The sequence below is a fragment of the Atheta coriaria genome, unplaced genomic scaffold, assembly GCF_025399875.1.
Source record: "Atheta coriaria isolate IRGN ID8LTWV9N9 unplaced genomic scaffold, Caltech_Dcor_3.1 hic_scaffold_10_pilon, whole genome shotgun sequence".
NCBI classification, from domain to species: domain Eukaryota; kingdom Metazoa; phylum Arthropoda; class Insecta; order Coleoptera; family Staphylinidae; genus Dalotia; species Dalotia coriaria.
Genome location: NW_027045452.1, coordinates 7,140,638 through 7,556,312, shown reverse-complemented (window position 1 = coordinate 7,556,312; position 415,675 = coordinate 7,140,638). Strand labels below are relative to the sequence as shown.

The 415,675-nt window shown below is 35.8% G+C and overlaps 37 protein-coding genes, 10 long non-coding RNA genes and 3 other non-coding genes across 68 annotated transcripts; 24 read left to right on the top strand and 26 right to left on the bottom strand.

Annotated features, from left to right (window-relative positions):
• The first annotated feature begins 7,378 nt into the window (after positions 1-7,378).
• Positions 7,379-57,572, top strand: LOC135800180 (monocarboxylate transporter 12-like). 4 transcript variants are annotated; one of them, XM_065313333.1, is made up of 9 exons: positions 7,379-7,562; positions 8,442-8,754; positions 9,024-9,322; positions 9,472-9,637; positions 54,029-54,197; positions 55,042-55,206; positions 55,266-55,786; positions 55,843-55,980; positions 56,035-57,572. In XM_065313333.1, exons 1-9 carry the CDS (start codon positions 7,416-7,418, stop codon positions 56,691-56,693), a joined length of 2,577 nt encoding a protein of 858 aa, XP_065169405.1. In that variant the 5' UTR covers positions 7,379-7,415; the 3' UTR covers positions 56,694-57,572. The 4 variants fall into 4 exon arrangements, with proteins under 4 accessions (XP_065169405.1, XP_065169408.1, XP_065169409.1 ...); XM_065313336.1 differs by lacking the exons at positions 7,379-7,562; positions 8,442-8,754; positions 9,024-9,322; positions 9,472-9,637 and adding exons at positions 44,809-45,112; positions 52,489-52,773; positions 52,850-53,078; XM_065313337.1 differs by lacking the exons at positions 7,379-7,562; positions 8,442-8,754; positions 9,024-9,322; positions 9,472-9,637 and adding exons at positions 44,809-45,112; positions 52,468-52,773; positions 52,850-53,078.
• On the top strand, positions 11,720-12,897 carry LOC135800512 (rho-related protein racB-like). The gene is made up of 4 exons (XM_065313769.1): positions 11,720-12,110; positions 12,209-12,323; positions 12,377-12,494; positions 12,606-12,897. The coding sequence occupies exons 1-4, from the start codon at positions 11,890-11,892 to the stop codon at positions 12,809-12,811; spliced, it is 660 nt and encodes a 219-aa protein (XP_065169841.1). The 5' UTR covers positions 11,720-11,889; the 3' UTR covers positions 12,812-12,897.
• LOC135801033 (uncharacterized) lies at positions 15,278-15,824 on the bottom strand. Its single transcript, XR_010550276.1, has 3 exons — positions 15,756-15,824; positions 15,568-15,685; positions 15,278-15,513 (listed from the first exon to the last, which is right to left on the bottom strand). It is a non-coding gene; the product is annotated as an uncharacterized lncRNA (long non-coding RNA).
• LOC135800195 (uncharacterized) lies at positions 33,192-34,239 on the bottom strand. Of its 3 annotated transcripts, none has more exons than XR_010550120.1 (3): positions 34,121-34,239; positions 33,633-33,838; positions 33,192-33,573 (listed from the first exon to the last, which is right to left on the bottom strand). It is a non-coding gene; the product is annotated as an uncharacterized lncRNA (long non-coding RNA). The 3 variants fall into 3 exon arrangements; XR_010550119.1 differs by having other exon boundaries at positions 33,648-33,838; XR_010550121.1 differs by having other exon boundaries at positions 33,652-33,838.
• Positions 51,227-51,345, bottom strand: TRNAL-CAA (transfer RNA leucine (anticodon CAA)). The gene is made up of 2 exons: positions 51,308-51,345; positions 51,227-51,271 (listed from the first exon to the last, which is right to left on the bottom strand). It is a non-coding gene; the product is annotated as a tRNA-Leu (tRNA).
• A 10,356-nt stretch (positions 57,573-67,928) lies between the features above and the next one.
• LOC135800193 (mitochondrial import inner membrane translocase subunit Tim17-B-like) lies at positions 67,929-69,265 on the bottom strand. The gene is made up of 3 exons (XM_065313355.1): positions 69,110-69,265; positions 68,828-69,042; positions 67,929-68,739 (listed from the first exon to the last, which is right to left on the bottom strand). Exons 2-3 carry the CDS (start codon positions 68,969-68,971, stop codon positions 68,368-68,370), a joined length of 516 nt encoding a protein of 171 aa, XP_065169427.1. The 5' UTR covers positions 68,972-69,042; positions 69,110-69,265; the 3' UTR covers positions 67,929-68,367.
• Positions 69,266-69,511: 246 nt separating this feature from the next.
• Positions 69,512-70,702, top strand: LOC135800191 (uncharacterized). The gene is made up of 3 exons (XM_065313353.1): positions 69,512-69,697; positions 69,753-69,797; positions 69,858-70,702. Exons 1-3 carry the CDS (start codon positions 69,671-69,673, stop codon positions 70,512-70,514), a joined length of 729 nt encoding a protein of 242 aa, XP_065169425.1. The 5' UTR covers positions 69,512-69,670; the 3' UTR covers positions 70,515-70,702.
• Positions 70,703-70,994: 292 nt separating this feature from the next.
• LOC135800177 (unconventional myosin-Ia) lies at positions 70,995-76,851 on the bottom strand. 2 transcript variants are annotated; one of them, XM_065313330.1, is made up of 15 exons: positions 76,021-76,851; positions 75,714-75,960; positions 75,596-75,659; positions 75,506-75,519; positions 75,352-75,436; positions 75,027-75,284; positions 74,557-74,962; positions 74,329-74,493; positions 73,950-74,262; positions 73,504-73,884; positions 72,882-73,213; positions 72,690-72,825; positions 72,440-72,592; positions 72,098-72,288; positions 70,995-72,038 (listed from the first exon to the last, which is right to left on the bottom strand). In XM_065313330.1, exons 1-15 carry the CDS (start codon positions 76,611-76,613, stop codon positions 71,915-71,917), a joined length of 3,462 nt encoding a protein of 1,153 aa, XP_065169402.1. In that variant the 5' UTR covers positions 76,614-76,851; the 3' UTR covers positions 70,995-71,914. The 2 variants fall into 2 exon arrangements, with proteins under 2 accessions (XP_065169402.1, XP_065169403.1); XM_065313331.1 differs by having other exon boundaries at positions 72,098-72,225.
• A 48-nt stretch (positions 76,852-76,899) lies between these two features.
• Positions 76,900-77,889, top strand: LOC135800192 (MIT domain-containing protein 1-like). The gene is made up of 2 exons (XM_065313354.1): positions 76,900-77,162; positions 77,216-77,889. The coding sequence occupies exons 1-2, from the start codon at positions 77,042-77,044 to the stop codon at positions 77,806-77,808; spliced, it is 714 nt and encodes a 237-aa protein (XP_065169426.1). The 5' UTR covers positions 76,900-77,041; the 3' UTR covers positions 77,809-77,889.
• A 36-nt stretch (positions 77,890-77,925) lies between these two features.
• On the bottom strand, positions 77,926-92,090 carry insc (spindle orientation adaptor protein inscuteable). Of its 2 annotated transcripts, none has more exons than XM_065313339.1 (5): positions 91,756-92,090; positions 79,941-80,863; positions 79,649-79,879; positions 78,497-79,580; positions 77,926-78,437 (listed from the first exon to the last, which is right to left on the bottom strand). In XM_065313339.1, exons 2-5 carry the CDS (start codon positions 80,840-80,842, stop codon positions 78,306-78,308), a joined length of 2,349 nt encoding a protein of 782 aa, XP_065169411.1. In that variant the 5' UTR covers positions 80,843-80,863; positions 91,756-92,090; the 3' UTR covers positions 77,926-78,305. The 2 variants fall into 2 exon arrangements, with proteins under 2 accessions (XP_065169411.1, XP_065169410.1); XM_065313338.1 differs by lacking the exon at positions 91,756-92,090 and adding an exon at positions 81,044-81,196.
• A 473-nt stretch (positions 92,091-92,563) lies between these two features.
• Positions 92,564-93,500, top strand: RpS16 (ribosomal protein S16). The gene is made up of 4 exons (XM_065313357.1): positions 92,564-92,645; positions 92,720-92,764; positions 92,868-92,999; positions 93,184-93,500. The coding sequence occupies exons 1-4, from the start codon at positions 92,637-92,639 to the stop codon at positions 93,442-93,444; spliced, it is 447 nt and encodes a 148-aa protein (XP_065169429.1). The 5' UTR covers positions 92,564-92,636; the 3' UTR covers positions 93,445-93,500.
• Positions 93,501-93,605: 105 nt separating this feature from the next.
• CCT2 (chaperonin containing TCP1 subunit 2) lies at positions 93,606-96,047 on the bottom strand. The gene is made up of 2 exons (XM_065313346.1): positions 95,935-96,047; positions 93,606-95,474 (listed from the first exon to the last, which is right to left on the bottom strand). The coding sequence occupies exons 1-2, from the start codon at positions 95,935-95,937 to the stop codon at positions 93,870-93,872; spliced, it is 1,608 nt and encodes a 535-aa protein (XP_065169418.1). The 5' UTR covers positions 95,938-96,047; the 3' UTR covers positions 93,606-93,869.
• Positions 96,048-96,796: 749 nt separating this feature from the next.
• LOC135800182 (myosin light chain kinase, smooth muscle-like) lies at positions 96,797-102,856 on the top strand. Its single transcript, XM_065313340.1, has 7 exons — positions 96,797-97,071; positions 97,355-97,447; positions 99,163-99,457; positions 99,578-99,719; positions 99,778-99,977; positions 101,122-101,274; positions 101,689-102,856. Exons 2-7 carry the CDS (start codon positions 97,414-97,416, stop codon positions 102,695-102,697), a joined length of 1,833 nt encoding a protein of 610 aa, XP_065169412.1. The 5' UTR covers positions 96,797-97,071; positions 97,355-97,413; the 3' UTR covers positions 102,698-102,856.
• Positions 102,857-103,570: 714 nt separating this feature from the next.
• TRNAH-GUG (transfer RNA histidin (anticodon GUG)) lies at positions 103,571-103,642 on the top strand. Its single transcript has one exon. It is a non-coding gene; the product is annotated as a tRNA-His (tRNA).
• Positions 103,643-104,005: 363 nt separating this feature from the next.
• On the top strand, positions 104,006-104,788 carry LOC135800455 (uncharacterized). Its single transcript, XR_010550155.1, has 2 exons — positions 104,006-104,271; positions 104,328-104,788. It is a non-coding gene; the product is annotated as an uncharacterized lncRNA (long non-coding RNA).
• Positions 104,789-105,032: 244 nt separating this feature from the next.
• Positions 105,033-106,817, top strand: LOC135800187 (phenoloxidase-activating factor 2-like). 2 transcript variants are annotated; one of them, XM_065313349.1, is made up of 3 exons: positions 105,033-105,253; positions 105,377-105,682; positions 105,753-106,817. In XM_065313349.1, exons 2-3 carry the CDS (start codon positions 105,450-105,452, stop codon positions 106,690-106,692), a joined length of 1,173 nt encoding a protein of 390 aa, XP_065169421.1. In that variant the 5' UTR covers positions 105,033-105,253; positions 105,377-105,449; the 3' UTR covers positions 106,693-106,817. The 2 variants fall into 2 exon arrangements, with proteins under 2 accessions (XP_065169421.1, XP_065169422.1); XM_065313350.1 differs by having other exon boundaries at positions 105,033-105,682.
• A 483-nt stretch (positions 106,818-107,300) lies between these two features.
• On the top strand, positions 107,301-115,272 carry LOC135800832 (uncharacterized). The gene is made up of 11 exons (XM_065314162.1): positions 107,301-107,483; positions 108,410-108,970; positions 109,027-109,377; positions 109,437-109,869; positions 109,933-110,126; positions 110,835-111,065; positions 111,119-111,439; positions 111,506-111,935; positions 111,992-112,188; positions 114,661-115,003; positions 115,060-115,272. The coding sequence occupies exons 2-11, from the start codon at positions 108,654-108,656 to the stop codon at positions 115,255-115,257; spliced, it is 3,015 nt and encodes a 1,004-aa protein (XP_065170234.1). The 5' UTR covers positions 107,301-107,483; positions 108,410-108,653; the 3' UTR covers positions 115,258-115,272.
• Positions 115,273-115,838: 566 nt separating this feature from the next.
• Positions 115,839-172,627, top strand: LOC135800179 (AT-rich interactive domain-containing protein 5B-like). Its single transcript, XM_065313332.1, has 7 exons — positions 115,839-116,274; positions 122,454-122,708; positions 165,686-165,902; positions 168,767-169,113; positions 169,176-169,356; positions 169,544-169,694; positions 169,757-172,627. Exons 1-7 carry the CDS (start codon positions 116,254-116,256, stop codon positions 171,711-171,713), a joined length of 3,129 nt encoding a protein of 1,042 aa, XP_065169404.1. The 5' UTR covers positions 115,839-116,253; the 3' UTR covers positions 171,714-172,627.
• Positions 172,628-175,699: 3,072 nt separating this feature from the next.
• On the top strand, positions 175,700-178,720 carry LOC135800831 (uncharacterized). Its single transcript, XM_065314161.1, has 8 exons — positions 175,700-175,854; positions 175,909-176,001; positions 176,069-176,335; positions 176,395-176,715; positions 176,917-177,114; positions 177,170-177,262; positions 177,793-178,059; positions 178,125-178,720. The coding sequence occupies exons 1-8, from the start codon at positions 175,770-175,772 to the stop codon at positions 178,442-178,444; spliced, it is 1,644 nt and encodes a 547-aa protein (XP_065170233.1). The 5' UTR covers positions 175,700-175,769; the 3' UTR covers positions 178,445-178,720.
• Positions 178,721-179,262: 542 nt separating this feature from the next.
• LOC135800189 (protein takeout-like) lies at positions 179,263-180,397 on the top strand. Its single transcript, XM_065313352.1, has 3 exons — positions 179,263-179,420; positions 179,471-179,827; positions 179,880-180,397. The coding sequence occupies exons 1-3, from the start codon at positions 179,366-179,368 to the stop codon at positions 180,194-180,196; spliced, it is 729 nt and encodes a 242-aa protein (XP_065169424.1). The 5' UTR covers positions 179,263-179,365; the 3' UTR covers positions 180,197-180,397.
• On the bottom strand, positions 180,384-187,800 carry Notum (palmitoleoyl-protein carboxylesterase notum). The gene is made up of 5 exons (XM_065313341.1): positions 187,538-187,800; positions 182,751-182,962; positions 182,538-182,686; positions 181,424-182,404; positions 180,384-181,359 (listed from the first exon to the last, which is right to left on the bottom strand). Exons 1-5 carry the CDS (start codon positions 187,562-187,564, stop codon positions 180,998-181,000), a joined length of 1,731 nt encoding a protein of 576 aa, XP_065169413.1. The 5' UTR covers positions 187,565-187,800; the 3' UTR covers positions 180,384-180,997.
• A 697-nt stretch (positions 187,801-188,497) lies between these two features.
• LOC135801248 (uncharacterized) lies at positions 188,498-190,043 on the top strand. The gene is made up of 2 exons (XR_010550339.1): positions 188,498-188,829; positions 189,679-190,043. It is a non-coding gene; the product is annotated as an uncharacterized lncRNA (long non-coding RNA).
• Positions 190,044-190,809: 766 nt separating this feature from the next.
• On the bottom strand, positions 190,810-201,524 carry LOC135801239 (glutamate receptor ionotropic, kainate 2-like). Its single transcript, XM_065314648.1, has 16 exons — positions 201,173-201,524; positions 199,469-199,668; positions 198,753-198,910; positions 197,745-197,886; positions 196,938-197,120; positions 196,350-196,502; positions 196,054-196,292; positions 195,786-196,002; positions 195,244-195,328; positions 195,047-195,185; positions 194,853-194,990; positions 193,577-193,774; positions 193,274-193,506; positions 192,219-192,334; positions 191,444-191,599; positions 190,810-191,385 (listed from the first exon to the last, which is right to left on the bottom strand). The coding sequence occupies exons 1-16, from the start codon at positions 201,474-201,476 to the stop codon at positions 191,242-191,244; spliced, it is 2,805 nt and encodes a 934-aa protein (XP_065170720.1). The 5' UTR covers positions 201,477-201,524; the 3' UTR covers positions 190,810-191,241.
• On the top strand, positions 196,161-230,109 carry KaiR1D (Kainate-type ionotropic glutamate receptor subunit 1D). 5 transcript variants are annotated; one of them, XM_065314653.1, is made up of 17 exons: positions 196,161-196,303; positions 211,575-211,666; positions 215,109-215,264; positions 218,997-219,181; positions 219,990-220,147; positions 224,404-224,545; positions 224,858-225,007; positions 225,725-225,745; positions 226,124-226,276; positions 226,336-226,554; positions 226,623-226,793; positions 227,255-227,514; positions 227,664-227,801; positions 228,228-228,426; positions 228,482-228,713; positions 228,768-228,883; positions 229,150-230,109. In XM_065314653.1, the coding sequence occupies exons 2-17, from the start codon at positions 211,585-211,587 to the stop codon at positions 229,330-229,332; spliced, it is 2,565 nt and encodes an 854-aa protein (XP_065170725.1). In that variant the 5' UTR covers positions 196,161-196,303; positions 211,575-211,584; the 3' UTR covers positions 229,333-230,109. The 5 variants fall into 5 exon arrangements, with proteins under 5 accessions (XP_065170725.1, XP_065170724.1, XP_065170723.1 ...); XM_065314652.1 differs by lacking the exons at positions 196,161-196,303; positions 227,664-227,801 and adding exons at positions 205,321-205,567; positions 227,840-227,977; XM_065314651.1 differs by lacking the exon at positions 196,161-196,303 and adding an exon at positions 205,321-205,567.
• An 839-nt stretch (positions 230,110-230,948) lies between these two features.
• On the bottom strand, positions 230,949-234,862 carry LOC135801240 (glutamate receptor ionotropic, kainate 2-like). The gene is made up of 10 exons (XM_065314649.1): positions 234,377-234,862; positions 233,619-234,322; positions 233,288-233,563; positions 232,967-233,194; positions 232,707-232,913; positions 232,283-232,644; positions 232,030-232,228; positions 231,634-231,972; positions 231,201-231,562; positions 230,949-231,134 (listed from the first exon to the last, which is right to left on the bottom strand). Exons 1-10 carry the CDS (start codon positions 234,459-234,461, stop codon positions 231,131-231,133), a joined length of 2,766 nt encoding a protein of 921 aa, XP_065170721.1. The 5' UTR covers positions 234,462-234,862; the 3' UTR covers positions 230,949-231,130.
• On the top strand, positions 231,468-243,044 carry LOC135801247 (uncharacterized). Its single transcript, XR_010550338.1, has 10 exons — positions 231,468-231,589; positions 240,081-240,132; positions 240,246-240,301; positions 241,408-241,459; positions 241,574-241,625; positions 241,740-241,791; positions 241,906-241,957; positions 242,101-242,152; positions 242,267-242,322; positions 242,433-243,044. It is a non-coding gene; the product is annotated as an uncharacterized lncRNA (long non-coding RNA).
• Positions 235,005-236,019, bottom strand: LOC135801245 (circadian clock-controlled protein daywake-like). The gene is made up of 3 exons (XM_065314659.1): positions 235,860-236,019; positions 235,571-235,802; positions 235,005-235,518 (listed from the first exon to the last, which is right to left on the bottom strand). The coding sequence occupies exons 1-3, from the start codon at positions 235,915-235,917 to the stop codon at positions 235,092-235,094; spliced, it is 717 nt and encodes a 238-aa protein (XP_065170731.1). The 5' UTR covers positions 235,918-236,019; the 3' UTR covers positions 235,005-235,091.
• On the bottom strand, positions 236,127-237,175 carry LOC135801244 (protein takeout-like). Its single transcript, XM_065314658.1, has 4 exons — positions 237,042-237,175; positions 236,896-236,988; positions 236,689-236,827; positions 236,127-236,617 (listed from the first exon to the last, which is right to left on the bottom strand). Exons 1-4 carry the CDS (start codon positions 237,100-237,102, stop codon positions 236,182-236,184), a joined length of 729 nt encoding a protein of 242 aa, XP_065170730.1. The 5' UTR covers positions 237,103-237,175; the 3' UTR covers positions 236,127-236,181.
• Positions 237,120-239,713, bottom strand: LOC135801243 (protein takeout-like). The gene is made up of 6 exons (XM_065314657.1): positions 239,601-239,713; positions 239,451-239,546; positions 239,129-239,395; positions 238,301-239,064; positions 237,855-238,086; positions 237,120-237,729 (listed from the first exon to the last, which is right to left on the bottom strand). Exons 4-6 carry the CDS (start codon positions 238,359-238,361, stop codon positions 237,291-237,293), a joined length of 732 nt encoding a protein of 243 aa, XP_065170729.1. The 5' UTR covers positions 238,362-239,064; positions 239,129-239,395; positions 239,451-239,546; positions 239,601-239,713; the 3' UTR covers positions 237,120-237,290.
• A 5,490-nt stretch (positions 243,045-248,534) lies between the features above and the next one.
• Positions 248,535-249,869, top strand: LOC135800675 (uncharacterized). The gene is given in 2 exon segments (XM_065313981.1): positions 248,535-249,523; positions 249,526-249,869. Coding segments are annotated over 2 exon segments (1,227 nt in total). The 5' UTR covers positions 248,535-248,604; the 3' UTR covers positions 249,834-249,869.
• A 353-nt stretch (positions 249,870-250,222) lies between these two features.
• Positions 250,223-253,042, top strand: LOC135800673 (uncharacterized). The gene is made up of 5 exons (XM_065313978.1): positions 250,223-250,558; positions 251,253-251,401; positions 251,729-251,964; positions 252,059-252,247; positions 252,308-253,042. The coding sequence occupies exons 1-5, from the start codon at positions 250,471-250,473 to the stop codon at positions 252,933-252,935; spliced, it is 1,290 nt and encodes a 429-aa protein (XP_065170050.1). The 5' UTR covers positions 250,223-250,470; the 3' UTR covers positions 252,936-253,042.
• On the bottom strand, positions 252,970-277,557 carry bdg (sodium-dependent transporter bedraggled). Of its 4 annotated transcripts, none has more exons than XM_065313974.1 (10): positions 277,422-277,557; positions 264,041-265,303; positions 256,522-256,958; positions 256,121-256,458; positions 255,841-256,063; positions 255,398-255,555; positions 254,854-255,336; positions 254,599-254,799; positions 254,376-254,396; positions 252,970-253,877 (listed from the first exon to the last, which is right to left on the bottom strand). In XM_065313974.1, the coding sequence occupies exons 2-10, from the start codon at positions 265,288-265,290 to the stop codon at positions 253,248-253,250; spliced, it is 3,741 nt and encodes a 1,246-aa protein (XP_065170046.1). In that variant the 5' UTR covers positions 265,291-265,303; positions 277,422-277,557; the 3' UTR covers positions 252,970-253,247. The 4 variants fall into 4 exon arrangements, with proteins under 4 accessions (XP_065170046.1, XP_065170045.1, XP_065170047.1 ...); XM_065313973.1 differs by lacking the exon at positions 277,422-277,557 and adding an exon at positions 273,591-274,108; XM_065313975.1 differs by lacking the exon at positions 277,422-277,557 and adding an exon at positions 271,549-271,696.
• Positions 261,918-263,495, bottom strand: LOC135800677 (basic proline-rich protein-like). Its single transcript, XM_065313982.1, has 2 exons — positions 262,276-263,495; positions 261,918-262,081 (listed from the first exon to the last, which is right to left on the bottom strand). The coding sequence occupies exons 1-2, from the start codon at positions 263,371-263,373 to the stop codon at positions 261,968-261,970; spliced, it is 1,212 nt and encodes a 403-aa protein (XP_065170054.1). The 5' UTR covers positions 263,374-263,495; the 3' UTR covers positions 261,918-261,967.
• A 1,539-nt stretch (positions 277,558-279,096) lies between the features above and the next one.
• On the bottom strand, positions 279,097-281,215 carry Acat1 (Acetyl-CoA acetyltransferase 1). 2 transcript variants are annotated; one of them, XM_065313980.1, is made up of 2 exons: positions 281,062-281,215; positions 279,097-280,550 (listed from the first exon to the last, which is right to left on the bottom strand). In XM_065313980.1, the coding sequence occupies exon 2, from the start codon at positions 280,539-280,541 to the stop codon at positions 279,336-279,338; it is 1,206 nt and encodes a 401-aa protein (XP_065170052.1). In that variant the 5' UTR covers positions 280,542-280,550; positions 281,062-281,215; the 3' UTR covers positions 279,097-279,335. The 2 variants fall into 2 exon arrangements, with proteins under 2 accessions (XP_065170052.1, XP_065170051.1); XM_065313979.1 differs by lacking the exon at positions 281,062-281,215 and adding an exon at positions 280,702-280,929.
• Positions 281,216-281,466: 251 nt separating this feature from the next.
• Positions 281,467-283,132, top strand: LOC135800571 (uncharacterized). Its single transcript, XM_065313834.1, has 4 exons — positions 281,467-281,711; positions 282,056-282,266; positions 282,325-282,801; positions 282,855-283,132. The coding sequence occupies exons 1-4, from the start codon at positions 281,551-281,553 to the stop codon at positions 282,975-282,977; spliced, it is 972 nt and encodes a 323-aa protein (XP_065169906.1). The 5' UTR covers positions 281,467-281,550; the 3' UTR covers positions 282,978-283,132.
• On the bottom strand, positions 283,108-284,159 carry LOC135800572 (protein takeout-like). The gene is made up of 3 exons (XM_065313836.1): positions 284,023-284,159; positions 283,609-283,968; positions 283,108-283,548 (listed from the first exon to the last, which is right to left on the bottom strand). Exons 1-3 carry the CDS (start codon positions 284,111-284,113, stop codon positions 283,232-283,234), a joined length of 768 nt encoding a protein of 255 aa, XP_065169908.1. The 5' UTR covers positions 284,114-284,159; the 3' UTR covers positions 283,108-283,231.
• Positions 284,160-284,770: 611 nt separating this feature from the next.
• LOC135800573 (protein takeout-like) lies at positions 284,771-285,861 on the bottom strand. Its single transcript, XM_065313837.1, has 4 exons — positions 285,759-285,861; positions 285,602-285,694; positions 285,264-285,533; positions 284,771-285,206 (listed from the first exon to the last, which is right to left on the bottom strand). Exons 1-4 carry the CDS (start codon positions 285,817-285,819, stop codon positions 284,896-284,898), a joined length of 735 nt encoding a protein of 244 aa, XP_065169909.1. The 5' UTR covers positions 285,820-285,861; the 3' UTR covers positions 284,771-284,895.
• Positions 285,862-286,261: 400 nt separating this feature from the next.
• Positions 286,262-289,194, top strand: LOC135800967 (toll-like receptor 6). 2 transcript variants are annotated; one of them, XR_010550260.1, is made up of 3 exons: positions 286,262-286,399; positions 286,771-288,593; positions 288,693-289,194. XR_010550260.1 is itself a non-coding variant. In XM_065314320.1 (2 exons), exons 1-2 carry the CDS (start codon positions 286,389-286,391, stop codon positions 288,413-288,415), a joined length of 1,656 nt encoding a protein of 551 aa, XP_065170392.1. In that variant the 5' UTR covers positions 286,262-286,388; the 3' UTR covers positions 288,416-288,670. The 2 variants fall into 2 exon arrangements, 1 of the variants encoding a protein (XP_065170392.1); XM_065314320.1 differs by lacking the exon at positions 288,693-289,194 and having other exon boundaries at positions 286,771-288,670.
• Positions 289,195-290,272: 1,078 nt separating this feature from the next.
• LOC135800968 (uncharacterized) lies at positions 290,273-292,279 on the bottom strand. The gene is made up of 3 exons (XR_010550261.1): positions 292,120-292,279; positions 291,090-292,065; positions 290,273-291,026 (listed from the first exon to the last, which is right to left on the bottom strand). It is a non-coding gene; the product is annotated as an uncharacterized lncRNA (long non-coding RNA).
• Positions 292,280-292,412: 133 nt separating this feature from the next.
• LOC135801007 (uncharacterized) lies at positions 292,413-293,058 on the bottom strand. Its single transcript, XR_010550270.1, has 2 exons — positions 292,863-293,058; positions 292,413-292,809 (listed from the first exon to the last, which is right to left on the bottom strand). It is a non-coding gene; the product is annotated as an uncharacterized lncRNA (long non-coding RNA).
• Positions 293,059-293,219: 161 nt separating this feature from the next.
• Positions 293,220-294,057, bottom strand: LOC135800681 (uncharacterized). The gene is made up of 2 exons (XR_010550211.1): positions 293,707-294,057; positions 293,220-293,647 (listed from the first exon to the last, which is right to left on the bottom strand). It is a non-coding gene; the product is annotated as an uncharacterized lncRNA (long non-coding RNA).
• A 285-nt stretch (positions 294,058-294,342) lies between these two features.
• Positions 294,343-294,985, bottom strand: LOC135800679 (uncharacterized). Its single transcript, XM_065313984.1, has 2 exons — positions 294,818-294,985; positions 294,343-294,760 (listed from the first exon to the last, which is right to left on the bottom strand). Exons 1-2 carry the CDS (start codon positions 294,876-294,878, stop codon positions 294,447-294,449), a joined length of 375 nt encoding a protein of 124 aa, XP_065170056.1. The 5' UTR covers positions 294,879-294,985; the 3' UTR covers positions 294,343-294,446.
• A 264-nt stretch (positions 294,986-295,249) lies between these two features.
• On the top strand, positions 295,250-297,436 carry LOC135800680 (acid-sensing ion channel 5-like). The gene is made up of 8 exons (XM_065313986.1): positions 295,250-295,374; positions 295,434-295,634; positions 295,689-295,976; positions 296,160-296,289; positions 296,354-296,633; positions 296,696-296,843; positions 296,909-297,012; positions 297,064-297,436. The coding sequence occupies exons 1-8, from the start codon at positions 295,256-295,258 to the stop codon at positions 297,345-297,347; spliced, it is 1,554 nt and encodes a 517-aa protein (XP_065170058.1). The 5' UTR covers positions 295,250-295,255; the 3' UTR covers positions 297,348-297,436.
• Positions 297,437-298,249: 813 nt separating this feature from the next.
• On the bottom strand, positions 298,250-298,788 carry LOC135800642 (uncharacterized). Its single transcript, XR_010550204.1, has 2 exons — positions 298,548-298,788; positions 298,250-298,432 (listed from the first exon to the last, which is right to left on the bottom strand). It is a non-coding gene; the product is annotated as an uncharacterized lncRNA (long non-coding RNA).
• A 965-nt stretch (positions 298,789-299,753) lies between these two features.
• Dad (Daughters against dpp) lies at positions 299,754-319,092 on the bottom strand. Its single transcript, XM_065313983.1, has 5 exons — positions 317,914-319,092; positions 313,523-313,576; positions 309,529-309,600; positions 301,970-302,176; positions 299,754-301,720 (listed from the first exon to the last, which is right to left on the bottom strand). The coding sequence occupies exons 1-5, from the start codon at positions 318,368-318,370 to the stop codon at positions 301,380-301,382; spliced, it is 1,131 nt and encodes a 376-aa protein (XP_065170055.1). The 5' UTR covers positions 318,371-319,092; the 3' UTR covers positions 299,754-301,379.
• Positions 319,093-320,299: 1,207 nt separating this feature from the next.
• LOC135800682 (uncharacterized) lies at positions 320,300-322,852 on the top strand. The gene is made up of 3 exons (XR_010550212.1): positions 320,300-320,452; positions 321,809-321,918; positions 321,988-322,852. It is a non-coding gene; the product is annotated as an uncharacterized lncRNA (long non-coding RNA).
• Positions 320,609-320,681, bottom strand: TRNAV-AAC (transfer RNA valine (anticodon AAC)). The gene has a single exon. It is a non-coding gene; the product is annotated as a tRNA-Val (tRNA).
• Positions 322,853-325,665: 2,813 nt separating the features above from the next.
• Positions 325,666-328,422, top strand: LOC135800672 (xylulose kinase). The gene is made up of 7 exons (XM_065313977.1): positions 325,666-326,003; positions 326,448-326,530; positions 326,588-326,741; positions 326,797-327,078; positions 327,134-327,567; positions 327,627-328,014; positions 328,081-328,422. The coding sequence occupies exons 1-7, from the start codon at positions 325,935-325,937 to the stop codon at positions 328,300-328,302; spliced, it is 1,632 nt and encodes a 543-aa protein (XP_065170049.1). The 5' UTR covers positions 325,666-325,934; the 3' UTR covers positions 328,303-328,422.
• A 7,068-nt stretch (positions 328,423-335,490) lies between these two features.
• Positions 335,491-344,083, top strand: LOC135801246 (uncharacterized). Of its 2 annotated transcripts, none has more exons than XM_065314660.1 (3): positions 335,491-335,762; positions 339,751-339,982; positions 343,968-344,083. In XM_065314660.1, the coding sequence occupies exons 1-3, from the start codon at positions 335,754-335,756 to the stop codon at positions 343,991-343,993; spliced, it is 267 nt and encodes an 88-aa protein (XP_065170732.1). In that variant the 5' UTR covers positions 335,491-335,753; the 3' UTR covers positions 343,994-344,083. The 2 variants fall into 2 exon arrangements, with proteins under 2 accessions (XP_065170732.1, XP_065170733.1); XM_065314661.1 differs by lacking the exon at positions 343,968-344,083 and adding an exon at positions 340,129-340,408 and having other exon boundaries at positions 335,494-335,762.
• A 26,341-nt stretch (positions 344,084-370,424) lies between these two features.
• heca (hdc homolog, cell cycle regulator) lies at positions 370,425-415,372 on the bottom strand. Its single transcript, XM_065313583.1, has 5 exons — positions 414,273-415,372; positions 398,059-398,155; positions 371,796-371,984; positions 371,543-371,728; positions 370,425-371,426 (listed from the first exon to the last, which is right to left on the bottom strand). Exons 1-5 carry the CDS (start codon positions 415,034-415,036, stop codon positions 371,253-371,255), a joined length of 1,410 nt encoding a protein of 469 aa, XP_065169655.1. The 5' UTR covers positions 415,037-415,372; the 3' UTR covers positions 370,425-371,252.
• Positions 415,373-415,675: the final 303 nt, after the last annotated feature.

Here is a 415,675-nt window from a genome sequence, read left to right as displayed (position 1 = left end):
AACTGTTGTGATTTTAGTCTATGACTTATTCATATTATAAAAAAACTCGAAAGAAAACTTTGCTACTATACAAGAATTGAATTAAAAACTTTTCCCCTCTGATCTCGGAAACAAAAAACCTACAAACCCAATTTTCAACCTCCTCCAGGAACTTGTGTTTCTGTAGTTTTAGCTGTAGCTTTAGATGAAAGAAGAATAAAGAGAGAATTTGCTCATTCTGCATTCCTTGTTATCCTTGTCTGCCTGTGCGATCTCGATAGTCAATAAGATGAAAACTGATGTAAGTTGAGATTGAGCAAAATGCGAAGTTACCAAGTTAGGTTGAGAAGTTAACTTTCGTGCCAATTATCGTTTAATCTGCTGTCATTAGTCGCAGTTCTTCTATCACCAACTCTGGGGAATTTCATCTTTAATTTAAGTTTAGTTTAACCACAATAAAAACTTTTACAATAACAATTTTATTAATGAAAATAATGATGAAAGCAATACCGGTATTTTTTTAAAAACCAAATAATTTAGTATATGGCTATTAATTTATTTAAAGTAATAGCAATATTTTATTAGCAATTATCAATTTTTGAAAAAATATCGGTAATACCGGTTTTTTAGAAAAAAATATTAAAAAATACCGGTATACCAAAATACCGGTTTGTATAAAATCAATTAAATATTTTGTCAGTAATTTAACTAAATAATTTATTTTTAAATTTAAAAAAATACCGGTATTTGAAACTAAAAATACCGGTATACCGAAATACCGGTTTTTAAAAAAATATTTTTTTATTTTGTCAGTAAGTAAAATTTTTTTTATTTAATTTAAGAAAACTGAAAAATACCGGTATTTAAACAAAAAAAATACCGGTACACCAAAAAAAATACCGGTATTTCCCACACCTAGTATAAATTTTGAATACATCCGTATATGTAAAAATGGTGATATTTTTCACTTCACTTCAAGTGGAATTTATTGCCTCGGCATTAAATTTTGATACATAAAATGCACAACATGCACTCCATTCCTTATTCTTCTCTATTCCTCTATTTTCTTTGCTTTTTATTTTTTTACTTGACCTCTCTCCAGTTTTACTATTTGTAGTAACATTGCAAATGTCGACACGAAAACACTCTTTTCACCTTTCCACCTCCGCCGCACCCAAAAATTCGCCGCGTATTTTTTGCGCGCCCGCATTGTTTCCACGCTCTTCGGGCCTCTCCCACTACGACAACACGTCGTAAAATGTTTTATGTACGTCCGCGACGCTTTTCTCCGTTTGTTTTTGCGATTTCCTTAGTTACACCTTGCGCTGGACCGCTGCGTATGAAAAATAAACGCCGCGCGTAAAGTGATAAAGTACATTTTTGGTCGGACGTATAATTTTATTGCGCCGCGAATTTATGCACGCGAATGGGATAAACGGCCGCGTCGGGGTGGTTTTGTGTCCGGTACTTACTTAAACGTTTTTCTAGAGGGCGCTTAAACTTTTACGTTGTTTACAAGAAAAAAAAATTATATTTTTTGAAGTTGCTCAATATTTAAATACGCAATTTTTATCAAATTTTTTAATGTAATATTTTATTAACTAAAAAGATTTTTTTGTGTAATTGTATGTTTGTTCCTCTTTCACGCAAAAACTGTTGAAGCAATTTTGATAAAACTTTTCAGTTTTATAGATTATTAAGTAAAATAAGATATAGGCTACTTTTTATCGCAAAAAAATGATTAAAAGGATTAAAAATAGGGGATGAAAGTTAATATAATGATTTTGTCAATAAAAATAGAAAAAATTTTGAGTTTTAAAGTTAAATTAAGTATTTAAAAAAAAAGGTAAGGTAAAAAAACAAAAAAAAACTGATATATTTAACAAAATTGAAAAATACCGGTATTTAAACAAAAAAATACCGGTAGGGTGACTGCACCAGTAACAAACCAATTAAGCGACATTTTGAAAGTAATTTTGATATTGTGACTCAATTATTACAACAATCATTACAAAAAAAGAATTACATACTCCTTGTCTACCATAGAATCATGTAGCTTATTCAAATTTTCTTAATAGCTGTTACGTTTTTGGTTATTTAACAATAAATGTGGAAAATCGCAATGTGCCTAAGGTTGACCAGACTGTACCAGCAGTAGACCAGACGTTGAGCCAATAGTGAACCACTCCTTTTTATGTAATAATCATTACAACTTTTAATCAGTCTACAAGTTTCAAGTAATATTTAAATGCTTCAAGGCTCATAATGTTGTTAACTAATTTAAAAACTAGATAATTAACAAAAAGTTGTATCACTTACACAAGTGTCATAGTTATAACACAATATTTATGAATTAACATGAACCAAAAAATATAAAATAAATCAAAATAAATAGAAAACCATGAAAGTACTTCGGAAAAAAATATTATTTATTATTGTATTAACTTTATTTTATTTATGACCGTAGTGTGGGGTATGTTGTATTTTTGACATATTTCTCTAATTTTCGCACCTTTATTTAATTCATTTATCGCTTCTAACACATTTTTCTCCTTATAGTTAAAAAATGTTCTTTTTGGTGGCATTGTGTATAAAAAAATGTAGGTGGTCAGTTATTGGAATAAATCCGTGGTACAGATACTATCAGTAGTAAACCACTGGTCTACAACTGGAACATTGTGAATAATGGTATTCTTTTTGTTATAATATTTTATTGCAACATAAAGTAAACCTACATGTAAGAGAAAAAAGAAAAAAAATATCAAAAAGCTAAATCACCAGTTGTAGACCAAATGGTATATTACTGGAAAATCATTCAATTCGTGTTCCAGTAGTTTACCAATGGCGATTATTGATTTAAATTAGCATTTTCAGATTAAATAAAACGTAATATTAATACTTTACAGTGCATAGTACGCAATTGATTAGAAAAGCGGTTACAGAAATTGATATAAACAAAGATTTAAACAGATTTAAGAAAACTTTCCGTCGACGTGTCGCTTATTAGAATGGCCGCTCGAAACGAAGTGCACGATTGTTGTTACGAATTTTGCTTTAAAAACTGATGTGGATGGCGAATTTGTCGGTTTTTTTAACAACTATATGATTCGTAGAAGTACGGACGTTCTATCAAATATAAAAAAAGTGGCGGAAAATTCGACAGAACGTTAATATTTTAATGTGAAAGTGGAAATGGTGCACTACTGGTACCTGGTGCGGCACTGGTGCACCCACCCTATACCGAAAAAAATACCGGTATTTCCTACACCTAGTACTATATATTTTGAATACCTCCGTATATGTAAAAATGGTGATATTTTTCACTTCACTTCAAGTGGAATTTATTGCCTCGGCATTAAATTTTGATACATAAAATGCACAACATGCACTCCATTCCTTATTCTTCTCTGTTCTTCTATTTTCTTTGCTTTTTATTTTTTTACTTGACCTCTCTCCAGTTTTACTATTTGTAGTAACATTGCAAATGTCGACACGAAAACACTCTTTTCACCTTTCCACCTCCGGCGCGCCCAAAAATTCGCCGCGTATTTTTTGCGCGCCCGCATTGTTTCCACGCTCTTCGAGCCTCTCCCACTACGACAACACGTCGTAAAATGTTTTATGTACGTCCGCGACGTTTTTCTCCGTTTGTTTTTGCGATTTCCTTAGTTACACCTTGCGCTGGACCACTGCGTATGAAAAATAAACGCCGCGCGTAAAGTGATAAAGTACATTTTTGGTCGGACGTATAATTTTATTGCGCCGCGAATTTATGCACGCGAATGGGATAAACGGCCGCGTCGGGGTGGTTTTGTGTCCGGTACTTACTTAAACGTTTTTCTAGAGGGCGCTTAAACTTTTATCGTTGTTTACAAGAAAAAAAATTATATTTTTTGAAGTTGCTCAATATTTAAATAAAAAAATTTTTAAATTTTTTAATTATATATTTTATTTGTTCCTCTTTCACGCAAAAACTATTGATGCAATTTTGATAAAACTTTTCAGTTTTATATATTATTAAGTAAAATAAGATATAGGCTACTTTTTGTCGCAAAAATTTGATTTAAAGGGTTAAAAATAGGGGATGAAAGTTGATATAATGATTTTGTCAATAAAAATAGAAAAATTTGGAGTTTTAAGGTTGAATTATTTTAAAAAATAATAATATTTACAAAAATAAACAAGTTTTCACTAATATTACAATTCAAATGTCATTTTTTAAATTTAATTGTATGTTTGTTCATCTTTTACGCAAAAACTGCTGAAGAAATTTTGATAAAACTTTTCAGTTTTATAGATTATTAAGTAAAATAAGATATAGGCTACTTTTGTCGCAAAAATTTGATATAAAGGGTTAAAAATAGGGGATGAAAATTAATGTAATGATTTTGTCAATAAAAATAGAAAAATTTGGAGTTTTAAGGTTGAATTATTTTAAAAAATAATAATATTTACAAAAATAAACAAGTTTTAACTAATATTACAATTCAAATGTCATTTTTTTAGTTTAATTGTATGTTTGTTCATCTTTTACGCAAAAACGACTTAAGCAATTTTGATAAAACTTTTCAATATTATAGTTTATTAATCAATATAAGATATAGACTGCTTTTTGTTGCAAAACCTAACCTCAAAAGGTGTTAAATTAAGGATTAAAGTTAGTTTAATCATGTTCGACACATAAATTATCTAAAAAACAAGAAAAAAACAAATTTTTATTAAAACCTATTTACTTCATGCAAATACTTAATAAAACTAAATAAAACGCATAAACGCAATGTTTATGAATGTTGTGAATACCCATTCAAGCAAGTGCTTTGTAGAATATTGAATTTATTAGCATGCCTTCACGCCAATGTTCGGAATTACCGCTTACATCCCTTATAACACGGATATCCTCGTCGCAACGATCTCAAGTAGCCAAAGCGCGCAGCATCGCGTTACAAAGCATACAAGCACACTGCTGCTGCGCTCATACACTGGTTTTCCGGCTGCCGGAGAAAAGCAATAGACCTCTCCGCCAAGAATGCATTACGCTGCATCAATTTCGGCCGGCGCCCTTTCGTTTTACGAGCGCGCTGCAGTTTCGGAGTCGAAGATCGTAAACCACGCTATCGCTCTACTCGTACAAGCTTCTTCTCGTGGCGGCGTCGATTCGTTTAGGCCGCGAATCGAAAAGCGTAAAAACTTGCAAGCACTGCACCAGAAACGCAACTAACCTCAAAATCTTGGGAAATAAAATTACTGACAGTGGATAAGTAAAGATCATGCTTGAAAATTGCAGGAAATAAGAAACCGGAAAACCGGAAAACATAAGACGCAAAGATAATTTTAAGAAAATAAAGTTACCAAGAGTGGATAAGTAAAAATCTAAACCAAAAAATGACAAAAATTGCAAACCGGAAAACCGGAAATCAATAGATGTAAAGCATTTATTCTCAAAATTTATTAAAATAAAGTAAAAAATTAAAAATCATACCTAAAAATGATAAAAAATAGCAAACAGGAAAACAGGAAAACGGTTAGAAATTTTTTTATCAGCATTATTTTTATGAGGTCACAAACGTGCGCAATCTACAAGTTGTAGATTTTTAATTCCGCTTTGTGTGCACAGGAAAAATGCGCCGCGTCTAAACACTAAAATTTACATTTTAAACTCTGACGCAAATCTTCGAGTCCTTTGAGGCTTCAAAGTCAACGCGGAAATTATGCATTCACAAGTTAATTCCGTGCATTAAACACCGGAAACATCAAAAACGTAATATTTTACCAATACAAAGTGTTTTAAACCACCAAACCACTAAAAACACTTTTAATTTCAAAACACTTTGTATATACAAATCCTAGATAATAAAGAGAACAAGTTTCGGTGGTTTTCGCCCAAACTCTGCAGAATTCATATGTTTGCCGCCGTTTTCCGGCGTTGGTCTTTTCCGTTTTCCGCTTTTCCGTTTGGTGCGCTTTGTGCACTTTATGCAGTTAGCTCTGTTGCGGTGAGCGGGTGCGCGGGCGAGCATTAGTTGGCGAGTCTTGTAACACGCCGGAACCGGAAGTGCAAGACTGATGAATATGCAAAAACGAGGGTATCTTCGCGGCGAGTTGTAAAACGTATGAAACGTATGATTGTACGACGTGTACGACATGCAGCCAGTTGAGCTTTAAAGCTGCAAACAAGAGTCTCGTTTGTAAGTTGCACTGGTTGCATAATCTCAACAACTTTAAGTTTTAAATTTAATTCTATTTTAAGTTTACTTATTAAATGCAATTTTTTCTTTTTTTTAGAGAACCGGAAGTGAAAATATAAAACCGGATGTGAACTGATTTTTGTTAAAAAAATATTTTTAATTATTTTGTTATGAAAATATATTTTTTTAAAATGATAAAACCGGAATTTCGAAACCGGAAGTGACCGGAAGTGAGAATATTTTGTGTGAAAATTAATTTAAAACACTCAATATAATATCAAAGTTGGATTTGTTTGCAATTTTATCCCAATTTCCACCCAATTTTCTTGTCGATTGTTAAACTTTATGTTTTCGGCGCGTCGTTTGACGACAATTTGCGGTTTAGCCTAAATATAACGTTCATTGAAGGGTTTCCGACCTTTTCCGCACCTAAATTGCCGAAATTCCAAAACCGCCGACGCAAACTTCTAATAACAATAACGAATAACCGTTTGGCAAACACCTCGACGCCACTTCTAACGCGTCTTCATTCTTGTTTACGATGAAAACTTACTCCTTGATTCTTATTCATTGAAGCAGTCAAAGTCAGGGACGTTTCATGAATAACATTAATTTTGTTTTCATTCAAAAAAACAACAAAAAATCAAAAAATTAAATTAAATTCGAAGAAATAATAAATTAATATTATTTCTTTTTGTTACAGGTTAATCAACTAAATCAATTTCTAATGGTGTTAATCACGTGGTTGGATTTCTCTACGCAGCGTAAAAGTTTAAGTTTTGGCGTTTCTTTTACGGTTTACAATGCCGTCCAAGTTGCGCCGGCACGGGGCGAACGTGACGCGCGTACGCAATCGATTTCGCGAAATTGATCGCCGCGGGAATGCGAAATAATTACGCCAACTATTTGAACGCCCGCAAGAAACTTTGATTCAGTTTTGTTTCCACCGTAAACCAACAACAAACAATTGTAAAGAAGCTAAAAATAAATAAAAACAAAAATAAAATTAAAAAATCGAAAAAAGTTAAAATTTCATGAAAAAAATTGAATTTAAAAAAAAAAAGTGCGTGTTTAGCAATATTGTGATGCCGGAAATAAATTGGAGTGATTAATTCAAGTGCAATTGATTGGAATACAGAAATAATCTAAGATAAAAATAAGAAATAATAAAAGAAAGTGTGTCAGAAGGTAAAAAAGTAAAAAAGATCAAACTTGGCGGAAAAGTTGGGCGTAAAACTCGACAAGGTTGAAATGACGTTAAATCACAGTAAAACTTGGCCGGTCAGTACGCTGGCGGTCGTTCAATTACGCGTCGATCCGAATGGCCGGACGTACAGTACGCAATTCGACGCTGATCTTGTCACGGACTTCCAGATTCCTCAACAGGGTGAAAATGAGGTATGAACGAAATAAATATTGTCTATAATCAACAAAAAATGTTATTTATATATTATTACATGTTATTTTTCAAATTTTCTAAAACCGGAAGTGAAATAACAAAACCGGAAGTGGACAAATTTTACAATAATTTTATTAGTTTTGAATTTATTTTCGATGAAAAACAAAAAATAATAATTTAAAAACCGGAAATGTTCATTAAAATCATTCATAAATGATTTATTAATGTTTTTTGTGTTTTCATTTTGTTTATTGCTTTTTTCAACAAAAATTTGTTGCTGGCGATTGTTGAAATCTCCGAAATGAAAAAGTCTGCTGACAGCATAAAAAGTAACAAAAAAAAAATCAACATTAAATCGTGCGGAGATTTATGGCCAATTTTAAGTAAGGGGAATATTTTCCGCTTCCGGCGAATGTCAAACGTCAGCCGGCGTCAATCGACAACGGGCACAAAGCGCACTGCAACGCTCACGAAAGCAAATCGTCCGGAAACTTTTCCATCATGACATATCTAAAATTAAAACGTAGTTTCTATCATCGCATTATCAACAAAATTATTGTAATTTTAGTTATTATAATCAAGTAGTGTTTTGTCTGTAAATACTCCCAGTATAAATGGTCGCATGCCGGAAAACGCCAGTAACATAATTTCATAATTACACTCGCACGCTCGCTGCGACATTAATTTTAACGAGTTTTCGACTATTAATTCGAAACATCGCAACGAATCTTGAGCGCTTAACTACTCTAATTGCCTCGCAACTCGAAAATAACATTAATTTGTTTACAACTCAAAGAGACTCAAATTAAAGTGTTTCATTTCTAACGTAAAAACACTGAAATTCTAAAAAATGTAAATGTATTATTTATGTTTAACAGTTGAAAAATGACGAAGCAGGAAAACCGGAAGATGTCGGAACAACGAGCCACGAGAGACTGCCAAACGGCACAAGCAATGGCTGTGTGTCGGCGGCGGCGATCGGCGGCAAAAACGGCGGCGTTCTTACGCTGCCGCTCTCCCAGCGGCACGTCGAACTTTTTACCGTCCAGGAGCAAACGACGCGTGACCGCCCCGGCATCGTCTTGCGCCACCCGTACAAGAATACCGTGCGCACTGATACTGTATCCACGATTCTCGAACAGGATAATGATAACAACGATGTGGAATCTATTACGTCCGTTCCACAAGAAGGTAAAACAAAACAAACAAAAAAACAGAAAAAAATTAAAATTTCAAAATCAAAAAAATAGTTCAGATATTTAGTCATAGATGGCGTTGCAACTAAAAATGATTTTTTAATTTTTTATTTGTACTTTTAATGCGGTTTTTAAAGACAAAAAATTATACTTTAAACACGACCGTGAGTAAAGTACTTTACTCGTGACTAAAATGTCATTTAACGCACTTGATACATAATATATTATTTTATGAAGTTTTCTTCAATGTAATGTGTGTTGCAGATGTTAAAACCGATCAAAAATCAAAATATGAGAAATTTCATGTGTTGGCACTGGCAAAAATCGAAGAAACGAATGAAAGTGTCACCGTGAAGACTCCTACTGTAAAAGTAGAAAACTGGGATTTAATTTACAACGATCCTGTACTAAATGGCGGGCGGAAGTTGTGTCCGGCTTGCACGGCGGCAGCGGCTGCAAATGGTCAAGCTGCCACGTCCCCAATGGAACCCTACAAAGGGAGGAATTCTCCCGGTGATTACAATGACAGATTATTGGTGGATTTGCCACTGGACGCCCGCAAGGTCAGTAATCCTAACTATTTGACTCACAGAGAGTTTAATTAGGAAAGTTTTTGGAACTAAAATTTGTGTCGTTTGATATTATTGATCGTTTTTATAGGTTATGTAGTGTTGAATTTTAGATTAATATGTGATTTTGTTATATTTTGAAGGCGACTACATTGCGAAGACATTACTACCCCGAAGGCGGCTGGGGGTGGGTGATAATCACGTGCACGGTGTTGGTGCACGTGTTGAACGTGGGGCTGCAGTTGTCGTGCTCGCAGTTGGCGCCAGCAGGGGCGGAGAAGTTCAAGACGACGCAAGTGCACATTGCAGGTTAGTGGTTCATATTATTTTCCGGTTTTCCGGTGTGTAAAATGGTTTCGTGTATTTGTTAAAACACAAAAAGTAAATAATTTGTTCTGAACAAAAGAACAATTCACAAATTGCTTTGTTTTACAAACGTTTTGTACAAACGAACAAAACCGGAAAAAGCCTCAGGCTTTTGTTTTTTCTGTGGAAATCAGTGGAAAATAGGTGTTTTTTTTTTAAATTTTAATATAAAAATGTGTTAAAATTGTTTTTTTGATGTTTTAACCTCAAAATATTTAATTTAAATGGAAATATTTGAAAGAATTTGACTTTTCGAGATTGTAGTTATTGAAATTTCTTTGTAACCACCGCCAACAATAGATTCGGCTCAAAGTGAGCATGAGCATGGGAATATAAACGCAAAACGCAAAACGAAAAGGATGAAAAGCCGTAAAACTAGTTCAATAGAATGCAACCATTGTGAAGCTGGTTGCCTCTACAATCGAATCAAATTCGTGCGCATATCGCACCTAATAACGAACTCCAAACCTAACCTAATTCCACAGAATCCCAATGCAAATCCAAAAACCAAATTTTACACTTTCACATTCCCAATACAATCAAATCTAACCTAAAAATTACAATACATTAAAATTTAATTAATTAATAATCCATTAAAACGTTACACAAAACCAGAAAAAAAAAAAAAATAAAACAAAAGTCGCACACGAATGATGAAAAAGCACAAAAAAATAAACAAAGGTTAAATATAGGTAGCGTCCGGTTTTCGGAATTAGCTTGCATGCGACCGACCACAGCGGGTGCTATCATTGAACCATAATAACAATAAAAGTTCGACCCAGATACACGCCGCACGCTAAAAAACTCCACGAAACACAAAACGGAAACAAACTCATATATATTTTAAAACATCCAACAGCTCTCACTGTAGTATTAGTTGCCTATATTGATTTTCAAAACTTTAGCTTTCCCAAACACACTGTGTTGAATTAAAACGCGTAAATCGGGCACTTTTGTTGTGCATATTCCGTTATTGTATAAACTATAGCGTTTCCATTGTGTTGCGTTTTATTATTCAACCAATTGGCCTTCGTTCGTTTTCGTGTGTTTTGTATTTTCATGGCGGCCATGTGCATCTGCATGCCGCGGCCATTTTTATCCCGTAACTTGTCAGTCTACTTTACTACTATTTTACTACCGGTTATTACTTTTACGACTATTACACATATCTGGATGGATTTATAACAATGTAAAACATTTTAGTGAATTTTTTAATCGCTGGAAAAGATCATGAATCATTTTGATGAAGTTTTTATTTAATTTTTTATTTTTTGTGATTGTGGATAGGTATATTAGACTAGCATTCATCTGTGAATTGCATAGATGAATGGTCCAGCGGGTGCGGGTTTGGCAGGATATTCCTGATGTCGATTTATGACCGAAACATTTTCTCGCTCGCCGGATTTATTTCCTTTTTGCGCGTCGCATGACAACGGATATCAAGCGTAATGCAATCAGATTTTACCGTCACAATTGACAGAATTATTCTTTAGGACTTATTACATTACAATGAAGAACATTTTGTTAAAAACTTGAATCACAGATGGCGCTACTTACAAATTTAGTATGTTTTATATAAAAAAATAAAATATTATGTAAAATTGAAATTAGAGATAAAGACATTTTTGAGTTGAATATGTGTATATAAAAATACCGGTTTTAAAAAAAAAATACCGGTATTTCGGTATACCGGTTTTTTATGTTTCAAATACCGGTACAAATTTTTTTAATCCATATTTTGATACACCGGTAAAATTTGAATGCAAAACCGGTATTTGACCAAAAAATATTTGAAATAATATATATAATAATAATATATTAAAAAATTTACCGGTATTAATACCGGTATTTTCACCCCAAATTTAAAAATCTCATAAACAGATGGCCTTATTTACAAATCCAACAATTTTATCAAAAAAAAAATCCAATCCCGCTGTTTTTTAAAATCTTAGTCCCTCTTATGATTGTAATTGCGCACAAAGTACCCACTGTTGATAAGATAACACCGAAACCCATTTGAGCTAAACGTGTCACTCGCCAAACAGAATTATCACAATGCGAGATACTACAATCGTGGGAAAGTCCACAGCCTCTAGATAATCACGAGCATCGCTCTAATGAGGTGTGACTTTTGAGGTTATTTCACATCTATCCCACTAGTCAAAGTGTTAATTAAATTAAATCAGTGCACACAAATGAGTCGAAGACCATCAACAGGTAACAAATGGCCACATCGGTTCAGTAAGCGGAAATCATCACGTACAGGTGATGTGAATATGCAACCGAACGGCCATGAAAAGACCGAAGAAGAGCAAACCATACGTATCACTGTTGTGGGTGATGGTCACACCGGGAAGACGTGTTTACTCATCGGGTACAAAGATAAAGTGTATAATGATGTTTATATTCCTACTGTGTAAGTATTAAGAGAGAAAATTTGTTTTATTTGTGATTACGTCACATAATGTGGAGTATCAGATGTAATACTGTGTTTTATACACTGAAATGTTGTAGATTTGATTCGTATTCTATGAATATCCCTATAAACAACAAGAACTACAGATTAATCCTGCAGGACACAGCTGGGCAGGAAGATTATGATAACTTAAGACCGTTAGGTTATCCACAGGTATGTTGTTAATATAAAAACTTAAATTTTTGTTTATTGAGGTTATGTTGTAGACTGATGTGTTTATAATTTGCTACGCCATTGACAGAAAGGATTCTTATCAAAATGTTGAGTTTAAATGGGCTAAAGAAGTGCGTCATTACTTAAAAAAGTGTAAAATTATTTTAGTTGGTAAGTGTAGTCGGAAACACAACTAACGCCATCTATCAATCAATCACTAAAGTTTTATTTTTATTTTTATTTTGATTCATAACCTTTATTAATATAATAAATATATTTTAGGTACAAAATGTGACATGAGAGATTCAATCGCAAATTCTTTAAATTTCCAAGATGGATTAAACATGGCTGAAAAAATCCGCGCTGATGATTTCATAGAATGTTCCGCTAAGGAGATGTACAATGTGGATCAGGTGTTTAGCATGGCGATGATGGCGTGCGTACAGAAACCTGCAATGCGGAAACAGAGCAAATGCGTTTTATTTTAAGTTTTATTATTTTATTATTTTATTATTATATTTATAGTAATAGTAAAAGTAATGGATGTGTGTACGATTAAATATTATCAGTTGAACGTTGTTTTAATTGCGTTCCGTGGTGATTGTCATCTGTTTTCGAATGCTTTGGACGTCGCCTTGCCTAAATCCGGACCGGGGGACATTTAATGGCATTAAAAGAAACGATCGCGCGCGCGGAAATTAGATTTGCGATCTTTGCTCGAAGGAAAACTACCAACTACGCCAAGAAATCACTGATTTCGCCCTTCGATTCGCCTCCCACGCGGCCTGGAGGAAGATTACTCTATTCGTCTACTTCTAATCGAATTCAAATTAAATTAACTGCAAAACAAAGCTGAAAAAACAAAAATAAATAAATAATTTATTTAGTAAAAGTAAAAATAAAATATTTATGTTTTAGAGTGATTAAAAGTGTTATTACTTAATTGCAAGACATGAAAACATTAAATAAAATTTTTAAAGAGGTTAACTTCAATGGTAAATAAAATAAAATAAAATAAAATAAAATAAAACTAAGAGACATGACAGAGTGTAATAATAATAACGGCGGCGTCCTCGTTTGCTGTGTTTGCCGAGCGCTTGCCACACGCGAATGTGACAAATAACGATGACGCGCGTCGGCGGCAGCGGAGGCGGCTGGCGTGTACGTAAATCGTAATGCAAGTAATGCGTCGCATGGACGCACGGTAAAGTAGATCCCTATTAAGCGATGCATTCGCCTTGGTGTTGCCCTTTCCACTGCATCGCCCAGTCGCCCTCTTGCAGCATAGCATAACGAAGCAGAAGCAAAAGCGTGGTTAGGGTCGGGTGATGCGCAAGACGACCTTCTGGGAGCCATATTAGGGTCATCAACGAATGCTCGTTTGGGTTAACGCACTCTGGGAGATCTTTTTATTTTATATATTTTTTATTTTATTTTTTACATTTCAAGGAATCAAGATTTAAATCACTGAAGAAAATATAATAAAAATATGAGGATAAATATTGTAATATTGTAATATAATTTTATTACATTTTTTTTATTAATGAAAAAATGGTTTTTATTGAAAAATATTAACATATAGACAGTTTATGAGGTTATAGTGAGGTGTTTTATATCAAGAAACAAAAAATAATCAAATGTTTGAATTTTACGTGGATTGATATTAGATTAATTTTTTGTTGCGCTGGTTATAAACTCAATTACTCTTGTATAAATGCCGGTAAATATTTCCTGAAGTCTAAATATGAATTCCGCGTCGCTCAGTTGTATTCACTTGTGTTATGTTTAAATGATTTTGTTGTAACGTAACGTGCACCCCAACAAATTAGCTGAAAAATCGTGCTTAAGTTATAGAAATTTGCATTGCAATTTGTAGGGATGTTGGGATCATAATTACAACAATATTTCAAATGTTACCATCGATGTCATGTCTTTGAAAAAATATTCTAGCTCATAATTGCTTGAAATTAAAATATTTTTCGTCGTTACACAGAGAAACTGTAACACTATAACGAGGAAATTAATATAAACCAGTCAAATTGTACAAATTTCGTTGTTATACAAGTTTATCGTTAAATCAATACTATAATGTATTAAATTTTGTAGTCCTATGTTGGACTTGCGGTATACATACCGAACATAGGACTAACAATGTAATTTTTCAAGTTTTTGTTTATTTTTCGTTATAATAAGGAAATTAATTTATAATACATATAAACTACTAACTTTAACCCTTGGCTTCGCTCGCAAATATCTAAAATAATGAAGTAGAATGGCGGGAAGTTTAAAATGGCTGAAAGTATAGTCTATGGAAGTATAGTGTACAGTCTCCATAGTGTAGTCAATTGGATTTGATGTTGACGTAGCTGTCGGTAATACAGTGTGATGGTACTATAATACTTAGGTTTGAGCTTCATTGCTGGAATGATAGATGGCGTTAAAGTAGTCAAATAGCCAGATGCAGAGGTATTATTGGCTAAAGAATTTCATTATTTTATTTAAAAAATAATTTTTTTTATTAAATAAAAAGTAGCCTATAACCATTTGGGGACCACTAAGAATATGTGTACAAATTTTCATGATGATCGGTTAAGTAGTTTTTGCGTGAAAGTGTAACAAACATCAGGACTTTCGCATTTATAATATTAGTAGGGATAGTATTATGTTCATTTTTGTTAATATTGAAATTGATAATACATTATCTTGATGTCTTGCTAAGCCTTGCTTGCTTAGTTTGTCGACACACATTTATTAGGCAGCCACCGCCCAAAACCAAGAGTATGATTAATCGCAACGTGCGAAATGCGGAAACTCGGATAACACGAGACCCAGAAACAACTGAAGCAACAGTATGTACAATGTACATGCAAATTACGCCTTAGTCTAGTCCTATAAATAGAACCACTGAGCAATTACTCTGTTCTTTTCAAAAGTAAACATTCAATAGACTTAGATTAATCACTCAATACTTTTATTATTAATAATTTATTTTGATATTAAAGTTTCTTGATGCTTTTCCTTACAGAGAGTCGATTGTTTAAATAAACTGCATTTAAAGCAGTTGCAATTACAGCATCAATGTTTTCATTGGTTTTTGCTGAACATCTCACGTATTTACTGATTTTTAGATGTTCTTGCATTTTTATGATGAAGCTTTCGTTGATTATTGAGTCCAAATCATTTTTACAACCTGAAATTTATTGAATTTTAATGTTTATCTTAAAAATTATGAGTAAATAATTACCAACTAAAATACGTATTGCATTACCGCAGTGTTCTTTGACTTCCGGCAGCCATTTGCTTTTCAAACTATCTAATGTACCAATTGTAGCCAAATTAAAACAAAACAGTATTATATCAACCTAAAAAACATTAAATTCTTTCATTAACCTTTCTTTCTGTTTTAAATCATTAATAATTATTGATTAATACCTCAGCGTATTGTAAGAATCTCAGTGATTTAAATTCTGGTAATGCTGAACAATCTCGAATGTGTAATTCGTGATACTTTGAATATTTAACATATTCATTGATTCTGTAAACAAAAAAGTTTAAATATTATCAATTTACTTTTAATTTTTTATAAAATTACTTACACTGTAGGTGAATGGTTCATCAAAAACGTCTCTTTGACATATCGTTCAATTAGGGAGGTTTTCCCTACGGCTTCATCACCGATAACCAAAATTCGTACTTGTTTCATGGTTATTTCAGTGTTTTTGTTACATTTTACAATGAATCACAAAGAATACTGAGTAGATTTAGGTGTAAAACATACAAACTGCACTAGATTTATAAGATAAGATAAGAGAGATAATTATTAGTAATTGAGAATGATTGTAATAATGATATAATTGATAAGAATGCTTGAAATGTGTGAAATTCTGTTTTGAATTGTGAAGGACATTACAGAGTTTTGTTTGGTAGAATAGTATGAGACTTGAGCGGCAGAGGGCGCTGCATGTATCAGCTGTGAGTTTATTCGGTGAGTTTATTCCGTGGCGTGATGTCGAGTTTTATCTAACGTGCAATCTATCAAAACAAAGATAACAGTGAAAACAAAACACAACGAATTGAGATATATAACAAACATAAACGTGCAGTGTTTAGTTTTTAAGACGTAGTGTAGACGTGAGTAAGACATTTCGTTTTAATTATTTCTTTTACAAAACTTAAAATTGCTAGAATTTAAGCAAAAATATGACAATAAAATTGTGCGCGTGTGTGTGGTTCAATGACAAATTATCGGGTTCAATTAGAGGCACTCATCACCATTAAATGTATGTATTTCAATTTATTTCTATTTATCTCTTGAGTGAATTCTTTTTACATTGCGGCCGTATCGTATATTGACTATTATTTCGTCTGAAATGTTTCAGTCTTCATGTAGTAGTAAATGGTGTATAATTAGTTGCATATCACTATGAGTCTAATAAGTCTGCAGAATTTAAAAAAATATGTCAACAATGATAATTTATATGATATTTATAATGACTTTTAGCAATATATTTAAAAGTAATGCGATATTTTGTGATATTATCCTGTGAAACACTAAAAATGTTTTGTTATCAAACAAAACAAGAGATAATATCAATAATTAATAATTTAAAATTGAATTATTCTTAATTATTGATATTAATAGTAATTTTCATCACTTTTTCAATTTTTAACTCACAATTGATACCAAAATGACAAATTCTATAAATTTTCGTAAATAATTACTAAAAATAATTTTAACAAGCAGAAAATTTAATATATTAACCACAATTTTTCCCAAATCAATTTTTTTCTCTGTTAATACGCCAGGATAATGATCGTCTGACCGAAAAGCGCATTTATTTTCTTCGCTCCCTCGACGTCTAGCTGTTTCTAAACGATAGACGTCTTCACTCACTGCTAAGCACCGCTTTCCTTTTCGTTATCATCATTATTATTAGGTTTACGTAGTGCACATTCGCGTGGCCGTCGCCAAATCCCTCAGATCGTTGCATTGCAAGCGAAATCTTCCTTCTTTTCTCTATCTCTGGGGAATCTTAGAGTCTAAGAGTATAGAGTTTCATTCACGTGAATGAATGAAGACTTAGTACTTACTTCATGGGCATCTTTGGGAAAGTTTTTCTTGTCAAATGCGAATCAATCGATTAAGACAAGACAAGATTAAGAAAACAATAGAACTATAACAATTTAAGAATGATTAGAACAAACAAGATTATATAAAGCGTAAAAAGCAAAAAAAGTAAAGGAAAGAGACGAAATTTGTATCAGAAATAAAATTTGAACAAAAAATAACAAAAAATTACGTTTGTAGTCCTATGTTCGGCTTGTATACCGCAAGTCCAATATTGGAATACAAAATTTAATATAGCGTAGTCTTGATTTAATGAAACACTCTGTATAACGATGAAATATGTATTATTTGATTGGTTTTTATTAATTTCCTCGTTATAGCGTTACAGTTTCTCTGTGTAACGATGAATAATATTTTCATTTCTACCAATTATGAGCTAAAATATTTTTTCTGAAGACATGACATCGATGGTAACATTTAAAATGTTGTTGTAATTATGATCCCAACATCCCTACAAATTGCAATGCAAATTTCTATAACTTAATCACGATTTTTCAGCTAATTTGTTGGGGTGCACGTTACGTTACAACAAAATCATTTAAACATAACACAAGTGAATACAACTGAGCGACGCGGAATTCATATTTAGACATCAGGAAATGTTTACCGGCATTTTTACAAGAGTAATTGAGTTTATAACCTGCGCAAAAAAGATTAAACAAATTCCAACCCACGCAAAATAACAAAATTTATTTTTTATTTTTATTAAATATTTTGCATATTTTTAAAAAACAATTGGCAAAGAACAAAGGATTGTATCTTGTATAAATTTTTATATAACGTGATGCAAGCATAATAAATTTCCATGTTGTTGCCTTGCCAAGAATAATCAAGGCATAACATAGCGATGTTCCGAAGTAATATTAATGTGCAGCGCCATTCAATCCATGGATTATGGATTAAAGTGGAATCAAAATGCAAACGAGCGTTTATCAATCCTTTCCGGTTCATCGCAAGCAACCATCGACCGCAAATAATAAATGATGAATTATCACGAAACGACGTTGTGCATTAAATATATATTTTCGTACTTAATATTAATATTATAATAAAAAAAATAATTTTGAGGTTATTTCTTAATCTACTCGTAGAAATTAAATTATATCTTATTAAATGATTGATTGTTTGACTGTTTCATGCGCTATTAGTTATAAATATGATTATGGGATTATGGAATTATAGGATTTCGAATATCTGTTTTTATTGCGCTTGAGGCGCATCCACCAAATGTGTCGATGCGGAAAAAATGAAAGACGCGCGTAAGAAAGTGAAATAAAAATAGAAGTGGTAGAAGAAGCGGAAGCGGCGTTTTTACCGCCAGCGCCGCAATTTGATGGGGGGCTTTAAATAAAAAATAAAAATAATAAGAAAGATTGACAGCGGCGCGTAGATTAATCATCGTCGTTTACGTTTTTTTTTATGCTGCGAGCGTTTTCGACGTTCGGCGCCTCGCAAGCGGCCGTAAATGGAAGTTTTCGTATTAGTTGCGAACGCTGTGTGAGGCGTTAGATGTCAATGCAGACACGTACTTAATTTTATAAACAAATATTAACAAAATTGACTCAAAAAGATAATAATTTAATCAAAATTTTAATAAAAAAATATCAAGTTGCTAAAAGGGAGTTTTAGTCACGGGATTGATTAAGGGCGAGTTTGGCGAGTGTTTAATAACGTTTAGTCACGGAATGCTTATCATATTCTTTCTACTACCACTCAAGTTCCAAGTAAAAGGTTTTATATTTCAACTTTTGCATTTTAAATCATCGAAATTCGACAAATGCGCATGCGCAAGCTCCGTCCCGTAGATAATGTCCGTAGATAATGAATATTACTCACGACTTGATGGTTCGTATATAAAGTACGAATTTTTGTGTCGTAAAACAAGTAGAAATAGAAAAAAAAAGATTTAAATTTTATTAATACTACTCTGCATTATTCTAGTGCTCTAGAAACTATTAAGATATGATTAATATGATAAAATTTAATAAAACATTTTAAATGATTAAAAATTAATTTGCGCGCACACCGGGTGTGAAGTCTAGAAGTGTGAAACAGTGAACTGTGAAGACTTTATAATATCCAAGTTGTCGACGATCGTGCATCAAAAGTGTATCAAGATAAGTTTCGGGAAACTTTATCCGATGCGCGGCGATAAATCACTCGGAAACGTCGGCGTCCGTGCAACCAAATATTAACATAGTTATAGTACACTCGCCAAAACAGGATTTTTTCGTAAAATGTGAAAAATATTTCGTTACGCTGCATGAATTCACGTTTTTGGAAACACGTAGTGTTTCTGGGGTGTAAGTGTGGTTGCGGACGTGCATGTCACATCAAAGCGACATAACCAAAGACGAGCGCAATAAAAATAGCACACATTTGAATAAATGCGAGAATGCAAATGGTGGCAACCACTAAAATATTCCATTTTTAGAGGAAACTCGTGATACGTCGCGAAAAAATGTCTGTTTGGTGTTGAATGTCGAAAAAAGTATCAAAATGCACACCTGAGATATGATCTTTTGGTTTAAACATGAGTATGGGTACAGGGAAAGGACGTGTCATGTAAAAAATATCAAAAAATGTAAAATTTCATTTTAGGTTCAACTTTCAAGTGCAAAAATGTCAAATTTTATATAATTTATTAAAAACACGTGACTTTTAGTATAAAAAATAATTTACCTTTTTTTGGTAAAGAGAAATACTAATAATGAAGTTTAACTCCATCTGGGGTTCTAGTATTCAACTAGAACTATAATTGAATCTCCGTATTAACTTTTTTCCTTATTTAACACTCTTACAGGAACAATTTTTGATATTTTAATAATTATTCTGCTATAATGCACCAAGACAAATCCAAAAAGTCGTAGATCATCAAAATCTGTTGACCCGCTCTTGAGTTATAAAAGGTGTAACTAACACAACTCTGTTTTATATACTAACTAGCTTTAACCCGCGGCTTCGCTCGCAAATATCTAAAATAATGAAGTTGCTTCCGTACGCGTCTGTAGTCACAGAAGAAGTAACAATGAAGTAGAATGGCGGGAAGTTTAAAATGGCTGAAAGTATAGTCTATGGAAGTATAGTGTACAGTCTCCATAGTGTAGTCAATTGGATTTGATGTTGACGTAGCTGTCGGTAATACAGTGTGATAATACAGTGTGATGGTACTATAGTACTTAGGTTTGAGCTTCATTGCTGGAATGCTAGATGGCGTTAAAGTAGTCAAATAGCTTGATGCAGAGATATTATTGACTAAACAATTTCTTTATTTTATTTAAAAAATAATTTTTTTTATTAAATAAAAAGTAGCCTATAACCATTCGGGGACCACTAAGAATATGTGTACAAATTTTCATGATGATCGGTTAAGTAGTTTTTGCGTGAAAGTGTAACAAACATCAGGACTTTCGCATTTATAATATTAGTAGGGATATACAAGTATATTGATTAATACATTTTGAAACCTTTAATAATTCGATAATTTAATTGCTTGTCGCAATTTTTATAATGAGCACATAATTTAAAATTTATGACTCAATTATCACTAGATTTATGGACTCGTTAAAAAATGTAAAGTATTTAAAACTAAAACAAATATGTCACCAGTTATTTTTTATTCGCTTTATTTTAACAGTCGGCTTTCGAGTCACGCAACACACAACGCACGTCAGCCGAAAATAAAATTTATATTTTATTATCGCGAATTTACGAATTTATGATCTCACCAATGCGTGCACATGAATATTATGATGCATGCGCCATACTCGAATAAATAAATTACATTTAATTGGCTATTGCTTTCAAGCTTTCAATTTCACATCGATAATATAATAAATTACAAGGATACAAAACGTTTAAACATCATATAAGTGCTGCCACCTATCGGAAAACAAATAAAATTGAATTTAAATTAATTTGAAACACTTTATATATTGTTGTAGGAAGTTTACAAGAACAAAGAGAGTAATTAAAGCGTTTTGTCTGTTTTTCGTCGATTAAATAATAAAATACAAAGAAAAAAAACATTAAAACATTATGAAAGTGCTGCCACCTATCGGAAAATAATTAAATTAGAGTTTTAATCGATTTTAATCACTTTGTATATACTTGCAGAAGATGTACATCGACATAAAGAGCAATTAAAGCGTTAATTGTGTTATATATCGATAAAATAATAAATTATTTCCATACATAACCTTAAAACCCAATTAAAGTGCTGCCATCTATAGGGAAATATCAAAAATTGAATTTTTAATCGATTTAAATCACTTTGTATAAACTTGTAGGGGATTTATGTGTTTATATGGACACAAAGAGCAATTAAAGCGTTAACTCTGCTCGAAGCGAACAAATTTGCATGTTACGTGCGCTAATTGCAGTCAACAACGTCTGCGCAGGCTTGCAGATGCATCTTTGCAGCTTCCAGTGTTACTTACAACACTACACAACATGTGGGCACTTTCAACGCGAGCTTTAATTAAACTACGGCTGGTTTATGCGCGCCTGATATTCTCGAAGCAGTTCACACACGAAGTGCAATAAAAATAAAAAACACTTTAAGGTTAGGTTAGTTGAGATTAAGTTAAGTTTTAGTATGATTTTTAGTGAGTGAGTGAGTAGTATTTTTGGCTACACTTAAAGTGAGAATATGAAAGCAGCATTAATTACGAGTGTCTGTCAAACGTCAGCGTCGATGACGAACCGCGAACATCTTCATTCTTTATGAGTATGAGTTATTCGGCATTTTTCGTCTCTACGGCTGATACAATACATATTCATGATCGGAAGACAATGGAGTAATGATTAAAGAAAGCTATTGTTTGGTTTATGAGTGGGATATTATCAAGGAAGCTTTTATAAGCGTAATTTTTAAAGATATTGATGTAGAAATTTATTTGAGGTTATTTTAGGTTATGTTTGAGGTTATAAGTAAAGTTTTGTGACTAATAAGTTAGTAAAAATGAGTCTTTTGATGTTCATTAATTTATAGGTGTCAATAATTTAGTTTTTTGAGTTTATTTTGAGTCAAATCTAGTAATAAAATAGAAAAACATCAATAAACATGTCAATAACCTAAAATTTTTATTTAAAATTCTAATTTTATGATTTTTCGAAACGAAAATCAAAGAAAAATGTTGTAAAACATGAATGAAAGATATTTTGCAACTTTTTATTCAGAAATATTTAGAATTTTATTTATTTTTTAATGCTTTTAATTTTAAGTGGAGGTTATGTTAGGTTATGTCTTAAATTATAAGAGTTTAGTCATTAAAAACTCAGTAAAATCAGTTTTTTAATTTTTATAAATTTATTGATGTCAATATTTTAGTTTCTTTCAGTTTATTTTGAGTCAAATATATTAATAAAATAGGAAAAACATCAATAAACATGTCAATAACGTAAAATTTTTCTTTAAATTTTCAATTTTATGATTTTTCCCAACGAAAATCAAAGAAAAAGGTTGTAAAACATGCATTAAAGACATTATGCAACTTTTTATTCAGAAATATTTTGAATTTAATGGTTTTTTAAATGTCTTTACTTTTAATTTGAGGTAATGTTAGGTTATGTCTTATATTATAAGAGTTTAGTCATCAAAAACTCTGTAAAATTAATCTTTTAATCTTTATAAATTTATTGATGTCAATATTTTAGTTTCTTTCAGCTTATTTTGAGTCACATCTATTAATAAAATAGGAAAAACATCAATAAACATGTCAATAACTTAAAATTTTTCTTTAAATTTTCAATTTTATGATTTTTTTTTATAGAAAAATCAAAGAAAAATGTTGTAAAACATTAATGAAAGGCATTTTGCAACTTTTTATTTACTAATATTCAGAATTACAATTTTTTAAAACGTTTTTTCTTTTAGCTTTTAATTTGAGGTTATTTTAGGTTATGTTTTAACTTATAAAAGAGTTCACTCATCAAAAACTCTGTAAAATGAATTTTTTAAGCTTTATAAATTTATAGATGTCAATATTTTAGTTCCTTTCCCGTTATTTTGAGTCAAATCTATTAATAAAATAGGAAAAACATCAATTAACACGTCAATAACCAAATTGTTTTTTCAAAATTTTGAATTTTATGACTTTTCTCTATGAAAATCAATGAAATTAACTCTAAAACATGAATGAAAAATACTTTACAACTTTTTACTTTGCAATAATTCCTTGCATGTTTGAAATTCCACCCGTGCACCTTCCACATAATTAATTAGCATTTAATTGGAAGTGCAACCAATGTATGAATGACGACCCGCCGCGAAATATTCTCAATGCAACTTTTTTAATCTTTTTAACCCGTCGCGATGCGCGCATTTCCATATAAACGACGCAAAAATATCCGACGCGTTCGAACCATCTTCATTTGTGTCTTTTTTCTGCTTTCGTTTGCTTTGTGCTGCGTTTCTTCTTAATTTCCTCCTCAGGTATGCGGTCGTCTGATGCAACTGTTTGTTATGGATGTTACGTTTGACTCGTCCTTCAGGTACGGCATTCAATGCCATCGCGCCGCATCTTTAATTAATTAAAAAACAAAAGAAAGAAAATTTTTTACGCTTGAAAAACAAATAATTCATGCGCATTATTAATTAATTGCGCATTCACCATACACAAAAATGATTTATTATTTAAAACGAATTAAATAATTAATTTATTACTTAATTTATAAAAGAAAAAAAGAAAAAATGCTTAGATTTAAAAGTTGTTGTTAAATATATATTAAGTGAATGAAAAGTGAACAATTGAATGTTTTTAACTTGTTCTTTCAATGTTTTTCTTGAGTATAAATACGGAAAATAGAGATTTGTGTTGGTTGATACTCGATAGCGCGGCTTTTGTGCGAGTTACGAGTTACTTAAACTTTCGTCCGAGCGTTTTCTTTCGTCCGCGCACATCTGATATGAAACAGATTGTCATAATCTCATGCTGCGGCAAAAAGCTTGCGTTAGAAGCTCTTAAATTAAAATTACGACACGCGCGATAAGTGGAAAATATGTGCGCACACAATAAAAAACTTGTTTAAAGTTACGAGTACATACATCTTGATTAGTCATAAAGTGAAAATTATGGAGTTGCAACAATTTAAAGTAAAAATTGAATTTTATTGAAATAAAAATGTAAAATTTAAAAAAAAACCGGTTTATAGGTATTTAAAAAAATTATTATTCAACCATAATTACTCAAATTAATCAAATTAATCTAAAAAAATATTTTTTTTTTTAGTAAAAATACCGGTTTTTACAATACTTACCACTCAAAACATGACATAACCTCACATATAACCTCAAAAAACACAAATACTAATTTACCTACAAAAAAATTCTTATGAAAGAACTCGTTACGATTGTTGTCAGTCCGCGCAAGATTAAACTGACAGGATATCAATAATAATCACAGCAATCATCTGCTTTAATACCTCCTTAATGAGCAAGCAATATGGCGCCGTGTGAATATTTTATCGCGTCGACTACATCTAGCAATATTAATTAAGCGACGCACAAATAAGGACTACTTAAATATTTTACTTTTAAGCGTTTCACAAAAATAAACTCAATAAACTGACTTAACTTAAGTCAAAATGAGAAAAAAAGTTTTTGTTGTTTTTGTTTCTTACTCATTAAACAAATAATTCACTCTGGAAAATAGTGGTTTGACGCATCTGTGACTTGTATTATTTGGTTTTATCGTCTGGACGTGCAAACGCTCGCACATTCTTCACGAATGTGACATTTTATTCCTAGGAAGTATCAGCATTGTCTATTTTAAGTCCCTTTTATACTCACATTGCCTTATTTACGTACGATCTTCAATTCCCACAATTTTCCATACAATAGATCATTTAATACCATTTATAGCAACAGATTCAAAATGGCGGATAGAAGATTACATTACTCAAGCTCACATTCTCAATTTTTTTTAGGTTAAAACTCGAGATTTAAAGCTTTTCTGCTAAATAAATTACCTTAAATTTAATTTCGTTGAGATTAGTTAATCTTTATCTTGAGTTTAGGCACGAAATTGTAGCAAGAAGCACGAAATAAGGAAGTAGGTGCACGTAGGCATACTTGAGGTTATGTTAGTGGTGTTAGTAGTGTCGTGGAGCCGGTGGAGTCATTCAGGAGTCGCCCTGCCGTTATAATGAGAGCTCAACGTTCGCCGCGCGCCGAGGTTGATCGTTTTAATCGCGGCGTTACAGCCCGAGAGCTTGATGAGCTTCATACTGCGAGATATTTACCTAATTCGTAAGAGAATTTCGTTTGGGAATATGCTAATGAACGTTTGGGGTTATACGAGTATTAGAGGTCACTACTTCATAGGTATAAAAACTAGGGTTATAGTTTAATTAAAAGTTTCGTGAATTTAAAAGTAGATGGCGGCACATGAAGATATTTAAGAAAATTAAACTGAAATATTGAAATATTTTTTGTATTCAAGCAAAAAGCAGAGTTTAACTGAGAAATTAATTAATTATTTAAATTTTTGTGGTGAAATTAAAGTTAAAATAACGATTTGATGTCAAATTTTTAGTAAAATCATGAAAATTCTACGTTTGATGATTGTGAACATGGAAAAACACTAAAAATAGTGTTACAGTTTACTTATAACTTCGTAACCTTAAAAGTAGAGGGAGCCACATAAAAATATTCCAGAAATTTACTAAAAAATTAAAGAAATTGTTAATTCATGATAAAAAACATAGTTTTTATACAAAATTATTAAAATATTTTGATTTTTTCATTAAATTTATTGTTAAAACCACAATTTAATGTAAAATTACATCGAAAATCATAAAAATTCATCGTTTATCCTTGGTTTTTGACGTTTGTGATTATGTAGATGGCGCTGGCAAGCGTAGATGTGTGGCTGATGAGGTTTTCGGCTAGGTCCAGCGCTGGAACGCCAATCTGCGTCCGCAATCGTTCCGCACGGCGGCCGCACTCTTCGCGCGGCGTTCGCGACGCGTCGCACGACGCTTGTTCGCGGTATTCGCGAGCGCACGCCACCCGTTCCGCGTTTCGCTCGTAATCGTCGAGCAGGCAGCACGCGAGCAGGAAGATGTGCGCGTGTCATTAATTTTTCGGCCCCGCACGCGCCTTACAATCAAAACGTACCGAGTGCAAAATTAATATAATCTTAAAAAATCACAGTGGTAAAAATAAATTATTAGTGAAGTGAAAAATAAATAAAAATTTAAATTAAAATAAAAAATAAAATAAATAAAAGTGTGAGTTACAATTCGTAAGTTTTAAATTATTTATTTAAATATTGATTGATTGATTGATTGATTGATTAAAGTTGCGAAATTAAATAAATATTAGCAGAAGTTGAAAAAAATAAAATAAATTCACTTGATAGTTTCTTTTACGCATGGTTACGTCTGTCGACATTGCGTTTGTAGCAGCGATAAATAACTGAAAACTCGTAAATCTATCACATCCTTCAGCAGATCAACAAGCGTCTGGGTGTATGCGTGCGTGTGTGCACGTCGCAATGTTTTCAATGATGCTGGCGTCTTTTGCACGCCCGCGCTTCGTGTACACTTATTTTCCTGCGAGTTCTGCGGTTTCCTTCCGGCTGCAACATCCGCGTGCTCGATTTTGTATTCCTTGTCGATTTTCCGGGGCGAAAAAAGTCGTTAAAAACACATGCGCTGGTCACAGTGTCACAAAATGCCACAGATTGGCACCAAAAAAAGAAAGAAAACGAAAAATGAGGTTTTATATTGAAAATTAGTATTCTGAGCATGTGGGGAGGAAAAAATAGGAAAAACAAGAGTTTAGGAGTAAACAGAATGAAAAAATATGTGGATAAAAATAAAAGTTGAAGAAAAAGGCTTAATTAAATTGTGTTATGTTCGATATTGATACCGCAAGTCAAAGTATAGGACTTAATAGAAAATATTTTGTTAAAACTTTCTTTTTTGTGGTTTTTTGTTGTAAAAATTAATATTTTGGATAAAAACGAAGAAAAAAAACAAGAAAAATAAATGTTTAATCGTAAAAACTCTAAAAAAAAATTCAAAAACAAAGAAAATACGTTAACTAAACACTTTATTAAATAGTGATATGTTCGATATGTATACCGTAACTCAAAATATAGGACAATATAGAACATATTTTGTTAAAACTTTGCTTTTTGTGGTTTTTTTTGTTTTAAATATTAATATTTTGAGCAAAAACGATGAAAATAATACGAAAAATAAATGTTTATAAGTAAAACACTAAAAATGCACTTTATAAATTAGTGCTATGTTCGATATATAAACCGCAACTCAAAATACCTTATCAAAACCTGTTTTTTTTTTCTATTTTTTGTACTAAAAACTACTATTTTAGACGTAAAACTCAGAAAAAATAAGAAATACAAGAGTTTTACAAGAAAATAATTCTAAAAATGTAGAAAAAAAAACTTAAAAACTAAAAACTGCATTAAATATTGCTATGTTCGATACTTACATCGTAACTCAAAGCGTTGTCCAAACATTTTTTTCTATTTTTTCTTTTTTTTTGTTCAATATTGCAACTCTCAAACTGTCAAACAAACCGATATCATCCCCCACATGCACTTAGCCGCCCCGTTGTCCTGTTGACATTTAATATGTTATTACATTATCTACACAATTTGCTCCCATAATAAGCGCCGCCATTGATACGCGCAAACTTTGCGACATTATCCCATTGTGACATTGTGCGCTGAGAATAAATTCCATCGTACACAAAACAGGCACATCCCCGACGTCCGCGGATAATTGACAGAATTGCATCGTAAATCGATACTACTCGTACATCTTCACATATATTGCACATCACATCACTTTTTATGATCTGTCATATTTTCAATAAATCGTTACGGTGATTTATCGTCTCACGTTGCACAAAGTAATAAAAATACTGTAATACGGTTAATAAGTATATATAATCTAATATAGATGGCGGCAGTGACTACTTAATACATAACCTGAATTTTAAAATGATTAAAATCTTTTATCTACTTCTACCTTTGATGAGGAAGTGCTTTTTACGGTTTTTTGACAAAAAAAAATGGTACTTTACACACGGACGTTCAAAGTCGTGACTAAAGTACTTTAGTCACCGGCTTTAGTCACGGGATGGATTTTGCGTTCCATTGATGTGTAATAAATACGAGTATATCTAATGTTATTTAGATGGCGGTAGTGACTACTGGTTACATAACCTAAATTTTAAAAAAATATTTTTGTACATTCACCTTTAAACCACTAATTTTTCTTCGATTTTGAGACACAAAAAGTGCTACTTTAAACACAGACGACCAAAACCGTGACTAAAGTACATTAGTCATGAGCTTTAGTCACGGGATGGTTTATTTGCGTAATAAATATATCTATTATAATATAGATGGCGTTGGTGACACAACATAACCTAAATTTTCATTTTTTAAATTTTAAAAATGATTGCACACGACAGATTTTATGATTTTTATTTTTGGCAGTTGAAAGACACTCATTTGTTCAAATCAATTTGCACGTCATTGTGCTTGATGTGTATTAATACGCCTCCGGCGACGGCGAGTCATTCATACTGAGGACAAATGTCCTCTATACGTTTTTGTTAACGTTCCCTTTCATTCGCACGTTTCACGCGCACATGTATGCAAAAACCCCTTTTAACGCACACGCCAACATTTCGGCGAGCGGTTGTGTGTGCGTTGTGTGTAATGAACGCCGGCGCTTTTCGGTAATAGATAGCCAATATATCCACATCAATTCCAGGACTGACTGAGGCGTAGTGTGAACGCCGACGGGTGGTAAAACATGATGGGGATGATGCTCGTTTACCCGCCTCAGAGTAGAGATTTTTTTTCTTCCGCAAAAGTAAAAAAAGCGAGAAAAGTAAAAAAATTACAAATTAAATATTTTTTATTCTTATTTTGTTAAACTGGGTTAAATATAAACATAAACAACGAAAATTATTAGTCTATTGACGTCGGTTGCATAATTTATGTGTCGCATAAAAAATATTCGCCATTTTCTTACATTTAATACACGTTTGCTTGCGTTTACTTAAAAGGCAGCACACATACAAAAAGCAAAACATAAGCGAGTCGCACGAAAGAATTTTTTCATTATTTTCGTCGGTTTTTGCAAAGCGCGCGCGTTTCGCTGCTGATGCGGGAAGTTTTTTTAATTAAATAAGCATATAAAGTGCATAAAGTGCATAAAATAAGAGCAGCACGTATGGTTGCCTATGTGTGCGTATAAAAAGCCGTCATGCATCCAGTCAACGCAAAAGGACTCAACAATACATGCGCACGAGTCACACAACAACAAAAAACACATCTAGAGACATTTAGTGCTTTTAAAATGGCGAAAAACATAAGAAAATAGTGTTTTAGGTAAAATAAAGTGTTTTACGCATGCGCAGTACATAAAAAATCATTTTGTTGAATTTAGAGCTTTTAAAATGTTGAAAAACATAAGAAAATCGTGTTTTAGACAAAATAAAGTGTTCTGCGCATGCGCAGTACATGAAAAACTACAACTAAAGTTATTTAAAGTCTTTAAAATGTCAAAAAACATACAAAAATAATGTTTTTATGAAATTAAGTGTTTAGCGCATGCGCAGTATATGAAAAATTACATCTACAGTCATTTAAAGTTTTTAAAATGTCGAAAAACATAATAAAATAATATTTTATGAAATAAAGTGTTTTCCGCATGCGCAGTATATGAAAAACAACAACTAGAGTCATTTAAAGTTATTCAAATGTCAAAAAACCTAAGAAAATAATGTTTTTATGAAATAAAGTGTTTTGCGCATGCGCAGTATATGATAAACTACAACTAAAGTCATTTAAAGTTTTTAAAATGCCTAAAAACCTAAGAAAATAATGTTTTTCAGAGATAAAGTGTTCTGCGCATGCGCAGTATATAAAAAACTACAACTAAAGTCATTTAAAGTTTTTAAAAAGTCGAAAAACACAAGAAAATAATGTTTTTATGAAATAAAGTGTTTTGCGCATGCGCAGTATATGAAAAACCATAACTAGAGTCATTTAAACTTTTTAAAAAGTCGAAAAACACAAGAAAAAAAATATTTTATGAATTAAAGTGTTTTGCGCATGCGCAGTATTTCCCAATGCGTTAAAATGAATTTAGCGGTTATGCTAACGAGTTGCTGGACCCACGGTGAGAACAGTGACCACACTGATTCAAGATTGGCGCATGACAACCACAAGAATCCTTAACGCAATGTTAATACTCGCGCATCGAACGCGCGTGCGCCCTTAGCTTAAAGCGCACCTAAGCGATAACGAGGTAATACATCAGCGCCGCATTGGCGAGGAATCAAAGCGGCATCAAGCGATTTACAGACGGCTTAAAGTTAATGCAATTGAGTTCTATGCACGCGCCATGACAGACAGCATCGCAAGCCGCCTCTCCACTTACAATTCAAGCTCTCTTCGCGAAAGAGCTTTGTGTGTGGCTTCAACACAACAATATATTTATTCAACGCGCACTTCGACGTCTTGAATTACAATCGCTGAGCTTGAATAATGGAAAAAAAATTCACGGAAATGCAGAAATTTTGTGGTTTTATTGTGGAAATTTTAATGAAAACAATAAAAATAAACGTTTATTAGTTTTAGAAAGAAAGTTTTTTTAAGTTTTCGCAATAAAAAAAATGTAAATACGCGAAATGAAATAAAAACGCGAGGCGCGGGCTCGAAAAAGATTAAGAGGACAGATTGGGAATGGAATCGAATTGGGAGAGAATCGCCGGACGCAAAAAACAAGAATTCTTGAAATTTTTCGCTCGATTTCACTTAATATGAAGACATTTACAAGATTACCACCGCTAATTTATTACTAACTTTTCGGACAAAGGCTATTAAGAAAATCACTAACAAAAAAATACAAAAAATAAAAATAAATTTCATTATTTTTGAAAATTTGAGAATAATAATATGAAAAATAAACTTTATCTGATAATAGGATTACAGAGGGATATTTACGCGATAACTTTATTGGATTAAATTAAATCCGGCGTGATGAATTTTCGGATATCAACATTATCAACGCATTTGGACAGGTTGCGAAATTAATGGACGGGCACGCAGAAGTTGTAGAAGATTACAAACGCAAACCTGTCATTATTCAATTTTAATATTAATATTAATTCGGATTAAAATGATTTATTTTGGTTTTTAAGTTTTTTTTTTGCTTTTTTGTGTTTTTTTTTTGCGTTTTTTTGCTTGGTGCCGGAACAAATTTTATAAAAAACGTAAAATATGCAATGAGATAAAGATTTTGCACGGGTGGTCTTGTGCTCAAAGTCGTCGACGAGTCGAAATCGAGGAATGACTGCAAGATGTAGGAATTCACTGGCGCGACTGTTTTATATTGTCTGATTCGACTTCGAAATTTTTGGCAAGGTTAAAATTAAATTCATTGTCAATTTTTTAGTTTTTTGTTAATTACTCAAAAACTATTAGAGATTCTACTATGATTCTTTAAGGAATTAATTTAGTATTAAATTCTTTATTTAGTTATTAGAAGATTTTATTAGTGTGTTTATGATTTAAAGAGTTATAAACAATTAAAATTGAATTTTGTCAAAAATTATTGTCAATATTTTGGTTTTTTGTTAATTACTCAAAAGCTTTAAGAGATATTACAATGATTCTTTCAGGAATTCATTAAGTTTTAAATTCTTTATTTAATTTCTTCAAAATGCTATTGGTATCTTTATTGTTTAAAAAGTTATAAACAGGTAAAATTGAATTTTTTCAAAAAATAATTGTCAAGACTTTAGTTTTTTGTTTATTACTCAAAAACTATTATCGATAAATCCAAAATTCTTTTGGAAATACATTTAGTATTAAATTCTTTATCTAATTTCATCAAAATATTAATAATATCTTTATTATCTAAAAAGTTATAAACAATTAAAATCAAATTTTGTAAAAAAAAATTGACCTAAAATAGCCTGTACCTATTTATTAAATCTTGTTACCAATAAATAACAAGAGTAATATAATAGAAATTGAGTATATAAAGTGATAAATATTGCTTTTGGTCACATTTTGGCGTTTAAAACGCTTTAAAAACGCAACAAATTTGCATACAACATTGTTGAATGCATCCGGTTCGCGCACCTCCCGTTTACACGACACACAAACACACAAACGCGTCTCTTCCTTGTTGCCAAAGAAGTTCTTCAAGTTTTTTCGCCGCACTGGACGCTGGGCACTTGATTGTGAGTTATGCACTGGGCCACGACTATCAAAAGCGACGCGCTCGGAAAGTCGTAAAAATCGCCATCGAAATTATTACCCTGCACACTTGCACACACACTGCGCGCGCGCGTCTCTGCGGATGATCAACCAACAGCCGAAAAAGTTAAAAATACCTTTTATAAAATGCACACACAGTCCGGAAACAAGCGTGGAATTCCAAAACAACAACATAAACAACAACAAAACGAAGCACATGCAACAAATTTATGTCGCTAGTTGTTTTTTTCGGGTACTTAAGTCGTGTTACTTTGAGTTAAAACGCGCCCCGCTATGTAATTTTCGGCGTTTTGCATGCGTAAGAGATTTTATTAAACGCGCGCGGTAATAAAACGTGTTTTGGCAGCTTCAAAAAATTAATATCGTCACAGGAAAATGATAGCATCAAGACCAAAAGTGCAATTAATCCGAACTTCAGCGGAAGACAATAAAAAGTACATAAAATAGTTTGTTGTTATGTCAGGAACTTTATCGAGGAGTTATTAATTCGCATTAAACAACGGTATTTATCCGTATTTCTCCTGATCTAGCGTTTTAATTAAACTAAAACTAATATTTATTAGGTTTGCTTATAGAAATAGTTTTGTTTCGAAGCATTCAGAGTAGATTCACGTAGAGGGCGCTGGGGTGCACAACACTAACATGTAGATGAGCACTCAATGTGTGAAGTTAGCTTTAGACTAGTTCACTGGCTTCAAACTAGATTCATGTAGAGGGCGCTGTGGTGCCCAAAACTGGCCAAAAAAACCAAGCTTGAATAAACGTGAGGTTAGCTTTATTCTTGTTCTGCATTATCGATACGGTGTTTCCACTTGTGTTTGGGTTCACAAAGCAAAATCTACAAAAGAAAACAGGTTAGAATCTTATTTCTTTGATAAATCTGGCTGTTAACTGTACATTTTTACGATTTACCTACGTGATTAAGCTTGTTGTAGGCTGTTAGTACACTGGCTTCAAATTATATTCATGTAGGGGGCGCTGTGGTGCACAAAACTGACGTCAAGAAGAAAAACCAAGCTTGAATAAACGTGAGGTTAGCTTTATTCTTGTTCCGCGTTAACGTTGCGGTGTTTCCACTTCTGTGTGAGTTCACAATACAAAATCTACAAAAGAAAACAGGTTAGAATCTTATTTCTTTGATAAATCTCTTTGTACACTCTGAATTTTTGCGATTTACGTGAACTGCGAACACGCTTGACGGCTAATGATGGCTATCATTTTCTAACTTGCCGTTGTCGTTTTTATGGGCGTATCGCTCGCTTTTTTTGCATGTGCCGCGGGTTAGTTACACGTTTTTGCTTTTACTTGAAAGCGCACCGCACATAAAGCACCAACGGCTGCCGCGGCTCGCGGCGCGTCGCGTTAATGAGCGGAATGAACCTTACCCGACCATAAACACTGCGAAAACGGACACGGCGAACAGATTAACGCGAAAACTATAAACGGCGAAAAGGGCACGATGAAAAAAAGGTGACAAACCGGCACAAATAAAACAAACAAACGCAGCCGACGCGATATAACCTTAAAAAAAAGATGACGACGTGTTGATGACGAAATGATAAAATACTACCACAAAGCAGAAAAAATCAACTAAAACTAAAGCTGCAAATGTTATCTGAAAGAAATAACTTTGTTTTAAGGGTGTTGATGGTAATAAAACACTATATATACATTGAAATGTAATAAAAGCGAGAAAAAAATCACGTCGAGTCAGCATAACACGCGAACAGATGGCGCTGATGAGATATTGGTGCACATGCAACGAATTAAGACGAAAACAATAAAAAAACGCGAAGAAAGTGCAAAAAATCAACGCCAAGTAAAGAAGTAAAGTTTTAATTGTTGTGCTGCCAACCGCTCGTTTGTTTTTACGACTATTGCGAGCGTTATTATCACACGCCAACGAACATAACCATGTTTATACACTACATTACTACAAAACGCATGTATATACATACAAAAACTAAAAAATAAACTCAACTCATCTCAAGAGAATACAAATAAACTAAAAACTTGTTTTTGTAGGTTTTTAAGGTTATATCGTGCTTTTGTTTTGATGAAAATGGATGTACTTACTTATACTTAAGTCGCAGCTTAAGTAAGTTTAAAGTAATGGCCGAAAGCAATAACACTTACGTGTTGCACGCGGTCGCAATCTCCGTTCGAAATTGTATAAATTGCATAATGGCTACGTGACGCGGCGCTCGAATCACTGCATTAATTAATTAATTAACGGCGACTGCGCGCCGACAAAAGACGTGATTAACACAAAAATTCAGTTCAGCGTAATCTCTAAGAATAAATCTAAATATAGTAAAAAGTAGTCATTCAGCGCCACCTAGTGGTTTTATTAGTAAATAAAAGTTATGCAACCAATCAATCAATCAATCAAAATGTTTTTAATTTGAAAATAAGTCAATTATAATTGATTTATGCCAACTTTCAGCTCTAATACTCTAAAATGTCACGAATGAAAGTACGTTTAACCTAACTTTTTGTCTGTCTGTGCACCGCGTGTAAATCAAGTGAAACATTTTATAAAATGTCGTCGTTATCTCGTGCGCAAAGTTGGCCACTCCTGTCAGGCACTGCGCCTGCCGACGAAGTGCGCCCTACTACACCGACAAAACACCAGCAACAACTACAAGCGCGACGTTTTCTCTGTCGCCACTACTACCCGGAAGGTGGCTGGGGTTGGGTGATAATGATATGCGCTGTATTAGTGCACATTCTCAACCATGGTCTGCAGCTTGGATGTTCGCAACTTGTGCAGCCGGCTGCGTTCAAGTTTCACGTGCAACCGATGTATCCATCAGGTAATATAATATATGCAACCAGTTATACGATTAATACTTTACTGTAAGTATATTATGGACGATGTTTGAACAAATGAATGAAATTTATGCGACAGCGACGAAATTAATGACGCAAAGTGGATCATCACTTATTCTCGGGCGGGTTCTATGTCAAATTTAGAATTTAATGCGTTTGCGACAGGCGGGAATTTATTACGCGTGAATTTCACGCACTTTTTGCGTGAGTTATGTGCGTCTACTTGATCGTCGCATCATCAAACAATTAAGTTAACGTTTAGCGCACGTGGAGAGATATAAATGTATGAGTTTTCAAGAAAAAACTGAAATATGAGTTGGGAAGTCTATAAATACGAATGAAAAATTGAATTTTTGATTCGGGCGGTATGCGCAGTCGACTCAAGCGGAAGCGAATGTTTTAAAGTTGGAAGAAACAGTGTCACGGTTATTTTTCCTGGTGAAATTCATTGCTTACTTAAAAATCCATTAATTTTTTTCATAACTTGCCAAAATTTTAAAGTATTAAATTTTTATTTTTATATTTAACAAGAAATTAATGCTTACAAATGTAAAACTGTGTTAATTTTATGTTAAGTAAGAGTAATGGTTGATTACTTAAGTAAATTCTTCATTACTTGATTAATTATCCACTGCGATTAATCAAGCAACACCTTAGATAAATTAAATTGTGTCTAATTGTGTAATTGGAACATGTACAACGATTTAAAAATAATTTTTACTTAAATTTTTACTTTTTGAACATTGACACTTGTTTCTCATAAACTTTTAACGCCTTCGACATTTTTTCCTCGCCTACGCCGCGCGCAAAAAGCATTTTTATTGAAATGTGGTGAAAGAATCGAAAATTCCAAAATTTTAACTCGTGTACAATCCAGCACCACTTAAGTAAATGTCAATATTTTTGTTTAATAATATATAAAAAGTATAAAAACACGAATGTCTTGATAAACTTTGTGTATGTTATGGCCGATAAAATGATAATCGAATGCCACCTACAATGAAACAACCTGGACAAGCCATGATTTCACTTAGAAGCCTATTACAATGACCATAATACACTGTTTAGCATTCGATTTAAATTCGATGAATATAAAATGAGATTGTGCGGAGATATGATAAGTGTGTGCTAAGAGTATGGAATAAGCACGTTATAAAATCAATAAATTCTGCTTTTACGTTCGATATTTGATTTAACGTGTTCAACCTTTCTAAATAGCTAAATCGATGGTAAATCACATGTTGTAGGTATATTATTATGCGCATAAAAGGACATGGATAATGTTCAACTTAAAAGGAAGTATAAATATTAAAGTGGATATAAAAGAATGTTAAATTAATTTTTTTAAATATTTTTTGTGTTCAAACTTAAAAACATGTTTTTATTTATGAATTTTTAGAACACTCAGTATAAATTCTTTAGAATTAATTTGAAATTGTACACGTCCCGTCATCTGGCGGTTAAGTTTGGAAGTAGAGTCAACAAGTTGAGAGTTGACTTCACAGATGGCAGCCTGTGTTCTACAACTCGAAGAATTTCGAGTTGTTTACATTTACTAGCACGAAGTAATACTTGTCGCATACAATTCTTTGTTTACCTTTTTATCTTTACCACATTCAACAAAGAATAATAAAAATAATATAAATATAACTGGTAACTTTTAATCTAATTTCAAAGTTATGTTTTGTTTAATATTTTAATATTGATACAAGTTACAACTTAGTAAATTAGGGAAAGCAAAAGTTTTCTTCCTTACATGCGAATTATCCGAAGTTTCCGATGCAAGATTCGTATCGGAATTAAATCCAAACATTTCTTATACCTATACACAGCGTCGCAGTATGTGAAATGAAAGAAAAATAAGAGTAAACCAAACAAAATCGAAATGAAATGGAATGAAATCAATCGAAACGATAGAAAAAAGTTCTGAAAATGCGAAACATTCGATTAGTCTAGTCTGAATAATATTTATTCAACCAAACATATTGATTGAATCAAATATTAAGTTATAGGAATTAATACTGGATGTTACAAATAAATTAATTTCAAACTGTTTAAATATTATATTTTAAATTTATTTGGAACACTTTGTATAACACTGTTAAGATATGATAAGTTACGGAAAGTTTTCACGCAGACAATCGTCATTTCCAGTGTGGTAAGTAATCGCAAAATGTGTTCGAAACTAATTCCAAGCATAATCAAATTTGTTTTCGACAAATCGCAATTTTGCGAAACGTAAAATGAACAAAAACTAAAATAGACATACAACAAAAGCATATTACGTTTCATCTTGCTTTAGAAACTCACAAAGATTGGAAAACGTTGAAAGGCCACTTTAGGAAATGAGAAAAATAAATATTTTAGATTTTAGGTTTTAGGTTTTTGCAATTTGCTTTTTGAACGGCCGGAAACGAAATTGGAAACCGAATCCCCATCCGAGGGTAAACACATCGAAGGGAGTCAAAGTCAAACGGTCACGTATATCAAACTTATATCATTGGCAAGCGATTGCGACACCCGCAAAAACATCCAATACGAAACACGAGAAAATCAGATGTTTTGCTAGCTATAAAAATATAATTTACCAATGTGATCAAATACCTCAACAAATTGAGAAATACGCGAATCGGCGATGTATCAATGTATCGCTTTTTATTTTTACGAGCGCGCATAAAAATCCACTCCGGCGTAAACAAGTAAATTGACCAATTAACTAGTCAACAATAAACTTTTCATTTTCTTTTGCGCACGCAATGAAGCAATTGAGATCTTTTCGCGTGGGCAATTTATGCCCAATATGTTAACTTTTTGGAGTTAAATTTAAGTGAAACTATAATGTTGCTTGTGTTTATGTTTATGTGTGTGTGCATGTGGTGTGTCTTGCTAATAACTCACTGAAAGCGAGTTAAAAGTTGAACGCGTTTTATTTTTTACGCTGCCGGTGAAGTGAAACTACAATGAGGAAGCTTGGCGAGCAACTTTTCGGCGTGGACTCGATTATTGTTATTAATGCGGCGTTAACAACGCGCCTTTCGCGCTGACACACTCGACGACAACCCGAGCGATATTTATTATCACGTTGAAAACTTGAAATCTACTTACCACAACGAGAAAAACAAAAAAATTTAAAATTTCATCATAAAAACACTAAAAATTATGTTTTTAGACTTTTTATTTGTATTTTTCTTTATTTTTATTAATAAAGGGTTAAAATTTTATGTTATGCAACCAAAATACACAAAATAACATTATACAGTAACTGTTTGTATATTTGGTTGCATATACATCAAGAAACAAAAAATAAAAAATAAACGCAAGTGAGGAAAGCAAAGGTGATGATAATGACGATAAAGATGAAATGAATGCCCCAGACCAGACGCGCTCATAACTCATTACCGATTCGAAAATAAATTACGCACGTTGCACATACGTATACATTGCACATCGCGGGCGCAATTCGATGCGCATGTTGTTTTTTCCGCTGCAGACCTTCGACAAAGCTGGCCAAAGACAGCCGGACAGGCGAAATATATTATTTTACGTTCTTGTTCTGCGCATATGGCATATAATCATTTTATTATGCATCATATCCACCGAGTGTTGCACAAAACAACCACAAAAAGTGGAACAGGAAGTGTTGGTGTTCTGAAAACTCGCTTACAAGACGTGGCAGGCAGAAAAAATAAAAGTAACACTTCCGAAAATGGAGCGACGCACAAATTAATCAGCCGATCATTTCGTGCTCTCGATCAGGTTCAATCAACGTGTTTTTATGTTGATGGTGTCGCAAACAAAATTTATTTCCTCACTGTCTTCACACTTATTCTGCCCTTTTTGGGTTTTGGAATTGTGACTCATGTTTTTCTTCGAATTTATTTATTTTTTGCACCAAAAAAAAATCAGATGCGTATGGTGTGAGTAAACTTTAATCCGTTTACAAATAGAAAATAGAAAATCGAAAATCCAGTAGATGCAAATGCTATTTGAGGATGCTCTCGAAGCCAAAAATGTTATTTGTGCTTGCGGAACGCAGAAACATGTGCGAAAATCTACTGCATGCACAAAATAAAATCATTTTATCTTTATACACAGTTTTAATGCATTTTCTGCAACACCCTGTATATTATAATAGTGTACATCGTAGACAAAATGTATAAATAAATTGCAAACATGATGGGGTATAGTAAAAGAGGACAAATTGAATGTAATTTATAAAATTACCAAGCCAGGGAGAACACTAGACTCATTTATTATAGACAACCCAACGTACACCTCACATTTAACCTAAAAATAAGCCTATTTGATTATATAATTAATCAATGACTAATTGTACCAAGTTAACACATAAGTAACATGAGCAGATTTAGTAAGTTGAAAGCGTGTTAAAATGTTTTTCGTGTTTTTTTTTTTCGTCTCAAGATGTTTATTAATACATTTAAAACAACGGTTTTCGGATGTTCGGACGCTGATATAAGTTATTTGGCTGAGTTGAGAGATGTGTGCGTGTTCATCTCAAATAAAGGTTAACATATTCCGAACACAAATTTAATGCGTGATAGTGTCGCGTCATAAATCAACGAAACGAAGCGACGCGAACATAATTTAAATTCGCGCACGCAACCAGCATTCTTCTAACCTATAAATTTACATATCATCTATTATACAAACGGTTTGGATACAAAGTTGCAAACACATCACATCAAAACACAAATAAGTTTATTAAACAGAAAAAAAAAATAAAGAAGTAATATTGAGGTAGGCAACACAAATAACATAAAATATATACTTTTGTATTTAATTATCTTGTCTGTCAATGAAAGTGACATAAAAAACTGCCGAGCGCATGATAATTGCAGACTTTTGTGGTTTTCGCCGTCATTAATTTCACTTGTAGCCGCTTTACGTATTTTATGTGCAGTTTTGTCTTGTTTCGTTGTGTTCGGTTTATCTGTGCTTTTTTTTGCGACCAGCTTTTGTTTTATTTCGACGTTTTTATGGTCCCGTTGTCGATGTACGCGTACATAATAGCTTAAGACCCTGAAGACGCTTAAACGATAGCATTGTATTGCATTGAATCTTGTTGCGGATTTAACGTTTTTGCCGCGCGCCGTGCGCTCATAAATCCATTCGAAGGGCCGAAGAGAAACGCAACAGGAGACGCGAATTAACTTCACGGAATAAAGATGCAGGCGATAAGAAATACGTGACGCGTGATGCCAGTACAAAGGGTTCACTACGCTGGAATTAATTTGACAGAGTACAGTCAACTATAGGCAACCCAATCAACATTATACTCGTTGTTGAATTTTACTTTACAATTCAATACAATATTCGTGGTTTGTGTGGGTTGTGACTTCGGCTATTAACAGAATAATCCGACACGAGACCGTGGCGAACGCGCGCAGACGATTATTATCTGTTTGTTGGTTGGTTTAAGCTGCGGCGGTTTCGCCTTCTTGCTTCTTATCCACGGATCGTGTCGTTTACGGATCCAAACGGGCGTAAAATGGGCAGTTAACTTAATATTATATCATAGTAAATTAATTACAGCTTCTGGTTGTATTCGTAACGCCTTATATAAATTAATCCTATTAATTATATTTGCATTTAAATTTAAATAGTATTTTATAAAGAAAAAAACATTTTTTTTTAAATATAGGCAACCCAAATGACAATATGTTTAAGTATAACCTTAAAATTTATGTTTTTTGTGATATTTTATGTCTTATCTTTGTTTATCTGCCATTACAACCCCTAATATCCGTTTTGAATCAATTTTAGTGCTATTAAACCTTTGCTTTTTGCGTTTTATGCTTCTGATTCATAAAAATAATGTTGTGTCTCATGAATTCACGTAATGATGGTAATGATATCAATACATACGATTCTGATGATCGTGTTTTCATGTTTGCTGGCATCGCATGGCAATAACATAACTGCACAACGACCACGATTACAAACGTTACGAATTCCACGCCGGTTGCAAATAAACTTTGAATAAAAATCCAATAAAACGGACTTGTATTATATTTTTTCATCATTATTTGCATGTGATTAACTTTTATATTTTTCTCTCGATGCAAAGAAAGCGAAAGTGTGCGATGTGTTCGGCTGTCGCAATCGCAGTGACATTATTCGTGTGGATATTGTTCAAATTGCTCGAATAGCATAAATAAATATGTTAATATTTAAATATCATATGGAAAATGTAATAAGACACAGAACAGCGTGTGACATATGAGATTTGCATAAAGTGATAAATTTGATTGAAATTTTGCGAAATTTCAATATTTTGGCGTTTGATATGCAATTAATTAAGCTGCAACACTCTGTATGTTGATGTGAGTGTGTGTTTTTAATGTTTTAACTAAAACGTTGCTTGTTTCTCTCGTTTGCAGGTGAGTGAATTCAGCAGAAATGAAAGTATACGAAGCCTTCAGAATGAAAAAGATCGCATATATCGATTGGGCCATCTTCGACGCCCGAAGAATTTTTATTTGTGCACGAGCGTCATTAACAAGTAATAAACCGCAATCAGTTTTTATGGCGTATAAGGTAAGGTAATTTCAGCGGAGTAAATTAAGCTGTTTATAGGTTATATTGGCGCAAATTAAGTATAACTATAGGCAACTAAAATTACATGCGCGCATGTTTTCATTAATTTAAAATTTAATGAATATTTTTATGCGTTTATTAAGAAATACTTTTAATTATTACTTGATAAATGACAAATTGCAATTTTTTTTTTATTATCATAATGAAAAACATTGATTGACAGATAATTACACAAGATATAAACGTCTTCAAAAGAATTTCGTGTCTTTTTTTATTTATACTACAAAGTGATGGAGTTCAAATATTTTTGTTTACTCAAAACTGGGTTTAATACCAAGCAGCAAGGCATAAATATCGTTTTACGACACGAATGATGTTTCATCTCAGAAACTTTGAGCGTATAGTGACACATTTGTCACATAATCTCCGCATTTAATTACTCATCTGAAGTTTTTACGATTTTCAACGTTTTTTAGCGCATTTTTCTTTGGTTTATGATTTAAAAGAAAGTAAAAATATTGCGTACGCCTAAATATAAATTCAAACTTTTTCGGGTGTAAAGAGGCGAAGTGAAGAAGAAAATTATAAATACGCCGGGCGCAAACGCAAAGTTTTGTTGGTTTGTACGCAAAGATGTGAACTGTGAAGGAACGTGTCATCAAGTTTTAGCTGAAGCGCAACGTAGCCACTCGACGATGGAGATGGCGTGAGAAGAAGCAATCGACTTAATGGCTCTTTCATTTGTCATTCGGAATCGTTTCTTATAAGATTTATTACTGACTTTTGAGCGAAATTTAAGACAACTGGTTGAATTCTGATTTTTTTCAAAGCGTTATAGGCAAATTTGTTTCAATTTTTAGAAGTTTTAAACTTTAATTGTTTATAACTTTTGATCAACAAAATTTTTACACTTTCGGATGTGGAATTTTCTAAAGAATTTAACTATGAAAAAAAATTGCTTGGAATTTGTTTACTTTGTGAATAATTCACAATTTTATGAAAAATAATAAAAAATAAAATAATTCCGCGCAAATAAAACTCAAAACCCGTCGAAGAATAAAAAATCCGCAAACATGACATAAAACGGTAAACAACAATAAGTAGGAAACAAACAAGCGTTGCAAAAAAATAAATAAAGTGACAAGAATGTGTCCGCCATACAAATTTTATTATGCGCGCACGCAAAACACGCGCGGAAAATGCGAAGAACGCGCCCGCGGAAAGTTATAAAAACACTTTGCGCGCAAAAAGTTCCGATATGAAATGAATTATTGCCCGAAAATATGTAAATGTCACAGCCATGTATGGGCAGTCGCAGCCGCCATGCCTACGCGCCTCCAGACGGCAAAAAATCCCAGCGGCTCCTTGTCACTGCTGGCGCGCGCGTTTTTTTTTGCACGCAGCAGCGAGTCCTCGATCTCTCGGTTTGCTTATCGCGCGCGCATCTCGGAGAATACGTGATGGTTGATGTATTGCAAGCGCGCCGAGGGGATTCGAGATCAATCGTCAATGTCACGAAATCACGAGAGCGTCATCATTCATATCAGCCTGATACGTGCGAAGCCAGCGCGCAGGTGAACAGGTGAACGCACGAATGCGTCCAGTCGGCGATTCATCATCGTGCATTGCGAGTTATTTAAGAACATTAATTCGTGCGGAAGTTAAGATTAACTTCATGAAGGAAAGAAAAAACTTTGTTTTTATAAAACCGCACAGATGGTGTGGTAGTAGTAGTTTTTTTTTATTAGTTGGAAATTTGCTTAATATGCATAAAAAATCGTGATTTGTTTGGATCTCCTCCTTTTGCATGTTGGTTTTTTATTGGATTATAGAAATTTTTGCTAATATATTACATCATAATTTTATTTGGTTGGCGCCTACTGCAAAATTTCACACGACGCTAGGATATATCATAAAATGCAAACGAGGAGACAAAGCTATTTCTTTTTATGCTTGTATCGTTATCATCATATCAATTTTTGGCCGGAAAATATTTGATTTACATCATCCCATTTTGTAAAAATATTATTTTTTTAAATCTAAAAAATCAAAATCTTAGTTTTTTTGTGGAAAAAATTACTTTTTTACCTTAAGAATGCATAAAATTTCATTTTTAATCTATGTTTTTACATTTTTTGTTCCAAATGATAGTATTTTTGATATAATTCTTTAATTTCTGAACAATTACAATTTTATGTAAAAAAATATTTGATTAACAAACATAAAAGCAGAAAAAACCTACGAATTTTGATAAATAAATTTTTAGACTTTTTGTCATTTTTTCGCATAAAATCTGACATTTTTTCATTCTTTTTGCTTTTTGCTAATTTTTTTTATGTAATTACTTAACAAATTCATTTTTATGACGGAAAATATTTTATTTTTACGTTCTAGAGCACAAAAATAAAATTTCTTCAAAATGTTGTTCATTTTTAGACTTCTTGTGCAAAAAAAACACTTTTTGGTATTTAGAAGGCATAAAATGTAAGTTTTGCGCATTATTTTCACTGTTTTTCATTTCTAAAAGCGATATTTTTGATATAATTTTGTTTTTACGGCTTCTGAAAACGGTAGTGCTTGCGTTCGCTGATTTTTTTCAACTCTCCGATGTGCGTCTTGTGCGTGTGCCGGTGTCTCGTTGCGAGTTGCGGTGTCTGGTTGGCTGGTCCGCGCTTTCCATCCCGATATCCCATTGTCAGTTCACCGCCGACCGCGAACTCGTCCGACACGCGGCAGTCCGCTCTGCGGATGCTACGAAACTCTCGCGCATTTCATCTCGCTAAACATACTCAACTTAAACTAAACCACCAATAATAAATATCACACAAATTTAGTGAATTACAAACAGATAAAAATTTATTATCACAATTTAGTGTCCAGTGGTTAATTAGTGTTTAAAAAATGTGAAAATTTGTTTATTTTTGGTTTAACAAGACGTGTTTAGGCTTAATATTTATAATTACCTATTTTTGAGTCAAAAACAACAGGTAACTTTTTGATTGGCGCAAGTTTTCAACTTTTCTAGCATAAATTTCAACGAAAGGTAATTAAGGAAGTTGTAATATAAAATAAACCGAATAAAGCAAACGAAGCAAACGTTAAACTAAAAAGAAGCACACATTAAAATCAATCATGTTGTCAACTAATCAGAAATAATCACGATGCGAGAAAATTAATTACTTTTTAAATTACACTTTTACACCACTCTGTATATTCAATTAGTTGTGTGGATATTTCCATTGAAAACAATCAATGCTCGGTCGGCTTTTGATTGACTTTGAAGAATAGCTAATGCCTTAGAAATACATAAATAAAATGGTTCTATGACTGGCAGAAACTGCGAAGTGAACGAAAAAACAATTTGCACTTTTACACCATACACTATATCTTCTATCAGAGCTTGTATCTTGTATATTGTATCCATTTTATGAGCTTAAATAGAATCGAATTCGTTGATGGCCGATGGTCGCCTTTCGATTCTATTTTTTTCTTCGGCGCGCCGCGTCACATCTTTGCACTCCGAATTTTTATTTTATCTTTATCTAGAGGCTTTGCATTTACATTTACAGTTCGGCGTCGCATTTACATTTCGTAATATCATATGCAGAGCGATGCAGAGTCTTCGTCGCACGTTTTTTTTTCTCTACGGCGCGTCGATTTCGATTCCGGTTCCAGAACGATAGACACAGATATTTGATATTTGAGTTATCACATTTTGATTTAACACTGATTTAACAAATTTAAACGAAAAAAACAACCAGATTTATATTTAAATGTATATTGTGTTGTCTACATTTAGGAGTAAAAGTAAAATAAGTAAAGTTTATTTTCACCACAAGAAAATTTAATCAAATATATTCTGTGTTTACTTCTATCAAGAAATTTCATTATTTAGCTTTGATTGGATTGTTTTAAAAGAAGCAAAAGTTTTGTTTACTTTGTGTTTACAAGTCGCATGAAACTGAAAGTGAAAATAAAACTGAAATTGAAAGTGAAACTTCATTCATATTTTTATTAATCCAAGATATCGATTGTTGGGCAAAGTTTTTTCGAAGTTCAACGTCTGCAAACGCCAACTTTTTGGATTTTGTACACGCAGCGCGGCGTGATGAAGACATAAAAATAGAAAATAAAATAAACTGTGCATGGATTGAGCGATAAATTATCGGAATTTCGATCGTAAAAAAATAATTGACCGCCAACGCACATTTTGTTGGATGTAAAACACGCTAGACAACACACTGTACACATCGCATGCTTTTAATTTGATTAGTGTGTTGCCTAGATTAAATTAAATTAAATTCAATGATATATTGGCTTATTTTTATTAGTTGTCGAGTTAATTGGCGAGTGAAGAAACATCCTCGCTAATTGTGAACTTTCTTGTCTCGCATGTGTTCTCATGTTCGCTCGATTAGTTAAAAAAAACAAACGAGTTTTAACATTTGTTGCTGCGGATTGATTTTATTTTAGGACGAATTCCAAGCTCAACATACACACCAACACCGACGCAAGTCAACGCGAACTGTAATCTCTTCTCAACGTTTTTTTTTATTTTATTTTATTTCGCAAAAGTCTTTAGTTATTTTTATTTTTATTTTTGCGCAGAGCACATTCTCTTCGCGTTCTCATGATCGCAAGTTAAAGAGTTTGCTACTGTTGCAACTGCTGAAGAATGCGCGACGTTTCGATTCCAGGAAGCGACACTATACGAACGAAAAAATTGCACATTGCACACTCAGTACGCGCACATGTTGTACTCGTACGCGATTCGCGCAAGAGATTGATAGAAACCAATTCGAATCGCGAAGAACCAGTCAAACCACACGCAACACAGACAAGCACCGATCGCGAACTGTACGTTAATTGTTTAATTATTAACAATTCCAACGAAAACCGTTTTCTAACGTTGCAAGAGTTAAAAACAAGTTGTATTACCAAAGAAAATTTATATTTGGGTTTAGTTTATGTGTAGTATAACAAAAAAACTAAAATTGTATCAAAACTTGATCAATTTAAATTATATTAACTTGAATTTGAATTGTTAACGAACCATGACGCCTTCTCTATAAATTCTAAAGCGTCGTAAATTTAATATGCATCGAATAAGGTGTCTTGTTGTAGGTGTCGGATGACAAATGAGTTTATTGCAGCGCGCATTAAACTCGGCTCGTAAAACTATAGTTGACTATACAAGAGTGCAAACACTCGTAAATTTGTGATAGTTATTGAGGAATTACATGCAACTTTGCATAACCACAGAGTACACACCGTATTATTTATGTCTTACGCGTAACTACACTCAGTAAACAACTAGTAAAGTGTGTATTAGTACAATAAAGTTGTTTATGAATGAAATATTCTTCTTTTGTTTCAAGTTTTGTCTTGAAATTATGAAGATTTATGTGTTTACACATTGTTTTAAATTTTTTCTTGTTGGAAATGTGTTATAATTGCAATAAATGCAATAAAAATTATTATGACCATGTTCGGAATCATCGGTAATAAAAATTGCCATTAATTTTACGATTTCGACGCATTCCAAGCGCGAAACATGATTTGTAGGTTATAAAATTAATAGATTAACAAATTGCGAGTGTAGTATTAAATATTTAATCAAATTAAAAAGATAAATACAGTAGTTTTATTGTAGGCAACCAAAAATACATTTTTTTACAAATTGTTTGTTTTGAATGTGTTTAATGTGTTGCCTATATTGTAATATTTTAAAAGTTCTACTTTATAGAAAAGTTTAGAATCCGGATTGAATGGAAATCGAGCATATTAGGTCATAACAGCACGGTGATAAATTTACACTTTTTTACGAGTTTGCTTGCGCGTGGTTGCGTGCGAGATGGCGAAGACGACGAACAATAAGCAAACTGTTGGGGACGGTGTCGCTTATTGCGGGCGATTTATATTCGTACTTGGCGCGCAAAGGACGCGAGATAAATAATCCGGCGAGCGGCGCGCCGAAAAAGGACATGGCGCTTTTTTTTCTAACTTTGACTTCAAATATGCGTTCGCACTTTTCTTCGTATTTGTCTTGCCGGGCTTAATGGTTTACGTAAACGCCAAACGCCAAAACAAGACAGAAAAAAATTAAAAGGAAAAAATTCAGGAAAAGGAAAAAGGGTAATAATTTTACTGTGACTTCTAACAGGGTAAATAGATTAGTGAAAATTACGATATTTTATAAATAATTAGTTTAGATATAATTAAGGTATGAGTAATTTATGAGCGAGCTTTATGCGTTACGACATGAACATATTTAGGATTAGGATCAGGATGAAGAGCAGGTTTTCCGGTATCAAAAGCTTTAGAAGGTAGTGACATTAGAATGACCGAATGTCCTTTATACAATTTGGCCTTTAGTATGTCTAGGCGTACAAATTTTCAACCCTTGGCCAGGCCGGATGGACGATATCAGGATCAGGATCACGTCAAAGCGGCATAACATCTAAATTTCGCATCTAAATCTTCTCGGGTTTCGAGTGGACTACAAAAGTGACCTTGTGAGCCTATAGATTACGATTTATGAGATAGGAGATAATATAGGCAACCAAATTAACAAGTTAGTTTATTTCACCTATCATACGCCTTGTTTTTCCATAAGTTAGCCGAAATATATGAATGAAACAAATGAATGAACGAACAAATGTTACGAAAGAAACGCTACGACGGCAAAAGTGAAATAAGACACAAGTTGGAATCGCTTGTTGTTGTGCGAGACTTATTTATATACAAGATGTTTGAATTAAAAATAAATATTTTTTTATTTTTTTTATTTAAAATTTAAAAAATTATTTTTAAACATTTTTTTAATTTTTTGCGTTTAAAATAATTATTTTTTAGATTATTTAATGAAAACACTCGGTATATACACAAATAACATCCTAGGACTACAAGAATGCAATGACACGAGACGAAAATCAATGCGAAGCGCCGAAACGAACACAAATGTGAAACAGGATGAGGATAATTTTTGTCAACGATATCCGTTGACATCCGTCGGTCACGACACATCCCCCAAACGCCCCCCTCGTGTAATATGTAATGTGATGTCGTCTGTTGACTTCTGACTTGTGACTTCTGTGACAAACACACTCGCCATACATTACGCAGGCAATATTTTTAATTAAAATTGCATCTCGTCCTTCGCGTTCAATTTAAAAAATAAAAATTTTAAGTGAATTGAATTCTGAGGCAATATAAAAAGTTGACTAATGATTCAGTCTTATCTTCAGCATGCGATGCTGTTTTTCTTCACCTTGCTGTCACTTGTAATTCACTTCTTTTGCATCGCTGCATGTAATTTAGCTTCTTAGCCGACGCAATTTACGTCGTTTTAATTCGGCCGGAGAAGCGTCTTGATGATGGATTACGGACAAGTTTCGGTTTAATTCTTGACGCATGCAAATTAGCACACTTTTTATACCTTTCACTCATTAATTAAACCTGCAAAAAGTTTACGGTTTTAATATTAAAGTGTATAAAGTATATCTAGAAGATATTGAATGACATAAATTTCCTATCATAAACTTTGTAAGGCGAATTTAATGATGGAACTTTGTAATGAGTTTTCTTTTAGTGTTCCAATTTTCCGATGGATTAATTTTGCTTAAAGGATATAAAAAATCATATTTTACGCGGTTTCAGTATTTTTTAGTATAAAAAAATTGTTTCTGCATAGATGGCGACTCATTTACCATTCTTTTCTGCATATATAATAAACGTACGTTAGTTACAACATTTATAACTCAATAACGACTGTGTCGATTTTGATAATCTATGATTTTCGGGTTCGTCTTAGTCTAAAATAGTAGAATAGCTATTAAAATATTAAAAATTATAATTAAAAAGCGTATAAAAATAGGTATAAAGATTCAATTATAGTTATAGTGGAATAATTTAATTGGAAATGGCGCTACAAAACGTTATTAGCATTTTTAATTTATGTAAAATTTAATTAAAAATCTTATTACTGCAATTGACACATTCTACAAGATCTAAGAAGGTAAAAATTAATTACATTTTTAATAAAAACTAAAATGACAAAGTCACGACAAAAACTTATATTAAATGAATTCGTTTGAAGTGAACTGAATGCAAATAGAAATAAAATTCAACAGTAAAACATTCTGCAACGTCAAAACGACAGAATGAATAAGTCTTGAAACATTGTTGGAATGTTGTTGAAGTTGAAGTAGTCTAATAAGCCGGCTTGTACTACTCGTATTTCTCCGAACCACCCCTTCAATCTGTCGCGAAGCTTTCCGCCGCGTTCTTCATCTATTCATTTTTATGTTGCTCATTCCGCATAGTCTGCGAGTCTACTTCACTGTCTAGTTTCAGTCACAAATTGACAAACTGGGGACAAAGGGCGATATTTCACCAGGCGAGATGAGGACGCGTATGCGGATGATAGAGTAGTTGACGAAATTTCTCAGATGCAAGTGCAGCAAATAGTGTAGGTATGCAAATTTTACGCATATTACATTGTAAAAGAAGTTGAAGTAGAAGTAGAAGTAAAAATATATTGAAGTTTATTTTTTAGTGTTTTTTTTTTTAATTTTTATGTTTTGATGTTGTTTTTGGGATAAATACAAACTATAAATTATTAAACTGGTGAGCTGTCATCTGTTTTGTTTCACGAATGGGTAAATCCAGTGTTTACGGTCGGGAAAACATGGGAATTGGGGTTTGTTGCACGCCAGAATTCGCCTAAATTGAAAGATTTGCTCGGTGCTAAATGTTCTTGCACTCTAGTTGCATGGTACGAGTTCAGTTGCAGTCGCTGTAGGAATATCACGAGTCCGTACGTTATCGTGGTTATTATCTGGCGCCACTGGAACTGCATTCTCTGACACATTTCTAAACTGCTAAAGTGTTCAACATAAGAGTAAAATACGTATTTATTAAAGTAAATCGTTGATTTTTAGCCTGGCATTTTACTAAATTAAATAGAAATAAATATTTTAAATTTTGCATTTATTTATATTAAAAATTTAGGAACAAGTTTTGATATACAGCAAAATGGGAAGTTTCAATTGGCGAATTTCATTTTATCTACTTTGTTGTATGAAAAAATAAAAAAGGAATGTCAGAAGTGGGATTCGAACCCACGCCCTCAGAGAGGACCAGAATTCTCAACCTGTGTTCGAATCACAGGCAAGTTTACACTTGAGTCTGGCGCCTTAGACCGCTCGGCCATCCTGACATGTCTAAATCCGCTCAGTGCTACCGTTTTCCCGAATATATTTCATATGTGACATCATTTTTTCTAAAAATAATAGTTATTTATGTACCAAAACATCGCAGTAACATCCAGAAAAAAATATACAATTGACATATAACAAACAAATTGTACACAACCTTTGTTTATTCAAATTTAAAATTTTGTCATTATGCTTTTCCAAAGCACTTTCATTAATCATGATGATTTTAATACATTTGACTCCATTAAAATTCACCCTCATAAAGAGTAAACGCATAAAAATATACGAACACCCACATCGAATGGAAATTCGCGCGTAAAGTGTATTTGGTATTTTGGACGCGAACATGAAACATTGTATCACATCCAGACCGACCGACCGGAGGCATATCACATGTTTACGACGTGTAGTCATGTACGAAAATGTAAATTTTCACTCCCCCACACACAAAACCCACCCCGGACTTCCACATCACAACTTATCTTATTTGTTAAAGTTAGATTTTTGGGTTAAACTCAATATTATCTATAACAACTTGTAAAACTTAGCTTTACTCTAGTAAAGTCATCCAACACGATAATAACAATAATAATTACCATGCACATTGTAACATGTTGACATTGTTGACCCAGACCACATTATGTGCAAACACGTCGTTAAGACTTGCGCTCATTATCGTTTGCATAAATTAGCCTCAATTGGCTCGGTTATAATACTAATTGCTTCATGCACTGGTCGTGGGTGCAATGTATGCTAATTTAAGATTATGCATCCACCTACTTGTGTCGATGCGCACATAACATAACCTCTCCGGTTAAAATACGTTTAACAAAATGGCCGTCGAATCAACCTGCTTCACAGCCAGCAGCTATTAGTAATGTAATAACGCTTGGTCGTTTAGCTGCGTGAGTGGAATTTCTGGAATGAAATTACCAGCAGGCTAACCAGGCAAGTTGGCAAATGGCGTCGAGTTAATTTGATGATGTCGGGGTGCGCTGATAATGAGCTTGTCGCCGCAAACAGGTCGTAATATGATAACAGGATTTGATATGCGCTAATTTGGATCTCAACGTTTGCTTTATTTGTCTTATATCGGTTTATATATTTAATTAAGTTTTTGAAAGAAATCGTTTGTTTGCTATTAGATATCAATCAAAATGTGAATAAAAACCAAGTGAATTAAACAAAAATCAATCGCGATGGGGACGGATGAAGATTACTCCAGCGACGGCCGCGGCTTGAGTTGTTCAGGATGCGGAGCCGAAGCTGATCTGGACGAAAATAGTAGTAGTGTGATGAGTAATAGTGGCATTGGAGGCGGTGGTGGCGGTCGTACGCGTTCCAGCGATAAGAAACGCAACGGCATGTCACGCTCACGATCGCTGCCACAGCTCTCGCATCATGATTCTGGTTTGGGCAGCTTCTACGGGGTAAATATTTTGATATACCTACCCGCACCTAGATATTGGCCGTCGTTGCTGGAGCTATAACGTCGGAGTTTTATAGGGTTCAGGCGTGGAAGAGGTGCCTGTGAGCAGAGCGGCGCGTCTTGTTGCTGATTTGCGGCAATTGCTTACGCTTAAACAGCATTATTACCCCGAAGGTGGCTGGGGGTGGATTGTACTCATCGCCTGCGTGCTGGTGCACATCCTTGGCAACGGCATTATGCTCTCTTATGGATTGTTTAGTCTGGAGATTAGTCGCAAGTTTGGCAAAGACGTCGAACAGCCAACAGGTATAATATATACGAAATTGATACATAACCAAGTTTTATAACTAGGGATATTAAAGTGTTATGGGAATATACATTTCTAAACTGGTTTAGAATTTGTTGAAACTTGATATTCGGCGTTGGGATTAAGATTATTGCAATTTGTCATTTATCAATGTCTCATTTTTGCCCATTTTTTTTTAAACTTTCCTTTTTCATTTCTTATTCTTATTTTCTTTGATTTCTTATTTCTGATTTTTATTTATCTTCTAGAGAATTTCCCGTATATTACTAATTTTCAATCCGTTCCTCTCTATCGCTTTTAGTTTACGAAATAATCGCAATTAAAAATCGAGTAAAATGAATGCACAGGTGACTCTGATTCAGAGCACCGTACGAGGGCAAAGGTACAGGTGACTCTCGTTCTGTGCACCGTACATGTTCTTTGCTATTATTTTTGCCAATTAATTATAAATTATTTTCGACTCATCTTAATACTTTTAGTTTATCCAGTTTATAATGTTTTTTTTTTTAAATCAATGTTATACATTTATAAAACAACCTGTAACTAAATGTATATTATTTATTTAGTAGTATGTATTTTAGTAGATACAGGAATCCGACTTGGTCTTGTTTAAAGTCGGAATGATTTTTATCTTTTGCCGCCGTGAACGCGTTGGAATGCCATCACATAACTTACTACTAATGACTAGTAAATGATTAATGATTTCAAATTTTAGAAATATTTCGAATGTCTACTCACGCTTGCTTGGGCGTGTTGTGTTCGGTTATTATTGAAATGTTAGGTGTAAACTTATCAGATTGTTCCAAATTAGATTTTCACTTCTGACTTAAGCACATGACACTACAAGCCGGAAATAACAGATGAAATAATCATTCACGATAAATATGCGACTTTTTCACATCAGGCATTTGTACACTGACAAAGTAAATAGAAATAATTAATGTTTCAGGATGGTTGGGAGCTATGTCCACCGGCGTTGCGTTGCTCATCTCACCAGTGACGATTGCATTCTGTCGTCGAAAATCAACAAGAGTGACAGCTGTCATGGGAGGATTAATTACTGCATTAGGATGTTTATTCACATCCTTCGCGACGCAATTTCATCAATTATTTTTTAGGTAAGTATTAATACAAATTACGACTTCGTTATTTTTATTAAACTTGTTTTGACGTAACTTACAACTGTTTTATTATGATAATATCGTAAAACAGAGACGATAAATTAGTGTGAATGGTCTTCGTGACTGTCCGAAAAAAATAAACAAAGCAGTCATTTTCTTACAACCTTACGCAATTTCGCAGGCCTCTACGTATCTTATTATAAGACAGTCACATTTATCTTCCAATAAATAGGTGCTTCTTGTTATATTCTAATTTTATGATGACAACGGAACAAAAACAGATATATAACAATAAAATCAACGACGGTATCTTACCCTCGACTTATATCCTTCATTAGCCTTATTATTTCTTATTATTCGGACCAATATACCTGATTAGTCCTTAGTAGGATTTTGTTTTTTTTTTGTTAGGGGGTCTAAGAATAATCAAGACAAACAGAAGGAAATTCAATAGATAGTTTACGCAAATAAATTCGATGTCATGTGAATGATCTCAAAGTACCTTGTTTGTGCTCTTCTTGATTCTTCTGCGGTCGGTCGAGTGTAGAAACAAGACAGTTTCCAAAGTAAGCAGAAACCGGAAACTATAACTAGTCTCCTCTGCCCCCTCTGAAGCCCTAAAAGTTCGTCAAACCGACTAGCGTCTAACTAGCGACCGAACAATAACTCACCCGATGGTCATTCGATGTCGAATTGCGACTCTAGGAGAAAAAAAACTGAAGCGGAAACTAGAAGTAGGTTACTTGTTATTGAGAGAATGAAGATGTGAAGCGATGAAACTGAAATCGAATTAACTTTTGAAAAACAAAGAAATTATTTCGCCTTTTCCTTCTGTCTGCAGTTATGGAACGGTGGTAGGTATTGGAGTGGGTATCACCCGCGATTGCTCAACGCTAATGGTTGCTCAATACTTCAAACGACGTCGTGAGTTCGTCGAGATTTTCATCGTCAGCGGAAGTGGGTTGGGGATTTCTATCATGTCTACCATCATACGTGGTACAATTGGGTATGACTAGTTTGAGAACTCATAAAAATAATAACCTAATTATTGTTTTTATCTTTAAGAGCTTTGGGATGGCGTCTAGGTCTCCAGGTTGTCACAGGTGCAGTGACAGCCACGTTTATTCTTGGTACTTTTTACCGCTCAGCAAGTTTATACCATCCGCAACGTCGCGCTATTCTGCACATCAAGAATCAAAAGCGCAAGATCAAAGATAAGAACAAAATCGAGGACAAGGTGCCCTTTTTTGACTTCAGTACCCTCAAGAGCAAAACCGTCCGGATTCTGCTAGTCTCCACGGGAATATCAGCGTTTGGGATAAATACCCCGTTGTTTTATTTAGCGTATCAAGCAGAGGTTGAAGGTTTGGGAGATTCCACTGTGTTCCTACAGGTTTATTTAGGGCTGGCATGGACTGTGGGATGTGTTGTGTTTAGTACGCTGGTATTGCACAATTCTACTGAATGCCGGATTGCGAGGCAGTATCTTACACAAACTGCTGTTTTTATGTGTGGGTTGTCAATTCTGGCGTTTACAGTGGTCAGTGGGAATTATCATGCGTATGTGATGTTTGCTTGGATTTATGGTAAGTCAGGAACTATATTTTTTAACAAAAAAATAAATATTGCGGTATATTTATAGGTATATTTTGTGGGGGTTATCACTACTCCCTTAAGATGTATACCTACGAAAGGGTCAGAGCTAGAAACTTTGCAAGGACATGGGGCTTCGTGCAATGCTCTCAAGCCATACCCATTGTCATTGGTGTACCATTTTCAGGTTCGTACTTCTATTCCAATCCAGTGACCTTGTAATATGTTTTGTTGTGTTTAGGGTACATGAATGAACGCTGCGGAGATCGTGCCGGTTACTACTTTAGCTCAACCTGTGTGATTGTGGGTAGTCTTACCCTCTTCCTCATTGACCTTCATCGCCGTAACATTTCCCGACATAAACATACCCGCGAGAATGGTACGCGTCACCTCTGCGTGTCCGATTCGTGCCCAAAACGCAGGAAATTATCATTCTCCCAAGAACCTGATAATGATCCAGGTGGTGTTGCAGCGGGTGCAGCCGCGGCTGCTATAGTCTTAGGAGCAGACATCTCCCCTAATCAACCGATTATTGAAAACATGGTGGGCACGGTGGATCAAAAGGAATTAACTTGTATTTCAGAGGAAGGTATCGCTGATATGGACCTTCCCGATAACCTTCTTGATGATCTAGATTACATTGGAGATTGTATTACGTCATGTAACAAAGTGGAGAATTACTTGATGCTCAGCGAGTTTGAGAATAATTTAATTGCGGAGATGCCGGTTATTCTAGATCGCAAAGGGAGAAGGTGGTCACTTGCTAGGTCAAAGATAAATGAAGAGGCGTTGAATGGCCATGGGACGGCGGATGAAGAAAACGGACTGGGCAGGAACAATTCCAAATGGAAGGTCTTCCCAAACAGGGTGATCACTGTTATCGATGAGTCTTCGGTGTAAATTGTATTATATAAATATTGGGAAACGATTTGTAAGGGTTTGAAGGAATTCTAAGAGAACGAATATTTTGAGGAGGTGTTTTTGAAAACGAGTCAGGATTTTGGATGCGACATTTTTACTAGGAATTTTAAACTATAGAAATATCGTAGAAACTATTACCATTTAAAGTGGAAACAAACCGTAAGACTTACTGATGATAATAACTGCCATCAAAAAAGCTGCCATATTGTCGTAGTACTTAAGCACTTTTACTGATACTGTTGATGATGTAACTATGATTTTTGTTTGTGGAAGTATGTACTACCTCATATTATTTTCAAAAAAGCAAACGTAAACTCAAGTCAAACATTACGAAAGTAATTTTAATTAACTTCAATGTTATTTTTAATCAAAATGATGTCAACTTGAGTCAACTATCACATAAATATGTAAAATACGTTTCATGTATACCTAGCTGTAATTTTGAAGCAAATTTTACCCTTACTACATAAGCATCTTAGCAGGAAATAAATAAAAATGAAGAAATTGTGTCACATAGACAGGAATGAAATGGGATGAAATGGTTGGGAATGCAGCTGATGTTTCTATACAATTTTTCGCTCTCTTGCGCTGTTACACTCTCTTAGTCCTAAATTTACTTAAAGTTATATACTTATGTGACAAATGTATGTAAATGTACTTTACTCTATGCTGTGTCATTATTTATTATTTATGTGTAATGCGTTATACTTGGTATTGTGTGCATGCAAATACTGATTTTCTCTGTGAGTTCTGAAGATTACGGGCACGTAAACAACGTGTATACTATGTATTATTATGATTTGAACAAAACATTTTAAAAGTGAAATATATGATATATTTAAATACGTGATAAATAAATTTCACTTGTTTTATTCGCGGTATTTAAAATATAAGATTTTCAAGTGTAGCTATACAATTATATATTATTATTCATTTGACATGTATTTACTTGAACTGGTATTGTATTCTGCACTTCACGCACGTGTTATCAGTGTTTGTTTGGGTATAAACCGTTCTTTTTTATCGGATTGTGTCGTCACTAAATCGCCCGACACGCTGTAGGCTGCAGACAATCCAGTCTGTTTGTGTCGTCGGTTCGTTCGGACGTGTTTCTCGCGACAAGCCACGTTTCAATTTTAATTTAACAAATGTGTAAATATTCCATGAGCAATCGACGGTATTAGCTCTTAATTAGCGTGTATGGAGTTGTAGCAATAAGTTGTTGTGCGAGGAACAAAACACCACGAATCTCTGTGCAAAATCAATCATCATCAATCAATGGGCGATGTCGGTTTGATTGTTTTGAAACGCAATTGGAATTACACATGTTGACCTTATTTATATGGACATATTGATCTATATTTTGGATACTCATTCTCAACGCGGGAGCTACTATGTAAGTAACATCAATTAATAATAATTATCACACCGGTCTTTCTCGGGTAATATTTCGGGAACTCTTTATGGTATTTTAACTTTTTCATCGGATTCTGTTAGTGGAAGAGCCGTTCTTCAAACCGCAATTCAGCATAATCGCACCTAACTGCCTCAAAATGGCCGCCAAAATTTGTCGTTTTTCCGACAAACCCTTCGTGATATTTTAATTTTTTTTTTTCGGTTTCTGTTAGCTCAAGTAATTTTTACCGACACCCTTGTAACGCCATTGAAAATTACAAAACTTTTTATTGAACAAAATCATAATATAAATTAACTACGTAAAATAAAAGAATAGTCGTTATCGAAACAAATTATTAGTACTTTTAGTCGCGATTTTTGAAATTTTACTATTGGATATATTATTATTTTATATTTTTATCTGATGGAGAATTTTCTAATCTTTCATAATCAGAAATTTGTTGGTTGCGATCGCTTTTAGTTTAAGAGATATTAATTATCGAAAATCGTCGAAAAAAAGTATCAAGCCCCTCCCCCTTGGCAATTTTTTCTTAAGAATTAAAAATTTTTTCTCTCTGATTTCCGCTTTAACTAGCCTATCTTATAGAGAATAGTCCGTAGATTAAGACGCTGCGATCAGATCCTATTTATTTCTTTTAGTTTACGAGATATTCGCATTTGAATAAAATGAGCAAAAATTGCAAAATGTCACTTTTTAGCACTTTTAGTCGCGCTTTTCAGCCTTTTACTGTAAGAAATATAATTATTTTTTGTTTTGATCTGATAGAGAATCATTCAGTCTTTTATAATCAGCAATGCGTTGGTTGCCATCGCTTTTAGTTTAAGAGATATTAATTATCGAAAATCGTCGAAAAAAAGTATCAAGCACCCCCCCTTGGCAATTTTTTCTTAAGAATTAAAATTTTTTTTCTCTCTGATTTCCGCTTTACCTAGCCTATCTTATAGAGAATAGTCCGTAGATTAAGACGCTGCGATCAGATTCTAAATATCTCTTTTAGTTTGCGAGATATTCGCATTTGAATAAAATGAGCAAAAATTGCAAAATGTCACTTTTTAGCACATTTAGTCGCGCTTTTCAGCCTTTTACTGTAAGAAATATAATTATTTTTTGTTTTGATCTGATAGAGAATCATTCAGTCTTTTATAATCAGCAATGCGTTGGTTGCTATCGCTTTTAGTTTAAGAGATATTAATTATCGAAAATCGTCGAAAAAAAGTATCAAGCACCCCCCCTTGGCAATTTTTTCTTAAGAATTAAAATTTTTTCTCTCTGATTTCCGCTTTACCTAGCCTATCTTATAGAGAATAGTCCGTAGATTAAGACGCTGCGATCAGATTCTAAATATCTCTTTTAGTTTGCGAGATATTCGCATTTGAATAAAATGAGCAAAAATTGCAAAATGTCACTTTTTAGCACTTTTAGTCGCGCTTTTCAGCCTTTTACTGTAAGAAATATAATTATTTTTTGTTTTGATCTGATAGAGAATCATTCAGTCTTTTATAATCAGCAATGCGTTGGTTGCTATCGCTTTTAGTTTAAGAGATATTAATTATCGAAAATCGTCGAAAAAAAGTATCAAGCACCCCCCCTTGGCAATTTTTTCTTAAGAATTAAAATTTTTTCTCTCTGATTTCCGCTTTACCTAGCCTATCTTATAGAGAATAGTCCGTAGATTAAGACGCTGCGATCAGATTCTAAATATCTCTTTTAGTTTGCGAGATATTCGCATTTGAATAAAATGAGCAAAAATTGCAAAATGTCACTTTTTAGCACTTTTAGTCGCGCTTTTCAACCTTTTACTGTAAGAAATATAATCATTTTATGTTTTGATCTGATAGAGAATCATTCAGTCTTTTATAATCAGCAATGCGTTGGTTGCTATCGCTTTTAGTTTAAGAGATATTAATTATCGAAAATCGTCGAAAAAAAGTATCAAGCACCCCCCCTTGGCAATTTTTTCTTAAGAATTAAAATTTTTTCTCTCTGATTTCCGCTTTACCTAGCCTATCTTATAGAGAATAGTCCGTAGATTAAGACGCTGCGATCAGATTCTAAATATCTCTTTTAGTTTGCGAGATATTCGCATTTGAATAAAATGAGCAAAAATTGCAAAATGTCACTTTTTAGCACTTTTAGTCGCGCTTTTCAACCTTTTACTGTAAGAAATATAATCATTTTATGTTTTTATCTGATAGAGAATCATTCAGTCTTTCATAATCAGCAATCCGTTGGTTGCTATCGCTTTTAGTTTAAGAGATATTAATTATCGATAATCGTCGTTGTAGGAAGTATAATATAGAATAAAGTATAATTGTAACATTCAACTAAAGTTGTTTTAGTTTCGCAGCCTCAAACAAAAAAAATTTATGTAATACATACTTTGATTTTACGTGGATTGATATCTGTTTAATTTTTTCGTTGCGCTGGTTATAAACTCAATTAATCTTGTAAAAATGTCGGTAAATATTAATTCCGCATCGGGATGTTTGATTAGATACATTGGTAAATTTGTATGTATGTCGATGAATCAATTAAGTTTTCTTTTTCTTTTTTTGTTTGTTTTCGTTTCGTTTTGGTGTATAATGATTGCATTTACGTTAAACTGCGTGTATTATTTTTAATTTATTGAGTATGAGTAGCACATTTAAATATAGGTCAATAATTCGGGCTGAGATGGCACTAGGATGCATTTATTTGCATTAAATATGATTTGTTTGTGGTAGTGTGTGCACATCGTGTCGGTGTGAGATCACGCGATTTCGCGCAAGAGATAAACTTGTTTACATACAAAAATCAAATCTTCGTTTTACGCTACGAGTTCTTACTAAGAATTATAGATAAACTGTTGCAGTTTAAAATTCTAATGTAAGTTTATTCATGAATAGAATATTCAAATAAAACTAAGAATAGGGTTGCTTCATTGCGTTTTTTTTTTCATTAAAAGCAAAACAGGATTATTAAAATTATAAAATTGCGATTCATTCAATTCTAGTACATTTTGTGACACTAGTGAATCTATAATTTAATTTAGGTACATTTAATTGTGTCATTTATTCTTTTACAATATTGAACTCGGTAGATTTGTTTGTTATCTTCTGCTAGCATAGTGCAGTCGTCCGACGGATTGTGTTGTTGTTGCTATTCTACGCCGCTCGCAGTGTTTATATTACGCGCATTTCAGTCTTATCGCCGGTCGACTGTCGTGCGGTTCATTCTCTTGATTCGCATAATTTCTGGAGATTTTTAATTCCGTGTTATATTCGGTGTTCAGTGCTAATTTCTCTATTTTTAATGTTTCGTGTGTGTTTTGTGTTTACAAAAGACGTGAAAATCATATTGGTCATCCGCAGAAGATCCAACCGCTTGAATAATTTTACTAATCGGAATATTATCACAGGTAATCCAAATTTTAATATATTATTTCCGCTGGATTCGTATTTAATCGTATATTCGCCGGGATGTGACTACGGAATACTTGCCGACGGACCGCAGATTGTTCCTTTTTTATTCACGAGTTGCTTCCTTATAATGTTTGTGTGTTACGTTGAAATTAAATATGTTGCATTCTCAAATACTGTTTATTATTCCTGATTATGAAATAATCAATTATTATTTATTAAATTCGAATTAATTTTCGGTCGCAGTCAAATTTATTCACCTACAAGCTGTATATTTTTATTTAGAATAATATTTAATTAAATAGAGTGCAATGTAATGACGAATATTAAGCGCGAAAAGTAAATTGGCTTGGTTTTATTCAAATTATTCCAAAAATCAAATGTTATTGTAGATATAAAACAAGTGCCGGCATGAGACCTCGCACAGCACCCATATTATCTAAAACTCTCCGAATAGAGCATAGATTGCGCTAGGATGCACAAAACTGAATAATATTAAGTCAGGTGATTTCTCAGCTCATGTTTGCATGTGTCTGTTAGTGGCACTCGTGTACGTGTGAGCTCGCGCCGCATGGACATTATCCGTATTCTTTTTATCAGCGATTTGCTTGTTTACTTTACTTGCAGCGTTCAAGTTAAATCTTTTCTATTCAATAAAATAATCCTACACAAATCGCAGATAACCAATTTTCACTTAAAATTTCATGTGACTTGTTACACTTCTTCGTCTTCATGCGTTATAGTTGGGTCACCCCCTGAAATTATGCAGGAAATGACTCAAAATGGCTCTGCAAATCTTGTAATTCTTTACCGTAAAGACTGTAAAAGTGACTCATTTTCAGGTACCTTACGAGGCTAGCGGTAAAAGTGACTCGTGTAGGGAACCGTACAAGGGCAGCGGTAGAAGTGACTCGTGTTCAGGGCACCGTATGAGGGTAGCGGTAGAAGTGACTCGTGTTCAGGGCACCGTATGAGGGTAGCGGTAGAGTGACTCGTGTTCAGGGCACCGTATGAGGGTACCGGTAGAAGTCACCAACTTCAGCGCGGCATCAAAAGATGCGGAATTAAATTCTTCGTCAGGTGGTAATAGTTTGTTGCAGAAACTCCCCCTGTAACCCGCGAAAATTTGCATAAAACTGTAATTTTTCATGGTTTTTTCGGGTTTGTGCGCGATCTAGGCGTCTCACCAACTTCAGCGCGGCGTCAAAAGATGGGGAATTAAATTCTTCGTCGGGTGGTAGTAGTTTGTTGCAGATACTCCCCCCGTAACCCGCAAAAATTTGCATAAAACTGTAATTTTTCATTGTTTTTTCGGGTTTGCGCGCGATCTAGTCGTCTCACCAATTTCAGCGCGACGTCAAAGGATGCGGAATTAAATTCTCCGTCGGGTGGTAGTAGTTTGTTGCAGATACTCCCCCTGTAACCCGCGAAAATTTGCATAAAACTGTAATTTTTCATTGTTTTTTCGGGTTTGCGCGCGATCTAGGCGTCTCACCAACTTCAGCGCGGCGTCAAAAGATGCGGAATTAAATTCTTCGTCGGGTGGTAGTAGTTTGTTGCAGATACTCCCCCCGTAACCCGCGAAAATTTGCATAAAACTGTAATTTTTCATTGTTTTTTCGGGTTTGCGCGCGATCTAGGCGTCTCACCAACTTCAGCGCGGCGTCAAAAGATGCGGAATTAAATTCTTCGTCGGGTGGTAGTAGTTTGTTGCAGATACTCCCGGTGTAACCCGCGAAAATTTGCATAAAACTGTAATTTTTCATTGTTTTTTCGGGTTTGCGCGCGATCTAGGCATCTCACCAACTTCAGCGCGGCGTCAAAAGATGCGGAATTAAATTCTTCGTCGGGTGGTAGTAGTTTGTTGCAGATACTTCCCCCGTAACCCGCGAAAATTTGCATAAAACTGTAATTTTTCATTGTTTTTTCGGGTTTGCGCGCGATCTAGGCGTCTCACCAACTTCAGCGCGGCGTCAAAAGATGCGGAATTAAATTCTTCGTCGGGTGGTAGTAGTTTGTTGCAGATACTCTCCCCGTAACCCGCGAAAATTTGCATAAAACTGTAATTTTTTGTTGTTTTTCGGGTTTGCTTGCGATCTAGGCGTCTCACCAATTTCAGCGCGACGTCAAAGGATGCGGAATTAAATTCTCCGTCGGGTGGTAGTAGTTTGTTGCAGATATTGTGAGTTGTGTGTATACGCACTGGTACTCGTTGCGCTAAGAATTGTAGTTTTTATGTTATAATACGCGAACGCGGTGTCACAATTAGGTTGAAATAATTTTCCCAGGTGCAGAAATTAATTCTATATCTCCCTGTATTGAAATTTATGGCAAGAAAATTCCGTGACGCAAGTTATATTGAAAGTTGTGTGTGTGTACCGTAGTACTCGTTGCGCTAGGAGTTGTAGTTTTTTTAGTATACCATATAATTCTGGATTTTAGGATATATTGTTAATGTGAATAAGAGAGTACGTTCAGAAAATAAAATCTTTCTATTGTATCTGTATCCACAACATGAATTATTTATACTCCTTTTTCTTAATGCTCTGTGAAAAATGAGCATAATTATATTGTTTTGGGGCGATTTTCTTTTTCAAGTGAAGATTTTCTTTTGACAACACCCAGTATATAAATTTTACTTTATGCGCAGCCAAAAATTGACAATCTTTATTATTTGGGGTGATTTTCTTTTTGAATTGAAAATTTTCTTTTGGTATCACCCTGTATATAATTTTCCACTGATGTCACGCGAAAACAGGGCGCAATTTGCTTTTTTCCAGTGTTATCTTTGGTAATTTTGCAACCGTTAGCATAGCAAGTTTTAAAATGACGTCACGTGTTTTGTAGGTATAGAAATTGCAAATTCTAAAGTTATATTGTTTTTAGTTTGTTAATAAAGAAATGTTAAAGGCAATGGCTGTGTCTTATGACTTGTGCATCCCTCCTTTCTATCATTTCAGGAACAGGTCTCTACGAGAGTTCCCTCTCTCAGGGGATGATCCCCACTATAAAAATTGTTAAGGTATCCTGTGTGATTTGTGTGTTCCTTCTTTCATTTCAGGTACAGGCAAGAACTTGTAAGAATATTTTTAAGTGTCCCCTCTCGTGAGGCGACTTAAAAATGAGAAATATTTTTACAAATTCTTAAAAGGATGTCCTTATAAGGAGTTCCCTCTCTCTGGGGATGATCCCCCACCATAAAAATTGTTGATATGCCTGATAATTCCGGGGATGAAGCGCAGAGACATCGTAGCTGTAGGATGGGCCGGGAGCAATGGACGCATCGAACCAGTGGGCGATCGACCAGAGCGCCGGAGGCGCTCTGGGAGATCGACCTGTGACTGTCTTATAACGACACGTGCCAAAGAATTTAAAAATTCTGTCACCCCTATTCTCTTTTCTTCCTGTACTCTCTCTTCTTTTCTTCTCTTCTTACTTCTCCTGCTGCTGCTCTCTACATGCTCCTCCACCATCTTCTACTTATTCTTATTGTTGCTTCGCCGTACTCTGCTTTTCAAGTTATTTCTAACATTTGAATCTTGAATTTTTGTGGTATGCAACCCACATTTCGTAAATTTCTTATTATTTAATAAAATTGCCTTCTACAACTGAGATTCGATCCTCGAACCTCCAGCATGCTAGCATATGCACATGCCACCTGAGCCATAACGCTCACTTATCAAGACATATTCGGTCAAAGTATAAATGTTATTGTATTTCTCACCTTTTTAAAAACAACAACACTGTATAGCCTTCATACAAACACCATCATACAAAAATAACTTTTATATATATTTCTGGAAACGATAAAGAGAATACAAAAATAAATATTCTTGATAGTATTATGTCAACTATTATTTTATTTCAATAAAAATGCAAATCAAAATATAATAAATTTGAAAAGTATTAAGTGAAATTAAATTATGATTTCAACGTATTACCTTATTTCACTTTATTTATTTATAGACCAAGAGCCAGTGACGGCCAGACTTTCGTCATTTTAGGAAAGATGAAATTTTGTCCATGTGTTTCTCCAGCACAGGTAAGAACGATCCCCAATTATGAAACCTGGATCGTGGTTCCTTTGGCAGTTAACAGCCAACAAAGATGTACACATGATGACCTATGTTTCGTTATTTTAGCAAACTCCATTTTTGCATATTTTGTTTGTCACATTATTATAACATGCGCTGCTCAATGCCAGTCACCTGGTATGGTTCCAACCTTAGCCAGACACCCCTAAAGTATATTATATTTTAACTTTTTTTACTTTCTAACAAATCATGACGTAATAAATCCAATGGAAATTCAATATCACCGGAAGATATCCGACAGAAAACACGCGCGCACCAAAATCTTAATCCTGAGTTTTACGCGCAATAATTATCACATTATCCCGTAATTACCACACGCCGTCGACGATCGACCGAATGTAAAGCAAGCACCGAATGTCGGCACCGAATGCCACGAATGTCGACTGACGAATAAAACACGTGCGCATCGCGCAACAACGCACGACCCACTAAGTAGGGAAGAGAGTTGAGACTGTTGAGAGACAAGATGAACAAAGCAAATAGTAAACAAACAAAAAGTTCAGTATCGCGGCTGCCTAGAACTACTCACAAAAATTATTTTGCAACCTAAGAAAATTTTAACATAAATTTAATAAATTATTTGAAACAAAAGGAACACACTGACAAGATTATTGTCAGTCTGGAATAAGTACTTACAATATTCAGCTGCTAGATGCCTAAAACAAACAAAAATCAGCACCAGCAAAACACTAAAATGGCGTTTTTGTGGCTTTCCCGTAAGTTTCTCGGAAAAGTTGTAAATGAAAATTGTAAAGAATTTTAATACCTACAATATGACGTCAAAATTAAGATGCTGTGACAACGGGTTCAGCTGCTAGACACCTAAAACCAACAAAAATCAGCATCAGCAAACCACTAAAATGGCGTTTTTGTGGCCTTCCCGTGAGTTTTTCGGAAAAGTTGTATATGAAAATTGTAAAGAATTTTAATACCTACAATATGACCTCAAAATGAATTCGCTGTGATAACGGGTTCAGCTGCTAGACGCCTAAAACAAACAAAAATCAGCACCAGCAAACCACTAAAATGGCGTTTTTGTGGCTTTCCCGTGAGTTTTTCGGAAAAGTTGTATATGAAAATTATAAAGAATTTTAATACCTACAATATGACCTCAAAATGAATGCGCTGTGACAACGGGTTCAGCTGCTAGACGCCTAAAACAAACAAAAATCAGCACCAGCAAACCACTAAAATGGCATTTTTGTGGCTTTCCCATGAGTTTTTCGGAAAAGTTGTATATGAAAATTGTAAAGAATTTTAATACCTACAATATGACTTCAAAATTAGTAGAATAAACTTTACTCACTGTATTTCCATTGTACCAGTTACCCTCATGCCACAGGAAGAACAAGCCTAGCTTATTTTCATATCTGAGCAATTAAATAAATGAATTAATAAGTCTAACAGGAATTCTTAGCCACAAGAAGATATCCGACGGAAGTCTACCCAGGGAATGTTTGGGCGCACCGAATAAAGTCACTCAATTCTTGGTTTCACGCGCGATAAATCTTTGGTTCTACGTTGCACTCGTTTATTATTAGAAAATACCGTCTGCGGTCGACCGATCATATTGTAACTAAAAAATTAAAATTGAAATAACCACGAAATGATGCAAACACGTGCACCCCGCACGAAATCGCGCGACAGACTAAACAAAATAAGATTTGCCAGCCAATGTAAACAAACCAAATAAAATAAAACCTTGAATATGCATCGATATGAATGATAAAGACTTTCAACACTTACAATTTGAGGTATCCCAAGACTGCAAGGAGCGCACGTTCAATTGTTAGAAACTAAAATCTGTGAAGATCACAGTAAAATTATATTTTTGTCGGATCGTGCTGAATAATTCGAAAACAAAAACGTATCGAAAATCATAAAAAAATTAAATATTCCTAAATCTTAGTTAAATTCGCCAGTTATTACTAAATTTAAACAAATAAAATCTTTAATTTTGCTATCGATTTAAAATTTCTATCGCCTGGCGCCATCTACTTGTGAGCGCGCCAACTAGTAATTTGTTCGAACAAAATTACAGTTTTCTACACTTTGCAGTGCCGATCAAACAGCTGACTGACTTCTATTTACATCACACAATTATTTGTTTCAAAAAACTGAACAAGTTTCAGCGAAAAATCGACAAAATACAAAGAAAATAGCAACTCTTCTGTTATGAAAATTAGGTCACACAAGTCGGAAATATGGATAAAGTTCAATTTCCGCAATTGTTATAAAAAAGTGAACAGAAATTGATCAACTGTAGCAAGCTAAATCAAGTAAATTTGCTTTAACAATTGCGTGATTACTAGTTTGTACTTTTATATTTTCACATTCTCAATGAAATATACTAATTAACAGTTTCATATGATAAAATTGCTATCATAATTAGTAGATATTTCATTCATTCGTAATAGTTCGTTATTATCTCGTTCGTGGAGCTAATAATTACAACTATGTATGAAAAATGGGTTGGTTCCGGCAACAGATATAAATTAAGTCAGAAAACCTTTGCGAAACTCACCACTTTTTTGAGAAGAGCGGCAATAAAAGATAGATCACAGCGTGAAACGTCCACTCCCAGCGTATCCCGACGTCGTATAAAAAGTGAATAACGAAAAATATACATGCACACGTCAAAAATCGGAAGTAATCTTACATTACAACATTCTTGAATGCTTTGCTGTTGTGTTTATCATTTGCGTGAGGGGCGCGTCAAAACCTTACTATGCGATTGTTCATCTTTATTGGTAACTAAAGCCCGCACCGCTACCGCCGGTGGAACTGTTTTGCGTATTGCCGAGCGGGCCGTCCTCGAATATGGGCGGCTGTGGTTGGAACTGTTCGGCCGAAAGACGTGTGAATAGGATGCCGACACCTTCAATAAGTGCCAAAAGCACACCGCCGATAAAAGCGCTGCCTGCCATCGCAGATACACCATTACGCGCTGCTAGAATACCGCCGGTTGCTGCCCCGCTGATAATTGAGTTCCACGGATCCTCCTTCTTGCGAATGTGAATAAGTGCGCAGTCGATTGTCGAAAACATGCCTCCCCATACAGCAAAATTTCCTGCTATTATAGGTGATCTTTGTTTTATTGCTGTGATGGAGCCAATCTAAAAACAAACATGTATTAATAAATAAAACATCACCTTATAATCTACTAAACATGTAAATATAGTGAAATAATTGAAGTATACTTACAAATCTTCTGTTAAAACCTGATGGAGCATTCCGGAAGCCTCTGACACTTTGAAAAACACCACCGCCAATCAGCCCCATTGTAAACGCGCCGCCACAATCATCAACAATTCGCCATGGACACGGCTCTCTCGTATATTCCTCCATCGCAAACTCCTGACTTGTGAATTTCTTAAATTTGGATCTTGAATGTGTGCCGAGCGAAGTGCACACCTAACCTACAAACGAACGCAACGATTACATAAAACGTAATTCAAAATGCAGGACAGTTATAATCCAACTTACAATTTAAAGTCGTTCCCTGATGCGTTGTTGTATTGCAATGCTGCTCGTAAACAATTTAAAGCACCAAAATTTGCATCAGTTTTCAGGTTTCGTTTCGGGACCAGGATGACACACGGTCATGTCAACGACGGGAAAGAACGAGGCGATAGCAGAGCGTCACAGTGACATTGAAAATTTACATTTACTAGATACCGAACGAAATGATAGCTGAACTGATGTCAAGCCATCTCAGTAATTTCGAATGTCGCAAAGACAATTAGCCTAAGAGTGTAATAGTTTATTTATCTAATTATCTAGTTGTAAGGAAGAGAAAAACAAGTGAAACAAGACAAGTTTAAACTGCGCAGTGATTCAAATTCAAAATGGTGGACGTGCAACGCGGGAGATTTGAAACGTCGCAGAATATGGCGTACAAAAATGTGGTGTAAAAATAACCGCGGAACGTGAATCGGAGGCGTCGCGACGTCCAACGACGTGAACGACTTATAAATAACTGCACGAGTGCAAGCCGGAACACTTTCAGTTCCAGGTTTGGTGCTGTGCGCGTAATTTATCGAGAAAATGGCGACGAAAAACGAAGAAATTAAGGTAATTGCTTAAAAAAACTTTAAAATTACAAAATATCATGTAACAAAACTTTCAGGGTGCTGAAGTAGTTGCCATGGATCCAGTAAAAAAGGAACTACAGGTAAAATCAACCCATTTTTAATAATATTTGGGCAAAAATGTTAAAATATTTTGTATTCAGGCAAAAAATGAAGAATGCGAAGCGCTGAAAGCAAAACTAGCTCGAATGGAGCTGGATTTATTAGAAGCGCGCATGAAATCGACGCAAAACCAGTCGGAAGTTGACGAAATCCACAAAATGAAGGAGATTTCCGAAGAGTTGCTCACCAAAGCAAAGAGCATCATCTTTGAAAAAGTAAAAACATGCAAGAATCAAGAACTGCAGATCGAAGCACTGAACGCACAAGTCACATCGCTGAAGGACGTGGTTTCCATCACCAAGAACCTGCTTGAGATTCGCAACCTTGAAGTGACCCACTTGCAGGATCAGATCAACGCCATGAACGGAAAAATCGAATGCGAAAAAGAGCGACAGGAATTGGTACACAAGAAGTTAGAGAAAATGATCCGCATGAACGCAGATTTAAAACGTGAATACGAAACGCAATTGGTGCTTTTTAATGCACTTAGAGATAGATATCAAGAGCGAGAGTTGGCTAAGAACCTTATCGAAGAAGCAAATGTTATTATTAAAGCAGCATCGGATGTTTCAACCGAAGAATCGCCCGACAGTCCGGACGGACCAAAAAGCATGGCTGTTTCCAACTGTACGACTGATACTGTTAGTGTTGTCAGTCAAGAGAGCACTGAATCGCAAGCTGAATCGAAAACATCTTGAGTTTTACGGCAATAAATCGGAGATTGATACTAATTTATGTGAGATTTTAACTTTTTGCAAATTTTGTAACGATTTTTAACTAGCGCATGTTTTAAACTGTTAAAATATAAGTGTTTTATGTAAAAGATATAAGCAATTGCAAATATGTTACCAGTTTATCAAAAATAAATCAAGAAACTACTTAAAAACGTAATTATCATTCAATTAAAATGAAAAAAAGTAACTAAATGCAGTGTAAGAAATGTGTAAGTGTTGAAAATATCACCAGTTTATTCAATAAGACAGAACTATGAATTCATTTTAAGAAATATGAAAATGCAAGTCGCCGAACAACCGCTACCTAATTTAAAAATTGATATAAAGTTAGGCAATAGTAGACTTCAACAAGTTTCGTAACATTATGTGCTAGTAGTTGGTAGAAAAGTGTTTTTACGAACTTCGAAACGCAATGAAATGTTTGATAAATTATGTACAGCATAGTTTAACAGTTTACATTCAAAAATAAGTTTTGATCGCTTTTATTTCGTTCGTGTCTACAAAAGAAATGAAACTTAAACGTTAGGTAAAACTCTTTTCGGTGAAGCTTTCGATAATTCGATAATTCAATAGTTTATAGAATACTCTTTAAGATAAGATCAGCGAAAATACACTGACGAGAATGCAAACAAACGCAATTTGTCACAATTTGTGTGGCAAATTGCATTCTTGCATGATTACACAAATAGAAAACAAAACCCTGTGTTATAAACTAACTGTATAGTAACAATATACTTTATAGTTAACGTTTCTTGGTCTTTTAGTTGTAGTAATTTGCTTTGTTCAATTCTACGTTGTCTCTTAGCATATAATATTTACACGTTCCGCTTAAATCTGATTTACGTTAGAGTTTCTTTCAAACATTTCAATCATTTATAAGTATAATAGGTACTAGATGTGTTACGATGTATTTAGCTTACGTTTTTTGTTCAATTTCTTATCGTTTTTGTTTTGATTACTGGTTAGTTTATTTAATATATATATATCATTAAGAATTAATCAACGACTTAATCAGTAGCATTAGATTCAATCTCCTCTCTGCACGTAATTAACCAGTATCTAATTGTAAGTTATTGTTTTTGCTCTCAATAATTGTCACTGTTGCTAGGTTTTAATTATTGTTGGCTACGATTTGAGTTGAGTGGATGAAACTGAATAATAATGGCGATGAACACAATAACAACAAACCAAGCGAATGATATGAATCGTTTTTTTAGATTTTAGGCGTTTTTGTGTTGATGCAGAAATTTATCGCGACAAAGAATGTGTTCAGTGGCAGTGATGGTTGTGTACTTACAGGAAATCGGAAATGTGTATGAAGAATGCGTGACGTAAATGTAAAGGATATGTTTGGCACGACGTCGTCACACTAACACCTCCATCTTGTTCCCTTTGCGCAGCACACGAATCTGTCCCGGCTGCACTTCCGGTAGGCCCATGCATTTGAAGATGAACGTCACGATTTGCGAACCGAAATTTGCCTCAAATCTAATTCACACAATTTAAAAAACACATAATTTATATAAAATGAGGTTATAATAACTTACTCTGTTGTTATGTTGACTTCCGGTGCTTTGGTGACGGCGTTTTGAACGACGAGGAACAACTTGGTAACAATTTCGATGACATGCCCGGTTTGGAACACAAAATCGCCCTTTTTCTTGCTGAGATCGCTCTGAAAGAGACAGCCGGTTGCATCGGAGGCGGCACTGCCCGAATCGGAGTTGGCTATCGCCGACTACAAAAGGATTTGCACACCGCTATAGACAACTACAGGGTCTAGCCTTACACGTTAAAATTTACACAGATTAAACTATATTCTACTTTAGTATTTGTGAAAGATGAAAATCTATCGGATTTTGTGTAAAAATTGCTTTTTATGTACTTACGGCTCGAACATGCACGACTGCAACGTCATCTAAAAATGGCGACAACGACATGCGATAAATCTCGGTGGCAGGTACGCGGTATTTGATTTGCAGCGTGCGCTGATCCAAAATCAGCATCGATCGCGTCGAAATCACCAATAAAACCGGAACAAACTGCAAATTACATCACATTACATACATTTTTAAAATTCTATTTGTTTTTATGTCTGATTGCAACTGTTTGGTGAAATGATTTGATAAAATAACATACCTTTCCGCTGGATCGCGCGATTTTATTGACAATATCAGCGAATACGACGTACTGATCACTGGTTTCGATGCAGATCTTCTTCCATTGCACGTTTTGACGCAGGCGGACATAATCGCCAAGAAATGGGTGCGATACACTAAAATTTATAAAAAATTTATTTAAAAAATCAAATAAAAATGATGAAAATTTTACCTTCTTGCATATGAAGACTTTCTATCTTTAAAAATAAAGCTGGCAGTGACTTTCTCCCGCATGCGATTCCTCGCAGTTTGATCAAACTTGAGCCGATATTTGTGACACCGCCACTTGTGATGGATTTTCCGCAGGAGAGCGTTCGCTTCCGACAGCTTGGGGTGACAGCTCGGCCATTCGCGGCACATTGGCGACTCAACATCATGCGGCAGTAATACAATCAACGTTTGCAGAAACTGCCGACGCTTCCACTGAATATACCGGCGTTGAATTATTTTCGCCGCCCATTCTGTCTGTTTACGGTGTTTGAGGATACGAAACTCTTCCCGGGCCTAAACAAACAAGATACAATCACAATCAATGATAATAAACTTAATAAAACATGAATTACAAGCCTAAAAGGTTGAAAGCTTTGTAATAAAAACAATTTAAACAAATTATTGCGATTTATAATGGTTTGAGTGGGTAATTATGAACAGTTACCACACGATAAAGGCACCAGAGATGTCTGTGACTTTGAAAAGGAAAGCCCATTTTGAATTCCTAACATAAAACACGAATTTTTTAAAATAAACCAAAAAAATCATTAGAAAACTAAATTTTTATATTAAAAATTACTCACTCTCCAACTTCTCCACGCCGAGGCGATTATCATCTGACTATGGCGCATCTTTTTGTACCGATTTCGAGCTGTGAAACCACGCCATGACTTCTGGATGAGCAGAGCCAAGTCATGAAGACGTGCACGACGAAAATCTTCAAGTTCAAACACAGTTCGTGGACTCCGAACGAAAATCTTCGTTCTCCCAAAAGTAAATTCAGCGCTAGGTATGGGAATTGATCGGAGAGCCATGGAGACGCCTTCGATTGGTGAACCTCGCCATCGGGGCCATGTGCTCGCGCAGAGCATTTTGTATCGACAGAGGAATTGCGGATATGGTAGGCGATAACAATAACCGGAGCGCCATATTTGTACCGTTGGCAATAAACATAAATATCGGACCTAAACAGATTTGAAAATAAAATTTGTTAGTGAAATGTAAAAAGGTTTTAATTATTTTGTTTTACCTGATGTTGTACTAATGCCATTTCAAAAATGCGCGGTTGCTTGAGCTCGTTGGGCTTGAGGCAGCGAATGTAGTGCGGCTGGCGCGTCGCCAGCGACTTGAGCAGGGCGTTCAAGGACACTTGCAGCTGCGTGGCGACTGACGCCGGCTTCTTCACCGTGCACCGCTTGGGATTACCCTCTGGGAAGAGCGCGTGCATCAGCGGATGATCGCAGCGGTACATCGCCCGTGACAATTCCTTCGGCAGCGATTCGTGGTTCTTTTCGACGAAGCCACGCACATCGTATGTGACTGGACCGGCAAAATGTCGAATTCTGCAATGAAATACACAATATTTTCCATTATTTTCTGTTTGTTTTTGTTTTAAAATAAAAACTTACTGAAAATGAAAAGATGGCAGTGACGGATCGGCAGCTAGACAATGCGAATGGCCGGCGCAGCATTGCTCGACGCGCGTCAAATATGTTTGGTCGCAATGCACGTGCAGCTCGTCGAGCAGCGTCAGCACGCCGTGCTTCTCGTGCTCTAATAATTGACAAATTCCACTGAAACACACACAAAACAATTAAAATTCCACATTTTTTAACGTAATTCCTCAAAAAACTTACATATTGTTAAAATATTCTATTTTAGTCCACTCCAATCCCTCCCGTGCAAGTTCCTCCTGCTCCTCCTTGAGCGCAATCGCCGTTATCACCTGGTGCAGCTTCTCATTACAGTAGTTAATCATCAACTGCTCGAAGCCGTTCTTATCGAAGCACTCAAACCCGTACAAATCAAGCACCCCGAGCATTTTCCGCTTGCCGAGGTGTCTTGGTTTGATGATTTCGTTGATTTTACCAATTAGCCATGTAAACAGCCGACTGTAGAGCATCTTACACAAGGTGTCGCGTATTTTCGTCGCTTCGCACGCGTTCAACTCGGCGAGGATGCCATCCTCGACATGTCGACTTGTTAACGCACGCTGAAGCCATCGATGTTCGGCGCCCAACAGTTCGCATATTTCGTATAACTCTAAAAATTGTTTAAATTTTATAAATTTTGTGTTTTTTTATGTGTAATTTGAGGTTAGAATTACCGTAATCGTTATTGATGGAACACCCCTCGGTCCCGTCAATGTTATTGCAAGGCACAAACTCCAAATTACCTAACTTTAATACAACAGCGATGATTCGAAAAATATTAACAACTTCCTCGACGGCGAAGCCCAGCGCGTCGAACGCGGACCGCGTATAGACGAAGAGATTCTTGTCTTCATCTTCGGTCTGCGTCGGCAGGCGATTGCTCATGTAGAGGATTCTATAGTGTTCTACGTTACGTTGTAACTTTAAACCTTCTGCAAATCATTTAAAAACAATATTTTATACAAAAAATTCATCAAACAACCAAAATATTGCACTTACTTAACAAATGAATATCTGCTCCGGATAAGAGCTGATAAAATATATGAAAGTTTCGATCGCCACATGATAAACTTGTGATTCTTGTCTAAAAAACAACGAAAAGCATTAAAATAACATCAAAATAAACATTTGAAGGTTAAATTTCCGCCATTACCTTATCCAACAAATCTGTTAGCATGAAAATTGATTGTAAAATGTTAAAATAACCTCAAAATTACAAACATAACCTTAGTTTAGTACTTACAATGCATCAAGTGTCCTCCAATGGGATCTCCTTTGAAATCAAACTCAATATCCAAGAATTTACCCTTAAAATTAATGAAAATTAGTTTATATTTAGTGATTTTAGTGTAAAACCTTACAAATCTGGATGCATTGTCATTCCTTTTAGTCTTTGCATTGCCAAAAGTCTCCAGCAACGTGTTGGCCTGCACCAGGCGGTCCTTGAGCACTTTCACCTCCGGACTGCAACTGCTGACAAGCACCAGAAACTGCAGCACAACCCTCGCCGCCTCCGTCTTGCCAGCACCACTCTCGCCAGTGACAATGATGCATTGATCCTCATTGCGATCGTTTAACCATCGATATGAAGATGCGGCAACTGCATAACTAAAATTAATTGAGATGTTAGTAAATAATTTGTGATGAAATGAATTGAATTGGTTTTACATGTGAGGTGGAAGCTGAAAAGGTCCTTTCTTGATGTAGGCCTCGGCGAGGTCGGCGGAGTAGAGCGCCAACTTCTTGTACGGATTCACGGATATGAGCACGTTGCCGATGTACGTGTAGATGTGATCGCGCTTGAAGCGCTGCTGCAGGTTGGCGACGAAGGCGTCCTCGCCGAGTGGCTCCAGCAGCACGGCATCCCAGGCGCCCACCTCCTGCTCAAGCATCGCGCCGCGCCGCGCCGGAGTGCTGCCGCCGCTGCTGCGGCATCTAATCCCGCCGAAACGCGCTATCCCGCCGCCGCGCACATCGCACCCACGGCACACACTAATTAACGCGACCGCCGGCGGGGTTGTTCCAGTGTGGCGCGCCGTGTGCCATTTATTAGTCTCCAGCGGACACTGCGCGCTTTCTTTGACACTACGCTGACAAGCGGTCAAAACTGAGGACACTGAGGGGCGCAGGTGGTGGGATGAACGAAACGAAAGGAACAAGGGATGAAAAGTGAAAACTAGCTGCGGGGGGTTGCAAAATGTTGCGTGAAATTGCCGCGGGGGTTCATTTGGCGCTGCACGCACTCTGCGTTTACACCACATCAAATTTTCCAATGAAACAAAACAGAAAACAACTTACAAACACGTTAATAACTAGTCAATACTCACGAATTCTCTTATAAACCATGTTTGTTTATAATATTTACTTTGTTTTTGTTTTGTTTAACGTTTTTAAATTTAAAAACAAAGTGTAAACGCAGAACAACACTTTTGTGCGCTGTTGTGCCAAATATACACTGAGCTTCAATTATTAATTGAATGACAAATGAACATGTTCAATTTTAATTCGATGTGCGTGTTTACAGCTCACACGTCGTATAAACAATGATGAGATGCGTGAATTATTTATTGTTCAATTTGACTATGCAACCGAATATACAGCAATACCAGATGGTTATGTGTTCATACATAGTTATTATTAAACAAAACACAGCAACAGTTAGTTTTAATAATAAATAAAACTCAACACAATGAAGGAAGCAGCTGTAAGTCTTTTAAAAAGAGCTGTAGAGTTAGATCAAGCTAAAAGATTCACAGAAGCTCTGTTATTATATCAAGAAGGCATTCAGATGCTTCTTCAACTCAGAAAATGTAAGTTAAAACACAAATTAAGACATATCCCAAGTAATTTTATATGATTTTAGCTGAGAGTAAGGACAGAGCTGATTATTACCTTAAGAAAATCGAAGAGTACATGTCCAGAGCTGAAACAATCAAGAAAACAGTGGAAGAACTCAAACAACAAGGCAAATATCATGAACAAATGAGCATCAAAAGTGACAGCATAGGTCATTCCTATACAAAAATCTTCAGTAGATTTCTTGATTCAGATGTAACACATGTAACCATTGAGGATCCTTATATTAGAGCATTTCATCAAGTGCAGAATCTGATTAAATTCTCAGAAATGTTGATTAAACATTGTAGTAACTTGAAAAGAATTAAACTGATTACTACACAAAGTGACAGTGAAAGTGAGCAGCATGGACATCTAAATAACATGAAAAAAGATCTGAAGGATAATTTTAGCATAGAACTTTTAATTGAATTCTCACCAACACTGCATGATAGACAAATTAGTTTAAGTACTGGCTGGATAATCAAAATTGGCAGAGGATTGGATTATTTTAAAGCTCCAAGGAGTAAAAACTGCATTGGGACTTATGATTTAGACTTAAGACCTTGTCATGAAACAACTGTGGACATATTTCATTCTAATAATGTTGTTCAGAAGTGATTTTTAGTGAAAATTATGCGTTTTTGTGTAAATATGTATGTTTATGGTAGGCAACCAAATATACTTCTATTTTGATCATTACTTTCTTATTTTTTATGTATTTAAGGGAAAAATTGATGCATTTTAATAGTTTATTATATTATTACACAATCTAAGTCAATATTAAGTAGATTTGGCTTCAATTATACATACAATTACATTCCATTAAGTTTAAAACTATTTAAAACAAAATGGTGGCACATTTTTGACAGAATCACACAAAACATCGTCATATACATAAATTAGTAACGAAATTAAAGTATTTTCATCATAGAATAAATAATAGAAGTAAAAATAATATAACACGACATAAAATTCATAAAATAAATAAGATGTGTGCAGTTGTTATCATAAAACAACAGCAAAAACCTTAAAATTACTTTGGATACAAAGTAATACAAGTTTTGAAGGCGGCCATCTTGTTACACTGCAGTATTAGTAGAAATATTGAGTAAAAATCAAACCAAACTCTCGTTTTGAGCCGCGTAGGCTTTAAAAGAGTCCAAAAGCTTCGGCTCGATGAGTTCCTGCGCGTCTTCTTCAGTCATCACACTCGCACCACACATTTCGGTTATTTTACGTAACGTAGCCTGAAACAAACAAAAAAATCAATATTCCGTTGAATTATTTCTAAAAATTCATCACTTACGAGTGCCGCAACCAAAATAGCATTATTATCATATCTTTCCGGTTTCTCTTTGCACAGCTGCACGAGTTTGTCAACTCCACCCGCTTCAACAACTTGTTCCGCTGCGTCCCTCTCGGTACACAAGCGTGACAAACCGATAACGGCCCTCTGCCTCAATCTAACCATCACGTTTTCATCCGCGAAACGCGTTTGCAGAAAGCAAATCAACGCCACTGGCGCGCAGATATCACAAAGCGCCATCCTGGCTTCCGGAACAGCCGCCATTGTTGCAATCAACGTCGCAACTTGTTCCAAGATATAAATCGATGCATTACCGTGTCGTTTAACAATATCCAGCAATAAACCAACTGTACCTTGATGTAACAAGTATTTAATTGCTTTGGTATCCATCGCGACCAAATTCGCCAATGCGGCTGTGACTAGCAAGATATTCTGACAGCAATTTGTGTCCTCTAAATATCTCGTCAGATACTTAACCATTCTTCTGCTATATTGATGCAGACCTTGTATATGATGATTGTCTTCAATCCAAGGCGCTGTTATCTGTGCAAGTAATGCAATCGCTTCAATGCGTTCAGGATCTGGCTTTGATTGATCACAGATAACATCCGAGATTGTACAAAGACCACTCACTGATTCTAATTTTCGAATGCTGTTTGCGTTTATACAGAGTGTTGTCAATGCACGCAGACCTAATCCACGCACTGATGAACCTTCGCATTTATCTATAATAGCTGTAATTGTTTGGATAGCACCATGATGGATAAACAGGGGAATAAGTTCATCATTTCGTAGAGTTAAACTTGTAAGCGCTGTGAGTCTACAACGAACATCCATTTCACATTTGGGATCAGACATCGCCTCAACAAACAGTTCAACGTGTTTGTTCAGCGCGGATTTATGCAACTCAATGTACAGCTTATGAAGTTTAGAGAGGTTAAGTGTGTTGTTGATATCCGAAGATGATTCCAGTAATTGTTTGATGTTTAGTTTATGATTATTAGTGTTGTTTTGAAGTAATTCAAGATAATCGTGAATCAAAGGTAACAAACGAGATGGCGCTTCGTTCTGTGAAGATTTATTACTGTAAATAAAAGTTTTAGGTATTTAGTTTTACTTCATAAAAATTAACTGAAATTATATTATACTTACTTTTTGTAGTAATCAAAGAATTCTACGATGTCTGCATTGATTTGGATGATGTTTCTCAAGACGGATGAAGTCTTGACAGCTTGATTATTAACTTGAGTGTTTAATTCCGCTGCGATGGATTTACACTGCAATGTTGTCATACATTCCGGTTCATAATTATGTTTTTGTTGGCGAATCCAACAATCCAGAGCGGATCTTTCTTCGATTGTCTCAAGAGACAACTTCTGAGGCCTGTATTAAACAAATATTTAGTTAAAAAAATCATTTTTAAACATGATTAATCAATATTTACTTGTTTCCAGCTTCCTGTTGGTATTTCTGCAGTAAATTCTGTGCGTGAATCCTTCCTAGGCGGTGCACAGATGATTTCTGCATCAATTTCGGTGTTGAAGTATGTTTAGGTGATTTTATTTTAAAATAACTCTCCATTTCACCTTCGCTGTCTTCAAAATCTAAGATTTTTCCATTATTCTCTTCATTTTCTTGATTTTTATCGAAAGAAGTTGATTTATCTTGTTCCTGTTGGTAGATAAATGCTGGCGCTGATAAATTCGGTGGATAATTGTCTACTTTCCTGCTGACCATCGGCAGGGTTCGATTACAACTGACTTCCTCGTCCGAGTAGTCAAACTCTTCGCTTTCGTTGAAACACGCATTCGAATTCAACTCCTGCACTTGCACTTCCACATGCGGTGCATACTGATTTCCAACTTGAACATCTTCAACATCATTGCTTTGGTTGTTATTATCATCGTTTGTATTCAGTTTCACACTCCTGAACAGATTCCTGCTTACTTTATTATTCCCGTCTTGTAGTTTTACATAAAGTCGATGATTGGGCTCTGTTTTCACATCTCTGAGTTTATCTAAGTTTCTATTCGGTGTATTCGGTAGATAATACACTTTTCCGGGTGTGATTAATCCTTGTAGCAGAATACTTTTTGATGGAGTTGATTTTTCGATGATTTCCGATGTTAAATTTGTTTTTTGGGTTGTATTGTCACTTTTTGCCAAAGCATGCGGGATTTTTTTCTCGGGAGTTTTAGGTTTTTCTAATTGTTGACGGATGTTGGGTGAAGTTTCCGTGTCGGAAAAACCGGAATCTTGACTGCCGGGGCTTTCGGAGAACGCACGGAAACTGAGCGCTTCTTCTGCCCACCAGACTTTACTCGGTGATCGATGAAATTCACCCATTATTATTCCTTTAATCTGTAACTAAAAATAAAAATTATAAATCATAATGCACTTGACTTCAGACTAACTGCATTAGGAAATTAAGATAACTTAAGGTTAATGACTTCTTATTAAGTATTAAAACCAGATGTAAAGTAATCGATTTGATTTTGTATGCTAAACTAAACTACGCTTCTAAAAATTGGTGTTTTCGATTGTTACATTTATGTAATGTTCCATTGACAAAACAGTTAGAGTTAGAGCGTTGTGAAGGCTTGACCAAGTCCACGATAATTGAATTTCGTTGTTAAGTGTGCTTTTCGATTGATTGCTAATTGAAAGCAGTGTTTGCTTTGACATGTTGACATCGTGCTCTAAACTGCGGAAGCGCAAATTGTCAAGCAGAAGCGGTTTGAATGGCTGTTTGCCGTTTTTTTGTTATTAACACGACCATCGCAAATTGCACGAGTGCGAATAAACATGTTTTCGATTAAGGTCACACGAGCATAGAAATAGAACAGAGTAATTTGCATGTAATTTGTTATTTTTTACAATTACAGCGTATTTTTAGGTTAACAATCGTAGCTATTTATAGGAATGATTATATAACAAGTTATGCAACCAATTGAACATATTGCTTTCGATTCCAGCAATAAAATTCGCAATTTTAGTTTAATGGAAGATAAATGCTAATAATGCACTTCAGCGCCCTCTAGGATTCAATTATTTAACTAAAACTATGATTAAATCTCTATATATAAACTTTTATCCCTTATTTAACACCCTCTAAAGCATAATTTTTGATATTTTAATAATTATTCTTCTATTTTTGGAGGAGAAGAATCAAAAAAATCATAGATCATCAAAATCTGTCAAGTCGTTCTTGAGTTATAACTGTTGTAACTAACACAACTTCATTTTCTATATAAATTTCGTATTTTTACAAGAAAAAATTATTTTTCTTCATTTTTACACAAGAAACAACGATTTTCTAAACACCAGATGTTATAAACATCATAAAATGACCATAAATATTCATAAAATTATATTGCCTACCACTTCACACCCATAATTGCCACAATAATTCACCAAAATCATAATTTCTACCTGAGACACCGGGTGTACGGATATTTCACCCCCAGGTGGCATAAAATGTAAACCAACCCAGCTGGAGATGACTTTGCAGACAGACCGGCGCTACACCTTTACAACTTTTAGACTTAACACTTAAATCTCCAAACAGATGTTAATGTTAGTAGTAATGTTACACTTGAAAAATACTTGAAATACTTTATATTAGTTATAAACTTCGAAGTGGTTTAATTATGTCTTCGAGTGACTCTTGAAAATCTCGTAAAACTCTTCAGAATATCGTAAAAGTCTTGAAATTGTTGTAAAACTCTTGACGTTTTATATTATATTACAAGTAATAGAAGTAACTAACTTTCCTAAGAGATTGAAACCAACGCGTACAATTGAAAACTATTTTTGAGTAGTTGAAGCACCTGGATCAACAGAACTTCTTTTAAATAAAGATGTAAATATTCATTTTAATCTAAATTCATGTGACTAGTATCCAAGTTTCTATCAGAAAGTAACTTTAACTGTAGAATATGTGAGTGTACAGCTGTTTCAACAAACAAGATTTCAATAAGCTCATTTTGTCACAACCTACTACCTTACAGTTACAATAAGGAGATCGTTATCGATTTAATTCAATTTCATTTGTAAGATTTCAGTAAAGTACATTTTAAGATTAAGTTTTCACGGGAATACACAAGATAGGCAACTTTATTAACATAAAAATTGTAAATTTGCATGTATTATAGTTGTTTTTACAATTTCTGCTTATTTTTAAGCTAAAAATCGTAGAGATTAATATTGGAATGATGTTATATGCATTGTATGCAACCCATTTTACATTTTTCTTTAGTTTTCTATAAGATTTCGTGGTTTTATTACAATACAAACAAAATTTTAAAGGTATGCAACTAATTTTACATAAATTTTACATAATTTGTTTGAGTTTGATCTAAAATTAAGTTTTTCTCACATTATTTAGTCTTAACATCCATAAATAAGAATTCAAAATGCATTCCTAATCTTTATTATTCCCACGGAGGGTGTGTGAGTGCATTTCTACCCCTGTACAACTCAAATTATCGTTGGTGATCGCACTGCACTGATTTCGTATGTAATACTCGTATTCCAACCCCTCTTAATTCACACAAGCATTATACATCCCCTTTTTTATCGCACCCTCTTTTAACGGTTTGACCGTTACAACATTCGCAACCCTTCAAACGCAAACCAAAACTTGGTTTCGAAAGGTAAGAAGTATCCAAGGTGAAAAGTGGATAACAATTGAAATATATTTAAAAATAAGTCCTGAATATATAGAAGTATTGTATACTATTGTCATTTAAAGTCTTCGAAGTTTTCGGAATCTGCAAGAAGGAAGTTTCCCATGATAATAATAGAAAAAATGTTTCAACCTTCAAAACAAGCAAAGAAACAAAGAAAAAACACGTCAAAGCTCGTGAGAAAAATTATTTGCCCAAATTACATGACTACAAGAGTAAATTATTATCATTAAAATAGTTTTTTTCTATTTGCGGATTAAAAGGATGTCATATGAAGTTTAAACAGGTTTTTTGCTGATATTTTCGCTGTAAATATTTATATTATTCAAGTAAATATTGTATTCCAATAAATATTTAGTGTGTATGATTGCAGCGCGCAGTATTTTTGAGTAATTGGAGCACACTGCATGATGAACCACATCAACAAACAGAATCTAATCTAGAAATGTTAAATATATAAATAAACCTGCGCAAGTAACATGAGTAATAAAGTTAATAGCGTAATTTTTATTTCTACGCAATGACTATAGTTTTACTCACAGCGAGACGTCGATAACACAAGATATTTCATCATAAAATAAATAAATATTATAAATTACAAGCTTTTGCCCGTAAGACGAAGGTCTCCGGACTGTTTAATAAAAATGTAATTTGTTTTTACTCTCTTGTTTTAGACATAGTATGAGTCAATTCTATCAATAAGATTCGCAATTTTACTTTAAAGAAATTAATTATATAAAGAATAGCTAATAATGCCCTTCAGCGTGCCATCTCGGATTCAACTATTTAACTATAACTATGATTGAATCTCAATGCCAACTTTTATCTTATAGAAAAAAGTTGTTTTTAGGGTTTTCCCGGCAAATATTTGAATTTTTCTCGCTGTAAAAACCATCCTTGGACTTTAACAAACATTTTAAAACAAGAATTGGCCCAATTGGTTTAGGCGTTGTAGAGTTATGCGCTTACCAACAGATTTTGCGATTTATTTTTATATTATAGATTATTTCGTGTGATTTGAGTGGAATTGGTTGAAATTGAACACAAATCGGTAATAATATGTAATTTATTAGAAAGTATGAGGTTAAAAATTGTATCTGTGGATTTATTTGTCGTTTATTTATTGTTTTCGTTTAGTTTTGGCTAGAAATCAATTTAAATGTAAAATTGCAACTTTCACATTGTTTCTTTGGTCAGAAACATGAGAAATATGTGAGTAAAATGCCATATGAGTAGGTATGATATTAAATTCACTAAACGTATTAAATTACTGACCTTGTAACGCTGAGAGTTGAAAGAAAGTTTGAGTTAAATTAAGACTTGCGTTTTCATTTATTTATAAATATAAACACGGTGAGGTAGAGATAATTGTATCTGAAGGATGAAATGAAGAATACTTTTTGCTTATTAAGCCTCAGGGATTTTAATTTAATTTGTCATCGCAAAAAATCGTTCGACTTTGAAACAAATTCGAAATCATTTTATGTGTAAGTTGTCTGGTTAATATGTAAAACTGGTTGCATATGTTATACAATCCTATGCTAATGATTTCAATAATATAAACTTTCAGAGAGAAGTAACTACTTCACAAAGATGAAATAAAGAAGATTTGTTGTTTAATAAGCCTAAGGAATTTTAATTTAACTTTTTTCTTAGCTAAAAATCATTCTACTTTGAAATAAATTCGAAATCTTGTTATGCGTAACTGGTTGCATACGTTATACAATTATGAATGTAAAATGTTTCTCAAAATTAAGATTTTAACATGAATGAACCATATAGCAGCTGTTGTTATATTGTGCGGCGTGTGTTATGTGTGTAAAAGTGAAAATCACTGAAGCACGAAGGTCGTGAACGCGCTGGGAATTGGAGTCGCATGTCGCACACATCCTTCCGGTGCACGGTGGTGCGAATGATCTATTTATCCATCCCCCACACTATATAGTGCCATCACGTGCAAGACACACTTTAGTTTTTCTTTTCACATACTTAAATCACTTTCAATCACAAAATCTAACCTTAAAAACTAAAACTTCTTATTACATTAAAACATAACCTATAATTTGCTCTATTTCCGCTGCTCTACAAGATTTAAAATTTAATTAACTGTTCTATTTCCGTTTCAAAACATTAAATCCAAATATTTGTGTCTTTCTAGCGCAATACTTTCACAAAATTACCTATTACCTATATATTAAACACAAAAGTATACTTAAGTGTGTTTTTAATTCATCACGCGTGCCGGGCGTGTGCACACGCCACACTTTGATGCACTTTGATGAACATCACCATCAACTAAGCCCTATGTTCCATAATATGTAAAATATGAGGGTGAGTTCGTTGCAAACATCGTTAAAACTCAACCGGCACGTTTTTCTGTTGTGTCGCGTGCCCTTATGGTCACCAGCATTCAAACAAACATATTCTGTGAATATTATGCTTATCCAACCACATAACCTATATTAAAACGATCGTTTTACCCATAATCCAAACACGTGCCAATGAAAACATGTAAAGTGTGTTGCATAACACTATTGAATGCAATAAAATCCGTATAAAATGTATTTTTCGATATATTTGAATAAAAATGCGATAAAAACCAGTAAAAATATGAAGATTCATATTAATCGACATTGACATTCAATTTAATCTCCCGTCGATGATAAATTCCGTTAGGTTCGTTTCGAATCTTTTAATTAAACGCTTCTTGGTTCGCTTCTTCTTCTTCTTCTTCACAAGCGTAGCTTTATCTTGTCTTGTCTTGTCTTTTGTGTTTACGAATTTATTGCGGTTTGAATAACCTTCTTCTATATACGGATTTGGTTGGATCTGGTGGAAAATGTCATTTCTTAAGAGTTAAGCCATTTCACAATGCATAAAACGCGTTAAACGCATTAAAATGCATTAATATGCAACGTTAGCCACAGAGTGCCGCTGCGCGTCGACCGGTGATGATTATGTAATTTTATTTACAGCTTTGCTTGCATAGCGACGATCGGAAGACAATTTTATACTATTTTTATGTTTCAAACAAGTAAAAAATGAGTTTTTGGTGTTAAAATTTGAAAATAAAAAAGTTAAAAGGAAAAAATTGCCAGATTTGAATAAAACTATCAATTTTTACGCAAAATTAAATTAATTTGTAATTTTTTTCTACATATCGTCTATCAGACTATAATTTTATGCCAGTTTTGGGTATGACACAAATAAAAAATTACTATTTCGGGGTTAAAATTGAGAAATATAACCTTAAAAAGGCAAAAACTTATGAAATTGCAATAAAATTGGTAATTTTGACGCTAAAATTAGTTTTTTCAAATATATTCACGATCAGAATTTAATTTTGTGCTATTTTCATGTATGAAACAACTCAAAATAACATTTTCAGCATTAAAAATAGAGAATATAACCTCAAAAATTAAAAAAAACGCAAAATTTCAATTAAATTACGAATTTTCACAGTAAAAAATATTTTTTCTCAATATATTCATGATCAGAATACAACTTTATAATATTTTTACGATAAAACCACAAAAAACTAACTTTTACAGTGAGAAAATCTATAACTTGCAAAATTTCAACAAATTTTACAATTTTTACACTAAAATCTACATTTTTCGCATATTTCCGTTATCTACAAGTACTTTTACGCTATGTTTGCTTTTAATTAATGATTTTCAATGCAATGAATGCGTTTATTACTGGTTTAATGCTTCAATAAGCACTATCCATCAAATTAGTTTGAGATAAAACTAGAGGTAATTGAAATGTGGTTTTTATTCCGTCAGGAAGCTGATGAAATAGATAATATCGAACATATCAGTTTCAACTATCAGTTTGATAGATTGAAGTAGTAGTTAATTAATTAATTTGAGTTCTAGATGCTTGAGAATGTCAGAAATGCTTAAGATACACGTAGGAAACAGTTAACTGCGTTTTGTACATCAATAATAACTTAATTATTTGATTTGTTGATTGAATTGGAGATTAAATAAAGATGAAAAATGATTGAAATGTTTGATAGTGTATGATGGGTTGTCGATTGTGGGACTAGGTTAGGTTATGCTAGGGCAACTTAAACATTGATTTTTTAATTTTTTTTTATTTTTCACGTTTTTAAAGGGTAATAAACAGATTTAATTGATAAAATATCATATTTTACTTTTATATTATTAAATATTTTGCTTGTGCACTTTTCATCTTACGAAATCGTGAAATCAACAGTTAGATTTAAAAAAATAGAAGAAAAAAAATTGAACATCTGCTCGTGCGCCTCGTCATTTATGCACATACGTATTTCATATACTGGTACTATAGTAGTGAAGAATGAGTATAGTATAGTAAGGGTAGTTTAAGGGTGGGTGCCGAATATTCACAGCTTGAGCTGAGTTTGAGTTGGCAGCGCGCGTGTGCCACATTGGCGGGCGCACACCTGGCCCTAACTAGAAATACGACAGAAAATATTTCTTTCCGTCTGTCTGTCGTAATAGCTACCGATGGTCACGGATGGCACGGGCGAATGCAAGAAAGCGTACCATACCGATTCACCACCATATGGTGGTGATTTAAGTTTACCGCTCGTTTTGCCCTAATCCGCATTTATCTTTTCACACAAACAGAAACTATGCATGCTTTTTCTTAACAGTTTAATGACGACGTGAATAAAATTTGAATTACTCGAAAACTATAAGTGATAATGTTGTGATTTTTAGAAATTAGTTTGGAATTAAATTCTATATTTAATTATGTAAAGAGTTTGTTTATATAATTATTGTGTATAAAGTTATGAACAATTAAAATTGCTTTTTTTTTGTATAAATTTATAAAATTGCTTTTTTTGTATAAATTTATAAAATTGATACAAAATGTCCTGTAACTTTTGATTAAAATAAGTTATAACTAAAATTTTTAAAAATTAGTTTAAGAATTTATTGCTAAACAATTCACAAAAATATTCATACAAAAATATTGAATAGTAACAAGTAATTATCAAAAAACTAAAACTTTGTAAGTCACACATTTCAATTTACACAATCGAAACAAAATACACTGTAACTTTTGATTAAACAATGTTATCACTACAATTTTTACATAATTACATGAAGAATTTAATGCTAAATAATACGCAGAAAGATTCATGAAAAAATATTGAATAGTTTCCGAGTAGGTAATTACAAAAAAAAAAAACTAAAACACATTTCAATTTTCACAATCGACAACAATCGACATAAAATACCCTGTATATTTTGATTAGAAAGCGTTATCACTAAATTATTGGCATAATTAGAAGAAGAATTTAATTCCAAACAATATATAAAAAAATCATACGAAAATATTAAACGGTTTCCGAGTAATTACCAAAAAACAAAAACTTTTCAAGCCCGATAAGTTGTCTTGAGAAGTTGTGAAGTCTTGGAAAACTAGTTTTATGCTTCTACATGTTAAAAACACGCCTGAAGATAAAAGATAACTACAATTCCATGAAATATGAAATAATATGGGCGTTTGTAAGAAAACCCTGTTTATACCTCCACTTGTTTTTATGTTTTCCGAGATTATTCGGTTTAAGATAAGTTTATCGCAGCTTTAACCACAAACAGTAGTAAAACCAAACAAACCACAAGGGATTACAATACTAGATACAACAACTAAACACCTACTCCAAAAACAAACATAAACAGGAAAAACTTCATTAAAAAAACTAAAATTTACTTGAATTTCTCAATAAAAATCAATAAAAATCAACGAAATTTATTTGTTTCCGTTCTTTGCTTTCTTTCCTTCTTCAAAATCCAAATAAATTTAAACTTAAAGAAAAAAAAACGATTTAAATCAATTAATAACTATTTTTCAATTAGCGGATTAAGCTCTAACCGGATACATAATATCAACATATCAACAAATAGAATTAAAAGAAATGGAACAGGAAACACGTCTCAAGTCAACTCAACCAAAACTTTTTTCTCTTCTTTTTCTCTTGTGACATCTTTAGATTAATTTTAATTCTAATTAAAAACGAAAACAAAACTTTGACATAATCGTGATTTATTACCATCCTAAACGAAACCAGTTATAAAATAATTAATCAATTTGTGCGAATTTCGGCGGCATCTACGCAAAACCCAACAGATTTCCATATTTGCGAATTTATCGACGCATAAAATTTTAAGTACCTACTTTTAACGAAGTGCTGACCTTGATGTTGTCAACACTGACACAAATTTGGGCATATTACTTTTTTTCATCTGTATCTATCTAATCAATCAAGAATCTAAACTTGTTCAACGATCAATAAAACCAATTAACTTTAAAAATAAAAAATTTAATAAAAAATTTTAAATTTGTTGAGATCAATGCACTTATTTCTTTTGCCTGTCATATACTGAATATATCTGATGATGAAATTAAACATACATAATTAAATTTATAGCCGACATTAATTTTATTCAAAAATAACAAACGTATGTATAATAAGCTGAGAAATGATTTGTTGATTGTTGAAGCATTGTATTACCGACACGTTTTGTTCAATGATTTCGATGAATCAGCAATTTCTTTGAATTTCGAATTTATTTCGTTGTTGAATTTATCATTGAAAGAAATGCACGTTTGTAATATAATTGATTTATAGAAATAATGAATAAATACATCGGAATGTATTGAAACTTGACTTGCGGTGCATTGTTAATCATCTTAAATTATTCTGCAGCTGCATGATTCGAAAGTGAAGAATTTTCTTTTGTAACAATTGCGATAATTCATGGCTTAGATGACTCAATCTAACCACGATAAGGTTATACAAAGGATATAAGAAGAAAAATGAGCGATTTGTGTCTAGTTTCGATTTCGTTTGTTTCTCATTACAACAAAGCGAAGACAAAACAAACGCGTTTGTTGTTTATAGGAGTTCATGGTTGAGTGAAGACTGGGGATTACTAAGTTAATTTGTTTTCAAGTATTCTAGCATTGTTTTCGTTCATGTTTAATGTTTCCTATTCGTAGGTATACACTGTATTAGAGTATGTGTCATGTATGTTTGGTTGCCTACAGTAACATAACCTGTGTATATACTCGTAAATGTGCATAAGAATAAATGTTTTCATTCGTTAAATTGCATTAGAACACGTATTCTGATTCATGTATACTTGGTTGCCTAATGTAGCCTAACCTGTGTTAAAAATGTGCATACAAATGAAACAATGTGTTCGATCAAGATTATTATTTCCTAGTCGTGTTCAGATGCAAAAACAGAAATGGACCATGACTTGTGTATGTATGGTTGCCTAATGTAACATAATTGTGAATAAAACAATGTTTTAGTAATTTTATTCCATCAAAATGAGTGATTTCCTGTGAATTCGCAGGAAGATGTGATCCGATGACTTGTCAACAGGATGACTCGACAAGTTGAGAATTCAATTTCAATTTCGCTCGCCGGTTGCCGGCGACGCAGCCACCGTTCTTGGCGAATACGTGCGTTTGTTGTAACCTTGAAGGTCATCCGACAATTAATCGTGAATCACTGCTGTGAATATCCATCATGACTTTACTTTACGCATAGATTTCCGACTAACGCGTAAAGTATTTAGTGAATTGTAAAACGACGCGGATACAAAATAAACCGGAAATTAATGGAAGTAGATTAAAAAGATGGCGGCTACTGCCATGCGCGTGAAACATGCGCAAATAATTTATAAAACAATTAAAAACAATAAATAAATAATATTATAATAAACTTGATGTAGTTATGCATGGCTATGAGTACATGCAATTCCACTTGACAGTTTATGTTAGTCATAATAACAATAATAATCATTCGTGTTTTGTTTCATTGCATCGCTCCCGCTAATGTTACAGCATGCAATTGTTTATTAATGTTTATTAATCATAATACGTATAATATTGATAGTTGAACGTTCCTGGAACGCATTTTACTGATTTTATAAACAAATCAAGTATTATTCACCATATAGGTTATAATATGCGTTCGGCAGTTGTACCGCAACTCAAATAATGGATTTTTCACGATTTTTGTTTAAAAAAAATCATAAATATCGCAATTAAAAACAAATTGTAAACAATTATTGCCTGGTTTTTACTCTAAAACAATTATTGAAGCAAAAAATTGATAATAATTATTTATAATTTTGATTTTTGTAAGTTAAAGCAAAAAAATTATGTCGTTAACTATAAAATTCATGATGTAACACTTAATTATATTTATTTCTATTGAATTTTGTCTTTTTTTTGTTGATTTTTTCAATTTTTTGTCTTTGTGCTCATTATTTTTGCATCGTTTGCAAGAATAAACTAAATAAAATATCTAATTATACACATAACACGCCACATTTCAATATTTCAAAGATATTACCTTTAATTGCTTCACTAATTACACCTGGACAAATGATTTCTATATTTAGAACCATTTATCATATCAGATTTCAAATTATCATTTAAAACGCATCTTGATGTACTTTAAACTTTCTATTTCATTATATTTTAATTGATTTTAATTTCATCGGCACGCACAGATAAATATTTATTAATAATTTGAATAAAAATATCACTTACCAGTGGATTTACGAATTGAATTGAAAGTGGAATTATTGCAGGTACTAAAAGTACAGTTTTCAAATAATCCGTGAAATTGCACTAGTTTCACGCAAAGTTTTAAACTTTTTTCGAGTGTTGTGTGTTTGAAAAGTGTTTACTCGGTTGAACTATGTTTTTAACTTGAAGGTGAAACACTTTATCACTAATGCTGACTTTAAAAGTAAATCGAACACGCCGATTGCGATTGTAATTGATGATTAATCGCAGCGTACGCGTTGCACTCGTGCGGCGCGACGCATTGAGATTTTGTTGATTTGCAACTCGACGCGACGCGCTAGTAATCAAAACGTGAGTGTTCGCATTTCGTTCGGTTATCAACACTCGAACGATGCGGGTTTACCTGCGCAAAGTGGGGAAAATGAAACGCGCTCTGATTGGTTAGTATAAGAGTATGGCTGTTGTTGATTTAACATAGGCAACCGAATATACACCAAACATGTCTTTTTGAAATATTGATTATTTTGTTGTTTATACTTGCAAAACTAGTTTGTTTATGCAATTTAATAATAAATAATGTTGTTTTATACATATTTACGTATTATTTCTGTGTTTTTCTGAATTTTCTTTAATTTATTTGTGTAATTATACTCTTACAACGTAATTATGCAATTGTTTTTTGTTTTTACTTAATAATGTTCTTAAATATCAATATTATTGTTAAAATAAAACGTGTTTTTTGATATTTACTACGTTTTTGCTAAAATTTGCAATAATATTTTAAATATTCAAAAATCTAGTTATTTATTTTAAGTTGGTAGTAGGCATGCGCACTGACATCGCCCGCCAGCTTCCTTTCAGTGCGCAGCGGCCATTTCCGTCTTTTCGTCACAGACATCAAAATGCAGAAGGTGGGTTACACATTTTCGCGAAACAAATCAACAAAAAGTGAACATAAACACTAAATTAATGTGTCGTTTTACAGACCAAGAAGGAACCTATCCCCTCGGTGCAGGTTTTCGGCAGGAAGGTGAGTTTCAGTCACGTTTTTCACACACGTGTAATGTTTACGCGTTGTGAGGTTAAACCTAACTCCCGAACATGTTTGCTAACGTGCTTATTCACATTTTTAGAAGTCCGCCACCGCGGTAGCTTACTGCAAGCGTGGACGTGGTGTCCTCCGCGTGAATGGCCGTCCTCTCAGCCAGATTGAGCCTAAGATGCTCCAGGATAAACTACATGAACCTATCTATCTGCTTGGCAAGGTATGTTTATCACATTTTCATTGATAACTTTTAAAAACTTATTTGAATGATGATTCTTTATCCCGAAATTGAGTATTTTACGCAATGAAATGATAATTTTTCTGACTATCTTATCATAAACTCTTCATATTCACTAATAACTTTAAAATAAAGTGATTCTAATGAATACTTTGTATTTTTACAGGAAAAATTCGCTGCAGTTGACATCAGAGTGCGCGTAAACGGTGGCGGTCACGTCTCCCAGATCTACGCCATCAGGCAGTCGATCAGCAAAGCCCTGGTTGCTTACTATCAGAAATACGTTGATGAAGCCAGCAAGAAGGAACTGAAAGACATTCTCATTCAGTACGACCGCACACTGCTCGTAGCCGATCCTCGCCGCTGCGAACCCAAGAAATTCGGTGGTCCGGGTGCCCGCGCTCGCTACCAGAAATCTTACCGTTAATTTTATTTTCATTATTTGTATTGTAACATACTGATACAATAAAAATTATAAAACTACTTGTTTCGGTATAAAATCGTAGCATTTTTCATTAGATCCATGAAAATCAAAATGGCGCGCATGCGCAGAACTAACTCCCTTCAATTTCTTGCTAAAACTTGATGTTTGTATAAATGCATTAACAGTTTATTGTTGATGTGAAAATACAGGCTTAATTATATCCGAGTACGACTTGAGAATTAGTTAATTCATACATTACGTTGTTAATTCGATACAAATCCTTACTCCACGTTGAACTTAACCCTCCGATTGCTTTGTTCCACGGGCCAGCCGAAATAAAGACATAATTAAAAAAAAATAGTGATGAGACAAGCTTGCAATGTGCCAATGATGATTAAATGTAAATAAAATTACGCGTGTTAAATAACTTAACAATGTCCCCGGTCTTCGACGCGTTTCCTCGGCGCAGCCTTGATAATATTATCAACGCGCAGAATCATCTCAGCAGCTTCGGACGCAGACAACAAAACTTGCCTCTTCACAACAAAAGATTCAGTAATGCCCAACTCTTTCATATCCCCCACAGTACCAATATCCATATTCAAACCTTTCGTCGATTTCGGCGTGTTGACATGCCCAGCGCGCAACTCTGTAACCAACTGCGCAGAATCATACCCGGCGTTGTCAGCGATCACCGTTGGTAACTGCTGCAGCGCACGCGCGAATGCCTCCATAGCTACAGCTTCTTTTCCAGGCGTTTTCGCGGCTGCGTTCACCACAGCGACAGCCATTAACATCTCGCTGCATCCACCACCATAAACAATCTTTGATTCTTTTACAGTTGCGGCTAAGACACAAAGCGCATCGTGTAAACTACGATCAGCTTCATCAATAATCTGCTGAGTTGCACCGCGGATTACAATAGTACAGGCTTCACCTAGAGCTACACCTGAGAAACGAAGTAGTGTATCTTCACCAATCATTACCTGTTCGATAACATCACAGGTTCCCAACTTGACTAAATCAGGATTATCGAAAGTGGAAACAATTTCACCGCCTGTGACTAAGGCAAGACGTTCAATACCGTCGAAATCAGCGTGTTCGATCGCCATGACACCAGCGTCAGCAAAAAGCTGCTCTGGGTAGTTGTAGATCAACTGTCTGTTGATGAACACATTGCAGTTGTGTTTGAGGATCTTACCGACCTTATCCTTCATTTTTTCCTTTTCAGCTGATTCTAATTCAGCGATTTTCGCCATGGAATCCACCTTGATGTGACTCCCGAACACTTTGATCTTGTCTGTGTCCATCGGTGTGTTGGCGATGAGGATCTTCGCCTTTTCGATTCTCTTCGGTTGATGCACGCCTACTTTTTTATCTAAAAGAAAACCTTCATCGAGGAAAGAATCTTCTAAAGTTCCGCCTTGTTTCTTGATGATTTGAATCGCGGATAATTCTCCGGAGCCTTTCAATCTTAAAACAGCATCCACGGCGAGTTTGGCGAAGTATTCTTTATGTTGAGAAAGGATTTTCGAGCTTAATGTAGTCCTGGCGATGTTCATCAGGTCTTCCCTGAATTTTTCAGGGTCGGCGCTGTTGTCAACGGCGAATTCACGAAGTGCTGTCCTGGCTACGTCGACGGCTTTCCTCCAGCCGGCGATGATTGTCTGCGGGTGGATTTTCTGTTCGATGAGTTTCTCGGCTTCTTTGAGGAGTTCGGATGCGAGGACTGTGACTGAGGTAGTGCCATCGCCGACTTCGTCGTCTTGTACTTTAGACATGTCGACGAGGACTTTACCGGCTGGATTGTCTACGCCGACGGATTTGAGGATGGTTGCGCCGTCGTTGGTTACTTCGACTTGACCGGCGCTGCGGCCCATTGAGACGAGGATTTTGTCCATGCCTTTGGGGCCCAGGGTGCTTTTTACCAGCTCACCGATGCAGATTGCTCCGATGAAGCTGGACATGCGGGCCATCTCGGCCTTTTCTTCTTCGGCTTCATTTTTAAGTACTCTGACTGAGTTTAGAGCAGTCTAAGGATAAAAACAATAATTTATTAGTAATAATACCTCAATAACATATAAATATGATGATTAAAGATTCATAAATGGTAGATTTTTAGGTAAAATGTATTTTTGTTATTCAAAATGGCTGCAGAAACAGAAGAAACCTTTCAGACCGTTACACTGCACTTATTTGGAAGAGAAAAACTTAACCTAAACTAATAAAACATAATAAATCCAATGAAAAACCATCAGAAACGTATGTTTTATACATGATATTATCACCAAATAAAATCTTTCCTTTGATTCTATTGAATTTAACGTGAATAAACTAAAATTAACAAGCACGTGGGTCCAACCGGCTCGTCTCCTTCATGCATGACACACCTGAATGTTCTAGAAGCAATTTTGATTCGAAAATCGCAACGAAGTCATTCTCAGTGGCCAAATATAGTAAACGAATGTGTAAGAAAGCCATATGTGTACGTACCATTTTGTGTTAATTATCCTGCACTTATTTTAATCACAAATCACAAAAACTGCAAGCACTTCAGCAAGCGGTGCGGGTTCTGTGAGGTTTATGCGCCGCGAGTGGTGATTTTGAGAACTACAAATGAATCACAAGTTTAAGCAGTGCTGCCAACATTACAAAAGTTTAATTTGTTTAAAACTTAACTTGGTTATTGAATATTTAAGTGAATAAATCTTAATAAGTATTTAATCATTTTAGAAAATAGTGTTATAGTAGTATTATTGGTAGGTATAAGTTAAAATACTTATATTAATAGGTTATAATTGGGTTGCCTATGTTTAACTTTGAGAAACTTATTTATCCGCAATATAGTTTTGAATTTTTAAAAACTAATTAACTTTACACCCACATTTAGAAACTGTTTGCTTACTGGGCATGTGAAAATGCGTAATCCGATAGTAACCAACTATAAATAATTATTTCCGTGGCATAAACGCTGATTGCTTGTGAATATTTAATGATTTCATGAATTTTAGGTCTCAAATTACACAAACGCTGAAAATCAACACAAATCACCTAAAATTAATCATTTTCCGATTCATTTTAACTTAAAACAATAAAAACTAAATATATACACAATAATAAATCAAATTTTTACTATTCCTGCCAAAATAAAACCAAAATTCATCCAAAAATAAATTAAAATAAAAGTTATCATAGTTTTCAGACACAATAGCATCGAATTCTGCCCATCTGCGCGTTTGTATTTATACAATTGTAATGTTGATACAAATATGATGTGTGTGAGCGAGCAGGCCAATGCTAATTTTGGCGTCGCATGGACGGGGGCCGAAAATTGCCAAAGCTCGCGCTGCTCGCGCCTGTAAACGTCGCGACGCCGTCGAGAACGCTCGCGCCGCATTCCAATTCACGCGCCGAGCTTAAAACACGCTTCAATCCACTCGGAAACGCAGTAAAACTCTGTAAAAAATCTCGTAAAACACTGCAAAACGTCGTGATTCTCTCGGTGTTTGTATAAAGTTGTAAAATTTGCATTAAACGAGCGTGAAATGAGTGCGAAAGTTAAACAAACGTGAACTTGGATTACAGTCAAGACGGAAATTAAGAATAAATTTAATAATTTTATGTTTAAAGGTAAATTTTCTTGTGTTTTTTAATGTTTTTCTTAGTTTTATTAATATTATTAATAAATTTAAGGGTGAAATCTTTGGTTTGCGTGTGGAATGTCGAGTTTACAGTTTACATAATCCAAATCCACGCGTGTTTTATTTATTTGTTGCTTGTTTGCTGAATCGAGCGAAACGCGAGCACTGAGCAAACGCGCGAAGTTATTAATAAGATGGCGCGCCTACGCCTACTATGCTTCGCGTGCTCTTCCTCGTTGATGGCGTTGTAATCAAATAATTTGTATTTGCAGATTGTGGAGTGCCCACTCGATAAATATCAATATTTAATTGATAATTAGAAGCGTACAGCATGATTGTGGTCGACGAGAGTGATCCTGTCGGAGGTAGGCAACCCAATATACACTTTAAATAACCCAACACTTAAATTTTATGTTTTCATGCGTTATTATTTAAAATTTTAAAGAAAATAGTTTCACAACTATTAAAAACTAAGTTTCCACGCAATATTTTGCTTTCTTTGTGTTAATAAATCATGTGCAACTTCAAAAACAGAAAAATATGCCACAAACTGAAAATAAACAGTTTTGTTTTGAATCAAAATGGCGGCACGCACGTGTAGAGTCATATACAAATCAATTTTATGTTTCTAGGGCAATTATCTAGGTTGCAGTGATGCTTAAAGGCCTTGATTTTGTAATTTTAATAAATTTCAATCAAATTTCAGTTTTTGGAGGTTTAAAACGTGTGAATAATTTGAATCAACATTGAATATGATAGAAATATAATTTGCCTATAAATAATTGTTGATAATAGTGGTCGCGATGGACGCGAAACACACGAAAACACTAAAAATACGAATACTTTTCGCCCCGCTATAAATATCATTACGTTTGCGCCTCTCGCAATCGCCGTTCGGAATGGTATCTTCACTTGGATGTGTTCGGCTGTTACTCGTTCGCTCATTTGTTCGCCATGTTCGCATCGTTCACATGATTCACGCGTTGGCGCGGCGTCGCGGCGCGCCATAAACAAAACTTTCCAAGTGCGAGCTCAAACTGCGCCATTGAACGATCGCGAGCCAATAAAGCTATTTAATTCAAGTTGAGTAAACAACGCACACAATTGATACATTGAAACAAGAAAATGTGCGATTTTTGAGTACATAACCTTAATTTTAGACTTTTTAAGTTTTTGTATGTTAGGTTAGGGTTGTTGGGAGTTAAGATAATGTTTGTGTAAGGTGAATGTTGCTGATGATGAAATTCTAAATGCTTTTAACCTTGGCCATTGAGAATTCAAGCTGAAAACTTGACGCAACGTGTGATGGGATGATATTGTTGTTCGGCTATTTTTTTGGCATGCGACCGGATGCGACGAGTGACGAAATTGCTCGGCTCGGTGCTTTTGATGCGTGAAAGTTGTGTAAGCTGTAAGACAGGACTATACTGGTGGGATAAATGACACAGGGATTTTTAAACGCGTTTGTTTTCTTTGTAATATCATCAGATATTTATATTAGAACTTTGTGACTATAGGCAACCTACAACACACAACTATAATGACATATTACAACCAAAATCAATTTAATATTGCAAAAAATTAAGTTTTAATTGAGTTTAAGGCAACATTTGTTAGTTTTTTAAGAGGTAACCTTTAAATTACAACAATTCTAACCTAACAACAACTTAAAACTCAAAAATTAAGATTTTATAAACGTTTTTTCTTTGAAATATTATCAGATACTTATATTTGAGCTTTGTGACTATAGGCAACCAACAACACACAACAAGAATAACGTATTACAACCAAAATCAATTAAATAGTGTGATAAATGAAGTTTTTATTGAGTTTTAGGCAACATTTGTTAATTTTTTAAGAGTTAGTCTTGAAATTATAACAATCCTAACCTAACAACAACTTAAAAATCAAAAATTAAGATTTTATAAACGTGTTTCCTCTGTAATATCATAAGTACTTTATATTTGAGTTTTAATGTAACTATAGGCAACCAACTTTACACAAAAACATCAAATTACAATTAAAATGACTTTAATATTGAAATTCAAGAAGTTTTACTTGATATTATGTCATTTTGCAGAGGTAGCCCTTAGTTTTCCATACCGTGATGTCCAAATCCGTAAAAACATCGACCCGAAAGACCTCTACGACCTCCAAGAAGAAATCGGCCGTGGTAAATTCGGCACAGTATACAAATGCAAAGAAAAGACATCCGGGTTACAACTAGCCGCGAAATTCGTCGGCGTTCCGAAAAAAGAAGACCGCCGAAATGTGGAACGCGAAGTGGAAATTATGCGCGAATTGCAACACGCGCGATTGATTCAACTTTACGACGCCTTCGAAAACGGCAAAGTAATGTGCGTCGTCCTCGAATTGTAAGTAAAACATTGTTAAATTAAACTCCAAAGTTTATTTATTTCATGCAAATTCTGCGAAACAGAATTGTGTTTTGCGCTAGAGATAAATTCGATGTGTTTAAAATTAATTCTCAACAGAATCGAAGGCGGTGAGCTATTCGAACGCGTCATCGATGACGACTTTGTGCTTACCGAGAAAAGCTGCACGGCATTCATGAGACAAATCTGCGAAGGCATCGCTTTCATCCATAAACAACGAATATTACATCTGGATATGAAGGTAGTGTATATTTAAGGTTATGTAATGAAATGTTGATTCGGTGTAACTTGGGTTGCAGCCTGAGAATATTCTCTGCCTGACAAAAACAGGCAATCGCATCAAAATCATCGATTTTGGCCTTGCGCGTCGTTTTGATCCCGATAAGAAACTGCAGGTGTTGTTTGGCACGCCGGAATTTGTGGCGCCTGAAGTTGTCAACTTTGATCAAATTGGTTATGGCACCGATATGTGGTCAGTGGGCGTCATATGCTACGTTCTGTAAGTGTGAAGCAAATTTTAAACTTAAAGTACTAAAATGTCTAAACGTTGAAATGTGAAAAACGTTTTGCGTGTTTTTCGACACGGTGGAGCGTGTAATTGAATATCAACGCTCGCCAAAACTAATTTATCCACACCGCCGCACTCATAAATCCCTACAAACATGTATGACATGGCGGACATTTTGTTTAGACGTTTTATAACTCGATCAGCGTAAACACCAGCGTGAAATCTCGATCAAGTTCATTTTTATCATAATATTTGCATGCTGTTACACCATAGGCAACCCAAATAACACGTTTTTAATGACCGCTATGAGATTTTTCTACTCATTCATAAATGATGTTTTTGATGGTACGCCAGCGTGATTTTCGCGATCGGAATGCGTGATTTCGGCCGCTAAATTTATTATAGCGTAACGAGCGTAACGCGGTGTAACCTATAACCTCAAAAATAACACACTCACATCAAACGCGGCCGGAAATAGCTGCGACCGAATTACGCCTCGGACACATTCATTACGCGCATTGCACCTTCGTGCGGCCATCTTGAATTTATGAATAAATAGATATATTGATGTTACGAAAGCGTTGTTAATTGGTTATGCTAGGTAAGTTTGCTGCTGTTGGGCAATCGGGAATCGGTTTTGCTTGTGTCTACAAGTCTACATATTAATGTGAGGGCACATCATCTAAGCGAGCCTTGACGTCGTGCCAGGAATGCACGTCTCGCCTTGATGAAAACATGTATTTATTATTACGTTTCCAACCGGCCACAATGACGAAACATACAGTGTGTATCAACCAGTTAAAATCATTTAATTACAAAATAATGAATATTTTTTTATAAAAATCTTAAAACACTCTGTATATTACTATTTTATGAGTATATTTGAATGTGTGTGTTTGGTACCGGGCCAAATAACTCTCCAAGACAAGGAAAACGAACGGAACAAGTGAACAACAGTCGGTTTTTCAATTAATCAGGATTAATTGCGTGTATTTATAGGTTAGGTCGATAAATTTTCATGAAAATGACCTGATTATTGACATAAAACGTAATATATAACCAAACTTTTACTAATATAACCTATAAATACATTTTTTAGTAATATTACGTCATTAAACACTGTAAATGTTTTTAGGTTATCCGGATTATCACCGTTTATGGGCCACACGGATTGTGAAACCATGGCGAATGTCACAATAGCGAAATATGACTTTGACGATGAAGCTTTCGAGGATATCAGTGAGGGAGCAAAGGATTTCATCAAAAAACTACTCCTGAAAGATATAAGGTGAGTTTTTTGAGGTTAAGTAAAGTGATTAACCTTTAAAATGTCAATAAATGCGTAAATAATGTTAAGTAAAACAAAAATTACTCAAAAATATATAAAAATGGAAGAAGATTATAAGCAAAGACCCAAAATTAGTATCAGTAACACCTAACATAACCTAACATAACCTAACTTTATCTCAAAAACATTTAAAACTAATTTTTATATATTTTAACACTATATGTGTCATGAAAACGAACTAATTTGGGTTTCTTGTTTTGTATCTTGTACTTTCTTCCAACTTATTCTCATTATGATATAAAATTAATAATAATAATAATAATAACGAATGTTTGCTGTACTAATCAATCATAGAATTTCTGTTTTATCGACATAATGATCATACTGGGTCTTTGCTTGTAATTCTCATTCCAGTGCTCGAATGACCGCCGAAGAGTGCCTGAAACACGCATGGCTCAAACGCAAACCGCCACCTTCGCCGCCCCCGGTCGCCATTGCATCCACACCCAATTCAATGGAGGTAACCAAAGATAACCTCAAACAATTCGTGGAGCGTTGGAACGAACATCCGAATTCGCCGTATGTCTTCGAGATGACGTGTGATTTACGCCGCAACAGCTCACTGAGATCATTATCAGGACTTTCGCCATCACCCTGTGGATCCATAGCATCTTCTGACTCTGATATGCAATCATCACTAATGGGGGAACATTTACACTTAAATTTACCATTGCCACCTATGGATCACTTACGCAGAGCTTCCGATAGTACAGGAATCGTTAAAAATGACGTTTCGGAGAAAGTTAACCTAGCGGAGGAAATCAGAAAACTGTCGGATAAATTATTTCAGTTATCTACATTACCGACATTACCGATAGAACCTGTAAAAGTAGAAAAACCCCTGGATGTGCCACAGATGAAACTCATCAATAACATAACCTCAAAAATTGATCAGGATACGAGTAAAATTTATCATTCCACGAGTAAAACTCAACCAATCAGCATACGTAAAGCATCGCTGGATGCACCATGGCGTACCAGGACTAAATTTCGCGTCACTGAGTTGAATCGTGACGTGCCACGCAATGCGAATACTTCTCCAGTCAAGTTAAACAGTTCGCCATCTTTTAAGGAATCGTTTAACTCGAAATTGACGCAGTTTGAACGTCAGACTGTAGATCAGAGCACGTCAAACAGTCCGGATGGTACTAAAAATCTGTTATTGAAGTTATTGGAGCATTGGGATGATTCGCAGTTGCCTCCGGCAGGTGGCAGGCCCAAATCACATTCGATTACTGATTGGGGTGAAGGAGATAGTCTGGGACAAAGAACAATCAGCTCTTTGAATACTTTTTTTCAATCGAGAGCGAGTAACAAGATAACGACGTTTCATAAAACTGAAACAATTCAACATTCACCATAAAAATATTAATATACTTATTCAACGTATATATTAGTTAGGTTAGGTTAGGTTATGTTTATAAACGCGCCCATATTGCTTTTGTTTCGCATTTTTTCTTTTGGTTAATGATAATTTGCTGTATCTATGCTAGAATTGATGAATATTATGATGTTTAGTTTATTTTCTTATGGTTTTTATTATGATTTTGGTTGTTTTGTTGTGTTTAGTCAACGATTAACAGCGGAGCAATCAATGGAGCATCCATGGATGAGGCCGAGCACAGTTCACAGCGATCAGGAGCTGAGCAAGAGCAAGCTGAAGCGATACGTGATCAAAAAGAGGTGGATCAAAGCTGTCAATACGATTATCGCCCTGCAGCGGATGGGGGCGAAGATTGATGCGAGGCTTATTTGATTTTTTTGTTGATTTCGGTATTAATTGCGCGTTAATTTCATTAAAAATACCTAACTTATCGATTTAATACTATCTATTATCAGATATGTATATTAATATTACTATGATTATAGAATAAATAATAATAAATGTTTTTCTGGATGTATTTAGGAAGAAATTTGATCAGAAATGTTTTAAAAGTCATTTTAACTTCTTGATTTTTGTGATGTATCCTGCAGGAGTTACAGTTTATAAATTCGATTGTAGATGGCGCGTCATGTACGATTCCTGCAATATTTTGCTCAAAATATTTTAGAAAGCTCTGAAATTCGCAAATTATTGTACTTATACGTTTAAATTCCAAATAATATTGTCATATCTACAATTGAAAATTTATTAAAATTAGTATTCATTATAAATAACTATTAATATATTGTATTTAATTTATTTATTGGATTACTTTTCTGATGTTTTGATTGCGCTGCAGTACAAGCTCCGGTAGCCGTGATCGTCTAGTGGTTAGGACCCTACGTTGTGGCCGTAGTAACCCAGGTTCGAATCCTGGTCACGGCAATGTGTAAAAACATTGTCACGGCGGAGCGTTTCTTTTGAAATTTTATTAATTAAAAAGTATAATTTGCAATTGACCTTCGCTTAATATTTCCTTGAAGAGTAATAAAGCCGAAACTAGTTTTAGCGCTTCCAACTAACCTTGTTAATTTATTTTTATTTCTGTGGAATAACGGAGATGTATCAATCTACAGATGATACAAAATATTTCTTATAAAATTAAAATAAATAATATTAAAAAGTAATATTATACTTGTTTAATATTAAAAATACTATAAAAAGATTTTTAAGCAAATTCTACAAGTAAAATGAAAGTTTTTGATGATATTTTAATGTATTATAACTGTTACTTCATGTAATCGCTTGGTATAAGTTCACATCACGACAAAAAACTTAACAAATAAGCACAGCGTAATCTGCACTCGGAGATTCGTATCCTGCGATTCATTTGCGCGTGTTCCCTGTGAGTTTAAACAAGTTTTATCGAACAAAATGCGTGCGTCTTTTCTTTTGGTAACTTTCGCTTTATTTTTGGCAGTGGAAGCTGCTAAATTACCCAGTGAAAAGTCAACATCTACGTGTACATGTGTAGCGCATGACGAGTGCGATAATTTCGCTAAAAGTGACATCATGTAAGTCTATTAATACCCAAACATATTTTTATAAATTCTGTTAATGTTCTTTTTAGAAGCACGACATGTCAAAGCTTTTTAGACGTTTGCTGCGAACCAGGACACATGATTGCTAAAGATCAAGGAGAAAAAGGGAGTGAAACCACAACAAAAGCAGATGCTGCACAAGAAAGAGTTGTTTTTGTTGATTAATTAATGAAATTATTAATGTTTGTTGAGTGTATATATGATTGCATACGTTATATATTAATCTTCAAAAGAAAAAACGTGTATGTTGGGTTGCCTACGTTAAAACATGAATTTTTACCTAAAAACTTTTTTTGCACGGAAATAAAATATAAAGACTTATAATAACATAAGTACATAATATTTTAGCCAAATAAATACTAAAATACCATAAATAATTAGAGTTTGTTTGTGTTATGCCGATATGGGCGAATAACCACTTACAAATTACTTTTAACGACCGCTATTAAACATGTCTACTAGAATATAAATAAAAAAACGATAATAACTATTTATTACGGTCCAATGACCGCACACATATTAATCTCCTCTCTTCCTATATAAATACAAGACATAAATATTCCATAATTATTCATATCTTATCAGAAAACCCAAAATATCATCAATTTTTGCATGAAAATCGATTTCTTCGAACTAGTGCATGACGTATTTCACACGATGTCGAAACATCCCGCACAAATCAATGTTTGTTATAATACACTTGGAATTAGCGTTGACCGGCGACCGGAGTCACGCAAACCAAAGCTAATAAAGTTAATCTCATTCGGCATTCGACATCCATCTCCTCGCTCGCCTCGCGCTTGACCATCGTCCGCGGTTGTTGTGTGCGCACAGTTCGCAGTTCAATCCACCACACACCGCATCGCAAACCACAACAACTTTACGCTATCCGACGATCGCAACCTTGCTAGACACGGACGTGAGTTACCTGTGCAGTTACCTGCTCCCACAACAGGTATATATCTTCGTTCGGCGTTAATTGTTCACTAGACGCGTTGCAAACGCGCAAGAAACTGGTTTCTGCACTGCAATACTTCATAACAACTGGTTTTGGTTGGTTTTGTTTGTTTACTCGCAGACCTGGTGATTCCGATATTGTATTGACAGTTCTTCGTGTGCTGTCAGTGCGGCAAGACCTACCAACGGACACGATGCGTCTCCAGGTTGTGATTTTCATTGGTTTAGCGTTGGTTACGCTGGGAACCGCGCAGAGTATTGATGAAGTTTTTGATCAGAAGAATCAAGACGCTGGAAATGCTGGAACACCTGGACCTACAATTCAAGGAAATTCAGGGACGGAATCAACTTGTACCTGCGTTCCATACTATCAATGCAATAATAATAATACCATCAATACAGATGGTAATGGGTTGATTGACATCAGGTATCACCTTTTAACCCTTAAAATTCAAAATTTACCAAAAAAATTAAAATACGTTTTTTGTTTTGAATAGGTTGAAAAATGAAGACTGTGCTGATTATTTAGAGGTCTGTTGCAAAGCCCCTGTGAAAGTAGACCCTGACCACCCCATCACCCCAAAACCCCCAATCAATAAACCCACAGGTTGCGGCAGTAGGAACCCCGAAGGTGTAGGTTTCCGCATCACTGGAGGCAATGAAGAAGCGCAATTCGCTGAATTCCCCTGGATGGTCGCAGTTCTCCGTGAGGAGACCATCGAAGGCAATCCCAACAAACTCAATGTTTACCAATGTGGTGGTGCATTGATCCATCCATCAGTTGTCCTCACCGCTGCGCACTGCGCGACCGGAAAAGATAAAAAATTCAAGATTCGTGCAGGTGAATGGGATACGCAGACCAAAAACGAGATCCTGCCTCATCAGGACCGCGATGTAAAACAGGTCATTGTTCATAAAGACTACTACGCAGGCGCACTATTCAATGATATCGCTTTGATGTTCTTACAAGAACCTGTTACTATTGATGGTAATGTTGATGTAGTCTGCGTGCCACCCCAGGGCCTTATCCTGGACAGCAGTAGATGCTTCGCTAGTGGTTGGGGTAAAGATGTTTTTGGAAAAGAAGGGAAATATCAGGTTATCTTGAAAAAAATTGAACTCCCCATTGTAAATCGTGATGCCTGTCAAGAAAAACTTAGAAATACTCGATTGGGTGCACATTTCCAATTGCATAAGAGTTTCATCTGTGCTGGAGGACATGGGAAGGACACATGCCGTGGAGATGGTGGTTCTCCTCTTGTTTGCCCTGTTCCTGGACATGATGATAGATACGTGCAAGCTGGTATTGTCGCTTGGGGAATTGGATGTGGAGAGAATCAAGTTCCGGGAGTTTATGTTAATATTCCGCTGTTTAGAGACTGGATTGATGAGCAGATGAAGGCGTACGGTTACGACACCACAACGTACTCGTACTGAGATGTGTTTTGTTTACTGTGAATAACGTTTCTAATCTTTTTTTTATCAGCATAAAAATACATGAATAAATGCATATTATACGATGTATAAGATATTTTAATGAATAAAAACAGACTATGAACTGATGACCTAACCTTAATTTAACCTTTTTATCATTTGTTGACGTTTTGAGTGATTTTAAAGCAAGAAAAAAGAGGTTTAAGTACAGACCTGATTAAAATCTATAAAATAATTAAATTTTAAATCCGCATTTGTTAAATAATTAATTATTTACTGTAATTAATTATTTTTTTGTTGTAAAATTTGATTTACCAGGATATTACAATCCAATTATAATAATTATTAAATAATGAGTGGTATAATAACATTTTAATGATTTTTCTATAGTAAATTTTGTTGTATATGATTTCTATGAATTTATGAATCATAGAAAATTTTATTTTTATGGATATTTCTCATTTTTTTACACAAAAAAATATTTTTTACCTGAATTTATCTTTTTTTCTTCATAAAACCAATTTGTATTTATTTTTATTGACCGTAAACTTTGCAAACGCATATTTTATTCTCTGGTGACATTGTAGTCTGTTTATGATATGGTATTCAGTCGGTCTTGGCATCTTGACAAGCTAACACACTTTTAACTTTCGCAAGAATTCCCAGAATAGCATTTCAAGATCCATCAATAACCAAATACATACATACAACATTGACCTGCGTTCGTCACATAACGCCGACTTGGAATCTCCAGCTTTACAACACGACCAGACAAGGAAAAACCCAAAATCAAGGTAAAAACACTTAATATTCATTTGAAATTTAAAAATTTTAACTTATTTCACCAATTAATCTAAACAATCTAAAAATATATTTTTGTTTATATTTTGTTATATAAACAATGTCACCACGTCTAAACAAATAAAATACAAAAACTAACTCAAGGTAAATTGATTAGTGATCAGTTCACGTCCGATTAACTCTCAAAAAAACATCAAAAGTTCAATTAAAACTTGATAACAATAAAGTTAAAATTAATTTAATGATGAACAGTTTTGATTCTCACGCTGCACGGTACATGTAACATTGTTAAACGATGCGAGAAGGAAAACGAGTTTGTTTTCAGTCGTTGTCGTTGTTAATCCGCCGAATACACACAAAACAGCAACAATTCCGTGTGCAAGGACGTCCAGTCCACAACGATCTGCTACTTACGTCGTGATATAAGCGATAATTGGCGTAGAATAAGATTTCTTATTTATGTAACGCGTTTAACCGCATTTAAACACAATTTTTGAATAATTTATTGTCGATAATTACCAATACGCGTTGAAAAATTATTTATCTGCCTTTTAATCGTAATTTGTTTATAATTAAGACTAATTCCTGGAATGATATATTAATTACTATAGATTACAACACCTTGAGGCTATTATTTCGTCTGGAATATTCCTAATATTCAGGATAAACATGATTTTGTTATTGTGGTTATTAATTGGTTCAGCTGGGTATTTAGCAACTGCTCAAACCGGTCTTAATGTTTAATTATACACAGAAGTGGATTTAAATACGAAAATAATAAATTTATACGTATATTATATTAATATGCATGTTTGGTTGCATATATTCAGGCGTATATCGCGTGTAAACTAATAAATTTGAAGGTTATATGTAATTGGCTTTCTAATAATTTAAAAGATTCAATTATTGCGTGTTTTAGTGGGGAATACCAAATCACGCGAATGAAGCTTTGCCTCTGTAGATAAGTTTGGATAAAAATTAACAGTGAGCAGTCGACCGCGGCGACCGACAGCTATCATAATTAAAATCGCCAATTCAAATTCAGCGCGCGTCAACGCCACCAGCGCCAATAGCCGGTTGTAAACAACGACCCAACTTCCAACGTCGCCGACTTGCTGCTTGCCCACAACAAATTCGATCATTCGTAAATAAGTTGTTGCAGCATGAAGACGTCGTACCTGACTGTGTGGGTCGTGCTGGTGGCATTAGTGCCATTCGGCGCCAGAGGTCAGCAACGCTCCGACGCTGAATTGGAAGCCGCCATACGTGACATCTTCACCACTCCAAGCACTTCTTTTTTGAGTGATTTTGGTGAGGTGGTCACGCCGAAACCCGCAGAGAGTTTCGGAGCTGTTGAAAGATGTGGTGAAGGAGCTGATGCTGGTGTACACGCATGCGTACCGTATTATAATTGTGATGGTACCACTAGGACCATCATCCAGACTGGGTCAACTGATGGTTTTGGTATTATTGACATCAGGTACGTTGATATTTTTAATATTTAACTAAAAATTAATAAATTTTTGTTTAATTTAGGCTTGGACAGAGTGCCTGTGACCATTTCTTGGATGTTTGTTGTGGTATACCGAAAGATGGCATCCCTCCAGAGATTACCACACAGAAACCGGTTGTGGATCCAAAGGAACCTGTTGTTTCTTCTACTATTCCTCCGGTGACACCTGGCAGAGGCAATTTCTGTGGAATAAGAAATAATAACGGTATTGATTTCAAAATTATTGGTAACAAGGACAATGAGGCGGAATACGCGGAGTTCCCATGGATGATTGAGATCCTCTTGAGGCAACCCAATGGTTTAGTCCAGGCTATTTGTGGTGCGGCGTTGATCACACCAAATGTCGTCATTACAGGAGGACACTGCGTTAATAAGTAAATTATTTTCACATTTAAAACAAAACATAACCTAAAATTATTATTTTTTAAATTAGGGTTAAGACCACAGATATTTTCATCCGTGCAGGAGAATGGGACACACAAACCACCAGAGAAAGGGTACCATATCAAGAACGCGATATCTCTGATATTATTATTCATCCTGAATTTAACCCCAAGACTGTTTTTAATAACGTCGCGTTGTTGATCTTGAGTAGACCTTTGAAAAAAGCTGATAATATAGGTACTATTTGCTTACCACCTCCGGGATTGGTCAATAATGCCCAGGAATGTTTCGTTACTGGTTGGGGCAAGTCCATGTTCGGTTCCCAGAGTGCCCCATCGGTGATTCTGAAGAAGATTCGCGTCCCAATGGTGCCATTTAATGAATGTCAAAGAGCCTTGCGTACAACCCGCTTGGGGGCGCTGTTTAACTTACATGATTCTTTTGTTTGCGCTGGAGGCAAACAAGGACAAGATGCTTGTACTGTAAGTAACATTACTTAAGTTAATAATTAGTAATTTAATATGATAATAAAATTTAATTTACAGGGTGATGGTGGTGGTCCATTAGTGTGTCCGGATCCAAACAACCCCAAACGTTATCAACTTACCGGTATTGTATCATGGGGTATTGGATGCGGAGAAAATGGCGTACCAGGGGTTTATGCAGATGTTGCCAAATTCCGAGATTGGGTTGATGGTGAAATGGGCAAACAATTTTTGGATACGAAACCCTATACTGTGTAATTTTGTGTAGGCTGTGATTGTAGTTGCTAGTTAAGACCAACATGACATTCTGACATATTTTGTATGCGCTCGCGCACTATTCACACTCGACTGAATCATTACATGTTTTTAATAATAAATAAATATGATGAGCTAACTTTCAATAAATACGATTTTTTAATTATAATCAATTCTTGTGTCTTCTTTTGCTTTTATCTGCAATTATTGGCCTTTGTTCTGTTCTTGCATTGATATTGCTTGTTTATAGCTTGTCACTCTTTCTTTTCTTTGGTTTTTATGTAGTTTTCAATTCTTTGGTGACTTATCTCTAATTATTCTATTATTTTCTATTATTCTTTTATCCTCTGATGATGCCCACAGGGCGAAACATGTAAAACTCGCAAACAAAACTGTAAAATCCAAGAAAATCACAAATTATATTAATAAATATATTTTATATATTCTAATTATTCTCTTGAATATCTTCTGATTTTTTGTGAATTCACTCATTGATGTTCTATGTATTACACTCTGCTTTTGAATGTTGATATTTTATTACTTGTGTTGCTGTGAGTGTACACTGGGTTGCCTATGTTATTCTGGGAAAACCCAAATAAAAATTCTTAAAAGGCTCATGAAAGGCCAGAAGATAAATGATAAATATTTTTTATAGATTTGTGTCCGTTTCTCTTATCACTTATTATAAATACTTCATACCCTCATTAAACAAGATCAAACTTCACCATGTCGCTTCTACAAGTATCAACGCTTTTGCTCTCTGTAATAATAAGCCTTCATTCTGCAATATTGAATTCACCAAACGAAATAGTGGATAGAAATATCGCAGAAGTATTTGGCAAACATGTGTGCGTGCCTTATCATCAATGCGATCCTGAGACAAACGAAATTCTTACCCAGGGAGTGGCCGAAGGCAAAATCATAACTATAATACCAAGGTATAAAAAAACCACACATCTGAAATAATATATTAGACTTACACTCAATTCAGATTAGGTGATGACAAATGTTCGGATCATTTGCATAAATATTGCAAAGTTCCACCAAATTTTGATCCTGATAATCAAATACCACCTCCGGAAAAACATAAAGCAACGAAACTTAATTATTGTGGCATACACAAGAGAGACGGGGTTGGTATTCAAGTTACATCAAAAGATAAACACCTTAGGGAGACCATGGCGCAGTTTGGTGAATTTCCATGGATGTTGGGCATTTTGCCACTTAATGCCACTCCTAAAGCAGAAATACTCTGTGGAGCGTCATTGATAGCGCCAAATGTAGCAATATCAGCGGCACACTGCTTCAAAGAGTAAGTATTACATAACCTTACTTCTAATCCTCACAAATATTACAAATATTTTAATATTTCCAACAGATATAAAGCTGAAAATATAAAAGTACGCGCTGGTGAATGGGAATTATATTCTATACTAGAAAGTATACCATTTCAAGAGAGTGAAGTTTCCAAAATTATTATTCATCCTCAATATAACAAAGTCAATTTAAATTATGACGTGGCACTGGTAATTCTTAAAACTGAGTTTAAATTTTATAAAAACGTTGCTACTATATGTCTACCAACGCAGGACAATTTTATACTGTCATCTGCATGTTTTGTAAATGGTTGGGGAAAGAAGCAATTGACCGACAAACAAAATACGAAAATTTTGAAAAAACTGAAGCTCCCAACGGTTTCATCTGTTGATTGTCAACAGGCTTATAGAACCACACAGCTTGGTTATTATTTCATGTTACACGATACTTTTATTTGTGCTGGAGGAGATGAAAATGTTGATTGTTGCATTGTAAGTTTAAATTATTTGTTTTTATGGACATTTTTAGTGCATTTTATGTTTTGTAGGGCGATGGTGGTGGTCCTTTAGTCTGTCCTGATCCTAATAATAATGGCAGGTATGTATTAACAGGAATTGTATCTTGGGGAATCGACTGTGGCTTGGAAGATATTCCTGGAGTGTATGCAAACGTTGCTAAATTCAGATATTGGATCGACAAAACCTTTAAAGATGAAAACCTAAATTCGTCTTATTATATTGTGTAATGTTGGTTGCCTATGTTAAAACATAGTAAGCGTAATATTCACGGTGGTGATGTACTGAACTAACACAACGCGTCTAACAGCTGATCGCAAATATTTTAAAAAATATAATTTCAATTCATTGAATAATGTTTAAATAATACATTTGTTACATTTAAAGTTACTTATATCATCAAATAATGGTAAATTCAACTACTTTTTAACATAAATTGTATTTTTCACCTCAATCTGTTTTAATTAAATCACTGTCAAACAAAAGTGAAAACATATTGCGTAAATAAAGTTGCCTACATTCACAAAAAAAATAAACCCTAGTATTTTTTCAACTTATCTAATTAGCGCGCAATTAAGGGATTAACAAATAAATCTATTAACGTGCATTAAAGAATTACCCAAACAAATCGTGCCCATCGCAATGAATCCCAATCTCATTCCGCTTCGCGCGCAGTTTCGTTTTCATTCCGCCGCTTGCGACCTGCGTTCGTTTTCATCGTGCACCCCCACTCGCCTCACCGATCATACCCGAAGCCGCCGTGCCGAGCGAACGCAGCAGTCGCGCTGCTCGCACCGATCGTGACGTCATATAATTAGAGTAAATACAAAGTAGACGAGCGCGGCGATGGTGTGTTCGGGAGCGTGCGTCCGATGTTGTACTAGTGCAGTGTTTTATTAATAAAATAAAATATACACACATATATACAATACGTATATTAATAAGCAGCGTCATTGCGCGTTCCGTCGCTGTCGGACTACAACGTGCGTGCGTGTGTGTGCGTTCAATTCGTGTGCGTGAGTGTGACGAAAATAAAAAATATTTGAAAAATTTTGCGCATTTTAAACAAATCATGCCAGCGTCGAGACGCATCGGCCGCCGTCGTGCGAATCAAACACATACAATGGATACATTTCGGTTCAATTAAAACGCGTGCGTGTGAGTTGTTTTTCCCTGGGTTAAGTGCCGAATTTTAGGATTACTGTGTTGCCATCAGTTCGTCATGGATAATCACTATGTGCAGGTAAATTATATTAAATTTATTTTGCGTTATTTTCATTGAATTTCAACAAATAACACGGGCGCATAATCAAAACAACACAATCTAATCTAAACGAAAAGAAATACAGTGTGGTTGTGTGCGTCTGTGTGAATTAGTAAGTAAAAAAAGCGAAAATATCGAAATCGAAATAAACAGCCTTTTATAATAAACCTTCGCGTTTGTGTCGACAGTCGACGCTGTGCCTCTCTGTTGCACTTACAGCTGTGTGTATATATTGCACTCACTCTATTTGTATATCCGTCCTGCTTCTTTGCCTCTCTTTGCTTCTCTTTCGCTTTTCGACCACGACGACGACGACGACGTTTCCGATAAATATACATATAAAATATCAGCTTTTCTATGTGTAATGTGTAATTTTCGAAAATTATACAAAGTGATCCAAAATTATCAACTCGACGATGATTTATAACGACTGTGTATATCTATTCACACATTATGACTAATCGTAATTTCTGCATGTTCAACCGTTTTTCCGTGGTTGTGACGACGCGATGTTATCTTCTTCTAGCTTATATCGGCGATGCGATTTTGTTTCGCGTTGCATATTCGAATTATAAATAAATTTAAATTTAAAAACTGCAACGTGATAACTCGACTTTAAACACGTTCACCGATCAATTAGATACAAAATACATTTCGCTTCCTTTTGACATTATTTTAACTAAAGGTTTAAATAAAATTTTGAAAAAAGAAAATTTAAAAATCGCGTATAAAAACACCAGTAACATTAAAGAATTACTAGGTAATCCGAAAGATAAAGAGGAAACGTTTTAAAGTCGGGTATTTACAAAATTAAATGCGGATGTTGTGACTCACAATATATTGGTCAAACGAAAAGGTCAATTTTAACTCGTTTTAAAGAACACATCGCGCATTTTAAATACAATAGATTCGAAAAGTCCGCAGTAGCCCAACATATTAAAGAGTCAGAACATCCCATCCGACAAGAAAATTTATTCTTGGTAAAATCTATTACCAATCAAAGACAATTAGATGCCTATGAAAGCATAGAAATTTTAAAACATAAGAACAAACATCTTCTTAATCAAGAAAACGGGCCAATTTCTTCAAGTTTATTTGAGTTAATTGTTTAATATTTTTCAAAAATACCTAGTTGTCGAATACTTGGAAATAGATTTTACTGCAATATTTTTGCTAGGGAGTGGGGGTAAAAGATTAATTAGGGTATTATGAATTTATAGGTTTTATTAGAAAAACATTTTTAGGGAGTGGGGGTAAAGGATTAAACAGGGGATTAAGAATTTTTAGGTAAATTAGGGATTAGACGCAATTTTAGTTCAGTTTTATAATTCCTTCGCCTGAAGAGGAAGGCTTAGCCTTCGAAATGCGCATCGCGACATTAAAGTTATTTGTGAGACGGGGTTTTTAAACTTCCTATTAGTATTTGTTTACTCACAGTGCATCAAGTAGTGTAAAACCTCAATATAACAAAATAAATTTAAATTATGACGTGGCACTGTTAATTCTTAAAACGGAGTTTAAATTTTATAAGAACGTAGCTACTATATGTCTACCAACGCAGGACAATTTTATACTGTCATCTGAATGTTTTGTAAATGGTTGGGGAAAGAAGCAATTGACCGACAAACAAAATACCAAAATTTTGAAAAAACTGAAGCTCCCAACGCTTTCATCTGTTGATTGTCAACAGGCTTATAGAACCACACAGCTTGGTTATTATTTCATGTTACATGATACTTTTATTTGTGCTGGAGGAGATGAAAATGTCGATTGTTGCATTGTAAGTGTATTATTCTTATTTTTATTGACATTTTTAATGAATTTTATGTTTTACAGGGCGATGGTGGTGGTCCTTTAGTCTGTCCTGATCCTAATAATAATGGCAGGTATGTATTAACAGGAATTGTATCTTGGGGAATCGACTGTGGCTTGGAAGATATTCCTGGAGTGTATGCAAACGTTGCTAAATTCAGATATTGGATCGACAAAACCTTTAAAGATGAAAACCTAAATTCGTCTTATTATATTGTGTAAAGTTGGTTGCCTATGTTAAAACATAGTAAACGTAATATTCACGGTGGTGATGTACTGAACTAACACAACGCGTCTAACAGCTGATCGGAAATATATTTAAAAATATAATATCAATTCATTGAATAATGTTTAAATAATACATTTGTTACATTTAAAGTTACTTATATCATCAAATAATGGTAAATTCAACTACTTTTTAACATAAATTGTATTTTTAAACTCAATCTGTTTTAATTAAATCAGTGTCAAACAAAAGTGAAAACAAATTGCGTAAATAAAGTTGCCTACATCACAAAAAAAATAAACCATAGTATTTTTTCAACTTATCTAATTAGCGCGCAATTAAGGGATTAACAAATAAATCTATTAACGTGCATTAAAGAATTACCCAAACAAATCGTGCCCATCGCAATGAATCCCAATCTCATTCCGCTTCGCGCGCAGTTTCGTTTTCATTCCGCCGCTTGCGACCTGCGTTCGTTTTCATCGTGCACCCCCACTCGCCTCACCGATCATACCCGAAGCCGCCGTGCCGAGCGAACGCAGCAGTCGCGCTGCTCGCACCGATCGTGACGTCATATAATTAGAGTAAATACAAAGTAGACGAGCGCGGCGATGGTGTGTTCGGGAGCGTGCGTCCGATGTTGTACTAGTGCAGTGTTTTATTAATAAAATAAAATATACACACATATATATACAATACGTATATTAATAAGCAGCGTCATTGCGCGTTCCGTCGCTGTCGGACTACAACGTGCGTGTCTGTGTGTGTATGTTCAATTCGTGTGCGTGTGTGTGACGAAAATAAAAAATATTTGAAAAATTTTGCGCATTTTAAAACAAATCATGCCAGCGTCGAGACGCATCGGCCGCCGTCGTGCGAATCAAACACATACAATGGATACATTTCGGTTCAATTAAAACGCGTGCGTGTGAGTTGTTTTTCCCTGGGTTAAGTGCCGAATTTTAGGATTACTGTGTTGCCATCAGTTCGTCATGGATAATCACTATGTGCAGGTAAATTATATTAAATTTATTTTGCGTTATTTGCATTGAATTTCAACAAATAACACGGCTGGATAATCAAAACAACACAATCTAATCGAAACGAAAAGAAATACAGTGTGGTTGTGTGCGTCTGTGTGAATTAGTAAGTAAAAAAAGCGAAAATATCGAAATCGAAATAAACAGCCTTTTATAATAAACCTTCGCGTTTGTGTCGATAGTCGACGCTGTGCTTCTCTGTTGCACGCACAGCTGTGTGTATATATTGCACTCACTCTATTTGTATATCCGTCCTGCTTCTTTGCCTCTCTTTGCTTCTCTTTCGCTTTTCGACCACGACGACGACGACGACGTTTCCGATAAATATACATATAAAATATCAGCTTTTCTATGTGTAATGTGTAATTTTCGAAAATTATACAAAGTGATCCAAAATTATCAACTCGACGATGATTTATAACGACTGTGTATATCTATTCACACATTATGACTAATCGTAATTTCTGCATGTTCAACCGTTTTTCCGTGGTTGTGACGACGCGATGTTATCTTCTTCTAGCTTATATCGGCGATGCGATTTTGTTTCGCGTTGCATATTCGCTCTGCATTTGTTTCTCTCACTTCTATTCGCTGCGAGTGTTTGCGTTGCGTTTACAAAAGCGTGTGATTTGCTTGAAACACACACACACACACAGAGCGCACACATATAGAAGTTATCTTTATCGCACTCATGGTGAGTTGTATTAGTTTGTCTCTTTTTTTAATACTCGTGCGTTTTCGTGGCCCGTCGCGCAAGCGGATAGACAGGCGGACGACGTAATGAATATAAACATGTAAAATGTAAAAGATGCCTTCTGCGTTTTGTCGCTTTTTCTCGTGAACAAAACGCGCAGCGCTTTTTTTCTTTCACTAAATTAAACCGAATTTAGTGAAATTTACATTTTTAAATGTGTTTATTATACTAAACAAATTTTACAACCACCAATATTATACATTTTTAGAATTCACATTAATAAAATTAACAAAAACAAAATGGCGGATTTAAATTAAAAAAAAAATTAAACATAAAACATACCAGCATCTTATCTAATTTAAACCAGCGTCATTATCATAATTGAAATTATCATTAAATACACACACACACACGACAAATGGATTTAATACAGAGTGTTGCGAACTTCCGGTGAAATTCTATTAAAAAAAGAATTAATAATAATAAGAAGCTGTTAAGTGTCAATGAGTAATCTGAAAATATTTAGATGATTGTGCAGTTGTGTCGAGGTTGGCGATGTGTGCGTGTAGCGTAATGTATTCTATTATTAAAATATTATTTTATTAAACGCGCTGCGCGTCGAGTCGACCCGCAACTCAGCTCAACTCAACCGCGCGCTGAGTGGATAGTCACTCACACACGCGCACATGCGTAGTGCACATTTACATCAGCATGTTGGCGATGGTGATTTAACGATTTATTCATGAGGATGACATAGAAATATGTATAATGTATACAATAACACATTTATTTTTATATTCTAATATGTAATAGCAGTTTTTTTTTCGAGTTTTTATTGAAGTTTTATAGATTTTATAAATTTAATTGTATTTAACATAAAAAATAATCAAATTTTTGATTTTACACGGATTGGTATTTGTTTAATCTTTTGTTGTGTTGGTTATAAACTTAATTATTCTTGGGAAAATACCGGTAAATATTTCCTGAAGTCTAAATATGAATTCCGCGTCGCTCAGTTGTATTCACTTGTGTTATGTTTAAATGATTTTGTTGTAACGTAACGTGTACCCCAACAAATTAGATGAAAAATCGTGCTTAAGTTATAGAAATTTGCATTGCAATTTGTAGGAATGTTGGGATCATAATTACAACAATATTTCAAATGTTACCATCGATGTCATGTCTTTGAAAAAATATTCTAGCTCATAATTGCTAGAAATTAAAATATTTTTCGTAGTTACACAGAGGAAATTAATAAATTAATAATTTTTAGTAAAAATTTAGTGAAAATATTATTAAAATAGACGAAAAAAGCGAAATTTTATTGATAAATTATTATATTGTTACTAAAATTGCATCAGTACGTTATTTTTAGTCAATTTTGTTGAGTGTTTGATAAATTTAATAAAAAATCACTTAGCATATAATTAGTATTGTCGTTCGTAATCATATGACTTCTATAGTCATATGTGACAATACTAATGCTTGTACTACTACTAATAGTATAGTCGCTCGTGGTCATATGATTTCTATAGGTATATGTGACAGAACCCACTAGTGCTAATACTAGTATTAATAGTATTGTCGCTTATGGTCATATAATTTCAATAGATTGATGTGACAATACTTATATATACGTTACACAGAGCAGCTGCACGCATTTCTCCGTAATATGGATTACTGTCGTTAAATCGAGGTTAAACTAAATTTTATTTTTATTTTTATTTTAAAGCGAATTTAATTTCATGTCGGCTTAACTTTGAAATTTAAATCAACATTGTGCATTGTGTAGGCGCTCGCAGAAAGACGAAAACATCGCCTTGTTTATTTATAATAATTAGTTTGTTTGTTTGTATGCGCTGCGGCGAGTTTTGTTTGCTTTTTGATTCGATAAACGCGAAGCAGCGTTTTTATTCGTCGCGTTTGCGTATGTGCGGCGAGTGACGACGGAAATATACGGAGGTAAAAATAGTCACGGATTTTGCAATATTGGCGGAAATTTTGAAATCATAATATATAAACATATTTATTATTATTTATTTTATGTGTTTTATTTGGTTAATGATTTTATTGTGATTGTGATTTATTATATATTTTATTTTATTATTGGGTGAAATAAATTAGTTGAGTTTATTTATGCTGGTATCAGTTCAGTATCAATATGAGTAATATAATAATGAACAATTGGGACGTGATTACAAATTATAAATATTAAATGTAGTAATGTGTGGGTAATGTGAGTATGTATGGATGTGGTACTTGTTTTCGACGTTGAATATGTTGGTTTATGATGCAATAAAGTCGAGAAGTATACTTGTGGCGTGAGAATGATATCTATATTTTATTTATTATTAGTTTTTTGGGAATTACTCGTAAAATAATTTAATAATAATTTTTTTATAGAAATTGATTCATTATTTATTCCTGAATTTATTTATGAACGAATTTTGGTGAAAACTATTTCCAATCAAGAGTAATTAAAATAATAATTTTTTTAACAAATTTTTTTCAGAATACAGTAGAATCCGTTTATTATGACTCCGCTTATATTGACCAACCGGTTATTATGACGTAACTACACTACCAAGTTTGGTTTTCATATAAAATTCTGTATAAAAAAAGTCGGATATAATGACTTCGCTTACAGTGACATGTCGCTTATTATGACCCATTTTTAACAGATTATGTCCGGTTATAATGACCAACATGATTCTTTACACCTCCGGTAATGTTCGTTGATACCCGACGACGTTCGACACGTGGCGAACTTTTTATATTTATTGCTACATTTCTTTTATGATTGTCAAATTACTTTTATGTATTTACTATCGGAAAGACCAAATGCTTAAATAATAAATATAAGCATTCGGGCAGCAGCACCTTGACCACGACTTAATCCATATTTTCCATTAATCCGAATGTGACGTGGGTCATTCGACAATCTCAATGCTTTTTAAAAAACAAGAACCGCATTAAGCAATCGTTCAATTCAAATGTTTTGAAACCGAAGAGGCACAAGAAAATCACAAGAAAATTAATTAAATGAAAAAACAAAAGCAGACAAAAATTACAGATTACTTGCAGTAAAAAATACACTTGTATGTACACTTGTGTTATAATGTGCTGATTACGTGCAATTTTGATTTTGATTTAATATGTATGTATATGTACATATTTACATAAAAAAGGGTTTTCATTTCTCAAAACGCTTTGTATGACGTCCGCTTATTATGACGTGTTTGTCAATTCCCTTCGATGTCATTATAACCGGACTCTACTGTATTATACAGAATTAAATTAAAAATCTATTAACAAAACACACTTTTAACACAAATACTTTTCGAGTAATTAATTAATTTAGTTCCTATTTTATTTTGCTATTGCCACGTCTCGACAATATCTCCATACTTACTACACATATTTGTACATACTATGTGCTGAACGTTGAATATATTGCTGGTGCTTATGTAACGAGAACGAGTCCAACGCGAAATTAAACTTTAAACCAGCAACGCGCATGTTTTTGGCATTGAAAATAAATGAAACATAATTAAATGTGACTCCATACAACCAAATACAAAAATTGACACTAATTTATACAATTTATATTTTTATTTATTCTTAAATTTATTTATTTCTTATTTCTTATTCAAACAAAACAATTTATTTTCTTCGTTTTACCATTCTATATAATATACCTATTATATTGAATTTGTGCAGTTGTAATATGAAGGTTGGCAATTGTCACACGTTCGCGTCCATTGTGCAAAGTAATAGTGTCATTATAAAATCCATTTATAGCGGGCAATACCATTTAAAACTTTGATTAAATTGGAATTTTAAGACCACTTGTACTATTTTCCTATTTTACAATGAACAAATCGTTGAAATGAAATTAAAGTTGAAATAAAATTGAAAATTGAATAGAAATTGTTTAGAGAATTAATAGAATAAATAAGATGCATGTAATGTAATTAATAATTCAGATTCAGTTGAACTTTGATTCGCAGTAATCGGCAAACATGGTTGAAGTGTAGTTAACACTTCAAGTGCAAACGTATGGATTTCAATGTCATGAATTGTGGTTGACAGTCAACAAGCTCATCATGTTTAATTTAATTCCATAATGATGTATTGTTTTAAATCGTTGCTTTTGGCAATTATTTTTTGGGTATATCTTCAATGGAGGAATAATTTTAACGCTGACTTCATGACCTTCAATATTTTTGTAGTTTTATGTCGTCATGGTCATTATTTTAGGTTTTAAATATTAAATTGTATTTTGAAGTTTTATTTTTATTTATATTTTAGTAGTAAAATTAAGTTTTCAAGAAATTTTTGATTTTTTTTGGTAAAATTTGAAGAAAAAATGTTTTTTTCTCATAAATACATTTGATTTGTTGTTTAAAGTCAGTTTAGTCAGTTTATCAGTTGAGCTATTTTTATCAGCTTTATTTTCTAATTGAAGCCAATATTTTCTTTTTAATTACGTTTTTTGAGGTTAATTAGTGTTAATTCTTATTTATTCCTTTAAAACAGGGCTGGCCAATCCCAGGCCCGCGGGCCACGAGGTGGCCCGCCAGGACATTTGAATTTGCCCGCCGCACAAACCAAAGTTGGAACTTTTGTATATGTATAATATTTTATGTATGAATGGCCATAGTCTGTGGCCCGGTGCTGCCGCATTCTAAAAAAATTGGCCCTCCAGGAAAATCCATTGGCCAGCCTTGCTTTAAAACAATAAAATATTCGATTTTTTTTTTATAAAAGTTGAGAATAATCAAAGAAAATGATTTTTTTCTGGCAAATATTTGTAATTAACTGTAGAAAATCATGAAATAATTGATTTTTTTGCAGTTAGTTTAGTTAAAAACAATGTTTTTGGACTAAAATATTACAAATTAAATTAAAATCTTTGAATAAAATACAAATTTGATGAATAAATATTCAAAAAAATTAATTTCTTTGTTTTTTCTAATTTTTTAATGTTAATATTTGCAAATTAGAACAAAAATACACAATTTTGTTATCAGTTAAGTTTTTTTTCTGCTATGTATTAAGTATTAACTGATTAAGTATTAACTTTCCCGCTTTTATGATCTTTCTTACCATACAAAAACATTCTTACGTAAATCTCTATGAATGTATTCGTATGTTGTATTAATTTAATTGGCGCGACCTTGCAAAATCATGGCCGCTAATATTTCACCAGCGCGAACTTGGATTTCAAAATTTCACGTCACGCATTTAAGCATTCATTAAGCACATTAACACATTTCGAACGCCATTGTTTCATTACTAAACTAAAAATTTAATTTTTTCATTTAATTCTAAATTTATATAAAAAACCATGACATTTTAAATAGGTATCTATATCTGATTAATTATAATTATAATTATAATGAGAGTGTTGATATAGTTTTGTTAATTGTGGTTGTTTTTGTTTTTGGTGTTGCAGTTGGTGGGTGGACCATGCGGTCAGCACGGGCCGTACACATTCTACAAGGCGTTCAAGTTCGTCAAGAACGGCGAGAAGCGCATCATGACGCTGAGCGAGTTCTTCTTCGTGAAGCTCTGGATGGACTCGGATCTCGTCTGCATCGGCGAGCTGCAGTTGCTCTGGATGGACAAGAATAGTGAGCAAGTGCTCGCGAGTCTACGGCTTTACTTCCTGCCGGAGAACACGCCAGAAGGACGCATGGATCATGGAGAGGTAAATTAATACAAAAAATATTTATATTTAATTAAAAATTTTAAAATTTTTAAAGTTTTTAATCGGTGAAATTTATGCAAATGAGTGGATTTATATCAATTTCCTCGTTATTACTCTTCTTTGTACAATTTGGGTACAAAAATTACATTATTAGTCCTATGTTCGGTGTGTATACTGGAAGTCCAACAATGGACTACAAAATTTAATACAGCGTAGCCTCGATTTAACGAAAAACTCGTTATAAAAGCGAAATTTATACAATTTAGATGGTTTATATTAATTTTCTCGTTATAACATCATAGTTTCTCTGTGTAACGGCGAAAAATATTTTCATTTCTAGCAATTATGAGCTAGAATATTTTTTCAAAGACATGACATCGATGGTAACATTTGAAATATTGTTGTAATTATGATCCCAACATCCCTACAAATTGCAATGCAAATTTCTATAACTTAAGCACGATTTTTCAGCTAATTTGTTGGGGTGCACGTTACGTTACAACAAAATTCTTTAAACATAACACAAGTGAATACAACTGAGCGACGCGGAATTCATATTTAGACTTCGGGAAATATTTACCGGCATTTTTACAAGAGTAATTGAGTTTATAGCCAGCACAATAAAAGATTAAACAGTTGCCTATCCACGTAAAATTCAATATTTTGTTATATTTTTGTGTTTTATATAAAAACACAGACCACACTGTATATTAACCTAAAATTTTAATTTTTTTGAATATATTTTGACACAAAATGGCAAAAAAACATCAAATTTTCTTTTATTTGCTTAAATATTTAACAAAATTAAATTTCTTTTGTGATTTTATTTCTTTGCGCTTAAACTGCCATCACAGGACAAACTCAAAAAGTAGTTACAGACAAAGCAATACACAAACACAACACTCACTCATTGCCTGCCTTTCAACTTAAGAACTTAACTTAACTCTTAACTTAACTTTTCTCCTATCCGGCAAACGATGAACATGAAATGAACACTCTTTGACCAACGAACCGCACCAACACTGCCACATTTTACTCCCATGCGTGTGTGTGTATATAGATGTGAAAATGAGAAATGTGAAGAAGTGTCGAGTAAAGATGCAGGAGGTATTAATACATTTATAATTTTACGCACACTCGCGTCCACATTCGAATACAAACAGAGCGATATATTCATAAGTACACTGTTTCGGGATGGCTTTAAATTTAAATAGAACACATGCTGCGTCCGCACAGAGGAAGTATGAGTAATAAAAAATCCAAATAAATCAAATATACAATATTTTAACATTTGTAAAACAAAATATTTAAAAAAATTAAAATATTTATTTTTATTTTTATCATTTTTGAGTTGAAAATTATTAAAAAATGAAAAAAAAAATATAGTTTTTTTAATTTTTTGAATTAATTTTTAATTTATTTTAATTTTTTATCACTCAAAACTTCTATTGATTATTTTATTTTATAGTTTTATACTCACCCTGCATTCTAAAAGTGATATTTTCATAAATTATGATGACTCATAACATTAAATCCATACGAATAGCATCGAGTGAATGTAGGTAGAAACACGCACGGATGAAATAGATGAAAAGGGGTAGTAGTAGCGGGCCAGCGTATTATTTCATTATATCTTGTGCATGAGTGTGAGGAATGTTAGTATATACATTTACTTGCTATGTGTGTGCGCCCCCACGGACTGAACAAGCGGTTATAAATGGCGGGGGGGACCGACTGAGCAATAGTGTAGTGTAATATAGGCAACATATGAGAAAGAAAGAGATAGAGATTGAGGCACGCAGAGAGTTTAACACTCAAACAAACACGTATATAGAGGTAGTTTCGAAACTCGAGGGTGTGAGTGCGGTGGAAACATGGAGGGTTATATTACAACTGCCAAGGATTTAACTTATTCTTCTCGGCGACGCTGGTTCAGCCGAAGTGAAGAATACAATGTGTACAAGGTTTAATATAATTTTATTTGTGGAGAAAAGAATTTATTTGTTTTTAAATTGATTTTAAATGAGTTTTTGTATTTCTTTGAACACATTGTATATAATTATATAAAGTGTTCAAATTTAATATAATTTTATTTTATTCGGTGTTTTTGTATTTTTTTAAATGAAAATTTTTGTTTTCACAATTATTTTATGTTTTTCTTTGAACACATTGTATATACACGAAAAATACAATGTGTATAATTATATAAAATGTTCAAAATTTAATTTAATTTTATTATTTTTCACGTTTTTTAATTTTTAAATTTATTTTATGTTTTTCTTTGAACACATTGTATATACACGAAAAATACAATGTCTATAATTATATTAATTGCTCAAAATTTAATATAATTTCATTTTATTCCCCATTTTAAATTTTTTTTAATTTTAAATTTATTATTTTTATTACCTTTGAACACATTGTATATTTATTCGAGGACGAGACGGATGGCTTGAAATTAGACGCTGTGGAATGAAAGAAAGAGGAAAACGACACGCGCGCTGTGTTTAACTTTAAAACATCTCCGACAATGTAAATAATTTTAAATTAATTAAAAATATTTATTTATTTATGTTTATATTTACGAATGTATTTTTTTTTTCTGTTTGCAGGTAAGTTTTTTCCATATTTTGCTACGTTGCGAGACAATCTTTGTGAAAGCAGCTGCAGTGTAATGTGAGTTAATTAAATTTTATTTCGTCCGCGCGCGTTCTCTGTGTGTTGCGAAGTAAATACGAATGAAATTCAGTGGAAACGTAAACAAAATGTCCCAACTTCTAACGCGTTTTTGCGCGCACCTCCCCCCCACCACCACCACGAAAGTGAATATTTTCGCGCACGATCGCCGAAAAACACATGTCGGCCATGTTCTATTTTTAGCCACCAAACGCACAACTAAAAATATAATCATATAAAATACAATCAGCGTGAATTTGGAATTTTTTTAGCTTTTTTCTTAATTATTTAATTAATTAGACAAGTTTGAGAGTTTTCAGGCTTTGGAAGCCTGAAAGAAAGTAATTAAACGTAATTAAAATTAATATTTAATTAGAATACTTAAAAATAATAAAAACTTACGCGTTTTTCCGATGTAAATGTTAATATTTAATGAATTCATCAAATAGTTTTCATAAATATTCAACAGAATCGATTTGGTGGTGGTGTTTGTGCCCGTAAAGTGTGTTTTTAATCATTTTTATTGCCGCGGCTTTGTAGCGTGTGCGTCTCTTCGGCGTGTGTAAATTTTTAATAATCTTTACATTCCGTCGACGTGACGCGAGCTGCGGAGCTGCGTTCTTCTTCTTCTTCTTCTACACGCGACGTTTCCTCTTCTTGGTTTTCTCGCCTTGATTATGCATCTTTGTTGCTTGTGAGAGGTTTGGGATATGTTGGGCTTTGTCGCGATGAGGTGACGGTCGTGAGCGCCCCCTGAAGTCGTGGATATTCGTGGATGAAACGCGCGTTCATCTCGTTTCGTAAACGACTTTCGATTTATAAAACTCGACGCGCCGCGGCCGAAGAAAGGAGCGCGGCGACCCCCGCGGAGGAAAAAAGCGAATAACGAGGAAAAACTTTTTTCGACGCCCTGCGTTTTTTTTTTTGCGCTTTGCTTTCGGTTGGTAAACAGGACTTTTCTTCGACTTCAACTTCAACTTGGAGACGGGCTGACGGGATAACAATATCCAAGAAAAATCTATTACTTTTGTGTTGGCGTTTTGTGCGTGGAGGATTTAAAGGTTGAAAAATCGGGGAAATATGCAAATTGTGCAGAATAAATATTAATTTATGAAATCATATCAAATATAACTAAAGAATATTTTATTTTTTGGAATTTTTTGGGAGAAAAATTAATTTTTAAGTTTAAAAAGAGCAAAAATTGTAGAAAAATGATTAAAAAATAACGAATAATTAGAAAAATATGCAAATAGTTCAAATTAATTATTAACTTATGAAATAATATCAAATATAATTAAAGAATATTATTTTCTTATATTTTTTTTAACAGAAAAAGGAACTTTTAAGCTTTAAAAACAGAAAAAGTTGTAAAAAGAGGATAAAGAAATCGGGAAAATATGCTAATTTTATCAATAAATATTAATTTATGAAATCGTATCAAATATAATCAGGAATATTCATTTTTTGCAATTTTTTTCAATAAAAATTAAGTTTTAAGCTGAAAGTCAGGAAATATTGCAGAAAAAGTTCAAAAAAGTTTAAAAATTAATAAAATATGCAAATAATGCAAAAAAATATATATTTTTAAAATCACATCAAATATATTCAAAAATATTTCATTTGTTTAAAATTTTTAATCGAAAAATTAATTTTTAAGCTTAAAAAACCTCAAAAGTTATAAAATAAAGTTAATTTTATCTTTATCACTTTTTGTTGCTGTTGATAACAACTGCAATCAGTTGTTTAATTAACATCAGCTGTGTAAAACCAAAAATATAATACTTTCTAGACAAGAATTAAAAATAAATTCATATTACAACGAAATAAACTTTAATATTGTGTTTGTTTTAATATTTTAAGCCGAAATAAACGCGTAATTATAAAATGAAATAAAATAAAATAAAATAAAATAAAATAAAAACAAATCGATAAAAAGCGAGCAAATAAATTCGCAGCCACAAATGCGACGCGCTGTTCTGTTGTCAGATATTTCGACGTTTCACGTCGACCAAACGCGACAAACAAGTTTAGCAAACGGCGCAAAATATTTCATTACACGCGTTTGCGATTTTAATGAGCATCAAAATGATAATAAATAATGTTCAAACGTTAACAATGTGCAAATATTAAAAAATAATATTTGCTTTCATAATAAAATAATTTATTTCAAAGCTAGGTAGGTAGGGTAAAAGAGGGTAATGGGGGTCACTTAAGGGAAAACTCAAATATAATTTAAATTATAAACAAAATACTTATTGCAATCGCTTATAAGCATTGTTTACTTAAATACCTATTATTTGAAATAATTTTCAGCCACTTTAATAATCAATTTTGGATATTATTAAAGTTTAAAAAAAAAACAGATTTGACTCCCATTACACCGACATGCGGGTAATGGTGGTCACCCTGGGAACAATCGGAATCAAACGAAATCTAGCAGATATCGCAGACATAATATTCCGCAAAGACCCACCCAGTGCATTTCACATGAGCCCATAGCCCACATGAAGTGCATCTGAACCACATTTAATTGTATTTTTTTAAATCGTTGCACATTAGACATCAGTTTTCCAAATCTTCATCCTCATCGCCCTGGCATAAGTCATCAGTGCCAATATTGGAATCATAAGTTTTGTTACTTTCCCGCAGTATCGTTTCTGCAAGAAGGCTATTGAAAAATAAGTCACATTGCTTTTTATAGGCCATTTAAAGCGGACTAAAGACAAAAACGTCCATGGGGAGTCGCATGACTCCCATTGCCCACAATTGCACTATTGTGAAAAAAAAAAAAATATTTCTTCACAACATTAATGTAATCTGAACTGCACATCACGATTTTGAATGTTTAACTAAGACTATATAAAAGTTTCATTCGAATATTGCAAGATATTCGACACTTATCTTCTAATTTGCGTGGACGTAAAATTAGATCAGCGGAGCTCAAAAATAAAATATTGGCGTATCTCAATGATACACGCACCGATTTGCATGATTTTTCGGGGGTGGCACTGGGGGGCCAGAACGGAGGTAGGAACGCCGTTTACGCGTTACTCGTAACTATTGTTTCGTGGATATATGGGTGACTCCCATTACCCGCTGACTCCCATTACCCTACTCTCCCCTACCTACATGCGGAAAATGCGTGCTCTGCATTGTTAAAATATTGAAATTTTCATTATGAAATTACTAAATTAAAGCGTTGCATAAATAATAGAGGTAGGGAAATTTCAAAGTTTAGTTTTTTTTTGTGTTGGAAAGTTGATTGTTTTTCGTTTTTTTGCGGTCGTAAGCGGAAAAAGTGTTTTTCGGCGAAAATACTTGATGTTTTTGAAATCCCTTCCAGGAACTGTTTGCAAATTGGATTATCTGTTCCATTGGCTATTTCTGGCCTGCGTTTGTTTTGTATTTCGTCAGAGAAAATTTCTTGTTTCTTTTTTTCCCGCTTATTTTCCATTTTCTATAAAATTCTTTTGAAATAAACTGATTATTTTTCTACAAATATGATCAGAATTTAATCTTACATAAACTAGTGAAGAAATTGTTAATGTAACTTTAATGATACACGAGCAATTAATTAAAACTATATATTTTATTATAACATCCATTTAAGGTAGAAGTAACTCATATTTCTTGCTATAAATTAATAAATAACTCTAAAACTATATACGATAAAATTATAATTTATTTAGTAGTATATTCTCAATTAAATTCTGCATCTAATAGCAAGAAAATTTCACTAATTACTTTATTATGCAAAAAGTTATAAACAAATTAACTTAGCACTTGAGAAAAATCGTAAAATTATCTAAAAGTACCTCAAATCATTGATACAAAACTATTATCAATCGAATTATTGCATAAGTAATTATTTAATTAATCAAGAATTACTTTTGTGTTATTCACAACTTTTATTTTTCAGCCAAAAAAGCAAAAGTTTACTACATACAACCAAAAATAAATTAAATAGGTACAAAAACATTATAAAAATATCTTTAATCTCGAATTCTAGACGAGATAAAGAAAGTAAAATAATAATTATATTATTACATTACATATCTGTTACTACCTACACACAACACACTGGCATAACTTAAATTAGTAATATTAGTTCCCAGTGTTTTTAATCAGTTTTAAGTTTAGTGAAATGTGAAGTGAAGTTATGTAGTGCTCCCAGTCGGTAGAATAATGACTGCATCGCATGTCGACAACGGCGAAACGCGCTCATAATGTTATCATGTTTGCGATAAAGGATAGTCGCCTAGTATATACCTACCTATATATGTGTGTATGTCGCATAATCGCAACCGTCGGCTATGTGTACATATAAATGTATGACTAATCTGTAATTTGAAATAATTGCGTTACTAATATGCGCAGAGAAAACATTAGCGAGTACCGCTGCGAAATTAATATTTTCCACGCGCATTTTATCCTCAAACTCAAATAATATACACAACTTAATCGTGTATTACACGGCTCAACAAAAAAAAATAATTATTTTTTGCCTAATGTTTATTTTATGATTTTTGGGTTAATTATGCGCAACAACTACCAGCGAATACCTCATTTTGGTATAAAGTTTGCTTTTGTGATATCTGTAGTAATAATACTCATTTTCAAATCTACTATATAAAAATAAGACGGCTTTTCCTTCCTGTCGCTATAACTCCAGAACGCACCAACCGATTTTCACGGTTTTGCATTTGTTGGATAGGTCTCAGGCTCAGAGAGATATATAACAAAGAAAATGGTAGAAAAATTCGAATAGAAAAGCGGGAAAGCACCAGGGAAAGCACCTGGAGGAACAGGGAAAACATTTGTCATTTCATTGATTTTGTTATTGTAGAAATTACTCGTAATTATTTCTACATGTTAGGTTGGTATCGAGGAGGGAAAAGATTTGATGAAACAATTCGTTAAACAGTTTGGCAATACCTCAGAAGCTTTTACTTATTTGAAAATTTTTTTCCCAGGTTATCTGAAGCAAAAGTTAAAGCTGGAATTTTTGTTGATCCGCAAATTAGGCAAATTTACGCCGATGAAAAATTTTCAAAATTGCTGAATCACACCCAAAAAGCAAGTTGGAACAGTTTTAAAGTAGTAGTAACTGGATTCTTAGGAAATAACAAAGCTAAAACTACGAAAAATTAGTTGAAAACATGTTGAAAAATTTTAAGGCCATGGGATGTCTTGCTGGATGTCTTTGAAAGTACATTTGCTTCATCCGCACTTAGATAAGTTCAAAAATAACATGGGGGCATATTCCGAAGAGCAAGGAGAACGTTTTCATCAGGACATCATGCACTTCAAACAACGATATCAAGGCCAATATAATGAAAATATGATGGGAGACTATATCTGGGGTTTATTGAGAGAAAACAGTTATGATCATAAAAAAAAGGGCAAAAATGTACACTTTTAAACTATTTTTCACTTTTTTATAAGTTATTTTAATAGTAAAAATTCATGCAAATGATAAATTAATTTATTTGTATAGTTCTATCCTTAATTAAACATAAAAATCCCAAATTTTGAAAAATATAGTTAAATCTGAATTCTGAGTACAGAATTCTTTATGTCATATATTTTTTTTTCGTGTAGTTATGACCTAAATTATCGAAATTAAACCTTTAAACGAAAAGGCAAATTTTGTGTTGACCTGTGTTATCAATACGGTATAAGAATACAAGAAAAAAGGAAGACCGCGACACGTTGAACATAAATTACGCGGCGCGTTCAAGGTCGTTGCGAAAAGAAAAGAATTTGAGGGCGATGCGAGCAGAGAATAAACCGACGACTTCTATTTCTTCATTCTTCTCTTTCTCCATGCACAGAGAAACTATAAATTTATTTTAAACTCAAAGCATTTATTTTTAATTTTTTTAAATAAAATTTTATTTTTTTTGATTTATTTTAATATTTACGTAGATAAACGTTTTGTTTTTAATTTTGTCAAAGTTTCAACTTTGCAATTTGCGCGCTGAGTAGGTGCTTAGGTGTTTCTGACTCGCTCTGCTGTGTGTGCGCTGAAATAAAAGCGAAAAGCGATGCATCAGATGTACGAGTGTACTAGTGGTCGTAAGTACGTACTTAAAATACGCTCATTCGCTCATACTCACTCTTTTACTTCTATATTGGTGGGTTGTGTGTGTGTGAGCAGAGAGTGGAGATGCAGTTCTCTCGCCGCGCGCGGTTTTAAGCCTAAACAACAAACAATAACACACATGCACATGCGCACATGAAAAGCGGGAACAGGTTTTCGCATTGCCATTCCACACGTGCACCATTCCGCAGCGGCGTCAGCGAGGATTGCGAATTAAAATCGAGTTGTGACTTTGTGCACATTGTGAAAACTAATTTCATTTTAATACGTTTACGGCGAAAAATATTGCGCGGAGAAAAATGGCATAGGTTATGTGATGTTGGTAGATATTGTAGGGGAATGGTATGAATTTGTTTGTTTGTGACGCTTTTATGGGGAAACCAGTGGAGAAATTTTTATGAATTTTTGTGTGTAGATAATTTTTAAGTTGGGAAATAATATAAGGTAGTTTCTGTGGGATAAATTTAATTGGGAAGGTGTAGAATTTATATTTGAAGTTATATAATTATAAATATAGGTGATATTGATATAAATTGTTGTGTAGCAGTTAATAAAATAATGTTATCAATGATTTTTTGGTATAAATAAGTAGAGAATTTAATATTGCATAAATTAGTGAAGAAAGTTTTAATTTAACTTTAATAGTTCACAGGTAATTAATGAAAAACTAAATATTTTATTACAAAAATCCATTTAAGGTAATAGTGACACATTTTTCTTGTTAGAAATTATCAAATAACTTTAAAACTATTCAGAATAGAATTATAATTTATTTAGTAATGCATTCTTAATTAAATTCTGCACTTAATAGCTAAAAAATTTCACTAATTATAAGATTTTGCAGAAAGTTATCAACAATTGAAGTTGAATTTAGTAAAAATACATGAAATTAGCATAAATTGATCTGTAGCGGTTAATAAAATATTGTTATCAATAATTTTTTTACACAAATAGATTCAGAATTTAATATTACATAGATTAGTGAAGAAATTTTTAATGCAACTTTAATGGTTCGCGAGTAATTAATTAAAAACTACATATTTTATTTATTATCCATTTAAGATAAAAGTGACACCTGTTTCTTGTTAGAAATTATTAAATAACTTAAAAACTATGCAAGATAAAATTATAATTTATTTAGTAATACATTCTCAATTAAATTCGACTAATATATAGCAAGAAAATTTTAACAATAAATATACTGTACAAAAAGTTATAAACATTTAAAGTTGGTATTTGGGAAAATCCATAAAATTTCATTTTATTACTTTTACGACGAAAATATTACTCATCTAATAATGTCATACGTTATATGACGTGCATAACTCTATTAAAAATATATATAATTTGTATGTTTGTGACGCTTTCACACAAAAACAACCGAATAAATTCTAACAAAATTTTGCACACAGATAATATATACATTAAAAAATAATATAAACCTATTAAAATCGCAAAATAATAATTAGAAAGGTGTTAAATCAACATTAGAACAAATTTCATAATTCTAATAAACTTATGAATGGTTTACACATTTTTATTTCCTACACTTGATTATTACAATGTTGTGTGGGCTGATAATACATTGATAATAAATAAACAGTTACATAGTCCAAAAGGATCAATAGTGCTCAGTTATCGTGCTCATTTATTAATTATACCGAGTGATAATAGATAATACGCGTAAATGACGATATTTCACGTCAATTAATATTGTATTGCTTCAGCTGCGCTGAATGTAACTTTAATAAATTAATATTTAACGTGGGTACGGCAATTTTTCCGTGGTTGCGTTTTCGTTTTTGTTGTGCGCGTGCTGCATGCGCGCGCACACTTCGAAATTAAGCATTCATCAGTTGTTGACTTGGTTCGCATTGTGCCATCGCGCCATCGCGACTTGCGCTGACCTGAATAAGTAAAAGTCAAGTAATAATAGTAATAATAGAGTTCGCTAACTCATTTTTTGTCATTACTTGACATTTATTAAATTAGCGATGTTTTAATTTCATATTTATTTTCATATTTATTATTTGAAAATTTAATTTTATGCCTGAAATGGCAATTTACAATAATAATCCAGCGATAAACGAGCACGGAGTTCAATTTATTTTATTTATTTTATTTATTTGTGCATGCAAATGATCGGAGAGCGAAAATATCGTGAAATAATGAAATAAAACGAAAGCGAAATAAAGGAAAGTAATCATTTCATAATGCGCCTACATAAGGCATGAACCGCCTCACGGTGTATACAGTCGAGTGAAATGATATTTAAGAACACACACATACATATACACACAGAGAGCGAAATAAAAATGTAAAAAGTATAAAACAGTAAAATTGACACGCTGACCCACTTGGAATTTCACCTTCTTTATGCTTTTTCTGTGTGCGCAATGTACACGCCATGAAATGTTTAATTTACTGGCGACTCTCGCTTAATTTATTCAACAAATTTTTTCGTCCAGTTGCATTTGGGATTGTGTGTGCTTTTTTTTTGTATTCTCTCTCTGTGAGTTCGTGAATAAATGATGCAATATTTAGCATTTAAATATTAAAATATGAAAATGTTTTGTCACATTGTTTCCGGCCGGCGCGGAATTGTTCATTAATTTAAATTTAAATGGATATTAAAAATACGATTTATTGATTTGAATTTATCGAGGAATTTGAATTTATGCAGAGAGAAATATTTGTTGGTTAACATTAAATTTCTCTTTTTATTATAAATTACTAATTTTATACTTCCGTAACTAATTTAGTTTCTTATTTTTTATTCATGTACTTTTACTAGGTTATTATTTTGTAATTGATATAGTTTTTCGTTGATTACTCGGAAAGTATGAGAGGTATTTTTGTGGTTTTATCTGTAGTGGATTAGTAATTAAATTCTACATTAAAATTGCTTTCATTTTTGCTGATAAGATTATTGCGCAAAAAGTTATCAGTAATTGAAGTTGCAGTTTGTGAAAATTCGTGATATTGATATAAATTGTTTTGTAATTGTGGATAAAAAAATTGTTATCAATGATTTTTTGGTATAAATAGGTTCAGAATTTAATGAGTCATAAATTAGTGAAAAAATTTGTTTATGTAAGTTTAATAGTTTACGAGTAATTAATTAAAAACTATATATTTTATTACAATATTCCTTTAAGGTAAAAGTGACACCTGTTTCTTGTTCGAAATTAATGTATAACTCTAAAATTATTTACGATAAAATTATTATTCATTTAGGAATTCATTCTTAATTAAATTCTACATCTAACATCTCGAAAATTTCACTAATTAATAAATTACACAAAAAGTTATCAACAATTGAAGTTGCAGTTAGTGAAAATTTGTGATATTGATATAAATTGTTATGTAGCAGATCATAAAAAATCGTTATCATTAATTTTTTAGTATAAATATGTTTAGAATTTAATATTACATAGATTAGTGAAGAAATTTTTAATGTATCATTAATAGTTTACGAGTAATTAATTAAAAACTAAATATTTTATTATAATATCCTTTTAAGCTAAAAGTGACACCTACCTGTTTCTTGTGCGAAATTAATAAATAACTCTAAAACTATGCACGAGAAAATTATAATTTATTTAGTAATTCATTCTTAATTGAATTCTACATCTAGTAGATCGAAAATTTCACTAATTATTTTATTACACAAAAAGTTGTCGATAATTGAAGTTGCGATTAGTAAAAATACTGGATATTGATATTAATTGTTGTGTAACTGTAAATAAAATAAAGTTATCAATGATTTTTTCGTACAAATAGGTTCATAATTTAATATTACGTAGATTAGTGAAGAAATTGTTAATATAACTTTTATGGTTCACTAGTAATTAACTAAAAACTATTTATTTTATTATAATATCTATTTAAGGTAAAAGTGACACATGTTTCTTGTTCAAAATTGATTAATAACTCTAAAACTATGCACGATAAAATTCTAATTCCTTAAGTAATACATTCGTAATTAAATTCTTCATCCTCTTGCTAGAAAATTTCACAAATTAATATATTAAACAAAAAGTTATGAACAATTAAACTTTATATTTTCAAAAAATCATAACATCATCTAAAAGTACCTCAAATCTTTTATACAAAACTTCCCTCAATCAAACTTTTACATTGTTAATGATTTAATTAATTAATTATAACAATTTTCGCACCGCGACTATATAATTACTCATTTAGAGTTTTGTGTCACTCACAACTAGTCCGTCAGTACTCCACTCGGTATCGATTGCACACGTGCACATTCATGTTTTCAATTTATGGATTAATTGCTCGGTTTTTTTTTGTTCTATACGAACGTAACGATTGACTGACTTGTCGGCGAAACCAACACAACGGAAGCGACCTTTCACAACAGCACAAACAACTCGTTTAGTTTTATGCCATTAAATAAATAAAACAATTTAAAACAATAAAATAAAATAAATAGATTTGCAGCAAAATAAAATAAACACAAAGTTCAAATTAAAACAATATAAATATTCGAATAAATAAATTTAATATTTTTATTTTTGTTTTAGTGAAAACAACAAAAGAGAAATTTCGTTGATTTTAATGAGATTTTAATTTTTCATAGAGTTATTATCGTGAATTCTCGTGAATTACATGATGTATTACTTAATTTTTAGTTTATCACTGTTCCACGAGCGTTATCTGCCGCATTGCGCTCGTGTAAATAAAGGAAATGAATATTAAGTTGATTATGTGTGTGTTTAGTGCGACGAACAATAGATATGCATGACGTTATCACTTTGTTTGCGGTAGAAAAATACGCTTATGGTAAAATATTTCAATTTGATATTTTATCAACGAATATTATCCATAGAAACTTCTTAAGTGAATAAAACATAGTATTATACACAAGAAAAAAAATTTCAGTGAATAAAGTATAGTATTTCATATAAATAAAGTTATAAAACACTAAAAGTTTGTTTAAATGTTTTGATTTACGATTTATGCATAAATAACCTTGTTACAAACAAAATTAAAACACTTTTCTATGTGTTATTACTCACGCGCATGCGCAATATGTATGTTTAATGTTTATTCATCACTCTGGCATTGAATTTGTTTAAATTAAACGCATTCAAACATACAAAACGTGAATTTTGTATAATAATTGTGATTAAACACAAAAATATTTTATTTATTTATTTCTTAATAAAATGGAATGAAACATGCGGAGAAACAAAATGAGCGTTGTAATATAATAAAAGTAAATTGAAACGAACGCGCGGAGAAGCAGGAGGAGAAAAAAGCGTCGGGACGCGCGCGCTCTGTGGATATCGACTCAATAAGCGGATGAACTTGCCAACCTGCCAGCGTAAACATGCAAGGAGGTTCAACTCTCGACTCTTTCTTATTTTATTTCATTTTATTTTTTTTATTTCGTTTAGCTTGCCAGCCAGACGTTCGCAGACTGTTCGGTGAGTTATCGCGTGCAATTTAGGGCTCACAATGCGCTTTGAATTAAATTCCAAATTCCAACAATCATAAAATGTTTCATGTTTAATTTTCGTGAGAATTTCAATTTATTTTTATCGTAAACTGATAAAAATAGTTTGATACTGATTCGGTTTACAGTCGGAATGTACCTGGCGTTGATTAATGATGGGCGTGGGCGATTGTATCAACACAACGACTGCTTTCCAAGGCGTTTTTTTTTATTTTTTATTCCTGCACACAAAATAAAATAAAAATTAAAAAACGAAAAGTAAAGTGACGCTAATTAAACACTTGGATATGTTAATTTTATGCTTTGCATGTGATTTTTTGTTTTTTTATTTTATTAAAAATAATTAAATTTATTTGTTTTTTTTTCGTGTTTGAATTGTATTTATGTAGTTTTACCGCATAAGGTGAAGAATAAACGTTTTATAAGAGAAATGCAAAATTGGTTTGTTTGCGTGTGTGTGAGTGTATGAAACGCATCTGCGGCGTGCGCGTGCTTTTTTTTCGAAGTCGGTTTATTAATAGCGATCGCGCGCGAGTTTCTGGTTTACACGCGGTGCTATTTTTAAAGCGCACACACACGCCGTGGTGGCTTTCATGACTCTCAAGTGCTTAGGTTAGGTATGTGCTACAAAGATACATAATTGAAAGCGCTATGCGGTGGCGGAAAATTCACTTTTCTGGGGAAATGCTGAAAAATTTGGAGTTTTAAAGCTCTAGAGCTGTAAAAAGAAAAATATTTTGTTTATTTTTATGTTTTAGATGTATATTGTTATTTTTTTCCTTAAATACCGGTATTTTTTTCTCAAAAACCGGTATTTTTGTTCAATGCCGGTATTTTCCCCTCAAATACCGGTATTTATCCCTCGTATATTTCTTTCAAATATTGGCATTTTTCTTTTCTTTTCCAACATTAGTTTATTTTTAATTTACCGGTTTTTTAACTACCGGTTTTCTTCTTCCAAAACCGGTATTATTTTAAAAACCGATATTTTTTATAAGTAATTTTTCCGAAATATACAAAAAAAATTGATATTTTGGTTTAAAAAATACCGGTATACCGAAATAACCGGTATTAAACTATAGATTCACACATTTTCCTAACTTATATTCATTAAATTATTAATATAAGATTAAACTTTCTAATTAAATTATTAATCATAATTAAATCATGATTATTTTTTATTCTGATTGATTATGCATCCACTTATTCAAATGAAAATATTTCGGATGCGCGCCGCGTCCCGTGAGTGGCATGTTCAATGCCGTTTGAATAATTAAATTCCAATCGACTTCGACATGCGCCTGCATTAACAGCGCGCATCGATAAATAAATAAATAACTAATTATGCAATTTCAGTTTAAATCATGCACTTCAAAATTAAATTTTACTTTAATTTTTATTTATGCAACAAAACTAAAAATGTATTTCTTTTGTTTCAGGTGAGTTTTTAAATCAATATCACACGGAATAACGTAGAATATCAATACTCGCAAAAGGTATGTTTTTATAATGATTTATCATTAAACCAATCATTATTTAATGAAGGATTTTAATTGTTTATGGATTTATAAACACAAATACAAATAAACCAGGCGTAAATTGAATAAATTTACATAAATCAACGTAATATTATTGGAAATAATTGAAATATGTAGAAATCTTTTTATTAAAATGTTGTAATCGCAAGATTATCACACATTTTTAAACAATGCGCTGTATTAACGCAATACAAACATCAATCATCTTATTTATGGCGTGTTGAAAATTGTTAGATTTTGTATTTTTTGTTTTCCACGCCAAGTTCCCATGTTTTTTCATTTATTATTTGAGTTTTTATAGTTTACTTGGATTGTGCTTCGCCTCGCTTCGGTTTGAAAATATATATTTTATTTTTTTTCTCTCTTCATGTTGCTTGGAACGCTGCCGGTGATATTCATTTTTTTTTTTCATTTTCATTTCCTTTGTTTGGAATTATATCTGTCTTATATCTCGGCCGCTTTGTTTTGTTTCGCATTCGCATTTTATTCCGGCTTTTATACTCCGTCGAAATTTATTTATTCGACGTCCGAAAAAAAAGAAAGGGTTTTAAGAGTAAGAGGGTGCTTTTAATAGATATAAATATTTTTATAGTTAACGCCGGCATTTTTGTGATTTTATTACGAATAGTTTGTTTCCGGTTTTTGTTGGCACGTTTTCCATTATAATAAGTAATCCGGGCGGCGTGGAAATGAAAAGGACTTCGACCCTTCGCCGATTTGGGGGTGGCTTGAATATATTTCGAGTTTGTGTGCGCGTATGAGCGCGAGGGTGGTTACCCTTACCCTCGCTCTCGACATTTCTCGTTTCGCTGCGCCTCGCCGGATTTTGAGGGTGAGGGTGCGTTATCCTCTTTAACGGGCGCGAAATTTCTAGGATAATCAATATATTTAACTTCTTGTATCGTACAAAATATAAAAAATACATATTTCAATTTTTTGCGCGTTAAAAACTGCTTTAGAGCCGTAAAAAGAGAATTTTTAGTTAAATACCGGTATTTTTTTGTTTCAAATACCGGTTATTAATTGGCCAATACCGGTATTTTTTGTCTAATTATGGAATTTTATTTGAAATGTCGGTATTAAAAAAAATAATTAAATACCGGTATTTATAGGAAAAAAGCGGTATTTGAAAGAAAAATACCGGTATTTTTTTATATATCAATTTTTAACACAAAAATTTATTTGATACACCGGTATTTGAGAAAAAAAAACAATTTTTTAACATTTTTACCACATTAATACGTTTTTTCTATAGGAAAACATTATTCTAGTTACATAATATGATAATCATACAATAATGTAAAGTGCTAATTGAAAAATGACTATTAATGTACTTCACGTTTTTTGCACGCGCGTAAATTATATCAGCGATTATAAAACTTGCTTCACGAGAAAATATCCACTTGAATTCAAGCTAAAAACACAATAAAATGTAATTTTCATCGAAATGCAAATATTTATTAATATTTTCCATCGAAAAATCCCCGATTGCATAAAAATCATGAATATTAAACGTGGAAAAATCACTTCACATCACATTTGCATAAAAAATCACATTTACAAAGCACATTGAGGTTAAAAAGTAAAACATTTATATAGGCAACCCAATATACACGAGAATAAAAAGTAAAATTGATATATCAGAGTGGATTTGGTAATCGACGCGTAAATAATCGAACGTAGGACAAATCAGCCGTGGGGCGTGTAATCAGCGCAAGCGCGAAACCCGAATCGACAACAAATTGTTGAACGGCCCCGCCGGTCATATGCTACTACTCTGTTGTTATAATACGAATGAATTCGCCGTGCGTTCGTGTCTATGCGCGCGTAATTCGAGCAAGAAACGCCACCCGAACATAATGGAAACACACAGCCATGATGCAGCAGTCGAGTCGCATGTAGTAGTGGAGTCGTCGCGTTCCGGTTTCGTAATTAATTCATTAATTTTGCAGCGCAGCGCGCGCGCTCAACTCGGCAAAACAAACCGAAGCCAAACTCAAACTCCACTCAAACCGAACTGCAACCAAAGCGAACCAGACTCTAAAACTGTTGTAAAACTCACAAAAAACGAGTAATTACATTTAATTTTTTATTTTGCATTTATTTGCAGCAGAATACATAAATCAAAGGCTAATGCTTTGAGTTGCGGTATAAAATAAAACTTTAAAAAAATTGAATTTGTCGCAAATAGAAACACATTTCTCGCATGATTGGGTTTTGGAATTGTTGAAATTATTCAAAGCGTGCTTTTGTGTTGGTCATATTGGTGAAGTCATGTTTCTTTTCTTCTACCTCTGACTTTTCGTTCAAAGTGCAAGTGAGTCGGAGAGTTTGAAGAGAAGGAACGAAGAGTTTAGGTCGACTCGTGATGACTGAGTTACGGCCGGCGATTTACGTGTTATTGCGTTCTCTTGAAGAAAACGCCATTAGTTATTACTTTCGCGATGCTTTGTGTTGAGCATTTTTAAATTATCCGGATTTTATTGCTAAATTTATAATCTCGGCATTAATTAACGAAGAGTAAGTAATTTTATGTTCGGTATTTGAAAAAAATTGTAATTTTACGCATTGTATACAATTAAAATGAGTTAAAATCAAAAATTTCACTTTTTGTGATTTTTTTTAAAAAAAAACTTGAAAATTTTGTTGTTTTTACTTATTTTTTTACAAAAAACTGATTTTTTGACATTTCAAGTCGATATTTTCTATAATTTTATCTATATTGATCTAATTTTATCTATACCTCAAATTCTAATTAGTTTATCAATATTTGTTTCACTTAAAATGTAATAAATTGAAGTTATTTTAGATTTAAAAAAATTTTTTGCAAATTTTTGACTGAAAAGCTGATTTTTTGATATTTTCAAGTAGATATTTGTCATTATTTGAATCTATACATCAAAGTTTAATTAATTTGTCAACATTTAGTTACTTATTTCAACAAATCTGCATTATTATAAAGTTATTGTGAAAAATTGTAGTTTTGCATATTTTTCTCTACAAAAATGATTTTTTGATAATTTCAAGCAGAAATTTCTTAGTATTTTAATATTCACATTAAGTTTTAACCTATTCATCAATATTTAGTTACTTGTTTCACTAAACATACAATATTATTTCGATTTTGTGAAAAATTCGTCATTTTTTTGCGTATTTTTGTCTAAAAATCAATTTATTTTTATATTTTTCATAATTTTACGCGTAGTGTACAATTAAAAACAGTTAAAACCAACAAAGATCACTTTCTGCTTCGAATTAAAAAACCGTGCAATGTTGAAATAGTGCGCACGGATGAAAATAGCAGCGAAATTAGCGTCGAGAAGTCGAGCGCGCCGTAATTTACTGATATACCAGGTGTACTCATCTTACACACACCTTTCCCGCCGTAATAGAGGTAGTAATTAATGCAAACACATGTGTATACAATCCAGGCGTTGTCCATAGCTGTTCGCAGTCGAGAATGACTAGAATAACAAATTAAAGAAGCTGTCAGACATCAATGTTTTTTCCATTACGGCTGTAATGAAGAAATTGAACAAAAAGTTTTTCGAATAAAAAAAAATTCACTCTCTCGGTGTATAATAATATATACGCGTACTGCGATTGCTATTGCAATATAAAGAGAGTTGAAAAAAAAACACAGTTTATATAAAATGTCAGATTGAACAATGAGATCATCATCATTATTTTAAAGCAAAAAAAAAAAGAAATACTTGGAGAACCTTTAAATTTGATTATGTATTTAAATTTAAATTCGTTTTTTTCGCCACGGTATTTACCTACTGCTGTTTGTTTTTTGTACGCGTTGTGAAACCTTGGTGTGTGTTATGTGTAATTAACCGGTGAGCGCCGCGGCGCACAATTTCATAATTAACAATTAAATAAACAGAGCACGTGTGAGTTTTGTTGTAATGCGAAAGCGCGATCAGAAACTTCACATTAACACGATTCTAACACGTCTATCTGGTGTCTAGTTAATGTATTATTAGTATATTTATTCACCGATAGATGGCGCTACTTGCAAAATAATAAAAATGTGAATTTTTTTTTTGTGTTGTTTGATGAAATGTGAGGGAAACACAACGCGTGCATTATTTATAAACCTCGTTTATTTGCATTCCGCGCGTGCGCTTTGGGGGATGCTGCTGATGCTGTTTGGTGTTTGCGAGCGTTCAGCTTAACGACGCGCTCGTAAAACAAGTAATATTGTTGAAAAGTGCAATATTTTACGGTCTATCGCGGCTGTTGCACCATTTTCACACTCTTGCATAAAATATTTTTCATTATAATTGCAGCGCAAACGATTAATTCGTTTACTAATTCACTATAGGCAACCAAGTTTACATAATTATATAAATTGGATGTGTTTAATTTAATTTTTATTTTTTCGGTGAGTTTTTATGTTTTTTAAGTTTTTTTTTAAAGCGTTTTATGCGGTGCATTCGGCGGTGATAAATATAATAATTTCAGTGCACGGGTCGCGACTCGTGAGTTGGTTTGAGTTTGAGTTTGAGCTCCGTCTGTCGGCCGGTGTTGGTAGCGGTGTAAAAAGTAGGTTAATCGCCACGCTCAAGCGCTTTATTTTCTTTTCTTTCACAGATACTCTTTTACTTTTTACTCTATCCGGCGCTGTTATGCTTTGCTTCATAGGCGGATTATTCACATATTAAATAAAGCATTAGGCTGACTCACTAAACATGCAATATTATGAAGTCATTATGAAAAATTTGTAATTTTTCTGAAATTTTCAAGTAGAAATTTCCTAGTAGAAATTTTCTATAATTTTAATCTATTCATTGAAATTTAGGTACTTAATCAATATTTATTCAATTTTATTTACTTAAAATGCCATATTATAAAGTTATTGTGAAAAATTTGTAATTTTTTGTGCATTTTTCGATAAAAACAGATTTTTTGATATTTTCAAGTAAATATTTCTTAAAATTTTAATCTGCACATTAAATTTGAAGTACGTTATCAAAGTTTATTTGCTTGTTGCACTAAATAAGTAAATATTATGAAATTATTGTGAAAATTTTGTGAATTTTTTGCTAAAAACTATTTTTTTTAAATTTCAAGTAGAAATTTCCTCTAATTTTAACCTGAACAATAAAAATTAGTAATTTTTCAGGTTTTTTTACTTGTTTCACTTAATATCCACTATTACGATAAATTTATAATTTTTTCGTTCTAAAAACTTAATTTTTTATATTTTCAAGTACACATTTCCTATAATTTCAATCCACAAATTAAACTTTCGTAATTTATCAGCATTTATTTGCTTGTTTACTCACTGTTTAGTTGTTTACGATATTTCCGAGAACTTTTATCCTATAAAAAGCAGTTCGATTCAGTTAAAGTTTTTGCAACTTCACCGATAAGCGCGCGTTTTCACTGATAACACGCTGGCATTTTACTTGAATGTGTCAAATATTTATACAATCGCCTATATATATCCGCTTATGATTATGCGCTTATCACTCACCAAACATTTTATAAATCAAATTTTGAAATAAAATTTTATCATCTCGAAACAATATTTGCACTGATTTATAAACAAAATTAATATTAATAATAATATTTATTGATAAAGTCTGCGTTTTAATTAAATTTTCAAAATGCAGCAATCATAAATTATGCATGAATAATATTTTCACAGCGCGCATGCAGATATAAATATTGATTAGTTTATTTTAATAATAAATTGTATATCGTTTTTATGCGCATGATGATAATAATAATAAAATAAATGATTGTGTATGGACGTAAAAATCGAGCTGTCATCGTTCGTCGCTGGCCTACATTTTCGTGTAATTAATTTTCATTGTTTTCTGCTGCTGCCCGCGCATGTTTCCTTATGGTAGAGCGTTTTATTGCGGTAGTTATTCCTGTTTTATGGACATTGTTTGTGTATGTTTCTGTTGATTTAATTAAGTTTAATCAAAATAAGTGTATTTATTGTATGCAACCAAATACACATCATATTAGATATTGTGTGTATAAATTACGCTAACAAATGGCGACCGGTTGTGATATAAGTGAATAAGTAAGTGATAAGTCAATGATAAAATATCTCCGCGTTGATTTCATGTAAGCCGTAAGATATATTACCATTCTGCAGTGTGCTCACAGCCAACAAGTATTTTCGTTGTACTGGTTGTACGATAACGTATATGACGCGCGGCGAGCGATGCACTCGGCGCATCGCGCATGCGCACTATGTACGTATGTGTGTGCAAACAATAAATTACACAAATATACGCGCGCAGCTTTAACTCCATCCCCACCACATACACACACTGCAATCGCCCGCCATTTCAAGCGCGTTAAACGGTCGTAAATTAAAGACGCCATTGAGCGTCGTGAATAACATTTTTGATCACATTGTGCCGAATGAGCAATAAATATCGAAAGGAGGATTAAATATATGAACTCTTCAATATTCCATTGATTCTCCGCGCTGGCGTGCATCGTAAATAAATTTCATTTTTTATACAAAGTGTTTAAATATTAATTGATGTATTTTTGGATCAAGGTTGTGTAATTAACTGAACAACACGACATTGGAGAACATCAATAATAATAATAATTGCTACAATATATATTTTTACGTGAAAACAGAAATTCATTATTAAATTGGATTTTGTAACGTTTATCTCGTTGATTTTTTTCGGTTCGTAATCTGAATAGGTGTGTTCATAACTTGAATTCGTTTTTGTTTGCATTGTGATCGGTTAATCGCGCTGTGTGTGTTGTTGAAAAAAAAACGGGGAAACTATCAGGTCGGAACAAACACAACTGAACGACTTTAACAAACCAAACATGCGAAACGCGTTAATGTTTAATGGGATTATTTATTGCATATTATACATTTATCATGTTTTTTGGAGGCATTTTAATTATTATTTTACTTGCACTTAAAAACACATTTTTCAAGGTTTTGAGACATGAAAAGTGATATTTTAAGCACAGGGGGTCAAGGTCGTGACTAAAGTACTTTAGTCACGAGTTTTAGTCACGTGGTATGCCAGCGCATTTGCCTACGATGCAGTCTAAGCAACATTTTTACCGTTTTGCTTTTAAAACGCTACTTTTTACACGGTTTCGATTTGTGAAAAGTGGTGCTTTAGTCACGGATGGCCAAGGTCGTGACTAAAGTACAATATTCAAACTACAAAAAAAAATCCAAATACGAAAAATTAAATGTAAAAATAAAATGAAAATAGAAAAAAATGGCATAACCATCACGTGACTAAACGACGTTTAGCGCACTAGATCTTTAAAATGCTATTTTTGCAAATAAAAATTTAAAAAATTGGCATTCACTTTGTGTGAGCGTAAAACTAGCGCTGTTATCAGCTGGAAATTGAAACGTACGAGAACTCGTAATGCAAATACGATACGAATCGGGTTTAAGCGCTTTAACGTAATGGTGGGCGGCGCAGTGCATGCACATGCACATTATACAATTAAGATGTCCGCCTGCACATACAACGCACACACACTCTCATACGTGCGAGATTAATGCGTTTAACATTACCCAAATCTAAATTTTCAAATGTCAAAAGCATTCATGTCATAAATTTATTATTATCTGCTGCGCGCTTTAATTTCGATGACATGATGCGATAACTACGAAATTTCAACTTCACATCTAAATACCATGTTTTGTAATAATAATTCGTAATAATAAATTTTTATTTTTACGCGTTTTTCATGCAATTCAAGTGTTTAAAACGCAAATAAATTGAATTTATTATTTAATCTCTCACTCGTCGTCGGCGGCGCGCTTGCGGCGTGTAAAATTTCCGACTCTCCGGGTCGGTGGAAAGTCGACGAAAGTGAAAATCAATAGCCAAGTTAAACAGGCAAAATAAAAGCCGGAATCTCGAGCGCGCAAACAAAACAAAAAACATTTTCTCATTAATCCACTTTAATCATAGTCTCATTATAAAAGTGCATACATTTTATATTCTAACAAACTCTTCAGTATTCATTAAATTTATTAACTTTTTTGTTTTTTGTTTGTTTTGCATTTCTGGCAAATATATTAGAGAGACAAAGCAAGCGCACACCCACAATGCAAACAATAAAATTCAACCGAATATGCGAATATGTAATATGTACAGATACAGATGTTAAGTACCTACGAATGATAAAGTTGCTAGGAACAACAATGCGAATGCGAATGAGGCAATCGTAACAAATGGAATGGAAACTCGCCGGGCTGTGTATAGTGTACACTAATAACTGGGTAAATACATATTTAAGGTAATTATTACTACATTATTACATCAAACTCAAATATCATTCTATTCTATTATGAGTTAGTTTGAGTATGGGTAAATTTGTTTTTCGAGTGGGCGGGTTTATCGTGATGTAATCACGGCTCAAGTTTATCATTATGTAAAATAAGCGTTTCAATTGTTTAATATTGTAATAATATTATATTTTAAGAGGTAATTTTGATAGTGGAACATTTAGTTTTTGTAAAAATAGATTTTTTGACAAAATATTTGTCAATTCTGTTCGTAATAATATTTTACAAGGTATTTCTGTTGTTTTGAAACCAGTTTAATGCGTTTTTGTCAGAAACTAGTAAATATAAAGTCAAAATGCAAAATAAAATGTAATTTTTTTGTTTTTCGGTATTTTTGATAAGCATTTGTACGGAATTTAGCAAAAAATCGCTTGAATTTATACAGATATTTACGTTTTTTGTAAAAATTCTGTTTTCCTCATAAAACTAAAATTAAAAAAGTTTTTTTTTTTTGCTTTTTCTGTTATTTTTGGCAGTATTTGTGCGAAATTTTGTAAAAAATTACTTTTAACAATAGAGATATTCACAATTTACTTGAAAACTACATGTTTTCCACATAAAATAAAAAATAAAACGTTTTTTTTTTTCGTTTTCAGCTATTTTTTGGCCAAATATGTGCGAAATTTAATAAAAATTCACTTATAATCATACAGATATATGCAATTTATCTAAAAACTACACATTTTCTTCATAAAATGCAACATTTTTCATCCATTTTGTGTTTCTGGTTACTTTTTGCACTTTAGTTAATTTTTCTGCTTGGTTTTAGCAAACAATTCAAATATTATTCTTTATAATAATTTAAATATTTCAAAATTAATATTTTCCCAAACGCCAGTGTGCGTTGTTTGACGTGTTGCCCATCATGAACTAATCTGGAGCTTGCGCTCTAATTAATTCAACCTTAAAGTTAAACACAACTTTGTGAAAACTTTCAACTTCATCGCTCGCTGTCAGCGCAAACATTCTCATATCTGTCAGCCCCTCTTCTCGTGCATTTCGCGCCGAGCAGCGTCTCTCTGATTGTGTTGTTGCCGTTTGTGTGCGTTTGCCTGTTTATATGTTAGATTATGGAGCGTTCGAAATCGTTATTGATTATGCGTTGTCATGGCAATTAGTCATAATCACTGCACACGGCTGTTATCGCCCTACCTTCACTAATCAAATTGCGAATTATAATAATAACATAAATACTAATAAATTAGTTTTTATTTTATTTGATAAAAAATAAAAATAAGTAAATATTCAGCATATTTTCATGCTGATATTGAATTAGAAAATGTCGGAAAATAATATGAAATATTGGCGAACTGTGTTTCGGACGTGTGCGGCGGCGGCTGGCGGCGGCTTTCGATCAAAATTTCATAAACGTATTATAAAACCGAGAGAGGGTGGCGGCGACGCCGATTCGAAACTTGTGTGCGAAAATTCGGCGTAGGTTTATTTTCGCAGCCAATGGCGCCAATAAAAGTCCTGACAGGTTAAAAATGAATTGCAGAGGAAGATTTATGCTGAATACGCAAATAGGACCCACTCCCACACGGATGAGTTATCTCCCTGTGAAACAAGCATGTTGAAATTAATATTTCCATCGGAAAAAAATCCAAAATAATGATTGTAAGTTGTATAATATCATTAAAACAATGATGTCGAAAATCCCCTCTGGCATATTCTCGATAGTTAAGTGTGTTGTGTGTTGTTTTACATTTGTTTGCAATCACTTGAAGTAGAAATTGATTACCATAAAGGTGTAATCATTGCAATCGGCGTGTTTGAGTATATATTGAATAATGATAATTATTTGCGTGCGTTTGAATCGAATGCAATAGAACGTAATAATCGGCATAATAATAATATGCGCATGCATACGAAATGTACAAACAAACAATTCGATTTATTCTAATCGGGATTATTTAAAATATTAATTAAAATAATTGTTTTGTGGGACAGAGAGTTGAATTAAAGTGAAATGAAGTAAGGTCATGTACTTTGTGCAAAGTACGTGTTCGTGAGCAATGTTGATGACGCATCTTTGTGATACCTGCTGTATGCTGCTGACAATTTAACAAGCAGCAACAAACAAACACTCAAGGTTTCTATTATTGCTATTATTTCTATTATTTTATTACCTTTTAACTTTTCATTGCGTTTGCTTTTATGGTTTATTGTGTGTAAGTGAGTGAGTTTATGTAATGCACTTCTTGGATTCATAATTTATTCCTCTTGTTCTGTGTTAACATAAAAATAATTATGTGTGTAATAATTTAATTATCTGTTTTATTAAGTTAATATGAAAGTTTTGCAGTAGTAGATAATGATAGCGATGGGGGAATAAAAGTGATAGTTTAGTTTTTAATTAATTACTCGAAAAATAATTGAGATATATTAATTATTGTTTTAGTAATTTATTCAGTGTTAAATTGTGAATATTTTGTGGTATAAATTTATTGATAATAGTGTTTTAATGATAAGTTACAGGCTGTTGAAATAAATTTTCCGTTTTTTTTTTCTTGATTTCAATTTTATTTGTTTATAATTTTTTATGTAATTATCTGATCAATAAAATCTTTTTAACACTAGATGAAGAATTAAAAATAGAATATATTCTGTAAAAATCATTATTGTAACGCAAGTACTTTTTGAGTTATTAACAAAAAACTAAAATAAAACGTCTCATGACAATGGGTAAAGAGCAGCGATTCGAGAATAATAGTTAGTTTTGTTTTCAATCAATTACTCTAAAACTAATAAAGATATATTAATAATTCTTTTAGTAGTATATTCTGCGTTAAATTGTGAAAATTTATTGATATAAATTAATTTACAAAAATATTTTTATCATAAGTTACAGGCTGTTAAAATAAATTTTTCATTTTTTAACCATTTTTCAACTTTAATTGTTTATAACTTTTTATATAATAATCTCATCAACAAAATCTTTTCAAAATTAGATCTAGAATTAAATCTAGAATATATTCTATAAAAATCTGAGTTATACCACAAATACTCTTCGAGTTATTAACCAAAAACTAAAACAAATCGCTCCGTGACAATGGAAACAAAATAAATTTCTTGGCAACTCTAACGCAATCTTAAATTCCACCAGCTTTCTTTCCCAAAATTAAATCCTTTGTACCGACATGTGCGTTTATAGTGTGTTTGTGTGCATGTGTGTAATGTGTTAAAAAGTTTTAAGTTGAGTTAAAACTTGCAGGCACAGGCACTTTATCCCGCTTTATGTTTTGTGTTTTAGTTGCGTTTCAGTTTGGAGTTGAAGTTTACATATTCTAGATTTAGATTTAAATTATACACATTTTTGTGGTTTGGAAATTTCTCAGCATTCCTCTCTCACACACAAACACACATACACACACAAATTTATATTTTTCGAGTGAGTAATAATTTAATTTTAATCTAACGAGTTTCACAAATTTCATAAATTATTCGAAATATATTTTAAAATTTATTCTAATGAGATTATTAAGTTGTTACGACTGAATAATCGATTTCGACTCGAATTAGAATAGCATTGCGTGATTCCACGTAATAAATACATAAAATTGGAATAAAAATAAAAGTAAAAAGTGTAATAGAGTCGCGCTCGTTGAAAAAAATCAGCGTAAGTACTTTACGCAGTAGTTTTCGTTTTTTTTCCTGTGCACTATAAAAGTAATAAAGGCAATAAAACGTAAACGAACGTAACGTTAACCAGCAGTTATAGTTATTTACTTGTATTTTTCTAATTGTGTATGCTTAGATTACTTATGTGTTGTTTAGTCGGATTTATTTTCTAGTTTAAACCAGTATACCACACATAGCATAATAATTTCTTACACATTGTTAAGTTTATATATTATAATTTTACCTGCTTCCACTTAAACGTTTCGTCATAATTAATGTTTGCGTTTTTTTGCTTAACACACGAATAATTTCAACGCACGTAGCCTGCGCGAGTTGAAATTAATTTGACAATTGAATAAATGTGTGAAACGATAACATTTTTGTTTCACATTCAGAAAAATTATGTTCGAGTGACTTACGAGGGAATTTATAGTTTTGTAATCAGTGAAATGTCCTTGTTAGTTAATTATAAACTTTGTTATCGCGGATTATTCAGTCGGAAATGTACTTGTTAGTGATTCGTGGTAGGCAACTTTATATACACGTAAATTATTTTATTTTATTTTTATTGCAACAAAAACAGTTTTTATTTTATTTTATTTTAATGTATGTGTTGTTTATGTGTGTGTATAGTGGTTAATGAAGAATCGAGTTGCCAAGGTCAGGTCCTCAACATCCAATTCATCTCTCTTCTTTACTCTTTTCTCATTCGTGCTTTTTCATTTCAGCTGGTTGTGCGATTCAAACGTCAGCGCGATTTTTTTCGCCTCTTTCTTTTCATTCGTTTCTTTATTTGATCGCAAAGGGTTTTTATTCGCAGAGTCGATTCGCTTTATTCGCGACTTAAATTCAATGCGCGGTCGGTATAGTAGAGAGTGCGACCGCGTGTTATCTAAACGACACGTTAATCTAATTTAATTACATGCCGCGCCATAATCAGCGAAACGCGCGCGACTTGCGCGCAGACATCTTGTCATGTTATGTCTTCGCGTGAAATCGCTTTGAATTGTTGAATTTTATCGCGGCGGTACGCGTACGCGAGCGCAATTGGTGAGAGTAGGTAAAGACTATGCGATGCGATTGTTTTAACTTGCGAGTTTATCGCTTTGTTTTTCGATTGTGTTCGCAAACGATAAAACGTTATCATGTCTAGTTTATTTATCACTGCTTGAATTATTGTTTCAAGCGGTTTATTTTGTTATATTCTCCTATTACTTATAGTTTTAATTTGCGGATTTTAAAATGTTACTAAACAATTAAAATATTTACGGTTTGCAGCTTTTTTTGACGTTTAATAATGAATTTTATTAAGTTTTAAGCAAAAATAATGTTGATAGTTTTGTTTTTAATTAATTACTCGGAAAGTAATAGAGATATGTTAATAATTCTTTTAATAGTGTATTCAGTGTTAAATTGCGAATCTTTTTATGCTATAAATTAATTAATAATAATATTTTGATCATAATTTACAGGCTGTTTTAATAAATTTTCAATTTTATTCCAAATTTCAACTTTAATTGTTTATAACTTTTTTAATAATAATCTCACCAGTAAAATCGTTTCAACATTCGATGTAGAATTAAATATAGAATATATTCTGCAAAAAGTACTATTATAACACTAATACTTTTTGAGTTATTATCCAAAAACTAAAACAAAACGTTTTGGCTAAAAGTTAGCTATGTCAGAATAAAAAAGTTAATTTTGTTTTTAATTAATTACTCGAAAACTAATAGAGATAATTAATAATTCTTTTAATAATTCGTTGGGTGTTAAATTGTGAATCTTTTAAGACATTAATTAATTAATAATAATATTTTTATCATAAGTTACAGGCTGTTTAAAAATTTTTCATTTTTATTTTAATTTTCAATTTTAATTGTTTATAACTATTTACATAAATATCTCATCAACAAAATTCTTTCATTATTAGATGTAGAATTAAATACTAAATATATTCTGTAAAAATCATTGTTATAACACAAATAGTTTTTGAGTTATTACCCAAATCTAAAACAAAACGTCGCATGACAATGGTTAAATCCTAGCGATGCTTAAATAATAAATATAGTTTAGTTTTTAATTAATTACTCGAAAACTAATAGAGATATAGTAATAATTTTTTTAGTAACATATTCAGTGTTAAATTGTGAATCTTTTAACATATAAATTAATATTTAATAATATTTTTGTCATAAGTTACAGACAATTTAAACAAATTTTAAATTTTTATCAATTTTTCAACTTTAATTGTTTATAACTGTTTTAATAATAATTCTATGAACAAAATCTTTTCAACATTCAATGCAGAATTAAATACTAAATATATTTTGTAAAAATCATTGTTATAACATAAATACTTTCCGAGTTATTAACAAAAAATTATCTACTAAACACTAATCGTATTATTTAGTGATATTCGCCTATTACTGCTATTAATGCAAGTTGTGACTTCCGGATTTAAAAACATGACTAAGCATTCTACAATATTTACACTTTGCACCTCTCCGTCGACCAATGCGGTGGAAGATATGCGTCAGCTGTGAGTTGTGGCTTATTATATTTATAACCGCGCTGGCCATGATTTTGTGATTTCATAATGGCGATCTCGAATGCCAAAGCCACCACACACTCACACCGCGCGCGCGCGCCTCGATTGTTCTTCGTTTCTCTTTTTACACACATACCTACATTACCACACGATCGCGCATATTTATTGCGGGCCCAACGGCGTGGCAACAATCGCAAACAATCGCAACAAGATCAATGGCGATGTAAATCTGCCTCCCGCCTTCGGGGCTTTGTGTGTTGTTTTGATGAGTGGCTGCATGTCGTCAATGTTGTCATTCTTGTCGTCGTGTCTATTTTATTTTATATTTATTATATGACTTAATTCACAAGCCATGCGATTCTATGCGGTTTTTAATATTTCCGTGATAAACAGCGTATTATCGCATTGTTCGCTATTATTCGGCATTTATTTATGAGTATGCTAATGACTGCTTAATTTTTCGTAAACAAAATATTTATGAAATAATTTACGGAAATTGTGTTATACAGGGCGAAATAGAATATTTTTGGGTATGGTAAAGTAACACCATCTCGCAGAATCATGATAAAATCAATAAATTTTGTATAAAAACAATTTTAGTGGTTAAAAAATACTTTTAGGTTATCTAATGCATGTATAAGTAGCGACATCTCGCGGAATATTGATAAAAACAGCAATTTTTGTGCAAAATTAATTTAAAAATGTTTTAAAACACCCTGTAGATGTTAAATATTGAAGAAAAGCTATTTTAGTAGTTAAAAAATATTCTAGGTTATGTAATCCATGTTTTAGTAGCGCCATCTAGTGGAATTTTCTTGAAAAATTATATTTTTTGCTAAATTAATAACAAAAATGTTTTATTACACCCTGTAGATTATAGAATATTGTAGAAAAAACAATTTTACCGAATTTAACAGTTAAAAAAATGTCATAAATGTTAAAATGTTAAAATATGCAAATATGCAACGCACTCTTAATGTGTTTGTGTCATGGCGTCTACTGATAATGATAAGCAAATAACGGAAACATGACAAAAGCTTACACAACTTCAAATTGATTATTTTTAGATAAATTTATAAAATAAAAATTATAAATCATAATTTTTTTCTGTTGTGTGTATGTGTGTGGATAAGCGCTGACTCACGAATTGAATTGAATTAATGAAGTTTTAGCGAGTTTAATGAAGTTTATTTAGCGCTGGTGAACCATGAACAAAAAACGCGATAACAAATCGGCGATAAGCGCGTCGAATATACATGCATAATATGCATAAAACATGAAACTATGTCGGCGTCTCATTAAAACACGTAAAATGCGTTAAATATTTTTTTCCTCGACATTTTTGAATAATATTTTTCGGAATTGTATGTATGCACTTTGTTTTATGCGATGTTATAAATATAAATACATTGTGTCTGTGTGTGTTGTTGTGTGGTTTTTTATTTTAAATTGTTAATACATATTTGGAACATTTGGAGCGCGAGCCGCGCCGATGTGAATATGAAATTAACGACGGTTGTGTATTAGTATATTGCCCGGCAGTTATTGAAGTGTTGTGCAAATGTGCACAACATGCGCACAGGCATATAGCGCGTTTTGTTCGTTAGTTTCGGCAGCGTGAGTGTGTGCTTCGTGTTTTCGTCTCTTGTGTTGTTTTTTATTTCGTATTACGTTTCTGTGTTAAAGGGGCTATTCAAGGTAAAGCAACATATTTAAATTTGCATCCGCGCCATTGTGTCTGATCGCATGCAAGTTTTACTTTAATTATAGCGCTCGGTTTTTTGTTTCCTTTTCTGCTTTATATTTACATCATTTAATTTTTATTTTTATTTTAAAAACGGAAAATGATTACATTTATTCATATTTATTTTACTGAAATTTTATTTTTGTGATTAAAACTCGCCTAATAGTTTTCTTTTGATTCATTTCTTATTTTTTACTTTTTCGCATTGCAATGGAATTGCAAGTCTCTCCTAACTTGTGAAGCTTCCTCCATATTCATGGATGTGTTTCAATGGCCTGCAGAGCTGCAGTACACGCATTTATTTTCTTTTCTCGCGCGCGACTCGCGCTGGGAATCGATTTTGTCTGCCGGTTCTTTCTCATTCTCGCCCCCGTATAAAACACACTCGGAATTACGAGTTTTAAATGTAACGCCATACAATTTACTTTTATACGGTGATAAAACTTATTTAAATTGTCTTTGGAATTCATAAAACATAAAAAACGGCGCCTCCACCATTATTTTTTAAAATTATTTTTATTTTTGTTTTCCTATCACGTTCGCGGTAATACTAATAGATTCAATTCAACATTGTGAAATGCTAGGAAAAAACATGACGAGATGAGATTTGCACATAAAATAACAATGTTGTAACGCAGAGCTAAACAAAAGGCGCCAAAGGCCAAATAGTAGCAGAGCGGGATTGATAGCGTCGCACTAAACAAACAACAATCACAAGATTTCCTCGTCTGACGAGTCAGCTGTGTGTAAATATCTAAATATAGAACTAGTTATTAATTAATACAACACAACACACTGTTTGCAATATTAACAGATCAATTTTATAGTAAATATTTAATTTTCCAGCGGATAATTAATTATAATATGAATGTTTTTATACGAATCTAGTTTGATCGATGAAAAGTAGCCGTGAATAGCCTGGAATTGGTGGAAAAAGTCGCCGCGAACAAATAATGACGCGCGCTGTAATTGAATTTCCGCTTTTGTCTTCTTCTCGTCGCCGCGTTCGGCAAACGTGCGCGTCGTGCGCGTCGTTTTGCTTTATTAATCACGAGAGCCGGTTGGTTTCGTCGTCGTCGGAGCCAGTCGTTCTCTTGTAACTTGTCGCTCGAGATTCGAAATAACTCGACCGAACAAGCCGCACGCACAGCGAGAAAATCACCAACCATCGCATCGTGATAAATCTATGCATAGATAATACATAACCAAAACTCAAGTAATTGCACTGCGAACATTTCTATCTGCAACACATATTACTATGAGTAATGCGACATTATTTTATTTTATCTTGACTTAACTTAAGTAACATGACTTAACTGCAACCAACCACAAGAATTTCAAGTATCTAGCACATAATGTAATATAATATATTTTTCTAATTTTATTTTGAAAAAAATGAAAATTTCATTTTATCGTAAACATAATTCGCGATTTAATTTCACGACGAATAATATTAACCTTGATTGAACACTGCCATCATTTGTATCGTTTAATAATAACAATGCGTGGGTGTTTTCCAATTACTTCAAAGTGTGACTAAACAGTTATTGATCAGAGAATTTATGCGGCATTCGATGAAAACAGCGCTTAATGTTGTATACTACACTTGCGTGTATTGGGTTGCCTACGTTATACATCAAAATCTGAAAAATTAATTATGTTTTGTGTAATTTTATTATTTTCGCATTAATTTTCCACGTGGATATTTTAATTAAATTTAATGCTGTGTTTAATTTATATAAAATTTTTAATTAAATAATTAATTTTGTTCCAGGTAAGCAAATTTATTCTGCTGTGGAAATCGTGGAAATTGTTGATTATTGATCCGTTCGCGCAAGGTCTGTATGTCTATTTACTTCACATTTAACATTTGACTAGTGAAACAAGTAAAACAAACACGACGGGTTTATTTATTGGAAGTCGTTTTTTATGAGTAAAAAAATATTGCGTCACTTTAAATAAATTTAAAGTTAAAAATGTTTAAATTTGATATTAATTTTAATTTGATTTTTATTTCAAAGTAAATTTATTTGCGCTCGGCGTGTTTGATTTATTTTAATAAATTTTTTGCTTGTTTGCAAAAAGTTTCGCGAAGTTTTCGCGAGAAGCGAAGATGCTTTCCTAGTCGAATTACGTGCATCCGTGAGTACTGAGTAGTTGAAGCGAATATACTCCCACACTCGTCCTTGCCGTCCTTATTCAACGGCTCCTCTTGACGTCAGCGTCGTCCTGTTTACTGGAAGCAACAAATACGCGCACGATTAACTCGAGAAATTCCGCGAATGATACAAAATAAATTTTTTTGCAAATTTTTCAACTCGTGGAATTTAAATGACAAAAACACAAAGGGAAAATTTAAGGACATCATAAAAACTCTTCGCTTGACTGAAGATCAAGTCGAACGAAGAACGAAGGACGAGCAACAGTTTTTAACTTATTAGCTCGGCGTTAAATTCTCCGAGTTGAGGCAAAAAAAAGTGTTGATTTTTTTTGTTTTTCAAGGACTTGAAGGATGTGCGAAGATAGGGGAGCGAAATTGAGTTTGTGAAGTGTTTTTTTCGTTTTCCAACGCGCGCCCCCGTTATTTATTAACTTTTAACGGCGAATAAAACTCTTGGGTTTTAATTTTTTAATTTCGTTTTCGGCTTAGTCATCAAACTCACCGTGATATAATTTAATTATTGAGAAAAAAATTAATTTTGTTTGAATTTTAACTTTTTGAGTGCATTTAATGTAAACACACGTATATAATATGCATGTGAGTGTCGCCGGCGGCTATGTGCGGGGGTGCTTAAAATCCCGAGGGTTTGGCGGGCGGCAATTCGCGAAATTCGGTCGTTTTATCGACCCGGAATGCGCGCAACCCTCCGGCTTATGTATCTATAACTTGCATAAATGCACGCCCGCCGCGATGCACGGCGTTATTTATGCGCGAATGCAAATATTTCGCGTTATTCTAACAGCGAACATGTTTCATGCCAAGTGCTGTTTAAATAATTACGCTGTGTTTTATTTGCTGTGAAATTACCAAGTTAAATTTTTCATTTTTTAGCTTTATTTAAATTTAAAATCGTTTCCTTTTTTGTTTTGTGAAATAAAAGTTTTATTTGATGCAAATTTCTTTTTGATGTGTTTTTTAGCGAGTCAAGTTTTAATTTTAATTAAATTTGTACTCAACTGAATTGTGATTCTATTTAAAGTTAGCTTCGTGTTTTCCACTATTTAATGGCGCACGGCTTCAGGGTGAAAATTAAACACGTGCATTATTGAACGCTTTCCAAATTCCAAAGTGTTATTTTCCAGTTTTACCCTTCATACAAAGTGTTTGCCATGAAATTATTCATCAGTGCATTTATTTAATTGCATATTACTTCTATTCACTTGAAGTGCATTAATATACAGGATGTTTTTTTATTGTTTTTAATTTTTTGCGCTTTTGTTGAATATTTATAATATTAGGGTGCGTTATAAGAGATTTTGCAACATTATGTATGCACACAAGTTGAAATCATCGGGAAGTTGAAAGCGGTTCGGAATCTTCGTCGGTGGCGGCGGCAGCGGACGCGCTTTATTCGAAATCGATAATTCGGTGAGCTCTCCGAGGAACCACGTCGGTGTTTGTGCAAGGGCATCACTTCAAGGATGCTTTATGAGTCCATGTGTATGTTTTGAACTTCATACTCGTAAAATTAGTTTAATTACTTATGAAATTAATTCCTGTTGAAATTCACATTTCAATATTATTTTTCAAGATTTAAATGAAATGAAAATTAATTTAAAATTTTCAAAGTCGGAAAAACAAAAGCGACACGAATAAAAAGTAAATTCTTGAGCAAATAATCGGAATGCTTGTGAGGCTTGCGGCGCGCTTTTGTGTTGATAAAGCGCGCGCGGCAATGAAGATGGAGGCGAAAAACAGAGCACGACGAAATGAAAAACTCTCGAAAAGTTCGAGCCGACAGAGTCACATTATACCGGCGCACAGACCGGGGAACGCTCTTCCTGGCCGGCCCCGCCGGTTGTTCAGCGATGCACCCTCGCAAATCGCAACTTATCCGGTTGCTCCCGCCGCTGAGATAAAACGAGAGCGCGCGACGGGAATCTCGAACACCGCAAAAGCGAAAAATGTGCAGCGAGTTGAAGAAAAACAAGACAAACTGCTACAAAACTGGCAAAGAAACCAAATAGATGACGTAAACGAGTAAAATTCAAACATAAAAAAATCACTTCAAAATTAATTCCGCTTTAAAAATCGAGCGTATAATACGCGTAAAATAAAATAGTATATAAGTAGAGAGTTTTTGTCACGAGATTGATTAAGAGCTAGCGTTTAATCCACCCCATGACTAAAGTCCGTGACTAAAATACTTTAACCATGATTTTGGCCGTTTATACCACTTTTTATGTCTCAACCATAGAAAAACCGGCGCTTTGAAGGTGGAAGTAGAAAAATAAAATTTGTTATTGTTATTATTGTCATCTTTTATCTCTTGAATTACTCGAGTAAAGTTAAGATATAATTTTGTAACGCGCTGTATACAAATACATACAAACAGTTTTGGTGCATTGGGAGTCGCACAGGAATAGCTGCGGGGGGTGCAAAGGAAAAATGCGTCTGTAGAGCAGGAGCAGGAGCTGTTATGCCATTATATGCTGCCGCACGCAGCAGCCAAACAGCCGTAATAGGGGTTTTCTTCAGTTAAAATGCGAGCTGCTCTCCTCATCCTGCTTCCGAGCATGAAAAACAAGTGAGGCCGGATGCTGCCTGCAATGCAAACGGAAAGTTTCATTTCATTTAAGGAATACTCGGTGGAAACTACACTTTAATATCACATTTCATTTATATAACAAATTATTATCCTTTTTATATCTAATTTTTTATTTAAAAAATTAAAATTTAAAATATTTATTTATCACTGCATAAAAAACGTAAAAAATCATTGTTCAAGTTCCAGTCAGCTGAGTAACAGCGATAAGAACGAGTAATGTAATGATGGCGAAAATCGGAAAAGCCCGGATGGTCGCGGGCGCACGCCGCCACCGCCGCCGCCGCCCGTAAAGTAAAGTAAAGAAAAACGCTTTTATATCGGAATCCTTTCTCGCCGGCGTATATATCTATGTTTGCGCGGGCGCCATTCATGCCCGATGCGATTTTCAATGCGGACGAAACGAGCGAGTAATTTCCACAATTTCCACAGTTACCGACTGCGTTCGGGGAGAGCGCGCGACAAAAGGAAATTCTAACCACTTCAAAAATTCCGCGCCAACAATAAAACGTAAATTATTATCGTGCGCGTTCTCTGTTAATTAAAGTCTCAAACAAATTAAACAAGTTAATTAAATTAATTAATTTCAGATACAAAAACGTGCAATTTTCATGCTTTTATGTTTATATTTGGTGCTTATAATATTAAATACAGGGTGTTTTATTAAAATTTAAGTGAATTGCGGTAATTATTTCAAATTTTGTTATTTTTCATTGATTTATGGTTTAAAACTCGGAATTAACCTCAAAAATTGATATTTTAGTCGAAAAATATATTTTAACACCCGGTATATTTGTAAATATCTTGTTTTAGATATTAATACAGGGTGTTTTCAAAATTTCTGCTGGTATTTTGTAAAACTTTAGAGAGAATTTTTAGTCTTTGGATTTTCTTTTATTTTTTTCGGAATTTTAATCAAAAATCGATGTTTTTCTTTAAAAAAATTATTGACCACCCTGTATATTTATAAAATAACATTTTTAAAATTAAAATATTTAAATAATTCGTGAATTAATTCCAAATTTATGTCGACTTCGTTTGTTTCTAAAATTTTCGTTGTTTTTCCTTGATTTTATGATATTTTCATTAAAAATATATAATTTAACACATTGTATATTCATATAATCTCATTTTAAATCAAATTAAAACCTTTTACACATTAAAATATTAAATTTTTATACAGTGTGATTATTTACGGACACAGATTGAACCCACCACGTATTTGTCCGGCAGATAATTCGACAACGCAGCGCTTTGTTATGTATTTCCATTTTGAGGGGGGTGTATGGTTTCGGCGGTCCACGGCGCGGGGGTTGCCGGCGGGGGTGTGTTGTGTAGGTGTGCGTGAATCGATATTAAACTGTGGCACTTCCTGTGCCCGGACGTCGGCCCGCTTTCACGTCCACCCGCCGCACACACTCCGTGCAGCTGCAATTAACAATTTTAATTAATTACCGAATTGACTTATACAGGCACACGTGCGCGTGCAGCGTAAAATAACTGATGGTGGTCTCTCGGTGCTCGTGGATCTCTTGCGTTTTCATTATTGATTTCGATATAATTCGCTTGAATTTGCGTGAATTCTATTAACTAAAATGTAATATTTGTGTTTTGGGTTGCCTAGCGACTAATTATTATTTGAAAACAGTTTAATTCGCTTGGATTGCTTTAAACATTGTTGGTTTTGGTAATTTTACTTGCTTATTGGATGATTGTTCATAATTTTACTATTGATTCCTCCTCGCATGCAGTAAATTACGGACGCTAATTCGCGCTCAACGCTCGTAGAGAGTTGTAATGCCAAACCCTATGGCGAGCAATAATCAGACTCTCGCCGGGCATAATGGTAGCGCAAACATTTGCGAATGGCGCCCCGTCTCTATGCAATTAACCAATCACGTCTCGCTAGACGCCTAACTAACTTAGATAATTTCAATGCGATGCAATCGGGAATATTTTGATAAATTTTCGGGCGTTTTACGGCGCTCGCGCGGTTCATTTAAATTTTAATGAGGAAATATGTATGCAGGCATGGCGGTAACAATTGTTGAACGTATTTCGGGAAATAACGGCGCGAGGACCCCGGCACGTTCGGGTGATAAATTTACGCGGAAACAGACAGCGAGGTGGCGGAAAGTTTGTAAATTCGTATGAATTTGATGTTTCCCTGTAGGATTTGCGCGTGTCTTGCGTCGGTCGGTATCATTTTTGGTTTGGGAAATAAATTGATGTTTTGCTTGTTCCTAGATCTAGCGGTAGATGGCGTTGGTGTCATTTACTTTACCCCGAAATATATTCCCACAACTAATGTTCAAAGGATATTGTGTGGGCTTTAACACACACGAATCTAAATTAGTCACTTGTGAAATCCAACAAGCTTATTAACGTTATAATATCACATTTGCTTCAATATACTGGCACGCAGGTAATTAATTATAAATAGCTACGTTGTTAACTAAATTACGCAACCTGATATTACTGGAATATCGTTTTATAAATAACAATTTTTATATTTTTTAAGGTAAATGTGAAAAATGCATTTTAGCGCCATCTATGATTAAATTATTTAACTTTAATTCTGAAATGAATTTCTATACTAATTTCATCCCTTATTTAAGGCCCTTTGACTGATAATAATCAATATTTTAAAAGTTATTCTTCTATTCTTAAAAGAGAAGAATCAATCCCTACTAATATAATAAATGCGAAAGTCCTGATGTTTGTTACACTTTCACGCAAAATCTACTTAACCGATCATCATGAAAATTTGTACACATATTCTTAGTGGTCCCCGAATGGTTATAGGCTACTTTTTATTTAATTAAAAAAATTATTTTTAAATAAAATAAAGAAATTGTTTAGCCAATAATACCTCTGCATCTGGCTATTTGACTACTTTAACGCCATCTAGCATTCCAGCAATGAAGCTCAAACCTAAGTACTATAGTACCATCACACTGTATTATCACACTGTATTACCGACAGCTACGTCAACATCAAATCCAATTGACTACACTATGGAGACTGTACACTATACTTCCATTGACTATACTTTCATCCATTTTAAACTTCCCGCCATTCTACTTCATTGTTACTTCTTCTGTGACTACAGACACGTTCGGAAGCAACTTCATTATTTTAGATATTCGCGAGCGAAGCCGCGAGTTAAAGCTAGTAAATAATAAATTATTAAAATTTGTCCAGCGATTCACGAGTTATAAATGCTGTAACTAACAGAACTTTATATAATAGTGTTTTTATTATTTGATTTATTTGAATGTAAAATGAAACCTGAAAACATGAACACAATAGAGGAGGGAAAATGAAAATTTATTTTGATTGCGAATTCATAAACCATAATAACTTGTGGATTTGCGTGCCGCTGACGTAACAATTACAATTTACATCTCGTTGAGCAGAAACTCTGTGCATGTCGTTGATGTGAATATCAGCGGTTCGTAAAATGTTTTATTTACTAAATTTTAATTTCAAATTTTTAAATTAAAAATAATCGTGGAGAGTTTATAATTTTGAAGTTTATTTTTCTTTGATGGTTGATTTTAACCCTGTGGCATAATTTTTGTTCTCTCGTTGCCTGTAAAGTTTTCGTTTCCAATCAGCGCGCCCTCGCAATTCGCAATTCATCTGTGTGCGCGAGCGCGTTTCATCCATTATTTGCGTTTGGATTTCAATTCCTGGGTGGCGTTCATTTCGTTGTTGCGTGCAACGCGCTTTGTTGGCTTCCAATCGCTCTCATTCTGTATGTTAATATTATTGCGGGGGCTGTTTTTAACTTTTATCCTGTTTATTTTTCATTACTTTCAAAAACATAGATTATAATAATTTTTTTTAATTTTGATAAATTTATTGATACACTCTGTATATAATAAATGATATTTGTACAGTTTTGAACTTGTTTTCAATGAGTTTAATGTGCTCAATGTGTACACGTGTGCACGTTAGTTATTCCCATCCCTGGCATTCGCGCCCGCTTTGCCGCCCTCGGCGCGTCGTCGTCGTCATGGCGACAAGGACGAAAGAGGACGCGGGCGCGCTCACTGTCGGGAACGTTGCGCGTGGCTCTGTCTTGCGTGGCGTTCTTACCGGCCGTGGGGGCGGCAGCAGCCCGCCTCCGCTTTCTCATCCTTTCGCTCGTCGTGTGCCGCGCCGAACAAGCCATTGAATACGTTAAGGCTTAAAGCTTCCTGCGCCATTAATGCAATCGCCTGGCTTTTATTCATTCGATTTGCGCGAATTTTAATTTTAACCATTTTAAATATTAACAAAAATTTTCTTCGGTGAAGAATAAAAATTAAATTGTGTTTTGAGTTGACATAAATAGAACAAAAAAAGAAAAAAAAGGATAAGAGTAAACGGAATAACAACCAATCCGCACGCTTGGAAATCGAAACGCAATGGCCGTGACAAAATAAAACAATAGCGGGGGAAGACGTGTCCTTTGTGTGGAGGATATCAAACGGGGCAAAAAATCCTGATACGTGCTGTGCACGTGTGCCAACAATTCTCAAAATATAGAAAAATAAAAACAAAATTTGAAGAATAAACCAAAATTACTTTTTTATTTTTCATTATTTTTTTCTTTGTTAAAGTAAAAATTCATTTTCTTTTATATTATACATTTTATTATATGAAATAGTCTTTGTGATTATCAATTAGATCAAAAACAACAAAATTGAAGAATAAACTGAAATATTTTATGATTTTTTATCATTTTTATTATTTTTTGACTGTAAAAGTAAAAATTATTCTTCTTATATATTAAATATTTTATTATACAAAATAGTCCTTGTGATTATCGATTAGATGTTGTTTTAAAAAACGCACATCATGACATTTCATGTTTTTCCGCGCTTGACTCGACGCTTTCGCAAATAATAAAAATAGTCCACGCAAGATATATGTCCACTTACATTTATTAAAGCAGAAGCAAAGAGAAAACGGACGTGAAGAAAGCTCTCAGCTTACAAGGCAGCAAAAACACAAAATATACTAAAGTTGTTATTTTTTGTTTTGTGTTTTTCTTTTATTAAAAAATAAATATATTTCTTTTATTTTTGCGCAATTTGTGTCCAAAACGAAATTAAATTAAGATTTCACGCTTCGTTTGCGTCGTGAACGACGCATTCTAAACGATAATGGCACGTATATATCGATTCATTCACATTGAGGGGTTGCGGGGTGTCACGAGCGCCGGAATTAAACAGAGTGAAACACTCGACGCGACGGCGAGATTGTGCGAAAACGGAAGTGCGGCGAGGAGGACGCGAGACACGAGATTTGATGATATAACGCCCGGCTCCTCCACCTTCACATACACCCACACATAAACAATTGCAATCCACACGCTAAGAAACACCCTCTCATGCGGTCACATTCCGCCAACTTTATGCATTTATATAATCCCAAACATTTTAACTCACACTCAAAACAGTGTTGCATTTATATAGTATTTAATTTCGTGCTAATTAAGTTGCATACATTTGATATATTTCTTGGGGATTATTTCGCTGTGGTTGAATTTGATTGTAGTTACGAAAACATGTTGAATGCGCTTCGGGTGCGAGTGTGGGTGATGCTGATGATGGCTGTGCGACTCTGTATTTATATAAGTTTTCCGACCGTTGCGCGAAGTCGTCGGCGTCGCGGGCACACACAAATGGGGTGCAACCGCCGGCGACGACGACGCCACCGAGAGGTACAAAATCAATATTGCGCTTTAGTTGAAACTCACAACTCGCGTCCTTCGCGCGCTTCACAATATTATTGCGTTTTCGCATTCAATCGGCGCACGACCGGAACCAATCCCCAAATTGCTCGCCGCCCACATCAACGCGTAAAACAAAAACAAATTTAATTATTTTTCAATAACTTTTTTTTTATTTATTTAATAAAAATGAATTTGAAGTTTTGAATTTGAATTTGAATGAAGTTTTAATAGAGTAAATCACAGTTGAAGATAAATCGACAAAGTTTTTATTTTGTTTTGTTTTATTTTATGGCTGTGGAGTAAAAAAAGCTTGGTGTTAATTGGATTTTTGAGCATTTAAAAAGTTTATGGTAAATTCAAGCCAACATCAAAGCATTAAATTTTTTTATTATTATTTTAAATTAAAATGTTCAGAAATTAATTTTTGTTGGTTTTTTGACAATTCCAGGACGAAGTATTGGCGATATCCGAAAAGGTTGTCCTGCGCGTCGAGGACCTAATCACATGGATAACGCTGGACGCCGAATGGGGCTGGGGGCGGTCCGCCCGGTATGTTAGGGGGCGGTGCGACCCCTCGCTGGAAATCCCCGAGCCGAAAATCTCGGCGCGCCTCACCGAGAGTTCGTTGGACTTTTCCGACGTCGAACGCGAGCGGAAATTATCAGGTGAGACCCAGACCCATTTTTTTTATTCTTATCCACATCCGATTAATCCTATTTACTTCAATTTATTTACTTTACGCCAAAATTTAGTTATAATATTTTAATTTAATGTTGAGGGACCTTTTGAGGGTTGGGAGAGTGAGGCGGTTTTGGTAATTTAATTGAAATTGTTTGCGAACTTTGCGTTGTACCGCACGCACGCATGCGTGTGGCGTTTTCGGGGGCGGGCGGGCTGGAGCATTCGAGATGCTCGCGCGAGGTTAAAATGTTAATGGAAGTGAATTTGTGGAAACGTCAATCAAAGTTTTATGGTTTGCCAGTCGCGCGGCGGAGTTATAAAGCAGTGTTTACGACGTGTAGACGACGTAATGGGATTATGTATTGATTAGTAAAAGATACAGCCGTTTCGCACTACTTCTCGGAAATATTTAATCAAGTTTATCATCGCATTTTAAACTAAACTCAAGTTAAACAGAGATTTTTTTTAATGAATATTCAATACTTCAGTTTGTTTACTCGTAAACTTTTAATGGAAATATTTGCATATTGTTTGTTTAATTTATTATTCTCTCCTCGTATGACATTGGCCAAAATTATAATTCAACGAAATTACAAACTAAATTATAATTATTATTTTATTCGCAGTAAAATTTAAATAAGAGAAAATTCATTTATATTTATATAAAAGAGTTTTTGGTCTGTTGCGACAAATATTCCATGAACATTTCGTTGTGTACAGTTATATTATATGAATGATAAAATTAAACATGAACAACTTCGGGAATATACTCCGGAATGGGTTCCGGCGTCGCTCGGATGCAGCACACCATAATGAAGCTCGGACTGCATTGCACGCTTTAAATCAAAAACAATTTTATTACAATTTATAGAAAAGCTTATGCAATGTGATTTTAATTATGTATAGTGTATCTCTGATATATTTATTTCAAATTATGAGTTGGTTACTGTTACTCACTCGCTGTTGATCTCGCCATCGCAGCTGCGCCAATTCATGCACTGACAATTTTGATCCTGGCCGTATTTTCTCAATTGCGTCAATCCCCTGAAGGACCCCGGAGCGATAGCGGCCTCGGCCACAACGAGCGCGACCAGCGTCAAAACCAAAACTTTGATGAAAGCCATTTTCCAATTTCCTATCGAAACCAAACATAATTTTAACGAAATAAAATCACGTCTGGATGTTAAAATACCGAATTTATCGAAATACACTTACAGTTTGTTGAATTTGTTAGCGGTGAGATTGTTTGTGGACGAATTTGCGGTCTGCACTGAACGATGTGTATGGATGCAGTCGGATTTTATTTATATTTATACAGACCGAAACGCCAACACACAAACCGTGTGTTAATCGTTGTGCTCTCCACTCCCACTTCAGACCCAGTCGAGGAGGTCTATCTCAAAGTGATAATTTTAACATTTGTTTGGAGCGTTTGAGCGTAATTTAACTGCCCAGTATCTTCCAAGTATAATCTATTGATACTAGAACATCAAGAATGACAGTATGACATAATTGCTTGGTTTGTATGAGTCAGCAACACACACAACACCAACTTGTAAAAGATGGGAATACGGGAAATCGGCAATTAAATCAAGTCAACATAAAGTTAACATAAACAATGAAAACAAATGAAACACGATTTGTTTCATATTTTGACTCACTGATAGTTTACCACAAAGCTACACAATACAATAAATTTGATTTTCATAGAATAGATATTTTTTAAATCCGCTGGGGAAATTCCAATTGTAGCAAATAAAATTTAATTAAACGTTTGTTATACATTTTTATTATTCAAGGCAACTAATATTATGTCAATTATGCGTTGCGTTAATCAATTCCCATTCAATTGTTTTGTTGATGTGTTCTGCTGGTTGCCATTATTATATTACGCGTTGTGTGTATGTGTATGTGTTGATTACATTGTAATTTAATTACGAACGTGTAATAGACTCGAGGAGATCACACTTTATGTAGGTTATTGCTGGTATTACCAGTGCACATTGAACAGATCGCTTATTTCGTCGAATTTTGAGTTTTTGACCCGCTTATGAAACGATGTCAATGTGAATGAATTTTGGAACTAAAAAATTACTAAATTATCTTGTTAAATGTTAAATCTACGTGTCAATTGTACTAGAAATGAAATTATACTGTGCATATGTTTATATGCGTTTGTTGAGTCAATTGTTTAAACAAATATCAACATAGATTTGAGTTTCCTTATCGAAACTAATGCTATTTGCTTTACTGAGCATTAACGTGAACTCAATGATCGTATCACCTGAAATTTTCAACTGTAAACAGTTTAAACGTGTCCTATTTTAAACTTATTAACTCGATAGTGGAGATTTACGAGTGTTGCAATGCAATAAAATAAAACACAGCTTCGTGATGAATTTTTTTCTGTCGGCTATAGTTCGGAGGGAATTAGTGACGCATTGTGATGTTGGTGACAATGAATCATTCGCCTGTTACACGCCCGTTTCTGATCGATTTTGATTAAGTTTAAGTACCAGAAATGGAATTGGAATTGAAATTACGATTGTGATTATAATTCGTCGCACATTTCTTTTTTTGCACGTCTTTTTTTGTTTGTTTTGTCGGATTATCGCAGCCTGCATATCGCATGTAATTCGTCGCTTATTATTCACGATGTACAACATGCGCCCATGCGGCGCAGTTATGTCGATTTTAACAATCACTCAGTTTTAGGCTGCTGGCTGACGACTTCTTTTAACATTGTTTAACCGCGAACAATGCACACTTTTTGTGTTCGCCTTGAATTTTAATTCAACGTTTTATAGAAACGCATGTTTTCACACAGTGCATTTGATTGTGTTTGTAGATATTAAACCGCCGAAAGGGCCGTCGGTGATTATCCTCAGCTATCCAAGATATTGCCGATATCGCGCCATTTTGAAACGACTTGAGGGAGTTGAAGATGACCAGTTGAAGCATCGTTTTGTCAACGCGCTGGGCGGAATTCGCGTGAAGAATGACAACACGAAGATTTTATATTGTCGCGACACCTTTGACTATCCAGAGTTGGAGGGCCACGAGCTGCTGTGCAATCATCTGGCGCCCAAATTGAAGGGACGACCGCGAGGCAAGCGGAAAAAGAGGAGTATCTCACCGGGATCCGAAAGCAACGAAAGCGAATCGTCTGTTTCAAACGTTTTCAATTCTGGCAAGGTAATTATAGATCACAGAATTATAAAGTAAAATTTATTAAAAATGATTTTTAATGTTTTTAGAACAAGTTGACGATCAGTGGAGGTCGTAACGGTTTGCGTTGTGATAGAGGCGCGACGCGCCGCAGCACGCGCTCATCCGAGAGCAACGCCGAGAGCCAAGACTTCGTCAAGCGACTGACGGCATTTATGAAAAAGAATAAGACGCCCATCGGGAGGATACCTTCGCTGGGCTACCGAGAACGTGAGTATTTATATTGTTGCATTAAGCGCAGACGTGGATTAAACGCGCTCGTAAAGTTTCAAGCGGCGCCTCCGCCATTTTCTAATTAGTTGCCATTTTATGGCGCACGAAACACCGGCGTGCATAAACTCGCCGTAATTGCATGTGTTTAAACTTGCTCTTGTTAATGACAACTTGTCACTTTTAGTGGATTTGTATTCGTTCTACACGAAAGTGGAGAGAATCGGCGGATACGAGGCCGTCACCCAGAATCGATTGTGGAAGTCGATTTTCGACGACCTCAGCGGCCATCAGACGAGCACCAGTGCAGCGACGGTTATTAGACGACACTACGAGAGGTAGACTTTTGTTTTTATTTGGTGTGGGCGATGACATTATGATTAATGGTGATTATTTGTAGGTTTTTGTTGTCGTACGAGAAACATCTCAAAGGTGGTGAATACAACAAGCTGCTGGCAACTACCGATCGCCGAAGGCTGAAGAGCAAGACTGGAAGCAGTACGAGCATGAGCGACGCCGAGTCCAGTGAGGGCACATCACGCTCCGGCAACAGCACACCCGTACCCCAACTGCAAACACCTTCGACGTCTACGCCTAGTACTCCCACCGAATGCAAGGACTTCATGGGCATCAAGGTGGAAACCACCAAGTCTTTACGAAGCGTTCGAGTTAAACCGGAACGCATGCGTGACATGAAAGAAATCGGTTCATCTGCTACCGCGCCATCATCCAACATGCAACCGGAAGAAGAAGTGGTGCTTATAAAAGAAGAAAACAAGATCCCCGAAAAGGATCCGGAACCGTCTACAGGTGCAGTGGCACCTGTACAAATTATCTCCCCGGAGAAAAGCACTTCTCCCGCCGAAGGCAAGGAGAACATACCTATCTACAACGACGAGAACGATGTGCATACGAAGACATCGTCGAGTAACAATTGCCCAGAAGACGCTGATCTTGTTGAGGTGCCATATAAACCGAAGTCTCCTGAGATAATTGATCTGGAGTCGGACAAGTACACGAGCAAAAGCAATAACAATAATACAATTAGTATTACCAACCATGCGAATCATATAAATAACAATAACAACAATTGTACAACGAATAACAACAAGAATGCTGGTGATGTTAAGAAAGGGAAATTGGATATCCTCAAGGAGGGCGGTTTGGAGGTGACGCCCGTGAGGAATTTCCCACCGCAGTTGCCAATCCGAACGTCGACGATTCATAAGATGAGCATAGAGAAGCATCATATGCCGCCGCCATCTATAAACGCTTCACTTATTAAGCGACCATCGCCCATGGCGACACCGCCTTTAAAGAGTGCTAAATATCAATTCAACTATAACACACCGCCGAAGGTGGTGCAATCGAAATCCATCTACACTCCGAGTCAGATGACGGTGTATGGTGATCCAAAGGATATAATCCAACCGCAGATTCATCAAGTGCAAACGCCGAAGTTTATTGGAGGACCACCAGCTGCTAGTGGGACATCCAGTGGGACATACAAACCAATAACAGATTTATTGGATTTGACTGTGAAAAGTCCTCAGAAAGCAGCTGATTATGTTCGGGCACCTCCTGTCATACCTCCAAAGCTTCAGAGTAATGGTATTAACAGGTACGGGGCTCCATCTTTACCACTCTTAGAGGGTAGAAGATTGAATCACAATCTTGAGATTACTCTTGTTGGGCCAAATGGGCAGCGCACGCCACCTATGACGAGTCCACAATTACCTCCACATCTGCAACATCCTCAATCACCGCAGTTGATGCATCACCAGCAGCAGCAACAAGTACCACAGGTGCAGGCCCGTCCGCATAAGAAACAACGCCATCATTCGTCTTCGTCTTCAACGTCCTCGACATCCAAGCATCAGCAGTACAAACTGCCGCCTACTGCAGCACCCACGGTGCCAAGCGGTGGACATAAACGTGCCCTGAATGATTATTATGCGTCTAGCAGTAAAGCTGCTTGCGTGGAGGAAAACGGCAAGCAGCAGCGATTGGGTAACGCCAGCGCAGTGACCAATCTCTACGCGCCACCCATGTACAACGCGAGCAAGAGCAAATCAAAGTTTGCACCCACATCGCCTTCCATGCTGCTGCCCAACTTCCCCATGCCCCCAACGGCACCGGTCTCCAGTGCCCAGAGCAAAGGCATACCGCCGCCATACTTGATCGATCCGATGTACTATCAGAGCCTGTATAATAATTCGCGATTTTCGACGCCGCTGCCGTTCCCCATGCCCGGTGGTCCTAACATGCCGTATTTGAGTCTGTTCCAAAATTTACCAATGTGGACGGACTCGCATGCTTCCATCGCTTCGAACGACAGTAAAGTGAAAAAGCCATAAATTACTAGCAAATCATTGAAATCATCAACTGCCAACCGACTTAAGAAATATGGCTACGTTGGTTAGCTTAGACTAACAGTGAATATGTGAAACAAACAAAGTAACAATCCAGAGTTGTTACAAGAACTGAGGTACGAGTATTTTAATGAAACGAAACGTGTAAACCTGCAAAAATACAAATATCAGTGTTGTAATGTACATAGATATATGAATACAAATTTAAAATGGCCAGATAGACATGATACACACACGACTATGAGACGTAGTAAGCGTTTTATGCATTCAGCGCTTGGGCGTTCACTGCAAACAAAACAAAAAACGACTAATTAGATGATAATTTACGAGTTCTTTTGTACAATCGATTCACACGCTTGAATGTCTATGGATTCGATTGAATGGCAGAATTAAAACAAAACATAACGATATATAATGACTAATATTTAAGACAACTGTGATTTTACTACTAATTAAAACCAATAATAATGATATGATTATTATAAAATACCAAAATACTAATTGTACATACGAATATAATGCGCTAAGATAATAAGATTTAAAAAGGTAAACGTGTAAGATGAAAAAAAAAGATCACCTACTTTTTGTGCGAAGTTTATATATGAATTTTTAAAAACGATTGGTTTTGAGGCATTGTAATGTGTACTGTGTCGTTAATGCCATAAGCAAATTTTACTTTTATTGTTACGTTATGTTTTTTGTGTTCTTTACTTGTAAGTTAATGATTACTTCTGAGTTCTTTGATGTTTAGTTTCCATTTTGCGGACGAAAGCAAACGAGTTAGGATAATGCGTTGTAATAACAATGAAAACTGTACATAGTTTGATGTAAGTTACTTTTTATTATTATGTTCTAATTATACGACTTTGTAAACAGGAATAATAAAATTTTTAAATGGATTCTTTGATTGGTTCTATTATTGTGTAAATACCCTCAAAAATGACATTTTTCTTAGATTTTCTACATGTTTCAGGAAAACAACGCATGAAAAAATGATAATTGGAATTATTTCAGGCGAATAACGATTTTGTTATAAAAAAAGTTAAAAAATTTCAACTTTTTATGTTGAAAATTAAATTTTTTTTTTTTAATTTTAATTTTTTTTAATCTGTTTTCGGATTCCCATAGATAACGTCATTCTGTATCGATTATTTAAGCAACAATTCTTGCTAACATATACGGTTCAGGCTCAATTTGCAATTTTAATAAAATATGTTTATACCATTGCATTTTGGTGCGAAGTACATAGTTTTCATTAAAATTGCCAATACGGCCTAAACGGGGTATGTTAGCAAAATAAGTTACTTAAATAATCGATGTAAAATTAAAATGTCTATCATAATCCGAAATCAGATTTGAAAAATTCCAATTTTTAATAAATCCGATTTGAAGTAAAAGATATCGTCATAAAAAAGGCAAAAGATTTCTCTTTTTTATGTTGAATATTAAACGTTGGAATTTTGAAATTTTGTTTCTGGATTCTGATAGTTAATTTAATTCTACATCGATTATTTAAGTAACTTTTTTTGCTAACATTCACTGTTTAGGCCCTATTTGAAATTTTAATGTAGAATGTATTTCCTGAATACCTACCTACAAAATGGTAATTATTATCTAAACTATAAATCTTACAAGAAAATTTTACTTAAATAATAAATACCAAATATTGTTTTCTATCTACTAGTGTAATAAAAATAATAAATTTTTATTTTTTATTTTTTCCATAGGTGAGCATGGAAGAAGTTAAAATTTCAGTTTTTCAGCATTTTCTCGAAAACGCTTAGAGTTTTAGAAAAATTGTTTATAGATTTGGATAGTGGGTATTTTTCTACGTATTTTCATATTTTCAATTTTTGTTTTTTCGATATTATGTAATTTTGAAAAATCGTTAATAACTTAAAAACTAATTACGCTATCGGAACAAAACCAACATTAATGGATTCCTTGCATCATTCTACATCAGAATACTAAGTTTGAAGAAAATCTAATTTGTGGTTCATTTAGACACGTTCCGATTTTCACCAGTAATTTGGGAAATAATGATGTTATCAAAAAACTGACTGGATATCTTTCATCCCCTTACAATTTCCTATCGATTAGCGTTTTCCATTTTCTTCTAGCTAAAAAAATAATTTTTAGACCAAAAAGTAGTCAAGTGTAACCTCTTGAGAAATTTTGAGGGGTTTTTGTCAACTGCAGAAAATGAGAAAACTAAATCTGCCATCTTTTAGAGTCTTGTTATGTCATGAAGAAAATGCAAAAAGTTTCCTTGTAACATTCATAGTTTCCGAGAAAATTGCCTCGGAAAATGATGTTTCACTACTTTAAAAATAAGAATTTTAAAATCGTATCTTACGTAGAATTTAATTCTGAATATTATATCGTAAACGGTTTTTGGATATCTTTATTAGTTCTTGAGATAATGGAAAGTAAAGTGTCGCTGCAAGTATACTTTACATTAAAAGGCGTCTACAGGGTAAACCGTGGTAGATAAAAAATTAAAAATTGTGCATAAAAGACTATTAATATCTATTCTTCACGACGGCATTATCAAATATTAATTAATTTTTTTCAACTATCAATGTCAGGCGCCTCCGCCAAAAATTTTCGATTTTTGTGTGAAAATAAAAATTGTTTTTTTATTTCAGATTACGATATAAAGTTAAATTGTGCATCTTTTATTTTAATAAAATTTTTTAATATCATTTTTACTTTAGGATTTATTAGCGTTTGAATATTTTAATTTCAACTAATTAAAAAATGGTTTTCTACGGTATTCGGTAGAGAAATTTTCAAGCTTCAAGAATATGGAATCCGTTTTTTCCTAATTCTTTTTGTTTCGGAGATATTTGCAATTAAAAATGAAAATTGATTTCGAGCCAAAATTTTTTTATGAAAAAGTCCGACCCTGTTCTTCGAGCCAAAATATTTTTTACAAATTAGTTCGACCCTGTTGTTCGACCGAAAATTATTTTAAAGAATTAGGTTAATGTTGTTTATTTACCAAAATAAACGATTTTTACAAACTTGGTGCTTTATTTCAACTAGTAAATTAAAATAAAATTAATAATTTAACGTACACTTATTAATGAAGGGCATTTTAGAGGGTTTCCTGAAGGTTTAAAGGCTACAAATCTTATGCATATTGTAAAGGGCCTTTTTAACTATATTATGACAGTGAAGAGCCCTAAAATTTGTTAGGGGTTTAGTAAATATAGGGTGTTTTTCATGGAAATTCAGTAAATTTATGCAAAATTGCAACAATTAATGAGTATTTTAGGGCACTATCTAAGGGTTTTCAGGATTGTAGTGTGATAGGTATTATAAAGGGTCTTCTAATCTACAATATGAACTAAAGAAACCGTAAATTGCTTTAAGGGCATAGAAGATGCAGAGTGTTTTCTAAATTATCATTTAAAAAATGTAAAAAACGGCCTAAAAATGCTATCTTTGCATAATTTTATATCTTTAAATCTCTTTTCTTATCAAGAATTTCACGAGGATTCAGAATTTTCAAACCGTTTCTCTCTATCGCTTTTAGTTTACAAGATAATTGCCATTGAAGTTTCCCCTTTGCACTTTACAATCTTCTAAATGGAAAACTCTAAATTATCATTACAGTATCATTTTCTTCAAACGTAAACAATTTAAAATAACATTAGCGTGTGTAATTAACCACCAACCGTTATAAATTGGCAAATAATTAAAACCTATACCTTTTTATTCACTTAGAATCTAAAATATGGGTTCTAATAGGAACTCTAATGAGTTCTAATTAGCTGATATGTCTTACTATAATAATTTAACTATTGTCAAATAATTTCAACATGCAACCGCGTTTAACTTCTGAAGGTGAACGAGTAAGATGCACTCTAAACCTAAGAATGGAGACATTTCTGCCATTTCTGCAATTATTTGCATGCATTTATGTAATTTTCCGCGTTTAGGACCACTTAAACCAGATAAAATACAACAAAGTCATGCGTAGACGAATGGTATAAATACTAGCGATCATTTGAAAATATATCACATATTTTTAAAATGAAGTGCAATACGAGTACACGTATGTATTGGATTACTCTGCTTTGCTTTGCCATAATTGTGAATAATGGATTCTGTAAAGTTCGTAAGTAATTTCTTAATACTTTTTGGAAAAAAACGCATTAAAAATATATTTTAGCGGACTATATCAAGGTGTGTTCAAAGAAAAATGGTCTCTCAGCATGTTTGATGCAGAATTTCAAAGATGTTCTTACTTATTTGACTGACCACGGTATTAAAATCTAAAACAAAAGTTTTAATACAAAATATTAATACTAATTATATTTGTCTGAAATCAGATGAAGCAGCATATAAAGTTCAAAACTTTCGTGCGATCCATGTTCCCAAAATTGATCTGCAAGCCACTGCTGATTTACAAGTCTCTTTGAAGGACGTTATTTTTACTGGCTTGGAAAAATCTACAGTCAAAGAAATGAGCATTGATGACACAGAAATCCGTATGTTGCTTCATTCAGATGAAATGATTTACAATGGCAAGTACCAGATGAATGGAAAGATTCTCATCTTACCAATTGAAGGAGAAGGAACCATGCGTATAACACAAAGTAACAAATATAAAATAGAGTAAAATAAGTTTTCTTAATGTTACTTATTGTTATTATAGAAAATTTTGATCTTGATTACAAAGCAAAACTAAAAATCGAAGAACGCAAAGGTAAAAAGTATTACTATGTCGACAACAACCCAGAAGATACAAAAATGGTTATACCCAAGATTGAACGAGTTATATACCAATTTGATAATCTTTTCGGTGGGGATCCAAACCTAGGTCCTGAAATGAACATATTCCTGAACGAGAACTGGAAGGAAGTGTTCAACGAGATAAAAGTTGCAGTGGAACAAACGGGAGCATATTCGTTAGTCAATCCGATTGTAAATGGTTATTTACGACACATTCCTATCGATGAATTATTTTTACCTGACTAATTATTCACTATAAGTATATTATCATAATTTAGTTGACATTAAATGTTTAGAGTAGCATTATTAACGCAAATAAACAAATATTATAATGATATCAAGGTCATTTGACGTCAAATCTATTAAAAAGTTACTAGTGTTTACACAGGTGGTTATGTAAATGGGCAAAAACTCATTAATGTCAAGTTTTTTTGTTGGACGTGAGTTGTAATACTTTTTTTTATATTTTATTGCACGTGTCATGCTATAGGGCACGTGCAAAATAGGGAAATTTGTATAAAAATAAGTGAAATTATTCGAAATGAATCAGTTCATCTTGAATGTTTAAAAATGAAAGTCTATATAATTACTTTCACTACTTTACTAGTTTTTAGCTTATTTTATACTGCAAATTCAAAAATTCGTAAGTAATAAATATACATTTAGGATATTATATTACCCAAAAAGTTTATTTTTAGCTGATTATATAAAATTATGTCCAAAAACTGGGAAAAACTCTGAATGTTTAATGGAAAATTTCAAAGCAATAGTGAAAGCAATCACTGAAGATGGTAATAAAATATCTCTTAATATTTATAGTATGCTAGCTTTAACCCACGGCTTCGCTCGCGAATATCTAAAATAATGAAGTTGCTTCCGTACGCGTCTGTAGTCACAGAAGAAGTAACAATGAAGTAGAATGGCGGGAAGTTTAAAATGGCTGAAAGTATAGTCTATGGAAGAGTAGTGCACAGTCTCCATAGTGTAGTCAATTGGATCTGATGTTGACGTAGCTGTCGGTAATACAGTGTGATAATACAGTGTGATGGTACTATAGTACTTAGGTTTGAGCTTCATTGCTGAAATGCTAGATGGCGTTAAAGTAGTCAAATAGCCAGATGCAGAGGTATTATTGGCTAAAAAATTTCTTTATTTTTTTTATTAAATAAAAAGTTGCCTATAACCATTCGGGGACCACTAAGAATATGTGTACAAATTTTCATGATGATCGGTTAAGTAGTTTTAGCGTGAAAGTGTAACAAACATCAGGACTGTAGCATTTATAATATTAGTAGGGATTAATGTAAAATATTTTTTGAAGGTGATGCAGCAATGAAAATTCCACCTCTAACCAAATTCCACGTAGACAGATTACCAATGCAAGCCACCAAACAATTACGAGTAACATTTGTTGATATAGACTTCGATGGATTACAAGAAACCCAACTAAAATCAATTTTAATAACCGACGATGAACTGCGAATATCCGCGTTTGTCCCTCGACTCAGCTATCAGGGTGGTTATGATATGAAAGGACAAATCCTCATTCTGCCTATTCAAGGTGAAGGTACACTAAATATAACACTAGGTAAATATTTATCAAACTATTTATTAAACTCAGACAATGTATAACTTTGTACTTATGCGTTACAGTTGGTTTTGAATTCGATTATAAAGCAAAACTAAAAACCGAACAACGCAAAGACAAAACATATTACTATGTAGACAACAATGTGGCTGACACACAATTAAATCTCACTCGCATGGACAGACTCTACATGCAGTTTGACAATTTATTTGGTGGTGATCCACGCCTGGGGCCAGAAATGAACATCTTTCTTAACGAAAACTGGAAGGATGTATATTTAGAAACGCAGGGTGCTTTTGAACAGGGCATTGCTTTTACATTAATGGAACCCATCATCAACGGTTATCTAAGGCACATTCCAATTAACAGTTTGTTTGAAACATAGTAATTGACCACTGTAACTATGTAACATTTTATATCTATATATATAAAATTTGCGTGTCACAGTGTTTGTTTCCATACTCCTCCGAAACGGCTTTACCGATTTTTACCAAATTTTATATGCGAATTCAGTAGGTCTGAGAATCGGCTAACATCTATTTTTCATACCCCTAAGTGATAAGGGTTGTTCACCCTTAACTTTTTTTTAAATTTTTGGACAAATTCTTTTGTTTTTATTTTATTTTATAATGTGGAATTAAAAAATACATACAACCCTAAATTTTTAGTTTTTTATCACCAACCCCTATTTCTTTATAGCCATTTTAGTAATTTAATCATTTTTCATCCCGCTCAAAGAAAATTTTTATATGCGTATTCAGTAGGTCTGAGAATCGGTAACTTCATATCTTTAAGTGATAAGGGTTGTTCACCCTTAATTTTTTTTAAATTTTGGTCGAAATTTTTTGTTTTTATTTTTTTAATGTGGCATTAAAATATACATACAACCCTAAATTTTTGGTTTCTTATCACCAACCCTTATTTTTTATAATAAGTAAGTTACTTTTTGTCTAAACTACAATTTATCTAGAAACTTGAAATAATTTATATGGCAAAACAACGTTTGCCCGGTTAACTAGTAGCTATATATAATCGTAAATGATAATATTTACGTTCATAACTTGTTGACCATCAAAGTGAAAAGTGGAAATTAATTATTCAGGTCTTCAAAGTCACAATTTGAATTGTTACTAATAGTTTCTATTTTAATTATATCGCAATTATAAATTTTAATGCGTTTGATTGCTCATTATAACCATGAACGTAAATTACGTTTTATAATTCCATTTTTTGCATGTTAAAGTTTATGTTTATATAGAAGATGCGCAATCTTATTTTACCTTTCTGATAATATTTACAATACAACATGAAAGTGCTTGGACTTGTACTCTTGTTACTCGGAGTTGTATTCTGCAAAACTCGTAAGTAAAACTAAACATAAATTAAATTACTACTGATTGTAATTTTACAGCTGATTATATAAACCTTTGTAAAAAGGATGACAGTCTCCCAAAATGTTTAGTAGATAATTATAACACTGTTTTACAACATATAAACGACAATGGTGAGCCTTTGTATAAACTACAAAGTCTGCACACAATTCACCTGGAGAAAATGCCAATGTCAGCTGGAGATTTAAAGATCACTTTAATTCATCCCACATTCGTCGGGTTGGATGCTATTAAAGCGGATGAAATCACAATGAATGACAAAGAATTACGTATGAAAGGAACTCTTGCACGTCTAGAGTACACTGGTGATTATGTTATGGATGGAAAAATTTTGATTTTACCTATTCAAGGCGAAGGAACATTTAACATCACTCACTGTAAGTTTTTTTCAAATTTTGTGTCTCTTTTAATAATATGTGGATATTTTAGATGGTGCTGCGTATGATTATACAATGCAATTAAAAACTGAAGAACGTAAAGGCAAGAAATATTATTACGTTAATAGCAATTGGAATGATTGTAAATTGATTCTGACTGTAAAGAAAACTTATTTCCATTTTGATAATCTATTCGGTGGTGATCCACGACTTGGACCAGAAATGAACACTTTCCTGAACGAAAACAACGCTGACGTGTACGAAGAAGTTAAAATCGCTATCATGGAAGGTTTTGCTTTCTATCTGCTAAATCCCTACGTAAATGGATACCTGAGGCACATTCCAATTGATAGTTTATTTCAGAATTGAAAATATTCCAATTTTGGAGCGTGTATAAAAAGTTGCCTACGTTAAAACGTCATTTTTGATTACATTTTAATTCAACAAAATATTTACGATTTACAAGCAGGTACACAGTCTTCTATCAATGTCATGAATAAGTTATAGATATTCTGTAACAAATTAGAGGAGTAATAATGTTCGTACGTCAAATATATATCAACTAATCAATGTCTTTTGTTTAATATTATTTATACATACAATTCGTATACGCAAATTTCTATGATTAAGTTTCGGAATAATGGAACTTTGTAAATGTACTTAATTTTCGTTATATAAATACAAAACCAGACACGAGCGAAACGTAAAGAGTACGGCGTCGATTAAATAATTGAGTGCGTCGTTCTGTACACGAACAACAACAACAAAAACAAACCGTCAGGAGTCGTAAAACACTAGCAAATAACATTTCATTAACACTACTACTTAATAAAAAAAAATAAAGTGGTAACCTACTGACTATTTACAAGTGAGGTAGAAAACAAATCAGTCCTATTGTTTTGTCTCGTGTGTGTACAAATAATTCGCATTCAACAGTGGCAAAACAAATTGTCATTTCGGGGGCGTCGCAAATATTAAATTAACGTTATACATAAACTCAATTAAAGTTACAAGGAAAACACATCTTTGGATAATATAAAAGTATAAAAATATAAACAATAAAATAAATATTCCATATTTACAATCCGCGTTTTCTCATTTCAAAAGTCCATTCGTGATTTTTTGTTTGTTTATATAGCAGTTCTTTTTATCACTTTTCAATGTCAGGGATTAGTTCGCCTGTTGCGTGAGGAGATTCAGCAGTTCCGAGTGGTCCATGTTGTTGAGCGTGGTCATGTCAATACCGAGCGCGACCGCGACACTCTCCATGTCCAATCCGAAGGACTTAAGCAGTTCGATGAAGTCCATCTCTTCGCCGGTGAAAGGATTATGCAGACGCGGACAGGAATGATTGCATTGCGGCCACGTGCATCGTTCCAATCGCCGATGGGACCCGTCGTGATGTGATCGTTTCTGCGCGCGCAGAACGGATCTCTGGGGGCGGGGGTGTTCCGTCGGCCGGAGGATATTCGATTGTTGGTGGTGTTTGCGATTGGCACGATTTCGATGCTCGCCGTGGTGTTGTCTCCGGCCTGAAATTAAAATTTTAAAACAATATTAGCTTTATTCGGGCGGGATTAGCTGGAAATATGATACCTTTTCGCTTCCGGTTCTTTTTGCTTCCGTTCTCATTGCTTTTGTTCTCGTGATGTTTATTATTTTTGCGCTGTTGCTGCTGCTCACGATGCTTCTTCCTCCTCCGGCGTTTACGCTCCGCGTTGTCTTTCTGTGGTGTTTTTGACCGGCGTTTGACTTGTCGAGGTGCCACTGATGGTTCATCAGCCAAAAGTGATGAATTTGTCATTCGGCGAATCACGTTCTTTAGTGGTTGTTCCTCCCAACTATGCAACGCTTCGGCAATGGAGACATCATCAATCTGTATGCTTTGCCAATCTCTCTTGGTCAACACCGAATGTGATATGCATGACGGCGCAAACACGGCGGTGACGTTCTCGAAACTATGCCGTAGCGCATCGCCCATTTTGTGAATGTAATCCCACTGCTGTTTGGTAACAGGCGCACCGACATTATCGACATCCATTTGCGCCTCATCAAACAACCATTGGAAGACAAACAACGGCGCTTTCAATGTGGGATACAACAAATAACCGAAATAACACCGCCATGGTTCATCCAGATACTTCTGTCTACATAGCCGTGGGACCTTGCCTTGCCACAGCTCCATGCCTTTGGTGATCAGCTCAACTGGTAGTTTCCCATTCGGGGCGTAAGGTGTGCGATCGAGGAACCACCCGGAATCTGTCACACCACGCACGGCAATATGTCGCAACTCCAACATATCGTGCAGGAGTTCTTGGACCGGGTCCAAGTTTATCATCACTCCGGTACCTCCGGCGCTGCTTCCGGCCAGGAGTAAATCCGTGCTGTTTTCCAAACCCAACGGGACCAAATCACGAATCACCTGCTGCACAACCGCAGCGCCCATGTAGTTAAACATTCCCTCGCGGGTCGATTTTGACCCACTCCAGGAATCACTTGTGCAGTACGGTACAAAAACGTGGTTGGCGTTCCACCAGTACGGGTTCTCGTCCTCGTTCGGCGAAAGGATGCCACCGACTGGAAAAATTATGATTAACTTTATAATTGCGTTGTAATTGGTCTCAGCTTGAGCGCGCAATGTAATAACAATAATTTCCACCGCGGACGTGATCGATTACAAAATGTCAGTTACTTTCTAGGTACTACTTACCATCTCGTGTTTCTGGCCAGTGGGCTGAAGTCATATAATGGCGTTGTCTTAACCAACGGTTATGACAGCTATATTTGTCGTAGCAATACCAACCACCTTCGAGGAACACTATCCATTTTTTACTCGTGTGTGATTTACGCAAATAAAATCTAAGCAAAAAGTAAAAAAAATAAAATTTTGTTTTTGGATGAATTAAGGGGGTTATTTTCTTACCCGGCTTGTGATCCATCATTACACGTGACACTCTTATTGGAGAGAAAAACCTTCTTGAGCGATTTGGTTTCATCGTGACCGGGTCGAAAGACGGACGGCACGAATCGATGAATGGTGTTGGTGTTAATCGGCGGCTGATCCAACTCGGCCTCGGCGTCATCACTGCTGGGATACGAAGCGGCGCCGACGACAACCCACAGTAGGAGCACCGTCTGCCGAAGAAGAAGAAGAAAAGCAAAGAGCAATTAAAACCAGGTTCGTGCCGACGATGCACGCGAAGCGATAATCGTTTTAATTTTAATCCGCTTCTCGAGCGTCGCCTGGGAATTAAGGCCTGCACGTGCTCACGTGCGCGCGCGCGGGTGCACGAAAATAAAAGATTACGCACCCGACGAACACACAATAAAAGAAGCGCACGAATTAAGCGGGCATAAGTAGACGGTAGAAATTCGTGTGACGGCCACAAACAGGCCGCCGCGGCGCGACACAAAAAGATCCTTTGATATGGAAAAGATAATAACGTTAAATGAGATTATGTCCTTTTATGTGCTGCGCCTTTTCTAACGTCGGAACGAATGCCGCAGACACGCTGAAAGTGACATACTTTCCAGGTATTATTGCGCCGCCATTTGCAAAATACAACAAAAACACACACAAAAATGTTTTCATCTCTGTATATAGGCAACACAACATACAGGACACAACACCAACGCACGAAATCCAGTAGGTTAGTGTAAAGTTAAGCGTTGAATGTTTGTTACACTGTGTACAGTGAATCGCATTGGTAACATTTCGCCGGCATGGCGAATGCACCCAGCACGATATTAGTTACACCACCGTACGCTGCATCCTTTCCTCGTCATGCATCCGAAAAGACATAATTCCGATGGCGGGTCGTAAAAACGCCCGCGTAATAGGCGTGCACTTGACTCACAATAAAATTTGCAACCGAATTACACGAATACCTGCGTGCGCATCCCGGCGCGCTGTGTGTGTTGGGTTGCGGTGTTGTTTTTTTGTTCCGGTAGTGTATACGTCGCGCCATGGTCCCGTTGATGTTTACGATGTCCGCGCCGGGTCGTTCCGCTAAATTTGCTCAACACGCACAATGCGCAATAAAAGCGGACGCGTAGCGCGCCAGGTAAAGTAAATTATCGTTTCGTATCGGTGGGACGCGTAAGAAATTAAATATGCATGTGTAACGAGCCAAAGTGTCGGTGACTTTGAACTGAAGAAAACGCAGAAAGCAGATATGATTACTAAGTCTCCGAACGTTTAATAATTTATTAACAATTAAGCACGCACTTATTACGTAAGGTTGGTGCACGAGAGAGTGTAGAGGATTTATCTTTATCTCTGTTGGACGCGCGCGCGCCTTTGATGGCGGCCCGCTTCTTCGGCTTTTGATGATGCGGAGCGGCGCGCGCGCGCGCGCGCCTGTGCCTCGTGCCGGTAGCTCCGGCCTACCTTTTAATGCCATTACCGCCGCTACCGGCTACTGTTTTGCCGAAGACGCGCTTAAGTGCATAATGGGCATTGACCGACCAACACGGCCACCACCCCGCGCCGAAAACGACACCGAAACTCTTAAGTGCCACTCTACTAATGGTTGATAACGCGACATCCAGCTCTTAAATTCTATATGCCGCGTTTTAAGATATGCAACCCAAATAACTTTCACTGAATAAAACAAAATAAAACGCTTTGTGTTTTTTTGTGTTTTTTTTTTATTGTGCGGCGCACATGCAACGTATTACGTATCTCAATGCTCCCGGGGCCTCTCGGAGTGAATGCTTACGCTTATACTATATGATTTTTGTGGTTCGGGGCCGCCGCTTTGATCTTTCGCCGCCCGGTTCTTTTCGGTGTGCGCGCGCGTGTGTGACTCGAGGCTTTCGCGAGACCTCACGCCATTTGATCTTCCCGCCGGTTGAGTGAGACCAATGTTTCCGACTTTCCCGCAATCTCAAAAAATCACCTGTTCATCAAAATCACCAACGAAAAGCATCAACTTGGTTTTTATTCCTTGAAATTTTAAAGACAGGTAGCCATAGGATGATTTAGTGAGTGTGCGTAGTGTTTTAGTGACCGTGACCTGCCCCACGACGGTTTCCTGTGCCTGGCGAGTAGCACACCGTTGACAACCGGCGGTGATTTATTGCCTGGCTACCGACGTACTAACTTTTTGGCGTTTTCCAGCTCACGAGTTTTATAAATCGCCAAACACAACTTCTACAACTCTTTTTTTTCTTCTCTCCATCGTCCTTAAGCGAGTATAATTAACCTCAAAGCGGAGCATATTTTATGCGCGGCCAGGATCATCACTCAAACCTGCTCGGATAGTTGACCAACCCTTCCGAAACCCCTCTAAGATCATTAATCGTTTTAATCATCGGGCACATATTAGAAACCTCGGACGTAGGCAGGAGAAAAAAAAACACGTTTGAAAAATCGCCGGTGCGCCGGCGTTAAACGTCGGCGTGCCCCGGTATCATTATAAAATGAGTAAAAAGTAATTAAAGCACTTTGTAATGCCCTAATTGCCGGTTGTAATGGAACAGTTAGTTAAATGATAATGCAGCGTACATCATACCTACATGCATGAAAGTTTTTTTTTTCATTTTTTTTTCATTTTTTTCTAAAAAATGTTTTTTGATTGTAGCGACATCTAGTGTGGCGAAATAAAACCAAAACTACAAGCGCTCGTAATCCAGTTCGATTACGAGTTGTATACGTAGTAAACAAAAACGAATCCGAAGAAGAAGACGACGTGGACGCGGCTGTGTGTGTGCGCGTTGTACGAGAGAGGTCTTCGTGCGGCGCGGCTTCCCTCCTGCCGACAGTAGCAGATAATAAGAGGCTTGCCGTGCCTTTGATCTTGCCGACCGCGCGCACCTACACTGTTTTAAATTAAATTACTCATTTCGTTTTACCTCGAGGGTCATTCTCGTATCGGTGCCGGCCGTAACGCCGCGTAAGTTATCGCCGATGCGGCCATCCTCCGCGCAACGAGGAAAACGATTCGAGGCAGCGACGGCAAGAGATGCTCGCATTCCACGCGCATGCGCATCACAAAAACAACACACAATTGAGGTTAAACTTTTAGGTTACAATCTTGATCCAAAACTTTTATAATTAATATTTTGTTTGATCTTTCAGAAAATCTACAAACAAAACATTGAGATATGAATGAGCGTGATATGCATTGTGTTCGGTAATCTCCGCCGAGAGGATTACGTATGAAATTTTTGACAGCACCCAAAATATTGAATGGTAAAGCGCTTTCGGAAGATTACATTGGCGCTGACACAATGCGTGCCCACACGACCGCAAAACCGCAGGCAGTGCTCATTGATAATAGTGCATCTTAATTCCTTTGTGGCGATGCCGACAATTATGCGTACGCAAAGCACCTGACAACCCAACATACACATCCACACATCTACACATTGAATATCTCTACCTAACCTTAACCTCACTTGTGATCATTCGCATTCCCACGATATCAAAACTATATTCAGGGAAAACTTGTTGTGTGTCTCGATGCGCATTCTAATGACAGAGTCGCCCCGATCGGCGGCGATTTTGATTTATTCAGCGCGGTAATGTAATCAAGCGGCTAACTAACCGAGGCCCGTGGGTCGGGAACCATCAAAGCGTGGCGCCGCGTGCGCGCAAACATGGAAAACGCACAAATAAAATCGTAACGAATGCAAATCGACGCCCATTAATAATGTAAACAAGAAAATAACAATAAATAAACACAGCATTGGTGTCCGACCAAAACTCCTCACACTAAAAATGCATAAAAAAAACGAGAAAAATTTGAACAAATTTTAAGTAGATTCTCGAGCGTATCAAGTCAAGTGCCACAGAGGGTATAATTTATAGCCGGCCGCCGTTATGGGGTGGCGCGCGCGGTAAAAATGCACAATTTTCGGAGCGCGGTGCCGAAAGGTAAGGAATCACGTTTACGATCGCTTTTATTGCTCGCTCGTATATTATGTGTGTGTGTGTGTCTGCGTGGCGCAGCGCTTTATCAATAATTTAAATCTATGCGTGCGCGCTCGGTTAATATCCATAAAGTCACCGAAAACGTTTACCACCACCGTTAAAGCGTCGTCGGCGGCGCGGCGTCATCGCAAACGGAGTGGATCGTGTCTTTGAAGTCCTGCTTTATAGTAAGTCACACCGGCATTACTTCCACCAGCGAACAGGTGTTTTCACGCGCGTACAAAATTATACACTTAACAGAACCGGACTAAAAAACAATTTTTTTTTCATTTTAATTTTTTTCTTTTTTTTTTATGAATTTCTGTAATTATACACAAAAGATTGTGATGGTTTTGCTTATTTGTTCCGAAAATCATGCTGACAGCGCCGATGCTTTGGCGGCGCTTTTGATTTAATTCCCGGCGGGTCTGCACAGACTCTAATAATAACAAATAAGCCCTGCCCGAAGTCGTCCCGCGTTGTGACTTTTATCTAGTCATTCTAGCGCGCACAGCAGAAGAAGAACTCGAAGTGGTGCGTGCCGGCCGAGACAGATTTTAATAAATGGCGTGCATATATTTAAAGTTTAGCCGCCTAAAACGCCGTGCGCGGCGCGCTGATAAAACCGAAGCGCGGCTTCTTTCATCTTTTCCCCAAAGCCGCGCAGCGCCCTCTCGCTCACGCAGCACGCACGCCGTCCGCACATAATTGTACGCTGTCCGCGTGCGCGCACGCTTTAATCGCAGTTCTCTCCTATACAAAGTGTTTCCAATATTAAATTTTATTCAACTCACCAGTAGGAAATTTTGTTTTGTTGTCATGTTGGGTTTGATGTGGAGTTAACCGTGATTATCCACTCACTATTAAAAGTCTATGGTGATGCACTTCATTTGTTGGTCGGAGGAAACTTTGTTTTATGCGCGCGGGACACGAGTTTTCAATTTTAGCGCGAGCGCACGCGCGAACACTTAAGTCACTTGCGCACACGCTGGAGCGAGTGAGAGGAGGCAACCAAATATGCACACGAACCACGCGCTAGGTGCACGAGTACGCTCTGATGGACTGGCGCGCTGTGTAAGGACTAATATAGCCAGCCCCTCCACCACCACCCGGCGGCAACGTGCGCGCTCGGGCCGTTGAAGACATGCGCAATCTAGGGGGTTGACTTTTCTTAAGAAACTTACAAAACACTAGATTTTCTATTGGTAGACTGCATTTAAGACACAACCCACTAGATTTAGGTTAAATCTTAAAATTTATCAAATACGTGATAAGTATTTATCAGTATAATAACAATACAGAGTTGTATTAGTAAAAATTTAGGCTAAATTTAAGAAAAAAAATTTATTCAAAAAAAATTTTTTTGTGAGGTTTAAGTAGTTAACGCCGATGCTGTGGTGTGATGTGTGATGAGGCGATGGATTTTCGGAATAATACAAAAATAATGAGCCCGTCTAATGGGCACTAAAAACAAAATAACACACGATGTCGGCGCGCTGCATAAAAACACACCGTATAAAAATTAATAATTGCCAATAAACTTCCGAAACGCGACGGCCATCGTGAATTTCTTGGGTCCCGGACGCCCGAAATTCTTTTATCTTCCTACGTAACAACCGCGCCGCAATTAAATCAAAAAACGTTTTATTTTTATTTTTTTTTTAAACAAAACCAAACAAATCATGTTTATAATCTTTAATATAACAATAATGACTTGTTATGTTAATGAAAAGCGTAAGTTGTTTACTGTTTACACAGAAATTAACATCGTCAACAAGTTATATTAAAACAATAGTTTGGTGTATGTTGGGTTGCCTATAGTAAGGAAACCATAGCACACATACGCGTAGAAAAGTCAAATCGAACTCTATTCGCGATACATTCGCGCATGTGTGTTGTGTGTTGAAGAAGCGTTCGATCCGGCTGCATCATCACTGCGCCGCGGATGCCGAGGCCGAAACCGAACCACCGACGGACCCGACCGCCTTAGCTCATTTGCGGTATAGTTTACGATCGCTCGTCGGCGACTTCAAACGGCAGCGTTGTTTACATAATATAGGTCCTCAGCAGCCGGAAACAATATGAGGTAAAGATGAAAGGAGCCGCCGCACCTGCGTGCTCGAATGGCCCAGTTCACATCTACATGCACACACACACTCACACACATACACATCTGAACATGGCATTCATGGCTTATAAATATGAACACGACGCGTGTGTGGATGTGTATGTGGGCGCTCGCTTGAGCTTCATTTTCATTTCTGATCTTCTTTGGTCGGTAACCGGCGCGCATCAGCATCGGTATCACTCAAGATTCGGCGTTTTTGTGTGATGCCTTTTTTATGCATTCACATACGTACGTGGTACCACAGAATGGTAACCACAACAATGCGTTCGTGATTTATAGAGGATTTTTTTTCGGTTGTTGTTGTTGTTCGTGTAGTATTATTTTTGGAAGCTTTCTGCTGTTGAATTTATTTATTTTTTGAGATTTTTGTGTGTGTAAGTTGCGACGGCCATCTTGCGGGTTAGTTCGAAGGCTGGTGAAATTAATTGTTATTAAACAGGCGCGCGAGGTGAAACATTTGACGAAACGCCGACAGTTAGGTTCCATTTCACGCCTGTTTGGACGCCCTTTTTTTTCTCTCGCCTCGCGGACGCGGCTTGGGATTTTTCCCGTTCCCGCGACTCACGCACGCTGATAAAGTTGGCGCGCGTTTTGTCGGCGCTGTACTTTCAAGTCTTGCGTTTAATTACCAAAAAATCACGCGCGCAGGTGTGCCCCTAAGAAGCGCATCGAATTTCGACGCTTTTTGTATGTGGTGGGAAGCACACCAAGCGCATCAATAATCAATTTTGGGTATTTCACGCCGCATGATTGATCATATGCTAATCGTAACCTATATAATAAACTAGTTTTGGTTTTTGTCGTTAGATGGACACGCTGGTGCAGTGGAATTAAAACGCCGGTGTGTGTGTGTGTTTTTGACCGCGGGCCGGTCCGGCCTCTCAATCACTTTCCGAATTCTTCAGTGACACGGCGACAGATCAATCTCCCGAGACTTATCACTCATTGTCGGCGCTCGCCGACGTGACTAAATAGTCGCTGCGCCCGCGTCGATGACAACCGACGATGACTGAGGAGGGCAAATCGAAGAGAAGGGCGCGAATGATGGAAGAGTCGCTTTTTGAAAACCAAAAAAAAAAAAAGTTAAAAATTTTAAAAAGATTTTATGCACGATTTATCAGTGTTAGATTAGTCATGGTCATGGGTAAGATTAGAAAATCTCAACTTTGGTATTTTTGAAAGATTCATTTGTTAAAATGCCTGAAATGTTTGTTTTTTTTTGGCTTGGACGAAATTAATTGCAGTCGGGTGTCCCATCTATCAGGTCGCTAATAGTTTGGGCGGTCGAGACCCTCACAATATTTATATTGTGTCTCTCCACGCCGCCGAAATAATGCAAAACAGGATCTTAATGCTAAAAAGTTACATCGGCAGCCAGTCGTACACACGACCGCCGACTGTGAATATCCCCTTACCCAATTTAAAAACTAGGTAGGTAGAAAATGTTCGCAAAAATTCAATTGCGGCACTCGGCCGTTTCATCTTAATCCAATTAGAGACTGACGCTTAGAAATGCTTAAATCTCGTTCGTTCAACTCCGCATCGACAACAACAAAACGAAGCATGCGCCGCGCGCGCGCGCGCATGTCAAACGAGAAATGCAACAAATCCGAGAAACGCTTTCGCATCTCGAGCATTAACAGCAAACTTATTGCATTATCATCGCATCAGGAAAGATGAAAGAGGCGCGCCGACACAGGGCGGCGAAGAGCCGGCGCAAGCGTGCGCGCGCGCGCACGCCGCGAGCCATCAAAAGCGACGACGACACCGTCGCAAAGTCAACGAAGAGAAAACTCGACTCGGGCGCGCGCATTTTACGTGCGCTGCGTTTACTGGTTTACGCATGTCGGCTTTGACCAGCGACAATCAGAAGCCACCGAGAGACTTACAGCCAACACACACACATCCACAACAAAACTAAACTAAAACCACTATCGGTTATGATTATCTACAATATCCTATTTTGTAATCCGTTTAAATTTAAAATACAAAGTGTAGCAATAATGTTCTCAGAAGCAGCTTGAAGGGTTAGTTGACTTCTAGACTTCTAGTTAAGAAATATTCATCCCCTGCTGGGTTTAGGGGCGTGGGTGGCGAATCCGTGTGTGGTCACTCTTTAAACTTGCCGAAAGATAATTTATGACAGCGCACCCCCGTTATAAAGGCATCATCTTCAACCGGGACGCTTCACATACCCGCTGATTGCAGATTACATGACCCATTATGCTATTCTTTGACATTTGCTATGGAGATCTTCCTCTAAGATGCACCCTTGGATACTTTTTCCAATAAAAGGTGTTCGGTGAGTGGCTTTGACGCGCAGAAATACATGGTAATAAAATTTATTGCGTGCTGCTTTCCGAAAATGTTTTATTGCGTCTTGTTATCACCTGCATCCGTCACGGGCTCCAGGGAGGATCCTGAAGAGGACGTCGTGGTTTTTACACGCTTCTTGGACACAGAGAAATGCATAGCAAATCGTAGTTCTTTATCGAGTGCTTCACGAACTCCAATCTGAAGATTTTTATGTTTTTGATTTAAAAATAAAAATTTTGAGGTTAGAATTGCTTACGTGTTGTGTAACGGCAACTTTGCGTACATTCCATAGAAATTCAGCGATGGCGATGATGAAAGCCAAGGCGATGCCACCCACCAGCACGACAAAGATCCCGCCGACATTGTCAATGCCCAACTCGGCGGCGGTTTCCTCTCCGGATTGCTTCAACGCCTGCAAAACCATTTTTAGGCCGTCAGAATGCAGATAACCGCAGATTAATCAATGCAAACGCACGGTGACAACGTAATTGATACTCGGAATTGCATGCAACGCAGTGAAAAAAATTCAAAAAAAAAAAAAAAAAGGAAAATGATGATCGTGTGCGGGCATCTCGGGACAATTGAATGTTTTGTACACACATATCCACTGTCGTTCACGGAAGGCCGCCGTCGCGATGTTTATCTTCGCCGCTGTCACTTTCGGTGCCTTGTTGGTTTAACAAGAGACCAAGACGACCATATACAGGTCGCGCCGTCGCGCCGTGTGTGTCATTTTCGGCGCGCGTTTGTTTGCCGACCACCTCGCATGCCCGCAGCGCGAGGAGGGTGTCCGCTGCTCATTTGGGAATTGAAACATTTCGCAAATAAAGCCCCGCACGACAATGGCGACGTTTTGAATACGACGACAATGGCCTTGTTTGGACAGGCGATGCCGAAATATTTTTACGACGAAATCAGTGATTCTTTGATTGGATAAAAAGCGTCTGTGAACTTGCCGCGCGCATTCTTCCCGACGGCTTTATTATAAATACACAAATCTTAAAAAAAATTAAAAAAATTAAAATACGTACGGAACATTTGCCTCCACCATGCATTTTCTTCCACCATTTTTCTTTTAATTTATGCAATTTTCCATCTTCTTGCATTTTTAACACCGCACCACTGATTGCAGTCCGATATGGTGAATCTAAAAGTAATAACTTTATTTCAGTCTGTGGGTCAAAGGTATTCGCTAATTGTTTGGTTTTTTGTTTATCGCTGCACGCTGTGGAACATTATCTCTCTTCGGCGGAGAGTTTGAAATTGTTCGGCTGCCCCAGTCGCGCCGCTGGATGCCGAAAGAGTCAATCCGCAAATTCACTTAACTCACCGAAAAATAGCTGAGATTTTTTATGGATGACTTAGGAGAATTTATTAGGTAATTGAGAGAATGTTACCGCAGATTTCCGAAACAATTTCGACGCATGCGTGTTAGTGTGGTGGGCAAAAGAAGAAAAGAAGACGACGAGGATCTCTTCGAGGCCGGCACTCGTAAAAGATCAGCGGGGGTCGATTGTTGTTAGTATGCAAAGAGACGCCGACCGAATGCCTCCAGAGGCTCTTCAACTCTTTTACAAGCCCGTAACGCTCGCTTAAAGAGCCGCGCCGATCGAATTATACGCACGCTTCGGTGCCGCCATGCCGCGCGTGCATGCGTACATAATGCGCACGCATTTAGGCGGACTTTCTTTTTTTCCTTCATCTCCAGCACATCGTCGTCTGGTGGATGCAGAAGAAGAAGAAAAAAAGTGTTGTCGCCGTGTGTCGTTACACGCGGTTTGCCCACGCGCAAGATGATGATGATAGCGCGGATTGGCAAACTATAATACGCCGACTAACTAACGAGCTGTTTTGCTCTCCGGCGTGGAGCCCCCGGTCGGCGTTATCCTATCCCGTCATCTCTCTATCCCGACGGAGGTGCCCTCCGTTTATAAGATGCCGCCGCGCGCATTCTTCGGCATAATTTACGGACTGACGCTGTGGGGACCGCGAAACGCGCGCTTTCTTGTGGCCGCGCGCGCGCTCCAAGACAAAGGATATGTCTCCAAGCATGGGCGAACGGGCGACGATTTAATTGATTACTCACTGACTGGCATCGCGATGCCGTAGCCCTTCGAATCCAGCCAGCCGCCAACCTGCCGCAGATCACAGTCACGTTCCATCTCGTATTCGATGCCTGTGTTCTCCATCAGGAACGCGTAGAGTCTCTTCGAGGTTTTCACACGTTTCACACCCTCTTTGTTACTGTTTTCGTAAACTGAAGGCTCTGCAGCTTGCATCTGCGTCCACATACGGTGATACGTTGAAAAATTTGAATCTCTAAAACATAAAACACATTAATTTTATATAAAAATACTTTTAAAGGTTATGTTGTATGTTATGTAGTTACCTAAAGAATGAACAGGTGGCGCCACCGCTGACACAACCGTATTTGATGGTAGTCTGTTTAGCGAGATCTTCAGCGCTTTCAATGGTGGGGCCCATGCGTTCCATAGTGAGGAACGCGGCTAAATTGGCGGTGTACGAGGCGCACATGATTAAAGAGAAGAACCACCACATGCCAGCGATCATCCTCGTTGATATACCCCTGAAGGGACAGCCGTTTTAAACGTGTAGTTAACCTGAACATCTTTAATATGCGTGAGAGTGCGCGCGGGGGTTGATGCCTGGATTCCGATTAGACGATATGAAAATATCGACCCGTCTCGCACCATGATCATCATCATCATCATCATCATCATCAGTCGAGAGGTGCACGCTGCATTCGGAATGCGAGGTATGCGCGTCGGCACGTTAAATGTTCGGGAGTCGTGTTGGGACGCTGGTTTTGTTTGCTCAGCGCGCATAAAAAATACCAAAAACCAAACGCAAACAACACCAGAAAAAGTTTTGTGAGTATACTAATCATGTGACGAAAATTTCATTATAGGCAACCAAGTATACATGTTTTTTTTAGGTTGCTGCACATCATATGCAGTAAAGAAAAAAGTTAACCGGTAAACACAAAGTGTTTGACAATTGGGTGCCGGGTGCGACGATCAATATTTGCTCGAATGTTTAACAAGTGCGTAACCACGAGGCGCCCGACTACACATCTCAAAGTATACACACACGCACGGCCATCTTGTCTCGTTATACTCATTAACATGACACATTAACAAGAATTCCGGCCGGTTCAAAGAAACCCAGGCACACACACACATTGAATAAATCGCTGGATTATTCAATCGCATTGTGCCGGGCGGCGGCCAAAGTAAAATATTTAACACACCGGGCGAGTAACGAGCATAATCAGTCGGCGTGCGCTTTTTCTCGCGGCGCGCGCGGTAAGTGTAGCGGCGCGGCCTTTGTGCGCCGCGCGCGGCCCCGCGAAGAGGAAGCGGTCAGCGTGTCATAAACTATGACCATATGACCGGCGCGGCACGCGCTCCTTCTCGGAACCCTTTCATCCTGCGCCGACACGGCGCACGCGTGTGTGCGTCGTACTTAGCGTACGCGGGTAATAATCGTCCGCCATTCGTTTTACCTCTTCGCTTTTTTTTCTTCTTTTTCTTCTTGGTCGCCGCCGTCGTTGGAAATTTTTATTGACCCTCGGCGAGGTGGATTTTAATATTTTTTCGTTGGAAAGTCACGCGAGTTATGCTATTCTATTCTCAAACACTTACTTTGGTAAAATATCACAACCTTGCGCCATAAGTGATCCTAAAGTTAACCATAAACAATTTTTCATGTTCCAGATATTTTCGAGCTCTTCAGGTTGTTCATTGCATGGATGTGGATTTTCCCAATCACCCGGAGCGCATCTAAAAACAAAAAAATTTAATTTTTTTCCAAAAAAAATTTTTTTTAATGAAATTACCTTGCTACTAAATAAATAATAAGCGAGATGAGAAGGTAAGCAGTAGCCATGTACAGCCAAATGTCCAGTGAGAGTGGATGCATAAAAGAAAATAAATCCGGAGGCGCTTTAACTTGCTTACTGAAGAGAATACTAATACCTAAAACATGAAAATGTACGCGAAACGCAAATAAAATGGTTTGAAACGATCGAATTACCCAGCGTCATGAATGGCATTGTGAAATCGACGGCTGTGCGCCGCTCGTATGTTATCGTCAAATCGCACACGGCCAAATCGGCTTTCTACAAACAAACATAACCATTCAATCCACTTCCACAGCGGAAATTAAAACAAAAGCGTTTTGTTTTTCGAATATATTCGCAATATTCCGGCGTGGAAATAAAAGAAACAAGCACGTGCCCAATTTAGTTGTTATTAAAGCGCGTGCGCGTTTTTTCGCGCGGCGTCATTTGTCGTTTTATTTCCAAGCGCGAAGAGAAAGACTATGCGGTCGAAGAAGAAAGCGGTGCCGACGCGAGCGCGCGCGGCAATTTGCCGTTGTGGCGCGGCACATCAAAAGAATTTCTCAGTCGTGTTAATCAATTAGTCGCAATTGATATTGAAAGCACCGCGGAATGTGAAAAACGCCAATTACTCCGTGAACTTGATTAAAAGCCCGCTGCCTAATTATCCGCTGCGGACTTTTTCCTCCTATTTCAACATTCTCCGCTGATTTCTCGACGCATGCGCACAACTTACACGGTCTAGGAGTGCGCGAATCAGACCGTTCCATTCTTTTGTCTTCGGATCGTAACTGCCGTAGTTGTTATCAGGCACCAGTTCGAATTTGAACGTGAAATTTAATATTTCACCAATGCCGACGATCAGATCCATTGAATAACCTTCGAATCTATCGTTGCCTTTGAGTCGTTCGCCTGGTTTCGGCACTTTGTACATTAAATACGGCGCGCCGAGCCTAGAAACATGTATGATTGGTTGCCTAGGTTAGCGTAGTTGACATACCGACCTAGAAGTGACACGGAACACTTTTTGACTCAGTTGTTGAACAATCTCAAGTTGGCGTTCTTGTTGACTGAACGTAAACGCGATAATGTTCGGTTGTTTCGAGTTCCACGCGCCGGTTTTGCGTATTCCTTCGATTGTCAACTCGACGATTTGCAGTTCGAAGTCGGTGCGGCGTCCTAGACGATCAAATCGTATTTGTCCAGTGAGTGGACCCGGCAGCGTGCCATTGTTGAAGTCAAACTACATACAAAGTAAGTACTCGTACAGGTTATTTTAACTTACACCGGTGAAACTCACAACTTTAGAAAATTCCGTCAAACGCATGCCATCTTTGAATTTTTCATCGTCATCACAACTCAATTCCGTTGTTTTAATCCGCTGAGTTTGATCCAAGCCTTTATAAACCGTTCCGAAGAAATTTACAGCGTCGTATAGAAGTGCTGCTTCTATCTGCAACCCAATATACACCAAAACAATAATATTCAATTTAATCTGTTTTATTGAATTTATTATTAATTTAAACAAAAAGCAATGTTGATATTAATATTAACAGCGGTAGAATATCAATAATTTATGAAATTTAATTAAAAACATTCGTATTAATTTTTGTTGTGCAATTGAGTGCATTAAATGTTTCGTACACATTAGTGCACGTGAATAATTAGTGCTTTGAGCGTACTCGCAGCGGAATTAATTAATCGGCTTTGTGCACGGCGCTGAGCTGCAAATTGGTCTTTATTTTCCCGCCGAACAAATCATCAATCATGCATTCTAATGAAAATGTATCGCTATGCACGCGATTGCAACTAATGAATCTCTAATTAACAAATTCGCAATACATTCGACGATATAACCTAAAAAAAAAAAACGTTGGTTAGAACTCACGCGTATATTCTCCGTAGCGATTTTTGCTAGTCTAGTAGTGTGATGTGGTTCGGAACGCGCTGCCGTATGCAACCAGTCTTGCACGGCGGTGCGTACACCCTTCCTGTTCGGGTCAACCAATCGGAACATTGTTATATTCGCTCGGGAATGGCGAAAAGCGTCGAAATTTAATATATGTGCATCCTGAAATCAGAGATAATTTAATATTTAACCTAAAAGATTTAAAAAATAAATTTATTTCTGTGGGTGTAAAATGTAAAAATGAATAAATCATTATTCAACTGGAGATTTATTTATTGGAGGTGGCGGCGCGACGATGGTGATTTATCGCTTCAATTTGCAATTTCCAATCGACCAGTCACAAAACCTGCAGCGCCCTCTATGCGCACAAAAGGTGACTAATCACTTTCCGGCTCACAACGCCAAATCAATCAAATTATTAAAAATTTACGCGCTAATCCAACTCATGAGTTTAATTACCGCCCAACCACAAGCATAACTTCCGGTTTCCGGCTTTGAAATCTCCACCAGTCGATTGTGAAGTGCACGAACACGAAAATTTAATAACTTGTGATTTATAACGCTAGACTTAACCTGGACTTCATAGTGCATCATAAAAATGTTTACGAGCTTTCGCAAAAGCTCAAAGATCTAAATCTGAAAATTTACGATTTAATTCACCGCACACCGCGCGCTGGTGCAACAAATCATCTCCTTGTAGATGATATCTACGAGATTGAGCAGCAAGAGAAATGAATTTTCGTGTATCGTGTATGTTGGGTTGCCTATCTAGTAATAGTTACTGACCAGTGAGGTTAGGATGTAGCTGTGGTACTCGTCCACCAAGTTGACTTCCTGCGCCTGCTGTAAAATATCCAGGATGTGATCTGTCTCGCAGTCCAGTATGATTTGTAGCTCCGAAGAGTCCTTTATCTCTTTCAGCAGCGGCCTGCGGTCGCGCGCAAACAAGCAAAAAGTACACAATAAACTCCCGAAACAAAGCAAGGACGCAATCAAACCACGCATAGAAGAAACGCTGTGTCGTAAACAGTGGAAAACCATAAACAGAAAATTCTTATTGTTTTCGCATCCGTAGCGAAAAAGAAGTGAAATATTATTATGAAACGAACAAAACTAAATTTACTTCTACTAGCGGATAACACATACAGCGCCATCTGTATGCACTTATGTGAACTTTTGTTTCAACTTTTGTTTTGCTTATAATTTTTTTGTGCGTGAAACTTTTCGTGGGGAATTTTGGCAACTGGCAGAACAATACGTTCCAAAACTTTACCACGAATGTAATTCCACTTAAGTAAACTTATTGTCCTTTTGTATTGCACGTGTAGAATGGGTTGCCTGATTTTTAACATGACGCGTTTCGTAATCACCTTATTATAAGCGTATTAAAAACTTTTTGCTCTTCAATGTGCTTTTAAAGGATTATCAAGTTTACAAAGGGCGAGAAAATGAAACAAACAAGTAAAATATTTCGTTATTCTTTTGATCGTAAAAAACTTTGCGTTGATTTCTCAACGCGCAAATTAAAATCACGAGGCGATTATGAATATTTCTGTAAAAAACTTCGCCATAGTTTCGCTTGGCAAAGCATGAAAATTCATAACAAAACTTTCAACTTGGGTTCACACAAGTTAAGTTCCTCATCCGCGCCGCCCCCGGAGCGTTTTTGATAAGAGAAATAGAGAAACTTTCCCGGCTGCGATTTGTAATCAGAGTTGCGCAACCAAATACACATCAATAATAATAAGAATGCGATGTGGACTTATTCTAAGCTGATGAGAATTTCGCATTTACCTGTGATCCCCGCCGGGAGTGAGTTTCTTGACGATGACGGGCGGATCGTCCGCCTTGCGACTCTTGAGCACTTCCTGCAATCGCGCCAGGCCGTCGTCGTTCTCGTAAATAATGGCGTAACTTTTCCACCGCATTTCCCTCACGAGCGTTGATAGCGCCTTAAATACACACATACCAACATACAAATAAATATCTACGTGTGTGTGTGTGTGTGTGTGTGTACGGATGGTTAAACTATTTTACCTTCTTGTTGCGTCTCGCGCTAAACCCACGAAAACAACGTTTTTTTTTCTTGTAAGAAAAAAACGAAGAAAAAGCAGAGATAAATGAGCTTATGCAATGTAAGCCAAAAGATTCCACAGCGGATAGGGGTATCTTTTAGTGGAAGCAAAGGGATAATGGTGGAGGAGCCCGGCAAGCCGACGGATAATCATAAAATGTAAAAGATTACGGTCTTCACCGAAGAATATAATGATGTGGAATGCTGATAAATTGTGAATATTTCCGCTGGATTCTAATTTTGTATTTTTGTATTTTTGTTGTGAGTGTAGCGTACGTTTGAGGTTAGGTTAGATTTTGGATTCGGTGATAGTTATATGTTTATACGCAATCTGCGGTTGAGTGTAATCGGTTTGTCATCCGTTTGTGCAGGCTGCACAGAGCTCGTGAGACGGGATTGTTAGGATTGTTGGATGTGAGGCCGGGCAGTTATTTACCTTGGCGAATAGTTTCGGCTCCGGGTACAAATTAAACACGGTGCGATCGAGGAAAGCGTCCGCGTGGGCCAATTTCGGATTCCAGAACGTCTGGAATTGTGGTATCTCCAGCGTCTCGGCAATCGATTGCACAATGTCATTGCTCGCGGACGATTGCGGCCCGAATATTGCTGAGATTCCTTCGGATAACATTTCACAGACTGGAAAATTTAAAAAAATTAAAAAAATAGGCAACCAATTTAACAAAATGTAACATTTTGGAAGAATAGGCAACTCATTTTAAACGTTGAAAGTAAAATGATTGTATTTTGACATGTAGGCAACCAATATTACACATAAAAGTAAAATGAGTGCATTTTGGTATAGAGGCAATCAAATTTACAGTTTAAAAGTAAAATTTTCATATTTAGAAATATAGGCAACCAATTTTACATCTAGAAAATACATTTATTCTTATTTAGAAATATAGGCAACCAATTTTGCACATACGAAATAAATATTTTTATAGGAACATATAGGCAACCAAATTTACACATTGATAGTTAAATTATTGCATTTTGACATATAGGCAACTAAAATTACACAAAAAATAAAATATTTTTAAATTAGGAAAATAGACAACCAACTTTACACTCTAAAAATGAAATATTTTATATTTAGAAATATAGGCAACCAATTTTACGCATTGAAAATAAGTAAATATTTTCATTTAAAAATGTATGCAACCAAATTTACACACACTGAAAATACAATTTTTTCATTTAAAATGCAATGTGGAAGCGAAACTGCGCGCGGAAGTAAAGAAAAAAAAGAGTGTAACAGTTATGAATTATGGCGTCGCGCCGGGGCCCCCGGATTCATTGTCGTGAAATATATCTTCCTGTAGCTTCTCCCGCTCGTCGCTGCATTGTTACGCCGCGTCGCGTCATCATAACTCACGCGCCGACAGTTTTCAATAAATAGCGACACTTTTCAAAAGCTAAACACACTGTATTTCCCTCCCAAAAAAGAAAATTCAAAAATAATACACTTTCATTTCATTTTGGAAGTTGTGATGTAAGGTTATGTGTGGTCTGAGACAATGCAATTCCACACTGATGCTGATACTGATGCTTTCTAACAATCCGGAATAAAATTTAAATATTTCCAACTTTCTTCGTACGTCCCACGCGTTGTAGGAATGCAATTCTTTGCCGGAACGTCTGCATCGGGTGCATGTTGGAAATGCATTATTGAAACGTACGATTGCAATATATCCGCTGTCGGAGTCAAACTGAAAGCTCACCGAAAGCATTCAATCCTCGGAGCTTTTTTGCCACTTTTCAATTGTTTTCTTAGATAGTTAGATATTTTCCGGCACGTTTTGCACAAATGCACTCATTGCATCTTCTTCGGCATAAAATTTACGGATAATATGTGAACAAGATGGCGCCGGATGGCATTGATGTATCATTCGCACGCACACGGCGCCAAACTTTCAACATACTAGTATCAACGTGTTTTGATAAATATTGATGATTTTCGCACACGTGGCGCGTGAAAAAAGTTACAGGAAGTGAAAAGTTACAAAGTACACATCATGTCAAATAAGAAATAAAAACTTTTACTTGCTAGACTTGTACAATATGTCGATTGATGATGTACGAAAAAATTTAGAAAAAAAAGTTTTTTTAGAAATTAATTTGACATAGGCAACACACTTACCAATTTGTCCGGTTTTAAAACTGTCAATTTCAGCGACATGTTTGACAATCGCCTGCATTTCGTACTCCGGTTCGAACTTGAAACGCTCCAGCGCGGCGAGGAAAGCGATTTCCGTGTCGAGGTAATCATCGCCTAAAGTGTCACCTTTGTCACGGAAAATAACGCCGACTTTAATGACGCGCCGCGCATTATCATCGAATAAATCTTGATATGTTTGCGCTGCACATGATTGTAAAAGTAACGCGAAAAACACACCGACTATAACAATCGATATTAAATGCGCGGAAATTAAGATTTTTGACATTTTTGAGGTTAGAATTTCATTTATTTAGAGTTTATTCGACTCGCACGGCTTGTGGAATGAAACTGAGACGTTTGTGGGACGAAAATATCTTTGGAACACATTTCTCGTTTGCATGTTTATGCTTCAAGTCAAACTAAGCAGTTACAGCGACCACCACGTGGTGTGTAATCTATTTTTAATTCAAAGATTTTAAATCTTTCACTTCTATTCGAAGAAAATAAAATAAAATTAATTTCTGTTTTTATTTTCTTTATTTTTTGTGTTTTATTACGTGTATATTACAAGCCCTTGGTCGTTAGAGTGGAGATAACCACCGGAAATGTTATTAATATTCCTTATCGTGCGATAATTACTGTCGCTTTTTACGCTAGATTTAACAACGCCTCTCGCATTTCCACTCCGAAAAGCTCTCGACGCGCGCTCGATACGCCGACATCCGACACGCTTTTGTTTTATTTCCTGTTTACTGACTGTTTGCTGCCTGCCGAACACTGAATGTTGCACTGAATGCGCGCGCGTGTATGGTGTGCTGCATACATATTAATGTGTAGCATATCTGTCGTTTTTTGCATTTCTTGTTCGCTCCGCTGCCCGCTCATTTTCGCATTTTCGTATTCAAGTCGTGCGAGATACCGCCGCGCACGCATTTTTCGCGCATATTTTCTCGTTTTCGGCTGTTGTGACGCTCGACGTGGAGATATTTATTAGCGCGATGGTTTATTGCCGTTATGTGCACGTCGCTGGTGATAAAACTGATACGCGGAATGCGAATACTAATTTTGGGTTTTGTCTATTTGTCTATCTTTATATAGTTGTCACCAAATCAACGTATAAATAAGTATTTTGTTATTTGGGTTGCATACAGTTATAAATCTATGCATAAAACAAAGTCGTGTTAATTAAAACGTTAATAACTCAAGAACGGTTTGACAGATTTTGATGTTCTATACTTTTTAGATTAATCTTAGCCCTGAATAAGAGAATAATGAAAAAAATAATAAAAATTATTATATACAGGGTGTTAAATAAGCGATGAAAGTTATTATAAAGATTTAATTATACTTTTAATTAAATAATTCAACCATAGATGGCGTTAAAATAAAATTAATATTTATACATTAATATTTATATATTTAATGACCCAAAATGTCAGTTTAAATTAATTTCCTTGATTTGTTTGTATCTGGTTGTAGTTTACTTTGTAACTTCCCTGAAAGCTCATTTACTCACTTGTGTTGCATCCTAAAAGCACACCGGCTTGAACAAACGAGTAATTAATACGGTGCAAGACGCAAGATGGCCGCCGAGACTGTTGTCACAGTTGCGCAAACATGTCCGCCGCACACTTCCTTGCCAAACACTAAACTCCAGCCCGTAATTTGATTCGAAATACATTGCAATAATTTATTATTGATTCAAACACGCACATAGACAACCAAACAAACACCGAAATGCTCTACAGCATTGAAATGGAGTTTTATTTTTTAAATTTTACGTCGCATCTGGTCATTTCACTTCGTTTGCACAAAAGAATACAAAGTATCATTTAGTTTCAATGTTTCATCACTTGCGTTCGCTTCGTTTCAATTTTCCAAAAGCGTATTCCTTTCCGATTGCCGCTGTGTAGGTGAATAATACACTCAGATTGTTTTTTCGGGCAAATCAGTGCCTTGTTTATATGCAGACGAAGAAAAAACGAGAAGAAACAATACGCGAATGGAAAAACGCGCTACGATTGTTGTTGTTCCGTCTGCATCCATCGCCTGTCTCGCTACGTGTACGCTGCTGCTTCTTTTTTGTTAACTTTTTTTGCGCTGTTCGCCTGCTTCCATTTGCAGTAATTGAATTCCGTCTGTTTTCTTCTTCCGCGAGCCGGCGCGCTACGGTTTCAACTCTGCGCTTCGGTTCCTGCGATTCGCACACACATAACCTCACTTGAGATGTGTGTGCATGTGGTGGCATATAATCAGTGTGTGTTTTGTTTGTTTACGTTTTTGCTTGGGTGAAGTAGGCGGAAAACGAAAAACTGCATTCTTAGGAAACAAGGAACATTGTAAACGCGCGCGCACAGCAACACACGTCGCGTCATCAGAGCTTTTCTAAAATTTAACAGCTGTTTCCGCTCGTTTTCCACCTACACCGTTCGGGAAGCAGGCAAGAATTTCATTCGGTTTTTGTTCGCTATGGGAAAACTGTGAAAGAAGTACTTATTGCTTTCTTGGAATGTGTTGAAAACTAAAATTACCTGCGCTCTGTTTACGCAAAAGGTGCAAAAGCGCAATATTTACAAAAACATTAAATTAAATGTCTTCATCTGCTTGAATTTACTTAGGGAAATGTAGGCAACCCAATATACATTACATAAACTTAAAAATATAAGAACATGCAAAAATAAATTAAAGTAAAACATTTTAAAATTGAATTTAACCTTTTTATCTACTTAAATTTACTTAGTAAAATATAGGCAACCCAATATACATCACACAAACTTAGTATAAAGTAATAAAGAAAGAATAAATCAAAGAAAAACTATAAAAAATTAAATTTAACGTTTTTATCATCATGAATTTACTTAATAAAATATAGGCAACCAAATATACATTATACAAACTTTAAAAAAATATAAAACTTCAAGTACATGAAAAAAATAAATCAAAGTGAGAGTTTTTAACGTGAATGGCGGAAGTGACTTGAAGCCTGATGTGGGGTTGGTTGGATGCACGCGTAGCTATTTGTCCTGCTTACAGCGCACTTGTACACAATGTACCCGAAAGATAAATTCGATCGTTTTTCTTCACGAGTTACGTTTCCGTCATGTAATATTCTTATAAAATTTATTTTAAAACTTTCATAATAAATTACTACATACTATAACTCCTATTATTTATTAAAATAATAAAATAACTAAAAATTTACTGCGCATGCGCAGTAGTTGACTAGTTAGGAATGAGTGGAGTTGATAAACTTTCGAAGAGACAAACAGGAAACCAACTTCACCTTGCGTTCTTGCACTCGACACTTTAACCCCGCTGGAAGTGGATTCGCCATTCTCGGCAAGAGCAAACACGAGACAATTCGTCGCTTTGTATCGCGCTGTGGCGGTAAAGTCGGGTGGCGAAACGAGTGTCCCCTGCGCACGGATGGTTCTTACCGAGCTTAAAATTTTACGCCGTCGTTTGCTAATTATTCCGCACTTGCTCCGGCGGAGGAGATTTATGATGCTCGCGAGTTAATGCACTTAAAAGAAGGCGAGTCCTCTCCACGGCAAGACATTTATAAAGATTTCCTCAAGCTTGGTTGCGCGAATATTCACCGCTAAGTACATAGAAACATTTTTTTTCCCAAAAAAATAAAAATTTAAAATTAAACATAAAAAAACATCAAAATATATTTTTAATTAGTAGAATATATAATAAAAAATGTAATTAAAATGATGAAAGATCAAAGTAGATTTTTTACGCGCATGCGCAATAAAAAAAAACGTGAATTTTGTAGTGTATGACGTTAGTTATCCTTATTTTCCATCGTGATGCGCTGGCAATGAGCGTAAATATGTGCTGAAGAGAAAACGTCGACGGCAGTTTTGCCATTTTAATGAAACCCATCTCAAAATTCGCATCGCACCCGCGCCCACACGAAACGAAACGAAAATACAAACGCACCAACCCCACCATCAGGACTTTAAAGCGCTCCCGGTCTGCACAAAGTTGAAGTGCAATAGAAATATGCGCCGGCGGGATGAAAAGAAAAGAGATGCGATCGTTGATCCTGCGCAGCGCTCCTGCACGAAGCGCGGGGATGCTGCGTGCCAACAGCGCCCAGGCCACCAGTGAGGGCTGCGGGTCCAGACTGTGCGCGTTCACTCAATATTCCACCGCTCGCTCGCCGGCCCCGGTGTGGTGGCGGCAGCAAAACGGCAAACACGCCTCGCGCGTCAATATTCCATTCTCTCGCGAATAGTTTTACAATAAACATTAGATTTACACTCAAATACGACTTAACCGTAAACATTACATAACCTCAAATTAAAACTAGTGTGTTTATAGTGTTTTCCTGACTAGTTATCAATATAAATGCGTGTTTAATATCAGGTAAATAATTTTTAAAAGTATTTAATGGTAGTAAATTGATTTTGAGTTGTTTTTCGGTGTTTTTGCGTTGTTTTTGTGTTTGTTTCGATGTTTTTTACGTTTTTTTTTTGCGTTTGTACGAGTACATACAAATAGATTCCGTTTTCGGTTCGCTTCAGGTACACGCCGACGTTCATGCGTGTTCATCCTTTATAGTCCTGGGGAAACGCTCACATGCTCGAGTGTAACCGGGCTGAAAACCCTTTTTCTCATTAGAGTCGGTAAATATTTTAGCTTTCGGGTGCGCGAGACGTTTGGGAGATGCATGAGGGTTGATTCCATTGCAAAACTTTTTCCGCTCTGCTGTGTGTCGATTTTATTTTATTTTTTTATTTTTAATTTTCTACGCGAGCGCAATAAAAGTACGAAATCCATTGGAATTGCAGTGTTTTTCACTCTTATTTTGCATATTTATTACGCTCATAAATAATCGGATTATTTGAGTTTGGATTTGTTGCCGAAGCATTAATTATTAGAATGAATTTTTAATTATTTGTTTGCGTACTTACGCTACCCGATGGTGAAGGCGCCGTGGATTAAGCGTGGAGATGCGCAGCTGAGTGGGTGAAATTATTTCAAACACGGCGGGTGCTATCGGATGAGACACTCGAGCGAATTGTAATTCTTTTGCTTGTTTGGGAAAAGAGGTGTGATGTATAAAATGTTAATTTTTTGCGTGCTGGCGCGTGTTGAGCCGGATGAGGTGTGGGGCACGACACGTCAAGAATTTAATTTGGCGTGAAAATGTAGAAAACGTTGAGGGAAAAATTCGATTTTTATAAAAAATTATAGTAGTGTCAGTAAAATATTTATAGTTTTATAAATTTATTGATGATTTAAAAACTAATTAATTTTTGTTCGGAAATTTGCAAAAAAATTAAATTTTGCATTTATTTAAAAGCATATTTTTTGATAAATTTGTTTTTATTAATAGTTACAGGTATTTTTTATCATTTTTAAATTTTTTTTAAATTTCAAATTTTAATTGTCAATAACTTTTTGAATAATTATCTTAAAAACAAATTTTTTTTACAAAATGATGTTGAATTTATATAAAAATCAATTTCTAAAAGAATTTTTACGATATCTCTAATACTTTTGCTTTAATTCTAAAATTACTAACATAAAATACCTACATTTGAAGCACAGCAATTGATTTTCCAGTTTAGATTGTAACGTATTTGTATTTTTATTATTTCCACCACTTGTAGATACCATTACGATATAAGCAACTCGCCACCACTCCGCACTTACCTTTCGCATGCGTCGCCTATTTTTATATTTACAACGCAGCCCTTAAAGCCTCAATAAAAGCACGCGCACACACTACTGCTGTTTATATCGCCACATAAACTGCAAAAACCAGCGCAAACGCCGCACATGCGTGCGTGCATTACTGGTCATATAGTGTTTCTATTTACTGTCATTTCTGCATGTTGGGTTGCCGCACCAAACTAATCTTATTTTTATTATAACAGAGACTTTCTTTTTATTTTGTTTCAAAGTAGAATATTTTGCTGCAGAATAAAATGAAGTTGTATGAGTATGAGGAGAAGAGTTTCTGTCATGAATAAAAGGTCGTTGCATAATTTTGTTAGAGCGGAATATTTTTGGACGGCATTGACAAGTGTATCGCAGAAAAGACTGCGGTCGTAAAAAATTAGATTATTTTTTTATTTGCGGTTTGACCGGACTTATCTCAGGGCTATTTTTGGTTTAGTTTCCTTTTTTTGGGATGGAATGTGAATATATTTGGTTTTTTATTGAAAAATGTTTTGATTTTTAATGAAAAACGAAAAAATTAAAGGAAAAAACATCAAAAATGCTAAAAAAATATTTTTATTCTATTTCCAGAGTGGTACTTTATACCCGGATGGTCAAAGCCGTGACTAAAGTATTTTAAAATAATTTTTTTTTGATTTTTAAAGAAAAACTTAAAAATTGAAGTAAAACATGTAAAACATGATAAAAAAATTAATATTTTATTGTAAAAAGTCAAAAATATTAATATTTTCAAAGATATTTGGTGATAATTTAACCAAAAACATAAAAAATAGCAAAAAATGCCATCATTTTGTTCTAAAATTAATTTTCCTCAAATATCTTGTTCAAGTGACATGTCTATATATCCACACAAAACATATTTCGTATTTCCACCCAGGGTACAACGACGCGTCATAAATATTAATTGCCGAAACATTGTGATTTACGAATCCGCGCATCCTGTCGACACCGGCGCCTCCGCCGGCCATCGGCTTCATTTTGTAATACTCGCCGCATCGTTTCAAGCGTGAAACATTGCATATCGCACTCGAATTGCGATCTGGATGCACCTAAAACACGTGTATTCGCCCGTGAGCGCTTCAGAAATATACCCACTGTTTGTTTATTTACACGTTTAGCCTTGTTTGATATTTGCCCGCCGTCAGCTTTCATTGTGTGCAAATTGCAACAAATCGAATTTGATGTTTCCGCATTTACAACAAACACTATCCAAACTACACAACGATTTTACTGCTCATCAGCAAAATATTCGCGTGGTGTGTATTAAAACTTTCCGAATATGTAATGTGTAACATTCTGCGCATTTATGCCGAGAGAGAGCATTTAATTTTAAAGCGCGTGGGAGACCACAAAGCGAGAGTTTTGAGAAGTTTTTGCGATCGCGTTTGAGTATTAAATGTTGCATTATATTTATTGAGGGCGCGCGCGTTGAAAGTAGAATGGTCGTTGCGGCGCAGCGGAGTAAAAGAGGGCATTAATTAGAAAAGTTTGCGGCGTTTTCTCATATTAAGCGATCCGCAAAGCGTTCGGGAATGTGATGAACCGGAAGGTCGTCGAATGCGAAATTGAGGAAACCGAATACTAATTACCAGAGATGTATTTAGGTGCGTACGACTTGCTAGCGCCGCAGGGCATTCGTTTCCTTCCTTTTGCTCATTGCGAAAATGAGAAAACTCCAATCGTTGAGGATTTTCAATTAAATTTCAATTATTACAATCATTATGTATTAATATGAATTTATAATCCGGATATTTTTAAGTTTTGTATTAATTTTTTATTTGTTTTGAAGAAAATGGAGACTCTAGAGGCTTTGGGGGATAAAACTGGGAAATGTGTTTATATGTGCTGTCCCAGAAGCTATTTTCTTTCATTTCTGCCTCTGGGGGATAAGAAAATAATAACAAAATATTTTTTTTTTACTTTTTTCCTGAAAAACGCGAGTTTTTTCACGGTTTTTAGATATAAAAAGTGGTATTTTAATCATGGGCGGTCAAAGTCGTGACTAAAGTACTTTAGTCACGGGTTTTAGTCACGGGAGCGAAAAAAATAGTGTTTACAATGTGCAAAAAACACCTATTCTATAATATGATATATAAAATTACTTTAGGCAATTTAATAATAATCAAATTGTGAACTTTGGAAATATGATGAACGTAAATTAATTTCCTAACTCAATTTCGCCATAACTTCGAGACAACTTTGACTTTTCTCTCCCAAAACTCGCTAAATTTACTCCTTGTTTTGTTTGCAATAAAAATTCCCAACATTTTTTACCTATGAGATCATATACTTTATAAAATTTATTATCTTCAATAATATTTTCGCTCATAACCGCTTAGAAGCCGGCGAGTATTTGCGGAAACTAAGCACGTTTTAAATTAAATAATGCACATTACGCACGCATGCCAACACATTCCTCACTTGTTTTATTTTGGTTGCGTTCGCAACTTTATTTCTTCCATTCGGCATGCCTGCATGCACAAGCTGAGCTTCTCTGTATTCCACTATTCGTAATATTCGTATTCACACCCGTTGTCAGGCAGGAATATTACCGCAAAGATAACGCAAGCCGGCGTTTGCTTCAAACCGAGCGTACGTGCTGTATCTATGCAAGACTTCCGGTTGTGGAGTGAAGTGCACAAGAGGATATGTTACAATGTTGCTGGTGAAAGAGTATTTTAACATAAAAAATCTAAAAATAAAATTCTTCATTCTTCAATGTATGCAACCAAATGTACAATTATATGCAAGTTTGGTTGCCTATATTATATCCCACAGTTAGTAAACTATAATGTAAAAAAGCGTCTAGTGAAGAAAACTGCCCTTATCAAAAGCCCGCTTTTCATGTCGCGGGCGTGCGGTTATCGCGACGTTTTAAAACGTCGCGCCTCGCCTTTTCGACCCGTTATTAAATTCCCTCGACGTCGCACTACTTGTACTTGTTAGTCGCTTCCCGTTGGGCGCAGCACTCTCGGATTGGTCCTTTGTGCGGGCGCACTAAGCGCGACAAATTTTCTACAAATTTCGCCTCCATATTCGTCCGAAGAGTATTTCATCACGTCTTCGCCAACTTCGCGCCACAGTACGCTTTTCATTTGGCTCATTCGTCTTGCTTTTTGCTTTCTTTTTACCAGTAGGTAATTCTTATACCGGAAAACTTTTAGAAAAATTTTAGAAAAGAATTTTTGTTTTTTTCTTATCCTGGACATATTTTAAGCTTAAAATTCACTTTTTTATCATAAAAATCAATTTTTAGAGATTTATCTTTATTAAATATATTTTCAGTGGCATTTTATGAATAATTGACGATTATTTAACGTTTTCACCAAAATTTCAATTTTTTTCAAAAATTTTTTTAAGAAAAAATCAAAATTAAATTAATACAGTTAAAGAGACACTCTGAATAACATTTTTCTTTATTTAATTTGTGTTTTCCTTGCAACTTGTTAGTAAAACAAGAAAATGTTATTCTGTTAGTTGTAATTTGTTTCCGCTGTTTTCCTTCGTTTGCAACATATGTGTGTGTTCCTCTATAAAGTTTACAACTTTTCTTTTGTTCTTAAGCCCAACGTGTTTCCGCCGTCGTAGAACTTTCATTCCAAACAATTTTAAGTTTAATTGTTATTATTCCTATTCCCTAACATTCCTAACCTCAAATATTTCTAGTTCTCTTCTCCACCGCCACGCGCGTTGGCGCGTCAGCTGACAAAGCTCTTAGGAATATTGGAGTTTTTATGTGTCTTTAACTAAATTACAAGTGGGCCATCTCAAGTAGAATGCGAATGTTTGCGTTAGTCGAATACTAATGGCTCCTTTTCCCTGAAGACATTCACAGAGCGTAGTCTAGAGAGGATAGTCTGATGCTTCTTTGATGGCTAACTGGTAATCCAATGATGATAATGCCACTTAGTGCGGTTTTTATGCGATTACTCACGAATACCAACGAGCCACTTTGCGAAACTTATTTATTTATTAAGGCATTAAGCATGTCAGCGCACCGGAAGCCAACTTCCATGATTAACATAACCTAATTTGTGAATTTCTATGAAATCTCAGCGTTTACATTCCTTGCTTTTTATGTTACACGGCCAATTAGCCAGCGCTGGTGCATTGTTGGTTGCAGCTACACCTTTATCCCACTTCGTGCAACTTTTACTGCGCTAATTACTTCCTTACGTCGCGCTGCATGCAGCGTGGAACTTTTATTAGCGAATGCAGAGAATGTAATACACTCTGATGTAGTTTTAAGTGTCTGCGGAACTATAAATACTTGGGTTTTCATTACTGTTGGGTAATATGTACATACAGTGTGTGTGCATTTGGTTGCCTATATTAATTACGCACAAAAAGTTGATTGTGTTGCTTGTAGGACACAGCACAACATCCGAAAGTTCCAGTTTGTGTCGGAAATGCGCCAGCGGAAGAACGGAACTTGGTTAGACTTGGAATAGACTGTTAATGATACAAGTTGGGCGAGTTTGAATAATATATGGATTGTGGGCCGTCATTTGTGCCGCCCTCGAGCGCTCTTATCGAGTGCATCAAGCTCCGCAGCCACCGCCCGCGTGTTTTTGTTTATATTATAGTTTCAGTGCATTAAATATTACACGCTTGCTTTGTTTATCATTCTGCGGTGTTTATAAATGCATAATTTCAGATTTAATTTTGGTATTTTTGTTTACAGATGTGCGGAAATGGAGGTGCGGATTAGCATTGTGGTTGCACTCGTCACACTTTGTGTTTACGTGAGTGGACTACCAGATGTCATCAGAATCGGTGAGTAAAAATTTGTTTTAGGTTAAAATTGAGGTGATAACGTCTTAATATAAGTTTTTTTTGCAATTGTTGTAAACTTCACTTGCACTTCACATTTTGTTTCACTGTTAAACATTCAATGAAAACTTCGAGAAAATCTCCATTCGTTTGTATTGAGAGAGACGGAAGATCGGTCCACTCACTCGAACGCTATGCCTGCCTCCGCTTGTGGATTCCGCGTGACAAGTTTCACGGAATGACTGGCAGCGCTCGAGATGACGGGAGATCGGTCCGTCTCTCTCTCGTTATACCTGCGATCGGCCTCGTGAGGTTTTTTTGAGGTTTTGGTGTGAAGTTTCTGACTACAACAATTTTAAAGACGTTATACGTCAAAATTTGTTTTGGTTAAAATTGAGGTTATTAAGCTAAAAAAAATGATTTGTAGGTTAAATTTGGTTTAAAATTGAGGTTACAAAACTAAAAAAATGATTTTTAGGTTAAATTTGGCTTAAAATTTGAGTTCTTCAGTTAAACATTGATTTATAGGTTAAATTCGCTTAAGTTTGGCATAAAATTGAGGTTATAAACTTTAAAAATTGATTGATAGATGGCGTTTTATGCAGAATTGTTTTAAATGTGTTGTATGACGGCTTGAAAAAATGATTTTTAGGTTAAATTTGGCTTAAAATTTAAGTTATTCAGTTAAAAATTGATTTATAGGTTAAATTCGCTTAAGTTTGGCATAAAATTGAGGTTATAAATTTTGAAATTGATTGATAGATGGCGTTTTATGTAGAATTGTTTTAAATGTGCTGTATGACGGGTTGAATATAATGATAATTTATTATTTTCTTTTTCTGCAACGTTTTGTATACGATAATTTGCTTTTTCTTGCCTGCATCGCTCTTTATTGCCCTTGCGCCATGTCCGCTGGGGTTGTATACGTTGTAGGTTGTATTATGCGCGATGGCTGGTATAAAAGGCAATTTTCCGCCGACATAGTGAACTCGTTATGTTGCGTCACGCGCGTCGTCATTCTTTCGCTTCATAAAATTATATACGCTCGTCGATTATTTGCCTTTCCACCATTCCAAAATCCCTACCTCCTCCCGCCGCCATGCTTTTCTTTTGTCCGGAGTTATCTTTTACTTACGTTTTCCTGTTTTGTTGACTTAATAATAATCATAACGTTAATGTAATAACCGTGCGACCATTTCCATTTCGCCGGGGGTGCATAAAAGCACAATGGGTAAAGTTAAGTCGTCTGAAAACGTCGACGGCGAAGACACTGAAGGAAATAAAACGCCCGGGCATAATTGGTTATTTATGCGAGGTTACCTCAGGCCGTGCGTGAATTTTATAGGTTATGCACTTTTTCCTTACACATGGATGACAACATCCATGTCATATATATGATTTAGTTGGATGTAAAATGCAAGAATGCACTTTAACTTTATTTTTATGAATTTGTGTTCTAATGTGAATTAAATCGAGAGGAAAGTCAACTGGCGGTTAGTTACCAAGTTTACGTTTAGTAGGATTTTCGACGATTTGTGGCGGAATGACATTCGCATTTCGTGTTTTTAAGCAGGAAAAACATTCGGCGAAGAGAAAATAGAACAATGTTTGTGCGGTAACGGTAAGAGCATGAACCCGATTGGGATAGTTTTTCCGCTGTGCCCTTTTGTTGGCGTGCGTCAGGTTTTTTCTCCTGCAAAAGCGATGAGAAGCGCCGACGAGCCGCAACCCAACCAGCGAGTAAATCCGGATTCATGGTGATAAATGCAAAACGATTTCCGTCTTGTCTCGTGTCTCGTTTTCACCCGTCCGCCCTCCTGAAGTCACCGCGATTGCTTTTTTGACCTTCTGGACCTTAACCTAAAAATCAAAAAATTAACCTCAAATTTTTTGATTTTATTTTATTAAATACAACAGATTAGGTTAAACAAAACGTTGTTATGCAAGGTTAGGTCATTCAATTAGATTATTTTCATGTTGTTTGGCAAATCAACACTTTGTTAACCCTATATCAACGACATCAATCCATCTTGTACTTTTTACTACCAATTCGAGGTGGAGTTCTAGTTCTGCCGGTTTGAATTGAACATTTCGAGCGAATGCCACTGGTAAACTGACTCTGCGTAGTGGTAGAGAGTTGGGCAAAACGCTTCAGCGACGGGAGGACATAAATCCTGCGACCGCAACACGCCCGCCCTGCTGCTTTTTGGCCCAGCGATGCGAAAATCCACAGCCATACGTCGCCTTCCAGCCGAGATCGAAAATTCCCTCGCTGCGAGCCCTAATAAGGCGCACTTTGCGCAAGCCACTTCGCATCATAAATATAAAAGTTAGATTAGTTTACTACACACATACAGAATATCTAAAACAATCACAAAATATCAACACAACCTAAATATAATTCATTTCGTGTATACTTGGTTGCCTACCTCGCATTATTGAAGATGACAAATGATAATAATGAAACATGAACAATGCATATTGTTCCACAGTAATCCAGGATAACAATACATCGCAAAACATTAAACCGAAATATGTTTAACATGTTTAATATCAATAATAATGATTAGCGAAACGAGATACACGTAATTCATCTGACGTATGCAACTAATCATACTGCACGCTTACTTGGAATTATAATTCAGAGCATTAAACTATGTTGAACTGGAATTAATGGTCGTGCATTAGTGAAATGTACGATACAATCGAGTATAATCATCGGTAGTTCTTGTTTGGTGAGCTTACACTCATCGCATTACACTTGCACGTGGCTTATTGGCAATCGAAACGATTTTGTTTCATCGATGCACTGCCAGGGATTATGGATTGGGTTGTAATGCACGTAGTCTCTATATTTATTCAGCTCCCATACGCACTCCAGACGTATCAATCTTCTACTCACACATATTTAGGCACGCGAAATGCGTGAGGCTGCGTGAATCGCATTGGAAAGCTTCCAGGGGCTTTCAAGGCTTTCGACCTTCCGAGGGCAGACGCAGACGCTCCGGACTAATTCATAAATCAATAAATGTTTGGCCTGTTGTTATCTTTGTACTGCTAAAATAAGAAAACAGCGGGAATAAGACATGCAATAAGAATTTGTGTATATAAAGTTGCCTATGTTAATATTATGTTTATGGGATTGATTTTAAAGAAGAATTTATGTATAAAAAGTTGCCTATGTTAACTTTTTATGTTTGTGTGTTTTTTTAAGTTTAGTTAAAATTGATTTTAAATAAGAATTTGTGTATATAAAGTTGCCTATGTTAATATTATGTTTATGGGATTGATTTTAAAGAAGAATTTATGTATAAAAGGTTGCCTATGTTAACTTTTTATGTTTATGTGTTTTAAAAATTTAGTTTGAATTGATTTTAAATAAGAATTTGTGTTTATAAAGTTGTCTATGTCGGTGATTTTTAACTTTTGTTGAAATTGATTCCAGGTGGTCTTTTTCATCCGGCTGACGACAAGCAAGAGGTGGCATTCCGGTATGCGGTGGAGAAGATCAACAACGACAGGACAATCCTGCCACGTTCGAAGCTGAGCGCACAAATCGAGCGCATGTCGCCGCAGGATAGTTTTCACGCCTCGAAGAAAGGTGAGTGTGATTTCTTTACTACTCACGAACAAATTTTCAACATATTTCTAGGTTATACCGCATTATTTCTTAGATTTCTAAATTAAACTTGCGTACGTGTATTTCACTTTGGTGTGAAGATGAGTTGGTTGCCTATACTCGCACTAATGCGGTTCATTTCATCGTCGACAACAAGAGCGCCGCCAAATTGCTAATTTAATTCGCTCCGGCGGCGCAAATTAATATAAAGTGCGCGCAATTTTAAACGCTTACAAATACTATTACGCCAGCGACTAAAGCTAATTAATTTGCTGGGGCGCTGGATCTTAACAAACAAAAGCAAAAAAGCAAAATGTCGCCAAGAGTTAAGTTATTCCAATATAATTTTCTTGCTGGAAATGCAATCTTAGTTCACAGAATAAAAATATTCCTGAATTCCGGATTTCATTGAGTTGTACCTGTGTGCGCAGATGGCCATGATCTCAATATTCTCTTTCATGCGCTTACCCTAGAGCATTCCTACTTCCGGTTATCCGGTCGAGCGTAATTTCGTATTCCGACGTATTTGAATTTAAGCCATCGAATGCACGTTAATAATTAACCATCGTTCTATATTTATACACATTCATCATTATACAGAGTGTTTTTTTTAATTAAATCTTATATAAAATTTAAAAAATATTTTAAACACTCTGTATATTTATTAAAATATGGATTTCATGCTTCGATAAATACTAATCGAAATCGAAAAAAGAAATTCCTCGCATTTCTCGTGAATATAGATGAAAATATCTTATTAAAATTTGTCTCCATAAATATTTCAAAAACGAAAAACTCGTGCGGGAGCCGAATGAAAATTTATGTTGCTAACACCGTAATATACAAGTTTCAAGCGTGGGCTCTTTATGCGCATACGTGCAATGTGCGGCCATGTTTTTTTCTTTTATCTTCTTCTTTTTTCTTTTTTCTACTTGTACATCAGACGGACCGTGTCTGAAAGCAGTTTGAACATTTTCCCTACAGTACGTTTACGTACGCATTCGTGTATACTCGTGTTGCGTCGTTTTTGTGCAGATGGCGCTGGTCACGTCGATGTGTTGGTGGTTTTCATCCACGAAACATACAACTTGGCGCATCTTGAATAATTCACGTGCGCGCCGAAGTCATAAAGTTTCCTCGAAATAAATCCAGCGCGGAGATCTTTTAAAATCCCGCATATTTATACTATACTTAAATGTATATAAGTTATTTTGGAAGTGAATTTTATTCTAAGAAGTATTTAAGTTATATAGGCAACCCAACATACACAAAACGTAGTTTTAGTTATTTTGTGAGGTGAATGATATACTTGAATGTATATATGTAATATAGGCAACCAGACATACACAAAACAAAACGTTTTTATAATTTTAAATTATTTTAAAGTAAATTTTTATAGTTATCAGAGTAATTTTAGCCATATAAAGGTATGTGGTGTATAAGTATGGTCCGTTTAGTCTGATAGAAAGGAATTTGAGTCTTTGGAGCATTGAACAAGGACGTAGAACGCAAGAAGATGAACTCCCGGTGAGTTTATTACAACATTGAGCCGCATTGAGCATTCAATCCACTCTGGCATAGATTCCACAACGTGTGTTTCATGTGTTGCTTCGCAACCATCGCGCGCCGCCGCCGGGCATTGCGGTATTCAGCCACCGTGCGCCATTCAATCCTGAATGCGGGTGCGTGCGGCGACTGCGGCGGGTGGAAATTGTGATCGCGTGGCATCCATATTTCTCAATTCGACGCGCAGGCGTGTTTTGTTCGCGTGACAATGCCTCACGCCTTGCATTGTCCGCAACAGAAATCAGAATTCAATAGAATTAATAATCAACTAATAAATTCAACCCAAAAAATATTCATGCATTTCAAAAATTCAATTATTTTGGTAAATATAGTTTCTCTTTGTATTTAAACCGCTTTGTTTGTTTTTGATATTTTGACATTTGACATCCGTTGAGTTTCCGCGTAGAATTTTCGTTGTTTTCACCATTTGTGTACTAATTGAGTGTGACTATGACGTGCACGTATATTTGGGCTTGGCTAATGCACAGCTCACAGGGTGATGTAGCACTTTGCATATAAATGCTTCATCATTAACGCTAATTAGCCTAATGACATTCTATTAGTTTGCGACGCAACAATTTTAATCCGTAATATTCCTAATGCTGCGTATGCAATACGCTGCTTAGGTAATATAGGCAACCAACTTAACGTTTAACCTCACTTAATTAAATTGAAATTAAATTATAAATTCACAGTTGGTGAATAACTCAATTGAAAAGCGATTTAAGTGCATTTTATTGACGAAAAGAAAATTGCGAATTGAGTGGATTCGGGGCTTTTTTGCTTAATTCGCAATTTGTCGCTTTCATTTCCGACCGTTCGTTATTTGCCCATTCATCACCGACGTGCAGCGTCCCGTGCGATTTCTCGTCCCTCGATTAAATGCGTCGCAGCTTGGTGTATATCTCGAGGCGTTTTGCACGCTTACTCTTTGATCATTGTTCCAAACACGAAATTCTTGTCGCCCGCAGCGTGATCGCAATTGCAATCGCTTTATGTAAAGTTGTAGAAGGATGAAAAGGTAAATCCACTCGGATTCAATTCAATATTTTCCAATCGACTACTAGGTCTTCCATTGAACTTATAGAATTTCACATCAAAGCGCCACAAATGAAAAGCGTGTTTTTTTTTTATAAAAGTATATTGTACTATTTTACGCGAAGAACTGATCGAAAATTTTCTATTGATGTTGTTTTTTGGGTTGTAGATAGAATAATGGAGCTCTAGACGTATTTTTGCTTCAATTTGTTGCTCATTGTCGTGTGGAGCACGAAGGGTTCTCGCTTGAGATGAGAAAACGACAATGCGATCGTCGTTTTATCGATTTTCAGGCGCCGCCTTCGCGTTTTTTGCGGTTCTTGCGATTTTTCCACAAAACACACAAATTGTAAAATATTTTCACTCGAAAAAATATATTTTATCAACATTCTGTATAATAAAATTCAATTTTTGTGTTTCACAAGAATTTTTTTGCAAATTACCAAAAATTCGTTTCGAAAAATTCTATGAACGAAATCAAAATTGAATATTTCGGCACTCCATGGATGTTTGTACTTTGAATGGAAAAAAAGTAGAAAAAATTCAACTATTCGGCGGGCTCAAATTGCGTACTGATTTTTTTCCATTTCAAATGATACACGTTTTAGCCAAAAACAAAACACAGAGAGAAAAAAATCAACATCAAATGCTTGTTACGTGAAATTGTACGCGCAGTTTTACGCTCGAATACATTCGAATAATGTACAATTCCGGAAATAGTGTCCGTTTTGTTTGCTTCTCATTTTTTCCCGAAAGAATTTCCAGTTTCGATATATAAACCATCAGAAAATACAAATATTGCAATACATGATAGTTTATGTATGTTTAGGTTAATGTGATTTTTATTGCAAGCAATATCAAACCTTTTACGGTCTGATAATGTTACAATAACACGCTGTGCGACAAGCAATCACTAATTGAAACATTGCCCGAGTAACGAACTAGCGAAGTAATTAAATTCGCCACTGTACGTGCACAAACACAAACATAACCTCAAACAAACACTCTTGTAGTTTACTTAACAAAATTGAATTCTCTGTGTTTTTTTTTTACTTTATAAATTTTATTTTATTCATGATAAAATTTTTTGTGATTTTTTTTACTTTTCAGTCTGTCATTTACTGCGTTCGGGGGTGGCGGCAATCTTTGGCCCCCAGTCGGCGCACACAGCCTCCCACGTGCAGAGCATCTGTGACACAATGGAGATCCCGCACCTGGAGACCCGCTGGGACTATCGGCTGCGGCGCGAAAGTTGCCTAGTCAATCTCTACCCGCATCCGACCACTTTATCCAAGGTAAGAAGACGCTGCCGTAATTATTGATTACCCCTATTGCTTCTTCGACATCCGACATGTCTGGAGAGTGCTTTATTATGTATATAGGCAACCCATTATACTAAAGTAACTATAGTTGCCTAACACAAAGCATAATTTACTAGTATAACGTCTGAGAATTAATTTTAACCAAAAAAAATACAAATTCATTTTAATTATTTTAATGAAAGCTGTGTTATTGCAACTAATTATGCATTTTCCACAAAATACCTTTGAAAGTCGGTTTACCCACTCTGGTATGTAGGAATGTAGGAGTAAGTCGAGGAAACAAACAAGAAAGTGACAAATGTAACCAGACAGCAGAAAACGCGGTTGCTTGACTCCAAACCCTACAAACCGTTGTATAATACTGTAGGCAACCAAGCAAACACCACAGTAGAGGTTAGACCTTTGCTTGCTTTGATCCCATGATTAATATAATGAATAAAATATAAAACTCAATGATTGATGATATCATGATATCATGATGACGAATATATACGAATGCAAGAAATCCAAATCTTCGTTTTCATTTCCCAAGTTTTATTTCGTGCGCGACGACGATGAAACTAAATTGAGTCGTAAATATCAATACAGCGAGGTAATATAAACGCGCATGGCGATTCGGTTCGTTTATACGCGCTCGTAGAACACAATATCGGTACTTTATTAGTGATACTAGTCTCGGGAGTCTAGTTCCGACCGATCGAACGCATATAAGAAACCAATGTTTATTATACTCGTATATGCCAAATAAATACATTTTAATAACAATTTGAATACATTTCAGGCTTACGTCGATTTGGTGAAGGCGTGGGCCTGGAAATCTTTCACAATCATCTACGAAAACAACGAAGGGTTGGTACGCCTGCAGGAACTCCTCAAAGCGCATGGTCCGTATGAGTTTCCAATCACTGTGAGGCAATTGGGAGAAGGATCTGATTATCGGTGAGTAAATAATTTTTTTTTTTTTGTAAAATTTGTAATCAAAAGCATGTGATTTATGACTTGTGTGCGCAACGTGAATAATTTAAACCATCGTTTGATTTACGCCGAACGCATTAGTACATTAAACCGCACATAAAAATTTATATCACGCGTGGGGGTTGTTTACGCGTCGCATTAGGGCGACGCAAACGTGCAGAAAGCCCGATAGCAATCGGGAATTTATGAGAGGTTGGTTTTATTGATCACAGCGTTCAAAAACCAACTAAAACCTGCGAGTAATTTAATTTTTTTCATAAAAACACCCTGTATATTTATGTAACTAAGAGTTTACTTGGGCATTGCATTTGTAAACTTTTCAGCCAAACTTTTGCTGTCTTTGTCGTCTTTAACTCCTATCTAGACTTCTCGACATTTATTTTCATCTAAAATTTACTCCTCACCTAGTTTTTGTGCAGCTGGTAACTTGGTTACTTTATTTGCTAGTTTGGCAAGTCCATTACGAAAAAGTTGATTCATTCTTCATTCAAGTTACTTACTTACGTAGTTTTTTGTTAGAATAACCTAACAAATGTAGATTTACATTTAAAATTTAATCAAAATTCACACAAAAAGTGATTATTTCTTTAATTTTTATTTTTTAAGTTTTCAAGTGTGTAGTTATGTTCAAGTGGCAACTAGACTTAAACTTGACTGATCAGCTTTAATAGTTTGAATGAATTCGCCTTGGTAAGCGAACACTCTTGATTGCATCCTCCTGTCGGCCCTCTTCATAGCTTAGTGTCGGATGTCGACAGGCTTTCATTCACTCAACACGTCCACCTGCTTAAACATCAGACATCAAAGGAGCGGCCGGGTTCATTTCGAAATTAATCGCTTGTTGCTATCGTGTTAACAGCGCTATAATATAGGCAACCCAACCTACACCATTGTAAATTTAATATAACCTTAGTTCTAGCGCGAGGCAGTATGAAAATGAAACGTAAATATTGTGAAAATTTAAAACCACAAAGCAAATTATAAGTTTTGAGAGTTTTGTGTGTTCTGCGGTGCGCCCCCGGGTCGTTTTTCTAGGCTCAGTTTGCTTTTAATTACAGGCGGCGTTCGTGATGTAGTGCGCGGAGAACAACGTAGTACATTAGATTTTATGAATTGTTCAACTTTAATTAAAACCACTCTCGACTCCTAACCCGGAGGTTTTCTATAGATATGCGCATATTGTACGAAGAAAGTGAAAAAATTCAATTTTTCGTATTTTTGGTTTAAACAGTTGAATATATAAATAAATTTAAATTATATTTTTAAAATATTGAATTTTTGTATTTTAAATCAAATTTTTACTAAAATTTAAAAATTTTGTGATTTTCTTACGAAAAACTATTTTCGAACTTTGCGGTAGAAGCAATATTATAAAACTGCATACGTGACACACATGATATCAGTGTTTGTGTGTGGAAAAGAAATTATGATATTTTATGTGCAAATTTTACGCGCGTCGCCCGGCGCCTCCGCCATAGGTAACTGCGCCACTTACGGCAAAACGCTAAAACGCTCTAAAGCACAAAGGTTCAACCTGCGTTATTACTGCGATGGGTGACAAACTTGATTTTACTGCCGGCACTAAACTTCGACTCAAGTTAACGCGCAAAGAGTCGTAAATAGATATTCTACATGCGATTTTTTGTCATGCACATAAACAGTAGTCAAAAAAACGGTGATAATTAAAAATTTCCTTTAGAAAACTCAATTTTTGTATTTTTTATGATTATGCAATGAAATTTTGCTTCAATTTAGTGTTTTAATCATATTTTACGAGAGCCTCTTCTGGGAATGCTTGTTAACAACTCCGGTTTAATAATTTCCACTCCCGAGGGGTTTAATCAATAGTTTTCAAATTGTAGGCAACCAAATTTACATTTTGTTGGTTCTGTTTTTTGTTTAACTCACGTTAATTACAATTTGTGCGGGTTTATTTAAGAGATAAAAAATTCGCAACACAACAAATATTTGAATTGTGCTTTAATAAATTAAATTTACTCGCTGTTTGCTAAAAGAATTTATTTACAACCGAAAGTAATAAATTGTTTAAAATGAATGTTTTTCAAAATTAAATTTTCGAATTTATCTGACCGTTATTAATGCTCTCATTTATCAAAAACAAGTAATCTGTATTCCTTGGATTTTGAGTCAGTTTATAAGTCCAGCTTAGGTATTTTTACTTAGTCGCTTAATACCCGTCATTTATTTCTCACTTAATTCCATTCTCATCTTTTCTCACCTTTTCTTCGTAGTTTTCCATTCCCATTACTAATGCGCATACGTTTAGCAATACAAACGCCCGGAATGACTCGACTAAGTGAAAGCGGCGGGTCGTCCAGACGTAAGTTGAAGAGGGTGGAGGCGCCGGGCGAGCGCTGACTATCCGAGCGCAAACGTATTCGACGGTTTCGCGGATTATCCGCAAGCAACCCGAGCGGCGAAAGCTCACAGGAATTTCGCTATGTCGTCGTTTTATTGTAGTCGCGCTGCGTTATTCGACTATCAAGGCGACGATGTACTAAACACGCGGACAACGACTTTTATATTGTTGTGATGAGACAAAGGACAACGGCAGAGGATGCAACCGAAAACGATAATTACTATTGACACCGTTCTTAGTAATTTTGTGAACAACAAGACTGACATTTGATTACCAAAGTGTGTAGAGGAGTTTATTTATTCAAAGCTTGGGGAAATTCAGAAAGAAATTATTTGATAAGGATGAAAGTAACTTTATATGTGTGAAACTGGAGAAGTTATATTAAAAAAAAGTCACTTTAGGTTTAATCTTGTTATAAAGTACACAAAAGTTTTTTAAGCTTATAGAAAAATAAAACGAGCAAAAAACATCAATTTACAACGTAAAATGTAAAAAAAAGTTATTTTTAGATAAAATGTGTAGTTTTACTTCTTAAAGTTTTACATTTTTATAAAAAATTGCATTTTTGTTTGCTTTTTATCAATTTATAGTTAAATTACAAAAATTTTTGCTTAAATTAAAGTTTTTTTAAAGTTTTTATTAATTTTTTACTAAAATTTTAATAAAAATAATAAAAATCTTTAAATTTTATAACTTTTCTTATATTTTTCCTGTTTTAAGATTTTTATATTAAGATATCCTTTAATATCAAAAAATCTCAGCTTTCAACTCCCGTTAAAAAAGCCAATGGAAACTAAAAAAAGTTTTATGGCGCGCGTACGCAAATAAATTGAACGTTATGTGACTGCTTCGAGCGACAGCATAGTGACACATCAAATGCGCTTTCCCCGCTGGGAGAAACTAGCGAAAATGGCCAGTGAAAATGTCAATATTCCGTTTGGCGTCGGCTGCTGCTGCTCAATGCTCGAGCCCACTGACAGAGCCATTTGGGGCGCGCGCGTATTTTTTCCTCTTGCCGCGCGTCGAAAACATCTTTTCCGCGTGCGTGGCTGGAGGTGTCGAGCGCGGCTGTCTGCCGCCGCCAGTTGACTGCAACCGCCGCCACTAACGCCCCGATATTTCGTACATTCGACGCTCCTGATAATATAGTAGCATGACGGCATCGACGTGTGATAAATTGTGTCGTTTCAAGTCAGCTCGATATTTTCGTGTATTTTACTAGCAACAGATTTTAAAATATTCAAATTGCAACACATTGCAATATTAAATTTAACTCTATCAGTATATTCAATTTAATTTGTAATTAAACTAAATATTTGGACAGTTTAATCATGCATCAACAAGTATCAACATCAAATAATAATTTGATTTGTATTTAGTACGAGTACAACTTGTATAATGTATAATATAATATAGAAAATGTTCAAGTTGCTTAACTTGTACATTTCATCATGTGAATTGCATAAGTCTGAAATTCCTCAAGAGGATATGCGGGAGCGGAAAATATTATTAGCGATATAAGTTCGGATCTAACTTGCGCGGCAGCGGTTTTGGTGGAGGCGCCGGCGGTTTAACTTTGCCATTACAAAAACCGCTGCATCGAATGCATTATTCATGTTTTGCCTTGTGGAAGGCAAACGCCAACGAAACGAAACGCGCTCGTCATCGTTTCTGCTCAAACATATAACTCTCAGCGTACTTTGCACGGCAATTTGGATCTTTTTTTAATGTTACTGCATAAAAGATGAAAATAAATATTAAAAAAATTCATTAGGTAATGTGTTTCAATAAAGAATTATTCAAATTGTTATATTAAACATTTTTTTCTTTATAATTTCAGCCCATTATTAAAGCAGATTAAAAACTCAGCCGAATCGCATATTGTCCTTGATTGTTCCACGGAGAGAATCTACGATGTGCTTAAACAAGCACAACAAATCGGCATGATGAGTGATTACCACAGCTACTTGATAACGTCGCTGGTATGTCTTAATATTATATATTTTAAAAGATAACTTTTAAACTTTCAATCAATCATTATTTTTTATCTTTTTATCGAAAGTCTTGACGTATCATTTATCATCCTAAAGTATATCGCCTTTTTTAAAACCTCTAAAGATAAAAAAATTAAAAATAAACTAAGAATATACTCGTACATCATCCTAACCTAACAAAATGTTAATGTATACTTGGTTGCCTAGGTTATACTATATAGAAAAACGTAATAGAGTGTGTTTTTTCTTGTTGTGCGACTTGATTTAATACTTGTAAGCTTGTAATTACGTGCCCCACAGGACTTGCACGGCGTAGACCTGGAGGAGTTCAAGTACGGCGGGACGAACATCACCGCCTTCCGGCTGGTGGACCCCGAAGGCCCGGACGTTAAGCGGATTGTGCGAGATTGGTCGTTGGGCGACGGCCGGCGCAAAACTGATAGCAATTTGGTGAGTGTGCTAGGACATCATCGACGGCATCCATCCGCCTTGCTTTTCACTCGCTAACGACGCTAACTTTTCACACCCTCGCGTTACCTCCGTGCAGGTCGTAATAGAATTTAATTACTCCGGCGTTTTATCACCGCTCGTCTCTTTTAGCATGCCTCTAAAATGTACTAATAACCACTTTTGACTAACACAACAAAAGCGCCATCTTGAAGAGTTTTTGTGTAAGATATTAAATTATTCATTTGTGTATCGTTAATTTTGGTGGTGATAAAATATTCTTATTGCTTCGCGAAGTTAGTTTTGTGGTTTATCTGCATCTGCGCCCATTTACGCTAAGTTGCGCGCCCTCATGAGCGTTAATAAACTAAAACAATGGGCGCCGAGCGCGTCGCGACGACATAAAAGGCGCCGGTTAAATTTAATTTTATCTGTTGTCGTCGTCGCTAGCACGGTAAACGATTGCCGCGCGCGCGTTGCCTCGTCGCAGACGCTTTTATTGGCGCGCTCTTCTTTCGTACAGCAGAGTGGATTGCATTAAAATGCGCCGAAAGCAAAAAAATTCATATTAACCAAGCTTCCGATGCACTCAAAAGCTTACACTTGCAGCGCAATAAAGGAGTCATAAAATGCGTCGTTGTTTTACATCTAAACATGTGCAGATAAAGTAGTTGTATACATAATTCGTGTGTTTCTTTTGTTTCATTCGTGGAAAAACAGGATAATAATACGTTTGTTAAAGTAAGTAGAGAATTAATGTGAAAATTTCGTTGTTGGGTTTTTAATGGCTGTAATTAATTAGTACGGATTTATTTTTCTTCCAAGTTTTTCATCTTCATCTTCATCTGCGGTTTAATATAACAACGTAATTGCGTTTTTAATTTTAATTCACCGAAATTTCCCTGAAGAAGTTTTTTTTTCCTTTTTTTTTTCTTTTCTTTTTTGCCTTTTATTTACTTTTCTTAGGTACGTAATTGCTTCTCTGCGTGTGTTAAACCAAAAAAATTAGAACCTAGAATTAATTATTTGAAAGAAAACGTTTTATTCACTTTTTTCCAACAAAATTTTTATTATTTTAAGTTTTAGTTGATTCTAGATGCTTAAATGTTTTTCTTCCAGGCGGAAACTGCATTAATGTACGATGCAGTCCACTTGTTCGCGAAAGCTCTGCACGATTTGGACACCAGCCAACAGATTGACATTAAACCACTGAGTTGCGACGCGCTGGATACCTGGCCGCATGGATACAGTTTAATTAACTACATGAAGATTGTATGTTTTTAGATCTAAAATATTTCAAAATTGTATTTGTGACATCATTTCGTATTTAGGTCGAGATGAGAGGACTCACAGGCGTGATAAAGTTCGACCATCAGGGCTTTCGCAGCGATTTCGCGCTGGATATCATCGATCTGAGTCGCGAAGGGTTGAAGAAAATTGGCACGTGGAATTCTACCGAGGGTGTTAATTTTACACGGACCTACGGCGAGGCGTACACACAAATCGTTGAAATTATACAGAATAAAACCTTTGTTGTGTCGACAATATTGGTATTTAAAATTTTAATTTAAAAATTTTATTTTTAAAGAAAATTAATTGTTTTTTGGGGTTTTTATAGAGTTCACCTTATTGTATGCGAAAAGATTCATCAGAGAAGTTAACAGGAAACGCGCAATTTGAAGGATATGCAGTCGATTTAATTCACGAAATTTCACGAATTCTCGGCTTCAATTACACTATCAAACTGGCACCTGACGGTCGCTACGGATCATTAAATCGTGAAACTAAAGTAAGTACTTGTAAAAACCTTAAAACTTCATCAGTATTCATCTTGGTTTTAATTACAAAAAGTTTAGCATCATAAAACTCGTTTTTTATATTTTTTTCTATTATGTGAGGAAAGCGGATAAATTATTTGCAAAACTGTTAATATTTTCGTGCAGAAAAAGTGCTAATACTACGCTGGTGGTATTAACATTCGCTTTTTTCTTGTTTGCTGATATCCTAGCCGCCAGAATGTTGTGATAGAGTTTTAGAAGTTTTGCCGCAATGATATTGTTGCGTTCGCGCTCGCTTAACGCCCAAGGCTTATAGTTTGCCGCAAAAGAACCAAAAATAAAACGAATATATCAAAATCCAACATGTTCCAAACTTTACAGATTAATCCTTTGTTTGTTATAATCAGAATACATTATTTTTAGCTTAAAGTTTTAAACGCGTTTTTTTTATTTTTTTGGTATTTTTTGTTAGGAATGGGATGGGATGATGAAAGAGTTATTGGATCAGAAAGCAGACCTGGCCGTGGCGGATTTGACCATAACATATGATCGTGAGCAAGCCGTGGACTTCACGATGCCGTTCATGAACCTCGGCATCAGCATCCTCTACCGGAAGCCGATCAAGCAGCCCCCGAACTTGTTCTCTTTCCTGTCTCCACTCTCGCTCGACGTTTGGATCTACATGGCTACTGCTTATCTTGGCGTTTCCGTTTTGCTCTTTATTCTTGCGCGGTAAGCAGAATTACAAAAACCTTTTATTCTAAAATAAAATAATTGCAGTTCCCTGTATAAAAATAGTAATATAGGTTGAAGAGATCAACATGGACCAGTTAACTCCAATGATGATATCATTTCTCAATATGTCGAATATTTTTCTTTAGATTCACACCATACGAATGGCAGAATCCGCATCCATGCAATCCGAACCCGGATCATCTCGAGAATCAGTTCACGCTCTTCAACTGTATGTGGTTTGCGATCGGGTCGCTCATGCAGCAGGGCTGCGACTTCCTGCCCAAGTAAGAACTAACCGCCATGTGTGTATGTATGGTTACAGATTCAGTCCGTACGAGTGGGACAACCCGCATCCGTGCAATAGTGAGCCCGATGTGTTGGAGAACCAGTTCACGTTGTTGAACTCGCTATGGTTCACCATCGGCAGTCTGATGCAGCAAGGCTCCGATATTGCGCCGAAGTAAGTCGATGGCCGCCTCATCTATTGCTTTCTCTAATTGCAAATTATCAACAAACACACTCTCTATCACGGAATCACGGAGACTTGCTGTATCAACCACTATTTTGAAACATATTCATAATTTTCTTCCTACACACATGCTTTAACTATCAATCTTTGACTTTATTTTAAAAAAAAACACTAGTAAAATGTTGATAGTTAAAGATATGTGCAGATGATGGTAGTTTGAAGCAATGATAAACATTTTTAGAGCGGTGTCAACTCGGATGGTGGCTGGGATGTGGTGGTTCTTCACACTCATCATGATTTCATCCTACACTGCGAACCTGGCTGCGTTTCTAACTGTCGAACGTATGGATTCACCTATTGAAAGCGCTGAGGACCTAGCCAAACAAACAAAGATTAAATACGGTGCTTTGAAAGATGGATCAACTGCTGCATTCTTCCGGGTATGTTATTTTATAATAATTTAATAATTTACAAACATTTATTGATTAATTTCAGGATTCTAACTTCTCCACGTACCAACGAATGTGGTCTTTTATGGAATCAGCCAGACCAACTGTTTTTACGATGAGTAATGTCGAAGGAGTCGACAGGGTAGTAAAAGGCAAAGGTAGCTATGCGTTTCTGATGGAATCCACATCAATCGAGTACGTGATTGAAAGGAATTGCGAATTAACTCAAGTTGGAGGAATGTTAGACTCGAAAGGTTATGGCATTGCGATGCCACCAAGTGAGTTACTAAAGTAATATTAAAACCATGCACTAAACTAATTTATATTTATAGCCTCGCCATTCCGTACGGCCATCAGCGGTGCAATTCTGAAACTGCAAGAAGAAGGAAAGCTACATATCTTGAAGACGCGCTGGTGGAAAGAAAAACGCGGCGGTGGCTCGTGCAGGGTGAGTATTAATGTGTCATTAATGCATTTCTGTGTTGGTGGTACCTGTGTATACCTGTTGCGTTTTATCCTGCGGTCGTAAATTACGTTTTTCCCGGCGCATCCGCCATAAGAACAGCGAAAACACATTTTCGAAGGAAACACAAAAACATTCTGATTTATACGGTGTATATTGTTATTATTTTCTCACATACTTAGGTTTATATCATTCCGTGTGATTTATAACTGGCTGCAATGTTTTTATTGATGTGTTTCGTATTCATTTAGGATGATACAACAAAAGCGTCTAGCACCGCCAACGAATTGGGTCTGGCGAACGTTGGCGGCGTATTCGTTGTGCTCATGGGCGGCATGGGGGTGGCGTGCGTGATTGCTGTCTGCGAGTTCGTGTGGAAGTCGCGCAAGGTGGCCGTCGAGGAACGGGTGAGCAGCATCCTACACGACACGTAGCTGTAAGCTGCACAAAAAATCAATATGAAAGCATGCGAACGATCCGAACGTAGGCAACCCAATAATCACAATCAAAAAGCGAGCCATAACCAAATTATTCATGGCGGAAACGTGTGTGCCAACGGATATCTAATTAACTGCCAAATAAGTATTACAATTTAAACTATTTCCAATCTATATTTACGTCTTAACTAATAATTTACCGAAATTCTACTTTCGCTTAATGAGAAAAAGTATTAAACACACCACGATGCTCAGCTCAAAATCGAATCAAAGTGAATCGATGTGTACATAAATATTTATGAGAATTCTTACTGATTAAGCCAAGAAAACAGGTTTTAATAAACAAAAAGAATTAATGTTTTAATGTGAACCAAAAGACATGCGTAGAAATTATGTAAATATTTAAACGTTTTGATATTATAAGCGAGACGAACGTTGAATTTATTAAATATGTGACTGTTGCTTAATTGGTTTAGGGTTTAGGAGTGTATTGAGAATTGGACGCATGTGAGGAAACGAATTTATTGACAATATCAAAATATCAATCAACACATTTAGAAGTGAAGTTAAAAAAAATTATTAAAAACACGGTTATCTCATCATACTTACGCATTGTTTATGAATATTGTTAATGTTTTAGCGCATTTGTTGACTTTTGTAAATCATACTCATTCACTTCAATCATGTTATGCTCTATATGTCTCTGTAAACTTGTGTGTTGGTTGGCAAAACACCGAATAACAAACTGAACAAACGAAAGCTACTAATGCCATGCTAATTTTCGTTTCATTGCGCATTCCTCGAATCCATGGTGGCCCAAACAAACAGGAGGTAATAACATTAACACAAAATGGCCGCTGTGTATTTTTACTAAATGAATTATTTGTTTTCTGTGGATGTTTTGCAGCAAACCACATTGTGTTCGGACATGTCGTCGGATTTCAAGTCCACGTTGCGCACGAAAGGCTCAAAAAGCTGCTCCTCGTCGGTGGGCCACCGGTCATCGGAGGATTCACTGGAGGAAAGTTTCTATCCGCTGGGACCCTATTCGAGTTACGGCATCGTGAACAAAAAATAAGCTCGCGGACCACACGAATCTGTTCAAGGCCTAATCTCGGACGTGAACTCTCTCATATCTATCAAGACTACGAATAGCAACTTATAACTTAGTTTTTGTGATGTGACGCAAAATAAGTTAATGGTCCAAAAACACACAAACATACACACATACACAGACAACAACGTCATTATTAGTGTAATTTGTCTTGGAATTATACAATGCAAGCATACGTGAAATAATTGAAATAATTAGTAATCAAAAATGTCATAATATTAAGAACACTTTACTTTCTACAACAATCAATCAACTTTTTCTGTTTCAATGTCAAGGTTACCATTAAGAAATCAATATAAAATATACATTTACATTGTGTTGTTGTAGAATGTATAAATTATGCATTGTACATAACATTTTGCATTTGATAAACGTAGGGTAAATTAACCGTTGAAAAAAAAACCGATTGGGTTCGTACCATCTCATTGTAAAATTGATCATGTCGAGGTCATACATTTATTGAGTATTTATTGCAATTTATCTATAAATAAAACTTGAATTATTCCATATAAAATCCACTTTATTGTTGCAGACGAAAAAACAGAAAAGAACATCAATAAATGTCACGTTAACTGTGTGTATAAATGCATTTTTACGCGACACTCATTTTTCACTTTATGACACCAACACGTGTTACAACTATTTTTCCACGTCGGTTCATCCCAGTTTTAATTTACCTACTTATCTAAAAATAAATTCGTTTTCTATGTGAATCTGAATTCACATTCAATTCTTATATTTGAATATTCACTTGGATTGTTTACGTTTTCTGCTTGTCTGGTTATCAGTAACCACTTCCAGTTCTTCTGACCTTGCTGGATCTTGCATCAACTCGTTGCTGTCAGTCGTACTGCTGTTGTCGGTCAACGCGGCAGGTTGTAACCTCTTAACGCGTTCTTTAAACTTAAATATAAACCGCAATTCGTTCATGTACGTTTCTTTAAAGTTGTCGTTCAGTTTCCGTTTGTTTTTGTAATTGTTGTGGAGAATATGCACCGCGAGTTCGATGAATGTGCCGAGGAAACTCAAAATGGTACCGACTGTGAGGATGAAGAAGACACCTTCCACGTTTTTCAAGTCTAGAGGCGTTGCTTGGCCGCCAGCTGCACCACTCTGCGAATATAAACAAAATTAATAAAGGTTAGTGGATTATTTTATTAAAATGTGTGTTTGGGAAGACATACAGCGCAATTTCCACCGCCACGTTTTTCTTTCCACCATTTTATTTTCAACGCTGTGAGTTTTCCGGTTTCTTGCAGTTTTAACACCGCGGCACTTAGTATATTGCGGTATTTTGAGTCTTTTTTCATTGCAATACCATAGCCTTTGTCATCTAGAAGACCTCCAACTTGAGCTAGAGTACAGTGCCTCTCAACCATGTATTCAATCGTAGTTGATTCCATTAGAAATGCGTAGTTTTCATTTTCTACTCGTCGAACACCAATGTCATTGTCGGAAGTCATCACATCAGGATGGTGATACATGTATTTCCATATTGTTCTGTATGTGTCAAGTTCAGAGTCCTAAAATAATTATTTTTAAAGAAAAATTAATAATCTTTTGATTAAAAAAAAATTTACTCTGAAAAAGTTTGAAGTGGCTCCATCTGTCTTAGCACCATATTTGATTTCAGTCTGACGTGCAAGTTCGTCTATATTCTTAAAAGATGTTACCAAAGTTTCTATAGTTAAGAAAGCTGCTAAATTAGCAGTGTATGATGAGACCATAATCAAAGTGAAGAACCACCAGATGCCAGCTACCATTCTTGTTGATATTCCACTAAAAACATCAAAATTAATCAAATTTAATTAAAATTATGATAGAAATATATACATTGGAGCAATTTCTGTTCCTTGCTGCATCAAACTCCCAATAGTAAACCATAAAGAATTCTTCATTGTAAATTGATTGATCAAAAATTCAGGTTCTTCCACGCATGGATAAGGATTAGTCCATTCGCTAGGACATAACCTCCCTATGAGAAATAAACTGAAAGAAACAAAAAAGTATGCCACTCCTAGTAACATCCATACTTGTATGGAAAAAGGCGACGCAAACGTGAATAAACTAGGAGGAACCGGTTCCGGTTTCCGGTATAGAATACTAATTCCAAGATTCATGAAAGGCATTGTAAAATCAACAGCTCCTTGTCTTTCTGAGGTAATTGTCAAATCTGTTATAGCTAAATGCGCCCTCTACAAAGAAACAAACTCAAACTTAACCTTAAATTCATTTTGATTTGTATTTTGTAACTAACGCCATCTATTATCTCGCGTATCATCCCATTCCACTGTTTTGTCTCTCGGTTGTAATTCCCATTAGCTCCGTCTTCTTGTATCACAAAAGTGTAATTAAAACCCAACATCAAGGATAATTCATGTATCAAATCAATACCAAACCCTTCAAATCTATCATTCCCAGATAATTGTGTAGTAGTTTCAGTTAAAAACCCATACGGTTCCGTCTAAAACCAAAATTTAAAGCCAAAAATCCTCCAAAAATATTTTAACATAATACCAACGCTGTTATAACTATAAACGACTTATTTTGAAGAATTCCTTCTTCTTCCAAGTGACTTAAGTCATCCCCACGATATGACCGTGTAATATTTAACCCGTCTGTAGAATTCCACGTGCCTATCTTAATCAATCCTCCTTCTGTTAACTCCACCATATCCAAAAGAAACTCACTGCGCACTCCATGATGATCAAATTTAATATGCCCTGTTAAACCATTCCAGATGCGCTAAAAATAGTAAAGTCAAATGACAAATGAATAAATATTTAAGTGCATTGGAACGTGCGTGTTCTGCAACATAAATATTTAGTCAAAACTTACAGTTTTCATGTTGTTTATAATGCTGTAACCATGCTCCCAGTTATCCGTCGCGTTACAAAAGAGTGTTTTTGGTTCAAACTGCTTCGCCTCATGAAAATCTTTTAGTGTTTCGTAGAACAATGACACAGCGTCGATGAGTAGCGCTGTTTTTACGTTTATTTTCCATGCGGCAAGATGGCTGGCCAGCTCGACTGGTTTTCCGAGTTTTTGTTTGATTCGCGAGAGACTATCGGCAACTTCTATTACATCATTAAGTTCAGGGTCTAGTAATCTAACCTAAAATCACAACTTTTGTATTTTTTACTTTTTTAAAAATATTTTTAATAATTACTCCGGTAATATTGCAACCAGCATATTGATACGCCGCCATATCTAATGTATGCATGTCTAAATTCATTATTAAGTAATTAAAACGTTCTGTAATTATCCCAACGTGTTGCGCTTGTAATAAAAAGTCTTCCAAAACATCAATTTCACATGCAAGAACAAAATTTACTTCTCCGCTTTTTTTAATAAGATTTAAAACAGTTCTGTAACTCCAGGAGTTGTCTAAATCCAGTTGGCGAATTTGTACTTGAAATTCTTGTTCGTTACTCGTCAGTAACTCGTCAACTTGTGCTAATGAGGCATCTGTGTCATACAGAATAGTAAATCTTTTCCATTTGTAAGCTCTGACGATGTCAACATAGACTTTTGCGAGTGTTTGTGGATGTGGATGTAAATTTAAGAGATTTCTTTCTGAACTCGTTGATTTTCTCGTATCCCAATGAGTTTCTATGTGTGGCATTTCTTTATTATCACACATTGATTGCACATGTGGTGATGATATACTAGAACTAGGTCCAAATAATGCAACCACCTGTGTTTGGAGTAGTTGACAAGCAGCTTTACTTGTTTTAAGCACATCAGTGTGATCAACGAAAACTGTTTCGGATGTTAGAAAAAGTTTGTAATTTTGATTATAGTTATTTGCCATTCTAACAGCATGTCGAAAAGCAATCTCTTCACTTTCTTCAGAAATATTAAAAATTCCACCTTAAAGTATGAGATTTAAGTCATTTTGTAGTTGACTTAAGTTAAGTCACTCACCTATTTTCAGTTTTTCTACAGAATTACACTTTTGACACAAATTGACGAAGAATAAAACACACACAAAGAATTTTATTATTTGCATTTTGTTTTTATCTACTCAGAACGTTTTGTTTTCATTTTTATTATTATTAAATTCGCCACGTGGTCACTGGTCAGTCACATTTTGTTTGCTTATTAACTCGCGATTTGCGCGGGCGTGCGCTCAACTGAAAAAGCTCAAAACTCGAACATTCGAACCTCGTTGGCGAAAGTTATTTTGAGTCACTGCCGCGCATCATAGCTTCCCGAAGTTTAAGTCAGATATTCTCATAAGCTTTCTGCGCAGATGCAGTAAAATTCTATCGAAACCAACCGCGCTTGCACAAACTGACCGTTTTGTTTCGTCTGCCATCTCTGAAGCAGCATTGCGATTGGTTTATTTTTAGTGTCATCACCGAATGGCATTTGATGTCTTCCGAATTTAAACTTAAACAGTTCACAGCAGGCGTCTTAAATAAAGCGTAAATCTAGCCAATTGTTTGGTTACATTACGTGTCAGTTGATGAATGATTTATCGCTTTTGGTTCGATTTATTACAGAATCACAGAAAGCTAAATAGAAATTGAAATATTCAAATCCACAGAGATATTTTTAGATGTTGCTTACAAAATTTTATTACCATACGCGTCTATTCAAAACTAAACAAGACTTTAAAATACTTTACACAAAACAGCTAAACGATGAATAATTCATTCAATGGCATTGAATTGGTCACAGAATTGAATAAGTTTTTAACGATTTGCAGAATAGTTTCAGTCATCACCGGGCGAAACTCGTCGTTGATTTCCTTCCAATTTTCTTCCATAAATTGTTTTAATTGTTTGCCAAGTGTCGGTTCAGCGAATAACTTCTCTAGATCAGATGTCATTCTAGTTGAATCGTAGATAATTTTGTGATTATCTGTTGTGAAATATTTTTTTCCATTACGTTCGGATTCTCCAAAAGTAAGGAAATAATCAACGGAGAAATCTTGCAGTGCCATGAAACATTTACATTTGCCTTGGATGGGAAGAATCAATAATTTCCCATTGATGTCAAAATCTCCTTGGAATCGCACTTCGTCAAAATGCATTTTGAACTCCATATTTGGACTTTTTATTCTGAAATTATTTCAGTTACAATAATTTTATTAAATTATTTTAATTTACTTACGTTAGTTGAGTCATATTAACTTTATCTAAACCATAAATTTCTAGATTCTTTAATTTAAGGACTAATCCTGGGCTAGGTTCAATGGTTAATTCTTCAAGATGAAAAGGCACTAATGGAGGCAGGTGTAATCCTTTAATTCCGTCTTTTAAATGCGGAAGTACCTTTGGAACATTGTCAAGCACACATTGCGAGATTGTATTTTCATCGTAATTACACTTATTGATGTAATCAGCTATATAAATTATTAAAATAATAAAATTAAAGCAGAAAAATATGTTTTTCAACTTACGAACTCTCCCTGCAATTGCACAAGCAAACGAACAAACAAATAAAAATATTGGAACCATTTTAACATCTATAACATTTACTGACTTGTTCTAAACTGCTGGACGTTAAAAACAATCTTTCAATTTATGTAATAACTACTTGGTGTAATTATTGCGTGCAATTATGCAAATGCATTAACTTGTCATCGCTTTTAACTACTTTCAAAGCAAATCAAAATTAAATTTAATTATTGTGATGTCTGTACACACGTTGAAAAATAACAACTAGAAAGTCTATAACCGATTATTTATTATTTAAACAAAACTATTAAAAAATTTAATTGTTTAAAGAGCAAACAAATCTTCCAATGCGACATTGTTTGTGATTGAATTAAAAATCACATCGATGATACTTTTGACTGTTTCAGTGATTGACGGTCGCAGTATATCTTCAATTTCTTTCCAGTTTTCATTCAGGAAAGCATTCACTTGTTCTCCGAGAGCTTTATCACCGTTGAATAAATTATCCAATTGTAGAGAAATTTTGCCAGCGCGAAATTGAAAATCTCCGTTTGTGAGTTGTAAGTGTGGCTTGCCGTTGATCTCGACAGGACGATAGATGTATTCGTAATGTACCAAAAATTGATACAGTGTGATATTGGCGGGACCATGTCCTTTGATTGGCAGGATAAGAATTTTTCCGTCGATGTCATAGGTTCCAATGATTTGAATTTTTTCAAAGTATAAATCTAGTTTACCAAGAAATTCTTCGGGGACTGAACTAATGATATATGAAAATAAATAATATTAAATTTTATAATATAATAATAAATAGGAGTATGTAGCGCTTACATCATTTCCCTGACATCAAATGAATCCAAATCAAAGACATCTAAGTCTGATAATTTGATTACAAGATCTTTAGTCGCTTCTATTACGAGTTCGGCTAAGTGGAATGGAACTAACGGCGGAACGCTTAATTCCTTGATGCCTAGAATATATAGGTTATAATGAATTTTGAGGTTATGAATGTTTAAAAGTGTTGATTTGTTGATTTACCTTCTTTTAGATGTGGTTTTATGTTAGGTATGTTGTCTTTCATGCATTTCGTCATCGAAGGATCGTGAAATTTGCATTTTGTAATATACGACGCTAAAAGCAAACAAAAAACTAAATTTTACTTCCAAAAATATTTAAATACTTACGTAATTTTTTGCCCCAGCATGCTACAACACAAATGAATAACAAAATCAGTAGTTTTGCCATGTTTAAGAAAACTTGCGTTAACACGTTCTGAATTTATTTATATAGAAAAATTTGACAATAAATTTGATTGAAGCAATTCAATTTTATGAAGTATTATAAACTAGTTTTGTGTGTTTTAAATGGTCTTGTTTCTATACATTAAATAAGATGTTTCGTAACTTGTGATATATTAAACTTTGATTTACTGCTTAATCAAGAAGGAATAATTCATCCAAAGGTACACTTTTTGCAATTTTATCAAAAATGGCACCGACCAGTGTAGTGACAGTTTCGGTCACAGCAGGTCGCAGAAGGCCTTCGACATCCTGCCAATTTTCATTCAAGAAATTGTTCACTTGATCCCCAAGAGTTTTATCACCGTTGAATAAGTTATCCAGATGCAAAGTGATTTTTCCTGATTTAAAAGTGTAACGTTGATCGGAAATATTCACAAACATTTTTCCTTTTCGTTCTATCGGTTGGAACCTGTAGTTGAAAAGCACATTGAATTGATATAGGGTTATATTGGCTGGGCCGTGTCCTTTGATTGGTAAGACCAGGATTTGTCCGTCGATGTCATAGGTGCCGAGAATTTGGATTTGGTCAAAGTGGAATTCCATTTCGCCATCAAAAGTTTCTGCATTTAATCTAAAAATTAAAATAAAGACATGTTATTTATAATTTTTTCAATTCCATTTTTAAAACGCCAATAAAAGCGGATGGCTAAAATCGTGACTAAAGTACTTTAGTCACAAGTATACGAATATACTTACTTTATGTTTTTAATTTCAAATTCATCTAAATGTAGAACATCCAAATCAGTCATTTTGATTTTCAGGTTTTGACTAGCATCGATGAGAATTTCTTGAACATGGAACGGAGCTAACGGTGGAATTGCCAATTCTTTGATTCCATCTTTTAAATGTGGCTTAATCACAGGTATGTTGTCCATTATGCATTGTCCCATGTTGTCGTCGTTGAATTTACATTTATTAATGTAAGAAGCTAAAGATTACATCAAATTAAATTATTTTTTAAACGATTTAAGAAAAATTGCGTACGAATATTATGTTTATTTAAATTTTACGTTATTGACTTACATTTTTCTTAAACTCAAACAAAAAAACGCAAAAAAATTGTAATTCAATCACGTAAAATTTAAATAAACATAACAATAACAATGAATTACGTGTTCTGTAAAGAAAATAAAATTACTTACGAAGTTTAAATGCAGAGCATGTAGCGATGCAAGCAAGAAGAAATACAATAAATTTTGTCATTTTTTTATTCGCAAAAGAAATAATTAAATGAAAGTTTTAACTTATGATAACTATTACTAGTAGTATTTAGTACTAAATTCATTTTATGTTGAGACTAACTTTTATACCTTTCCAAGTTCACTAAGCATAAAATACTCGTAACGTAATTAATTGTAACGAATCAGCGTGAATCTGCATTTTATTAAATCATTGCACCTTTTTTACTATTACCTACCAACACGTGTGTTTATCGAGTTGCAAGTAATTACAGACACAATTAAAAGGCGTTAGTTATGAAAATGAACAAAATTGTGCAATTCATGGACTATAAAAGTGTATAAAAATGTAAATTGTGTATCAATTGTGTCTAATTTAAAGTAAACTTCTTAAATCTGGTAAAGTTAATTTGTTTCGTATAAATTATAGATTGGTATATGTCTTAAGAATCCATTTATAACTGGATTGATTAAATACCAACTGTATGCATTTTCCATTGCGTATTTTACTTCATTATAGACGTCACGCCAATTTTCGTTTAAGAAAACGTTCATTTCTTCGCTAATTCGTTGATCCGACGGAAATAAATTACCAAAACTAAAGGAATTGTTCTTGATGTGTGTGATATTGGTTCTTGTATCTTCTGGTTCAGCGCTGACATAGTAATACTTTTTACCTCGACGTTCTTCTGTCAATAGTTTAGCTTTATATTCAAAATCAACACCAGCTGTAAACCAATGCAAATTTTTAAACGTAAAGAAGTCAAAGAATTTCTTTTTGTTTTAACTTACTTTGTATGACATGCATGTCTCCACTCGATTTCAGAGTTAAAATTAACATTTTCCCATTGAAGACGTATATTCCTACGAATTCTAACCGTGGAAGATATGCTTTTATGAATAATTCGTTATCAGTCATGGAAATTTCTTTAATTTCTGTTTCTCCAAGACCAATTAAATTCATGTTGCGCATTTCGACTTCTAATTCAGGTGTCGCGTGCATTGCTATCTTTTCCACTTGGATCTTTGTTATATTTGGTATTTTATATGTCGCTTCGCCTAAAATATAATATTTTTTATTTTTTAAGGGAATGCAATAATGATTTTTATTTACCATTAGCAGCTAAATGTTGCGTAATGCGATTTACATTTTCCAATAAACATTGAGATAAGTTTGAATCATTTTTGCGACATAATTTTACATAATCAGCTGAAATTTAATGTGATTACTATACAAGTAGAATTTTAAAAGTAAATTTCTTACGAATTTTGCAGCAAACGCAAGTTAATAACAATGCGAAACATGCATTGAACAGGTACATCTTGAATAGTGTATAATGTTTGAATTTTCGGCTTTAAAAGAGGTTTTCGTGCGAGTTTTCGTGCTAATAAACGTTTTATTTGTGTTATTTTGTGTTCATTAGTAAAAGTAAATTGCATATGTAATTACAATAGTTATCGCTGATTGTTGCAACGCGAAAATAATTTAATTGTTAGAAAAAAGAAGATAATTACAAAACAAAAATTAAAATAATTATAGAAAAAAATTGATAGTAGGTCAATATTCGATTGCATGTTGTAATAGCTGCTGTGATTGCAGCTATACTGCAGCGATAATGCAAACTACTAACGTACCCCACTCATGTTACAACCAGCAATGTTATTTACTTCAAGAAATAAACATGTCAGTCTCTTTATGTTTGGATTCTGCGGTGCACTGTAAAGTGATTATTGTTTGTTTTAGGAGTCTAGCAGCTGAACCCGATGTGAGATGGTAGCCATTTTGGTATCAAACTGTAAGTAATAAAATTATTTATAAGTTTTATACATAACTTTTGTAAAAGTCCACGGGGAAGCCACAAAAACGCTATTTTAGTGTTTCACACGTACTGATTTTTGTTTGTTTTAGTGGTCTAGCCTCTGAACCAGTTGTCGCAGCGTCTTCATACATACAACATATTGTAGGTATTAAAATTCTTTACAATTTTCATATACAACTTTTCCGAAAAACTCTCGGGAAAGCCACAAAAATACCATTTTACTGTTTTGCTGGTGCTGATTTTTGTTTGTTTTAGGCGTCTAGCAGCTGAACTCGTTGTCACAGCCTCTTCATTTTCACATCATATTATAGGTATTAAAATTCTTTACAATTTTCATGTACACCTTTTCCGAAAAACTCATGGGAAAGCCACAAAAACGCCATTTAAGTGTTTTGCTGATGCTGATTTTCGTTTGTTTTAGGTGTCTAGCAGCTGAACCCGTTATCACAGCGTCTTCATTTCGGCGCCAAATTGTAGGTATTAAAATTCTTTGTAATTTTTATATACAACTTTTCCGAAAAACATACGGGAAAGCCACAAAAACGCCATTTTACTGTTTTGCTGGTGCTGATTTTTGTTTGTTTTAGGCGTCTAGCAGCTGAACCCGTTGTCACAGCGTCTTCATTTTGGCGTCAAATTGTAGGTATTAAAATTCTTTATAATTTTCATATACAACTTTTCCGAAAAACTCTCGGGAAAGCCACGAAAACGCCATTTTACTGTTTTGCTGGTGCTGATTTTTGTTTGTTTTAGGCGTCTAGCAGTTGAACCCGTTGTCACAGCGTCTTCATTTTGACATCATATTATAGGTATTAAAATTCTTTATAATTTTCATATACAACTTTTCCGAAAAACTCTCGGGAAAGCCACAAAAACGCCATTTTACTGTTTTGCTGGTGCTTATTTTTGTTTGTTTTAGGCGTCTAGTAGCTGAACCCGTTGTCACAGCTTCTTCATTTTGGCGTCATATTGTAGGTATTAAAATTCTTTATAATTTTCATATACAACTTTTCCGAAAAACCCTCGGGAAAGCCACGAAAACGCCATTTTACTGTTTTGCTGGTGCTGATTTTTGTTTGTTTTAGGCGTCTAGCAGCTGAACCCGTTGTCACAGCCTCTTCATTTTGGTGTCAAATTGTAGGTATTAAAATTCTTTATAATTTTCATATACAACTTTTCCGAAAAACTCTCGGGAAAGCCACAAAAACGCCATTTTACTGTTTTGCTGGTGCTGATTTTTGTTTGTTTTAGGCGTCTAGTAGCTGAACCCGTTGTCACAGCTTCTTCATTTTGGCGTCAAATTGTAGGTATTAAAATTCTTTATAATTTTCATATACAACTTTTCCGAAAAACTCTCGGGAAAGCCACGAAAACGCCATTTTACTGTTTTGCTGGTGCTGATTTTTGTTTGTTTTAGGCGTCTAGTAGCTGAACCCGTTGTCACAGCTTCTTCATTTTGGCGTCAAATTGTAGGTATTAAAATTCTTTATAATTTTCATATACAACTTTTCCGAAAAACTCTCGGGAAAGCCACGAAAACGCCATTTTACTGTTTTGATGGTGCTGATTTTTGTTTGTTTTAGGCGTCTAGTAGCTGAACCCGTTGTCACAGCTTCTTCATTTTGGCGTCAAATTGTAGGTATTAAAATTCTTTATAATTTTCATATACAACTTTTCCGAAAAACCCTCGGGAAAGCCACGAAAACGCCATTTTACTGTTTTGATGGTGCTGATTGTTGTTTGTTTTAGGCGTCTAGCAGCTGAACCCGTTGTCACAGCCTCTTCATTTTGGTGTCAAATTGTAGGTATTAAAATTCTTTATAATTTTCATATACAACTTTTCCGTTTTAAAAACTGTCACAGCCTCTTCATTTTGGTGTCAGATTGAAAGCCACAAAAACGCCATTTTACTGTTTTGCTGGTGCTGATTTTTGTTTGTTTTAGGCGTCTAGTAGCTGAACCCGTTGTCACAGCTTCTTCATTTTGGCGTCAAATTGTAGGTATTAAAATTCTTTATAATTTTCATATACAACTTTTCCGAAAAACTCTCGGGAAAGCCACGAAAACGCCATTTTAGTGTTTTGCTGGTGCTGATTTTTGTTTGTTTTAGACGTCTAGCGGTTGAACCTGTTGTCATAGCGTCTTTATTTTGGCGCCAAATTGTAGGTATTAAAATTCTTTACATTTTTCATTCGCAACTTTTCCGAAAAACTCACGGGAAAGCCACAAAAACGCCATTTTAGTATTTTGCTGATGCTGATTTTTGTTTGTTTTAGGCATCTAGCAACTGAATATTGTAAGTACTTATTCCTGACTGACAATAATCTTGTCAGTGTGTTCCTTTTGTTGCAAATAATTTATTAAATTTATGTTAAAATTTACTTAGGTTGCAAAATAATTTTTGTGAGTAGTTTACTTGGCAGCCGCGAAACTGAACTTTTTGTTTGTTTACTATTTGCTTTGTTCATCTTGCCTCTCAACAGTCTTAACTCTCTTCCCTACTTAGTCGGCCGTGCGTTGTTGCGCGATGCGCACGTGTTTTATTCGTCAGTCGACATTCGTGGCATTCGGTGCCGACATTCGGTGCTTGCGTTACATTCGGGCGATCGTCGACGGCGTGTGGTAATTACGGGATAATGTGATAATTATTGCGCGTAAAACTCAGGATTAAGATTTAGGTGCGCGCGTGGCTTCTGTCGGATATCTTCCGGTGATATTGAATTTCCATTGGATTTATTATGTCATGATTTGTTAGACACGTTTCGGCTGTGTAGCATCTTCAGTCATTGTAACTAAATAAATAAGGTGAAATAAGGTAATACGTTGAAATCATAATTTATTATATTTTGATTTGCATTTTTATTGGAATAAAATAATAGTTGACGTAATACTATCAAGCATATTTATTTATGTATTCTCTTTATCGTTTCCAGAAATAGTTACAAAAGTTATTTTTGTATGGTGGTGTTTGTATAAAGGCTAGTGTTGTTGTTTTTAAAAAGGTGAGAAATATAACAACATTTATACCTGAAACGAATATGTTTTGATAAGTGTGCATTGTGGCTCAGGTGGCATGCGCATATGCTAGCATGCTGGAGGTTCATGGATCGAATCTCAGTTGTAGAAAGCAATTTTATTAAATAATAAGAAATTTACGAAATGTGGGTTGCATACCACAAAAATTCAAGATTCAAATGTTAGAAATATCTTGAAAAGCAGAGTACGACGAAGCAACAGTAAGAATAAGTAGAAGATGGTGGAGGAGCAAGTAGAGAGCAGCAGCAGGAGAAGTAAGAAAAGAAGAAAAGAAGAGAGAGTACAGGAAGAAAAGAGAATAGGGGTGACAGAATTTTTAAAATTTTTTGGCACGTGTCGTTATAAGACAGTCTACGGTCGATCGCCCACTGCTTCGATGCGTCCATTACTCCCGGCCCATCCTACAGCTACGATGTCTCTGCGCTTCATCCCCGGAATTATCAGGCATATCAACCATTTTTATGGTGGGGGATCATTCCCAGAGAGAGGGAACTCCTTATAAGGACATCCTTTTAAGGACTTGTACAAATATTTCTAATTTTTAAGTCGCCTCAAGAGAGGGGACACTTAAAAATATTCTTACAAGTTCTGACCTATAGCTGAAATGAAAGAAGGAACACACAAATCACACAGGATACCTTAACAATTTTTATAGTCCCCTGAGAGAGGGAACTCTCTTAGAAACCTGTTCCTGAAATGATAGAAAGGAGGGATGCACAAGTCATAAGACACAGCCATTGCCTTTAACATTTCTTTATTAACAAACTAAATACAATATACCTTTAGAATTTGAAATTTCTATACCTACAAAACACGTGACGTCATTTTAAAACATGTTTATGACCTGCATAGCCGCGCTATGCTAACGGTTGCGAAATTACAAAAGATAACACTGGAAAAAAAAGCAAATTGCGCCCTGTTTTCGCGTGACATTAGTGGAAAATTATATACAGGGTGTTACCAAAAGAAAATTTTCAATTCAAAAAGAAAATCACCCCAAAACAATAAAGATTGTCAATTTTTGGCTGCGCATAAAGGAAAATTTACATACTGGGTGTTGTCAAAAGAAAATCTTCACTTGAAAAAGAAAATCGCCCCAAAACAATATAATTATGCTCATTTTTCACAGAGCATTAAGAAAATTTATATACAGGGTGATACAAAATCAAAATTAAAAGTGAATGTTTTATTACCTGTTTTCTACTGTTTATCTAGAGGAAGTGATAAGTACGTGAATAGAAACATAATAAATAATACAATTGCCAATAATTATAAATTTATTAAACACATTTTGAAGATATACTAAATTCAGATCTCTTATACACAAATTAGCACAGACAGAATTATGAATACAAAAGCAAAAAGAAGGCACGACAAAGTCCCGAATGAGAGCGAATGTGCAGCCGACGGAATGCGACAATATTCCAATACATGTACTACAAAGGTTATTATATGCAACCATGTGACGACTATGCTATGGATTAAAGTGTTTACTAATTTATCAGATCTTTTTTACTTATAAGGTGATAAATATACATTTGTCTGTTTAATTCATCGAATGTTAATAGAATATAGTATTTATGTCACATACTTTTTTACGTTTTCGCAGGTGAAATATTCCATACGGTACACAAATGATGTTTAATCAAATTAATAATAAAATGGATACACAAAACAAAACCACTACGAATCCTTAGCCGACGGCCGACGGTAAACACGTGGTGCGTACGTTGTAAAACTACGAAATTCTTGGTTTCACGCGCGCTAACTCATTAAATATAGGCCGCACTGGTCTGTTAATTCTAATCTTATCTGTGGTGACTGATTGTAATTCAACTACCAACTTAAAATCACAAGAAACGCGATAAGTCGCCATGAAGACCGCTGCGCAAGTAAACGCGTGCACACTACGCCGCAGTGCACGATCGACTAAGTAAGAAATGGCACAAACACTGCTGAGCGCATCGGATGCGCTGCAACGCAATAAAAACAAGTTGTTTGTGCACTAACACCGATAAGAGACAAGAGTGCGAACTAGGAGTATAAACAATTCATATTGTGGATACAGTTCAATACAATGGAAAGATTTTATATTCTGAACGTACTCTCTTATTCACATTAACAATGTATCCTAAAATCCAGAATTATATGATCTACTAAAAAAAACTACAACTCCTAGCGCAACGAGTACTACGGTACACACACACAACTTTCAATATAACTTGCGTCACGGAATTTTCTTGCAAAACATTTTGATACTAGGAGATACAGGATTAAATTCTGCACCTGGGAAAATTATTTCAAACTAATTGTGACACCGCGTTCCGCATCTCCTACATCCGTGCTGAAGTTGGTGAGACGCCCAGATCGTGCGCAAACCCGAAAAAACAACAGAAAATTACAGTTTTATGCAAATTTTCGCGGGTTACAGGGAGAGTTTCTGCAACAAACTATTACCACCCGACGAAGAATATAATTCCGCATCTTTTGACGCCGCGCTGAAATTGGTGAGACGCCTAGATCGCGCGCAAACCCCAAAAAACAACAAAATATTACAGTTTTATGCAAATTTTCGCGGGTTACAGGGGGAGTTTCTGCAACAAACTATTACCACCCGACGAAGAATTTAATTCCGCATCTTTTGACGCTGCGCTGAAGTTGGTGAGACGCTTAGACCGCGAGCAAACCCAAAAAAACATTGAAAAATTACAGTTTTATGCAAATTTTCGCGGGTTACAGGGGGAGTTTCTGCAACAAACTATTACCACCCGACGAAGAATTTAATTCCGCACCTTTTGACGCCCCGCTGAATTTTCTTGCAATAAATTTTAATACAGGGTGATATAGAATTAGATTCTGTACTTGGAAAAATTATTTCAAACTAATTTTGACACCGCGTTCGCGTGTTATATCATAAAAACTACAATTCCTAGCGCAACGAGTACTAGTGCGTATATACTACAGCTCATAATTTAACTCGCGTCACGGAATTTTCTTGCAATAAATTTCAATACTGGGAGATACAGATTTAAAATTTGCACCTGAGGAATACAGCAGCAATCAGGCACAAAAAAAAAACGGAATCTATCGGGAGTGAATACACAGCTGACGGAACGCGACAATATTCCATTCTTGTATTACAAATGTTATTATATGCAACCATGTGACGACTATGCTATGTATTAAAGTGTTAACTAATTTTTCTGATCTTTTTTACTTATAAGGTGATAAATCCACATTGGACTGTTTAATTCGTCGAATTGTAATAGAATATAGTTTTTATGTTACATACTGTTTTACGTTTTCGCAGATGAAATATTCCATACGATGCACAAATGATGTTCATTCAAATTAATAATTAAATGGATACACGAAACAAGCCTGAGTATTTCTTAGCCGAAGGAAGATATCCGACGGCCGACAGAAAACACGTGGTGCGTACGTTGTAAAACCACGAAATTCTTGGTTCCACGTGCGATAACTCATTAACTATAGGCCACACTTGTCTGTTAATTCTAAATCTTATCTTTGGTGACTCATTGTAATTCAACTACCGACTTAAAATCACAGGAAACTCGATATGTCCCACGAAGACCGCCGCGCAAGTAAACGCGTGCACACTACGCCGCAGCGCACGATCGACTAAGTAAGAAATGGAACAAACACTGCTGAGCGCATTGGATGCGCTGCAACGCAACAAAAACAAGTTGTTTGTGCACTAACATCAATAAGAGCCAAGAGTGCGAACTACGAGTATAAACAATTCATGTTGTGGATACAGTCCAATGCAATGGATAGATTTTATATTCTGAACGTACCCACCCTCTTATTCACATTAACAATGTATCCTAAAATCCAGAATTGAATACAGTCAAAATTGAAAGGCAGTTTAGGAGATAATTGCAATTGAAAAATCTGGGAACAACAAGGCAAATCTCTTATATTAGCTCCTTTAACAACTATTATTGAACTTTTACTTCACGTAATTAATATATTTCATTATCCTGTTCTATAAAGAATTTTTGGAAATTCTATAATCTTCACGTGACGCGGGTGACGATAAAAATGACTCCCATTCAGGGCATCGTACGAGGGTAGCGGTAAAAGTGACTCGATTCAGGATACCTTACGAGGCTAGCGGTAAAAGTGACTCGATTCAGGGCACCGTATGAGGGTAGCGGCAGAAGTGACTCCCATTCAAGGAACCGTATGAGGCTAGCGGTAAAAGTGACTCCCATTCAGGGCACCGTACGAGGGCAGCGGCAAAAATTGAAAAAGTCACTTTTTAGTACTTTCAGTCGCGTTTTTTGACATTTTACTTTAAGAAATATAATTATGTTTTTATCTAATAGAGAATTTTCCAATCTTTCATAATCAGCAATTGGTTGCTTGTTATCGCTTTTAATTTAAAACGTGGTTAGAAATAAATCTTCTAACAAATAAAACTAAATCCTTGATCAGAAAATGTTATAGTTATAGTTTTTCATACCTTCTTCAACTGGTTTATGGTTAGGTGTATCCGTCGATGTGTCGTCTGAACCACAATAATCAAAAATGCCGATACACCCATAACACCTAACTTAGACACAAACATTGGACACACATTGTACACAAATGAGTAAAAGACGTACTCGTAATTCAGCTACGTACATTTTCATTTATTTCACTTCCATTTATTCAGCACTTCTACTCAATACACCCCATTTATTAGTGAATACGTCTATGGCCAAACAAATCGAACGCGATTTACCGAATAAAATTAAATTAAATATTGCAAAGACAGACACCAAACCGCACGACAGTACAATCGCAACTGAAGCTAAGCGCGATGGCGTGATGTGTACGCGTTGCAAAAGCGATATAAAAACTTGTTTATAAACAACCGCAGGTAGACGCCTGCATCCCAAGTGTCTCAAATTGATAAAACAATATACACTTAAAATAATTTAAAAATGTATTGCAAATCTATTACATACATGAAAGAAATTAAAGCAAAGACGAATTTAATCAAATATATTACATTAAATTAAATCACCATATCAACAAATCCGAATAATCATCCCATTTTTAAACAAAGAAACCTGAAACATTTCCACATACACACTTTACAAACATTGGGAGTAATAGCTTCAAATATCTATCAATTAAAATCCATCGATCACCTAAATTGATTGTTTTTGTTAAATTTATCTGTAAAAGTGATTTATTTGAAAATCACTCCAAGGTCTACCTAACAACAATACATGAGTTAGTACATCACCATACTTGTATGTGTGGCGTAATTTTATTTATCACCTAGAACACAGTGACAAATGATAGGTGAAACAAATGATAACAACACCTCATATAGCATATATAAGCATTTCAGCTGATCACACACGTATCTACTAACATTTGCGTAACGTTAACACGATGTGGTGTTTTTCCCTTGTGTCTCTGTGCCTGCTGGCAACAGCAACCGCACAACGCACGTGTACAATCTCCATCCAGAAGGACCTCTCATCAGCGTCGCCATTACTCCTACGCCAATTCCAAGTCGCACGCACCACCAACGATGCCTACTATCTACCTAAAAACAGATACGGCGATATTGCATTCAATGAGAACGACATTATCAACTTATCCTGTCCCAATGGTAAAGTTATCTTCAACGGAGGAAATACTGGTCAATCTATTGTTCCGGTACGATGCACAGGAAGCGGAAAAGTTTTTGAAGTGATAAGCAGCAAAGCAACAGGCACATTATCACAATTCAAATGTTCTCAACCCGGACACATCGCACGCTACACAGGAAAATCATGTCTCAGCGGATTCAAAGAAATAGAAATTGGTTTCCAGGTAAGTTCTGCAACATTCCTACGAGAAATCACAGTTTGTTTCGATTCGACAAAACAAAACGCTGCCTATTCCGCATACAACCTCACCAGACTGATTAAAGGAAGTCAGTACAGCACACCACGACCGGAATTTGAAGATGGAAACTTCTACAACGTGGGTAATCATAAAGTAAATAGTTTATACACAAATTACGTGCAACGTATCAACGTTAATAAACAACTAGGACTCGCACAAAACTCTAAAATGTACATTGGTAATGGAGATTACTACCTGAGTCGTGGACATCTCACCGCAAAAGCTGATTTTGTTTATGGTAACCAACATAATGCTACGTTCTTCTATGTTAATGCAGCACCGCAATGGCAGACATTTAATGGTGGAAATTGGAACGAAGTAGAGCAAAGTGTACGTCAACTGGCAAGCGATAGAGATTTAGATCTTGAAGTCTATACCGGAACTCATGGTGTGATGACTTACCACATGCAACTTCCGGAAAACAAACGGAAGTGTATCTGTACAGCGAGAATGGAAAACAAGCTATACCTGTACCGAGATTATATTGGAAAGTGGTTTATGATCGTAGGACCAAAGCAGGTATAGCTCTCGTTGGTCTCAACAATCCTTACAACAAAGCTGTTTCCGAAGATGTGCTATGCACAGATGTCTGCAATCAATTAACATTTAGCATCACATGGAACCGCACTGACCTTGTACAAGGATACGGCTATTGCTGTGAAGTAAATGAACTGCGTAAAACTGTTAAAAATATTCCCAACATTGCTGTTAATTCAGTCTTATTGTAAACTATAACAAGAAATATATTTCATCTTAATCTGCAATGTGTGTTGCCTACTTAACACTCACTTAGCTTTTGTAGATATAAATAATACGAGGGCTACTCCAAAACTTTCAGAACAAATTAAGTACACTTTGCAAGTGTATATGTATGCAAGTGATGTATGATATAATAACGACTTAATTTCAATAATCGCGTGATCGGAAACAAATCGAATGCGATACAAGTTCGGTGCCTTTGAAATATCATCCAGCTCAGTGGCCGCGCTCAAGTCTAATTTGCATGATAATGTTGACGATGGCATGATGGATTAAAATGATTCACGAGCTTCATGTCGGCGAAGTCGGCGGCGTGTGACGCTGCCAATTCCGATCGTCCTGCCCCGGGTCGGCGCTGGCTATTGAGCGTCGGAAGCACAAGCAGCAGTGTTGCGCTAACGAGCGAATAAAGCGCAAGAGACGCGCACTACAAATTACGCTCGAAAAAAACAACCAACACACAATGATAACCATCATGCTGAGCGATAAGATAAACCAGAAATTAACAAATTTAAAATAATACCTGAAATTTTCAACTTTCTGGTGCTGTGTTTTGTGCGCGGACAGATTTTTGTGATTCTGTGTGCGGTCCGCAGGGTTTTAATTATGAATCTTAGTTGGACATTGTTTATCTTCGTCAATGCAGTGTTGATAGGTAAAGATTGCGCGAAAGGATTACCGAATCCTACTTTAAGTAAGTATTTCGATGTTTTCGTACGTCACGATGAAATAAAAGAATAGAGCAGAGATGAATTGAGATGGTCGTTTCCGTATTAATCGCTTCTATTCAAGGCGAACGCAGCAATCTGTGACACCATCTTGATTCTCACTCTACGCTCTCACAGCGGCCGGTGACATGCCGAAATTACATTTATTATTATCTTCAATACGTGTTGTAGTATTGTTTGTTTTGTTTACTGCGTTTGTTTATTATTTACACTATAAATCTGATATAAAGTGTATGAATGTGTCATCAGCACATTTTACTTAACAATTAATAAATGTTTTTATTTTGAACTTGTGGTAACAACAACCTAATTAGTTGAATCATTCAATTCGCTTCGAGGTCTCTGAATGCAAAAAGTGATTTCTCTCATGTCAGAAATGAGGTAAACTTCCTGGTGGCGTTAATTACACAATGAGTAATGCAATATACGCGCTTTGTTAACAAAATTAGTTCATAGAATTAACGGTTATCGCCGATGGTGATTTTTTTTTGTTCGCGAATATATAAATATATTTAGATAACTTTTAGGTCGTAAAATATTGACTCTTAATCGCGTGCATACAGACTTTAAGCAAATATAACTGTAGATAAAATTTTCGCGCGTGCGTAGCATTAAAATGACCTTGTTTAATGCGTTAAATGATGTTCTTCTTTGCTACAGGTACTAGAAAATGCGGTAAGGTGCACTTAACCGTCTCTTCACTGAAGGACACGTATCTGGAAATGAACTGGATATCAAAATGCGACAAAGCACGTGATATTAAACCCGACTACATCGGTCTCTTTGACTATAACCCTCGTGATAGAAACGTAAGTTTCAGCAAATTACGGCCGCGTCCTTAATAAATTAATGATGCAAAGATTAACAACGTGATTAGACAACTGGGGAAAAACTTTTAACGCTTGCGTTTGTTTGTGCATTTACAAACGTACTACTTACCGCTGATTAGATGCAGTTAGTCGAGTTAATGCGCCCGCGAGCATCTGAAGAACTTGGCCTAGTTGACCACTCACTTAACAGTTAATTGAATTTTTCTTTTACTGGTTTGAAATGCACATAAAACGCATTCTATTGCATTATAACCAATCATAAACTAAATACTCCCACATTTTTAAATAATTACACCTGGATAACAGGAGGAAGCGCCACCCAAAGTCCTCATCAATGCCAATTATTACCCGGAAGGTTTCTATCGTACCAAACTGCGATTTGGTCATCCATGGTTACCAGGTAACTGGGAGTATCAACCCAATATGTCTCTGGTGGACACTGGCCGGAAGTGCTTCCCGTATTGGATCGCCGCTTTCCGTGGTTCGGACATCATTGACACCAACTGCCTCAGCATTAATCCCACGTGGATGAACGATATTAGGTATAAACACAAAGGTATTTTTCACACGTGTACCTAATTAATTTCACTTGCACTTCAAATCTTCAATTCAGCAAACTTAAATGCTTTTTGTTAGGGATCAAATTAAAGATCAACGAATAGGTAATCTATTCATACCAGGCACACATAATTCAGGAGCCTACTCAGGGAACTACAAGCTCTTCTTTGAGAACTACCTCATTAATCAAGATCGGAGTGTTTGGACACAGTTGGTTTTTGGTATTAGGTACATTGATCTACGAGTTGGATACTATCTAGATGAAGGGTAATCATTTTTATGATTTCTTTTTATCTTAATCATAAATTGTTGTTAATATTATTTTAGGTTTTTTATAAATCATGATCTTGTGAGAATTGGTAAACTCATACCTATTCTACAAGAAATCAGAAAATTTATGGAGTTAGCACCAAGAGAAGTTGTGGTTTTGGACTTTCACAGATTCCCATACCCATCAAAACCCGATGCAGATATACACCGCCGATTGGTTAGTGTTATTCAAAGAGAACTAGGACATTTAGCACTACCACCCGGAGGATTACAAGCAGGGAAAGGTCCAACCATGAATGAAATATGGCATCAAAACAAAACGCTTATAATCTGCTATGGCCAGAGAGAAATCGCCCGAGAATATTCATGGCTCTGGAATCCCTTACAACAACACTGGGGAGATAAATCCAATGTTGGTGACTTGAAAGCATTTGTTTCGTCATCGATAAAAAGTCACAATACAATATTCAACCCAATGTGGGCAATCATGGCTGAACTAACACCAAAACCGCTTGATATTATCTTCCGCACAAACAGTCTCCGCAAAATGGCGGATGATGTCAACAGATACCTGACCACGTGGTTCCGAGAAGATTGGTTGAAAGATGTGAACATTGTAGCAACTGACTTCTTTCTAGGAAATGATTTGATAAACGTCGCGATTGAAGCAAACAAGTTGAGATGATACCGCAGTGAATGAAAAGTGAAACGCAACCGAGTTCAACACACATTACTTATGTATTATAAAATCAGTTCTTTAATTATATACACAACCAAAAATTCCATTCATAATTCATACGTTTTTTTTTCTGTGAATAATTTTGTTAATTCATTCGTTTGATGTGGAATCACCATTAATATGTTGATTAGTTGGTGTTAACTAACTCGTATTTGGTTAATTTAAAAAGTAGGAAAATACCTTGTACAACGGGAAGTTAACTACAACGAAAACATGTCGCTAGCTACAAAACGTTAAATAACTAAGCTACTTAAATGCCTATATCACAGTCGATTCGTCTTTATCATTGTTGGTACTGTGCAGTACCAACGACGTCTCGCCGATGGGCGCCGCTGAATCCACCAGATTCTCCGCACTCAGCGACGCCATTGTCGTGTCAGCCTGAGCATCTCTTCGTAGTGTACGCACTGTACTTCTACGAAAACTACTCCTTAAGATACACGCCACATCGGCGGCGGTTAATCCCGTGCTGGAGGTGGCAATCGTCGCCAGTTCACGTTGTATCATTCTATCTCGTGTTTCAGGGATATTAACAGCAACATCTCGATTTTGATGCATCTCAACAAGCACGTCGTGATAATCTGGTGGAGGTGGTTGAGTTGTTTGCGCACCTGAATCTGTCTGAGTACGATTTCGTGTACCGCTTGCTTCTCCTAAGACATTAGCAATGCGTCGCACGCTTCGTCGAAAACTCTGTCTTAATAATTTAGCAATACGCGCGCCTGTTGCAGTGGTATAACTTGGAGGTGGTGTATATTTCGGTGGTGGGTCCTCTGAGACTGTATTAGTTGTGTTGGTATTGTTGTTCATTGAGGCAGCAGCCGCCTCCTGGATTGCAAGATCATCCATGTGCTCACCAAGTGGCGGTCTGTACAATAACTGAATGCGCTGGTTGAGGGAGAAACAAATTACATTCGGTTAGAGTGGATGCTAATGAGTTAAAACTACACATGAATCGATTCTTGGTTTTGTTTTTGTTTTAGTCTTGCGTTCAATTAATCTATAGTCACATAACAGAATTTTAAAATTTAATAAATCAAGTCTGATATCGGTTATAGTTACATATAACGATCTGAAACGAAAGAAAAACGAATAAATTTTGATGAAAATTTTGTAATTTGTTTCTAAACACCCTGTGTTTATATTATATGCCACTACTTGTATCACGCACGACATTTTACTAATTTGTTTCCATTGATTTCTACACTTTACCACATTTTTCCATTAACGCAAGACATATTTAATCAACATTTCTATTTTCGCGTGCGTCGTGCACAACAACATTTTACCTACACACTTGCATCGCTCGCAAGCTGCAACTATAGATTAATTAAACCATGATTTATTAAACAATGAACCAATACCACTTAAGTATAAGATACTAACGTAGTCAGTTGTCTCGTAATCCTTCAAGTGAGCAAGAATATATATCATGTTATTAATATTAATCGAAATATTAGTTCAAAGAGAATTCATTCAAACAGAGTAGCATGCAGGAGGAAATAAAAATAATGATTTAGTTGGTACTAAAACCCATAAAAAGTGTATAAAGAAATAAAAGTTCCACGAAAGTAGAACGCGTGCAAACAAAATTATTTAAGTCACTAACCTCTAGAATATCATTGGGGCCGTTGTTCAGATATCGATAACTTTGAATGACAGCGATGAAAGGCACCCCGAGCACAGGTAGCAGTTGAATAAGTGACCCGACCTGCCTGGCCCACAATGGCCAGTATTCCAAGGAGGGGCCATGATGCCATATGAACAGTTCCCGGAAGTTGCCGTTTTTGAAGAAGGTTATACACCAAACCTAAATTTTTAATATTAAAATACAAACACGCAAAACCTTTACTAAACAACTTACCATTAATACAACCGGAAGAACAACATTCCATATAAATGATAATATGACAGGTAATGATACCCATTGTCCAGGTCCGTTTTTCCGGAAAAGTGCTGTGACCAACATGTCACCGCTGTACGGACGCCCACGCACCATAAAAACGGCGATGATTTGTAATAAAATCACAACAATCACCCACCAAATACCCCCAACTGTCATATCTAAGAAATACACAACGTAAATGCCATATTCTGTGGTCATTGGAAGACCCAGAAGAAATCCACAAGCGCAACTGAAGAACGTGATTGTCGTTTCCCATGATTTGAGGAGTTTCGCTTTGATTGCCATTATTCCTGTGATGACGCAATGCCAAATTGCTAATTGTTGTGCGATACCGAAGAGGATTAGGACGAAATAAAAGAGGACAGTCCAAAATGGAGACACTTTTTCGGTGCCAAGGAGTGAGAATGTGGTTGGGATTAATTCGGTAGCAAAACGTAGTACCTAGATTGAAAAGAAATAGCATGTAGAAATATAAATCATAAAATTGTTTGTGGCTTCTTACTTGATAGCCGCTTTCCGTCGCCGGATCGATTCCGGGACGCGTAACTCGATCGCCGAGAATAAATGAATGGTGATGCATGTATCTGACAGGTGTTGCGGCCATGCTGGCTGGCAGGGGTTCACTGACGTGACGCAGGAAGGTGTAGGTTGAGAGTTTTTCTATAAAAAGATTAATGAAACTCAATCAAAGCTAAATTAAGGACAGAGAATTGAATAGAACAGTTATAGGCACGTGACAAGAGTAAATCAAATCAAATTCAACTTATTTTAAGCTTAAAACATTATTAAAATACAAAAATTGTGATATAATGTTCTAAAGTAGATAAATATGCATAAAAGCAAAGAAAATTCCATCACAAATTATGATTTAACATAAAACTGCTCTTTTCAATCAAAAAAATAAAATTTATGACAAAATGGCGGAAGTTTAATGCTTGTACTTACCAAATGAATCCGGTTGATAGATATACCCGTGCATTTTTAGTATGTGAACACAAGTGTTGGCCAAAAACGCAGCCAGCACCAGAACGGTGATTGTGATGAAGGAAATGAGACTAGAATCACGCTGCAGCAGCTTCTTGTTTTTATTGTGCGAAGCAATCTGCATCACAGCAGCGCCCAGCACTCCCCAGGTAAGGAATGCTTCCTGACAGGCTGCCATCCAACTCTAAATCACAACACATAACAATAAAAACATCCGGTACAACAAAACGCAATAACTTACTCTGGAGTTGATAAAAAATTCATTCCATGAAGTCTCCGGAAAGATGTTGTTTACAGCATCCGTGGGCATAAGACCCAAAAGTTTGGTACAAAGTATAACCATGCCAAAAATAGGCATCAGAGTGAAGACGTAGATAACTTTCCCATACGATCTCAAACCTTTACTCAACGAAACGAAAACAATCATCCAGACAACAGCCAAGTTGAACGCTGGCTGAAACTTGATCGTTCCGTAGGCATTTCCGGAAACTAGATGATGACGTTGAAATACTACTCCGGAGAGGTAATCCGGGATTGTTTCTGATAACTTGTAAGATCCATTTATAGGAAGTTGAATTTCTAAATTAAAAAATAAAAATTAAATAAAAATAAATAAAAACAAACAAAATATATTTAACTAACCGTTTCGATAGTATATAAAAGGTTCAGCCCATCGATAGCGTTCGAATTTCGTAACGAACGCATCCCGGAAGTACACAAACATCCATGAAATGCCCACAATGCTGTAAAGCCCAGTGAGTACTTGGAAGAAGAGTAATGACACTCCAACGCCTTGAAACATCGGTGAAATACGCCACATATCAATCACACCAGCGGCTAATTGCTGTCCCAGACACTGATACAGCGTGAACAACGGAATACCGATACACACAGAGATGATAAGGAACTGGAAGATGAAGTTGGCGCCAAAATGTACCGACAGGATGGCGAATCGTGAAATGTTAAATATTCCCAGTGTACAACCCAAATAGGCTAATGTCGAACTCATGCTGTGTGGCCATTGTCCTAGTGGACTTTCCACTTCCGGCATGTCGTTTCTTTGAGATCTGTCGCATGTCCTGTAACAAAACATAAACATTAATCATAATTGTATAAAGAAAAAGTAAAAACAAAAGAAATGAAAGTTAAAAACGTAAAACTGACATTAACACCAAACACGGAAAATCGCGTGTTTAAGTTTTCCACAACAATTTTCAGTAATGATACGCGCGTGGAAAGACATCGTGTATAAGCGCGCAAGACTTGATAATGATATGATCAACTTGTTTGCTTCGACCTACTCAAAACTACAAACGACAACCTAGTTTAAGAACATGTCATTTATTCAAGTTGCACTCATTTCTGCCCGTTTAATAAAAACCAGTCATTTCAAGTGAAATTGATCGGTTTATAACATATACAACACATTTCAAGGTTATGTTGCATCTAAAACAAAACATAACCTATTTATGCACCTATTTATACCTATTTTAGGTTAGATTGTGTAAGATTTGCGCATTGAAGTTCAATATTGCTTTAATTACGCACATTTATCGAAATAAATTGGATCAAATAAATTGCGGCAATTGGCCGGGTTATTGATACACGATACACGATACAATTTCAATTATGCGTAATCATAATAATTGTAGTGGCATAGAGTCAATTCGATGTTGTGCAAGTGAAACCACCAAAGCCGAAACTGTTGCAAATGCATACATGCTTGATTTGCAGGTCTTGCGAGCAACAACCAGACGCTGTGTGCTGTGGAGATGTTGCAATGCAGTTTCTTCACTCGTCATAACCGCCATTCCAATTATTTCGAGCATTTCAGGCCAGTAACATAGAATGCTACAAGTTTAACAATAGATTTTTAATTTTCTATTGAAAACGGGAAGTGAATCTTTTGTTTTTCCGCTGTGGAAACACAAAAACTTTCTTTTTTCTTAACTTAAGTCAAACTTTGACCATTTGACTTAGAAGTTAACCTTAAACGGTGTAATTATGCTTAAATACTTCTTTGTTTCGGTGTTAATTGTCATTATTTACATTTTTTGTTGAGTAAAATTGTACAAAATCATTTTAACTTAAAGAAAACATGAATATATTTACATAAGTTTAAATGTGTATTGGGTGTTGCCTAGCCTAAACAAATTTTACTTTTTATGATTAATACTTCAATATTTATATTGTTATTAGTTTGCTTTTGATTTCATTGTGATTCTGCAACTGCTACTCAAATGAAATCTATTATATGATTATAGTCAAATAAGTCAAGTCATGATCAAATAATTTTTTTTCGAAATCACCGTTAGCCCATAACGAGATACGGCAAAAGATGGGCTAACTGTGCAATAATAACAACGTGTGCTATTATGCTCATTAGTTTCTTCCATTCGTGTTGCTTCATCTCGACGTCTTTCAAATTCGATTGCCATTTATGTCCACATGTACACACGCTTTTTTATTTTTCATTATTACTATTTCTACAAGTACTTTTTCCTCATTGTTCGCCGTACATGAATCGAACAATGTTGGGTTTGAATGCGAACACAATGGCGGTCGAGCTTGACGACTTCCGGTACTTTTTCGGTCACACCTGCGACAATTTCAAGCGTGCAGAAAATTATTTATGCATGCTTATAAAGTGAAAAACATGCGACTGATAAACAAATTGAACAAAACATTGTTAGACTACTCGATGTCTCAATATTTACGCGTTGTTAATACGTGTTTTTTTGCTTGTTAACCACACCGCAGTCTTATCAAACACTGTCGAAGTGTTTATTCGTCTGTTATCTTGATCATATTGACGAAACGCTACATTGTTTCACCATAAATTACTGATTAAACACTTATTTATGCGCATTTTTGTTTTATTTCACATAGACAACCAACTTTACGAGAATATTTCTCGATGGGAATAGTTTCTAGGTTAGATTTGTGAGTATATCGCTTCTAGGAGTTTTAACAGTTGTTGAAAACGTTATACCAATTAAAGAATTAACTTTAAGTTGTCCGTACAGTTAACTGTAAAAACAACAAAACACGAATTCATGTTTCGCAAGTGCAATAGACAACAATAATCACTAATCAATTGAACTTTAAGTACCTGAGACATAAATAGAATATTAAATAAACTGACCTGCGACAACAAAAAAATCCTAAGCGAACGTTATCGATCATAATTGTAATAAATAATTCACTTTCAACTTTCATTCACAAATATTATGTCCAAAAATCACTCGATTCACTTTCTTCACACTTGAATTTTCACTTTTTTTCGAATAAATATTAGTTTTAAGTGCTAATTTACAAATAAATAATTATTCTAAGCTATTGAACACAATACTTGCACTTTCGATTATTGTTATTGTTCTTTAATCCACTTAAAACACTTTGTACTTGCTCTGAGTCATTAAAGTTATGATTATTGCACAACATCGTAATAAATAACAAGTTCTCTGTTGAATTATTGAATTATTTGATGTTTTACATTGTTTTTATAAATTTTGTGTGAAAAGTATCGCGGATGTTGTCCGCACGCCGACCTAAAACTCACTGACTGAAGAGTTACAAGAAACCAACTCCACCACCGGTAAACTCCACACTCCACACTTCTACAGGTAGTTGTAAGTCGCGCTTGACTTAAGTAAGTCGCGCATTCGCACAACACACCACGCATAAGTTAACATTAACTTAAGTTTAAGTTAACTTTAACATCTCTTCACGGTGGTGTCGGTAAAGTCTTCGCAAAGCGATTGTGTGAAGCGAAACGAAGCGAACGCGCGCAGACTTGACTTAAACTTGAGTAAACTCAACTCAACATCGGACACAAAGAAACGCGCGCAACGGCGAAGAAAGAAGCAGCGCGCAAGTGCAAGACAAGAGACGAGATAAGAAACGGACATGACGAACTCATGAACGCAACCGGTAAACGATGACGAATGATGATGCGTACAACAACACAGCATGCCCAGAAGGAAGCATAAAAGAAAATCACATAAAAATAAAGATTACTCATATTCCATCCATAATAAAATTATTTCTGATCATAGATCATTATTATAATAATAACACTTTGACTTTTTCACACTCAATGCATGACTTAAGTCACTTTTTTGCTGGAATATGAATTAAACACGGTCTGTATTAGAACTGGCAACCGTTATGTTTCAGAATTTAACTTTAAGTAAGAGTTTAGTGACCTATAAGTACAGTACCAAGTAGCGCAGCAACTCCAAAGGCCAGCACTTTGAAAATTTTGTTAAAAATAATTTTTTGTGTCTAATTTTACACGTCGTGAACATCCAACACTGGAAACAGAACTTTTGCTTTGTTTTGTTGTTAAGTTAAAAATATTTAGTTATTTAGCAATAGATTTTATAATTCATATTCAATTAGATATATATCGTAATCGTCCTGCAATGCAATAATTTTCGGCAAAATTACCAAACGCGTTTTTTACCTTGAAGGGAATTATCATCATTGTGGGTTGCATAAGCATCGATTAAGTTATTATAACGATTTTAATTCTTATCGAAGCGTGTTGATTAATGTTTTACACATGAACACTTCTAACACGCGTGTTTGGTTGTAACCGACCCAGTTTTTACTTTTTTACTCAGTGAAAGACGTGTTGATTTGGTTGCATAAAGTCAACTTTAACCTCATTTATTGTTGTCAAAATCGATATTCGCACTTTGCGAAATTGTGATTTTCTTTTCACGCCTTTCGCTTTTGTTACCAACAAAAGTCCTATTCATATTCACAAGTCGCAATAATAATTTATTAAGGTTAATGTTTGTTCTAAGCTAAAAAGTCAGTGAAAAAATGAATCATTTAGTTTGTAATTATTTCAATCAATAATGCACAATGTATGGAAAATACACAGCGACATTACAGTTATTTTATGATAATTACGCATGAATATTTTATAAGTTTAACGACGGAGTGAAAAAAATCATAAAATCAAAGGTTATTACTTGACTTAATAACTTTTTTACGATTTCTCGCCGTTTTTATATTTTTCACACTCTGGATGTTATATAATTTAATATTAACACGTGTAGAAATTTTTTCTCATACCTTGTTTCACTATCACTGTCATTATCTTCAACCCTCGTGCGTTCTCCACGTGAAGAAAAACTGAAATTCTGTAGTGGATGCCGCATAGAGACTTCTGAACTGAATGCAAAATACAGGCTATCTAAGCCTCGATGTTCCGAACCGTATATGATGCCGGATAATAAAAACAATATCACTTTAAGCCCTTAATCTCATATCGTGTCACGGCGAATTAAAGAGTATTACATGATAATCACTCCTCATGAATTCAAGCACCAAAAAATAAATTATTACTACTAATAAACTAATTAATTAATTAATTAACGCACAAAATATTAATTATCACGTTCACAACTCCTTAATAACCACGTTTAACATGCTGACATCTTGGTTTTATCACTCTACGCGCTTAAAACAAAAAATCGTTGGTGAATAATTATTATTCAACATGAGCACGTAGGTACTGATAGCAATTGTTAAAAAATTAAAAAACAACACCTTCACGTAGGTTGACTGAGTGCGGATTGCGCACAAAATGCAAATGTAAAACAGCGGTAAACAGGAAAGTAATAATAAAACAATATTCGTTGACAATTCGCGACGTGTCGTTGTGGCGGCCCCGACGATGGTGGTGAGCGCATAATCGCCATTTTTTTTTCTGTGTTTGCATGTTTACGATATTTGCGTGTTTGCACTGCAGTCTCGCGCTTTGTTTCTGATAATATGCATTTCTCCACGTTTGCACATGTTTGCACAGCCGTATACCAACATGGCGGATGTATTTATGGAAGTATTCATTAAAAATACGACAGATAATAAGGAAACACCTTCAAGATGGCTGCTAATATTATCATAACGCAACTAACGTCATCTAGTAGTGAATAATCAAATTAAAACATGTTTATAGTGTCAAAAATGGCAACTATTGTTTTAATAACGCAACTAACGCCACCTAGGAGTAAAATACCAAATTAAAATGAACTAAAATTTATTATTTTCTGCATGAAATCAAAATTTCGCATTATTCTTCCATAGAAGTTGCACAAGTATTGACGAGACGTCTATTAGCAGTAAGCTTCCGAGCACGGTCGAGGCCAACCAGGATGCCAGCGACAATCATCGACCATCTGGAGAGCTGCGGAAAGAGAACAAGCGAATTGTCGAAGCGTTTAAGATTACACCGCGATTACACGCATCTCTGCAGACGCGCAGGCGTTTTGTCAATCTGTGTGTTGTGTGTTTTTAGATGATTTACTAGCTCGCTGCACACCGATGAGCACACGATTTCGAAAACAACGCTGAGTGAAAAAGAAGTTAAAATAAAAATACCTTTAAGAGTGGAGATACCCGAAATGAATTAGAGGCTGGTTTGGAAACAGTTGCGGCCATTTTTGCTGTTTCCTGGTAGGAAGTTTTCAAGGGTAGGAAATGTTTGAGTAAGGTCTGGATGTGAAAACCAGAACATGCCCCACATGAAACCATACTTATTGGGACATTCACGAGAGGTTTGGGATAATGTTGGAGGACTGACATGGGTGATGTGGAGAATGATCGGAAGTGACCGGAGGTTTTAACTTGGTTTGCTTTGCAACCTGGTTTTATGCCGACTTTTGGCATTGTGCCTGGTATGTGAGGTCTGGATTTGGTTTTTGGGGATTTTCCGGGTTTTTGGGGAGGTGTTTGAGGTTTTGGTCCTGGTTGGCCTGGTTTGGGAGGGGCAGGAGGTTGTTTGGGTCCAGGTGGTCCAGGCTGTCCAGGTTTGGGAGGTGTAGGAGGTTGTTTTGGTCCTGGTGGTCCAGGTTGTCCAGGTATAGGAGGTTGTTTAGGCCCGGGTTGTCCTGGTTTGGGAGGTCCTGGTTGCCCAGGTTTAGGAGGTCCTGGTTGCCCAGGTTTAGGAGGTCCAGGTGGTTTAGGTCCAGGTTTCCCAGGCTTAGGAGGTTCGTGACATGGATCCCCGGGTTTACGAGGTCCTGGACCTCCTGGTTGTCCTGGTCGCTTAGGAGGTGTTGCAGGTCTCGGAGGAGGTTTACCAGAAGGAGTAGGTGGTGGTTTCTGTCCTGGTTTAGGCGGAGGTGTAGGTTGAGGAGGTTTTTGTCCAGGTTTAGGAGGAACTCCAGGTTTCTGCGCAGGTGGACCAGGTTTTCCAGGAGGCTTAGGAGGAGCAGGAGGTTTCTGACCAGGAGGTCCAGGTTTATTTGGAGGCTGAGCAGGTTGACCAGGTTTCTTAGATTTATCTCCACCTCCAGGCGGAGCAGGAGGCCCAGGCGGAGGTTTCTTAGGCCCCGAAACCACAACTGTATCTCCCCCGGACGTATTTAAATTAGAAATCGTTATTCGAATTTGTCTATGATTTTTTTGTATACCGGGTGTTTGGGTAACACCCTTATCAGGAATATCACCCGCGCCGGAACCGCTTTTAGCCGCCATAATACTTATACAATCTCAAAAAAACACAAAAATTTCGCAAAATTTCATGCAGAAAATCACGCGACGAAACTTACAGCCGCGTTCGAAAAGAAAATAATTCTAACAATAACATGACAGAAGTGACATCTGATTGCGTATCCATGACTCTGTGTGGAAAATTACATATTACCGTCGCTGGCGTGATAATAGTTTAAAAATAACCGCGTGCGGGTTAAAAGAAAGTTCGCCTTCAATGCCTCGGCCTTTATTGGCCACATCGCACAATATATAATAAAATAAAACCATTTTTTTTTGCTTTTGTTCGCATTGCGTGACCGAAATTACAAGCGCGGTCAGTGGGGATTAAAAACTCGCCATTATCGCTGACTGTGTGGGCCACAATCAATATTCTATCCACTTGACCACCACAATACTACCAGCAATCTGTATTGTCATCGGAAAATACTTCATATCAGCGTTTATTACCATTAAACACCAAAGTAAAGATTTATAATAATTATTATTACGAATACCAAGTGAGTAAATTAAATCTAAAAATAGTTATGACTTGAGTTACAGAGGGCAGTAGTACATGCCCTTCTTGACCTTCACATGCAAATGAGCAAATAATCGACCACAAAAAATTTGCACACAAATTACAAGCACAAACACAAAATATTCAACTCACCGATTGTTGTTATTTGAATTTTCGGCATCAGTCTGCTCATAGGACGGCACACTATTAGCAACTCCATGTGAAATGGTAGGAATCGGTGTACAACTTGGTGAACTATCAATACTCGAAGGGAGGCTGGAAACACTCGATAAACTCCTCGCTCGACGACTTCGTGATGATGCAGAACTACTCCTGGCTCTATCTCTACTTGTTAAATTTTCACGGACTTCTCTGGATCTGGATCTACTCCGCGCCACGTGGTTCTGCACGGTGATCCTCGATGGAGCACTAATCGGCCGCGTGGGTCCGTCCGGTGGCATCGTCGACGCGTTCACGTTATCACTGATTCGTAGCGGTTCCAAACGCCTCATCGACGTACGGACCCACGTGTGCCGCTCGCCACCACCACCTCCACTGGAACCAGAACTTGTAGTGTTGCTGGTTGCCATGTGGTCAATCACAACACCGGGTTGCTGGCGTTGACCCTCCAGCCAGTTCCAGTCGATCGGTATGACCACGTCCGGAATACCGGACGTCCGCTTGTTACTCGTATCTATCAAAGGAGGGTTGATGACACTTCCTCCAGGTGTGCCATTTGTCTGCACGCGCTGCCTCGTTTGACTCGCATTGTGCTTAATCGCTGCGATTGTCGCGCGCAACGCGTGGTTTCTAATTAACTCCGCGGAGCGTGAACGACAATCAGAAGCCGAGCGCGTTAAGGTCGTTAGGCTTTCACGCTTGCCCAACGCATTCAAATGACTACTCAAATCCAAAGACTCCACATCAAAACTTCTTAAATATTCGTCTAAATCATTTAGGCATTCCTCAATCGACAATTGTATACTCCCTGAACTTGACCTTAGATCGGAATCAGACTTTGAGTTTCTTCTACTACGACTACTTGTACTACAACTACTGCTACGACTTCGTGTTGTTTGGGTTGCCATCTGACCGGATGTGGAACAAACGTTTCGATCGAATTGAACGAAATCATCGCTGAACGCTTGACTGACGTCGCTGGTGTTGTTCAGAATAAAACTAGTCGTGCTGTTCATATCATCCATCACTTCACCGTCTTCCATCAGGCAATCATTCAATATTTGGTCCAATTGCAGTAAGACATTGAGTGCTTCAACATGCGTTTGCAAATCTTCATCATCACCATCTTCTAATGCATCGAAATTAATCAAAAGTGATGTGGAATCGTTGAAATTCGATTTTGATGTGGAAGGAAGTTGTGTGGACGATGTCATTGCAGCCATTTTATTAAAATTTCTGTAAAAAAAAGAAAAATATGTTAAATGGGTTGCCTATATCATAATCACAACTTAACCTATCGTTTTTTCGCTTGTTTACGGCGTTTTTGCATGAAATGAAGCGAAAAAATAAGAAAATAAGAAAAAGCAAGTAATTACAGCACAATTGAGTGAGGTCTGCGTGTGAAACAATGCTGGGAGCGTCCTCGTTTGTTGCATTCGCGTTGTTTGCGAATTTTGCAATCTTCCATTTAAGGCGTAACGAAAAACGCACGACAATCGCTCGTTGCGTTAGCGCGCGCGCGCGCTCCATCGATGAACAATGATTTCTAATTCGTAATTCGCAGTAAAGTAATATTATCAATTGTTTATTATGCATGATACACGTGCATAAATCTTTCACATTACAATAATTACACGTGGATTGTTATCATGGCTATAAAAGTTGAAAGTTCAACGTTTTTTGACTTCGTAGTGATAATTATTATCTTAAATTGATGTCACAATGACCCACTACCGACGCCCACATATTTTAAACAAAAGCAAACAAAGCAACAGTTAAAATTTTAATATTTTTGTCATTTTATGTCCCATTGTTTGAATTATTATGTTTGACAACGAAATTTACATTATTACCTACTAAAAACTATGTCAAGATATGTCGTTTTGTTATATTTTACTTCCGCCTCATGCTGCGGGACGTTTATTTGTTTATTTGCGTTAACAATTAATTTTTATCACGAATTTAATGACCAATAACTGTTAAATGGTATTTATGTGCACTGCATGGCGAAAATAAAGTCATCTCTATAGAAATAAAGACGTGATTCATGCGGTTGCAAGAAAACCGCGCTCTCAATTCGCCATATCTTGCGCATGCGCGACTTTTCCGTAATTATGTTAAAGTCTACGAGCATAAGTCAAAGCACCGTTTATGACAATGGTGAATAACGACTTGAACTAGAAACTTCAACGTTGACGGTGCTACAGTTCAAATATTTACATTTCTATGCGGAATTATGTGTAAATCTGGTTGCCTACAGTGAAATACATTAAAATATTAACATTTTAATGCTTTTATAATGTATTTATGTATTTTATGTGGTGTGAAGAAACGGAAAATGAAAAACGGAGTGCGATCAAGATTAAATCAAGTGGATCAAGTGTATGAGAAGTAAGTTAGTATAACTGCAGTTAATTTTAAGTTATGTGCCACTGCAACCATAAGTACAGCTGTAAAACTCTGTTTGCCTACTTAACATGCTTTAGAAACATCACATAACTCCGTTTTTCACTAATTAATAGCTTTTAAAGCAAAAATTTTTATTTTTTTTCGAAATTTTTATTTCAAAACTTAAGTTTCAGATCTTCTAGTGATAAAAACAAAATTTTCTTGTACTGCACTGATAAACAATTAAATTATCTTTACTTTTCATAAAAAATCATCAAATTATCACAAAAACTGCAAAAGTTACGCGTAATTTTCTAAAATAAAACATAAATTACTCTCAGTTCACATAAACAACACCAGGTGGCGTAACCCAACAACAAGTTACAAAACACGAGCACTTGTTTTAGTTTTCTGTAATAATTTGTACAAACGCTGCGTTAATTAACAGCCAAGCGGCTTCCTGCTACCGACAACGACACGCCTCATTAACCCACGACTTTTAACTCTTAATAATTGCATACATTTACACGATCACAAGTTCAGTGGCAATAAATTAATGGGAAATCTCGACGTCGATGAACGAATTAAAATCAGATTATTCTGATTATAGGCAGGCGCTTGTAAATGGGCGAAGACTCGGCACGAGTTTACAGTTATCGTTATCCGATATTACTATGCTTAACACGACGGCGAGGATTAACAGAATATGTAATGCTGTAAACTGGGAAACTGTCGAAGAAGAAGAGCGGACGAACGGTGTTTTAGATTTGTTGCACAAGTAATTTATAGATAAAATATATAGAAATCAATTACGAAAGATAGGAATTTTAGAATTAAATAAAAATGTTTTAGTTTATGTGTTAATTGGTTGCCTAGGTTAGAAAAATTTAAATTACATATTTTTTTTAATAACTATTTTAAGTGTTTTAAATGTTATCTTATAGAGAATTTCTTGAAGATTCAGAATCTTCAAACCGTTCATTTTTATCACTTTTAATTTTGGAGATATTCGCAATCAAAATATCAAAAAAATTAAAATTTGCATTTTTTTCGTTATCAATTATTTTCGATCCCTCTAATTTTCCTAATTTATGCGTGTTATATGATATCAAATAGAGAATTTCCTATGGATTAAGAATCTTTAATCCGTTTCACTCTATCACTTTTAGTTTTCGAAATATTCGCAATAAAAAAATCGATAAAATGGAAATTTGCATTTTTTCATTATGAATTATTTACGACTTCCATTATTTTCCCAATTTTAATTCTTATGTTATCTAATATCTGTATAATAAATAGTCATTAATAGTAATTGATTGAGTACGCGTATTTACGCAAGCAATTAGACGCCTAGTGTGTGATTTTCGTAATTTCGTTAATTGTTCATAATTTAATCATTAATTGCAATAATTACCTGCATTTACTTAGCAATTAATTCTTAACAATGTCAAAAATATTACTAAATTGATTGTAATCATGATTTTATTACTCAAATTAATTATAATATTAATTCAATCAACATAACATCCAAAACTTTTCTATAAACCAAAGAAAAATTAATAAAAATAAATTAAAAAATTAATAAATCACATAAAATCACTTTGAAGATTAAAAAATTGTATCATCTCATCATTTAAGTACTCTCAATACTTGAAATTATTAAATATCTAAAAGTAATTCCGTGTTATTTACTTAAAACTTAAATAAATTTATAAAAATAAAACTTTTATGCACTTGAAAAACTAAACATTTTTGTGATGCAACGAAATGACGTGAATAAACACTGTTTCAATTTTGACATGTCGAGTGTTTCACAAATACGCATTTGGGCAGTAATATATTGCTTGATAAGGCGGCAAAGCCAATAAATGCGATGAAATGTCGCTGATAAACACCAAATTGGCTATATTTCATCAACCGCATCGCCAATTGTTTACATTTCGTTTGTTTTATGCACCATATTTGCTAGTTGTAAAAAATACGACATTAAATATTAATTTATCCAAACATTTCAAATTATATTCTAATAAATATAAAGCAAAATTCAAATAAACAAAATTCTATTCATAATATTGATTGATAATAAAGGTCACGTCGGAATAATACATCAAAGATTTGATTGATTACCTTCACCTTGCCCAGAAGAAAATATTACCTCAAAAAATATCGAAAATTTTCTCTAAAATTCACGTTGATTACGAAATATGCAAAACACAAATGTGTAATACGCTCCCAGTAATTATCTGGTATTTATGCCACCGTCAAAAATTAATTACACGTTGTTCCACATTACAGGATGTCATAAATTTTTTCTAAACTCAAAATTTTTACTAATGATAGGTTTAAATAAAACAACGATTGCGTGACGAGTGCCAATAACTTTACAATCAATTATAATCAAGTTTAAAAGCAGTAAAACAATAATCACTGCAATTTTTCGTTGTACTTTTCAAGTTTCTCTCATATTAAATAAAAAAAAACTTGAATTAAATTATTTTATCACGGTTTAAAAATAGCAAAACATAAAACAACAAATATAAAACCAAATTCCATTGAGACTTTTACTTTCAAACTTTTTAAATTTTAATGCTTAATGTACAAACAGTGCTCGTAAATCAATGAAACATTCATTAACTAAAAAAAACGTTAACGTCACACATTAAATTATAAATTGATAGAAATAAAATAGAATTATGACGATTATGTAATTATCAAATGTCTCTCAACGCAAATCACAACTTTAAGTACTACTATTGTTAAGTAAATTAAAATTTCTCATTAAATAACAGATACAACAATGAGATTTAAAAAACTATATAAAATGTAAATCATTTCAACTCATGAGAAATACATTTTCACTTCGCTAGGAACTAGAACAGAAATAACTCGTTATATCAGCTTCTATAGGCACTAAAACTTATATTAAGAGTTATTTAATATACCAAGCTAAGCAGTAATTTAATTTCATGTTTGAAAAATTAATTACAGCTTCGAAAAGTTGAGAACAATTTCGACATGTAATGCGCTGAGAAATCAGCGTGTAATCGCGTAATTACCTCTCAATTAACTAGGTGCGTCAATTTTAATGTTGTAGGCAAATTAAGACTTCAAAAGCGCACGTGTGACAACTTTATTCGAGCGTTTTAAACAAAAAAAAAAAAACGAAAAGTAGAACACCAGACGCTGACAAAATTATTAGCATAGCCGGAAGTACGTAAATGTTACAACACACAACACAAAATGATGTAAACAAATGTGTAAATCAATAACGCGCTGGTTTAGTTCATTCGACACGTGTTTTTCGTGTCCAAACAGATAAAAACACCAGAAATATTCAAGAATCAGACACGTTGCGCCATCTTCTAATAAAAATATGAACTAAAAATGTATTTAACTAGTTTTATTTTAATTTTAAATTAATATTAGTATTATTGTTGTGAAATGAATACTAGCTCATTAAAATCTGAGTGAATAATCGAAAATTAATGCCATACTTATATAATCATGACTCGTATACAATTGTCTAGTCAGTTTCGAGTCAAAAGCAACAAAACAAACCAATTTCTAGCTATTGTTACCACAATAATCAATCATTAGTCATATGCGCATGTTTCGGAGGCTAGTTTACACTGTTTAATGTCAGAAGTAAGTTTAGAATGTAAATTATACCAAAGACTTTTACAGACAGATTTTTAAGTGAGTTAAGTACCTAGCTATTGCATCTTGAGTCGAGATTTATTATTAGCATGCATAAATATTAGGAAACACTCAAAAAGGTTAATTTGCTGCGTTCTTCATTCTTCATCCTTCATTCTTCACAGTCTGGTGAATGTCTTTTGAAGCAACTTACAAAGCAATGTACTTAAGTCACTTTAAAACGTTTATATTGTTAATTTTATTTAAAACAGATGTTTTCCATTGAAAAAAAAAATGTTTTGTAAAGAAATTTGTATCAAATAAGGAAATTAATGATACATTTATTTTTAAATGTAGAATTTTAATTATTATTGTGTTTAGAACACTTTTTATGTAGTAATAAACAATTGCAGTGAGGTGTGCATGAAAGTGTATCAAATGCTAATTGTTTTCCCTTGAAATATGCGCAAAACTATAAATGTTTCTAGCATTATCCATACATACGAATAAAACACTAATGTGCAATCATTAATCGTTTTACACGCAGTAATATCACTAACAATAAACGCTACAAACGGTAGGATAAATAAATATGCATGAAAACAGCTGGTTTATTGAATTTTGCAACGTTATAAACAAAGTAATAACTATTGTTGAAATTGATATGCGGTGAGTGAAATAGAAAGGCATTGAAAATGCAAACGCGGAAAACAAATAAACTAAGAATAATAATTTAATAATAATTTTTCTTTTTAAATGAATTTTATTTCAGATTTTTGCTGGTTTTTAGATACAAAAAGTGCTACTTTAAACACGGATGACGAAGGCCGTGACTAAAGTACTTTAGTCACGGGTTTTAGTCACAGGTTGGCATTTCCCCGTATTTTACGTGCGAATTTCGGAAATTTGGAATAAAAAGTTAAAATACAAAAACTAAACGTTGAAATTCAGTGAAAGTAGAAAAAATACAGTAAGCATCACGTGGCTAAACATTATTAAACACTCGAATGATTAAACATTTGCTACTCTCGCTATTAATCAATCTCATGACTAAAACTCAGGTTTAGCCACTTCATACTTAATATACTATTAAAATTAAATAAAAACGAACAAAATTTCCTTTAAATTTTAAATTTTAAGTATTTTTCCGACCTAATTATAATTCCAATTCTCACATGCTTGTTAATCTAACTTCAACCATGTGATAATCAAAATAAATTACGCTAAATACCAGCAGCATTAAAATTATTATCACTTCACTTTAAATAAATGATAACAATGTTGACATTGATCACATGGTCACATAAAATTAAAATTTAGCACACTAAAAGTAATAATTATTTAAATTTATGCCATGAATCACTCAAAACTCCAATTATTTTAATATATTTTAAAAGAAATTGTGAAATGATAAGATTCATTATAATTACTACTACTCATTGAAAAAAACACAATACCTGTCATTTTGTCTCACTACAGCTGCATTATACGAGTAAGTGCCACTAATAGTACTATCACTACAACTAACACTATCATGTGCACTAGAAGCGTCCCTTTGATAACAACGACCAACACCCTTGCGAAACTGTCAAGATGGCTGGCTTCCCGTCTTCCGATTCATTTACGAATGCATTTCAGACCCCTCATGTTACACACCTTTCTGTTATTGTTGTAAACGTAACACTTCCTCGTTGCCAAGGCAACAACCAGTTACGATACATTTCACAAAAGTTATGTGATGCATTTATAGGTACTTTATACAATTGTGTCACTAAATAAGATATCAATGTGTTTTATTTTATTTTCTGCCTGTGATTCTAAGAATATATTGACACCTACTGTATTATAGTATGGTCCAGCATCCTACGCATTCGTAGAATTTTGAATACAAAGTCTCTTGCCTTTTTTTTCTTTTCTTGCTTTGCTTTGTGTGATCTCTGCATCTCAATAACATTTCCTAAACTTCTGATGCCCACGTATTCTTAGCTTTGATTTCCTGATACAAAGAAAGTAAAGCACGCACGTTTAAACAAACGATTTCCTAACGATTTACTAACGTTTTCATAATGTATGAATGCTTGAATGATTTTTATGCGTCGGTTATAAACGCAACGATTGCTATAAAGTTGTAAAATCCAACGCAAAAGGCAATAAATCCACGCCAACGCGCGCATGTTAATTTAAATTGCTTTTCTGTCATGTGTGCCGAATGAATAGTTGAATACATTTTTTTAAATAAATTTCAGCTTTGTTTGTTTATCGTTGATGTGACGTAAATGTATTAATCACGAATTATAATCAAGGAGTGAAAAATTATCAATATTAATATTGATTATGTAAAATTTATGTTTTTATCACAAATTAAGAACTTTTTTCTGCTGAAACTCGCGCGGGAGCTTCTACACGAGATCAACCCCCACCACTTTTTGCGGGTTGTCGACATAGGAGTTTTCCCCCCACTAAACACCCTGTATAATCTCAAATTATGTTTAAATATCACTTGTTATCAATTGTTATTTTAAATGCAAATATTTCACAAATCAGTCGAGTTTTTTATAGTTTTACCGAGAAATAATTTTATATAAATAAATAATTACAATAAATATCTAAATACTTCCTGTTTTGATTGAAAAATTAATCCCAATCATAAATAAACTACAATTATTAATTTATTTATTCGCTAGAACACGCTACAAGATAAAAACTTGAAATATATTCTACCTCCTGGTCTAGAGCACAAAAAAAGCATCTCCAGAGGAGTCCGAATTCAAAACAGCGTCCAAAAATAAAAATAAATTATAAAAAGCACGGCGAGCACGAAATGAGATGATTTTCGTGACGAGATGTGGACTCGTGCGCGAATGCACACGAAATCATCATTAAAATAGATTTCAGTCTTCATAGTAAACAAGCAATAACAAAAAATCCATAAATAAATATTTCATAGAAACCAATATAAATAAATTCAATAAATTCTTTGAAATTTTAAGAAAAAAATGAGTTTTCAGTGTGTAAAATATTAATTTTAAGCATTTGCGCAACTTTTATCAATATAATAACTTTAAAATTAATTAATATTAAGTAAATTATCATAAAAAGACAAAATTGTAGTTTTTTAGTGTTTTAAGCATGAAATAATGGTATTTTTGTCTAATTTTGTTTAAAATCCGAGTTTTACGCAGTAGGGCAAGATTTGTCAATAAATTAACTTCAAAATTAATTATTATTAACTAATTTATAATAAAAAAGTGAAATTGGCTGTTTTTTAGTGTTTTTAACATTAAATATTAATATTTTTGTCTAATTTAGTATAAAATCTTTGAAAAATGATAGTTTTACACACTAGCGCAAAGTTTGTCAATAAATTATCTTCAAAATTAATTAATAACTAAATTATCATAAAAAAAGACAAATTAGCAGTTTTTTCATGTTTTTAGTACAAAATAATTATATTTTTATCTAATTTACCATAAAATCTGAATAATATAAACTTTTTTACCTTATTAAAATAAATCCCCTGTACGTGGGTTCATCTGTGATGTGAATATACAAAGGTCGCACAATTTCCGGACCTCGTGTGCATGTGGCCGCTAAATTTTATTCTACCACCTCAGAAATATTCCACTCGCACTTTATGCACTTTCCACCTTAAAACATTGTTTTGATTCAAAAACTCCTTCAAAAAATTGAGCAAACACATCCAAAACGCATTTCATTAACTTGTTTTCTTTCGTATATCAAACGTAAACTTTGTTTTTATCAGTTTTATATTTGGCACTATGAATAAATGTGAGTTTTCGGCTGTTATCGCGCACAATGTTGCAACAACGAAGTCACTGGAACTGCAACTACGACTACGAAACTACGAAAACCGCGTGCTGACTACCGATGCACCGATGCATCCGATAATACCGACTTCGATGCACAGCGACGCGCCGCACTGAAATTGTTGTTAGCGGAGTGCACACACCGCAGGCCACGCACCGACAGCGGCGCAGCCGATGGACGTGAAATGTGAACGAACCTCTCTCCACGAACCGGCCGGGATCACACACACACACACACACGTACGCATTGAGTGCGGGCACGGCCAGCGCAATCGAAAAACTTAACTCACAAGAGTCATCTGCGCATGCGCGCATTACTTAAATCAATTATATATCAATAAATACGTAAATTTAATAAATTTTAACATTACCAACACTTATTTTACACTTACTTATATATTTATTTTATAAAAAAAATAGTTTTTAAGCAAAAAAAAAATATTTTTGTTGGTTTTATTTATGAGTTAAACTGGTGTTTGAATAAGAATGAAGATAATAGGGTGCATCGTCCCATCGACGATTTAAATTTTTAAATTTACGCAGGTACAAGTGGATGGACGCTGGTCAGACGAAGAAGTTAAAGTCGCAGACTCCCCTCGAGTTGTTGTGCCGGCACGGACCCCAAGCGAGACTCTCAGACTTGCAGAGACTTGTTCTCTTATTCTACCTGCTTTGGCTGCTTTGTGTTTGTGCTTTCGGTCAGTCCTCGCTTTTCTCGCACTTTGTTTCTATTGTGCTCGCTTGGGTCTTTGGTAATCTTGCACCACAAGGCACAGAATTTAAATTTTTTAAATTTAAAAATTTTTAAAAACAAAATTTCGACCTTTAAACATATTTTTTCGCTATTTAAGTCACCATTTTGACTTTTTATTAATTTTAACCTCACTTATATTCATTTGTATGAATTGTGAGTGTTATGCAACCCAACATATGAATAACACTCATTCATATCAAGATGCGTACAACGCGTGCAAAATTTACACTTACTCGTTCGTAAATAAAATAAAAGTGTCTCTTTGAATACGCAACATGAATATGAATATGAATACTGTCTCGTCTTTTCTTCCTCTTCGTCATAAACTTCAAAGCTTTGCATTTAATGAACGGATTACTATTTGCATTGCCTTTATTGCATTATATCAAAGACAGTACTTTAGACTTAAGTTTAGAATTAGTCATTTTCATGGATTAAACGATATGCAATTCAAATTGCTTTGAAATTTCGTAACAAACGGTAGTTTAGTGAGTTTATTCCAAAACCCACCTTACGCTTACTGGTTACGTTACCCATGTGATGCGTGTTGCCCTTTCCCATACGTGGATGACTTGGATGCCTCGGATGGTCGTCCATGAACTCATCTCGCTTCTTCACGGCATTGGCATTGACTTGAAAATGGACAGCATGGGCACATGCACACACTTACACACATATAAAACGTACTTGTCTATAATAACAATCGTTAAACCACGTTTACTACTAGTTATGTACCTGTTACACTCGTTTAATTATCAAGTTAAACTTAAAGTTGATTATTTTGCATTTTAGTCTATGAAATCCGTTAGATTGGTTGCATTGTATTTGAAATCCGTTAGATTGGTTGCATATATAGTGCAGAAACAAATTAAAAACCATATATAGAATTTTACATGGATCAGCATCTGTTTAATCATTTGTTGCGCTGGTTATTAACTCAATTCCTCTTGTAAAAATGCCGGTAAATATTTCCTGAAGTCTAAATATGAATTCCGCGTCGCTTAGTTGTATTCACTTGTGTTATGTTTAAATGATTTTGTTGTAACGTAACATGCACCCCAACAAATTAGCTGAAAAATCGTGCTTATGTTATAGAAATTTGCATTGCAATTTGTAGGGATGTTGGGATCATAATTACAACAATATTACAAATGTTACCATAGATTTCATGTCTGCTGAAAAAATATTCTAGGTTATAATTGCTTGAAACAAAAATATTTTCGTCGTTTTCGTTGTAAAATCTGTTATGTTGGTTGCCTATATACTGTATGAACCAAATATAAAAAGAAAATTAATATAAACCAACAAAATGTACAAATTTCGCCGTTAAACAGAGTTTATCTTTAATTCAAGTAACATTAAAACATTTTACAATAAGTAAAAAAACGGTACTTTATCAAAATAAATTAACTCAATGCTTTTGTACTCAGATGAATGTGTTAATTCCACCATTCCATATTCATTTATATTCCACGTATTAAAATTTAATTTAAAAATTAATTAAACCACACAATCGTGCAGAATTCGAGAGGTTTGACGAGTTCTTTGACCTGCGCAAAATATTCCAACTTTTCGGATGTTATTTATTGATAAAACATCGCATTCAGGAAGTGAACAATACTGAATACAAATATGAATGAATACCGCGAATGATGGATGATGAAAACGTCAACATAAGTTGCCTAACTTGCCTCTGATCTTCATTCGTTATCATTTATATTCTTAGCGTTCACTTTCAGTCGCCAGTTTGGTTCTCATTGTGTGTAATCATGTATTATGTAACTAATCCTAATCTATTCTTTTGTTTGTGATTTACATGCGATTGCTTTCGGTGTTTCAATGTCATTCGATCGGTGAATTCGAAATTTTCATCTTAGTATTTGTTTCGGCTCAGTTTGGCAGGTTTAACTAGTCTAATCTACTCGCAAATTGTGAGTGTGTGGTAGTTGTTAGACGGTTATTCTAACACCAAGGTTATATCTTTTAGCAAATAGCGTTGATATGTTGATGTGTAGACACAGTTCAGGCGCGTTTGTTGTAAACTACGCCTTCTTTGTGTCGTATTTACTGTGATCACTGATCACCGATCGATTTCGTATGCTGGTTGTTGTTTTATTTGTTTATTTCACTTCCTGCTTGCTTGGGCGAGCTGTGATCATACCAGAAGTGATTATCATAACAATAGCGCATTAGTTACAACTAAATTTATGATTTTTGACAGTGGTTTTGATGATTTATGTAGTAGTTTAGAAACATTTTAATTCTTTGAGTGATTTTTCTAGTAAAACACGATTCAATCAATTTTTACTCAAAATTTCTCGGTTTAAAAAGTAACACATGTGTTTTATAACAATAACGTGATAATATGACATTTGTGAACACAAAATTTATAAATATTAACAATAATATGATGTGATTTACGAAGATTTTAGTTTTTTGCGTGATATTTTGAGTAAATCACGATTTAGTCAATGTTTAAACAAAAATTCTTTGTTTAAATAACAACACAAGTCTTTTATACCGATACAATAGTAATAGCAGATTAATTACAACAATATTTGTAAATTTTGACAGCCATAATGTTGATTTATATCGAGATTTACAAAGATTTTAATTCTTTGAGTGACTTCTCAAGTAAATCACGATTCAATCGATGTTTACACAAAAATTCTCCATTTAAAAACAGCACAGGTATTTCATATCGATACAATCGTAGATATTTCAAATTTTCTTTTGTTGCTATATTTACCATTTGAAGTTTACACGCTCCGGAAGCCAAAAACGGTTGTAATTCTTCTTTGAGCTCATCACACATCGGACATGGTTCACGTGTATAAAGCGTGAGCATTGGCATTTGCACATCATAACCCAATTCGGTGTCCTTCCTGCAAAAAACACGAAATTTATTGCTAAATATTACAAAGTTTAAATTAAATTGGCGCTCAATATACTAGTACTCTTCGAGTACTTAAATGCAAGAGCGGAAAGTGAATGTTAATTTATTGTTTTCGGGCTTGTGTTTGTGTTTCTGCTGAGACAATGGATGCACGATTGAATAAATAACAGGCTGAAGCAATTTGAAACAGTTTGGAAGGTGGAGCATGATTATTACGTCATGGAGCCGAAATATTACGCGTTAAACGAAAGGAAAATTGAATATTTAGTAGTTACAATAAAATTTAATATATTCGAGTGTTGCCAGGTGCTGAATATACCGACATACATACTTTTGGATACTTTAAACACACTATTTCGATTAAAATAGCGTTCCAAGTTCCTTAAATGCCAAAACACCTAAATTTTAAGTATTTTTATCATGGCATTTGTAATAAAAGCAAATATTTTTCAAATTTGTTGCTTTGCTTACTATTTAAACATTTTTTAACATTTTTTATGAAAATATTTTGTAAAAAAAATGTGATTTACAATAATTATTAGAAAATATATTTTTAAAATAATTTCGCTACTATTCTGCTATTTAACTGTGAATTTTTATTTACATGTTACGTGAACTCACATGTGCACAGGCAATAACACCCAACTTCGTGTTATCTCACTGACACCAAAAACAACTTCACTGATTCACACGAACATGCGAATGAGTGCGACGAGAACGCGAGTGTGAATTTAACGCGAATATGTGCATCCTAGTGCCATCTGGGTGCTGACTATGAAGTTAGGCTACGCGTACACGAAAATCGTCGATTCACGCAATGTAAATAGAAACTCACGGACCAAACAAACTACTGTTACGCGCTGCAACGCTGTGTGCGAGCGTATGACTATTTCTTCGCGTATATTAGTGATGAAAACAAAAGAAATGCACCAAGATCCGGCTCCGAACATAATACAAATTTTTACAATATGCCTGTCGATACACTTTTTAAATTATTTTGATATTCGATTCAAAATTAATAATATAAACTTATTACAAAAATATAAAATGTAAATTCGCGTTATTTTATTTAAGAAACTACCTGCTTCCACGAACGCGGCGGTTACTATTTATCTCCTTGATAAATAGATAAAAAAAACTACACGATGTGGCGTGATCCAAGATGTAAACAAACAATCGCGACGAGAACGAAGCAAGGAATTTAATGCAACAAAGTGTATCACAGCGCCATCTATGCTCAATTTAATGAATTATACTTTTGAAATGAAACCTTGAGCGTTTATAACGCACAAACTTCACAGCTTATCCAAACACAATTTCAATTTAATTTTAATAATATTTAAAATTTACAACAAATAAAACTTATTTGTCGCTAATAATAGCAAAGAAGCATAAACCTTAACACAAAAGTGCAAAAATAAACAAATCAACAATGGCAATCAGACTTTCAAGTCAAATTTAACAATTTCCACATGCTGCCAATTAATATATCCATTTTAAGAGTAGAATAACCCAATTTTAAATAATATAACAAGCAAAAAACATGATATATTTTACTTATATTATTGAAACATTTGTTTAAAATATATTCTCAGCATAAAAAGTTTACATTTCATATGAGTTTGTAACAGTGTTTATAAAAGTATTTGAGATAAACCAAGAAATGCATCCCACGTATAAAAACACCTGAATCATCATTTTATTGTCGGTCCAAAGAACCCAGCATTGATTTTCCACATTATTCGTTGCAGATAATTACAACCATACTTACAATTTCTCAATCATGATCGACGAAGCACCACCGCCGCCGTTACAAATCGACGCAACGCCTTTCTCTCCTTGTTTCAAAGCATGCACCAAATGAACAATAATTCTCGCTCCAGACATACCAATAGGATGACCCAGACTGACAGCACCACCATGAATATTCACCTTGGCCGGATCCAAACCCAAAATTTTCTGATTCGCCACAACTACAGCGCTGAATGCTTCGTTGATTTCCCACATTGCAACGCTATCTTTACTAACTCCTGTTTTTTCCAACAAACCAGGAATACCCTTGGCTGGTGCAAGCGGGAAATCAATCGGGGCAGTTGCAGCATCATGAAAACCAACAATTTTCGCCAGAGGTTTCAATCCCAAGCGATCAGCAGCTTCACGACTTGTTAAAATCAACGCAGCAGCTCCATCGTTCAACGTAGAAGCATTACCAGCTGTAACAGTTCCATTTTCTTTCTGGAAAACAGTCGCTAGTTTACCAAACTTATCAAAATCAATCCTTTTATATTCTTCATCTTCAGCGAAGATTTTATCGGGCTGTCCACGTTTCTGTGGCACTGGAACAGGCACCAATTCCTTTTCAAATGCTTTGTTCTGATATGCTGCTTCCGATCGCTTGTAACTGTTGATCGCGTACTCATCCTGCATCGCCCGCGTGAGTTCCATTTTCTTCGCGGTGTTTTCCGCGCAGTTTCCCATGTGGAATTTGTTGTATACGTCTGTTAGACCGTCGAAAACAATGCCATCGATGAGATTAATACCACCATACGGGGTTTGTCCACGTTTCATGTAATATGGAACATTTGACATCGATTCCATACCACCAGCAAGACAAACATCTTGATCGCCGGTCTGAATACTCTGTGCAGCTAACATTACAGATTTCATACCGGATGCGCAGACTTTGTTAACAGTAGTGCAAATGGTGGACTCAGGCAGACCTGCGAATAGAGTTGCCTGACGTGCAGGCGCTTGCCCTGCGCTTCCCTGACATACATGACCCATGAAAACTTCTTTGATTTCTTCTTTGGCGATGCCAGATCGTTCAATGGCGGCTTTGATTGCAACACTGCCTAATTGTGGAGCTGATAGAGGTGCAAGACTGCCTTGGAAGGAACCCATCGGTGTGCGCACAGCGCTCACGATGACGACTTCATTGAGTTGGGGTTTGGTTGCATAGTTTCTTGCAGCCATCACTAACAACTAAAAATATAAATGTATTTAATACAAATTCGACGAGTTTTACGCGTTGAGTGAGCGTGTATGAGGTTGTGTTGTCTAAGCGAGTTTCTAACACTGAATTTATGCAGCTTAGAAGCTGAATATGAATGAGCATAGAAAAATTTCTATTTACCCTTCCACCCAAAGCCATCCTCATCGGCGATGACATGATTAGAAACTTTCTTTACACGTAACACAATAGAAAACAGCGCAAGATCGAAATCTTGCTTGCATAAGCCTCTGACTGACTGTTATGAGAGTTTTGAGTGAACTGGCACGTTATCTGCACAAACCGGTGAGCAACAACACGCGAACGCGCTATCTATGTACGTAGAACGAGTTAAGTAGTGAACATGCGAAACCGACTCTAGCGAGTAATCTGAACTTGAACTTTGGACTACATATTACCATAACAACTCAATGAGTTAAAATGAGCCTGACATCTTATCTGCAGCAAACGATGCTGTGTGATTTAAATAGATAATTAACATACCTGATTTTATTTTGTAGTAGAGAGAAAAGTTTCTGTCGTTAAGCTGAACTAATCCAGTGACTAGGATTAATACTGATTGGTAATAAATGCACACGTAATCTGTTTACAGGTGCGAGATCGACAACTTATGGTGTATATTTGGTTGCCTAACATTAACCACGTCTTCATAATAAATTTGCTTACTCTTCAAGAAATTTTTTGAAATTATCTTTTGTTACATTATAATAAAACTTAATATTTTTTTAATTATAACTTAATTTATGTTAATAAAATAAGTTTTATTACAAATTGTAATATTTAAGTTAATATTTTGTATGAATGAATTTTTACCACGAATGTTTGACAGTTCTGCGCTAACTTGCCTCTGATTGGTCGAAACAGTTGTGGAGTTATTGATTTTGCGCTTGCGCCTCCATTATAAACAACAATGGCGGTGCATCCGAAGTCGATTGTTTTTCGCGCGAAAATACCCGCAGTGGCCGTGTCAAAATGCTCGCGGTATCGCCCGAAACGCTCGAGCAAAATGCGAATAAGTTGGACAAATTCATCCGGCTGAAGAAAGCCGGCGAAGGCACCTACGGCGTCGTCTACAAAGCGAAAGACAAGATCACGGGCAAATATGTAGCGCTCAAGCGAATGAAACTCGACAGGTAATCATCAAACGCACTAAGAACTCAAGACTAACGCTCAAAGTCTCAAACAAAAGCACATCGCAATCAAACAAACTATAACTAAAAAAATGTGGTGTTTTATTTCTTTATTTTAACTCGCTTAGCACACTCACTAACGCTGGGTTCTTTAGATGAGTTGAATTTGCGTGTTGCTTCGTACCGTTTCCTATTCGTAGCACCACAAGATTCAGCTCATTTCACTAACTCATCTCTTCACAAACTGTGCTGTAAATATAACATACATGTTGTGACTGATCTGTACAATGTATAATTCAAATATACAACTTTAAAGATTTCTATTGACTGATTTATTTCTGTATTAGGTTTGAGAATAGATCATCTGAAGGTGTTCCATCCACAGCAATCCGGGAAATCTCTCTCCTTAAAAATCTCCATCATTCTTCAATTGTTGAACTGCTCGATATCATTTGTGGTGATCAGAAAGCAATTCACCTTGTTTTTGAATATCTTGACATGGATCTCAAACATTATTTAGATGCAACTCCCACAGCTCCATCTGAAGATTTAGTCAAAGTAAATATTTCATTTTATTTGACTTTTTATTGTTTTATTTCAATTATTTTACTTTAAGAGTTATATGAGGCAATTATTTGATGGTCTTGCATACCTGCATTCACACCGCATTCTTCACCGAGATTTAAAACCGCAAAACATTCTGATCGATCATGAAGGGCACATAAAACTAGCTGATTTTGGTTTGTCACGATGTTTTATGATTCCTGTGCGTGCGTATACACATGAAGTGGTTACACTATGGTATCGTGCGCCTGAATTACTCCTGGGTTCGAAATTGTATGGGCCGGCAGTTGATGTGTGGAGTTTAGCTTGTATTATGTCTGAAATTGTGTCGAAAACAGCGCTTTTTCCGGGCGATTCGGAGATTGATCAGATCTACAAAGTGTTTAAGATTTGCGGCACTCCGAATGAAGATACATGGCCTGGGTGTTCAACACTGCCGGATTTTAGGAAGACTTTTCCTGTTTGGCAACCACAAGATTTGAATAGTTATGTTAAGTTTCACAGTGAAGAACAAAAACACTTTTTAATGGTAAATACTTAAAAATTTATGATAATTATTAGTAAATGTTTAATTCATTACAGAAAATATTGGAAATTAATCCGGAAAAGCGTTTATCAGCGAGGGAAACACTTAAAACTGAGTATTTAAAGTTTACAAGACTAATTGCGCCTGATGTTTCTGTTTTTGATCTTGATCACAAGTAATATTTTATGTATTCATGTTTTTTATCAAAACTTTTAAGTTTAGAACTCTATTTGTGTATTTTTTTATCAGCCGCAACGTACTTATACGAATATATCACCAAATTTTACAATTTACAATAAAACTACCGTGTAACAATACAAATTTTATTATTGTCTATCGTTGGAATAGTTTTTTTACACTTACAAATAAGTAAGTTTAGTTATTAATAACATAGATAAGAAAATATTTAACAATTCGATGTTTAAATCGATATTTACTCCTCAAACATCTCATCAATAGGCACAAAATGTAAATAACCATTGATGAAATAATTGAAAATAGAATACGCAGCGGTTTGTTCAATCGCAGTCTTCACTTCACCATAAACATCCTTCCAGTTCTCATTCAAGAAGCGATTCATCTCAGGACCCAAACGCTCATCACCATTGAACAAATTATCAAATTGCCAGTACACACGTTTGATATTGTTAATTTCACCTACAGTATTCTCATTGGATTCAACTCTGAAGTACTTTTTACCTTTGCGTTCCTCGGTAAACAGTTTTGTTTTGTAGTTAAAATCAAGATTTACTAGAAATTTATGTAAAAACATTAAAAAATTGATTTATATGATATTGATGAAGTTAATACCCATTGTAATATTGCAAGTACCCTTGCCCTGAATCGGCAGGATCAAAATACGGCCATTGATGTCGTATTTGCCAACAAGTTCCATCCGATTAAGATGCGCCTTGAAAGTCAACTCGTTATCGTCGATTTTACCATCAGTCAACGATAATCCTTCAAACCCAGTAAAATCTACATCATCAAGCACTACTTTCAACTGTGGAGTTGCTTGCAGATCAATTTTATCCACATGGATGGGTGTGAGACTCTGCAGTTTGAATTTCGGCTCGCCATCTTTAGTCAATGAACTTACAGCGGCAAGACCATTGTCAATCACACATTTGGCACCTTCCGGACCCTTTTTACACTTCTTCAAATAATCCGCTGCAAGTATACTGATGTAATTTGAATATCTCGCTTAAAATTAATCCAACTTACGTAGTTTTGCAGAGTTTACTTCTGCGAGTAAAACGCACGCCGTTAAAACCAAAACAAAACCCTTCATAATGCGTATTGTTGGATACTTCATCAACGTGATGAAACTGAAGCTGCGTCCGACGCATTCAGCGTATTTATAGCGCAAACGAAAAAAAAATGAATCAAGGTGTTAATCCTTGACAGTACACTTGTTCCACTACATATGCAAGGTGACGCCATTCGGGACAGCACAAGGAAGCAGCTCCATAATTGTGTATTATGCGTGCAAAATATCAACACACCGAGCAGCAAAAAAAACAAATCCATAAACATCGTTTGCATAATATTTAGTACTATGTTGATCGATCAAGTTAATACGTTTCTCAAGAAAAAATATAAAATCAACAACGTAAACACGTTTATTCAGTTCGTTTTTATTCGATATCCTAATTTGGTATTAACTACTTTTCAAGCATTCGACGTGTATGAGGTGTTCATATTGAAGATTCTCGTTTGAAGACCGTAAAAATGGATTTTACTTTTTATCCACGTGTTGAGTGTAAATCATTCGATTGCATCAGAAGCAGTTGACAATGAAAACGATAGTGGACTTGAGCATTGAATCGAATTTTTAAATTATGTAATGTCCAAGCGCTCAGTTTTAATGAGGATTTTAGTTTTATATTTCTGTTGAATATAATAGAAGAGAAAACAATGTTGTTGAGATGATTAGTTATTGTTTTTCTTCTAACAAATTGAATATTTAACCTTGTAAAGTTAATACGTTTTAAATTTATTTAATAATATGCTGTTGTGAATCAGTTTTAGATAAATTTTGTTATTTTCTTAATGATTTACACTTATAATACGTATCAAAAACACTTGAAACTATTCCTAGAACAGTTCCTCAATTGGAATATAATGTAAATATCCATTGATAAAATAATTAACGATGGAAAACGCAGCTGTTTGTTCAATTGCAAGTTGTACTTCACCGAAAACTTCTTTCCAGTTCTCATTCAAGAATCTATTCATTTCGGGACCAAGACGATCGTCGCCATTGAACAAATTCTTGAATTGCCAATGCACCCGCTTGATTTTATCAATTTTCAACACGGTGTTATCATCGTTTGCGACTTGATAATACTTCTTGCCTTTGCGCTCCTCTACTAAAAGCTTCGCAGTGTAATCCACGTCAAAATCAACTAAAATTACAACTTGTGAATATAAAACTAAAGTATTGGGTCATAGAAATAACTAACCCATGGTGATATTGAAAGTGCCTTGCCCTTGAATTGGCAGAATAAGAATTTTACCGTTGATGTCGTAATCACCTACAAGTTCAACGCGTGGAAGATGCGCTTTGACTTGAAGAGTTTCCTCAGTAACGCCGCCCCCAGCGGGTTGCAGTTCGTTAAAACCGAAGAAGTCAACATTGGATAAAATAACTTTGAGTTGTGATGTGGCTTGCAGATCTATTTTATCTACGTGGATTGGAGTTAATCCTTGGAGTTTGAATTTTGGCTCACCAACTATTATTTGTTATCAGATTTGTGAATCAGATATTAAATTATTCATTGTTTATATGAAAATAAATTACCGTTTTTGATGAGGGCATCAATAACAGCTTGTGTATTTGTTTTCACACAATCTGAGCTATCTGGGCCTTTTTGGCATTTTGTTAAATATTCAGCTGGTAATATTAAATTCATTTTGTATAATAATTAATTTATTCTTATGGAGTACTTAGTACTTACGCAATTTAGCAGAATAAACCCCAACAGCAAGAATCAAACTTATAATTAACACACAATTCATCTTGTGCAGTTTTGTTTAGAATGAGAAAAGAAACTGATGAAAATATAAATAAAATGCATGCATTTATATGGCTCCTGTTACCCTTGAATGTTTCTGTTTTGTTTTATGTTCTTTTTTCAATCTAGTTATGTGCGATTGCGACGAATTTCGACGAATATGGTAATTAAGAAGCAAAATCTGGTTTTGCAATGCAGGTTGTATGACAAAGAATAACTTGACGTCAATTCAAAACTATTCGATTCAAAATATTATTTCGCACGTGATAATTTTTCAAAAATGAACAAAGTCACTAAAAATAGTTTATCACTAAATACTTAAAATTTTAAACCAAGTTTAATCTTGTTTTCCGCTGACTTTAAAAATGTGCATTGTCTGATATCCAACCAATGATTCCAGATGTAAACACTTTATTCATTTTCGTGCGCATTTAGATACCTAATTGATTACACTATCAGAACAGACTCAAGGGATATAAATTAGTTTCGTTTGATATTATTTTATCACTAGTAAAACTAGTACCTATCGCCTTCGCATGTTTTATTTGCTTTTGTGAAACAGCTATCATCAAAATGAAAAATCGGTAAATATATTTGAATATAATTATTTTGCATCTATTATAATATTAAGTAACAAGTGGTTAAAATCGAATGTTTAACAACGTTCAGCCACGTGATGCTTACGCTACTTTTTCTACTTCCACTCTATTTCCACGTTTAGTTTTTGTATTTGAATTTGCTATTTTAAATCTTCCAAATTCGCTCGCACACTAGGAGAAAATGAAAGATTATATGTTGTTGGTGCTGCACCTTTGGCAAACGCGCAGGCGCAAGCTCCGCCCTATGCTAATGCCCGTGACTAAAATACTTTATTCACTGCCTTTAAAGGTGGAAGTCGAAAAATACTATTAGTGATTACGGTAACCCAATAAAAATCAAAAAATTCTTATTTTAGCTTGTGGCTGCTCCTAGCAGTTCTAATAGGACCAGTATTCTGCAAACCTTACATGGACGTTCCCTGCAATGAACTAACAACAGAAAAAATAAAGTTTTTGGCCAGCCAACACATTACGAAGGTTGCAATAAGTAACCGATTTACAACGTGGAACCCTCGAAGCCACTTTCTTGGTTACGTGCCGGAAATGGGAAGGTATTTACATCAAATGGAAATTCTACGCGTCGACGGTTGCCAGATGGAAGATGAGTCATGGAAACGTCCGATTACCGAACTGAGAAATATTCAAACTTTGGAAATTATGTCGGCTGACCTCACTGAATTCGATTTTGATTGGATTGCATCAAAGGAATTACGGGAATTGAATTTGAGCTATAACAAAGGAGTGGTCTTAAAAGGAAAAAGTATTACGAAGAAATTACATCAGTTTATATGTGATAAATGTAATCTGAGTCCTGCAAGTATTGAAACATTGAAACAGTTTAAAAACTCGTTGATTACTTTGAGTTTAAAAGAAAGTAGCATTGATGAAATGGAAATACTTGAAAGTTTCCCAACATTAGCATTGCTAAATTCTAATTCTCGTGAGGATATTTACCACAAGAATTTTATTGAAGAAACTAGGTCTTCAGCTTCGACAAAAACTCCGCCCACACTTTTAATCTTGGTTTTATTGGGTGCATTATTTAAGGGCAGATTTACAAAGGTTATCGGTTTTATTATCGTTCTCACCTTTGCAATTGTTCCAACTCAGGCATTTTTCGTCAAACATCGAAATCTTCCAATCATCAAAAGCACATTTTTCAAGAATTTTCAACTTGAACCCAACACTTCAATAATTTCAATTGAATACAGTAAAATTGTATACGTTGAATATTCTGCATTCGGTGAATTTGAAAACTTGACAAACCTAAGTCTTGTCGGCAACAATCTAACAACATTTCACATTGAATCCAACAAACTACAAGTGCTTAATTTAGCACACAATAAAATAACGAACATTGACCCAAAACTGTTTGAAAATTCTCCGCATCTAACAGAATTGTACTTGGAAGATAATCAAATATCTCGTATTGAATGGGATTTGAGCTTTCATTCTAACCTTCAAAAAGTGCTACTCAATGAAAATCGTCTGGAATGGATCCACTTGATTTCACCAACTCTGGATTCGCTATGGATAAAATGGGGAACAAGAACCGTAGAGTTTTCTCCGGAGAGTGAATTGAAGCAACTTACATTCTTGGAAGCTACAGGGACGGAAATAAAAAGGGAAAGCAGCTTATGTTCATTAAGTGACTCTGAGCTATTGATTCATGTATCAGAGGAAGATATTAACTGTCCTAAAGTACTTGCAACAGTTAAAGCTGTGAACGTCGAGGAGTCGTCCACGAGTACGAGTACAATAAAGTCAGAGATCAGAAAAGTCGGATGTGACTACACCACAATGAGAATTAATAATATTGACGATGTTGTTCTTACAAATAAGGAATATTACCAACTTGTTATAAGTTTCTACATATTGGGCAGTTTAATATTTCTTCAGATGATTGGAATTATTTTTGTCATAGTGAGGTATCATCGTAATTTGAGGAACTATTCAGTGAAATCAAAATATGAACATGCAAGCTTAATAAGAAATTTATGAGGTGATACTTCCTGCAAGAAGTCACAAATATATGTTATCTATATCTATTTATTCAGTATGATAAGTATTTCTATAGTTATTTGAGTAATTATTAAGTTGTTAAACTAATATATTCAGTTATGAAGCAAACTCGTTGAGTTGAACACCCATTCATCATGTTTAAAATGGAATGTGGAAGGTATTCATTGTGATATTTATAATTTAGGTTTAAGGAAAAAACTGAATAAATGAAAAACGAATTGTATACATATAAAACCGTTTATATTGTTATTTCTAGATGTTTATTCTTAATTTCAATGGGAATAGGAGTAACCTATGGTTATCCTTTTGGTTCACTTACAGAAATACTCTGCGATAAATTAAACCAAGAAACAATGCAAAATCTTTCCGCCCAAGACTTCGACAAGATTCAAATAATTGACAATCAAGGAAAAAACACCATCATCAACTTTCTGGACATCATCAACACTTACAACGCAGTCTTCAAAGAAATGAAAACATTGCGACTTGTAGGATGCCACGCACAAAACGAATTATCATGGAAAAGCCTCCTCACTTCTTTGAATAAAATCATTCACTTAGAAATTCGCATGGCAGGTATGAAAGTGTTTAATTTTGATTGGATATTTTCCAAAGATTTAACAGACGTAAATTTAGACGGTAATAAACTGCAACTTCAAGGTTCTAGTAATGCTAAACTACGTAAATTTAGTTGTGTCAATTGCTCTCTAAACATGACAGATGTAAATGTATTGAAAGAAAGTTTTAACGCCACGTTGATAGTTTTAAATTTAAAAGGAAGTGATATTGATGAAGAGACAATTCTTCACGATTTCAAAAATATTTCGTTATTGAATAATCGTACTCGTGACGATATTTTAATTGAAAAATTAGAAATGAAAAAAGAATTTAAAGTGCAAAATTCGTCATGTGGGCGTGCATGTTTGACAATTTTATGGTTTATTTTTGTTTGCTCATTGTTGGACCGGCATACCGCCAAAATTGTTATACTAATATTATCTGTTAGTTATATCACCGCTCAGTCACAGGTTTGCAACTTCGAAAATCAAAATTATCCTAGTTTAAACAGCAATAAACTCAGTAATCTAAACAGAAATTGTACTGAAATGTCAATCACACACAGTAAAATTATTTATGTTGAATATACTGCTTTTTGTGCGTTTTCTAACTTGAAATATCTAAGCCTTGCTGGAAACAATTTAACAATGTTTAATATTGAAGGCAAAAAATTAGAAACGCTTGATTTGTCTGATAATCAAATAACTAGCATTGACAGCCAGTTTGTGTTGGATTCGGTTAATTTAAAAACATTGTACTTGGAAAATAATCGTTTGACACAAATCAATTGGGATTTGAGTACGCATGTTAATCTGAAAAAATTGTGTTTGAATAATAATATATTGAGGAGTATTCATTTAATCTCGCCAACTTTGGAATCGCTTATGATAAAAAGAGCGAAAAGTGAGGTTATGTTTTCCTCGCAAAGTAAAATGAAGAAACTTTTATATTTGGATGCAACAGACTCTAGAATACGAACAATGCAGATTGACATATGTGACTTAAGTGATGTGGAGTTTAGGATATGCTTGACTGAAGGTGAAATACAATGTCCTGCAAAACAGAACAATATGACTCGTAGAGCAAGTATTGATATTGAAAAGAAAATGAAAACGGGATGTGAACTTACTACTCTTAGAGTAGAACTAGATGATGTAGTGTTGTCAAAGGAAGAATATTATTATACTATTGTCAGTTTCTATTTTTTGTTTATCACTGTTGGTGTTTTGATGGTTTTTAATGCATACGTAGCTCAGAAATACATTCAAGCAATAAACGCAGAATCTAGAATCAAGTTTATTCAGTCAACACTGGATACAACTAGCGCCACCTATGTTATCAACAATCCGCCAGATTAAAAATAATTTCGTAATTTTTTAAATATAATAAACATATGGTGGTGGAAAACCTTTAAAATAAAACTAGGATTTTAGATATTGCTCAATTCGAATAATACAAAATTACGCGTATATTAAGAGATATTACTCATTACCGCGCCATAATTTAATTAATTGTTTATATTAAAAAAATGCAACAAGAAAATTGATAAATTTGTGTAATTCTATTTAAAAATCATGCATCTGTTTACATTAAATATTTATTTATACTGCTAACCAATATAACCTCGTTTTACTATTCACGTAACCTAATTTTAAAAATACTCAACATAAATTATTTCCTTTGTATTAAAAACCACCATAACCCCCACCAAATAAATACTTTTGCATCAAATAAAAAGCCATATTTTTAACATTATTTATATCTCCCTGTAAAAATGCCCGTCCAGCCCAAACAACCTCCTGCATGAAATCCAAAATGGCCGCCATATGTCTGTTATGCACTAATTCTCTAGACTGATCATTCGAATGTTCAGGTTGCCGGAAAAAGTCGTCATAATAATCATATGTTTCAAAATCATCGTAATAATCATTCATTTGACGTTTTCCATGCGTTTCTTTCGGTCGAACATGTTGCTGCCATGGATACACTTCCGGTCTTACACGTTCTTTGAGGTTATTACTTTGTTGATGATCTATACAATAATATATTCATCATAAAACGTAGAAATTACGAGTAATATTTATCTATAACTTACAATACGGATACTTAAGAACACTGCGATCGGTTTCTTTGGGTTCAGGCCCAACTGGTGGCGAATTTTTTTCCTCAAAAACATCAATTGTCTTAATCCTAACGTTCTTCCTCTCTGAAGGTACAATAATCTCCCCTGCAGGATATGAAATTTTCAAACCAGCGCCATTTTTTATATTAATATTAACAGTTTCGTCTTCTTCAGGAATTGACACAGCTTTCGATTCTATCGAATCAATTACAACTACAACAATCAATATCGCAACTGCGATGACACACTTCGCGGCCATTTTGAACAACGTCAAAGACACAATAAACGTAGATTTTGGTTTCTCATAAACAAAAGCGAACTTTTCGTAAAGCAAACAAAAGATAAGGTTATAATGTTATAATTTATACAGTTTGTACAATTTCGAAGAAAATATCATATTTCTACTCTTAATTCATGTTTATAATAATTATTTTAACAGTGAGTATATAAAACACAATATCTTAATACGTGGAAATAACGGACGTTGATTTACAACGTTTTTCGTGCGTTAATAAACACTCTAGAATTTTCCGTCGCATTATTCATTATTTACTTATATAAAATTATAGAGAATTTAAACTAGTTAAGTATTATTATTTAAGCAATTATGATCTATACGGAGAAATCTGTGGGAAGAAGTTTGCACGCAGTGCATCCAATAATTCCTTTTGGAAATTCCTAATAAAGTCCACGATAATGTCTTGAACCTTAAGCCAACTATAACCACCTTTCATAATCATTTCAAAAATGGTGCGGGATATTGATCCAGTAAGATTCATCAATTGAATGAAAAACTTTGGTACAAAAGTTAAAACATTCCAGATTCCAGTGAAGAAATTACCGATTGGTTTTGAAAACATCCCGAAAAACTTAACAATCAATTCGTACATTTCTTTGAAAACATTTCCAGTTTCCTCTTGTCGTGCATTCACCTCACGATCATCACTTTCTGAAATATTTACTAAATAAATAAATATTTATTATTATAATGTAAATTAATCACTTTTCTGATATCTATACGGAGACATTTCACTTTTACGATGATGGTGATGATGTTGATGCACGGTTTCAGTACTATTCGATGTGTATACTAAGTTGCATAAACACAAGACAATAATTGAGGTTATGACCGGCGACATTCTAACAAACCAACCTGATCTCACACGTATCTAACACAAAACTCACTCTACGCCTACAGTTCAACTCATTTCCACCCTGACGCAATAAAAATGTATTTGTCAAACAATCCAACGACCTTGAACCAATTTTATGAACAAAAAAGTAACATACAGCTAATTTACTACTAGATACAAGTAACTTTATTGATATTGTTAAGCACGCCATTTTGTACACATAACCTAACTCATCGAATTGATAAGTTTGGTGAAAGTAACCCGCAGTGAATTGGAAACGGCCAAAAAACCACCTTCGGCAAACTCGACGATCTTTTTAGCTCCACGCAAAATGTTCCTCGGCGCAAAGAAAAATATCGATTTGATTGCTCTATCCGCCATTGTATCTTTGCCTTTCGGGGTATTTTTATCATCATCTGGTTTATCATCGGCGTCATCATCATAATCATACATAAGACGAGCTTTGCGTTTGACACGTGTTTTCACAGCGTCGTCATCTTCGATATCCAAGTGATAATGATAATCAACAGCTTCTTTATTTTTGGATACATTATCAACGGCTATAATATTACTTTAATCAATTGTTGAAATAAAATTTGTTGATTAGGCTTACGATTTGCTTGTATGTAGCAACTTGTAAGTGCTACGATTAAAAACGCTCTGGAAATAGCAGTCCGGACCATTTTCCGATTGATTTTAAAACCCAAACTCACACCGGCGTGCTAATAAATTTCTCGTGGTAAGGCAACTGGTTAAACAGTGTTTATTTTTATTGTGCGTAGCCATTTCGCGTGACGTAAATTATCCACCATTTGCTTTTTAATTTAATTTATGGATGTGTTATCAAGTTTATTCAGTCAACACTGCGCACAACTAGCGCCATCTATCGTCTCAACAATCCACCATGTTAATTTTATCTCTTTTATCGTATTTTATAATATTACTTAACATTACAACAAAAATAAACACATTTTGGTAATTTTTCTTTAATGTATCACACAATTACAGAAACATAACAATTTATAGTTATAGAAGAACATTTTATATGAAATCTAACCAACTAATCCCCAACGATGACATCCAGGATGTCGTTAATAAAACTATCTAATTTATCAAGTACTTCATCGGTTTTCGTAAACGATTCCGCTACAGTTCCGAGAATAAAAGCAGCGATAGCAACGAAAATCGGCAAATCCGAACTATCCAAATAAGTATCATAAAAATTATTCATCTTTGTGGTTAGGTATTGTATGATACGGCGTACAATATGTTCATTAGTCCAATGCAAGCTAACCAACGCTTGTTTCAATGGAAATTTCAGAATTTCTAAAACCACAGCTTGGAAAGTAATCGGTGTGCCAAGAAGCGGGTCCAAAATCTGTCCAATATTGAATATAGCTAAAATCAACGCTCATATTATAACCTATAAGCACATAACCTTTATTTAGAGGTTATACATCTTCCTCGGTCGTCCACTGCGACCTCTGTGCCGCTTCTTTGCCGTGTCGAACGTTGATTCTGCGCATGTTGAGCCGCGATGCGTTTTTCTTTGATAGTTGCACGTCGATGCAGAAAAGTACACTCTACCGGCGGGCACATGACGTAGAGCAGAAGCACGATTAAAAAACTCAAAATGTATTTCATTCTCTTTTCCGAAATGGATGCGGTAATGATTTTTATTTAACGATTTGTTTTGTTATGCGAGCTTTTTGCGCGAGCATTTTGCGCACGAAACTGTGTGCTTTGCAAACATACGTAGAACACACGCATATAACTTTTTTTTATTAAAAAACTTTTTATGATGATTGATGAAAAGTGTAAACAGAAGAAGACGTGGAGTTATTTATTACTGTGAATATTTTTTTCGGTTTACACAAGTTTTTGTCTGTTACAAGAGGAATTTTATTATTTATTGTATTATCATAGAAATATTCAAATATTTCAAGGATAAATTAATGAAAAATATAGTTAAACTTAGTTTAAAGTACTTTGGAGTAGAAATTATCGATAAATCATCATTCTATGAATACATTTTAATAAAAATTTGTTCAATCCACTTCAATCATCATTTTATCGTACAAAAACAATCAAAAAACTATCAACTTTGTATTTTTTCAAAATATCTATCAAACGCAATCATAACAGGAGATAATATGTACTATTTTATTAACAACAAATAACAACTAATATTTAAAAACTAATGGCTAATAAAATAAGAGCCGTTGTCGAGCAATTCGGCGAATTTCAAACAACTATTCGCCAGAATCTCCGAGCCGGCGATATTCATCTGTGCCAGATCGATCCAGACATGAATCATCAGCTCCAAACCAGAGACAAAGTCAGGCATAAAGTCTTCGTCCAACTGGAAGAACGTTATAGTGATGTTGACGAAGTATGTGAGCACCGGAAGCGTGAAATGCTTCAACGCAAAATCGCATGTGAGGAAGATCTGCATCGGAATGTACGTGGCCGATTGATATACAAATTCGGCGATTGTGGAAGTGAGATTGCCTGCAAGTTATATCATATAACAACTGCATATTTGTTAATTATATTATTGAGACTTACTTGCTTCGGCGCCATAAGAACACGCGAGCACAAGCACAATTAGTGCTGTAAGTTGCTTCATTTTTAATTTTTAAATTTTTTTTTGGCGCAGTATTCCAATTCTTGGTAAAGTAAAAAAATGGCAGCCTCGTAAAAAAGGACAGTTTATATACGGGGACCGTGTACGCACGCAATTGTTGGTTGATTTATAATGTGTGGCAAATAGAAGCGCAATGACGCGGTTTTTTGCTTTGCTTTTTTCGGTTTGATAAGCGATTACATGCGTTTAAGGTCTTGCTCGCGATGCTAGGACAATCACATTATGATTGTACTTTAGCCAATTGTACTCGTAATCTGTAAATGGATCTAAATGGCATCAATATTTAATATTTCTGACCTTTTTTATGATTTTTATTCTTACAGAATTTTTGATTCAGTTTTTTTGAAAACTTGGCAGAAATGAGACGTTTACGAAATTGCGGTCAGATTTTAGGCGCTGAGTTTGTTGTTTTTGCTCGAGGTACTACCATTCATGGCGTGCCCAATATGGCGGCGAAAAAATTACATCCCCTTGAACGGTAACATCAATATTCCCAAAAATTTTGATAAAAAATCATTAAAAATTGTTTTATTCAAGTTTATTTTGGAGCATAATCATTGCCCTGGCTATTTATGCAGCTATACTTCTCTCTGTACAAAATGTCAACCGGTACTACGCGAATCCTACAGTGGTATCCATTCAGAAAGACTATCGCAATTGGTTTAATCCTTTTCCAAGCGCTACTGCATGTTTTGTAAATAAAGTAGATGAAGTGTTTGTCGACGAATACATCGAGGAGTAGAATTAATTCAAAATATTTTAACTTTTCTTTATATTTTCTCTAATTTTTAGAACGTGGGGTTTAAATGAATCAGATTCTAAGTATGAATACTACAGAGAATTTGTTACAACTGTTGCAAATATTTCTTATACTTCGCTGCATCGTTTGGAAAAGTTTGCGCAAGATGATGAATTGAAAGCTATTGATTTATTGGAGCTTGCAGCAAAGGTACATCCGGAATTAACAGGAAATTTAGTTACGTTTGATACACAAAGAAAAACTGACTGGCATTTGGTTATGACTGAGCTGGGGATTTGTTTCTCTGTGAATACAAAAATGGCCAAACATTTCACCTACAGGTAACTACTATTTTCTATTTCTATTTCTCCACGGTTTTGAAACACAAAAAGTGTTACTTTTAACCCGGTCGTGACTAAAATACTTTAATCACGGGCTTTAGTCATGAACAAAAGTTCAAATACAAAAATCTAAACGTGGAAATAGAATGGAATAGACGCAATTTTGTATTCATTGATTTATAGTGTAATGGGTCCCAATTCTACCATTATCGGCAGTAGTAATCTTCCGAATGAAGAACACATTCTACATTGTCATTATTTAAATGGATTATGCTATGCTCGATATGATTCAGATCCATTAGCGCCATTACAGGTAATAAATATTATTACCTCAAAGGAAAAAGTCAAAATATTAAATTACTTGACATTTTGTTTAGATTTATGTTCATTCATATTTGGATATTGCGCATGCAACCAGTGAAGCACCTCTTCATGTCAAAGAAAGCGAAGAATTGGAGATTAACTTCAAAATGCAGCATGCGAGCGCAAATCCCAAACTGAAAACTTTATCACCCGCCCAGCGCAAGTGTCGTTTTGATGATGAACCTCTCACTAAAGATATTCCTGCATATAGCACGAGTATTTGTTACATGGCATGTCGACTTAAGTTGGTTAAGAAGCTGTGTGGATGTCGGCCATTTTTCTATCATAAGTTTTGTATAACCTAACTTATTTACCACTTGTTATATAATAATACGAACTGATATGTTTTTTTCTAGCTGGCAGAGAATGCGATTTATCTGAATTATTATGCGTTGCTAAATATAGCAAAGAAATAACTAGACCGCCAACTGAGCTGGGGTGTAATTGTCCTGAACCATGTGATTTTATTAAATATCTTGCTGAAGCTCCAAAAGTAACCATGTGGTAATGATTTCTTAAATTTTAAGATAGTGGGAGATTTTAATTGATTTTTTGTTGTACTCGTATAGGGAGTATGGATACTTTGATCAAAGATTAACATTTCGTTGGGGACTCTTACCACCAACCACAAAGTATCACAGGGATATAATTTTTGGGTTTGATGACTTAATAGGTTAGTGAATATTGATATCTACGTATTTGATGAAACATTTGACAATTTTAGTGTCAATCGGTGGAACTTTGGCTTTACTCTTGGGTGTTAGTTTCATCACTGCGATGGAGATCATTTTCTTTGTGATTCATTTGATTATCGTTGTTCTCTTGCCACGAAAACAAGAAAAACGATTAATTAAAACCAAATCAGGTTCGAATAATGCGATAAAGTGGAATAATCCTTCAAAACTACGCAAAATATCAAGTAATTCCGATAAAACTAGTAAACCACAAGTCTACATAATCAAAAAACAAGTAAATCGCGGAACTTTGTTTATTCCTTATCTTGATTAGATTTCAAGTATCAGTCTATTAATTTACGCATTTAAATATTGACAAATTTAAATTTAAAAGAAACCACTATTCATGTGTTATCTCCCTCGTGCTACTAAATGAATCATGTGCATGAGGACCTAGACTTTATGACAAATATCTATCTAGTAAACCACTGCGTACATCTAGGCGGCGTACCCCCACCACTTTTTACGGGTCGACCACAGGTATAAAGAGGTAGCCCAAAACAAGGGACGGTGACGACTGAACAGTCGTGCATGTGTGGTCAAGTAGAACAACCGCAGGTACCTCTCCCTTTGAGCTACTCATAGCTTTTGCACAAGGGCCGTCGTTGAATTCAATACAAACTCACATACACTATTGAATAAACATATGTGCCGCTTATTTTGAAAGTGGCCTAACTCCATTTATCTTCAAATCGAGATATTGAAAGTTTTGCGTTTCAATGAATTTAAAAATATACGTATAAGATACAAAGGAGTCATACTGCTTAAGCGTATCTTAGGATGTTAAATTTACTGTTCCTGTTAAAGTAGTGGCAATTATTAAGTAAATAACGTGCGTTTCCTTATCAAGAATGGAGTTGGGCCACTTTCAAAATTAACAGCCAGATTCATTATAAAATTTGAAGATGCCCAAGTCCATTCAACATAATTTAAGATGTTTCAAATTGAAGAAAAAAAACGTCTTCGTTTCACAGGCAGCTTCGTGAAGTAATACATTTTGTTTGTTAAAATCTGCCAAACCCCAAAACTTCTCAAAAATATTCTTTCTTTCTTCTTCATTATAATTTTTGTGCACGCATTCCGACAACCACAATCTTTGGTTCGAAATTTTTTCATGAACAATACTTCCGGTTTAACTGCAATATCTTTTCCTGAATTCCGTTTTATCTTTCGCACTTTTTGGATATATGGTGCATCAATCTTTTCTCCATTGTTATTTGAATCTTCATCCTCTGACGAGGAATATTATTTTATAACTCTTTTTCTTATTCGCTTTTTTTAAATTATTAATTACTATTTCTTTTTCACTATCTGAACTAAGTGGTCTTCTTCGGTTCTTCCTCATGGGTGCAATAATTTCTATAATTTAATATTAAATTTTAAGTTTTATATTAATTAAACGTACAGGTTAATTAACTAACGCAATTGTCCCAAAAATGAGGTGGACTTGTAAATACTAATTAATTGAAATTACCTTCATCGCTGCTTTCCGACATTATCAATAATAAATACCTTGATGTAACTATAAATGGAGTTAGGCCACTTTCAAACCACACGGGTCAGTTATTCAATTAATTCGGAAAACCTATGTGTAAAAAATGTACCGTATTTTCTCTGAATATAAGCAATCTGAAGTGCGTCACTGATAAATAACATGAAGTTGTACATGTAACCATGGTAACCGGCAAAAAATTGAAAAACGGAGTTAGGTCACTTTCAAAATAAGCGGCTCATATAATACAATTGATAGCAAATATGTTCATCCTAGCGCCATCTAGTTATTAACAGTGTAACTATATTTTATAGTGTAAAAACAAATAAACAAGCATTAGAATTCAGTACCAATTAGTTTTAAATATAGTTACGCCAAATATATTTCCTGATTTCTGTCTTTAACTAAAATCCAATAAAAATGCGATGCCATTGCATGAATATCCAAATATATTCTAATATAAGGAGAATTTGCACTAAAACCAACAGAAATGCAGCAATGTGCGATAACGGATCGCGATTAAACTGACTATAGAGATAAGAACCAACCAGTTTGACTTCAGCGACGACACACGTCCAGTTAAAAACAATAACAACACCACAATGACAACATTCTATACGATCACGAGACGAAGAAATACATATCAACATAGCACACTTTGAGATAATTTAATTTCAATAGGAAACATTAAATTTTGTTCAATTTTTTATTTGCATTAGTAATTAATATTACCGATTCGCAATGTCGAGCTAGGCAAATCACAAAATTTTCAAAAAACAGTAAAAAAATCCACCTACCTTTGCAGCACCCATCTGAAGCAAAAGGAAGATGTACTTCAACAGCAATCAATTGTAGAAAACACACATTTCAAAATTTACGCACAACTGTCTAATTAGTAGCAAGTCCCACACGCGGTTAATAATTAGCACTTTTAGTGTCTGAATACAGATTGTTTACCGGATATAACACAAGTAGTAGCCGAAGTAAAATCGGAAGAAATTCACGAATCGCGGAAGACGCGCTTAACCCAACCGCCGAGACATAACTGGCTCAGCTAAGCCTGCAGCGGAATGAACAAAGACCGCAGCGCCGGCGCAATGCATGTGCATTGTTTACCCAAACTGATAGGAACCACCAGAAGAAAACAACAAAACACTAAAAATATTTCGATAAGCATACAACGTTAAGAATTATTTAAGATGTTATTATTTTCGATTCATTTTCGTTCAGATTTTGCAATTCTGTGAAACACAATTGTTCATCACTAATAATTATTTATAACTTTTTCGACTGTACAAAAATATTAAATAAATTAGACAACTTTCAAGCGGGCCGGCGCGCCCCGCCCCAAACAAGTACATCATCCGTACATATCATATACAATATATAAATAAATAAGCTGTCTTATTTTGAAATTGCTTCAAAGGCACTGCTGTTTTACAATATTTACAAGTCGTTATTCCTAGCAAAGCCTCTAAGGGGAGTCAAAGTCGATCGAACATCGTGCTCATCACTTCATCATATACAAATACATACAAGTGCGTTCAACAAAAGGTTTTTGTTTTCGTTTAGGTAGGCAAACAGTGGAATCTCGGGATCACTTTGTTTTAAAATCTATACAATCGGCTCGAAACACAGTACGCCAAAAACTATTCAGTAATAATAATGTACAAATTACAGTCAGTACGCATTAAATTGATAAACTCTAACGTTACTTCTCCTCTTCCGACGACTAACAAAGAAATACACATATATTAATTAAGGAGACAATTCCGCGCGACGTAGAGGCCTTGCTTTCGTGTTACATTTTACAAATAACAGTACAGTTAAAAAATAGAACAATATTTCGTATGACAAAATAAACGTGGCATCCTAACAGTACATAATTATTCTCCTTTCTGACTAGCAGTATTTTCTCTTAGATATTAGATTAGATTATTTATCGTCAAAAAATTAGTATCGGTCAACAGGATTACATATGCGCGTCAACAATTGTTTTACGAGGAAGTAAGCGTCGTTCGTCAGTACGTATGCGATTCGACGGTGGTCATTATTCGTCTGGATTGCGCGACAATCCAAGGCAATAACTCGATGGTGCGAGTGCGAAACGAGAAATCACTTTCGACTTGAGTATATGGTCCCACATCTACGTAAAGCACCAAAGTGTACAAGTATTACTAATGACAGTAAAACCCTTATAATGTTATCACATCGCAAGAACCGATGCTTATAAGGCGTTTTTGTTTGTGTGTGTGTTTCTAGTGTGTAGTACGTTTCGCGGTTTTAAAAAACTCTATCGATTCAAAATCGCTATCCTAGCCTAGGGCGTTAAAAAACGTTTGTGTTTATACTGGCGTATGTACTTGTTGCCGAGTAGGGTTTCATCTTACACAATGATTATTCGCATTTTGTGTGTGTGTATGTTAAAAAAGAAGTAATCTAACAAGGGGTTACGTGGTTTTCGACACTCGGTTAACAAATAATCGGTGCGTCGCTTAAAACGCGCGCACGGCAATCAATATTTCGTATTTTTGTACAGAGTAAAGTATTTTGTTGTTGCATCTCTCGTCCACAGCGCCTCTCGATCGTCGAATTGTGTTTCGCACCAGAAACGCCCTCCGAAAACGAACAATTAAACGAGTTGTATTACATTAATAGGACGGAAAGAAAGCGGCACTGCCGACGTTCGAATTCTCATCGTCATCGCTCCTGTGTTGTGTGTGGTGTGTAGTGTGAAAAAAGTCAGCCTTCTGGATTTGTTGTAGCTTAGAGTAGACGCAGACGACGACGCCGGCGGCGATGTCTACGACGGTATCACCTGCACGGCTCCAGGAGCACCTCGATCCAGCACGGACAGGACATAACATCCTGCCGCGAATACCGCGCGCCCCAGCCCTTCGCGAAGCTGATCTGCACCGAATTGGTGTCGACGGGTCCATCGCGCCGCCGGCGCGCAAAGTCCCATCCGTAGTTCGCCAGCGCCGCCTTGGTCGGATCGAACACGCAGATGCAGTGCTCGGCAGGTACTTTGGTCGGCGTCGCCGACGTCGACGACGAGACGCACGGGTCCTCCAGCGTCAGCGAGTTCACAAACACCGGATGCTCGCTGCGATTATACACCCAGATTCCGTCCTCTTCTCGTGACAGCGTTACCCCTAAAACGAATCACATCAACACATCAGTATGCAAACCAACTCATTAAAATACTAAATGCAAATTGTGCGACTGACACACGAGGCGTCCGAACGTATAATTATCAATAATTATCAATGCAAAGCGCAATTCGCTCTCTAATGCGATAACAGGCTAAGATTGTAATAATTACGCGTGCGTTAAACAAACACCGATGATTAATTGATGATAAATAATTTCACATAACAATCATTTCAAGGTAAGATAATTACCTAAACCAATTTTACACCTAGTCCGAGAGACGGAATCAGGCGGACTGAAGCTGTGCTGCGCCAGCTGTGTGAGTGACAAGCCGTCGCCGCAGGGGATGTCGCCGAAGACGTTCAGGTGCGACGCGAAGACAGGGTACTGCTCGCCGACGCGCTTCTGCTGCTCCCAGTAAGCCAGCTTACACCAGCCGCTTGAATTTACTGAAGAATCTAAAACAATCGAGAGAAAAAAAAACATTCAGTATATGATTATATTGGTGGTGTTGGTAGAGTGGCGGCGGCGGCGGCACCAGGTGGTGCGACGCTGATCGATGCGTCCGCCATGCCGCCACCTTTCGACGCCGGCAGATGGACGCCTGGCGCCATGCGCCGACGTCACGTCCCGACGTGAATTAACGCACGAGTCGAGGTCGGCGTCGCCTGATGCACCTGTCACTCTCGACCGCATTCGAATAACTCAAAATATATACAAATCTATATACTGAGTGATACAGAAAACAATCAATGTTTAAATGAAAAAAATAGTTTCCATTGTTGTAGCGTGCAACACAATGCAATTGCTGGTGGGCGGCGCGTGATTTGCATTTTTCTCATTAGCCGCGCGTCGATTGCACAATCGGCTGGAAATATTGAATCGGTCGTAAAGCTGCGAGCGCGCGCGCGTTCCAGAGGTCGATGCCATCGGGCACACCGAAGGAAGGCCGATTTCCTCAAGCTCAACATCTTCACTGCAAGACGCGCAGCGCAGCGCAGCGCGCAGCATCAGCGCAGCGCGCAGCATCAGCGCATATTTTGAATTTAAACCAATGCGAGTGACACATGTTGCGTCCATGCGTAGCATTTCCGTCATCGGGATAAAATCGGGTAGCTGGTAACGCAAAACAACCGAAAAATAAAACCACAAAACTAACGAAGGGGAATGAACATCAACACAGCGCGCTGTTGAAGTCGCGCCAACGGAAGATTTATGCCCCGGGAAAAGTGTCCAGATTAATAGACATAGTAGCGGCGAATGAATAAACAACACACTCCGTGTGTCCATGCCGATCTTGTCCATCAACAATACATAATCCGCGCGTTGCATTTGTTTCGGTCGGATACCGATTGATTGGCGATTATGTCCATTCTTGGCGCGCGCGATTCGATTCGCGTAGGACTTTTATAGCGCAGCCGTTTGCTGGCGTTACTAAAATCGAATATGACCCACATTTAATAATAAAGTTTTCATTTGCCATCGCATTTGCGCGGCCCCACGATGGCGCCAGCCGGAGTAGGTAGAATGTGTTTAGACGCGCGCCGCCGACTTTACCACCGCGCGACACACAAGGTTTTTCGAGCGTCTGGCGAGCGAATGTTACGAAGGCGTTCGACGCTAACGCCGCATAAAATATTCGATAATATCACACTCAAACACACACAACTAAAACACCTAATGCAATTGTCCAGTGTATGCGTGTGCATTTGGTTGCCTACGACTCGCTTCACTCAATGGCGATCAATTTAGGAATAAATCGGATTACAATTCAGCCATTGTAACGAATTAAACGCATTGTGCGCCGCCGGGGGATCAAAGAACTGTTGATAATGTCGGGCGCCACATTGTTGTTTTCGGTCGGCGTGTGCGTACGTGCGAAAATACGCAATGTACACATTTGTGCAAAGCGCACAAACACACACTACTCAAATCTACCGGGTGTTAAAAATAAACCCATCAATATCATTTCACGTGTACATGCGTACAATATACGAGAAACAGAGTGGCGCTACGTTTCGAAATTAAAATTTATGTTGTGTTAAATTGCGTCGTCGCGCAGAAAACAATGCGCGTCGTGAATCAATTATGCGGCGTGTATTTTTAACCAGACGCCGAGAGAGAGCGAAAAGAATTAACACGCGATTCACGGCCAAAACGACGAAAAATTGCTTTTTGCGGAAACGATCACGATCTACACACACACACATCTATATCGTATAGTAAATTATTAAAATGCGTCGTGGCTTTTAAACGCGCGCGCGCGCGTCGAAATAAACAAATAAATAATGATCGCGAAAGAGCGCATGAATTAATCAGCAGAAACGAGTTTTTATCGGACGACGTGAGTGTATAACCTTCGGCGAAGGTGTGTAGCAGCCAAAGAAGCAGCAGTAACACAGCACAGAAGAAGAAGGAATCGAAGCGAAATGCCGATGCACGGCCGTGACGTAATTCCGCGACAGAGCGCCGAAAACACGTCGCGGGCGGAAAACGCGCGTATGTGTGTGCAATCGCTGCGAGCCGCGACCGTCGATCGGCGGTAATCTTGGCGCCAGCCGTATAATGTCTATTTTTAAAACGCGTCCAAACCGAGCAAACTCGTCGACTACACTCACACACACACAATCTCCGGCTATAACGCGCGACGCGACTTCATCTTAATTGTTGTTTTTTCTCTTGCTTTGTGAACGAAATGTACAAATTTCATTCACTTCTCTACATCATATTAAACAAATAAAAATAAAAAGCAAGTTGAAATCCAAGGCGGAAGTCGTAACAACTCTCAATATGGCGTCGCGGGTTGTAGTAACACTAGTGCCACCTGTTGATTCACGCGAAAACCGAGCGCTATTAAAATGATTCGCCGACGAGGCGAAGATGCTGGACGCGCCGGGCGTTCCGCGTGCACAATAAATAACGCGTGCGAATATTTCGTTTTTGGCGCCCGCGCTCCACTCACCTCTAGAGATGAAACAAACACACCGCGCAAAAAGTATATAAATGAGAGTACGCGGAAAATGACGTAATCATCATAATATTATATCGCGGATTTTTTCCGTACATTTTATTGCTGATATTACTGCGTTTTAGTTTGTTTCTTGAATGATTGGTTGTTGGTGTAAAAGAGCGAAAAAAAAAGTGTCGGCGACATCAGTCTTCGAGCTAAATTTAGCCGTTAGGTCATTGCGATCCGTCCAGCCACAACAGCGCGGCGCCGCCGGCAAAAAGCGCTCCGCTCCGCCATACGGGGCATGTCGCGTGTACGTCGCGACACCTTGCAAAACGCAAAAGACGTCAATCGTCTCTTCCAACGCGCTACAAAACAAAACATGAACACACAAATTGCATTTTCATTAATTCATACTTAATGACCATGCACGAAAAGCATGGCGTGATAAATTTCGATTCGAGGAACCGTTGAAAAACACTCTCGCGAGTGAAATGTCGGAAAAAGTGGAAAACAAACGGCGCCGGGCCCGCGAGACGTAAACACAATCCTGGAATGGCTGGAATAATAAACTTATTACAACGCTGGCGCCAGCACAAAATAATTTTCCACACACTTACACATTAACAAGCCATTAACACTAAAACCGGCACAAAAACAGCAAAAAATCAATCCTTCCTGCATCGCAGCATGTTAACCTGTTAACGATATATCGAAAAGAAAGTGTCTCGAATGACATCACTGCGACATCAGTGTCGCGACATTAGAAAGTCGCAAAATATTCCACATTTATAAACTATATTGCTATCACCACAAGACGCAGAGAAGAAAAAAATAATAAGAAAAGAGGAAATTTATATAATAGGAAAATAAATCTATGTGTTAATAGATTTATGCGATAAATTTGTTTCGAGGCGTGCTGATGCGAACGTGTGTAACGTTGTAAAAACGTTGACATTGTCTGTGACAAATAGTGAAAACACTTTTATTCCGACGAAAAGACAAGCGTGTGCGAGATGTGCGCGCGCGCGCCAAAATCGTCCTGGATGAGCGTCAAAATAATGTTGCACTTTAGTCATTTCTAAATGTAATAACACGTTCATACAGATTGTCCAAAAACTACACAAAAACAATTAAATTATATTCATTTGAAACATGCAAAGAAATAATGCATAAAAACTTATTACATTAATGTAATTTTAAAAAACTAAAGAAAATGTTTTGATTAAATTTGTTGGCGCATGCAATCGCGTAATTTGACAATAAACGCATGTCGCCACGGCGTCCAAAAACGCCCATGCACATGCAGGACACATTCTTCGGCAATTATGTAGCTCAGCAACGATACAATGTAAGCTCATGCACGTCACAACAATCCAACTAATCAAAAACTTTATTTTCAAGACATTTCAGCGCACATCTCTGACATTTTACTGCATAAACACACATTGACGACACACCACAATGCAATAATTTCGCATCTACTTCACTTGATTGTAATTAAATAATTAAAACATAGAGATGTGTTTAATTGAATAAGCTGCGTGTGTGTTTTTGTGGTAATTCTGCGAATCCTTTGGCTAGCGCCAGCGGGTTTACACAAGCTGCAGCAGCCGAGAGAGAATATAAAATAAGTTTTATATTAGTTGTGCTATGTCGGAGTGCGAATGTGCGCGTCTATTTATAAACATGACGAGATTATTAATGCAATTATCGGCGCCGGCACCGTTCTCTCCGCCGCTATCGCCGGCGAATCGCGAAACATGTGCGCACATACCGACCGCGCGCGGCATGGGATGAACAAGTTTGCAAGTTTTTTACGTGCGCGCCGCCGCTACATGCGAAATGTTTTTCGCATTTTCTAACAGTTGGGTAACGCCATATGCACATGCATAACTTGAGCAATCATTATTTTGCCATTTCCAAGGCAGAAAGCACAAAAAAGCGCAAAAATTAAATTTCCAGAGTTATTATCATCCGAAAATGTAATTAGCAGCAAATGAGGCGACATGCGACAATAAAATAAATTGAGCAAATTGTGGCGGCGTAAAAATGCATAACAATGCGCGTGCTCGCAACATTAAAATAAAACGTATAAATACATAATCGTGTAATGCACATATTAAATATTTATAGACTATAAGCAATGTGTGCGCGAGCGCGCGTACATTAACGATGGCGCCAATTTAATTACTGCGAGTGTCGCCGCGTGAAAAGGGAACAAAGTATTTAATTGAAAGGTAAATAAAAAAATATAAGTCAATGAACACAAGTTGAGAATTTTCAAGTCAAACACATAAAAGTAAGGAAATAGATGTCACATAACTTGTAATATTTAATATGCGGTAGGTATCATTAAAAGCGTATCATCATAAAATACCTGTGTTCAACCTGTACCTGGGTTGCGACTTTTCACTTTTAATACATATGCAGTTGCATTGCACCGGGGGAAAAAAGCGCGGCTGGCGCACTCGAAAACTTGAACTCATTACGGATTGCGAGACATGCGCGCCGCATGTCTGGCGCCACAGCTCAAACAAGGACGGACGCTATCGCCGCCGACTACACAGAATATATCGAAATCTGTCCCACGCATTCACTCCCAGTCGGCATTCGCATAAATTACGCTTGGAAAACGTACAAAATTGCAAAAATTGGTCGATAACATAAATCAAACAAAAAAACGAACAAAAACTTTTTTTAAAACATCAATAGATGGCGCTAGAGTCAAGAGGCGGAGCTTAAAATGACTTAATACGCATTTTACCTTTAAAATTATCAAAATTTCAGTGATAATTACCGAAAAATCAATAAATTACGCTTGGAAATCGTACAAAATCGCAAAAATTGGTCGATAACATAAATCAAACAAAAGAAACTAACAAAAACCTTTTTTTAAACATCGATAGATGGCGCCAGCGTCAAGAGGCGGAGCTTAAAATGACTTAATACGCATTTTATCATTAAAATTATGAAAATTTCAGTGAAAATTACCGAAAAATCCATAAATTACGCTTGGAAATCGTACAAAATCGCAAAAATTGGTCGATTACATAAATCAAACAAAAGAAACTAACAAAAACCTTTTTTTAAACATCGATAGATGGCGCCAGCGTCAAGAGGCGGAGCTTATAATGACTTAATACGCATTTTATCATTAAAATTATGAAAATTTCAGTGATAATTACCGAAAAATCCATAAATTACGCTTGGAAATCGTACAAAATCGCAAAAATTGGTCGATAACATAAATCAAACAAAAAAAACTTTTTAAAACATCAATAGATGGCGCCAGAGTCAAGAGGAGGAGCTTAAACCGGTACTACACGTAATTTATCATCAAAATGATAAAAATTCACCCGGATTACCAAAAAAATCGTATTAAATAATTGAGATAAAACTAGTTTTAAGTAAAAAAATATTCCATATTCCATGACCAGGATTAATTAAGTGAGGTACACGTACTTGAGTCATAATGATAATATTTTAAGCCAAATACAACCGCCAACCGCCACTTTATCCATCGCGATCTTGATATACAAAAGTGATAACGCACGATTTCGGCAAACAACTCGACAAAAACTTGTAATCAAATAATCTCTGTAAACTTAGAATCAATATTATCCCACAACTGTTATATTAAACCCGCCCCCCGGAGGAATAATCAAGTTCACACACTTGAAATCAATAAAAATCAATCATTTCTACTACGAGAAATGAATCACAATGAATCACAAATTTTCGAATTCGATTTTTTTCCGTCGCGAAACACTGTATAAATGTTGTAGAGAGAAGTAGCAAAAAACAAATTACGCCATGCTATTTATAAATCAGGCGCCAGCCGCAGTGGCTTGTTTATAATAAACATCAGGCTCGAGGAGAGGCCGATGCTGTGTGTGCGCACAGAAACGCAAATACACACACTCACATAGAGATATATACGAGAGAGGCTTGAGAGCAAGGCATGGCAAGACATCGCGGAAAAATATTATCCTTCGCTGTGCGCGCCGAATGTTTAGAAAACTAATAAACCATCAAAGTCTAAACTCGCGGCGTAGACTTAACCGCAGCGTTCTCTGACTCATTCAAGAGTTTAATTTAGGTCGGAGTGAGACGCGCGCGTCGAACACCCTGTATGCATTGGGCTACCAGTTTGGAAAACGACTTCGCTGTGCTTCTCTGTGTGCACTGGCGCACAAACCAGTTATAGAGGTTTGGAAATAATAATCAATTTGAATTTTGCTACATTAGAAGAATCTGCAAGTGATTCTATTGTTAAAAATTACAAAAATAGATAAAAACTAAGGTTATGTAAGTTTTTAGAGGTTAAATAGGTTAAAAATAAGGTTATGTTGTGTATTTATGTAGAAAAATTAAATTTTTGGTGCGATTTTTATGAATTTTTGATATTTTAAAGCTTTGTAATGATTTTATTGATGTTTAACAGTATATAGTGTATGGAGCATCGATGGAAAACGATAGATTCGAGTTCGGCGAGCTTGCTGGGCATGGCCGCATGCGCGGAGGCTTGGTCACCTTGAATCGGTGAGGCCCGGCATCTCACATCTCGCGCTCCGACCGAACGAGTTAACATCTCGCGAAGAAACTACAACTTTGTGTTCGAATCCTTAGACACAACACACTTGAAAACGATTCTAAATTCAATAAATCGCAAAATATCAACAGGAAAAAATAATATTTTTAACCAATTAAATATTAAATATTAAATTTATCCAACAAAGGTGACCGCAAGAAACCAAGACCAGCAAATTAAAGAAAGACATGATGTCATTCCGTTTGTATTTCGTCGTTTCTAATTCGATGTCGCGCATATTTAATAAGATTTTTTTTTATTCTTACCTTCGCCGCTGGTCGTCAGTGAGCCGATGAATGAATCCCTAAAGACTATAGAAGCTTCGCTTGGTGCTCGGTCTAAAATAAAAACAGAAAAAACAATGTCAAACAATGTAGAAGTGGAAATATGTATTTTTATAACTAATAAATATTATTAGGTATTACCATTGCGTACTTATAAATAAACATAAACGTGTACGTTAAGCTGTCGCTCGCATGTGACAATAAAACAAATCGCATTTTACTCCGGTTTCATTCATATTTTCAAATTTATGCGCCGTGTTATTACAATGTTGTATTATTGGATTATTAATCAAGACACCGGCCGCAAACCAAACCAGTTTGCACAATTTATAAATAAATTACACTTATTTATTTGTGTCCGGCTGCAATCTCAAAAACAAACAAATAATAAATAACTAAATAAGAGTTCATTGTTCGTGTGGTTGAAAAAAATATGCACGGACACATTCCAGAACTATTTCAGGAAATAATGAACTGCACTGCATTGCAATGCAATGCAATGCGGTAATTACACGTGCATAAAAATACAATAATATATGGCGTAATAAATATTCCTCCGCGGTTCTCACATTAATTAAACGTCTTCGAGCGCAATTTGTACCGTTGGATATAAATCCGACGTAAAACGAAATTAAACCGCGGTAAATAATGAATATTTTGACATTTTCGTTGATAATAAATGCATATATACTCATATGCGCGACTATGTGGTGTTTGTTAGCCTGTTCACGATGCCGCTACCCTCTGTGGCCGCGCGCTTCGACGCTTAATCAGTTGACACAGCAGTTTAATTAACTTTAATTGCGCTGGCATTCGACTGATGCGAATGTCGGCATCAGACAACAGCAGATTTTACAATAAATTCTAATCGCCGGCGTATTGAATTAATTTATGTTTAGAACAAAGCCGATTGAAACTTTTCAAAGCTTCAATTAATATTCCTAGTGCTAAGTACTAAGTAAGTCACTTAACACCAACTTGCTAATAATATTTTAAATGTTGCAGTTTTTAAGCATTAAGCATTTGTGTTGATTGATGAAATTATGCGGGGAATTTAAGTCCTTGTCGCACGTGTGTGCGATGACACATCAAAGGATCAAAGCAATCCGCCGATGGGTTAGAATAATGCGCATTGCAAAATTAAAAACCGCAGCGTGTAAACACATATAGGTACACCGTGTTGGCGTTAATTATATTCGATGAATTTATGAGCGCATAAATTTCGGGTTGCACGTATAAAAATTAAAAAATAACCGACAGGGAAGTTTAGGCGCCAGATTCGTGATTCATTCATGAATAATGAACCGGTGAGCAAGAAACCAAGCGTAAAATCATCGGAGCATCATATAATACCAACTGTAGTTGAAAGGGATGAAAAAAAAAAAAGAAAAAGAAGAAGGGTGCTGTGACACGGTTACAAGTTCTATTGTTGGAAATAGAATAGACGATAGAAGAGGAAAGAATATGGCACCGTGGCATGATATTTAGACCTTGTTTGATTGTCTCCTTGAATGAATACGTTGGTGCCAGACCCCAGACCCCCATTTTCGTTGCGGGCGTGAGCATGAGGCGCCAGCCACTGTCGCCAGGCCACTCAACGCACCCGCCACTTGTCTGGGCACTGAGTCAGACGGTTCACAAAACCATGGAACGCACAAAACAAACAAACAAAAAAGAAGAAAATAAAAATCTAATTGGAAGTCTAATCGCTAATATAGAATGTACAGGAAGAAGTTAGAATATTACCATAAAGAAGCATCAGACACAAGATGCAACATCGTGATAACCTCTCATTCCTTTTGAGAGTTCACCAAGGTGTGAGACGGAAGAACCAACTGTACTTTGCAAGACATTTTCATAATTATTACACAAAGATACTAAAAACATACAAAGTGTCCATGTAATATTCCACAGTGAAAAAATGATGAGTTGATAATTAAAGTACAAGTGTTTCCATTTTATATTCGCCTTGTATAAAATGCATGAATGAGCAAATACAGCAAGATGCAAAGATATGCGCATGGCGTGCGAGTGTCGCACAAAGAAGTAAAGAGCCCGGCCGGAGAGAGAGGCGCCAGGAAATATAACGTAATGGCCGTAAATAACGGGCCTCCGGAGATTGTCCGTCGCGGTCGCCGCGCGCCCGATGCACTCACAAACCGACCGAAGAAGAGAAGAAGAAGCGAAGAACTCTTTCACACCGCGCGCGACCGACCGAGGGGATTAGTAACAATGTGCAACACACTGCACAAACATTTTATAGGTGAACATTCTTCTCTCCTCACTACTCACTTCACAGCCAAAGTCGAAGATTATGAATGTTTTACTAGATATTATGCTTTTTATGTGTGACTAGACGATATGTGATGATCTGGCAACACTGCGCGACTGTTTGCTCAGTAAAGTGCTTCTTTTTCTTCTTCTCCACTCTCTCGAGAGTCAGTTGTGTTTGTTTTGTTAGCGTGGAATCTCAAGAGCGTGTTGTTTCAGCTCAACATCTACAGTCCCTAAACACAAATATTTGCTGATAACGAGATTAACGTCACATATTTAGGCTCCGATCTAGTATTTATCGTTTGCGTAATTAAGCTGCGATTTGTTGTGCGTTTTGTGTGAGAGAATTATCCAGGATCCGAAACATAAATCACGAACCGAGGCCCCCAAACACACAACACGAGCGCCGGAGAGATTATCGAATGTGGAGTGTGTGGCATGATCACGCTGTGGCATGGAAAACGTTATCGCTATCGTTTGTTTTCGTTCGCAACGCAGCACCACACAACTCTTCGAAAATTAATATTTAATAACATCACATAATATTCAATTAACTGCTTTCAACTGCAAATTGCTCAAAATATTATCTTTCAGAGATTTATGTGCACATGTTTTTTTTTTCGGGGTGATGCAAAGCGTTGATTTTTTTGTTTTTGTTTAATGTATTTAATTTGTTTAGCTTAGCAGTGCGCGCGCGCGCGCCTGCCTCGCTGACGTCGAGTTTATTTAGACAAGCAGTTTGTTTTCACAATGGTGGAGCACATTCGCCGCATTCCGGCAAAGTACGTTCCATACAAGAAATCAACGCCGAGGCGACAACGACCGACATCGACGGAGCTGTCGAGTTCAATTCATAACACACAACAAGCCAGACATGTTGTGTTCACATAAATACACGAATAATTATATTGCCTAATCGATTTGAATAATCATAACGCATAAAATTCATTCAGAAAGAAACAAAAATACATTCTCACGTGCTACTTTTTAAAATTTAAACATTTTGTTACACGGTTATCTTGTATGCTTGTAAACACATCCCGAATGTTTTCCCTTGACGATGTTACTGCTGCTGCTGTTGCTGGTGCAGAGAAGAACGCCGTGCGCGCAATGCAATGCGGCTGTGATGATGATGTTTAAAAATAAATTGAAACTTGAGCATTGTGTGCCGCCACGAACGAAAACACTCTCACACGCTGACAAACACACATAGTATGACCGACACAGAGCCCTACAGAAGCGATAGCGAGTGCGTTTCATTGTTGACGACGCTGACAACGCGCAAACGCCTATTCCCGTCACGTTTACACACGTTGACATCACGCCATCCGAGTTGTAGAGCCACAGTCACTGAAACCAGGAGTGTGACTCCAACTTGACTTAACTTAAGTCTTCAAATTATAAATAATTTTTTACTTTTTCACGATTTGCGCAGTGTGTAAATAGTTTTATTTAATTTTACTTAAGTACATGTACAGCGGCTACTTGACTTAAGTTAAGTCAAGTCCAAAGGACTAGGTGCGCGCGTTCCATCGATGGCGACCTTGATGACGCTCGTAAAGCACACACAGCGCTCACCTAAGCTGTATGCAAAAGAATGCGCGATGTGCGTTTTAAAATTCGCGACACACCGTCGCCAGAGGACATTGCGCTTTGTAAATACAAACAATCGACTGCAAGTAACATTTAAAGAGACACTCACCTTCAGGTTTAAAACTATCCATGGCACAGTGTGAATAAGGTGGCGGTGGAGAATCTGCAAAAAAACAAATAAAATTGTATTAGTACATATTAAAATGCTGACGTGGAACTTCCAGCGTTGATAAACCGAACCGAGCGCGCAGACTATTTGTGTAATTAGAAAATGTAAACTCTGGTGAATGTATGCAGAGATTATATTGCATCGCAAGAAAATACTCAGCATGTGTCGACCATGTGTTTTTTACACACATACACATCCACCGGACGTAAACCCAGCCGCCATCTTGATTCATATCAATAAACAAAATAATATTAAAAGGAGTGAATATACATTTTTAGTTCGGTTTTTTTTTCACGGCGCCGAAAATTCAGCTCGTAAAATTTAAAGTGCGCTTCGTCTCGGCTTTGTTAACGCACGAAACGCTTACCATCCTGGCATGTTTCGCGTTTTAATGCGCGTGACATGCGTTAACATGTCGCAAACAGCCGGCGAGCGGGCGCCGGCGCGTGATTTTTTCGATTTTCCAAATTTTCCAAAACCACTTTACCCAAACACGCTTTTTATGATCGTTTTACGACAATTTTTAATATACACACGCAGCGAAATTTTAGAAGATGTCATAATATAAATGTACGATAAATTTACGACTTGGACGTAATTAAGTCACACAGATGTGCCCCACCAGAAACCTAAAAATTCACTCTTTTTGATATACGAGCGAACACACAACAAAATATTAAGAAGAAAACTTTCTTGTAATCGCACACTTTGCGTAGCAAGCGAGGTATTAATAGGAAAGAGTACGTGTGGGTGTTGCGGCGACAACCACTTCGTGCCTCCGCAAAACACACGCACGTCGTTCACCTTAAACTTAACTTCTCACTTCGATTTTTGACTTTTATTAATATGCTTTTAACGTCGAGCTAAAATATTGATGTTCGCATCTCTCGCCCATGGCAACCGATCAAAAAATAAAACGTTTAAAAACTATTTCCGCTTTTCTAGATTATCACTCAAAAAAAGAAGAAATTTTTAGATAGTGAATAGAATAAATTAAATTTTTGGCAATTGTGCAGTTTTTTTGTCTAAAACAATCAAATCAGATAAAAATAAAAGAAAAAAATGTGCAACGTTTGCCCCTGAACATTTATTGACCATATGTAATCGACTGATTTATCACCGTGCAATAAATCGCAATAATAATTTCAAGCGAAAACATGCGCGATATCAGCCTCAGTGAGGCCTATGAAGGGTTTCCTCTCTGTGGCGGAGGCACCCACCCGTGTTGACTGATTCATTCGAGTGTGTATCTATCAATAGATCCACTGTGGTTCACGTTACGCAACTGTCATCCATCCAGTACGGCGCAAATTTCAATTTCAAGTTCGAACTGGTTCGCCTGTGTGCGTGCACACCTCGCTCTGGCAATAGTCGCAATAAATCTACGCGTAGATTGTTCAATGTGTTGAAAAGCGGGGCGAGCTTTACGACGTGGCGAAACCTTTTGTCTGATTTGTGCGTTCACGTGCGCGCGGGCAGATAAATCACTGTGCCCGGAGACATAGTATAAGACTAGAGAGCGCGGATCATGTAGCTAGAGGATTTCTGGGATGTATGCAACAAGTGGGAATCCAACCGGGGGAGATATCTGCTCAGCGTCGGGACGCGCCGAGACTGAGAATAACCAGATCAAAACAAAGACGCCAAGAATAGACTGGAATTTCGCCGCAAATCTGTTTCTGTCCCAGGCTAGAAATAATGTTGGAATGTGACATTTCCGACCCATGACCCATGAGTTAGTAAAACTGCAGAAGAGAAAAATGAAGCCTGTACTTCAGAGGTCGGGCTTTTATAAAAAAGCGACCCACTTAAAAAAATTAACTCCAACAGGCCGTGCCTAACTATATCAGAGTAAGCGAGACAAACGAGAAATAATTCTCAACGATGATGATGATGATGATGATGATGATGACGATGGTCGAGGCCCGCGCGTTGAGTGGTTCGGGCAGATAACGACGGCGCCAGGCTCTCGGGAGCCCCAATTCCGCCGCACCGAGCGCCGAGACCTGGGTGGGCACACGCGGCCCCAACGCACGACCAAACCGTTTCGCTCTCTGTGAAACCACATACCGAGTGTTACCTGCACACCAACCTCAACCATATAAAACAAATTCAACAATCACCAAGAACACTCGGTGTGTGTGGGCATTCGCCGCGAGATGCGTATAATTGTGGAGAAAGAGAACCGGTGGGTTCTCATAACTCTGCGCGCCAGCGAGTGTCTGACCCCCAGCGCACCAGCGGGTCGAAGCGAGACGCCGGATGAAAGATGCACCTGAAGCCGGTTGGCGTGCGCGCACGTTGGAGGCATTCCTTTGGTCCTCTCTCGGCGCGATTTTTTCTTCGTTTTGTGGCGCATTGTTTCGTGCCGTCTATGTATTTAACTTAACAACGCCGGCGTGCCATTAAGGCCGCAGCCGTGGCCACGAGCATGGCAGTTTGTTTAGTAATTACTCATTTAAAAAATATTTTTACAGGCCTACAGAACATCGCCCATCATTAACTTGACGGTTTCACCAACAACCAACAAACCACAAACGGAAAATACCCACACACACACACACACACACGAATAAAATACTTTTAAATAATAAAATTTCAAAAGTCGTATAAATGTCGCATATTTGCACTTGAGACTCACGCCAATGTGTAGTTTTTGTATTCACATTTATATGGTGAGATAATTCCGCTTTTGTTTGGTTTTATTTGTGGCGGTGTCGGCTATCTAAAGTGCGCCCCACATCGCCCAGCATTTTATCAGCCACTCGGGTTTAATCTCTTCGCGCCGCAGCACTTTAAGAGGCGCCTAACGCATTTCCGCCATTATCATTTCCGAAATGACGAAGAAATCAACACGAATTATGTAAATTAGTCCCACGACCCAAGAGATAGAGTCCGAAAGCACTTATTGCAGTCAAAGTAAGTAGAAAAATAACTTTAAAACCCTTCAGATATCCTCGAAACCATTAGCGAAAGAAAGTGCAAGTATTAAGCAAGCTGAGCAAATATTTCGCCATATTCGGAGTGGCGGTGTCACTTCCCAGTCGTCCAGCTGACAGCAATTATCATTAGCCACTCATCTACATCATTGTGGGATGCGCACCTGGTGCGGAATAGACATTCCCACGAATGTGCGAACTTGGAACCACTTTGCTCCTGAACTGTTTAACCAGCTAAGTAAACTTATCTGCACTCCAGAATTTCAGCATCCCAGGCAGTTAATGAACATATTTTCCGTTTCCACCCTATTAGAATTTTTCTCTTCTTTTATTTTTATATTTTTGTTTTTGAGAACTTGGCTGGGCAGAATGGAATGTGGAATTCCAATTTGCTCGCACGAACACAATTATGTCAGACGCAGCCTTGAAACCTTCGAAAATTAAAAATAATAACCAAAGACTACGACCGACCAGAGAGACGAGAGACAGGAGATAGAAGTGCAACACAACCGCCGTGTTTGTTCTTCATTTATTCTGCTCACTTGCCATCGACGGCCAGAAGGGGAAGACCGAGACGAAGAAGCACTTTAAGTACACACTCGAAAGGTAAGTACTTATAGGTACAGCTAAAGTCGTTAGGATGCTCCTCACTCTTCAGATATGAACATATGAGTATGTCTATACTGAGTGTACCAGAAAAATCAACTACAAATTTAAATTTTTTTTAAATTCGTAATTCTCCATCGTAAAATTTGCTCTTTTGAGGGAAAGCGCCGCGCTTGAAGAATTGGCGTCGTTCTCGGAAAGAGCACTTGTGGCCAAACGAAAAGTGGATGCGTTCGCGCGGTATGCGTGTGCGTGTGCACATACCCGAAGGCATCCGAAGTGTATCATTAAAAAAGAAAACGGAGCGTGGGTCTGGCGCGCCGGTATCTCTTCAGCGAGCGTGCATGGTCGCCGAGACGTTCTTGGAAGTCTCGATGGAATCCGGACGGTGGGACGGACACGAGAAGCGGATGAATGCGCGACGAGAACGAAAGACCCGAAGAGACTCGTCTTCGTCGTCCATCCACACTCGTTGATGAGTTTTTCGAGTACGCATTTAAGTTGCGTTTCATGTTCCACGTAAAACATCCAACATAACCCAAGAAAACAATGTTGGCGCAATAAATACAATTGTAATTAATACAAGCGCTAAATACATTCACGTAGGTTGTAAAAATGAATGAAAAAACTCATTGATGATGAATGAAACCTAAATTAATTAACGCTCTGACGTGTTTGTTTATCGAAAGCCTTTGTTTGTTTATTCTTTTCGGGCGATCGATGTCATGAATGAATCCCACACATGTCCATTATGACTTAAGTCACTTAAGTGAACTTTTCGCTTACCTGGTTGACAGAGACGACTCCAGTGATAAGGATTACAGCAAATATAGACCGGATCAACAGCAGACCGACACTCGGGCATCCTGCGCAGCTCGGCGGCATGCCGCAGATCAGCCCACCGGTACAGCTGGCAACAGAGCACGTGCGGCTCGCGTTCGCAATCGCGCGCCAGCAGCACGCAATTGGTGGCGCTCTGCCCGCGTCCGGCGACGGCGGTCATCAGCATCTCGAGCTGATTGATGTTGAGCGGCTTGAACAGCTGCTCGTCGACGCGCTCATCACCGCCGCCGCCTCCTGCACCACCACCACCAAGTCTATTATGATGGTTGTGGTGGTTGTTCTGCAGCAATTGCTGCTGTTGGTGGTCTTCAATCGTACGCCTAGCTTCATGACTCTGTTTCTGGCGCGCCGCCTTCAGCTGTCTAATCAGTTTGCTCCGTCTGCTCCGAAACATGAACATTAAACAATCTTCCTCGCGCCGCGCGTCGTCGTGATCTGACCAGCATTTGGGTGCCACTACGTTGAAATCCCACGGAGCGTTGATGCGAAACGTTGAGCGTACGCAGCGGCGGACGCGCGCTGTGCTCACGAATATTCCTGCTGCTGGCGCTGCCACCGCCGCCTCTAGTACTCGTAGTAGTAGTAATAGTCGTAATCGTCGTTGGGGTCAGTTGGCCGGGTAGCTTGTTGTTTACGCGTTGCCGTGGTAATAATAACAATGACGCTAAAGGCGCTAAAGATAGAGCACTCGGGTCACTCGGCGCGCGCGTCCGTCAAACAGAAAAAAAACGTAGCGTAAAACAAAAACACTATCACCACTGGATGCATTCAATCATTTTATTATTCCACCAAGTTGTTGGTCGTCTTCGGCACTGTACACTGTGTATTGAGAAATAAATGTGGATGTAGGTTGTTGGTAGGTAGGCACACTAGACAGGAGGAGGCACACGTTGTTGTTGTTGTGTTAAAACACGCGTTTGTTGTAAAATATCAGCAATTTCGAGCGCGTATCGCGGAAAATCAAAAGAAATGCGCTCGGATTGTGTGCGTTTTGTGGGTGCGCGCGTACCGTTTGCGGACGCACGCGAGGCACACGTATCACGTCGGCTGTCGTCGTTAGACTGGCGGAGTGGTGAACGCGCACCGCGCCGGCAGTCGTGCTGCGCTTGACGCGCCTACAGCGGCATTCGTTCGAACGATACACACACCAGTCACCAACGTATGATCACACCACACTACCAACATACAGGGTAAACAGAAAAAACATAACCCAACAAAAAATAAAAATTACACAAACCAAATATTTTTATCATCACAAAAAACTTCTAAAATAATAAAAATAAAACAAAAAATAAATTTTAAAATAAAAATTTATTTATTTTAATTTTTTATATTAAAGAAATGGTTTAAAGAAGATATGAAGCCATTCGCCATGTTTGTGCTTCTTTTTGATCATTCGGTAGTGTGCGTGTTGGTGCCGATGCCGCCGCCAGTGTGTGCGGACCGGTCTAGACGCCGACGACTCTGCGCGCCACGTCCGCCCGTAGAAGGGGAAACCGCCTGGCGCCGTCTTGGCGCCAGGCCCGGACTTCGCACCGGTGTGTGTCGTGCGGTCGCCGCTGCACATCACGTACGCACACACCAGCGACTTAAGCCGCTGCCGCAGTCGCAGTCACACTGCGCTGCGCAGCTGCCCGCAACCGCGAATCGTAATATCATAATAATTGATCGGGCGCATACTCTTCTCCTACACGCACCAAATAATACCGGTGGCGCCATCGGCATCACCACAACAACATTGTATTGCGTAGGGGTAAGATGGCGCCGGTGGATTTCCGGTGTTTCAAAGCGGAACTGTGTTATTAAGACCTCAAACACACCTGTGTGCTGGTACAGGCATGAAATTTCAACTTCCGCACCTGTCTTTCGTGTATTTATATTTGAAAACACTAAAAAACACTTAGAATTAAATAATTTTTAGTGTTTTAAGGAGTGTTTCGGTAATTTTACATCGAAATTTTTATTTAATACGCATGAATGCGTCCGTTATTTCCGTTGGCGTCTCTTATTTCCATCCGAATTAAATTTCTAACATCTGTGGCAATGGGCTCGACAACAATGCAGAGGACGAGGCCGATTAACCGCCTGAAGAAGCCGAATTTGTATAGGCACGGAAATTGGTACTTACAACACCGGTCGAAATGTGATATATCACAAAATACAAATTCATTCATAACCTTAAATTGTGATGCTAATTGAGTTGCATACGTTATCGGCGCGCTCGTAACACGCGCTTAATTATAATTACGTAATCGTTATGAGTTGTGAGAGTGGCACGACCTAGAGCAGCGCGAGTTATGATCGCGGGCGTAATGAAGCGTAATGTTACGGCGCAGTAATAATGCGAGCAAGCGCGCGCGCGAAACTCGCGAAAAACGCCCGCGAAAGTCGCGCGAAACCGCGGCGCCTACGAGGATTTTTTATTGGTTCCATGTCGCCACCGTGCCGGCCCGTAATTCACAATGTAATTGGCGGCGTCTAGGTAAACAATGTGCAAATTATTTTCACTCCATTACGCGCGAAATGAAGCACGGCTAAAAATAACACGCCGAAAACAATAAACACGTTCAAAAAATTAAAATAAACCAAAAATTAATATGAAATAATTTTTTTTAAATAAAAACAAATGAAAAAACAATGTTTCCGCCCGGGATCGAACCGGGGACCTTCCGCGTGTTAGGCGGATGTGATAACCACTACACCACGGAAACAGTTATGAGAGTATTGTCATTCTAAGTATTTTACTAAGAAAATATTTATATTTATATGGAATATTAAATTTCCTTTTTTGGCTTTGTTTGAAAATACTCTCCGAGAGTAATTTCCAGTGATCGTGAGTACGGGTCAGCGTCAGACGCACTATATGATTATGTATCATTTGTCTGGGCAGCGCGCATCGCATCAGGGCTCGACGTCCACATCCTGCACGAACACGCCGCGCAAATGACAGGTTGGCGCAGATAATTCCATCATCCCGAGACTCCCAACCAGTACCAACTACCACACAACCACTACAGGCATAAAATTTAAACATCAACTCTTGTTTCACTCTCAAGTTTCACGATGCAACGACAATCAAACAAACAATTGGAGCATTAAATCGTGAAATGCACCAGAAACCAGTTTCGGATTGTTTTGATGTTTTATCAAAATGTTAATTATGTATATGATAATTATCAAAAGCCGAAAAAAAATTGGACAGACGGTGTCTCGACAGTCGAAAACGATGATTGTCGCCGGGTTGCCGCTGTTTGTCGGGTGGCGCCGAGGCAGCGAATCCGGCGAACATGTGTTTTTCATTATTATTATCATTAAACACGCATACACACATCGGGCCCACACACTATCGACATCAATCGGCGCACAAAAAGCGCTCGAAACGCACAAAAAGACGCCGACCGCAGCTCGTAGTATAGTCATCGAGCCACTTTCGCGGCGGCCCCGACAATCGGAATGACGCCAGCGACCAGCGACGAATTGGTGGCTGTCGCCAGAAATAAATACACCGCGCGTGGAACTCGAGAAAGAAGTCCGAGCAAGTCGTCACTCATGCTAATTATGTTGTCATTGACCAAGAAAAAAACGATTTTACACTTGTACAACTTATAGTATAGGCAACACAACATACATGCCAATAGCTTTAATAACTAAATACAAATACAAAAGTGAATAAAACGTGCTCGTCGGCGAAATCACGTCCGCACGTAATTGTAATGATCGCCGTATAAATTCTCGAAATGATTAATCGCGACGCATCGGAACTCGAGCACACCACTGGCTGGCATTAAACGCGTAATTAATTATGATATACTGGATGCTGATACATTACATATTGCAGCCCTCAACCGAGTTGAACTTTTGAGCTCTAGCCGTGGGTTAAACACAAGTTAAATCAATAAAGCATAAAACAAACACGAAGAGGAGTAGACTCAACCGAAGTAGAGACTGGTAACAAATAATAATGCGGCGATGAAACGCATGAGATTTATTTTTTTATTTTTATTTCTTGGCCCGTAGAAGAGAAGATTGGGACGCAAGTGGGTAGTGAGCCCAGACGGTCTCCTCGCTTATTAGGCCCGCGTGCTGCAACGCAAACATCAACATGCCGAAGAAGACAACGGGGCGCGCGCGGCGCTCATTCCGAGACGATTAAACAAAAGAACGCCCATGGGGCCGAAGGCTGGTTGCGAGCCGCATGTGGTCCCATCTATCGATGCACTGCGACGCCGGTCGAATTCTTGAATTCTTTCTGTTGCACTAACAACAAGACCAAGAGACCAAGACCAGTCTTCAACTCTTTTTTAATTTTTTATTTTTTATTTTTAAGCTTAGTGTGTGTTTTTGAAATGATAATCAAATATTGAACCGATGAGAGATGCTGGTAACTGTTTTGATTAATAATATCGATAATTATAGACGTTGCATGTTCCATTCTTCATTTTCAAAATGAAAAGAGTTATAATTCAATTGATAAATTTTTCTCCGCTACGCGAAAAAATGCCGTCGAAATGTTTTACAAGCAAGTTGATGAGAACGTCAACTTTTTCACGTTGTATGCAACCGGTCCCGTTCCTTTCTGTCTTTATCACTAGCTGCATACTGAGTTTTTTGTGCGCGAAATTAAAAAAACAGCACGGCGAGTCATCGCCACAATGCAGATGTCGCTGCGGTATTCATTTACAAACCAAACACACTCCGCGCTGTTTTTTTCTTTTCTTTTTGGAATGCGGTGTGTGTGCAAAAGATACAAAAAAGGTTAAAAGGACTTGTTTTAGTCGGAATACCATTTAAGTCGTTTACACTGCTCATTGTGCGTATTATTTACCTTTTTAACTCTTTCTTTGCTAGTTGAAAAGTGGAAGAAACAAGTTGAAATCTTTAATTTTACGAAATTATTTAGAGTGACAGGACCACACCGTAAAAACTTTTATTTCAGTCGAATGAAAGATGAAAGATGAACTTTGGAGGGCTTTGAACTGACCGCAAAGTTTTCTTTTTGAAATTGAAAACTTTATTTGGTTCTTCGCGGCGCGCATATATTTGCGTTGTTATTGAAGGATGAAAAATTAACGACGCCGACAAACGATTTTGTTTTTCCAACACAACGTAGTTTTTCTCGCGCATTTCTTATTTTCTACATTATCGCTTACAAACAACGCGACGCCAGTACCACCGCCGCCGCCGGCGTGGTGCCGCAGCAACATGGGAATCAACAAGAAATCATCATTTGTTGTCCCATGTCCGCCGTTGGCGACTCTTCCGTCTCGCTTCTTCTTTATTCTTTATTAATTTCGCAGCGCGGTCTTTGTGCGACTTCGCTGGCGGCGGCGGCGGCGGTGGCGACGCGCCAGAGGACGCGCCAGCGACCGAATGACGGGCGCCTACGGTGCGCCCGGCGTCTCTCGGCGGCGTCGCGACGTCAGCGCCGCCTGTCTGCCGGTCTCGCGTGTTCGTCCTTCGCCGCCACCGCCACCGCAGACGCAAACACAGACAGACGCACGCTGCGTCATCATTACATGCTTATTTTACAAACAAACCAGTATTAAATTAAAAACTACGCAGAATATAGGTTAAAATTATTTCCTAACCTCAAAAACTCTCTGACAACATAACCTTATTCTTTGAAGCGGTGTCATTACACTAAACATCGACTTGCAATGACTTTTAGTACTTTTATCGCCCATTTTCATCCGAGTGCACTCTACAAGAATGTGTTTGGTACCCGGTAATATCAATAACCATTTACAAACGCCAAAGTAAATTTTTTTCTTCTCCTTTTTTAACCAAAACTAAATTTATTTTTGTTTACTTTGATTAGCAAGTTCCAAAAGAAAGAAAACTTTTATTATTACCAATCATAATCGGTGATTGCCTAAATGTTAACCTAATTTAACCTTAAATCGGAAAACTTTCTATTGTGATATTTTCTTTTATTATTCCCGCGCAAAGAAAATACTATAAAGTTGTTGACGCATTAAAATGCAGCAATAAAAACAAAAATCAAAAATGATGGCGTAAAATTAATGCTACATGCGCATTATACATTAAAGTATTAAACAAGAAAATTTCAGCTATTTAAGAGTGATAGATATCTGATGGCGATGAAAGCGAGACAAGGGTGATATATTATCTGTTAATATACAGAGTGTTACCTCTAAAATATTAAAAAACTAAAAATAACCTCAAAATTATTTATTTTAATTTAATTTTTCTTTGATTTAATTTTTTTCAAATAAATTTTTTTGTGTTGTGAAACACGCAGTGTGTTAAAGATCACTGCAGACTCCCAATGGCGGGCGTCTCGCCGGCGCGGCACCCCCTGTTTATGCCACTGTCAATATTAATGTCACCCTTGTTTATAAAATCAACGATGATGATGATATCGCCTCGCTGTATAAAAGTATATCGTTTTGTTGCGACGGTCGTCGTCGTCGTCGGCGGCGGCGGCCGGCCGACGCCACCACCGCCGCCGCCGTCGCCTATTATGTTTGCTCCACATACCGCGGCGGCGCGCGGGAGAGGAAAAATATATTCTATCTGTTCACACTCGTCCCCCTCGGCAGCGCCATAAACAAACCGTTCGCGCAAACTTTCGCATTGATAGATAGCGGTTTAGGGACACAAACAGGCAAACAAGTTGACTATCAAAGTATTATTAGCGATCGGTTGGAATCCAATCGAAGTTTATGCGTTTTACGATTGTTAGGCAACCAAATACACGTGTATAACGCGTTGTATTCGTAATTAAATCGACTACGCATGCGTAGTAGTGTTGGTTGTGTAAATATTTGGCGCGCTGGGATTTCGCACTGCTGCTGGATGCGCACAGCATCAGTTAGCAGTAAATAAATGATGGTTTAGTCGTTTTATATAAACATGAAACGAGAAGGGAAGTCGCCCGCCGCCATGCCGCCGGGACGCCGCGGTTCTTAGAAGTTCTGGCGTCCGTCCTGGGGCGTCGCGGCGGCGCGCCGCCACCGCGCCACCCGACTTTTTGTCAAATTAATAAAAATGCAGACGCGCGCGCTCCAAAACATTCGCCGAATGACGTGTGCGAGCGCGATCATCTCCTCATCCACCCCAATCTTCACTCATGCATGGCCCAGGGTGGTGCGTGCACAACAACAACAGTTGTCGCCGGCGGCGTCGTCTTCGGCGGTGGTGGGTCCGTCGCGCCTTCCGGCCGCCGGCGATTACCGCACCGCCGCCGCGGCGACGTAGTACTACAAACAACATAAAGACGAGGCGCCCGCCGCCACCGCCGCCGCCGCGATTCGCTTCGATTGAGTTATATCCGATATGATTTGTTTACATGACCACTGCCAAATTGTAGCACCACCGCGGCACCATTCCCAGTCCTCGTGGCCGCCGTCTTCCGTCTCAGACGGGGGCGGCGAGCGTTTTTCGGTTAATATATCGCATCCCCCCCCCCCAAACTCAACAAAACCCGCCTGATACATCGAACGTTTGTTTGTTTCCTTATATTAAAAAATTCAACATTATACAAAGTGTCCCAATAAATTATTTAATTACATAACAACATAATCATGACTAAACCACGTGTTTTTCTTCAAATAAAAACAAAATCATAACAAAACAAACACGCAATTGTATAATTTCACTTATCGCATGTCACGACCTCCCTGAACAACATTCCCGTCGATATCAACGCGACGCAAATCGTTTAAATACCATTTAAACAAATTAATCCATCCACTCTTACAACCTCCAACTCTCCAGTCTCAAGTTAGCTGGCGTGCCACGAAAGCACAATACGCGCGGTGGAGACTTGAGTCCGCGCTCTCACCTTGCGAAGTAAACGAATTCGGTGACTAATCGCGTGATCTCACACCGCACCAGCCCGCGCATCGATCGCCACACATTCCGAAGGTGGCACTTAGAAGTAGTGCTGATAGCAGACACAAAAAGTAAACACCGCAAAAAAGTAGTGCGCTGCGATAGCGATGGAGACGCCGAGCGAGGACGAGGCGGTCGTGCCACTCTACCTGGGGCTTGACCTCAGCACACAACAAGTTAGTCCTTCACATATCATTCAATATCTTATTTTATTTTAGTTTATATTGCCATGTGTTATCATCCCACGGCATTATTACTAGAATTAGTTGTGTTTTTTATTTGGGTTGTGATTATTGACTTGGTTTCAACGCTTTGAGGTTAAAAACTTAAAACATACACTAAATAAGAATTGCAATGGTAGATTTTTAATTTACTGTTAGTTTTACCGCTTGGGAGATGTAGTTGCATTGTGTGTAAATTGCGATGAAAGCGTGGAAAATTATTTTGATTCTGTGCGCGAAGAAAGTTTTATTTAAAGCCACGTAATTTGTTTTATTTTGTTTTTGATGCACGTGTCGACACCTGTTGATTTTATTTGAAAACTTAAACTCACGTTGTGATACACTGCGCGCCACCTATCGCTATAAATATCAACTATTTTAATTAAAATTAAATTTTAGCTGAAAGCAGTTGTTGTCGATGATGAACTCAAAATTCTCCACACAGCTTCCGTACAATTCGACAGTGACCTCCCAGAATTTAGGTAAATATCATTTTTAAATAAATAAAACATTAATTATATAAAACAATAATTAAATAGGACTCATGGAGGTGTAGTGCAAAACAAATTAAATTCCTTGGTGGTGACCACACCGACGCTTTTATGGGTCAAAGCTTTAGATATGCTGATGGACCGATTAACCGTCTGCGGTGTGGAGTTCTCAAAAATCGTCGCAATTTCTGGAACTGCTCAGGTATTTATACGAACCCAACCAAAATATTAAAAATAATAAAATTTGTGGTTTCTAGCAACACGGATCTGTTTTTTGGTACAAAGGAGCTGAAGAAACTCTTCAAAAACTAGACCCCAGTGAGTTTTTACATCATCAACTAGCCAGTTGTTTCTCCACATCGAATAGTCCAGTCTGGATGGACAGCAGCACGACTGTATTCTGCAGACAGTTAGAAGAATCCGTTGGAGGACCTAAGAAACTGTCAGAAATCACTGGATCCAGAGCCTATGAACGTTTCACTGCCTCACAAATCGCAAAAGTTGCAAAACTCAACACTGACGCTTATAATAATACTGAAGTTTGTTAAATTTTTATTAAATTTTACTTTTATATTATAAATAATGTTATTTCAGAGAATTTCATTAGTTAGTAGTTTCCTCTGCTCATTATTCTTGGGAAAAATCGCTCCTATTGACTATGCGGATGCATCTGGTATGAATATAATGGATCTCCAAACGAAACAATGGAATGAAAAGTTGTTGAAAGTATGTGGAGGTGCGGATTTAGAAGAAAAACTAGGAAAACCTGTGGTTTCTTATACGAATCTCGGTGATATTTCACCGTATTATGTTGACCGGTGGGAGTTTAGTAAAGATTGTAAAGTGATTGCATTTACCGGTGATAATCCTGCATCGATGGCAGGGATGCGTTTGGGTAAAGGATGGTTGGCAATCAGTCTGGGCACAAGCGATACTTTGATTTTATGGTTGAATGAGCGAATTGTTGTTACAGAAGGACATATTTTTTGTAATCCTGTTGATGAGGATGCTTACATGGGTTTATTATGGTTGGTATTTCATTAATTATCATTTTTATAAACTATTTTTACAAAAAAATAATTTTTAGTTATAAAAATGGTTCATTAACAAGAGAAAAAATCCGGGATAAATGTTGTGATGGTTCTTGGGAGATATTCAATCATCTCCTAGATAGTACACCACGAGGAAACTTTGGCAATATGGGTTTTTATTTTGCTACCCAAGAAATCAATCCGTATTTGCAAGGAGATTATAGATTTAATAAAGCAGGGGAGAAAGTTTTAAAGTTTACCAGTCTCGAAGTTGAAGTACGAGCGTTAATAGAAGGACAATTCATTGCAAAACGCGCACATGTTGAAGATATTGGTTTTGATTTCGATGAAAACACCAAAATCTTAGCTACAGGCGGTGCGTCAAAAAATCACGCAATTTTGCAAGTCATGGCGGACGTTTTCAACGCTCCCGTTTACATTCAAGTACGTTGCAAACAAAATGGCGATTGGTTTAAATTTGAATCGTGTTTTTTGTTTATGTTTGTTTAGGAAACATCTGATTCAGCGATGTTGGGCGCAGCATTCCAAGCCAAACACGGCCTACATCGCCCGACGGATTTCTTTGAAATCACAAAGTGCCTTCCGGAACCGAAACTTGTGTGTGAACCGTATACCGATTCTAATGAAATTTATGCGCCAATGGTGGAGCGATATCGCAAAATCGCCGAAGAGTTAGAAACGTTAGTTACTCCGAATTATGCTACGCAATAGTAGAAAATGAGATCTTACCTTTATACATTTCCGATGAAACACAACTTTGTGATATTTTAGAGCATTTTATAACGTTATACTCGTCAGATTGATTTAATAAAAACTAATTAAACTGTTGAACTTGTAACGGTCGCTGCACGTCTGATGTCTGTCGTTTATTCCAGATGGTACAACTATTGCTCCCTGGCGGTGACTTTATGACTTACGTGATATTCAAAATAATATTTTTAAAATTGTGCAAATAAACGATGTAAAACCGTTAAAAATTAGTAAAATAATAAGATTTAATTTTTATTTAATGATTTTGATTTATATTTATTGTTTAAATCATTGAAATTAAACAATTTAAAAATTCAAAAGTTGAAAATTGTTGAATATGGAACTTGCAGCGCCAACTAGCGGCGATTACTCTAACTAAATTACGCTCATAACATGTTGCCTACAGTAAACATCCATATTCGAAATAAAATATCAACCTGTTGTCTGGTTTAAATCGTAAGTGCACTAAAAACATAAAAATATCGATTATATGAACACATAGAAATTAAAATGCAAATTCCCGTGCACTTTACTTTAACCGGGGCCGCGCCCGCCGGCAGATTGCTAATGGGCAAATTGCACATTCAGCGTAGGAGCCGCCGCGGATAAAAACGAAGAAGCAATTAAATTTGCATTTTTTCATTGAAACGTGCTCGATAAAAGTGTAAAAATCATTGAATCCGAACGGGAGCGTTTAAAAATCAATTACGCGCGTATGAAGCAAGCCGAGCAGCGAGACGCAACCTTCATCGTGGTCGAAGAACCTTTCGAAACGCTCGCAACGATTTCGCTAAATAATTTCAACAATTTTAATAATTCTAATTAAAAACAAATTCCGCGCACTTTTCGACTCCACTACGGAAGGTAGGAAGCACGCAAGTATTTAATATCATTAAGCGTATTTAGATATTTAGAGATATGACAACATTTCCGCTTGTTAAACCGATTAAAACGAGATCAAAAGAAATAGGAAGTTGTTAATGATCTCAATTAGTGTGTAGATAATTGAAACACTTTAATATTCATAACATACGACACTTTTTTCATTAAATATAGTTGCGGTTGCATTTGCGGTGAAATAATTTGCATTTTTTAGTTTTTAGATCTTAATTTCTCGGTGTTACGATAAGTGCAACACGCGCATTATCGATAACGAGTGTGTTATTTGAATTTATCGATGCTCATAATACTTTGCGAAAAGTGTAATTATGTAATAACACGATAAGAGAAGCATTAAGTTTTATGTCGGCGTCTGTTGCGCTAATATTCAGCTCTGGGGGGCTTTCGCCTGGCAAACAAAATGCATTAAACTGCATAAAAGTGCATTATCGTGCGTTATGATTATTCACGTCATGAATCACGATGTAAAATTCATATTTAAGGTCGAATAAAATTACAAAAAACATTTATTGCTTCACAACGCCACCTAGCGTATAATAACACAACATTTTGAGGTTAAACGAGTGTAAGTTTTGAAAGTACAGAACCAGTGCGATATTTAAATGTTATCCCGATTGTTATAGCATTCCAAGCTGCAAGTATCAACTAGAATCCGTTTTAGTATCGTTTATGACTTCAACTTCAATGTCAAGCTCAGATATTCTGATTAAAACGAAGAAAAAAAAGTGAAATACATAAAAGTAAGGTTAAGGTATGTATTACAAGCTGCATGTCACATATCACAGGTGATTTTTTATTGTATTATAGCAATAATTACTTCCTTGCAGTCAAACAACGTTTACAGTTGGTTTTTATTTCTATTACACCAACTTTTACTCAATTAATATCTGCATATTTCACATTCGACTGGTCAGCGAACGCTAAAACGAGAAGCGGCGAGTATGTGGCGAAAAAACCTTGAAAAATCTCAACTGCATGCACTCACAATCTATGACATTCATTTAATTGAATTTAACAAACATAAAACGTGGAATATCCGTCTTGACAATGATGTAAGTGTAAATATAAGTATAAGTAAATCCGTGTTTCATGAATAAATAATAAGTTTTATATTTTAGGGAATCCCAAAGGAGAATTTATTATAATTTGCATATGCAGCGAATACGGAAGTTGTCTATCGGAAGAGGAAATCATAAAGAAGCAGATCAAAAGCGTGCGATATGAGTAGTGTGCGCAAATAATGCTAATAATGTAATTATCGACAGACGGCAGACAGCGTTTGTGCATGTCATGCACATTTTACATTGTGCATTCGTTTGCATTCAATTTACGAGGTGGAAATCAATGTTATTAATGTCATTATGTGATCTTTGCGCTACCACATTGCATTAATAACGCTTTTATATTAATTTCTGTACTTATGCTCGGATGGTTTATGGTTTAGGTCAAGAGACTACGGAAGTGAATCATTTTCTTGACTTCTTGACTAAAAATGATGTTTTTTTATAGTTTTCTTTACCGTTTTCTATAACAACGTAGGTAGGAGGCGCTGGAGGTCGTCCTTGCAAGTGTCATTACACTTTTGAATCATTGAATCATCTCGTGATGTTATACTCGTAGACGTCTAAGGAAGGAAGCCGGTAATTCAGTTTTTAGCCGGCGGTAAAAGTGAACAAGGAGTTCACCTTCGCGATGCCAATTCGCGCTAGACCTAGAAGCACATACAGCGGCTGATTTTGTCTTCATCAACAGATTATTAACAGTATAAATCAGCTGATCGTTGTTTAGTCATAAAAATTCGTTAATGATAGCGCTCAATGTTAAACCGCGCCGGAAATTACCGAAATTTGCAATTTCAACGTAAAATATACAGAGTAATCAGTAAATTCATCACATACACAACAAAATAATTAAATTTTATAAAAAATACTTTGTATATTTATATTGATTGTGATTTTGTAGTTGATTCTATGATTAATTTGGAGAAATCACAATCGAATTTCAATGTTATTGACCAATGTCTTTAACCTACACAAGGTGCACCTGCTGATCAATGTTCTTCTTAATTACGCTCAGCAGACTTGGCAATTTTTATTTTGCCAATAAAACTTACACCGAAATTAATTACTTATAAATTTTGTGTGTTTCGTTAGCCGTTTGTTAAATTAGACATGCAGTGATTGCATTTTTAGATATTTAGAGCAAGGTTGGCGCCGAAAACGTCGGCTGACCGTCTTAGCACGTCTTCGTGCTAATTTCTTCATGCGTTTCATGCATTTCCCAAACCAACTAATTATGGTTTCGCATCGGGTTCCGAAATATTCGGATATAATGCTTCACACTAAGAAAATTAAAGTGTGGTTTTAATTTGCTTCCTGATTTTGTCATAATTTTTTGATTATTGTTACAAATTCTTGCAAATTATTACAAATTATGATTAGTTTAATTTATTTTAACAATTTTAAATGTTTTTATGAAGAAATTTGAGGTTAATTTTAAGATAATTTAAGAAATAATGCATTTGTGCATCAACCTTGAGTTTAATTTAATAATATCACCAAAGTATTTACTTGTAAGTAAATTTATAACGTGACCGCGCACGTTTCAATTTCAGTAATTATTGCAAACGCTTAATTTATGCATAATTCACTGAATTAACCCAGTTACAGCGTTGCCAATACTTAAAACTCAATTCCAAACATTTCATTTGATATCAATATATCGCCAGACACTTAAAATACCTGAATTTAATTAATTTATCTAATAATACTAATAATTTATATCATATTAATTTGATTAACCAATTTGTCTTTAAAAATATGTGATAATTCTTTAAATAATTTAAATCACGTCATATTTTAATTTATTTACACAATTTACACTCTAAACACGCTCGTGGAATGTTAATTTGTGCGAAGCTCAAGAACTAGATGTTAAAAAAGAGAATCTAAAGCAGCACACGCGCATTGTGCAAAAATTGCACAAAACAAACAAATTTAACACAGCGAAGAATGAGTTTTGCAAGTGCGAGACACAATTGAACGAATTTTGTGTGTGAGGATCATCACGTAGTTCACATTAGACTAGATTTTATTATTATTTGTTAATTTGCAATTAAATTATTAACAAATAACGATAAAATTAGCAAAAAAGTAAAATTTTATCAATTTTATTAGAAAAAATATTAAAAAATTATTTTAACGTTCAATGTTGAATGTTGAATGTTGAATGTTAAATCGAGCAAGTACGCAATGTGTAATCGTGTAATATTTGCAAAACGTTAAAACATTACATTAACGCCTTATATTACATGCATAATGAGCGCAGGCGACGCTAGAAACATTTTAATTACGCGAAATTCGGAGCGAAAAATTGCACACACACCGTATCTCGTCAAATAGATACATTTAATTATGTTACAATTAAAATTAAATCTTATTCTTTTGTTTAAATAAGAATATAAACATTGTGCGTGTCTAAAATTAAATTTTACGCACTCGAAATAAAAAAATAAAAATGCATGCTTGGTTAACTTACAAAATAATTGTACAAATCAAATATATGCTCCAATTTTTTAATTACTCCGATTGCGCAATATTAAGTCATTTCTACAAACATTGCGCTGCAATTACTATTACTATTTTTATTCTACGCACATATCATACATTTTTTTTTGTTAATTTTGGTTAATTCTCCATTCATTTAAAGCAAAATGAGCGGAAAACGAAATTAAAATGCTTTAAAATTTGCCATAAATTTTCGGTGTCGCAATTAGCATGCAAATTGATAAATAACAAGGCACAAAGCAGATTAAATTAATTTTTGTCAACGCTTTAATCAGAGAGAAAAAAAATTAGATAAATAAATAAATTTTTAGGCGTGGAAATAATTCGGCGTGATTATGCACATAATTAAATAATTACCGAACGAACGCAAGCATAAAGTAAACGCATAAAGTATCAAGTATTAACCTATCAGGATTAATGCGAATTATTCGCATTCACAAATAAATTTATGCATTGTTAAACGTTTATTCAGTTGACAATGACCAAAAAATAACAACCATTGATGCAAATATTCAAATAATGAAGTTATTATTTGCATTTATTGAATTGATTGGTAATTGTGTTGACAATCAGAGCGCAAAACAAATTGTGAGTTAGATTATGGACGGTAATGAGGCTGCAAAGTAGCAGTTGGAATAAGAAGTCAATTACGTCCGAATGTCCAGCACAAATTGTCGTTTGTGAGACTTGAGAACTTGAATTTTACTTTTTCTCAAGTCACTCACTCAAATCCACTTATTTACGCAGCCGAGTTGGTTGCCAAGTGAAGAAAATGAAGTAATATGCATAAATTACTGATAGATTTTAATTTTTAATTAACTTTTACTATATTTAACGTCAATATAATGTATTTATATTTATTTTTATTTGAATTTTTTTTGTTTAAAGTTAAAAAAATGAAAGAAAAATTATTTTTGTCGAATGAAATGAATTGTGCACATGTTAGGTGAAACTTAATATTTAATATTATTAACAAAGAGACGTGATTTACGCGTACGTGAACAACGCACAAAATAATTGCAAGCGATCACAACTTTACGGCTTGTCTGCTCGATGATGAATGAATCACTGTAGAACCGACTGCAACAAATTAACAAAACATACGCATTCATATAACATACAATTATTTTGTTGTTTCATGGTTTTCCGTATTTCCGGCATCTTTTGACATCTTTAGACGTCTTAACAACAGAATCAAGGATTACAACATTTATTATAAAATTTCTATTTTTAAAAATTTCAAATTATTGTGTTTCAAATCAATTGTCAATGTAAACTGATGCAATATCAGGGTGACAATGAATTCAGACATGAAACCATAATTAAAATAATTGTGTGCAATGATCTATGAATAATCACAGGCTTAAAAATATTAATTTAATCGATTAGTCACCAAAAATAGCAAAAATAGCAAAAATTAAAATTAGAGATAATTTATAAATCAGGTCAATGTGGAAAATATTTTGCAATGTTTGTTTTTGGTTTTAGTTTTATGAGAATAAGAAAAAAAGTAGGTCTGAAATGGGTCTAAGTTCAAAGTTATGAACTCAAAACGGTTATGAATGGATAGAGAACAAGGTGGAGGTTGGCTGTGGACGATTTGCCACCTTACACTTTGCTTACACTTGAATACACACGATGATTTGGCGTCAAGGAGGCGAAAACTCATTGAATCGATTCGATGCAATTAACGGATGAAAATGAATGATTCTGAACTGGTTCATGATGACATTGGACTAAAAAATAGCAAAAATAGAAAAAAAATATTAAAAGAAGCAAAAAAGAAGAAAAACTAGATAAAAATGTGAAAAATTTACTAATTTTCACTAAATACAAACAAAAATTAAAGTTTTATGGTAAAAAATAGAAGAAAATTAACTTAAATAAGCAAAAAATAAGATAAATTAAATAAAAAAGTGAATAATTTATTAATTTTCACAAAAAACAAACAAAAATAAATATTTTATAGTTTGTGGGGATATTAGAGTAAAAGAACAATGAAAAAAATAGAAAAACTTGAATAAAACAAAGAAAAAAGAAGAAAAATTAAATAAAAACCTGAAAAAATGAATAATTTTCATTAAATACCAATGAAACTTAATATTTTATGGTAAAAAAATAAAGAAAATAATTAAAATAAGCAAAAAATAAGAAAAATTAAATAAAAAGTGAAAATTTTCATTATTTTCACAAAAAACAAACAAAAATCAATATTTTATAGTTTGTGGGAATATTAGAGCAAAAAAACAACTTCAGTGTGAAAAAATGGAAAAAAACAAACGAAAAAGAAGAAAAATTAAATAAAAAAGTGAAATTTTCACTAAATTTAAAAAAAAATAATGAAATTTAATGATTCAAAAAGGCATTCGACTGAAAAATAAAAAAAAAGTGAAAAATCTCGAAAAGAAAAATAAATAAAGAAAAAAGTGAATAATTCAATAATTTTCACTAAATACAAACAAAACACAAAATTTTAACCTTGCTGGTACCAAGTTGATTGACTTTATAAATTAGAAAAATTCATAGAAAATTAAAACAAAAATTCACCTGCACGTGATAATACTGTGTGTTATACTATACTATCTCTCGTCCGCGAGACTCTTCCGTCGACGACGACCTCGACGCGGCCCGGCGAGGCTGAAGCGCCGGGATATAAAACCGCCGTCGACGGGCTCCGGACCAACAAACGCACGCCGCACCACCGCCGCAGAAGTTACCACACTCTTCTTTCTGTTTGGTTACCACCGTCTGCCGCTCCGTCTGCGCACTCAGTACATCGTCGGTGCTCACAGCTACAACACACACACACGAACAACAATTAAGACTACTTAAGTCAATTACATCTACTTTTGTACATTGGGAAGCAGTGTGATCCAGTGCCCGAGTTCGCAGTGAACGCAAAAGGAATTATTTCAACATCAGTAAAACATCTCACCTCCTTGCAACATGAAATTTGTAAGTTTAAATTCACGAGTCAATCTTTATCGTATAGCGAAAGTTTTTCATCTGCGGTTTGGTAATTATTACTTATTTTTGGTATTGACAATGAAAAAACCACACGGAAATAGAAATTAGACATATTAAATTATTGAGTATAGGCAACCAACATTACAATTATTTTATGACTTCTAATTTTATGAAGAAATTAGATTTAACTACTTAATTAGTTATTGGTTATTGGTTATTTACCTTCTGGCGAGATTTTCTTTTCCTTTTCACAACTCGTCACTATTGAAACATTTGAATCTACATCAAAGAAAGTAAAATTAAATTATTTTTTACTGCACGTAATAAACATCATAATAATTTATCTAATTCAGGAAATACTTTACTTTATAGATATTTTTTACTTAAAATATTTTACTTCCGGCTTTGTTGAGATTTGCTTATTTAATCTTCAATTGTTGATGCTTAAGGAACATCCTGTATGTTTTTGTACACTGTAAAAGTGTAAATACTTAGGAGACTTGGTGGACATAACTAACGTCGTTAAAATATCAGTCACACATGCGTCGGCGACGAAGTGCATCCACGCTCTGGTGCACTAATTGACATACACGCACGTTTCGAGCGCATTTGCTTTCACTCGCTATCTCTGTGAAGTCTAAGCTAATACTACACCTGCAAAAGTTATCTCAAGCTCAACAAGTTAAAAACACTTGACGTATTAGCTATGCAACCCAAAATACACAAATTTTATGTTTGGTTACATTAAACTTGTGAAATTTTTACTATAGGCAACTTTTTATACACTCTTGCATAAGTGTTCATGGTTTATTAGTGGAGTTCAAATGCAAATCGATTACTTTATACTTGATACTCGATACTCTTACATTGTACGTTTTTTGCTGTGTGCATTTCGCACTTCACACGCGTTTTAAGCTTTAACAGAGTGCGAGAGTGATCTTTAACAAATCGACGCGCGTCTGAATAAAGAATGGAAGGAAATCGAGCGCGTGAAATGTGTGCGAAAAGCGTCCGAGCGCCGATTGAGAGTTTATGGTTTTATTCAATCGACGGATAATTGAATTAAACGAGCGCGAACGCACAAAAACGAGCCGAGAACTCCGACGGCGGGAAATTGGGAAATTGAGTACGAAATTACTTCACCGAAACTTTACTTTACGACTATAAAATTCAGCTTTTTAGCAAATCACTGATTTATATGTTCACCAACAATAGAGTCAATCAAGTGAATTTGTTGTTAATAAATATTTATATTTACATTTGCGTAATTTAATATTTAGAATGTGCTTGCAATCAGAATATCGAATAGTGTGGAGTTGTGGAGATTGCACTATTGCTTTTTTTTCGGTAGTTTAACACGCATGACGGCTTCCGTTTCGAGGATACCGAATCACGCAAGACTTCTTGCTTCATACGCACATGATGTGGGCATGTGACATTGCCACAATTGCCGCGATTGCCACAATTATAGGACGAATAACGCATAATGTGATGCAATTCAATGTCGGACGAAATACAAAACTAAATAGGTTTACATTTTTACATAGGCAACCAACATCACATTGCATTGCATTTAATTGTAATGTTGGTTGCGAAAACTTTTACTTTTTTCTTCGTAAATTAGAACTTTGAATTGTTCCGGATTTAATTTGACAGGAAGCACGTTTTATAATAGTTTAAACAAATTATTATACACAAAGGAATTACATGGCATAACATAATTGTAGTTTTTAACTAATAAGTAGTCTTTTTTTTTGACATGTAATGACTTGAAATGAAAGAAATGAATCATTGGTGATGGTTGGTTAAGATTCTTTAGCAGACGCTATATTGGATGGCTTTCATCGGCCATCTGCCATGTAAGTTGTTTCAAACTGGCACGAGACAATCAACAATCAAGCATTTTATTAAAATGTAAATTTCACTTAATTTTTTTTTTTTATAAATTTAATTTAATTTCAAGTTATTATGATTTTTTGATTTTATTTTTTGATAATTTATGAGAACAATTCGTCATTTCTTCATTTTATTGCTAAAGTTTGAGTTACATCATTGCCTCATCTTTCTCTCTAAAAGTTTTAACAAGCAAACTTTTATTTTTTTGCTTTGCGAAAGAATTTTTACTTTTTAACCTTGTAAAACGTTGAAATTGTTGTTAGTTTTGATTGTATGTGATTATATTTTTAATTTTCATATGCAAGTTTTCTTTTTGTTGCATTTTACATTGTTGAAACATTGACCAACACAGTGCAATGATTGGAAAATCATTACAACACATATCGATTCGCTGAAATTGCACAAAAGCGAGAATTTAATTGAGGATTGAATTGAAAATTGCAACATTAAACATTTTCAATGCATATATTACACCTACTGAGCACAATTTTATTATTTTTTAACACAAAACTCTTAAAAGTAAGAGTATAATACGTGAAATTCAAATTCCACAGGAAAAACGTAATTAATCACAGAGTAAAACTCGTAAAATCTTAACGACTTCCATATTACGTTTAACTTTAATATAGGCAACCCAAAATACATTTTAGACATTTACATCACAGATTATGTGATGATGATGATAGAAAAAGCCTTCAAACATCAATTACCCACCAGATCAATTCACATAAACACGTAAATCAACATTTCGAGTGAATCACGATTTGTTTTCAGCGATTTATCGCAAAAGTTCAACAACAATTGATTTATGCGCGGAATTACACCGAAATTTATGATTTTTTGCAATCATTTCTCGTGTTGAAGGCAAAATTGCTTCATTTGCATCACAAAAAACAAACCAAAACCACTAAACACAAATATATCCCCAACACCATGTAAAATATAAACAAAAATTAATATTTCCACATAAATACAAATAATGTGTAACAAAATGTCCATTTTGGCAATAATTGAAACAAAAACTCATAATTTTTGTGTGTGCAGCTCAACCTTGACCATTTCGTGTAAAATAACGAAACTTAACTCGCGACGTGAACTGTTAACACCACTTTTAATGTAATACTCGTACTTGTAGCCGTGTAGTAACGTCTTACGTAACTCATCGGAATGCAAAAGTATAACACTAACATACTGACATTCATTTTTTTAACATAGGCAACCCAACATTCATTAATACACAAATATAGTTAGGCAACTTTATGTACAGTATCAACACAATTAGTGTCGATCTTCTAAATTTTTTCGTAAAAGTTTATTTTGTGTTGTGGGTTGTCTCGAGAATCTGTCGACTTGACTTAAGTCTGTCTCGCGCCGATATTCCGAGGATACGTAATAAGCTAGCCATGTGTGAGTAAATTATTCGAATAATCAGACCGTGACAATACTCGGATAATACTCTTTCGGCCTCCTGCACACACGCGGTACTTACCGATCGATTGCGCATGCGGACCTAAGTTAACTTTAAGTTGTACTCAACACATCGATATTCGAATTTACTCAATTGCATACGCGTGCATGTTGCCAAATAGATTATTTGCTTATTTATCGCTTTCAAAAACTCATTTTACACTATTTTCGTAGTCAGAGAATTCCGTTGAAGTTTTCAGGTGATTTTTGAGTGAATAGGACGACTAATAAATACGTTACCTTACCGGTTGACAGCCGAAGCGAAATCTATCTACATCTATTCGCCACGTTCGCGGCAATAATTGTGAAATATGCGCTCGACGTTGAAATTTAATTAGGTTGGCGTTCCGTAGGCACGGCTATTTCCTAGTGTGGATTTATTGAGTGCCCCGGTCGCAGTTTACTGCATCCGCAGAATGTGTGTGAGTGGGAGACACTCCTGAAAAATCACCACCGCACGAAATCGTAAATGAGATGCACACGATTCGTGTGTTGCCTAGTGTTAGATAATACGTAAACTGTGTGGTTAAGTATAGCGCGAAATGCGGTGAAAGTATTCACTCGGAGATTCGTTTATGTTCGTTGTTTTACGATGTGTGTTGTTTTGTTACAGTTGGTTGTGATCTTCTTCGCGTTGGTGGCGTTCGCGCATGCGCAGTTCGGCGGATTTGGATTTGATTCGTCATCGTTTGACGGCGGATTCGGGGGACAGTTGACTAATGCGCGTGACCCACGCGCTAATACCGGACCTGTTGTCTTCCCCCCAGCGCCACCAGATAGCGGTGAGACCAGCGGCGTTGTTGTTGGTGCCTCTGGATACGGATTCGTTCCCCCACAAAGTCCAAGTAAGATATACGCGTAGTAATATAACCTCTAAAATAAGTGTGACTATTTTGTATATAAATATTTTTGGTATGTAGGCAACTTTACTACCAGATATATTTATATGCTGTGTTTATGAGTGTGATTGTTTACGTTGACTTATTTGCAGATTCAAGGGTTTAAGTCGAAGCTAACCTATAACGAGAACAAATGATTAGTTTAATAATTAACGTTAATTTAAGTCTGGATGTATGAAAAACAAAAGAAAAAATGAGAAAATGGCTTGAAATGACAAATTCTCATTGGTTCTGTATGTTTCTGTATGTGTCTTGAATGTGTTACATATTGTGTTTAGTTAGTCAAAGATGTGATGTGTTGACATTTTGAAAGTGTATTGTACATATTAACTCTCGCTATCTGAATGAAGTAATTTATTGTTTACTGTGAAATGGTGTTTGATTTATTTTCACTACACATATGAGTTTTTATCATTCACATTCATGTCTCAAACAAAACCTATGTTGTTAAGCTGGTTGCCTATTAGTGTTTACTTGGTTGCCTATCAAAAGTAGTTATGATTACCACTGGAAATGTTAGTTTCGCGCACTTCAAATATCAAAAGATGACCGTAATGCCTGATATTAGAGGGAATTGCTTGATGCCCGCTACAAATAGCGCCGCATTAGCTTCGGCGATAACCAAACGCGCTCGTTACGTTAACGCCTTAGGCGGCGCGCGGCGGCAGATGAGGGTCTCCAAAGTGATCTGCTCTGATGTGCGCCGCTTTTGTCCGAAGGCGGTCAAGTGAGCATCGTCGCGGAAGATCACAGAAATGGAAGTCGGTTAGTCGCGGGTCTTTGTTGAATTAGCACAATGTTACACTATTACATTTCTATTCCACAATCGCAAAACTATTTTATTAACTAAATATTTATTCAAAAAACATAGAAAATTAAAATAAAACAAAATAAAACAAAATAAAATTTAGTTTAATAGTTTTTGATGAATGATAGGCAACTTTACTAACCTCTTTGAGGTTATGATGTCTATAGACGCAAACAAATGTAAATATTGGTCCTTTGCCAATTTGGTTGCCTACCCTGATCAATTAATAAAGTTGTTCTTGTGATCTTCGGTGTGTTGTGCGCTTGATCAATATGCTCGCCCTGCAATTTCCATGTTTTGCATAATATCTCCCCTCGCAATGCCCTGAAGGTGAGCTCCTCAAAGATGGCCAACGATAATGATTGTCCAAAGTGTTCTCTACACATATTTCCTTGTTTACATGTACAGGGTCCTCCAGAAATAAATATATCCTCATAAAATCAAATTTTTAAAATTTTTCATTCAAAAATAAAACTTTCCTTCTTCAAAGAACCTAAAATCTAACCCCACAAATATTAACAATGGATTTAAGGGTGTTGAGAATGTGGCAAGGCGACGAAAGGACCTTTACTCCGTTTGGTCCCTTGTGACGCCCGAAAGATTCCTCGTCTTTGCACATCCAGGATCCGCTTATTAGCGAATCTCATCTCCCACGCACTTCCTTGGACAACCAAGGATCTCACCCTTCGCCAAACTCACGCCGCGTTTGATATTTGCATCTCGGGGCATCTCTCCCGAACCGAGGATTAATCAAACTGACCGCGAACTTTCATTATGCACGCGTCGATTATCACACGACAACAGCGTCTGCGAGATTAATTTAATCGAATCATAATTCGCTCTGCCGTGCGCAAAGGGTCACGGGCGTAACTAATAAGTAACTAAACTAGTTGGAAGCTTTGTCAAACAACAAAGATCTGTATACACACGAACGAAAACTTATCTAAAACAACACGCATATTGATTAGTTACATATAACCTACAAAAAGGACCGCTAGATGTCACTACTTTTCCAATTTCTTTATTTTAAATTTAATTAATGTTAATTTGAACTTTCTGGTGCCATTTTAAGTTACTTTCTATTATAAACAACACATGTATTGATTATTAATACATAACCTATAAAAATGACCGTTAGATGTCACTACTTTTTCCATTTAATTGATTAAAAACTTAATAAAAATGTTTTTGTTATAGTTCCTGGTGCCATTTTAAGTTTTTTTCTATTATAAACAACACACATATTGATTACTAGCTTTAACCCTTGGCTTCGCTCGCGAATATCTAAAATAATGAAGTTGCTTCCGTACGCGTCTGTAGTCACAGAAGAAGTAACAATGAAGTAGAATGGCGGGAAGTTTAAAATGGCTGAAAGTATAGTCTATGGAAGTATAGTGTACAGTCTCCATAGTGTAGTCAATTGGATTTGATGTTGACGTAGCTGTTGGTAATACAGTGTGATAATACAGTGTGATAGTACTATAGTACTTAGGTTTGAGTTTCATTGCTGGAATGCTAGATGGCGTTAAAGTAGTCAAATAGCCAGATGCAGAGGTATTATTGGCTAAACAATTTCTTTATTTTATTTAAAAAATCATTTTTTTTATTAAATAAAAAGTTGCCTATAACCATTCGGGGACCACTAAGAATATGTGTACAAATTTTCATGATGATCTGTTAAGTAGTATTTGCGTGAAAGTGTAACAAACATCAGAACTTTCGCGTTTATAATATTAGTAGGGATTAATACAAAACCTACAAAAATCACCACTAGATGTCACTACTTTTTCCATTTAATTGATTAAAAACTCAATAAAAATGTTTTTTAACTTCCTGGTGTCATTTTAAGTTTCTTTCTGCTATAAAGCTATTATAAACACATTAATATTAGTTACAATTAATCAAAATGTCCTTCCGCAGTGTTCGCTTCCTTTTTACGTTGCGTGTGTGTGCTTGGTTGCGTGTTAACTCAAGATTAATTAACCTCAAATAAATCTATATCGAATGCACTTTTTCTTAGCTTTTTATCGATTGCATGACAGGTGTGTTATTGGCATTGAGACTGTGTGCATGTTTTTTTTTTCATTTAAGTGATGAATTGATCGTTGGCAATGAAAACAAAAGTGAAGTTTGCATCTCGGACAGATTAGCACACAATCAACGCCGGCGTGTGCAAGGTCGTATCGAATTATTAATTAATCGTAAACTAATTGATTGCAAGTTACCTGTCAGTACAATACTATCTAAAACTATACTTTGGGAACATGTTGAGTCATTCTGGGAATATTAATTTGTCTAAAAAGTTTGATTTTGACGATAGGCAACCAAAAATACTTTTTTGTCGATATTAAAGAAATCTGTAATATATTATTGAATTATTCATAAGTAAAACAATGAATACATTACTGTTAAGTATTAATATTAAGTATTAATAATTTCTCTTGGTTCTTTAGTTGTTTATTGATTAATAATAATTAATTCAATTATTCACGTGTGCAGCCACTGTAATATTTCCGTGAATGTTTTATTTTAACTGTATTTTAAACAAATGCAGTAAGAAATTAATAATTCTCGAACAATTTGTGGTTTAAATTGACACAAATTTATTCATGCCACAATCTGCCTACGATAAGAGCGCGAAATTAAGGTTCTCGTTCACTTCGGAGTCGTTTAACGCTTGACAACGCTTTGATGCATAACAACTTGATTGCGTGCATAAATTTTCGATATTCGTAATCACCTAGGAGCGGATTAATGAAGTCCACAAGTGATAAATGCGTTTGCACAAGATTATTTCATATTAGGCAACCAATTATACAACAAAACAAAACATATGTTCATAACCAAACAAACAAACAAAATAAATAAAAATATCGTTAAATTGTTGTACACTATACATGAATTTTTAATGAAATATTAAACGATATCATGTCGCATAGCAGGAATGTTTATCGACACATGTTACGCTTTGACGAGCACGACAAGCTGTGCAAAATGGAGTGTGATATTATCGCTGGCTGCATGTTTTGTCTCGCCATACAATCCCTTTTAATTTAAACATAATTTACACATAACTCACTTCTTGCTGCTAATTTTACGCCATCTTTTTTCTCTCTGTTGCAGTTTCGCGATATCATTACTTCTTCTAAGTCATTGACAAGTGATCAACTCAACAATACATCAAATGAACAAATCAACAAGTAAATAAATCAACTTTCATCATGAACTAACAAAAAAAATTAATATAGGCAACCAAATGAGTATTTTAAAGCGTATTTGGTTGCCTATGTATAAGAAAAGAATGTATAAAACAAATTGCATGTAAATAATTACTAACAATAATGAATTGCATTGTAAATAGTTCATTCAACTGTGTTTAAACAAAATGTTACCATGAGTTACCATGAAAATCAAAGAAAAGTAATGTAAGCATGTAATTTATTAGTCACACGTATATTTTTCTACAGTTTCTTCCTCTGTACATTGTTACATTAATATTTATTTGATTAATTAAATGCTATTACTATTAGTTATAGAATTTAAACGCAATGTAAGTAAGTGTAGCAGAGAAAGTGAAGAATTTATAGAATAAATAAATAAAATTTAATGTAAAAAATAATATATACAACCAGTGCTTCATTTTAAGCTGTAAATTTGGTTGCCTGCATTTAAAACCTACAAAATCATCTCTAAAACTAAATAAAAATTAAATTAAATTAATATAGGCAACCAATATTGCTTTCTGTGATTTTTATAAAGTAAATTTGGTTGCCTACATTCAAAAACTTCCAAAAGTAACATTAAAATTTATAAAAATTTAATTAAATTAATTTATGCAACCAATTTTACTTTCTGTTATTACCCAAAAGTAAATTTGGTTGCCTATATTAAAAATCTTCCAAAATCAACTCTAAAATAACCCCAAAAAAATTACATGTGTCTGTTCAGAAAGGTAGAAACATGCAAACGACATGTAAATTTCCAGGACGCTTGGATATACGTATTCCACTTGTCCTTTTCCTTCGAAGAGCGTCTGATGGAAGCAAAATTGTAAAATTGCCGTCTCGACGAAAAATACACTTCTCTCTTTAGCTCCACATCTACTTACCCGCCTCTCATTCCTAAATCCCGAGTCCTTCAAGCCAGGAAGACGCGATGAATGAAGTTTTAGGGTATTGTTGAGATAAGCAACCCAGCGTACACATGACGTGACAGTGTGACGCACAAGAAAAGCATACAAGGGAAAATATAATTCAACAAAAAGGACAACGCAGGAAAAGGTAAGCAAATGTAAGGAACTCAAGATTTAGTTGTGTGCACAGTGTGCACACTTGTGAGTAGTTTGAGGAATAACTCCAGAACGCACTCAGAAGATGTCTGCATTAACATAACAAATAGTGAAATGCAAATTTTGAAAATTTAATTTTTTTGCTTAAAAAACTCAAAAAACATGAAAAATAAATAAGATTTATTGTTTTTTTAAACAATTATGATTATATAACGTTATATAACCTAAGGTAATTGTTAATTCAACGCTTAAAGTTTATGTAAATTGGTATATTATTATAAACTATTAAATTAACCTTGAAATCGCCACGTGGATTGAAAATGCTTGACTTTTTGTTTCCACTGGCTTACGCATATGAACTACGAGTACTCGTATATGAAGTATATTATTATATTGCCGATGGTCATTTTTCTATTGTTATTTATTATTGTTTTACTTTGCAATAAATTACTCTCGATCAATTGCTTCATGCGCTGGTTGGTAGCCAAGCAGAATTTTATTGGGTGCAGTTTGTTTTGATCTAATTCAAGTGGAAATTATTGTCGTAATTGTTGTTTATAACTTTTACACGTTCAAGTCGGATGTAAATACTTATATACCGGATATAATTGGTATTTATTAATCATTGAAATGTCAGAAAATGATTTTTTACAATTTTTGTTTGATATATGCAACCAGTTATGTATTTTATATGTAAGTTTGGTTGCCTACATTAAATAAGATCTTATAGATTATAATACAATAAGAAAAATCATTTATTAATCATTTAAACGTCAGAAATAATTTTTTTTCAATTTTTTTTCAATTAAATATATGCAACCAATTACACATTTACTAATAAAATACAAAATAAAATAACAAAATATTAACATAATATTTATTTATTATTAAAATACCATAAATTACATTTTTTCAAATTTATATTTTATGTATGCAACCAATTATACATTACAACTTGGGTTGCCTACATTCAATCTGTTATTATTGATTGTAAAATGATAAAAACGTAATAAATCATTTCTACAAGGTGTAAAAAGTGTCAAACTTGTATAAATTTGACATCTTGAGTCATTATTCATTTTCTTCATCCTCCGAAATATTTCAAATTAATTTATTATTAACAAAATAAATTAATATTAATTAAATGTAAACTATGGCAACCCGCCACTTCAATTTCGCAAATTTACCAAAACCTTTATCAATATTAGGCAATCCTTTGCCACCTACTCGTACATAAAACATATTTGAAGTTCTAGGTGTGTGTATGTGTGTTTTATGAATCTATAGTTCCATATAATGATTAATGACACCCGACGCGGGATTTACGCGCGCGCCAAGAACGTCTCCAGCCAATAAGTCGCTTTGGCAATCGAGCAAATCGACGTGGGCGGTAAATATTTTATGAACATCTTCGTGCGCCCATCGCGATCGCATCGGCAAATCATTAATAACCATTAAATCATTATGCGAACATTAATAGCAATCTCAAACCCCGCCTACGCTTTTTTCCTCGTCTGCGAACTTGAAATAAACTCAAAACTTTTAATTCAAGCTTAGTAAATTGAAAATAAACACCAACAAAATATAACTGATGTGTATTTAGTTGCCTAATAAAATAAAATTTCTCTTTGTATAAATTTTATTGATTAACACCTTAATAAGGTAATTTAAACATTAAACAAAGAGAAAATCAAGTGTAAACGTTGTAAAAGTTGATTTAAGTAACTCTGAGTACATGACTTAAGTCACGTAGACATGTATTACTTCATTTGTGTTTATATCTTTCTCTTTTGCATTAATTTAAAGCACTACAGCAAAAGATTTTATTTTAAAATGTGCATGATTTAATCATGTATAATGTGTTGCCTAGCGTGTGTCTATTGTGTGCATATTGTGCTGTAAAATAACAAAGTAACAAAGGTAATTGATATAGAGACACACGACGCGCTCCGAAGAGTAGATTATAAATGGTGGAAGCGCCAAGGTAGATTTCGGCGAAAATAATTAAATTATTTCGTCGTCTGTGCCGTCGTCTCGCTACTTCCAGAGTTCTAGCTCACACTCACGCAACCAACACGACACCGACTCTCGACTCTCGACTCACAACATGATCTGACGATTTTGTTTGTTTTGTTTCACCTAAAGATAATGTATAGTTATACAGAGTGTTAAAGATATAATCAATATAATTCTAGTCTCATGAAGGTAGAAGAAAATAAGAAAGGTAAATATTGAACACAACATCGTGAAAATTAAAAGCGCAGGCTGTATCATTAACAAAAGCAGCTGTTGGGCGAAATTCTGAAGTAGCTTGTAACCTGTATCTCAGCATCCAGGTAGGGTATACCAGCGAGGTAATTGGCAGACACATGCTGCTATTGTTTCGCATTTTGCTCTTTTCACGTGCGCCCGTGCACGTATTATTACTTCAATGTCAAAATCGTCTGCGTTACCACTCACTTTCAAGACTAAACGATTCTACTCTTTAAATAAGCTTTAATTTTATTATATGCAACCAGGTATACACGTAAAATGTCTTTTGATGTTTTGATGTTAATTTGGTTGCATATGATTGATTTGCTTTGCATATAAATTGCAATTGCAACAGGTTTCATATGTGATTCAAGAGTTAATCCATTTCGGCGCGATCATCTAATATCGCATGCATCAGGATGCATTCATAGAATAATATTTTACGTAGACGACGTCGGAATGCTCGATAACGATTTGCTGGATGGCGCGGATGGGAAAAAGCGATACAGAAACGAACGGAATAAATTCACAATGCGCACGTGACGACGCGACGTTTATTGATGGATTTCGTATTCGCAATCCGATGATTTGCCCGTTTGCTCTCGCCCGCCAGACGTATTCATAGCGCTTTCACTACTTCACCCTTCGAATTTATTTCGCAACATATTTATAAATTACGACTGATGTGCTTCGAACTGAATTCGTTTGCATATGCACTTTGACTGTAGGCAACCCAAAACACAAAAAATAAAAGTTTAAGAATACAAACATTTACGAACAAAGAACGATGCGTTTCGAGGGGATTATTCGTCGAGGTCGCCTAATCCAAGGGGTGTGGGTTCGTCACACGACCTTTAATAATATCGTAAATTTCGTTTCCGCTTGTCATTCGTTCGGTAGTTTTATGTGCGCGTTGCGTTGCGCTTGCGTTTTATGTCCGATCCGGTCGGCTGCTAACAATGGCCATAACTTAAGTTAACAGCTTAAAAAGATGTCGATGTTTGGCCACCTACGAACCCCCGGGACGGAAATCTAATTGCGAAAGTATAAAAAATTATTTCACTCGTAAAATCCGCGTACAACATAATTTTCAACCGACGCGGAGTGTTATTATAGGCAACTAACATTACACAAATGAAAAAAATGTTGAAAATGAAAGGTATCTTTGAAAATAATTGCAAATGACATTGACACATGACTTTTATACGTTTTATTCGCTCGAATAAATGTCTCCGATTCAGATTTGCCATTTGCCGCGTCGGCAGAAGAGCGTAAAACATAAAACGTTCCACTTCAACTTCATCGTTTGCATTGCGTCTTGTGTCTGGTGTTCTTAGGGTTGCGTGTGCTTTCAACATCCCCTCGTACGCACATGTCATTAACGCATCGCGAGACAATGAAAACGTCTTTTGTCTTCTGACGCGCACAAATCACACTCAGCGTTTTCAGTCAAAGCACAGTTTCTGGTTTCGAGTGGCTGTATAAATAAATAGTGCGTATGCGATAAATGTTTCGGGTCTTATTCACACCACTCGACTACTGTCATTTAACACGCATAAAACTCATCAAAATCTTACTCGAAATACTAAAGAGCTTTCAAGTAGCAACTTGAAACTCAAGAAACTTCAAAATTTCTTGTCTAAAACTTAAAAATAAAACAAAAACAAAGTTTTGGGTAAAATTTAAAAATTTGATGTAATTACTTGTATAATTTGTGCATTCTGGCTGTCCAGACAGTGCCGTTTCAACCCTCGTTACCGAAAATCACTGACAAGCCCGAAACTTGCACATACCAAGTTTGAATCTTGAGTCTTGACTCTTGACGTCCTGCACACAGTTCAGTTTTGGATAGTCTTGGCATATCTTGGCATATTCCTGGAACGATTTGAGGATTTTCCCCGATCTGCATGCTGGTTTTACGAGCCGCCGTCGAGCGAACTGCTTCTGGATTTGATAATTACATTAAAAGTCGTAAAGTGCAGTCGAGTCTGAGCCTAAGCTTCCATTTCGTTCCGTTCCTTCGTACCTTCTACGAACGAAGAAGACACACTCGCCGCATTTGCAGCGTCGTTTCGTTTCCTCATTTAATAACCTGATTATTCCGACTTGCGACTTGCGAGACAACGACGTGCGAGCGAATTGAAAACGAGAGCCAACATTCACGAGCGCGTTTACTACGTTTATATGCTTGTTATTCTCTAATCTCCGAGGTAATGCTTTGTGCTGTTATAACTTAGGCATAACTGTATTTGTTTTTGTTGATTTTTTCAACTTTCATCTTTAAAACGCGAGTTTTTATGATTTTGAGGCATAAAAAGTGATATTTTAAACACGGATGGTCCAGGTCGTGACTAAAGTACTTTAGTCACGGATTTTAGTCACGAGGTGACAAAGATTTGAAATAAAAAGTTTAAAAACAAAAAAATTAAACGTGAAAATAATGTGGAAGTAGAAAAATTAGTTTTAGCATCACGTGGTTAAAGCTTATTAAACACTCGATTGATTAAACATTCACTAGACTTGTTCTTAATCAATCTAGTGTCAAAAACTACAGTTTATTCACTTGATACTTAATATACTACTGTTTTTGTTGTTTTATTCAATTGCGTGCACATTTTTTGACAATTACACATCGGATTGATGAAAGATAGTCACAGTGTATAATTTACAGTAGTAGATTCTTATCACTATGAATTTATTACTCGTTTAGATGACATTTATTGCCTGTGACAACGCATATTCTCCGAACTCGCGTGCAAAAATTATTTTCCCTCTGAATTTTTAATATTTTAAGATACGCAAAAATTAAATGAGCGAATTTTAAGCTGATTACTTTCCATGGGTCGTTTTATTAATTTTCTAAAATTTAAAAGTAATTCGAGAATTAATTGCTTATTCCGTTGCATGAGATTATTTTTGTAAGAGGGCTGCGTAACTTTTTCGCGTCTAATTGCTTTTTAGGCTTAGGATTTTTGTGTGTCATCTCAAAGTGATTATAATTTAAAAATTCATTAGAATTATTAATAATTAATTTAAACACTCGGTGTGTGTTGGTAGTTTGCGTCGTCTGAGTGTGTTTTTTTTCGGAATCGTGGTAGAGATTGTGCGGCTTTTTTGTGTCTTTTATTATCATTTCGCATTTTCATTGTTTTTCCCATTGTTTGAGCACTTTTTACTTTCAGCGCGCTTCCTCCGTCGTATATTTACTTCCATTCATTCATTCACTTCGTCTACGCGGCTTTTATTTTCTTTTTATATCAAAAAGATCCTCATCAAAAGCGATGCGCCGTCTTTTTAACCAACTCTCGCCGCTGCTGCCACTGGTAGGCAACTTGTCTTGCCTTGTGCGAGTTATTGGCGTCTCTATCACCGGAATAGGTTAGAATGTTACACTATTAGAAGCGAGCGATGAGGGAAAATGTAAAAACCGACGTGTAATAAAAACCTGTACAATTATACACTGAATGTAACCATAAATTTTCAAAATTTTTTTTTTCTATAAACAAAACAATAAAATAAACGTTTAAAACAAATTTTAGAACAAAAAATTCATTTTAACGTAAAAAAATTTAAAATATTTAGTGAAAAACTTAATTTTATTGAATTTTTCTTTGGTTTTGTGTTGGAAACACCCTGTATATATCCGTATAGAAAAAGAATGAAGGGTCCGCTCGTAAACCTCACATTTCCGCACCTCTAACTGATCCATTACGAGACTGCCTCGAAGCAGCCAAGTCTATTTTAGTAAATTTTACTAAGGACCATCATTTTTATCGCGCAGTTTGTTTGCGCCATTTTTTCCTCTCTCCGCGCGCACGGTCGTATACTTCTTTTTATTTCTATTCACTGCCGCGTTTTAATTTCCACCCGGCTATTCCGCGTTCTACGAGTATTACCCTTTGCGTTGCCATTGGCATTCAATCCGAAAGGAAAAGTTTTTTTTACAACTCGTAAATACGCGTATGAAAAATTGAAAAGAATCGCGCGCGCGCGCACTTTTATCGCTTTTTAATGCCTAATTTTATTGATAGTTCCAGCGCGCGTATGAAACAAGCAACAACTTTGCTAATAAAAAATTTAATGTCGTCGGAATCTGCGCGAAATTTTGTTGTTTTTGGCGCTGGAAAAAGTTCTACCAATCGAGGGATTAAACTGTAAACTTTCGACTTAAGCGTATCTTTCGCATGTGAAACAACGAATGTGAATTCTTATACCTCCTTCGGTGAAAACCGCGAAAAGGTTCGGGGATGAATGAATGAAAGTTTGCGCTCGTTCCGCCGATCTGGTTTTATTTTCGTCAGGAATCTTTGTGACACGCGTGGGGAACTGAGACAAAAAGCCGCCGTCGAGGAAGGGAAAAGAATCAAACTAAGTAGAAAAGTTTTTCTCTTAGCCTTCTCATCTTATCATCCTTTACGAAGTTTCTTTCTTTTCAATTCTCTTCAACAACGTTTTTTCCTCTTAAAATACACGAAAAATAAAAATAAAAATATTCATATTTAAGGTTGTGTTATATTGGTTGCCTATACTTCTTAATACCATACAATACATAACCAAACATATTGATTTTTTTTATGAAAATAAATATTTCTCAACAATGCCTGTAAATAAATCACAGCAGAGATTTTTCAAATCTCTCGGAATTTCCTCCTGTGAATTCCGCAGCTTGTTTTTATCCGGCATGTGTACAAAACGAATTAGGAAGATATCAATAGCGTTGAATGTTGTTGGGAAGGTCGCCTGCGAGGATCCGGGAGGGTGGAAAAGGTTGAAGTACGAATGTAGGAAAAGTGGAAAGACGTGGAAGACGAAACATACAAGGGGCGCACTCGTGTCCGCTCGTCCGTAAACATGTGTGCGAGAATGTGCGCAATCTATACGTACACGACGAGCGGAAGATGTATGTGGCAGGTACTTGTAATCTTTATGGAATAAGAATGTTCCGCTTTTTTCTTTGCTCGGCGTTTTTTTGCTTCCTGTGAGGCGCATCATGTGCGAGACAAGTTTGGCAACATCTACGATACATGACAAGTTGGGAAACATGAAAAGTAACAAACAAGTTTGGAAAAAGTTGATAAAAAGGTAACAAAATAGCTTTTATTCAATGAAAAGATGATTTTAGTTAAAAATTATAAAAAATTATATTAAGTTAGTTCGGTTACTTAAAAAAAATAATTTAAATATTTTTGTAACACTCTGTATAATTGATTTCCTCTATTCTACATTAAATCATAAGATTATTAACATTTGTTAATGTAAAACTATAGAAAAACAACAAATAAACTATAAAAATTAATATTTTGCCTAAAATAATATACAGGGTGTTCATAAAACTCCCCAAAACACATTTTAAACAAAATATTTACATTTTCCCATAAAATTCTCATTTATCCAATAAAAAATGATTTAATTTAAAAATTATAAAAAGCTTTTATGTACTCATGTTTTCATCATGTAACAAATACCCCGGATAACATTATTAGAAGCTAATTCAATCTCCTGCGCTTAATTCGAAAGCAGTAAAGCTAACAAAACAAGTTGACTTTGGAAAATTCGCCAGCTCTCAACTTCCTTTGATTGCGTATTCCTTGCGCCTTCTTTGGATATTCTTTATTCTTTAACATTGTGATGCCGCCCGCATTATAATCAGTTTTTATTAGAATTTTTGAATATTCATTACCGCACACAATGATAACGCCCACACTTCCACACACTTTTGATGCGCTGTCCTTTGTGTCAACTAGACAGGCGACTCCGGCAGGACGAAGATTTGATTAAGAAGTTTTTCCAAGTAAATTACTTCTACATTTTAACATAGGCAACTTTTTTCTCACTTTACATTCAAACGAAGTAAGAAACTTTGAGTAAATTTACACCCGTGAAAAGAAATATGTTCTTTAATTGAATAAAACTGTGTAATTTAGTGTTGGGATTGATTACAAATGATTGAATAAATAATTAGTCCTGACAAGTGATTAAATTATCTTTTTTGTGATGTAAGTTTTGCTTGCGATATTTTTCTAACATGTTTGTATAATGAAGGAAATAAAAGTAAAACGCATGAATTCTTCGTGGAAGGAAACGAGGAAACGAATAAATTGGATAGCACTAAATTCACCTTCCGCGCCGGTTCGCACGAGGTGGGTAGTTAGTTGTAAAAGTTGTTTGCGCACGGCAGACGCTCGCAAGCAAGTTCGTCGGCTGCCGCCGCCCCCGCCGCCGCCACCCGCCGGCCTGCCGTCGGGAGCTTTTTGTCTTTCTACTAATTTGACGCAGGTGGCAGGAGGGCAACTTTCATTATTATCATTATTATTATTAACTTCCGACTGAAAACCGAAGCGCTGCGGCGCGTCTCGCATACTTTTATATACCGTAGCATTAAATTTCTCATAATCTACAGTGCAATACAAAACTATTCACTTAACACCTTAATAGACAATAAAAAATATAAATTAAGCAAAAAAAATTTTTTTTTTATGCAAAATTTTAATTTTTTGATGTTTATTACTTAAGGGTTGTTTTGTATGACACTGTATATTGTGTATATGAAGCCAATAGCGTGGTAGGTTCATCGCGAGACAAAGAAACGCGAATCGGTGGGGAATGCAAACGCGTCCGAAGTGAAAATGAAAGCTGGCGAAGCAACAGGGCGAAAAAAAACAGCGCAGGTGGGGGTGGATGTGGAAGGTGTGAGACACCTCCGTCGAGGGATGCGAAGACACGCGACGCGAAACACGGTATTAAATTGCATTATAAATTAAAATGAATTTTTAAAAAATAAAATTTTATCATAACAACATTAAAATATAACAAAAACTACCCCAATATCGATTTATAACCAAAAATTAAAACAAGCACTAGAGATATGTGCATGTGTGGTTTTGGCTGACGATAAAATATTTCCACCCTTTGAATATTTGATAAATATACTCATGCATGCAGCATAATAATAACGAAACGTGTGTGGAGTTGCAAAGTAGAAGGGTGCAACGCAATTCGTGTTGGATGTTGCGGCGCGCACCGGCAATAATAATAATAATACACGAGGATGCTCGTAATCGTGTGCGGGAGCGGTAGATGCATACATCGATTGCATAAAACCGCAAAATTGCACGCTGCGCGCCAACGTATCTATGAAAATGCAATCTAGCTGCCACTACACACAAAAGCATTAAAACAACGCGCAAATTTAAATAAAAAATGTTAAAAATATTCTGCAACACTCTGTATCATTGATTTCTTATAATCTACACAAAATAATGAAAATAGCCAACAAATAGACACTTTGCTAATGGTAAACTACAGATAGTAATAGCAATACTAGCTGCTAACTGCTAAATTAGTACCTTTTCCAAAATAATATAAAGGGTGTATCATAAAACTCATAAAAATACATCAAAAATAAAATATTTGTATTTTTACTTAAAAAATACAATTTAATACTTTGTAAATTAAAAAAATAAAATTTTAATATTTTTCTTGCGCCGGATTTTATTGAAAGGGAAAATGTTGTTTACCCTATGTACTCTGTAGTTGTATTCGTGTAGGGGATGAATGCCGCCACGAAAATGTGCAAATACGACGCGAAAACGTGATATACTACTTCCATTATTGGATTGTATAAAGCACTATACTAATGGCCACCAGCAAACGTATACAACACACACAACACAATCCTAACCTAACATCTCCTCTATTTCGCTACATATACTCTCTACTCGTATGATACGAATGCGTTGTTGTATTGTTATAGATACTGGCGACGCTTGCCAGCAGGATTCGACTGTGACACTGTCCATGCGGCTGTTTAACGAAATTTATCGCCGTTTTGGCCGGCGTCGGCGCCGTTTTCGAAACGTAATCGTGCAACACTACCAACACTAAACACTATAAATACACTAGGAAATATAATGAAATCGTAGATGGAACTAAAAAGGGAACAATGTTTTCAAAGGGTTTTAAAGGGTTGAAAGTAATAAGCACCAAAAATAATTAATTTGTTTGAAATTTTTAGGCTTGGGAAGAGGTCAAAGGTTAAAACACTCATCGAATGTTCGAATCTATATTTAAGTAGCACAAAACTTGAGTGAGTATAGTTTTTGCGCGATTTTCGGCGAAGAGTGTAAAACGTATAAAACGCAGGTACACACATAAAGACGCTGGCGGCGATGTGTAACGGTCGCAGACTAAACAGACAATGTAATAAAACAAGAGATGTTTTTTTTTTCATCTGTGTTTTTCGTAGGTGGCGGTTTTTGCTCGCCGATGCAGTGGTACAGGCGCCGTGGCGACCATTAGAGCGTCCGCGTTGGGTCGCTTTTTATATAGATATTTTATTTATACGCAATTTTATCTGTGGCCAACACGGACTAAAGACTTAAGCTTTTTATGTTTTCGTGACTAAAAAATAAAAATGACGCATTTTTCCAACGCAAAATCAATAAAATATAATAAATTTTATTTTTTTATTTTTGAGAAAATGTAATGTAGTGTAATTAAGCTTTGTGTTTGTTTTCTAAGAATACATTTTCAATCCGATCGATGGAGCCGATGGAAATTAGTTCGTCGAAAGGGACAGTTGAATAGCCTCTGTCTCCTGTCTAGGTGGCTCGTGTGTACAGTTTTGCTTGTCCCTATCGTTACCGTCGAACGTTTTACTTTCTTTTTCAATGTCGTTTTTGTGCAAACGTGCGTGTGAACGTATGGTTATAACGATCGAAGTCGGGTAATTGCCTAGGCTTCCTTGGATTGTCATTGTTTTATATTAAAAAAAAGTTTTATTTGCATTTATTTTATTAATTTTGTTTTATTACGTTTGGGGATGAATCAAAGGGTTGTACGTTGTGCTCGTTGTGAAATCTTGCTAATTAAAAGGTTTCATGTTTGCATTTTAACCCTTCTTAATAACTTGAGCCGTTTTTGTTGCCTTTTTTTTGCTATTTTCCGCTGCAAAATGAGAATTTTTGATGATTTTTAAAAAATAAATTGGAAAACACTGTGTATCTCTTTAACGCACAGAGTAATTTAGAGTATCTTGACGTTATTTTGTAGTTTAAAAGACCCTTTATAGAATCTATACCACCATAACCCTCAAAACGAGCAGATTCTGCCCGAAAATTCTCTTTAAAGTTAAAATTTTGCTTAAATTTTATGAATTTCCTCGGAAAACACCCTATATCTACTGTATTATTAGAAGAATTAAGATGTTATCATCGCCATCTATTAGTTAAAACTACCCTTTATAACTTTCAATCATACGTCAATAATAAACTCTTTCTGTTTAAGACATACAGGGTGTTTTCTTTACTCAAAAGTATTGAAAAAGTTAGGAACCAATGTTTTTCACGCTATTAAGGTCACAACGGACACATTGGTCAAATAAACAGGTAAATTTATTTTGTAAACAACCCCTATCCGGAAAAAACACACCAAAAGAGAACGAAATAGTAAATTAACACTTTTAATAGCTGTCATCTATCTTTTGTCCCCGTTTCCCCTAGATGAAACCCAATGAATTACTGTAATGACTAAACAAATTTAGAAAATGTACCCGAGTTAATTAAACCGTTACCAATTGACAGGTGTAACTAATCTGGCGCAATTTGTAAATGAAGTTATTTCCACCGTAGAGTTCAACTTCAATCATGAATCATCACAAAACAGTTTCTATTGAATGAAAATAAAAAAAAAACTTTTTTGCTCTGTGACTTTACATTTTAATAAAAAAGGGTCAATCTTATTGCAAACCTTCCCTATTTGCTCATTGAATTGCTAACGACAACAGCACACGTAAAAAAACATCCCCTATATTAAAATAGTTTGCAATTTTGTGTAAATTTAAAGATTTTGGAATAAAATCCCGGCGTGTGTGGTCAAATAGCACCGTGAATTCGAAATAAAATTGCAATTCAAAACATTTGTTTATTCCGTGCATGTGTGCGGAGGGTGCGTTTTGTCGTTTGCAAGTCCAGTGTAAAGTCCATCCGTTCGTTTTATTTCGCATGCGTCTTGCGTCGGGTTTTCTTTGATATTCAAGCAGCGTGTGCGCTACGTTCAAGGGGAAAGTCCACACGTCCACCTTTTTAAGGGTGGAAAAGGGGCAAACGTCAACGACTTGTTAACTTCTTGTTGCAATTCTAACCTTTTTCATCAATCTGACAATCTGCAAATATTTTTTTTCACAAAAAAATTCAAAAACATAAAAATTTTCTTTAAAATTTAGAAAAGTTAATATTTTGTGAATAAAACACCCTGTATATAAATTTATTTGGTCAACTTCCACGGATGTCCTCTTTGTCTTTGAAACTTTTCTCCAAAATGTAAAACGAATTCGAAATGCGCCGAAATTGAAGGACTTTGCAGGACCTTATTTCGTATGACTTCTCCCGTCAATTTCCACCCTCAAACCTCAACCGTTTCAACTCAGGGCCCTCTGACGTGATGTAAATACCGGCCGAAAAATCCAAATCTAAATATGGGGAGATGTCGCAGGACCTCTTGCGGACCTCACCTCGCAAATAAAGACAATGAATGGAAACAAGCGGCAAGTAGCGGGCGTCTTCGCCTTTTAAATTTGCATAACAAATCGCTCCCTTTGCGTCATCTTCTTCTTTTCATCCGCCTGTCAATCGCCAGCGCTCGTTGTCATTCACCGTGCACACACATTGTTTTATCAAATAAGTCAATGCAATGAATAATAAATAGCAAGCAAGCCGAGAAAACCTCGAAAACGTTGTGTGATTTTTTAATCGTTTCATTTTTTATAGCCAATTTGCGTTCAAATTTACCGTCGAGACCTCTTCAGACTTGAGCGCGCGCACAAAAAAAAAGTTAATTACTGGGCAATCGCTCATGAATTTTTAGGTTAGGTTAACCCAGCCTTGATGAGCGGCCGGGCGGGTGAGGGATGAATATGTAAATTTTAATGGGGAACTGCTTCCTTCCTCGATTATAAAAGTAAAGTCATTATTTTACGTGTAAAGTTTTTACTCGTGCATACAATGCAGATATAGACATGGCCATGAATATAATTATACAGGATAATCAATAAATACGTAAAATTTCATTTTTTTGCAATTCTGCGGTGAAAATTGTAAATATTTAACGTAATTTATTCGTTTTGGGGTATTATTGAGTGTGATTAAAATTTCCAGACGGTTTAATGAGGGTTGGAAACATTGAAATATGCATAAAATTAATTTTAAATTAAAATTTTATTAATTTAAAAAAATGTTGGTGATTTTTTTAAATGTGGATGTTTTTATACACGTTAATAACCGGAAAAAATCATCAACATTCCACACGCTGAATTTTTGACTCTATAATCGTGTGTGTTTGCACCCTGCGCGCCGACGATGTTTCCGCCCCCATCCCATGCGACCACCGGCCGCCGACTAATTTTACGAGTTCATATATGAGGTCGTAAAGGTAGTTGGCACGCGTTATAATTCTTTTTTGCTTTTAATTTCGTTTTCGCACATTCGCATCGTCGCCATTTTGTCAAATTACCACCCCTGTGGAATTTTTTAATTTAAAACAATTAATTTCACGCATGAAAAAGAAAAATCTACTCATTTGTTCTAATAATAATAAATAAATACAAAAATGTAAGAACATGAAATATAAATGTATATACTTGTAAAGATCTCGGGGGGTTAAAAGTGGTGTAAGTGCAGTAAGTAGGTGGTAAGTGGCGAGTGCAGAAGACACTGACAAAGGTCCGACGAGCTTTATTTATGGCCCGAAATCGGCTTACCTTTGACCGAGCAAATACTTATCGCGCATTGAGTTTTCTTTAGAAATTGCAAATATTTCATCCTCAAAAACATAAACAAAAATAATACAAATATTTATCTGCGTGCAACACAAAGCAAATCTTTATAAATCTCTACATAACCAAACAAATCGTAAAACTTACAAATACATAACCTCAAAATTTGGTGCTTTTGATCATAGTGGAGAATGAAATGATGTTGATCATTAACAGCTGGATACGCTGAGGACGCACTTTGTGCTGCTTTTGTGCGCGCTTGAAACAACTCAAAGTTTATCTGGAAAGTTCGAAATCTCACATCCGGGCGAATGTTTGCCGGGGCGTGAAGGCGCATCCTGTTTTCTTTGCCCGGCGAGAAACCACTCGCCACCTTTTCCTCAAGCATCATCATGCTGACCAGCCGAAAACGCCGCCGGGGGGCCTCCACAAGGATGCAAACAATTTGTGCACGCGACCCTTAAAACCCTTAAAACACATAGATAATAATAATATACCTACTGCTCAATTGAAGACCAGAGGACAAAGGAAATGAAAATATAAAACATTTTAAATATTCATTTTTGTTTTTGTAATTTCCTAATAGTATTTATTTTGTATATCATTTTAAGACCCTTTTGAAGAGGGTAAAATATAAATAAATATGGAACAATAGCAGTAAACTCTTATTAATTACTTCCGCGCTGATAGCTTTGAAGCTTTCAAGCTCTCTTATGAGGCGCGCGCTTTCCGCGCATTTGTTGCGGATTCCGGGGCTCATCTGGGGGCGGCCAAGAGAGTTATAGGGGTCACCGCGGCTTTGCCGCAAACTGGAAAACTGGAAAAGTTATGCGTTATCCTCAGGCGCGCGCGCGGGGAAAAATTTATGCCACTGCCTTCATGGAAACATTACCCAACCCTTTTATTTCAAGGGTGAGGACAATGCAAAGGGTGGCTTAAGTTATTACTAATACTTACGTGGAGTACACTGGAACCCACACCACAACGCATCTTTTGTATTAATTTTCTAATTTTTTAATTTTTTAATTGGGTTCGCATGGAAAATCCTTTTTAATCCTTTTTTACGCAAAATTTTGATAAAATGTTTTGTTGTTTAGGTAGAGAATGTATAGAAGGTAATTGGTAGTAGGATGAATTGTTCGTACGCATCGAAGCTAATTATCAACCGATGGCCAGGCGAAGGGGTGGAGATGGCTGGCCGGGGGCGGCTGTAATAGATAAATAGATAGCGCGCCCGGGAGAGCACACCGCGCGCATTGTCTATAATGCGATTGAGCGAAATTAGAGAAGGGTTGTTCGCCATCCGCCATCGCCACCGCCGCGATTGCCTCGATTGCCTCTCTACTCTTCGCCATTCGGTGTTATCTCTAATTTAACATCGCCAGACGGGCTACAGACACACGCGCCTGATTGTATACATTGTTATTCACAAATAAATTCGTTTTTTAAATTTTATTTTGTGATTGGGTAGCAACAAAATATATATTAAGTATCAAGTGGCTAAACGGGAGTTTTAGTCACGAGATTGATTAATAAATCGAGTGTTTAACAACGTTTAGCCATGTTTTTACATTTAGTTTTTGTATTTGAAGTTTTGTTTTTAAAATCATCGAAATTTACTAAGCCGTAAGCGCAAGCTCCACCCCATGACTAAAACCCGTGACTAAAGTGCTTTAGTCACAACCTTAGCCGTCCGTGTTTAAAATATTACTTTTTCCATCTCAAAACCATGAAAACCTAGCGTTTTAAAGGCAAAAGTAAAAATTTTTTCTTTTTTATTTAGTTATTCAGTAGCAACTAAAATAAATTAATAAATTCAAATAGAAGCATGTTAGGATCCAATTATCCTCACTCGACGACACGTTTAAAGATCGACGCGCTTGGCATCTGGCATTTAAATCATGAAATTTACATGCAAAGTCAATAAATCGTCTGCGACTAATTGAAATGGAGTGGTCAGGATATGCGAGACGTGACATCGCCGGGACCACTTCACCGGACCCGACCCGACTTACCACCACGAATGCAAACAGTGGAGTCCTGCAATGCTCCCAATGTTAACGCTAAACACTAAAACGAACAGTAAATCCATATTTGTACGAATGCCTAGAGTCCAGCGCGCGACCACGCTCTCAAGTGGTCGGCGGTAAGGTGTCAAGTCCACAAACTGAACGCGCAACCATCTGCCCACTGCCCACTACCCACTGGCGACTTGTTGTAATAGTGTAAGGATGGTGGATGTGAGTGGTGGTGGTTCGGGTCCTTCGGTTATGTTTAATTTACTGCAACTAGCGTCCGAGGCGTCCGACGACGATAATAGATTAACCGCAGGGGCCGAGAGTGCTCCCGCCGCCGCCTTCAGCCGCCGCCACTCTGTGACTAGCGACTAATTACTAGCACGTTGTATAACAAACATTTTGCGAATTCCGCACCGAAATCAATTAGATTGCAACTATTTATTAATTAAATCGGAATCTATTTGATTCCCAACCACATGTCATTTGGTCATTCTTGAATCTTGACCTAAATTATGGCTTCCACCCTTTGGTAGCTTAGAAACAAGAATTTTTATCTTTTCTGTTTGAAATCAACCCTTAGTCTCTTTGTAGCCATGTCCAACCCTTCATGTCCTTGGACGGCTTCTTGATTACTTCTTGTATTTTGATATTGCGTCGTCCGTCAAGTCCAGCTAAACCACAAAATCATTAAGACCCTGAAATTAATCATAGGTACAGCAAATTAATTCAATGTCCACGGAAAACATTTTTCCTTTGCGTTGAGACATCAAACGACAGCAAATTGCCACCCGCCACAGCCAGCGCTCGAGTAATTGCCAGTGAAAAGGTTCTGTGTTTGTTTGCTGTTGAAATCCCCAAGGTTTCGCAAACCCTATCAAGCACCAAAGAAGGCAGCAGCAGGTAGACTGATTGGTACTTACCACATTAGCATCCACGTGATTCGGTGTTGACGTCGCGGTTGTTTTTGAAAATCAACATGGCGGCGTTGGGAAGATACTACGGCGTCGGCATGGCTTATTACGCTATCCTCTGGGGGGAGACCGTCTGCCAGGCTTGATTGCACGTGTCCGATGAATACAAACAAGTCGAGGGACTTATTATCCTCGCGCTCCGGATGCAAACTCATCTGGGCAATACTTTCGCCAATCACCGGATCGCCCGACAAATCAGGGATGTCATTCTTCGTATTTTAATTCCCCTGAAACGTCTACAGGCTGCAGACAGATGCAAATAGAGTGTAATCTGAGATGGAACCAATCAAAAACGAAACAAAACAAAAGTTATTTAAAACATTGCGCAGAGAATTCGGAATTCGAAATATTTGTAATGACATTTGATGAATTGTAAGTTGAGATGATCAAATGTCATAGTTGGAATTAGTTGATGCAATACATAGATTAAACTAAGGGTGAGAGGATTTGGTTGGATGACCGGAATTCCAAAACCGGCCGGAAATTGCTCGCATGCCCGCGGTTTGCAATATCCTCAATATCCACAATTGCATATTACTGCTTAATTTAAGCCTCTGAAAACAATAAAAATGGTCAAAAGTTAAAAATCATCAATTTCTCAAAAGTTTTTTATTTACTTTCATTACATATATAAAAAGCCGTCGAAAGCTCGATCATTTTTATCATAATTTTATCATAATATTAATCATTAATTAATATTCATATAATAATAATAATAATATTGATATCATCAACCGAATCACCAAAGTCGTGATCGAGTGCATCGTGTTTGCATCATCATTTTTCATCATTTTCATTAACATCTCTCACATTACTCGCAATTTTTTTTCAAATCTTCCAATTTTTTCTTATTATTCTTATGCTTTCACTTAAAAAAGTACAAAACACACGCATGCGCGTTGTCCAACATCGGTATCAAAATTTAAATGTCACCATACAAATCATTACACAATATCATCGTCGTTCTGTTAGCAAAATATTATCATCAAAGTCTTTTCAGCACGGGACGCGATCTTGAAGTTGCCTACTTCAAGATCTGGTCTTACAACCTGTCGATTATTACAAATTTCTTACAAAATACATCGTGTATTGTTGTTACTCTAATTTGGAATTACAAATGTTATAAATTTTACGAAATAATGATCACATAGTAGTTATGATTTTAGGTTAGGTGTACATATGCGTGAATATACAGTGTGTTCGTAATGATTTCATCGATGAAATGAAAATGATCGTCCATGAGAAGATTTCCAAGCATATCATTAATCGTACGAAAATATTTTATAGCAATAATCGTTACACATTTAAAAAATTTAAAAAAATCTAACAATCATTCGTGTTCGTTTCCTCTTTGCTGTAATAATTCGACAATATATTAAAGAATCAACTTATTATCAAAGTTTATTACTTATTGTTTTTGCTTTCATTTCGTGCTTTATTTGCTATCATCATATTTCATTGCTATTTGTTTCACTCAAGAGTTAAGAAAGAGCCAGAAATGAAACGAAAAGATTACGATTACCCTCGTCAGCGTCATTCGCATCGAAAAGGTACTCTGGTAGTAGTGTCATAATTCAATTAACATAATTAACTAATGGGGGAATAATAAATTATTTAGATGCAACACACTTGATATCAACTGATGATTAAATACAACATTTGTTTGGTTATGTCATTGACCGCTACTTTAAAAACTCGCCAACTTACAACTCTGACTATTAATCTTTGGATTGTTTAATTAATATTTATATGGCACATGATATTATATTCTTTCTTTCTGCGGCCGATTTTTACGACAAATCATTTCTTGACCAAACAAAACAAATGTTGTTTACAGATTTACAGATTTCTATATTTTTGACATACAAGTGTGTTGTGTGTTGCATATGTTGCATATGTGAGTGTGCATTGAACTAATATACAAATGTAACATTGCCTTTAATGCTTACAATAATCATACGTTATAAGTAATAGTACAATAAGTGATATTGCTAATAATGAAAAACATTCACTTCATTCACTTAATAATTTCATAGTAAAAATGTGTACGTATTGTTATACAGAGTGTTTCTTTGTTCTGGTTATCAGTAAATGGTGGCCGGACACGACACAAGAAAACGCGCACGAGCGACGAAAACAAACTTTGTACTCCGACGGTATTTCAAGCGCTATAATATTATTTAAATCAACACACGATACGTTTCGCTATGCGTTTCGCCCGCCGCGCACCTAACAGACAAGTGTGAAACTAAACTCACGCCGGCGGACGCCATCTAGCGGCGGTCACACCGACGATCGCTGGATATGTTCGTAATTTGTATCATCTTGCAGTCAAACAAACGCATTGTACTAGATTCAAACAAGACAAGAGACAAGAAACAAGAAAAGTGTTAACATTCTGCCTTTTTTGCAAAGGGCGTGCGTCCGACGAGCGAAACATTTCCCTCTCCACATTTGCGTACGGCCACAGCCGCCATTTTATAATAAATTACCCGATTAATTAAAACGTCTCGTGCGCTCGTGCATCTCGCGTCGTGCCGATGTGTAATGAATTCGTTTTGTTTGCAAAGTAACAGAAAACCTAAGTAAGCTCATTGTACATAGATTATATGCAGACCATAGAGTAACATTCATTTTGTTTCATTTATAGTGTTTGCAGTAGTTGAGAGTTTAGGATTTGTAATTAATTTAAGTAGTTAGTAATAAATAAGTTCATCGATTTGTACTCTTACTTATTTAGAGGAAAATGCGAATGTTTTTTGAAATTTCTCCAAAAGAAAAAACATTAAAGCAACCATGAGAGCTCATTCTTATAACCTACGTATCCCTTTGTCGATCCCAAACCTTACATTTACATACAGTGTGTTTATAAACTCACTGCACCCCTAAAATAAATAAATATTCTAATAGTACGTCGTCTCCATGAAAATTTTCAGTTTTTTTTCTTTAATTTTGTAAACAAATATTCCGTTTTCTTTCCAAATCTAAGCCAATTATAAATTAATATCACCCCATTAGCTTGCCTCTTTATTTTCTCATGAATTTGGTTTCCAATGCTTAATTCTACGCTTACCAATTAGTAATTGTCCTTAAAATTTAGATCACATCGTAGCTTTTTCGGAACACTTGAATTTCCTTCTCATAAAATCTTCGTTAATTAATGCCAATCATAATAAATTAATCTTAACCTTTATTCCTGTTTTTTTTTGTTAATTTTTTCTTTTTATAAAAAATTTTGCTTTCACTTTGAGCGCCAATTATTAAAATATTTACAAAATATTTACATTCGGACATTCATTGCTTTGAGACGGTACTGTTCCTGTAATACATTTCCGAAAAACGTCTAAAAAAATATTTCGAAATAAATAAACACTCTGTATCTCGCTCCATTCGCGTCTATCAAGTCATCACTCATGGTTGCTGTACATTTTTGCCACATCGTCACGAAAATATCCATCCAATATACAATGTGTTCAAAGTTTAAGTCTAAACAACTAATTACTACTGAAGCGGTTCTCTTCGACACAAGCGATTGATTTGCATCCGTCCTACATTCCATATAATATATATGTTTATATAAATACTTGTAATTTGTAATTAATGTAACAACACACACGGAGTACTATCCTTATATCAAATATTACTTACTATCAAATATGCCTACGCCGCCGTCGCACGCTTCGATACCGATAAGATCAATAAGAAAAATTCTACCACGACACTTACGAATATCAAAAACCCAAGATGGCGGCGGCGCCGGCCATCTTGTCATCATCCGCTCGGTTTGCAGCACAAGCCCGTTATTTCCCAAAATGGATTTTATTTTTCAGACGCCCCCAAACTTTTAGATTTTGACCTAAAAATATGAGACCCATTTCAGCCCTTAAAATTGATATTAAACCGTGCCTAAATCATAATCCTTTTCTCATTTAAATAACATGGGATTTCCTGACGTTTTGCAATTAATTTTTATCTCCAAAGTAAATAAACCTACAGCTTCGACAAAGACATATTCTAATGCAAAATTTTACCCTCTACAAAAATGATCTCTTTGGTTTTGCTTAAAACATTCCTGTAAAAGTTATTTGCGATTAAAGTTATACACATAGTTTATTATCTCATTTACAGCAAATTCTAACTGCGCCACCTATAATCAATTGATCGAAACTAGAGTTTACGTTACAATAATCGCGTATCGACAACGCGACTTAATCTTTGAATAATTTTACAGGGTTGATTTTATCGAAAAAGTATTCAGACCTTTTTGTAGAGCGTAAAATTTCCGACAAAATATGTTCCAGCGGTATTTTTAGCTATATTTGTTTCGATAAAAACAATAACTGTAAATACTTATACGATATTTAGTAAAAAACACCTAATTAATCAAGTAATAAGTATAAATATTCTTAGTAAAGTTTCTAATAGTTGCGTTCGGTGTCGGTGTATTATCCTTGGCGATATTTCAATTCGTATTGATTTTAAAAACTGTTTTTTCTGGATTCTGGATTGTAAGCTGTAGGATATTCAAGATATTTTATTCGTTACCATTAGAAAAAGTGAGTTTAATGACTATTTTATCATAATTCATGTGGTACAACCCTTTAGACCCTGATTGCGCCTTGAAAATCAAAATTTAATTTTTTTACCATTTTATCTTGAATATTGTGCTTTTTGGACAGCCTTGATATTCATCCGTATAAAATAAATTAACAACTCCATGATACACGCACTAAAAAATGAATTGATTTATTAGAGTGATTGAATTGTTTGAGCAATCGCTGATTGTTTCCGGTTGACTGATTGATCAAAATTTTGAGCAGTCGTTGGTTTCGAATTGACGTACGCACTGCGCAAGCGTCCTGTAACCCTGAGTCTCATATCACCTACGCGCAGCGCGCTAGCGCACGTCGAGTAAAAACAAGAGCTGTGATAGCTTAGCAGGACGCCGATACCGAGCTGAGTCAACGTGCGGATTGGCAGTTTACAGGTAGTGCTTGTATTTCATTTACATTTCATATACAATTCGAACGTATTGAGGTAAAACGGTTCTTTTGTTTTAAGTTTTAAGGTATGTCGTCCGCTGTCAAACTCTGCTCGCGCATATGCGCATGCGTGCTGTCAACTCGACGCCATATGTTTCATAACCATGTGTCATAGAGTTGTTAATTCATTCCATCGATGTAAAACGTTCGAAAAACGTCGTAAGTCCGTAAAAAATACTATCGTTAGTTTGGCATGTTGTTTGTCTCTACGTTGATATTCGTTTGTTTAGTTTGCTAGTGTTTAAACAGCGCTGCTTTCTCTCGCTCATCGTTTACTTCGATATTGAGTAAGATTAATTTGATTTAAATAGGTTTTAATACGCGTAGTAGTGTAAAGTTTATTGTAAAAAGCTTATTACGTCTTTATCTTATTGTAAGAACCTTAGATTAGGTAATTTTCTATTGCGTGGAGTACAATTGTATGTATAAAATTGTTTAGTTAACACGTGGTGAAAGATGAGTGCATAGAAGTTATGCAACCAAGCATTCAGATGCGTATGACTAAAACAAAACCGATGACATTTCATTTACAACTAAAAGTAAGTAAATAATTAGGTGATTTTTGTTCTCGTTCTGATGTTTTCACGTTCCTAACATTGCAAGACGCCTTACGTTCTTAATGATTACTCAATTATTATTATTATTTCTGTATTTTACTCATAATTTTCAATCGAAAACATGAGTTGTCTGTTTTTGATGTTTGGATATTAGATTTTATTGTTTTGGGTGTGGTATTGTTGTAATAAGTAGAGTCGAGCATTTTGGCAGCCACGAAAATTTCATAAATTGGTCCTCGCACCAGCAAAAATGCTGTTTTTCGCTTTTGTGTGTTCCCTGACAACTGAATTTGTTGCGTCAAAATCATTACGAACCCTTTTTTCTCGCGTTGAAAATTTCTGGTTCTTGACAATGTTTTCGCTTTGATTTACATCCCATGTTATCGTGTTTATAAATACTTTCACGTTAGTAGAAAAAACGACTACAAACTACGATTATAATAATTGATCAATATTCACGCAATCTTCGAACTGAAACCACAACATTTTCACGTTGTAAAAGCAAAAACTGTCGAATACTCTAATCCGTTTCTAATTAATTGAGCCGAAACAACATCTACGCTTTAAATGTTAATTATTAGACCGATTCTTTAAATTTTTATTTTTTCTTAGGCCACGTTGATTCGCAAAAAGGCTAAACCTGCGTTTTTAATTTAAATTTTTTTTCTGTCAAATGCTGCGATTAAATTTTGTTTCTTTTTTTCAAAAATGTTTCAAATATAGTTCGATATCTTTCACAATAATTCAATTTTTACCAAAAATATGTTTACATCATTTTTTCTTCTCCAATTTTTATCGACATTAATACACGTTCATACGCCTAAGTTTATAAATTCATGTTTACATACATTATTATGAATCACCGATTAATTATTACTTGAGACACTTGCTTGTTAGCGTTATATTCCTAATCGTAAAGTCGTAAATTTAATTGTATCAAAAAGGGAGTTGGGGAGAGTTCACAAAGCGCGGGTGCATGCATCGAGACTTATCCACTACCAATGGGTGAGTGAGTGTGTGAGTTTAGTAAAAAATACGTATACAATAATTAGTTTCAAATTTTTACCAATCGTATCGTTATCGTAATATTATAAAAAACATCTAACTTCGTATCTTAGATTAATTGAATATCGACATCGCGTGGATTATCACCACTCTAGTTATTAAAGAATTATTACAAAGCTCGCTCGCATCATGTTTCAAATTTTACACGCCAAAAACAAATTTAAACCAAAAATTTCAAAAAAAAATGTTTTTTATTTTGTAGTAGGCTTGCTGTTTGTCGGGTTGTTTCTCGTTCGTTTTTGTATTTTGCTATTTATTTAATAAACTTCCTATAGGATAATTGCATTTGTCTATATGGCATTTACAATATGATTATTTAATTAATATTCCTTTAGCAAAAAGATTCAATTCAACAACACTTTCACTATTTAATAATCATCGATAACCAAATAATGGAAACAATCATATGTGAGTGGATGTACACACGTAAACATGAAATATGTATCGTCTTATATTGTTACCTATTTGTTACTCCCATCATAAAAGCATTTGTCATTTGTTTCATCTGTTTCACCTGTCGTCATTTAGTTAAAAAACACGTTTTACTTTTATCATAATATAGAGCGATATAGCAAATTTTTAGTTTTCTTTCATTCTCTTTGTAGTGAGGAGATAATGATTCATCTTCATTTTTTAGTTTGTTTTGTATCGGTTTGTACTTAATATCTTTTTTGTTATCTGAGATAAGAGGAGCGAAAACAAGAATAGTTTATATCTTCCGTGCTGGTAATTATCTAAAACCATTTCAACTATATATGTGTGATTTGCATATTTGAATATTATTCTCCGGGATAAAAATCTGCCATTTTGTTTCACGTTCCCCGCCATTTTATCCACGACCACGTTTCATCTTGTGTGTCACACAAGCATTGTGTGAGGTTGCAGTTGAAAGTTTGTATGTGTGTGTATGTCTGAGAGCATTTTGTACGTTCCGTTACGAATTGGAAGGCGAGCAACGAATCAACGAAACATGGCGTCCACGGTGGACGCCATCTTGTCGATCGTCATTAGTTTTTACCTCAACTTTGTTTCATCTGTTTATGCAGAGGAATTGATGAAAGTGGTTGCAGATTGCACGCGTTGTCACATGTCATAAAAATCAAGATCAAAACATGAAAAAAACGCGTTCATTCAAATCATACGCGTGTTTTTTCTTTGACATTCACTTCGAGCTCATCCAATTGAACCAAAAATATGAATTAAATGCATTTTAAGCTTAAAGCTTTCGAAATAAATTTGTTGGTGAAAATTTCACATCCATTCGGCGACATTCACACGTATTGCAGTTCGCTTATCAAACAAATCATTAATCGTAGTTTATCACTAATTATTGGGACACAGCAAATTATACTTTTGTTCCTTACTTGTTAACGCCTTAATTACGAAAATCCTTAACTCGTTAAAGGGTTTATTCCTAATTGTAAGATTAAAGCAATATCTTATTACTTCTTCGAAACGTTGTATCACCACCAAATTGTGTATTAAATGTGTTTCAAGTGTGTGATGCGTGTTATAACCAAGTCGCATACAGAGTGTTCGAATTGTTATATTGAAAATGTCCTTGTAAAAACACTCCGTATGCGAGTATTAAAATAAAAACGTTTACCACTCTCTCGTCCATAGAAGCTTTGATTTATTATCGTTTCTTTAATTTCTCTTTTTTTGTATAAAATATTAATTATAATAAAATAATAGATAATAATCATAATAAAATTCGAGCTAAACTATAATTAAGTAGAATTAGAACAAGTAATAAAAGGAAAAAATAATAAAAGAACAAGACAAGAACAAAAAAATGTTGTTTTCAGGAAAAAAATTAAGCTAACAAAAAGAAAAACTGAATATTTTTTCCAATTCGATAAAAAAAATAATAAAAACAAACAAATACTTTGCCAACGTTTTGTCGCAGCATGCATATAATGCAAATAAAAACAAACGAAATTTGATTCTTTCACGTTTAGCGACTTTTCAAGTCGTTTTTTTCGAAAAATTTCCACTTTTCACTTAGTTTCTTCAGTTTCACTTTCATCGATCGCACGTGTCGACGCACGTGGACCATCAAAAAAACCTAATAAAATTCACTATAAACTAACAAACATAATAATCATAATGATAAACTAATAATAAACTAATAAACATTTGTGTTTCTGGGCGTCCGAGTGCATCCAAACGCGCGCAATTCAAAAAATTCGTTTAATCCGCGTGTAGTAGTGGGTGTGGATTCATGTGATGGGGTTGTGGATTAGATCATGAAGAAGTGTGCGTGAGTGTGTGTAGATGTGTGTATGAGGGAGGTGCGTCTACCGTTCGCGCGTCAGCTGCAGACGGCAGAACTCGTCCAGTCGGAGGCCGGCCAGCTCGCGCCACAGCAGGCCGAGGTCGAGATCGTCGGCGTCGGCGAGATCGGGCGGCGGCGAGGGTGGGGCCTTCGCGGGGGCCGCATGCTATGGCCACAACTGCATGCTGCGCTGCGTCGCGCGCGCATAGCAGTACGGCAGCGGCTTCACGAAGTGCGTGTCCAGCGTGCGGCAGTGCGGGCACGGCACCATGTGGCTGTAGTCGCTGAAGTAGTTCAGCCGCTGCGCCGGATGCAGCACTGGTTTGTAGCACGAATTACACTGCAAGCAATAAGATACCCAAAAAATTACACACACACATCCAATAACAAAACCAGCAAAAACACAAAAATTCGGCGCCTCCACCATTTTTTTTTTTTGAGAAAAATAAAAATTACCTTTATGCGTTCAGTGCAACAAGGCATGGCAGCGAAGATATCGTAGGAGTACATGGTACCCAACACTAGGGAGGAGCCGTCCCACTGCTGGGTGCAGTAGCGGCAGCGAATGGCGCGTCCCGGAGCGCCCTCAAGGCAACCCATACAGACAACGGTGAGGAATTGCGTCCGACCCTCAACTTTCACCTGAAGAAACAAATTTAAAACATATTTAAATATAAAAACAATTTTTTTAATTTTAAAAAATAATTACCTCAATGCAACTCTTTGCATGCTGACGTGGACTAAGAAAGAAGGTGCCATCAACGAGAGGATACCGGTCGAAGACAAGCAGCTGGTCCTCGCAGAGGACGCATTGTACGCGCGACCGCCCCTGCGACGCCAGCGTCGACAGAATGAAGCACCGCGTGTCATCGTTGCCGTGATTGCCTTCGTCTTCCGTCTGCAAGCAAACAAACATAAACCAACGTGTTACTTCCTCAATCGCACACAAAACAAACATTTCAAACATCATCACAAGAGTTCTAATATCCGGCAAGCAAGTACAAATGTCGAAAGTTCAAACAAAACGCTCAAATCTCAGCGTTGGCAGTTTTTATACTTTTTTTCTTCTATTTATGTATAGTTAACAACGTGAAATCTCTATCTGGATGTTGAGATTGCAATTCCATTTGCACAAATTGCACCCCCTGCCTTTTAACCCACCAGCGACACACGCTAAATGGTAGAATAAAAAATAAAGCGGCCATTCCGAGGGCGGTTTTCACGTACGTGAGTACGTGCGACCGGTTTTAGCAACCGCCGAAAACAAAACGATAAACGGGATATTCACACGTGCGCTAATGCGAAGCGGAAAACAAAACTTTAAAAACTAGAGTAAAAGATATCGTAAAACAATAAAAACCGAAAATAAAAATAAAAAATAAAATCCTGCAATCGTTTAGTGAATTGATGATTCAACTAAAAGCGTTTTTCTGCGTTCGAATGTGTAATAAAACCTTCGCCTGCGAAAAAAACTAATAGAAATATCAGAATAGATGCAAATGGCGCAAAACAAACAAAAACAATCATCTATTTCTGTTATAGTAGTAGTAAAGTTGATTTTTTTTATTGGTTGTTTCAAAGTCATCTAATTATTCGGCTCGTAAACGTGAATATTCCGGGAATTTTGTACGCCGCTCACAATTAATTCCCGCTTTGCATATTTCATTAGACGCGTTTCTCCTTTCCTTTCCGGCGGCGCGAGTTATATATTTTTTGCGTTGCTGCTTCTTTTCTGCTTCTGGTGAGGTCGAAATACCTTCTCCGCTCGCTCGCGCGAGTGCTCATATTGCGTGCGCATTACGACATTAAAGTCGTTTTTAATGTCCCGAGCGCATCGTATTTCGCGCGACGTCTGCCGCCGCGCACGCAGTCACAGCCCATAAACTCTTTCCTGAACACAAACATCCCAAAACGACACATACACACACCGCAAACACCCTCTTTCACCGCATTTCTCCGTCGAGTATGACGTATGTGCGAGTGTGAGTGCGTTGGGTTGCATATGTCACATTTCACGCTTGCGGCTACCAGGCGCGCATAATCTTGTCATTTTAAATTTCGAACACGAAAACACGAGCAAAAAGCAAAACGAGCCGAATGCAAACGTCGGCGTTTCTTCCTTCGGCAGGACGAGCAGACAGCGACAAGGCGTAAGGCGAGGTCGTAGACACTCTCCCGATGCTATTATTAGCGTCATTATTAACCGCCCTCGATGTTTCGCTTCTTTCGTTTAATCAAGTTTTTTTCGCGCTCGCAGCACAGCGTGTTATTGTGCATAAAGTATAAACACAAGGAGCTTTATTATCGCCGGCATGTTTACGCATCGAAATGATGCGTTTTATTAAAATAATAGAATTTGCGGATGAAAAATGCTAAGCATGCGAATGTTACACAAGTGTGCGGAAACCAACAACGAAAAATAAACGAAAGATAATGGGATAAACGAAAAAGAAATTGAAAGACACGAGAAAAGAAACAAAAACAAAGTTCGTGAAAGTTTTATGATGGCGCAAACTTTCCTCTTAATAGTTTTTATTTGCACCAAATAAATAGATCTTTCAATCGCCAACGTTTTGTTTTATTAAATTAATATAAAATTTTTCACATATTATTCCATAGCGTGGAGGCGCCGGGCGCTCAGGGGCCAACAGTCGCGCAGGAGGAAAAAAAACTTTAATAACGCGAAATGAAATAACGCTTGCGCGAACATGCGACGCGGGCCCGACGCGATGAGCTTGTAGACGTATTACGGCACGCTTCACGGATTTCGCGATTAAAAAAATATCATCTCTCGTCGCGACGGAAAAACGAACGAAACCCGCGGCAGCACCGAGATAAAAACGCAAAAACACGCGCTACTAACGAGCGAAATGTCCGAAATATTAAGCGACGACGCGCGAGACAAACCAACCCACGGCGTGGGAAATAAAATAAGAAAATATGGTGACAAACAACAATAAAAAATACAAAAAAATGCAACCAAAATTAAGATTAATATAAAACCGCGCTTGTTTTAATAAACTTCATTAATATTTCTGCTACAGGTTGAAAATGATGGTGTCCTGTCAGCGTTATCAATTAATTAATCTGTTACCATGTTGCTGCTGCTGCTTATCATCCTCGGCTGATAATAAAAATGCCCACCCTTTGTTTTCGGCCATTGCACGCCAAACAATGCACGTCAGATCAACGCGCTCGCGTTATGAGAGCTAAATTTCCGGCTTACGTCAAGTCAAGCCCGTAACACATCCTCCCCCAATTCGCGTATGAAATCAAAATTGACATCGATACGCAACGAATGAAGAAGAAAAAAATTGATCCCGAAAATAAATATTATTGCGAATGTGTCTGCGATTGTAAATTATGGCTTGTGGCACTCATTTGTTAGCGTTTTTGCTGCTTTGTTATGTCTTGTTTCTCGACATTTGTTTTTATTGTTCTTTCGTAATTTCTTGTGCTGTACACTGCGGAAAAAAGAGTAATATGATAATACAAATTGGCGTCGAGCCAGGCGAAACATGCTCCCGCGCTCTCAAAAATCGCAAACAACTCGCCGAAACCCAACTTTGCAGAACATTTACTTAGGCTTCGCGTAAAAGAAGTTGCAAGAAACGGACGCCGCGCGCAATTAAACACATTTCTCAAGCTCGTTTCTTTCGCTCACATTCGCTTGTTTTTCGCCAAACTATAATTATAATTACACCGCGAAAAGTACAAGCGAGAACAAAACGCCCGAGAATTAAAGGATTATAACAAGCGGATAATTTCGTCGTTTCTTTATTGCCCGGAGCAAATTCGGTATTAGTATAAATTAATCAGCTTAAAAATTAATTTCGCAGCAGGACAATATCGCGCCGCGTAATACGGTGTTGTATACATTTTCTGAGTATTTTCCCACAACTGCAGAGAGACTGGAAGCAAATCGGTTTAGCAGCGCGCGTCGCGTCCCAAAGAACAATGCAAGAATTTCTGGGAAAAACAACGTGCGCGAAAGCAAAAGTAACTGGCCGGCAAACTTCCCGAGAGCAAGGAAAGCGATAGAGATTTACGAAGATTTAAAGTCCAAAAAGACGCGCGCTGCGCAGAGAGCAAAGTAGGCGGAAAATTAATTTTTAAAGTACAACACTTCTCCTGCCATCCTCTCTCATCAGATTTCCCACTTTACGCCTGGTGAATATTTTCGTGTTGGACAACCAAATGTACACTATAATGTAATATTGGTTGCCTATACAATCAATACACACAAGTGCGTTGGTTATTGTGGCGCGATGAAACAAAAGGGTTCGAAATCGACGAGCGGCGAGCGCTGGGAATACACGCAACATCTATTAAAGGAACAAACGATCAGGAACACATCAACGTCGGCAACCAACTTTGCGCGCATGTTGCGCCCAGCGCTGCTGGGTTGGTGTTTCCCATATCGTCGCCGTGCCACGTATTGAATTGTTCGGAAGGGACGCGAGAGAGGCAACGCCGCTATCGAAAGTTACGAGTTGACAGCACAGGTAATTGGCAATCCGCGATCCTAAATCGATTAGTCCGTCTGCAGGCTCTCTGCTATCGGCCGCGCACGTCACTCAATTACCAGACCAGCACACCACCAAAACCGAGCCCACACGTTGCGCCAGACACAAAGAGCAAAAGTTTAATTCGATTTAATACACTCGCGCACAGAAAAACAATCAACAAAAATAACTGCAATATATACAACCAACTATACAAATAAAAATAAAAAATGAGTAGCTATTAGATATATACAACTGGTTGCATACATTAAGAAAAAAGGCTAAAAAAATTAAAACGTATTACGCCTCCAACGAATTCTTTAATTTCTTTGTTCGGTGCTTCAGTGAAAAGGAGGCTTTGGTGTTTGCTGCCTGCCGGAGAGAAGAGTTCGGCGGACTCACGAAATGCGCGCCAGTCGGCGATCGTAAACTTCGTGCGGAACTTTACGAACAGACGAATTTTATGCGGAACAACGAGAGCAACGGTAACGCTTTAATTTTCCAAGTAATAAAATACATAACTACCACTTCGCTCCTCTCTCACAACCAATGCCCACGCGCTTCTTTTTCTCGGTCTTCGAACGACGCCATCTTGCCAACAAACGAATCACTCTTAATATAGAAATAGAAGGACATCTTTCATGACTTCACGACTTCATACATAACATATTGAAAGAAGAATTGAGTTTGACTAAAAGTTTTGATGATTTTCTCAGTATATGACATCCTTTTCTTTATTTTGCCAGAATTTAACAAAGAACCGTCCAGAAAAAAAACTCGTGAAGTCTATTGAAGGTTGTAAAAATGTTTTACGCATTTTTTAATGAACCTCCCCGAAATTAAATGAATGAATGGCCGAAAATATAAAACTGCAAGGTAATAAACTTGTCACTCGATATGCCAGACACAACTTGAAAAAAATTAAAAAAAACTTTACATATTTATAAATATATGCAGCATAATTCTCTTTTTAGTGTATGTTTGGTTGCATATAATACATTTCGTGGGCGTCCGCAAACTCTTTTGTTATCTGTCACTAACAACAAAACCATACCGTTACGTCCCTTTATGTTGCATACTGCATATCATACTCGTACTTCAACATACCGAGTGTTTAACAAATAAAATTTACGATCACAATGGACACGCTCGAAAATTAAATTAAGTGGCCTGTATATAATGCAATATAAATTTGTATGTGCATTGTAACGATGTTATTATTCGTACACATCATTATCATTAGCGCAATCGAGGAGGTAGGCGTGATTAGGCCACGTTTTACCGGTAGTCGACCGACCGACCGACCCGCCGCGATTGTTGTCTCTTCGCACGATGTCGAAGGATCATGCTCGTCATTTATCTCGGCGTCATATCTGCGCGCAAGCGGGCGGTCCTGGTGTCATGCACATCAGCGTTTCGGCGATTCGCCTCGCATTATGACATTGTGTCATTACGACAATGCAGCTGCAGTCGCGCGCGGAATTGAGTCAGTCTGGTGGCCTCGTCGTCGCGCATCCGAGTCAGACCAATTGTTCATACGCCACGAAGCGTAGCGTGCTCTTTTCGCCAAAAACAACAAATTACATTCGAAAATCAAGAATTATATATTTATGCATCCCACATACATGTACATTGGGTTGCATAACCCTTTAAATCTCTCACTTGCAGTTTATTATCATTAAATGAAAATATAGAAAGTCGGTTTGAGTTAAAATCGAATTTGCGAGTCATTGTAACCAATGACATGATGACACGTTACGAGCCCAAGAGGAAACAGGCATAAAACATCCGGAAGTTGCTAAATAATTAAAATTACCCACTTTAACAATAAATAGAGTTAATATATTACTTCAAACGCCATTTTCTATTCAATATCTACTCTTGTATGAATATATCGTGCGATATCGTATCGCACCGCCCTGCCATCGCTATTTCATTCACTATCAGCGGCTATTAACTACCCAGAACGACGAACGTGTACAGGCAGCCATTCCGATAGTGATTATGGCATGTGTGGATTGCGTTGCATGCGAGCGTGTGTATACGCGGACTGAATATAAAACACTGCACTCACACACACATACAAGTTGCATCGCGCGCGCGCCCGACGCGAGTTCAACAGCCTTCAGTCCGACACGACGCAACGAATTAATATATACTAATGGCGACTTTTGCCAACTTGCCAACTATCATCTCTCCACTACAAGCACACAGCCTCTCACATGTGAGCCACCCAGCGATTCTTTTTCAAGAGGAACTCATTTGGTGGTAATAAACATTTTACCATCTCTCAACTCGCGGAAAAAATCTTCACTCTTCACCTCCTGAAGTCATAAATGTAGAAATGTGTGAAATCGCATCACGGCTAAACAGTGTCTATAAATAAATTCTTTCAAGTTCCTCGACGTTCCCGCACATTAGCGCACGCGTTCGTTTACTTTATGCATTATTAGACGGCGTTTATTTATATCACATGCAACGAGATGCAACAGGATTAAAGTTAGGACAGTCACACATCACACACTGAGACATAAATACATATCATCGCAACTGAACACTCTGTAGGTTTGAGGCTGTAATAAATGGAAGTCGCGTTATAATTTATAATGAGCATGAAGTGAGTGAGCCTTCATGTACGAATTGAAGTGCACGGGAACGTGCGAGTATGTAACTTGTTGATATGAGTATGTATGTGTTGCGTGTGTGTATGTGAGCTTGTTGCTATCGGGCCGATTTGTGCGGCCTAGAACGTACTCGTCGCGTTTCTCGCGGCGCGCGCAAGTTTTTCCGCTCGCAGCCGGCGACCGCGCCAGACATTACTGACCTGACTTGAACTACGCACGCTTGACGTAGTCCTAGACAATCTAAACTAACCGCAGTACGAATAAACCCACAAAAAGTACATAAAAATAATAAATTTTTACTTAAAAAAAAAATTATTTTGAAAAAATGGTGGAGGCGCCACAAAAAATTATTTTTTTTAGAAGTTTTAATACTATGTGCATATTTTGTGTGGGTTGGAAATACAATGAGGTCAAATCAGATAAGATAAGAGGTTTTCGCCCTGCCATGGCAAAAACGTCAAATAAGAATAATTCCAGCATGAATACTGCTATCGGGAACAAATAGAAGTGCGCACACGTAACATGCAAATATTGTCACTGTCTGAGGTCAGGATTTCATGCACAATGAAAGCAGAAACATAAGAAACGCGTGGAATTACGTTGAAAATTAAGAACGCCGTCTTAAAACAGTCGGCAAAACGTGTATATGAATTATTTAATCAGCGAAACAAATAGTCTCGGCAGTCCCGGCTTATAATTAGTCTGATGGGGGTGGTTGCCGTCGCGAGACTGCCATGCAAATTAAGTTCTTTTGTGCGCGGCTCCTCCCACTGCGTACCCACCTCTTAAACGTACTTCGCATCAAAAGATGCCGAAGAAGAAAATTCACGGATAGATTTCAATTTTTTTTTTAGTTTTTATTTGATGTTTAATAACTACGTTTTTGGACGGTATGTGTACTACACAATCGGAGAGATAAAAGCAGGACTGCAATAGCACACACAGCGCGTGAGTGTGTAATATGTGTGTTAAAAACGTATTATACAAGTCGTGAGGTCGATGAACCATGTCTCGCGCACGCCCGGCGTCGAAACGACATGTTGTCGAAGTCGTCGATGCCCAACTTCGGCGTGAAACGCAAAAATCACACGCGGTTACAATCTGCGACGACATCAGCGACATCTACTCACATATCAAACTATACCACGAAACATAACCTAGATGTCGCTTCATCCAAGCGTAAATAACCTCACCAGCAAAAAAGCAGCAAGAATATCTAATGGAATAAATCATTAAAAAGCAATTAAATAAATTACTTATGAATGGCACGCAAAAGACGAAAAGTTTCCAGACAAATCTGGAAGCCGTGGAAGCCGCAAAAACACGCGACTTGCAACTTCAACAACGCAATAAAAACAAATTTCTGTCTTGCAGAAGAAATTAAAAAGCAAAGTTCGATAATTGTAGATTAAAATGGAAACGCTTTTAATATTCTCGTGCATTTTTCCAATTACATCCCAAGAGAATCAAATGAAAATCCATTCAGATGCAAATATAATGCCGAAAATTGCGTACTAATGGCTCGCCAGCATTCCAATTACAACTTTTAACCAATTAAATTTCCAATAAATCAATTTCCCATTGATGCACGTCTTAATTATCATCTTCGGCGATGAATTGAAGATAAACATGTTCTCGCAGCGCGCACAGATTCCATTCCACCATTACGGCAACCAGATAATTATGCTAAATATGTGTGCACAAGCAATACAAGAAAACGACTAGGTAAGTATTCTTTCTCGAAGCGCTGCGCTCTGTGGTAACCAGTTTGGGCGCGAGTAGAAAACTAGGACTACTAACTGCAAACTGCTTCAGCAAGAGACAAATAACTGCTAGTTGTAAGCATGCGGTCGCAATTATTCGACTTACAAAGTTTCGAAATCAATTAGATTCCGAGAGATGGCGCTGTTGTCGCTTGACAATAGAATTACACACGTATTTGTCAAACTTCTGAGATTATAACTTCATGAGCTACCTACGTGAGGTGTGAAGATCATAATCGAATGATTCAAAACAAGATAATAGAATAATAAGTTTGTAGTTGTATGTTGAATATTCTGTGAATTTTGAGTGATGTATAAGTGGTGACATCTATGATTGATGTTGAGAAGCCAAGTTTTGCGTTTAAAAAATGTTGATTTTTCCATTAGGATTTGCCAACTTTCTCCACGCGAATGACTAGAATAGGTGGATGATCCGGTTTAAGATTATTGAGCCCCTCCAGACACGACGAAATAAATTTTGCACACGTAAATACTCCGTACCTATTCGTACTTGAAGGACAAAAAAAAATAGCTGCAGGACCGCAAGCAACAAACAGCCGCCAACCAGCATTAGGTATATCTATCTAACCGCATCATGCATAAGTTGGATTACTTTCCTCCTCGCACCGAAAGTTTGCTTATTTTCGTGTTCGTGTGCGCGCTTTTATTTTGTCATCTTTTTTTTCTCCATTTCCTTCAGCAGAGCATCCTGGCGATCGCAGTAAGAAAAGAAGTGCGATTTTTGCGAGGTGTGTGAGGGTTGCTTTTGTCTGTTTGTTTGCTTCGCAGTTTAACTGTTCTTAACGATATTCAACACAAAGAAAAAATACTTTAAAAAGTTTTAAATTTAAAAGAAATAATTGAATAGCTCATAATAGCTGAATGTGTATATTGGGTTGCATAACTCACAGCAAGAGCAAATTGAAACAGACAAAATAGATTTTCAGCGGGATTTCGAAAATCCCATTTTTCGATTCTCCCTGCCGCACATTGTCGAATTGATTTATGTCGTGCAGACGCGCAAAGGGATTGTCAGTATACTATGATCTATGCGACCCAACCAGCATGCACATTTGGTTGCAGGTAGATAAAACCACACACAACACTCACGTAACCTTTAAAATTTTTAACGTATAGCGCACAACTTTACATTTGATTATATTTATGCGGTGTGTTTCTATGCGAATGAATTTAATTCCTCGCATGTTATCCTTGCCAGAGTATTGCGCTAAACATGTTTACAGAAGTTCGTTATCTGCCTGCCTGCCTGCCTGGCTGGTACACGGTCTGGCAAACCGCAAAACGTCGACGTCGTGAGGCTGCCGCCGCCGCCGCCGTCAATCCCACCTCCCAACAATGCGCGTCGCCGGCGAGATACACACACCGAAGAGAGGCGAAACCGATCCCGATCCGGTAAATACGTAATACCCAAAACTGCGACGCGAAGGCGAACCAAATGAACAGTGAAGCGGCGAAGTGGCGCGCGGACCAATGGAGGAAGACAGCCACGCATCGCTGAGCACCGAAGGCTTCCTTATCGTAACTTATTGTCTTCAATTCCATCCATATTCTCGATTTATACACAGCCTGAACCACTCGAGCACCTCATAGGTACGAGAGTATATTCATACCAATGTTCAATTTCAATATTTCAAACATCCAAACCACCAAAACTACTAAAAGTTATTATATATGAATTCTAAACCTGTATATGTATAATTGGTGGCCTAAGTTTGGCGAATACGCAGAATTTAATATTTATAATTTTAATTTGAATTTTAATTTTAATGGCGGAATGACGGAGATGTTGATGAGAAATTTGATGCAATCTTCGCCGGCTCATTCGTATGTAAAGTAGCAAACTGCGTGGCACGTCGTAAACCTTCGATCCTTGAATCCTCGAATGTCGTACCTACTTGACGACATGTCGTAAAATTAGCCAGACAAAGCCCTGTCATGTCAAAGTTCACGCTAACTAACCGAACATGACACAAAATTTTACTATTTTTGTTCCAGCTGGTTTAAAACCGAAAAAATCGTTGTCTATTCTAAATGTCTGCATATTAGCTTATTAGCTACTAATCTACTATTAGCTACAGAGGCAAAGAGAGTCCTTTAAATTTTTTATGCGCATTGAAGTGTTTCGCTACGTTTCGACATTTCGCATTATCAATTTACATATTCCGCCGGCTGGTGTGCGCTTCGAGGGCTTCTTGTTAAGCCTGTCGGCAAAGGTCCTCGACTTCGTGTTCAATACTCACTCGCGCTAAGGGCTGAAACGCTGAAAGGCCAATTAATGCGCACTTGCAAAGAAACCCTCATACACACACATAGTGTATATATCAAACAAAACATTCACCAAACACAGAAAAAAAAAATACGAAAAAAAATATTTAACTGAATGTTACAACACATCGGCATCTCCACGTGTAGTAAACACACAACACGTGTAACTTGACGCGGCGGTTTCGGCTCACATTCCCAGACTCCGAACTGATATTTCAGAAATATCATCATGCGAATAGCAATATTGAGTTTCATAGTCTCACTTTGAGATATTCGGCATATTTCGGTTTAAATTCCGATATATGCAACTCAATATACATTAGCTATGTCTGTTTCGTTAATTTGGTTGCCTATGTTAAACGTGTTTTTTAAATTTATTTGAGAAACCCAACTTTTCGAATTAGAATTGTTGAGCACAACATTTTAAGCGTTGTCTGTCCAAAAGTCAGTCGTGAGTATTCTCGAGTCGGCAATTCGCCCGCAACGATTTGATTATTCGTGCCAGTAATTCGTTCTTATTTTTAGGGTCGCGCGCCGTTAGGTCCGCTTTTAATCCTCGACTCTTCGGGTCCTTAAATTTACATCCGAATTTACATTTACATTCGTTTTCGTCCTTCCAATGTCGAAAATGTTGCCCAAAATGTTCATACAACATCAATAAAAACAGCAATAAAATTTATTTACAAAATTATTTCATTCGCAAACATAAAATTAAAATATTTATTTTTGGCTAAGCAAGTATTGACTAAAATTTAATTTACGAGTTTTTAATACACTTTGTATACGCGCACAAATTACTAGCATTGTATAGCGCACTCCAAGTCGAATTCGTTTTAGGGGAAAACGCTCGGAATTCTTCTAAATGTCTCAATTTAATTTAAATTACGATTTTCGCACGGCGTGCTCGTCCGTTTACGCATCTAATTCCAACTTGGAGTCGTGCTATCGAGACACCAGTTGAGAAATCGTCTCCTCATTTGTTCCCCAATTCAAATAAAAACAAATTTCAGCAGAAAATAAAAAATAAACTTACTTTTAACAATTATGACAAAAGAACAGCTGTAGAATTTCGACCAAACAGCTGCATTTTAAAACAAATCATTTAGAAGCATTTGTCAGAGTGAATGGTTAGCAATTAGAAATCAAAAAATTAAACCACACCTGCCAGAGGTAAATATTTAAAGAAAATATGGGTTGTGTTACTCCTGCATGCAGCAGGCACGCGACGAGCGCAGCTGGACCCAACATAAGGTCACGGACGTGTGTCTCAAGGTCCTAACCCATATCTTATTCAGATTACCCGCATCCTCACCCGGTCTAGCCAGTAGACTAACCTCCTTAAACCTCAAAAGTCGCTCCTGATGTCAGCTGCTCCCATAAAATTAATTCTCTATACGCGCCCAAATGTTATGTGTCAGCGTATCATTAATTAAATTCTTTATTCCGATGATGTCGTTTGTGACCATGCGTCGAATAGAAGTTCGGACAATTTACAATTGCAAATTCTAAGCGAGAAACCATTACGCTCTTCGCTCATTCATGCTCTGGGGCAGCTTCAACCCCTTCGACAAGCTGCAAAACTGCAGCTTGCATCATCCCCCCACAAATATACACATACAGAGACAGGGCTCTCCCCATCTGGTGGTCTTTTCATTTTCCCCCAACGTCCTAGTCATCGTCATCGCCAGCTTCCCCATGCGTTCCTCATTAAATTCCCCATCGAGGCCATCCTAAGGCATGTGCAGTTTTCGAAGCGTAAAAATATCCACACAAAGTGTTGTAATGTAAAATTCAACATAATAAAAAACTTTAAATCACGTGTGGAGGTGATATAAAAGAAAACACCTTGTATATCGCGTAGTATTGCGTAGATTACAGGAATGCGGAAAGAACAGAAAGAATTAAATATGGCGGCGCATTTGCAAAAAGCCTTGATCCTATAAACGGCGCAGGGATATAATCGCACGCATGACGCACACTGATATGGCTGCGTTACAAATGCCGCTCTAATTATGCAACTCGCGATGCATCACCACATCCACATCCCCCCGGGGGAGGAGAATATAATCCGCAATGCGTAGAAAATCAATGTTTCGAGTATTTCATGTGTGTATATAGGCAACCCACATTGACTACAATACATAACCAACATTTAAAACGCCTGAGAGAAAAATTAATAACCCAGAGGGATGTTTTTAACAGACTGGAAGAGAGAAGAGAAATAGCAGTAAGGGTGGTTAAAAGGGCGCAATGTGGAGCAGAGTGTCGATGGTTAGGGTAAAAACGTCAATATTTTTCACTTAACGTTGAAATTCTGTAGCATTCGACTAAAATCAATTTAATTTCGAGACTTGTTGGAAATCCTAGACTCCTAGACTGTGTTATTCCAATGATTTGATCTATGCAACCCATGTGTGTTTTGCGTTTCTAAGCGCATTCGCAAATTTAACACCATGAATCATAAATGCATTTCGTGCACACTTTGCGTGCATATCCTCGAGTATAATATTTTCATAATACATCGCAATATATTATTTTCCGTATGGAAGTGCCCTGAAGTCACGACGGCGACGACTGAATTCAAGTGCATTCAATTTCTCGACTTAATATAACAAGCTCAGCGCACACATAACATCTAACACATTCGAGATGAATACTCCTTGCATGAATTAAACCGAAAATTTAATTTCGAAACTAATTCATGTGTAGAATGTTGATGTTTTCGTCTGCGTGTTATTTTTGCAACGCATAATAAACCTATTTTGAACATTGAGGCGAAAAAATCCGCAAACAATGAAAATAATCCGGTGGCAAATAACAGAATTAGTTTTACGGATTAATAGCGGAAAAACTATGTCACCGGCTGCGATTGCAAAACAATATGATCGTAAAACACCTCATGAACACACGCATAAACGTCATTCGCGAGTTGTAAACAAATAAATCACCATACACTGCGTAAAATAATTGTAATTACATTTAATATGTAAATTTGTTATCTATTAAGATGCGGTTTTATTGCTCTCGCCATAGACATTCAAATGTTATTGCAAAAAGTTGCGGAGCTAACTGTAAAATGCTTAAAGTTGCGCGAATGCAGTGTACAGTTAATTGCAGCATTAAAACACGCTACATGAACGGCAGGTCTCAAAGTAATAGAGGCAATTAAACGAAGCTCTTAACAATTCAATCCGAGACCATGGATCGCGAATGAACTGCGTGAAGCTGAAAAAATTGCAAGCGTAAGAAGAAACAAGCGCGCAAATGGTCTCAGAATCTTCAACGCATAGAAAGTACCTTTCTTCGACCTTTAACTGTAATATTTCCACGTAAAATCGAAAAAATAAAAATTCATTTTACTTATATATTACATATTTATATTGACAATTTTCACTCATGCATGCATAGCGTATGAATTTGTTGTTAATTAAAATTTCTTAAGTTTTATTTTTCGTTTACGCCGCACATATGGTTTCTAGTTTATGTTAATCGTCGATAAATTATGCATTCAATTGCTTCACGGCCTACACAATTTGTACCTACATTTCTCAGCAGACGATGAAAATAAATATATCTAAAGTTCATAAATATAATCACAACGCATTTATTTTTATTTTTTATTTATTTTTGCTTCGTATGCCTAAGTTGAGGTTTTTTTGTGAGTTAACTAAATCAAAAACTAAAACGTAGCGGAAATTTATACAAAGCGGCGTGTTTTGAAAGAGTTGAAATAGTAAACTTCGGGCGTGCAGAACGAACCAAGAAAAGCTCATTTGCATTTATAAAGAGGCGCCATTGTTTTCGGTTCCAGCAGCGTGATTGTTCGGTTTCTTGTTACTTCGGTTGCTCATTGCGATGCTGTGTTTCATTCATTGTCGCATTTCGTTGCGCTGTTCGTGTGTCCAGCGCAGGAATTTATGAATGAGCATGAATTTATAAACACACAAGATTAAATTTATTATTATTAAAATAATTTAATTAATTATTTCGAAGAACTTCAAGTTTTATGCAACCAAACACACACAAAACACTAAACTCATACTTGCGTTGGTTAATTAGCACTAAAATATGCATAAATATTTATTTCTACACACGGGTTAATTGGTAATTAATTTCTTATATACTAAACTGAAAATCAATACTTAAATACAAGTTTTTCTGAAGATATTCATATGTAAATTTGAATAAAAACAAAATCTGTGCGCTTAAAGATCGAGAGATAAAATGTGGTTTGAAACAAGAACATGTGTGAGCCGATGCACGTACACACACACCGTGTGGGCATTCGGTCGTTGCACTTAAAAATAAATAAATACGCGTAATAGAAACGTAAACGAATGCACTTCGCACACGCACAGGAATAGAAAACGCGGTGTACGACTACTCGAAGGTGAGCCCGCAAGGCGCGCACTAAAAATAGATTCATTACTGCGCATGTTAATTTATTATTATTGCAGTTTCCAAAAATACTCGAAAATCTATGAAAATATTGTAAACTTTCCAATATAACCCACAATTAAGAAAAAATACCGAAACTTTCCTTTCATAACGCTAAAAACACAAAAATTCACCGATAAATTATACTATATGTTAGAAATAACACAATAACTATAAAGATAAAGATACTTTAGCAGAATTTATGTATTTTAGTGCTGGTTGTGTTCAAGGCAAGACAGAAAAAGCGTAAACGGCGGTCATGGCGAGAGAAATGACATAAAATTTGCAAGTTATAAACAACCCTAAAAGTCACCCCCGATAAGAGTTTTATTTAGTGCGAATATGTTGTAAGTATTCGCACACAGCACAACAAAAAACATGTCTTGAATTTTTTTTCGTCGTTTTCTTTAGTTATTTCGTGAAAATTGCACATTTGAACTGGAATTCACGTTTTATTACTTCACCTAATTCAAACAAATAAACTCGAGTGTATCACACGCCATCTCATGTCAGACTAAATGTTTTCGGGTTAATTTATAACTTTTCACACAAAACGTTTAACAAAATTTACACTCCGTTTGTTCATTTTTCATTTTTGCATTTTGCATCGTTTAATGTCGTTCGCCTCGCGGGCAAGCCACAAATTGCGCGCGGAGCGTCTGATTCTTATCACTTAATAAGAAATTATGCATCGAACACTTTCTTTTTTCGGTGTGGATGCAGCTGAAACCCGACAAATATTGCATCATAAAATACACGTATAGATAAAATGCTAATATAGGCAACCAACCATTGTATACGTATGTACACTTGGTTGCATAACGTATTATAGCTCTCAAGTGAGGTTATGCGTTGTATACGTATACTAATGATCTTGTAATACTCCACACGGTCGAAAAAAGCGCTTCATTTATATTCCGCACGCCGGTGAACTTTTTGGCAGCTTGCAAGCACGTCGAGAGGACAAAGGCGCCCGCCCGAATGTGCAAAGAGGAAGTGTACGCGCTCACAAAAAGACACAGCCAGCAGATGTGCGCGCACCGCGCACATGGACGAGGGCCACCTTTTTATTCGTCGTGTGCCAAAAGCAATTTAATTATTTTTATTGCCCGGCCGTTGATGTGCAAATAATCGGCGCATGCGCCCCGAAATTTCCTCATTCCTTCGTCCGCTGTCGAAAATATGCGCCCAAACAAGCAAACAGCTGCTTGTGTAACACACACCTGCACAAATTGCCAAATTGAATTCCAAAACCCAAAAAAATTACCGAAAAAATAATTGTTCCCCAATATATATAATATATCTTTTATTATTTTTCTATTAATTTTTTGCTCATCTTTATCTTCATTTTGATATTTTTTATCTCATCCATCCGCACGTACGCGCGCTCAGCTCTATACACACGGCTATATATTTATATCTGGCTGGGGAAAGTTTTTCGACACATGTATCGATATCATCTCAATCTTGTCACGATATAGCTATAAGCGCGCGGCGGTGGTGGTGGTGGCGGCGGCGCGCCGCCCCTTACGAGCGCCGAGAGACCTGCTTCTCCCACACCGCCGTCGCGAGACACGAAGATGAAGGTTTAATATAAATAGACTTGCGGGAGATTGTTTCTCGTACCTTTCCTCTCTCCTACGTCCACACATCCTCCTGCTTCAGAGACTAAGGACTAAGGACTCAGGTGCAAACGGTGTGTGTGCAAACACGCACATAATTTACAATAACTTATTACCGAAATCCACCTCACTATAATAGCTACTCCCACTCCGAAACGTAAATTCCAATAAAAATAATCACAGACAACCCAAAGCACACACAAAATGCAAGAAAAGTTGCCTATATTTTTCTTTGTATAAAATACAAGTGGTGACATCTTGAGATTTGACGCCGTCCCACGACACGACTTGCGACTTGAGACAAGCACTTAGGCCGGGCGGGTCCTCGGAGTACGCTATCGTAACAATTCAGGACCGGCGCGCGGGCGTTAATAATATTCAGGAACTGGCATTATCACAACCTGCGCCTCTTTATGATTATGAGCGTCTGGCCAAATGAAACCGAATGGGGCGGGCGTCTAAGTGCCGCATACATCCACAGGACGGACGTTAACATCCTCAAATACACGTAACCTATACTACACACTCACACATACAGAGTGTTCCAATGCAAAATCTAAAATTTTTACTTTTAAACATTTTCACGAAGACACCTTGTATATAATTTCAAGTTAGCCAGTTATTGGCGTCTTAAATTCGCCGAAATGATGTGCTTCCATTTAATAATGTTCGGGAGAGGGTAACGTCCCATCGGCCGCGCCGGGAACTTTCGTAATCGTCAAGTCGGCACCGGCACGGCATCATAATTTCCCGGTAATTTCAATTTCTAGTGTAAAAGTGCCGCATTAGTTTCCATAATAAGTTTCCAACATAAAATACACTCACAATCACAAATCTTACCGATTCCAGTTTGAAACAGGGAGTTGATTACGTGACACTTACCTGAAACATAAAGAAAACACATTATAATACAAGAAATAAAAAAATTAATTTTGGCATTTGACCTTTTAACCCTGAACTGTTTTTCTTTCGATTGTACGAGAGCTTGTTATCTTGTTTGTTACTGTTTTTGACACAACTCTTGAGCAAAAAGCCGGCTGCGACTTTGCCCACGAGGCGAATGTTTTATTTAATTTTTTTACTTTCATCGAAAGCTCCCACGTATTAAACAACGCAACTTTTTCATCACCCCGAATGTTGTGTGCATTAATTTTTTACGAATCATAACTATAAAGTCTAATGTAAAATTAAAGCTCTAAAAAGCTCAAGCGGGAGTCCTTTGTTCTACACATACACTCATATATACATAACCTATACATTGAGTTCACGGTCGCTTTCTATATTTTCATATTACGCTTTTTCGTCGATTCCTTTGTGCTTCATATATCATGTTTGGGTGCGTGTCGCGCGAGCTTTTTTCGCTGCTGCTGGCTGCTCACACAACTTCGATACGCGCGCGCAATTCCCCGATCGACGTCTCGTAAGTAACTCCGCGAGCTTTCCGACTGAGTTGAAAGTCGAAAATACTCGCCGGCGACGTCAAAAGTTTTATTTATACAAACAAGATTTCTTATAAACATTTCGCCGAGTCGATATGCAAAATCCTTTTATAGCCGACGATGGAAAATTGGAAATTGAAAGTGAAGATGCGGGCAAAACACGAAACGCGAAACGGAAACTTCAACACCGGCGAGGAAAAAAATGTAATCAATCATACTAATATGTCACTTTTCTCACCGCCAAACAAACGAAAAGCACACAAAACAAACACCGCCATGATTAATTTACCCTTAAAATGTTTACAAACTCATTTAGAACACTTGAAAACAACACTTGGAAAAAACTTTAAAAAACCACTTGTAGAAATTTTATTGCTATGGAGGCGGGTTTGCAAACACTTGTACCAAGTTGTGCGGGGCACGACAACAATGGAAATGTCCGAAATCCCAAAAATAAGCCGTTTACTCGTCTCGGAAATTCCAAGTATTCCCAAGTTTCGTGTTTTCTTATCCTCGACACGCTCGCTCAAGCTATTATACAATTTCTATTTAATTTCGGTTATTGCGCGAGGCTAGACTCGGCGAGATTGCGGCACGAAGTTTCCACCAACCAAGGGGTGTGAAAATCCTTGATTCGCCAAGTACGTGTGTTGCGCATTCGCATGGTGAAGGCGCCGGGCGTCGGTCAACCACAAAACTACCTACGCTTCATTTCATTACATTTTCCAACGCATATAAAATAACAAAATTAATTATATAGCTAATTTTTAATTTTCCTGCTTAAGAAACATTTCTTTATTTTTGTCTGCGCTTGAAAGTCATCTGCTTATTGCTTATTACTCCGCCATTCATCGACATCTCAACTCTCTGATGAGATATTTCCTTTTTTCCTGTGTATACAATTTTTACCCAACCCTCATCTTTAGTATTAATATTTTTATTCCGATTTTCTTTGCAGTCGCAATTTTTTCCCGAATCTCAAGTTAAAGTCGAAGTCGAAGTGGAAGTCTCGATGAGAGGAAAAAATTCACCAAGAGTTTTATTGTAATCGAAAAGTACTCGTCGTAGGTCGCGAAGGAATATGATGCTTTCTATTAAGCTCAAGGTAACAAAACGCGAATAAAAAAACAAATAAAAACGCAACAAGCTGTCTATGAAATGAACGAAGTGATCACGACACCGGCAAGAGATCCTCAAAGCAACCAAATAAAACAAAACAACAGAAGAAAAAACGCAGTATTGCAACGATGACATCGCATCGACATCAGGCCGAGAGTCGAGGGAAATTGCTTTTAGTCTACTCAACAAGATCTACATTATAAGAAGCAAATAAAAACTCCGGCAGGTAAGATAGATTGAGTCGTGAGTAGCTCTCAAGTACAAAAAATAATAGGCAACCCAATTAACATGCTAGCAACATCAATACATATATATTGATCACTAATTTTATTTTTGCGCTGTGTATCGCATGCAAAACTTCATTATCTCGCATCCGACTTTCATTTTCAATTATAACTTGTAACGACACAGCGAAAAAGTTATTTTCCCGCACACATAGACATTAATAAATTTAAACCTGTTACGTGCCTGGCAGTTCGGCGGCGTTGTGAAAGGACGCGCGCGTTCATTATGTCGATATTCTCGCCCGCCCCACACCGCCACCCGCTCGTATTCTATTCTAATAGAAGCGGCGTCTACTCATAGCGCGCGCAGTCAATATAAACCGGCGATGGCGTGCCATTCAAGCGCGCGCGCAACTTTATTATAACGTAACAAGTCATAAACTAAAGCGCGACGTGCGATGCGATGCACTTCGACGTTGGTGGCGGCAGTGGCGGCGGCGGTATGCATGCAATTTTAATACGGTGCTTCTGCAGTAAAAATGTGGAAACGTGTGAATGTAAACGAAACCGAAAATAACAAGAAAATAAAAGCAGAAGAAAAAAACACGCGATGTATAAATAAGGGATGTTGTGGAAATGTCACCTGTCTCGATGCGTTAATTTCCACGTTCGTAAAATATCAGCTAGCAGCTCTACCCTTGGCTATAAAAGCTTATATACTACACCAGAGAGAGACTAGCGACTCTGTGTGAATGGAAAGTTCTAAAAAATGTTTATCTTTTTTGACTGTTTGTTTTGTGTATGATGATGCGCGGCACAGCACAAGCCGAAAAAAGTTGTGGCGGGCTTCACAACGCATTAAATTTTTAACGCGCGATTGCACGCCATGATGCGCAGACACTGAAATTTCGGTATCGCATTAAAAACGCTCGCATCGTAATTTTCATATTTTAATGCTAAATAAATCCACAGCGCGCAACGACGTAAAAACTGAATGCAAATATGCATAAAAGATACACTACACAAGCAGCACTCTAGTGTACATTTGGTTGCATAAAAAAATAACCTCAAAGCACAGCTATAATAAAATTAATTCAGACGGAAAAATATACGTTTTTTTCAAATGTTTCAAAAGCTGTCATTGACAGTTAACAAATGAAACGCACTTTTTTGTTCTTAAAATATTTCCACTCATTGTAGGCGCTGGCGCTGGTTTTTATGCGGCTTGTATTGTGTTCGGTTGGGTTCGGTCGGGTGTTTTGGCGAGTGTTAATAACGATGGACATTAGTCACAATTATGAGCGCAAATTGTGAACCGTGAACTCGCCGAAATTACCAGTCGAGTGCTGAGCAGCAACAAACGCGACAGCGAGGGCGAAATGCGAAATTTTGTGAATTATGAGCGCCAGACTGTTGTGTTGTGTGTGGTTCGGGTGAATTTGGACACATTTCAGACACTTTGGATACATTTGCGGAATGTCACACTCAAAAACAACAAAAAATGCATTATTTGTTGCATTTAAATGTAAAAATCAAAAGAAATCACTTTCCAAATGAAACAATTCATTAATCACGTTTTTTATAATAAAAAACACCTTTTATAAATGTAAACAAGCGACCAAAAACACGCACAAAGTAAAAGCGCAATTAGTTAATTTGTAATTTAGCAAATTAAAAGTTTCTTTGTGCTTGCGCTGCGGTTTTCATATGTGCGTAAACAACAAAGTTTCAGGGAAGGTTTCTCTGCTCAAAAGGAAACCCAAAACATTCATGAATATTAGCCACATACAAATAAAACAAAAAAGACCACAATTAAAAGCAGAGATTAAGTAAAAACCACAAAAAAACACAAAAAATAAAGTTTCTGTGAGGATTTGTCTAATATCATCAACATTTACATTCATATCGCGGTCGCGTGCTGAAATTTCAACAATTCCGTCCGTAATCCTCAATCTCAAAAGATGAGCTCAGGTTACAGCACAATTTCGAGTACTTCCAGTGTCATCTGGTGAAATTGGCTCGAATTACACCAATGTAATCCCCTAAGAAAATTGCACTACGTGAGTTTTATTTAATTTATTAAAAAGAGAAAATTATTAATTATTAATTAAAAATTAAAATAATAAAACGTATAACTTTCAGTTATAAATTCAAATATTTTCTTCACGCAATCCGGCTGCATTAATTGCTTCACATTAAATAATTTATGTAATTTTTATGTAAATATCGAAAATATTTTAAAATTTAAATTTTTCTCTCCACACGGCGTTTTTTAAATTTTTTAGTTTATTTTTCAAGGTAGTACGTATTTAACTTTCTTTCAGGCGGCGCGTTATCTTTATTTCCTCGCCCGGTTAGCCGGGTCTTCACAGCTGAATTCGCAAGAAAGTCTTGAATGAAACCGCTGCGCAAAGTAAAATAAAAAAAAAAGAGGAGAAACAGACTTTATACATTATACATGTAACACGTTTCGTCTTGGAGAGTTTCAGAGTCAAAGAAAAAAAGGTACGCATTTCGCGCAACACAAACTTAGTTACACACACGCAAAGACAACGACAAGAAGAGGGACGTGCTCGGGCGTTAAAACGACCTTATAAAACCGGGCCCATAAACTCGGTTATGCCAAAGCAACACAAACACAACCAAAAAGTCACAAAAAAAAAACATCCACCTCGATGCTGGTTTAACTTATTCACATCTACTGCTTTAAACCATACAAAATATATTGTAATAATTCCAAAAACACACTGTATAATGAAGTAATCATGCGTTAAGACACAAACAAGTGCATCATAAGTTAAACGATGACTTTAAAGGCAAACGAGGCGATGCACCGGGAGCAGATTTCTCTTTTTCAGCGTATGTAAGTCGAATAAGACGAAAAGAAACCAAAGTATGACATGGAAACATGAATGAAACGCGATTATATAAATATCAACGTGGACGTGATTGCGGACTGCCCTCTATATTACATAATCGCCGCTGTACTCTTCATTAATTTAACTTTTTGTGTGCAGCTTGTTAAAAAGCTCGCAAAGTTTCAATTTATTCGGGTCATACGCCGACAATGCATCATTTTTATCGGCCATTATAGGGTCTACACACGCAATGAAAATGGGCGCGGCACGATTCGCAACTCGCAACTTTTTCCAAGTCGACTTAAAGCTCTCCATTCATTAATTCACTCCTTTCGCTTTTAAATCGCCGGTGATTACTCAAAGTGCAGTCGAAACTTATCTTTAATAGCACATTAAAGGATATTAAAACGAATTAAAAGATCTCGAGATTTATTTGTCATCGCAATAAAAATATTTAAATTATTTTTTTCTTCGTATAAAATTAATTTAATTACAATTACAGGATGAAAATGTGCGATTTCCGCTGTTAAAAACACACGCTTGTAAATATAATAAATAAAACAAAAAAATTCTGAGTGTTTAATGCACTCGGACGTGAAGTGGATGATATAATACTGTAATTTGTATAATATTTTAATCCGGTAAGCCTGTACAAAGTGTTATTGCGTGAGTTATTAACGACAGTAATTATGGTCGTACACTTGGCGCATCCGGCATAACGCACAGCAATTTAAACAAAACTTTTTCAAAAGGGTGTAAAACTTCAACTTCCGCTCTTTAACTTATACTTTAAGTTATAACCCTCCGAGTATTTTAAAACAGCGCATGCGTAGAATATTTTATCGCTTGAAAAAGTGTCCATCGGAAACATTGAAATATCCTTCCGGCGAAAGTTCCCCGATGCTTTTCTTTTATTGCCGCATATCAACAAAAATCTATATATATTTACACAATGTGAGTGAATGTGAATGTATTTCGTTTTGTTTGGTTATGTTTCGGTAATATTTGCGCACATTCGTCTCCATTCCGTGCGTCGTCGTAGTCGTTGAAAGATGCAACCATACACACACGCTGGTATATTATGTGTACGTATACAACCATACTAGCAATTTTTCCATTTTGTCTGCGCTTGCATTGCATTGAAAGCTCGCGCAAATAAAATAATAAATGCGAGGAAAATAATGCGCGAGACTTTCAGACGACTGCGGCGATTGTCGTCGCCCGATATGCCATGCCAGGGCGCATGCATTGGAAAAGAAACTATTTGTGAATTTATAACGCACTCGAAAAATAATATGGGAAATTGCTTATTGTATTCCGGGGCGTTTTTGTTTGCGTGTGCGATGACGACGTCGTTGGCTTGTGGAGTGTACTTGCGTTTTCTTTCAATAACAAGCAAAAATATTATCAAATTTTTTGTAAAAAAATTTAGAAGATAAATAAGACAAATAGAAATATAAACCACACATAAATGTTTCATCAATAATTTTTTTTAACTTCTAACTAATCAAAAGTTTCACTTCACATAAACTTTGTATATCGCATCATTACCGCTTATTTTTGTTTTTTATTTCAATTCGCCTAACTCGATTCGACTTTTCGCCGCATATTCAAAGTGCCCACTTAGTTGTCCTTTTGCTCCGGCGTCCGTCCTTGCGGCGCATCGTTTATTTGCGCATTTAAAAGTTTATATTGTGATTTATCACGCTCGTTTGCGCTGCCACCACGCGCAAAACAAAGATAAAACGCGACGAAAAAACACCAACACACTGAATGTGCGTGGTGCTGTCGCGATGGGCATTTGCATGTCAGACGGTAATTATTGTTATTCGCCGTCACCGAACGCGCCCTCTCCCTGTGCGCAATGCAATGGTGGCGCTAGCGTCGCTTAAAAAAAACAAAAACCAACAGAAAAAAATTAAAAAAAGAAAGGGCTGCAAACGACTGGTGGTGTACTGGCACGACCGTGCTCAATCGAGCAAAGAAACCAGCTGAACACGCGAATGCAAAAAAGGGATGAACCGAAAGGGATGAAAGTTGGCGCATGCAAAGAAAGCGAAAGTAAATGAAGTTTTTCCACCGGCAAACCGAGTTAACCGAGGGGAAATTAGCGTGAAAATGAAAAACATGTTTTTTTAAAACCGCCCACAAACTACCCTATTACCAAAACACAAAAAATATATAAATTGTATACAAATAACTAATTTAACTTTTGCTTGCATGTTTGATTTTTCCATCCGATCCAATCCACCCTCTTCTACTGATTTTTTTATTTTTTATTTCATTTTTGCACTCATAACTCCCGAAATTTAATGAATTATCGTGAGTGCACAATGTGCGTGGTGTTTTTTTTTTCCTCTGGTCCTCGTCGACGCGAAAGCGATGGGGGAAAATATGCGCCGAGCTCAACAATGCACACGTTGAGTGAACCACCCCAAAATTCAGGATGCGAACTTTTCGGAAAGGGTGCGCGCAGCAAGCAGCGAACAGACACTGTTGTCGTTGTTGTCCCCGGCATGGCATGGCAACCAGTCCGAACCAAACTCACCCCTATCACGCCCGCTATACTCTATACTCCACACCGCCAAAATATATATTTCGGACGCATGCGCAGCGTGAGCAATTTCATTTATTCATGCTTATGCAATATGAATAGGGCCGGGGGACAACAGACGAGTGGGTACTCCCCGAAAAAGGGTGGCAAATTAGGAAATGCACCGAAATAAAAAATGAAAAACCTTTTGACCATTGGTCGTTAGCATTCTGGCTTCGTTATGACTTATGATTGATCACCCTTTCAAAAATCAAAAAATTTAACCTTCAAAAGTCCTCTAAAGCATAAAAATGCGGAAATTTTAATTTTTACTTAAAAATTAAATAAAAACCAGTTTTTTTCTTGCGTAGCTCTTCCTAGGGTCAGTTAGGTCAGCATCCAACATGCCAAAGCAACATATTTCTTTATATAGTTGGGTCAAGGGCGTCTGGTTCTTGTAATTTGCGCGTTTTAAGTCCCTCGACAAGAAAAGCAAGAAACTGCATCTAAAATTAACCGCTGCGACCTTCGCGCCAAGAATAACCCTACACAACTCACATGAAAATAAAATAAAAAATAAACAATTGTAAACATCCTTCATCCTGAACATCTGCATCCAATCACATCACCAAACTGCATTAATTACAATTTTTGTATTTTTGTGCAAATTCATTATAGATATTAATGCGTAATGTGTAGTCTAGTAATAATTTCGTCTGGCGCGTTTTCGCATTCATAAATTACAATAAAAGCTCGGATTATTGCGTCGCTTAACGATCGCTGATTAAGCCCCGGCAGCTTTCCGAGCTTAATGGCCAATCGAAACACCATGAGCAGCGGCGGATGATGATGATTCAATAAAAAATATATTTTCTACAAAAATAAGCACATTGTATGCATGTGAAAAACAAAAAAAAATCGATTTTAAGCTTGAATGTTTCGATTGATATACGCCACATAAATCACGCGATAATCACATAGATATATCTTCTTTAATCCGTGTGTATTCGGACACACTTTGTAAAGATCCATCCACACAATTCTAATTTGCATGCTGCTTGAATATGGTGAATAGGCTCTGCGTTTCGTATTTCAAATTCAAATCGTTTCGCATTCCCACGCAAAACGCACATACACGTCACGCTGTTCAATTATGATTGCACATTTCATTTTCGTTCGAAAATATATTCATAAGCGCGCCATGCATCGATGCATTCAGCGTGTATTTTTTGCACGCACATCTTGTTTTCAAGATGTTAACATGTTGCGATATCAAATGACAAAGTAAAGTATCAGTGTTTTTTTTTTGTTGAGTTTTTTACTTTTTGGATGAATGTCGTTGTCTCCTCGATTAATTTATCAATTACCACAAAGCCTGGATGCCATTGGATTGACCTTTAATTAATTAATCGGCCAGAAACAACAAAAAGAGCCAATAATTGAGAAAAATAATGGTAGCTCGACGCTGAGAAAAACACCACAAAACAAAATAAAACAAAAAACTCTCGACGTAGAAAAATCGAAGCCAATTCAAGAATCCACCAACACAAAAAAGAACTCACCTTAATTTGATAGGAGTTCAATTTGTTCTTCGGCAATGCGTTGAATGAGCTGAAGTCCAGCCGACGAGTGAATATGCCATTTGCACCACCTCCAACTCTGCAAGCATACAAAAACAAATCAAAAAATTAAAAATTTGTTTTTCACATAAAAAAAGAATATACAAGAAAAACACGAAACGATGAAATAAATTACGTACGAATTCAATTCGCACAACATGTGCTGCGAATGGAAATTGAAATTCAAACGTCGTGCGTGCAGGGAGGCGGCGGCGGCGGAGAGATCATCGTCGAAAACGAAACGTCGCCCGCACATACCCAAACATACACACAACATCCAATAATGTAAAATGCACGATGCAAAACACGAAAAAACATCGCCCAACACAACATAACCCCACAAATAAAGCAAACATACGCAACACACCGCAAAAAATTCAATTTAAAACGCTTTACATTAACATTTCACAACAAATTATTAAATATCAAATCGCAATACTGATTTTTCTCTTTTCAATGAAAAAAAAAAAGAAGAAAAAAGGAAGAAAAAAATTATGTTTCACTCTGTATGATATAGATGGCAGTTGTGTAGCAACACAATGGCGCATGTACACATGCAGTTTTGCATCATCCAGGCAAGGGGGTGGATTTGCAATGTGAGCAAAACACGCCACGCGCAACCCTTTCGCTGTTGCAGCCCTTCTGCCAGCGCGTATTTACCTATGGATATTGTCATTCAGTCGTGATCACATACGCAGTTGCACAATGTACAATCATGTGCACAACTGACATCCCCCCTTTACCCTTATCGCATGCGTCTACTACCCCAAAACACCAAAACCAAAAAAAATCCCCTAAAATTAGTAAATTTGTAATTTCTCACAATTCCAATCCATATCAATATGGCTGCCGTGGTTAATTTATTAAATAAACACGATGCGAGGAGTACGAGTGCATCCATTTTGTGTTTTCAGTGTTTGCGCGGAGAGAAGAGACATGGGAAACGCATTAAAACAACATTTCGCACGAGCAAACACCGACGAGGAATTCGACGCGGGCGCGTTCATTACACGCATGCGTAGGTAACGAAAATATTCACCTGAAATACAAGTGAAATTGATTTTTACAAAATAACTGAATTCATTCATTTGCTTGAATTTAGTATAGAATGGATGATTTTACAATAGTAGATGAAAGAAGGAGCTTTTCGTGCTTTGCAAGCTTTGCATTTCGAGCGCAGCAGCACCAGCAAGAGAGGGTTTAACTCCGTTTAACTGGCACTGGCTGCAGGCAGGCAGACGTTAATAAACGACCAAGGCCATCAAGTCTTTAGCGCTCCAGTGCCTCGGATTAAAATACACGCCGCGGACGCGCACCAAGGTCACCACTACATCCACCAACGCATACACTACACAACTGCAGTGTGGAGACCTTTAAACATTTACCAACGAACGGGATCCCACTGTTCACCAGGGACAACCAAAAAACTAAAATAAAAAAAGTGGAAAACAAACAAAACACTTACTCGTACTCCTTAGTCCCAACTTGCACAAACTGCTTGAGAATCGAATGGAGGAATTGAATTTCTATGTATATGTATGTGTGTGTTGTGTGCTTTTTTTTGTTCGTTTTAAGATGTTCATTTATGCATCGCACGCGAAACCTGCCTCTCGACCATGTGTGTTGTGTGAGCTGCACGCATGCGCAACATAAAGTATTTAAAGCGTCTGCATCTCTGGTGGAGGCGAGAGATGATCGTAATGGTCGCGGCGCGTTTACTTTTCGTCTTATTTCGGAAGTTGAAGTTACAAAACATAAATTTAAGATTAGAAAGTAAATAAATTCTTAAAGTCTATTTAAGAAGACCAAAAAGTCTCCTCCGCACGTAATGTGATAATGATAAATAATAAACATTATACAAAACGGATCGTTATAGTGCGTATCGTGTTTCAATTAAAGGCAGCGACATGTAGCCATCAGTTTTATGGCTTAAATTGATGATACAAGTGCACGGATCACATAACCTACGAACACAACTATCAATACATTTAAAACATTGAAAGACACTAAAGTTTGTATTGTTTGAGCTGGGAAACATGAAAAATTGCATAATTATCGTTGTGACTGTCACACAGTTTGACGATTGCGAAATAATACGTGAAGCGTGTCGCGATTTTCAATTAGCACCGCGTGTGATACGAGATAACAGACAAAACCAAAAAACGAAACAAAAACATGTACACAACAAACGCATAACTCACTCCGCTTGAATGACATAATATACGGGCGAGTAACACACACAGAGAGGAGGAACAATTAAGGTGTGCCACGAATAATTTCAAGGTTGACCAAAATCATCAAAACATAACAAAACAAAACAAAACAAAACAAAAATAAAAACAAACAAAACAAAAATAAAAACAAACAAAACAAAAATAAAAACAAATAAAATTCATGAATTGAAACAATGCAATAGTACACGTGTTGAATTAATGATATGAAGTGATACAAATTATAAACTTTTAATTTTTTTTATGAAATTATTGCCAAAATATCAATATTTTTAACTAAAGGTAATTTTTTTTTTAATTTATATTTTTAGAACACAATTAAGTCATCATTTGACCTTATTTAACAATGTTGAAGTAAAGTCAAACGAAATCGAATCCGATGCAATGTCAAGGTCGAAATAACAATTTTTATCGCCGCTATTTCGCGGCAAGTTAACACAAAACAAGCGAATTTTAACAAGCAATATTATTTAACTACTCATTTATCGTCAAATACTCCGTTGTTTTCCTAACTAAAATTTAAATAAAAAAATACGCGCAATATATGTAGCGATAAAAAGTTGTCAACTTCCTGTGAACGAACAAATTGTTTACTTGGCAGACCAAACAAAACAAAAACAAATTTGAATTTCCTCCGTGTTTTTTATGATAAGATGAAAAAACATACTCATTTCTTCCTGTTTGGAAAATGATAAATGATTAGATTATGAATGTCATCAACAAGCAGAAAACCCACTTGATTAAAGATTAAAGCCGTAGAAATTGCGCAAAACGATATCCGCTCGCTCGGCTTGAATGCGACGCAGATCCTCACGAAATCCTCAAAGGAACATTCGCATGTAAGTATCATCTTGAGTCGGCAGCGCCAACGACATTAATTGCGTCCTTAAACTTAAACCATCATCATCGTCGTCGTCAGCGCCGTCATCGCCGAGACAAAAACTAACAAGTCCAGAGGCCCCAAGAGGAGGAATAGCAGGGATGTGAGATGTGATGTTGTGCGTTGCAATACCGAGAATCATCTACTAAACCGTCTAAACGGTGCGTTTTCTTCGTTTATTGCGTTATTACCACCCGTATTTTTGTTTGCAGTGCTTTTACGCGTGTTTCACTTCTTTATTTCTTCATTATAACCTATAATTCTAAGAAAGGTTAGGTTCAACCAAAGTTGAAGATGTATGAAGATAGAGATGAGTTGATAATTGCATCGTGAAAAAAGAAAAAAGTGTAAGGGAAGTTAAGCTGACATATGATTACGTTTTATATACAGAGTGTTACAGAAACTAAAAATTTTAAAATTTTAAACACACGTTATATGTTAAGTTGTAATGAGATTATTCCACGTCTGTTTTGACTCGTGAGTTAATGCTAATGCTAACGAGAATTTTGAGAATTTGCAAGAGAGGTGCTTGGGCGTCGTTGGCACAGCGTCTAATAACAATAATCATAATTTCAAAGTGCGCCGCTTCCGACTGCGCTCTTCAACGAAAGTCCTATTACTGCTAGAAGTGTTAACAACGGGTTAACGTGCTTTCCAACATTTAAAAAAAATGGATTTATACTTAAACCTCCACGGAATTAAAACGCGCACGCGCAATAGCGCAAATTTTCCGAATAATAACGCCATCTATCAATAGAAAAATTAATTAAAAGAAACCAAAACCATCGCAATTCATCAGTTTGGTAATATGACAAGAAAACAACGATTTCTATGTATATACTCATTTTTTAAAACATTTTCGGACAAAACACCAAATAATATAAAAATTAAGTTTTTAGGACTGATAACGCCATCTAGCAATAGAAAAGTTACTTAAAAGTATCACCATATATAAATTGATAAAATATATGCACTATTGAAATAAAACTGCGTTGGATGTTAAAGAGGTCAACGCACTGCTAAATAATCCTTATCAGGCGCGCCTAATCAATGCGACTATTATTAAAACAGCAGCCGCGGGCGCGCGCGCCGCATGAAAAACAACACACACAGCGCGCGCAGCGATGAATGCAATCGAGACGCTAAGGTTAAGCCAATACGATTTCAGAGAACACGACTTGCATTAACCACAACCAGTCTCAACTTAAAACTTAACTCAAACCTAACTAAGCCTTTAACTAAAGCTATATCTATACCAGAGAGTCAAGAAAACATATTATGCCAATCGACGATAAACTCTTTCGCTCTGAACCGTGGAAACAATAATTACACCGATAACAAATTATCAATAGAGTTATTATTATTGCGGATCAAGTTGATTTAGTCAAGTCAACGTTAACTTGCACAAGATTGTATGCGTGAATTTGTACTGAATTTAAAGTTGTAATGCGATATAGCAAAGGTACATGAACATATTGAGCGCTGATTGAGGCTTTTCATTAATTTTCACTGCGCGCCGCGTCTCGTTGCGATCCGTTTAATTCGAATTCATTTATCACATTCCCGCGGCTCGCGCGAAGCGATTTATTACGAGCCGTGATTGGCTCAACGTTCGCGAGAAATGCCACGCAGGTAAGAGAGTAAACGTGAAAATCATGCGTTTCGCTTGTAATTTGAGCGCGCTCGGTGAGCTTTCAAAACCCCCGCGGGAGCGTGCAAAAGAGAGGGTTTAATTAAAATCGCAAAACAAACAAATCACAATTCATAAAGGTCAAAATTAATAAAGAAAATACCTTTAAATATAAATTTTGCACTTTAAACAAAAACACACTGTAAATAATTAAATATAAAATAAAATATTTATCTATGATATTTACTTGTTAATGTTTTATATTTTACACTTGGAGCTTGTTACCATTTAAGGCGAATTAATTCCCTCGGAAAAATCCAAATTGTTTATAAATCGCATGGGTGTAATTGAGCAAGACGCCGCGCCACCATAAACGCAGTCCGATTTTAATGCGGGCATATTTCAAACGTAATCGAGCGATTTATTCTTTTTTTAACCACAGGAAAAATAATGGTAAACGCGTGCGCAGAGTGGAACACTCGGTATGTTATAATAATGACGCTTATGGACATGAACAATTATTTTGTAGCATTCTGATTGCAAAATTATGTCGCATTAAAGTGCCGAGCATTCGCGCGGCCGAAAATAAAAAATCGCGGACCAACACACCGGCATTCCTGCCATTTATGGACGCATTTCAATATTTATACTTAACATCATATACGAAAATGATTCATTAAAGATAATTTAGTGGCTGTTTAACATTTGCAAGAGTTAGACGCGGAGAAAACTTCGAAAAATGTGAAAATTATGTTTTTATGAGTAATGACGCTAGTTAACAATAGATAAATTACTAAAAGTGGCTCTAGAATCATCTTAACATATGTTTTTATTTTATATAACAGTAAAATAATAATTTCTACGTTTATGTTCATTTTTTAACATTTTCAAACGGACAAAACAAACAAAAATGTAAAAATTGTGTTTTTATGGCTAATAACGCCATCTAGCAATAGAAAAATAACTTAAATGGCGTGAAGAATCTTCTTAATTCATCTTTTAGTTTTATATAACAATAAAACAATGATTTCTAAGTTTATACTCGTTTTTAGAACATTTTCTAAAGAGAAAACAAAAAAATATGCCAAAAGTAAGTTTCTAAAACTAATAACGCCATCTACCGACCAAAAACTAACTAAAAACTAGTCCCACAACCCTCCAAATACATCTTTATAATTTAAATCCCAAAAATTCCACTAAAAATGTAAAAGTTCATGAAAATATGATTGATAGACAGATCGTGGGGCTTCATGCACGCTTGACTCTCTCCGCAACAGTCTCTCCGCTTGTTTATTTTTATAGGTTAGATGCACGAACAAGTTTGTACGCGTCGCGCGCGCTCATAAGTGTAAATTTTAAGGTGCGGCGTAATTAAAGGCGCAGCGCGCGCACTTGTATTGCCCACACACATCCACCATCAGCAACAAAATAAACCACATCAAACAAACACACAACACATGGTATATGCAAATGCAAGAAATTATTTAATATTTAATACGTGCGCAATGTGTGCAGCGACGAGTGAATGAACTTTTCGATTGGCAGCTATTAATAAACATTAGACGCGTTTACATGAACTTTAATCACAGTATTTATCCATATAAACATATAAAATAATAACAGGTTTTTGATTATTTTCTGCTTGTTTTGAATAATTTTTTATATGAATATGGTTGGAAAGGTGTCGATTGATTGGGTTGATTTCGTCGCGACGCGATGTCGATGTCGCCGCCTGATTATCGAAACGCGGCGAACGTGAGGTCGGCGCGACGCCGAGGATTTACGATTTTCGCGTGCGCAATTTCACGAGGACTTTATCTCGATACACAACCACGGCGAGTACAAGAGTACCAGTACAACACGTAAAACACGTGCGAAAAATAAATATTCCGACAAAAATTGCAATCCTAACCAAACTCGACCGACTTAACCTAACTTAACCTTATTTTATTATCACATTTGTTCATTTGTGGTTGGAATTAAACGGCAAAGGTTGAAATGAAATAAGTATCGCACGGATTACCGTCGTTCCAACCCTTTAACCCTCTCTCATAATTCAGCGATTACTTTCGCTCTTCGCGCCTAATGCGTCGGTATTAACCGGATTTGAATCTCCAATGCACTCACATGTTTTCATTTTCAAATTACAAACATTGAACTATTCAGACACAAAATTTGGCAAATGTACAAATCACCAACACATAAATTGTCTGTGCGTTAGCAAAGAATTAAAGAATGTAAATTGAGTGTATAATCGTTTTAATCGCGTTTAACTTTGCGTCCAAGTTGACTTTCTTTGTTGAAATTTTTTTGTCTCAAGACGTTCGTGAGACCAGACTACACACTAATATGCCAATGCAAACACGATGACAAAAAGCGATCGAGCTGTGCGCGAGCTCAACACGAAACTTTGCGCACACGCACACACTGCGATGAATATAATACACAAGAGAGCGAAAAGGCAAATATTTATTTTCGCAAGGACATTCCTTCGCCTGCGCGCCGGTCGTTCATCGTTCATCGCTCGGGCGCGCTTAAGCTCGCAGGATTTGCACAAGATATTTTCAAAGGATATTAAAGACACTTATTGTTTACATAAAATGTATTCAATGCATGCAGAACCCAAGGACGAACACAAAGGTACTATACTACTACGGCTAGCAAAGCGGTAAATGAAAGAATAAACAGAAGAAAAAAACGAAATAAAAACCACGGAGAAATTTTATGGTAGTGGAATGTATCATCATATACGCGACGTACATTTATCAGTTTGCACATGGAATTGAAGCTCGCCTTGTCACCGTGGGCATTCATTTGAATGAATTATGAGTATTATGATTTTATGCCATTACTCTTAGCGTGGAAATCCAATAATCTAATAATAATCCTTGATTTGATAATAAATATTATTTATTATCTTATAAGACACCTGGTATGATGGAGAATTGGGTTAATTCCTTGCAATCTACGGATAATGTGTTATTGTTGGCGATAATCAGCATCATTTGCATTAAGACACCTACTTAGTTAGTAATAGTAATAACACTGTATTCGCAAATAGCTGCTAGCTAGAGTTTAAGCGCGCTGAGTTGAAATTTATAGTTATTTGCATTTCGATTGCGTTTGCGAAAATTGGCGCTGCGTGAAATTAAATGTCCGCTGATCGGAACGGGGAGCACTTGGATAATATTAGGAAACATTTGGAAATGAGCGCAAACTTTACTTAAGTTAAGTCACTTAGTTAAATAGCCAATAAAAACTATATTTTTATAGGTTTAGTAAGTGAGGCGCTACTTATTCTGTCAATTTAACATAACATAACCTTAAAATTTGTGTTTTTACATCGAGAAACAACAAATAATGAAATTTTTTAATTTTACGTGGATAGGCATTTGTTTAATCTATTGTTGCGCTGGTTATAAACTCAATTACTCTTGTAAAAATGCCGGTAAATAATTACTGAAGTCTAAATATGAATTCGACGTCGCTCAAATGTATTCACTTGTGTTATGATTAAATGATTTTGTTGTAACGTAACGTGCACCCCAACAAATTAGCTGAAAAATCGTGCTTAAGTTATAGAAATTTGCATTGCAATTTGTAGGGATGTTGGGATCATAATTACAACAATATTTAAAATGTTACCATCGATGTCATGTCTTTGAAAAAATATTATAGCTCATAATTGCTAGAAATAAAAATATTTTTCGTCTTTACACCAAGAAACTATAACTTTATAACCTCGAAATTAACATAAACCAACTAAATTGTACAAATTTCTCCGTTATACAGAGGTTATCATAAAATTGACTTAAATTTAAAAACATAACTCAGTCAGTTTCCTCGATCCTAGATAACCTACCCCGTAACTGATTCGATTACACCACGATCGGACAAAACATCCTGCATACAGATTTACTCGCTAGCAGCGAGGGATGACCGAAAGTTTGCGCTAATGTCGATACGTGCGGCGCCCGCTCGCGCCGGCTAATTCGTAATTCGTGCCAAACGTGTTTACACAATCCGAGCGTGCGGATTAAGGCAGCGGCAGCGACGGCCCCCGACGCGTCCATTGTAAAATGTGTTATGCGTTGTTATCCCCGGGGCGGCAAGAACAAGATCCCCTGGGATGCGAAACCGCCGGCACGCACGTAAATACGCAAACAGACTCACCATACACCTCTCTACACCAACGCAAACACGAAGACAACAACACAACAACAGAGTACAACACCGTTGTTGGTATAAAATAACAAATGTGTTTACATACGCACGTTTAGCCTCCGCCAAACCAAAAACGTGCGGATAATATAGATAAGTGCGGGTATCACAAGAGTGGATCATGTACATAATACCCATGATAATGTTAAGGCCAGGCCAATATCCTCTCTGAAATATCTCAATATGCGTACATGTGCAGCCAGACCTGTTAATCAACCAAATCAACATATTTAAATATAAATAGAATTTCCTGCGGAGCGCACAGCGCACGCGACGCGCATGCAGTGCGTGAGCTTTCGCGATAATAACCGCAGACACAGCGCAGCGCGCAACACATAACCTTGAATTACGATTAAAACGTGTGCGCATGACCAATGTGCTTAAGCCCTCTTTGACTCTTCACTCTTCACTCTTCACAGGTTCACAAACATCATATTATAATTTCCAACTACGAAATTTTCATTCATGCATAGCACAAACAAGTTTTTAACTCATTTTACTTAACCTAAACTTTTTATTTTTTAAGTAAAATTTTAAAAATAAATTGCATTGTGTGTATAGTTAGGTTATGTTACGACCATAACCACATACAATTACATATTCTATTTTTAAACGTCCTTCCAACAAAACCAACACGCTTAACTTAAGCAATGTTTACTTAAAGTGCGTTTACACACGCATACAATGACAAATACTCACAATAAACGTGTGTGAACGTTGTTTTAATGAGATAGAATTAAATAATAAATGACTACGCGCATAACCTAACCTAACCTCAAGCACGTTTAGCAATCGCAATCATAATCATAATTTCATCGTCATTATCGCCATGATAATCACAATGCTAAATAACACATTACGACCGCTGCTACTCGCGGCGCAATTGAATAACAATTAATTAAAGACCGTAACCGATTGTTACTTGCTTGTTTACGTCGTGTTACGTGCAGCATGCTGGTTGAATAATAAAACAAAATAAATTAAAACATTTATCTATTATTTTTCTAAATCTAAATCCGTATATGCTGCGTAAAAATATAAAAATATATAAAATTTTATCTTGCTTGCCTTATCACGTTTTGTTTGGTATTTGGTGTGTTGTGTGCGATGAGATAACGAAATATTTCGTTTTTAATTAATGCTGCACCCAACAACAAAGTGATAAACGTGATAAACTCAAAGCGCAACTCGAGAGCTGGTCTCGTGCCCGATAAACTAGTCACAAGTCACAAGTCGTAAGGCGCAACCGCAAAAAAAGAGATACGTGTGACAAACAATAAATTACACCGTAATACACGTCGTACGCGTAATGTACAGAGTAATAAATTCGATGTTAATGCACTTTGACGTGTAGCAATAGCAATACAAGTTTCTATGTAAATATTCTATTTGTTTACGTTTATTGACGCCTAGTTTAAGTTGTAAACTTATTTTTAGATATTGTAGAGCCATCTAGTGGATGATTTTAGTTTTTTTTTTTTGTTTTTTATTCGTCGGTTTTGGTTTGAGAAACTCCTTGGCGTTAATGACGTTTTTTACGCTCCGACTGGCGCGCTAATGGAAACGACGACTGCAATTTTGGTTACTCCTATTTTAATTTTAATGTAATAATCATTCCGAGCGGACGGACGGACGCAGGACGGAATTCGCGCGCGCGTGGCGCCCTTTCTGCAAAAACTCGCAGCGGCGGTGGCACAGGGAGGCGAGAAAACGAGTTAAACGAATTAAACACTCTTGCCGCGACGAAACACAAGATGCAAGAGATTACAGCCGAAGGAAAAGATGAAAATTCTGATTTAACCTCAAATAACCTCACAAAATCAGCTTAAAAACACAAAAAATAGTTTTATCCACTTTTTAATTGTTTTATAGCGCATTTCACGGCGCCAAGTTCACGCAACGCGGCCCCGTACACATGACAATTTATTGATGCATGCCCACGCTAAAAATAGCAACAATTATGCACCATGTATTATAAATGACTTTTATTGCATTGTTATGTTACACACAACGCACACACAAAGCAAAAAGAACTCTATTTATCATTCTCACTAATTATTTTTTCTTGTTTCAATCAACATGAATAAAATAAAAGCAATTTCAAAATGGCAGCGCAAGTGCGCCATATTTTTTGTTCCCGATTCGTTCTCGCGTGGGTTTTATTTGTTTGCATGCGGCACATTAATGCAAAAACGAAAATTAACGAATAAAAACGGCGCGCAAAGTTTGCGAACACGGGGGCGCCGCCACCAAAGTGTGTTTATTTTAATTAAATTTGCATGCAGACTACACGATTCCGCGCCGATGGACGACGACGAGCAGAGCAGCAGCAGCAGGAGAGCTTCGGGGCGTTTTTACTCGTGAGAACCGAAAACAGCCAACTCCCAAAACACACCACTAAGAAGCGAAAATATGGAAAAATTCATTAAAACAAAGCTAGGAATTGATTTTAGATAAATTGCATCCATACTACTCTAAAACCTATTTAATACTCTTCTAAATGTTTTTATGTGTGTATGTGTGCATGGTATGCGTGCTTCTCGTGCACGCACCAGACGCAAACCGGTATTTCAAGATGTCTTTCGAGTTCAGTCTTGTAAGCTTGCCGGCGACGACTTTAGGTCACTCGATCCATACCGCAGACTCAAAACTTCATCGATCCTTTGGAGAAATTAACACACGCATACGCATACACATACAAAGCTCTGTATTACCGACTTGCGTTAAAAATGCCTAAAAATCGACGAAAACAGCTGATTTTTTAAAAATGCACCACACATCCACATGGGAAATGTATTTATAGTGTCGGGATATCGCCGGCAGACATCCAAAGGCCGGGAGAGTCCATTGTAATGCGTAATCATTGTCGGGAATTACTAGACCGTTGAAAAAAGCCGAGGAAAACTCAACGAACCATCGCTTTTCAGCAACGCGCCTCTCCCACCGACACAGACACACATGAACCTGAATGAGTATGACTATGATACCGATACGGATGCCATTCGGGTATATACAGAGTGTTACAGAAATTTTTTATACCAAAATAAGTACATTTAAGTTTTTGGGTGTAAAATACGTCCCTGTAGATGCATACAAGCACACAAAAGCTTTTTACAACGTTGAATGTTGATATTACTATCAGTTCCACCGCCGAGTACGACGACAACAAGTTACACACAGTGTACACGCCAAATGAGTATTGTAAATGTGATAAATGTGATTTAATTTTTCCGTCTGGCCATTATTTATTCACTTTACTTTCGCGGCGATGTCGGGCGTCTTCAGCGTGCGCGCGTTCTGCTCTTTGTTTCCACTTTTATACTCCACCCTTTCACAAGCAGTTGTTATACAAAAAAAAATACTGAAAATTAAAAAGCAGACGCTTTTTTCGCGAGCAAGCGCGCGGGAGGCGAAAATTGCTAACTTGTTTTATTTATAGCTATTAAAAACACTCGCGCGGGCGCATTAATTTCCGTGAAATTGTGCGCCAACTTATTAACACTCGTTTATTACGTTGAATTTCCTCTACACTCAATTTTCAACATAACCTAACTTAACCGTAGATTACTTAAACCGCTGCGTGTAAATATTAAACACATGCGGATAATATTTACACACGAAAAAGCGCAACGAACGCATTTATTTAATTCCCGTGCACTCGACAACTAGCACTACGAATGTGTGTTTGACTTTGCTTCGTTTCGTGCGTGGCGTCAAAAAGGCGTAAACAGAATAAATCAATGTTTATTCAGCGCGCGTACGAGTTGCGTCAGTTGATGCTTTTTTCGTCTTCTATTAATATACCAGAGGCTTTTTTATATCTCACCACATGTGTTGTTTATTTTCAATTCTTAGGCATAAAACAGTAGAAAATCAAAATTAAAAAAAAATAGAGCTCTATCTTACCGACATTACACTTTATGCTAATTACATACGTTATTACTGCAATAAATAAGATATTGTATAATTACTTATGTAAATTACGCTTGAAACAAACAAAACTATTGAATAAATACAAGATATTTCATTAAAATCAAAAAAATGGAGCTCTACCTTACCGACATTACACTCCACATTAACCACATAAGTTATTACAGCTATAAAAAAATGATTTTATAAATTCCATATGCAAATTACGCTTGAAATAAACAAAACTATAGAATAAACTATCAAAACTCTATTACAGAGCTCTGCATTACCGACACTCCGCTCTAAATTTAACTATGTGATAAAATCGTGATAATATCACACCCGAGAGAAAAAAACTCAATGCACTCTATGTGCAACAACACCATTTTTGTTGTCGTAGTCTACTATATTTAATACGACGTAGTTGAATCGTAGTTTCGACGCCCAAGGTCAAACACACATATACATCCACACACAGCACAACTAATATTTACTCGGCTTGTTGCATTCATAATGATCGCGGCGCGAATAATGCCAACTATGCATGTCGAATACTGTTTGTTTGCTATAAATAGATTCTGCGCATTTGTGCATAACACATTTATTTTTACTACTACGCTCGGTGAAAACAATTATAGATACCAATACGTACCAATAATATATAGACTTCAAGAGAGTATTCAAGTTTACAACGTTTGTTATTTGCTGCTGCATCCAATTTGTGCGTCTCTGCGGAGTCGTTAAGGTAATTATTACTCAGTTAATTTACCTTTCTGGCTTTAGATCTTCCACCCACGGCATCGGATTTCCAGTTTACAGCTAAACTAAGCCCGGGAGCAAAATGTGCAGCGGTGAATACCTTTTGACCGCCCCCCACACTCCCAAAAACACTAATCCTTACTATTACTAACTTTATCCAACCTTAAAACTACTCGTATCTCAATTAAAAGTAATTATATTTTTTTTAAATAAGCAAAACGTGCTTAAAACTTAAAAAATAAAATTTTTATGAATCACACATTGTAATGACCGCATCAGCGAAAACCGATCTATTTATTTTCGTTGAGTTTCATTCAAGTGCGCATTCTGAGAAGCTGCGACTTGCATCGTGTATAAATTACAACGCGTAGAGGTAAGACGATGCAAACGCCCACATGAATATTCACGATTCTAATGCGCACATTGTAAAAATCCGTAGAAAACAAGTGCCATGCACTCTTAAACATACAAAGTGTTTTCATTACATTTTCTTATATTTGTCAGGTGAAACATAACAAAACTAAAAATTAAAATTTTTAATTTTTACTATAAACACCCTGTATATTAATTTTTTCTTCACCCACACGTTCCATGAGTTAGAACAACAATCATTCAATAATACTCGATTGTTTGCTGACTCGCCCGACGAATATTCCGAGCATGAAATTGTCGTTCACGTTGGCGTGTTTATTACCAGCTCCATTTTGAAATTTAAAAAATTTTACTTTTATCTAAAAAGTCAAGAGAACGTTTAGGATTAATGGTGTCGAAGAGTTTAAGGATAATGGATCCTCTTGTGCGGATCGGATTTGCCGAGGATAATTAGTTTGTCCATTCGTGTACATGCCGCCGCCACACCGCATCGTCGAAAGGCAATCAGGAGTTGATTTACATTCGCATCCATATACAGAGTGTTCTTGATATTTTTTATGTGATAAACTTGTAAATCTGGTTGAGTTTCAGGACGATTAACTGCGAGTAGGCGGCTTGTTGGCGGCGGCGACGGTGGCTGTGTGTGGTGGTGGCGCCTGCGAAAGTTTCTCGACCTTGGCGCGTCGTCGACGTAACACCTATTACAGTTAATTTATCACCAACGATGCGATACGCCCGATTCTAATTTTTTTTCTGCTTTTTTGCCTTGGAAAGTGATTTTTTGCTCCCTGAAACTTAACTTTTCGCATTTATATAGGATTCCACTGCATTGAAAAATTTGATCTCTGCAAGGACTATCTCTATTGACACTTTGTGTGCTTTTATTTATTGATATCCTTACATACACATAACCCGAGATGAATTTTTTGCGCACCGAACACCCAAAAGAGTGGCATTATTTATGTGCGGGTCGCTGGCATGTTTCAAATATTTATTTCGGCTAAGAGTTTCTTTTGCCTCTCCTCTACTTCGATCCCAGCGTCTTATTTTTTGCGCACTCCTGCACTTGGCGTTGCTCATTCTTTTCTCTCTCGATTGTTTTTTTTCTACGAATGTGCCTAGGTCATTTTTCGTGCCGGCAAACTTTTTGACGCAGAAAATGTGCGTTTGCGTTTGGTAGGCGGCGAGCGGCGTCCCGAGAGGAAATCGATAGGCGGGGGCCTACCGCGCCGACAACACGACGGCGGCGGCGGCACACGCAGAATGTTGTTGCTGCAGGCCTGCCGCCTGCAGTCGATGAGCTTTCTCGCGCTCAACCGGCGTGTGCGTGCGTGCCTGCTGCTGCCGGCGCTACTACGTCGTGCGCGCCTTGACCTACCCGACGAAACAATGACTCAGACCCGGTGTTTACTATGTTCTAGGAGTTTTCATGTCGCGAGTTGGTGTAAAATGCGGAAAAACACTTCAAATCGACGAAAAACAACAGATTTTGCAGGAAATTTCGTTAAATTTTTCGAAAACTCGAAAATTTTGCACAAAAATTCTTTGAAAAATGCATTCGTCAATGAATTATCCATTATATTAATAAAAAATTGATGATTTTTACTTATTTAGTCAGTGTTTCTTATGTTACAAAGATTTTTAAAAAATAAAATGCGAAAAAAACAGGTGAAATAGAAAAAATCTTATTTTTTTGCTAGTTTTCGGTAAATCACTCAAAAACTCCAAAAGTTAGCAAGAAAATTCTTTCAGGAATACATTCGGCATTAAATTCTCCATAATATTAATAAATTCCAATGTCATTTCACCAACTTAAGCGTTTACAAAACGCAAAAAATGCGAAAAAACTTCAAATTGTCAAAAAACAACTTTTTTGCATAAGATTTTCCTGAATAACCCAAAAATCCCAAAACATAGCACCAAAATTCTTTCAGGAATATATTCTCCATTAAATTCTCCATCAAATTCATGCATTTTCCAGAAGTTTTCACGCCGCAAATTATAATAAAACAATAAAAATGCCGAAAATCCACAAAAACTACTTTTTTACACAATTTTTCCTAAATAACTCAAAAACCATCAAACTTATCACCAAGTTTATCACTTCAAAAACGCATTCCCCATTAAATTACCCAAAAAATTATGCTTTTCTTACCTTGTTCGATCGGCGAATTCAAATTTGCTCTTTTTCTTCGAATGAGCATGTACAGGCGATACGCTCGGTTCACTCCCTGTAGCTGGCGGTGAAGAAGACCCAGTACTCGAAGACAAACTCCCCGCCCGCCCCCGAGTCTCCATGCATCCGACGGCGGCGACAGTATGATGCGCCGAAATCGCCAACACCGGCCGTGCGTTCCGATTGCGGCGTTTTTTCTTCTTCCCACCGCCGACGACGCCAGCTCCCGAGCCATTAATCGCATCAATCTCCTCCACACGCCCGAAAATATTACTCGTCGGAGGCGGCGGCATCCAATCCAAGTCTTTCTTGAGATGCCCACGACCACATCGACACCCGCATGCTTTGAACGCCAGATCATAGCCTTTCTTCGTCCAGAGATTTTGATGGCGTTGTCGCTCGGACCACGAACGCGCCCGGCCACATGTCTTCAGGTAAGCTAAGACCGTCTGCTCCCACTGGTCGAAACACTCGCGATGCATATACCGTCCGACCAGGCACGCCTCGTTGTTACATGTGACGCGAACAGTGTCCCGCAGATCATCGAGGGAGATCAGCATGGGGTCGTTGTTGTTGGGCGAGAGGTTTTGCTGCGCGCGGAGGCAGTCACCGGTGGGTACACAGCAACGTGTCACGCCTGTGCCTATAACGGCCGCCGCCGCCGAACACACCGATTGCAGTTCGTCGCTGCCGGCGTCCATCACACTTAGCAGGCCTTGCACGTGATGCCGGCGCGGTGCCATCGCAGCGCCCTCTGCGTTTAACCTCAACGGACCGAAGCTAACCTCAAAAATCGTGAAGAATTTCGACAGCACTGACACGCAAAAATTGTTTTCCACCGGTTTTCTTCGAAGGTAAGTTTAGTTTTCTCGTTGAATCATTGTTTTTACACACTAAATCACGCACTAAAACACTACGACTGTTGTTGAAGGATGATTTTTGACAGTGTTTAAAGTTTTTATATAATGTTGGTAAGTTTGGAAACTGCGCGTTTTTGTTGAGAAGAGAAGAGTGTTCGTCGCTGCGACTTGCTGCTGACCTTGGCACTGAGCGCACACGTCTTGCAAGCGGCTCACTCGGCAGCCTACTGCACGCTGGCGGCGCGGCGTGCGTGCATCGTCGGGGAAAGTGCTCGGAAAGGGAAAGGTAGGGGGCATCGCGCACACACACATAACCAACGCGCGCAATGGTGGGGGCAGGTAAAGCTCACGCGAGCCGCGCGGGTTTCCCTTTTCACTTTCGGTTTCGCGCACGCAAGCGCAGCCGGTGGCGGCGGCGTCGCGACGTAACAACGCCGCCGCCGCCAGACTCATTTCACTCTCGACCGGCCGTGACCGACGACTCACGGCCACGCTATGCAAACACGCAACCAACATTACTTG

Bases quoted from the DNA above. Each gene is read 5' to 3' on its own strand.
- RpS16 (XM_065313357.1), top strand. The intron at 92,765-92,867 runs GTGAGTTTCAGT...TCACATTTTTAG, and splicing joins TGCAGGTTTTCGGCAGGAAG to AAGTCCGCCACCGCGGTAGC. The intron at 93,000-93,183 runs GTATGTTTATCA...GTATTTTTACAG, and splicing joins CTATCTATCTGCTTGGCAAG to GAAAAATTCGCTGCAGTTGA.
- Dad (XM_065313983.1), bottom strand. From the start codon at position 318,370: ATGTTCATGTTTCGGAGCAGACGGAGCAAACTGATTAGACAGCTGAAG. The intron at 309,601-313,522 runs GTGAGTGTCTCT...TTTTTATTTTAG, and splicing joins GGATAGTTTTAAACCTGAAG to ACCGAGCACCAAGCGAAGCT. The intron at 302,177-309,528 runs GTAAGAATAAAA...CGATTGTTTTAG, and splicing joins ACTGACGACCAGCGGCGAAG to ATTCTTCAGTAAATTCAAGC.
- LOC135801240 (XM_065314649.1), bottom strand. From the start codon at position 234,461: ATGCAAATAATAAAATTCTTTGTGTGTGTTTTATTCTTCGTCAATTTG. The intron at 233,195-233,287 runs GTAAGTTTTGAC...TACTATTTTTAG, and splicing joins TTATAAACAACATGAAAACT to CGCATCTGGAATGGTTTAAC. The intron at 232,645-232,706 runs GTTAGTTACAAA...GTTTCTTTGTAG, and splicing joins TACGCGAGATAATAGATGGC to AGGGCGCATTTAGCTATAAC.
- insc (XM_065313338.1), bottom strand. From the start codon at position 81,181: ATGTCAAAGCAAACACTGCTTTCAATTAGCAATCAATCGAAAAGCACA. The intron at 80,864-81,043 runs GTAACAATCGAA...TTTTATTTTTAG, and splicing joins CAATGGAACATTACATAAAT to TTACAGATTAAAGGAATAAT. The intron at 79,880-79,940 runs GTAAATATTGAT...TGTTTAATACAG, and splicing joins CAACAGGAAGCTGGAAACAA to GCCTCAGAAGTTGTCTCTTG.
- LOC135800679 (XM_065313984.1), bottom strand. From the start codon at position 294,878: ATGAAGCAACTTACAGCACTAATTGTGCTTGTGCTCGCGTGTTCTTAT. The intron at 294,761-294,817 runs GTAAGTCTCAAT...TATAACTTGCAG, and splicing joins TTCTTATGGCGCCGAAGCAA to GCAATCTCACTTCCACAATC.
- LOC135801239 (XM_065314648.1), bottom strand. From the start codon at position 201,476: ATGTCAAAAATCTTAATTTCCGCGCATTTAATATCGATTGTTATAGTC. The intron at 198,911-199,468 runs GTAAATAACTGC...TGTGTATTTAAG, and splicing joins AGCCGAAACTATTCGCCAAG to GCGCTATCAACGCTCGTGAG. The intron at 196,003-196,053 runs GTCGGTATGTCA...ACATGTTTCTAG, and splicing joins GTGTTCCGTGTCACTTCTAG to GCTCGGCGCGCCGTATTTAA.
- LOC135800677 (XM_065313982.1), bottom strand. From the start codon at position 263,373: ATGGCGGCTAAAAGCGGTTCCGGCGCGGGTGATATTCCTGATAAGGGT. The intron at 262,082-262,275 runs GTATTTTTATTT...CTCTTTCCGCAG, and splicing joins GGGTATCTCCACTCTTAAAG to CTCTCCAGATGGTCGATGAT.
- LOC135800831 (XM_065314161.1), top strand. From the start codon at position 175,770: ATGAAGTGCAATACGAGTACACGTATGTATTGGATTACTCTGCTTTGC. The intron at 175,855-175,908 runs GTAAGTAATTTC...AATATATTTTAG, and splicing joins TAATGGATTCTGTAAAGTTC to CGGACTATATCAAGGTGTGT. The intron at 176,002-176,068 runs GTATTAAAATCT...GTCTGAAATCAG, and splicing joins TACTTATTTGACTGACCACG to ATGAAGCAGCATATAAAGTT.
- bdg (XM_065313974.1), bottom strand. From the start codon at position 265,290: ATGGCTGCAATGACATCGTCCACACAACTTCCTTCCACATCAAAATCG. The intron at 256,459-256,521 runs GTTAGTTAAATA...TTTTTAATTTAG, and splicing joins TTTTATATACTATCGAAACG to AAATTCAACTTCCTATAAAT. The intron at 256,064-256,120 runs GTAAGTTATTGC...GTTGTGATTTAG, and splicing joins AATTTTTTATCAACTCCAGA to AGTTGGATGGCAGCCTGTCA.
- LOC135800573 (XM_065313837.1), bottom strand. From the start codon at position 285,819: ATGAATTGTGTGTTAATTATAAGTTTGATTCTTGCTGTTGGGGTTTAT. The intron at 285,695-285,758 runs GTAAGTACTAAG...TAATATTACCAG, and splicing joins GGTTTATTCTGCTAAATTGC to CTGAATATTTAACAAAATGC. The intron at 285,207-285,263 runs GTTAGTTATTTC...TTGTAATTTTAG, and splicing joins CACTTTCAATATCACCATGG to TTGATTTTGACGTGGATTAC.
- LOC135801243 (XM_065314657.1), bottom strand. From the start codon at position 238,361: ATGACAAAATTTATTGTATTTCTTCTTGCTTGCATCGCTACATGCTCT. The intron at 238,087-238,300 runs GTAAGTAATTTT...TGTAATCTTTAG, and splicing joins ATGCTCTGCATTTAAACTTC to CTTCTTACATTAATAAATGT. The intron at 237,730-237,854 runs GTAAGTATATTC...TTTAATTTTTAG, and splicing joins TTTGAAATTAAAAACATAAA to ATTAAATGCAGAAACTTTTG.
- LOC135800571 (XM_065313834.1), top strand. From the start codon at position 281,551: ATGCTCGCGGTATCGCCCGAAACGCTCGAGCAAAATGCGAATAAGTTG. The intron at 281,712-282,055 runs GTAATCATCAAA...TTTCTGTATTAG, and splicing joins AAGCGAATGAAACTCGACAG to GTTTGAGAATAGATCATCTG. The intron at 282,267-282,324 runs GTAAATATTTCA...TTTTACTTTAAG, and splicing joins CATCTGAAGATTTAGTCAAA to AGTTATATGAGGCAATTATT.
- LOC135800512 (XM_065313769.1), top strand. From the start codon at position 11,890: ATGAGTCGAAGACCATCAACAGGTAACAAATGGCCACATCGGTTCAGT. The intron at 12,111-12,208 runs GTAAGTATTAAG...GAAATGTTGTAG, and splicing joins GATGTTTATATTCCTACTGT to ATTTGATTCGTATTCTATGA. The intron at 12,324-12,376 runs GTATGTTGTTAA...GTTATGTTGTAG, and splicing joins GACCGTTAGGTTATCCACAG to ACTGATGTGTTTATAATTTG.
- LOC135801245 (XM_065314659.1), bottom strand. From the start codon at position 235,917: ATGGTTCCAATATTTTTATTTGTTTGTTCGTTTGCTTGTGCAATTGCA. The intron at 235,803-235,859 runs GTAAGTTGAAAA...TAATTTATATAG, and splicing joins TGCAATTGCAGGGAGAGTTC to CTGATTACATCAATAAGTGT. The intron at 235,519-235,570 runs GTAAGTAAATTA...AAATAATTTCAG, and splicing joins GTTAATATGACTCAACTAAC to AATAAAAAGTCCAAATATGG.
- LOC135800572 (XM_065313836.1), bottom strand. From the start codon at position 284,113: ATGAAGTATCCAACAATACGCATTATGAAGGGTTTTGTTTTGGTTTTA. The intron at 283,969-284,022 runs GTAAGTTGGATT...GTATACTTGCAG, and splicing joins AGTAAACTCTGCAAAACTAC to CGGATTATTTGAAGAAGTGT. The intron at 283,549-283,608 runs GTATTAACTTCA...ATAAATTTCTAG, and splicing joins TACTTGCAATATTACAATGG to TAAATCTTGATTTTAACTAC.
- LOC135800182 (XM_065313340.1), top strand. From the start codon at position 97,414: ATGATTGTGGTCGACGAGAGTGATCCTGTCGGAG. The intron at 99,458-99,577 runs GTAAGTAAAACA...AATTCTCAACAG, and splicing joins ATGTGCGTCGTCCTCGAATT to AATCGAAGGCGGTGAGCTAT. The intron at 99,978-101,121 runs GTAAGTGTGAAG...AAATGTTTTTAG, and splicing joins GGCGTCATATGCTACGTTCT to GTTATCCGGATTATCACCGT.
- LOC135800189 (XM_065313352.1), top strand. From the start codon at position 179,366: ATGAAAGTGCTTGGACTTGTACTCTTGTTACTCGGAGTTGTATTCTGC. The intron at 179,421-179,470 runs GTAAGTAAAACT...GTAATTTTACAG, and splicing joins AGTTGTATTCTGCAAAACTC to CTGATTATATAAACCTTTGT. The intron at 179,828-179,879 runs GTAAGTTTTTTT...TGGATATTTTAG, and splicing joins AACATTTAACATCACTCACT to ATGGTGCTGCGTATGATTAT.
- LOC135800179 (XM_065313332.1), top strand. From the start codon at position 116,254: ATGGATAATCACTATGTGCAG. The intron at 165,903-168,766 runs GTGAGACCCAGA...TTGTGTTTGTAG, and splicing joins ACGCGAGCGGAAATTATCAG to ATATTAAACCGCCGAAAGGG. The intron at 169,357-169,543 runs GTGAGTATTTAT...TGTCACTTTTAG, and splicing joins TTCGCTGGGCTACCGAGAAC to TGGATTTGTATTCGTTCTAC.
- LOC135800191 (XM_065313353.1), top strand. From the start codon at position 69,671: ATGGCGACGAAAAACGAAGAAATTAAG. The intron at 69,698-69,752 runs GTAATTGCTTAA...CAAAACTTTCAG, and splicing joins CGAAAAACGAAGAAATTAAG to GGTGCTGAAGTAGTTGCCAT. The intron at 69,798-69,857 runs GTAAAATCAACC...TTTTGTATTCAG, and splicing joins CAGTAAAAAAGGAACTACAG to GCAAAAAATGAAGAATGCGA.
- KaiR1D (XM_065314653.1), top strand. From the start codon at position 211,585: ATGGAGGTGCGGATTAGCATTGTGGTTGCACTCGTCACACTTTGTGTT. The intron at 226,277-226,335 runs GTATGTTTTTAG...TTTCGTATTTAG, and splicing joins TAATTAACTACATGAAGATT to GTCGAGATGAGAGGACTCAC. The intron at 226,794-227,254 runs GTAAGTACTTGT...ATTTTTTGTTAG, and splicing joins CATTAAATCGTGAAACTAAA to GAATGGGATGGGATGATGAA.
- LOC135800177 (XM_065313330.1), bottom strand. From the start codon at position 76,613: ATGTGGTGTAAACGCAGAGTGCGTGCAGCGCCAAATGAACCCCCGCGG. The intron at 74,963-75,026 runs GTAATTCTAACC...AACAATTTTTAG, and splicing joins TTCCATCAATAACGATTACG to AGTTATACGAAATATGCGAA. The intron at 72,593-72,689 runs GTATGTTATTTT...TGTAATTTGCAG, and splicing joins TCGCGCGATCCAGCGGAAAG to TTTGTTCCGGTTTTATTGGT.
- Notum (XM_065313341.1), bottom strand. From the start codon at position 187,564: ATGACAACAAAACAAAATTTCCTACTG. The intron at 182,687-182,750 runs GTAAGAAAATAA...CTTTTTGCTTAG, and splicing joins AATGATGGATCACAAGCCGG to ATTTTATTTGCGTAAATCAC. The intron at 182,405-182,537 runs GTAAGTAGTACC...TAATTTTTCCAG, and splicing joins CTGGCCAGAAACACGAGATG to TCGGTGGCATCCTTTCGCCG.
- LOC135800193 (XM_065313355.1), bottom strand. From the start codon at position 68,971: ATGGAGGAATATACGAGAGAGCCGTGTCCATGGCGAATTGTTGATGAT. The intron at 68,740-68,827 runs GTAAGTATACTT...GTTTGTTTTTAG, and splicing joins CAGGTTTTAACAGAAGATTT to ATTGGCTCCATCACAGCAAT.
- Acat1 (XM_065313979.1), bottom strand. From the start codon at position 280,737: ATGTCATCGCCGATGAGGATGGCTTTGGGTGGAAGG. The intron at 280,551-280,701 runs GTAAATAGAAAT...TTATATTTTTAG, and splicing joins GGATGGCTTTGGGTGGAAGG to TTGTTAGTGATGGCTGCAAG.
- LOC135800672 (XM_065313977.1), top strand. From the start codon at position 325,935: ATGGAGACGCCGAGCGAGGACGAGGCGGTCGTGCCACTCTACCTGGGG. The intron at 326,004-326,447 runs GTTAGTCCTTCA...ATTAAATTTTAG, and splicing joins TTGACCTCAGCACACAACAA to CTGAAAGCAGTTGTTGTCGA. The intron at 327,079-327,133 runs GTTTGTTAAATT...ATGTTATTTCAG, and splicing joins ACGCTTATAATAATACTGAA to AGAATTTCATTAGTTAGTAG.
- LOC135800832 (XM_065314162.1), top strand. From the start codon at position 108,654: ATGAAGACGTCGTACCTGACTGTGTGGGTCGTGCTGGTGGCATTAGTG. The intron at 110,127-110,834 runs GTAATTTTGTGT...ATACCCTCATTA, and splicing joins GATACGAAACCCTATACTGT to AACAAGATCAAACTTCACCA. The intron at 112,189-114,660 runs ATGTTGGTTGCC...GTTTACTCACAG, and splicing joins TCGTCTTATTATATTGTGTA to TGCATCAAGTAGTGTAAAAC.
- heca (XM_065313583.1), bottom strand. From the start codon at position 415,036: ATGGCACCGCGCCGGCATCACGTGCAAGGCCTGCTAAGTGTGATGGAC. The intron at 398,156-414,272 runs GTAAGAAAAGCA...GTATGCTTGCAG, and splicing joins GAATTCGCCGATCGAACAAG to AGTTGGAGGTGGTGCAAATG. The intron at 371,729-371,795 runs GTAATTATTTTT...TTGTTTCTTCAG, and splicing joins ATGCAAAGAGTTGCATTGAG to GTGAAAGTTGAGGGTCGGAC.
- LOC135800180 (XM_065313333.1), top strand. From the start codon at position 7,416: ATGACGTTAAATCACAGTAAAACTTGGCCGGTCAGTACGCTGGCGGTC. The intron at 8,755-9,023 runs GTAAAACAAAAC...TGTGTGTTGCAG, and splicing joins TACGTCCGTTCCACAAGAAG to ATGTTAAAACCGATCAAAAA. The intron at 55,981-56,034 runs GTTCGTACTTCT...TGTTGTGTTTAG, and splicing joins CATTGGTGTACCATTTTCAG to GGTACATGAATGAACGCTGC.
- LOC135800192 (XM_065313354.1), top strand. From the start codon at position 77,042: ATGAAGGAAGCAGCTGTAAGTCTTTTAAAAAGAGCTGTAGAGTTAGAT. The intron at 77,163-77,215 runs GTAAGTTAAAAC...ATATGATTTTAG, and splicing joins GCTTCTTCAACTCAGAAAAT to CTGAGAGTAAGGACAGAGCT.
- LOC135801246 (XM_065314660.1), top strand. The intron at 339,983-343,967 runs GTAAGATATACG...TCTCTGTTGCAG, and splicing joins CGTTCCCCCACAAAGTCCAA to TTTCGCGATATCATTACTTC.
- LOC135801244 (XM_065314658.1), bottom strand. From the start codon at position 237,102: ATGGCAAAACTACTGATTTTGTTATTCATTTGTGTTGTAGCATGCTGG. The intron at 236,989-237,041 runs GTAAGTATTTAA...GTTTGCTTTTAG, and splicing joins ATGCTGGGGCAAAAAATTAC to CGTCGTATATTACAAAATGC. The intron at 236,828-236,895 runs GTAAATCAACAA...TATATATTCTAG, and splicing joins AAAACCACATCTAAAAGAAG to GCATCAAGGAATTAAGCGTT.
- LOC135800187 (XM_065313349.1), top strand. From the start codon at position 105,450: ATGCGTCTCCAGGTTGTGATTTTCATTGGTTTAGCGTTGGTTACGCTG. The intron at 105,683-105,752 runs GTATCACCTTTT...TGTTTTGAATAG, and splicing joins AATGGGTTGATTGACATCAG to GTTGAAAAATGAAGACTGTG.
- LOC135800673 (XM_065313978.1), top strand. From the start codon at position 250,471: ATGAATCTTAGTTGGACATTGTTTATCTTCGTCAATGCAGTGTTGATA. The intron at 251,402-251,728 runs GTAAGTTTCAGC...CCTGGATAACAG, and splicing joins ATAACCCTCGTGATAGAAAC to GAGGAAGCGCCACCCAAAGT. The intron at 251,965-252,058 runs GTATAAACACAA...GCTTTTTGTTAG, and splicing joins ACGTGGATGAACGATATTAG to GGATCAAATTAAAGATCAAC.
- LOC135800680 (XM_065313986.1), top strand. From the start codon at position 295,256: ATGAGACGTTTACGAAATTGCGGTCAGATTTTAGGCGCTGAGTTTGTT. The intron at 295,635-295,688 runs GTAGAATTAATT...TCTAATTTTTAG, and splicing joins GTCGACGAATACATCGAGGA to AACGTGGGGTTTAAATGAAT. The intron at 296,290-296,353 runs GTAATAAATATT...CATTTTGTTTAG, and splicing joins ATCCATTAGCGCCATTACAG to ATTTATGTTCATTCATATTT.